This window comes from Solenopsis invicta, chromosome 14 (genome assembly GCF_016802725.1).
Source record: "Solenopsis invicta isolate M01_SB chromosome 14, UNIL_Sinv_3.0, whole genome shotgun sequence".
Lineage (NCBI taxonomy): Eukaryota > Metazoa > Arthropoda > Insecta > Hymenoptera > Formicidae > Solenopsis > Solenopsis invicta.
The window spans coordinates 15,999,147-16,475,872 of NC_052677.1; the positions used below are offsets into that span (position 1 = coordinate 15,999,147).

At 37.0% G+C, this 476,726-nt stretch overlaps 7 protein-coding genes across 15 annotated transcripts; 5 read left to right on the forward strand and 2 right to left on the reverse strand.

The window, feature by feature from the left end:
- Positions 1-7,605: 7,605 nt before the first annotated feature.
- On the forward strand, positions 7,606-43,595 carry LOC105207796 (otoferlin). 4 transcript variants are annotated; one of them, XM_026132278.2, is made up of 28 exons: positions 7,606-8,374; positions 15,010-15,068; positions 19,551-19,739; positions 21,843-22,117; positions 26,264-26,519; positions 27,660-27,836; positions 28,068-28,130; positions 28,488-28,572; positions 32,172-32,515; positions 32,746-33,056; positions 33,290-33,533; positions 33,735-33,965; positions 34,414-34,722; positions 34,802-34,954; positions 35,453-35,653; positions 35,730-35,981; positions 36,340-36,390; positions 37,123-37,424; positions 37,747-38,108; positions 38,492-38,674; positions 38,964-39,690; positions 39,827-39,997; positions 40,425-40,594; positions 40,896-41,214; positions 41,654-41,852; positions 41,911-42,129; positions 42,384-42,484; positions 42,577-43,595. In XM_026132278.2, the coding sequence occupies exons 1-28, from the start codon at positions 8,296-8,298 to the stop codon at positions 42,755-42,757; spliced, it is 6,213 nt and encodes a 2,070-aa protein (XP_025988063.1). In that variant the 5' UTR covers positions 7,606-8,295; the 3' UTR covers positions 42,758-43,595. The 4 variants fall into 4 exon arrangements, with proteins under 4 accessions (XP_025988063.1, XP_025988062.1, XP_025988065.1 ...); XM_026132277.2 differs by having other exon boundaries at positions 7,607-8,374; positions 26,258-26,519; XM_026132280.2 differs by lacking the exon at positions 36,340-36,390 and having other exon boundaries at positions 7,607-8,374; positions 26,258-26,519; positions 35,730-35,978.
- On the reverse strand, positions 43,591-47,673 carry LOC105207615 (guanine nucleotide-binding protein-like 1). Its single transcript, XM_011177173.3, has 5 exons — positions 47,445-47,673; positions 45,789-46,105; positions 45,068-45,713; positions 44,091-44,513; positions 43,591-43,851 (listed from the first exon to the last, which is right to left on the reverse strand). The coding sequence occupies exons 1-5, from the start codon at positions 47,533-47,535 to the stop codon at positions 43,613-43,615; spliced, it is 1,716 nt and encodes a 571-aa protein (XP_011175475.1). The 5' UTR covers positions 47,536-47,673; the 3' UTR covers positions 43,591-43,612.
- A 595-nt stretch (positions 47,674-48,268) lies between these two features.
- LOC105207614 (SET and MYND domain-containing protein 4) lies at positions 48,269-53,103 on the forward strand. Its single transcript, XM_039457417.1, has 11 exons — positions 48,269-48,472; positions 48,767-49,010; positions 49,177-49,357; positions 49,454-49,772; positions 49,880-50,129; positions 50,232-50,557; positions 50,709-50,782; positions 50,870-50,982; positions 51,053-51,350; positions 51,477-51,639; positions 52,651-53,103. Exons 1-11 carry the CDS (start codon positions 48,315-48,317, stop codon positions 52,793-52,795), a joined length of 2,271 nt encoding a protein of 756 aa, XP_039313351.1. The 5' UTR covers positions 48,269-48,314; the 3' UTR covers positions 52,796-53,103.
- Positions 53,104-76,110: 23,007 nt separating this feature from the next.
- Positions 76,111-439,457, reverse strand: LOC105207617 (furin-like protease 2). 5 transcript variants are annotated; one of them, XM_011177176.3, is made up of 17 exons: positions 438,880-439,457; positions 422,549-423,168; positions 99,365-99,469; positions 95,487-95,693; positions 87,471-87,765; positions 84,200-84,372; positions 82,695-83,360; positions 82,179-82,395; positions 81,548-81,627; positions 81,144-81,424; positions 80,373-80,560; positions 80,006-80,254; positions 79,168-79,636; positions 78,881-79,080; positions 78,519-78,800; positions 78,059-78,270; positions 76,111-77,915 (listed from the first exon to the last, which is right to left on the reverse strand). In XM_011177176.3, the coding sequence occupies exons 2-17, from the start codon at positions 422,726-422,728 to the stop codon at positions 77,808-77,810; spliced, it is 3,912 nt and encodes a 1,303-aa protein (XP_011175478.2). In that variant the 5' UTR covers positions 422,729-423,168; positions 438,880-439,457; the 3' UTR covers positions 76,111-77,807. The 5 variants fall into 5 exon arrangements, with proteins under 5 accessions (XP_011175478.2, XP_011175477.2, XP_011175476.2 ...); XM_011177175.3 differs by having other exon boundaries at positions 81,497-81,627; XM_011177174.3 differs by having other exon boundaries at positions 81,144-81,627.
- Positions 439,458-441,796: 2,339 nt separating this feature from the next.
- Positions 441,797-443,409, forward strand: LOC105207619 (40S ribosomal protein S17). The gene is given in 3 exon segments (NM_001304589.1): positions 441,797-441,821; positions 442,108-442,259; positions 443,089-443,409. Coding segments are annotated over 3 exon segments (393 nt in total). The 5' UTR covers positions 441,797-441,818; the 3' UTR covers positions 443,327-443,409.
- Positions 443,410-443,563: 154 nt separating this feature from the next.
- LOC120359557 lies at positions 443,564-445,449 on the forward strand. The gene is made up of 2 exons (XM_039457510.1): positions 443,564-444,166; positions 444,491-445,449. The coding sequence occupies exons 1-2, from the start codon at positions 443,928-443,930 to the stop codon at positions 444,825-444,827; spliced, it is 576 nt and encodes a 191-aa protein (XP_039313444.1). The 5' UTR covers positions 443,564-443,927; the 3' UTR covers positions 444,828-445,449.
- LOC105207620 (ubiquitin carboxyl-terminal hydrolase 3) lies at positions 444,747-460,960 on the forward strand. 2 transcript variants are annotated; one of them, XM_011177178.3, is made up of 6 exons: positions 444,747-445,610; positions 455,647-455,794; positions 456,089-456,902; positions 457,099-457,344; positions 457,678-457,871; positions 458,322-460,960. In XM_011177178.3, the coding sequence occupies exons 1-6, from the start codon at positions 445,514-445,516 to the stop codon at positions 458,482-458,484; spliced, it is 1,662 nt and encodes a 553-aa protein (XP_011175480.1). In that variant the 5' UTR covers positions 444,747-445,513; the 3' UTR covers positions 458,485-460,960. The 2 variants fall into 2 exon arrangements, with proteins under 2 accessions (XP_011175480.1, XP_039313443.1); XM_039457509.1 differs by lacking the exon at positions 444,747-445,610 and adding an exon at positions 453,064-455,299.
- The last annotated feature ends 15,766 nt before the right edge of the window (positions 460,961-476,726 follow it).

Below are 476,726 nucleotides of genomic sequence, written 5' to 3' on the forward strand. Positions count from 1 at the left end.
TTTCTCAGGGCACAAAGAGATGTCCCAATAGCTTTGCTACTTCACACATAGATAGTTGCTTCTATAGGATTTTGTGTATCAGCCATGAGAGCGGAATAAGTATTGATAGTTTGTAACAGTGATAATTTTCACAGTTAAGATGAAAATCTCAATCATTTAGCTAAATTTTGTTCTTTAACTTTAGCTTATCACATATATAAATATTACACTTATATGTATGCATGCTTTAATTATGAAATTTAAGACTAAAAATATTAAATTATAATTATTATTCTAAGTACAGAATGCAAAATTTTTGTAAATAGGATACTTGTGTGAGAATAGATTAAACAACTTGTGGAGCACAATTCTATTGATTAAAATAAGAATGATATAAACTGCTAAATATCTACTTTTTTTTTTTTACAAAGTTACGTTTTGACCAAAATAGAATTGTCACAATAATTTTTTTTTTTTTGTTTTATTTCAATCTGTTATAAAACTGTATATTTGCATGAGTCGTTCTGTATATAAAGCTTTACGTTTATGATTAAGTAGCACACTTAATTTTTTTCAGCATTTATCAACGAAACGTAAATTTTATGCAATGGGGTTAATTATACAAAGCTGCTTATATTAATGACACAATAACAAATAATCTCCGTTATGTAAAATAAAATTTATGTATGACAATGATATAATAAAATGAATTATATGGGCATTCATAAACTAATTAGCATTAGCGACAAATTTGCATTTTAAAAAAAGAGTTACATAATTTCTTTAGCAGCATGATATCGTATGAATAATCTAGAATATTTATATATCATGACGCTCGTGTGCATCATTTGTTCTTGTTTAATGTTTGATGAACAGCAAGAATGAAATAATTTCAAAAGCTCTGCGAGCATCAAGTGAAATGCACTTTTTTTTCTTTCATTCATATTGGTAACTGTCCCTTATATTTAATTGTTTTGTCTTAATAATACTAAATTTATTAATAATGCATTAGCAAAACATTTTCCATAGGACTGCGCTATAAATTCAACAGCATGTTTTTTCTGTGCATATTTTTTTCTATCTGGTTTTCTTTTATTTAATTTATGATACCAGCATAATATATATTAATACAATCACATAAATTAAAGTTTATGCGTTTTCAAAATAATTAGTTAAAGTTAAAAATTAAATCATTTAAAATTAACTAAGTAAAGTTCAAAGTTATTAAACTGTTAATTTTTTTAATTATTCTGCAAATGAGTTACGCGAGTTTTTTAATGCGGTGATGCAAGCAGGTCTCCCTAATAGTGATCAAGAGACGCGGTAGTCTCACGCCAAGTAGAGAGAACGCGCAGCGAGAGAACTCCGCATTACCTGAGGTGCACGTTCACGTCGTCGATTAATGCTTCACTCGGGTTGTTGACCGCGCCCTGTCCGTAAGATAGGCGCCAAACCGTTTCAGCCGTCTCCCCACTCACCTCGTAAAACAGGTGCCCTACCGACTCAGCCGCTCGGTCATTCACAACCGAGGCGCACGTGCAAACGTACACACTTCGGCCGCGTGACGGGTTGTTGACCGCGCAAAGTCACGTGAGACTACGCCGCGCTGCTCGACCTTCTCCCCACTCTCCTCGTAAACAGCGGCCTTGACGACACGGCCACTCGACCATTTCCGCCGTCACTCGGCAATAGTCGCCGAGCGCAGGCGCTGTCGCCTCCATCGCTCCACTGTTACCGCCAAAACCGCCGCCATTACTTGTGCTCTGTTAGCAGCTCGACCGAATTAGATGTACGACGTATCGGTTCCGCGTTTCTCCTACGTTTCAAGTTTTAATTATGCGCGAATAGTGCTGATGTGATAACAGACGGTTACTCCCGTACAGTGTCGTACGTGGAAGTGATCGTATTCGTTTGCGAAGCGTAGGCATCGCGTGATTGTCGCGTGGTTTCGTCAGGATTTCGCGTACGCGTGTTCGCTCAGAAACGTGCAGTGGAATATCGCGAATGCCAAGTAAAACGTCTTCAGTTGTTGGATACAAGCTCGGGAGTGAGTGTTTCGTTTCTACGCATCATATCTACATGTGCATTCGGACGACTCTCGTCGCTGTCTCGGCTGATGTGACGTGCCGGCCGTTCGTTTCTCCTTGGCCCGTTACATTTGTTGTTGTTTGATCGGGCATGCCGCACTTTCTGCGTTTTCAAAAGTTACATTTGTTACTTGCAAATGTAATAACGGACGATTATGATAACACACGGCCGTGTAGCATGATGCGTAGAAACAATCGCGTACCAAATGGTACCAAATTCCGTTAGCATTTATTGCATCGCAACAAACTGAATTTTCGCTAATTCTCGCGTGTGTATTTTGCATCTTAATTACGTTCGTGTGTGATGTGTTAGGCCAGTATTACATTTATCGTACGGTTCGAGGAGAGCAGCAAAACGAAAAGACGATATCCGTGGAACACTTTGAGAAGGTGAGTGTATTATTTTATTAACATATCTCTTTATGTTTCTTGTGATTATATTTTCACAGTTCAGTAAAAATAATAAAAAACATTTGTATATCTACGTTTGGAAAAATTTATAAAATATAATGTATAATATTAATATGAGAAAAGTCGTGAGAGTATTGTTTGTTTTCTTTTGTCTTCCAGGTTTACTTAGTTTACTTTCTGTTCTATGATTCACTTCCAGAGTTTCTCTATCTTAATCTTAGAAAGGAGACAGGGGTTTAGCGGGACCCCATGTCATTAATGACGTGGGGTTCCGCTGAACCTCTGTATCCTTTCTAGAGTTAAAGATAGCTAGGTCTGTTTGGGTCTGCTCCAGGTAGACCCAAAACAGACAAAACGGACAATACTATAATATCACAAATTGAATTAATTGTTAATTTAATAATGATGCTACGAGCACCTTAAAAAATCAAAAATAACTTACAAATTCTTTATATTTATATAATAATTTATTTTTATATTTTTAAAATTAACAGGAAAGGACACACAACAACAGCAGCAACAGGAACAGCTGAATGAGTAAATTAAATGAGCAATTTATTTAAATAGAGCAGTTAATAATATTTGTAACATGAATTAGAGACTTTCAGTGTTGGCAATATATATCTGAATGCAGCTTATTAGTAATACAGTTGGTAGAAGTAAAAATTACTGGCGCTTTGCATTTTATTTCTTCCACCAGTAAAACCAATAAATCAATATGATCTAAAATGGTTCAAAATGTTAGAAAATTTATTTTTAGGCTCAAAAATATGAACGTTTTAAATATGAGTAAGCTTATAACATTGGAAAAATCTTTTGCAGCTTTCATGCAATTTTACAACAATGTTTTAATGTCAAGTTTACGCAATATATTCCTGCAATCTTTCAATACTGTATGAATTGGTATCATTCTAACCTTCACTTTTTAAAATAAATGTATTGATGATATTATTAAAATATAGATTATTATAATAAAGTAATACTATTATGAACACGATTATACCCTTTTGTACTTGTGTAATATATTCTACATTTATTACTTTATTGAGTTTTTTTAAATCAAGCAATTATTGTTTTATTTATTATGTAAACAGATACTTTTGGGTTGTCTCCATTATTTTAAACTTTTACATATACATAAAAAATAAATTACACATATACTTTTAAACTTATTATCTTTTTTATGTATCAGACTATTTGTGACAAAATATATTATACAAGTAAAATATATTATACAAATATCAAAGGAAATGTATAATTGTGCTCGTAATGCATATCATTTTATTATAATCCATATATTATAATTAATGTTATTTTAATAATATTAATTATTAATATAATATTTGTTATATAAAAGGTGAAGGCTAAAATTATAACTCATCTCATAACCTAGCACTGAAAGATTAAAGAAACATTACATAAACCTTACATTAAAACATTGTAATATTGTATGGAAGTTACAAAAGATTTCTGCAATGTTACCACAAGCTTGCAATAACGTTTAAAATATCCGCAATTTTAAACCTGAAAATATTTATGACGTTTCGGACTATTTGGGATTGTTTTCTAGTTTTACTGCTGAAAGAAATAAAACACAACGCCAATAATTTTCACCTCTGCCAACTGCATTATTTTAACTAGTAACAACTAAATCAATTTTTGAACAGACAAGTATTCTTAAGTTTACTGAAGATATATCTTTATTTGATCAAGCCAAAAACATACGAAACAAAAAAAAAATTTATTTATAGGTAATTTTGTTGATAAAAATTTAACACTTATTTAAAAAAATGTATATGTTTCTACTAGATAGATATTCTTTCCTTTTAAACAGCTTCATCATTGTTAACTTTGTCACAATTGAAAAGGTTATATTAAAATTATTTTTATTATTTAAAGTTTTTTAAATATATAAAATATTTAAAAACGTTTCAAAGTTGCATTATTTTTAAATTTTTATTATTATTAAAGTTTTAATGTCTTAAGTATTTTACATTTAACTGACTATAAAACAACATCATCCGCACGTCATTGGATGTAGATTAATCTTGGCAAAAAGTAATCAAATCGCGTTGCAACGGAAACATAATCTAAACAGGATTTAAGGCTCAATTACGGAGCAAGAAGAGAGGGATAAAGCAACAGTTGCTAGTTCCACAGAGTATGAAGGGATGGCGCTGAGAAATCCCAGCCAACCCCCATTTCATTATTGATCCACCCTTGTGCGTTTCTTTTGGAAAACAAGCTCACTAGCCGTTGGTCGACGAGCACGAAATCTTACTCTCTTTCGATCGTCTCGATTTTGTTTCGCTGTGATTGCAGCACTATTAAAATTGCATTTAAAATTGTGCAGACGAGGTGATCGTGAGCCATGGAAGAATATTATCTGCGAATTTTAATTTTGTATTGTACTTTTTTATGCAATTACCACTACAGGAAATATTACAATGGGTTCTTTTCTCGCGATCTTGCAAACACGACTTCAACTAACAGATTTTACTTGATATTTCGAAGTCACCTGTATCCCTGCACATGCGAAATCTCTTGAATAAATCGTGGAAACGTTTGCGTGGCGTAGACACGTAAGCGACATGAACGAAGAACGTAATTAGATAGGAGTGATAAATGTAACAGAGTTATTTCAAGAAGAATTATGGTATCGTAATTAAGAGCTCGTGTCTAATGTAGATATTTTTAGAGATAATGTTTATTTTTAAAAGTATACAAAGATTGAGAGAGTGAATCTTAGAATCTAAAAAATTAAAAAATTTTTAAACTTTAAAAAGAATTGAAAGATTTTGAGAAATAAAGACGTCTTATTTTTCAAACATGCTGTTTGAGAAATGTATAAGAGAATGCTGTAAAATTCAAGTTCAAAACTCTTAGAAATTGAAAGTCTATTTAGCGTTGAAAAACCGAGATTATTGGAGACTGAATATTTCAAAGTCCAGAGACTTTCCGAACGTATGAAAATTTCAGTACCCAAGAGTCCAGAGAATTAATGACTTGCAAGATTAAAAGTGTGAGAGAAACTGACGAGAGAACAATACGTAGTTTTATGTTAAAAAGTTGGAGATATCATTTATCGTGAAAATAAATGTGGAAAGTTTGAATGCAGAGAACGAATAAAAATGTTAATCGTTCAATATGATTACATTTGACAAGTCAAATGAAAATCAGATGGGAGTTCAATTATGCTGCGGCATAATTGAACTCCTATTTGATTTTCATTTGAAATTTTGATTTGATTTTAAGACAGATAGCTTGTGATAAGTTGAATAATTTTAATGTTTTGTGATCATTTTGATTGAGAGACTAATAAATTGTTTCAGGGCCATCAATTTTAATTTTAACAGACATCTGTTTTTTTTTAAATTTACATTTATCTATCATTTTGTCCGTTTAATTAAGGGAATATGTTATATAAAATGACTGTATAAAATTTGTAAAGCGAAAACATAAATATTTACAAATTAAACAGAAAGCGCTTAGACTTTTGTAATTTAAATTTAAATTTTATAATAATGAGTATAAACAACGAGAATAAAAAAAGATTAATGATGGTATCGGATACCTTTCTTTATTTAATTTTTTAAAAATTTTTAAGAGAGAAGTTTTAAATTAAATTGTTTACAATATGACTTATTTAAATTTTGTTTAAAAGAAAATATATGGATTTATTTTATATTAATTAAAATATAATTGGAATTTCGTAGAAAAGAAAGCAGAAATAATTCTGTTATAATTCTTGAACCAATTTTTTAGTAAATATATTTGGTAAAACTCTTCTAATATATTGTACGATTTCGCGATATTTACGCTGGCCCGCTACCTACTTTTTTGATAATGTATCAGTTTACAACTGTTCACATTTTCATTTACGAACCTTTTATGATCCGTATTTTTTACGATAAACACAACTATAATAACCTGATTGATCTTTTACATTTGTAGTCAATACAGAAAAAATATTATTTTTTTTTGCAAATATTGCGATAATTAAATGTTTGATAGAATAAATATGATTGACTGCAAATTTTTATATATAGATATTGCAGACTTTTCACGTTAAATCACAAATATCACAATTTAATCTTTTGTAGGTATATAATAAAAAATAATATTTTAAGCAGAAGATATGTTTTTGATTGACAGACGAGTCTAGGATACTCTGAACACGCTTTTTAACGATAGTTGTCTGTGTTATTACGTAGATGATATTTTATATAGCAAAAAAGCTGCATACATTGGCAGCTGTCGTTAAGAATAAAGAGCGTATACAGAATACATACCTAAGTATAATTCAAGAACCAGGAAAATATTTTATAGAGTAGCTATAAAAATTCTAGTGCCTTTCAATATTTAATAAAGCATTTTTTTCTTTATATTTTCTTTATTGCTTTACGAGCTACATCGTAAAATTGTGCATTTATTTTAATGTTTATATTTTCAGGGTGAGTATAATAAAGCATGGAATTTCTAGGAACCAATCTCTCTTAATATACAATATAAAAAAAAGAATGATACATGATATATGAGACATCTCTGTTAAGCATCTTTTGACTTTAAATTTTTGTATTCAACAAGCTGGAATCTCTCTCAATAAAGAATATGACACATGTAATGTATGAGGGTAAGATTTATACATTTTTATTTTGTGTTTGTTGTGTATGTTTCTGTGTACGTGCCCTGCATGTGATTAAATAAGCTAACATTTGTTTTTATATAGATAAGCTTTATGTGTATATAATTAATTATGAAATTAATTTTGATTATTAACGTTTATTTAAAATTTTTGATATATATATATATATATATATATAAAATGAAATGATATAAATTAGATGGGTTCCATTAAATATTCTAAATTTTTTGCATTTTTTTCCAAATGTCAGAATTTATACTTCAATATTGCAAACTATTTTACTTCATATTATATATCTCATATTTATTTACATGTATAGTAAAAATGTTCCGTAAAAGATAAAGAAAAACGTTTAAAAGCTTGAATTTTTGAACGCATCGTTCAGATATCTTTTCCTCTAAAATTTTAGAGAATGTTTTTTCCATATTTTTTTATTTAATGTCCTCAGATAGTCGCGTTTCGGTTCTACGAGCCCGTCGCCTCATTTTTCGTTTTCGCACCACGTTGGGAATGCACCTGTCGCTTGATTAACTCAGCGACGATTCAGTGTGACAAGCGCGAGAGATGCACGTCACCCATTAACGACGCTCGGTGAACGCGTAATGGTGTACGCCGGTTCCAGCGAGTGGTGACGATGAAAACCGGCTCCGACAGCCACCACGCACCACTGAGGGCGCGTGCGCCAATTATTCCCCCGGTGCAAACTCACGGGGGTTGTTTAAGGCGCGAATTCTCGGAGGACGGAGAGCAGTCGACGGACCAGCCTCCAGAAGGCACGTTCGCGCCGGGATCGCGCTCTTCCGCCAAAGGGTGACTGAAACTCGACATATCTCAGGATTCGATTTAGGACTGCTCCTCCTTTACCTTGACCCCGCTTGACCTCGGCTGGTCACGGACGACACACCTGGTTCGATAACGTACGCAGCAACGAATGGAGAAGAGATTCCTGGCTCTGTTACATAGATTCCCTCTATCTCGTTGACTCCCTCAAGATTCTACCTGTAACTGGAGCAATGTCTGCGAGCTACGAATGGCGCGAAAACGGTATCGATGAAGTATACGGTATTATGGATGACACAATGAAAGCTCGCACGATCATTCAGGATTAGATGACGGAAAGATCTGGCCTCTATTCAGTGATCTTTGTAATCGCGGCTCAGCAGCGAAGCAAGAATGTCGCTCGTCGTTATCTTGAAGAACATTCAGGGTCTCAAATGCAAAGGCGACAAGGTTGCGAAGATCGATTTTCGAGGTAAGCATATGACTCGGAATTTATTACATCGCTGACGTTTGCAGGAAATGAAGTTTTAGATGAGTGCGATTTGAGTTGATTTTTTGTGCTAGACGACGTACTTCTCAAATAAATCACTATAAATACAGAAGGAGAAAAAGAGCGATTTGCTGTCTGCAAAATCGACTCCAATAAATTATTCTTTTCTCGAAAAATAACTCTGGAAAAATTTATTGTTACTTTTTATGCGTTCTTAAATTAATAATCATTTATTATCAGTCTCTTATTTTTTTATTTTATAATTTTAATATATATTTTCTTTGACTAATTTTATTTATTGTTATACCGATATCCAGAATTTTTTTTATTTATTTTTTTTTTTTTTTTAAGGAAGAAATTAGAAATTAATGTACAAAGCTATATTATCTTTTAATTCATGTATAATAATTATTATGCATAAAGCATCTTATGTTTGATTCATAACTATCGTGATATCTATTATCTAAATATTCTCGATATTGTTAGCTTATTACTATGCAGATTCCATAGCTTAATGCACGCGTTTTTCACGTGCTTCGATGCATATCTGCACGTCCTTTGGCGGTCTAGTGCGGTTATATTCGAGCGATTGATTGTATCGCAGATTTGTTTAACTGCAGAATTGTCAAACCTTCAAGAGACGCTCCGGGTCAATCTCTCTAATTTTCGGGTTAATCAGTTGTAGTCGCGTACTGCTATGTGCGAACGATTTTCGAGTTAACTAGTTGTAGTCACATACTGCTATGTACCGATGACCGCTTTTCGATAATTGGCGAACGTACGTTAATCAAAATTTTTCGATAATTGAAGCATCGACAACGGCAAGAGATGCATTTTCCTCTTTGTGATTTTTAAAAAGTACACTTTTTTGTTTTTATTTTGCGAAAAATGAAATGATAAATTGAATATTTTTAATATCAATTATGCATGGTGTGCATCATGTATTGTTATGTTTTATTATTATTTCAAAAATACAGATTGCACGTTTTATTTATATTGTGTATGATATTAAATAATCTGTTGTTACACATTGTAATTTATGATTTACGCGTTTTAAGAGAAAGAATAGAATTCAATGGAAAACGGAATGATTATTCTACTCTTTTAAATCTATCATTTCAAATATATTTATAACTTGTCTCTAATTATCTATTAATATTATACTTACTCTCTTTATTATACACAGCAAATATTAGTAGTAATACTTTTCTCATATGATAATGATTCCATCATAATTACCAGAACTGAAGGAAAATTTAATTACTTGTTCGAGGGTGTTCAGATAATTAACATGTTTTTACTCTAATAACACTATTGATTTTATATACGTTTTCTAAACAGTTATAAAATATTGGGAAACATTATGAAACGTTCAGAAAACATATATAAAATGTATATGAATATATCAATATGTGTTGAGCAGACATATTTGTTGGATATTTATATCAGCTGAGAATCACATAAAATTATGTTGTGCTACATATTTTTTCATACTTTCTCGAGATTCTAGCCTTTACAGTTCTCAAAATAGTATTGCTTTACGCTTATGTTACCGTGAGATTGTATGCATGGAAATTTAGACGTAAGCAGCGAGAGACGCATGCCCTACAGCCTAAGTTCTGCAAAGGGAGAGAGAGAGAGAGAGAGAGAGAGAGAGAGAGAGAAACATTTCATTTAATCATACCTGCCCCAGTTTGTACGGATGCTTTGTACCAAAGCTTGGTAGACGATCTTGAACTACAGTGCACGTCAGTAAAGAAAAAGTAGCGGTGTCCAGCATCTATTATATGTGCAATTATGCGTAATGAGGAATTAGAGAAGGTTGTGGTTACGAGATCATGAGTCTCGAGTTCGAATTTCGAATAATTTGCTGTACTACAATGGGAGTTTCTTGCTACACGATTATAATATCTAGCTTTGCGGATTATCAACAGTTGTTAGGATTATTAACATCGAAAGCATCTAGCGTTGGAATTATGACGTTGATCTCAACGTGAATTACGATTAATTCGCTGTTAAACGCGCAGGCAGTGGGGAATTTAACGAGGAACGTGAGTTTTCGAACGTCTGAAATTTGAAGTCTAGGTCTCTCTGCAAATATATCCGTAAATGAGAAAATCCTCACATTTTTGTAATAATTAATTCTGTATCCCTAAAAATCAGACGAGATATTTAAGTAATGAAATAGATGAAATGACAGAATGTCTCTGTTTATTTAATTATACATGATTTAATTATACATTTAATTATACATTCATTTGAGAATTAAAAATAAAATGTCACAGAATGCGTTCTCGACCTTTCAATAGAAGAAATACGTTATAATAGAAATGTTTTAATTAAAAAGTGCACATATTTTTAATCTAATTTGAAATAAAGAACTAAAATAATTGTTTCTGGAACCGCATAATAGGATTTTACGAGTCTCACGGGCTCGAGTTTCATTTTCTTTGTGATTATTCATTATACTGTGGAAACTTTTTATTACATAGAAATGAAAATATAAAAGAAAACGATATTTGATATACATTTCAATATTTTGTAATATAACAACTTTCTGATATTATTTATTGATAGTTAAAAAAGTTTTTATATAAAATTTTATACAAATTTTATACAAAAATAAAATTATTTAGAATTACATATTCTGATATATTAGGATTAATAATAGTTCAACAAAATATCACTTTTTCTTTCTCTCCGAAGCGTCATAACATTATTAGCGTTTTGAGTAAAGCTGAAGTTTTGAGTTAAATCGACATTAAACGTTTTTAATGCTTTTTAATGTTGTTTTACAACAAAAAAGAACCGTGTTTCTAAATAAAATTAATGACATTTAAAAGTACAGTTCAAGAGTTTTCAAATAAATTTTCATGATAGTATGACGACTTATTTTCGTTAAATTATGGCTGTTTGAATATTAAATTTCTGTATAATCTATATAGTACAAGAAAAAATGATAAATGCCATCATCGTAAATTCAAAAGCAAACATTTTAATAAACTTACATGTAGACACGTAGACAAATAAACAAATATAAAAGTTGACATGATGCTCTTTGAAATCAATGGTTTCGCCATTTTGAATTAATAATTTTATGTAGTAGTGTGTACATTCAAATTTTTTGTTGTCGCATATTTAAATTTGGTTTTTTTATACTAGATTTTACAAAAAGTCTAAAATTCACAAACAGCCGTACTTTTATGAAAATTTACCATACGATCACAAATTAAAATTCATTTAAAAGCTCTTGAATTGTATTTTTGTATGTCTTTAACTTTATTTAGAAACAAGTTTTTTGCTGCAACAAATATTGAAAAGTAACAAGAAACGCCATTTTTGACCCATTTTACTCAAATTTCAGAAAGAATTTTAATGGTGAACAATGTAATTAATTCGTAAATACACATCATATACACGCAAGAACATTTGATTATGAAATTAACGCGTTAACGGAATTCATAAATACTGTATTACATCACATTGAATTGTATGATATATATTGCAGCGGAAAGAGACGAATGTTAAACTTGATCAAATAGAAGTGGGCGGATTTAATAAATGAATAGTTTCGCTCTGACGCCAATTACGGAAATAACTGTTTATCTCAAATATTAGCCGTTCAAATTGCACTTTCGTGTTTCTTCCTTGCAAATTGTAAATGACTCTTTAATTCTCTTGTAATCTTGTTAATGCTTCATATGTAATGTAGCAAATATACGAGCATTATATAAACGCAAAGCTAATTAATTCACCGTCAACCATTTTGCGGTATAATAAATACGATGAAATTAGCCTTGTATAATAATACGTTGCAATTAATTAACGATAATTACTCGATAATCATAAATGATAATGTGCATTCTTTCATGTGTAGTTGAAACAACAGCGGCTAATAATAGGGGGTATTAATAACCTAATAATGATGAGTAACTTTCTCCGTGTATTATGTGATCGTAACTGACGCCGATTATTAAAGAACAATCTATCATGACAATGCAGGTGTATGAACAGCGTTTGATGTTAAGATCTTTCATAAATTTACGTGATAGTCATTATAACGTTATTTTCATACCAGACATCGATCGTTCTCACTGTTAAAGTGCCCATTACTAAGCAATTTGCAAATATCCTCGAGACCGAATCGATAACTGCGTTTGTTATGCAAATAGTACGCAATGTTTATGCATTTGCAGTCGAATCTCTTCTTGTAAACGTTGTTCAGCTATTTCTGCATAATATTTGATTCCCTATTGTTTGTACGCAAGAAAAAGCAACGTCTGACGTCGTAGTCGTTGAGATTCGCGATATGGTGCGACATTTACAACTTGTTTTGCATAAAGTCACATATGGGCAGTACAGGAATGAATTTATAATAATCGCAACACAAACATTGCGCTGTAATTATCGCAAATATGCACATTTTATATGTTACATTTATAATGCAAGATTGAAAAGATTAAACAATCTACATTACTATTTTGTTCATTTATTAGATTTAAATAAAGGGAACAGCATAATTTTTAATTTAGAGTTTTTATGATTATTAATAACAACTATATTTTAATAAAAAAAAAATAAATAAATAAAAATACAGTATTAAGAAAAAAAATCAATATTTCTTAATTTTTTTCTAATTAATTTTTATTCAAATTTTCTAAAAATGTTTATTTTATAAAAATATAATTATTAAAAATATGATTTTACGCACACTCTCGATGACACACTCGATGGCACTTCTAATTTAGTTTGAAAAACCGAGGATTAGATTTGTTTGACTTTTAATAGAAAAAATTTTTTCTTTTAAATAGAAATTGAAGTTCTGTAAAAAATATTATGAAAGAACAGGGATTACGTTTCGTGCGTATCGTGTGATTTCATTGCGCGTTAACGAACACTCGCGTTTTCCTTCGATTGCATATGCGCCACGTGTAGCTGACCATGAAGCCCCTTATCTCTACGCGAAACTTTCTATCTCCGGGCTTTTCACCGGTAAATCGATAAAAATTTAGTTATGTTGATTAAACTTTCTCGCATGTAAAATATACCGCTTCTAACTAGCTTTCCGTATCTAATAAACAGGAAGATAATCGCGAGATTTTACACTAGATAAATAAGTTGCGATGAATAAAACAGTTGGATTTATGTTCTTGTAATGTTTTTGCAATGATCCGATTGCTGTATGTAAATCAAAAGCAAAACAATAACAATTGTATCTGATGAATATATATACATTTCTCTAAATTATCTCGCCTGCAAACTAAATTATTTTTATCGTTTTAATACAAGTACTTTTTGGTTAGTTTTCTTGTTAAATCGCAAATGGAACGCGTCACTCAAACTGGCCCACTTTTCACATATCTAACAAAAGCATCTAAAAAATTTTGCTGGAGATAACTAAGTGATCGACAAGCAAAAAAGACGATATGACACTTGTGCGATGTAGAAACGCGTTCATGAAAAATAATAGTACTTATTGGTGGCACATCTTTTTCGGTTGTTCACAAAAAGCAAGTTACTTTTACATTATTATTCCTAACAATTGTTGGGTGAATCGCAATAAGATTTGTATTGCATTCCGTATCTAGCATTCCGAGAATTCTGTGGTAGCGAAATAGCTGGAAGGTATTTACAGTTGTTCCGGAATAAAGGCATTTTGTGTTCTAGTTGCTCCAGAGGTATCTCTATTCCATGATTCTCTCTAAACCTAATATGTTCACTTTTACACTTTATGAATTTGCAGCGGCGCTCTGATGTAAAACCGCAAAATGTAATTTTAATTTGCCCCAGAGTGACGTTATTATTGCAGGCGAACTTGTGAAAAGCTTTTGAATTTAAAATGGAAGCTGATATATGCGTAAAACTAGGTTACATGAAATTAATATAAGCACTTTTCTGAGTTTCATAGGCAGGAGAATGTGTAAGATTATATTTACATCAGGTCTACATATTTTTTTATTATAAGGGAATTTTTTGTTTTATAAATTTATGTTGTTATTACTATATGTATATATATTATTTTTAGCATTGCTTTATTAAAGAATAATGTCAAAACTAAACGCGAATGTACTTGAGCGTTTATATAATTTTATAATCTTATAGTGTCGATGTAATCGTTCGTTTATCCGTCATTTTGCATTTTTATCCATTTGTAAGATTTGTCAGAAATGGATTAATTTTTACAAACTTTGTTTTTGCCAATAGATATTCAAGCATCTTAGCTTCATTGAGGTAATATATAAGTCAAATATTGACTGTAAAAATATCATGGTCAATAACATTTTTTAACGAAGTTTTTGGTAACGAATTAATGGTTTTTTGATGCACTACTTACATTCGTTGCAAGGGTTTATTTGATATGTATGCGCATGGTTTAATCTTATTTATTTCTATTCTCTCTCTCTCTCTCTCTCTCTCTCTTAAGCTATTTAATCATCTAGATCAGATGTTTATATTGTTACATCGACAGTAAATCTATAGTTTTTAATACAATGTCATATAACTTTAAAATATAATATAAACATTTTTTTTTAGCATAGTAATAAAATTTTCGGAATATTGAAATATTTTAAGTACAAATTATATGTATAGGAAATATTTTTTCTTGTTTGTTGCAGAAGTATCACATTATTCAAGCGTACTTGAAGACAATGGGGATGTTATTGAGGTTGAGCAGGTAAAGTTTCTTCTTCCATTTATGAAACGTTTCTACTTTTATACAACACGAACATCAGACCGACAATAAGTTTTGCAAAATCCCAAGAATACGTTTGCGTATACAAGATAAAGTTTCTGCCTCAATGGAACGTAGGATGTAGAACGTAACGCAGCAAACAAGAAAGCGTTTAATATGAGGATTATCTCGAGTTTTTTACAAACCATTGAATCTAACTTAATCTAATTCTTTTGGCAAATTTTAGATCCATTTTTTTTCTTATTCTCGCCACTTCAGCAAACTCGTTTTACATATTAAATTACATACAAATGTAGAAAAATATTTAAATTTACATTCAAATGATGGAAAAAATGAACAAATTTTGAATGTTATAAATAATCATGAGAAAAGAATAGTTTTAAAAAACATCAATTTTTTAAAATATAAATTCTTCAAAATTTTAAATTTAGACAATACATTGTAAAAATAAAAGTATTTTTAAAGAACAATCATGTTAGTTTAATAAATAATTTATTATGATTTGTATTCTAAAAAAAATTTTTGTTTTTAAATATTTTAATAATTTTAAGAATATCCTCAAACAAAATAGGGATACTACTTTGATTAATATCACGCTTCAGCTTACAGAAAATATCTTGAGAATATTTTCATTAGATTTCTAATTAAATGTATCTTCCATCAAATAATTTCCATTAATATGTGATGACACGTACCGATAATGACCTTTCAAATGAAACATTATTGGTTGGAGTGTTGAATTATCGGAGTGTTGATGTCTCCTGTTATGACCATAATTGTAAACGTCAGGAGCAAATATGCATGTTATCTGGGAAAATACCGATTCCGTCACACCTATATTACAAACGCATTAAATCATTAGGCGCCGCTCCTGAACAATTAAAACGCTCAGGAAAATGTTCAAAATATATGTATAAATGGCTCGTGGCAACCATTAGTTTTGATTTAATAAATAATAGTTAAATAATAATTTACTTTATTAAATAATATTGTTGTTCATTCGATATCGTTATTGTATTTATTAATAATCTTCTTGGGATTGCATGATAAAACACAATCTATAATTTATTATACACTAAATACTATTATTGCTGATTCAATAAATAACAAAGGCGATAATACAATTGGAATAATAAAATTCGAATAAAAATCGAGTGTAAAATTTTAAGACAATATGACCAGGAACTCCTCGAAAAAATTTACGAAAAATAATTAAATGCTTTCCTTAATAGTCCAGTAGTAATTGTGCTGCTTCTGTTAACTATTAATCTCTGAAAGTTTACTCCGTTCCGATTCTTCCTCTGATTCAGCTTGCATGTCTGTATCTCTGTAAATTAAAGAGTAATCTCAAAAGAGAGAAGAGAGCTTCATCAAAACTTTTCTTGGAAGTTTCCTAATCTGCATCGCAAATTAGCCTTACAATATAAATTGCACAATGGCAAAATTTTCTAGTATGCAGGTAGTCTAGTGAAGATTAGCGCTGGATTTGTCAGGCTCGTGATGAAACCGAAAGCGTGTTGATTACTTTTTACCTCGCGATGTAAGACAGCTCCGTAACCAGTGTATCCAATTACTGTTACGTTATGGTGATTTAGTAACGTGCTTATCTGCACGCGAAAGAAATGATTTAGAAACATAGAGTAGCTGCGGTATACGTATATGTCGTATCTATGAAAATTTAATTTATCAAGCATTATTAATTTTTAATAGATATTAAAAATGTTTTAGTTATTTACTGTTTATTTATTGGAGGAGAGAGAAAGAGAACTAAATTGGAACAAAGATCACAGATTCTTTGGCGCGCATTTTATAAAAGCGACCCTGTGACGGACCATTTTATTCAACTTTTATATCGCGGTCAAAGCGAAAGTGTATGGTAGTGGAATCGATTCCATTCGCTATACATGGCACTCGTGAAAAACGCAGTAAACATTTTTGCGATCTGAAAACTTACGTGTACCGATCGGTGCAACAAATGTGTATCACGAACATATTCCGCGATGGAAACGATTACCTCGCAATCTCATGCGAACGTATTCAGCTGGGAAACATAATCGTGCAACAACCAATGACGATTTTGTTGTTGCGATTCACAACATTGCTTTCCTCGAAGCAAATTTAATCATTTATTTTACGAGGAAATTTGTATATCGTTGTTTGCCGTTCGCGATAGCTTGTCAATAGCTTGCGGATGCATAATGGCAAAGTAGCTCTTTGTCTTCTGTTTTCTCTAAAATAGAAATTTCCATACATGTGCTCGAGATATATGTAACATGCAAAATAAGGGATTGTTGCGAAAATGGCAGATTTATATTTCTAACGATCGCAACGTATGCACGTGAGATAAATGTAAATCCGCACCGAACGTATACGAAATACTGACCTAGTTTATTACGTTCGGCAATTGCACGCGGACGCGGAAACTGCTTAATAAGAATCGAAAGCTCAATTCAATGACGTCGACGTGAAGCAATCCATTATGGCGCTTTCGCGTTGGAAAAGCCTGTCTGACAACGAGTTGCCTGACAGTTCTACCCTAGACGATGTATCGTCCCTCGTAAACGATCCACGAAGGGAAATAAATGTTTCGCAATATCCTGATAGTCTGGACAACGGTAACATGATGTAACTAATGAACGTGTCAAGTTTACATTAACAGTAGAAGTGTTACGCATATAAACACGAGAGTTGCAATTTTATAATGCTTTTAACATAATTAAGAATACCAATTTATTTTCATAAAACCTGCAAAGGTTGTGATAAAACATATGCAAATTGATATAAATTGTGCAAGAAGTTCCTCCGAAATGGATTACTCAATATCGATTTCTAGGATTAGTTTTAGAATTTCAGTACTCTCCTAATAGAAGCAGCGTAGATAATTAAATTGTTAATGTTGGATCGAAACAGAAAGAGAATACCTTTAATATTTCTCCATGTAAAAGGAAAAGCTATAATTCGTTCTTTTTATTTGCTCTTTACCAAAATTGAAATAGATCCGTGAAGAAGAAGATGAAAGAACTTTCACATAAATTCAATCCCGATTTTAAAGATTAAAAATTTAGTTAAAGAATGTTTAATAAAGAGTTGTTAATATATTTTCTGAAATTTATCAATCTTACTGCAGACATGTATTGAACGGAACGCGAACTTGTTTTCTGCGAAACAGGTGTGGGAAGAATTTGGCTCTGTGAAATTAAATTCCTAGTCTTTGAATCCACGAAATAGTTCAGCATTTTTGCTTGAGTTTTTTTATCCGTTCCTATTTTCATCACGTATAACTAAATTGCATTTACAAACATGGAGCACAAAAAGCCGTAACCTTTTTTGTATTAAATTCTGATTTTTCTGCTTCGAAGAAATCAAAGCTGTCACCATCGGGAATTTAGCAACGGTTAAATATTTTTCGATTCCACAAGATTGTATCAAAATATCTCTCTGATTTTATAAGAAACTCACGACTATTTTTAAGCCCTATTGATGATATGTTTAATTCAGCTGTTTCTTTGCAGAGATGGAGACAGAAATGAAATTGGAACGACTGTACGACGATGAGCGTAGCTTTATTAAAAATCACTAAGAGAAAAGGGCAGTTTACGTTTCTCGAGCGTAAATAATAAATCGTCTTTTATCGTGTGACAGATTGATGCTTAATAGTTTCCTCAATATCGGCTCTTTCTTAAATGTCGCGTAGTTTTCTCAAAGGCATTCAAAGGAGTGCTCACATTTTATCGATCTGCCATTTTTATTTATACATATATCCACATTTCGCGTGTAACGCTATTTTTCAGGCGTTTTCCTTTTTACACGTGCGCGAGCTGAATTCGTGCAAATTCGCAATAGAGATTCAAATCACCTGGCTTATAGCAACGTATAATCAATTTGTGAAAGTATCAGAAAAAGAATAATATTTCTCTTTGATATGTCCAACTGGAAGAACCTTTGTACACATTCTGTAAAAAAAATTAATGAATTAAAAAAATAATTTTTTTATTCTGTAAATATATTTTTTGAATCTAAAGATTTAAACAGTTGAACTTTACTCTTTCTCTCTTTCGGTTTATGTTAAAATTGTCAAAACATAAGATTTTTTGATAAAAAATATAATAAAATTTACTTTTTAAATAAATATTAAAATAATCACATATTAAACTTTTTTGTATGATAGAGTGCTTTTCTCTTTATGAACTAATTAATAAAAACTTTATGAACTAATTAATAAATGTTAAAAAAGATTTTTTATGATGACAAAGATTACTAATTTTTGAAAAGAAAGAAATAAAAGAATCCAACATTTTCTCACTTATTCCTGATTTTAAATGTGAAAAATTTATTTTTATCGAACAGCTGTTGTTCCGACTTTTATTAATTTCACAGAGCTCCTTGATTTGTCCATTGATTTTTTTACAGAATTATTGGATCTGACAAAATGTTCATCCTGAATAATTCTGTCTTCTTTTTTAGAGTTTTACGTGGAATTTAGGAAGACCAGTGGATGAGGCAGAAGTGCTGCAGTTGGCAGTTGTATCGCGCGGTGTCTTGAGAAATGAAAAAGTTGCAGCGAGGTACGGACTGGTGTTACAAACGGTGGTGCGCGAAGGCAAGATCCTGGTCTCGGACTCCTTGGTCGACCTCAATAACAAACCGCTTCCGGTACGTTCCAATATCGAAGAGAACAGCTAAATACGTAATCACTATATACGTTACATGTATACGCGGTACATAATCATTTCATGTTCGAATATCGCACATTTTCCATCACCTGCAAAATGCTATTTTCTTTATAAAATTTTAAAATCTATCTTTGCTCTTTTGATATTTTTAGTTTTTAATAATAATTTTGTAAAACGTATGATTAACGGTGTCTCAATTTTGGAGGCACCCTTAATCATTTTTATTATTTAAAATAGCTTTTATGTAATTTATTTCAGATAGAATATTTGTTATTAATGATATATGTTTTATTAATTTATTTATTATAATATAAAAAGCATATATCTAAAAATTATGAATTATTTTATGATAGAAATTAATTATACAAAATTTTTATTTATTTATAATTTACTTTTTGATATTGTATTTGCAATCATATAAATATCTTCAGTTCTTTTGAGAATTTATAAAATGACAAACAACTTGATTGTGGATTTATGGTAGATTTTTATTTGAAATAACAAAGTTCACATCATTATTACTTGACTTGAAACTCAGCTATGTTTTTGTATGAAAGAAAAAAAAAAGAGATGAGGCATTTTAAAATGCCAAGAAACAAAACAAAACTAAAAAACATTTAAAGGTTTGCGTTAAAGTAACAGCAAACTTAATTTAGTCGAGATAGCAATTTAAAATTTACCTTTTGCCCTTTTTCTTTCGCAGCAACCATACTAATGCTTTTCGTCTCAGGGAACACTCTAGCATGAAAAGTATCTACGTGACTGAAGTTTGTAACACATAACGGAAAGATGTGTTCAAATATCAGTGTATCTGGATAAGCATGTATTCACAAAATGTAATTTTTTATACCTACAGCCACTTTCTGCTTTCAAAAGATAAATATATTATGAATATGAAATTATCATTTTGATAACCGCATATTATGTACATATTAACAAGCTAGCTTGATTTTGCAATTTTGAGTAATTTAAAATTTAAAATTCTCTCGCTATCTCCCCTTTTTACATTTTCATATTAATTAATTAGTTAACAGACTCAAAAAAATTATCATACATAATCGTTGATAATTATTATTTTTAACTAACAATAAAATATGCTGTGTAGATATGAATTTTTTTTTAATGAAACATTTTTATCATTGTTATTGAAAAATTTATCTTAAGCGAAATTTTATCTTAATCGTTTTTCAGGCACATTTAACGGGTCACGAATTACTGTATTTACTGTGTACTTAATTATTCGGGACAAAAGGATGTGAAAATGAAAATGTCATCGTAAATTCAGAATAAATAAACTAACTTGTTACTAACTGCAGATTGTTAACAAAGTTGAAATACGGTATGAAAATTCTTCTCGTGAGTTAAAAATACGTTAACTTTTTTTTTGTGATCTTTGAAGAAAGTTGAATTGTACCATGTGGACTTTAACCAATTACCATACAAAGTATGTATGTGTATGCATCGAAAAACGGAGCAGACACTTCTTTAATCTTTTGGCAATTCTTAAATATAATTTAAACAAAAATTATATTTTTCAAAATTGTTTTAAAAATGTTTTAACATAAATTTGAAGGCAATTAAAAAAAAATTTTATCGTGAAAATAAAATTTTGACACTATATTTTTGACAGGCATCATAAATTTTGGAACTTTATTTTTACAAGATCGCGAAAAAGTGTTACAACGAAATGTGTATAACTAAATTTTTATTCTATTATTTTTACGAACATTACTATTTTTTATAGATAGAAAAATATTGGAAATATCTTCGTTCCATCGCGTACAACGTGCTTGTTTTGTTATTTATTCACTGGTAAATTCCTTTCTTCTATTTCGTTACATTACGTTTTGCAAATGGTACTGGTAATATCGGAAATTGCTACACGTTTTTAGATGACCGTGTTCATTTCATACCAGGTTGCTTTAGTTTATATCGCAGCATTATCTAAACGACTACTTACAACGAGCTTATACGTGATGTAAAGAACAAAGTTTGTGCACAATATTTCTTATTTCCGTTAAGCACCGATTATCTTAACTTCTATCGATCGATCTCTGTAATGCGTTACTGTATGTGTGTGCAGGCGGTGGTGTGCTTCGAAATTCGATACAATCCCCCAGACGGAAGTTGCAGCTCGTACGCGGTCTCGGAAATAATGGAGGACGAACAACAAATGTTGATCGACATCGAACAGAACATCGCAAACCTTGAGAGGAACCTGGAGCAAGCAAACAGCAGCTCAACCAGCGGGAAAAGAAGAGGCTCTTGGCATACTCCCGAGAAAACGTCGAAAAAGAGCTTCTTACCAAAGGGTGCTTCTGTGTCGACTAGTGAAAAATCACCCGAAACTCGGAAGCGGTGAGTGACACATAAATAGATCATTCTTTAGACAATAAAAAATTACTTTGCACTACTGCAATATAAAATTAAAAGTTTAATTAAAAGGGTCAATAAGAAATTGATCTTCATATAAATGATCGTAGTAGTAGTAGTAGTAGTAGTAATGAAAATGGATGGGACTATCAGTCGCTATACATCACCTAGATCTAAGAGTTCCTCTGTGACTCTCGCTAAAAATTACGTATTTAAAAATCCGTATATGTATACAAGATATGTGGTTTTTAAATTCACAACCTCACAATCACTTACGAGTTGCTCTGACACAGAGCCACATGATAACCCTAAACGATTAACCCTAAATTAATAATAGAATTATTAGAAGTTATAATTTTTATTTGTAAAAATATAAAGTTAGAATGAGAAGTATAACGTTTAATTTTATAACTTAATTTTTTAAATCTTGGATTTTATAAATGTTCTAGTGCATTAAATTTATTATCGCTTTAAGAGTAACGTTATTATAATTTGTACGATATATATCCGATGATTATTTATTATTATAATACTTTTACATTTATTGTTTAGTATTTATTCTAAATATTTACTACTAAAACATCATTTTTTGTAGTTATAAAATTCTTATGATAAATTTTGTTGTTCATTAAAAAGCATCTGCAACATTATTGCAGAAATACTTTATTATATTTAAGCTCATACGTCATATAAAAATTAGTTTTGAATTTGATTCGTATTCGAATCAAAGAAATTCGATTCGATTCGATTCGACGTGAAAATGTCAGGTTCGATTTCGAACACGTTATTAAAGATTCGATTCGATTCGACTTCATAAATTCTGGATTTGCACACCTCTAATTTTAACATAAGACACATAATATCGTACAAATATAGAATACATACGATAGCAGCATGATATTCTAGATTTCTAGAATATTCGTAAGGTACAATATCACGTACTGTTAGGAAACGTATAGAACTTATAATTAAAAAAGTTACTTCCGTATTCTGTAGTATTGTAATACTACTAATACCTCATATTTAGACATGATTATTATTAAAAATTTCTACTTTTAACGCCGTACCTTTATTATAGTTTAATTTCGGATATGTGAAATACGAATTCTTAATTTTTTTTATCGAAATAAAATTATTTGAATCAATTATATTCTATTCTTCATACAAAATTTAATTGCAATTACATTATAATTTTCTATTGTTACTGATATTACGTATAAAAAAGATATAATTTAATAAATGTAAAAACAAAAAGTACCGATTGTTGAATAACTGACCGCAACAGCGTATGATATCGTACAAATGTTTTAGAATATTTGTACAAATCATATGCTTTTAAGGTAAATTAATTAATAATAAAATAATAATTGACATTGTCTTGCATTTTTGTAATTAGAGAGAGAGAGAGAGAATGTAATTCTAAAAAATATTATGAATATTTAAAAACTAATATACTAAGAAATATGAAATCTCTCTTGCAACTTGCACTTTAAACACAATTTTTCACTTTATTCAACTTTAGAACTACATGAAAATGAACTACATGACATGTTTCATTTAGGAGTTTCGCATTTCATGTTCATTTTTGTGCGAAATACCTACATGCAGTGATGTATCTTCGTTAACGTTTACTTTTTATGTTATGAGAATGAAAATTGCATTTTACTCTTTACTATTTCATTTAAACTCGGAATTGTAAAACCAACAAAAACATCTTAGTCAGTAGAGGTTTACATATATATATTTTAGACATTTATTTCTACAAAATAGTTAATCTGCCACTTTTTCTTTTATTATATTATTAAAACATTCTAACAAATGTTTTATAAATGTTTAACACTAGAATGCGTTAACTGCATGTAATTTTTACTGTGTTTAAACGATTAAAATTATAAAAAAATTTAAGTAGCGTTTTCAGAGCGCGTGTTTGCTTGTCACATCCACTTTAGGTTCAAAAAATTCACATTTGATATTTTGTTAAAGTTTATTTTTTACTCTTATATTTTTGCAAATATAAATTGCGTCTACTTTCTGATACTTAAATTCCATGTAAAATTTTTATTTAAAATTTCGAAAGAATGAATGAACAATTAAAATGATTCATGTATACTGACTTTACAAATGGTTTACAATAATTGGATTAATCAATAGCAGTCGGTATCATTAAGTATTGTGTTATTATCGTCAACGTTAACGAAACATAAAAAATGCTTAATAATGGCGATGAAGTGTTCAATGATATTCATGATGTCGGTGATGTGTTAAAATTTGTTATCACTACGATCTCGATGAACCTTTTTACATTGAAAAGGTCAGCGGAGAAAGATGCGAAACATATTATTTTTGCACATATGTGTAATATATCGCTGAATGATACGTAAAATGTTGACCAAATGATTTATTGGTACAATATTGATACAAGATATTGGTATAAGACAAGAAAAATTAAATATCGATTATTCTCTCTCTTTTTCTCTCTCTCTTTCGCACTCACTCTCACTCACTCTGTCTCTCTCTGTATGCAACGTAGAAAATATAATAATTTTTTTTCCAATTTTAATGAGTAATTGTTATGAGTATTTTAAATAGATTACTGTAAAATGAGCATTCACGATTATAAAGCTTAATCTGTCATTGAACTAGTTACCCTTAATATATTAAGAGAGATAAAGAAGATAAAATGAAGTTCTGACACAACTCAAAGTTTTAATACCTTTTATTTTACACTATGTACAGGATTTTAAGCAACTTCGTTACTAAGTAACTTTGTTACAACATTTTTCTATTCTTTTTTTAATCACAATTGATTCCACGTTTTTCTATTTTTTTTCTCTTCTCAGAATGAAAGGAGACTATAGCTTATATTACTTCATGTAGGTATTATTAGGATCTTATCCCGGCGCGTTGGGAAAAAAGTTATTTTTTTATATCTCACAAGAGGATTAAACTCTCTTGGGAGCTCCGTGGCAATTTCTGTCGCCGCTTTCAACGCGAGGACGTAATCGAACGTAACTCGTGATCGTCCACACGCGTAATAACGTACCCGTGACACATCCTCATTCGCAAAACCGCCCACGATTTCCCCTCGTTATAACCAACGAGAATCGAAATAGCACGAACGCTACATATCGTAGGACCTACTCGAACCCTTCAACTTTGTCTGTTATAACTAGTGGTACAATACATGTTTCCACTGACGAATTTATATAAGTATGTATATAAATGGGATTGCCTGTTGATTGCATTAGCGCTTTTGACATTTTAGTTTTTAATAATTTTATTTTTTTAATGTTAATAAATAAAATTAACAAATGTAAAATTTAAATTGCAATATATAAGCATTCTTTAAAGTATAAAAAATCAATACGTCTATAACCGTCTTTTTTTTCTTTTAAGTTTAAATTTAACATTAAAAATTAAAAATACTTTTTAGTTAAAAACTTTTTTAGATTTAATTTAAGGATTAGAAGATTTGGAATTCAATTTAAGCGTTGGTAATCTCTAAACATTTTAATCCGTCGTTGAATGTGTTTACTGTTGCGAACGGATAGTACTACGGCTTAAAATGAGTGACGCCTTCAGATAGGGATCATCAAGTTTTCTGTGTAATGGTAAGAAACCCGACGGAAGCGATATGAACGTGAGATGCTAGTCCGCGGCTTTCCAAGTTACTTGGAAAAGAGAAAAGTTATGTTTATACGCTGGAGAAAATATACAAGGAAATAAAACTAGATTAAATTCCTTTCTGCTAGAGTTAGAAATAAATCTAAACCAGAAAATAGATTTTTAAAACTATTTGATATTCTTCTCTTTCTTTCTTTCTCTCCCCCGCCCCCTTTCTTTTCTTTTTTTCTTTAATACATTGAGCAATAAAACGTTGAAAAAATGTGGATGATAAAATAAATATCATTTATTTTGAGTATTTAATTAAAATAATTTATACATTATAATTACAATTGTGTATTATATATCTTAATTAATATCAAAGAAAACAACAATTAGTTTTTAGAAAATTTCTTGAGTTGTTAAGGTTTCTCAGTATGGAGATTCCACAATAAGGCTTAATCTTCAGAAAAATATTTTATTCGCTGATATATTGGATTCCTTCATGGATTCCTTCTTTAGAAGCAGCACTTTGAGGAGCGTGCGATCCCTGCTGAAATTGGGAAAGCAGAGACCGCCACGTACTCGATCCTGCGACAGCAACTCGGAAACGAGAGAACTTCTCGATAGGCAGGACTCCAGTTGCCCAACTTCGAATGAGCCTTCGCGAACGAACTCTATGACGTCTCTTGAAACGAATGCTTCCGATAATGACAGTCAAGTGAGCGCTAAACCTGAACAAGAGGACACAGTTGCAAAGCCAGTCAAGAGATCTAAGTCTAAGGTTAATATCTCTTTCAACGATTAATAATTCATTTTATATTAATAAGAGTGCTAAGTACAGAATTTTGTTATTCACTCATTATTGAATATCGAGTGATATCTCATATTTACATTGAAAACATGAAAATTTAATTAAAAATAATAATAATAATAATAATTACGCCGAGCAGAAATCCTCCTATTCACGTTTATTACGTTTTGGTATATTAAATATTTTATATTTAATATCTTTTTCCTATTATATTTTACAAGTTTATATTATTATATAAACACTGTTACATTTTCATTTATTTGAATTTTATGTTATAACAAGAAATAATAAATTTAATAAATGGATAATAGTATTTCAATCAAAGAATCCTTTTAGAGAAAACGGAGTTTTCGCAAAATAAAGTAATTTTGAAATGTCACAGCAAATTGTATTAGACATTTACGATAACACTGACACAACAATTATCTGTAAATGACGACGCAATTATCGTTAAATAAGATTGAGGTCGATCGATTTGAAAAAAGAAACTTAAATTACGAACGAAAGAGAAATAACATTTTTGAGCAAAAGTATTTTGAATCTTTTTCCTGTAACGGACTTCGATATCATGGTTGTTTTATGTTGTGTATAATATTCAGACGTTATTTTATTTTTCAATAATATTGCGAAAAAATTCTGACCGTTTTAAATTTAAAGTACTGAAGTTTTATATTCGTAGTTTTTGATGTTTCTTGGAAGCGGTATAGAATTTCCTTTATAACAAAGAGATGACGGTGACTTTATTCCAAGCTATATAGAAATGACCGTAAAAGCTTTTTTGTGTAAAAAATTTCTCGAATTCGATCTAGTGTAAACTTTTCTAATGGTCGATCGAGCTCTTCCCGGGTTTATTATTACGTTATTCAAGGCGTACTGTTATTCGATATTGCTTTCTGGTTAAGTAATTTTACACGTTGGATCGTTATAGGTACGCTTTGAAAATAGTTGAAAGATGACAAAGGCACATTTTTTTTTTCACTATATTACAGCGAAAGTTGCACACGCAGCACTTGCTTCTCGCATTTAAAAGATTTACTCGTGCCGTTTCATATTTTGCCTCGCGTTTCAAGTTATTTAAACTTGGTTGAATCAACTTTTCTCATTTCACAGACGAGTGATACTTGGCAAAGCGCGTTAAAAGCTCAAGATTATCAAGTATGCGTTACGATCATAGAAGCGCGGCAGCTCGCAGGTCTCAACATGGATCCGGTGGTCTGCGTGCAAATTGGAGATCAACGCAAATATACGAGTGTCAAAGAATCAACCAATTGTCCATATTACAATGAAGTAAGAAGCAATCTATACATTGTTAATTGTCAAATTTATGTGATACGATGAATTATAAAATTATCGAAAAATAAAGATGATTCTTTATAGAGTTTATAGAGTTTTTGCTTTTTCCGTGGCTCATTCGGATTATTAGAAATTATAATTCTTCTGGAGAAATTATTTTTTGAAGAAATTGTATTCACGAATCTTTTTGCACTTACTAATAATTTCTCTCGTTTACATTTTCAGTACTTTGTCTTCGATTTCCACATGCCGCCTGTTATGCTGTTCGATAAAATCATTACGCTGTCGGTGAGTTTATCCGCAAGTATTAATTTACAGTGTATAAGTCCGAATGGAGAAGATATAATTGATTTGCTCATTGCGTATTTAATACATTCGTAATACGCAGTTAGTCGGGCATATGAATACACGTGTTCCCGAATAATTTCGCTCCATTACATCTTCGCCGCTCGCAATTATAACGCATTGACTGGGCATTTAGAGGAATATCGGAAATCGATTATTTCAAAATGGCTTAAGGAAAAAAAAATTTTAATTTAATTTGGGAATTATAACCGAACGGATAAATATTAGACGACAAGTTCAACATGAAATGAGAGGGGATAAGGAAGAAGTTCAATCAGCACGTATTTTAATAATACGCAGGTGCAGCAATCGCGGAATCTCTTGCGTGCTAATCTAACGCTGGGCAGCTTTAAGTTAGACATCGCGACGGTATGGGCACAACCAGGTACAGGTTTACATTGTCCAGAGACCAGACGAGTCTAATGCTCGGTGTATACTCGGAAATTACCCTTTACAAGAGGAACTAACATTATAACGTTTTATCTGGAAGAGCGAATGTGATCGCAGTTTAAGTTACAATTTACAAAATACGGTGAAGCTTCTACTTAAGATATAAAGTACTGATATTTAAAGAATACAATTTAAAATATAAATTATTGAAACAAGAAATTTCGAAAATATAAAATGGATCGAAATGCGAACTAATCAGTTACCTCGAATACCTTGTTCTTTACGAGTATTTGAAATTCTTTATCTAATTTTGATGGCAAGAGTTTTCATTGCTTTTTTGATAACTGTCAAGCCAAACGAATATTTAAGAATACTTTATTTGAAAATCTTTATTGTTGCGCAATAAAGATCCAATTCTCAAGTACACCTGGTATGAGACTCGGTATGCGACGCTGGCAAGTGCACTTAATTTTATCGACGAATGTTTTCGACAAATAAAGTCTTTATTACATCTCTGCACTCTATCTGCGAGTTTCAAAGAACCCCGTGTTTGCTAGGAAAGAATATTGCGCGATGTAATTTCAAGGACTTGGAGAAACGTAGAAATTTGTTATGACGCATTGTATCATTCTCAAAAGAGAAAATTCACCAATCTCAGACTCGTTTTCTTAATTCCTTGCAGTTCTATGCTATTTAAAATGTTTCCTGAAAGTGCGAGACCTCACGCTTTGTGACTAAATAATGGCATGCTTAAAAAGATTTAATCGGATTTTTATGAATTATTGTGTCTTGTTAAATGTAATCGACAAACGATTCATCATAATGTATCTTGCTTAAAAGTGTTAATTAATTTTGCATAAATATATGTTTAATCTCATTTTAATAGTAGCCATTTCTGTACCATTTTATGTCAGTAGTAATCAATATTTTTACACATGTTAGTAGTTGATGTTTTATCTCTCTGAAGTTTGCCAATATTTTTATACATATTTTAAAATTACGTAATTATCGAATATTATACATAAAAATATTTTTTTGCAAATGAGCAAGCTTTTCAAATTCATTATTTTAATGAATATACTGCTCTTCTGTGCATAAAGGCACAGGATTGCTCCTTTGCGTAAAAACGCCGCCTACAAAACCAAGCAACGATGATGCATAATTACTTTAGGCACGCTCATTTGCAAATAGGACAATATATTTCAAAATGGAGCATATTGCAGTCTTTCATGCTGCAGAAAGGTTTATTCTGTTGGTACACACAATGCATCTTTCTGCAATGTACTTTTTAGCGTTGAAATCTAGCAGAGTCATCGTACGTGATCGTAACTCATCGATCGACGCTTCGAAAGGGATTGCTAGGGAAAACTGCGGATTATCGGTGAAAAAAAAAATATCAATCATCATTTGTTACGTTCGACATTCATTGCGAGAACAAACTCTTTTTTTTTTATCGAGAGTTCTCCGCATGCTAGGCTTTTCACCTCCACGTATATGGATGTTCTTACGCATGTACATATCGTAAATGTGTACACCCACGATAATCCCGAACCACGCATTCTCGCACACGTTAAAGTACCAAATGGCACAGGTAAAAATTTTACGATTGCCTGTATGATCGCGACGGGATAATAAATCGCTTGTGAACGAATGAACTTCCGCTCCAGTTACTTGCATCGATTCTTTTGATCCGACTTGTTTGTATTACCAAAGAATCAATGTAATGTCTGCCTTGATAAAAAGAAACCTATACGAACTTAGATCATAAATACGTTTCTAAATTTACTCACTGTTAATCCTCAGCTGACACACTATAATGAATCCGATTTTTTCCCACACATGGGTGTACATTCCCCTATTTTTAATTGCGTATATCTCGATACTTAATGCATAAAATTTGATTTAATTTTTTTTTTAATTAATACGCCAGAAAATAAAAAAAAAGACTAAATAGGTGCAAAAATCGAGAAATTTAATATATTTGAAATATTCAAAAGAGAAGGAGCGAACGATTTATGAATGTCAAGTATTTTTATAAAATACCTGGTGTATGATACCCAGTGTGTTAGCTGAGAGTTAAGATAAGTATTTCAAAATTACATTCTTTTAACTAAACAGACTAACAATAAGCATAGAATTGATCTTTCTTGAAGACATTACTGAATGCCATATTGTAATTTATTCGATATTATAATATTAGATTTTTACACAACAGTTTATTCTCTCTCTCTCTCTCTTACATAAAATCTAGTTGCGTTTATTCTTGAAGTTTTAATAAAATGTTTTATTTTCAAATATTGCTGGTTTTTTTTTTTATAAATAAAAATAAAGCTAGCGCATATTTTAGTATTGACAATCACATTTAGCAATTGAAGGAATATTCGATGATTCTGTTACAATCCGTATTTGTGATATATATATATATATATATATATATATATATATATATATATATATATATAATGTGTGCTACTATTATTTTTATTTAAAAAAGTCAATATTTTAAAGTAAAAAAGTAATAAGCAGAATAGACGATTAATGTACATACATATATGTACATTAATCGTTTATTTTACTTATAATTATATCGAGATTACGTTATGGGTACTTTGATACTTTAATCGATGCTCTAATAAACTTGAATAAACTAATAACATACCAAGGCTAAAGGTCTCAAGCAAAATATCGATTACATCGTATAATGTATAATGCAATCGCACGTTGTTTAATTGCATTAAGGTTGCATACGCACACGTTGTCCAGCACAATTGTCAGATACTTTATTTATTTATGAAAGATAAACGAGCCTTTCGAATTAATGCGTTACAAGCGATGATTGTGCGCATTCGATAACGTATAGCGACACATCAGTTTTAATTGAGACCTTTATTTATCGATGCGCATTTCGAACACAGTTGTAACTATAATGCGTGGGTGAGGTGCGTGGTTTTTGGATAAATCTGTCGAGTATTTTCAAAAGAGGTAATAAAAATGAATGTTTGAATGTATGGCAGGGAGTCGTTTAAATTACTCTGGTTTTCCAATTTAAGCCGCACACACTACCGAAAGAAATAAATACACAAGATAAAATATTGAAATAAAAACTGCAATTCTCTCAGCTATTTCGTGCTCTGAAAAAAAAACAAAGCTTTCTAATTGCTTTTTGCAGATCTCTTTTCTTCTTATAATTCTTAGCTTATTCTTTCTGTCTGTATCTTAATAACTGTTTAAACTGTAAATTAAAAACCGGAGAGTTTACCCAGAAAACGGTGGTGAAAGTTGACAATGAAAATTAATAAGTAAGAAAAACTATAACAGAATAGGAAAGCTATTAATATCAAAGGTATATTTGTATTATTTTAGTCTGGTACTATTATTTTTAATATTTTTATTGCTTTATATATAGTTATATATTTTAAAATGCAAAATGCCAAATTCTTAAATTAAATCTTTTCTTAAAATAACACTATATTATGCCGCTTTTCAGGGTAAACTCATAAACCCTTCTCGAATTAATTGTAAATTCCTTCCTTCCTTCTTTTGACACACCATCATAAATTATCGTATTGACGTCAAAATAAACTTTACCCTTAGATCATCAATTCTACCACAAATGGGCTCTGCTCACCGATCCGGATGACGTTGCCGGTGGTCCCAAAGGTTATCTAAAATGTGACATAAGCGTTATTGGCAAGGGTGATACCGTGAAGATCCCTCCGAAAAGTGAAAAGGATGAGGATGACATTGAGGGCAATCTTTTATTGCCGGACGGTGTGCCAATCGAGAGACAACGCGCGAGATTCGTGGTGAAAATCTACAGAGCTGATGGTTTACCAAAAATGAACAGCAGCATTATGGCGAACGTGAAGAAGGCTTTCACAGGGGAAGTGAAGGATCTAGTAGACCCATACGTTCAAGTGTCCTTTGCCGGGCTCAGCGTAAGCTCGCTACATTTTTATGACGGATTAGCTTCATGTACAATACAATTTAAAAGTTGTATAAAAAGTGTTTTATTAAAATACAAATTTGGCAGAATTAAAAGTTACAAATTATTAGTAGCTTATTTCCGCGTGAAATTGTTGAATCTATTTGAAATATAATGATATTAATATCATCAAAGGGAGAATTAGATGTCAGAGGCAATCCAGTGTTTTTCTATTTACTCTAGGGGAAAACAAGCGTGAAGAGACATAGCTACGCTCCAGTTTGGAACGAGCAGATAGTTTTTACCGAGATGTTTCCTCCCCTTTGTCAAAGAATAAAGATACAATTATGCGATAACGATCCGGTGCACGCCACCGTCATCGGTACACACTTCGTCGACCTGAAGCAAATCAGCAATGACGGCGAAAAGGGTTTCCTACCGACCTTTGGCCCTGCATTTATCCATCTTTACGGCAGCATCAGAGATTACAGTCTTATTGATGAGCATTCGACGTTGAACACTGGCTTGGGCGAGGGAATTTCATTTAGAGCGAGGTTGTGCAGCATTTTATTTTATAATGAAACGTAGTTGTATATTATAAACATGTGAATTATTAATGCAATTAATTCAGTACGTTATTTTATGTTTAACTAGAAGTGAACTATCAATTATGAATAATAATTTTGAGATTAATTAACATAAAATTAAATGAAAATAAAAAAAGGTAACGTAGAAATGCTGAATTACAATTTATATCATCTGCTTTCGATTTGTTAATTACATTTAGGCTATTGATAGCGATACGAACTGAAATCACTGATAACGTGGAAATGGCACCGTCGGAAGTTGAAGTGGAACCGACTGTGCCAATCAACGAAAGCGCCTATGCGAGAAACGAGGAGTTCTTCCTGTATGCTACAATTATGGACGCCACAATGATCGATAAGAAGCTCGGTGATAAGCCGATGTACTTCGAAATATCGATCGGAAACGCGGGCAACGCTCTTGATGGTCACAATGAAAGTTTCAAGGTGAGAACTTTTATACGATCAACTTTCTGGAAACTTTAAAATTTTCTTAACGAAACACTCATCTTGTGCTTTACCTTGGAAACAAATTTTTTTTTTTTTTTTTTTTTTTTTGGAAAAGAAAGAATAAAGCAATAAAAAGAAATTTTATAAAGATAAAAATTTCGACTATAAAAAATGAAAAACGAGTTCTGCTCGTTACAGATGTACGATACGAAGAGTGGAACGAGTGGGGAAGAGGAAGAGCTGCAGGAAGTCCTCGCTGGATCCTGGCAAAGTACCACGCCGGCTAGTAAGCCAATGACGCACGATAAGATTTACTATTTCTTACCGTACTGGGACGACAAACCATGCCTTCACGTAAGAAGCATATGGCCGGATTACAGACGTAGAATGTACAACAGCAATATTATTGGCAAGATTGTTGATAAACTGGTAAGTTTTAAGATTATTAATTAAAACTATTCCTTTGATCTTGATCATGTATCAATCTTTCTTCAAATAATATTAAATCAATTAAAGAATCAAAACTCATTCGTTATGAGAGATCATTACAAAATATTAAATATTTATTAAGCTCTCGATTAAATTTAATACACGCAAAGATAAAAAATATTTTAAATATAAAGTTATATTACTTTTTTATATCTTCAGATGATTTTAATTACTCGAAAATCATTGATTCTCAAATGTTTAACTTCATTTTAGCAGAGTTATTTGAGAAATATATTTTTATCTAAAATGAATATCTCAAGAGAGCCAGATTCTTAGCAGAAAAGTGGTTGCTATCTGACCGAGGTGGAGAGACCACAGAGATCACAGCGACCGCGATTTAACGGATTTACATAAAACCGATAAAGTCTTTTCTTCCTATTCCCACTAGGAGGAAGGATTGACGGAGGTACAATCGCATTTGGAAGACTCGACGTGCGAAAAACTTTTAAAGTCTACCCTCGAGGAGCTCAGCGCGAATTGTAATCGGTATGTCAGTATTAGCAAGTCTAGCGTGACTGGTCCAGGTGTCGGAAAAACAAAGCTGGATAAAGAGCGTACGAAATTATGCCAGCGGGAAGTAGAGAATATCGGGATTCTGTCGCGTAACCTCAAGGCCCTTGTGACTAAGAGCAGCTTTAAGGAAAGGCTGAAGACAGCTCACAGTTATCTGCAGAAATTAAAATTTCTCGTCGAGGATGTCAGTAATAGCTTTTTTCAAATCGTTGCTATCGCGTTTGTGCTTCGCGAAATGGAACAGCTTGATATTTCTTTTATAGCCGCAAGATTCCCTGCCGGACGTGTTCATCTGGGTGATCAGCTCCGGAAGACGTGTAGCGTATCACAGGATATCGGGTCGCGAATTGATCTATTCGGTAGTCGACGAAGAATGTGGCCGATATTGCGGAAAAGTGCAGACAATGTTTCTCAAGGTAAGTATAAGTATACTGAAAATAACGTCTTTCTTTTAAGCTTTGTATATGTAATCTCTGTCAAGCTTTTATATAGTTTAATGTATCAGAGTTTTGTCAAAATGTAATGGTAAAATACAAAGAATTAATTTTAAACGTGTAGCTCTTTTAAATGTTTTTGTAAAATATAATTATTTGTAAGAAATATTTATTTGCGTCTCTTTCACACAGCTACTACTGTTGTATTACTTTTTTTTGTATTGTGATATATAAGTCTAAAAAACTTAGAACATATAAACTAACTTTGAGTTAAATTTAATATATTTCTCAAGTTAAAGTAAGTTTAATTGTTTCTTAAGTTAAATTGTTTAAATCCATTGTCTTAATTAAATTAATAAGATTGAGCAGAAGCAGTTGCGACACAGGAATGATTTAAAGAATAATAACTCAAATTGAGTATAATTTGGCAGTACGAATTTAACAGTGTGTTCTCGCGTCTCAAGTAGAATCTATTTATAGCTTCCAGGCAAAAAGAGATTTGGACCGTCGGGATGGGCGATTCAAACAAAATTGCAGATTTACATGTGGTTAGGAATACTGAAGCACAAGAAGTACTTCATCCAAGGTTTTCCGAAGGGGTACGAGATCAGTCACGAGTTGAGGAACGTGGATAGGCCTCGCGCGTTGCCGCCTACCGTAATTCATTATGTTCAGAAACACGTATGTATTTTTTTATTTTTATTTGTATAGCTCACTAAATAAATGAGTAAATATGTTGTTTCAAATTATTCGCCAGAAATTCCAGTTAAGGGCCCACATGTACCAAGCCAGGTCGCTAATAGGCAGCGATGCATCTGGCCTCTCAGATCCATTTGCGAGGGTGATATGCGGTGAATTTTGCAAGTGCACTCAGGTGATCGATGAAACCCTCAGCCCAACGTGGGACGAGCTGCTGCTGTTCGACGATATCTTAATCTATGGCACCGCTGAGGAGATCAAGAAAGATCCACCTTCTATCGTCATCGAACTGTTTGATCAGGATAAAGTGGTGAGTCTTAATTTAATCACATTATCCTTATTTCTTCTGTTTCTACAAATAATGTATTATTTTATTTTTAAAGTGACATTTATCTATTTATAAAAACCCGTCGAAAAAAAATTAACGGATTTTTTTAAAAACGTGACTGTTCGTATACTTTTATGTGTGCTTAATGTTTCAAAACTTGAAATTTGAAAATATTCTCATAAATCGGTGAAAAATTTGTATCTAATTCTGTATTAAACTCCCAGATTCAATTTAATTCGAATTTTAATGAGAAATTTAATGAAAATTATAATGATACGTACGTGAAACATTACTAGACTGAATTATCGCTTCTATGATTTCGTAATCGTTTCTTTTACAGAGTCATATTATAGCTATGGACATAATACTGCATGAGGACTCTGCTTTGACAGTTTGTATAAAACATATTGACATTTATACGATGCCGGATAACTTGACGCACGTTACACGACACTCGGCACCGAAAACACACATAATATACGTTCGGCATGGCACTCGTTAGTTATTGTGTTAGGATATAGGCAAAGCAAACTTGCTCAATATCAGAATTTGCGAACTTAGAATTTCAAGGACTGCAAGTTTCCAAGTTGTGAAATTGCTGTGATAGTCAACAAAGAGTCATATCTATTTGCACAACCGCATATGACTTTTGCATAGGACTTGGTTCCCTTTACTTTACCAGTTTCATGTTATACTGTGGTAAATAGATACATCTCTATCTATTAATATTAGTATTTCTGCGATGAAAGTCAGAGGAGTCTACGTCATTACTGGAAAGAGAATGTAATTATATTGAATTCTTTTAATATTTAATAACATCAATTTTAGAAAAAAAAAACACTTATAAACGTTGATTTATTTAAAAAGTTTGTTACAAAAATATTTATAATTTTATGATAACAGAAATTACGCTACATATCGATTCCTTCTTTTACATACCCCAGATTTCACTATTTTGCACTTCTTCACAGTGCCCATGAGTATTCTAATCTAAAGCAAATTTGAATCTGTTGGATTTAGATGATAAATGTTCCCCTTCACATATAGCTTCCTTGCATTCTCGTAGACACATGGTTGATTAATGTTCCTGTTCGAACACATCAAAATCTCTTTATAATTTCAGGGAAAATCGGAGTACATCGGACGAGCGATTGCACGACCTCATGTCAAACTCGCCGCCGAGCCTTACACTCCTCCGCAATATCCACCATCCTTGGAATGGTACGACGTCACTAGAGGAGCCTCGAGGGCTGGCGAACTTCTGGCAGTCTTCGAATTGCTGGAATATCCTTCTAGCAAAGATTACGGCTTTCCTACTTTGCCGGATCCCAAAGATTCCAGCTGCGGATCCCAGGCTCCGGGTCAGGATCAAGGCCCGATTCTTCCAGTACCCGTGGGAATTCGACCTACTTTATCGAAATATCGGTAACATTATTGGTTTTCCGTTGTCATTTATTTAAAAGTTTCTTATATTTCTTGTTTCTTAATTCAATTGAGAAATCTTTAAATTAGGGTTTTCAAAAAAATAGAATATTTTAATATAATTAAGAGATGATTATTAAATTACATAATTAAAATTTTTAAAACTTTTATGATTTATTAGACCTTATACTAAAAATTGTAATTACATATTATTTAAATAAAAAAAAAACATCTTTATAATTCAAGATATACATGTAAGAGTTAACATGTTACAGTAAATGAACTTATTGTTATAACATTCTTAATTAATAGCATTTGTTTTTAGAATCGAGGTGCTTTTTTGGGGATTGCGCGATTTGAAGAGAATTCATCTACTAACTGTCGACAAGCCTCGCGTGGATGTTGAATGTGCTGGTCACATTCTCTATTCGTCTGTCATAGCAAATGCAAAGAAAAATCCAAATTTTAACACACCGATTAAATTTCTGGAATTGGAGCTTCCGGAACAGGAGCTTTATCGACCGCCATTGACTATAAGAGCGGTAGACTGTCGAAGTTTCGGTAGATATACTCTCGTCGGTACTCACACCATCAATTCAGTTCATAAGTATATGTACTATCCTTTGACTAAAAGGGCAAAGGACGCTCAGGAAAGGAAGAAGAGTTTGTATCAGTTACAGTGCACGGGTAATTACATAATGTGGCACGTAATTAATCAATCGATTAATGTAGGTCGTTTTGAAACAGCTTTGTATATAAGTCTTATAAAGCTGATTTAAATGGAATTTTATAAATAGAATAAATAGAATATTGTTAAATAAATATTACACAATTAAAATATTATCGGAAAAAATAATATTTCTGTTATTGAAGAATATGACGAATGATTTTAATTATGGTTAAAAGAATTACTTCGTAATAAATTCCATTGCTTATTATAATATTTATAATATGATTTATTTGAATATTAGATACAAAAGTTAAATTAATAATTAAATTAAAAAATAAAGTGCTATTTGCAGATTTATATTCCCATTATTTTGATTTAAAATTTGCTACATTTATTGCAGCTCTTGATTCATCAAAATTGAAACTTCAACAAACATCATTACTCGAATCGATGACTGACTTGGAAGCTAACAACGGAGATACCATTATCACTCTTGGATTCGATTTAGGATGTCCTATCAAAAAAGACAAAACGGAGCAGAACTTACGTAGAAAGCATAGCACAGCTAATGACAATAACATAGGTGCGTTTATAAAAACTGCATTTAATTAAAAAGTTTAAATACATTTATTTAATTAAAATAAAGATGTATAATTAAAATATTTTAGTAACATCTTGTGACACGATATTATAAAGTTATAATGTGTTATTAGATAATAAGAAAATACAAATTTTTTTATTGAAAAAAAGAAAAAAAGAAATTGTTACATTAACGAATATTATTTGTATCTTTACATCAACACTTTATGATTTTTAAATTATTTAAATTTAAATAGAAATGTATAAAGCACATGTTCAAATGAATTTTTAAGGTGATTTAGGCGCAGAGAACGAAGAAGGTTGTCAGGATTGGTGGACGAAGTATTTTGCATCTGTAGAAACGATGATCGAAGAGAACAAAGAACTGCGCAAAGAGAAATCCATATTCCAAAACCAGCCAAACGGAACGCTACCGATGTTTCTAGATGAAGCTGTCGCGCAAGGTCACTTGGTCTCAGCTGACAAGAATCCCGGAATTAATCCTACAAAAAAGCTGTTTGGTCTGAAATCACCAACGAACGCGGTCAAATTCGTCTCGAGGCTCAGTCCGAAGCAAACCCAATATAAATATAGCAAGACCGCCCTATTAAAGATATATCCTGGAGAGCTGGAGGCACAGCCCGAGTTCGAACAATTTAAGGAATGGTTACACACTTTTGAATTGTATCGAGGCAAAAAAACAGGTGATGAAGCCGAAGACGAGTCGAGGATTGTTGGCAACTTCAAAGGTGCATTGAAGGTCTACAAGTGGCCGCTGCCTAAGGATCTAGTGGATCATACCGTAATGGGTTTTGATCCGCAATACGGATTCTTCCAGGGTGTCCCATCAAACGAACCCATTCACGTTCTGGTACGAGTATACATCGTCAAAGCTAATGATCTTCATCCCTGCGATTTAAATGGAAAAGCGGATCCCTATGTAGTCTTGCAATTGGGTGGCAAAAGAATTAGCGATAAGGAGAATTACGTGTCGAAACAACTGAATCCTGTCTTCGGAAAGTATGTGTTTTGCAAATATCTATCATAGCATTATAAGAAACAATTATATAATTTTTCACAATTAAAGAAATTTTAACTTCAAAGTTAAAGAATCATTCTTTGCATATTTTGAATTAATTGTAAATTTATATTCAAGATGTTTCGAGATCGAGGCAACATTTCCGCAGGATTCTCTGCTCACAGTGCAAGTCCTAGATTGGGATTTGGTTGGAACAGACGACATGATCGGCGAGACCAAAATCGATCTAGAAAATCGGTTTTACAGCAGACACCGAGCTACATGCGGACTCGCGAAAAAATACGACGAGTAAGTTATATATAACGATTAGAGTTATATTTTACGTTGTGCATGGAAAATGAGACCTTTCCAGCAATGAAACAAATTGTGTCACGCGATTCAGTAATTTAACAAAAGAAAGACTTATCACATCAGCATTAATCATCATTTATTTTTATATTAGCGAATTTATGTAGGACGAAGACTAATGACTACCTTTTTTATCGTAATTTTTTTGTTTAGCACGCCAAGATAATTTTTTTAAGAATATATTGTAATTTTTTCTTGATGTAATTTTATATATACCTAATTACTTTCACACTAACGCACTAGACTTTACATTATGGAAAATAACATATTGTAGCTTTTAGATTAACATGCCGGATAAGAAAATCGAATATGAGAACGCGAGTAAATTTTAAAACACAGGATTGATTAGACGTTATTTCTGTTCCAGATCTGGATATAATAAATGGCGGGATGCGATGAAACCGACTCAGATACTCTTGAAGTTATGTAAAGACGGCAAAATCGATGGGCCAGTATATTCTCACGGACGTGTTACAATCGGCAGAAAAACCTTTTCTCTCTCGAACGAGGAAATGGAATATTATGTGCATACGAAGGGTATGTAAAAAGATTGAAGTAGAAGATATATAATCAATATGATTATGTAATCAATACTTCAACGTTTGAATATATAAACTAGATGTACATATATATAATTTTAGTACAAATATTTTATTATCCCGTGCGTGCAAATACAAATTATATCTAAAAACAGAACATATATAAAGTAGATAAATATCAGTTGATACGTTACATAACATATAAAATATAATCTGATACACCATAATATGATGTATGTAGTTTTTAAATATACAGCATTGATATAAATACTTCCTCGTTTAAAAGATTATTCTTTTAGGAATGGAAGAACATCTCGCTTTGGCCGTTCTTCATCAATGGACTTCGTTTCCACGAATAGGCTGTGCCTTGGTACCCGAACATGTTGAAACCCGACCGCTCTACAATCCTGAGAAACCTGGAATTGAACAAGGAAAATTGGAAATGTGGGTGGATATGTTTCCAATGGACATGCCCTCGCCCGGACCATCCATTGATATTTCACCGAGGAAACCCAAGAGTTATGAATTGAGGGTTATCATATGGAATACAGACGACGTAGTTCTAGAAGATGATGCATTCTTCACCGGCGAAAAGATGAGCGATATTTATGTAAAAGGGTAACTATAGATTTTCGAAGAAAATAAATCTTTCAATTAAACTTTTTTACATGATGATTGGATAAAAACGTTAATTTCATTTACTATTAATAAAAATAAATCAAAAAGATTCTCTTTTTTTCAATTACAAAATATTTCTTAAACTATTTTTCTCAGATCTCATGTTTTTAACGATAAATTAATAAAATACTTTTGTCCAAATAAATTTTATTTTTAATAAAAAAAATGTATAATTAAATTCGCAAATTCAAAATATAATTCATTAAATTTAAATTCAGAAAAATAAAGATACATGAGGAATATAAATCTGTCAGTATTATGTTTTTTAGATTTCAATAAAATCACATAAAATAAATTTATATATATTTTATTTAAATCAAACTATTCAAAATTCGAATACTACTAAAAAATTGCATATTATTTTAATGTTGCTTAACAGATGGCTAAAAGGACCAGAGGACTGTCAATCAACTGATATTCATTATCGATCATTGACTGGTGAAGGAAACTTTAATTGGCGTTTCATATTTCCCTTCGATTATCTGGTAGCGGAAGAAAAGATCGTTATCAATCGTAAAGAAAGTCTATTTAGCTGGGACGAAACCGAATGTAAAATACCAGCACGCCTGGAACTGCAGGTAATGCAACCAGTATTTTTAATTTCGTTCCAATAGATAAGGATAATGCTGTTTGCAGGTTTGGGATGCAGATCATTTCTCAGCCGATGATTTTCTCGGCGCGATAACTCTCGATCTCAATCGGTTTCCCCGAGGTGCAAAAAATAGTAAGCTCTGCTCATTGGATATGCTAAAGACAGACGGCTCTGTGCCCACTGTTAATATCTTCAAACAGAAACGTATAAAGGGCTGGTGGCCGTTTTACGTGAAGAAAGAGAACGAAGATATGGAGCTGACGGTATATAACTTGAAAATATTATCACATATATAAAAATTTTTAAGATGTATATTTATGTATGCAGTGTATTATGTACTTACATATAATATCAAAATAACAGTTTTTTAATTTTTTAGTTAAGTATATTAAATAATATATATATATATATATATATATATATATATATATATTAGATTATATATTTGTATATATAATGTAATATATATTTTTTTTTTATTAAATATATTCGTTAGAGAAAATTATGCTTTGCACAGGGTAAAGTTGAAGCTGAAATACACTTGCTCACGAAAGAGGAAGCTGAGAAAATTTCTGCTGGTTTTGGTAGAAACGAGCCTGATCCACTGGACAAGCCAAAGTCAGTATAACATACCAATATCAGTTTTTTCTTTCTTATATTTAATTTATCTTTAATTCCTTATATTCTTATATTTTTAATTTTTTTTGCAGTCGACCGGACGCATCTTTTATGTGGTTTCTTAATCCATTGAAGTCCATCAAGTACATAGTTTGGCACAACTATAAATGGGCTATTTTAAAAGCTATAATTGCGATTGGATTGATCATACTTCTGCTTTTATTCTTTTATGCAATACCAGGTTATTCAGTAAAGAAAATTTTAGGAGCCTAAATGCTGTTCGTCACAGTTAATGTATAATTGTTGTTTTAGAAGACAGATTAGTTTGACGATTTAAAGATATTAGTCGTAATGCTATATATAGTATATATTATTACATTGTACAAAATCAACATAAATTAACATTTTACTAAGTTAATTTACCCTTAATAATAATATTGGCTTGTGAAAATTAGAATTTTTTTATAGTGACAAAATAGATATTAGTTTGTAAATGGATCTCAGTAGGATTAAATACAGGCATACAAGATATTTCTGAAAAACTTATATAAATACCATAATTGAAAAATTATGTTGTACCTTGTATAAAATACCAAAGCAAATGAAATATTTTTTGAGAAAATAGAAATCATTTATCTTGCACAATTTCATATTAGGCATACGAATGTTAGGGCACTAGAAATTATTTTTTACGTATAGATATTATTGTCAATGATTTTTATATACTTTATTCTTGAAATAGTTCTAATAATTAACTTTTTTATAGTTAAAAAAGAATTATTCTCTATTAGTTTTTATAGTGGACCAAAGACGACGAAATTGCAAACTTTATGGAACAGGACTACATTGTAAATAATTCATACACACGCAGTGACCTTAAAAAATTATTGAAAAATGAGAAAAATGTTAGCAGCAGAGTGTAGTAGCTTGTATAAAATAATCTATTTTTACTCATAAAATATTTTGTGTCATTGTTATGACTGTGTTTCGCGGGCGAAAACACAGATAAAAATAGACTATTCTTCGTTATCATCAGATTGCTCATTATATATATTAAGAAAAAATTATATGTGTACAAAATAGGTAAATAAAATATCTAAGCAAGATGCAATATAATAAACTATTTTATTATTCCGCAGTTAACAATGAAAACTTATTAGCTACAAGCGGCACATCGTTTTCCTCGTTTGACGACTCCATTGAGATATCATTATTCGTTACATTTTCGTCAGAAGATTCCGTCAGTCTTTCGTCCCCACTTTCTTCACTTTCAGAAGACATTTCAGTTGGTGTACTGAAATGATCACCTTTATTTCTAGCTTGAATCCATCTTACTGTCTCAACATCTGCGTGATTTTCCCATTTTTCTGAAAAAATATTCATATTGTTTTATATATTCCAAATATAATTTACTTCTATAATTCACTTTTATAATTGTAGTTTAAAAACTTCAAAAAATTGAAAAGCATCGGCTTTCAAAATTATATATTTATTTTAAACATATTTCCTCATATATGATTTAAGAATTATGTTTTAATAATTTCTAAATTATTTTTTTTACAGAAAAAATTATCTTGTCTAATAAAATAGAATTAAAAAATAATACTTTTATCAATAGTCCAATTTGGCGGATATATATATAAACAAATTTTTCCTTCTAATGTCATTCGTAATAATAAATTTGCCGCTCTATATGTATCCAATCTAGCTGCTCGAGCCGTCTTAAATTCCTTTTTGATAGCCCAACCATCACAGATGTCCATAGCAGACCATGTATCATCGTTTTCTGGATGTGGGATCTTCAACAGTTTTGGTAGATTCACTCTTTCGGCCAGAAATTGTACGACAGTATATGGGTCCCTCACTTGAGCGATCGGGAACGAACCCATTAGTATTTGTAATTCTTTGGGCACGGTTGAGGGAAAAACTAAACCAGGGCAATCGCACAGGCACACAGACTTTGTAAGATAAATGGTTTGAAAATGCTTAGTGTGACCAGGAGTGCGAGACACACTCACGACTTTCTTGCCTGTGAAACAAATAACAGCTGCTAATGATAATAGAATCAATGTTTCGACGTTGATTCGAAAAAATTTCAGTATAACAATTCAAAAAAATTAATTTTAATTTTTTGCATAAATTTAAAATTAACATTAAAAAATATAGTCTTAAAATTTGAAGACTAAATATTCAAACAAATTTTTTAAACTGTATCGTGAAATTTCATTCAAAACATTAAATGCAATTTTTTCCAAACCGTATTTTTCAAATTAGTAAGATAATGTAAAAACTAATTAATCGATCAACTTTGCACAAAGCCAATTTGATTCGTTGTAAATTTTTCAGATACTATATTTTAATTTTTAATTTTATTGTATATCATGAAAAAAATTCATAAGAGTCACCTGTTACATTAGAATCCTCCCTTAACACTAAGATTTATTTGTTTCCTAATTTTAAATATTAATATGATCTTATGTCTCACTTGAAATCAAATGATTATACTTAATGTTCAATATGAAATAATAGATATTAAAAAAATGACTAATTATAAAGTTAATACTGTCTAATACTTTTGCTTACCCATTAATGCATTCATCAAAGAAGATTTTCCAACATTCGGTGTTCCAATACATCCAATAGTCAAAACTCCATTTTTATATTTTTCATGTTTAAAATAAGTGGTATCTTCCTTTTCTATTGTCACGTTGTCTTTGTGATTTATGTCATCTAAATCGTATTCCAAGTGCATCTCTTCCTGAATCTTCTCATGCCAGGAGCTTAGATCGACTTTATCGCCAACAATATCTTTACAAGCCTCCAACAACTTCTGCGCTCCTTCCGCGGCCATTCTCAATTTTCCCTTACGCAATTTTTTCTGTATACCTTCCTCATTGTTGGTATTACCACGGAGATTGTAAGTAGGATACGACGTAAACATTAAAATATGTAATTTTGGGTATTGATTATGAAAATATTCTTTCCAAGCCACCACCAACGCTGGAGGTGCTAAATCAACCTTGTTTAATACCAAAATCATATCTTTCTTCAGTTTTTTTGTCACGTAGTCATACAAATATGGAGGAAACATTAGAACAGGATATCTGATGTCGACAATAATTAATAGGACGTCCGACATCTCTAAAACCCTCCACAACTGTCGCCAAGTTTCTAGATTTAACTCGAAATAACTTAAGCCAGCTAATTCTTCCATACTATCCAAGTATTCCTAAATACAAAAAATTATTAGTGAGTAATAGGTTCGATACAAACTAGAATTTAGCGCGGAGTCATAACTACATACTGTGAAATATCTCTGTTCTCTCATGTTCAATTGTTCCTTCGTCATATTGAAATCCCACGGAGGTCGTTTCGGCATGTCAATCCCAGGTGGAAAATAATTGTCGGAAATCTCTTGATCTTTAAGAGTTGCGGGTTCAATACTTTTAAAAGCTCGTTCCTTGCGTTTTCGCAATTTCTCGTTGGATTCTTGAAAGAATTGCAGCGCATATCTACTCCTCGAAGATTTGCTGTCCTTTGGTTGTGCATTTATTTTTATCATCTGTCTTTTATGTTCAGGATTGCTTTCACTGCTGTAGCTTTCCTCATCATTTGAATTTACTGTTGATAAAAACATACATATTTTGTAACATACATATTAATCTTTTACAGATAATAATAAATTGATAATAAAACAAATTGCAATTATACAATAAATTATCATAACATTTTTTAAATGCTAGTTGTGTTTAATAGAAAAAGTAATTTAACATTTAATTAACGGATATCCTAGAACATTTGAATTCTGTGCATTTCTTTTCTTTGAAATGTATTATTGACTGTAATTAGTCATAACATTTATATATAATTTTTTTTTAATTACAACGACACAAATATTTTCTAGAAATCTTAAAATATATAAGTAACATGAATGGTTTTAAGGATCTGGAAAAAAGTGTTCTTTAAGTTAACATTTTGTATATATAATAGTTTACCATCTTTTTTACACACATTGAGCATGACACATTTGCAAATGTAAGAAAATTATTCTTTTATACATATTTTAATATCTTTAGAAAGTATGGTTGTTTATTAAACAAAAATTGAATATAAATGTTAAAACTACAATTTAATTTAAAAAAATTTTCATCAGAAAATTGTCAAATTGTATAGAGTATTAACCCTCAAGTACCGAGGTTGGTCTGTGGGATCATGCAAAAAAAAAAAAAAATAAAATAAAATCTGTCTTTTTATTTCAGTTTTTTCAATCAATGCCTGAGAGACCAACTTCAGTAAAAGTGTCACTATTTTTTACTTCAGTACTTAAGGATTAATAAGTACTTTGTGCTGATTATATTTTTAAACCTGAAATAATAACTTTCAACTCCGATCTAAAAGTAATAAGATAATCTAAGCTGTTTTTTGATTGAACACAGCTAATGCTAAAAATGATTTGGGTAGCATTTCAGCAATATTGCCACAATACTGTTGGAATTTTCCATGTTACTTGGATTGCAATTTAGCATTGGCTGTTTCAGCTAAAAAAAACAGCTTAATAAGCACACTTTGCATTGATTGAATTATACTGTTGGATTTAAAGTAGTAACTAAAATCTAATCTAAAAGTAATAAAATAATTCAAGCTGCTTTTCTAGCTGAATGCAATTAATGCTTAAATGATCCAGATAGCATACAAAATTTCAGCAATACTGCAGCAACGTTGCAGTATTCTCATGCTGAGCAGCCATCAAATTCTTAATTAATTCTCATAATAAAGACTTGTAAGATTCTCAAGCATAATTCCAAATTATAAGGACCAAAATTAGACTGTTTATATACAAGAAACAGACACCAAGATGCCAGTGGAACCTTGGTCTAGCAGTGAGAGTACTCTGTAGTTGTCGGATCAATAGAATTATCTTACAGGCTGATACTGATACATAATGGATACTGATACATACCAAGCAAAGTTCGTTGCCGTTGCTTTTTAGCCTGCATCTGCTGCTTCTTAGCTTTTCCGCTAAACGGAACTTTTCGTCTTCCCTGAGGCATGTTTTCGCAGGTTGCCAATTCCGTTATCTTTATGACTATTTATCACAGACTTTGGTTGTTTAGCTTGACCGCTCAACACTTAAATTTTATCTCCGCTCAAAAATCATAGTTTGTTTATAAAAACTATACTGTCTCGATTCGTCAAAGTTCAAAACCACAGCATCACACTGCACGCCGGTACTATGTTGTTACACTCTCGCAGCGTGTCGATCCACATTCCAGATTATTAGAATTTACACGAACAGCTGATCGTTTAACCTATCGAAAATTTATAAATTCGGACTAGATCACACGAAACAGAATGTATTCGGACGGAATTGAACAAGATAAGACTTGAAGAAATTGAACGACTATTGCGCTCGAAATTGCTTGAAATAATGCAATAATGCTACACAGGTACTAAATTGTACTAACCAGTAACCACAACTCACCATACCACTGTTCATCTTACGCTGCATCCCCCTTTTCCCTTTCCCCCCCCCCTGCCTTTCTATTGGAGTCCCTCTCTATACTTGAATTGAAGAATAGGTTGGAGTTGAAATTGGTTGGAATGCGACAGTTGATCAAAGGGATCGAAGGGACTCAAGAAACTGGGCTATCTCTCTTTTTTTTTTCGTTGCCGCGCAGGTTAATTGCATCCGATCACGCCGTAGTCATTGCCAGTTGGACGTCACCCTACCCTTCTACGATTCCACGTCTCGCTACCCCTAGCAACTTCTCTGCCGTCACAAACGACTTCGTCGTTCTCTGTCGCGATCACTGCGACCTGTCGGTGTATAATGATGCGCGTCGCAGACGTCGTAACCGAAATGGACTGGTATAAGGTCATCGATACCTTGGACTGCATGCTGAAGCTCTCTCCTCTTAACAGTGAGATAAGAGGCATGAAGTATGAAAGCGATCTGATATCTCGTTTATTGCGCAATCAAGAGGTTATGTGAGTATACGACCGTATAGGTATAGACTAATGTTTTTCTCGGGGAGAGCTTGTCTGACCTTCGAAATTATTTTTTTTTCTCTCTCGATTCCTGCGAGATAATGAAGAGTTTGTAACTAAAGTTAGTTTTTATCAAATAAAATTTTACACGACGTTCCTTAATTTGTTTTTTAAATCAATTGTATATTTGTATTCGTTTTGTATAGTATAAGTTAAATTTAGGAGCAATTTGTTTATTTTAATTCAATGGAAATGTACGCTGAAATATGTTATATGATTTTAATTGGAATACAGGAAATTTCTATCCTTGTGGCTGAAAGATCTCTATAATGCGAAAGACAAGAGGAAACAACGGAAGAACCTTGAAATATCAACAGCATTTAAGGTAGCTGGGAACAAGGAGTTCCAATCAAAAAAATATGCTGCGTCTTTAGAACTGTATACGAAAAGTGCATTATATGCTCCTGCAAACAGTGTAGATTTGTCAATAGCGATTGCAAATAGATCAGCCTCTTTATTCTATTTGGACAGATGGCAGGTAAATAAGAACGTATATAGTATCAACTGTATTTTTGCTTTTTTCAACTATTAAATTATTCTTTTTATAATTCATTTTGTTTGTGATAACAAGTTTAATATTATTAAATATTAGAATTATTATTCTATTTATAAATATAATTTATTAATTTTGTATGATTACAAAGGACTGCATCAACGATATCAAATTGGCAATTAAATTAGGCTATCCTGAAAATTTACGTTACAAACTACACCTACGTGCGGCTCAGTGTCACATAAAATTAGGTAACAGAAGATTAGCTGTTGAAACTGTTTTACAAATGCACAGTATATTAAATCAGCGTAATATACCAAGTGAAAAGAAAGGTAAGTATCCACTTTGTATGTATATAAACTAAACAAGAAAATTATTCATAAATGTCTCATATTTCTTATCTAATCAAGAATTGTTGAAACTTTTAGAACGATTGCAGAGGCAAGTGAATGACATAACATCGAAAATATCATGTATGGAAGATGATGCTGATAATACGACTGATACCACAGAATTTCCTTCACAGCCTGAAGTCGCATATGGTGAAAATCCAAATTTTCGATTTGCATCAGCGGCTATAGAAGTAAAATATACTGCAGAAAAAGGTAGATACGTTGTGGCAAATAGAGATATCAAAAGAGGCCAGGTTCTAATCGTTGAAAAGGCATTCGCTTTTGTTCCATTATCTCATGTTAAAGTTGATATTTGTTACAACTGTTGTCGCTCATCCGGTGATACTCCTGTTCCGTAAGTTCTATATTGTTCTTGAAATATATATATATATATATATATATATATATATATATTTATATTTGTATTTGTATTTATATATATAAATGTGTTAAATTACACAGATGCACAGAATGTGTCGACAGTACATATTGCAATATTGATTGCTGGGATGAAGCTCGTTCGTCTTACCATCGTTGGGAATGTCTCGGCAATCAAATGGGTCTTTGGCCGCAGATTGGAATATCATACTTGGCTATAAGAATGTTGTTTAAATGTACAACTGCAACTGACGACAACAGACTTAATGAAGTACAAGAATTAGTGACTAATTTTTCCAAACTCCCACCGTGCGATGTTATTTCGTATGGAGTCGTAAGTGATAATTTTTGTGAAAATAAAGCATGCACATGTGTACAAAGAATTTTTTCATAAAACTAAATTTTAACTATTATCCTTATTATTTCTTTCTTTTAGACAGCAATTATGCTTATGATGTATCTATCAAAATATACAGATTTTTTTAAGGTTATCAATCTTAAAGAATGTTTAATATCAAAATTGTCTAACAATTTCAACTGTGACCTTACGACAGAGAGCGATGAACGATTGTATGTAAGTTCTCTACTGTTGAGACACATATTACAACTTATTTCTAATGGGCATGCTATCACAAAGATAAACGCTATAGCAGATAATAATAAAAATAAACTGCTTATTCAACAACAAGATAGAATAGCTACAGCGATTTATCCCTCTGCAAGTATGATGAATCATTCTTGTGAACCTAATATAATTAATAGGTAATATATATATAGATATTTTGATTATGAAAAATGAAACTTGTTCATTGTTTACATATATATATATATATATATATATATAAACGTATATAAACGTATATAAGAAAAAATATATATATTTAAATAGCATTAACACTATTATTTTTTTTAGTTTTTTAGGACATATTTTAATAACTAAAGCCACTCAAGATATTATGGCGGGCGAAGAAGTTTTTAATTGTTATGGTATGTTAAAAATTGATAATAAATTAATAAATCATTATATTTTATTAATTTCTACTTTTTTTTTTTACTTTTGATCCTTTGCGACAGGAGCTGATTTTAGAAGGATGCCGAGAAAAGAAAGACAAGATAAAATGGAAAGTCAATACTGCTTTAAGTGCAATTGTGCAGCATGCACTATACCAGAATATGAAGATACTTTAGTAAGTTATTAATCAATTACTTAACAGTATTGTACATTATTGTACATAAAAACTCGTTATTCTCCTGTAGAAAAAATTTACTGCGATGAAGTGTCCTGAATGCAGTGGACCATTAAACGATAATCGCCAAGCTCATATGTCCTGCATAGATTGTGGAGTGGCAGTCTATCATGATACTTATGATTTTACGTTGATACAAGCTCAACAATATTTTGCTAAAGCAGAAATGTGCATAGAGGATGAAAAATACGAAGAGGCATTAGTTAAATTGAAAGAATGTCTGCTTCTTAGAAAAGGTGCATTATATAAGTGTCACGAGAATATTACCACCACCATGGATCTCATAGCAAAGGTGTACGCTATTATGGGTTTGTATCAACAAATATATGTGAGATGATATCCGGATTGAATTTGGGATCTGTCAATTTCAATTGATCACTCCTACACAGGAATCGTCCTTTCTCCCAAAAACATTACTGTTTTTTTGATTTTAGGACAATGGTTAAATTCAATTTCATATCTCGAACATAATCTCGTAACGATTGAAGAAAGATATGGCTTTTGGAGCATTGAAGTTTGCAATGAAATAAATAAATTAACAGATATATGCCTGCAATATTTACAGGAGGAACCTAATACTACATCAAAATTTTACAAGTAAATATGTGTGCGTATGCGTGCATGTGTGTGTGTGTGTGTGTGTGTGTGTGTGTGCGCGCGCGCGCGTGTGTGTGTGTGTGTGTATGTTATGAGAAATTTGAATAATTGGAAATTATAATGGCCGATCCATATGCGTAATTTCCAGTTTATTCGGTCAAAACGATTAATAGGAAAAAATTAATCAAATTTCCCATGCATTATGTATATTTTTCAATGCTAAATGGTCATTTTGATAAATCATTTTGTTTGATTTTTCCGAAAGTCTTAGTTTAAAAATCTGATCTCTTATAAGGGATTTACAACACAAATGATGTCTCGCTGTGATAAACTGATCCGAAAAGAAAACCATATTTTTTTTGTCTTTCGCGTTGCAAAGGTGATGGAAGGTTCCATCCTTTCTACGGGAGGGCTGAAAGATATAATCTAATTCAAGTTCAATTTGTTTCAAATCCGAAATAGCAGCGTGATTAATTAGAACGTGACTATATCAACGTGGTCAATCGAAACGAAAATTTGATATTGGTTTGATATCTTTCAGGTTGCGTTTTTTTGTAAGGTGAAAACCCTCCATCATTTACATATACTTTGAAGTATGAAGCAAGATTCCACATGAGTTTATAATTTTCTCACAGCAAAAACGAAAATAATGAATACATTTTGCTGTATCCTAAATAATCACTTTTATTTGTTAATAACTTTTTAACCAAGTTGAGATTGTGGAAAGCAGACCTATTTTTTATACATATTTTCAGTTTTTCAGTTTATTAATCACATTACTCACTTGTCTATGAGAATAATGCACTGGTCATTTTGATTTGAACATTTTTGTTTTCATTATTCAAATTCCCAATACGAGCAGATATTATTCAAATTGGTCGGCCATTATGTATAATTTTCGAATTAATGAAATTACTCATAACATATGTATGCATATATTATTTACATTATTCTAAATTATAATTACGTTTGTTTGTTGTTTATTATAGTGTATTATGTATTTTATTACAGGAATGTGTTGAAGAAAACACGGCGATACTTAAATCGTGCTCAAGAAATTATAGATCTCACATATGGTCCATGGAACGAAGTTTACCGCGAAATTGCTGTAAAAAAGGAGATTCTTTCTTCTATTTTAAAAAATTTCAACGTCTGATATTTATGTGAGCAATTTGTAACGTTTATCTTTAACAGATAAACGAATAAAAAAAATCATAGGAAAGCGTTTACTTCACATATTTTTTGAGTGTGTAAAGATCATTGTTATCACTTAATTTTTTTTATTGTATATATTTTGTTTATGTATTTTCAATATATTAATTATAATCTATTTATATACACAATGATCAAACAATTATTGTTTAAGATATTAAATCATATATATACAATAACTGTGTTTATCACAAATTTTATTTGTAATACTTGTAAGCTAAATTTGAACTTGATTAAAGAATGTTTTCAGTATAATAATGCTCACATAATTTTTTTCAATTATATCAAGATTATGGTTTTTAACAAATTTTACTTGCTTTTACAAATTTTATATATACTTAAGTTTATGCTAAATTCTACATGCAATTGTTTTACGCTAAGAATATACAAGATTTTCGTGTTTAATTTGCTTCATTTTTTCTCCATTTTTAATTAAATTATTGTATGAGCAATCATTCTAAATACTTTTTTGCATGGCAATATGAATGTAAAAAAAACCTCAAGAAGAACCTTCGATCCTTTGGATTGCTATCGTTTCAATTCATTTTAATATTCTACATTGTGTTTTAAATTTCGAAATTTGACAAGAATTAATATTATGTCCGTATAAAATTCTTTGTATTGTTGTATTATTCAAATTGGTTAAAATAGATTAAATAAGATAGGAAAATTGGAAAAGAGATTACAAATAATTTCCAATACACATTTTAAACTTATTAAAATTTTAGACGATTATTGATAGGCTTAAATTATTAAAAATTTTAATTATTTTTATAATGCATTGTTACATAATTATATTTTGTGATTATAGCACGAAATAGAATCAAATAATGCAAAATAAAAAATTGAAGATTGTGGGGGTCCCATGGTGAAAACTTAATGGTTTATGAGATTAATTTGTTTATGTTGAAAGTTGTATGAACAAAAAATGAACTTATAATTAGTTAAAAATTACGATTAAATTAAGTTAAAAGTTATTTTTGAAACGCATTATTGATATTAAATTAGAATGTAAAAATTTTTTAAATTAGATTAAAATAATTACAACAGACAAGTTTATTAATTAAATTCATTGATTAATTAATTAATGCTCATTATATGCAAATATAATTTTGTTTTGTAAACGCGACGCTTAAATGATAAGTGAAATCTATAATTAATATAGCATTAATATTTAATGACAATTGAATTATTGCGCAATAGTCTCGATACTTTTATATTAATAATTCGTAAAAACTTGTATCTTATAACAATTGATCGACTGAAAAAATATCGTTTCAAAATTGTCACTGTGCCGTAGTGACGTGATACATATATAGTTTTCAAAAATGGCGCGCACCGTGGCACGGTGGCGTTACTTTTAGCGCGTGAAGTTGACCGCGAGAGACAAAATCGTTCTTTCCAAGGACCGGCCAGGCACGGGACAGATCGGCTGCGGAACAAGTAGCATTGCGGATCATTTAATTGGTAGTATAACATATATATCGACCTTGTATTATAATTCGTTCGAAAGCGTATTTCTCAAATGCTCGTTAGAGTTATCACGACGTATAGGGTTGTCACGTACTGCGTCAATCGCGACGCACGAAATTAGCCGTCCGGGAAAGGGACTTCTTTCGCCATATTACTGGCGTTCCTTTCTGCTTAATTACAGAACATGTCGCTCGAAAACCGAATCGGCTCCGGGATAAATGTCGTCGCGATGTCTATCTGGTAAATAAAAGCTACATTTACTTTACATTATAATTACTTGATTAGCCGAAAACGTATGGCAAAAATGCGACGCGCGGCGGTAGTCAGTATAGGTGGTGGCGCGCACCGCCGCTTTTTGACGCGTGAAGTTAACCGCGCGAGAGAGACGAAGCTGCTTCGCGCTATATTAATTGCGTACGCGTATTCTTTCCAGCTACGCAGGGGACACGGGACGGATCAGCTCCGGAACGAATCGGCATTGCGACTCGTTAAACAGGTGAACGAAACTTATGCTCGCATTAATATTTACTGCTAATTGAATTATCGCGTAACGTAGAATCGATGCTCGTGTATAGCGCGGTCGCGACGCGAGCGAGACGCGTTAATCTTGACGCGTAAAGTTGACCGCGCGCGGAAACGAAGCCGACTCGCCATTTTGATTTGCGTTTTACGTCTGATTGCAGAACGCAGCGGACGGGGAATGATAGATCGGAACCGGAGCAAATGGCGTCGCGACACTTGTTTAACAGGTAAGAGAGCGGGATATGTGGCGTTGCGGGTACGGCGTCGCTGCGTCGATCTGAAGTTTATCGCGCAGAAGACGAAGCCATTCTCTCCATTTTAATTCCATTTCTGCTTCATTTACAGAATGCGGCGAACGCAAGACGGATCGGGACCAGAGTGAGCGACGCGTGGTGTCGCGACGTACCTCGTTTAAGAAGTAATTGCAAAATCACTCTTAATCTTGCATTAATATATCTATTGTCAACTTACCCAACGCGTGTATAAATTCTGTGCTTATATACCGATGATTTGTACAAATATGGCAAACCACTTTACTTTTTAATAGTATAAAGAAATGCTCTCTTAGAAAAATGTTTTGAAAAATAATTGTCAAAAGAATGATGAGTTTAAATAAATAATTAAAATTATTTGCGGACAATAATAATTCTACAATATAAAATTATGGATGCGACGTAATAGAAATACGGAATTATTTTTATGTCGATGCATAATTTTAATTCATGGAATTATTATTACGTCACCACGTAATTTTAATTCGACAAATTGTTATTAAGCCTTGACATAATTTTAATTCATCGAATTATTATTATGCCATGCCAATAATAATTCTAAATTTTTATTCTTTAACTATAATTTTAATTTGTCGAATTATTATTATGTTGCGATATAATTTTAATTTGGTACACATATAAAGTTACTCATCTATATAATAATAATTCGACAAATTAAAAATTTATTAAGACATAATAGAAATTCAGAATTATTATGTTGCAGCATAATAAAAATTTGATGAATTAAAATTATGTCAAGGCATTATAATAATTCGTCAAATTAAAATTATGTGGTTTGACAGAAAAATTTTTATTATGTCTTGTCCATAATTTTAATTGATGGAATTACTATTATTTTCGGACATAATTTTAAATTATTTATTTAAACTTATAATTCTTTTCAGACAATTATTTTTTTAAACTTTTACGATATATTAGACAACATTTTTTTCTTATGATATTAAAAAGTAAAATGGCTTATTATATACAAATGCGTATTTCGTGATAATTATTCGGTTCAAAGTATACTCAGTCGCGGAAACTGTTGACAAGGCGAATAATATTAATAGAGTTCTAACGTACAATACGAAATAATAGCTATTAGATTAAGTAAAAGATAACGTATATCGAGGAAAGTTTTTTGAATAAAAAAAATACATTTTCTAAACCCATACAGCAGAAAATATTTAAAAAATATTTTGATATATTTATTTTAAACATTATTTCTTATTAAATGTTATTTTTAATATTATTTGAATATTTTTTGTATGTGTTACAAATTGTATGTACTACAGTTCCAATATTATACATCGTGGGAGTGTAATCTGAAGAGAAGATTTGATAACTCGAAAATACGAGTAGGAAAAGAGACCAGAGAGATATCGAGCGTCGGTGGAGCAACTTTGCGGTAAGCATTATTGTTTGCTTGCGTAAAACTAATGTTTGTTTCTGTTTTTTCAGTCTTTTTACTTCAGTAACTTTTAAAAATAATAATAAGAGGAAGAAATATTTTAATATAAAACTTTATAACTTTATTATAATGCTATTATTCTTTTTGTAAATTGTATAATTATAATAATTTAAGTTAATATTTAATTTAAAAACAAATTGAAATTCTATGCGTGTAAGAATTATTTTTTAAACCATTGATTATTTTGAGAGCTATTTTAATATTGATTTTATATTTTTATATTACAGATTCATCGTAGCTACGTGACATAACTCCACTGTTGCGCATCGGTCGGTAAGTGATAAAAAAGTTTTATTAATAAATAACGAAATTATGAAGAATATATGTTAATCGTATAATGTAAAGTTATAAAAAATTATGACTCAATAATTAGAGCTACATAATGCAACTACATTAATGTATAAAAGTTTATCATTCTTTTATGTCACACGTCATTAGTTTGAAAAAATTCTTACATGAGTTCTGAAATTCTCAAATTTGTTTAAGGTCAGAATCGAGTAATTATGGATTGAATAAGATTAAATTGAAAAAAATATATAGCTTTAATATGCAAAAATATATAATATTGATGCACATTGAAAAAATATAAATCAAAAAAATTAAAGAGAGAATACAATATAACATGCTTACATTATTTTAAATATGTATATGTATAATTTGCTTGACTGTTTCCTTTGGAATTTACGTTAGTCAATGTACTTCACAAAGTATCTGTGCTAGCCAATATTTAAATTTGAACCAGACAAATTATTTATATTTTTAGTACATATTAGAATTCATACAAAAATGTGTAAAAGAAATATGAAATTTGTAAGGATTATAATGAATATAGACAATAACAATAGACATAAAACATTTGTGAACATTTTAATAAGCATAATGATAAATAATTGTCTTAATTTAATATAGACAATAGATAAAATATTTATTTTAGAAATAATATCATGATCACATTATACACTGTGAATTAAAACATAATCTCGAGAAAAAGTTTATTATTATTCTTGATATACAATTTCATCGATTACTGTTAGAGATAGAAATAAATGAACACAAAGAATGACAAAAAGAAAGACCATCATTAAAACATATAATTTAAAATATACAAAAAGTGATAGAAAGCGTAATATAAATAGTGGAGAAAAAGACAAGAACAACAATCGTACACGTAATACATCATTAAAATATTACAATTATTATTCCAACTACATTTTCGATAGTTTATTAGTCTCAGAAATCTTGTAGAAATTGCCAAATTATAGTAAAATCTATCAAACGTTCAGATTGTAATAACCAAAATCCTATTATAATAACCAGAAATTCTGCTACAGGTTTTACCAGAAATGCTGTCATACAAATTTGTTAATATAATCAGATGATCATTTTTCTCAGTGTAAGCAATATAAAATTTTCTTGGAAGAATCCTAAATCCTATAATCTTAAAGAGATATAATTTGTTTACATGAAGAAAAAAATGTTTTTTATGTTAGCAAATTATGTCTGTTTAAGATTATATATACTTCCAAGTAGATTTTATATTCTCACTTACATAAGAAATAATGAATTGTTGATTTGACATTCATGTTTTTTGTAAGAGTGCGTTTTGGTGAGACTAGCAAAATTTCAAATTATTATAGTAAAACTTAATATCTTATAGTCAGAACGTTTGATAGACTTTACTATAACCTGGGAATTTCAACAATATATTTGATTCGTGCCTTTTTAAACAAACGTATTGGTTGACTCTATCAGATTTTTAAATAACGCAATAAGACTTTATTTTATCAGTGCATTCATATATCTATTTTATCTTCTTGGTAAGTGCACTGGACATTGCGATTCGTTGAAAATAATTTTCGCGTTCGATTGAACACAGGTGCAATTACGGGGTACGATTCGGTATCGGAGATCGATGCAATGTGCACTCTGACTTCTCGTCACGTTATCGGTTCAGTGAGACCATGTCTCATTGGACTTAGCGTCTAACCGGCCGATCAGCTGGATCAACCACGATTTGTGAGCATGTCGCGGGTTGACAAAGCACCCCAGAAAGTGCGTCTCCTTTAAGTGACTTGCTGCCTGCGACTATGGCTTGTAAGATACAAGTGTCGTATGAATCGTGGTTGAGAAAGCTTAGTCGACGTTAGACGTGCGTTAAACGTGATACAAAAGAAAGAACCCCTTTGCAACGAGCTCACTATCGATCCCGTATCCATCGCGTCCAAATTGCTGATTCGTTATTTCGTTAATCGCTTCAGAAGCAATGTCTCTTGCAGGTGCCACGAAAAGATGCTTGCAGCGCTATAAAATTATTTTTTTAATACAGAAATATTTTATCTTCATGTATGATTTTTATTTCTATTTCAAGTTTTTTGTGATAAATGCATTAGACATTGTAATTCGTTCAGAAAATTTTCGCGCTAGATTGAACACATCTGAAATTATGGGGTACGATTCGGTATCGGAGATCGATGCAATGTGCACTCTGACTTCTCGTCACGTTATCGGTTCAGTGAGACCATGTCTCATTGGACTTAGCGTCTAACCGGCCGATCAGCTGGATCAACCATGATTTGTGAGCATGTCGCGGGTTGACAAAAGCACCCCAGAAAGTGCGTCTCCTTTAAGTGACTTGCTGCCTGCGACTATGGCTTGTAAGATACAAGTGTCGTATGAATCGTGGTTGAGAAAGCTTAGTCGACGTTAGACGTGCGTTAAACGTGACGCAAAAGGCAGAACTCATTGGCAACGAGCTCACTATCGATCCCGTATCCATCGCGTCCGAATTGCTGATTCGTTATTTCGTTAATCGCGTAATAAGCAATGTCTCTTGCAGGTGCCACGAGAAGATGCTTGCAGCGCTATTATTTTTTTAATACAGAAATTTTTTATCTTCATGTATGATTTTTATTTCTATTTCAAGTTTTTGTGATAAATGCATTAGACATTGTAATTCGTTCAGAAAATTTTCGCGCTAAATTGAACACATCTGAAATTATGGGGTACGATTCGGTATCGGAGATCGATGCAATGTGCACTCTGACTTCTCGTCACGTTATCGGTTCAGTGAGACCATGTCTCATTGGACTTAGCGTCTAACCGGCCGATCAGCTGGATCAACCACGATTTGTGAGCATGTCGCGGGTTGACAAAGCACCCCAGAAAGTGCGTCTCCTTTAAGTGACTTGCTGCCTGCGACTATGGCTTGTAAGATACAAGTGTCGTATGAATCGTGGTTGAGAAAGCTTAGTCGACGTTAGACGTGCGTTAAACGTGATACAAAAGAAAGAACCCCTTTGCAACGAGCTCACTATCGATCCCGTATCCATCGCGTCCAAATTGCTGATTCGTTATTTCGTTAATCGCTTCAGAAGCAATGTCTCTTGCAGGTGCCACGAAAAGATGCTTGCAGCGCTATAAAATTATTTTTTTAATACAGAAATATTTTATCTTCATGTATGATTTTTATTTCTATTTCAAGTTTTTTGTGATAAATGCATTAGACATTGTAATTCGTTCAGAAAATTTTCGCGCTAGATTGAACACATCTGAAATTATGGGGTACGATTCGGTATCGGAGATCGATGCAATGTGCACTCTGACTTCTCGTCACGTTATCGGTTCAGTGAGACCATGTCTCATTGGACTTAGCGTCTAACCGGCCGATCAGCTGGATCAACCATGATTTGTGAGCATGTCGCGGGTTGACAAAAGCACCCCAAAAAGTGCGTCTCCTTTAAGTGACTTGCTGCCTGCGACTATGGCTTGTAAGATACAAGTGTCGTATGAATCGTGGTTAAAAAAGCTTAGTCGACGTTAGACGTGCGTTAAACGTAATACCAAAAGCAGAACGCATTTGCAATGACCTCACTATCGATCCCGTATCCATCACGTCCGAATTGCTGATTCGTTATTTCGTTATTCACTCAACAAGCAATGCCTCTTGTAGATGCTACGAAGAAGATACTTGCAAAGATATAAAATTATTTTTTTTTAAATTAAACTTTATTATTTGAAAAAGGTTCCTGTTGCTTCATTTAGAAGTCTAGTATTCAACCAATACATCGGTTCAAAAACGGACAAATCAAAAATCTTGTTGAAATTATCAATTTATAGTTAAATTTATCAAACGTTTAGATTATAATAATCAGAGGCCTATTATAATAACCAGAAATTCTGTTTCTTGACTGATCATGATTTTGTCTTACATCAAAGTTTACTTACTTTCTCATATATCGTTTTATCATTATGCTATAATTATATGTCTAATTTTGTAAATACTTTTTATTTATTTATATTTTCAATACATCATGTTCTTCTGGCCTAAAAATATAAATAAGTTGTCCTAGTTACGTTTCCACATATTATACAAGCTCAAGTAGAAAGAGAGAGCAAATTTCCGTATTGATTAACGTGAAATCCCGAGGGAGCAAGTAATCGTCTTAAAAAATTTTATTTTACGTATTACTTATATTATTAAATATGATTTCTAGTAATTTTTTTTTTATAATACCTACACATCTCGATAAATATATTAAAACTTTTTGATTTTTTAAAATTTAATCAATTCGTCATTACTCGAATTATTTGGCAAATATACAGCCAGAATTATTGATTTCGAGATTAATGAAAAGTAAGACCAATCTGGCCAAACGAGGGGCGGAGGGCAGAAAAAGGAAAAAATTCATTAGAGATAGTCGATGCCAACTAAAAGTTTGCGTAAGTACATTTAAATGCATGCTTTCTTCCATATTTACATGTACATTTTCCTTCATATCTTTATACAAATATAATTTTAGATACATACTCTTAATTCATGTTTTATTTGCTTCAGCGGACTTATTCTTTCCATAAAGCTGACGTATACTTGTCGACGATTTGAGTAAAAATAAACGAACCGCAATCGGTTCGTCGCGTCGCGCGTTTGTTCCGGGAGTGTCGTTTAAAGTAATTGGACTTAATTAGTCCACGGACGTAATTTTAATGTATTTAACGCGAGTGTTCCGCGAGTGCAATGGAACGAGAAAGCTCGACAATCCAGATCTGAGGGGAGGAGAAGGCCTGGGAGAGGCATCGGGCCTCAGCGGAGCAACCTTGGGGTAAATATCATTTTTTATTTATATAAATTTAATATTTTTTCTCCTTTTTATTTCATTTTATCGTAATAAATGTAAAAAAAGATTTTTAGAGAAAAGAAATTTATTTAAAATTTTATACACTCCCAGATTAAAGTTATGTTTAAATTTTGATGAAATTGTCTCTTTAACTTGATTTTTTTTAAGTTGAAGTAAAAATACCTTTGAGAAAAATGAATTAATTGTTTAATTCAAAAAATGTACTGATAAAAATGTAAAATAATTTAGTTGTTCTGGTTTTTAAAAATATATTTCTTTTATTTTTTTAATTTTAATAAAAGGAACAATCGAATAATTTCTTCGAGTTAAAAAAACTTTTCTTCTCTAACTATACAGCAATGCACAAATTTCTTTGAGCCAAACAAATATTTTTTTATTCAAAAAAACCTTTCTTTGGGTGTATAAGAATTAACTTTTAAAATAACGATTATTTTGAACGTAATTTTAATTTTTTAATCTTATGTTTGTGTGTTACAGTATCATCGCAGCTTCGTGGCTGAATAACTCCGCTCGTTGCGCATCGGGTCGGTGAGTCATATATCAATTTTCTTATTTCTTATTTTATTTCTGTGCAAACGATATGATTTTTGTCCATCTAAGAAAACGCGAAGAACAGCGTCCGCTGTCGGATTACCATTGTGAAGAGGCTTTTACTTGGATTGTTAAACATTAGAATTATTAATGGCTGTATCCACTCTACGAGACATTTGCTTTTACACTTATGGTACTGTTCCACGATACGAGTTCTATCTGATTTTTTATCGCTTTTATGAATATTACGAATATTTTTATCCAGTGTTTCGCCACGCACATATTTAAAGTCTTTATTTTTCTAATACATTAGCTAAAACTACACTCGTATGAAAAAAAATATCCTCGGAAATGATATTATTTAAATATGTGCGAGTTTGTGAGGCATTCTCACTACTGAATGGTCGCTACATTCTATTCTATTAAAATCTTATGCATGTTAACATAATCGCGCGCGCGCTTGTGGCGTCCTTTAAATATGTCATTAATATTCATTGTCGCAGCGCCGCCGTTATTTTTGTCGCGTATATGCAATACTAATTAAAACAATCCGCCATTCGAGAACTTTAATTTTACTATGCAGCCGGCGGTATATACAGCTGCTCGAGTATGAGCCGACTTCATTAAAAAAACATCGAAGCGCATTCTCCCCGCTGCCGAGAGCGGCTTCATTTGCAAATGGCTCCATGCGTCACCGTGTAAAATAAAGCGCGACACCCTCGGTTATATACATTATATGTCGCGAATGAATAAACCGATAACTTGACATCGGAGCGAAGAAAATTCTCCATTAGTATGCCGTTCCTGTGTGACAGAAATTCCTTGCGCATCCGCGGACAATCCCGCGAACACGAAAATTGCATAAAATATAATTTTCTCTTAGCTTTAACGCGCACCGGGATGGAAACGATAATTAAATTTTTGTGCTGCCGGAAGCGTTCGTTATTAGTCTGAATTGTGTAACATGATTTGCAAGGAAACCGACAGTTTCTATCACCGGCGCGTCTAATTCTATTTAGCGTCCGGAAGCGTTCTCTGCGAAGTATAGCAGAAATTTTACGTAACGAAAGAGACAAAATTATCCTACGTTTAAGTAAAATGCAAGATTGAGGAACTTCCCTTCCCTTTCGTTACCATTTATTTAGCTATTCTTATGCAAATTATTTTACTTTCATAAAGTATTATATTTTCTCGAGAAACAAGATTTTTGCTTATTTTCTAATTGAATTTGTCAGCGTGTTTTGTTTGTGTCAAAGCGAAGCAAGAAAAAGTTTATTCCGGCAACTAATCGTAAAATATTTCATTTCATACTACGTTTGACGTATTCCTACGTGTAATTACGTGACGTTACAAAAATTAAACGAAGTTTAAACTAGATGTAAAGTAAAATGAAAGAAATTTACACGCATTAGCTCTGAGAAAATTTAAGCAAAAATCACGGGGCTAGTAATATCTCTAAGGTATTTCACATCTAATATTAAAAATGTGTTAATCTGATTATACTTGTCCCCGTACGAGAGCGCAAATCTCGAATTACTAAATACAGGTATGTACAATCTTTAAAGTCTTTATAAAAAAAATTTTTGAGAAATTATGATGTTTCCTCGTCTTTCGTTTCATGCGTTAAGGAAACGATCTCTGACAATGTTATTTCTTCCCCAGTTGATACCGGAATGTCAAATAAATCAGGACATAGCGACAGGACATGATATTTCGTCACGACGCACGTGTCTCGCTCTTAAAAGACAGGCGAGTTTACATCCTTGCGGATTCCTATCATCTCCGCGGTATTTGAACGAATGCACACGTGTGCAGTATGCCGCGCGTCGCTCGGATACCTGCGGCGCTCTTTGGAATCCCGGTATTCCACGCTCGGATTCGCTCCGCTATTACCGGTACCGGTAATTTCCGCGGAGCGTACGCACCGAGGCTCGATGAGAAATTCATAGCGGCACGCCGGATGTACATCATTGCGTGTACACACGTCGACGTATCGTATTTATGTCGTGCAAAAATGAAACACCGCTCGCCGGAAAACGTACTTCTATCGATATTAAACTAACCGGAACAGCTGCCCCGACCTTCCATAAAACGTCGCGCAGAGTGTGCACAGTCCTCCGTCTCTCCTTTGTAGGACGAAGAAAACTTGAAGGGCCCGGGGTTTCATATCGGATTCGTCTGGCAAAATACATACTGTGCTCGCGAGAGGCACGTTGCTTGGATTTCGATTTGTTCACTTTATCGCCGCTCGAGAAGGAGACTTGTTTAATAGCGACTGATGACACACGAATAGAAATTATTTACGTATTTCTTGATTTTAGGAAATCATTTTTTTAATAATCATTTGATGCGTTAGAAGTCTGTGAAGTTCAAATCCAAATAGCGCACATCCATATATAATATTTTATTTGCATAGTATTGAAATGTATATTTAATTGCATTTTGCGTATTTCTTTAGAATTACAAATAAGCAGAATGACATAAAAAATTAAAGACTTTTTTATTATTAATTGCCAAAGTTAATGTGTGATTTATATAATTTGATTTTATGACTATTTTCATTTTATTTCTTTTTAAAGTAATAATAAAATTTCGAAAGTACAATTTTTGTTCCAATATTAAGTATTGGATTTTTTTTTTAAGAATTTAATTAAATCAATTAATCAATTAGTTAGAATTAAATAGATACTCGATAATTTAAAAAGTTAAGTGATTTTGAATTTATTAGACAGACTTCGACGTAATTATCTCGAAGGTTAATTGCGTACTAAAGTTAGACATTCGGTCAAGTACCGGTGATTAATTGTGTCTGCCCTCCAATTCTCAGATCATTAATCGAACACTAATCCGCACTTGGATTATACTAGTGCGCTTTATGCGTCCTAGTAAAACCATTTGCTAGACCACTCTGCAAGTACAGAACGACTGACGACTAAGAACTGCGTCATCTTATCCCGGCGAGGTTTTTATCCCGGCGAGATCGGAGAATGTCATTGGCTGTACAAGAGATGATAAAGGAGATATTTTATCTTCCTCGATAAAACAAATCGCATTTTTGTCGCTTATTTCAGTGCTTCTGCAAAGCGAACTTTCTATTTGTTCAAATAGATGTGGAAGGGATCGAAATCGCGAGTGATAATCTAGTCAACCGTTTGTCTCGTCAAATGGTTTCGCACATGTGCGTCCTGCGATTACACGCACAATCGCACGCGCGCAGCTAATCCGCGCAAAATAATAAATTTTTAACCCGTTTTCTTTCCCCGTTCGGTCGTACCGGAGACGTGTCAACCGCCGCTAATTTACGAGCGCGTAATCCCGCTAGATTGGTGGGATTTATCGTCAGGCAGGCGCATAAATTTCGCAGCGAGCGATTATGCGGACTTATCTTCTTGGCGACCTGCTGGATTCGCGAGCGGTGATACCGCGAGTCGTGAAGCACCGCTTAACGCGCGATTTTATTCTCTTGTGGAATCCTTGCAACAATCCCACTTATACGTAGATCGTATCGCGAGTATTAAAAACGAAGTTAGCATAAAAGCCTTAAAGAGGAACTGCAAATCTTTCAAAAGTTAGCAAAAAGAGATTCTTACAGAACAACGTGAAACATCGCGTAAACAGTGGCTCGACTTGTTCCAATTTATTTAGATTAATAATTAGGATTGTCTGATTTATTAAGTATCATAGAGATATCAAAACTAAAGCCAAGGCTCTCTCGATTTGAATTTCCACGAAATAATATGCCAATTTCATGCACACGAGCAATGTAAACGTAACGTAATCAATATAAACCATGCAACCATTCGCTTAACTACTATGTATTCCTTTGTTTGCTGATTATATAACAAGTTATATGTGTATTTCGTACATAATAATATAACTACAACTAACTTCTGAAATATATTGGATCACGAACAATTAATGAAAATCTTTGTTAAAGTCAAGATTATTTTTATAGGATTATCATGAAAACTATGTCAAAATGAGCTTTACGTTTATCAAATGTCCTACATATTCATGCAGGACACAAATATAAGTTACAATAACAAATACAGCAATGTTAATACAACAATAATTCTATAATAGCATTTAATTAGCTGGGATACATTTCATGCAGAATTATATAAATACGTTTGTAAATCATGATTGTGCATGAATCTGCATATTTTTATGGTATTCATCATATGCATATCGACGGAAAAACGTTTATAAACAAATTCTTTTTAATATATGAACAAAGCGGACGCTTTGTAGCAAAAGTGAAAAATTATTTCATGTGAAATCGTGCAGATCGCGCCTTTGCATAATGTTCTTACTTTAAAACGAAAATTCGGCTTCTACCTCCCACTAGCGGCATTTGCATCACTTTTATTCGTACGCTCCATTTGCATTTCAGTCATTACAGTTTTTGCATATCACCACGAAAATTCTCCAGAGCTCCGGAGGATGATAAAAAAAATTGATAAATCGGTTCTTCTCTTGTCACGAGAAGCTCGGAGATATTTTTACTAGTAATATCGCAGAGCGTATACAGATTAAATTAATAAATTAACGAGGAACAAAATCATATCTTCTGTATCTTTCAAACCTATATTAAATCTGTCGAGTCGACGTTGATACATGAATATGGTAATTCCTGTGCCAATAGCAATGTCCACCGCTAATACCTTCATCTCTTGGAGGGCGGTGTATGGGAAGAGGGGGTGAGATAGGCTCAAAACGAAATAATCACCTATCGAATGGTCGTGCGAACTTAACGAACGGATAACGAACGTTATCCAAGCGAAATAGTGCTTCCGGATTTTGCCGGAAACCGGTTCAATGCCATTTGCGAGTAGTTCGATCTCACCGTAAGATCTCGCCTATTCGAGAGAGCAGTCGCAATTGCGCAGTCGCAATTGCGAAACAACTCGCTGACTAAATCACCGAAAGCTCCGAAAGCTCATTTAACCAGCATACAATTACAGCGCGCCGCGCGTTAGCCAAGTTACAAAGTAACAAAGTTTTCTGATTGTTTGCTCCGATAATGTATCTCAATGCGTGTCTTGTCGTAACTGAAAGACTGCAAACAAAGTGGAAATGTCATATTAATTTTTAGATTAATGAGGAAATGAAAGCAAAAGATAGATTTTCAAATTATTCCTCAAATGGCGATAAAAGTTGAATTGATCAAAAATAAATTTTTCATTCAATTTGAAGCATTGCTAAGCATTGTTAAAAATTCAAAAAATTCTGCATTTTATTGAAGTTGGAAATGAATTAAAATAGCTTTTAATATATTAAAATAATATCACATATCGTGAACATTACAAATATAAATTTGCAATTCGATTTATTCATTCGAGATTCACAAAGTAATATTTGTTGATTGATTTATCGTGCGTCGATATAAATTTACAGACAAAAATCTAAGACGCAATCTCATCGAGTCTAATTAATTCAGCAATAAACTTTTATTTATATCAATTTAACAAATTATATCATTAAATATAATTTAAAAAAATTTTTTTCTTTAGAATACACATACCTCTATGATAAATATATTTAAAAAATTTTAATTGTTTAATATGCCATCCTTTTTGATTTGTCATTACTCAAATTATCTAGTTGACATACAGCCAGAATAGATTTGGCCGAAATCAAGGAAAAGAAAAATCAATCTGGCCGGAAGAAAAAAAGTAATTCATTAAAGGTGGTCGATACTGATAAAAAATTATGATTTGCATGAATACATATATGTAAGTACACGGCTTCTACACTAAGAGAAATGTTTGATGAATCAACCAAAATTTGGTTAAATAATGATCAAATAAATTTTATATAAGTACTAGACAAAACAGGCGCGCGATACAAAAGCTTCTAATATTACATAATTTTATGCAAATTACAAATTGAATATTACACTGAATTGAATATTAACCCCTCAATACACATAGTCAAAATACGCGATTTTCGCGATAACATACCAGTGTTTACGAGAGCCACGGTGGCGTTCGACAGTAGTTATAGTCAAGCTTTACGTAGACATATCGTTTCAAATAGAACCATTATGCCTCAAGAATATTGTATATTTTAAAATTACAAAAAATTATATCATACTCTCATTTCAATCTTGTAAATTTATAACTCTGATAAATTAAAAAAAAAAGTAACAATCAAATACAGATGTATATTTTATCAAATATTTTTACAGTACTTATTTACAAAATATTACGACATACATACAATTACGTATTTCTTTTTTGCTTTTAATACATCATATCTATAAAATGTATTAAATAATATTGTACAAACAGAGAGAGATGCATAATCAACTTATATAATATTCCTTAAAACGTCTCTCTTCGAAAAAGCAAAGTTCAACTACGCATCTATTTTATAGAAGCTGTTTGCCGTATTTCATGTTAATCCAGCCTTATTCATACTTCAGCAGCTTAGTAGCTTGATGTATATTACAGGAGTTCTGTAAGGGAAACACGCAGTAGCCTACCTCGCGTATATACTTCTCTCGAGAACGATGTCTGCTGCTTGCTTACGTAAGGGGGATTCTCTCCGTGACGTGAAAAAAAATTGCAGTCTGGTGCCGTGCCGAATTTAAACGGGCGCATTATCGCGTGCGTTCTCGACTGCTCTTGGCCTGGCACTTTGATAAGACAGGCAATTCGCACATACACGAGTCGTGCGAGTAACGTAAGCAGAAGTATCGTTAAGATGCTTCTACGGATATACATGAAAGAGAGAGAGAAAGAGAAAGAGAGACTGAGAGCTTTTGCAAGTTGCAATTGGCTAACTAGAAGCAACAATGACTAGAGCTTTACGAAATAAATTAAGAGATGTTATCCGAATACTGGCGTGATAATAGTTGAAAGCCAATTTGATTAAGCCTTATAATCTTCGTGCATATGGTTATCTCGTGTTGCTTGTTATTAAGGAAATTAGTACAATTTTTCTCTTAAAACTAGCTACGAAATTATGAACTTGCGAAACGAGGAATTCAGAGAGAATTTTAAATTTAAACAAAAAATATATTTAACTATTTATTTATATTATTTTTTTTTAAGAAAGTAGATATTATTGTATTTATCACAAAACAATTTTATTCCTTATTTGAAAATTATTAGTTTTTTATTTTGTTACAGAAAATTAATATATCATTTAAATTATTACCAAATTGCTCGGAATATTTATTGCTAAAAATATAACTTATTCTAGATTTCGTTTAATTTCCCGTAAGAAATCAGCAGAAACACAGCCGATGGAAAAAGGAAACCTTCCGAACTACGGCGGGCGAATGTAAACGATCGCATCAATGCTGATGCAGTCGATGATACCCCAGCCGCTTTTAGCCGGTAAATTGCAGTGCCCGAATTCTGGCTTTTCTCTTTAATCTAGCCGAGCGCGTCTATCAGCGCTGAAATGCTAGTTGCTCTTCTGCTTGCGAACCCTTTCAACGCACGGCATCTCTTCCAGGCGAGTCTTCCTCGTCCTTCGTCGCCGGTTATTATTCCAGCAAGCCGGCCGAATTGCGAGAGAGGAAAATCGCTGTCCAGTTAGAAGCGATTCCAAAGCGGAGCTCACTCGTTGAATGTTCGGTCAGACATGGCGTAACCAACCGTCCTGCCGGACGACGTCTCTAACGAAAAGAGGAAAATTGTAATCACAGGAAATGGCCAAGATATAGTATCATTCGTGCAAAGCGAAGTGCAGTGGAAACGTGCGATGGTCGGGACGTCGAGCTTTTCCACATTTTCGTGGAACGGACGAAAATATCCCCGCGCCTCCGTGTCTTCTTCATTTTGATCGGACCCCGAGCTTGATAATAACTACTATGTTTCTCCCTTTGACTCTTGATTATTTCGCTTTCTCCGCAACGGAAACTTAACGATTTTGGTGGTACAAAAATACGAAGGTCGTGCTGGATTCAATTGAAGTTCCTAACAATAGATCCAAGTAAAATCTATTTTATTTTTGAGATATTTGTATTTTTAGTTGAACTGCTCTTACTGTAGTCCAAATCAATAATTTTTTTATAAATTTTCAAGATTAATTTAAAAAATTTTTCCTTGCTTTTTATATTTTTTCTTTTTGAGGGTATAAAAAATGACAGACATTTGTACTTTCAGCAAGATATCACAGAAACTATATCCTTTACGGCAAAAAATCAAAAATGATAAAAAACTAAGAGATATCTTTGAAAACGAGGAACATGACATATTCAGGAGCTTTAAACAATTTGAAAAGGAAGAGAAACAGCGGTACACGTTAAAGTATCGTGTGGTTTCGAGGATGAACGATTCTGCGTATCGGGAAGGGTTAGTATCGTCTAGGGTTAAATTGTTCGTAACAGGCACACGACCGATAAGCACCGTGACACATACACGCGGGGAGCATATTCGCCGGCTGCGAATTTACGATATCCGCTTACGGCGCGCCGTCGCGCATCGAGGCCGCTGATAAAAGTAGACGCGAGTTCCTCTCAACCCCCCGCGAATTATCGCCGGCGAATTTACGGCGTTATCCCGTTATCTCGATTGGCGTTGCCCGAAACGTTGTACGTGTGCGTGTGTGCGCGCGTGTGTGCATATGTACGTCAACGGGGGTCCGGAAATGGCTACGGATGAACGCCGACAGCCAACGAGGGTTCAGCTCTTCCGCGCGACGGTAACGAGTTCGGGACGAGACGTTATTCCGAGGGGAGGTGGGCGGTTTATGGCACCTGGATCCGGGAACACGAAAGTCGATTCTCGTCCATCCTGCCGGAAACGACAGACGGTTTTATGATTTATCCGTGTACTAGAAGGGGGCTGCACACGAGAGCGAATCGTTCCCATAGTGACGAAGAACTATAATCGATCGAATTAGAGCGAAATAACGAACGGTGCGATCAAATATTCAGACAGGTTAATGAAAAACGCTATTGTTAATAATGTTTTAAGAATTCATGGTAATTTTAAAAACAAATGACGCAGAGAATTGCATCTGAATTAGAAAAAGAGAAAACGACGATGTCGGGTACTCTCATTAACCCATTAACTGCCAAATTTTTTTTTTTTTTGGCCGGATAAATGCGGAATGAAAAACGTAAATCTCACATTGAACGAGGAGATAGTACGTAAAATTCCAAAATCTCCAAATGGGGATCGTGACAGTTAATAGGTTAATAATACACTGACCGGATTCAGTGTATTATTAATTATCTGAAAGACAATGCTTATATCATTAATATAATTATAAATATATCAAAATTTGAAATGAGATTGTTCACTGTCTTGCAGCGAATAATACATTGATTCCGATTTAGAGAATATGAGAATGCAGTTCTCTCTTATCTCTCCCTTACAAAAATAAGACAAGATAATTTTACTTATAAATTGTTTTACTTCGCCTAATTTAATTAACTTAATTGTATTACCTAATTTAGTTGTATCTTATCTGATTTTATTTATCTCAACTTTTGACCCCAAAATTCATTAAAAACTGATATATTTTTAATACTTCTTTCAATAACAATAAAATAACGTTTCCTATTATTTTAATAGCAAAGACGAAAGTTACAATATGCAATCATTCAAATTTTAAGAAAAATTAATCGTTCTTTCAACTTTTAAGGGAACTGAAATAATCTATGTTTTATGACACACAAACCGGAGCAAGATTTGTTCACTTCCGCCTGGTTACGCGCAAAAATCGGAATTACGGGGGACGGTATCGAGCGAAGGGACGACATCCGACGTCCTTTCGGTGAGAACATCGCGGTATGAAGTTTCTTGCAGCGGAGTTTTTACGGTTTTCCGTTCTGCGCGCGGCGCCGTATGGTGAAGCTTTGATGCCAGCGGTAAATGCGATCCTCTCTCTTTCTCTCTCTCCGCGAGTGGCTATAAAAGGACTAAGACCCGCTGCCGAGACGAATCCTATTCCCTTTGCACCGTCGTCCTTTTCCGCGCGACTTTCCGTTCCTGCAAAGTTTCTTGCCGCGTTTCTGAACCGCGCGCGGCGATGCCCATTACCGCGGCGCCGTTAGCGTTTCCGGTTTTCTCGCGGAAAAATATTTCGACGATGGCTTTTGTCAAAGCAGCATGCTGCCGCTTTATTATTCGCGATAACGGATTACAAGTATCTGCTTTTCTTGGCGTGTTATTTGAATATCAAATGCAATTGTTATTCGCGCGCGACCACGTACAATGAAAATACAGTTGCGACAAGTAACGCGAAATTAAACAAACGTGTTCTAAGACCGAAATTGACAAACATGTTCTCCGAATTTTTTATTACTACTAAGAATAAGAAAAATTTTCCATTAAAGGATGATGGCTTGATGTTCGTCAAAAAAATATTTGTTCCAGAAATATCGTTAATCGCCTCTAAGAGAATTTATATATTTTATAAGAAAATATGTGAACATTTTCTTATAATTTTTGTCGGTTCTTCATTTTTCTTTTTCGTTATTAATATCAAAATTAATTATACAGTGCTGTCCAAGATTTGTAGTTTTGTGCTTAAAATTAAAATATATCGGTGTTCATGCCTATTACCGTTCTTCTCATTTTGATTACTTTCTTTTCTAATTAGATTAGAGAGAGAAAGGATCAGTTTACAATTAGCAATTTATAAAGTTAATGGTTGATTTATTAATAAAATTATAAAATACAAAAATTATAAAATTTATATGTGAATGTATAAATTTTTAAATTATTTTAATTACTTATTAATTCAAAATATTACATTTCACATAATAAATTGTAATTTGTAGAAAATAAACAAAAGAAATAATCTCAGACATAATATTTATGTTAAATACTCGTAAATATTTATTACTATTTATTTTTTTTTAAATATATAAATATTTTATACATATTTTATATGACGAAAAAAATCATAAAATCTTTATTCATGTATTAAAATATGCACTAAATCCATTATAAAATATTTATGATATATAAATAAAAAATAAATATTTCTAGTAATGTTTTGTAAATTTTTGAAATATATGTTGGAAATGCACATTTACCATAATATTTATGGTAAATATTTTTATGTGTGATATTTTCGATAAATTTTTATGACCTGTTTAATCTAACAATAAGATCACAAACATGTTTGCGAAATATTTTAAGAAATATTTATAAGGTATGCAAATAATTATAAGTAGTTTGCAAATCTTATAAATCTCGCGAATTTTATTATACCTGGAAAATAAGTGACGGAGTGATTCATAGCTGGTTAACAAAAATTTTCCCTTTACTTAATAATTTAACGAATATTTTCACAATTGCTTCCCTTGTTTCTCACCATATTCAGAGCCATTCATTTTCGAGTTCGAGAAGAATTTTTAGGCCAGCCTTTCTCTCGAAAGAAAGGAAAGGACCTCTCCTGACAATGCCTTGTTTATTCTTCGATGCTCGATAGAGGGAAACGGCCCTTCGGCCCGAGGCGCCACATCGATCTTGTCTTTTACCCTGGCCAACTCACCCTCGTCTCTCACTCCGCGTGTAACCTTTGACCCCTCTCCGTCGAATCGCCGCCGACACTACCTGCTTTTATTTCGCCGCAACGCCCCTCCAATCCTTACACTGGAGAGCTTATTTATTTCCTGCCTCCGGACACAGCCGGGCTCGCATATAGTTTTACACGCGTCCGTTTCCGCCAGAACGGTCGGGAAAAGCGGGGCAATGGAAATAGGCAACTGGAAGCGGCAGAGAAAGGTCAACTTTGATTAAAGCCGCTTCCGTTTCATTTGCGCGCAGATTTTGGCAATATTTCCAAAAGAAACCAACCACATCTGTTCTCTTTGAACCTCGCCTCGGGACATTTGTGGCCGTGGAAGTAATACAGAATTTATTTGATTTTGCAATAACTCCACTTCCTGAGCGAACAGGAAATAGAATGATAAAAAAGAATTCGCTCTGGACGTCCTTTATTTTATTATATATAGATAGGTATCGAACTTCATTAAATTGTACAACAAAGGACTTGAAAGTTCGCACTCTGAAATCTTTTTCTTTGACGTTTAAGGAAGTTATTTCTTGTCTTAAAAAAATTAGTGTTTGATTAAAAGGCTAGGAGAAAAAAGAAAAAGAAATTTGAAGCAAAGAAGTCAAGCAGAACTCTTAAAATTTACTTAATTAAAAAATAGATATTTTCTACATTTGATTATTTTATCAATTAATTTTCTTCATTCTTTTTTTTCACCGTTAAATATGAAAGAATAAAATTTAAACCAATTCTTTAAGTTAAATATTTTATTATTTTTAACTTCTATGTGCGTCAAAATTTATTATTTTAACACTAAATAAGAACAACCTCATTTTATCAACCTATTTTCGGTTAAATTGTTTGTTGTTAGTTTCAAAGTAAATAGTGTCTACATTAACTGTCTACATTATGCACCTAATAAATAAATTAAATTTCAGTCAAATTTAACATTTTTATATTTAACTCGTTTAATTGTATTGTTTTAATTTAAATTGACTACGTATTAAGTAGGAACAATGGCAACTAATGAAAATGATCACAAATAACTCAAACTGGATAGAATTCAACACTACAAATTTAACAGTGTTTTATAGAAATATTATAAAAATAAAAAATAAATCTTGCACTTTTTTTATAAATTTTTGCTGCGTTTTTTAAACTTCTATAGACATATGAACTTTTACTTTTTATAATCTATTAAAGAATGCTTTGTATTATCAACGCTGCATACTTTTTATATATTCTCTTATAGACAATTTACTAAAATGAGCGAGTTTGTGCATCAAAATGAATGAAGGTTGTCTGGTAAAAGAGCGATATTCCTTTCTGATGAAATTGAAATTCCGGATCGTCCGTTTCCTTTTCGCTGCAACTGTCGCCGCTCGTCGTCCATTATATCAACCTCTGTAATATACACGAGAGAATCGAAGAGCACAAACAGGACGTCGGTGAGCGCTAACGACTCATTCTCGTGTCATTCACAGTTTCATCCTAGTTGTCAGAGGGGAAGTAAGACAATCGGCCGAACGTAATTTCCAGAGTCGCCGGCACTCTGCTGACGTGAGCCGTTTTCCCTCGTCGCGTGACACGGCGATTTAGTAGTTCTCGTATCCTAATTAAGAACTCCATTCCGCGATTCTTATTCCCGATAGAGTCCAACGAGGTCGATATTACTCGCGGCAGTTATTCGCAATTGGAAACTAGGCGTCCGACACGTGTCCGTCGACTCAAAGTTAGATTGACAATATAAATAAAGTTTTACATGACTCTTTATCGGGTATTTAACAGAATATAATGATTTAGAATAGAAGAAAACATAATAGTTAAATAATTTTAATTTCGATACGGAAATCAATAATTATCTGTAAGAAGTATTAATCAATAATATTGGAAGAAAAATTGTGTGTAAAAAAAATTTGTTAAAAAATTTTTTTTAAATTAACCGATTCTTTATAAAAATCCTTAAATTATAATTGTATTTAAGTCAAAAGAATTGGTTTGCTGTTTTCTCAGCGCTATCGTGAGAACATTACGACTGAATCGCAAAAAAATCTGCCTGTGTCGCAAAAATTTTTCACTCTTCCGTCGTGTAATACACACAGATGTGCGTGTCGTTTGAAAATATAAATTGTTCGTATTTTTCCTACGTCGGGATTCAGGTTGTGAGATTCAGTTTAATCTTTGATGTTTCATTAAGTAATGGCCGCCGAGTTCGATTACTGTTGGATATATCTCGTTCATTCCTGACTTCTACGGTCGGTTTGCCTTTCCCGCACATCACTGTAATTAAAGTCAATATTGTAGCTGTACTTACCTAGAACAGAAAAGTAGAATATCGAGAAATCTAAGTAAAGTGGAAGGATGCTCAAGAAAGAACTCTATATACTTGTGCGTTGTATATATATGTATATATTTATAATCGCGGTCATCATAAAAGTACAATAATAGCTTTATATCAAATCACAAGGAGAAAGTCAATATTCACACGAGTAGGCGTGGGCGATGGCTTTTGAGAATATCAATTCGCTGCAGATCGTAGCATACAGTTCTTTTTTATTTTCCTTTTTATTATTCATTCGTTTCTTTTTTCTTTTCTTTTTTAACGACTTCCCTCCTCTCATGCGATCCCAACGAAACGGGGAAAGGATGGATACGAGCGAGAATCAAAGAAATAAGTAAGAACAACGCAGAAAATGGGATATTAAACAAAACATCGGAGTAGACAATCAAGTAACAACAACAAACAGTTTACAAAACGCATTGCTTGTGTCGACGGTATGTGTTGCGCCAGCTTGGGAGGTACTGGAATGTGACGACTGACGTCACAGACGCATCGGATAACTGGGCGATCGCAGTAAGAGTCCGTGGGTTCTTTCGGGCGTGCGAACTGTGTCGATTAGTCGAGACAATCAGGTTTAAGGCAGGAGAACGAAGCTCACGTGCGATGATCTTATTTTTTTTCTTCTTCTCCTTCGTTTCGGTCTTCGCCTCGTCCCCCTCCTGGTTCTTTATCTCGCTATCGCTTCTTTCGCCTCCCCCTCCTGATCCTTGCGATTACTCCTCTTCGTTCGCTCACTTGTTACTATTATCATTTATACAAATATATAACAATATCCATTCATAATTCACAATTAACGATTACGATTACGTGGTCCGTGGTTCAGCCTAATGTACGGAGGCCACTTTACATACACGTCTCTTCACCCTACTTAACGGTGTGTTGGTAGCTTTCTAGAAGAGAGGTGAAGAAAGAGACGCGCTTTCGTCCCTTCGATAACTTGACGATCGTCGATTGTGTGTCGGGAAGAGAATGTTGCGCGAAGAAAAAATCGATAGACAGTTAAAGAATGCTAATTAAACGAACTAGATTGCTCTCGACTCTCGCAACGCGCAACGATTAAAACGTATTTACGTTATTCGTCGCTTGGATGAGGTTCGAGTTACTCGCGGATACATGCGACGATGATATAGTCAACGAGATGATCGACGAAGGCTCGACGTTACTTCGAAGACAGAAAGCGTCGGAGGGGGAACGCGAAAGGATGTGGAAACAAGGGTGTCACTAATCAGGCACTTCATAATGTCCTTCACCCTTTTTCTCCGTGTTTCTGATCACTATCCGTGTCGGAATTGTCTTGATGCGCGTAACGATGGTATCGGCGGCGCACTTGACAACGATGACAGGCAAAAAGTATATCTCTAGCTAAAACACATTCCTTGTTACATCCACGCGACCGTACCGCGGTCATGTTAACAACAATCACGCTTGCTTTCACTCTCTCCTTCCCTTTCATCCTCTTTCATTCTGTTCATTCATGCGACACTCTACGGAGTTCTACTATCACGTTTTCGACGAATCTTCTTCTTTTGCTTGCTCCTCCTCCTTCTTCAACTCTTTCCTTCCCGCTACGTATTTACCACCATTTTCCTATTTTCCTTGTCATCACATGTATGGGCTATCCTTGGACCTCGCTAATGCGAAAGCACGTAACTTCTGACTCGCGAACTAATCACAATCGAGACTCATCGATCTCGCTGCGACTCTTCGGCGAGAGATCATTAGCTACGTTCCGTAAACGAAGTCTAGGTCATCAGCTCTGTCGAATCGTCGGCGTCCATGTCTTCGGACGGTTCCACTTTCACGGCAAGCTGCGTATATCCCATATTGGTCTCTCTTCTGCCGGACCAAGCCTGTGAATAAAATGATAAGACACATACATTTATACTTCTTTTTTACATCTTTTTGGAAATTGTGTAAATCAAATTTCCAACTATAAATAATATATCATAAAATTCTATATTTTTCAAATTTGTAGTTTTTATTGCATACATACCTGAAGAGCGACAAATATCATTGCGAACAACGCAATCGATGCTAAACAGATAGCAACTGCCATAGTCGTGGCGGCTGTTACGGCGAGCGAAGCTGAATCGTTGTTACTTGTTTTACCATAATTGTTGTACGTATCAGAGATTGCGGGGTTGGCTGAAAATTCTGTCCCCGGTACCCTTCTTTTGCCAGCCGGCGAACTGTTCCTGCAGCCGCCTACGAGATATTAAATATATGCCTTCAATAATTATATAAAAATATTCATATATTCATAACAATAAGAAAAAAATATTCTATATTTAAGATTTATATCTTTTCCAATAAAAAAATTCTCTGATAGAGATGCTGATTACAAGATGTTCATGAATAATAAATAGATAACTGTTAATATATTCGTGTGAATATTTTAGTGACATAAATATAATATTTATGAAGATAAACATGAAGGTAAACATAGAAATTACCGGTTTCTGGATCACAGAGACAGCACTCCTCAGCTTGAGGTCCCTTCTCGTTACCTGTGCAGCATGGAACACATTGATTGTTTAACTTATCCAAATGCAGTGGCGGCGAGCACGCGGCACAGCTGAATTTGCCGGGACCAGTGCATCTACGGCAATCAGAATGACAGCTCTTGCAGAGCTGAGTTAAGGAATCGTAATATTGCGCCCCTAAGCACTCCATACACAATCCACCTTCCAACATCGAATGAGGTGGACAAGAAGTGCATTCTAATGGGCCTTCGCCTGGAACAAATGTTTTCCCGTTGAAGTAAAAAGAAAAACATATTTAATCAATCGACAGCGACTGATTAATTGTAACTCACCTTTGCACGTGCGACAATAGTGATGACATTTCTGACAACCGAAATTTGACTTAAAGAACCCTTCCGGACATTCGGGGTGGCACTCTCCGGCCGCCAGTTGCCAGCCTCTCGGGCAAGTAACGCATTGATCTCTTCTGGGGCCCGAACATGTTTTACACGACAAATAACACTTGGCACATTGACCTCTGTCGCTGTAATAACTAAAACAAAAAGAAAAAAACAAAAAAAAAATATCAATACTCCATCTCGTTATCGATCTATTCAGCTGATACTGATTACTATCTTACCCTGGTGCGCAGGACGACCTGCATTCCCCGCTCTGTAGTTGCAATCCGTCTTGACACGCTGTACAGTTCAGACGAGAGACGCAACTCTTGCAAGTATGCAGGCAAGGGACGCAAACCGGTCGCGATGGTTGCACCACAGAATAATACGCGTCGTCACATTGAGACACGCAGCGTTTGCCCTGAAGAAGCAACGGATTTGGGCAGGATATGCAATGATCCTCCGTGGATCCGGCGCAGGTTTCGCAGGATGAGTGACAAGATTTGCACTGGCCGTTCTCGTAATACTGGCCCGTATTGCAATTGCTGCGACTCTCGGGCGCGCATAGGCCCTTCTTGTTCAAGCTCCAGCCTTCGATGCAGCTGGTGCAGCTTAGCGTGCTACAGGTCGCACAGCCGGGCGGACATGCCACGCATTCGCGTCGCTTCTTGTCGGCGCTGTAACCCGCCGGGCACGAGGCGCGACACGTGCCTACGACATATTTGTAGGAGATCGTTTAGCGGAAACTAATTACCGACACAACATTATCGGACGTGGAATATTGGATGTACAAGTCTTTTCGTAAATTTTTGATGCACAACAAAATTTAAAATTTATTTCAAGAATTGCATATATTTAATGTAATACAACTAATTTCACTTTTTTCCAATGTAAAAAGTTGAAATTTTCTCCATGTATAAATTTTTAAGATTCGCCACCGCTATCAAATATCTTTCCAATTATCTGAGAGATACTAAATATATACTAGAATACTGCAAAACATCCGTGTTTTATAGATTATCACGTTACTGTATCGCATTTGGCTTAGTGGCTTAGTGGCTTAATAAATCGAGTACTCACCGTTCAAAGCGAACAGGCCGGATCGGCAGGCGATGCACTGATTATCCGCCGTGCCGTTGCAGGTCTCGCAGGTAGGATGGCACGGCGCGCAATTGTAATCCTGCGTTTCATATGTGTAAGGCGGACACGCGGCATAACATTTGTTCTCGTGCATCACCAAATGATGCTCGCAGCTGGTGCACTTGTCTGGTCTGTCCTGGCAGCTGGCGCAGTTTGCCTCGCACGGCACGCATGTGCTATTCTCGGTATCTGCATGGAAAGATGCAAAATCGCGTTATTCGGGATCGATTAAAGAGAAAAAAATTAGGTAAGAAGTCTTGAATACGCGAATACAAAAATATGAATTTATTTTCTCTCTTTCACGTACTTTCGTAGTAGCCCTCCGGGCATTGCTGAAGACAGACCGCTAAATCAGTGACCCGAAGATGAGCGGGAGCGCACGAGAGACAGGAATCTTGACCTGCACCCGCACAAATTTCACAGGATTCGTGACACGGCCAGCAAACGCCGCCCTGGTTAGGGAAGCTCCTTGGCGGGCAGCGGCTGACGCAAGTGCTGAAAAAGAGATAAGAGACCCCTCGCGTTGTTTCTAAAGCGCTTTTCATTGAAAAGGGTCGATAAAAAGGCAAAGTATAAAACAAGAATTGATTCACTGAGCTATTGTGTAGCAACCAGATAAATTATAAAAATAATAAAAAAAATTCTTTACTGATGGATTAAATATCTTGATTTAAAAAGAATTTGCTTAATGATGGATGAAAGGTATTAATTAAGACATAAAATAGCTCAATCAATAAATGTAAAGATATTGTTTACTTTTTTAAATAGAGCAAGTTGTTTTATGCTCAAATCCTCCTACCGTTATAATCCATAGTTTCGTGGCATTGCAAAATTCTGTTTCAAGTTTTATTAATATTACAAAAAGCGCATATACGGTTAGTGTCAACGTTAGACAGTTACACAACTGCATTAAATCGGAATAAAACGTGTCTTTTCAATACGTATTATTTTGGTTTCGCATTTAACAACCAGCAAAAGTATGTTAGAAGTCATACTTTGAAAAGCGCCTGAAAATTCTCGGTAAAGACGAAACAGTCGTTCGTCTTTCGAATCGCAAGCTCTAAGTCTATGTACTCACTTATCGAGACGATAATTTTTACAAGCGACGCACTGCGTCGGGCCCTTGCCGTAGCAGCCCTGCGCGTCGCATTGAGGATCGCAGTCGTGCAGTATCCTCCTGGTGGTGTCGAGAGAACCGTCCCCCTGCACGGACGACGCCACCGATGGTGAATCGTAGGCGGACGCCGATGAGACATCGCCGGGAAGATGGTTGGACAGGATCGGCGCCGACGAGCCATCCAGGGTGGCGACGGACGCCTGTAGATTCGACGCGGCGCCGGTGTATGGGCCTTGGTAACTCTGAAAGGTAGACGGAGAAAAGAAGTCCCTGTTGCCCGGATAACCGGACAATTGTAGCGGATCATCGTCTACCGTGAACGGATAATGCACGGAATGAGAAGGAAGATACGCAGCAGAATGTACCGGGTTAAATTGCCGCGTTCGTATCCGGATCGGGTTCGTTGACGTGCCGTAGAAGATCAGCTGCCACTTCTTCAGGATACCTGTAATAATATGACAAGAGGCTTGAGCTATGGCAGGATTCTTGTGCGATGACAAGATACGTTGAGAAAGACTTTTGAGATCATGTCAATTGTAAATAAGTCGCGATCGTTAAAAACGATACATGTTTCGAACTTGTTAATTATAAACCGTGATTAAATTATTTTGATAAAAATAACATTTTTAATTCTTTCAAGCTGTGTGCCGTTACTTTCAAATACAGCTCCTAAATTGAATCAGAAAAGTAATATCACGGAATTAAATCAATATTTAACACAAATTAATTTAATATTACCGATACTAATTAGCATCTCTAAGATCCCCCTCTCACCCCAGAAAAAATGAGAAATAATTATATTGAAGAAGGTATTAATGCCAATACTGATTTGAGATAGGTATATTAAAAAAAAAAAACAAAAATAATTGAATATTAAATATAAAAAATAAACAATTTTTTGTTTTACAATTAAAAGCAAATTTTAATTTTTCCGAAGCAATTCGTACAAATCATATAACTTGCAAAATTGATTAAATAACGCTGAGAACAACTTGCCTGGTGAATTAACGTGCCGATTCCCAGCATTAATGATCTGCAGAGTCCATCGACCGTCGGCCTTTTCACCCCAGAAGTGTACGCTTAGGAAGGGCCAGTCGTCAAAGTTAGAGCTGAGAACGTCGCGCGGCCGCTCGAATAATAGCGTCGAAGTTGTGCCCATCGGTGAGGTCAATAAGAGTCTCAAGTTTCCTCGAGGGAAGAACCTCAGGGAAACCTATTTCACGATCGAAAGTTTAAATTTTGCAATTTTAAGTTGACATCGAAATAGCAGACATACAACACTGCAATCTTCTGATTGTTCTTAGAAAATTGATAGTATAACTATTTTATAACAAATATAAAGAAAATTGTAGTAACTTTAAGTAATCATAAGAACAATAAGTTATACGATTACTAAAGTAATGACCAAATACTGAATAGTAGTTATTACATTTAATATATTTATTAAGTTAATTATTATTGCGTAATAATTGTTAAAATTTAGAGGCGACTTTTCGCGACACACGATCTTACCTTACATTGCACATGCTCCAAGAAACGCACTTCGTTCAAAGACCCAGCGCATCCGGTGACATCCATATACGCGCTCAGGGTGTACCCATACGTGGGATCAATCGGTCTTTCCTCGTTAATCTCGTCGGACTTGCAGATATGCTGGGGCGGCACGTTGGTCCACTGTTCGGCCAGGTTGACCATGGCACCGGCGTCCATCAGACCGTAGCCGAACTTGTGGGAAACCTTTCTCTTTACGCCGTTCAGTATCCATCCGGGCTCGTTGCTCAACGGTTCGGGCCTTGAGGTGAGCACCACCAGGTATTGCATGTCCCGCCACGTTAAAGTAGGATTCGCCTCGAGGGCGAGGGCGGCGATGCCGGCGGCTAACGGTGCCGAGGCAGATGTCCCAGTGTGTTCCACCGTGCAGATGTGATCCGGACGCAACTTGGCGTCCATGTCTACGGTGGCGACACTTTTGTCATTGCCAGGTGTGCCTGACGAGTACGTGGACGCCAAGGTTGAGCTGCACTCTTCGAGGTACCACGGCTTGTAGCCGCCCTGTGTCGCGCTTGATATCGATAGCGTGAAGATGCTATTCGTGTAACCGTCGCAGTTGCATGAGTCAGTGTGGCGACCGCCATTACCGGACGCCCACACAAAGATCGAGCCCTTACCCTTACGACCCTGCGTAGAAAGAAGAAAAGATACCGCGAATATTCGCAAAAAAAAAAAAAAAATAAATAAACCGTGCGATCAACGAAGCGAGAGGGTATAATGATTTTATAAAATAATACTTGTAACAATATAATTAGATAATAATCATGTAACTTTATATATTATTATAAAGATGATAATCTGTTATTGTACATAAAACAATGAAAAATATTCTCTTTATTAAAATCTTCATAATTAAAAAGGAATGTTTGTTTTTGCCAAATGAAACTGAATATGAAATAAATTTTACGCAAGAGATATTTTAACTATTTTATTTCAATTAGCATTTGTTTCAAAAAAATTAAAAACTGAGTTATTTTAATAATACCATAGTGTGTAAAAAGTTATTTCAATAATATACAATATTATTTAGTTTGCGAAAAACTTATGGAAAAACAGAATTTTCAACAGAAAAAAGTCAATTTATAATGTTATTTTAAACAAATTATTTTCTGACGCAAACTGGTATTTATTTCTATCCGAAAAAAATAATTTAGCATGCAACTAAACTAATTTAAATAAAAAAATTTTAATTTTTCTATAAATATTCATGTTTCATAAAATGAGATCACCCAGAATATCAGTTTAACGTACAAACATAATTTGCGATAAAAACGTAAATAATATATTTTATATCGTTTTTTATAATCCAGAACTTTCATTTCAAGACCGTCAACGATGTCGTGAAGAAGTTTTTAAAATCCTCCCACAATAATAAGATAAAACGTTGAAGACTCTCGCGACAGAAAATAAATTGATCCTCTCGCTTCGCGGTCGCGCGGAGAAGATATGCGATGTATGTGGCTTACGCTCGTCACTCCATAAATAAAAGCCCTCCTTGCAAGAGGACCCGGGCCGTCAACGGTCTTGCCGTCGTCCTCGGGACCCCAGGAGGCGCTGTATATGTCGATGTGATCAGGATTCAATCCCAGAGCTCTGGCCTCGACGGCGTCGTTTACCGGACCATCGAGCATTCGCACGCCTGAGAACACGGGGAATATGTGCGTGAGCAGGTCTTTCTCTTCCCTTTCTCGCGTGTGTCGTGATTTTTATCTCACGGATTGTTGTGTGCGGATTGCTAATGTCAATTTTAAAGACAACCGAAATAAGTGACCGAAGCTCGGAGTAATGGAAAAAAAGAGGAAATGCCGAGTATAAAACTCCGATTCAACAATTAATCCAATTCCTTTTTTCGTTTCTCAATTTTTATTCGCTTTGTATAAATAACCGTATAAGTGATTTTTATGATATAAATATTTTTCGGTATAATCGTGTGATTTTAATTAATTTTATTACATGGCTCCATTTGTTTCTTCGATTCTCCATAATATTCCACTGCTATTTAAAATCTACATAATTAGATCTTCATAATTTATTTGATATAAATTGTTTTATATTATTTTACCTATATTATTCTGCTTGTTCCACTTTCTAGTTTAATACTATTTAATTACTATTTTAAGATATTGAACATGAAGCTCGATTGATACAATTTCGATTAAAGTTTCGTTTATATTTCGGTTTATAAACGTTCACCTCATAAAATAATATTCTAGCAAACAAAAAGCGAATTAGTTTCATTTAACTAACGTTCGAAATAATCCAAATAGCACAGAAGCTTGCAGAAATACTGTTGCAATACTGCAACAAAATTGCTACAAATTGCTTGCTCTGTGTTGTAAGAACTATTAAATCGTACAAATTAAAATTTCCGGATGAAAATAAATAGTATAAATTGTACGTCTCTGTTGCGAAATTCCATCACGATTTTGATCCTCGTAGAAAAGTGGGTCTCGTAGGTAGGCAAACGATAGTTAATTGCGACCGCGACATTCGCCACCAGCGTTATCGCGGAAAACCATCGCGTCCAGCAGCTCTAATAAAATTTCTCGCCGACGCTATATCGAAATTTCTAATTTCGCTGCGCAGCGTGCTTGTGCACGACCATCAATTCCTCGAATTCAATATCCGGTTAACGCTGGCTGTATCGTTCCGCGCTATCATTTCGACCCCGCTCTGTTCCACTCGTCGTAAGCCCCGACGGCTTACGGACGTTCGTTTCGCTCTCGAAGTGGGTTAACGGAATTAATACAGCTCGATAGCATCGAGTCGGGAATAGCGGCGAGCGCCCGGAAAACCTGGCCTATTCTTCAGCGGGTCGAGACGATAAAGCGACCACCGCCAGACCTGACATTCCCAGCGGTTGCTGCACTATTTATTTCCGCGGAGCGATTTGCCGGCTAAGTCAGCGCTGGAACGATCCCAGGAGGATTCGCTCACTCGGCATAAGAAAAGATAAACACCGCCTTCGAGACAACGACGCGAAAGCCCGTCGTTTAAATCGCGCATTAAGTGATTACCGGCATCGACGAGAAGCGCTTTCGCAGATGTAAGATTGACGGCAGCTCGAATGGATGGCGAGCTCGTAATTAGCGTCAATCTTCCTAGGCGGCAATTAATGTATCGACCATATAAATTTCCAATAATCTTTTTGCGGAAGATATTCTCAATTTCGTCTATCTTTTCGTAATTAGCATCAGGATAAATGGCAAAATGCATCTCGCGGCTTGCCCGGATGCTAGACGATCAAGCTAAATAAACCGTAATTAAAGTTAAATCGAAGGGCCATTGAATTTCCCGTTTGAATATTAAATGAACGAAAGATTTTAGTGCATCTCCGTGCCCGGAAGAGCCAATGCATCGTCAACGTTTGTACACGCGAGTTGGGATGAACGCACTCTCATCACTGAAATACTAACACACCTGAGTAACAACCTATTTCAAATTTCAACAAAATCCGTCAGAACATAAAATTGGCTCTACCAATTTCTAGTTTACCAAACGCAGGTGTATAAGGAAAAGGAAATATTGATCCCTGCCATATACGCGTTATATATGCATACATTATATGCACTTCATTCAATTTTCGCGTTATCTGCAAAATATACAGGTTGTAATTTTAGATGATAATTCAATTTCCGTATAATTCTAACGGCATAATTTATCAAACGTGACAAATTTAAAATCTTTGAAACCCAATGTTTTACTTGTTTATGATAGATTACACGCGTTCTCAGCATTCAATAATTTACTAAATTATTTCTTTTTTTGTAAATTAGAGAAAAGTAAGTAGCGTTTTAATTACAATTCTAAATATTAATTAGAATTAGAACTTGCTAGATATCTGAATTAATGCAATGAGAAAAAAGATAAGCTTTTTCATTCAAAAATTTTAAAATTTCTTCAACACTGGCAAAACTGCCAACTCATTTTTTGTATTAAATTTTACCATTTTCAAAATATTCTATGGATATTTTAATAACAATAGTCGCTCAAGGCGGGTATATTGGATTTATATTTAAGCCTGTCAGAAATTGTCTTTCAATTTATCTCATACAAACTTTATTTAATAAACTTATATCTTCGAAATAGTTTCGGAATAATCTCGTTATTCCTTTCTTTTATAATTAATTTTATGACGTTTACACGTGTGGTAAAGGTTATATATATATATAGGTCGAAACTGTTAATGTAACCTATTGAGAACTTTAGAATTCTTCGAGAAGTATGGAATAGTCAAAAACAATTTTTTTGAAACTTGAGGTGTGGACAAAAAAATTAAAAGAATTTTTTTGCCAGTGAAAAAATTTTAAAATTTTTGAATGAAAAAGCTTATCTTTTTTCTCATTACATTAATTCAGATATCTAGCAAGTTCTAATTCTAATTAATATTTAGAAATGTAATTAAAACGCTACTTACTTTTCTCTAATTTACAAATATTTAATGACCAGAACTGTTGTTTATACTTATTGAGAACTCTAAAACTCTTCGAGAACTATAGAATTTCATAGTCAAAATCAATTATTTCGAAACTCGAGGTGCCACGCGAAGTTGGCACTTTATATTTTTAAATTATCATTTTTAATGTTATTTCGGCGGAACTATTGTTATAAACTATCAGGAACTCTAGAACTATTAAGGGTGCAAATAGGACTTGCATAAAACCTTGCGGTGCAGAAAAATGAGGTGCTAACTTCACAGAGACCATTACTTCGACTTTTAATTGCAAGTAATCTTACCTCCGATACTGGCGTTATAAGCGACTCCGACACCGCAGTATTGGTTGAAGGCAACGGCGGCAACTTCGCCGGCACATCGAGTGCCGTGCTTGTTGTCGCCGTTGTCCCTCGGCATCGGATCGTCGTCATTGTCGTTGATATCCGTACTGGCTTGGTGATCGTAGTTCAGCGCGAGATCCGGATGATTGGTCTGGATGCCATCGTCCAGAATCGAAACGACGACACCCTTGCCGGTATAGCCCTTCTGCCAGGCCGGACCGAGATTCATGTCATAACCATCCTTAGCGCCGCCGTTCTGTGACAATAAAATGTTAAACTCAAGTTATCCCGGATTACTTGACGAAAAACATATATATGTACATTTGTTGATTTACACGTAGCATATAAATTTCACAATTACTTTAACATTAGTGTTAAAATTTCAACATTAATTTTTTTTATATTTCTTATTTTTTGTGAGTAACAACTGTTTTAGTAAAATACAATATTTAGTAAAATACACTAAAAGTTTTTGTTACGTTAAATATACATTCCATTATACTTCTGTAAACATAAAAGAAGTTTACATTATATATCCCAAGTGCAAAAAATATTTCGTTTCGGCCGAAGATTTTGATGATAAATCGCGCGCAGTGGAGTACATGGTTCTTTGACAGGAATTAATTCGCGAATTTCGTGTTACCGCGTATGACCGTTGATTGATATTCGTGTAACGCTATACATCTCCACACGCGCGTATACAATTTCGTGGATTAATGGATTACTAGCCGCACGACAAATTCGGACGCCGCAGCTTTCACAACGCGGTGTCCGTTATATTGAGCAAGTAATCTTACTTGCCATGGACATAGATAATGGTCATTCTCAATGGGCTTTTCAAATTGTTATTCTATTGTTAACGGAACACCGTATTAATTTTTTCTTCGAGATATCAATTAAAAAAAAATATTGGCAATATATTGCATAACGTATAACACATTTATAGCTATACTAAAGCCTCTATAAAAAAAAGTTTCAGTCTCAAAAACTGTGCCAGATTCCCATCTGGGATTTTTCAATCACTAGATGCTATATCGCGCTCCACTGCTCTCATAAAAATGTCGACGGCATTAAAATTCCATACGAATTTTGACAGAGCTATAGTTTCGCCGATATCGCTATTGCTGGCCACTCAGAGCTATATCGAGCTGAAAAAAATATATGCGAGACACGATTTCGAACCGCCGGGCGACGCGCGATTCATATCCTCTAACAAACGTTCGTTTTATGCATTTATTTATGGATTGATTATTGCGGAGCTCCGGCTACAAATGGCGTTTTACATTTGTGTGCGTCATGAATTTATGTAATAAATGTACAGTATGGAAATATGCGAATGTTTCGTACGTGTTTCCCCGGCGATCGCTCGAGTTCGCGTATGATCGTATCTAAATCGCGCGGCGGAAAAAATTCCCGAGCAACGTTACGATAAATTCGTGTGTGCGCTGCATGATATCACATATTCCTCTACGAATCTGCAATCATTTAAGATTATCCATCATGGAAGATAAGCGCTCAAGTAAGCACAGCAAATACATCAATTCCATGGATTAAACAATTTATCATTCTAATTGATACAGAGGATATTTTCATAAGTATTGGTAAAAAATAATTGCAGTAGTGAAAAAAATCAGTTCATAAAATTAGAAAATAATCCAGATGTTTATAGTGGAAAGAGAAAAAAGAGTGACAGCTTAAAATCAACTTTCATCGACTTTTATAAGTTTAATAAAAAATTATAAACAACAATACATGGAATTGCTATTATACTTTGTACATGTGTAAAAGGTCTTAATTCTGACGCTGATTAACGCGCAGATTTCGCGTTATCTAGAAATCGAGAACAATGTCGGATTTGGAAATGTAACGTTTCTGCATGTGCACGAATGTATGCGAGTAACGCAAAATACTTTCGTGGAACGCAAGAACGCGAGGCTATTCTCTAATCTCTACGACGGTGTTTTTCAGCGTGAACCGAGAGGAATTGGAAGCTAGAACATTCACATCGAATATGTGAATCAACAAATGTTTTCATAATATACATTTTAAATATTTAAAAAAAATTTTATTTTCGCGAAAAAATTCTGCAGTAACTACAAAAGTACTGTATTATTTATCAGGATCAAAGCTAAGAAGATGATAAATGTAGCAACGAAATAATAGATAATTATACAAAAGAGTTGCAAATTAAGAAATGAATTCTCTGCATTTTTAAAACGTACGTTCACTATTTATATCTGTAAGTGCTTTTGATGCAATAAAAATTCCGATTAAGAATTTTGACGTGTCAATTTAAATATGCGATTTATGTCAACAAATGATTCATCAATTCATAAGAAACTTCTGTAACAGTGACACGCTAAATCTAATAAAATTAAAAAAAACTTTCTCTTCGGAATAAAAAAAAAGAGAATCACGCCTCGAGAGATATGCAATTCGGAAAAGGTTGGTAATAGCTAATTTGAAGGATTCTCGCTTGGAATCTAACGCGAGTCTGCTTCGGGCTATCGCACGAGTGAAGAGCATGTAAAAGGACAGGAGAGGTTTCTCTTGATCCGGATCTCGTACATTACGCCCGTAGCTCATCGTGATCAGCGCGGTACATGTTCTCGTCGCGGGAACACCGACAACCGGGAATGTGCCAATCTCCGTGTCGATGCACCTTTCTCGCTGCTGCTTTTTTACTCGGCCATTCGGACCCGGGCGCGTCGCGCGGTGCCGGCTCCGTTTCCCCTGCAATTCCATTAACTAGATTGCGCATTGTCGTGCTCGCCCGTGAGGAAGACCCGAGGCCATCGACGCGTGTGTCCTCGTCGTTCGTGTCAGCGCTTATCTGCGGAGATTTTGGCGCTACGAGCGGATCAAGGAGAGACAAAGAGCGAACAGCCTAAAGCACCGAATGCGCTGAGAATACAACGGGATCAAACCTCGATAGCTCGGAGAGGCGGAAACGTGAGTGCAACATTACCGAACTGCTTGTCGTAGTTATCGCCGTTCCAGCTCGTGGATACGAAATTGTCAACATCGCTCAAACCGTAACTACTGTCGGTTTGATGAAGAGTACAAAAAAACTTTCTACCTCGCGTCACTCTAATAACAATTTTTACCGAAAAATGTAAAAAGATCTAAAAAGAAATTATAAAGTTGAAAAGACAATAAGATATAGAAATATAGAAAAAAATTATTTCTAATAAAATCATTTTTATGTATTCCAATTTAAAAATTAATTTTCTGCAAATGCAAAATGTTGAAGACTACCTTGTACATGCTAAAAGGGATCTCAAACTAAGCGATCTCTGATTAGTATTCTATTTTTCTTTACATTACGTGAGCGATCTATCGAGCCCCCGGTTGTTTCTTCCTTTCCGACGAACGCAGGTAAAATTATCTAGCGAGAAACGCCAAATTTACGGGCGCCGTGCATAAGAACGCCGTAATCCCATCAGCGCACTGCGAATGGTGAGGCGGGTTGGGTGGTTCGTGCGCACACATTGTGGGCGCATATTGTACTCGGGGAAAGACAATGCCGCCCATTGTCTCTCGCGACGCGTGCGGTCGAGCCGGCAAAAAGAGAACGGAGAAAAAAACCCTGCAGCCAAGCCGGGTTTACGACGATCCAGGTTGTCCCGGTTGCATTCGGACTCTTCGCTCCGGCATCTTCTACAGTATGACAAAAGCGAACCAGACGAAACGTCGCTTCCACAAACTGCGACCATAGGCATAAAAATTTAACAATACAAAGTTCAGGGTACCCCTCTATAGAAATGTAAAGAGAAAAGCACATTACAAACAAGACTTGATTATGGTCTGCTATCTCTTTCATTGAATTTTCAAGCAAGGTATAATGATACCGTGAAATAATTTAGATAAAAAATTTTGAAATTTGATGTTAGAAAAACTTATAGTATCGAAAATTGATCGTGACTAAATATCTGAGAAAAGAATTTGTACCTGAACATTTAAACACCTGTTTGTTCAATATTGTATTTTTAATCAAAAAGAGAAGTTTTCTGGTAAAAAAGAATTTCTCGAACAATTTCTACATTTTTATATTCTTTAATATAATTTTTTAACGCCATCTTAATTTTTTCTAGGCGTAATTAGATATTAATAATTAAACATTTAAATCACGTCTTCCTAAAAAATATTTAGAATCGCTGATTATAAATTTATAATCAAAATTTCAAAATTTAAAGTGACAGATTCAATATAGACTAAAATACAATAAAATTTAGCATTTTGTTTCGTCACCTTGAAATTAAATATTGAATTTTTTTTTACATAGTCCTTACGCTGATCTTCCAAATGAGCCCAGAGAGAACTCGCTATCTTAATTTTTTGTGAAAGATATGTATTTTTCACTTTTACTCTATTTTACGAATATTTTACGAATATTTGATGAGGTATATAGATCAAAGGTGAAATAAGAGTGTTGATTTTTTTTTAAGACTCTTAGCCTTCACCTTTAAAAGTTCAAAGGAAGTCGCTATATTTATATTTGTGGAACACATGAAATTTTAAAGAAGTGGGATATGCATGTCTCATCAGGTACGAAAGGATTAAATTATAAAGTTTACCTACTTTTTTGCTTCGAATCTCGAGTCCACGTTTCAATTTCTAATAGATTTTGTCCCAATTCAATTCTTTATAATATCGTGTTATACATACGATTTTACATATGACATGAGTCATTAAGTTATAAGTTCGCTTGTTTTTTGCTTGAAACTTTCTACTTATGTCTCCTAAAACTTTTATTTAGTCCTCAATCGCATTACGACTTTATTTAAAATTGAAATCTATCCACTCTGCTGATATATTAATATTGGCTACAAATCTTCATGTCAAATCATTTTTATCTTCCTGATCTCTTTTTTCCAATGCGAATCGGTAAATTATTGTCTTCTTACATATCATTACCACCTTGAGAATTTCTCACCTTATCAATATCAAATTTTTCAACAGCAGATAATTCTCAGAATTCAGTGTATTCAGACATGCAGTGATAAATAATAAATATGGGAATGCAAGACTCAATTTGTGTCAAGTCCGTAAATGAGAAATTCACATCGGTTAATTCGCTTTCGGATATTTCTGCGTTCATGTTGCAGATATGCAGGGTATCGATATGATACACCAATAAGGGGTATCATAGATGGTTTATCAGCTTACGTAAACCCCGGCTGCCTCTCGCGCCTCGGGCGACGCTCCGGGCGTCTCACGAACGCTGCACCCTGTGCTTTTATACGCGGCAGTTTCCGCGTCCGGGTTTCGAGTGTCGGCATATTTGGGCATTGCTCTGTGCAAATAGAGAGCAGGCCCGCGATATCGGGCGTTCGCCTGAGCCGCTCAAATTTCATACCACCCGATATTACGTCCATTATGCAAAATCGTAATCTTCGCGATACGCACGCCCCTCGTTTCTTTAAGGCTCCCTGGGCTCTCTCGCTGCAGCCACATCGAATCACGACGTCAGAAGCGAGAAACGTGAACTTTTCTCCTTGCAATACACGTTGGAATAAGAGAGGGAAAAAGAAGAGTGGAATGTATTTTTGTAAGTGCGCCGTTGCGCAAACGGCATTTGTTTATTTCTCATATCGAAAAAGAAATTACATCTATTTTCGCAGCTGTCGGTTCGTTCAATCTCGTTCGCATTCGAAGTAGCCTATATAATGTAGCACGGTAAATATATAAATTTTCGGAACTTTCTTTTCATCTTTGATTCTTTGATCAATTTGCCGTTTCTTCCTTTGGAACGAAAACTTGATCGCGTCTTATCTTCCCTTTTCAGTTTCTTGATATTCAGCTTTGAGTTTCTGTATTTCTTTTTGCGATTCTCGAATTAAAATACTACCAAAGTACACTCGGGATGAAGCGAAGGATAAGATTTCCCGTAAGGGAATTAAGAATCAAAGTAACTACCTCCGGTCATCACGTACATTAGCAAGAAGGGTCAATCGGGATGCTCCTTGCGTTCTCTCGAACGTACGCTAATGAAAGTGGCTGAACAGTTAGAAAAGCTGAGACATAATCGAGAACTTCTCGGCAAGTTAGGCCGAGACGCCGCGCTGGCGAGCAACGCGTTAAGAAAAGAGAGAGAGAGAGAGAGAGGGAAAAGTTTCCGCCGGATATATCGGGCGAGCCTGCCAAAAGCTAGCTATTCGCTTCCGCTGCTTCTCGCCACTCTCTGCTGCTGTTCTAGACGGCAAAGCTGCATGTTATAAGCTGCTTACGCTCCCGCAAGAAAACGCATGTACAGCACAACGGCTCCATTAAGGCCCGAACTGCTCGTGCGAGAAATAAGTACTCCCGAGTCCGGTCGCGCGCGATGCACCAAGTGTCGAGATTTATTGCTATTATACGGAAATTTCGGGTTCCTCGCGTTTATCATTTTCTATCATTACTCAAAATATCTTTCTCATTTAAAACTATCAATCTTTTTATTAGTACTATACGTCATCTAAATGTGATGTACCTCATATGTATATTTATAATTATATATTAAATTTCAAAATGGAGAAAGACCAAAATACATAACAGAATACTATTGGACAAAGCGCTTTTGTGATGATAAAGAATTTTGAAATTAAAATTCAACAGATAAAATTACAAATTATTGAATATCAATTTGACATCCCCCTGAAAACTTCTGTCGTATTTATCGCAGAGTAATCACGACGTAAAAAAAATACCTACCTAACTACTCTACTTTTGTCATAGATGTAGAATCTTTTACAAGTTACTTTCAGTTTATAACTCGTAATTGTAGATAATACGTAGAATTAAGGATAATCTCACTCGAGCGCTTTAAATAACGAAACACCTCGATCTCTCTGGCGCGTTGAATGCGCCAGGGTGATCAGTCGGGGGGGAGGGGGGGAGGGTTAACTTGGAGCGATTAAACCCACGCTAGAGCGGAAGAGGGACGTTCCGTCCGGCAGAATCGCAAAGTGGAAGAGGTCTAAAACAACCTCAGACGCGTTGTTTTCGATAATCTCGGACCGGCCCGGGCCGTCGACCAACTCGACAGCTCTCGCTCAATAAGATTGCATTAGTCGCGGCCGCTAATTGGATAACAAACACGCTGATTGACTGTTTGTACGGGATTCCCTTCCCTCGAGCCATTACTGCGATAATTGTTTACTCACCCGTGATTACACGAACCAAGTTACACGAGTCACGCGAGCGTTTTGCGCAAAATATGTACCACGTTTAAGTATATAAGTCGTCGCCGCGTATCCTAATCATTTATAAATTTTACAACGTAAGATATGCGATGATTTAGCATAATTAATTCGCGGTTAAAAAGTGCGATTTATGCCAGACTTTCTAATTAATGAAATATGTTAAAGTCAGAATTAAATAATTCACGATTAAGAGGACATAATAATTGAAGGAAATTTTGAAGAAGAATGATATTCTTCTTAAATTGTTTAATGAAAATGGTAGAGATATTAAAGTATTCTTAGCTATTATTTATTAATAATGATTTTCAATTTGTTACTTTCTAAAATCTCTTAAAAATTTCTCGTATTTTTGCATCTTAATGATAATGTTACATTTTAGTGAATTAGATCGTTTTATGTTATAAATTCTTACAATAATTTAACAATCTTGATTCTGCATCGTTACACTAGAAAAGAAATAGAAAAATTTTGTTAAAAATACAAATATGAAGACAATTATGTTGGATTATTAAAACAATTACATTGCTCTGGAAAAAGGATTTGGTAATAATTAATGATTCAACATAATTATTTTCTTTGTATTTTCAACAAAATTGTTCTTTCAATGTATATACATACCCGGTTAGTGGGACATTTACGTTAAATTTCTCTGGACTGACATCATCGATAGATGATCCTTCTCAGAAAAGAGAAAGAAATAATCGGAAGTATCGAGCGACTTAGATACCGCGCGGTTGGTTCAATTCTCGTCACGTATCCTGTCGCGACGGTGTGTATGGCGAGATGTACTTACCAGGTACCACTGTTCCTTGAAGAGCGGGTCCGTGAACAGGTTCTGAAGTGGCACGCCCCTATTTCTTTGGCGATGGAACAGGGCGGCCTGTCGCGGACGCGGACCAAAACCGCTGAAGAAGGGCTGATAATCGGTGAACGCATAGGACGAGGCGCCGAAGTCGCGCTTCTTGCGCTTCTTCTCATGCTGCTGCTGGAACCAGTGCACCTGCAACCGAAAGCATACCGGATCTGCAACGTAGTCTTCTTGCGCCGCGCCGCCGTCCTATGATCGACTTCGAGCTACGTCATCGCGGTATAAACTTGAATAACTTGGCGGACCGACCTAAAAGCCATTAGCCGTTGGAATACGTTTTGTTATCTCTCACGTCGTTACACGAAGTTCCGCGCGACATTATACGGTAACGTAAGCCGGTAACCGTTGCAAATTTTCCCCAAGTGTTCGGAATATTTCATCGGTGCCGTCAGTCAGTTTTTACCGAACGTAATACCGACAATGTGACAGTATGATATTAATATAATGATTAAAAAAAAATAAAAAATTATACCAAAAATACAAAAGACATTTTAGTGCCTTTGAGCAAAGAATTATTAATTAACGTGATTCTAAATTATTGTGATAAAATTTATATGAAATTTAATTAAATATAATTGCCGTAATACGTCGAGACATTTATATCCAGAAATATAAAAGGGATTAAGAGAAAGCCATTTATCGTTAATATCTACGTACATTCACTAAATCATCATTGTCTTTATTTGTTTTTCCAGGAATTATCAAAATCTATGGATTCACATTCATATTTTTCCGAAATGTGTAATTATTATTTTTACGATACGCACGTTTGTTATTATTTTCATGAATTATTATATCGACAATTAAGGAACAGAAGAAATTTAATTGAAGGAAAGAGAAAGGGAATGCAATAAAATTGTGTTTGTCTTCTTTTTTTGTTAAGTTAAAACTACTCGTAGCACCATCGTTGTTTATCATTCTGTTGATTGGCTAAACAGTTATATAATGCGACGCTGCGACGTGGAAAATTCACCAGGGCAGATTGACTCAATCGAGGGTCATAAATCGAACAATCACCGAAAAACGCCTCGGGGAGCGAGCTTTAATTCTAGCGCGCACAGCGTTCCTCCCGTTTCATTCATACCGTCGTGTTGGATCCAGACACGCATTGCGATTCGATGCCCCGGTACCGCCGACAGATTCACGACCCTCACGTAAATTTTGGCGAGACTCCAAATACGCCAGGATCACAACCGAGTTAGTTTCACGGTCGTATTGAAGGCGCGCGCCAATGCAGCAATTTCCGGATTTTCAAACTAACACAATGAGCGTAAGAAATTTGGTACATGTGCTGCTCCAGATCGATTATTGAACATGCTAAAAGTCCCTTAAAATCAAACGGTTATGGCAGTCGCGCAGTAGAATAGTAACAGATGTTGCCGCATTCTCTTATGAATTATAAACAGTTGTGGAGAAGCAAAAATTTCAAATATTACATAGAAAACTACTGTGACTCACATGAAAGAAAAAAAAAGAACTTTCGCGATCGCCAGTTTAAAAAAAGTTATAAAATTTGAACCAAAATTATAAACACAAAACATTTTTTATGCGTTTATTTTTCAATAAGGAAACAATTTCGAGGAAACAATTTCATGAAGCTTTTTCGGATAATACGTGAGAAGAAAGATTAATAAAAGAAAGGAGATATCAACAATCTCATTGTCTCTCATTCGCAATAAGTTTCGTTCGCCTCGATATGAGCAGCGTGATACTTTTGTAACGTGAGCAAATATAAAATAAAACATCCCTCGTCTATTTTTTAACGAACAATTAAGCGGTTAACTAAGCGTGCTGCACAATTAATAAGCAGCCAGTCACGGTCGTTGGGAGAACGAGAGAGATTTCCCGGTCACGTATCCGTAGCTTTGCCCTCCATAAATCCTGGCGATCTCTGAGCGCGCAGCGTTCGGAAAAAAATGTATCTCGCGCGGAAGTTACCCCCGCATGTTCGCCCCGTGCAAATGACATTTTCCTCGCGATAACGTGCTCCCCGCAAGCACCGGCTCTCATAATTAATGCTATATCGCGCGGTTCCCCGCGATGCGTACGAAGAACTGCATTCCTCTCGTTTCTTTCTTCTTTCCTCGCTTCGACACGATATTTTTCCGACCGCCTCGCCTACCCTTGCACTCCGTAATTTTCACCCGCGAGAAGAAGCTTATCGAGACGAGGACAATGGCGGAAAACGCGGCGACGACAATATTGTCTCTCGAAACAGTGAGATATTTTGCCACGTCCTCGTGAGAGAAGGGACGACGAGGCTTCACCGAGAGTGCACTTAAAGCGACCACCAGGTATTTCCCGCGCGAGTACTAAAGTGATATTATAGTGAAAAATTCGGAAAAAATCTACGAGTACAAGGACGGAATTTCATAAACTATTTACGGCTACGACGGATTTATGATTTATTACCTACGCTGGAAAAATAATACAAGCGAGCGTTCCTTTTTATCAGAGACGACATCTGGGAAAATGTAATATAATTATTGGACTGGAGATTAAAAATATTTTATTGCCATAAAAAAAAGTGGGTCTTCCGCTTCACAAACTTGTAAAACAAATTTCCGTCCTTGCCTGCAACTTTTTTCATAGCTAGCTAAAGCTCAGCGTTTACCACAACGCTAAAATTTAGAGTAGAACCGAACAAAAACGCGTTTCTGGTCAATCAAAAAAGGAAGACACATTTTTGCGATCCTTTGTGAAGCGTACCGTTACTGTTAAATGTTCTGTCACAGTGACAGAATATTTAGCGAATATAAAAACTGCGCGTAAAACGGGAAAATGATTTTTTGAAAGCACAAAGACTACGTATTGAGAAAAAAAAAGACAACTTTGTTATTATAGGACTATTTACGCTACGCATATTGCATAGCTTGTTTTTAAAACATCTCAGCACAAAATATTCTTTCTAGAATTTTGGTTCTATCGACATTTTACACACTTTCTAAAGGTCTTTCCTTTTCTCTCAATTTTTTTAGAAAGTTGACATTTTTTTCCCCGATAAAGTGTCAAATGGCACGATTACAATAATATCGTAAAATTAAAATCAATAAAGAAATTGCGGAAATGCGTTTAACTAATTTGACTAAAAAATTTTATTATAAAATTTTATTAAAAAAAAGCGATTGTAGATTTGATTTTCAGAAAATTATTGTGTTGTCGTTCTCTTGTTCTAATTCACAATTCTATCCTAGGCTTTTTTTTGTATCGACTCACTATTCAGCTCGCTCGTCAGAACGTGCATTTCTCGCGATCGTTAACGTGCCTTGAGCGGAATCGGCCAATTAAGCTGTTTGTCGAAACGCACGCCGCTTTTGCGCTGACCGATCGTGTAGAGTTCAAGTTTTATCAAGTGATTTAACGGCGCTCATAGCGATGAATTTTCTGCCCGGAATGATTGTTACAATGGTGGATATCGGCTCGTTAACGCGTCGTCTGTCCAATAAATTTATAAAACCTATGCTCCTACATATGCAAAATGTATGCGCACCAATTCGCGATTATAATTATCTTATCCTAATTACATCCGTTTCTGTCTCTTACGACTGCACGCTCCGTTATTTCGTTCCTCACGCGCAAATTTTATGTTAATCATAATTCCTTTTTTAATAAGGACAAAGTCCTTAATAAGATAAGTAAAGCTGATTAAATTTTTCCTTCGTTTCACAGTCACACAGTGGAGTAAATCTACCACGACTCTAAACATTACGTCTTGCTCTTTGAGTATGAGCAAATTTCGTTCCTGTGTGCATCTCGTAATTAATGTCTCTTAATTAGCAGAATACAAAGATGCGTTGACTTACCCGCGGTTCATCCCTGAGCGCTTTGTGATGTGGTTCGCTCGCGGTGAGGGATCTCTTGTGCAGTCGCTTGTGAGAGAAGAGGTAATAATTCTTCAGAGCGCCGATCTGAAATAGAGAAATAAAGCATTCTTATTGTTCTGATTCGAGTGGGCTGGCATCGCGTGTCCTCGCGCAGACGTAAACATGAAGTGGCACGAGAGTACTCGCAAGTTTCCCTCTTGCGACTTCTCGATAGCCTTTTGATGGTCTCGCAACTCGATATCGTTTTGACTCACAAGTTTGGCAGTAACTTCCAAAGTGTCGTTCCTGAATTATATGGCCGCACTTGCTAAGTCTCATCTACATTCATCGCGATGTTTTCTGCAAACGATAAATGTTTTCCCGACACTCTCGTCCACGATAGAGACAATATTAATCATCGTAAACAGGCATAAGAGATGTCTAATTCCTTTTGAATTTTTCATCAACTAACATAAAATAATAATGTAGAATTAAATTGACATAAGTTTTGTGAAATATACAGAGAATAGACAAAATAATGCAAATATAAGAAAATATATTACTTTTTTTTTATTAAGAAATGATTAATCGATTATTTATATTTAAGATAAGATTTTACTCTTGTTTGAAATAATGTTTAAATATTATCACCAATGTTGTATTATTCTTTCAGCAGAACTTTTCTCAGATGATTAGGCAAGTGATGTGGGAGGAAGAAATTTACTTCTCACATTATTTTCCAAAATTATTCTTTATTTTTCAAAACTTTATTGTTTTTCCTGACCAATGTAACTGTCTGGCTTAAATATCATCGAATCATTGAGCAGTTTTGAAGTAGCGTGAAAAATAGATTTTCTCCTCCGACATCTCTTAAGAATCCTCCAACGTCTCTTAAAAGGTATTCTTTTAGAAGAATAGTATTACACTAGTGATATTTAAGCATTGTATTTATTCCAAATAAGAATAAAATTTGTATTAAAGACAAATAATGGCCAATCAATGTCTTATTAATAAAATAAGTAGTCTGTTTCCTAGATGCTTATATTATTTTGTCTGTATCTTATATATTATTGAAAAATTATACTTTACAGTTTAAAAATAATAACATATATTATAGTACAATTATTATCTGTTACATATAGACTTTTTAAACTGCTTGCTGATAACTTTAATAACGAAAGCTTCTATTTTGAGATTTAGCGAGATTGCCGAATGGAAAATTAACATTTACAAACAAGTACATGTATGATCGGCGCTTACATTGGTTCATATTTTAGAAGTTTAACGCGATCCATTAGAGATAATTGGCAGTTTATTGAATACTAGACGGTTGTAATTATACCTGTACGTATGGGTAAATTACGCGACGTTTTGTTTGGTCCATGAAACTGATTGTCAATAATTCTAAGCACCGCGCGCCGACACGATTCAATAATGTGTATCGAAACATATATTGAAAATGATCAATAAGCTATTCCAATGGTAATTAATAAGCTGGTCTGCTATTCAGAGATCCCGAATCTTAATTATATCATCAAGCATTAATTCAAAATTGATAAAAATAACAATAAAATATATAAAAACTGATAACATCAGATATCACTATTTTTATTCGTTCACACACATACACACGCACATACAGGTACACATGCATACAAACACACAATATTCTGAAAAATCTTAAAAATGTACTTTCTTATCTAGAAAACATTTTAGGTACCTTAATTTCTATTTACATACGTGCGTTTTAAAATTTCGTTGTATAAGTACCAAAATGGCAACTGGTTTTAAAGGGAAGAACTGAATTTATATTGGACTTAAATTACATTTAAATAAATTTGAATTAGATTAAAAGATCAAAGCTGACATATGATATTGTCTTCCTGACTTTATACTATTACACTATATTCTTTTTCATACAAAATAAACTGTATGACGTGATGTTTCGCGCAAACAGCGAACAGCGGTATGTGTCTATGATTCACAAGTACAGCTTTCGCATTATTCCGATATGATTCGACACTGCAAGAGGAAGTCGTAAGAACTCAGGCTCTCGAAACGGCGTAACTTTCGCCGGCGGAGTTTTCCGGAACTTAGCCGGAACGAGAATCAACCAAAACTGCATCGCGCCGCGAAGTAGAATCACTTCCCAAAGCTGTTTTTGCTCCGATGCTTTACACGTGTCGCCTACTTGAAATTCTTCCGCGGCGCCTTCCTTCCGGAGCCGCGGCCCGAAAATTGAACAGCAATTCGCGAGGAACTCGGGCGCAATTCGCAAAAAAAGAGGAACTCGCACGCTTTATTTTACCATCGAGCTTTGCCCGAAAATTTCGTGGTGAGCTCGAGACAGCTACTCCGTCGTTCTTCGGACTTCTCGAGGATCTAAGTAGTCCAAGAGTGGCAAAGTGCATCACTTGCTCCTCTCAATCTCGAGTTATCTTTCGTGTGAAAGAGGATTACTTGCCCTAGTTCTTTCACTTTAGCCATTTTTATCTCTTCAGGAATGGCGATGTATATCATGTGAGTTTATTTGAAAAACTGTGAACTTGCTCTTACCTCATAATAAGGCGATACTTCAGAGGCTTTAACATTTTTTCCGTTTCCCTTTTTATATTTTCTCATATCTTCTCCGCAAAGTGTTTTCTTATATCTCCTCCACATCTCGCATCAATTTTCAATTATTACTTAATCAATATTAAATTTATTTTTTATCCTACGGATAAAGACAATTAAGATCTCGTTTATCCATTAATTTGGTTCGAACTGTAAATCATGTTCTCAATCATTTATAACTTGTGAATTCTGAACAATTTTTGTGTGCCAAGAATCAACTTCAACGTGATCAAAAAATTTCACTCGCGTGGAGTGCCAGCTTCGAGCTACACTGTGTAGCAAAAAAGGAGCGAGGCGATGAAGGATATTTCGAGACTATATATATCTATATATATCGCTATCTCTCGAAGATATTCCGCGGACGTGATGGAGCATGCCTCACCAGCTTCACTAGCGGGCGTTATAACTCTGCTGGCGACGACGCCGGAAGGTCCGTTCGCATATTTCCGTATTCCGCCGGCAATTTTACGTCCAACTTACGCGCGGCACGCTCGTTGGCTCCGTGACGCAAATTTCACAAGGGCGGGTCAAGGACTCGCTCGAGGGCTTCCTCCTTCCGAAGTGCGGCTGAACGGCGTCCGCCGAAATTCTCGCTCGACCATGCGGAATTTTGATAATATTCTCGATTATTTCGCGATTATGGAAACAAGGCGCGGTCAATAATATTTAACTTTAAATTTGACGATGCAATCATATAATATAATATATTTCCGCTTTAGCTTACACGCTTGCAATGCTGTTTTCATAAATCCTAACTTGTATTATAAAATACAAGTAATTGGATCTACAATTGAGTAACGTAAATTAACAGTAATTTAAGTCTACACGCATATTTTTACTAGGAAAATTGATTCAATATTGTTACAACTAACGTCTAGAAAAACTGCATACATTTCTACCACAATTGTATTAAATTTAGGTGTAAAGAAAGTTGCACGAAACAATATTTAAAAGTAATTTTCTGCTTCCTCTACAAAAACTCATCACAGAATCTACAATTGTGACAGGCATTCGGTATCTTTTATTAGTAGTTCTAAAATATCTCATATTCTCACACAAGTTCTCAAAATTTTGACTGCCCGAACACTTCCTCCTATAGATGTTACTTGAGGATCGACTTTCTTCATGAAGACGATGATGTAAACGCGAGGTCACGTCGTCGCTACTAAAAATGACGAAGAGCCCAACTTTGACGCGATCTTTCGCTCTACCATCGTGGAGACTCGGAGACTCTACAGAAGAGAGTTTTCCCGTGCGTTTGTTACCGGTCGCGTGAGTGATGGTCCCCCTCCGACCTGCTTCTCTGGCTCTATGTCATCCGCTCCATTAACGCCTTACTTCCAGCTTCCAGCTAGAAGGCGGTGCAATAAAGCGAGGAAGATGCTGGCGAATAGGACTGATTCGCATCCGGTGCGATTAGCGTAGAAACTACCGCGTGAATCTTCAGATCGTCGCCGCCTTTGTAGCGTTCCATTGTGAACGAATCCGCCCAATTCGAAGCAACTCAGCCCGAATGGCTGCAGGCGACTTGAGTTAAAAATCACGCGAAATCAGCGTGATAAAGAAGAAGAAGAAATGGAGAATTTAACGAGAAAACGCGTGACAATCTCGGTCGAAAATCAAGATTCTCTGAGACGCAGTTCTCAGTACCTATCGTGACCGATTTGCGTAGCAATCAGTAGCTGCTGAGAGACAACGCGTTGGAGTTTCGCCGGCGAGTGACCAATATTTTCTCGGAGCGTCTTCTGGCACTGGCCAGATCCTCGACCCGCGTCGACCTTGGCGATCTTCCTAAAATCCTTTAAATCCATCCGGTAGCTTTCCGGAAGCGATAGTGCCGTCGCGTTCTCGCTCGCGTTTTCCGACGCGTCGCCGGTAATCCCGATGGGAGATACTCGTCGCGGCAGCTGCGCACGGACGGGGTAAAAAGACGAGAAAACGGATGAGAACGGGTGGCGATGGTGGTGCAGGAAGCGGAGGTGGGAACAGACATAGAGCGGAGCACACAATGCAGCGCAATTTATTAATACTCTGGGACTCGTAGCGCCCTTAGGAGCAAACGGTGAAATAGATATGCCAGCCGACCCGGGCAGGCGAGCGAGCGAGCGAGCAAGTGAGCGGGACCTGTTATAAGCCTGAACGGAAATGTCAGGACAAAGCGTCCTGTACAGAACGTACGGTGCAATCTGCGAGAAAATTGCGGTATAACCAAGCGCGGAAAGACGTCAATTGTACCGTAAAACAAAACGTTTTTCATTTAATTTGACATGTACTTCGCCTGGGCGGAATTCTAATTTAAAAGTTAGGTTACTTGGGAGGGCCAGGGGGTGGAGAACGTGACGGTTATCGAGAAACGTCGATGCTGATAATCGAGTTTTAATCAAGTAGAATCGATCGTAAATTATATGTGAAAATTATATTTGTACGAATTTAATTAATTTCGGATGTTAACGAAATTAAAGCTGCTTCGTCGTAATTTTTTTCTTTTTCTTTTTGCCACCTTAATCAGGAAGAAATTGACGTCGAGCACGTCAAAGGGACGTGTCTGTCATTAAAGATTAATACGGCAGAAGCGGGATACCCTATAGCAGAATCCTTTCACCTTTTCCGTAGACGTTCATACATATATTCCCGTTTTTGAAAGCTGACCCACACCGTTTTCAGCGTGACTAACTTCTATAAGGATCTCGCGAACGTGTATGGGCGAGGAAAATCTGACGGTGGACGATAACTGCAGCGAACTTAATTGTAGCATCAAGATGATTTCTTTCAGGAAGCTGAACGCGCCCTTTGATGGCGTACTTAAATCCACTTTATTTATCGAGCTCGAGCTCCCGCGGGATTCAGTACGTCACGGCGCGGAGTCATAAGATCTAAAGAAGAGATAGAGCGAGCGATTCATCATCCCGTGTCTGCAACAAGCTCGCGTTAAAGGCGCGTGCACACTATGTCGATGTGTTGCACTAGCTGAATCGTAAAAGCGATCACCTAAATTGGTTAATTTATAAACGGACACCTTTTCTTACACACTCTTTCAGTTAATTTTTATCTCGGTTTGATCATTTCTATATGCCCAGTTCTCGTGATTTGGAGAATTAGGAAAGTTGAGTTTATATTATTAAAATGTTATTAAACAATACTGCACCAATACAATTTACTGTAAAATTATTCTATAAGAATATAAGAATAATAGCAATATCTTTTAAATCAATTTCTTTAAAATAAAAATATCTCTTTTTGAATTAACCACTCGCTCGCGCGTTGCTACTAGAACCATGCGTGTCTCTAAATGGTCACCTTTAAATTAAACCGAACACTGCTGCCGAATTCTTCATCAACTGTTATCGAATTCTCTTTGCGATCGTTTGACCAAAGGTTAGCCAAATAATGGCATTTGGTCAATGTTCGAAGGGAGAGAGAAAGAGAGAGAAAGAGAGAGAGAGAGAGAGAGGAGATAAAGGTAATTCCAAAATACGTCCATGTTAGAGAATCGACGATCGAACCGTGTTCCGCGCAACGTGTGTGTTTTGTGTAACGGAGAACACATCCGCGCAGCAGCGCAAACTTATTCTTTCGCTCGCGAATCGCGCGGTTTGCACGGTTTGTACGCGCCTTTAGATCGTGCCAGCGCGCGCGTGTACTTCCGCAACACTTCCGATTCGTTTCGGTGGTGGTAAACTGCAGGAGTGTATTGCAACAGGGGTAGCGGGGGGGGAGGGGTGTAGAACGCGGTGGCCGGGATACTAAAGCGTTCTGAGCAGCGCTAGATAAGCGGGCAGAGGGCTGGCGGGGTAGTTTGAGAGGGCCACTAAATCAAACCGCTGAAGAATGTCTCACGGTGACCTGCGGGTTATCGCTATAGCTATACCTATACGCGACATACGCGGATGTTCCCAGCGGGTGCATAGTCTTGTAAGTTGTCATCGCGCACCGCCAAGTTAAGATTTAACATCAGAGAAAAGGGAGTGGAGAAGATAGGTACGAGTTGAAAAAGTCAATTTCCAAGTTTCTCGCGTGTTTTCGGACGCTACATTCATTCTCCGCGGAATGTCGGAAGTACGGTATTTAGAAACTCTGCGATTGCTAACCGAGGGAAGGGCGCGACCGCCCCCGTTTTCGAAGATTAAATCGCTCGACTCGAAGATAATATGCACGTGCGTATTAAAATTAATACACTAGAAAAATTGGATCAGCCGGCGTTTATTTTCAAACGTAACGCAAAAACAAATCTGATTACACGTAGAGATTACTTCCTCACAAAGGGATACAATGAAACGTCAATTATTTTTGTAGACTTCGTAGAGTTCAAGTTTGAGTTTGTGTTGCTTTAACTGTCGCGTTTAATCCTGATTAAAATATCGGGAGCTCTGAGAAGCTGTGAGAGCTCAAAGAAAGATCTTCTATGTTTCTCTCTCGCGTTTTATAATTACCTTTTATATAGCACAAAATCCTTTGCTTCAAATTAACGATGATGACGAGCCAAACATTATTCGTAAATAACAGAATGATACTAAAATATAATATAAAAACAAGGATCGCAAGAAATAAAAATAGCTGCCAGTCTAAGATATGTAAACACTTACAAGTGACAAATTTTTACAGAACTTTCGAATCATTTCGTGCACCTCGATTTATTTACGAGTGTCAGATTTTCATATGTAATAAAAAAAAACCTGCTCTCGTCTTTCCGCTTTAACGTCAGGATCGAAAGTTATCCTACTGCAACAGCTCGCTGCGACGTGACACACGCGCCAAATTCACGCGTACACGCACGCAAGCGAAGAGTACGAATAGGTGGGAATCACTGACGCAGACCATGGAGGAGAATATCGCGCAAATTGTATCGCAGGTGCATTCGCGGTGCGTGTGCGGCGGTTCGTTCGCCGGGCTGTCCGTTCGCCGCAAAATCCTCGATCGTGAACCAACTCTCGTTACGTAATGCCGACCACGTATCACCAATACCGTTGCCACGATCCGCTATTCAACCCCATCACCGTCAACGCCGTCGTGTGTGCGTTAACGTTATTGCAAATGCGGAGTGGCGCGAATATAATCATATCTCATGTACTCAATGATATACTTAAACATAGGTGTGATAATATTAAAACGAACAAAAATAGAAGGAGTGACATTTGACGATCCAATTTACTAAATGATGTTAAAAAAGCGAATAAAAAAAAATCATGTTTCCACCATTCATCTGTCACTTTTATATTTACAGACGGTAAATTGAATAGAGATTGCCGTAAGTCAACGTTGCTGTTTTTCTATCTTGATGCTAAAATAAACGAGGTAGCGACAATTTTAAATATTTAGAGATTCTATAAGCAAGCAAAACTGCTGCCTGGTATTTCTCGAAGCTACTTTTCAATGTTTTACAATGTTAAAGTAGACACATTTTTTTCTATAACGTTTATTTAAATATAATATTTAAAATTTAAATAATATTTTTAAATATGTTGATGTTCAGCCAATAATAATATACAGATATAATGAAAAACGAATACATCACGTATGAAACAAGAAAGACTCTTTGTTTAAAAATAAAACGAAATCTGGACATATCGCAGCCATTGATGTCGTTTTTCTGCAATACTGATTGATTGCCAATCCTGTATAAATCGCGAACGCAAATTCGACTCTGTGATGAGTCCAATATTGACAGCTTGACATCTAACGGCAAAAGAAACATCGAAAAATCATTCGCCGAGAGAAATAAGCGAGTAAAATAGAAAAGATAAAAGGGAAACACAAAATGGGGCATGAAACGAATAAAATAGATAATGCTGTATATCTCGTGTTTGAAAAAAAAAACAAAAAAAATATGCATAGTTTCCGTGAAATCCAATAAAGAAACAGGATTCTTGTTTAATTTTGCGATCTTTCACGTATACGTATAGTTTATGACAGACAAAAATATGAAGTTACGAGATCTCACTCTGGCAAACAAGCAGGAACACTTTTAGAAATAAATATGTGTGCGTGGTTTCGATGAACTACTGGAGGATTAACTATAAAATAATGTATACGCCCGATGCTGGTCGACAAAGTGGCGACCAGCCGCTCGAAAAACAAATATCGTTTACCACGGTGTGAGAAACAATACCCTCGAAACATTTCACCCTCACCGCTTTCGCCGCACCCTCGGTTTTATACCGTCTGCTGGCTGTTCGTTTATCGGCGCGAATCACCACGCGCGTTGCACAATCACCACATAAAGCAACCGCAGAACCGGAGTGTTTCCGATAGACGCGCGACCGCAAAAAGAAAAGCTTCAAATTCCGTCCAAGAAAAGCTTAAATATTATATGGGTTCAAATCGATGAAATATTATTAAAAAAAAACCGCATCCAAACAACTGTGAAATTTTCAAACGAAATTATGGCTTCGGTTTCTAACGAGATAACAGATAGAATTAAGTGTGCTGCTGCTTTAAATGGAAGATTTTCACACGGCTCTATTTGGATTTGCCAGCGTGAGGATAATAACGGGGAAATTACTACAACGAGCATGTTAAATTTTAGCTCAGTGCAAAACGCATCAAATAGACGCAATATCATTGTCGTTAGAGTAACGTCTACGACATCGGTCGCTTATCCGTTCCGCATCCCATGGCGCTTTTCATGGCTAAGGGGGAAACGATCATCCGGAATTATCCGACGGCGCGACGACCCGGAAACGCAACGCGCGAAAGTGCTGACGTTAAAGAAATGATATTAGGAGCGCGGATCACGATAGGAGATCTAGCGAGGCAATTGGCTGTCTTTCGAACGATCACTCTCAAACGGCGATGAGTGAGTGATGCGAGAGTGCAATGTGCGCGCAATAAGTGCGAATAAAAAATTTGAGCGAAAGTTTTCAATCGATTTCCAAGTTCCTTTTAGACAGCAAGTGTTTTAACTCAACTTTAAACTCCCAACTCCTGCGCGATTTATTAATCGAGAATCTTCTTTTTTTTTTTTACAAGAGTATCACGTAGCTAATCGAAACTTCTATTGGCGGAAATATTAATTAAGATCGAAACCGCGCGACGTCGCTAAGCGGTTATCGACGACCGCCGATCGTAAAACGCGTGCCGCGGTTTCAACGAATCGAGAATATCCCTGTCCAAACAGATGGACCGAATATCCATTCTCCAATTTCTCTTTGCGTTGATTGAAACCAATTTCCGACGCATTAGTCTCGATTGGTATCGCCATTTCCGGCGGACGGCGATGTAACATAATTAAATCGATCACGGGCGCTTTCCCTGTTTATAATTAAACGTAGGCGTTGCATTATTGACATTGCGCAATTAATTGGCCAATAATGGTTATAGTAGCGGCGCCGTCATAGTGCACGGCGGCCCACCTTCTCGGTATCGACGACTGCGGCACAATACCACGAGCGATGAAATTTTCACACCGTTGGTACTCGTACATTGGCGCGACACATGCGCGGGACCAAGCCAGTAATGGGTTAATGCATTTTTACCGAGACTTGCTAAAGGAATGACATTATAGCGCATCGTTACGCGTAAAAAATTAAATTCTCCGGCCTGGGAAATGCCGCTGCGAGTGCGGAAATGGCGCCTTCGCATTACAGGACCGCTGTTACGCACACGCAAATGTAACGGGGTCGTTAAAAAAAGGCTGCTTTTCTGTCGCATTTAAAGCGCGCTGGAAGGCTACGAATGCTACGATGATGCCGGCTAGTAAATCTGCATTCGTAAAAAGATGTCACGAAGCTTTCATAATTAAAAACAAAAACTGCTCTTTCATATATGCTGTGCTATTTACATTAATTTTACATTTTATTATTACCTCTACAATATTCAGACAGCGATGATACAAGTGAAGCGATATATCATTTATGCGATTGAAACGATGTCGGCGTCAACCTGTGTTACATTGTCGAATACGACATTTCGTTGCGCTACTTTGCATAATCGGAACATAACACTGGGCTTTTCCGGTATCAAACTGGAACAGCGGTATCGATACGGCAGCCATAGCGCAGTAGATTGAGCTACTAATGGCCGCTACTTTCGTTGCGTGTTTAAATTAGATTGCGATGAGCCGGAATTCCGAGCGAGAAAGATGACATGGTTAAGAAATACCTATGGATCCGACAGCGACGTAGATTACCTCATTATTATCGCCACGTTGAACTATTACCTTCATTATCAATCCCGCAATCCGTGCCATAAAGCGTAGCGTGATAAAAGAAGTAAAGGGATCAGATGTGAAATTGGAAACGACTCTCGCCAATTTTTTCGACTCTGGAATAACTCTGGGGATATTTATCTCTATCACAATTAAACGGTGAAGCTCTTAATTGATATTTACACATAAGATATTTAAAATAAAGAGCTCAACCAGTATAGCGAGAAAAAATAATTTCTAAATGTTAAAAAAAATTTCCGTGTTACGGAAAAATATTTATGTTATAGAATTATATGACTGAAAAAGAAATAAAACTAGTGTAATACTGAGAGTAAGAATATCACAAAATTCAAGAGAAAATGTGGGCCACAAAAAAAAATAAAAACACTAAAAATTTGCTGGTATTTATATTGCCCGTTTCGCGTTTCCAGAGAACAATAAATGTAATAAAAAAAAATTCCGCGCGATCGTATTTTTAGTTTTGTCAGAAAAAATTTCAAAAATTACAAAATCAAAAATAAATAATAAAAGTATACTGTCACGCGTGCGCACGTACGCATGTGTAGAATAAAAATTCTATAAAAAAGAAAGTTGGAACAAATAAAATTGTTTTTTTGTTCGAGTAATCCGCTTGCGCAAACTCGGATTACATTTGAGTCCTGAGATAACGATCGTTCTATACTTGGTGTTAAAAAAGGAAACAGAGGAATAACAATTTTTGTACGAAGGCAGTATCAACGAAAGGATCAGAAACGCCGGTACGGAATAAGGCAATGGGCGCCGATTGCGCTTGGCGGAGTGAGCAAAGCGTAACGCCGCAGCAAATGGGAAAACTCGTAGCGTAACGCGCGGTAAACGGGAAAATCGAAGCGTGACGCCGCGCAATAAATAGGGAAATCCAAAATAGCGACGAACCGTGCGCCGAAAAACGGAATGACGTCTGCCATGCCCCCCTCGTTCGTTGGCAAATAAGCCGATTCTCATTCCGGATCGATGGAACACAAAGCGCGAGGCGGAGGAGAAGATCGGATAAGCGTTCGTTCTGGCAGGAGAGAACGTTTAACGGCGCGACGGAGATGAGACGGCGCCTCGTCTTTCCGGAAGGGGGATGAGAAGCGAGCGAGAGTGCGCGGGGATGAAGCGCGGCAAAGAGACAGAAGAAGGGAAGGAAATTGCGGTTCAGGAATTCGAGCTTCTGATGCGCGAGATTCCGCGCTACTTTCGGTAATGCTCAGCTGTTTCACGCTGTTGTACTCTCGACGTCGCTCGCGTCGACGAGAATCGACGGAATTGGAGGATGGCACCGCGCAGCGGGCGCGGCCCTCGACGCGCGAATGACGTCCCGCTTTCTTCCCCAGAGAATCTATTGTCGAGAATGATGTTGTATGTATGCAATCTTCGTCGCGTTTCCAGGCACGATGCGTTGAGTCATCGAGTCTGAATAGGTATTGCACGTGCCACATATTTCTTATTAGTTATTATTTTTAGTAAGATCAATTATACATTGTTTATATACTTTATTTCTATAATATATAAGATTAATGTTAATGCTATTAATATTAATAGCTAACTTTTTGCTTTAGTTTAGAATTAAATTTAAATGTGAAATTATTATATTACATAATACAACTAAAATTAACGAGGAATATAGTGAAGCTAGCTAAAAATTTGTTTTTCTTTTTTTTTAAAACTAAGTAATAATTAATTATTTTCATAATTCTATTTATATTAAACTACGTGTAAAAAATATATTTTATATATTTATAAGTTAATTTCACAAAACAAAAGTACAGCACATTTTTACTCTTATTTTGATAAAAACCATGAATTACCACCGTGCTTAAATCATTTTTTCTATAAATTATTTTCCTGAATAAATTAGTTCTCAGTTTTACAGATAAATTATCATTTTTCATAGCGTTATATATAAGTACAACACACTCTAAGTTACTTTTTTTCTGTAGTATTTGCTTGACACACGCGATGTACGTTCCTCATGAATAGTATTTTTCTTTTTTCCTTTCTCGTTTTATTCTGTCTTATACCTCCTTCCTCTTTTTTCTCTGGTCCCTTATGCTTCTTACTTTACGTTAAATCGCCGAGACGCGAGCGTGATCGTAATGCACGGTGTACAAGTAAGCAAAGCAGTAGGGGGTGCAAACCGCGTTGATGTCGGAGATGCCTCCCGAGCACCTTCCGCTTACGATTCTTTTACAATCCTGCCAGACGACAATGACGACAACATCTTCCTAACGATCCGTCTTTCTTGTGGCGCGGATTCTCCGGTTTTTTCTTTTTTCTTTTTTTTCCTTTGCCGCGGGGAACCAAGAACCACGAGGAACGGCGACTAATGACCGGAAAAACGCCCCACGCGATCTCCATCATGCATTTTGCTCATGCGTTTTTTTTCCTCGCCTGGGTTATCTTTTATTATTATTATTATTTTTGTAAGCTGAATAACTTGCTGCCTAAAGACGCGGCCAGCGCTCGTACGAGTTCAACGAAATCATGTAAAAAATGACCATAAATCGTGAAAAAATTTTGAAGATATATAATATAAAACAAGATTTTTAATGTACAATCTTTATTTCTGATTTGATTAAATTCCTAACTTTAATAGAAATTTAAATTGAGATTTAAATATTAATGTATTTTATACAGTGAATTAAGAAAATACTTTGCGTGCAGCTAAAGTTTGGATTGAGAGCAAATTTTACGTTTCGCCGAGAGATTTGTAGTAGAAAATTCGTGCGACAGGGCACCTTGCAGACCGACGATTGCCAAGAGATTTTACATCGCGCGTGAATGCACTGGATTGGGTTCTTTTTTCCCCGTGATGTTTAATTTCTCCAGCTAAAGGCGGGGCGGAATTACAGCCGCAGCAGGAAAAACGGAATTGCAGCTCGACACGCGAATTTCCGCCCCTGTCGGCCGATAGTCGCAAGTGAGCCTGCTATTTCTCTACATTTTACTCTATCCATATGTTTATTCATTCAATATACTCGTTCCAGAGAACCAACATTGATCAATCACTGATACTTTTAAAGATGTTCACTGAAAGTACTACTTCCACTTTCTATTGCACTTTGCAGTTCTGTAATACTTTTTCAGTACCAATATTGCTCGTATAAGAAAATCACGGAATTACTTATATAGAACGTTGTATGAAGTAATATACGCATTACTAAAGTTTCTATTGTGCGTATACATAATTGCAATATTATTTTACGCTACGTTAAATTATTTACATAATTTTATCATATATTATTTAACGTGTTATATCATTTATTTAATAATTTAGAAAAATAATTCAATACTAATTGAGCGCTAATTATATTAATATTTCATAATTATTTGTAAGAACAAATCAATTATTCTACTTTCAATTTATTTCTCGAAATTAAACAAATTGCGATTAAAGTAAAATATTGTATAAAAAAAATAAAAGCAAAATTGATAATAAAAATGTATTGTTAACAAAATAAAAATAATTTGTCAACAGTGAGCAGCATGTTATTCTCGTAAATTACGTTTAACTAAAATAACTCTGTTCTAAGTCCGCCAAGGATAGTGGATATCGAAAGAAAAATGTCGATAATACCGAAATATTACTAGAAACACGTCGAAGTCTCGCCTGAATGTACGTCCGAAATATCATTTTGCCGCACATTGCGGTGATCGGAAAATCCCCAATGGGAGCCTTATTACATTGGAAAAATTGAAGGACGCGGATTCGCCTTCAGCAAACAACGAGACAACAAAGCTACGCATCGCGACGTGGAAGGGTGAAAACGGAGCAAGTTCCGGTCACGAGACAGACAATTTCCTTGGAGAAGCTTTCTTGTAGAAGCCTCTGGGATGACGAGCGGCGCTCGGGGCACGTGTCACCAGAATACGAAATCGAAAATCGATTCTCGCCAAACGAAAGAGAAACCAAGGAATCAAAGTGGATTTTAAATATAAATACACTTCGATATAGAACGGACAAGTTTGGCGTCGCTGTCAGAAACTTCGCCGCTTGAGAAAGTACACGAACGACATGTGTTTTTCCGTTATATTCCATGTTTCAATTAATGCATTTTGTAATGTATACCCAAATATTTGATGACTGAACATTTCCCTTAATAAAGACAATTCGAAATTGGAGCAAATAAATTTTCAAATCTTGACCTTTCGTTAGCAACTAAGTTTATTTCTTGCGTTCTACTGGAAATTTTGGATCTAGGTTGAAATGAAATAATATTATATAACCTGGGCGAGAAGAAAGAAACATTGCGATAGAAATCTAAAAGAAAGACTGAGCTTCGTCTCTTCAAGTTTTCTAAAATTTCGTGATTTCGGTGAACTTGAATTGAATTTCGAGATTGTAAAAAAATAATAAAATATTGTCTCTTTCGAAAGTAGATTTTGAAAGTTTATTATTAAAACATTCAGCGCTGAAGATTAAATTCAATAAAGGACGATTCAATTAAACTTTCGCCGCGAAAAGATCACACGATCGCAACTTTGTGCAGTTTTCTTAGAAAGTAAAAATTCCTCAAACTTGATGTCGCGGTTACAATTCTGAGCAAACGTACTATCCGAATCCTTTCTCTTGCTGCATGTGTACCTGACGTTCGTATTCGGTTTCCTCGGCTTACGTCGAACAGTTTTGTTCTTTCTGGGAAATCATATATATCGGATACTTTACTGCCCATATTCGCGGCAAATCGAGCGAGAGTGAACAATTTTCCCGCGGCATACGGAACAACGAGCCGTAAAACAATGTCAGCCGATAGTATCGAAGTATTGAAAATGACGGCAAGTTACACTCAAATGTATACGATTTTCTCCCTCAACTTTCATCTGTCAAATATCAACAAGGCAAAAAGGTACGATAGATTACGAAATGTACTTTTCAAGCAAGCAAGAAATATCTAATACGATTAAATATATTAATATCTCATATTCTATAAAAATTCGGATTTTCTCAAAACTTGCCATTTGTCATGGAATCTTTTAATCTCGTAAAAATCTTGTAAAAATATTGCACTGTTGGGAAAAAATGTTTTTACGCGATTTACTTCCTTCTGCTTTAAAAAAAACGATTAATTGTCCAAATTTGCTTCAAGTAAATCGAATTGAGCAGAAACACGAAATTAGAGCGCGATTAAATTACGGCTTTAATCTTTTCTGTTATTATTAGTACGAAGCAGATGTTATAAAACACAGAGCGCTTTTTCTCTCTCTCTCTCTCTCTCTCTTTCACTTCAAAACAATTACTTTTAACGTTATTGTCTCGATAATGCAATTACCGATTTGATATGTCGGATGAATAAAAGTTACGCACGCGAAAGCGAGAAACGTATAATCGCGTAAAAAAACTTCCGGAGGAATTGAAGTTACATGAGAGTTTCTCTCTTCTGTCAAGTGCAGTTACACAACTATCTTTAGTAGATACTAAGTAACATCGGACGACTATAGTTCGAGAATCATCTCGCTTCCTTCACGTTTCGCGCGACAAACTTTTATATCCCAATAAATAAAAACGGTTCACCGCTGTTATTGTCACTGTTATTGTCGCGATATTACTGTGCACGAGAGGATAACGATTCGCTTAGAAATATGCGAACGATCGCGTTCACCCCATAATTCGCACAGACGTTCGGTCGCCGTATTTAATTTATGTCGTCGTGAAGTACCCGAAGCTATCGACAAGCGAGTTATAATGTTCCGAAGTTACAACAAATGTACAACGTGCCATCTTTAGAATGCCTTTATTCGTCCGCGGATTGTAAATCGCGGAAAGTAAAACGCGACTACAGAAATGCGAGGTACGAGCGCAAAGCCGTTTCACCGATTATTGAATTTTCTTTACGATGGATTCTGTAATCTTCGAAGTAATAATTTTGCCAACCAGTCGAATGTATCGACAAATCTATTTTAAGAGTTTCAACTCCCAATCGCAAAAAGAAATTTTAATTCTTATTCAGTAGAGTTCAGAAATGACCAATTTTTTATTTATACGATTCCATCTCACATATTTCGTACATTTTTCACATTTGATAGGTGCATTTAATAAACAAAATAATTTGTCTATACATTAAATAAAATATACGAATTACTTAAATTGAAAAAAAAGATTAAATAATTAATATAAAATACATTCATTTTAATAGTAAACGTAAAAACATATTTATTTTAATAATTAATTTAATTCTCTAAGAATTCTATGTAGGAATTATCTTTTTAATTATTAATCACGCATCAACTGGTGCACGGATTAACTGATAATCTCATTACTATTGGTCGATGTTAATCTTCGTTCAATTACAAATTTTCATCTTTTTCTGGCTTGCAAGAAGCAAACAGAGAAATTGTTATACAAACTGAAGTTGAATATAAAGTTAATTACATAGGGAAGCCAAAAGATCGAGGAACAACAATTAAGCGAGCATGTCGACTTCATCATTTCATTCCGCTTTTCCTCCATCGGAACTTGAGAATGCGTGGTTCCGCGGTTAGAAGTATGGGTTCATCAAGCCCGCACTGGCCAACTCGAATCCAAATCTGGTTGACAGAGGAAGACCCGGGTGTTCAGGGATTCAGGACAAACCGCGGGCTAGACCCTACACGACTCATTTGACGCAGATCGATCGACAGAAATTTACCGAGGTTTACCGACCTCCGTCGCACTCGCTATTCCAATCGGAATAGAAATAATCTTTAAAATTATCAATTTAAATGAAATAGCGCGGTAACTTTCTAAAATGCATTGGTAAACATAGTTGCAAATAATTAAATGAATAATTAAAATAAATAAAAATGAAGAGAGAAAGAGATTCGGATATAAATATTAAAAATATTAAACACTTATCTGTGTAATAAATAATTATAAAATTCAGCGTTAAATAAATCACTCTGTATTTATTATGTGTTACATAATTGAGAAGAGATTATATTGAGAAGATTTTATATAATCTTCTTAATTATATAAAAAAGAATTATATGAACGAATTGTTTGAATCGTAAAAAATTAACGAAACGTAATGTGAAAAATTTTCAATCAAACAGTTTCATTAAAATGTTACAGTATCATAATTTCAAACTAAAGGAGATTATACTTCTATCGCGATGCAGAGTCATTTTGATCTAAAAGTGCATCCTGGGATTAAATAAATACATCAGCGCGGTGAGACAATCTCTGATACCATTATATTTAATCCAACCAGATGTGTCTCGCGAGATATAATTACTTCTGCAATACCTTTAATGTATTCTGCAAATGGGGCTCCGTAAAAGTTAAACTCGTAAACTATGTTTTATTAAGCGTGTATTCGATATTGCGCTTTTCAATGTTGCCAGAGGTACACGAGGTATTAACAATCATAGTTTTATTCCATTCCCATAATCGTACGTTTTGCAAAATACACAAGTTTAAAATTTAGAGATTTAAATCCGTATTATGCACTTCCCGGGATAAAAAAAAATTATGATTATAATGATTAATCACTTGCATATGCAACGTACACGATACTGCTAGAAAAATGACAGAAGTTAATTGCCGCTCGCGAGCATTTGCACAGGTAAGTGAGCGGCTGTACTTTTCAATGCGTACAAATGTCCTATTTTTATAGCGTCAACATAATCTCGCGTGCAGAGCTGCTTACTTATATTAGTTTACTCCTGAATAATTTAACCGTCCTAGCGTAATGAACGTGAGCTCGAAAACGACTCTCTTCTCGCTCGGCGACTGAGCTGGGAGTATCGTCTTATCGGCTCTACGGACCTTCACTTTCAAACTGAAATGGTCGAATATTAATTCCGTTCTAACTTTGGACTGATTAAACTAAAATGACGTAAATCGAGGAACTGGAAGAACTAATCGGTCGAAGTACTTTAAGTTGTTAGTCCGCTCGTTACATTTCTCAATTCTTTATGCTGCGTATAAATTCCAATAATATTTATTTCAATTCACCTCAGAGTACTGTGCGTTTTCATTACATTCTAAAAAGTTAAATACAACAGCGCAGTGCATAATTTGACAAATTAATAGACCAAGATTTATATATTTTTCACATTTAATCTTCCACGTTCCCAAATTAATCCACGAGATGTTATAAAATTATATCGTAACGCATATTACATTATCACACGACGCAATTCTTTGTTATAAATTAATCATATTCAGTTAATTGCCTAGGCGAGTGATAAAAATTTTAAATAAAAACCGTCAAAAGAAACATATGAGTACTTTTTTCCGCATACTCAAAGGTTGGATGCTGACACGAGCGTAAAACGGCGTATAATGGCGTAATTTAAAAGTACAAATGTGTTCACTATGTATTTGCTATTTTAATTTTAAAACAATGTTGGGCGCGCGCCGCTCGCAAGTTAAAGGAAACACCGCGACATTAAAGAACGAGCATTATGCATCGCGGGACAAATTTTTAATTATTTTCATTTTACGGTGGGGCTAGACCGCTTTTAATGTCACAGTCCCGTTTACGGCGGCAACGAGAATGATATGCGTACTACCTGTTTGCATACTTCAATGATGCAATTTGCGCAATAGGCTAGACGTCATCCGCGATACGCTCCATTTGTCTTTAATGAACGGATTCGCTGATGCATTATGTACCAGGTACACCAAGGTTTATCTATCAGACTTAATTAGACGAAACTTCTCTTTTATCGATGCATGTAACTATACGCGCGATCGAACGACTCCTCTAAAAAAACAGCGGCTATCCCTGGAAGTATTAATCAGGATTGACAATGGTTTAATTAATTTTCTATGTCCTTTTAGGAAAGCAAGAATTTCGCTCCAATACAGAATTAACAAGAAAGTGGTTTGATCCCAATCCCATCGATATTTCGTCCGGGCGTTAAGATGCACCGTTAATTACAGAGTCGCAGCTTTACCCCGAAGAAACGATAGAAAATAATTCAACGCGATCACCACTAAAACCTTCCAATTAAAGATAAAAGCAGGCGGTACCAAAGATATCGATTGCACAACGTTGGAAAGTTCAATCCGTTTCCGACTCCTCCGTCTTTCATACGAGCGTACGCGAAAAATTAATTAATATCAAGAGGGGATTGGGAGCGGAGAGGAGATGAGCATCCAATTATCGAGAATTTAACATCCGAATCGAGACTATCGATCGTAAATGCGTTTTAATTAAAGACGGCGACCGAGGAATATCAGAAGAAAGGAAAAGGGGAGGAAAGAAACGAAGCGAATAAGATAATGAAAAGAGATTAGGAAAGGTGACTATTAAACGCGCGTCCTCAGCACTTAATCAATTTTTTGAAGGTGTATAATTATCTCGATATTAAACACAGAAAATGTTATGCGACATTTCTGTTAAATTATTCGGTCAAGCCAGTTTTTGAAAAGTACGTAATGCTATTAGTTCTCTAGTGTTACTATACATTTGAAGTAAATAATCGAGACAATTAATTCATTAAATCACTCGTCAACTTTTATGTGCATTTTTAAATTTCAAACGACATATTTATTAAAATTGAAAGTATTTATTCAAAAATATAAATTAATATACATATTTTATTTCAATATCTATCGTATTATTTTTGGTAATTAAATCTTAGCATATAAAATAATTTATAGCAAGAGAAATATATTACCGTTTTTAACAAATATTAATTGAGAAAAAATGGAAACATCCACGAGATATTATAAAGTATCGGAGACAGAAAAATAAACTGCTCATTTAACAATATTTCTATATTAATGGAAAACCAATAGAAAAATAAAATTGTCTGGTGCTTCCTAATTGATTATTTTTGAAACAACGAGAGATCGATTATCGTTAATCTACGAAATCTCTAGTGCCTCTTTTCGATGACTGGCTTCGAGAGTCGGAGGGGACGTAACTGAAGGGAAAAGAGAGCAAAACAAACACGGAGCGCGCTATTCAACTTTAGTGGTCTTACTTTCCGTGCAAATGCGACGTGTCGCGGACGATTTCAGAGCCGGTGACGAGACACGCGGGCAATTTCGTCCCGCAAAGTTGCTCCTACCCGCGTTCCCGTGATTTATGGAAGCTTCCGTCGGCTCATCGGACAGGATACGAGAATCGTCCGGGAGAAGAGGACTCCCAGGAAAATGGAATGCAGCCAGGAAAAAAGGATCCTGTTTACGTAATGCCGTTTCTCTCTCGGCGAGAAACGAGTGGAGAGAGATCGCAAAAACGATTCTGATATGAAATTAAATCATGATTTTATTATTTATATATACGTGTATATAAAAAATAAAAGCACAAATAAAATAAAATAAATAATAAAAATAAGCACAGGTTTGTAATTATTATAATTAAAGTTACAAGAATTTTCAGATTTTGAGTACTTGGAATTTTTCTAATTAATTATAAAAATAATATATCATATGTACAAAATTACGTACAATTTTTCATTGATATAACAAAGAAAAAAGTATAAAATTTCAATTCCCTAATATTTTTCGTTTAATTCGCCTTATAATATTATATATTAATTCCACCCTTTTCCGATACAGAGAGAGAGAGAGAGAGAGAGAGAGAGCAGCGTAATTTCCAATGTAAAAAAATTCGAAAGCGCATTCAAAAGTTGAAGGTATATAATTAAAAACTACCTTTGTGTGTCACGACGACAGTGGCGGAAGCTCCGATTTACATTTATTTTATTTTGCGAAATCTCTTCGTCAGAGATCAGTTGGATGAGATAGAAATTCTGAGCATGGTTGATCAAACACGATTGCAATTGCACCGCTTCCGCGATGGAAGGCGCCGATCCGCGAACAAAGAAACGACTGTGGCGAAACAAGGGTACAGAAATATGAACGATAAAGTACCTCCGTGCAGCAGCCGTAGCTCGCCGTGCGTTATTGTCGGCCGCCGAGCAGCATTGTTGCCGGCTAACAATGAGCCGCGTTGCATAAACAATTACGCGATGCCGCTGCAGCCGCTGATTAATTATCGCGCGGCTGACAGAACCCAGTACTCTTTATCTTCGCACGCGATTTAGCGAGCAAGCGTGAGCGCCAATTTGTCCCTGAAATGTCGCGCTTGAGAAAAGTAAACCCCGGCCGCGTGAATCAGAACTGTCGATAGCGAAAATATGAACAATTAAACTGCTCAGCAATCGTGCTCAATCATCGGGCAAGCGTAATTAGAGAGCTTTTTATTGCCGTGATGATTCGGATGAAAGGCTCTCAGTTTCTCAAAACTAAATTTAAAAATAATCAAACGTCAGTGATGATAAAATATATACGTGAAAAAAACGGTTTTGCTAATTTAGCTTGATATAGATTTAAAAATAATTTTATTGGACCATCAAAATAATTATGTATATATAATTATGTTGATAATTTAACATTTTCAAATCTATATCCAGCTAAATTTTTAGAGATATAATAAAACGCTTAAGCTGATTATGTCGAAATTATTTTGATCCAACAAAGTTATTTTCAGATCTGCATCCAGCTGAATTTTTAAGTACTTTAACAAAAAACCGTTCTATCTGTAAATTTATACATCAGCAGATTAAATTTGTGAGTCTTTTTATAACGATTACGTTTAATTAGTTCGTGTAAAACTAATGGAACATAAATATAAATTCGTATAAATATATGTATAAATTTTTCGTGTGTATATGTATATATATATATATATATATATATATATATATATATATATACATATATATAAATTTTTCTAAAAATAACTAGCTAATTTGCTATTTTATTTGATCATGCAATCTACGTTTTTCATGGGTTTTAAATCAATGTTATGCAAATCGCAAGATTTAAATCGATATTATGTAGATTAATCTGCTGATGCAGATTGTATAAGGGATGGTCATCGTTTATCACCGTTTTATCTCCAATGCCAAGGGCGGACAGAGATCTATCCCTTGTAGATAAGATGCTTTAACCTTCATTTCTTTTTATGCTAAATATCTATACTTCAGTCGATAATAAATCATCATATCCTTTTTCTTTATATATACTTATATATAAGAGAACTTACATAAAAAATTGAAAAAATCAGATGATTGCTTTCTATTACTTTTCCTGAAAGTAATAATATTAATAAATACATGTTATTTCTTCCCTCAAATATTTTTTATAAAATTTGAATGACTCTTTTTATATGTAACATAAATTTCAATTAAAATAACACCACTTTTTTCTTCGAAAAAAAAGTAACAGCTTGCTCGTAAATATTCCTGGGTTTTTTTACATTCGTCATTGACTTAATGAGTCAATTGATATATGTACTACTTTATATAGTACGTTACGTAAAACTTTATTCTATTCTTAGTCTTAGTCGGATTGACTTGTTAAAAAGCAATAAAAAAACATATATGCAAATCAAATATACTTATCTTTCTTTTGTAATCTTCTAAATCCATATAAAACCATCGTAATGATGTAACTGATCATAAATTTATTAAGTCAAAGTAAGAGAGACAGATAATATTTTCTTATTACATAATTTTTTCTCCTGTTATTTGACATTTCAAAAAGTTGATAGCGTGCAGAGGAATAATTTATGAGGGCCACCTAAATAAGCGTGCTCCGCACACTCCGATAACCATGAAACTAGAAAAAGAGGAAAGAAGAGAGAGAGCAAGAGCGAGAGAGAGACCAGAGGGGGAGACCAGAGAGACAACGCGGTATTACGCGGCACTGCTAATGAAGCAATCTCCACTTCGTCCTTGTTATCTTGACGTGCGCACGAGAAGCGCCCGCATCATGCTCCGGGGTTTCGGAGGACGAGTTCAGCCATCGAGACGACGGGCAAGATTTCCCGTGGGTCCACTCGGCGCTTCGGGTCCTGGCCCTGGGTCCATCGACGAATCAAGGCTAGCTAGGAGGATTTCGGACACGAAACTTAATAGGCGGGTCTCCTCTCTCATGTTCTCGGAGCAACCGCACAGGTCGGCGGTGATTGTCTCGATCTTTTTACTGGGCAATACAGACTGGCGAAAACAGCGCGAATTGAAAGAGAGAAAGAGAGAGAAGGACAGAGAGATATCTAACTCGCCGGAGAAGACAGATCGCGCCGAGCGAGCAGTCGCAATAAATCTCGCTCATCCCCCTTGCCGTTGGCGTTTATAATCACGGCGCGCTTAAGTCGTAAATATCTCCCCGACTCGTAAGTAGAATTATTAGACGTTGCCGATGAAATATTTTCCGGCGACGGGAATTAATGTACACGTGCACGTCGCTCGACCGGGTGAATTGCGTCTGTTGTATTGTTGTTCCAGTGGAAATGACAAAGATATCGCCTCGCGGCCTCTGTTTGCTCGTGCATTCTATCGTTTTTCCATCGAAAGGCGAGGTGATTCCGATATGCGGATGTTTGGCCGAAATGGAAATGAACAATCCCCTTGGAATTGTCCCGAAACAATCGAAATCGACAATCAAAACCGTCACATCGAAATGTCATCATATTATAAATATCTGCCGTCGAACGAAGTTCCGCTTTTGCTGCATCGATTATGTACATAGGCATAATAGTATTGTTAAGCGCTCGTTAAACGAATAGTCGAGTCGTGGAAAAGCAAATTTTTAGAAACATAAAAGCAGCACGTAAAGTCAAGAAGATCATGTATTACTTAAAAAAATGTATTCCTATTTATATCGGAAAGATAATGATTTAATGCGAATTATTATGCACATTTCAATTGTTTTTAGCTCAACATTCAATGTACAGTGGTGATTATATGCAGAAAATAGAGCTGCTGAGAAAGGAAAACAACAATCATTGATAAAAGTACTAAAGTTTAAATTTGTACTAAATAATTTATTTAATCATATTATTTATTACGAACGCAAAAAATTAAAAACAACGATTTTTATTCTATCGCAACTTACATTAAAATAAAAGAAATGATAAACTAATATAAATGCATCTATTTTTATACAGATAGCTCTTTATTTTTATAATCACGATTGTAAAATGCAATGTAAAATCAAAATGCAATGAATCGGACGAGAAACAACCATTGTTCCTCTTTGAAATAATATCGATTCTTCAAACTGGAAAATAGAATGTCGTTGCTCTCGGGCTTTTACGAAGCAGATCCGAATCCAGTTGGAAATGAGAAGAGAGACGGACTATCGATCCCATCGATTGCGCTCAATTTCCGCAACGAGCGTGGTTCTAATTTGTATCCGCGATAACATCACAAACGATATAATTGCGATGATCGAGCGGTTGGACAGCGCGTTACCGAAGGGCCGATCGGCAGTTAGTCCTGCTAGAGTGGATTATCTTGTATTACACCTGAAACAGGTGCCATTGGGTGCGTACCTATTCGCGCACATACACAGACAGTTTGCACCGATACGACGCGATACGTCAGTACGTATAATTACATCGCATTTGATGAGCCAGAAGTACGCGCAATATGGCCGCAGGTTTGGCAATTAATTGCGAGCAGCTATCTTGTCGCTACGAGCTCAAAAATATATAGCCCGACGGTGAATCAATTTACGATTTTCGTAAAAGCGCGATCACAATCGCTCCTGTTTTTTCGAGGACTTATCAATATTATAGAAATCAGTTTAACTCTCGATTAAAGAATTTAAAACGCTTGCGATGAGTCGGGTAACGAACAATGCAGCGTGCAAATAGTTATTTTAAACCTGGCTTCCTCGGAGTGACAAGAGTCACGGCAGAATTGTCACGATTGTGTCCATCACTGCATGCGTATTTCAATCTGACGAGGATTAATTATTTGTAACGCTCAGCGGACGCATTATACATTGACGGCATTGTACATAAACGGAACTAGACTGTTACCCAGAGTTACAAAGTGCTTATCAATAAATGATGATAATGATAATGACCTGTATTTAATTAAAGCAGCTTTATCACAAAGCAGCAAAAAAAGGGGAGACCTATATGCATTTTTGCGACACAGCGGCGACGTAAAATATTTAGTTCAGCGATGTGTAACGAGCGCTATGTAACGGTACGCTGACAGCCCAGCGTCTCTGTACGGTGACCTCGACACATATAACATTTCTGCAAAACTGGTTCTTTCTATCCTCATACTCGCGCGGAGCGCGATGCGATGTGTGCACAGGTAACACGCGCGTGCGTATCTACGTACGTTCCAAGCGACACTCGAGTAATTAAGAGACCTGTCAAAATTAATAATAGAGAAATTGCCGAGTCGCGAGCGACGGGGCTCGCCTCGAGGCGACGCAATCCGCTTACGAAGAAATGTAACGCGTGATGTGCAATCATGCAAGCTGCACGGGATCCGAAGATAGGGAACACCTGAGATGTGAATGAGTCGATGCGCACGCACACGCGTCAGCATAGTTGAAACACAGTCGCGTATACATTGCACCCTGTGCGTAACCGAAACGCCGAACACGCACAACAGGCCGTGGGGCTCGCCGATACCGCGCAGCAACGGAGCGATACATGACGTTCAATTAAAGCGCGAAATGAAATTGTGCTTCCGGGTGGAGGATCGGTATCGCAAGCCAGGCAGACGTGCACCGAAGACGAGTCATAAACGCAAGGGCACGCGCGCGAGCGCCGTAGGAACATGGCGATAATTAAAGTATATTGATATGCCACTGATCGAGTTTCGCATTCGACACAATAAATACAATCGGCCGCGACGCGTCGTCCAATCCATCATCGTGAGATTGACGAAGGATGTGAGATTGATGGCTGGAAAAAAAAATGTCGATAGTTGAAAGCGAGCGTACTAGCTGGAATTTTTGTACTTACTTATCGGACGTGAACTCACACAAAAAAAATCGAGGAAAGTGAAAAAATAAAAACCCGAGAGTAAAGATTAAATTGGTAATGTAAAAAAAAAAAAAACAAACTTAGCAGTGTGACAAAAACTACAAAAGAAATAACTCTGTTTTAATTCTTAAAATTTCGTTGTACGTCTACTAAATCAAAGTAATAGAAGTATATATGTCAAAGGCTATATTAGATAAGCTAATGGAATAAGGCAGAATTGTAGAAATGGAAACAGAATTAGTAAGATAAATGTAAGCCAGTGACCGAACATCCTTATCTGGACACTTAGACGGAAACATTGTTATAAATCTTAAATAATGTTTTATAATATTAAAATTGAATTGTAATCTTTAAATATATTTAAAGAGAGAGAAAGAGAGAGAGATTTATAAGATAAAGCTATTTTAAATATTACAAAAATTAATGTTGAAAAATTAATTTGTTAAAATTTTTTAAGAAACGTTACGTGTTTGTTAAGATATTTTTTATATTTATTTTATAAACAATATATCATAAGCTTCTTATATATGTAGATTGCCCGGATACTAGTTCATTCAGCAAATGAACTTTTACAAGTTTTATATTATTTTTGGAATAGTTCAAAATTTTTTCATATTTTTGTGTATTAATAATAATATTTTACATTTCATATTTTAGTTACATATTTAGATCATCTCGTATCATGAGTCTTTATAAAAATACAGTAATCTTGGCTTTGCATTATTACATATCCGGTTACTAGAACAATTACCTTAATGGATTGATACCTTAATGGATTATCTAGTCGCAAAGTTAAGGTATGGGAGGATACCATGGGATGTGTGTAGCTAAGTAAATTTTGTAAACTAAGTCAAGTTCCTTCTTGACTTTGCAACCTAAAGTAATAAATTCTATTTTGTTATCGAGCAAATTAAAGCAGATGTATCAGTAAAAAATCTCTCATTAAAAATATATTTAATTCTATATGTGTGCAATAATGCAATTATATCACTCAAAAATATACGATATTGCTAATTTTACTTATATACTTTCTACATATTATTCTAATACAATTTATTTTATTCTTCATTATTAACGCGTAGAGTTCTTTTCAGAAACGCAACGTTTGAACATATACACGAGGGAAAGGACAATATGTGGAACCGTTCGATAGCAAGATCTTGTTAAAATGATAAAAACACCTGATAATATATTCCAGCTTAATTATCGGTTCATTTACTCTGACAATGTGTGATCTACTCAATCAGATTTGCCTTGTCATTGCCATTGATTTCGGTTCCATTATAACGCCGCAGCCCGACCTGAATATGTGCCAACGTGGCAGCTTTTAACTCGGTCCCATTATGCCCGCGGCCCCCAACCCCCGAAGTACACGGCGCACCGTCTTTGTGTTGCCGCGCGCGATGCACTCCATCGGGAACGTGACTCGACGTGTATGCGGCGTATAATATCGCGGCGCATTTACGCGGAATTAGAGTACCGCTCGTGTTCGCGTTCGCGTTTCCTGGTCGGGGTTCGCAGCATTCGGACGTAAACGAAGGTGGGTAATTGCTCGAGAAACGCGCGACGCAATCGCGGAAAAGGGTCGCGCGCGGCGCATCTTCAAAGGGACGAGATCAAGAGGATGAGAAGAGGAAAGAGCCAGCCGGGGCTGTATAGGAAGAGCCATAACAGAATTTCCCGCCCGCCCGCGTCGACGTCGTCGTCGTCGTCGCAAGAGCCTCGTTACCTCGTACACCTACTTAAGGAATTAGCCGCGTTGTTGTTACAGCGCGCGACGCGTTGTACGTACAGCACGCGGGCACGGTACAAAAGTACTTACGTACTTAGCGAGCGAGCGATGCGATTTACGGCGAACGAACAACGCGACCGTTCCCCCTTCCCCAATCTTTATCGTCTCGTCTCCACGCCGTTGGAAACTACCCCCGCGTTCCGAGTATCCGCTTACCCTCGATGAATCATGGGAGATTCGTCGTACGTCTAACGACGGAAACGTCGGTGCTCGCGTCCGCTCGGCGCAGCGCCGTGCGCTACGTTCAATTAGAGCGAAATGAAATTCCGGCTTTCGCGTGATAATCCGACGACGGCGGCGCGACGAAACGGAGAAAGACGAGGACGAGAAGGATAGAAAGGAACGGAGAGGCAAAGAGAAAAAGGAGAGAGAGGGAGCCGAGCCGGCAGAGAGCTGATGAAGGGCGGAAACGAGATGCCGAGGCGCGGAAAGAAACGCGCCGAAGTCTGAGCGATCGACGTTGAGCGCGTCGCGATAATTGAAGTATATATCGAATTGGAGTTCGTCGTTCAGTGACGGCGGCACGCTGAACGATCGACAAGCGACGGCGTCGATCTCGGCGTCGAAGGACAGCGCCGGATGAGAACGACGGGGAATCCGAAATGTCCGAATGTGACGCGAACGAATGACGTTTAGCGAGCGGGGACAAAGGGAAAAAAGAGAGAGAAAGAGAGTGAAGGAAAAGAAAAAGGGATAATCGTTGGATATTCCGGGCACAAGTGCTCTAAGAGCAATCTATCGTCGTCTCACCGACAGCTACAACGGCATTCGATGCAACTTGGTTTTTTTTTTTAAGGAGAAAAATGTAACTCACACCGCTTTTTCTGCCGGCGACTAAAACATCGCACCTCCAAGTAGCTTGAAGAGAGGAGAGGGAGGGGGAGAAGCAAAGCTTTACACCCGTTATATTTGAAACTTTGCTTTCGTGTACGCTGGTGAAAAAAAAAGGTGGCGGAAAAGAGAATTTAAATGAACGAAATTGTGAGCGATCTCGAAATAGCGCTCACTATTATCGAGTCGCAGCAGAGATGTCGCAGCGACACACGAACGTGGTGCGCGACTCGAACGTAGGGTGATGATACAATTACAAATACAAATTACGTAGCATTCGCATTTAAAATAGTTCGACGAAGAGCAAAGTTGATCAAGAAGAGGTAGGCTTTAAATATACGCATAAATAAGTGGAGATAGTGGAAGAATATTTCAAACGCGACGGTTTAAGGAAATAAATTCGAAAGGGGGAAGAAAGGGGGAGGGGAGGAGGCAAGGGAAAGAACGGAATGACGGAGGTCAAAGAGAGACGAAAAGAAGGGATCGTGAGACGCCTGGGAGAATTCGACCGTAATGAGATTCGATCTGTTCGTTCACCCCTCTCCCCCCGGAGAGCAGTAACTTCGCTCGCAGTTAAACTCGCCTAAAATCCTAACGACTTTTAACTTGCTCAAACTTTGACGCCGGATTTCGGATCTTTAAATTAACCAGGGATTAATGTCGGCGAGGGCTCGTGCGCGCGGGAGCGCGCGGAAGCGTCGGGATTCACGAGGATTAAATCGAACCCGTCTCGTTTGGCAGAGCTTTCGGCCTGCAAAAATAACAGCTCGAGCCCGTCCCGTCGAGTTCGCACCCGGAATATTTTTCCGAAGTCACGAGGGTATTGCATTATTTCCTTGACGTCTCGCGGAAAGAGTAGGGAGAAAAAGGTGTTTCCTTCAATTTCTAATGATTTATCAAAAATTCATTTGACAGTTAAAAGGAAGATGCATTATTTGCTTTATACTGTGAATGGTATATTGATAGTATTGATTTGCAGTTCATTTATTTTAAATGAGTTGTCGTTTCTCCCTTGGTAAAATTATTCACAATGGTCATTAATTTATAAAAAATTTTATTTAGTTAGGTAGTTATTTTTTTATTCAGCTTTATTTATTCTATTTATTATTTAATAAGATTTCGATTCCTAATACATTTCTCACTAGCTTCATTTGCATTTCTTTGAAAGAAATGAAGACTTGCATTAATATAAATCTTAATATAAATCGGCGATTTTAATTAAGCTTTTGTGCACGAATTCTATATTAACTTCAACATCTTTATTGATGCAACCGTTTCGTATTACTCAATAATATATTAATTTATGTAAAATAAATTATGCAATATTAAAAGATTTTTTATAAATTATTTTCAGTTTCCTCTTTCAGTTTCCACTGTTTGTGAAAGAAAAAGATAATTAAAAGTTTATTTGTAGAATATATTATTTATTTCACCGAAATAAATCCTTACTTAAATACGACGAAATAATGTTTTATTTCTAGCAAAAAATCAATTAATAAAATAAAACGTTTCACAAAAATTTAAATTTCGTTATCACAGTCCAATTTTTTATAACTAATAAATATCGAAAAAAGTATCACAAGTATAACATTCGCTTCTAAATGTTTCAACTTTTTTCTCTCACAAGCATTCTCTCATGTGTGTTGATAAAAAGCGATATACAAGAGACATACTTTATTACTTTTACAAAAATATTAAAATTTGTATTTTCACAAAAATTGCAGTTTCAATCACTTTAGAATTTCATAAAAATATTAATGTAAAGCAGAAATAACCGTCAAGTATTAAACATTAAAAAATAAGTACCGAAAAATAAGAACCTTCGTAACATCTCAACAGCATCCCGGCAGCCATATCGTGAAAAGACCTGAAAGGATAAGAGCAAGATTGACGAAATACGAGCTCATAGACCTCGAGCCATATCAACTCTCACCCCATGAGGACGATGAGCGTGAGTAGCAACATCGTCCTCACGCCCGAAATCTACGATCGGTATTCCTGCCAAAGGAACATTTCGCGTCCACGGGACAATGGCGGCGGTATGGCGAGTTCACATTCTTAACGGCCGTTACGGATACGTTACGGTAATGCACGTCTCGCGGCGGGCAGAGAGATGGTGGGTGTATGGAGGGTGATTCGACTTTGAAGAGCGAGAAAAGAAAGAGGGAGGAGAGAACGACGGAGAAAAGAGCGAGAGGAATCTGGTGCGCGTATAGCCGCGAATAAATGCGGTCGTCCGATAACGGGATGAAGTGCGATAAAACCGGAAGTCTTGAGGTCGACGTGTACAGGATGTCCCAACGCTGGACATATTTCAGCCGAGGTTCCCTCGAATTAAATCCAAAGTGAATCCTTTCACGATTTAGTGGCAGGCTACGGCCTGTCGCCACTCTATTGAATTTCCATCATTGAATACTTTCGTTATTAAAATTCGATTAAAGGTCTATTAAAAGTCAATTGCATGGAATCTCACTGAAAAATGAGATTTTATTACTGACAACTGATTCGCAAAAATCTATTCATTGCTCATCGAAGAATGAGCATTTTGTCTATTTAGATAGATATTTATGCGTTCAATCGTAGCTCTTTAATTACTTTTAACATTAGGCAGCTTATCGAGCTTGGAATTAAAAAATTTTGTGATATTACTTTTACTCCATTCTATTTACGTCATCCGAGACTAATTGGCTGAAACTTTTTAATTGCAGCTCTCTCTCTCTCTTGCGCCACAGAAATTATTTGATGTCTCAATAAAACGATCGCTATCTTCGCTTCACGATTTGTGACTGTCGATTTTGCGGCATCCTGTACATAGCAATGCATGCCGTACGTGGACGAAAGGTATAGGTCTTCGCTATAGTTCTGGATAACGTCCGGAAAGAGAGGCGGGATACGTGTCGTGGGGTCGCCGAGTAAGCGAACGACTACGATCTATCTCCGTATCGTTTTGCAAAGAAATTCTTTTCCTTCGTTCGAATTCGATGGACGCGAGATCGTCTAAACTATTCCGTCATAAAACATAATATTACGCGCTAATTTAATTTCTCGAACTCACAGAACTTCAACTTGAATCTTATCGTAAAAATAATACCGTAAAAAATTAAAATAACGCGCAAACTGAAAAGAATTTGGTTATCAAATGTTGAGTGGAATCATTAAATATTTGATTAATACAGATAACCAAGAGTAATTTTTACTTTTCTAAATATTTAGCATTATCAAATTTGGTTATACTTACTAAATATTTAGAAAAGTAAAATTATTTTCAATTATTAATCAAATATTTAATTAGCATTATTTCAATCAATATTTGGTATTACCGAACTCTTTTTTTCAGTGTATCGAATGTTCTGCACAATTTTATCTTAGAAGGTTTTTTTTATAGTCGTTTCACTGCGTATAATACATTTCAAGCTTATTTGCATAAAGTGAAGCTCGCGTTCGATGTTACGTAAAATAATGATCAGACGTAGCGACATTGAGCTAAATGTACGGCAAAGATACGAGACTTAATCCTGGCAAACACACAGTAAGTAAATCACCTTTTTTCCGATGGCATGACGAAGCACAAAACGTGACGATCCGGCTGAAGCAGTCGATTATATTTTAATTAAGCGCGCGCACGTACCAGACGCACGCGAGATTTTGTACCTTCGTCGATTTTGCCTTCGGCATCGATAATTACCTCTGATTAGCGTTACCAAGGCCTCGGCGTGCCCGACTCACAAAGCGCTTTAACGAGGCCGACGAAGATCGCACGCGGCTTTTACGTTCAATATAGCATTGCGTAACCAGCGCGCGGTCAGTCGAAGCGCACTTTGCGATCCGCTTTGCTTCCGTCGCCGTTAAACACCCGCTCAAAGGCGGCTCTCTTCGAACTAATTAGATAAATCCTCCAATCGGACGTCTCTCAAGCTGGGTACACATTACGCTAGAATTGAGCCTGGAAATCGAACTTCGTGGCCAGCGTTTGCAGAGCCAAATTTCGAATCTTGTCATAAGCAGTTTGGCGTTATGCTACTCGCAACATTTTACTCGAGAGATTACGAGTCGAAATTGCGACTTTATGTGCGACAAAATCGCAGACTGTGCTACATGGTTACGAATATTAACCAAACTTGTACATTCGTACAACAAAAACTTGTATATTCGTACAAGGGAGTGTTGCCAAATGCGTACCACTTGAATTATTTGTTTTTATTATATTTCCCATTTAGTAGTTTTGTACGTAAATGTACATTGGAAATTATAGATTAAGGTTTCAGATTACCTACCATTACAACGGTTAACAAAAACAAATTAATTGCAAGTTTTTTCGCAGTGTGTTGCAAAAGGTTTAGACAATCGATTACCTGTAAGTTTCCTAAATTGTGTCGCCTTTCAAAATATATCAAATTTATGAATTAAAATAATCAAAAATATAAAAAAGGATCATTGGGCTAATACTTATTTTATTAATAATTTATCAAAAAAACATCAAATATTTAACAACAAATAAATAATAACGATATCAAAATAAAACTTGGCTTGAATTAATTTTTGTAATTCACATACTTTTCTTCGCGTCAAATATTAATTTTATTACTATCTTACATTAATATTACGTACTACAATAAAATTTGTGGTTCGATTTGAGAAACTCAATCGATTTTATTGAAATATCAATTTAGCCTTTATAATTGCAAATTTACGTGTAAAATAGACGTAAAATATTTTACAATAAACTTTTCCATGAAAATATAAAAATTTAGTATAAAATTGGCACGATATTATCAGCTAAATAAATTGATCAAAAATTAACATTAGTTAAGTAAAGTGTTAGCACGCGCAAAACAAGATAGCGAAATAAGACTGTTAAAATTTTGTTTGTATTAGTCACTTCTCTTTATTTTATATTTTTGTGATTAAATGTTGCTTATATTACAAATAGAAATATAAAATATCGATAAGATACGATTCAGGCGATCGATACGCATTCTCTCTCATCAATTTGCATCTATTGTATTTTTAAATTTTCGTCACGAAATTCATTTAATATAATACGTTTCGAAATTAAATCGTTTAATATCAGTTACATACACATCTCTTCGAGATGCACCATGTGGTTATTCATTATCGTGACCCGGATCACGTCCGATTGTACGAACTTGCGATTGGACCGCGACATGCAGCTCCTTGTCATAATCATGAAGTTCGGAGTATCCCCGGCCCCGAGGAACGTGGCGGACGATACCATTCGAATATAGTGGCCGTGTATGCATTTTCGTCGGGAATACTTAATTTACGACGCGCACCAGTAGGAAGACACGAGGGACGCACCGGAATGAAATCGCTGACCGGAGGCAAAATGCTCGCCGATGGGGCGACCGCGGGAATGGCCGCGATCCATTTTGCGAGTCCACTGCTCGAGAAGACCCATCTACCGTTATATACACGGTGGTCTTAGATCTAAATAAATGTCCTACGGACACCGGAGATTCCTCAACTAATCTCTGGACGGCTTTGTCTTGATAAAAATGCCAGAGCACTAGTGGTTTCCGAGACAGTTTTACGTAGCACGAATATCATTTGGAATTATTGCACAGCAAAACCTACCTCGTCCCTTGGTTAATCTCGAGTCAATTTTATTTTGAACAAAGTTTTAATCCCAAATTAATTAACGTTGCAGTTTGGAGAATGCATCTAGTAAATTAAACATTAAATTACTGCCACTATAAAGGCGCAAATGCAATTAAACTTTTTTTATTACGTTATAATAAAAATTAATTATTCCTTTTGACAATTAATTGACAAATAATTTTCCTAAACTGCAGAAACTAATTTAAGTTATACTACGTGGTTATCTTGCAAATTTACTGTAAAAAATGCACTGCTAAAAATTCAATTAAAAGCCGAGAAACAACGTGTTATTATTTGCGATGCGCGTTAAGCAAAGAATCTCATTGTACAAATTTGGGAACACTCTGTATGTAGCGAGAACTCGCGACGTTAATACTCGTAGAACGCCTCCGCGACCCAATTGGGAAACTCTGGACATAATCGTGAACCATAGCACCGGGAAAGTCGGCTAACGAAGGTACGAGGGTCGGTCGGTTCGCGGTCGTGTGTGCGCGAGACGTTTATTTGACAGCAACGGAACGACGATTGCTGAGCCGGACCCCTCTCTGGGCATACTCGTGGAAACCCGATTTCATCCCATGGTGCGCCCTCCTCGCCCTCCAGCGACTCTCGTGCTACTCATCGATCGCTGCGTTTTAATCCTTCGCTATGTGCGAGACAATAGAGAATATGTCTCTACTGCAAACGAAGATAACTTTCGGAAAAGATAAGTAAATATCCCAGTGATCAAACATCTCTATCTAGATGCAGACATTTTTATGCGGAAACTTCTTATAATTATCAATCTTAAATATTTTTTTTTGTAACATTAAAGTTTAATCTCGTAATCTTTAAATATTTTAAGATATTTGTAAGATAGATTATTTTAATTATTATAAAAATTAATCTTTAAGAAATAACTTGATCATTTTATGAATTCTGATAAAAATTTAACAATCTCAACTTTGCATCGTTACTGGGACATTTACCTTAACTGAAACTAATTTCTTCTGTTTTGAACTAATTTATTGCCGAAATTCTACGAGTAACAATGTTGCGGATCAACATTGTTGACGCTTTTGAAACTAGCTTGTCATAGAAACACGGTGAATATAATTGTTGAAAGTTAACGATATTGATGCTAGAAGTTAGAGCTTTACTAGAGAGTCATACTAGAAAATAACAAATAATAATAGCGATCGCACTGAATTAATCTTAATTAATCAAAGAGAAATAATACGAATTTTTATTATGCAAATTTGTCACAAAAACTGGACAAAAAATTAAAAGATTAACGGTGAATGAAATTAGTTTGCCATAAAAGATAAATATAATTGCATGTTGAAAGCTCACATTATTGGTATTGAATAATTTTGCTAGAAAGCATACTACATAATGGCAAGTAATAATAGCAATCGCATTCAATTGTCTTAATTAATCAAAAAGAAAAAAAATGCTAATTTTCATAGATGCAGATCGATCTATGGATTCTTGAATAGAAAGATTGGTGTGGTGATTCCGGTGTAGCGGTAGAGACGTTAAACACGGTGAACAATTGTCCTACGACTTTGCGAATAATAACAATGTAGTGATCTAGATGCACCGCATCAAGAGAAAAAAAATTCTATTATACTGGACAATAAATGATTACGCTGTTCTGGCTATAGTGAGCCGCTTTGTACGAGTAATTGTGACGCTTGGGACTTTTTGCACTCCGTTTTTCTAATACAGTCTTTATTCGTTTAATGTGACGGACGGCGTAAACACGCGACAACTGCGATCAACGACGCCGAGAGGGTACGACGCCCGATGCATAAGAGCGGCGCCGGATGATCAAGCGCATAATTGGCCGCCAGCTCATTATACGCGCCGGCGGGAGGCACGTGCCAGTTTCTCGACTCAATGGCGTGCGACTCCTCGTTTCCGCGTTAAATGTCCGCGTGAACTACTCGCCGACGATAATTGCGTCGTTATTCTAGCGGAAACGGCGACGCCGACGACGCCATGATAGACGGATATATTCCGCGTTGTGTAAGCAAGATGTTTATCAGAATTTTAATTATATATGAAGAAGCGTTACGTAAATTAACAGTAACAACAAGCCGATGCAATATTATCTCCCGATTATTTCAAGTGCGCATAATATATGTACATAGGCAGGTTGCCTACCAGGCTGCCGTCGTCATAAAAGCGATATCCTTTTATTTAATATTTATGATCGCTCAAGAACTCTTATCAAAAATTCTTAATTACCCTTATCGATATTCGCCATAAAACCACACGTCGAAAGTGTGCCTAAATTAATAAAAGCGTCGATACTTTGGGTAGCCGACGGCTGGCCTGGTTTCCGATATTCTCCAAAGTATGATGAGATGATCAGAAGCCTGAGGACAGTGTGGTGACGCTGAACCGAGATCGAATGTCGCGGGATAGAAGCTCGATTGGAATTTCGAAGAGCGCGCGAGGCGAGGAGGAGAAGAAGAAGAAGCTTGCCGTGAAATCGAGTTAAATGAACTCGTTATCGCCGGATTTACGAGACGATAAAAGCACCTCTAATAATTCAGATAATAAAGTTAGCGTATGCGCGCCAGTTCGCGCGGCCTACATTAAAGTTTTCCGCGTTTTCCGCGCCGACGTGCAGATTATCAATTAAAGCTCGGTACAACGCTATCGCGGGATAATCGCGGGATTATGCCCGAATTCGCAATTAGCGATTACTCAGCCGGGGATGCAAAATTGTTGGGGGTTGCGCGCGCGATGCCACGACCGCTGCTGTTAATTACGACGTTGTATCCGGAATGAGTCCGAGACTATCTCTGCTTTAAGACACTGAAGCCGAAAGTATAATTGGCGAAGTTTCGCGAAGCGTACATTATGAAAATTATAGTAATCTCCCAAGTTGAATCAGAACAAACGTTCGTTAATTATTATTTGGATTATTGTACGCGTATAGATGATATTTATATATGCGGGAACATTGGAAATTCTATTTTAAGAATCTGGGAACTTTAAGATCTGAGATAAAAATTTTTAAATAAATAGCATAAACTAATTTTATGCAAAATCAAAGCCACATTGAGGCATTGATCAATATTGCAATGTTACTTTTAATTGAGCAATAATTTTATACAAAAATGTTAGGATATTTTTTGGTCGTTGTTAAAATTCAAATTCTTAACAATTATGGTTTTCACAGATTAATGATTGGAAAATTATTTGGGAGTGATTATAGATTTTACGAATAGAAAATATCTTTCTCATCTTGTTATCACATTGTCATCACGATAGACATCTATCGGAAAATTGCTGACAGTAATTATGGATTTTACGAGTAGAAAATATCTCTGTCAAGATTACCTTACTATCACAATGATGAAATAATACTTGGTTACAGCTTTATCGATTATACAAATTTTAGCATGGTTAATTTTACAGCAATCATATCAGTCAAAATTATATTAGAAATACGCATTATAGTAATCTAATAAGCCCGGGAGATTCAACAGAATTATGACTACTGGTAAGTTAACAAGCTCTTGAGATAGCAAGGAAACCTCTGGCGACGACCACTTTTAAATCCGGATAGAAAAAGTAGAAAATGGCTAAAGAGATAGGCCGAAGGTAAAGAAAAGCGGATAAGTTAATTACAAAATCCGATTGAGAAGAAGTTCATTTGGGAAAGGTTCATTTGGAATTATCTCGCGAGGAAGTTGCTAACTAAATTAACCGATGAGAAAACGGTAATCAAGGGAGATCGATAACGAGCGAACGGCAGCGCTTGTAACATGTGTCGAAGTCCGCGAATTATTATAAACTTCTGCAAAATACGTTTCGCGTTTTAATCATTAGTTAACGGCGATCAAATTCGGGTAGTGCAACAATCAAGCATAGTTTCTAGGAAACTAGCGTAATTTCGTTGAATCTAAAGTGCCACGTTATTGAATCATCACAGTAATCTTCACAGTATCTGCATAATGATGTTCCGCTTTAAATTATTTACAGTCATGAAAATAATTATTCGGATACACAGGACTTTAGAAATTAATTTTATACTACAAAGTTATCAAATATAATTTTTTACAGAAAATTCGTGATTGTGGAAACCCTTGTCAGTGAACATCCATCAGAAGTATACTTCAAACCGAAGAGATTCATTTACCTATTATTAATAAAATCAGAAAAATATGTTTAAATAAAATTGCAACAAAGCGATTCTTTATCTCACATCTTTATTCATTTTGTACTCAAGTCTGAAAATGTGAATAAAAAATGGTAAAATTGCGACGGAATGCTACAAATCAAGAGCATACTTTTGATAAAAATGCATCACTGGTATTCTCACTTTCAATCAAATTTTTCCCTAAAAAATTATAATATTTGCTGAATCTAAAGCATACCAGCGTACTCCCAATATTCTACATACGTATATATTAATTTAATATCCCACTTTAAATTTTAATGATACAAAATAAAAATTCAAAGTATGACGAATATCATTTAAAATAGGATATTACAAAAGATTACTAATGATAAAAGTAATAACGTTGCAATACGGAAACAAAACCGCAACGGAAAAGCAACGAGGGGTATGGAATAAGATGAAAATACGATGAGATGTCGGAACACGTCATGCGGTGTTGTTCCAGAAGCACACGCTCCGTCTTTCCAGCTACTGGAGAAATGCTTGGCATTATACGACAGTGTAATGTTGCCTAAGTCGGCGTTTAATATCCGTAGTAGCGAGGACTCTTGGTGTGTGTTGCGGGTAGGAAGATGTGAGAAGCGTACCTGCCCCCGCGTTGGTGGAAGGTATACGCCGAAGAATCTTACGGAACAGTGGCGAGTCTTGTGGTGAAGAGCGTTTTACGAGCGTCCGTCCCGTCCCGTCTGTCAGTTTTGCAAGCTCTGACACGGGTTTAACGCGAATTCTTCACCAGAGTTACGATCCGCGAAAAGAGCTTCCCCCCCCCCTCTCTCTCCCCCTCCCGTCTGAAACAGAGAGAGAACATTCTCTCTTCCCGTGATTCAGATTAATGTCATCTCGCAGTTATATTCGCATTCCGAATCTCGTTCCCACGTGTCGGTCTATTTTCAACAAACTTTATCCATTTCATACTCGAAATTGTATGCCATCATCGACAATCTTGCGTTATATCTCTGCCATTAAATCGCGAATTATAGCTCGATATATAGCTCGCACAAACGAAGAAAAAACGAGCTATAAAAAATTAGAAATATAATTTATAATTTGTGTAATCACTTTCAGGTAAAATCAACTACACATTGATCATTAAACAAAATAGATTTTCTCTCATTGAGAATTTTATAAATGAAATAAAAATTTTAAAGCACTATCCACATAGATCGACAGGTTTTTCACAGATCAAACATGCATTCTTCCGTATTCGTTTTCTAAATAACGCGTAGTAGCTCTGAGATATTTCTAGAAAGGAAGACACAGTGCTATTGGCATTTTCTCGACGTGTTAATATTACACTGAAGTAGCCGGATACGTTCACGATAACCCACTCGAACAAAAGACACGGGGGCGAAAGTTATTCCAGGAATGTGAGATGAAGCGTTTCATTTCTGGACGAAAGGCGAGAAGAGGGAACGAGAGAAGACAGGGCGAAAAATAGCCTAGGAGCCTGAATCTCGATACAGGCGCGATGAAGTCCGCTTGGGAATTAATTTCCGGCATCGCGATCAACGTCTCGACCGACGTGATTCGAGCGAAAGGGGCTGGATCATCGCTATGTGAATTATCGCGAGCCACGGGAGAATTACGGGATCAAGTATCTCGTGACGGAAACGTTCTCTCGATCGAAGGCCCGGGATTCGACGTCGCGCACAAAGACGAGAGAGAAGAACAGCTTCTTTTCGTCCCGAATAAAAGAACGGCCGGCCGTCTGGAGGTTTCCACCCTCCTCCCCCGAGATCCGCTCGGTACGTTTCACGGTACGCTCGTGCTCTCCGCTAACGTTCATTCTTGGCGAATTAATCGCGCTCGGCCACACGCATTCAACAACGGCCGGCACGCGTACAATCGCCCTGAACGACGCGTGCTGCCAGGAGCTGTTGCTCTACCTTGTCTACCATTGTCCGCGCGTAAGGCACGTTTTCGCGCCAAGGCAGACAAAAGCTTTAGGGACGGCCAGGAAACGGGGATTGCCATGAACGCGATTTAAGCCCGGCCTCAGGAAAGTTGTGCGAGCATGCTATTTTTCTCTGTTATTTCTTCCGTCCCAATGTTTGCCGTAATATATTTGCCACCGGGATGCGCAGAATTCTAAAGGGAGGTACCAGAGTGATGTTTACTCTCATTAGATTGAAATTGTTCAAAATATTCTCTCTCTTTCTAAATGGAAATTATTTCAATATTTAGTTTCATATTTACTAAATGTTTAATAAATATTGAAAGATTATCTCGTCAGATTATAACATTTGTTGTTTTAGTAACATACTGGCACGCGCATAAAGATTTTACCTCGTTTAATTGTTACGGCCCGCAGTTCTGCGAACAATTACACGAACGCTTAAAAGGGGCATTACAGAGTAACGTGACTAGAAGCACCGGATTATACGCGTTTGTCCCGGATTTGTATTGCCCCGGATTATGCACTAGCTCAGAAAATGTCGGCATTATATAATAAGAAATAGTTTGTTTTATACTTTTACCTTACAGCTTCGTATTATTTTACACCATTAGGATACAGTAAACTTAGATGTAACAAATGAGTGTAACAAAAAAATATAAAATAATTTCACTTGATTAAAGAACCCGTTTGTCTCCGTTATTCATTTTTACAATTTCAAAAAAAAAATCACTTTTCTCACTTACCTATGTGTTCACATAAATTATACATCACGCAGTTAAAAAAATCGACTTTCCATTTCCATGATATCAACTTTTCATGTATATAATTATTCACGTTTATCTCGCACAATCTTTCAAATATGGTAAGTAACTTATTTTCTTCTTTTCATTTCAATCCTAATACAAAATTTATTAAAGATGACATGATTGATATCGTCCTGACAGAATAAATTATATCAAGGATTAAGCTCTATTGACCTTACAAGGCATCATATTTTTTCATTCACGTCTCAGTGACAAATTGAGTGGCAGATGTGATTATTCGCATCATTCACGAGTGAAAAATTTCTTTGGCGTTTACGAGGGAGATCAGGAACGGTATGTTACGTCACAAATTGAGGTCGCATCTCATTCAAGAAGTAACAAACAATCGACATTACGACGAATGAAATAACGAGAATAAGCGTAACAGACGGAGACGGAGCGACTGTAAACCGAAAGTTTCGGCGTGCATACGTTCGCTAAAGGACGAAGAGTATCGAAGAGCGACGCAACGCACGCGCCGGTAGGTCGTAACAAGCTCGTGAACAAGCAAACGATCCGGTAAATAAGATATCGTACACGCTAGTTGCGCTTGTAGGGCCAGTTCGTTTGGGACGCGGCTTTGGTAAACTAGATCATGCCGGTGCTGCTTATAGATAGTTCTCTGGACATTAGTTCTGGAATACATGTCGGAAACCTGCATCAAAATAATAATTAAATAGAGAATTTAGCGGAATGTAATTCAATGATAAAACTATAATTCGATAATAAAATGAGATACAAAAATCGATTGAAACTAGCAAAAGAAACAAATTATATTGGGAATTACCTTCAATCGACTTCGGATTCAATATATTTAAATTAAAGAATTATCATTTGTAACAAAGTACATTATTTTTCTTAAAACAAAAAAAAAATTTTTTTTCTTTGAAAAAAATAATGTACTCTGTTCCAAAAAATAATTCTCTAATTAAAAAAAATATATATATATAAAACTTACAGGTATATTTTGAAAAATTAACTCTTAGATTATTATGTCTTCTTAAAATCCTCGAGAGACGCTTCTCACCTTCCCATGATATTATATCAAGTACTCTAACATTCTTTAAATTATTTCCATTCGTTACAAGTTCCTTCACTAAATTGTTAAGAAAACAGTACGTCTATTAAGAAAATCCTGATATTTTTTTCAAGAAAGTATTTCTTGTGGAAATCTACGAAGACCCCGCGTAACGCTGTGCGCGATAAATCAAAGGATTAAACTGGCTGTACCTTATAACGCTGCTAAACCCAATTAAAAAATCCTGAAATATTTTCTCACTGTTCAGAGATAATTTGGAAATCAGAGGATTATTTCGCTTCCGCATACCAAGGTACTACTCCTGGCACTCCTCGCCGTTGTAGCGAGGCCATTTCGAGTTTCTCCGCGAGCAATTAACCGATTAACTTCGAAAATCGCGGGAGGACTGAAGCGGAGCGGAAAAAAAGCGAAAGGAGCGAGAGGCAAATTGTACAATCTCGCGACGACATTTATGCAGAATAACGTGGCGCGGCGCGGGGAATGGGGGATTAAAAAGTACTTATTACCGAACGGTTCCCGACCATTGCTAACTTCGTGCAGTTACAGGCAAGCAGTAGAAGTAATTAGCCGAGATGTAGAGAAAAACAATAAGAAAGCAAGTGGGAAAATGGAAGATGAAGGCAGAGGAGGGAAGAAAAAGGATGAGAGAAAGAGGAAAAGAGAAAGAACGGACTTCGGCAACGTCGTCGTCGCCATCGTTGTCTCCGTCGTTATATTTTACGACGAGAAGACCTCGTTACGGGCAAACTCGTAATTCGTCTTTTCAATGAAATCATTTCTTTACTTACGACGGCTTTGGCGAGAGTAGTCGTGGATTTCTCAGAGACCGTTCTCATTAAAATGTATAACGTGTCGGGGCACGACAATGCATCACGTATTATCATGTGCCAGATGATTCCTGTGTATGACAGTCTGACGAAACAGTTTGTCACGTTACATTGCACATCAAAGGTCTCTACCATTTTTAAATTTTATCTCACGTAACGAAGGACTCAACATCGGAAACGCCCCGCGTTCTATTGTCGATAGCAGAGAGAAAAGAAAAAAAAAAGTCGACATAATTGAATGTACTTGGAAAATAAAGAAAAAAAGAAGAAAAATTAAAATTTTTCCTTGTTTTATTAATAAACATTTACAGCAGTTGAATATTTTTACGAATGCGAATATGAAATAAATGCAATGTGCTCTTAATGTTCGTTTAACTAATTTAAAGCAACCATACTTTAATAATAAAAATATAAGAAATGCGTACGTAAAACAGAATAAAATAAAATATTATATGTATGAGTTGTAGTGGCAAATAAAACATTATATCATCAATTTTAACATGATATCTTCATATTTTTAAACGTGAATGAACAATAATTTCTGAACTGCGCACTCTGTATAAAATAGCTATCTTCTTTTTCCGTAAAATTCACAAATAATTCGCTGAATTCTTCGAACGCATAAAATCGCAATATTCATGATTAAATAACAATATGTGAAAAGCTTTTAGAGAAATCATACCGGTTACTATTCCAACGATGTAAAGGCCCATAAAGAGACATCGGATCATATTACTTAATAAGCGTACTTAGCATCCCGAGCGCTTTGCAATTCAGCAAATAACATTCTACAGAAATATGGCGCATAATTTCGCCCGAAAATGTGATGCTTCACCGCGTGCTATTATACAGCTTGTACAGTGGAAAAGTACTCACGTGCAGCATAAATTTTCACGCTGATTGCCGATTTTGTCGATCATCACGATCGCACGTGTGCGTGCGTGATCGCGACGGACAAAAGCTTACTGAAATAATTTGTCGTACCTGAAACAAAATAAATGACAGAGTGTGAGCATGGTTTGATCGGTCGATCATTTTGGTTAACATTATAATTGAAAAATAATAATGTTACGTCGCGCGCGCGCGCGTTTAGTACGGCCGAAAGGGATCCGGCGCGGCGCCGCAGGAACACGTATTTTAATAAATACGCGTGCTAAACGTCGCTTCACGCGTTTTGCTGAACTCGAAATCCTGTAAATTTACTAGCGCTTATCACCGCCGTCGGGCTTTACGTTCTATCACGGGCAGCGTACCCGCTTTTGATCTTGATTTATCAGCCTTTCCAGTGCCGCGAGCATTCATAAACGGCCAACGCGTTCGTTTTTTGACATGGCGCTTTGCAAGTGCCTTCGAAAGACTGTGCTCGAAAGTTTTGGCAAAAGATACAAAACGAGACTTTGCTATTTGAAAGCAAGTGCTAACAAGCAGAAATAAAATTCTTGGGAAGTAAAAAATAGTCCTGAACGTAGGAAATGTTTATGTAACTTGCAAGATATCGTTTCTCCGTTGAAATTGATTCTCTTTTAAAAATACGGAATCTACAATACGATAACTTTGCCCCGAGGAATGTACAAGTCTTTTGTTCCTTCTAAGAAAAAAGGAATTCATTTATATTTATGAATAACGTTAAATTACATTTTATTTCGCGTTATGTTTATCGTAACGTGAGCCGCAATACCGTTCAATATTGAATGATCTACTTAATGATACTGTGCTGTTTTCATTGGATATTAACGAGTGTTAAATATACAATGAGAAAAATATTGGGTCGTAAAAGGGACGAGTAAACAGCAGAATAGAGAGGCAGAATAATAACAATAAAATTCGCATTTTATACGCACCATCAGCGGTATTAGAATAACAAATTTGCGTAAAATGCTATGGATATATATAGGCTCGTGTACATATAAAGTTCTACTGAGTTCTACGGAGTATGGCGATATACCCCGACAGAGGAGTAAGTCGTTGACAGGAGGATAATATAGGAACGGATTTAGAGCAACTGTGTGTTCTCGGAAGATATGTGAATGGGGATTACTTCTACATAGAAGTCAGCGGGGGTTTTATCTTTCATGTGGCAATACCGGATATTAGTACCAATATTTAGTTAGCTTAATACAAGCGTAACTCTGACATAAGTCCGACAAATATATCTGGTAGACTCGCATAACTTGAAGTGAAGAAACTATAGCTTCAAACGATAAGAGGTGTGATTGAAATTATTTAAAATTATGTTCCATGCAGCAATACCGGATGTTCAATTAACTCTATAAAAGTGTAATTCGACATGGAACGATTTGCTAAAGTGTTTGAAAATTTAATTAGATCTCGATCTGAAAATAATTTTCAGCATCATAATAGAAGATTCAATTTGCTTGCTAAAATGTCAAAACTTTTTGCAGCATTGCTCATTATTCTTGAATAATCATTCAAGCTGTCCTTCATTTTGATTCCTATTTTGAGTCCCAAAAATTATTTTCAAATCTATATCTAAATAATACAAAACTGCATTTTCAGTATCGGAGGAAAGGAGAAGAGTAACACAAGAATAACTTTGACCGCCCTACATAACTATTTTGATGATCCAACAAAATTATCTTCAGACCTGTACCTAACTAAAATTTCAAACAGACTTTAGCAGAACTACGCTTTTCGCGTGACAAGCATAACATTCAATGGAATCATCTTTGTGAAGAAATTAAGCTTGAAATGTTAGACAAGAGCTGCTACTTAAACCACCTATAATTTTCATTGCGTTAAAACTACAATCCCTACACGAATTTAATTTGCAGAGCTGTATCAGATTTCAGAAAGAGTACAAATATATTGATCTTGACTACTCTTCTCTCTCTTTCCTTATTAGTTCAAGCACACGGAGCAAATTACTTAGGGAAAATACGTATCGCATCCGAAAGACGATACCTGCTCTAGGAAACGTCCTTCTTCTCAAAGACTCGTTTCCCATGCGCGCCGGTGCATCCTGGTTCTCCGAACGGATTCCCGTTTTCTCGAGAGATCAGGCAGCCTCGTCTGGCGTCTATCGAGCGTGCAAACGCCATCCGGGACGCTACGGCGCGTATTATTACGCGCGCATACAACGACGGGACATGACGCGACGCAGCATTTACAGCGAGAGCGCACCGTAAACGCCGTGAACGGAAGATAAACGGAGCCGCTTTACGTCCCCCTTTAAGAGGTCCCTGCAGAATAGGAGAAGACGGTGGCGGTCGCCGCCGTCGCCGTCGTCGTCGTCGTCGCCGCCGCCGCTGTTGCCGCCAGTGCATACCAATTAACACATCATTAATGGCGCCGCGATTAACATCAGATATGCGCGGGTATAACCACCGATCGAATATTAACGACCGCTATTACCATCCCGGCGCGAAACAGCACTGCGTAAGTCAACGTGAAACCGCACCAATCGCGGAGAGAGAGACTGTTAACTGACATGTTCATCTCTGATGTATTACATGTATCACATGTATATTTCCAACGCGAATCGCGAACCTCGATTGGTTTTAAAAATCCATTTGTAATAATAAAAACGTAATAACACAAGGCACGCTAAATGAAGCTGGCGATACCCGACTTCAATAGTCTGACCGCAAAAAATTTGCATTAATTATAAAATGTATTACACTTTTTTTTTGTTTCTACTTTTATTTTATTTCATTTATTTTGCAATTTTTAAGTATTTTTAATAAATAACATTTTATTGCTATTGTTGTAATTATTATGCCATATAACTTGTTTGCGTATATCACATTTAATGTGTCAAGTTGCACGAATATCTGATTATCAAGATGAATACAAATGACCCTTGTCCAATACAGATAAATAATGCAGCACGCGACGTTGCAAAATTTATCAAAACCTCAATGTTTTTTTTTTGCAAATAATATACAGCTCCATAAGCGACGGGAACGCCATTAGAATTTTATTCGCCACTGTAAATATATTGATATTAAATGCATGTTTTCGATTATCAATTCTCAAGCGAATTGCGCCGGGGCTTAAATAAATCCATCGCCATCGCTGCATTATAAACTCGTTGGTAATTTCGCGACGCGGCGACGTTGACGCGGGGCAAAAAGCGGACAACGATCCCCGTCGGCATGACGGCAGATAAAAACATCGGATTTACGAGATTACACAAATAATAGCGGCACGGTGGCTCCATAAAATCCATGGTTCGCAGTTTAAAACCGTTTGCAATTGCCGGGAGAGTAACCTCCCTCCCTCCGTCGAAAACTGCAGGAAAAGATGTCGAACTTCGAAGTTTGCAAAGACTTATCGTCTTATATATATTTGTAGTCTCCCGGATTCTTTTAGCAGGCCGCACAGCACTTTCACTTATCCGTGTAAATACAAATGATACAAGATAGAATACATAATATGTTTGCGAAAACCTTGAGAAAGATAAAACTAATGGAATTGCTAAACTTTGATTAACAAAACGATTACATTGATATCTTGGAAGCTGTCACAATGTAGATCAATGTCTCCAATAACTCGTTCAAAATTTCATAGAAAATAATAAGATTATTAAATTCTAAATTATTCCTACGCAACTATGTATTATCTTGTCTGAATTAAATGGAATAAATTAAATCAAAATGGGTCAAAGAGCTTGCAAAGAACAGAATTTTGAAGATAGCCTGTACTCTGAGAGATTACAAAAAAGCAAGAAACTGGCAAGATATAAAACAAACAAAACCAAAATTTCTATCGATACGCATATATTAGAGCAGTTAAAAGATAATAGATATTTAAACTTTAGTTAACTTTATTTAAAAAAAAATGAACAAGATTTGATATCAAATTATCGAAATATTCCCAGTGCGCCATTACATTTAATAGCAATCATATGGTAATTTAAAACCCACAGTATAATATTCCCAATTTTTCAAAAAAAAATACGTGAATAAAAAAACACGATTAATACGATATAACGTAACATTGTAAAAAGATATGGTATTACGTATGATCAGAAAAATAAATGCGGCTTTAGCGCTATATATATTTAGAGGCCTATCTTGATGTAATCCAGTTTCCGCAAGGGGCCAAGGAAGGTAATGTAGGAGGAATTTGCGATAACAGGCGCGCTCATCTCTCGCAGCGTTTCGACAACGATCGCGCCACATGCAGCCGCATGCAGTTTAATGAGCAGGTCCGTCTCGCTGTCCGATACGGCTCGTCGAACCGCGAACTTGACACGAAGAGCAAGCCGGTGCCCGATGGCTATGATATCACTTGCGTTAATATCGGCCGTGCGACCGTCCGTATAAACGCATTTCCCGATCAACGATCCGGAAGAGTCTTGCCGCGCGTCCGCCTTGTCATCCCGCCCCGTCATTTCGGAATTCCGACGGCGTTCTCGTCGCCAGAGATAGATGGACCGAACGATTTGGCGGTCGGATATCGAGAGCCGGGGGAGCAAACGAAGAAGGAAGAAGGACTGCTCGATCGGGTGCTGAAAATACTGGCCGCCGTTGTCGAGTATATCGGATACTACCCAGGGTAGTCGATATATACGGGATACGGAAGTTCCCAAACTCTCGTAAGCCCGACGAAGAGAAGAAGAGTAAACTTCGGTTCGCCGCATCGAAGCGTCCGATCGCTTTCGCGAAGTCATCCCGGAAGTATTTCGATTATCTCCGTCGGGTCGCGATACGGACCGCTGGAAGAGTGCGCCCTTATTCCGGTTCGACAGCTTCATTCGAGGATTTGTCGTAGCTGACGAGTGGCTAGCGCACGGTTCCCGAATCATCAATGAGAGAGAGAAAGAGAGAGAGAGAGAGAGAGAGAGACTCAGACGCCAGATTGATATCAGATAATTTCGTTTCAATTTTCGAGGCCAGGGATGCGGAAAAATGTATCACGTGGGACGTTTAGATTAAAATCATTTTAAATTCTATAGTCAAAAATAATTATCGAATGCAATAATCGCAACTGGTATTACCAGTTAAGATAATATGCTAATAATGATGGTTAAAATAATGAGTATCTTATCGACGCATGTATAAAATGAAATTAATTATTTAGTGAATTATATGTGCTGTTAATGGAGAGATAATTAAAGGAAGTAATGACATTTACATTTGTCAAAAATTGCGTTATTTTAGTAATATTGGGTAAATAATAAATTTCAGTTAAATTTTCGCAAACATTCAATCAGAATTTAAATGCAAAAATTAAATTTGTTAAATTCGTTTTACATCTATTATTATATACTTTGTAAGGCATAGTGAATATTCTCTGTTTACGTGGTGGTTTATCCTTATCATAATAAATGAATAAATAAATCTATTTCATCTTATATAGCAAGTTTTAGAACGAGCAATTTATGCTGGTACTTGAAAAGCCAGCTTAAACTCACTACGCAATTACAAGATCGTTTTAAATCTCATTAAGTTAACTCCCCATTAATAATTTATTGCAAAATTAGAACTTAGTTATTAATGGCAGTGGGGATTAATTTAATGAAGATTTTAAGTGTTTCACACACGTTCATACGGAGCTTGGAATTCCGACTGCAGATAGAATTTCTATTTTGTCCGTGAAAATCATTTTTGCGAATCCGCCCGGAACCGGAATCCGAGGCTAAGCGAAATTATCAGTTTCGATTCCGCAAAAATGCGCAGTTCGCAAATTATCGCGATCAATTTTCGCGTTGCCGATAAACATTCTATTCACGTTTCGTCGCAACTCGTCCCCGTTGTTCATCGGCATTGCGTTATTGTTTCCGATATCCAATCGACACGGCTGGCGAATGTATTAACGTTGCAGCAAATCAGATTTCGCGCAGGCGACGACTCGTTATCCAATTCGAATCGATTGCCACAAAAAAGATATCACAGTTCGGTCCGTACGTAATTTTGAGGTAACCGATAAAAAGAATTACGTTGGTCGCTCCCACGACGGAACGCAGAACACATTCAGCTTTATCGAATATATATTGCCAGCAAGTTTTTATACATCTTGCATTGTCTCGCGTTCGCAATTACTCTACTTCACTTAATAAAAAAAAGAAAAAAAATTGGTTAGAATCTATTACAGCACGAAATTTATTTCTTGAAATAATATAGATTCAAAAAGTTTTTAATCACAGACACGTACGATTAAATCTTGAAACCTTTCGTGTCTTTAAAATCTTTAAACAGTGATGAAAAAAATAAAAATAATACTCTATAAACATCTTTTTACAAAAATATTATATCGATGCATTTAATATTAATTAACGCAAAATTAAAATTGTTGGTTTATTATAAAATTTGTTACAATTTATTAAGTTTACTTGTATCCATCGTAAAACCATTATTTTTTCAACGCATAATTTTCCATTCGTGCTTATTTATTACGGGATTCGTAACTCATCTCCGCCAAGGACCGATGGTGCATTCAATGAGAAACTTGGATGATTGCTTTACGCATCTACGGGAAGGTGTTTTCTCGAGCGAGATAACTCGATTTCGTTGAGCAAGCAGGCAAGCAGCGTCGTCGCGGGAAAAAGAAGCGTAACCGATATCGGGACTCCGCCTCCGCAATTTCGCCAAACCTTGCAAAGGAGTAAATCGGAGATCCCGGCGTTGCGGATTACGCCGGATTCCGAAGGGGGGAAGGAAGGAAGGCCGTCGCGTCGCCTCGGTGCCGATAAAAAGTCTCGGGGTGGTTTTAACCCCGCGACCCCGTAATGAATAACCCGGAAGAGCCATCGGGCCATCGACCGAGATCGGCACCAGGTCGAATATACGGACCGCTCCCTCGCTTTCGTCGGAGGCGATCGAGCCCGATGGAGGGCTAGAGACGTAGAGCTGTAATGGCCCACAAATCACGCGACGTGGAAGAGCAAAAAACTGGCCTCCGTCCCCGATAGACGGAACAATAAATCTCGGAATATTTTTAAATACGTCGTCGAGATATTACACATATATCTCCTCTCTCTCTCACACACACACACATCGTGCGTTTCAACTCGTGTACATTCAAACGCTTTTACGTGGCCGCGACGTTAACGAGCGTATTCGTTCTAATCATCAGCCCGGTCGACGCCAGTCATCCCGGGACAGTGAAATACCGTAACAATCGACGGACACAGGATGCAGTCGAAGAAGATCAATGTTCTGAAATTTTTGGAGATTCTTTTCAAGTATAGTCGGTTCTTTTAATGAAAATTACGCGCTCACCTTTTTTTTACGCTGGTACGCTTTTGCAGTTTATTAATTTTCTTTTAATTAAATATTTTGGGAACTAAATAATAAATTTAATCTTATAGAAAGCGAGCTCCACATTTTGTTGCTGAAATTTAATTTGACAAAGTCAGGCTTTATGATTTTACACACTCTGTCTCTTTAATGCATTCATAATTTTAAATCACTTTATGTTGTTACACTCGTACATTCGTTTGCAATGTGAACTTCTCATGTGCTTCACGTCGAGATTTTTCAACGATTTAAACTCCCAAATGAATTCCTGTTAAAGCATTTAGCTTTAATCAACGAAGCTTTATGAAATTTGTACGCAATTACTGTCATTAATATTTTTCTGCATTAATTCTGCTCTTTTAGAGAATTATAGCTAATGAATTAACTTTTACAAACTTCAATTTCTTTTTTCTAAAAAAGAAATAGAGCATAGTAGTCATCATAATCATTATATTTTACGTGTGATTTTATGTGTCAATTACTCAGCCACACAAAAAAGAAAGTGTCATGTCTGAGAGATTAGACTCATGTATCCCTATGTATTTTGAGGCTCTAAAAACAAACATGGTTTCAAAATTGCGCCATCAGATCAGGATTTTTTTTTTTACCGGGTTAAATAGTGCGTAATTTTAAGGAATGTTAGGCAATTTTTTGAGAGTAAAAAAATCCTAATCTGATGACGCATATTCGATTTCAGAGCCTCAAAATACATAGAGATATATAAGTCTAATCTCTCGGACATGACACTTTTTCTTTTTTGTGCGGCTGTGTTATTATTTATAACCTTCTTTTTTCTTTTTCAGTGAATAAAGATATTAATAAAATATTACTTTTAATTTTATAATATTAACATTACACATTTACACATAGAACAGATTTAAAAAACGCGTATTAGATCGATAAACTACCGATAGCCGATTTCGTTCATCTAAGGATAATATAGTAACTAATTTTAGTAGAGCATAAAATCTGATAGCATCGATTTGGGGTGGAAGCTAAACAAATGTATACAATAGCGTTCACAAGAGGCGACGCGTTTCGCCTATGAAATTATGACGGACGGACGATTAACGTAGCGACCAATCGATTACGACAGCGTGAAAGGGCACCATTCGATAATCTTCCGTCGCCGCATCGTAGATACCGGTTAGGGCTTAATCGCCCTTACCTACTGCCGAAGTAATTTCCTTCGATCGAGGAAACTGTTCACCGCGTTTCATTAACTCCGGCAGTCTGCTTCATCGCGCTCCCTAGCGTCATCGTGGTGCTATAAGTACGGCAAATAAACGTCGCCAAATCAATCAAAACGTAATAAAGAAAAACCATTCAGAACCATTTATTCTCGTGTAAAAATAATCCGAGAAAGTCAAGAGAAAGGAGCTTCTCTCTAAATTTCTTATCTCGATCAGACTTTTTCCGGAGTGCGATCAGTAGAATTTATGTCTCGTAAATTATATAAATATTTAGAAAAAATCTGACAATTAAAATGAATACGATAGCAGTTCTGTTTCACAGTAAATCTTCTCGGCAAAAGTCCCTTTCGCGCGCACAAAGAAAATGATCGGCCACCTGATCGAAGACTCGAGCAAAACTGTCGATATTTCACATTCAAAGACTTGATCCTCAAAGCAAACGATCCTCAAAGAGACTTTCATTTTCCAGGTAATGATAAGATCGTTGTAACGAGACTAATTTCTATATTGAGTAGTGCAGTGTTAAATTAAGAAAAGCATGGCTAGATAATCGAATTCGCCAGTCTGATAAATAATTCGATTCACTGATTCGTTGAAACCTCAGCTGTCGAATTAGCGCCCGAATTAGCGATGAGAATCTTTTATAAGTTCTCCAATTTTATAGAAAATACAAAATTCGTTGAAATGACAACGTCAAAATATTGTCAATGTTATGACAAAACTTTTCACGATGTAATGCAAATTTTTAACAATTTATATTTACGTCAGAGTAAATTGGAGCCGCAACTTCTCTCTGTAACTTGCGGTCGAAAGGGTGAATCTATGCGCGAAATAATGAAATTTAAGTGTCGGAGCTCAACTATCAAGAGCCATCGGAAAATAATGACTTTTAAGAAATTCCCAACCGATTTTTCAAGTTACGAAAGTCAGATGTTTACGCCCTTCGAGCACTAACTCAAACTCAATGAAGACGTATTGCTTAGAGAAACAGAAGGCATCGCCATTAACATCTTGATTGTCTACGGGTGGCTGCTAGTGGCATCCGCTGCAATTAATTAGTTCCGTAATTAATTAGTTTCGTATGAGTAATTAGTTTCAGGCTCTGAAAAGTCACCATCCACCCATGAATTGACTCGCGGACCGCCGCGAGTCAGGCAAGATCAATGGCGCGGAAGGGTAAACAGGCGCGTTGTTCACGGTGGCGATAAACGCAAATTAAAACCCGCCGCGATTAACACCGACGGATCGTGGTGGCGGACGATAAAGCCACCGGCAACGGAACACGCGCGACGTTCTCGTTTCGCGCGACAGAAATTTACTTCAGTCCCACGCGTAATGGACGTGGATTAAAAGGGCGGATTACAGGGCGGTGCGCGCCTGTCAAAGGGGCGAACTCAATTATCCAGGGAGCGGCGGCGGTCCCTGACCAGGGCGGAATTGTATCTATCTACGGAGCGAAAGGCCGGTTCCGTTGCAAAGGGGCGAAACGATAGAACAAATAGAAGGTCGCGGAAGCGCGAGAGGCGACACGTTCGCGCACTTTGTTAGGGATTCCATCGATAAAAGGGCCGGCGGGGCTGATTAAGGAGCGGCCGCCGTCCCTCCGGCTTCCGCGGTCGCGGTGCAAAAGCACGCGAGAAAGAAAGAGAGTACGAAGGCGAGTAGCCGCTACGTGGTACGTGAGCAAATTACCATCCGCCAGATTTAAATTAATTTTTGTGCGCTCGCGTCCCGCTGAAAAGAATTCATTACTCCGGAGCCGCGCTCCGGCCATTGAGCGCGAAAAAAGCCGATAATTCTCGCCGTTGAAAAAAAAAGGAATGCATTCGCGGAGATTCGTCGCGGTCGACATGCGGGGCGAATGAATTTCCCCGATTTTTCGGAACGGTAAGAATGTCGAGGGAAGAAAAGTGCGCGGTAATCTCACGGAGAATGTGAAAGGCGACTCTGTAATTGGTGAGTTATGGGGACGGAGAGTAACGTGGAAGATCTATAAATCGCGCAAGGCCGAACTTTCTTTCTTTCTTTTTTTTTTTTTTTTACACGAGTAAATGACGCGCAATTTATTTTAGTATAAATGTAGAATATATAAAGTTATTCATTTTTCAACGAACGTTTATCATTTTTTTTTTTACACACATCGAAAGTTATATTACCTTTGATGAAAGATTGCGTTAAAAAATTCTCAATTATACACTTGACAATAATAGGATTAATTCTCTTTATACCGCCGATATGTTTATCCCGTTTACATCTGTCGCATTCGCGCGTTTCTCATCTTTCGCTTTCCGCTGTTTATATTTAACACAAAATTCACACGAACCGTTGTCTAAAGCGGAAAACGCCAAGAAGAATTTTACGGCGGTATCGCTACGAGGAATCGAATCTCGACTCCTACGCTAGCTGTGCTAATGCTACCGAAAGGCGCAATAATCCGCTGTCACGTGAGAGAATTCCCGCGGGCGTTACAATGACGCATTGCGCCGACTATTTGCCGACATCTCGTTTCTGACGTGTGATTGCGAGACGTAGAGACAGAAAGAGTTCCACGCTCCGGTAATCGCAACCGTTATTTTTCTCATATTGTCGGATTACGTCGCAATCACGGCAGTCGTCACATCACGATTTACATGAGCGACGACGTTGTCTTGATCATCAATTTTTGAAGATCAATCTCGCGTTAGAGCAGGGCTCTCTAGAATCGAAATACGTATCGCAGATTTATTTTTCTTAATTCATTTACTAACACTTGTCTCTCTCGCACATTACATTATAATTTTGTAAAAAAGAAAAAAAAACAATTTTAATTCGTATCGGAAGCTCAGAGATTTCGACAATTCCCGCTGTGTTTTATAGCGCCATAACTTTCGGATATTCACTTTCTGGCATTTCGTCAACCATGAATTATTCATATTTTTGCAAAAATTCCACGAAAAATTCCGTTCTAACTGTATAAATTTCTATATAGAGAATAACCGACAAAACACACACGTATGGCATCTCACCGGAATCCGCAAAAATTAACAAATAAAATTAAACAAAATTTACGTATATGTCAGAATATTATATATTTAACGCAGATAAAAAATAGGAATTAAATGTACAAATTTCTGCATAATACAACGCGTTACGCATTGCAAATAATATTCCGAGTCTGCCGCTGCAGTAATAATGTATTCATAACGCGCATATCTATCTTCTTATTAATAAAAGGATTAAGCACCTGTATTAGTTTGTGCAAATTAAAGTTTGTGCACTTTCCCGTTTACATAAGTGATGACCATATAATTCTTACGTGCCATCCTGATAATTTAATATTTCGCGAATTTGTAAATTATCATAGTGGTAACGCAAATAACAGATAAAATCTAAAATTGTCTATTCTAGAGAAGTAACAATATGTTTATTTCTAAATTATGGCGTATTGTTCCATTGCGTGTGTTTTTATAAATTTGCATTTCCTAAAGAGAGATGCAGTTTAATATTAAACGTTGAATTGATGATGCTACAAAAAAAAGCATTTTAGCTTTCATGTAAAATTGAGTTGTCGTTAGTACACTGTTATCAAACAGAGTAAGCTAACTTTATTAATGTAAAATGAAGTCATTTTTATATTAATTTATACTAATTTTTTTATACTAATAAAATTTCTTTATTTTGTGTCACGTATTTTTAATATAAAATAAATGACTAAAATTGTTGTGAAATTTATGTAAAACTGCCGATTCTTTTTTCATTATAACATCTAACAATTGAATCGCTATAATCTCATGCAATCATTAAAATAACAATTATTATATAGCTCTAATTCAGAAGAACCAAATGCACATTTTAGAATATAAATTTAGCATATAAATACAAATTATGTAGATAGCCGCGTGCTTAGAATTCGCTTCTAAAAAGAATCAAAGTCGCGCCACGACTTCCATTTCGTATCGTGTTACTTTTATCTCGCGACTCCTACATTTTGTATCATATTACTTTTATCTTGCGTATGCCAATGAGTACATACTCAGATCTGAACATATCCGTCGCGATATTTTCTTACGGAGCTATCTCAACTGCAGGAGAATATTTGCATTTTACGAAATGCCGCGGAAAAGGGCCGAGGTCTAAACGGATGTAAGCCAGCGAAATCAGGACGACCCGTGTCGTTACCGGCAAACAGACTGCCGCTTTCTCCGCGGGTGGTACCCACTTCGTGGTACAAGGTGGGTAGCTGCCACTGCCGCCGCGCCGGTGGTCGGGGAAAATAAATTGGGGGCAATTCCGTATCGCCAGACTGGAATAGACTCCGGCACGAGAGCACTCGGAGAGAGAGAGAGAGAAAGAGAGAGAGAGAAGTAAGAAGGTGGAAAAGTGGTAGCGCGTATACCGGGACAAGATCGCGCGCTGCGCGCCCGACATTTCCATTTTCATTTAGCTTCAGGATCTACGATCCCGAGCTTCCCGACGCGCTTCCCGTCGTCGTCGTCGTCGTCGTCGTCGTCGTCGTCGTCGTCGTCGTCGTCGTCGTCGTCGTCGTCGTCGTGCTGAATGCAACAGGAGACCAAACGGAAACAAGAGGCGGTAATTCGCCAAAGGGGGGAAACTTAATCGAAGCCAATAAACATCGACCGGGGGTAATTCGTGCCCGATCAACCCGTCCGTGGCCGCCACGCAAATTCCACGCGACAAACGACGCAATCGGGAGCAGTTCTCGTTAAGGTCGTGATACCGTGGCATACCGTGGCATTGAAAATCGTTGCGACAGTGAAAACGTACAAAATCTTTATCATTCTATTTAGCTAACAATTTCTATTAATAATGTACAATATAATTTATTAAACTAATGATATTCTTTCAATTTTAAAACAATTTCCAACTGCGCACAAAATACCTGAAATATTTTTTTCCTTAAGAGAAAAATTTTTAGAAAATTAAGAAGCGGAAGCTGGAGAATTTTTTCTTAACTGATGAAGAGAAATATTAATGAGAGGACTGTCGGACAGAAATATCATACATTTTTTTGTCATGTAACAGTAGTCTCAAATCAAATTTATTTATCACGTGCCATCTCTCTCTGATATTAATTTTCATCAGTGAGTTTCCCATCGTGATGTTTAAAAGTAATTTTTTAGCATTAAACATCCCGTCCGTCGGACACAGGTGTCACAGGTGTAATAAATGTCAGATGTTAACCCAGCATTAGGAGCGGCCTGTTAATCAGACTTCGCCTTAATCAGCGTCGCTTAAAGCCGAACGAATTGCGTTTGCTTTACCGGGACGCGCGATTCATAATTCACGACAATCCTCTCCCGCAATTCGGATGATAAAACACGCGGCTCGCCGGACACTCGCCGCCGAACATTCGCGTCATAATCGCGCTCACAATGCGCGAAAAATCAATTCATAATTCAGCCGGGCGTGACTCGCCCTCCCGCACTCCCCTCACTCCATCGGCCCATCCTGATGGACGTCGCCGGCGCGTTTCGCTCAATTTATGTACCACTCTGTCACGTCGATAGACGCACGCACGCGTCTGTACATCCGCGCCGATAGCGCGACGTAATCCTCGAGAGACGTCTGTCTAATATATCTGTCAAGGATAATCGATCGTCGCGACTGCCGTGCACGCAAGACGCACCGCCGACGTATTTTATTCCTGACCAACAATAGAAGCGTTACTACCGTTTTGAAAAATCATTCCACTCGCGCTATGCTAAGGAGGTTTTTCAATCTTTACACATATTATTATCACATTCAATGAAATTTTGAGAATAAGCTTATGATTGATGTATAGGCATTCCTGAATTATTTCAAATTTTGAACGTATAGTTTCCTTTAAAGCTTAAAATAAGACACTGAGTCTCATGTGAAGGAGAGTTTAAGTAACTTAATCTTTTGCAAACAAAATATACAAATTTTGAATAATTATATTTATAAAAAAAAATTGGAGAAACATTTTGAAATTAAACTATATGAAATGTTTATGAATTATTACATTAGATTGTACAATTTTTTTGAAATATGACTAGTAAAAATTAAAATCATTATTATAAAAAAATATTTTAAAAAGCAAATTATCGTTTTTATTGCTTAAATTTTATTCGTCATTTATTATTTAAAAGATAACAATGTTAGAAGCTTCTTTGTGAAAAAATATATGAGAAAAGTTATGTGTCTCTTTTTTAAGAACTTTTTTTTAAGAACGTCCTTAAATCTCAAGTCGACAGAACGTTCTTTGTAAATTTAATCAATTCTTAACGATTATTATATTCTCTATAAAATTATAGTATAATAGAATTGCTAGCTATCTTATTTACTTTTATTAATTATAAAAACAAATTCTTAATTTTAGATTTATTTCTCAATCGAGTGTTTTAAATTTCTGTTAAATTTAAAGATTGTTATAAAAAACACAAGCACCTTAGAAGAGAATAAGCATCTTATTTTAAACTCTTGGACATAAAAATTAATAGGATGCGATCGCATTATTAATTTTAATCAAATAACTATATAACAGACTTATCCGAGCAAAATACCTTCGAAATAGAGTGACCACAGATTTATCGATCTGTTTCAAAACAAAAGCAAAAACACAATAAATTTTAGTACCGCAAGAGAGAAGGGCTGTCAGTTGAAAGCACTATGCAGACGTGAATAGAACGTAATTCAGTCTGCGCCACGATCGTTGTATTTTTGCAGTTTTGTAAGCGCGGCGCGCGAACGATAAACCGCGAATTCCAACGCGAGAACTACCGCGCTGACGCGACTCCGGTTGACTTTCCTCGGTGTCAAACGCCCGCAAAGCGTGTTATCGATGATCGTGCGCCATTGAAATACTGCCTAAAGTGGAGAACTCTTCCCCCCCCCCTCCTCTCTCTCTCAATCCCTCTAGCTCTCTTTCCCCCAATTCGCTCAATCAGCTCGATTGAGCAAGCCGCGGTCGCGGACCGTGAAAAATAGAGCGTTTCGCTGGCAGCAATATAGCCAAAACGAATCGAACGATTGAGCGTCGGGTATTATTGTCGCGGGGAAAAATCTGACGGATTACGGATTGCGGACAGAGAGCGCGTGCGGTATAACCGTCTGCCGCGTACATTGGACCATTTTCGCGCCGTCGACCAAAAGAAAACCCTATGCGATGGCCGTTTTGTTCACCGCCAGTGATGCGCGCAACAGCGATGCGCTCAGAGGGTACGATTGCGCGCGCTTCATATCGCGCCGCTTTACACCGCTAACTTTTCCAATCTATCATAGAATCGCAGGAACGAAAATAGATCCGCGCGTTATCTCGCGTCAACGGGATAATATTAAAAATTGACAGCTGCGACCGAAAGTCTTCGGAATCTAGCGGTTGATCGTCGGGTGATCATGAGTCTCATGATATTACAGCGGTGTGTCCGCGAATCGACTCAAGTTGGAGCATTTCCGCGGAATAAGAGGTGAGAACTTCTTGGTTCGAGTCTTACCGAGTGACAAACTCGGAGAGAATCGTGTAATCCGAGAATCTGCTCTCGGCGAGGTTTCGTCCCGACGAGTTCTCTCCGGGAATAAAGGGCGAACTTCTGGTCGCCGTTCATGCTCCCCTTATTGTGCAGGTCGAGCGGGAGAGTATCGTAATCCGGGCCAAATTGTACCCGCATACACGGAACAGTTGTCGGAGACACCGTATAGTCGAATGCATTAATGTGCACAGTTACGGGATACAAATGCAGCACCGAGAGCGAGCCGAGTGACTGGTTCGGCGCGCTTCAAGCCGGCTGGTTAATGCACTGTCCGTATCTACTGCAGCGGCCCGGCACTCCCGCCTCCGGCGTAGAAACTAATTTCTTTCGCGGTTTAACCGGCGAACGAGTACATCCTATTTGCAGGATAAATTGGGTCACCGGTCGGCGTGACCGGGTCGAAATTGTTTCAAAGGGAAAAAGATAAGAGCGCTACGTACGTATGTACGTGTACGTGGCGTCGATTTAAAAAGAAAAAAAAGGGATACGAGGAACTGAGAAGTTTGGTCGTAGCAAACTGATAGCAAACACTGTTGCTGCTATCGGATACCCATCCCCCGTTGATGGGTAACATATACTCAATCACGATCGAATGTTCATTGACCATAGATACCTGCCAATCACAGCAATCCCTATAATTATCACAGCAATCCGTATAATTATTGAGGATATACCCAGCGATTATCGATTGTTACAATGCTAGTCCTTGGATAATCTGATATGTTATCAGTGGCTAGACAGACAGATGGATATCCGGTGACTATACAGACACATGGGGATGTTCTCATCATCGTTAGCTCAACAATAACTACGGAAAAGACGAATTATGCAAGACGCTTTTCGCTAGAAACCAGAAACAAGGGAGGGAGAGAGAGAGTTTATTTTTTATTGTATTTCCTCATTTGGTACTAATTTTGTATGCAATTGAACGTTGTAGCTCGATGTTTCAGGTACCTTATAACTGCATGAGAGAACAGTGTGTTCAATATTTGCGACTATAATTGTAAATGATAAAAAAAAATTATGATTAAAAACTCCATTTATTAGTGATATAACGTTAGTAATAATAACCTTATGATTAGAGTTTTTATTAACCATGAAAAATTAGTTTTATCATCCGCAAAAAAATTTTACTCTAAATTATGATAATTTAAAACATTAATATAGTATAAGCAATAATTCTCATTTATTTCACTTTTATCTTTATTTCATTTTATCTCATTTATTTCATTTTTATTAAATTTGCTAATATATAAAGTGAAAATGTAAAATATCGAGAAATACGATCTAGGAGACCGGTACACATTCAGCAACTCTCCTCTATTATGTGCGTTTCTCTTATACTTTTAAATACTTTGAAGTATTTTCTTTCTGAAATTCTCAGGATCTTCTCACGAGAGATAAATTGTAGATAAATTGTAATCTTGGTCCTTCCGTTGCTACAAATTTGATAAGTGAAGCGTTGTCGCGCGATTGAGGCGAATCGCGACGCTTTAGGGAAGGCGACACGATTGGAAGGGAGGGGGAGGGGATAAGGGAGAGTGGATTGAAAGGACGAATAAATCCATTCGTTCGGTCTGACAACTGCTGGATTTCCGGAGATAAAAATTTCTCTCAGCTCGCGGACGCGGAGACTATACACTCGAATGAGCGAGGGGTGAATCCACCACCTTCGTCGTCGTCGTCGTCGTCGTCGCCGCCGCAGATTATTTGCTCTTAATTCCTCCCGCTGAAAGCGCTTCCCGAGGTCCCTCCCGCGTGCCACGGTGTCCCCCGAATAAAAACCGGGGAATTTATTTATCGGTACGAAGCTGTTCTCTAAAAACCGCGGAGCGGCTCTTCGGAATCGAAGAACGGCCGCGCGCGCGGTTGCTCCCACCGAGAGGAAGGAAGCTCCCTTGACAGCTCGAAGGATAGACACGTAAATCCCATTCCATTAGAGGCGCGTCGCACAGGAAGAGTGTCGTATAATAAAATGCACGTCTTGAGAATCCCCTCAGCCGCTCGATCTCGTTCCTCTCCCTCTCTCTCTCTCTCTCTCTCTTTCTCCCATTTTCGTGGGGAGGCGTGCTTCTCTCCCCCTCTCGAAGGAAAATCGGTCAGGTGGCAATTAGCACGGCGAGAACATTATCGCGGCGGCGCGGTCGTTAATTCGGGCCAGCGCGAATTAAGAAACAGACTCTTAGCAGCGGCCCGTAATGAAAATTCATAATTTTATGCTGCGCCGCGCGCAGAAGAGGAATCGTATCATAAATATTTATATCGCGCCAGTTACGCGTACAACGTTGCGCACGTTTCCCGCGTAGACCGCGTTCTTCCCTTCTTCGGGATAATATAAATTGGTAATGTTTAAGAACGTTCGCGTTTAAAATACGCAGTACCGTGTTGCGAAACTATCTCGCTCCCTCGGCCGTCGCGGTTATCGCGTTCCGAATTAAGAAGAATAGCACGATTGTCTCGGCAGCGGAGCGTTAATCTACGTTTCTCGAGCTACAAGCGACTAAAAATTAAACTCCGATATTAAACTTCAGGAGGATAGATACGTGGAGGATAAATAAAAACTGAAACCGCAGTTTACCTCGGTAGACATTTAATATTTTATTAGTCAAGTCTTATCCGAAAATTAAGAAGTTGATTAATCGCTCTGTATTTCAAGCTCCATAGTGGAATATGAGTTTTCGAGAAATTTTTAATTGAGATACACGTTTTCCGGCTTACTTTGTACGTATATTCCTGATAATTGATTTTCAATTAACTTGTAAACTAATGGAATATACGATGTAATCGATTTAATCGCCATATCTTACCACGTAAAATTTACATCGAAGTCGATTAAAAGATTCGTATTTCACGAAAGATACAAGAATATATCCCTCTGTGTACAGCCGACTTAAACTTCTATTATCACGTAATGTAATAACATATTTTTAATTATTTTTTTGTGAAATAATCTTCGGTGGTTAATAAGCTGCCTTAAAAACTTTTTACAAAATAAATTCTTTTTAAATACATGACGTTAATTTTGTAACAAGTATGATGCATAAAAATCAAGGATATAAAAAATATAGATAATTCTTCCTAAAATAAAATAAATAAATATTTTAAATATATATATATATATATATATAGCTCTTCTCTCTCTCTGTTTTCTGTTTCATCAGACTACCCTTACTGTTAAACAAGATAGGATTTCGAATGTTTGTAAACTAGTTGCTAGCATTTTAGTTCCACGTTTCTGCGATAAACGATAACATTTCAGCACTCCTGATACGCCAAGGGTTAATTCGTTCCTGTCGTCGGGATTAAGGCGCTCGGAGCCGAGACCCGAATCTATAATTTATCGGGCTTCGATAGAGACTCCAGCCGGCTCCTTCTCCCTCCTTCGCGGTCGACTGCTGTCTCCTGCGTCGCTTGGAAATTTCTCGCGAACCATCGGCGAATCGGGTGCTCCGTTGCACGGGCATTTAAAGCATTTGCGGTAGCTGCTGCGCTATCATCCTGACCCTTCCCGAATGCGATTACCTAAACCGATTTATGGCATGGGCCGAATAAACTCGACGCCGAACATTTTCATGAGGATTAACGGCCCAACGCGACCAGGAAGTCTATGCCGTTACGGCACCGTATAATTCGCAATAGCCGAGTAGAAGCATGGCGATTTCCGCGCCACGACGAATATTTGATCCTGGAACGCCGAGCGCGGTTATCGCTCATCAATAAATCGTATTTAGAGTAGTTACGAAGAATTTATTCCATAAACGTCGTTTACGAGGATTTATCAGCCAGGAGGATAGATAGGCCAATAGATGAAAAGATAATACGTACCCCCATTTTCGATGAGAGTTAACGGATGGATTAATGTCATACTTAACATGTGTATTTCATACTTTGTTACTTAAATAAATGTTTTTCTAGCTTACTACACGGACAGAACAGTTCTGCAGAAACGTCTAAAAATTTAATTGGATGCAGATCTCAAAATAATTTTGTTGGGCATCAAATAATTATGTAAAACAAAAATTAGCTGCTAGAATATCAAAACTTTTTGAAGTTTTGCTCATCATGCTTGAGCGATCTACATAATTATTTTGGTGCAGCAAAGTTATTTTCCAATCCGTATACAATTAAATTTTTAGATGCTTCAGTAAAATTGTTCTTCCCGTATATTAATTTTTACATGTATTTTGACATGAAAGCATGGTTAAAGTATTGAAGAATTTAATTAGATACTAGTCTAAAAATAATTTTGTTGGGTCCTCAAAATAATTATGAAGAATATTAAAGCATGACAAGCATGGCAATGTTGCAAAAAAATTTCCATATTCTATCGGCCAGACTGACCGTCCTATATAAATTATTTTAATAACTTAACAAAATTATTTTTAAATGTGTGTATTCAGCTAAATTTTTTAATGTTTTGGTAAAACCATTCTTTCCACGTATAATTAATTAAAATAATAATTTTAATAGTGTATATATAATTTTAATTATTAATTATAATTATTTTATTAATTTACTTACTTTGCACGCTATGCAATTTTAACATTAGCTAATTGTTTCAGTCTGTCATTTTAGCATTAAAACCTGAACGTCAAGCTATTTTCTTTTTATCAAGATGAGCATAAAAGACATTCTCGCAGTATATAATATTCTACTAATATTAAATTTCCCTTTAACTAAAACTCAAACCGATATTTAATAATACATTATTACATTGCAATATTATAACTCGCCGTTACCTTATTCTTTTTCACATTCTTATTCGGAAAAGAAGAATAAAAAGTTTTCTAAACATTTTGTCTCGATAAAGAGTTGCTTCGATAACAACTCCGGTCCAAAATTGATAAAAATGTTTCCAGTCAACGAGGCGCGAAGCTTCATGGACACTTGATGCGACACCGGTGCCGGGCGGTAACATAAAAGCGGACGCTTCTCCGAGAGCGAAGTGGAAAACGTCGTCGCCGGAGATCGTTTCGAGCGGAGAACGTATCTCCGGCGAAAGCGGAATCGATAATCCATCAGAGTCATGGGACGATTTTGACGTCCGGTCTCAGGGGCCGTCGTCGCTCCCCGGGAAAGGGGTTATTGCCGAGCGTACCGTCTTCGAACGTCCCGATGAAATAAGAACGGCAAGAAGGAGGACACGGTAGACGGGGAGTGCGGAGCGCGAGGGACGCGAGAGGAACGGCGCCTGCGAGCGGATACGATCCCGGAGGAGCCGAGCTCGATTAGCGAGGCCGTTACTTCCGCGGAACGAGCTTCGTTCCCTGGGAACCGGAAGTTACGACGGATGGGAGGGAAATGCCGGCAAGCAACACATCGCGTCGCTCTCGGTTCCTTCTTCCTTCTATTCTTCCCTAGAATTTCGTCCCTTCTATCTTCTCGGTTATGATCCCCGGCGAGGAGATGGGTTTCAAAGCTGCCAGCGCAACGCGCGCAGTGCCGCTTTACTTTGCACGATTCCTCGAGTATCTGCGGAAAAGAGCTTGGAACAATTCACTGCGCGAAAGGATTTTTTATACGAGACTGCTTTATGGTGATTAGCACGTACCTATTTATCGAATAAAGAATCAAGGAAGAAGTATTTATTTGTTCAAGACTGCTGGTAGAGATTGATTATAAAATTGCCCTTATATCATTTATCTCCCTCGTATAATTGCCCTTCAATCCATGCAAGTTGATTCGACAACTTGAAAAAACTCGTCCCTTTTTCTAATCTCGTCATTTCTCTCTTCACAATCTCTCGAGAAATACTTGCTTCAGATTCCAAGTAGAGTTCTCACTTATCTATCCATCTGCTCTTTCCTTTCCCGCGTTTTCCGATAATTTGCACGTCTTGTAATAATCTTCGATATTCTTTCCAAGTCGATCTCTCTTTCACGATGCCGAACCAGTAAAACGTCGAGGTAACGAGTCCCGGGTGCGATCTCATTACGAAGAGGGTAATGTCTACTTCGAAGCGCACATCGAGCGAACGAAAGAATGGCGCATGTCGGCTGGCCGTTACGAAGGTACGCGCGTCCTGCTGGTGAACTCCTCGTGGATTCTTCTGCTTTATTATTATGGCGGCGTAAAGGGAACGAATAATACGTCACAGCCTCCCGTTTGGCGTGAATTATATTTTAATGTCGTGGTGCGAATGGCGGGACGTGCTCTGGCGCGGTTGTAAAAGACACCGAATGGACGCCGGCGGCCCCAGGTTTTCTTCCATCTCGCCGGAATACGCTATGGCTCTCTCCATTCTTTTATTAATTATTTTTTCCCGATTCTCTTCTTCTCCCTCAGTCACTATTCTTACTCTACGCTAAATTTCTCGGGGTCATGGATCCGCGGCAGATAAAATATTGTCCAAGATGCACGTGTATCTCCGTTTATCAAAAATTGCCAGAAATTAAAACTTTATTTTAGAGAGAGAAAAAAAGAAAAAAAAATCGATATTGAAATATTCACAGCATTCGCTATTAAAGGAAAGGCCGATGAATGTACAACGCCATTTATTATTTCCAGATAGGAAGCGGGTACTTTTGTCTTTTGTCGAATCAGTGCGGCGGACTAATTATAAACTTTTTCAGAGACCCATTATGACCGTTTTAATCCTGGATATTAATTCCGCGAGATAATTAACTGAATAAAAAATTTCCACTGGTATATCTCGAGTTAATTCTGGACGGTAATCGAATACGCGGAAGAGAATGAGCGCCCGTTCATATAACAGATTCTGTTATATGAAAGAAGTTTGGTGAACTTTCGCGAGAAGCCGGATGTGGATGAGTTTGAAAAGCGTGCGAAGGGATGTACGAGGCACGCGAGTTACCGCACTGAAATATTAACCCGTCCGCCAGTTTGACACTCTTCATTTACGCATTACGTGCGCTTTCACGGCACTCTCTCGCGAATTTATTCCTGCCGCTGACACGATTAATGCGGCCAATACTTTTTAATCTCGCGTACGTACGTGTCGCGCCGTGTATGATTTAAGGACGGTCGGTCCGCCGGAGAGATCATCTACAATGTATGCCGTGACGGTAACCAGAGGCACACGTTCCGAACAAATTCTATTTCGCGTGAAAAAAATTACATTTTACATTTTGGACACACCGTGTCCAACACGGCACCTCGCGGCAAAATTTGTAGACACCCTGTGCCGCGTATGAATAATATATAGATATTCGGATTTTATATTTCAAAAATAGCCACTTCAATATTTGTTATCGTTTTCTCGTATTTTTCATCTATCGATTTACAAACTCTTTTCTTACGAAGTTCGGTGTGACGATCGTGCATCGACTAATATTCTTGTGTTAATTTCCTCCGGCTTATCGTTTTAATATACAGTCGCATAAATTGGAACATAATATTGCTTTAACCCAGATTCAATCCTCTCTGAGTACTCGGAAAATTTCGCCCCCGCTCTGTGACCTGGTTTTGCCAGACCACTGTACACCAATGCGATTTAATACGGCCGATACTTTTTAATCTCGCATCCGTATGATTTAAGGACGGCCAGCAGCCGGCAGCATTTTCACCGTAAGTGATCCGAACTGTATTTCGCATAAAGGTCCGATTATCGGGGCTAGTTGGGGCAGTGAGAGAGAAGAATAAAGATTGGCAGTGGTGGAGTGAGCTCTTTTTCCTTCTCTCTCTCTCTCTCTCTCTCTTTCTCCAACGTAATTGGACGAGAATGTTTATGTCGACGAACATAAAAGTGAAATTCGTTCCGCGGGAACATCCCGCTGCGCCCGGCCGATGCTTCCGATGGTAATTGCCCCTTAAAAGTCCCGATATCCAGATCGGGCATCAAAGGATCTCTCGTTTGCGTTCGGCAGATATTAGCGTTGCTCGTGAACGCGATTTCCGCGTGTTTCCACGTGCTTTACCCTCGCAATTACCCGCTTGCCAACCGTAACCGATCCGCGCGGCTTCCTCCGACAAAACGCGCTTTTAATGACGCTGACGTTCTTGCATTGTTTCTCCTCTTTTAAGTTTCGTTTAACTGCCGCGCGATTTAACTTCTCTCCCGCGAACTCCCGCGAACAGCATTCTCGTAGAACGAATGAATTTTCGTGGGCGCGTAAAATCCGCGCGCGGTAGTCACTGCGGGCAGGTATGTCGGTATAATTCAACCGGGTAGGGAAAAGAGCGCGTTTAATTACTCGTCGTTACCGATCTTTCGGTCCATGTTAATGCAAGCTGCTGGGGATTACATCAAAGCGGCAGCTCTCTACCTTTTACGAATCTTTCACGAATATCGATGATAATCTAGTTCCCGGGTTAATTTGTCATTTTTAATTTTCCAGTTTTACAAAAACGATGTTTATAGCTTTCTACGAGCTGCTATCTTGTATAAATTTCAAACTTCTTTTTGTTATAAATAATAAATTTTATACACTCGCCTTAAGGGGATCCTAAATTGCTCGAGCTTTAGGATCCCCTTAATCTTAAATATCTGCTCATCTCTCCTAAGAATTTTTATCGCGTTTTATAATCACTTGAGCACATCGCCTGACATTTTACGCACAGAAAGTGTAAAAACTTGAAGCGAGTAGAGTTTTAAGACCTCTATAATGTAGTATCGTACCATTCTTCATAAAAAAAAAAAAAAAAAAAATTAGCTGCTGCAGCACATCGATTATTCAATTATTATTTCAATTTACAGTAATTTAATAATATTTTTAGTAACATAGAAGCTACATCGCGAAAACCTTATCATTATTTAATTACTGATAATGTTGGGAATTACGCCAAAGTTTAATGTAAAGCTATTTTTAAGTATTAACTGCATTGTGAAAAATGTTGTAAAAATATCATTTGTACCTTCTATTTTTTTTTTAGATAGAAGAGAAAAATTCTCTTAAAATAACTCTTATTGAAAATTAAACTTTTAAACATCAAAGTTCTCGTCTTAAAACATTATCATATCGACACACTGTCTCGTCTTGTTACATCCTTATGTCTATTGAACAGAGGCACACACAAATGTATAACTTGTCGAGCTTGTTACATTCGTTCGTTCTACCGATATTGATTCTCCTTCAATGCGGGTCACTGATTTCCTTCTTAACAACAGTGACAAGAAAAATGGATTCTTTGAGAACTCTCAGTTTTTGTCTCTCTGCCAACGAACAGCTATCAATCAGTATTACTCGTTCAACTTAGTAAACCAATTAGACTAATTAGGAGCTTGCCATTTACGAATGTCAACCCAAATGGATCAATTGCGAAATACAGCGATGCGTGACGGGCTCTTCAACTCCCTGCGACGAGAAAGAGGGAATTCAATATTAATGAACGAATCACTAATCAGAAAATCGCTCGCAAAAGAACCGTCTCCAATTTTGATGAAATTTCCAGAAGCGAATAAAGTTAATTTTGGCTTGCGTTTTTCCTTTCTGTGCTTTTAGATTTATTCCGCAAAATTATTTACTTATTCGACAGCTATATCAAAAATCACAAAAGGTTTTTCTAGTAAAAATTTCACAATTTCAAATGCAAATTACTAAATTTACAAAGATAAAAAAATATTTACTACATATAAATAAGGCGCATTACAAGTTGAACACGCTATTCGTGTCCGAATGCATTTTAAAAAAGACTTTTGAATGACTTTGGATATAAAGTTCCGGTTCTTCGTTCTCGCGCAGGAGTTCTTCGGCTGGCCATCGTTGTCTGGTTCTACTAGAAGTAGTAGCGCTACTCGTGTCTGTCCTGCTACTAGGGAAACTTCCGTCTAGATACACCTTGTGCTATTCTCGAAGTAGAGACGTATGATATCATCAAACTTGTAAGGTAAGATTGTACATGAGAGGAATTTCTCCATAGTAAAAAAATTCGATTGTCATGTTATGCAATCGAATTTCTCGTAAATATACGAGTAAACAGTTTTATTTTGAAAATATTATTTAACTTGAATAACACATTTCTCTTAAAAAACACAAAACGTGTGTAACAAGCGGAATTTAGTTTGCTTCAACTCCCTTGTATATCTTGGAGTAAATGAAATTATAAATGTAAAAGATGTAAACCACTACGGAGAATGTTTTTCTTTAAAGATGCAATTAAACAACAAAATTACATTAGCAACTATAAAATTTCCCAACATCTCGACAAAGAGGTAGCTTTTCAGTAAAAGATTTTTTTGGTTTAACGCTAAATAGATAATAACAGTATTTTGTACAATTAATACAGTCCGTTTGGAATTATTTTTTCATTTTTTTGTTATTACAAACACTGAAGATTTATAAATAATATTCAGAAAATTTTAAGTTACTTCTCTTACGAGAAAGGAAAATGCGCGAAAGGAGGATTACTCGATCCGATTTTCACTTTTCGCCGATCCTCGAGACCGAAAAGAATCAGGACGCGGGAGATAAATCTACGAGCGAGCTGCAAGCGACAGAGTGATGCAGGATAGGATTCTGGGACGCGCATTACCTGAAGAAGGGCTTTCTAAAAATTCGTGGATAGGAGTTGCCGAGGTGTAGAATGAAATTTTACGACAGCCTGTGTGCCGGAACCGTCGTCGTAATTCGCGCGAGAGCAACATCGGAATCGATTTCTACGCGCTTCGGCGTTTAGTCCACCGCAAAATCCCGATACAAGTTAGCGATGATGCTTCGTTAGAGGAACACCCGACAAGCCGTAGCGAGAGAGCTATAATATGTGGTGGATGAAGATATAATCGACGTCGAGCAAATTATCCCTCGTTAGAAGCGTTACGAAGCACGCTTCACATGAATCAAGATTATAGTTCGATTATGGACTTAATTGCAAAATACGAGGTGTCTAACATCGCAGCGAGTAATTTGCAAAATTACCGAGTAAAGTTTGCGGAAAAAAAAGAAAAAAAACGCGAGTAAAGTGAAGAGGGAGATAACCAAATCGTTCATCGTTAAAGAAACATTGGCTCTAAATTGAAACGTGCAAATTACACAATAGGCACACGGCTCTTCGATCCATGTTACGTTGGTCTGATATTACACAGCGAGTGTAATCTAGTTTGAACCAACACAGATAATATTGTGACTGAATCACAACAAAGGTCGGCCAAAAGCAGCTTTAATCCTTAATTGGCTGAATGAGATCCCCGGGAGGATCAGAAGAGCAAATATTATTTCCTAGGTTAGTAAAGGGTTGATGCTATAAAGCCTTTGATAGCCACGCGATCAGTAATACTCGTTTATAATTTAATAAGCTTGTCTATAATTAATTTTCTATGGACAATCGCGCAATGCGCTACGTCCCACTTTCTTTTTCGGAAAAAAATAACGGTTCGGCCATATACTACGTCAAAGTATGACATTAACTACGAAGTAAACAGAAGTCTCCGTGTGGCTTCATCGGCTTCATTTTATTTCCCGCCTCTGGAGAGAAAATTTATCATACGACAGCGTCACGAAAGTTCGCACGATTAAGCTAATATTGGTGTCTACATAATTAACTCTGGCAATACCAAGAGCGAACAAAAAGCGGTCGGCTAGTTTTAATCGTGATCCGCGCCTCGCACTCATATTTCATAATAATCGTTTATCTCAATATTGTAGTTGACTTTTCCGCATTTAATATACCTGTTAATGCGTAAAAGCCATAAATCGCCAAGTTTTCTTGTGGAACCGCTTTTCCCGTCGAGATTAAGGTAGAAATACGCTTTTCTTTTCTTATAATGCAAGAAACGGTGACTTCGAGGCTTGTGTCTCTCGTTTATTGAAAAATGCAAAAAGTATTCAATTTCTTTTATGACATCAACAGATGGGAAGTACTTTCCTCTTTCTGGGGCACGCAATCAAGGAAAGAGGGGTCAGTGTAATTTTAAAATCAACAGAATTTTAAAAATGCATAGCGCGCACTTTATTAGTATACGGCAGAATTGCGTAATGCTCTTGGATGTGTAGTGGATATCGTTCGGAGATACAGTTTACGTTTAATTCGCAATGCTTTTGTTGCGCTCAACTTTCAATTTCTCTCCATTTCTGCGCTTCTTCTCCCCGTGCCATTTTATTGTATTCCTGTTTATTGCCTTACTTTACCAATACGATCTATGTTACCAATTTATTCTTCTTTCATTCTGTCAATATTCTCTCTCTACGGTTTGTATTCCTATTATTTACAAGGTACATGCTCTTACGAAATTAATGGTTTCCAGAAAACGAATAAATCCTCTTATTATTCATTTATTGCGAATCGATTAATTTCCAATTTTTAATTTAATATTTTATTAATTATTAACATTCTATTTACTTTACTTTTTCAATATCGATCTTTTGATAAATAAATAAGCGACAGAAAAAGGCGCTGTACGAAGTAACTTTAAATTATTACATTCACTTTCCTCGGAAACATTAACGGAATAGCAAATCGGCCGCTTTGCATCCGTCTTGCCCTGGACGCAGGGTGAGGAATTGCAAAGAGGAACGACGGAGAGAGCAAAGGGTGAAGAGAAGGAGAGAGAGAGAGAGACGGAACATGTTGACGTACACGATCCGGACATTCCGTGCCGTGTCGATACAGCTCGCGGGCGGCACGTGACACCAAACATTGGCCGCAAGCCAAAACTAATTACACCGGCCTCCGTTCTCCTCGAAATGCCTTCTATCCTGGCCCTCACCCTCTGAGTAACGGGGAACGGCATCGCGCACGAGCTTGCTGCTATCGTCGACGTCGATGTGGTCCACGTTCCGTTCTCCTGACGATGCGAATCGATTCCTGTCTTATCTCCTTCGCTTTGTCTCGCCAAGTTACCGCCTCCTTGCTCGGGAAACTCGGTCAGCGAGCAACCGCATCAAGGAGATTCGGAGTGATCGTATGGTCCGAGAAGGGGAACAAAAGGGGCGAACCAGAGGGGAGAGCCAAGAAGAGGCAACGAGGAACAGGGGCCCTGTACGATTCGAGAGCGGGCGAAATTAGCATTTTAATTGAATCCGCGAGTTTCGAGCGTCTTTTTTCCCTCCGTCGAGCGGCGTATGTGTATGTACGTATCTGTCTGTATTCCGCGATAGCTGACTGGACTGCACTTTTCTTGTTAAATCATTATCGGTTTGCGCTGCCTGATATTGAAGGGCACGGAGCGTAAAGAGTGATCGGAAAAATTTAATATCGATGTAATTGCTGTTTGCACTTGCACGAGAAAGTGCATTATTGTTTCGTGACTCTAACATCCTTATAACTGAAGCAAGCTATCCTCGTATCGGAAGCCGCATTCGAAAGGAAAGGTAAGAATTAGCTGTCGAAAAGTCAGGAGATTTGCATCAACGTTATCGGAATTATCGCTTTCCGCCGCCGGATATAATCGCCGCTATTACGAAAGACCGTGTTAATAACGGGCCACACTTGCACGTAAGAGAGAAAGAAATACGACCTATTATTTCTCGCAGATAACGCGTTTCCGTTCACACGTAGTGGCGGAAGTGACGCGGCGCAGATCGCGGGTGAGAGGTCTCCGCTGCTATTTGTCGACGGCATTCAATTTCCATTTCCATTCCTGAATATTTCAAAATACCGTACGCGGGTCACTCCATTTTGTTAATTAATTCGGATATATGGACGCGGTGGGGGCGAAAGTTCTCGGTGGGTTGATCGATAGAGCGAGCATTGTCCACGATATGGCCGGACAAAAGCGAGGCCATCGCCGCCGCTGCCGCCGCGACGTTGTATCGCCGGAAAGCGATATCTTTTACGCTCGATCTTTATTCGCGCTCGTTAATCCGGCCATTTTCCGATGTTCGATTTTAAGATCCCACCGCTGCGCATCGCGTCCCATCGTTCCAGAATGCACTATAAAGGCAGAATCGTTGCTTAACGTTTCAAGTATTCGAGCGGAACGAACGAATGGCACGAGCCAGAAAATCAGACCACACGTTTCTTTCTTTGTGTGCGCATACGTGTTTGCGTTCGAGACAAATTTCACGACATATTCTACGCACATTTCGATGATATTAATAACTTATTAAGTTCCTGCCTGTAACGTGACACGAGTGAACATGCAGCGGTACGCGGAAATACCATTTAAAATAAAATTAAACGCCGTCTGTCACACATATTAATTATTCTCTACAAATTTTGTTCTCAATTTAATTTTTGACTGCACCGATATATTTACAATAAATTATAATAAATACGTCACATCTAACACGATATGAGTAAATGTGATAAAAAACCATAATGCAAATAAAAGTTTAAATTGAAATTATTATAATCAGTCTAGGTTAATTAAAAATTTTAATAAAAATCCTTATCTAATTTTGTTTCGTGGTAATAATTCAATTATACGAGGGAAACACAAAGTTTCGAACGCAGTGAATTAAAAGATAAAATATTTATAAATCTGGGATACAATAATTTTCTATACTTTTAGAAAATTAAACAAGTGGTGCGCGAGGTAAGATAGTATATGTTGGACTGGAGGGTTTGACCTCGAATCTTCCTCAGAGGTGTAATTCTTAACAGGAAACTTATTTACGGCATCTACCCTTGCTGAACGCAACGCGGTTTCATAGCTGGGAACAATGTCCGGGGTTCCAGCGCGTTGGCGAGCGAAGATTTACCGAGGTACGAGATCAAGGTTACGTCAAGGCACAATGGTGACCCGAGAAGATTCAATGATCCATGTAGAACGGCGCTATGCCGTCCACGACCGCCTACGCAGCTGCAGGAAGTCCTCGACGCATAGATCACCAGTCGGCACGTGCGATTACATTTATGGTGCCGTAACACGTGCGCGAATGAATCACTGATCGATATCGTGTTAAACTTGATTGTGGAGATCGCTGAACTCGTGAGAATGATAAACGGAATTGATAAAAACTCACATATTCTGACACACGAAAATGAATTCGTATTAGAACCGTATTTTGAGCTTATTAGCTCATTGTCATTATTAATCGCGTGGTATAATGCGATTCATATTAATTTATCCAATGGGATGCAACAATAATCTACAATTATCACATCTCTAATAATAAATTCATATTAAGTAGTAATAACAGTGACTAGTAAACGCCACTGAAATTGACATTTGCTAAATGATGTATAGACTAACACGGGAATTTATGCAAAACAGGCGTAAGAAAAATTCAATACGTTAATTACACAATTTGTTTATTTCCCGTTTCTTCTCCGATTACGTTCCTAGAAGATTATTTTTCAAATTATACTTGCCATGTACTTTACTGTACATAATATCTTTTTAAAATGTGCAAGGTTTTCCGATCTTTTAAACGCGGTTTTCTTACGGAGACTCCTCGCATGCTGTTCTCAAAGGAATTTCTCGATCGAGGTTAAGCTCGGATCTGGTTCGATTTGGGTCTGTCTGCTTCAGACAATATTTCTTCGAGTTGCTTTGGGACTTGGTTCACGGTTAAGTCTGTATTGTCCAGACGAGAAGTCGTATTTGCATATTTCACAAAGCGATTTCACAACTTTTCCCGCACGTCTTGCTCGTCCGCTCGCTCAACTTTTATTCATAACGAAAAGCGGAAAGCTGCGAAGTCGCTTTTCGCTGAAGTGGGTCGTGGAACGCGTGTTCTAGCTATCCGTCCCGATCGGCTGAGCAAACTCAGCGATCGATCCTGACAGACACAAATTCGACCCTTCAAATTCGACGAGCGCTGAATTTACATGGCGGAACGATAAATGCGCGAATCGAGGGCAGCCGAGGAACAACTATCTATCGGATGAGACGGAAATGTTAGCAAAGGAATCTCTGTCATCGACATTTCCGGAAATGGAGAGTATCCTGTGAAAATTGAAGAGTCAATCTATGCCTTAGCTATGTGGAATTTTATTAGTATTCAGCGGGATTTTGCAACATGCTTGCGATCCCTTTATCGTTCGGAATATCGTAACTCTTTGCTTATATCGAAAGTGGTCCCCGATCTTTCTTTTTTTTTGCTTTTTCTTTTTTGCCTTATTTTTGTCACACTTTATTTTAAAAATATATATTATTATATATATATTATTATTTTATTTAAATCACTATGTTAATGTTTTATCAATTTTTCTCAATTCACTCTCTTTTTTTTATTGTTGTTAATATGATTTTAATTTATTAATTTGATTACTTATTAATACATTATTCACATGTGTTTTACATACATGAATATAAAAATATTTCAGCAGTAAATAATTTCTAAAGCTGCAAAAGTAAATTACTTGATTAAAAATTATTTCTTCATTTTATTTACATAAACATTTCAATTAAGCAATTTTTAACTTGACTAAATAAGCTATTAGAACTCGCCAAATAAATAATCTTTTTGTAAAAAATTTTCAAGTAAAATTTTTTTGTTTTTAGATACTTTTCTCTCAATGCATGTACATACGTACGTTGATAATTCGATTTTGAATCGATCGTCTTTTGATTGTTTCACTTATTACTTCTCCGTGTGACTAATCTTATCAGTTCCCTAATTCTCGTGTCCGATTGTTTGTCGATTTCTAAAACTTTTCTATCGTTTCTAAAATAGTTATAAATTACTCAAAAATTTGTGTCCACGATAGACAATCATAGTCTTCGTAAATTTGTTTCAATTCATAAATTTGTATTATGATTTCATAGAACTTGGATTGAAATCTGAAATTGTCTCTATATCATATTTTTATTAATAAACTGCACTAAAATACTATCATATTTCGATAGTAACATTAATATATCTACATTATATTATGTTACATTGAGTAATATAAATATATTACTCAATATAATATAATACAAATATATGAAAAGCAACATAAACCCGTCTCCACTTGAAACGTTGCGAAGGAAGTTATCTATTGACAAGCGAAAGTTCTCTGCCATCACTACCGTTTCCGGGGAACGTTTGTTTGCGTCGGAACCCGCAACGGAAATCCCATGAAAGCGTCAAGGCCTATCGGGCCGGTAGGCCACCCCGGAGCTTTATCTCCTAGCGACGCGGAGCAGTTTCTGCCGTGCTTTCGTGGGCGTGCAACGTCGGGACACCGATGGATGGATGTGTACTGACGGCCGTACCGTGGCGTACCGTGAAGTCCGCGCGGGCGATGCAAATTTACGGGGTGACGGTAAACACGGCGGCCGAGCGCATAATTCACTCGGGCGCATACTTGGCGGAGCGCGTACACGCGTTTACACTCGGCGCGACGGATGGACGAGGGAGCTCGGTACCGGATCCTCCTCGACCATACGGACACCACGTGGCATGTGGTTGTACGCACGTACGTGCGCACGCACGCAAGCGCGCGCGCGTGTGATGCGGTACTCTACTCTCAGCGCCCCAACAGACCGTTCACCTCCGCGAATATTAAGCGGCTGATTTATTATCTCCGAGCGGAGCTCGTAAGTCGCTTTCTGTACGCTTCGACACCTCGGAACTGGGATATGCGTTCACGAGATATTGACCATTCTAACTGACGATGTTTGAGAATTTTATCGTTTCAAAAGAGAATATTTAGGTTTCGTTTCTATACGTTAGAAGAAATACTGTAATATACTTTTTTTTTCTTAAATTTAAAATCTTATTCAGCAATTTAATAACGCAGCTCGTTTAATTCTCTTCAAACCACTGTCACGAGCGCATTTAAATTAATAGTTTCAGCATTGTTTTAATTATTCGACTTAGAAAAGTTTCCAATCGCAATTTCAAGTTTATTTACTGCCAACGTCGTCCTGCCGGTGATTATGTATTATTCTCAATTATAGAATAGTTTAATATCAAGCCGCCGGAATTGTAATTTTCTCTGGAAACATGCTCCCCACAGGGAGCATCAGTTGTTTAAATAAAGTTGTACAAGCTGGAATTATATTCAAGTCACATAACGTTTATACGGGAAATAAAGGAGTTAAGTCAATTCGAAACGAATATGCTCAGTTGTCAGCTGTTTGACAAATGGAAATGTAAAATTTCACCGTACATTCGCACACGATTACGTATTAGCGTGCATTTCTCTGTATTTTACTGGCCTTTGGTTAAACGTTGCCAGATGAAAGGAAGACTAAAGTATTCCGGAACTACTCTTTCATTCGGTGCACGTCACGCTGATGCACGCCCGCGTTCCGAGATAAGAATAAAATTCCACATGGCGTTTCATATTTTATAAACATACCGGTCTATGTGATCAGACGTAACAGCGACATAAAACTCTTCGCGAGAGAGTGTAACCTCGAGAAATGTTTTAATTACGTTGTTGCAATTTACAACCGTATTGTTTGTCATGCCGCTCATATAATTCAAGAGTCGCCGTAATTAAGAAGACTATGTCAACAAGATTGTGAGCGACAAAGAGAAACCATTTCACGAGCGAAAGCAGGATATTTTATATATTTAAATTTTTAATATTTAGCATTCACGGGAAACATTTTCTAATAAAAAATTCTTTTTAAAAGAAAAGTCGCCAGTACCAATGGATCTTGTAAAGCAGCACCCTCCTATTTTTCAAAAATTAAACACGACACTTCACTAACACTGATAGAAACACGATCTGGATAATTGAAGAAAAAAAAGCCCGAAATTCATATATCCAGTGAATTTTTTCTATATAAATATTTTCTGCTAAACGAATTCTTCAAAAATGAGAATAAAATTTGCACTTTTATTGCAAATTACACAGTATAAACAATAACATATGATTGATAATATTTGATCGCTTTACCTTTGTACTTATAATTCCAAAATTTCAGTTTAGTTTCTGTGTTTAAGATCTATAGTCAATAAATTAAGTGATATTGTCAGTATTGGCAACCTTCTTCCATTTTTTTTTTTTTATGAAGTCGTTTCCAATCTCGTTATGCCGCATATCGCTAAGGTAGTTATCAATGCATCAACGAGTAAAAAATGGATAGTCCATAATGGATTTCTCATGGTAGCAGTGATACCATCATCCGGAGTATGTGAAATGCTTTATACCACTCTGGCACTATCACGTTCCGGTTTCCGTAATAGTCGGAACCAGGTTATTGGGCGATGATAGGCACGGCGCCAATATCCTCCCTCCGCCATGCATTTGCACGCGAATACGGCTGACTTAGTTGACCTAAAAATTAAGTGATCGCCATAATTCAACGATAAAATGTATCATGCCTCCCACCGGGATTAAGTGACGTTCGCGTTATCATCGGTCAAAATAAAACGTCGCGGGTGCATATATACAATTAGGCACAATCACGGCTATGATCAAAACAAAAAAGATTGTCCCAACTTAGGACCGAAACATTTATGCTTTGTAATACGTCAAAAAAATTTCTTGTAATTTAAACAAAAAAATCTATATGTCATAAAGAGACGAAAAGTGTGAAATATTTTATATAATTACATTTATCTCGCGATGTAGGACAGTACACCGTACTTATAAATGCTTTGAATTTATGACCTATTTTAGCAATTAACCGTGGACAGCGTAAAATATTTTAATCGCGTACAAGCGGAAAGAGAGCACACGCGTATTGCAATAACAAATTCACATTTGTTGAGTCAATACTTGCGGAAGGGTGTGTTCTAAAATTCAATTTCATTCGCTTACATTAAACTTCACAGAAAAGAAAGATAAACGGTGCTTTATTCGCTTTTTATATCGACCTGAAATTAAAACGGTCCTTTAATATCGACAACAGAGAGAAATAAAGCTCGGTATATGAAAACTGTGTAATTCGCTCGTTGACGCTGGCGAATTCGTTCCGTGCGCGAAATTAAATATTTCTGACAAACAATTCGCTCGCATCCGTCATTTCTTATCACGTGCAATCCAACGACGGGTCCGCGCGTTGACGCTTCGCGAAGATTCGCGCACGCACACACGTCTGCAGCGAGCGACGTCGACGTGACACAATTGCGCGCGATAAATAAATAGTCTTTCATCAAGCTAATTGCGAGTAATGCAGATTGGTGGCGCGAACGCATCAGGATTTCATTTCGCGAAGGCGCAATACGACGCATCAACCGCGAGAGCTGTCGGAACAATTGCGTTACGTCTCAATAGGAATTATTTACGTTCGCGAGAAAGACGTCAATACGTTTGTACGAGATGCAAGCGCCCCACGTATACCGTACCAGGCGGCAGACATAACCGATGTAAATTACAGCGCCGCCTAAATAGAACGCAAACACCGGCGGATCTTCCCACTGTCAGCTATGACTACATTACGAATGTGCAAGTACGCATTCGCTAATTATTCTATTGTGCTGACTGTTCCGATAGATTGTACCTCGTTAATACGATGCTGTATCTCTCAGTATAAATTAAAATCTCAACTCAATTTCAGCCGAATGGAAATCTTCGTTTTAAACGTCGGATGACGGTAACAATTTTCGTTGGACCATTAAAATAATTATATAGTTAATTATGTATACTAAGCTAGTCGCTAGAATGTAAAAATACTTTGTAGCATTACTCATCGCGCTTGAACGTCCTACATAATTATTTAGTAGTTCAATAAAAGCATTTTCTAATCAGTCTATTTAAATTTTTAAATACTCCAGGAAAAGCTATCTTTCTTCCATATCAAATATAATATTATTGATGAAGAGACATAATTTTGTTAGAGTAAAAATTAATTTAAGTAAGAATTTATTTTTCATGTGGCCCCCGTTTTCCTTGCAATTTAAATATTCAATTTTATATTTTCCGATTGAGTCAAGAGACGCACGCAGTCTTGCATTCAAGTAGAATATTTTCCGTATTATATCTCTCGACTGAAAGATCTATTCTTGCCGACACAAAACCAAATGCCGAAGCGTATGGTATGCTAATAGTATCATCTATCTGCTCTTCGCCTATTTACGATTTTAACACATTTTGAATATAATTCTTTCGCTCGGCCTTTCTGTTCGCGCGCAACGTAATCCTTTCACAATCTTGAATTTTGTGGTACATTCCTATGTGCGATTATTCAAAAGGAACCGTCAATACCTCTTACAACTTCAATACACTCTCGTATCTACGCGTCGCCTTTGAATAACTCCAAGTGTACGCTTTTTCGCCGGGCGAAAATCTTGAAAGTGCCAACGCGTCGATGCGATAAATCGCACAAACGCGGCGCGATGTGATTTACCGCCCGCGGACCTCCAAGTTCCCCCCCCCCTCCTCCCTCACCCCTCACCCCCCGCCCGATAACTGGCAAATATTCCCAGCGTCCGTTCTCCGCGCAAAACTTATGTATCTGTGTTTGCTATTCATGTCTTGCCAGCCAGCGCGTGCTCGTTTCTCCCCTTCAGTTTCTGGATGCGAATGAAACAACCGGCAATATTCGCCGGACGAGGAAACGAGAGTGCTGAAACTCCGGACGGAGGAGGGCCCGAGGTACAAGGGCTGCCGTCGGGAAACGGAACCGTTTCCGCGCCGGGTTCGCCATTTGCAAAGGAAATTAAACGATTCCGCGCAATTTGCTCGGACGCGAGGCACGAGGCGCACGTTCGCCAGCCCCGCCGCCTTACGTTCGCGAGTTACAGGGCCCGTCTCGTCTCACTCCCTGCCCTTCTTCTCCCGGAGTCGATTACGCCCTCCTATAAAGATATTAGAATGTGAAACTCGCGAAAAGTTATGCACGTCGTAATCGCGCAAAGGCCTGGCGGTTAAAGTCAATTCGAAGCTTGCGCTTTAAGCGATTTCGCGACAACGACGTTATCTCTCTTCGTTGACGATGTAATCCTCTTTGCGCGCCCCAGGACCATCATCAGAAAATTATCGCATCACTCCGTGTGTAAGATTGAAACGTCCTATCAACCCTTTGCAGGTCATCGCTTAATTCTCCACGTCACGTCTAGCTGCCGAGACACTTATATGACATTATGTGATAATTACCAATATTTTTAATAGCGTGGAACGTGATATTATTGATAGCAACAAGTTGATGTAATTCTATGTCATCCAATTAACTTAAACTCAATGTTAAATTTAAAATTAATTAATTAAATCTATCTGCCGGTGCATTATAATCGAAAGCTAATATTTTCCAATAATTAAGGGCACTAACAACAAATCGTAAGGCCAATCGGTGTGATTGTCACTTCGAATTAAATGTGACGCGAATTAAATGAGAACAATGACTACTATGAGAACAATGTGACTCGTGTAAGCTCGCTTTAAACATTAAATTATCAGACATTAAATAGTATAAATGAATAATTACACGTGCAATACGTTACACGAGGACAAAGTGCTTTTATAAAATTTTATCTTTGTATTTCTGCAACACAAAGACACCAATTAATCGTTATGTATAATGTCTGTAAAATCCATTAAATCTAAAATATTCGATATTACTGTAATAATTTATGTAGTCACAGATGTAAAGCCGCGTACAAAAATTGCAATATCGTGTATGATAAAACGATTATCATTAAAAAAGGAAGTGTTTAATTTTGAGATATTAAAGCGTTTTATTTCTGTTAAAACTGAAATCTTACATAGTTTTAAACGCTAGTGTTTTAAATCTGAATACAATTTAAAAAAAATTAAAAAAAGCAGAAATAAAACATTTTAATATCATGAAATTGAACACTTCTTTTTTTGAGAGTGTATCCATTGCATACGGCGGGAGCTCTCTAACCGCTTCAGTTTGAAAATCTTGCAAAAAAAAATTAATTATTAATCAAAAACCAATGTATAAATTGTACAAGGAAAAAACAAAGCGAACGAACGAGCATTTAATAATTTCATTCAATCTCTCCGCATACGTAAAGATAATTTAGCTATTTAAGTCTTGGGCATCCCCAAAAATATTTACAGAGTTTAAAAAAGTAGATAACGCTTAACGCGCAGTATTTGAAAAACATTCATGAAACGTAGCTAATATAATTTTCTTTTCCACGGGGTAGTTTTCATAAAGCTCCCTGTACATCGTACGTCGAATTATGTTCTTTTGGAGTATATGAGAAATCTCCCTAAATTGCCGGATCTCAGTCCGTCGTGTCGGCAAAATGTATCTATCTTTTGGCGCCCCGTCGTGCCAGCGTCCGATCGCAATAAACGGCCGACGCGTTGCGCGCTGGGCTTTATTTCTCATTAAGCTCTCCTCGGCGTACCCGCGCCTCGCGGCACCGATGCTTTTCTTGGGCGAGGCATTTTAATGAAGAAAGTTCGCCCGCTCGCATAAAGTGCAGGCGCAAACTATTACATCACCGATAATTGATAACATTTTCCACGTTCCCCCGTCCGTCCGTCCGTTCGCTCGCTCGCTCGTCCGCCTGAAGATTTTCAGCGTTAAACATCGGGCTTGAACCAGCGGGCTGCGCTCGCCTCCCATGTTATTCCAAACTTACAGGAAGCACGCATGTCAGCGTTCTCAGCGAGTTCTCCCGCGTGCGATGCCTGCAGACGTTGCAGGTATTAAAACCAGCATTAAACATCGTTAACGATACGTTACGTTACGGTCGGCACGTAACGATCCCCGAAGGCGACGTATCGTTCAAAGTCGACGAGGCAGGGATTAATTTATGAATCGTAGTTCATTAACGCGCACGTCAATCTCTCCGGAAAAAAATGCCAGTCGCTGCCGCTGCCGCGCCGACCATCACCGGTCCTCTTCCTCCCATCGGTATCGATAATCGAATTTATCGAGGAATTTCAATCGCTGTGCGTGAACTCGTTGGATGATTAAGAATTAAATTACGCACGCTGCAATGAGGCTGAGCTAAGCGCATATGGCATAATTTTAACATGATGGCGATGGTCACATCGATATTCCGCAAGTATAAATTATTCATCACGAGGTCACGATATATTTTCATAATTTAAACGCTGTCTTTGTGTCGCGATTATAGGTAGTTAGGTATTCTATTCATATGATTTCTACATTAATAAAATTACGTTTGCTATTATAATTGGCATTAGCTGCTACGTGTTTAGTTAACATAAAATGCATAATCATTAATATTGTAATCATTGCTCTCATTAGTAATGCAATATATTCTATTTCTAAGTATCATTTCTCTTACCCATTAATCGGATAACAATTTCTGCAAAATCGGAATCGCTCGCAGAAATTCGAAAATATGTACATTTTCACAAAATCATATATCTATTCTGGCACGTTCTTTTAATACCCAATTTTAACGACGGTGCCAATACACTGTTGAAAATATTAACTCATCATTTATCTTCAATCAGTAATAATCTATATTTTTAGGATTGACTATAAATTATTTTACCTCAACCGACAATATATCTTATGAATTAAATGTACAGTTTTCGTTCCACTATATATTTTTCATTTTTAACCAATTATGTTTCTTCCACAAAAAAAAAATTTGATTCTATGTATAAGTATTGTTGAAAAAAGGCAAAAAAATACAACAGCACGTCTCGAGAGTGGAAAACAAATTTTTGATTTCTCTTTTTCCATCTAAAGATATCATGTGGCTCCATGTGAGGGCGACGGACTCGTAAGTGGGTCGCGAGTTCGAATCCACACTTTCCGTATATCTACGGATTATTAAATTCGTAAACTTTAGGGGAAATTACAGAAGAACTCTTTAGATCTAGGTGACGTACAGGCACTAATATCACTTGCTACCATTACTACTACTACTACTGCTTTTTCATCTAAGGGTGCTTTTTATCTAAAGGTAGAAGTCGCTCACATTCTAATGTATAATGCACTGCATATATAATTAAAGGCTTAAGTATCCGTATTGAGAATGATGGCTTCAACAGCGCCACGTTTTCATGACAGTTTAAAATCTTCAATTTTATCTCATTTTAACGTACCACGAAGATTAAAAATTCCGATTAAAAATACATTTTGTAAATTTAAAAATGTAGAAAATTCATACTTTAATAATCTAGAATCTAGAAGCTTCATGCCGCCTGTTTTCTAAAGGCAAATCTCGATGCAACATCAATGGCTCGCTTCGTAGCACGCCTGAATCGTATATAATTCATCATTTATCACGGGGTAACGGTAACAATCAATCTTGGGAATCGTGGTTGTCCGATGCGAGCGTTGACTTTGCGTCAACGCGACGCCAAGCCGACGACGCGGGGCCGTATTCTATTTGCGATTCGGATGTACTTGTGTACACGGTAAACCGGGCACGCTTGTCCAACACAATGAGATAGACCATGGTACGCCGTGGACCGCACCACCGTTCACTGAATGACGTAGCGAGACGGTCGTAAGCCCTCTGGCATCCAATGTGAGAGAACCCCCATTATTCGACTTCGAGACGTAGGATGGCCGGACCAGTGTGTGTGTGTGTGTGTGTGTGTGTGTGTGTGTGTGTGTGTGTGTGTGTGTGTGAGAGAGAAAGAGAGAGAGAGAGAGAGATCTCACTCGATCGCGTACGCTCCAGCTCGACTAATACCGTTAATTACTCTCTCGTCGGAGAACGTAGCCAGGGGTCCGTCGTGTGCCATCTAACGAACGCTAATTGGACGTCGCCAACGTGGCGTCGTATAACGCCAAGGATATCCCGGTCAATCTGTCCCCATGTCCCAGGTCGGTGTCATCGCTACGATAATGTACCTTTCCATCCCTCTCTCTCTCTCGCTCCACAGCTCTGTCGCCGTACGTTCATGCGACTGCAAAATTTCCAGCGAAGCATGGCGCTTTCGCTGATTCTGTTACGATGTAACGCCAACGGATTTATGGGAAAGGCGATTAAGGCTTGATTCGCGCGCAGACGATGTGTTTCCTCGATGGACGTATGTACGTCTGCGGCTCGGTCACAATACTGGATTATTCACATTAACGAGTAAGCCTGCAGTAAGCTTAGGTTTACTATCCGAAGGCTTAGCCAAGCTTTACCGGTTGAGAGCTTAAGTTAAATTTCGAACGCGAAATCTTTGGGTGAAGCCCGGGTTATTAAACTTGAAGGGATAACCCGTAAAATTTATGGGGTTACCGTGCGATTGTAATGTCTCATCTGCAAGAGTAAATATGTTTAATTGAAAACGCGAGCAGAGAGTTGTGTTCTTTAATTTTCCAAAAATTATAATTCGTCCTCAAAATAAGGAAGTTAAAACGCTCGAAGAATATAATGCTGATGTTAGAACGGACTTCAAGTGGCTTTTCGTTCTATTTCGTACATGTCGTAATCATGCTTAACATTTTTGCTAATGTACTTTCTCATTCAATTATTAATACATCTTTTGAACTTTTAATTAACAGTGACGTAAATTATTCAAAAAGATATGACGTCAGCAATTCACAGCCCTTTTAATTACGACCAATTCGGATAATGAGGAAAAATAAAAGTAACAGAATTTGCAGGGAGAGATCCCTTTGAAGGGGAATCTTCATTATCCGCCTTGGCGCAAAGTTTTCTGTGACAGATTAAAAATTCGCGGCGCGCTGTTCGATTTTCGATGATTCTCCTGTGCTAGCAAACGAGGAGTCGCTTAATTGGGATATTCGTCATATTCGGGACCGGTCTATCCCCATAGGTCGAATGGGCAAATTACGAAAGTTTCGTTCCCCCGTCTTACCACGCCGGCTTCCGGTAAGTGAGTACGAGGTATATCGAAGCGAGTCCTATCAAGGCAAGAGTTTCCAACTAATTCACGCGGGATCGTCATACCGGAAATCAAATCGCCCTTCTTCGATAAGGCCTCTCCCTAGAAAGGGATTCGATCGCTCTTTAACACCGAAGAAACCGGTTCGAAACGGTCAGTTTGTTTGGTCAATGTATAAATCACTAACTTTACAAATAAAATTCCAATGTCACAATAAATGTCTAAAATTAGAAATCATCTTTATTGTTCTTGCTCGACTCGTATTATTTTGCAACTGCAATATCTTCATAATTTTTAATTATTATATCAGTAAGTATCTAAAAAACAACTCTCTATATCTAAATACACTAAAGAATATACTTCAAAAATGGCTGTTTCAATGGTAGAATATACATCTAAATAAATAAGCAATGTGAGTAAACAATATTTTTCTTTAAATAATTTTTACTTTTAATCGAATTTTAATGAAAGATTTTTTTTTAATATCAAACTTTTTTTTTATTAAGAAAATATAAATAAGAAATAAAATTTTTTTTAGCTTTTGCTATCTTGCTCCATCTATCAAACACGTAAAATTATTCGTACTCTTTTTATTAAGTTAAGTTGTTCCTCGCTTTCGCTTTCTCTCAAGTACGTATTTACTATAGTTTACTTAGAATACCGTGCTTATATAGCTATACATAGAACATATGGATATACATGGGGTGTAAATATATATATATATATACATATATGTTCGCAACGTATTGATCTCAGGTCCGTTGGGTTCGCTAAACCCAAATGACTGTGCGGATCAGTCATCCCTGCGGGGAAAATATCGAACCCCTCGGCTACTAGACGCGGAAGCGCGCCATCCCTCGTCGTACCGAAGACGGAAGCTCGTCTTTTCTCGATCCCAGGTTCTCGATCACAAAGCCCCGCCGCCACAGAGCGCATTCGTGCCGGCGTGTTTGCGCGATCTGTCGATGTCTATGCGCGCAACGCGAAACAATGACTCACTAATTCCACCGTTCCGTCAAACTCCGAGAGACGGGCGCGGGTTAAACGAGCTTACGGGTAGCGCGAGTTACGTAATCAATCGGCTCATTTGTAGCGGGAGAGCGAGCCCCCTTAAAGGAACGCGACACGCTTTCATCCTCGTCTAGTCTGATCGATCTCCATTCGCCGACGCGATGCGATGGCACGATCGCTTTATACAGCGGATCTCTCTCTCCGATTGTCGATCTCGATCGGCGGATTTGTACATTGGATCAATGAGGATTTTCGTCAAGCGCGCGCGCGCGCGCGCGCCCTCATCCTCATCCTCCTCCTCGGCTCGTTATCCATTCCATTTTCCATTTTCTCTCCCGCTCCTTCGCGGCCGTCGTGGAAGCTGACGTTACGCAAGCCTAATTTGTTTGCGAACTTACGCGACGTACTTTAATAAGGCGCAGGTCGGAATAATTAGTCAAAGCGTCGCGCAGTTGTTATTATGTAAGTTGGGAACCTTCTTAGATAGGTACCGCAGGTGAGCTGCTTCCCTGCTTTTGATAAGTATTGCAGATACCGGAAATCGCTTTGATCTTGGAAATGAAACCGGGAGATACGCCGATATTTTAATTAGTTGACAGGTTCGCGAGGTGCATGCAAATGCAGTTTTATTCGTTAGAGGACGATGGGGCACGCAGTGTCTTTTGAGAGGCGCACCTAAGAGCATTAATATCGCATCAACCATCTGAAATTAGAGCAATTTCTACTATTGCTGTTATGAGCCTCACTTTGATAGATAGATCTCATTCTGTTTAAATAGATAGAGCTCGCGAGCATTAAGGTTCGTTCGACCGTTTGAAATCCGATGATGAAATCCCTCGATTCCTTAGATGACGGCTCTTTACGAATCGATTCGCAATTCACCTCAATCCGATCGACATCGTCGACGATCTCATTCGGGAATTCAATGTGGCACGAGAGAGAAAACAAGAGAGAGAGAGAGAGAGAGAGAGAGAAAAGTGATGGGAGCTTAATTATTATTTTACGAGTTCATATTATGTACATTAATAAGGCACGTATTGAGGTTATTATTCAAAGTGTTGTAAACCTCATTATGAAAGTTGAAATTTTCATTGATAGGTATTATGAACATCGCTTTTGATAGATGCCACGAGAGCTGCAGCTGCATACGCAAAGCGTAATATTCATCAAGAGCGAATAGATTGAATGTTCCATTAGAGAGAGGACGAGATAGACGCAAATATAGCTCTCTGATAGATATAATAGAAAGACGATACGTCGACAATGGATTTTATTTTAACTCGAAACCAATTTACTATTGTATTATTTCTCGCGTCGTGAGCAAGATAAACTTTTCCATCAATTGAATTTTTTTCGCCAGATTATATTTAATCAAGATCTTTCATTTAAATTCATGAAGGAGCTTTGATATTTCCTTTTTATTTAAACTTTAATAAGATGTAATATTAAATATCAAATATGTAATTGACAAATAATGTTCTGCTTCGAGAAAATGAAGAACGTGATAAAAAATATACATCTCGAAGAGTACATCTTGAAAATTAAATCTGAGACATATTATACATTCTGCGTGAATGATCGTAAACGTATAAAATCACGAAATGGACGGAAATATAAGAGAAATTATTACATTAAAAAATGTAAATTTATATAGCTACGAATGAGTTGACACAAACTGTTAATGCAAGTGGATATAACTCTGTAATTCTTTCTCATTACGTCATATATCAAAATATTTTAAAATTTCTAACGTGACACTGTCCGTGGAAATAATAATTCCATCACTTGGACGACTGTAATCCCGTGGAGATGTGAGGATTAAATCAATTTTTTTTTCACAACACTCGCTATGGCTTTAAGTCGGCCATGAAAAAAACGGAATGAAACGGTATCACCGTACCGGCGAACAAAATTCAGAGTCGCAGTAGTGATTCCTTTCTCGATTTTATTATTTAAGATTTGAGAGGAATCGTCCTCTTCTCATTCTCGCAGAAAGACGTTCGTAGCGAGTCACGTCGTGGAGAAGAGCGGGAAACGGTTTGAGAGCCGTAATCGAGCCGATGCATCAAGAGTGTTCTGCGTATATTCACTCACACTCGGAGTCGCGCGATATTACGCCCGCTCGTTCCTCATTTTCCGGCAGACGTTGCTTTTTTCCCCGGCAGATGCGCGAGCGAACGTCGACGCGAGATATGCTCGACAGCTGGATTTCGATAGGCACGTATGACGACATCCCCGCGGTCATGATTCACCGGACGAATCTCTCTCTGATTTCAGTAGCTATCAAAAGAAACGCAGCATTGAAATCCTATCGGGCGAGAGGAGTGGGAGAATGTATGCATATTCGAGACATGATGTATCTGTGCAGATGAAACAAGATCGATGACGATGTGGTCGTTTGATACAAATTGGTTTACGCTCGAAAAAGCTGGAAAGTATGAAGAAAATCTATCGCAATGTGGTACAATGAAAGTGATCGGTTGTGAATGCTTTTATTATCATTGATGATGCTGCACAGGTCATATAAAAAATAACTTAATTATCTTCCAATAAAGTACATTAAGAAAAATTTCAACTTTTTGTGTAAACACTTTAAATATTAAAAAGAATTTACACAAAGTTTTATTGTGATTGACTGTTTAGTTATTTTGTAGATAAATAAATGAATTTTGTTTATCTTACAAAACTGCACTCTGGGTCGCAATGAAACTTTACACAAATTATTTTGAATATTTAAAGTACTTGAATAAAAAAAATTCTAACTTTTTTCATTATTTCTCATTTTATTATTTCATTATTAATTATATTTTCATTAGAGCACACGTCTGCTTCTTATTAAAATAATTTTTTATAAAAAAAAAAAAAATTGCAACCAAATTTTTTCTACCACATTCAAATGCAACATAAAACAATCTGTAATTACTTCAGAATTTTCTTGACGTTTTGAAAAATGTCCTACACATCCTTAAATATGTACAACGAATATCTCATAGACCCCATAGTAGATATCGCTGAAACGCTCTAAATTGTTTCGGGTAAAATCGCGTTTCAATAGAATATTTTTCCCATAAGAATCAGGTATTCGTTAATATCGCGTTAAGTGCTCGTGGCACGAGTCCGGCAGCTTATCCCGACGAGATCTCGCCCTTGGTGCGGTCTCCGGTTTCCCCGGAATCCTCGTCGTGATAGTCACGTCTCCTCCATTCGCTCGTGTCGACGACTTCATAATATTCCGTCGCCCGTCAGGTCGCGTGCAATCCGCGAAGTGATTACGACTCTCGCTCCGGTTAACCCATTAGAGCCTGAACGGAAAATGAAAGAAAACCGTCCTTTCACGCGAGCCATCTCGTCTTGCTTTAACAATAATTGAAACAACGGTGTAGCTGTAAGAAAATTGCTTGATACCGAACAAGTCCGAATGAAAATTGTTCCATTTGTCGCGTATTGAAAAGATAATGTGTTTCGCTTTCTGCATAACTTATGATTAAAGTGTCATCGTGAGTATTCCGTATTTACTATTCATGGAAGCTTCTCGAAATTTCAGAAGTAATTAAATTGTATTACATTTTATTTTCTTTCAGAATGAAGTAGACATTTCTTCTACAAACTTGAAGGTGAATTATGTCAATGAATTTTTAAAGATGTTTTGAACCACTTTAAATGAATGAAAAAGTGGTCGAACGTGAGATACCTTAAAATATCTCACATTCAACTATCAAATTAAAGATTAATGCTTTTTTTTATATGGATGACTTCTTCTCCAATCGCGATTGCACGATTATTACCTTATTTAAAAGAGATAATATGATAGAATTGATACAGTTTATAATCATAAAATTTATATATTATATATATACAGACGTACATATATATACTCGTATATATATATATATATATATATATATATATACGTGCAAAATATGTAATAATTTAAAAGTTTTTTTGCAAATAAATTGTTTTTTTCAATATATTGGTTTGCGCTATATAAAATCGTTATGTATAATTCAGTGAAAGTTCAAATAAAGCTATTAGTTTAAATATACTATTTAGTTTCAACATTAAAAAATATATTGTACGATGGTATGTGTTTTCTGTTAGCAAAAGCTATCGAATGAATCTAGCGTATCGTAGAATCCAATTTCGATTGTAACGGCCACTTTGTTGGTGCTACCGTCAAACTTTCTATTCTCGCGTGCCAATGTCAGCAATAATAATATCGCCGAGACTTTCATCGCCGTGAAATCGAACAAAGCGCTAAATTAAAAATTCGCGGAAGAAGCCTGACTGAAATATCGACAAGTTTAGCGTGTTCATGCTTTCAAAACCAATGTGGTTATTAATTCGCGTCTAACTTTTTGAAATCTGTTCCTTAAAACGTTTCACCAGCAGGATGTTAAAAACGACGCGTACAAAAACTAATTAGAAAAAAAAATAGATGAATCTTCTTTAGTTTTTGTCATGAAAATAATTCACCGAAAGAAATTGGATCTTAGAATTGTTTTGTTTTCGCGAAATAAAAATCCACTTTAACATTTTTCAGTCAGAAAAATTATTTCTTTTTTCTAACATTATTGCGTTTAACATCTCTTGCACGCAACGCTTCAAATACATTTATACTAACTATATTCATATATAATTAAATATATTTACATTAATTGGAATAAAATTAAATATTTAGTGTAATTCGCGTATACGTTTACTATTATACATATTAAGTTGATTTTAATAATAATTAAGTAGTACATTGTAATATAAAATATTATTGATATAAAATCAGCCATTACTCTCCTCTTCACTTCACCGCTTAAAAGAAAACATTATACAACTTGTTATAATCTTATAATATCATTAATAAAAAATATAATCATAATTAATATTTCCCTAAAGAATTTTACATAAAAAATTACATCTTTCTTCATTAATTTTATGGATTCTTTTTTATTTCACAAACTCTCTCCAAATATACATTAGGAAAAGAATTAAAGCGAAGTATGTGTCGCGCTTCGCGTACTGCGCCATTATTCCATGGATCTTCAAAAGAGATGGACGTAACACGCGCATCAAACCAAATTTATTACAGGCGCCGCGATAAAAATTGGCGCGTGCCGAGCTCGGCAGCCACGTCCGTCATATTAAGGAAACGAGATTTAGGTATAGCACCACTATCGGGCACCGCATTCTTCCTCCATCGCGAGACGCCGCAGCACACGATCGGATAGTGCTTCCTACCGAGGAAATAAAGTAACGGCCCTGTGTAGAGGAGAAAAGTAGCGAGAGGGGAGAAGGGAAGCAAGTTTTTCCGAGCACTCTTTTGTGCATCGCGTCTTTCGTTCTTTCTTTAGGATTCCGACGACCCACTTGCCCGGGACCTCGTTCCACGTTCCACGTACTTCGGTAGGTCGGTAAGTTCGATTTAACGGGTATATCGTTCCCGGAGAAGCGATTTACGGGGAAGTCGCTAATGTTCGCGCGAGCTCGTGAAAATATCGTGAAATGAGCAGGTGGAAGAAATTTTTCTCTTTTTTTTTCTCCTCTTTCTTTCTTTTCCTCTCCCCCCTTTTTTTACGTTTCATTGTACAGCGCCGGCACTGTATGAGCCGCTTTTTTTGCGCCAGGGAACGAGGAGAGAGCTCCTTAATGCTGCCGGAAAATAAACTTGTATGGCTTTCAGTCGAAAGAATCCCGAAGCCCTTTGATGCGCACGATCGAGAACGGAGTCGCTATTCAATCTCGTTCCCGTTACCTCTTAATTCGACACATCGGCTGTAAAAATTCTCTCAATAAATAAATAGCCGACAAGTGAGTAAAAAAGAGAAAGAGAGAGAGAGAGAGGAGACCCAAAATAAATATAGTCCACGGGCAGCTTTAAAAAGTTTAAAGCACGTGAAGTAGCCTAGTTACTCTACTAAATTCGTTCCCTAGAATACTGGCAAACGCAAAAATAAATTCGCTAAATTATTCGTGCCACCAAGGAATCAACGGTCGATCAATCAAAAAACAGCATTACTTCACACATTGCGCAACCGAGGTACGTCGTTTATTCTTAACGATTAAATGCATGCGACTTACTTGATCCGGTACGACCTTGTCATTGTTAATACACGAGGATACAATTCGGAGCTGCACGAAATGTCAGACAAATCACGCCATGTAAAAAGGTGCTCGTTTCCGAGTTATGATACATTCGTGACGTAAATCATCCGTGAATAACGCGTGGACACGCAATCTTCCGGATCTAATAAATATTACTTTCATACGCTAACGCTTGTCAGTTTACTATGCATGTCTTGCGATAATATTCAAATGCTCGAAAGAATATAGAGAAAAAGAAGAAACGGAAAGTGCAAATCGCGGCAAAACATTTTTTCTGATAATTTATGTAGGAAAAAAGTGTCCACCCATTTTATGCATTTGCGCAATTGTTTTCTAATGAACAAACTCTAATTTTCTGTAGCGCTATTAGTGTCAGCATTCAAAATCTTTATCAAACATGGTGAAATTAAGTTAATTAATTTAGAACTCCATAATTTCACATTAAACGATACTTCTAAAATTCTGGTCAGAGCGGTAGTGAATTTCATTAGGAAATATTTTCCGGGTAAATCAATAATAAACTTCAAAGGTACAAATTCTAAAGGAACACGCTTCGTCAAAGAAAAACGTCGATTGAAAAGACACGAATGTGATGTCCTTTGAATCCTCTTTCAATTAAATTTAATAAATAAATTGGTGTGTCAAGTCGTCGCAAACTCATACAAACATATAGAGAATTAAATCAAATTTGGAATGTCGCTCGTTTACAAAGCAACGTAAAATAGGGTCAAGTTATTAAACAAACAAAATACACAAGGTTTAAAATGATTTATTCTATATATAGACGTTTCGATCTAATTATCAGCCGTTTTACTAAAGTAATTAAATAAATTTTGAAAACACATGCATATTTAAAAAGAAAATATAAGACTAACAGCAAAGTTTAAACAATATTGTCACATTATAACATAAATAATGTAATTAAAAATATATAAAAAGTGTGTAAATATATCGATAGATAAGATGTGTAACTAATTCATCATTTCCTCCCAAAATATGTTATGTATAAATCTGAAATATTATTCACTTTATAATGTCGGACAATTTAATGGATCGATAAAATTTGAACATATTTTCGGGAAGGAAAGATAACATTTTTAGTATTTTGACTCTATCTATCATTTAAACTCTATTTTTTTAATTTATTACCTTGTAATTAATATACCTTGTAATTAATAAAAGACCGTAAAGTGTATAACCATGAAGCTGTTAATTTCATTATACCTTCTTTTTAAATATGCGCGTAATTTCAGAGTTTATAATTATTTCATCAAGATGGCTGATGAGAACCAGTTCGAGCATACATACATCTTGTCCCATTTGATATATAAGTAGAATAAACCATTTTGTACCTACACCTTGTTTTTTGACTCGTTTATTGGCCTGATTTTGTAGAGAATCAAATTCTAAAAAATTGATAATAAATTAATAATAATATACATGATTGTTCAACACATCACAAAGAAAATCTAATCACTATATCGACTTCTTTAGAAAATGTTATTTATTCAGACCTTTAGAATGCAATATTTGCATCTTGTGTCTATTTGAATCTTGTGATGCATCACGGTTAAAAGGTGATTTGATTCTCTTCGTGATCTGTTGAACAATTTGTCTATCGAGAAAAAAATCTCGCGTCGATCAAGAGCGCAATCACAGAAAATCACATATTATTATTGCATTTCGTGGCTATTGACAAAAAGGCGATTCGCTTGGGATTTTCAGAGCGGAACCAAGGCTGGTCGGTCGCAATGATCGTAGAAGGGAAAGAGGAGGCAGGAAAACGGTGTGAGAACGTCCTTGAAGCTGGAGTTACGTCTCTATGCGCACAACGGCGTTGAAGCCGAAGAAATAGTAAACGCCGTTCGCTTTTGATCCTCTCTCATTTCAATTAATTGATTATTGAGTAATTGCGATTGCCACATGAGAAAGACACGTAGACGCTCGAGAGCGCTCGAAATTTCTTAAACGGCGTTCAATCAATGCGGCTAACACAATTGAAATGAAATATAGTACTTTTAACATCTATGATGACATTGGCACATTTACAAGTACAGGCGTTATCTGTGCTTGTTTAATGGTTTAATTATTTTGCTTTTATTTCACGCATAGCAAATAACCATGTATTCCGTTTAATATGTGAACACCAAAATTTTTACAATTCGCCGCAATTTGATAAAATTCGGCGAGTTTTGTAGCCGGTTCTCTGGATCCATTTGCAGGAACGCGTGAAGGGCTAAAAGCTCTAAAGCCCTTTATGCAAAATTGCAGATAACAACGTTAATGCATTCAAATTTAAATCTCGCAACCGCGAAGCCCATTTCATTTTTTCAACCTCATTTTCCGTGGTGGTTTCACTCGAAAAAAATGATAGACACGCGCGTCACGACGTAATTCGGCGTATTTTCCCATGAAATTTGTTTTTAGATGATTTTATACCTCTTTATGAAAGATTAAGTGACAATTTCCGAATTTATCTGAATCAAGCGGATGTTTGACGAGGACATCGAGTATTAAATAAACCGTAAATAAAATAAAAACCTTTACATTTTTTTTTAAAGCTAAGCTATTCGATTCGCTTACTAATCAATCTTTCAATTAGTCTACGAACTGGTAAAAGCTGCGCTTAGTCTGCGCAGCTATACTCAAATTTCGTACACCGAATAAAAATTTACTTTGATATCCATTTTGAATTAAATCGGAGAGCTATCCGTTTACCATATAATATTAGACATTGCTACAGCGGAAAAATAAAATCAAACATTCGCACGCCTGTCCTCTTTTTCTGCTTTATTCAAACATTTTCGTAGCCTGGATCGAGCATCGTCAGAGGCGTTATCATTTAATTAATTATACTCGTAAACGACTGTGCTAGCTTTTAATATAACGTTGTCGGCTCTGCACTTTTCGTTACCGTTGAATGTACGGGGTGTACTGAGAGTCAAATGTTTTCTGTACAGTTATTTAGAAGTCATCCTCAACGTCCGGTGGTAATAGAATGTTTAAAAAAATTCCACATCTGTAAATTCCACAATAAAATGCTGACCATTTGAAAAATTAAACTTTAATTCACCATTGTATCAAATTTTTAATTAAAAAAATCTTCTCACCTTAATTGTCGGTGATTAAAATGTTTAACACTAATTTACACACTAAATTTGAAAGGCTTATAAAAAAAGGATATCGCTCGATCAGACTTTCACTCGGCAAAAATCCCCTCTAAAATGTTCAAAATACTTATAATTGAAAACGAACAACTTTTGCGCTACCCCATATATCAACGTACGGCTAACGCATCGTTTGTAGATATCCCTTTGAAAGATCCATCTTTATACCAGAAAGCGGAAAAAGAGGATCCCCTTTATTTTTAAATATGCCGCGGGGCATTTCGCGTCTGTTCTCGTAACATGATATAACATAACAACGTCGAAAAAGACAAAATTACCAACTGACCAAAAAGAACCTTTACAGATTATCCGTTTTCACCGTTTCGTATTGCACACAGTGGTATAGTCAATTTGGTAATTGTATCAATTTTCTCAGACACTTAAAAATTTTGTGGCGACGCCTTTAATTCTTATAATTGTAAATAGATGTCGATAGATATTTTGCATTTTTAAGCAAAAAATATAAATTTCTGTCCATCGTATATTAATCGCGATATACATATTTCAGTAATTCCTGAAGTCTCAATAATCTCCTGTTTACCGTTTGCTCCATTTCGCGCGCTTACCAATTTTCTGATAAATTTCGCGGCAAAATTTGCTAAAGTCTTTGTTCCTTTTTCCAGAACTGGCAATTCCACTCCGCTTCCGCACTCGCGTCTCGTTTTCGGTGTCGTATCGCGATGGAGATAGGAAGGGACCGCGGGAGAAACTCGAGCGCGAGCGCGCGCGCGCGATGGAAAAATGTATTAACCGCGTATGCGCGCCTGGAGATCGGCGAACGATTATGCAAAACTTGGCTCGCTCATTTTAAATGTAGAAACGCGAAGCCGCCGTTCGCGCATTGTATTGCTGTCTAGGGATGGATCGCCGCCGCCGCCGTCGCCGCCGTCGCTGCGCGTCTCGCGTTTCTGCCATATGCGGGGATATCTACGCTCGCCGGAAATTCGTTTCATCCGATCTCGATTATGGTACCTCGTGCCTTCACCGAAGTCAAGAACCTGCAGTCGAGACCAAAATCCTATTTGGGAAGGAACGATTTTTGACACGATATCGTCATGATATTATAAGGTTCTTAGAATGCACGGATATTACATGCTCCCTTTACATCTATATACCCATTTCCGTATTGAGGCGCTTCTCCATATTAACTTTGATCTCTGGATTTATTAGAAAATAATGTACTATTCAATTAATCTTTCGATTCCCAAGCAGGGCGAACTGTTGTTAGCCCTCTACAAACGAATAGTACAAGAATTATAATAATTGTAGCGCGCGTTTTTACAATTAGACTTTTAAAGATTTTGTATCGTCATAAATAAAAATTTGATGATTTTTAATATAATTTTTAACAATATGGAAAAAAATTTGTTGGATTTAGCTTCCAACCAGCTCGTCCCATTTGGAAAATTACACCTAGAAAATTAGCATGGAAACTGCAAGGTTAATATTGAAAAATTTCTCTTAATAATTAAAAATATTGATAATGCATTCTGCATTATTTCGAACAGCAAAATAGATATGAAACATTAAAAACTGTTATTATACAGAAAGCTTTTAGTAGGCGGTTTAAGCTTCTTGCGCGAGAGAGCTTCCCACGAGGTTGTACGAACGAAACTTGGAATTTAGCGCGCTAAATACGCGATGAGAACAAATATCTGCGACCGTTCGCACTTCCTACAGACACGCACATCAAAGTACGTACTAGTTTTGTCGAAACACAGAGTATATGTATTAATGAAGAATATTATTCCGGAATAAGGAAACTTCCGGTTGTGGCATAGGATAATATTGTTATTACTAAGCGCAGCTGTGAAGAACGAAAGCAAGTTGGAAGCGTGATTCTGCAAACTGACGATGTGAAATTCTCTAACGAAGTCACGAAAATTTGACGCTACACGCATACTATGGAAATCTACAAGCTATGGATATTAGGAAATAAAAGCAGGTTCTCTGTAGCAAATAATATCCTACATATTTGTCTTGAAATTTGATGTTTCAATTCGAAACGTGAAATATCATTCGAATCTTACGAATTGGGTATTCACAAGAAGTAAAATAACTGCGAAACAATATAAACACAGTGAGTTATAAAAATTGCATATTTCTTATAATCTTTTCTCAAGTAATCAAAAGTATTGCTGATACTTTTTAGATATTTAGAGATATTTAAAACGCAATTAACAATAACTCACATGATACTGATTAAAATAAAATAAAAATGCAATCTTTAATATATATTTACGTCTGGTAATTCTCTTCAATCGCAGACAATTAGGCTCTCAATCGATAGTTGAAAGGATCCAATCTGAACTTTCATACAAAGTTACGATGTACGTGATAATATAAACTGCGGTTCCAAGCCAAAAAATCCCTTCGTTTCTATTATCTTTTGTATCGGGCATATTCGTGTCACGTATCGAACTTGCATGCTCTCCATTTGCATACAAAATTCGGAGAAAATAAAGAGCAGAGACAATCAAACGTGAAAGACTTTTCAATAATTTTGAGAGAAAACGGAAAAATCAAATTTGGAAATTATAAATATTAACATAATTTCGAAGCTGCAAGCGTTTACAGTCGTCGTCATCCTGCTTATCCACCAATCGATTCGCGAATACGTGATTTCAAGAATGTTTGAAAAATGCACGCATAGAGTGCATGTGGAACGTACGACTTCTTTAAATGTCTAATCAGTAGTCTCGCCATGTTTCTAAATCATTGGATCTAAAATGTGTGTGTTGCCCTCTTTCTCCTGTGCTACAAAAAGAAATGTATATATAATTTTAATTCTGAGAACTTTGTATTGTTTAAAACTTTTCAAAATCTGGAACTTGTAAGACAATATAAATTCGAAATTAAATTTTCTTGAGTTCTTACGCATTTTAATTATTTTATCTTTGAGAACCTTTGAAATTTAAAACAACATATTATAAGGTGTGAAAAATATTTCTCATAGATTTGACGTTATCAGCGTTTTAAGCTAACGTTCTCGACACATAGGTATAAGAACCTTATGATATACGTTGTATAATATAACGAAATAAACTTTGTAGACCTATTGTCTCAATATTTTTGTAAAATACCCAAATTTATATAAAATCAGACTTACAAACAAAAATAAAAAAACATATATAGTTGGTCAACAAAACTGTAAACTAATAGTCAAAATATATGCGATATAGAAAATGATACAAATATTCGCACGGTCCCATTTAAATCACACAAAAATAATATTTGGCTGCAAAAAAAAAACATAGTTTTACTGAAATAACATCGTTTTTCCAATAGCCGCATACTCAGTCATTTGAAAGTATTTGAAAAACAACGTAGGCATAAACTTGAATATCGAATTGCAGAAGTCCATTCATCCGTTAACGTTCATTTATTTTTACCTCTATTTAATGCACGATCGCAGTTTTAAAACGTGCAAAAAAAAAGTACTCGACTACCTCACGGGTAATACTTGGATAAAGCAATTATCATCGGCATCCGAGCCACAAAGTGTACCGCGGCGTTCCTCTCAGACGGTCGCATAAAATTACGACGCCCCGTCCTATCGCATTTCGCACGCGGTGAACCCGATCTTTATTTTCCACGGTATCGCGTGATATGCTTTGTTCTACGTCGCCGTTGGCTGAAGGAATGCTCTCGCGACAAGACCACGAGTAAAACAAGCACCTGGAAGCATGATAGGTAAAGGAAAAGCGAGCAGAAAAAAGAACGTGAGAAAGAGAGAGAGAGAGGAAAGGGGAAGAAAAATTTTGTCGCGATCGCGAGATAGAAGAAGTTCCGCGCAGATGGAAAGAGCCTCACTATCCGAACACGTTTTCATTGCCATTTCGTATTACACGCCACGTTACACGGAGAGAACAGTTCCCTAGTCTCCCTTCAATGCATACGCACCATACATACAGATAGAAAAGTAAAATTTTTTTTTCATCCCTTACCATAATCATCATCGCACTCTGCGTGTTATTGCGTCTCAACACTCTGATACGTGAGAACGTTTTGTTCTCCAGACATCGTCCGCACTGAGTATAATTATTATTAGTGGCACAATTAATTAACGCTTGTCCGCAAGACTTAGTCGCGATAGTCGGAGTTCTGTGCAACCGAATGCTGCTGGCGGAACACGCATCCCGCAATCAGCCGTCCCTTTCAGCGAGTTGGGCTTTTGTTCAGATGCACAGACTCGCGGAGGATTGCACGCGGTCGACGTCGGTCGGCTGCACCGACGTCGACGCTGGAAATAGGCGAATCGGTCGCATCCCTCCGTGCCGGAAGTTGCAGCCGGAAGAAGCTTAAAGCGCATACACACGTGCGAGTCTACCCTAACTGGCCAGACATCCGCGTAATGTACGATTCGCTTCCGAGCCTTCCGCATCGGATGGCACACCGGACGAATTCGAGCCGGCCGAATCGGCCGAGATTTACAGCGATTCTTTGCATTTCGAGACAGGGGAAATCGGCCGATCAGCATTTACGGGTGAGAAAGACAGGGATAATGTATGGTGCGCAGTCGATCTCATCGATCGTTCCTTCCTATGCGACGGAATATCTCATCAATTATTATAATTATATAAAATTCGTAAAAATAAATTCAGATGAACTAACTTAAACGTAATTAATCATGCAATGAATAAAACGTAAATTTAAGAATTCTCTTCTTTTTACATAAAAAAAAGAGAAAAATTGAACTTATCAGAAATTGTTTCTGTTTCATACGCATTTTTAACTGTAGCATATTTACGATTCCGATATAATTATATTTAAAAGATGAAATTTTCATGAATGTATACACGCACACGCGAGATATTTATTGAAATATGGTAATTACAAAGTACAACGATACATAAAACAGAAATATGTTAGAAGTACGATTACAAAAGATAAAAGCAGTATAAAAAGCAAAGTGCAAAAACAGAACAATTCATGATGATATCGTGTTGCTACTTCGTATTTGAATAGCTATTCTTTGTTTGCGAAGAGGTAGAAATACCATCGACCGCACAACGGTTTTCTGCGGTTTCCTTTCCAATTACCTGCCAAAACTTTTTACAGCTTATTTTCTCACGGATAGCACAAAGAAACAGTGGAGAACGATAACTGACAAACCACTAGCAATGAGGGACGGTAATTTGATCAAAGCTTTTAATTTAATTGCTGCTAAATATGGATATATATCTAGCGTATGTTTTATAAATTATAACTTTACGGAATAAGTAAGCTGCATTGATTGGTCAAATAAAATATCAAAATTGAAACAAATTCCATTAAAATGTTAATCTCCAAAATAATTCTTGCGGGTGTAATAATTAATTACATTAATGATTAACAATACAAATAAGAAATAAAATAATACATAATGTTTCTCTTACAGTTGCTTCACCCTATCGCTGGATGCTTCTAAGGACTTTTTCTTCCTTTTTTTTTGTACTTGTTCACTGTCACATAATACTCACGAAAATATAGTCGGGCATTTTAATAAATAGGTCGCGACAGAAAATTAATGAGAAACGATTACTTCAACAAATAGAGCTGTCGCCTGAATATGCTATGAATTATTAATCGTGAATTTGATAGTCAAACTCGCGATATAACACTGTTGAACCTCAATAATCGGGAAACAATTATGCCTCCGTAATACCCGTCATGTCATCGTGTACTTCGCGCGCTATTTGCGAATAATATTAAATTCAAATCGGGTAAAAAATTCAACGCGCGACGCGAGATGTGGTCAAAAATCGTCGAGGAAATTAGCCTATAAAATTTCAACGAAATTGAAATCGGAATGATTACCGTTCCCGGTCGCCTCGATTTCCATCTCTGGCGAACAAATCGCATGGAAAATAACTGGCTTGATATAACCAGTCGTCGTCTCTCGGCGCGACTTTTATGAGTCATTCGCGCGCGTTCTATCAATCGTTTTCACATTTTCGCCGTTTCGTCGCATCTCTAGTGGCATGTTACGCGAATGCATCTCAAAAAGTAACGCGCGGGACGGCACGCGCCGGCCTGTGCAAATAATAGTGCGGCGATCTTGCATATGTACACACAACATCGCGTTGCTCGTACCGCGTTGCTAACGCCGAGACCACGTGCCGACCGAGAGCAGTTTCCCGGGAATATTTAACGCTCTACAAGCTCGCGCCGTACCTCACTGGTTTCGTATTTGAAATTGCTCTCGCTGAACGAGAGCCTATCGCAAATTCTGCGCTCCGTTTTACGAGCCCGCCAGCGTCGCTTGAGGCCTCGAGGCAACGAATAATTTTGCTGGATTGAGACTCGCAATTGACGTGTTACACCTCGCTTTTAAAATTCGATAAATATATCATAATATAGATGTAACGCGATGAATCAACTTCAGTCAACTTTGATCGCTCGGGATCTATTGAATTCGAGAACTATGGTAACTTTGACATCTTTTGTTAAAATTTTCAACTTTGATTAATCTATAGAGAAAACGCTATTGAAGTATCGCATGGCAGTCGCGAGATATCCTATGCTTCTTTAAAAATAATTACACGTCAGCGCGATACACCGGTATCGTGCATCCAACTATGTCATGCTAAACGAGATCCTATGCTGAAAAGAAAAAAAAAATAGCAAAAGAGAAAAAGAAAAATTGTCAGGGGAGCACGCGAAATTGATCCCGTTTTTCTTCGCCCGATAAAGCTGCTGTTTTATATTCGTATGCCAAAGCACGTACGTTGTAAAAAAAATTCACTTCGTTAATAACGAGTGCGAATTGCATTGCGCGATAAAATAGCCGTACCTTTTTAAGATTCAGGCAATTCGCGATTAATTGCATTAATTAATGGCATCTTTAGCTAAAAATGCCACACACACACATGTCATGAAAGAAATGTCAAAAGCATTTGACTTAAAATAACTTTTTTTTGTCGATTCTTCAGATAGCGCAAGAAAAATCTATCTTCGCGTTTATATATCGTGAAAATCTCGATCAACTCTTTATTGCATAATTCTTTTTCCAGCTACGACGCGATAAATATGTCATTGTGTTTTGCACATAAAATAAAAACCGTTCTGCAAAAGGTGGATAAATCTGCGCGACCGAGATTTCAACGGAAACCGATCATTATAACGATTACGGATAATTGTTTATCAATCGGTTTAATATATCTTTCTGTTGACCGCAGGTACCAAAGCTCAAAAAGAATCAAGTTTCTTTCAATATCGAGCCATTAATTGCACTCTTATTACAAGCGAGGAAATTACAAGTTCTCATAAGTTTTACGAGAAAATTGCCAATAAAAGATCTTATATTATTTCAATTTTAATACAATAATTTTCCGCTTACTCGTTATTTATTGTCATATTTATTCTCAATTAGTGGCTTCATTATTTGTAAAAATCTTATCTATATAATTTTCATTCCACGCGCACATATATTATAGGGTCATTGCACCAGTCGCTGAACAATCACCAGTAATGAATATGTTTAGAAAAGTAGTAAAATAATAAAACTTTGAAATAATAAATTGCGAATTAATTGTATTTTTTATGATTTAATTCTTTCATAAACATTTTATTAAAACATTTTTTATTTAAAAATGTAATTATATTAAAATTTCATTTATATGTTTATTGACTAGTTCAATTTTTTATTTGTTCATTGACTGGTGCAGTGACCTTATTTCATAGCGAAATATTCCATTTCAAAAGTTACGTCTTACAGAACAGTGCTCCATAAATTTTTCACAAAGGAACATTTAAACTCCCCGAGTTTGCCGGATTATTTACAATCGAGAGGCAACCAGGATATGTATGGAACTTTTCGAAATAGATTCCGAGCGAAATAATTCCAATTTTCCTAGAAAACACAACAAAAATCTAGAAAATAATTGAATAATTTCGATCGGAATCTATTCCGAATCGGTTCCATAATACGCGACCGGTTCGGAATGTATGCCCGCGCACTATTCTCGATTTATTGCACTGAGCTCATCATTCCGCGAGACACCCGAGTCAATTAGAAAATAGTCTCGACTCAATTCAATTTAACTTAACCGCGTCGATTTAACTTGGCAATAAATTCATCGCGGCCGCCTCAAAGCCATAAACAGAACGGAACTGCGTCACAATGTGCAGTTAGTACTCCTCCGAAATGCGGAGCGCTATGATATACGCGAACGTAATCGCGCGTCGGTGACACCGTCGTCGCTCGTGTAGTGGTGAATTTGCACGAGGGAGAGAAGCTCTACCTAAAGCCGCATTTGCACCATTCGCACTGATTCACCGTTTCAGTTGAATCGGTCAAAGTGCACGTGGTAAATGAAAGATTTTCTGCCTGGAGTTTCATTAAAGACACACAACAATTTTCTCAAAGATTAATGGTGGCACGTGATTTCATAGAAAAGCTCAAACGCAAGATTATAAAATGATAAATGTAAAATATTGAACAAGAAATAATTAAACTTTAAAATAAGTTTAACAATCTTCTGCCGCCAAGTGTGCTATAAATTGCATAATTATATTATAGAAAAATTGATCTCTTTTTTTAAAACCAATCTAAATAATTTGTCAGGATTTTTATAAAAATTATAGCTCACTTTAACAATGTAATTTTAAAGGTAAGCTCACAAGATTATAAAATGGTAACGTGAGCGATAAATATAAAATACTGAAGAAATAATTAACTTTATAAATCTTTAATTAATCTGTATAAATTGTTCATTAATTCTATTACAAAACTCGATATTTCTTTTTGAACAAAAAAAATTATTAAAATCATTATTAATGGATGGCAAAATAAATCTTTCAATTTTTACGTTCGTGTAGAACATTAGTGATACTTCTTACAAATATAGATATCCATATTTTCAGCTATTCCTTGTTACAATCTTTTCTCAAACAGAATAAGGGAATTAATAACAAATGTCTTTGATATATTATATACGCTGTGTGTATACGACCACGGAATTATTTATAAAACAAGAAGCAAACAATCTTTCATCTGTCACGTTTACTTTGAATAATTCAATTGAACTGACAATTCAATGTATTCGGCGTAGTAAAAAAGGTAATCCATTAATAAAAGTCAAATAATACCCGTCAAGCTCGAAATATATTAATAGTTATGAGAATTACAAACAGAAGTGTATGCATCAAACGTTAGTAATATCATTTATTTTCGTGACAAGCGGAAACTCTAATATCATTTCCTTTTCTTTTACTTGGAACAATTTCTCCGGTATCATAGCGAGGATGGAGGGGTGAATGCGCCTTAAGACGGTGGCAGTGTTCGTGAAAGTGCGGGTGCGAAGTTACAGCGGGGGAGGCGGCAGGTACAAGCCGACGAGCGAGCGAGCGAGGCAATAAGAGCGACGAGCTGCCACAGCAAGCAATAGCTTACGCGCGGACACTCGTATTTCATAGCTTGGAATTGCTAGCGATGGCGAGGCGGCGTCGTTATCGTGAAGGAGAAACGAGGAGGCGGCAGGACTCGGGAACACAATGCGAGAAGCTAGCTCGAGTTCGACGATACGAGTCCGCTCGATCAAACCCCGATGTCTTTGAAATTCTCGACCGACCTCGCAGTCCTCGTTTCATCCTTCTTGTTCGAGGCGAAATCCTCGTGCAAGTTGGCGGAAAAGCAGATCTTGCTTCACTAATGTGCAAATATATTGATATGATCGAAGGTGAATTGTCAAACTCGAAAGAAAAAAAAAAGATATTTTGTTTAAACTTTATATAAATAATATATCAGGTGGGGAAGATGACGCGAGAAATTGCTATAATGTTTCGCACGATACAAATTTTCTGCGCGTTAGGTGCGTTCCTAACACACCTTAGCTAGATCTTTGGAATTCTCCCAGGAAATATATTTCCTGTTACTATAAGCTATCGCAACGCGTGTAATAGTCTTATTTCAACAATTTCAGGAAAGTCATCGAAAAATATTTGTCTAAAAAAATTTGTTGCGATTAAGAAGAAAACATACTATATTTATATCTTATTTAAAAATTGGCATGTTACAATATTTCATTTAAAGCCTCCGATTTGAAGCCTGTTTTACACGTTCAAATTGCTTGAAAATTTAATAATTATTTCATTTTGTTTGATTAATACAAATGTTTAAGTAATATAATTATTTTATTAAATAATTATATAATTGATTAATTAAAATAAATATTTGTTAAATTTGCAACAGAAAGCGCGGTTCTGTTCTAGTCTGATAAAAAATAGGTTACTAATTATTGTATTTATAAAATCAAATATTTTATAGCATTGTTCCTTCTTAAGCGATAATCATATGCAATCTCTTGTTGCGAGATGTTTAGAAATTGCAGTCGTAAGTTTTATCTTATGCTTGTCAGACTAAAACGAAAAAAAATGACACAAAATTTAGTTATCAAACTAAACTATTGCATGACGTATATATTTGCATAACAAGAAGACTAGATTACGGAGTATCGGGGTATTAATCTTGTTAAGGTGCCATGTATAAGACTTAATGCAGCGTAATCCTTTACGGTCAATATGGTGTGCGGCGATGTTTCTCCGATGTGACAAAACGCGCGTAATGCGGTTAAACGCATGTTTCCAGCACGCCGGTATTCAGCTGTAGCTACCGAAAAAGTACGAGCAACAATTCCTCTTGCGCGCGCTTCGGAGGGAAACTCGACTCTGCTACACTCCACCGGCACACATACGGAATTCCCTCTGACGAAAGTTCCAGACATTTCCATAACATTGAGCTGGATGCGCGACGGAGGCGGGCGAGTTACGTACAGGCGAATAACTCGCCGAGTATGCCCTTTAAGGGATGTCTTCCGAGTGGCGCGTCGTATTGCAGCGATCGCGAAATGCAACACGCGCTCGCGTCAACTGCATCTGCAGCGCTGGAATGCGCATACTTCTTCAGAGAGCAACGCATCGAATCGAGTGCTCTCGCATTACGCGTCGAGCCATTTCCCCGACATATTGTTCCCTTGTTACTATAATCTCTACATCGAGAGGAGAGAGAGAGAGAGAGGGAGAGAGAGACAGACTATGATCTACATTATCTCGCATGTCTATCTACGTTTCATCTTGTAAATTGCAACGTACTGCATCGTTGTATACTGATTCGTAGTTATTTCCAACCAGATATTAGTAATAATAAATTAAACTGTTTTGTGTTCAATCTAAATGTTATTATCTTGGAGAGATCTGTAGCTGAATTTTATTAAATTAATACATAATTAAATTTATAGTCTTCTATTTTAATTTTTGTCACATTTATCGTTTTATTTGTAAATATATAAACATCAATTTCGCATTAAAATCATGGAATCGCAAGTATGCATCTGTCATTTCTCGATATGAATGTATCAGACGACTTTGATCACGACGCCATCGAGAATCGCTGCTCACTGGGAATGTCTTTACAGCAAATGTTTAAGACAGGATTATCTCGAGGCACTACAGATCGAAATAAATGTATGCTAATCGAGTGAAGGAGATCGGCGATTTCACCGTTGGACGAAGATCGATTTAGGATTGAGTTAAATCCGAAAAGTCTGCAAACGCGAGAAACTATCGAGTCTTTCTTTGTCCGGACCATCCGTAATACATATGTATACATCTGGGAACGCCATTTCTCGTCCAAGTGGAACAACGGTGGATACGCGACGGAGGAGAGACGCGACGAGTTCGGGCGCAGTCTTTTCTTCTGCTTCAGACTTGACACAGAGTAACGTCTTCTCTGCGTTCGACGTGGCACGTCGAAACGTCCGTTTCGCTTGGCGGAACCCGCCACCGAAGAAACTGTCCTTTCTCCGGAGACCTCTCTCTCCGCCGGGGAAGACAAGAGATTCTTTTGTCGCGCAAACCGACTGGAAAAACCGTGCGCGACTTTACGTCTCTCGGCCCGAAAGCGACAGAGTGATCGACCGGCTGGGATTCGCTTAAGAGAAAAAAGAATAGCGAGAGAGTGTGCCAAAGCAGCTCGAGCAAGTCGCCGCGATTCACGCGCACGGATTTCAAAAGGCGAAAGTTCCCGGGGACGGACAATCCCGCGCGATGATGTCGACGTCAAACTCGATGAGCCCTCGAGACAACTTCGGAGTCGCGGTTATCGATGTCAACTTCAATTTCCTAATGCGGGACAATGGTTATGAGGAAACTTTTGGAAATTGTTACGTGTCGTTCTCCCGTCCGACGGGAATTTGAATTGATGCCACTTGTAAAAGAAGGCTGTCTGTCGGCGCTCCCGCGTTAAAATTCGATCGCGCGCAATTATATAAAAATTACAATTTTTCATTGAAAATTGGATTTCGTTAAAAACCGATTCGCAAGCGTCTAGTACGATGTAATTTTAGTCGTGTCAAGCGCATTCACGATCCGTTTCACATTCATTGGTGTTCAATCATTTAACCGCTAAATTTTTTAAAAGTCGACTCAAATTGTAACGAAATGTCGAGTATAAATCATAGAAAGTTATCATAAATGTTATTATAAAGAATTATGCCATTCATTATGTAGGGGATTATTAAAATATCTCGACCTATCGAGTTACATATTTAGCATTCGCTTTAATCTTCAATTCATTTCAAATTAGCGAGTTCAAAAGAGCAATGGTTTACGACGATTATAGCAGATGTATTTAAGATTATTTTAAGCTGTTACAGATCGATATAAATGTATGCTAATCGTTTGAATGAGATCGGCGACTTGGCCGTCAGACGAAGATCGATTTACACTTGAGTTATACAAAGAATAGAATATTAACCTTTGTCAAATATACATTCAGGACGACACGACGCCGCGCGCCGCGACGAGCAATTGTCCTAGATATTCTCGAATTACTGGAACGTCATAAATAAGAAGAGAAGTGTCAGAAGTGTCGTCGATACGCAGTGTCGCGTCGTCGGCGCGCTATTTGGATATCGCGGGTCTGCCATCGTCGTCATCGTGATCTCGAACGAAAGCAGTCCCTCTCCGCAGAGAGATTGTCGTTGGAAATCTCCCGATTTCGTCGCGCTTTCCTCCGCAATGCGTCAGGGTTGCTTCTCGTCGAGTTGCGTTCGCCGAGATTAATTCGACGCGAGCTCATAAGAGCGGTTTTAAGCTCGCTACGGTATACGCGCGGGCTCCCGCCGCGTCGCCGCGCCGTCGTCGCGGGACTGAATCGGGGGAACCTCCGGGCGTATCGGATTTCTGTCACCGAATATATTTCACGTGCGCGCAAACTTCGCCGAAGTGAATTTAGCAGTTCGCGGCGGTGATAAAACGGCCGTAAGGCGACGTCGCGCTATCCGTCGAGAGATATATGAAGTACAAGCCCCGTGCCCTGCGAGTCCGTGGGAGTAGTAATGCACGACGTCGGCTCCGCTCCGGCGTGTAATCGCGCGGCTACGCTGTCCGAGGCTAATTAATCGGGCGACAGTGCGGCTTAATACCGGCGACGTAATAATACGCGGATTTATGCGCAGGTGCGCCGGGAACTTCCTGAATAATCCCCGGCTGGTCGCGTCCTTGCTTCGAGCAAACCGGACTAGTTACGGTCAACACTTGTCAACGTGTCTCGGCGTATTTGACTTGAGTCGTGAAACCGTGTCGATAAACGAAAATTTGATTGACACTAAGCGCTCCAGATAGCTTTCAATTTACTTTACAATGTATTTCAGTAATAGTGCCAATGACCGATGGAAATATAGCATTGCTGTCTGCAGATATCCAGGGTAATGCGGTACTTCCGTCAATTAATATTGTTGTACTGTATAAAAAGAACTTTATTTAGCATGTTTGTCAGTATTAACTCAGCTGCACCATGCTTATATATTAGTAACAAAATTTCGTAATAAATTCTTTTTATTTCTCCTTCTAAATCTGATCTTTAATCAATTTTCAAGTTCAACTACATAAAACGAATAATATTTGAGAAGCATCTGACAAGTTAAAAAAGATATCAGACTACCAGATTATTTATAATATCAGACTATCAGATTATCTATAACATCAGACTATCAGATTATCTATAACATCAGACTATCAGATTATCCATAATATCAGACCATTTGCACATTTATCCAAGCTATATACTATATACTAATCGATTATTTTACATTATTTAGTGTGCCGACAGAATAACGAATTTTCGTGCATGCCGTTTCGTCTAATTGCATTTACAGATTTCGGCGTGCGCGAAAATTAACATTTAGTCGGTACGAAAGGACGACGTTAGGATCTCCTTAAGGCTTGCCTTAATAAATGCTGGACAAAGATATGAGCTGCCGTGATATCTGCACAAAGATATCGCGTCGAAGTTGCCGATATAAAGAATCGTAGAAACACCTCGTGCACGCCTTTCCGAGTCCGATCGTTTTTATCGGAGCAATCTCGTTTTGCTGACGTGGCGATAAGAATCTTTTTAGATCCATTTGTATCAGGGAGCTCTTCTGACGCGGCACATATGCCTCTCTCACATCGTTATTCAAGTGCACGCGTCGCATTCGCAATAAAAACGCAGCGAATTTACGCCCGTGTCGTCGGCAATTTTCTCTTTTATCCAATAATAATGCAATATATGACGATAAACATTCTGACGTTAACTATAATGGGATTCTGTAACTTTTAACAATAGTATTGGTATCGTTACGCCGCGCAGCTTTTTTACCATGTATTTTACAATATTTACAAAACAACAATGTAACGATATTGATACTGTCGTTAAGAGTTACAGAATCCCGCTGCTGATGGCGTCAAAGTGCATGCATCGATACCAACGAGTCGATTGCATCAATTTTTTTCGCGGCTATATTACCGACGCGGCGAAACAAATGAGTTGTGTGGTTATTTTATTTACGATATTTTAACCGAAAATTCTGAGGCTGGTTTCCCCGTAGTTTCGGAATTCGACTTGTGCTCTTGTTTTATTGCCGTAAGGCTATGTCAGCATTGTACACAAATTAAACTAACAAACGAGAAAATATTTATTGAATTTTCGGAAAACGTTTTTTAAATGAAAAATATACAAGAAAATATCAAGTAACGGATATAATAAACAAAACGATGTCAAACAAATAATAATATATATATAAAAAAAGAAAATAAAATATAACATAAATAAAAATAAAAATAAATTAATTAAATAAATTAAATTAAATTTTAATGCTGAAATGGGTATGAAGAGTTAAAATAAAGCTAACTTTTACTTCGCCTGATGCTAATGTACGGATTAGAATATTTTGCATATTTTAGCATAAAATCTTTTTTAAATCCTTAATTACCTTTCATCATGAGAGTTTTCTAAAATTCCTATAAATAGATTTTTTATTCTCGCCGGTTGAAAATTAAAAAGAAAAATGAAAGAAAAATATCAGCATTTACTACCAAATGAACAGTTTTATACAAAAACTTGTATTTTGTGTAAAGAAGAAATTACACAGAAAATAAGATAATTTATTTAGCTATTTAATTTATTTATTTATAAATTATACAATTCGTTGTATTTCTTGTCTTAAAATATAAAATTACTTCAGCGTCACTATAGTGGTTTCCCGTCCTATAAAGGTTAATGTGTTTCTATTTTGAAAACTTTTACATAAATGCACCGTGAATTTAATTTCTACCTACGATTCGTTGATGTAGCATTCTACAACTAAGAGATCACACTTTTTTCCCAAAATAAATATCCAATATAATATATTGTGTACCACCTGAATTTTTTTCCTCCTTAGTAGGACGACAGTATTTTCTTACATATCCCATTTCTGATGAAATTCTTATTCTTATTTCTAATCCCAATTCTATTCTTATTTTTAATATTTCCGTTTCATAGAATAATATTATGTTAGAATTACATTATTATAAATATTTGAAAACTCAAATGCTATAAGATTCAAATAACCAACGGATATCTAAAAACATCTACATTAAATAATTGTGTTGTGTAAGAAAAAGCGATGTAATATGAAAAAAATGTAATGCAAGCTATGTATGACTGAAAGATTGTTAAAGAATTTTTACCACGCTGATTGTATTTATCTTCAAAATTAGCAAGTTATTTCTCCTCTTTTTCGAACAGAAGAAAGAAGCAATGTCGTACATGTACCTGCGCACAAAGTGATGAAACTCAGACTTAGTTGTGTGCACAATAGTACACGGGTTCACCTTATATATCGCATAATCGATGCATTTTTATTCGTCGCGACCTTTTGCTCAGTTCGCGGAATAATCTAAAGAATGGTAAGGCATCTGTAATAAGAGAATACTTTGTAGTTCTCGACTGTAAAAGAATTGTTTTACAATGAGACGAATAAAGATTCCTTTGAGAAGATTGAAAATTCACATAAATGTTGTAGGGATTATTTTTGACTAATCTAGAGTTCAATTTGATAAAAAAAAAAAAAACTCCAAGATTCGTTCGTCGTCTATTCTCAAAGCTTGTTTGATATCTAATATTAAATAAAAAAAACATGTGCATGCAAATAGACGTCAAATTAAAATTCAATTAAAAGTTACATTCGTTTCAACTCAACTGAAGTAAATTTTCTTTACAATATTGCTGAAAACAATACCGTTCAAAGATTCAAGAATACGTTCGCCAGAAAGAACGACGAAGAACTTTGATCCTGTTAGCTCGCGGCCATATCTATATTTCATGTTTCGTCCAATAATGATTCGACCGATACACGGACAGACGGAATAGGATCGTATATGGTTTATTCAGCGACGCTAAAGTTATTGCCTCAACCTGTATAATTTCCCGATTAGATCGCACAATTGCAAGATTATTCGGTGAGATATATCCGACAAGCATATAATATTCAAATAAATTGATGTGGCGCTCTGTCTACAGCTTTATAACGTATTTAACCTCTTCCATAATTCTTCTAAAATTACCTCCAGCTAAACGTCCATCCGATCATCCTTGTGAAACAAGTTACAAGGCGGAAAACTACGAGAGGCGAGAAAACAAGAACGTATATAAAATCATAGATTACGTAATTTTCCATCGATGCGATAATTATACCGAACGGCCGATTTGATTGGAGTTCCCGGAGCTACCGAGCGGTTTTTGACAGAAATTTATTTTCAGCGCGGTTCTGAACTTTGCCTGCACGACTTGTAACGAGCAAAGTTTTCGGCGATCGCAAGCAGAACGAGCGCGCGAACGGCCCCCAATCTCAAATAATTCCCTCTGCGTTTGGCCGTGCTTTCTTAATTAATCGATTATTCATCCGCGACAATTCGAAAGCTTACGTATAGAATAACGACTAAGAAGCTCGCGCGATACGAAAGTTAAAGGAGTGAAGTGCTGCGCGAGGTAACGGAAAATTTTAGCGCATGTTCCATATTGCAAAGCAGGTTTTGCAAGCAAAATGTAAAAACCCAAATATGTCGCGTAGAGAGAAAGAGAGAGAGATAGAGAGAGAGAGAGAGAGATTGCAAAATTATATTTTTTAATATTTTTTAAATATTCTTGACACAATAAAAAAAAAATGGAACAAATTAATTGGCAAAATATTTCACAATTAATGCGAATCATATGTTACTAGAAATTATTATACTAACGTATAAAAAAATTGCCACTTAAAAATTGTGATTACATCTCTATATCAGTTGTTTTATCTTTTTCTAACGTCTCTTTATAATCAGAGTTTTTATTAGAAGCTTGTGTGTGTGTGTGTGTGTGTGTGTGTGTGTGTGTGTGTGTGTGTGTGTGTGTGTGTGTATGTGTGTGTGTGTGTGTGTGTATGAGAGAAAAATTTGTTACAGTCAGGAAACTGGAAGAGATGGGGATTTTTAGAATTCCCTCTGCGTAGCAAGTAGAACCGAAGTAGAAACTTCACGAAGCTGAAGTGTAGACATGAGAGAATTCCAATTGCGCGATATCAAAAGTGGAATTATTCGGCCAACATCATTGATGTAATGGCGAAAAACGATCCGAGTCCGTCGTCTCTCATCAAATATTCAACGGGCATCTTCGCCGCGACGGGCGTGTGTGTGCGAATCGCCGGGCAACAAGTAAGATTCATTACGTAATATTTCTCGTTTCAGCTAAATGGTGTCTGTCGCGCGCGGCACTGCATGAAAAGAGAACGAAGAATTATGCCAAATTTGGAGACTCATTCATTGCCGTATCCATTTAAAAATAACCTCGGCGCGAATGAATGCGAATACCGCGGCTAAATGCTGAATAGCAGTAGAATTAATGACACATTGAAACACTAAACTACATCCAGTATCGCTCAGATAAAAAAAAATGTGATACGCGTCTGTATTTAAATTTTGATTAAAGGTCAGCTTTATTTTAACAAAGACATTAAAATTCTGTGCATAAATAAAATTTTATCGATATTTGCTGAAAGGTAAAATGGGAAAATTCTTCGATTTATAACTGCTCACATTTTATCGAAGAGACGTCTATTCCACATTATGATCAAAACTTTTCAAGAATTCTGTTTGTGTCAACTGCGCTGACACGAATACAAGATTATACGGACACACAAACATTACGCATACACATTATACATTTAAAAAGTAATTATACTTTAGTATTTCACAAAAATTTGTATCCTCCTATCTTGTAATTTATCCTGTAACTCTGTAATCTCGAGTTTTTCAGCAGGGAGGGAAAAAAACAAATCCAAATTTCTCAATTGAGAAAGAGGAAAACTTCGGCCAAAACGACAGGTGTTCGTTAATAAATCTCGCTAAAAACCACAGTATTGATGAATGTGGATGACACGAGAGAACGAGCTAATGTCGCGTCACGCTCGCCAAATGAGTATCACAGAATCTAGTAAACAAGCGTTATTTACACGTGTGCTCGACGACGGATACGGTAATTATCGGATTAACTGTATATATGCGCACGCACGGGAGATGAGCGTTGCACAGAACGATTGTTATTATACGTACTATTATTTGCCGGTGTAGGTTCGCTTCGTAAATTAATCGTACCGACTGATTTTAACCAGATCGGATAATTGGCATTACCATCAATGTTTTCCCCTTCGCTTTGGTCATAATTTTTCGGGATATTTTTCGTCTTGACAAAATTTTATGCTTTCAGCATGACACAGATGTTTATGTTCATGCAATTGGGCGCAAAACTTAGCAAATTATTCGTGCAGTATAGCATAGAATGTGCATTAAAGCTTTTTAGACTCGACGCGGTTAATTTTCAGATAAAATATGTTTTCGCAAATAAGTATGTATGTGGTACATTATATTATATTTGTGCACACGAAGCACTGTATGTAAATTCCGTGAAGAAAATTTTAATTTTACATTATATTTACAAAATATTTTCTTTGATATTTATGTTAATTAGAAAATATTTTTAATCATAACTGCATTTTAATGCACATAAACCGAGTTTTAATTTGGTGCATTGAATTTTTAAGCACGCTACCGCATGTAATGGTGAATATTTTTGTTCTCAACCATCTATGGGATTCAATTAAACAATTTTACATTTTACTTAAAATTCAAATTGTAATGTCTATTTACGGTTTAATAATTTCACCGGTAGAAAGATGTAGAAAAGCTATATCTGCATCAAGAGAAGAATGAGAAAATGAGCATTCACCGAACAATGCATTTTTCTACTAATCCATCGATGCAGTGATGCAACGATGCAGGTAGCGATGTATCTAGTTATTTATACAAAACGAATTCTTCGCATTCCTATCGGGGATTCCCTTTCATTCGATCTTGCTGTACGCGGCGGCATGCTAAAAATTGATTGATTAATCTCATCTCTAACATTCACTCGGCTAGAGTTTTCGTGAGAGTCATCAATAACGGACGCATGTCACTGAAGCATCTAATCCGCGCGTGTAGGATGTTGCGCACTAACGCGCTATTATTTTAAACCGTTAAAAAATTTGTTTCAAACAAATATTTTTCATCACAGAAAAATCGATTTCAAATTAATTGAAAAATACTCAGAGACTTGTAGTCACGAGATATCCAATGCACAAAAACGCGCGTAAGTAATACTGCAGTGCACACAAAGCTGCACTTCCAATAAAGAGTAAATCGAATAAAGTCATAGAAGTTTAATGGCGAGCGCTCAAACGAGGGACATTACCGTAACGTTAAATGCAAGTCGTTAAGTAGCTTTCTGTATAGTTAACCGAAAATTCAGCGCGCTGAGCGTGTTAGGGGACTAATTCCTGGTTTACACTAGAAGCTTCCAGAGAGACAAATGAAGTGCGGATGTTACTTGTTGCAAGCTACTTGTCGTACATTAAGATTTACTTATTTAGATGTAATGACCGGACTCTCTAACTCATTAAATTTGCTGATTTACGAAAAGTGACATTTCTTTTCTCTTTTCCCCTTGACGCGCTTCTCTTAATCACTCTGTAAAAAAAAAAAAAAAAAAACCATGGCCAAATTTAATGTAACGAAAGAAAATTTTAAGTAGGTACGGTTAAAAACGTTTAATGTTATCAAAAGTGCACTAAATACGTATACATTAAAAAATATTATAAAAACTTGAATAATATATTTATCAAAGTGGAACGAGAGGATTTATAAAAAAAAGGAAACAAAAAATTGTTTTACAATTGGAAATATTTTCAAATGTTTTTATATGCACTGTTAAAAATGCGAATTCAATATACTTTTAAGTCACACAAGTGCATTAGATGTAATGTAACTGAAAAGTATATTGTGTACGTGTGCATGAAAAATTGCATTGTGCAAAAGTACATTTTTATCAGTGCGCATAAAACATTTGAAAATATTATTTCTAATTATAAAACAATCTTTCTACTTCCATTTTTATAAACCCTCTCATTCCACTGTAAATACAAGTTTCCACGATACCATTTACTTTCTCTGTAACTTTTTCTAAATTATACTTTCGTTAATATTCTTTTCCGTGCACTTTTCGCATACCGGCTCATTGTGAGACTGTTATGCACGACCATGTAATCCAAACCAACGCGAATAATGTTTCGACTGCTCCTTACACGAGAATTGTTTGTACACGGCTAATGATCTTACAGTGAATACACTCGCTTCCGAATTACAAGGTGGTAACACGTGTTGCAATGTTGTAAATAGCTCAAAGCGTGTATTCGACTGCATTGTCGCGCCCGATGATTAGCCGCCGTGAAAAGCGTTAATTCACAGCGCCAACTGGTTGACTAGCTAACGCTTTTGCGCTCCCTTCCCGGAACACTGAATTATGCATTTTGTTTAGGGCCTGTTGACATGAGACAGGTACATTCCAGTCAAACAAAGGAACTATTGCGATGTGTTTTGAATGGCGCAGTTTATATTCACGGTTTTACACATCCTGCATGCGCAAGAGAAACACAGAGAGAAAAAGAGAGAGATCGCGGATGTTAAGTGTGAATAATATTGACTGGTGCGCATCTGATTAAGCGATTTGCATGCTTGCGGCATCAAACGCTTTCGACAAACGTCCGCTTGTATCACGTTTAACATTTATCCCCAAAAAAGAATCGAGCAATTTGCGAGCAAATAGAAGAGAAGATAGAAACGCCAAATATACGTCCATTACATTCCCAATCTTTATAATTAAATATTTACTTTCATGCTTGCAAACTTTGTGTAAAATAGATACAAGTTAATCGGTGCACATTATTAATTTTCATGTTAATTGAGCATTGCACATCCAAAACTTTTATATCACAGAATTAATTTTTTCATGTACATCTTCGGACAAGCGTTTTGCTAGGAGCGATAATAGCGCGCGAATGCACACACGTCATTGTTATCGCGTACAAGAGGCAGAAGAGGTCTCGGAGTAATTGCGATTGTCAGTAACGGCTGTACGTAACCTGTAAAGGCTGATATAAGGACGGTTCCGTCTCTGGCGCGAGGTCCTCTATCTCGCGAAGAAAAGAGACTCGATCGACTACTCGCCATCGAGTGAAAATTGCGGAATTGCCCTTTCAATCTGGCCGCAATTCCCGTCGAAGATCGTGTTTTACGAAGAAAGGGCGTCCCCGAGCTTGTCGTGACCAGATGAGGGTACGAGGGTGGCTGTAGAATGACGAGATGGAAAATGAGAAAGAGAGATGGGACGAGAAATACAAGGGAGACTGAATAGGGTGACGAAGGAAAGGGGAGCAACAGGCGGTGGATATTGACTTCCTTGAAAAGTGCCGGGGGCTAAGAGAAGGGCGAGGAAAGAGCGAGCAAACGAGGGTGCGAGAGAAGGCTCTTCGTCCGCCGATCACAGAGACGCGAAATGAACTTCGTCCCACGTCAGAGCGCTGCTTCGCGGCGAGACGGTGGACTCTTATTCGTTGCGAGCGTGAAAAAAGTATATCGCCAACGACGGATGTATTCAGTATCCGAGGAACTAAGGAAAATGGGAACGATGCATGCGCGACAAGAAAGAAACTTGCACCGCAAATCCTGTCGTTCCGCGTTTCGCTCGTAATTTCTTACCTCTCGCCTCTCGGCGGTCTCCTTTCCCTCTTATTTACCGATTCCAAAGTCGCACCACACGGACAGCCTCGCCAAGGAAATTCTCCGGTCGCGTCTCATTCGATTATTTCGTTCGATGTTTATTTGGGAAACTGTGCTTCTCGACATGCAGGCTGAGGCCATAAATGTACAGGCTGGCGTTTCGTGACAATCGAAGTGTTTCCTTTCGTCAATTATAATAATTCGCCTTTCATAATTTGAATGTTAATGTAATTCGGGCTGTTTAATTTATAAAAATTAAATGCTTGCCTCAATTCAAAATTACACAGTATAAATAAACAGTAATCTTGTCGAATCGTTTTCTGTATGTTAAATCTCTTTCAATTAGTAATATATTTTATGATGTATACGATCTCACTTTTAATCTTTTATATCTCTTGATTAAAAAATTTTCAACCATTTAATTATTAAAAATTCTCAAATAATAATTTAAAATAAATAAAATATAAAGATACGGATGTGATAAAATCTCAAACAGCGCACAATTTCTCTTAAACATTTGGACGTTCGCAGCATCAAAATGCTTTTCGATATTTTCTGGATATTATGTTGTCCGAGAAATAAGATAAAACTACAATATGCCATAAATATTTTAAAACATATGTCCAACAATATCAGATCAAATAGACTTCAGCAAAAAGATCTACATGCCTATGAATCATGCAGAAACAAAGAAAGCGTTTCCATGTGTTATTTCAAAGAACGAGATGCCTCTTCAGTCCCTCGTTACAGAAAATTGACAGATAACATCTACCGGAATACGATACGTGACGTGAGGATAAACACGGTGATCTCGACAGTCCCCAAAGCCAATACACCTCATTCCACGATAGAAAGGGTCGTCATCAACACGAGTAGAAATGGTTGAAAACCTCATCATTGAGGGTTGGCGTCCCCCTCCGTTAAACCAGTGGTTCTTTTGCTTTATTAAAACTTCTCAAAACTGTCTCCACCAAAAAATTTTACATCACTAAAACGAGACTTTAATGTACAAGTGTGAATATAGAAGAATACTGAATATATCAGTTTTCTTCTTTTATAATATTCTGTACAAAATAAAAAAGTAAATAATATAACAAACTCAAAGCGACGCATAAAGGATTAAGTTTTATTCTATTAAACTACATATGTATCTTCAAAATTGGAATTTTAAAAAAGTTACATTATATATTTTCTCTTAATAGGATCCAATGAAAGATTTTTATATTCTCGAAAAACGTAGCTTTGTAATCCTAAATATCGCAATCATGTTGTCTCTTTTTCATGTTGTATTATTCCCCCTCTTCCCCCTCAGACGCGAGATTGTTCTAAATAGAAAGATTATACCTCTTAATGAGTTACTTATTCAGAGTCGCTTGTTCAGCATTCGCGAGGCGACATAAAAACCGTCGACAATCTAGAGGTTAAGAACCACTGGCTTAAGCGCAAGCCTATCGAACCTGTTGCTTCCTGGCTGGCTTGGCAGGCTTGATTTTCCGTCGGCTATTTCGTAGCTACTCGGGGGTGCGCCTCCGTTCGGCCATCCTCCTCCCTCTCTCGTCCTCCCTCGTGAGAAGGAAGCTTCGCCCAGGCATGTGCAGATCGCATTCAGGTCTACTCGCGTTAAATTTACGACTAAGTTCCGAGTAGCGGTCCGAGCGCTAACGTAACCGCAAATCACCAACCTCGCGGTGACGATAATTCACGGCCGATCTGGCAAAACCCCCGCGACTAATCGAGACAAACGCATGGCTTAGCCAGTAACCGATAACCCGAACGCGACTTCCTTTGTGCCGCGAACGTCGAACCTGTTGCTCCTGTCGCGTCTGCACAGGCCCGCGCGAACAGAGGTCTACCTATCTATCTGCACATCCATCTATCTGTCTGTCCCCTGTTTTGTACGTGCTCGTTTTCACCTGGCTGCACCATAGAGAGAATGCGGGCGAACGCCCGGCTCGCTGATAGGATTCATTCGTTCGTTCGATAGAATCGCAACTACGAGAAACTCAATCATCGAGCGATCATCTTGGACTATTTCGCAATGATTGATACGCATTCACGATATTTTTTTCACGTCATTCAAAGCCACAAATGCGAAACGCGGAGTCTAAAATAAAAATAAATAAATAAAAAAAAAACTATTTCAAACTTTGTAAAGTACTTTAAAATACAAAGTAAAGTTATTTGATTGAAATATGTTACTAGTATTATTCAAATAACTTATCTACCTAAAACGAATAAATATTTATTTAATGTAGAATAGCTATTTGAACAGTACTGACATATTTATTTGAACCGAGTAATCTTTTCTCGCATTGTAAAAATATAAACATTTCCGCTCTCCTTTCTCTGTTACCAAAATCGTAATTTTATAATTGAATATTTATTAGATAGAATATTTACTTCTTTTGGCTTTAGTGATAATAGTCACGCTTGGAAAACTACCTTGAATCCGGAAAGTTTCTTCGTGTAGCGGCTTAAGTGAGCAATTGTTCTCTAAAACACGCGATCTTGTGGGCTCGTTGCGGCTATTGAATTTACTCATTCCAGGTGCAAGTAATGTTACGAGCGGACCTTAAAATCCACGGTTGTACACACATGCGCGAAATCTGCATCTACTAACAATAAGGTATTTCTGCCAGACGCTATTATGTGCGTCTCTTTTTATTTCGCGCATGCATTAGGAAAATGTTATTCCAACTCCAACAATTCGCACGAACAAATAAATCGTTTGGGAAGAAGTACAACAATACGAGAAATTCGCGTTTTACTTGGATATTTGATTTTCAGCTTTTCACTTCTCTGTACGAATAACATCTTATACAAAAATACACTTGAAATGCGCTAATATTATAGTAACTCTCTGTTAAAGATTGAAGATTGAATATTTGAATGCTTGTAAACTTAATTTACCTTGTTAAAAGTCCATCGTAAATAAGATTTAAAAATTTTATAAAGATTTAATTCGACAAAAATGATCTTCATTAATATCAAGCTGAATAATTAAAACTTCAATTGCAATTACGTTAAAATAAAATCTGGTGCAAATTAATTAAAAAATGAATTTTTTATGAAATCCGCCAGTTTACGCAAATTCTATTATATTATGCAAGCACAATATTATTATAGTGCGTAAAAATCTTTTTGTGTACGAGGGAATTTTATTTATGCACGATATTATATTATACTTAGCGGAATAGATGCATCACTTCCGCGTTTGACATTTACGATGCTGCGCTTCGCGTTATTATTATTTTATTTTTTTTTTTTAGACTGCACTTCGACGTATAATGCCGCATCGTAGCATGATTGCGTTATAAGGTTAATAGGACAATGGAGGTGTAATATTAGCCTAGAGAAATTAATTAGAATTTTTTATCAGATAAACTTTTTTCCTCGATATTCCACGGAAGAAATTTTTTTTTTATTCCGATAATGATTTTTTATTGTGTTAAACTTAACGGAACAATCGTGTTTTTAATGTAACTCAATTTTTCTTCATTTAATCGCGAAGAGCGCTAAAGACTGATTATTTTTATCCAACACTTATAATTCTTATTAACCGAGATTTTCTTATTCATAAAAAATTAAAAATAATACATCTTTAAAAGTGAAAGAGAGCTTGTCTTAAATTTCGCAAAGTATAATACTATATGCACATAGAATATTTCAGAATCTCTGTCTTAATTTTGACTTCAAATTGGTCAAAGGATTTCTCATCAAAATTAAGCTCCTAATCCTGGGACGTCCTGAGAACTCTCTTCCCATCCTGCGTGAACACGAGATAAGGAGCATCTCCTCGCTCTCATCGTAAAATCGTTTTAACTAATTGCTCGCTCGTTGCCGAGGCAGCCTCGTATTTCCCCGGTGTCGAGTGACAAAAGGATATCGCATAGTTTAGTGGCTCTATCCGAAAATGCTCCTGCGTGACATCAAAGACGACGTCAACCTCGGAGGTTTTTCGTAGAACCAAGAGTGTCTACGGCATGGCATACCGGTAGCTCGAATCGCATCGAGATTATCACCACGGGCACAGAGATACGCGCACGCGGGTACTCGAGATAGCGAAGCCTCCGCAGGTCAAATCGCCAACGTACTCGACAGAATTGCGGGCTCGGCAAGGTGACGCCGCCGCAATAGCCACCGCTATAAGTGCCGTCCGCAAATTGGTGTTTCGGTACGGCGTAAGCGCAAAATCCGGTTTTTAATCCCTTCGGAACACGCGGTGTGCTAAGCTGCATCTTGTTTCTTTTTTTCTTATTTTTAGGTTTCACGCAAATAAAACGGAAATGCACCGTGATTTCATGTTGCATGTTGGTATTATACCCGCATTAAGCGTCGGACTGTTACGGAAAAGAAATTGTGGAGCGTCTTTATAATAAAATCGAGAGAGATATATATAGCTAAAATTCTCTACGAGAGCGTAAATGGCTTTTCATGTTAAAAGAATTTCTCACGTATAACAGAAAATGTGAACCGTTTTCAAAAAAATCAAACGTTAGAAAAATTTCAGTCGCGTTTCATGTGGAAATTTAACGTCAAGCTTCATTCTACTAATTATTAAGATATTCCGAGCGGTGTGAATAAAAGCAAAAAAGGAAATTCGGGGCAATCGTTTACGTTTCAGTCTCGAACGCTCAAGGGAGAAAAAAGTTCGAGGGATCCGCGAAACTTTCATCTCCTAGACGATCCCTTTCGCGTCAGGACTGTCACGCTTCGTGACATATTTTACACGGGTATCGCCGGCAGGCAAAAATCCGTCCCGAAATTTGTCACCGCGAGGATACGCGAAACTGTCAGGCATTTGTCACGAGGCACGATCTTCCGCGATCCTCCTCGCGGAATAACAGCCGACGCGTTAGAGATAATAACGTATGATGACGCGATTAATCGCCCGTATCGTAATTATTCAAATTCAAGCTGTGCGCCGAGGCGTATGATGGTACTAAGATCAAGGCGGGAATAATAATCGCGAATTATCGAGAACGTGATCTGGCAGTGTAGGCTCGCGTTCAAGGACATCACTCTCCTCGTGTGACGAGGAAGATGTTGCATTGTACGTAAGATACACGGTTACGTAAAATATTTGAAGGATGAATAATTATCATTGACATGTAATGTATATCCGACATATCGCGCATCAATTTATTATATAAACGTAATAAGCCAAGAATATCTGAAAGCGAGAAGCGTAGACAATAAAACAATACGGCTAATTATGCACAATTAATTGTACCAAATAATAAAATATAATAAAGAGAAATGCGTACATAAAATTATTGATACGAGAAATATCATCTTACCAATTATTTTACTTATTTTTGTTTTAGTATTGTAGCGTCATTACGTCATGCACGACAATCGGAATTCACTTTCTAAGGTTATTTGTTGCAAGATGTATTTTTCTCATTGTTAAATTAATTGTAATAATCTCGAACATTTCTTCTGCAGATACGTGGTCGACGAACAATACAACAGCCGTCTTCGCTTAGATTCGAACGCTACCTCGTAAATGCAACCGCGAGATAAGCGATCGCGGCGCAACGCCGGGATTGAGATTAATTTCTGGAAAATCGTTGCAAACAAAACGAGCGAAAACTGTAATAACCGCGAAACAGGCTAGCGCGATAAATCATTTTAAAACAAGGCGTTCGCGCGTGTAAGATGAATCGTGTCGTTAAGGATGACCGTGACGCGCGAATAATACGAGGAATTTACTTTTCTCATTAAAATCGGCTTTTCCCTCGTTATCGACATCGACCTGGAAGCTCCTCGTACCGTGATACAGAAACAATTAATCATCCGTCATTTACACTTTTAATAGTAAAAAAAATATCAATCTTTTTCTTCTGCCGGGTACGTCACCAGTTGTGGACATATTTTTTCTTTATTCGTAGACGAATATATAAGTAGTTAATTATTGCTTTTGAGTGCTGATAAAATCAACTTTATAAACCTCGATAATTTTTAAATAAAATAGCAGACAGAGAGAGAGAGAGAGAGAGAGAGAGAGAGAGAGAGAGCTCAAAAAAATAAAAAAATATTAGCAATATACAAAAATTAATATTGTATTATATAACAAAACACCTGCAAATAATTTCTAATTTATTATATTATCTCTAATTTTCTAATTTCTGTAATTTAACTTCAATATTCTTTATACATACTTAAAAGTAATTTCTTTGAAAAACACTATCAAGAAATGCGGTAGAGTTTTCCGCCAAGTAAATATATATTTACGCGGGAAACGCGCATTTTTTATTAAGTAAATTTATTTATTACTAAATAAATAATTGCATTAAATAAATAAATGTATGCATACTTAGAGGAATATCACGTGTAATTTGAAAGCAATGCCAAATACAAGTAAATTTGATTCTGATTTTTAGTTTCTGATCTCATTAGTAAAACGTCTGCACAAAAAAATTTAAAGCATACAGCCATAATCACGTGGAAATAATAATTTGAGATTTTCCATTGCTAAACGAAGACTCTCGGTTAGAATTGCCTCGTGTATAATCAGTTTACGATGTAATTTCCGCGACAACGCTTGAATTTACCAAGAAAGAGATAATAATAGCTTTGCGAGTACACTAAAAAACAACAAAAGTGAACGTTCATTTTTGCATTGGGATAAGATCTCATTTCAGGATTTCCACGAGTTTTGATGAAATTTTTTGCGATGTACAAAATTGTATGTTTGCATTATGTTTTAAATTATATTTCATAGTTATTTATCTAACACCACGAACAATTTCTTCTTGAATAATAATTTATTTTTAAAACAAAACAGTATATTTTTACATTTATTACACCATAATTAGACACCATAGTTCAAGACTGTAATTATTTCTTTCTTTTTTTCTCTTCTCACATTTAAAACAATCAACATTCGTAATGAGCTAAATTAAATACTTTTATTAATAAATTAATTGCAATAATTTTTTGTACAAATTTATCCCGAGAGGTATGTACATTTATTATAAAATGCATTACATCTATTTATTCAATATTTATCACAGCCATCAAGTGTAAATAAATAAAAAATCAAGGTAGAATTATTTATACGACGCTTATCGTCTTTGATGTGCACAGTAAATACATGTAATAAATATTCGTGATAATTATTATTGAACGCGAATATATAAATCGATATGCAGTAGTAATTTCTATAAAACGATTTTAATATTACATTTATGAGGAATCTCTGGCCGAGAGATCAATATATTGAAATGCCGCGAAACTTTGGCTTACAGAAGAATACGTTGATAATGCTCTACACGCGTCAGCATCGTTTACTAGCTGTCTCTCAAGCATATTCGTATATAATAGAACTCTTTCTCAAAAACGCGAAACCTCGCGATAACAGTTCGCATATTCGATTTCTTACTCCACGGAACTAAAACTGCCATACGCGGACGTGAAAAAAAAACAAACGCTTCGTACATTTCGATTTTGCACAACGCGAATAATAATTGTAATTATCGGCATTTTTGATTATATCGAGACGCGATTATGAATTCCAATTACAGTTTGCATGGACGCGTCAATAAATACGCAATTTACGGATAATTGAATTTCTCGCATAAAATACCGCGCGGCTTCGTTTCAATTGTCCGTCCATCACGTAATCCCGGGTAATGAGTTGGTAATTGAAGACAATCGATATGATGTGGGTAATCAAACGCATCAGCGAACAGTTGATAGACCGGCGGGAAAAGACTCGCGAGAAAAAGGGAGAAATGGGCAAATAGGAATTACGAGAGAAACACATCGTCGAAGATAAAGCGGAGTGGTCACTAGAATAAGAGCGGACCAAGAATCATAATATAATCAGTTTCTTGAGTTAGTTCCTCTTCATCTTTGCGACGGTATTTAACTTGCGTTTTACTTTTCTAGAAATGAAAACTGTAGATGCTAATAGACCTATTAAGAGTCCCATCATGGATGTTTTCATCGTGTTCTTTTTCCCTTCTCATCTCTTATTCAATTGTGAATTTGTATTAAACTTTACGTCTTTCGCATTGCATTATTATAATTACAATAATTTCAATATTACACTACTGAATTTGTCAACTGTAATATCATAAAGAAATATTATAATAATGTTGCATTACGATAGCGATTACAATCTGGTCCCTCAATTAAAATTTCATTTTCTCTTCTGTCTAATTTTTGCGGTATTTTTCATCCGTGGACACACGTTCACGAATTTATATCATTTTTGGTTACCGTAACGTAACCAGAAATTCAACGAGGAAACAACCGCGCGAATTCTGATTCGCATCAGCATCTATCTAAGCTCTCCAACTTGAATTTCGAATTTATTTGATGTTAAAAAAACGTGTTTATCTGCGTGAGTGAGATTTTAAGAGGGAAAAAAACCTTGGATGCAAGGTAAAATATGCAGTTTTCCGTCCGGCGCCGGCGGTCGGGAATGATCACGTTTGAAAGTTCCAGTTACGATTTCTCTCGAAATGATTCTTTTTACGATGCTCTTCCCACCGCCACGGGGAATAGTTACGGTTACGGCGGAAACTCGCGACGTTATGAAAATACAGTGGCTCGGGATGGCTGCTCCGCGCGAGTAGAAAGGTCATTATCCTGGGGTGCGAGACTTCCGCAAGAAAATGTAAACATATGCTTCCATGGTGAAAAAAAAGAGAGCCGAATATAAAGAGGCACGCGCACGGATTTCCAAGAAGTTACTGTCGTGTCGCGACCGACGAAGAAGTCGAAACAAATTGCGAATTCTGTATCGCAAGGGTAAGTGTTATAGGTCTCATATATCGTCATTCTTGTAGAAAATGCAAATCTCGTCATTGTGCGTGTACGATATTTTACACGCCAAATTTTACGGTAACATTCGTAAAGGAAGATGGCTTTGAGCAATTTTTTTAATTCACTTTTGTACATAGAAAATAGCGGCTAAATGTAATGAAATTAATGAAACAAATTTTCCAAGTTTCACGAGTTCCTTCAAAGTGAAGCATGAATGAAGATTTCAAGATAAAAGCAAAAAATTTTGCAATTATCTTCCTTTTCCCTATCAGTCTTTTCTATGCTTAACATGAAAAGTTCAGAGAGTATATTAGGAAATTTTATAAATTAATTTAAAGACTCAAAAAAGAGCTTTTAATTGTGTCGAGATTTATAGTATTTTTACGTCAGAATCCGTTGCACACAAATGGCAAAGATTTATTCGTTACACTCGATAGATTCTAAATTACGAATCAAAGCGCGATCCGGGCGAAAGGAAATCGCGGGTAAATGAATACCACCCTATTTGCAAGCAACATTGTTAACGTTACAGAAGCTTTCGCATAATTAACGTTGTTGCTTGTTAATATCGCAATATTTCTCACATCATCCCATTATGTGTAAGCTAATGAACGCAATGCGCGCTACGTGTTTACTTACGGATATATGGCGAATATTGATTGCGGTTGAGGAGTAACATACCTGAAACAGAAAAAAATTCTTGTTAATTACATCATCCGTTTCCATGCAAAAATAACCGCAAAATGTGTAAAATTATGTACGCTCGAAAACATCACGTATAATTATTCATCGCCATTCTAAGTATTGTCTTGAAAGATTAATGGTTCGAACATTGTTAAAGAAAAAAAAACTATTTACTATTAAGGCCAATTCCGAGTTAAAATTTTATTCCTACTTTCGACCTCAATTAAATATTTCGAGCTCATGTTTGGTGTTCTAAAAATAGTTATTGGAAAATTTTTCACTCTGAAATTAAAGAGATTTTCGTGAAACCTCTTAAAATCTTTTAAAACTCTCCAAAACCAAAACCCTATGATAGTCAATAGGTTCAAAAGAGGTCTACTTGAGTATCAAAATAGGCGTAAAAGGAATCTTTTCATCTTATCTCAATCCGAGTTGAAATTTTATTTCTACTTTCGACTTTTCGCACCTATTTTGATACTTTAAGCACTCAAGTAGATCTCTTCTTATTCTATCGACAATAGAATAGAGTCTTTGGAGAGTTTTAAGAGGTTTCAAAGAAGTGAGAAATTTTTCGATAACTATCATTTTGAGGCACAAGGTAGAAGCTCAAAACTGTCGAAGTCAAAAGTAAAAATAAAATTTCGGCTCGGAAATTCTCGCGTTTTAATCGTTATCAAAAATTCCTAAAATGAAAAGGAAACAATGTAACGTACTAGAAGCAGTATAAAATTTTAAATAAAACGACGTCTGAACGGAGAAAGCCTAGAACGCGATGCATGTCGAAACGCCGACGAATGCATACAGCGTGCCTCGTACGACTGCAATAATTAGCGGCTCGACAGGAGAATTAGAACAGCTTAGGAGCAAAAGACCTTAAAGCGCGACCGCTCGTTAGCGCAATAAACCAAGCGTGTGCGTTTACCTGAGAGAGTCGAGAAGCATCAAAAGAGAGAGAGGCAAATGGAAGAAGCAGATAAAGAAGCCATTCGTCGACGATGACGATGTCGCGACGCCAAAACGAAAGGACGCGCCTGCTAAAGGGCGGAGACTGGCGGGAGATGAAGGAAGAAGAAAGACTGGATAATGCGCAACTAAGAGAAGCAAAAAAAAAGCAGACATTTTACGGGCAGAATGAAGAGAAGAGAAAGAGAGAGAGATAGAGAGAGAGAGAGAAAGAGGAGAGTGACTACCTTATGCTCCGTCGGCCTCGTAAACATGACGCCGGCATTTTTATTCGTATTATTCGCAAGTATCCTCCCGCGCTTGAAGTCAAGAGTCGCTCTATCCCGAGGCAAGAAAACATCGCAAAATGTAGTTGGGAGAAAACGCGAGAAGAGTCCACCTCGTCCCCGTCTCATTCCCGCCGCATCCCCGATGCATCGAAACGCCGCCGCGCCGGGTAGAACGTAACCCCCTCCTCCCTCCCCCCGGTCGTACAGCCGCCGCGTGGCGTATAGTTACGGTTTTAATCTTCTTTCGCACAGCCCCTGGGGTTTATGGGCCCGCGGTTATTACTCCGCGCACCCAGAGGCACCTAACTCCGCGTGTTTACTCATGTGCTTATATCCAGTCGCCACCTCCTCTCCGCTCTCCGTATTTTCGCGACTTTGTTATGCCCCGCCGCGGACGCGCGGAGCGTGTAACGAGCGAGCGGTGTAACGGAGAGATATCAACGTTTTTCACGACGAATCTAACCGTGCGCCCGTTTCCTTCTAGTACGGCGAGGACACGTCGTACTCTCGCTGATGTCGGAAAGAGACGAGCGTCATTATTCTCAACTTTTTACACGGATGAAGAACTGACGTCATACTCGGTGTGTGATTTCACATGCGAGAAGATTATTTGAAATATTAAGTTGCTCAGCGTGATTCGGTATTATTTTCCTATTATTCTGCTAAGAATTACATAAATCACAAAAATATAAATTCATCTTAAGAGAGGGAAAAATTCTCAAGAAATAGAGAATAGGAGAAAATGTAAATATAAATAAATAAAGCTCAATATGTAAATATAATGCGTTGCTTTTAAATTCTTTCAAACATTGAGAGTAACTAAAAATTATTAATTCTGTTATAATTCTTTCATACTAATCTGTATGACAAAATAAAATTGTTTTCTTCAATTTAAAATTCGAACAGACTGACAATTAAATTCGTAAAAAATTATTTATCGACTTTCGATAATGATACGCTGCATAGAAATTGCATGCTCAAACAATCAAAGCAGTATTCTTTTTTTCTCACAACTGCATTATTATTACATTTCTATTCATGTTCTCCCGTAGATACAGATTTTACATTATTCATATTTTTTCGTCTTAATTTAAAATACCCGACTCTCCTTTTGTCGCAGCGTATAAGTTTTCGCATCGCGAGCTTTCTTTGTGAGCTGATCTTCAATCCGATGTTAGCTTCTGTCGATGCAAATTAAAGAACTCGGCAAGACAGATCGAAATTAAAAGTCCTGAGCTTTCACATGTTCAATCGACATTAACATTTTTCATATTATCCATTCTCCTGGTTTATTAAGTCAGTAAAACTTATATCAGAGATTTGCTTATTGTATTAAAAAAAATATATATATAGAAAAGAATTGTTCCACATGCATTAAATTCCATCTGTTACGTAAAATTGATAAAAATCAATCCGATCTGCACGGATGCCACGGTTAAATCGATACCGGGCAAAAGCAAGAATTTCCGCCGGAAATTTTACAACTGTCTTTGACAGAACAATGAATAAAAGGAAAATGGAAGGAGAGAGAGAGAGAGAGAGAGAGATGTCGTCGGATATCGCGGGATAGGTCGAATCGAAGTCGCGCTTGTTTCGAATTATGCTAAATCCTGGCGATTGAAGGCGGATTCCCATCACGGTTTTCCGAACGGCGCCGAGGAATTCGACCGAAAAGTCTCTAGCCGCGAAAATTGAGTTTACGCGAAACTTACTTCGGCGCAGAGCCGCCGAGGGATTGCATCCGGATGCAGCGGCGCAGCAGGGACGGAACCGCGCGCTGAACGCACGTACGGTGAGAAGGAAAAGAAAACGGGAAAGAGCGATAGGAGAAAGATTGTGGATGGAACTTTCGATCAAAGAGCCACAACCGGTCGATTTATTTCTCCGCGACTCGCCCGTCCGAGCGTAGTCTCATCCCCATTCGACTTTTGTCTCTCACGCGCATCGCGTAGAACTCGCAGAAAGAGAGTCCGATGACTCCGCGTCGATTTGACGGTAATTCCATTACTGCGATCGGATCGCCAAGTAAAGCCACGTCTGCCGTTACCGCAGCCTTATAGTTTCGTCGTCGCTATTGCTGCTGTCGAATGAAGAAAAATCCGAAGATCTCTTTTTTCAAAAGAGGGATCATCGTCTCTCGAGAACACCTACGATGTATCATACAGAAATTGGTACTGGAAATTCAATGTTTTCAGATTGATTAAAATTTATTCCTTTGAAATAGAGTCGTGCATCAATTTGCGATTTTAAACGCACGCAGAAGGAATCTCTAATCATTTTAATTAATTCAAAGTAATATATTTGGCAAATGAAAAAGCTCATAATATCATATAATAATTCAAAGTGTTTTTCCTACTCAATAAATCGGACAAAAATATTTATACATTTTAATTACCGCATTTAATATTTTATACGCAATAAAACGACCATTTAATATTTCACGTACTTAAATATTTTATGAATTAAGTATGAAGTATGTAATAATTAATTATGTATTCATGGGTTAAATAAATGTTGGTAAGTAGTTGCATGTGCCTCGCGGTAGAAGTTTAATGAAATTCTAAAACGAAAGAGAAAAGCAAGTTTTACGGTTAAGTTTTTTATAAGTCAGATTTTCCTCGGGTTTAAAAAAGGCAACGTAGTTCGTAAAATTACTTAATATAAAAATCAGTTGCTGCACTTACTTGTTTTTCTCGCGATGCAAAAAAACAAAAACCAAAATCTTACGTTCTACCGAGGTAATTATGCATGAGAGGGTGGGATATACACGAGCATCTCATCTGAATACATTTTTCGGCTACTCGGTTTTACATTCGTCCATTTTTACCACGTCTAACATAAAGGAACGCCTCGATCGCATCCACCTTGCGATCGCGAAAGAGTTAACTGTGCGCGGCACGAGCGATTAGAAACCGGTGCACGTATCATCGGTGATTTCCGCGTGCGAAGGGTAATAGTTCTCGATTATCTGGTGCTCGCGGAAACGCGACCGTAGCCGCGAATACAACGCGCACGACGCTCGTTGACAATTCGCTCGGGCGAATAAAAGCAAATTCCGACAATCCAATCGCAAATTCGAGCACGTACACGTCGTTGATGACGGTAATCGAGCGGAATTTGTAATTACGGTAGCTATAACGCGCGGGAGCGTTTACAGTAGCCTCATAACGTATAAAGCTACGATTATGTTATGCCCGCACGCGCGGTGCATCGAGGACGCATCGCTCTTTTCGGTACGTGACATGTAAAAATCGAAGTACTTGAAATGACAAAGACGAGAAATGATCAAGACAGATTGTACTTATCGTACGTATTTTTGAAAAATTTGAAAGTACAAAGCAGTTTATTTCTTAAATATTTCCTCAAATAATTTACTGCTATTTCACTGACAAAGTTCTACAATTCATATCTGTGTTTAAGATCAATTAGATATAAACTTATATAAATTAATCAAATAGTTGTAAGGTAAAAAAAAAAGTTTAATTCTCTCTTTTTCTCTTGAGCAAAACACTTACGTAAATCTGTCTGTCGTAATATCGTTGAGTTTCACAAATTATAAAAATGCCATCTTCGCAGTTTTCTCATTTTCAATAAAAAATTCAAAGCATTCAAAAATACATTGCAAATTTCGTTGGGCTGCAGTAAATGCAAAAACTAAACATTTATATACATATATTCTATATTTACCGTTAATTTAATTTCACAATTGTTCAACTTAATTTCAAGCAGCTCGTATAAACCATAGCAGTTGCGTGTTGTTGAACAACCGTCACACTGTTAGGCCAGTGGCTAGAGTAGTAGCTTGAAAGCACTTCGTGGTAGAACCATTATATTAACACAGTCTTGTACAGGTCTGGTTTAAATCTAAGGTGGGAAGAGAGAGAGAGAGAGCTCTGAGCAAAAGTGGACCACGTTCATAATTCACGAGCACTACTTTGCATACATTTTCATATTTAAAACAGATATTACAAATTATGGATTTGATTCACTTCTATTCTGAATGTGCCTCTCTTTTACATCCATCAAGTTATTTGAAAGGCAATGTAACACGCTGTCATTTTATTCAGCTACATTTTTGCCAACAGAAAATGATAAATACAGTTTTAAGTCAAAAATAAAGAGAAGAAAAGAAGGGAATAACATTGTAAAACTGTGAACAAGCGTAAAGAACGTTCGCAGCCAAAAAGAACAAAAATAATAAGTTACGATAAGCTCAGGCTTAGTTGTGGTATCGCGCTCTGCACGATTTTTGGTAAAATTTATTTATTTGCGAATCCACGTGTGCGCTAGTAGATATCTGTAGCTGGGCGGTAAGCGGAAGAAGATGAAAATTACGATCAAAAACGTGGTTTGACTACGAAACCACCGAACTTTAGTCGCAGAGATACCAACTTTGACTAGCGATAGAGAAGAATCCCAATCGGCCGTCAGTAGATGTAAAGGTTGAGACGTTCGTCGCTATTAGAATAAACTAATGTGAATAAAAAAAATATGACATATGTTTCAAAGATAAATATGTTTTTAAAGTTCATCTATTATTCACTCACTTATTCTCTTTTTATTCACACTATCTCTTTATAGATAAAAATATGAACACTAATTTATTCCCTTTCGTTATTTACATTGTCGGTCTCTGGTCACATACGAACATAAGTGATCCTAATTATATGTATTATACATATATGACCAAAGAAAAATAATGTAAATCAGAGCATCTGACAAAATGAGCTCCAAAATTGACACAGTAAGCCAAGTTAAATTATGCGATTAAAAAAAAATTGTTAAAATTTTATTTTCGCTTTTGAAGAGTTTATTTTTAGCAAATTTTGTATAGAAAAAAGCCATGTGTAATCTGTAGAAATTTTTACTTTTTTAATTAGATAAGCAGATCATTTTTATCAGTAAGGTGCAACATTTAATTTCTTAAAAATAAGAAGATGTTGCTCTAGGAGACCTATATGACGACTCAACCTATCGATTGTTCAGCAAATCATTTATCGATACATCTGCTATCTGCGTACTACGTACAATACATATTCCAAAGCACGGAGAAAAAAAAAATTGTTATACTTAAGGATCACGCCGTTGCAAAATTGCATGCTCCTCGGGTGCTGTCACGCTCATTTCGATTCAGCGAAAGAGTGCTCAATGGGGACGTCTACCCAGCGCGTTTCGTTCCTTCTTCTCTGGAGAGGGATTCTCATACTCCCCTCGAGATCGCCAATATTTGCGGTCCTATTAGTAACCGTTGAGAGGCCTCGCCACTCGAAATTCATAGTGCGACGGGGCCCCACCTTCCTGTCCGCTCAATCTCGCAGATCGACGCAGCACGCCGCAAGAATTCGTACGAGGTAACAAACTGGGAGTGAGAGGATACAGTTCGCATCCGAACGTCACAAAATATCGTATGCATTATGCATGGGCGAAGAGGCGGCCCGGCAACCGTGCCAAGTGTGCCGTCGCTCGCGACTACGTAGGGGGGCTAGCGCGTAATTTAATTTAACGTTATCGTAAGAAATCCTTTTCGACGTCAATCCGCTCGCGATTTCCGTGTGCGAGAGCATGTTCAATTTACGAAATCACGGAGAGGTAAATGCGATTACACTAACAATTACACGAAAAATACAAGAAAATATATTAGCTACAGAGCACTGCAACTTACGATCGTATAACAAGACTCTTAGAATAATTCCAAATTAATTCTAACAAAAATTTTTCTTTAAGCTGGAAATTGTAAAACTTATTTACAAAAAAAAAAAAAAATCATTAAACACTAAGTCATAGATCGCTGCAAAACCAATATTGGCTCTCTCATTTTTATGTTAGACATTTGTTTGTCGAGTTTAGCTTGATATTATTATGAAAAGTCAGCATAAATAATATAGTCAGTAATTTCGATAATAAAGAGCCGTAAGAAAAAGATTTACTTAAAATTTCATCGAGAGAAGATGAAAGCGCGCTGTGAACTACATGTGTTTTAACGATCTCTACTAAATGTGTAACCGGGACAACTAGTAGAAGAAGTTTCTCGCGGTATTGAATCGGAAACTTCGATACTGCGCGAAAGAAACCGTCATTGTTTTGTGTTACTTCGTAATTTTCGAGACCGGCTCCAGAGACAAAGGCAGTCTGTGAAGCATTGCGAGATCAAAAGTTCGAGAAAGAAGATACTTGAGAAAATAAGGGAAACGCCAGCGACGTAAGAGGCTTTTCTTAAGCCGTCTCTAAACACTAAGATGCATTGCTAAATCATTACGTATAAGCTGGAGAAAAAAAAACGATGCTTAATTATAAAATAAAAATAAATGCACCTCGACTTTGCAAATACGCGTTCTATTTCCTACAAAAAATCGCACAAGTGCTAGTTGTCATAATTCCGTTTAATAAATATATACATATAACATAATTTTTAAAAATCTACATAAAAAATGTTTCATATTATATAGTTTGGAAGTCTGATGAGATAACGTGCGCAAGAGCAATAATTTATGTTCTAAAAAGTTAAAATGTGCATATCATGATATAATATTATCATGTAAATAACAATATTTTCCCCAATAAAACATATTTACAGTAAAATAAAATGTCTACAGTTTAACGCAATTATAATTAATGCGTATAAATTTACATTAAATCTATACTAATTATACAAATTAATACAATAACAACACATCCTGGATGTACTTAACGACGTTGTTATATCTTTCTTGCCATAAATATTTAAACAATAATGGAATTAGAGTTTAAAATTTGCCTCGCTTTATTTTAGATTAGAACCGAAGCTTCGCGCACGATTGCATGCTAATTTCACAATCGTAAGATACCAATCCGAAAATTAACTTGAGGGATCGACCCGATATGAAGTATCCGCAAACGTTACAACCCAAGATATCGAGGATGCCGATGATTATGTTCGAGCTACTAGCGCGGCGTACCCTCGTATCTTCTGCCGGTGGTGAAAATTAATTCGAAGCCGTTCGTTGGCTTGGGGTAGCGACGCGCCGCGAGCTCGATTGTTATTCCTAGTGCGCGACAGGATGGTTATTACGCCAGGAACTCTGGATTAAATTTCTCGCCGTGAATAAATACCCGAGTGAATTCCTTTCGCGGCGGCGACTCTCGCGGGAGAATCGCGACCGCCGAACAACGGCAGCGAAAGCAAAGGGTAAGAGAAAGAAAGAGAGAAAGAAAGAAAGAGAGAGAGAGAGAGAGAGAGAGAGAAGAGAGAGCGTTTGCTCTTCATCACCCTCGACGCGTTTGCTGGAATTAATTTTCAAGGTCGAGCGTCAATAAAGCCCCCATCGCCCCCGGTCTCGCCGTCAGTCCATTGAAGGAAGGGTTAAAAGGCAGTTAAGCGGGTCGCCGCGCCTTGATGGATGCCCGAGAGATAGTTTCCCTTTGTGCTCGACACGTCTTCTCAAGATCGCCGTGCTGTAGCAAGCATTGTTCCATGTAGATTCTACGCGTCGCTCCCATTTCTCCCTTTCCGGCTCTTTCTATCGGGACAATAAGTAATCAAGTACGAGAGTTCAACGAAGACGAGCGAGACTCTCGCGCGTGGCAAGTCGCGTGAGGATCCGCGGCGCGTTTTAATTGCAGCGCGGCCGGGCGCATTAAATTCTCTGGACGAATGAACACCCGGGGGAGTTCTTTGTACGAGAAGTTTCGACCAACAGGGACCGAGGACCGAGGATGAGTTTCCACTGCGCATTTTCATCTCTCTCACCGTTCTCCCTTGAATTCTCTCGCTCTCCATCTCGCGAGAGAATTCGTTCTTCTTAACGTAACCACGCCGTCTCTCTCTCTCTCTCTCTCTCTCTCTCTCTCATTATGAGTCTTTTTATTCCTCCTCTCTCTCTCTTGTTTAAATTAGCTTTCGCAGGAACGAACGTCGCGAATTTGCAAACGGTAAGCGGCTTTCAAGTTCGTTGATGCCAATCAATCTGGCGCGGTAGACGTGAATCTTTAAGCGCTCACATAGTGCTTAAGAACTTGATTCAATGCATTAGCGAGCAGAGAAGATCGTCAAAATGAAAGAGATGATGATGATCACGACAGCTTTATTTACAACGCGCTCTAGAATAAGCACCCTTTCAAGTTAAAAAATTCAAATCGTACAAATGTAAAGTACAGAATAAAAAAAAACTAATTATTAAAAAAGGAAATAAAACAGAACACAAAACGTGCGCTTGCGTACATGTACACGTACGCAAAATAAAAAGGAAAAGAAAAACTTATAGAGAGAATTATAAATTTAAATTATAAAAGAACTATAAAAGAATTATAAAAGAACAGCAAAATTATCTGAGTTAGTGCTTGAGAGAAAATCACACAATTAGTTTTTAAAGGAAAGTAGAATTTCTCAATTCAGTGAGAGAGAGAGAGAGAGAGAGAGAGAGAGAGAGAGAGAGAGAGAGAGTTGATAAACTATTCGAGAGCTTAGCTGTGTAATATTTATAAAAGATCGTTTAAAGAATCTTGTTCGACAAAGAGGTAGAACATTATTCTATCTTTCGTGAAATCTTATTCCGTCTTAATTCGAACTCTCTGTAAAGAAGCAAAGGTACTTTAAAGTGTAAGGTGAAGGTGCAATGAGGAAAGTAGGTTTCCAATAAAATAGTTAAAATAGTTAGAAAGAGAGAGAAAGAGAGAGACAAAGTACAACTTGTAATGTACTAACTTATTGTATGTACGAGCTTATAAAAGAAGTCCAGTGTCGTTCAAAAAAATCAAAGAGACGCGCTTTATGATCCACCACCTCCGTCGCCGCCGTTTGACTGTGCATGGCTGTTCTCCAATTGGCATTCATTTGAGCGAAATCGTACGTATTTTGAGAAGATGCATCTGCCGATGCCGTCTTGTCGTGCACCTGCAGCGCATATAGATTCCCTTTGTGAATGCATCGCGTCAAATGTCGCTGGCAGAGCAGTTTCACGGTGGAGAGGCGGCGAGCTGCGAGAGAATACGAGATCAGCGCGGCTGCTAAATAATTTCGTGAACCGCTGAACGTTTGCACCCTCCTCGTCCTTAAATTCCTCAAAGTCCTTACGACGCGTTAATCATGCATCGTGCACGACTGGGATCTTAAAAACGTGAAACCGCGTCGTTTGAATGAAAATGCGGAACGTGATTACGTCGGATTACAAAGTGAAGCGGTGGAGATTTTGAACAAACGTATTAAAAATGTGCAAATAGTACCAATTCAAATCAAATCGCATCGGATTCTACTTAAAGAAGAGCTATATTTCAAGACCGAAAATAACGGTGTGCAGTTTGAAGAGCTGAACGATGTGCATAAAATCACATAAGAAATATTATTAATTCTGCTAGGACCAATCGTTGAACTTCTTTTAAGATTGTAATTACATGATATCATGATCTTATTTCAACTGATACTGATTACTAGATATCCTGAGAAATTATTAATAAAATTGGAAACCTTTCATTAGTCTTCTTTAGATCTTAATTGCGTTATACATGGTCTCATATCAACTGATATAATACTAATAATTGCATATCTAGAAATGCAATTAATAAGAAGATTTGAAACGGTTCCAAATATATATTAACACTATAAATTTATAAATTAAAATCAAATTACATCAAAAGCATCATAATATATAGAAGATTTAACGTTTCATTCATGTTCTGATTTCACAGTATTTCTAATCCGAGAGATTTTTCCTCGCAACATCGGCAAATAGAAATCGGATTAAATGATTCTGTGGCGTGAAGAAAAAAAAAGCAGTCGAGAGGCAGACTGACGCGGAGTGGACCGCCCGAGGTTGTACGTCACGCGAGCGAGGTGAGAAACAGAAGATACGGTAAATCTCGGCAGCGCTGAGTGGCTCTTAATAAAAGGAGATGCCGTCGGTGCTTCGGAGTTCTTTGGGGGGTCTTGTGGCGTAGCGCGATGACTTTTGGTTACGCGACGCGACGAGACGTGGCGTGACGCGGGGACACGTGTGTGACGTGGCGAGGCGGTACGTACATTATGCGAAAAACGAGTTTGCAAAGGTATGTTGCTGTGTGTTGCGCACATCTCCCAGAAATTCGCCCGCAAAAGGAAACTCTCTCGTCAACTTCGTCTTCCTACACCCCTCGCTTAGCTCTCTCCTCGTTTCGCTCTGGTGATCATCGAGATTCCCCTTTCTTCCACTCTTTCAGAATATATATATATATATATATATATATATATATATATATATATATATATATATATATATATATAAAGGGTGTGCATGTACATATATATACATGTACATACATACCTTTTCTTCGTCTCTCACTTTCTTCTGTGTCTCTCTTGCTCCAACCGCTGGCGTTACAACTTTTCTCTACACTTCCGTACGCGATGTCCCTACGCAAGAAATGTCTCTGCGCGGCACTTCGCCCTTTCTCCTCCTCTAGTTTTTCTCTTCCTCTATTTTTCTTCGCGCCATTTTCGTTATTTCTTTCGTTACACAGCGCATCCTCCGTTGTCTAGCAAGGCGCTTGCTGACGCAACGTCTGTTCGTAGACCGCCTTTAATAATTCGAGAGAAAAGAGTCTCTCGTTTTTCTCTATCTCTCGTTCACTCAATATACAGATGCATCGCCTGTAGCGAAAGCTTCCTGTCTAACCGTCCGTTCTCCCTAATGGAACAATCCCGCACTCTTATTATTTTACTACCGTCGAATACTAGATGTCGTGATTTTTTTTAAATTCATGTCTCATCTAAAGATTCTTCAGCGATATATCTTTCTAAAGCCATCGCGAGAGAGGAACGCAGGTAGTTAGATGGAAACTTGGAAAAAGACGCGAAATCTATCCCGGCAATGTCGCTCTAATCTTTCCCGGCGGACTATCAATCCCGTGTTTATTTTCCATCGAGAATATGTCGCAAGACGACGAACAGGCCATCGAAGCGTCACGTCTCCCCGACAGGCGTGTAAAACATGCGCGATCCTGCTCCGTCGTCGTTGCCACGCTGCAAACATCGCGGAACGAGGTGATAAAGCTACGCAAATTGGAGCGTCACGCGACTGGATACACAACATCCTCGCCCGCTCCGCTTACGGCCGTAAAAATCCTCGGCGAAACACCCTCTCCTTGGTGCCCAGCTGCTCCACCCGACTGCTGAAATCTGCACGAGAGGACGCGAACATCCGTCGGATGGTTAATCAACGGGATTAAGAGGGCTTCCTGGTTTTCACTGCTATGTACGACAAGCTCGCAAAACATCTCGCTCCAGACACACGTACATGTCAAGGATTCATTTCGACGTTGGTGCACCGAGGCTTGTTCTCGAAGAGGATTAGGTTCGCTCACTGATCGACATAAACTTGCTGTCAACTCTATTCTCGTTCTCATAAGACATAATGAAGTAATCTTTTGTGCAATCTAATTTCTTGATTTATTTCGAGAAACAAGTATTATATTTTTTTTATCTCATAAAATCTCATAAAATAAAACGAAAAAATATAGATGATAATAAAGTGAGATCTAAATTGACTGACAGCTTGTATAGATTTTCCTATCGCATGAATTTGTATAACTTTTTTTCGAGTGACTGACTAACGAAAAAAGAATATATATGAGATTGATTCAAAATGTTTGACGTTGAGTAAAAAGTCAGATGTCGAGTTTAACATTAATGATATAAATATCATGCTACTCAATATTTCCAACAAAAAAATATTCTTGAGCTGTTAAATTTTTAAAAACTTTGCAAGAATAAACTGTACGATAATCTGTACGATAATCTTCTGGCAAAAATTAAAATATTTTTGTACACTGAGACAAAAATACATTATTACAATGGAAAAGTGACAAAAATTTGATTTCATGTCATGTTACTAAACCCTGCATCTCGCTCATTTATATCTTTGATATTTTTTTCAATACTTTTACAAAACATTTATTATATTAATGAAACATATCAGTAAAAATATCTTTAGTTTGAGCTATAACAAAAATTGAAATCTATTGGAGTAACATAATGATTCACATTCAAACAGAATGTAATCATAATTAAATTTTCAGATAATTTCTAGAATTAAAAGTATCTTATGTTAATCAATAAAACTTTAACTTTTAAACTTTTTTCTTCAACATTCCTTGTTAACGTAATAAAATTGTCTCTTATACTTTTTTCAAAAACAATGTTAAATTGTAAGTTAATATTTACTGATGATATAATTCATATGCAATATATCTCAAATAAAATTACAAAACATAAAGCTACAAACTGAGTGAAGATTTTCCATGCAAGAAGAGAGAACGAAATTTATTTTATCTCCTCGCATCGTTCTAATAAATTCGCCAGTTTATACTTAGCTAAAATGTAAACTACAGAACACCGTACTGAATCCTGTGAATTTCCATAAAATTTAAAGATCTCTCCCCAACGGAACGGTGAATAACGTTATACGTCGCGGTGAATTGAAATGTGTAGCATTGTGTATCGTTTATTTTGTTCTTCCGGATACAAATCGATCCGCATTGTGCTTTGTTGTGTTTGTCGTGTTTAATATCAGGAACATATATAATAGGCATGATTGTAATCGTAGTAATGGAAGTATTGCATGTAATAACATATATTTGCTCTCGGACAGTGTATGAGCAATCCAGAACGCCGACACATCTCGGCATATTCGATTCAAACATTATACTATTTAATTTTCTCTTGATTCCAAAATCATAATTTTCAGAAAAGTAATTATTCACAACAATTAAATAAATATTGAAATATAGTTTTCCATTATATTAACGTTATATTAAAATTTTTCGTATGTAATTTAAGCCTTTTTGGCATAAACAAAATTTTACTCTTAAATTTCTCCTAATTAAAAGAATTTTTATTAAATGAAGTACAGAAAATTATTTGGTAATATAATAGAAGTGTTGAAAAATGACCCTAATTTTTTCAGATTTTTTTGTAAGTCTAAAACAATAGAAATAGTTGGCTGACCACAAAAAATTGCAAACGCAAAGTTAAAATCATGATAAAATTAAAATCAATGCAATTATATTGAAATAATATAAAAAATTTCAATTATTTTAATTGTAACTGTTTTATTATAGTCCAAATTAAGTGCGAATATGTTTAAGAATTATCATGTCAAACAACGATGTATTTCAACTAATGTCTTTTTTAAATTTAGAATTTTTTATCATGTTTGCTGCATGTATTACGTAATGCCAGATGTAACGATACGCGTATGAGATCACGAGACATTATCTCTCGACCGTATCTCCTTAACGTTACGAAGTCCTTTCTGTTTAACGACTGTCGTACATCATATGGCATATAAATTAATAATAATCACTGACACAGAGTTCCGCAAATTGTAAAATTTTATTCGTATGCGAGTCGCAACCGCAAATTTATCATTGTGAGCGAAATGTTTTTCACGGAATCATTTTCTAGCGAATGAGCAATCATGTATACTTGCGCTTCTGTGAAATTTTGTAATTGATAGTGATAAAAATTATTAGAATAAAGATCGAATTTCAAGCAAATACTATTTCATATTCATATCATTGATAATTGACGTTATTAACGTGATGAATCAATAACTGAAATAATTGGTATTATGAGATCTACTTCGTAACATAGTAATTTTAATTCGAGAGTTAGTTATGTGATAATTACAGTTACATAAACCCCTAGGAATTATAAATCTAGATATACTTAACTTTTTACTAGCTCGGCTACTAATATACAAAGATTCCGTGTATATTCGCGTTAAAGGAAAAACAAAATCCAAGGAAATTGCGTCGCCTGAGTAAGGTCTGCGAGACATTTCCGGACGCGATCGGTTCGAATGGTGGCAACCTGTCGATGCCAGAATTGATTAAGAAGCGAAAAGCGGGAAGAAACACAGACAGGAGTCGCGCGCGCGCACGCTCGTGCGAACGACGGGCAGTTCCGCAGTGATTGAATTTTTCAGCTTTACTCGGGGAAAATAACGTGGAAACTTTCAGCGGGCATCGGGCGGAATGTAGTACCCGGAAGAAAAATCTCGCTCCGTTGAAAAATGGGAGGAGGGGGGGGGGAGAAAAAAAAAGAAAAAAAAAGAAAGAATTAAACGCGTGCGCGCGTGAGCACACTTGTCTCTGGTGCGTTCTGCGTATTCGTTTGCGGAACGGGGCAAACATGAGAATCTGTTGTGGTACCCCTTGCGGATTCAAACGATCGATTATTTGATCCGTTTGGTTGGATCGTGGAGAGGAATGCGAAACTCGAATTAGTCACGGCGGATTATGTTACAATCTGTTATAGCGAGCGTTGAACTTGAGTATGTATATATATCTATATATGTGTTCAATATATGTATCTTTGCATCGCAGATATAGGGAATTACGTTATTTCGAATAACGTACATGTATATATATCTAAAGCTAAAATGTGCGATATAAATGAATTACATCATTTGTTATTGAAAGACGAACCTAATTAAAGATATTCGTAGGTAAATTAGATTAGGTGCCTGAAACGAAATCCACATTTCGGTAATAGAGCAGTAGCGATAGGCAATAATATTGCTCAACGTCAAAATTCTCTCCGAAATGTGCTTTCCATAATACATACGCCGAAGTTTTTACTCTCAATACTTTGTTTCATTGAAAAAGAAAAATCAAGAGTTGAGTCTTTGACACATAAATTCTTAAACGTTCAAAATATAAGTGAAAACTAAAGTATTACGATAATTTTGCTAAAAAATATTAAAATTGCAATCCATAAGATCGTCAGATGAGAGAAACTGCGACAATTTGAATCACAAACCTGTATTTCAGTAATTCCGTACATAGCGAGAGACAAGGACTGAGTAAACCCCACGTCAACCAAGTACACCGAGCTGCGTCAAGCTATAACGGAGAGACACCTCCGAGTTTGCCAGTCAGCCGTCGACAAGATAATCGATACCGGTGTATGTAGACAATGCAACAATGCGATGCGTTCCGCATCGCGGCTATCCGTATCGATCCAAACCGATCTGATACTTTGCGGTATTCTCGGACGAGGATCGTGCGTCCATCGTCCGCCCCATTGAACACCCTCGAAGACGACGCACCCGAAATAGCGACGATCGCGACGTTAATGCGAGACGACGCGACGCACAGGCGATTTTCGCATGTCGCTTACGCTTCCGAGATAGGTGACGTGAATGCGGAATTCTTGCGCCGATAACAACCACTTTCCTGAAAAACACGTCAGTCTTTGTCTTCCGATGGCGGGTCGCGCATAAACAAGCTCGACCGAATGACGATGTTACCTCGCCTCGGGCATTTGATCCATCGCCATCGAAATTATTTGGCCTCGTATTATAACGGCGTTTATCATTACATTATCATTATATTATCATTAGATTATCATACGTAGTTCTTAACTCACATTAATATTAAATTACGCGATCCTTGTAAATTAAACAAATAAAAATCCTACGCATTTGGAAAATAGTGAAAAAAAAACCGCCATAAACTTAATTATAAGTTGATATAAATCAGTATGGTAATAATTTAAATTTCGTATTAAACTCTGTAAATCCTATACAAACCAATATAAAACTTTTATAATACTATTTACAGATTTTTTTTTCATGAGATGAAATAAAAATTGAAAGAAATTAATCAAAATTCATTTTGTATTCAACATTTTCGGAACATCTGATTCGATAGAACAGTAATTAAACGAAAAATGGTCTATTACTAAAGCGAGAGAGATACAAAGGTCAAAATTATTATTAACATTATTGCACACCATTTTGTAAAGTTAACACTATGTTATCAGTTCTTCAATCCGATAAAAGGTAACTTCGTCAAGCGGCTAATTACATTTAAAGTAAAGACGTTTCTATCAGTACTTATCTCTTCGCGATAAATTTTATCTGAAAAATTCACACATCTCACACAAGACAGTATTCTTACCACAAAAATGTCACGTGTTCTTTCCCACGAATGTCTCAGACAGTTTTACGATAATCGATTCTAACGATATGTACGATAATCATCGTCACACATCGCAAAACACGTCTCTCTATCCGTAATATATCATTACGAACGACCCTAATCATGATTCTGAATAATTCAAGAGTGAATTGGCGCGCACGGTTATGAAATCGTTAGTCCTCGTGAATTAGATTGTCGTATATTTGGGCCGGGAATATTTAAGCGCAAACTTTCGGCCTGAATAATCGAAGAGATCTCGAGATTTAACTTTCACATATAATCATTTAATAAATCTCTTCTGGAATAATGGAATTGCGTAAAGGATATCTTTAATTTAAAACAAAAGTCAATAAGTTTTTTGCGTAAAAACAATTATTTTTATCAATAATTTTTTAATAATCCAACAATAGACTGACTTTCAAGAAATTTAATAAAAAGAAGATTATGATAAAAAGTTAATATCACATTAACAAGCGCTATTAACTGTCTGAATTTTTTTTAAAACAAACTGCAGTTAGGAAATTTAAAGAAAGAAATAGAGTGAGTGCCGATTGCATTCGAGATCTTCCGTGACTATTTCTATAACTCGATGCGGGGATAAACCAGAACGAGGATGAGTCGATATGCGAACGGAGGAGAAGAAGAAGAACGAAGAGGAGGATCGATGGCGCAATTTGTCGACTCGATCGTTCTCGATAAAATTGCCAACGAATTATGACGCTGTAGCGCCGTAATGCACTCAGCCATGCTGACTTAATCGATCGCATCGGCGAGCGGCTGAGTAGCAAACTCGTTCCACTCTCTTACTGTTTTTCTCTCTTATCTTTCTCTTCTCTCCGCTCGCCCCCACCATTCACTATATAACGTTATCGCGAATCGTTGGTTCGAGAAAACGCATCTCTTTTATTTCCACCGGTTGGATAAATCGGCATCTTCACTCGGTTACATTGGAAATCCCGATGCGCTGAATTAATCGCGCTGTTTGTTTCACTTAGGAGACTTATAAAGGGAGTGCGTATACGTGTATATATGCCTGTATGTGTATATTTATAATATTCCAGAATACAGAACACAAGATTCTGAAATTCTCATGAGATTCGTGTAACTTCTCTCGATGGTCATTACGAATATAGTCGGTAAACTTTAGCCAGTTATATATTCTCTTAATAAAAGTTGTTTCCTTTCTCTCGAACTCATATCTGTTCAAAAAACTCTCGATATTTGACGCAGCTCTTCTTACGCGCCCGCTTGTCTCACATTAATGAAGACGGAGGCGTGAAAGTTCTTAATTCATCGATGAAAATAAGTAATTTAGTTACATACTTTAGTTGCTAATTAAATAAGGGCTAAGTAATTTAGAAATATTTTACGATAATGATTTTACGAAAGTTCATGAAGGGAGATTTGTACGGCAAGGGTATTTAGTCTCAAAGCGAATCTCAAATTTTGGATTCGGCTCCCTCACTCGAAACTGGAAGACCGTTCGCTCGATATAGCTAAAGACTGTAGTAACAAGCTACTTAAGTAACACAACTCCTCTAGCCTCATAGTGTACTCAAGTAGTCCGGCATGTTTGCAGGAGCAGGGTATCCGAATATACCGCGAAGAAAGATCTCTAAATGCACTCCTGCGGCTCGCACTATCGTCCGCGATCTCCCCAGGATTCCCTTAACGCAGCGCCAAGAATATACGTCGCGGGAGGATGTAATAAAATATGTACGTCGCCCCGGGAGGATACTGACGCTCGCGCACACACGTGTGTGTCACACGCCAAAAGTTCCCTACGTAAGCGCGAGTTCCGCGGCGCTCGGTGACTGCCACTCTCCGACGAAGAAGAACAGCCTCTACGTGAACTCAGTTACCAAGTCTCGACTCGAGGAGAAGACTCGATCGGCTCGATCGGCTCGTCACTCGAAGCGGAGTTTCCGCAACGGAGAAAATTCAAGCGCCCTAGAGCGACTTCGACAGCCCGGGAAGTTCCACGACGCGTAACCGGCGTGCATTCCAACGATCAAGACGAGCTAAAATACGAAACAGTTTTCGATTATCATTCGAGCCGCGGCATTCTGTGTTTCATTGCGGTAACGCTTCATTTTCGGGGACAATTTATTTTATTATTAAATAAAAATGTGAGATATTTTTTGCAACTCTATTGCAAATATCTTGCATAATAAGTGCTGAAATAAATGTGAAATCTGGGTCAATTGACGCCACTTAATCGAATGCTAAATAACTTGTATAATATTGAAACGTCATTGTAACGTGCACACATACACACGCGCGCGCGCGCGCGCACACACATACACATACTCGCAAACACATCTACGCATGTAGATATATTATAGGATGAGAATTTTAAATGTAGATGATGAATATTCTACAGGTGAAAATATTAAATAATGCAAAACCACACTGTATGTATTAAAATTGAATAAAAAGGATTTAGGACAGCGCTGTCATCGATAAAAAAAAACGTAAAACGCTTTTTAATAAAAATGTCATTTTGGAAGCATTAAAATAGTAATAAAAAATGACATCTTTCAGCAAATTTTCAAAATAATTGAGGTTATTTAAGTAAAATTATTTTATTTTATTTTCCCGGATCTATCTTTAGATAATCTAATATGTAACAAATATTTTCGTAGTATGGTTTAAAAATTTATGAAAAAAAAACAAGAACAATTCAAGTACATTTTTAACGCAGTTTTATTTTCTTGATAGAAAGTCGTCAAAATGTCTACGTATTTATAATTTATATAAATTTGTAAAACTCATGTTTTACTAATTTCATGTCAGCTCAGAGAAAAAAAAAAATTAATGACCAATTTTTAGACGACAGTAACTTTTTAACAATTTGTCAAAAGAAAAAAACAAAGTGATTTAAGTGATTGAATGACAATACTGATAGAATTATTATACAGTTTAGCAAATAAAAGATAGCTCTAGATTTTGTATATTATATTTGCAGTCACGCACGCTCGTTCCCCCTAAAGAAATCACCCTCGAGAATAACAGCATAGACGCGTCTCTTGGTTTCCTTCGGCACTTTTTTTCCACGCATCGATTAGATTATCGCAACCATCATTGTCACTCACGTTTTCTATTTATGTCATTTTTTTATGGCGATACGCACGAAACGACCTGACATCTGCGCGAACCGGCGCTCTTTCGTGATCGAAATCTATTTCTGGCATGGCGAAATCTCTCGCTCTCTCCAGGAGAGTCGGAAAGTAAACGGGAGGCACGCGCAAGAGATGAACATCGGATCTTTTATTACGTGAGATCTTTTTGCTCGTTTGCTCTTGCCCTCGTAAAAGAGGAATCTGATTAGACTGAACTGGATTAGATTTATTTTGTATTTCAGGAGTCTACGTCACAAGAGTCGTACTACTGAAGTCTACAAAGTAGTCATATATATAATATAAAAACATACAACTAAAAATATCGTAAAAAATTAAAATTTGAAAACAGAAAGAAACAAGCAAAAAAAGTGGCTTTACATAAACAGTAATTTATATACAAATATATATACAGTAATATATATACAAATTATTAGGATTTTTTTTCTTGAAATGAGCTTCTTTTCAAAATATAGCGGACCTAAATCTAAAATTAGTACGCAGCAAAGCTTTCGAAATAATTATATTGAAAAAACAATACTAGATTATTCTAAAATAAAGAAAATTATTTTCAAGGTATATCTCGCGAGATGTCTAGCAGCGCTGTAAAAGTAATTAGTAGGAAATCTTAAATATCAGACAAGAAAGAATCTAATTTCAAGAAAGAATAGAGTAATTAAGCAATTAGAAATTAAATATGTATAGAAGAGATCTGCTAAACAGAGGTAGATATCATTTTCCCGTAAAACCGCGGTAAAAATACGAAGTTTACAAAGCTGTCTCGCACGTGAAGAAAAGATAGCAAACTATCTCCGTCTTTCATTCCTGCAAAGAGAAGAAGAGGAATACGAAAAGCAGGAGAATGAGAAATATGTCACGGCGGCACGAAGGAGCCAATTAGCAAGGGTGCACAAAGTCACCCTCGTCGTGCGGGCCGTGTTTTGCATTCGGCACGCGGAGTGCATTGTGCATCTCTGGCATAGTACTCGCGCCGCCTCATCCGACAAATTTTCCTGTGAATAGCTTCCGTCCGTGTAAATAGCGTGACGCCGAGCAACGCGGAGCAAGCCTCACGACGTGGAATTCGCATGCGCGTCGCTTCACCCGTTAAAAGCCTGTTTGGATGCAACAATTTTCAACAGGGAGAAACGCGCATACAGCCCGTAATGTGTTTTTAACACGTTCACTCTAGCGCGTCACATATGTATAACACTTCCATTCGCGTAATAGATTTAGCATCGCATACGTATGACACACGATGATAAGTGTTAACTTGCAAATTTTTAATTTCCTCTTAAATAATCAGATTTGATTAATATGTAAAGGCATTCTGTAACAACTCTTGTGCATTGCCAAACGAGAAATTTCGATTTTCAGCACTTATTATACGAATGCAAAACGTTATGCAAGTTAGTAATTCGATTTAAAAAAAAATTCGTTTTACTGTCAGAAACAATTAGCTTGAGCAGAAAATAATGTAAATAAGGTATTACATTTATTTAAAAATTAATATTATATAAAACAATAATACTGAAGTTCCATAATGCATAGCATCTGTCTATTAGGAGATATGATAATAACAAACTTTTAGATATATAAATTACGAAATGATGTTTGTGTGCACAACGTTAATATTTGTGTAAATAAGGATTCACGAAGCTACTATAATTTCAGCGAGTTCCAATGTAGCTGTAAACAAGCGATTCTATAACATTAGCTAATTAAAATTACATTGGATTTCAATTTCAGGATTTTATGTCAATATGGTATTGATACTCTGGTGTATCAGATATTTATTTCAGTAATATAATATGATGTAGACAAAACTTTGCGAAAGAGAAAAGAATACTTATAACTTCAAAAATATAAAACGCAACGAATTATATATTCTAACTGTGAAATGCGAAAAAAGGATTTTCAGATTATTACTGCATTTACTTTTTAAGATTTTATAATATTTATATACACACTCATATTTTTATATTGTTATCTCTAATGTCAATAGTTTTCAATAGTTTTTTTTTTTTCCTAAGTAATCTCAAGTTCGAGATATCTTTTTACAATATCGGAATTAAATTTCTCGAAATCGGTTTACTTTCATTTCTGTTATTTTTCCTTAGAAAACCGGTTATCCGAGAATTTATATCAACAACGCTTATTGCGCTTGTTCTTCCGATTTTACCGGGACCAGCAGCGATGGAGGTGCTTACGGCACGATTGAGCTTTTGTTTGTTCTAAAGTCGATCGTCTTAGCGGTTTTACGGTGCTGCGAACAGCTTTCTCAGCTCAGCGCTTCTCTCGATCCCCTTAGCCTAAATGAAACAGTACCTAATCCCGTTATCCGCTCGCAGATTCTATGTGTCTCGCACGCTGCATCCTCTGTCCTCCCCGTCTTTACGACGGACAACTTATTCTACCGCGAGTTTATTGCGCTTCGGTAAACTGTCCTTAAAATAAAATGTCCTATTACATTGTGCAATTTTCTACTCTCGTCATGTCGACTGACTGACGCGGTGGCTGCAAATTCCTTGTTACTCTAGCTACAATGAGTGATTATAATCGTAATCAATTTCAAATTCATATAATTTATTACACAGAGCGCTTTCAACGTCCGGCTCAATCAACATTAGTGCTGATGAATCTATTTTTTCCGAATTTGTATAAAAAAACGTTGAATTTATTGACAAATGTCCCCAAAGTAATTTCTTTCCGACAATAACCACATATATTTTTAAATATATAGGTCAACATTATTCATTTGTCTAAATAAAAAAATTTTAAATTTAAAAAATCTCTATAGAGTTAAACTGTAAGAAAAAATGAAGCAAAAGTAAGTAAAAACAACTAAAGATAGAAATACGTAATAAATTAACTTAAAAAAGTTATAAAAAGAATATAAATAGCAAACCTCAGAGGTATATGAATAATATCAGAAATAAAATACACATTTTCGATCAAGATATTTAAAATGCAAGTCTTCTAAAAATCTAAATCAAACACGAATGACAGCTCTACACATTCCATTCTATATATCTTTTGCAAATCTTTAATTAAATTTCATGAAAAGATTTAAAAATATTTCTTAGGAGATTGAAGCATTGTATGTACATTTATCTTACGTCAGACAAAATGTCAATATTCTCTCATTTTAAAAATAAGGAGACACTGCACCACGAAAGAAACCGTCGACGTCCGCAAAAAAAGCCATGCACGATAACGAGACGGAAAAATCCGAGAAATTCAAGCTCTCTTTCGTAGTCATTACGATTCGAGTTTTCTCGGCGAGACGTGATGATTCGTGCAACGATTCTGACCGGTAATTTGCATCGAAATCGCTCCTCTTTACGCGTTTGTATCTCGAATATTCTGAACAATCGCGAACGTAATCCTACGCATTTGCGTAGCCAGCCCACATATTTTTAGAAATAAAAATAAACGTATATTTACACACATAAAGCTTCACCTGACATATAGTATAAAGAAGACTTATCAATATTGTTCAATAAATTTAAGAGTAATTTTCGGTAATTTTTTTGCATTTTGTTATATTTATATTAATTTGTATTTTATTATTAATTTTTTTAATTTTTCTCAGTTATTTATATTTGACTTAAAATAAATTTTTCTTTGAAATATTCTACATAACAAGATCAATTAAAAAATCAAAAAATTAGTATTAACTACTCTTTTCTATTAAAGTCTACACGATATAATTCTACATTATAAAACGTACATAAGACATAAATAAATATATAAAATCTTTAATATTTATCATTAAAATATCTATAGATATTAATATATATAATTTTCTGCTCTTTCTCGAGTAATTTCCTTTTATTAATTATCGCGCTGGTGGCAGACGACAGCAATAGCGAATGTTCAATGGCAATCGAATTTGCCATACTAACGAATTGGCAAGTAGTAATGGACACCCAGCGACCAGGCAAGGTCGCTCCGCCGAAAGTAGTAACAGACGTCAGCGGTCAGGCGAAAAGATCACCGTGCCGAAAGTAGTCGTGGGCGTCGATGGTCAGGCGAGGAGACCGCCGCGCCGAGAGTAGTACGGGACGCCCATCGGTCAGACGCTGGGATCGCCAGCTGAAAGTAGTAACGGATAACCACCGGCCAGACGCGGAGCTAAAAGTAGTAGGGGTCGTCTGCCCAGCGGCGGACGAGCGGGCTACCGCGTCGGAAGTAGTAAGGGACAGCGGCAGCCGAGACTCTTTCTCTCCTTGGAAGAGTATCCCTCACGGGACCGTCGGCATTACGCGAGAGACATAACGTCGTTTCAGCGTCCTATTTTACTCTCACCGCTCCCAGGTCCCTTTCGTCCTCATCTTTCTCGCGCCAAGTTTTTCGCATTCAACAGAATTTTGCTGCTGAGGGCGAGCTCGGCTCGGCTCGACTCGCGTGGTAATGGACTTTTTCGTGGTGATATCGAAATGCACACAGGTGCAAGGAGAAAGATGAAACTCTCATTAAAAATGTCGTCTCGAGATAATCGCTCGCGTGAACTCCGAAGAACATATATCGCTTGTCGTCATTAATAACACGTAATCAAACGGTTCATTTTGAAAATGAACTTGCAATGGAAGTCTTCTTTTATCCCTACATTAAAAAAAAAAATGTAGGCACATACACAAATATTGAGTACCCATTATTTTAAATTTAAACATTTACTGCGATTATAAAATAATAAATGAAAAAAATTATTCTTAAAAATTAAAATATATAATTATATAGTATTGCGTTTAAATGTAATGTTTTCTTTGAATTTATAGTTTTGAAAAATTTAGTGCTCACAGAATTCACTCGTAATATGAATATTTCACATGCGCTGATGGGTATTTCTAATGCATATATGTTCTCATGTGGATCTAATCTTAGCCCTCCGGTATTCTCGAGGCGTAAATTAGTTTGTCGAAACCATCGCGGTAATAAATCTAAGCAAACAGAGGCAGTAGTTAAGCACGGAAGCATTTGTCTCATAGTATATCGCACACAAACGTAAATAGATCCCAACAATTTTGTGTACCTTGCTTAAACAACAAATATTACAGACACTTAAAATACGTAAAAATCACGTAATACAGCGGAATATAATTCTTATTAAATATTAATATGCATTAGAAAAATACTTAATAAGCATGTTTATCAGTTTTATAAAATGTCAATAAATATAAATAATAAATTAAAACTTTTCATGAAGTACAACACATATTTAATGAAACGAGATGTGAATGTAGAACAAAGATTTATCGTTCTTACGTGATATTGTCTTTAGAATATGACGAGCCCGCAAAATTTCAACCTCGTCACAGCGTGCAAAAAGGATCGGAAGCGGAATGCAGGCTGCATTATACCAACGGACGCGTAAAACACGTGTACACGAGAGACGTCGCGTTAAGCGAGGAGGATCATTAATATCACGAACGTTGGCACAACCGAGGCGGACCGGCCGAGATTGTGTGTCCTAGGTCGCTGTTTCTTTCCCCGATAAAGTTCCCCGCTGCACGGGAGCGATATCGGCGTGACGCAACGCGACGAGTCGCGCACGCGACTCATCCTTCTCGTTTTTCTTCATTTCGCCTCCCTTCGCCTAATCCGATTCCCTCCCCCCTCCCCTCCCTCCCTTCGTTTACGGCCGATACCGCGAAAAATGGGGAAGCCACCCTCACTTGCCGGAGCACGTACCTCGTTGAGCCACTAATTCGTCGTCGCTGCACCTCGCGCAGTCCTGCCACTATCCTACAGTCGAACTCTGTCTACGTGCGAAAGCCTTTAAACCTAACGATCCACGATTCTTCCAGCAGCTGTTCCATTATGGTGATCCGTAAAAGACGAATGGAATCATGATCGTGGAATGGATATCATGAATCAATTCTCGAGAGGCGTGATATGATAATAACAGTTATGAACTTGATTTACGACACGTCTTTTTATATGGTAGAAATTATATGCTAATGACTACATAATATCATATTCATTTTTATGTATCAAGCAACCATCTATCGAAAGCAATCATTGTCTTCTATAATGAAAAGAAATATCTTCACTTGAAAATAGAGTAGTAAATTTACATATCTCTGAATAGGTATGTTTTTCTATTTAATTTTAGAGGTAAACATATTCATAGGCGTATATATTCGCACACTAATACAATTTTTAAATTTGTTTTAAACTCACGTACGTGTTATGTTATTATTAATTAATGCTATTATTGAATAATATTATAAATAATAATATAATACAAAATTATAATATAATATGCGAATATAATATACGGAAATGGTTTATATAAATTATTTATACGTTTATAAATACATGAACATATAAAGAAATGAATACGGAAAATTTAAATACGGAAATATTCTAAAAACCAGTAATATTAATTTTAATAAAAAAGTAAGCGCGTATTCATTTTATTCAATTGTTAACTTTCGAACAATGACAGATACGAACAACGTACGTACGTTTTATGAAAAATATTTTGTAAACATATTAAATACGATCTCTCTCCGAACTGATCCGCTTTCGCAAATTCAATGTATGTTTCGGCATCATTTTTAAATTATTTGCTGACTGTAATCGACAATGCATGTTAACAGGTACGGATCAATTACCATTGTTACATAGCGTTATAATAATTTGCTTTGTAAGTTATATACACATTAACAATTTCAGCAAAGCCAATTAGTACTGTAGATTTAATCCTCTTTCGCTTGCATCGTATGTAGAAGATAACGCAGTTCAATCTCTGTGCATTTCAATAAAGTGAAATGAGACGCGTATTCAAATATTAAAATTAAGAAATTTGTTTATTTTTAAAATGAATATAAATTTGTGCCTAAATGTTATATAAAATCTAATAAAATCTTTCGCAAATCTCTCCTATAAATGTGATTAAAAGTTTTAGTTACTAATAGAGTCCAATCGTAACAATCTTGTTTTTAATTTCAACCGAAACCGAAATCTAACCGAAACTTCAATTTTGAACTGACCTTAACCAAAAACAAAACCGAATTTTCGGTCGCGGACTTTAGCTATTATAAACAAAAAGTATTAATACGCCAGACACTTTTAATAGAAGAATATCTTTGTTAAATTCATCCGGGGTCGCCAAGAATAAGTATCGGTCTAGTCCAACTGCTATTTTCCTTCTACCATACAGACAAATTCCATTGAAAATTGCCGGCAGGACGTGAAAAGATGGTATGCCACGAAGCTAGCTAGAAAATTCTTTCACAAGTATGCGACGACCGTAGGGGGTTCGAACCTTATAGGGCTAAAGATAGGGATGGTATTAACCGAACGTAGGAAGAAACGCGACTTCGACGTGCTGCAAGATCCGAGGGGAGGCCCAATCGTTCCTGTGGTACCTTCTCTCTTTCCTCGCTCAGCCAATTATCCGGAACAGTGCGGGGTAATTAAACGAAATGCATTCCCGGATAAGCAGCAGATTTCTCGCTGAAACTTGGCGTATTACGCTTCCGAAGAATTCGCAGCATTCTGGATGTTGGACTCATTCGTTGTTCTTGGGACAATTTGAAAGCAGAAAATTCAGGAAAGAAAATATCTTCGACAATGAAGAAGATCAATTAATAATTATATTCTCTCTGTTGAATATATTGTGTCTCTCTCGACTCAACGTTGTACAAAATTCAATAAGACAGTGCTATTCTAATATTTTAATTGCCTTGTGTAATGCATTAAGAGACAAAATTTTTAAATAAAAAAAAACATTGTTTTAAAACGATATATTTCGACAAAAACATTTATTTGTTCTGTGTAAATAAAAATATTTTAAGTAAATAAAAAATTCTGATGATCTTGAATATAAAAGTAGTCTCACATGCTGACTAAATATTTTCCAAATATTTACTGTTAGACCATTTTCATGTTCAAAATGATCAGATTTCTTAATTTAAGAAAATTAAGAAAATTTAAGTTTAATAATATCATTAGCTTATTTGTAAAATTATTATTTAAATGTAAGAAATGTAAAAACACAAAATTATACTTAAAATGATATGTCTATTTATTTAAAAGTAAATATTTTTACTCAGATATATTTCCTAAAATTAGCAAGAAAAAAAATACTTGATTAAAAATTATTTCTTCATTTTATTTACATAAATATTTTGATTAAAAAAATGTGTACTTGATTGTAAGTAAATAAGCTATTAAGAGCCATCAAGTAAACAATTTTTTTTCTCACTGTACATACCTTATCATCTTACCCCTTTGAACATAGACCCGCAAACAAAAATTTCAACACTAAAAATATCGCTTATTTTCGAGAGGTTTTAAAAGTCATCTTCTTTTATATTCTCTTTAAAGTGACAAATTTTTAATTCATAGAGTAGCGAGAGACACACACTCTTCTGGATAAATAAGTCTTAACGCCGAGTACTGTCCCGGAATGATACATTTTTATGAGCAATGGCGAAGAGAAATTCTCCAGCAGCACAGAGGTGGATAAAGAGAAATGATTAATCATGCTCCGGAGTCAGGACTACCGTCCCTTTCCCCTTTCCCTCGCCAAAACAGCACGGGAGAGAACAAACGCCGTGAGAATGTCCCAACTAATTCGGTTTTTTTTGTCCCTCACAGAGCGCAGATGTTTTGTCCAACGAAAATTCGTCTCCCCGTCGTTTATCCACTTCGCTAATTGCGATCATCGTCATCGTACTTTGAATAACTTTCCACGACGAGCTCTTAAGTCTCGCGCATAAAAAAAAAACAGGTTAAGCTTAACTATGCGTCAACTTTAGCATTAATTCGCCTATAATTCTATAACGTACGTTAAAAATTAAACATTTTCTGACAAAATAATATTAGATTAAATGTTGACTTAATCTTCTACGGCAGAAAGAAAATTCTTTTACATTACAAAATTAATGCGCTATTAAATACTAATATTTTTTTTCCTGGTCAACACACACACACACGTGTGAAATCACGTACAAGTATAAAAATTTTCGATAAGTACATCGTGTTTCCCGCCAAATATTACGTGTCGCATTCCGATACGTATCAACGATGTAAAAGGTACTGCGTTTTTGAAAGAACATCGCCGCTACATCGCCGCAATATCGTGTTAGGGAGTGTTCCGTATAAATAGCCGTCTACTTTATTCAACCACGCGAGTGAGCGAGCGGGCGAGCGAGCGAGCAAAGCGGCCGCGCTTGGAAGCTGTGGGATTGAACCCGAATGTAAACCCCTCATGGTACTCGCCAGCAAACGGAAAACCCGCGGCACCGTTCGTAAGTAATCTCATTTGACCCATTTCCTTGTGTGTAACAGGCAAGCGGAGCCAGACTTTCTCGTAGAGAAAGACTTCTCGAGGCGAGTGCGCTCTGCGCGAAATTCGGTAAAAGCGAGTTTTGTACGTTCTTCCCTTCTGTATCCTTTATTTTTCCCCTTTTCTTTTTCCACATTTTTTTTTTTGCTGCCTTTGAATACGCGTTCTTAATCCACGCGCTACGCGAATGAGTCACGCTCGGTGAAAAAAAATTACAGAGCAAAATCAAAGAACGTCGTCCCTATCGAACAACTTTTTCTCACGAGCAGCGTCGCGCACATATCACCGTCTACGACCGCGCGCGCGTGTATTAAGTACCGCTAATTATTAATATTTCACTGCGCATATATACGGTTCTCGTCGAGAAGTACTCACGGCTGAATAAAGCAAACTCGTGCGAATTAGTTTCGGTAGGATTAATCGCGTCAGTGGTTAGGCTAACCGCGATATTCACTCTCCCGCTCTTTCTCTCTCTCTCTCTCTCTCTCTCTCTCTCTCTCTCTCTCTCTTTCTACTTGTCTAGTTCTCTTCCTCCCTGAGTATCTCGAAATAGCGCCAGATCTCTCGAGAGAGCTCATGTAAATTTCAAGTATCACAGCAGTTTCGAACAAACAAGACACTTTTTTTTTTTTTCGAGAAAACGAGAAAAGGGTCAATTCGTGCCAAGAATTGACAAAATATACCGCTTAAACGAATAATGGTTAATAAAAATATTGTATTAAAAAAATACAAACGATGCAACGAAATTTCGAGTATAGGAATAGTAGTAGATGTCGGCAAATATCGCGAGTAAATTTCTTAATAAAAAAAAAAAATATAGCCTGCTCAAGCCTTTGTCAAATATTCGTTATTGAAAATACGAATGATATTCCACGATGACTGTATCGGCTATTGATTCCAGTGACCGGACCGTTGTACTATTTGAAGCTATTGTCTCAATCCAACTAGTTCTATATTCAGTTGACTATGAATCCAGTTATCTGTACATTCAACTATCCATCCATCCAACCATCCATCCATCCATCCATCCATTCATCGATCTATCCATCTATCTCCCAATCAAATATTCCGAAAGTTCAAATTATTGGCGCCGAGACAATCAGATGATAATTATTCGCCACGAGAGAAAGGTAAACCCTATTTCTCTATACGGTTTCTTTCGCACACTCGGGAATTTCTCTAGTAATACAGCGGAAAAATCACGATTCGCGGTGTATGTACATTCGAGCGGGAATGAACAAAGGGAAATGAGAGAGAAGGTCGGAGCGGTCAGCACTGGAAGCTGATGGAAAAATGGACAAAATAAAAAGCAGAGATCGCCTATTATGTTAGAGACCTCGTTGGAATGTTGTATGAAACCACCATGTGGTAACCGCGCGATTTTATATTCTCGTCATCAAGACATTTTTACCATTATCTAAGATTTTACATAAAATTCTTGTGAATTTCTGACGCTTCGTGGAAATTGTTCGTGCAACCTCTTCATCGCGTTTCCTTATAGAATATTATTATCTAACCGCAATTAACTATAACATAAATTTTTATGACTTGATTAGAAAAATTATACTTTTCAAAAATTATCAATTGTCACAATTATCAAATATTTTCTGAATCTTATTTTCTGAACACAAAATTAAGTTTTTAATTTCAAAAAAATAATTTATACAATTTACTTTACGGATTAAATAATTATTTCTAAGACAACTTGTAATTTAAACTTGTACTTTTTTCACAGCCAAAATCTTTTTAAATTTAAAAATGTTCGCGAATTGACAGTCATCACGTATTAGCGTATTTCACACATGTATCGTGAGGATATCAGTGCAGTCGTTACCTGAATGCAGCAACCAATAAATCGATGAATAGCGAACGAAAGTCGAGGTTGATGCATAGAGGGTAGTAGTCCGCCGGTTAAAATATTCAACGGGTTTCTGGTTCGGCAAACACACGAGATCGGACGTTATATCGCGCGGTCAGAAAGATAATTTGTCGTGCGGTCAACGAGAAGCCGAATTCCAATGTTGCGCCCGTGAGTTTTCGCCCCGTTCCCACCTCCTCCGCGCGTAAATACGTCGGCGAAGTTAATAATTAGGAACGGAAGTGATTCCGCTATCCGCCGGCATGCACGACGTATAACGAGTTTCTGTTTGACTAGCGAGACAGCGCGCAATGTTGGTCGGCGCCGCGTTTCCTTCGCGATTTTCAGGAAAAAAGTTGAACGTGTGCGTGTGTGTACTATTTGCCCCGAACTTTGAATAGAGCCGGGAGCAAAGATACTGGCTATCTACTGTGGATCTCTGAATTACTTTGATTATCTTAAAGCAAGAGTATATAGTACATAGAATTTCCCAGCTACGTAAGTGTCTATTTTTTTAAAATGGAAAATTTTACCGTTTCTGAAATATAATAAGAAATTATTATTTAAACAAAAATGTCAAGTACAATTAAATCAAAGTTGGGCCAAGACGGTCATAGCAAAATCCTGGTGCTGAAATAATATTTCATACATGATTTTTATATACTTCCAATTTATTCGAACTGCGTGATTTTCGATTTCAAACTCAGCTCTTGAAAATGAACTAAAACAGTATTGACACGTAATTAAAATTGAAAATAAATTTCAATAATACCGATGCAAACTAGTGCTATCTTTAAAAATCTCTCCCACCTCGAAAAAAATAAAAACAATTTTTAATTTTAAAAATCTTCTCAATATATATAAATTATTTCATGTGAATATATCTACATTATTAGAAGTACCAAAATAACAAATTCTTTTTTGACAATAACATTACGACAGCACATTCACTAACGAACAGAACGTGCCACATTCACTAGGTAGAATATCAACGGTACGTAATCCTTTTGTTCAGAGAGGGAGGAGGCGCGAATTCGCAACTTCGTAATGAATTCCCCTTTTCTGTTCGCTACTACATGAAATTCACGAACGAACACCCATTAACGTGCCGGGACAAAAATACTGGCAACCGCTTTTTTATCCATTGAATTTCGTCGAAGCGTCATGTACAACAAGCCCGTGATACACCATTTGAAGCCGACACCATCCGACGCGCGCGTGCGTAAATCGATCGCGACTTGAAACAGATTTCGGCTCTTTAGCGCGGATCGGTGCGAAAACGATTTTGCGTGCGACTCGGAAGGCGCGAAAAAATGGGGCGATCGCCACTGATGTTTTCACCAGCGATCGCGCTCTAACAAGTGCGGCATATCGCGCGAATTTAAAGTGCGCATGTGGTGAAAACTTCGCCGCGTCGCATATAAAGCCGGCTCGCAAACAGACCGATCGTTTGCCGAATTCGTTCGACAAATGCAAATGTTGCGTCGCGTACCGTCGTGCAACTGCATGCGGCAAATCCCACCGCGTTGTCATATACAGTTAAAGTACGATCACAATGATATATTTAGGACAGACAGTTATATTTGTCAAAATGCTTTTAAAGACGTTTTTGAACATGTATAAATCGGTGAAAGAAGTTTTTCAAGTTTTTGCATAATACTAAATTTTCATACTTTTTTCCGTTTAATTACTTTATATTACAAAAAGAGTTGTTGCTTCAAACTTATAAAGTAATTGGGTTATAATATACTGTAAACATTCCGGTACTTTTATGAGTTGATGAAATTTAGAAACAAAAATAATTAGGTACTTTCTAAAAAAATCGTGTAAATTGTGTATTTTTTTTAGATAGGCATTTTGGTTATTTACAATAATTTTGACTAACTAAAAGCTATCGAAATTAAAAAAACTGCCAGGATTAACTGTATTCTTTTTTTTCGAATCAAAGATAAAAAATGGTCGACGTGAATGTCCGAATTTTGGTCCTGAAGCCAGCTATAAAAAACAAAACAATGATAAATTTGGCTTATAACGACTTATGCAACGAAAACACTCATATTTTTCATAGTTTTTGATAAATAATTTTTGAACGAGTAAGTGGATTATTCAATGACTTTTTATATAAATATTTATTAGAGTTTATTAGTATTTGTAAAAAATGTGATTTAATTTGTAACGCACTACCTTCATATCAAATTTGTAAATAAGTACAATGAAACGCGATTTTACATAAAAATGAGGAATAATTATTAAACATCAAGAATTAATATTAAACAAATTTCCAAATTTTATTTAGTTTGCATCAAAACTATGTGTTCAATACTTTTTTAAATCAGAAGGGAATTGCGTACAATTTTACACAGACATAATAATAAACAAAAGAGCAATCTAAATTGCATCTCTTAAATGTACCGAAATTAACTTGCTTTATTCTTCGATCATTGATCTTGTGCACTCCATTAGTCGCGAAAGGGCTCATGGTAGAGGTTTGGAAAAATTCCCAACCAGCGGATTGTTCTTCGAGGAATCGATTGCCCGTGGCAAAATAAACGTGGGGGTTAAGACGATCGCGACCTAGCCTTCTTAGAGAACATTCAAATAGAGCACGGCGGCGGCTTATCGTCTTATTTGCACATATAACGCGGCATTCCGTATCGTTCTTATCCGCGGCCAAGATATGCAAATATCACTTGCAGCTTTCCGCCCGAAATCCGCGCTTAAGTCTCGTCGGCTGGCTGGCTGGCTGCCGTCGGGGGGCGGGATGGTGTTAAACGGAAGTACCTCTCCCCCCTCAACCCCGGTGCAGTAACTTCGCCACCGTCTTCATGAATTTTCGCGTAGTCGCAACCGTTCTACGCGAAACTGTACTCTCCCCGGATCTTTCACCCTCCATCGTCACGTACCGCACAAAAAAAGTGAAACAAAAAAAAAATAGAAAATTTCAACCCCCGTCGCTATTATACGCGTACACAATAGCGCGCGGCACGAATAAAACGACTTGCCAACGTGAGTTAGTAACTGCCGGCGACGAAGGCGGTGCAACACTAAAGCGAATCTTATGATCTCATTATCCGCCGTACTCTCATTATCATTGCCCGGGATCATTTTCTTTACCGGTGTCGTTAACTCGTTACTATCGTCATTCCCCTCGTTAACGTTTCAGCTGTATTCGGCGATCATTACTTACTTCATTTCTCGCCGGTTATCACACAACCATTACGTTTATGTATTTCTATGACGTTGCACTTTTATTATTTAGCAAAATTTAAACGTTTTATTTTATGAATTCTGTCGAATTCCGGATATTAACTAACGTGAATATGTTTTGAAAAATTTTCGTTTGCAATTAAACACACAAAAACTTTTTTAAAACAAATCTTTTATATATCTCTCTATATCAAACTTTCAGAAAAATCTATTAATTATTGTAAATAAATTTTTATATTGTCTTGCGATTAATACGCTATACATATTTATGCATCATCTAATTTGTGAAATATTAGAGCGTGCAACTATATCTGTATTTTACCACTGTAATAAGTCTTACGGTAATTTTCGTTTAAAGTCCAGAAAACCTAACAGTTCAAGCTCGATGTGTCGGAGTACCGATAGACTTCTCGGATTCCAATTACCGTGAGATTTCCTGCAGAGATCTCGCGAAGTCGATCGGTCGCAATAGACTCCACAGTATTGCGAATTGTCTACGTTATTTATGCAAACGAAACTTTCCCGTGCGTTAACTCGCGGGAGATCGAATTTACATATGCAAATAGTACCGCGCCAATTCCTTAGCAAAAAGACGACGAGGTAAGCGGAAAAATCGAGACGCACTGACTCGAGTGAATCGTCACACCCGCTGTGAATCGTCAAACGCTTTGAATGGATCCGAGATCAATGTAAAATCTTCAAATAGTATTGACTATGGATGATTCGTAGAGATCAATGACGAGTGATATTTTCTAAATCTTTTAGGAGATTATCAGTCGCAAACGCGCCCGATTATCGAGAATAAGATAATTAAAAAACAATATACAATTCTTGATTTAATTAGAAAAAAAATCATCAAGATTATCAATGAATAAGAAACAGTAATTAATAATTCATAATGATTCACAAAAAGTTTATAAACCATCTCAAAAAAAAACTTTATAAAATCATGACTATATTTTTCGTAGAACAGAAACATTTTTGAAAAAATTATCAAACAGAAAATTATACAGTTTTAACAAGATCAACAAATTCCAATAATAATTACAGATGGTCTTCGGATCATCTTCGATGAGATCGACCGTGAAAGATAGTTATATAGATACGCGATTATCGAGATCATCAAGATAAACCGTAAAGAGAGCTATAATCTTAATAACACGATACCGATCCATAGCCACACAAAGATCGATGACGAGCCACGGAATATTGCCAATGAACATCGAAACGTTGCGGATGTTCCCGGACGAAATCGTGAATGGATCACGAAGTGCTAATATTATACTCAGCCCGACAATAAAATTCGCAGCGATAACGTCATTTCTCGTTTCGACACGGCGGGAAAATCCCACATCTCGCTCTCGTAGCGACGCGTCATAGCCGCCGTTGTCGGCCTCGTCGTAGCCAACGCAAGTCCGCCGTCCCTCGAGAGCTCGGGACAGAAGTCGAGGCACGAAGTGCACTTCCTTGTAAAACACTACGGTCGTGACGGGCGGAAAAAAGGACGCGAGAGGGTGTGGCCAGCAGAGGATGATGGGGTAGCTCGCGCTCCCCGGGGCGAGTATTTCAAAGGAGAGACGATCTTCGAGGACGAGGCGAGAAATAAAAAGTTGCCTCTCTCGGTGGATCAACGGAAATATGGATAAGCAGCAGTAAAGTGGATGTGAGAGAAACGTGGGCTTCGTGACTTAGTTTTTTTTTTCTTCTTTCGTTCGTGCTCATTCCTTCGCCCCCTGTCGCCCGCCCACTCGCTTCATTGTTCTCAGGGAGGTTTTTACCGGCGCGACATGAACGTTGTGACTTCGTCTCCGTTGCGCTATTAAGGGAACGTCACTAAAAAGGATCGCAAGAGCGAGAACGTAGCGGAAGCGTCGTCGAAGCCGTCGCGCTTTACGTCCCACTGCCGCCGTCGGCATTACGCAAACATTTCCGTCCGGCTCGGGCGTTTCCGCTATTTCGCGAATGCTAATTAAATCCGTGGATTCGGCCGCGCCCGGGTTTTATGAAAAAGAGATAAATACCGAGCCGAAATGCATTTCATTAGCGGTGCGCTTCGGTGCGCGCGAACCGCCGGAACTCGGAAGTCAGTCAAAGGTGAATCCAATTAATCCGAATGCGCGAATGAACGAGTCGATTTTCGAATGCGCTTACTCTGCGCGCAATTTCACGAAGCGTAGAGAGAGAGAGAGAGAGAGAGAGAGAGAGAAAGGTGTTTCGATTCTCATTTTAACGGTACGCAAATGAAATTTACCGCGCAAACACGTTGCGCTCGAATGAAGAAAAAGTACCAGGAACGAAGATGCGGCCGCGTATACCTGCTGTTGCATATTAGCGAAAGAAAAATACGGTTGTTATGCTGCGCATTTTCCATTCTGTTCAGCTATGTGTATATACATCAAACAAAAATCATAAAACAAATTACGACCATTATATATTTATGAGTAGAAAAATATTTTCACATGTAGTCGCGCGCACGAAAATTGCGAAAAATCACAGTTATTTTAAGTATCCCGAAATTACTGCCCTTATAGACTCTAATGAATTCAGTATCGTTAGTTCCATAGAACGTAAAACATATCGAATTTTTTAGTTTATCTAACGAACAACGTGTTATGTTAAATATCTATTAATTAATTTTTTATAATTAATACATTTATCAATAGCAAATGCTAAAGAAACAATAAACGTAAAAATGTAAAACAATTATGCAACATAATTAATAACTAAAAATAGAAAGGAATAAAATTATTCACGTGACAATTATCAACTCAATATCCGTCTTACATGTAGTGAACTAGAAGAGCTCGTAACATTTTCGACTAAGAGGATTTAAATCGTTCCGAGAGCGATTAATGGGAACGTAGTTCTGCCTGTGGACTTCTCAACTTGCATACAAATACATTTCCAGTTTGAACACGAATTCATGAAAATTGGGTTTAACCACTCCCGGAGCGATTCAAACCCGCTTCAATCGCAAATGCTGTTACAAAGATTAAAGAAAGTCCAGTTAAAGTCATTCAGAGCCAGTTTGATCGTCTATAATTCGCGAGTTCCGAAGCTTTATTCGTACACATTTTTAAACATTTCAACAATATCGAATAATTCTGCAAATGCCGACAAAAAAAAATTCATCTCGCTGTAGCTTTCATCGACCACGATTTAGGCATATTGTGAGACTTCTGGGACAGCCTGTACGAACGCGGGAACCACGATAACCGCCGTTAACGACTGCACCGAGTAATAGGTATTGAGGACTTCACGTAACGGCAGAAAATTATTAGAAGTTATTACAGAACAATTCCGCCCCGGGGGCAATAGCGTCCTCCGACTCTTGTTCGGAAATTAATTTCTTACAGCCCAACGGGAGGTCAATGCACGGAATTTTGTAATGTAATTATAAATCGGTCTATAACGCTGTGTCGTCGATTATATAACCGTGCAGTTATAATATTTACTAAATTAATACATAAAACGGATGTTAAATAACAGGAAGTTCATAAATCGGAAACTAATAATGGATAACGATAAATAATCGTTTAAATGTAATAAAAATAGTTTCTCACAATTAATGTAAAACGCCTCCATTTTGGAACTGTCAGAACGTTTCCACATTTTGTAATCTGACCCGATTTTCTCGTTTTAATGGCATATATTAAAATTAGTATCGTCAATCAATTTATATCAAATCAAAATAAGTGACTATGAAACAGTGACTTTTTTAAATAAAAAAAAGTAACAAAAAATAATCGTAAGTAATTTTAGAATCGGTATTCATATGTAAATAATTTTCAAACTTTAATTAAAAGAAAACAAAAATAAATAAATCTATAATTAATTACACTTTCAGTCAAAGATTAAAATATTACACTATGTGTGACTTGTATGCTGATTACCCTATTATTTGGCAAAGATTAAAAATTATTTACGATTATAAATATTGGCCTTAGTCATTAAAATAGTAAGCACTGGCATTTTTATCAAATTTTCAGAATAATTAAGGCAATTTAAGTAAAAAAATTATTTTTATTTTCTACAAGTATATCTTTGGCTAGATATACCGCAAATTCTTTTCATAGTTTAATTTCAAAGTAGAATTTTAAGAACAAAGGTTTGAGCGACACATTACAAAAAGAAATTAGAATTTATATAAATCTGAAGATATCTTGGTAGCACAATAAATGATGGCAACAAGCGACAGAACATTTACCATGTGTATGTTTAGTTTTATATCAATCGTGCCGGCTAACCCATATTTGGTTCAATATTATCATTTTGTATGACAATTGTAATCATTAAATATTCACTAAATAAGCGCAACGAACCCAACTTAATTCGCGAAGCGCGCGCAGAATGAGGCCGATCGTCGCAAGTGCAAAAAAGTTTGACCGCAGAAAAGTTAGTTTTCCAACGTACATCCGTCGTAATAAAATTGAATCTCTCGAACTGAAGTAGAGAGGTAAAAAAAGAGAGAGAGAGAGAGAGAGAGAGAGAGAGGAAGATATTACAACCGCCAGTTTGTCTGCGATAATCTCGCTCGATTTCCGCAGCGTGAGGAAAACTCGTCGTTGCTTCCTCACTCGAAAACTATTACGCGTAAAAAGAAAAAAAAAAAAATGCGAGATCGTTCGCCTCGCCTTTAATTTTCATCGGCTAAATTTTTTCCCCGTTTCACGTTGCTTTTCAAAGATTTTTTTTTCAAATGTTTAAATCGCAATTTCGCGCCGCCGGTCGAATACTTGTCAGTTTTTCGTTTCGGAATAACTCTCGAGAAACTGCTGCGCCTTTGGAGAAACGATCCACGAAGCCTGTGAGTGTACCGGCAAAAATTATTCTTTCCCAACATAGAGAGAGAGAGAGAGAGAGAGAGAGAGAGAGAGAGAGAGAGAGAGAAGGAGGAGGTAAAGTACAAATATTTATCGTTCCTGCGAGCATCGAAGAAGCCTCGAGTCGTTAGATGCGTTCTTTTCGTTTACACATTTTTACACTTTCACCACTTAAAACGAGACAAGAGTGTACGAGATAAGAAACGCCAGAGAGAGGCAACAAAGTGTGATTAAAAAGAGCAAACCCGTTGTCGACAGCGAGACTGGACTGGGACTGGGCACGACTGCGACTGGGGAAAAACGTTAAGGGCTTCGTTGGCTCACAACGTTGGGCCGGATTGGACTTTTTCATTGTTTCCCCGTGCGCGCACCGACGCTATCATATTCATTTAGAGATGTAAATTCAACTGCGATGGCCAACCAGCATAGGACTTTTAATTTCTGGCCGATAATAACGCGGGTGTCTCTCGCGATAGCAGTACTGCTGAAATTATAAAATAAAGACGTACCGTAAACGCGCTTCGTTCTCTCTTCCTTCCACCTACCCTCATCTTTCGCGCGCGTAATTAAGCTATTAAGCAATTTATATGTTAAATCCATTGCTGTACATGCGGTACCCGCAATTGTTCTCCGTCTGAAAATCGACGTTTACGCTTCTTTCGAGAACAAACCGCTTCGAGAGAGAAAGTTTACGCCTCGTTAAGACAATTAATGCAGGATCGATAATTAATTCACTGATATCGGATACGGTTGAGGAAGACGAAGAAAAGAAACACATGCTCGCGTAAACTTTCGCCAAACAAGACGAGAGAAGAGCATTTTTTCCGATAAATATGTTCTCTCTCTTTCTTTCTCGCTCTTTCTTGGGTACACGCTCAAAATGCTTGAACATGCGTCAGTTCGAGTCTGCTCCAACAACACACGACGGTAGGCAAAATAGAGAAAAGATAGAAAAGCATATAGAGCAGTCGGTCTGATATTAATCTCAAATTCAATTTTCAATGTTATAAAATGTAGAGAAATGTATTTCACGCCAATCACCGTCGTTTTCGAGCTTGGATACGTATAGAAAATTGCATGTTTAAAGAACGTCACTTATGGAATATACAGAAATATTTGTGCAATAAACCCTCAAAATAAGAAAAATTCTTAAATAAAATCATCAATTAAAAATGTTAAGAAGGTTCGTTAAACAAACATTAATGTACTTTGTGCCGTGATAATTAATTAAATCAGCTTTATTAAATTTATGTTCGTCGTTTTAATTTTTAAGAAAAATTGTTTAATTATCGACAAAGATGTTAAGGTGAAACAAACGTATTTTTGTATTTTCATCATTTTTTATGTATCTATATAAATCAAAAATTTTATTTTTAACAATTTTGAGGAAATACACTGAATCAATAAGCAAAGATATAAACTTTCTAAGACTATACCTTTCGGGCTGTAGAAGCAGCGATGTGGAACCGCAAAAGCATAAGACGAAGAGAAAGGGAGAGAGAGAGAGAGAGAGAGAGAGAGAGAGAGAGAAAGAGAGTCGAATGGGTAACAAAGGGATGAAAGGGTAGCACCGTTACGAGCAAGGGTTTACCGCGGGTTAAAGCCATGTCCGCAGGAGCCTTTCTTCGATCGCCGCGGGAGTCCGCATCGCGCGCACGACGGCCGCTGCGCTGATAAGACCAGAAGGACCAACTTCCTTGGCCGGCATCGTAAATTAACTGCCAGTCGTTCCCCGACAACTTCAACGAGCAAACGCCGAGAGGGCCGAGAAAGATTGATCCTCGACCTGACAGCGCGCCGTCCGACGCTGAAGCGCTCTTACGTGAAAACGCGTATCAAAGAGGCGGATTTCAGGGATTTCCGGCGTCCTCAATGACAGTTACCGATGTTCGCATAAAGAATCCACATCTACACGTACATTCTTGATGCAGATGCAACTGTAAACGTCCTAAATTTCGACTTTGATTCTATACGTTCAAAAAGAATTGTTAACGTTATACTTGCGCGCTCTGTAAAATAATTAGATCCAATGGAAAAATTTAATTTGTCAGAGGTGCGCTAAATTAAAAAAAAAAATAATTGCGCTCGTTTATTGCCAAATCAAGCCAGCGCTTTTTCCCCAAAACAAATTCCCATTATTTCCAGTTTTATTTTTATTTTTCACGTGGTATTTTTTATTTCTACGTTGCTTCATTAAGTGCACTTAATAAGCTCGAAATTTCGCACGTTCCACTGGTATCGTCCCCGTATATGTACTAAAGGATATAATTTATTTCCGCGAATAAAAGGTACGTAGTACGTTATCTCACGCCCTCGACGTAAAATAAATCCTGAGATATACAGCGTTTGGTGTATATTTCCCCAAGAATCCACCGTATACTGATGTCCTTATCGCATTGCTGCACGCTTTACCGTAGGTTGAATTTATTTAACAATGCGACACAAGACGCAAATTATAAAATAGTCAGTCGTCCTTATCGCGTCTATGCACGCTTTACACGACACAGCTTAACGATGCGAAGCATTTAACAATGCGAAACAAGGTATATTCCCAAGTAGTTACTGTAGTTTGGCATTTGCGGTTGTTCCAGTTGGATATCTCTCTCTCTCTCTCTCTCTCTCTCTTGTTGTATTTTTTTCTCGCATGAAAAATTGAATTATCATTAAGATGGACTCTTTATAAATATAATGCAATATTTACAAGCAAAACAAAATATATAATTGCAAGTTTTTAAGTATAAAGCAAAAAAATATGTATATAACATAACTAATTGCCAATCTGAATTACATTGTTGATCAAAAATGAAAAAACCAATTTTTTTTTTTCAAACGTAATAAAAGCTGTTACTGCAATGTAATAATTACGAATAATTTGTTCTCACCAAATGTTGTACGTAAAAAGTATTAAAATTGACTATTTGTATAAAATGTCCATTGCAATTACTTTGTGTGTAACAACAAAAAAGGCATCCATGATATTGCGAAAATTTATTTAGCCGAATTACCGAAATTGCTTTGTGGAAAAAACAGTGATTAAATCGAATTTTTCGATGATTCTTGTTTATAAATCAAATTTATATGCGAAAAATTACGTAATTTTTAAATTGGATAACTGGTATTTATATCAAATAAAATTGTTTACACCACTTCCTTCATCTGCAGAAGCATCCAAAATTTCTACTGAAGCTCGCAGCGTTCCATTTAAAAATCGTTATCATTTCCAAATTCTACATAATTTTCACTGTATTACTTATTAAATATTATAAAAAATCATGTTTATCAAAGATGCAGATTTGACATGACAAACATAATGTCTTAAATTAAAAGTTTCAAGCGGCATCTATAAACTTTCGATAAAATCCCCAAAAAATTAAGAAACTAAGTCGATTAATCAAAGAAAAACGACGAGCGCCGGCACAGGCTGGGTAGGCGAGAAAACGTTGAAAGAGAACGAGCTTCTTCTTCGTCTTCTTCGTCGCCGTCGTCGGCGCCGTAGTCGTCGTTTCGACCTCGGGGATTCCCTGAGTGAGTTTGATTCACGATGCACCGACGCGGAATACAAACGATGATTTACGAGGGTCTCGGTTTACCCTGCATCGAGTTTGCGGCTGACGACAACGACGTCAACGACTACCGTGCGCACCTAGCTACTTTCAAAGGCTCTTTACTCTTTACTCCGAGTACACTAAGGTACTCTGCACTTACCACTCGCTTACCATCGAGATAAGTAGTCGTGCACGCCCTAGTCGCGATTTCGACCTCCTCTCCGGAGAAAAAACCTCAGACCACGAGAGAGAGAGAGAGAGAGAGAGTGTGTGTGTGTGTTTTGTGGGGGTGTGCGTGTCGTGTGTGTATGTGTTCTATGTGCTATCGACAGCGGTGTCGAAATACGACGATGACAAATTTCAACGGGAACATTCGAGAGATGGTGCGACCCATCGCGGTTATTCGCGCGTGGGCGAATTCCCAGTCCCGTGTTTCTTCCCCCGTGACGCTTGCTCGACAGACAAATCATTGCGAAATGTGATATTTTTCCTTCGCGAAATGTCGAAAATAATAAGGTTAAGTGTTCGAACGCGCGTCCTTTTTTTCTATTTTTCTACGATGTGAACGCAAAGCGCGCAACGTAATTTCTAAGAAAATGGGGAAAATTCTTCCAAAATAGAATTTATTTTAGATGCGTTCCCATATTTAAAGGAAACTTTGAAAATTGTGCTCCAATTTTCTCTGTAAACTTCACAAATATACTTAAATACTGTATTTAAAAAAAACATCTTTTTAATGATTTTTTGATCCATCGATTTTTGCGATATGATATTCCGTTTTAATTGTGACGAACACTTTACATGGTGAATGTTGCCTAAAAAATCTGACAATTACTTAATTGACATTTCCAAACGGTTACACACACAAATGATTCCTCTATTACTTTCCATTGAAGTAATCTAATCGAACGCCTTCATTTTTAAGCTTCAAAATGAGCAAATTTAATAAAACCGTAAAATATGAATAAAAATTGTGAAAGAGCAGAGTTTTTCGACTTAAAGCATACATAACGGGGCTCTTATTCTCGTCGTATATACGTTATCTCGATGGAAGCGGACGAGAGAGCTCGGCGAAAAAAATTGTTCCAACGAACAGAACAATTCGATTATCGGCGTAATCGAATTGGCCGTTGATTGACCGTGAGTATAGAGCCGTTCCGCCGGAAGAACGCGTTGGCTATAATTAAAACTGTAACGCGTGCATGCCAGGCGAGACGAGTCGAGGCGAAGCGCGCCAACCAGTGTTCCGTTTCGGAAAATGTAACAGCGCGTTTTTACATCGCTTAATCGTACTCGGCACGCTCGATTACTTGCACGCGCACGTTTCAATAAACCTTCGGTCATTGCAGAGACGCGTGCCCCTCCAGTCGTTGTCAATACGCGATTAATTGGAGCGCGCGCACAGGCACCGGCTAATTTATACGCGGGAGACGATGCGCAAAAATTAATATCGTTCCGTACCGCCACATTGACGCCGGAAAACAGTAATGAATTTAGCGTGGCGCGCGGACGTGAATTTATCGAAGTCGGAATTAGCAATCGTGTTAAATAAACGGTGGCCATTGTTGCGCCATTCGAAAAAATATCGCGACTATTTAGAGTTTAATCTTTTGTCAGCGATTTTGTCACGCCGATTTTTCTGGTGCACATTTTGAACTTCGAAAATCTAGCTACAATATTCTGATTAATTATATTATATACATATAACAATGTCTGTCATTCTCTATAACTCTCGTAATTTTCTTTTCCGATTTTTTTTTTTTTTTTTAGTTCGTAACGTGCTAACCACTGCGATACAATATCGAATAGAATATCATCACAAATAATATTTGAAACTTGATTACTTCTGCAATTTTTTTTCCTATAATTGATAAAAAAATAAAATGTTGTATTCTCTGAAAACGAAAACCTAAACGAGGAAAGATTATCCTAATTGTAAACTGATAAATCCAAGTAACGGAAAACTATGATTTATTCCGTTATTAGCTATTTTTTTCTTCAGAGAAAAACGAAAATTAAGTTATAAGGCATTGAGAAAGCGCATTCGTGCGTGCATTGAATTTTTCGGAGGTTGGCCAATGCTGTAGAATTCCCAGGGACAAGATGTCTGCATTTGATCTCGGAGAGTGTTTGCACGATCCTAAATTCGCCTCGTAAAGGGCTGGCAAATCGGTTTTCGGCCGTATACCCGGCCTTCAGCACGTTCGTACACGTGTGAATATATACGCATGCAAAATAGGTTCGGCGGATTCTTATTGAAAGAAAAATTCTCTCTACCTCTCTCACCGGCGCGACGGGGACGCGTTTACGCCGCTGTGCCGCGATATATTTTATAATCATTCCGAGCAATTTATCGTCGTGCGTTTTAATTGTGAACCGCGCTCCAATACGAAAAATGTGACGGGGAGAATTCAATAATGCGATCGCGAACACGTGCCACATGTTGCAAGAAAGATAGGAATAATAACGAGAAACGATTCGCTTTTTTGCGCGGCTCGTCCACCTTTCTCTGTTTCTGTGACAAGAACCCAGCAATTTATCTTGTTCCACGTCGATCTTATTTTATTTTGTGTTAACTATACAGCACCTCCATTATCGCGAATAAAGATACATATTTTTTACATCTGTATCCATAATATCGAAATTTAATTTTAATAAAATTGTGTTTTTATCCTAATCTTAAAAAAATAATCCATATTGTTTGAAGTATACGCATTGCATATAGTTCTTTCTAAATTATGGGATATAAATATAATAGAAACTTTAATTCTCACTGTATTTATATCAAATACGTATAGAGACAGGATCTTATTATATTCTTTTTAATTCTTAAATTAAGTGGCATTTTGCTTTCATTCTTTATCCATTGTACTATCATTCGTAACAAACAAGTGTGAATAATGTGTAAATGTATACAAGTGTTTACGCGTTATCGTTAGAATCGACAAGCTTGGCGCGATCGCGAGCTTGTTCGCCAAGAATTTCTTTGCGAAATATGCGCGCGTCCGTCGATCGTGCGAGCCACTTAACGTAGAAGTAGGTCATCACGATCCTTTCTCGCTTCCTTTCGGTCAAGGGCTTTGATGGAACGGAAGATGAGTTCCGTTAATCGCTTTTACCGGACGTTAGCGATTCAGAGGAAGATCTCACGAGATAGCATCTATAAATGCTGGAATAAGGATATTTCAAAAAATGATAGTATTCGTAAGATTGAATAGCATTTGTCTATCATAAGATAGTAATAGAAACATCGAGATAAAATAATAATGCATTTATAAAAATCAATGAGGTATAAGTATTGTATAGGAATACATCAGCTATTCGTGTCTTTATACATCGTTCACAGAAAAGTATTATTATCAAATCAACAATCGTATTCTTATATATAAGCAACGGTGTAAAATCTTGAAAGAATAATTCTAAACGGATGTAACGTAATGTACTTACATAAAGAAATTTATTTCACGTAAGCAAGTTATGTTTGTTTAAAATGGTATCAATGTTTTTCAAGATTTTATACTCTTGCTTATATGAAAATACGATTACTGATTTGATACTAATGTTTTTTTCCATAGAGATCGTCTGCGAAGAATGCTTAAAATCTTTCACAATGTCGTTAAGAAATATGATTTTAGGAAGTGGCACTTAAGGTTGTTACATGCCAAGCATCAAAATCATTTCGATGATGTATGAGGGTATTATCAAAGTTATTTACATTCTGATTGCGATCCTTCCTCGTTTCCTGTCAGTCAAGAACTCTGAATGGAGAACGATTTGTTAGCTGTATTCGTTAGACAGAGAGTGATACAGATAATTTTGAGAAATGTACCTCGCTAAAATATTCAATATATTATTGAGATATGTGGATTGTGGAACTTAGATAGCGCTTCCCTCTTGCCAGGCTTATTTGCGTCTAGCTTCAAGCGAGTCGCTTGTATTCCTCGTTTCCTTTTGATCAAGGATTCTCGGAACAGAAAAGAGCTTATTACAATACTTGCTCGAAAGGAAAGTTATGTGAGTAATTTTAGAAACATAATAATATCGAATATTACTCAAGTTTTAATGATCCGGTTATCGATATTTGCTCAGTTTTCTAATGAAGGCTGTTCCTTCTTCTTAATTTATTTACTAGTTTTGGAAGTATTATATTTTGTGATTTCATAGAACTCTGCAAAGAGTTATTATTTAATTTTATTGCTCTTTGATCGAATAATTTCGATTAATTCGTCGATTGAGACGATGCTAGATGCGTGTCGATTACATTTATCAATTAACACATGATAAAAGTTTATTTCAACGGATACGTGTAGATATCCTCGTTCAGTTCAAATAATAATGTAGTACAAAAACTCGAGATAGCGTTATTTATTATCGCTGTAGAGATTATCGCGCTTCAGGCTCGGGATTTTCTTCCGTTGAACATCGCGAGAGTCACGCACGCGTTTCACGCGGTCTATCTTAACTGCCACGAGAAGTCTCGTGATAGCATCTGGACATCTTATATTCGTGTTTGCGTAATTACCGCAATTTTAACATGCTGGTGATTTATATCGGTTACCACTCGCTTTATCCACGCTCGCGATAATTCCGCAGAAGCGCGAAGTACGAAGCCCGCGCGGCGTGATACGACGCCGCGTGCAACTTACGGTAATTAAGCAAATGTTAAAGACGTCATGTAATATGATGCGCGATGCAGGTTCGCGTTTCGCGAGTCTTCGCGGTGCGACGGAAGCGTCGGGTAGATTCACTATCGCGAGCGATTTCGTTGTTTGAATTTTTATCGAAAGTGCGGTGTTAAAAATTGCCAACTTCGAAAATTGTCCCGGGGGTGGGTCCGAGCTTTTTGGAGGAAAAAAAACGCGAGAGGTCAGATTTTCGCATTCCGTCCGCAGTGAAAACGCTGAATGCATAATCGTCAACGAGTCCGATGTACATTGCTGATGGCCCGACAGATCGACAGTCGGCGTTCGACGTTATTTGACCAAGTTTACGGAAATAGATATGCACCAAATAAATGGTACAGCTTAATTGGAACGCGGCGCCGATTACGGTAATGGCAACGACGACGATGACAACGACGACGGAGAGCGTCGATATAGCACACACCACTTCGTTTCCGCTTGTATTCCGCTTTAAGCGGTATTGTTCCGGATTCGAGATTCCGACAGATTGTACGTGCCGGAAGAGCAATGTGGCTGACGAGTTCGGACCGGAAAATTTTCGATGATCAGGTCAACGAAGTAACTTTCGTATCGCCAAAAAGATTCCCGGATAATCAATATTTGCTCTCGATAGGGGAGTAAAATCGAAAAATATTTTGTTTGTTTCGATCTGGCGCGAAAACGAAACACCTTGTTTGCGTTCCTTTCGCACGCGAAGAAAACATCCCCGTTTCCATTCGATGTTTTCGAGCGGGGTCGCGCCCAACGACGACCACGTTAGAACTGGTTTTCCATTTTAATTAAATTTTAATGAAGCATACAATTTAAAAAGTAATTTGTTATTTCGACTGGAGGAAATATTTCTCGCGATAATATCCGCGCCGGTACAGTCTCTTTGCCGATTAAATGAACCGTCGCGACAGAGCTGCTCGCACTTCCGGTCAAGGGAAACAAATATCGCGCGCCGCGACGTCGCTTGCAGCGCGAAACGTTAATAACCGGGAGTGATGTATGGCCGAAAAGTTTATATTCCGGCCAGACGCGGGGGTATTATGATAGATTACGCAACATTCCGCGCGGAGGGTGCTCAACGAAGTTAACAAGTTGATTAGTTGGCGTGGCGACGATTTAAATAACGTTACGTCGCTCGCGCCGTTAAAGCGTGGCGGTACGGCAGCCTCTCTCTCTTTCGGGGTCGACACGGGGATAAATACCCATCTAGGAGATCGCAAACGGTTATTAATTTACGTTAATTTCAAAACTGCACTTTATCGCCGAGTCTCGAATGCCGGTGACACCGGAGAGTCGATCTTCCGTACTTCGTTGCAGCGATAGCGCGGATAAATTGAAATCTAGAGCAGAGTTTTCTTTAAGGGTGTATAGAATATTTCTAAAAACATTAAGAAAATTATGAAAAAAAATTACGGATTGATTTATACTGCTTTTGAAAGTAGTAGAAAAAATTTGGCGGCAATTTTCTGTCTGGATAAAAAAATTATTTCAATAAAAAGTAGATATATGTTTTAACAAAAATATAACTAATAATGAAATAATAAAATAATAAAAAAAATATTAAAATATTTTTATTTAAGTACTTTAAATATTCAAGATGATTTATGTAAAGCTTCATGATGCGATGCAGAGTTTTGTAAAATAAACAATTCTTTTTTTACAAAATAACTAACCAGATAATCACAATAAAACTTTGTATAAATCATCTTGAACAATTAGTTACACAAAAAACAAAGATTTTTCTTAATGTTGTAAAAAATAATTTTTTTATAACTGATATATTAAATATATTATAAAAATGTTACTATTGTAAATAAAAATATAATCTTATCCATAACACTTTCATATGTATATAATTTATTTAAAATGTTTTAAATATTAAATATATTTTGAAATTTTATTTATTTTGCAAGGACTATACGTCCTGTACATCCTTAGGTTCTCTCTTTGCAGATGTTTAGCTAAATATTTAAAGTTCAAACACTTCATTATTTTTCATTTTTACGTATATGCATAAATAAATTATATACTACAAAATTATAATTATCTGGAATATTAAAAAGAGAGATTAAGGTTTCTAGTACAATCTGTTCGGTTAATTTATTCGTCTGGCAGATGTCTTTAAATAATTAAAGATTCTCAGAGTTTTTCGAGCCATAAGAACTCTTCTTTGGAGAACAGCCAAATACACTTGCATAATCTCGGGTAATTTATTTGGAAAAGACGTGAAAAATTATTAAAATTACTTTCAAGATCGTTTAAAGTGATTACCATATTAAGACCTTGTTAAATCTCGCAATCTCGCTGAAATATTCTCATTTAAAAGCTGCTTTCTATTTAGCTATTATTTTCGAATTGACAAAAGCAAATTACTATTGCAGATAAATTGGACTGATAAACATTTTCGTTTCTATGATTCTCTAGTGATCTGTAGTAACTTCGACAGTTTAACCGCAATCAATTATATAATTTATTCAACGCATTCGATGCGCATTATTCGTTCAAATTTTTCAGTGTTATCTCCAACGGACAAAGGTACTAGTCATAAAATATGCAAATATAGAACAATGAGCCATTTGTGCATTAATCATAAAAGTAGTTACGATAACAATACGTACAGTAAATAACTAAATAAACGAAATGAGCGGGCGATGTTGAACATCGATTGTAAATTCAGTGATAATTTTCTCGAAATGTGTACACAGCCATAAACTTTTCTGCTTTTTCACCGATAATAAAAATAGCGCAAACTTTCGACCGTAGAGTATCCTTGCTAGATTCGCGATTACGTCCGTATCGCGGAATGTTTCTTAAACCGCCGGCTACGTTACGAGAAACGACAGCCACGGCCGTCAAATAACGCGAAACTGCGGGCAAATAATACCAAAGAGAGTGTATCGCGCTGCAGTCTCGCGCGAAACCCATTGGCGAATTTTGCGGCGTGGCGCGGCGCGGCGAATTATTACGACGGCGGCCATTCAAAACGGGATATGCAAAGCAGAAACTTAACAGTGCTTGCTAGCCGCGTGAGCTCAGAACTTTTACTTCGCTCTATTCCAAAGGTTTTTCCACTCGCCTTCCTCCTCCTCCCTCTCCCGTTCTTCGATTTGCAACTTCATTACCCGAGACGGCAATCCTCGAGCTTACCTCTCCTTTTACGGAAAAAAAGAAACAACGTCACCGTTGTCGCTCTCGTTTTTCGATTAAACTTGGTTGACGCTCGCCATTTTATAAGGCAGATGCGAAGGAAAATAATACGATCGCTATCGTCGATCATTTAAGCAGCGATTGTGTCCCGACATCGCGGGGATTAACGCGCTTTTAAAATGAGGGGGCCCCCGCTGTTATCGCGTTACGTGAGCCACTATTTCGTTACACGATGCCGCACCGAAAGAACGATAGTGTCATTTTATGCCCCATCAAACGAAGATCGATACTGCAGATAGCTTCTAGTGGATTCATCTTGATCATGCAAACGGGGGTTCAGAAGGACGTACTGTATTTGATATAACTTGCTTTAACTCGATAACTTTGATGTAACGTGTAATGTAACTTGCGGCTTGATCACATTTCTACATATGTAAATAAGTTCCGAAGTTACGTTCTCTAATTTATATTTGCGATTTATATTTCGACGCGACGCGACGCGACGCAAGACGTTACATTTGCGTCCTCATAAAATATTAACTCAAATTTAAACTTTGACAAGCATCGGGACAGATCTAGCGCATTTACCAGTACCAGTGCATTATGTTTAATTAATGTAGTTTTGCGTATTTGTGCTGGCAAATTTAAAATCAACACAGCCGTAGAAGCTGTGAACTTCGACTTATATGGCTTGCAAATCGAAAAGCTTACGTCATTCCGCCGCTTTTTCCTTCGCAAACAACGTGGAAATGTCGTTTGGCGACTATACGCCTAGCATTTGTGGGGCAAAAGCTGGCGAACGCTGAAGACTTCCAGCAAAAAGCTTCATCGGGAAAGCCATCTCGTCAAAGACTTCTTTCCTACTGCCTCCCTTTGCTACACGCCCACAAACAAATACACACGTGTAGACGAACGGTACGTCCGAAGCTCGATCGATCTTCCCAGGAAGAGAAATCCCTCTCGAGAGATCGCGTAACGCTTATCCTGAGTACATATGTGAGCTCATTTCCATTGAGCAAAGTTGAGGAGTGATGCTGGGAAACGTGTTACATAAGCATTGAACGAAAGATGGCTCGGAAAATTCAAATCCAAGACATCTGATAATATCCTCTTATTCATTAAAATCACATTAAAAAAATCTCGATAAAAAATTCTCTTTAAGATTACTTCGTAATAAAAAAGCATATTATATATGCGGTAAATAATGGAGAATTTAAATGGACAAAAGATCTTATTTTGAATTCTTTTTTAAATGAATCTTTCCTATGAATTTAGCCGATTAAGAATATAAATATTTTACTTAACTGTCTCAAATTGCTTTAAAACAATATATTGAATTCTTTTACTTTTATTATTGATGTATATTATGGAATTACATTTTATTTAATTTTTTTTTAGTACTTATATTTGTTACCTCAACTATAACTCATCTTTTCACACTTCTTTCATAATGATATTTTAAAGTAATACTTTTTTAATATTAATAATAAATTTAAACTTTTTTCAAATAATGAAATTTTTATTCCTTTTATTAGTTCATGTTTTAATTTAAATACATAATTATTTCAATAAATTAAAGATGTAATAATACACGAAGAAAAATATTTAATTAAGACACTCGAATATATACGTGAAATAGGTATACGTGATGCTCCTATTATTAAGTTACATTCTTGTCTAGAAAACTGAAGCATTATTTCTTTTTTTTCTCGCAGAGTTGCCGAAAGCGAATCCTCCGAGGCTTTTTAGCCATCTTGCTTGCATATTTACGCTCTAATCCACACGCATTCTAATTAAATAATCCGCAGACCGCAGGTGATATTTAATTAGAGCCGCAGTAGTTATTTTAGTCATGATATTATTCCAGCGAAAAAAGGGTCGGCGATTCTTTTGTGCGTTTTAGCTGGTGGTGAAAGTTTAGTTTCTGACAAAACGAGGAAAAAATTTACTGGGCAAAACACGCGTGTTATGAAAATATGTGATGCGGGAGCTAATTTTGACCTCAAGGTATCATAGTCTTTCTTGTTACTCTACTAAAGCAGGGAGATGTGACTAATGTCTGTAATGAAATTCATAAAAAGATTACATTATTCCAAGTTATACGCTCAATTGTTTGCCTTCACTTTGTTGATTCGACCTTTCATAAAACGCCTCTTTGACTTGCTCCTAGCGTTATTACCGTATCACATCAATCTCCTGTTCTATTAGTACACATAAATATATTATGTACCTATTATTTAGTTTTGTCTAATTAGGCGGTTTATTTGCAAGAACTTTTTTTTAGAAATTTAATTTTCGAGATATAATATTTTTCTTTACATAAGATAATGTTCCATTATATGTATAACAAAATACGTCATTATTTACGTGTTATTTCTTATTCTGACATTATTTTAATTATTTTTGTATTGTTTCAATTTTACTGTTGTATACGTTTTAATTTAAATCGACAATTTACAAATGTTCATTGTACAAATGTATATTATACCTGTTTAGTATAATACATTACCTATTTATGCAGTAGATAAAGCAATATGAGACGCGTGACATAGTTTATTTCAACAAAGCAACCTACGGTAATAATTGTGAATTTATCAGAAATAATTCGCCTGACGGAACACACGCGCACCATCGTTTTCCCGGTTTCATTCAATCAACTTTCCGCGGGGTATTATTGTAATTCTTCGTCATTGACGCGGGAACTTTATGCCCCTTTTTCAGAATATAAATTTGCACAATGCCCTGACCCACTAAAATATACGGCAAACTTTCTGTATCGTTTCCGTCAAATTCAATATGTATAATATATACCCTTCTAAATATGATGTACGTGTGTGTGTGTGTTATGTGCGCGCTTTAATTATTTAAATATTATGTGCAGTATTACAATGGACAAAAATTCATGGTAATTTCAAATTAGAGACAAATATTCTAAAGATATCTACCTTGTTGTACTTTAATTATTTACTTAAATAATTATTTTTTAGCAATATTAATTTCAATGTTCAAAAAATTTTAATATTTTTATTGAAAAAAAATCGAACTGATATCTAGACTATTTTCTAACAAAATATATTCCAACCGATTTCTAACAAAATAGAAATTTTAGTTTAATAAAACTTACATTTGCAAGTTTAAATAAAAAAGAAAGTAAAGTCTAGTATGGGAGAGTTGAAAAATTATGTACGCGAATAATATCAGAGTAGTGATAATCTGCCATTTCTTATAATCAACTCAGATAGTCCAATATACCCTCAGTGTCGTGTATTATAACACGATCGCAGGATTTACATGCTGTTTTAGATAAATGCATGTTTTCGCAATGATTACAAAGATGTAATTATGAATGTTTGCATTTGTATATTTGCAAATGATAAGCACACGACAATTGTTGTACGAAAACTATATTATATCACAAATTGAAGTTGTAATTATAAATATATTATTTTAGTTATTATTTTAGTTATTATAAATACATTAATTTTGAATATGTACGATTCGACATTACCTTACGTTATGGCGAATAACTCTGAATAGCAAGGATTTCGTTTTTTGTTTAAAATTATAGTCTACATTGATAACATGTGAACATGAATTATTGTAGTTTAAAGCCAGATAACTCGAGTATCCCTTGAATACAGACTTCTATAATTGATAAATAATCGTCAATTTTATTTAATTTTTTTCCTTAAGTGTGTTCGCAGTTCTCCCATACTCCCCTGTACTAGAATATATTTCGATAATGTCACATAAATTATTTTATTCGATGAGAGCAGTGTTAAATGAATAACAATCGTCAGCATTTCCCTAGAGTTTTGCTCGGGATAGGGAACAAAAGAGAAGGATTAATCAAAATTCCTGATGGAAAGTGCTGTACTGGCAAAAATCGCGTGGAAGCAATCTCAATCGTAGGTGAATAATAAAAATTAAAGTACTCTTGGGTAGACGTACACCACAACGCCTCGATTATTCAAAGCGTTTATCGGGTGTAGCACATACGGAAAGATTACTGCCTCTAGTATCCAGTTTGGGAATAACGTGTTTGGCCTATAAACCCATAGGATTTCTTTAGCTTCCGTAAATATTTTTATCCATTAAATTTCTTAAAACCGAAATAGGTAACTTAATGTGTGTAACTTATCTGTGCGCTACTGTACAAGATAAAATGTAAAAAAATAGAATTAAGATGTGTTAAAGTTAAATAATTTTATAAATATAGTATTTGGCAGGGATGACAGATCTGTACAGTTACTTGAGTTTAGTAAATGGATCGGAGCTTGATACATACAAAACGAAGTGACGGGGTGGTGGTCTGCAAGGCAGATACAGAGGCGAACGAGAGACAAGACACCACGAGGCGATCTTATACAGAGGCAGACGGAGTAAGAGGGGGGCAGCTGAGCAAGAAGTTTCCTTGCTCGCTTTTGAGGTTGGCGGGTTGCGAATAACGTGACAACCGATATCGAACTACAGGTCTTTTCTTAGAGGGATCTCGCAAATGTCTCCGTGTATCGTACGTTCACCGAGCAGTGTGTCTCGAATACATGTGGTCAATGTAAATATTTGAAATACCTACGAGAAACAGCTTTCTTTAAATTTCGGAATAAATTCTTCAAGATATACAAGTATTTCGTGGCTCAAGCAACGCTTTCGACCTATCATTTTACATTTTTCCCAGAGTTTAATATTTATTACTTCATTAATATTATAATATTTTTTGGCAAGAGAGTGCATGTTTCGATTGTTATTTTATATGTCTGTTGCATTTATAGAAATGTCTTCTCAAGCGACATACACCGGCCGGCACATACATGCTCACATAATTGTATTATGCGAATATATGTATAGGTCTAATAAAATCAATTACGAAGATCGAATCGTGGTAATATTCGAATATCCGAGTATACGCCAGAATTCGAAATCACTTTACAACCATAACAGGCACATGGGCGTATGTGGGATGAGCGATAGCAGAACGGAGCGCGTCTCTAAATTGGCTGCGCTCGGTTATCAGTAAATTAGCATTTTGCGAGGAATTATCGATAAACTCGCCCACTCGGTACGGGACGAGCCACGGTGTCCAATTAGCGTGCTACCAAAAATGATTGGTGTATGATTTGTTGGTCTCCAACGGAAATTCATTACGTGCTATCACGGTAGAGTGATTCGTTATTCGATTGCAATTATGGGACGATACAAAGATCGTAAGAACAGATTGGACTAGAGTACATACTTGAATACGTAAATTAATTCACACAATTTTTCATATAAAATTGACATTAAGGAAACTCTTCAACTCTGCAGAGAACATCAATTCAAATTTTAACGACAAGCGTCCTATCTGACAAAGATGCAAAAGCAGCTTCATTATAAAAATTATTACTATTATTTTTTTTAATAAAATATATCTGTAAATGTAATTAAAATTTTAATATTTTTATCGCTTATTTCTTGTCTGAAATATGATTTCAACAATCGTGTATTTTGACGTTTAATTGTGAAATATTACGTAACATTATTCGGTAACAGCAAATTAATACAAACTAATAACTTATTTAAGATAAATAAATTTTGAATGAATAAGAGATAAATTAAAGATTATTTAATAAATAAAAATTTCGTAATTGTGTATTGTAAAAAAATTAGAACGAAAAATCAGGTGAAAGATCAAGCAGACTCCAATCATTTCTATTATAATAAGCATTTGCAGAATAATACCGAGCCACGCATTATCCAATTAAACAAAAAAGCGGACTAAAAAAAGAGAAAGATAGATTTTATATTTTATTATCTCTATGGGAGCAAAAACGGTTTTTAAAAACGCAAAACCATTAGAATCCACGGATTAATTAAAAAAAAAAAACTGTTTTTTCTTCTACTTCAGGTTATTTAATAAAATAGATGAATATCGTATCATTGATTAGAACGAACGCAAAATAAAAAGTAGTCCGAATAAAATATTTCCGCAGCGAGAATCGGGAGAACTTTTTTTTGTAATCCCCTTTGTAAAGATAATTCATACGCTTGATCTACGAATAGCAGACACTGCCAGGTGGTTTAACTGTCGGTTCGCGCCGTATTTTGAAAGAAATACGCGTCGATAGTACGTACCGGGTTGTTCGCGCACACGTGTACGTAAGATTTACGCGTATTCAGAGTTGAACGGCCCCGAGGGAGAGAGAGCTCGTCCATTTTCTCGACGGCGTCGACTCACCTGAAACAGAAAGATAACGCCGCAGAATTAATTATGCGGTCTGGCACCGGCGAGGGTGGCTGTTATCGCTGGATTACCAATTTATTCGCAATCAATTACCGCGACTTATCGCGAATGTAATCGATGGTCGCGTTCCTAAAAAAGAAAGTGCGAATAATTCCGGCTAAGATGCTTGCAATTCGTAATTTTACACTGTTAAATTCGTAGTGTCGAATTTGAGTACTTTTTAATTATTCTTTTAAGTCGCCGTTGTTACCACTTAATATGTCGTCAATTTAAACTGAAACAATGAAGTTGAACAAGTTAACTGTAAATGTTAAATTTGACTCAAATTTAATTTATTATTTACTAGATGCATACATTAATACAAACACTACTAGTTTTGAAACTAAACAATAACTTGACCACAAAAACGGGTTAATTAGACGAAGTTGTTCTTTTAATTACATATTTTGTGTTAACATAAGAAAATTCGACACACGCAGAAGTTAAAATTACAAAATATTATTTAACTCGAGGAATTAATTTCAATTTGATTCTTTAATATTTAACGGTGCATATTTCTATAAATTGTTACCTTCGATAAAAGAGACTGACATTAACGGGCATGTTAATTTATCGAATGCACATTGAAGACTATTAAACATTTTTATTTGTCCTGCGAATAAAATTCTTATATTAACATTTTATTGGACGTTTCCGTTTACCGACGCTTCCATAACAGAAGCTTCCATTTCCGGTTAATACCATATCGATATTATATTAATATAAACATTAATCGATGTATAATATAAATTTTCATAAAATTCTGAAAGACATTAGTGGACTCCCATCCGTGCATGTGCATTAAACGCGAATCATTTATAGTAATATAAATCTCGTTCAAAAATATTCCGCGTGAATAACTTCCCGTGGAAACATCAACTGCTACTTCGCTTATTGTCGTTATAATGCTTTCGTTACAAATACACGATTGCAAAGTGCGATCGATACAGAAAGAGAGAGAAAGAGAGAGAGAGAGAAAGAGAGAGAGCGCGCCTTGTAACACGCATCTGTATTGAAACGTCGAATGAATTTTTCATCGTACGCGCGATGTAATAAATATCCACTCAATAACGATGAATACACTCTCCTCGCGGCGTGAACGCGAATGGATTGTCCCGGCGGCCTGCCGGAGGAGGTATTACACATTTGCGTCCCGCGCGTTACGAGGCGGAGGGAATATAAGCGCGGTAATACATAATTACGGCACGCGGCAAATATATCATTACGTTCTATAAATCCAAACGCCGCCGCTAGCAGAAAGCGTGGATATTAATCGCGAGGCGAGGCGAGGCGAAGCGAGGCGAGGCGCGCCGCGTTTGCTTTGCCGCGTGGGTAAATCGTTAATATTGCCGCACACGCTCGGTGCGCACACGCATTCTGCGGCTCGTGACAAACATAAATATGTCCATAAAGTCGACGAGGTCTGCTAACGATGTCGCGTTATGGCAGGCGTCCCCCGGAGATATGGACAAATTCGACAGGCGATGCGCGCGTCGCGCGATGACTTCGAGCTACGTCAGCTTTCCGGCGATGATGAGCCATATTTCGACACGCCGATGCTGCCCGTATTAACGTCTCGCTCTCGTCACGGTTCCGCGGAAAATTTATACGGACGCGGCGACGGCATAATAAATTCATACTGCGTATTCGCATACGCGCCCGTTCATTACCCGCGCTCATACTTCCGCGCCTGTTTCGCGAACAGATCACCCCCGCGCGCAGGCCAGCCCTTTCGCGCGCCGATTAACGGGTGTCATTATTTAAATTTCACGTGCGTCAGCTAATCTCACTTACTTGCAAGGCAAACGAGAAGATATTCCCGATTTTTTCTTAATTTTTCCTCTTCAGCAACTTTAATTAAAGTTCGTACGTTAGGTACGTTTTTGTCTTCGTGTTAATTTCTTCTTCTATTTATATATTTCTTTTCGTCGTATAAAAATATATTTATAGACGTGTAATACACTTGGAATAACGTTTCCAATTTCTATTTTAAAATTATGCGTGATTAAAAAAAAATAGAGCTAATCTAAGTATAGATTAATGATAAAAAATGTAGGAAAAGAAATTAACTTCCAATTTTTAAAGGAATATTACTACATTTTCACAATTTAACCTAAATTTAAAATATTACAAAGAAATTAGTTGAAAACTGAACAAGATATTTAAATGACTCGGCATTTACTTTGTAAAAAAAAAGAACAAATTAAGAAAATGAACCACAATTTATCTAGTGGAAAGAGCAGACAATACGTCTAGTAATTCCTGATCCAATTATCACTACAATTGACTCACACAGTCACACTTGTCATTATATTTCAGCACGTTTCCGCGATCATCGTCGCGGAATAGGGTATCGTCGGCGAACGTTTAATTTATTCAGAGCCATTAAAAGGTAGCCGGATATTTACGAGCGGTGATTATCGGAAACAATCGCCGCCGCCCCGACGTATCGCGTGAGCGCTATAAAATCATTATTTTGCTATAATACGTTACATCCAATTCAAATTATCGCCAGAATTACTATCCGTTATTGCCGCCGTACGGCCGTTAATTACTATTCGAGAACAATAATTTGTACGCGTCCGTGAATAAAACGGGATATTACAGAAATTGTAATAATAATCGATGGCCACATGGGCGACCGGTTTCGCAAGCGGAAAATTTAACGTGTATAATATACAAATAGAGTTATTCATGGAAGAGAACAGCTATCGGCGTTAATAAGCGTATCTTAACTCGAGAATAATCATCTGGAATGTTTATCGAGAAAATAAAGCTCTTACGCCACAGCAAGCTTCTTTACTGATCCAAAATCTATAATCTATCTTGCGTGCGAAGATTTCGAGACCTAATTTGTACAATAAAAACAAGTTATGACTCATATATTAATTTATAAGATCGATCTGTTGAAACTTGCTAGGATATAGAAATCTACATGATTGTTTACGTAATATAAAAATTTAAAAATGGTAAGAGTGTTTATTATTATATATTATAAATTGTATATTATTATTATTATATATTATAAGATATATATTATATATTATATATTATTATATATTATAAAGTGTTTATTATTTATATATTATAAATTTGAAACAATAATATAATTTTTAACAAAGTTTGAATTAAAAGATATTACATTACTTTTATACAATAAAAAAAGCTTATATTGTGCTTCTATAAAATTTTCATATTTATTTTTATTAAAAAATACTTCTTATAATTTTTATATAATGTAATAATGCGTAATAATCCATATAATAAGACTTAAACATTTTTAATAATTCCAGAAAAGCAAACGCAACACAAAATGACCGTATGATAACAATTTGGCTTTGTTTTATAAATTGTTATAAAATAAATATATTTCGTTTTTCTTTTTAATAATTATATTCTTTATGAACCTTGCTAAATAATACAATCCCATAAAAATCTCACTGCACAAAAATGTTATTTTAATTTTTTTTTTTAGAAATACTATCATAAACTTAACGTGCTTTTCTCTTTCATTCATTCGTTTAATACATATTTTCTTGATTTTTCCTTACTTTTTTCAAATATTATTGACTAAACATCTATATGCATAATATCCTTAAATATTATTAAATAAAATATAGAACAATATGTTTACCATAACTTTAATGAAGTCACTGCATTTTTTACACGTGTATTCACGTGCATTGTAAGTAAAGAGACATGCCTTTCGTACATGTCTGATATAAAATATACGTACGTCAGAGATATGGAAGAACGAGATAATTCGGTCATAATCCTAATATTACGCAGAGCTTCGGAAAATCAATTATTAAAGCTGAGACAGTAACGCGGACTTAAACGCTCTTGGAAGCGCTTAAGGCGTCAACAACTATACATCTTGCTCCGAGCATCGCGAGTTGGTGAAACAATTACGATAATGTCATCTTACAATAATGCAATTTCGGCTCAAAACGGTAAGGCGCGACGTAAACGGGGATTCGTTGTGCGCAACAACATTAATAGTGACAAGCATAAACGTCATGCTATAAAACTTTATGACGTATCGGATGCAGCATGTCAAAAAGAGCTTACGTAATTATGTTAATACACCTATCTCCAATCGTTTTACATGTCTGTCTTGACCAACGTCAGTTAATCAAGTTGACTTTGACTGCACGACTGTTCTAATTCTTTATCTCGTTCTAAATCTCATTTCTAAATAAAAGCTTCCTTTTTCTATTAAATTTTATTTACATAAATTTATAATTCGTTCTAATAATATCATTTTAAATAAAATCACCTTTTTTTTTATTACATCGGAGATGAAAAAAGAAACTATTTCTTTTGACATGTTTAATTGCAAATTGTTATAATGCAAGATTTTATCAATGTATTAACTTTTAGACGATATATATTTTACACACATGCTTCAACTACGTCAAAAGTTAGAATCAAAAGTATTTTAATCAAAAAGAGCGAGTATATACATATACTTGGTTTGGAATGGATTGAGGCAATACTGCATAACGGACACGAACTAAGGCAATGATGATAGTTTGTAGGTAGCATTGCATTGCGCGAATAATATGCATCGCGTAAACGAGAACTTGTTTCTATTTGCTTCTGCGATCGCGATCGCGACCGGACGACAACGGCACACAGTCACGAAAGGATCCGTCAACTGTCAAAGGCGTCGGTTGGTCGATCGCGGATGCATGTCGCACGCGGTCGAGCACCACGCGATGGAAATGCACATATACCGCGTACTGCGCCGCGTACTTGTATAGCCTGCAGCACGAAAAGCCACAGGCGATATCATTTTCCCGCGCGCTTTCGAGCACGTGGCGAGAATAGTACAAACAAGCAAGTGGCACGAAGGAAGCGGTATCGTGCAAAATAATACGGCGTTACGCTCGTCTCTCGCTGAAACAATTGTCAATGTTACGTTTCGTTTACTATTTTGCCGAGCACCTTTCGTCTCGCCGACTCCATCATTTCCCATTTTAACTGAATTCATGACAAATCTCGCTTGTAAAAGCGACAACTTAAAATTGCAGTTTAAAGTATTTAGAAATATTTAGAAGATATTTAGTCTGGTAAATAATAAGTTTTAAAGGGAAACTAAGCGCGTACTTAAATTTTACTTTCAAAGTACTTAAAGTTTCAATACTTGAAAAGTTTTAGCGCCTGTATTGTTTTTTATTATTATACAAATTTTTTTTCTGTTGCATTCTCTCATTTTCGCTGAGCGTTTGGGAGAAATAGATTGTTTAGTGCAATACATTCTGTTTCTGGAAATAGTGGCATGGCCAATACGAGCTTGAAAAATGAGTATACTCCGAGAGAGAAAAGTTTTCGAACACACATTTCTACAAATATAGAGTAAAGGCACTCTCCCCACGGTGCAAGTAAGTTTGTAATAAATTTTTCTTTAGTCGCCATTGCAGTCATTTTTTGTAAAAAATAGGTGGGATTACGGTGTCTTTTCCACGCAAATTTATAAGAGTTCCGCAGTATCACGAGATTAAAATATTATAAAAATGTTACTTCGTATATAATAAAAATCTTTATTTGAAGAGTTGCATTATCATGTTAAGTTCGCTGCGTTATTCTTTCATATATCAACATAGTGATGCGTAAACAATATTAAAGAGCAATTTTAGGTAAGGAATTTTCGATATATTTTATATAAAAGCCGTTAAATTGAGAATTCCTGCGATAAAAGAATACTATATAAAAGGAAACGAATACATTCTACGTCAAAGTTAAAAGATAGGCTTTCAAAGCTCTCTGCCTCTCTTTATCTCTGTAAAGAAAAGAATGCTACAAAAGAATTTTGCACAATAAAAATTATTTATAGCACAATACTATATTTTATTCTATAAACAAATTGAGTTTATATATTTATAAAACTATTGAGTTTCAAATAAAACTATTATAACATTCTAACAATATTATCCGTAAACATATGCAATGCTACGAATTTATATAAAAAAAATAAATTATTTCGTTTGCTTTCCATCGTTACAAAGTACATAATTTCTTTTCTACATGAATATCTGCCCCAGATATATTGAATTGCCAAATTGTTTTGCAGTTCAACGTTGTTAAAGCTGACGTTCAACTTTTTAGCGTAGTCCTTTGTACAGAGCATCAGTTTTAACAATACCGTACTGTAGATCGTATAGAATCTTTTATATAAAAAGCGTCCAATTACTGCTACACCAAGAGAACTTCTCTGCGATTTTTTTCGCGAACAGTGCGAGATAACCTGCCCCCCTCTTTCACTCTCGAAACACTTTTGTTCCGGGGAAAAAAGGAGGTCGATTCTGGCGCACCTTCACGCGAGTTTCCGCGCGTCTAATTACCGCATGCAAATTAACGAGAGGTTCAATGGTAAAGTATCAAGCGACGTACGACGGTGGAAAAATAGATTGAAGGCGTATGCCGGAAACGAATCGCAATTACGACGAACACGTATTATATTCACCGCTATGAGAGAGACGTAAAGGATGACATTATCACGTAGAGGATCCATTCCGCGTGATGTTAATTTATTCGCGGAAGCGGATCTGTAGAAAAATCAACTCTCCGTAAATTTGCACAATAATTTTGTTTTCAAAAAGTTTTGTTAACAAAAATATTTACTTTTTAAAAATTAACTTTTTAAAAATTATACTGGCTAGCTCGTAAAATATTTATTTTTCTCATCCATTTATGTATTTATTAACAAATAAGCTAATATTGTAAATAACTATTAAAAAAAATAAATCACTGGAAAAAAAAGATATATACGTAAAATAAATGACGCACCTTCTCTCCAATGACTTTTGCTTAAGTTTCCGCTGGAACTTGTGAAAGTTATTAGCTTCAGCTCTCGAAACGCCACGATTCGCATTTGCTCAGCCGTTCGTGAAATGAGGCAATGGGAGAAGAAAGAAATATTTGCGTGCTCGAGAAAGAGGCGCCAGCGGACGAACAATCGAACGAGAGAAAATCGAAGACGGAGGAAACGAACGGCTGGAGTAGGTAAAACGTGGGCGTAAAGAGCTGACGCATTAAGGCTAACGAATCGGAAGCACGCACCGGGGAATCGTAAGAACGAAGGGGGAACGAGATAAGAGCCGCCGGACGTAGATGGTTTATGACACTTTCCTTGAAAAGGTAAAGGCGCCGCCTAATGCGCCCGATCGCGTGCAATGTATCGCCCCATAATTTTCGTGGTAATGGGAAAATTAGACGAGTCAATTTCAAGGTGAACAAATCGTTATTCGACGAAACGAAATTTCTCTTAATTTATTCGCGTTTCAGGGGAGAAAGTCTATAACATTACCTTTATTAAAAAAATTTATTAATATCCAAAAGATAAAAACAATTAAATGTTGTAAACGAGACAATCGCAGCAAATAGCAAAAAAATGGACAGTCCGGCAATATTACTTTTCTATTAGGATTGCTCGATAATTTAAAAATCAAACAGTAATTTATTAATTTTTCATTTATTCATTTGTTCACTGTTTGGTTTATTAGATTGTCAAATTACTGAAAAAATCCAATTTGTTACATATGCAACATTGAATAATTACGGCGCTTGGTTATTTAGATGAGATTTTATACAATTTATTGGTATGAAACGGCAGTAAATAATAAATAACTCGACAATCTAATATACATAAAAAATGTCATTGAGCAAAAAATATCAATAAATCGATTTAAATGAAATGATTGAATATTACACAACCTTTGGACCTATATGTCTGAGTAAAATATTTTTAATATTATTTGTGCAATGTTATTATAAAAGTAATATTTATTCCAGCCATGATACATTACGAGAAAGTAAAATTTACAAACATTTCATTGTTCAATTAACTTTGCGTTTCCGTAAATTTTACACAAATTTTATGCTATTGGCTATTTTCTTTTTGTTCACCAAACTGTAAGAAAATCAAAACAACATTTTAACAAATGACTAGTATTAACTTTTATTTCACAGCAAAGTTCTTTAAAAATTTTTCCATATAAAATACGACATCAATTCCTAGGATCTTATAACTTACAAATTTATTTAGTTGCAATATTATAACATTCTATTTCTGCCAAAAAAAACTATTAATATATGTACAATCAATAAATAAAATTAATGTAAAAATATACAGAAAAAAGATAAAAAAGGAAAATTATTAAAAATTATCGAATTCTTTTGAAAACGATTATTAAAAAATTGCTAAATATATCGGAAACACGCTATTAATATTCGCTTTCTTAATACGTGTGAAAAATAGAGAGGGGAGCAAATTAACTTCCATTAACAATTTTTTTGCGTTAACAAAGCTTTTTTAAATTTTGATATAATTGTAAAAAATCCACCTCTTACAAAGGGTATATTTCACAGGTATGTATTTCACAAATTTGATATAGGATTTCATGTCGTAAACATTTCGATGCCAATGCATCAAAGGATTAAAGTTACAAGTTTTTAAAGTTTAGAACGACTGCAGGCGTGACAGATATCGCAACGAATAATCGAAGCTTAACAGAATCAGTTTAGTTGTAGAGTCTAAGTGTTAACTTTTTTTAAACTCGTTTTTATTGAACAGTACACATTCAAAAAATAATTTAAAGTGTTTGATCCTTTTAAATAATTAACTTCGTTTTATTCTTATTTTTTTATTAAATTTTAAATAAACAAATTGGAAAAACGATTGATTTGTAAAATCATAGAATAAATTAAAAACACAAAAAAATAAATAAATATTAAAAAAAAAAAGAAATATTGTCACTCAATTTCAAACAGGAAAGAAGAAACAACTTTGAAACTCTAATCCTTCGGTCCATTGGCACCTAAATATTACATATTACTTTTACATGAAATTCTTAACTTTCCCAAATCCACAAGATATATATCTGGCTCTTGCCAGTCCATTTAATATATCAATTTTATATAGTTCTTTTACTATTATACTTCATTGGACTTAAATTTGCATTAACAATATTTAGTCGATTATTTTTTTCATTATTAATGCAATCGAAACAAACGAAAGGAAATTACAGCACAGCTAAAATCCTATGAAACACAAAGAATCCAGTATTGCGCGAGTTGTGTCGCTTCAGAGAAAAGTAGTTTCATCGGACGCAATGGTTGCAACATCGCCGACACAAAAGGCGAAAAGGTGGCGATAGGAGGAGGACAAGCACTTGGTGACGTCGGCCCTAGTTACCGCAAATTTTGCCCGCACGAGTAATTAGTTTCATCAACGTCATCGCTCGAATGTCGCTTTTGGGTATGAGCGATGTCACGCCCAGATACCAACGCATATCGAAGCATCGAGCTTCCATTAAGAAGTTCGTCAGGGAAACTACATCAATCTTGAATCATCGATCATAAACGATAGTTCATCGAGGAATAAACTAGCGAAAGCGCGTCTCTTGATGCTAATTGTGCGACGATAGCGCGCACGGTTTTACTTTCCAAATAAACATAGAACGAGCTTTTCTTTACTTTCATAAGAGAAAAAAGCTTGTTGTATTATTGCCTCATATAATTACTCTCTAAATATCACATAAAAATTGTTGACAATTCGAAATTAGCACTGTAACATTTGTAGTAAGAATAGCGGAATATTGAATCGTCGAGGATTAAATAAAGAATCACGTTGAAATAGCTAAATAATTAGGAATTGACAGAGGAGAAAGAATATTCTGCAGCTTTGAAGAAATATATTATCTTACAAGAGAATACAGGAATAAGAAACTACGTTTAATGGTTCGCAGATATACTTATTACCATTACGAACAATTCGTATATCTATTTACCTCCTATCGCAATTACGATTGATCGGTCGGTCCACTCAATTACACATTTCTGTCATCGTACGTCGTTCACTAAAATTTAGAGGCGCTCAATCGGACTACTTCCAGTGGGTCGTCGCTCAATAATGACGTGCACATCGTTCAATTAAAGCCGAACCCGGATTATCTTGCGATATTCGTAACTAGATTAGCGCCGCGCGTTACCGGACCATAAATGCGTAATAAAACCTTTCGCGTCGCGACGTCCCCCGATAGGGTATCCATGATCCGTTTTGCGAAAACATCCCAGCGAAATTACATGGATATGAGAAATTCGCGGAACGCAATTCGCGCCTGCAAGCCGATTTTCTGATTTATTAACATGCACATTATAACAACGGACACGTCAAAAATATCTCGTAATAGGTACTTTGTTCATAAATATTGTACTGTATCGTAATCGAGAGAATATCTATTGATTCATCTATAGAATTTAAAAGACAGTTTAAAGTTTAAAATGATTTTCCGCGATGCAAATAATATTTTCATACGAGCTTACCTTGTTTTTTTATTTTTATATTTATTTTTTTATTTATTTTATTTATTTTTTAAAGAAATACAATAAAAAACTTTAGCGTTTCGTACAATGATTTTCAATATCAAATAAAATTTTTAAGAGACAAGTATGTAATGTGTTTTTGTTTTAAAAATGTGTATATTTGTTAGACAAAAAATACGACACAAAATCGAAAAAATATTGTAAAACTTTAAATGCATTTTTCTCAAAACTATTTTTTAAAGCAGTAGCCACGATAACTCAAACATAGTTTATCCAAACAATTGGAAATTTTAAAGCAATATTTTTTATAACATTCGGAGACTTTCTTCAATTTGTAATTTTTATATATAAAAAAAGAAATTTTTCGAAAAAACCACAATTTTTAAATTTAAATATATGCAGTTTCATAGAAAAGAAAATTTAAAAGAATTCCCTCCGTGATCTGAAAATAGCAAATGTAAAAAAAAAATTTCTTACGTTTCATTATAATTTCAGATCATTTATGAGGTACCTGCAAATGCGTGTACCCGCATGGTAGTCACGAAGCTGACTCATGACTATGATACAGGTACACACATTTATTTAGAATTCTATTATTACTTATTTATCCTAATTTTTCGCCTTACTTTTTTTAATTAAAGATACATATTTTCAAAATAGAAACATATTAGTTATTATAAATGTTGAAAAATACTCTACTTTCAAACCTTTTAATACCTTATACTCGTAGAGAAAAAGATTTAATATTTTCCATGTTAATAATAAATTAATCAACACAAACAAATCGATAAAACTCCGTATCTCTTTAATGGAATGATGGATTAAAATAGAATGGGTTTTTGTGACCCGCGCGAAGAGCTCTCCTTTCCAACTTCGTGACGAGCGTACTGTAAACGTACGCGACGATACATCGATTCGCACGAAAAACTCTCGGCTAAACTGTCGGCGAAGTGAGTTGAGTCGTAACTTTCTTTAACGGCCCGTGGCTTTCTACGGCGCGGGCGAAGCGATGGACATGTCGATCCTTCCACATTCCGCATTACGTCAGTCGACGTGCCGCTACGTGGCAGCTCCGATCTACGTGGATATCGCGTAATCGTCGGCCAAGGCTCGATCGAACTTCGTGTTCATCGCGAGCGAGGATAAAATCTTGGGACTCAGCTGTCGGACTTTTCTCTCTCGCGCGAAAATGCGTATCTCGGGAATAAATCTGGTGGACAGGACGATAAAAGCGCAAACGCAGTATTGGAAGTTTCAAACTAAGGAGTTACGGAATTTATGCAAAATAAGTATTGGCATTTTGAGAGAACCAGATTTTGCAGAAATTTGCATATTTGTAAAAATGAGTTATCAACTCAATTATATAGAAATATAATTTGGAACATATTACAGAGGTCTGAAAATCAAATTCGCGTAATAAAAATAATGCTTTAAATACAAGATGACTCCTGCAAAATTATTAAATTATAAAATAATAAAATATGGGATGTTGCGATAATCATCAAGAATCATGAATCGTGAATTAATCATGTTCAACAACGGTACCTTTTACTTAAAAAAAAAAGATAAAAAAAATGCACTGATATGATCCTGTCTCTACTCTATAATGAATAATCGCATCCGCAGAACGGCAGAGTGCAATTTTTTGCGAATTTTACGTTTAGATCGCGCGTATGCGATAGTGCATCGTGACAGTGCATTTCCAACCGCGTGTCGAAGCTCGCGTTGCGATCGCAAAGTAAACCGAGCGAAAAATTTAATTTAAAAAATACCTCGCAACAGAACCAACCGGATATCGCCATGCGCAAAATACGCTGTAATTTATAGTTGAAAAAAAATACGGTATACGTCGCTCGTCCGAAAAGCCGACAGATGCGCAAGCGAAGAGCACACATACATAAATGCATACATACATACATACATATATATATATGTACATATATATATATATATATATCTCACTGTTTAGTAATTCTGAAAAAAACACCGCCCGTCGCTGACGTATCGACTCCACATGCCTGCAGTCGTGTATTTTCCGCGCATAGGATATTTGGCGATTAACGCAAAAGTTCAAATAAAATTGAGAACAAAACGCAATCACTATAATTGGTCGCAATCGGTTCCGGTGGCCGCGTTGCGCGCTTCGCAAAAGTGAAATGAAATGCGATAAATTGGCATCCCCGTGTTCCGTTTCCCGGCACGACGACGACGACGAGTCTCGCAGTGTGTTGTGTCGCGCCGACAAACACCGTGCCGAGCGACGACGAAAGAAATCACTCTGTGACTGCGTTGCTGCTGGGAATGCCTCGCCATCAAATATTTGGTACAATCAGGTGTGTGTAAATACGAGGAATGCGCGGCCGGCGGAAAGCGCCAAAAAAAGCGCCTGTAACGTAACGAAAAATTCCGATCGAGTCAGACTTTTGACCAAAATTCGCGCGAAGTACCCTAGTCGAGCAAATAACGACGTATTTATATAGAGACTGTCGAGCCAGCGTTAACGTTATCGGAAACCGTTCGCCTGGGCTTTCACCTGGGCTAGTATCTCGTTTCCTTCGGCGAAGCGAGAAAAGATTCGTCTACGCCAAAGTACATTTGAACTGTGACGTAAGAGTAATGACTTAGATAATGACACAAGATGGATTTTTTAATTCATCGATTGATCAAGCGCATTCCGCGCAAATGCAACTTTGCTCTGTAAAAGCTGTATTTGCTCATAAAAATGCGATTGAACGATCGACGAATTAAAAAACTCGCCTATAGTTCTTTTAATCGATCATGAAATTATATCAAACAGCATAATATTTTGCAATTAATTACGTACAGTAACAAATGTTACTGATATTGCGATTCGTTAAAAATTTCAAATTAATTTCTCTTACAAATAATATAACCGATAAACTGTACAAATACAAAAAGTAATTCAATGTTAACGTGGTATAATAAAATTCGTATTAATTATTCGAATTTTAATGAATAAGAATCTTTAGATTCTTACGCATAATGCTTGGTACTATGGGAATCAATGTTACGCCCATTAAAGGATTATATCATGCAATAAATTATTAATATCGTGATCTCTGTAATACAGAGATTACTGTAGGAATGCAGGCCTTCAGAGTTGGATATATTGCCGCGTGATTATGTATTACGCACGCATAAATGTCACCTGGAATTTACTTTGTCAATTACCGCACATGCTAACACATTAAATAAAATATTTGTGTTATAGCTGCAGATTCACTTCAAATCAATATTTATTTTAATAAGTATGAATGAAAGCCCCCTTTATCAAGTCTCCATTGGAAAAATATCGATTTTTCTCTCTTCATTCTTTCCCTTCCCTTTTAAATTCGTCTAATATCAATGTAGAATTTAAATAGTTTTCGTGATGATGGAATCCGCTATACTCGTGTAGATTAAATTAAATAAATTGAAACTGGATCGTTGATTCATGTTTCACTACACAATACTCGGCTCTGCCATTGTTTGTAACGAAAAATAGAAGCTCGTTTTCACAGCATATTTAATATGTGCTAATTTTTAATTTTTCGAACATAAGACCGTATAATTTTTCGTAAACGTAAATTTTGAATCAAGCGGCCAATGATAAAATACTTCAAAACACGAAAAAAACGACAAATAACATGTACCAATTGTTGCAAAATATTTATCATTGCTTAAAATATTCTTTCAATGTTTTGACAGTTTACGTTCATAAAGTAATATCTCGCATATATGAGAAAGTTGCTGAATGTACCGGTCTCCTACAGCATAGCTATTCAATAGTTCACATTTTTACTTCATACAAACATTTAGTGACAAAGGTAAATGCGAAATAAATAATATGGACAAAAATTTCATAAATTTTATTTTGTGTGCTATCGGCATTTTGAAAAATTAAGTACATTCGATGTAAATTTTTCATTAACTTACAGTTAAGGATAACTCAATTATGCAATTTTATTTTGAATTGTTATATTTTCATAAAAGAAGGCTTATTGTAAAAGATTTACTGTTATAAAAATTAAATCGATATCTTTCAACTCTATCAAATTTCCTTAAGTCGTATTTACACAAATATTACTATAAAGAAATGGCGCTAATTTAAGATTGACAAGTAATAATAGTAAAACTAGTAGTTGCTGTAAATAAAAATACGTCAATTACAAAAATAAATTCAAACCGGTTTTGTAATTTGTTATTACTGAAAGATTTAACATGACTGAAACATTTAATAATGACTGAGACATCGAGCTACAATTTCAAACTTTGATTTGCACCCAAAACAGCACCAAATGCAAACTAATAAAAAATAGCTCAAGTGGTAACTCCCCTCTAGAATTAATAATTTTTAATTTTTTAAGAATAAAAGATCATCTGAGTCTTCCTTTTAAAAACAATTCCATAGTTTCTTGGAAAATAAGTCATGTTTAATTTCGTATTTCTGAATAATTTAAATGATCACTTATTCTGATCAAATAGCGTTATCTGCTCTAACTCTTCAACAATTCTTCGGAAATCGGTACGCCAACACAGCATTCGAACAAATACATATATCAATGCCTTTTAAAAGGCATTGTGAAATTTCAAATCAACACGTGCATCTCGAAACGTCATCGATGCCTGATGCCAGCCGAAAATTCCTTGCGTAGAGGCGGCCGCGCGTGGCACGGGAGCGTAAAATTGAACGGCGTGACATCGCTCGTGCATTAGCGCGAGATGGGCACGTTACGGGCGCACACGTAAAGCATTCCCGCGTCTTGATGCGAGCGGCCGGTGACGGCCTGCGGTGATCGCATAAATCGCAAAACGAGGCGATTCGTACGTGTCCCGCCGCGAATATGTCGGGAGGCGCGCGCGCGCGGCTATCGGTCAAACATCGAAGTGCAGTATCCGCGCCAGATACATACGTATTACCCGCATCGGCACAATAAATTGCTCTACGTACAGGGTGTCGCCGTACACTGGCCGATTGTGTATTTTAATGAGAGTTACTGGCGACGGGAGAACGGATGATCGCGCCGCAGCGCTGTGGCTGAGCGATGGCCCTCTCTCCCGCTCCCCTCGAACTTTCAACAGCCTAGCCGCTCGAAGATTAGGGAGTTATGGCGATTCCAAACTCAAAGGGATAAATAGCTCATAAAACTTTATCTTTCGTTTAATGCCGAGTGGGATTAACTTAAACTGGACTGCAATTTCGATTTTGCTCATTGAGAGTTCGTCTAACGCGGAAAGTTGCAAAGTTAAATGAATAATTAATCTCCACGAAAATTCTCCCGGCCGAAAGCTGGGGAGAATTAAAATTCTTTAATTTCGCAATTTTTCGTTACATTTAAATACCAAAAAACACCGCGATTTTCTTATATTACGCTCGAACGTATTGCTCCTGATTCTAGAACACCCTGTACGTGTACATAAATTTCAAGTCCTCTCGTACATCTCGCCATATAGCTTTACGTAGCGATGCAACGAAGAGCGAAACGCGAAAAGAGAACAAGGGGAATTGTCGAAGCACACCTTCGCAACAAAGTGCATCCGCTGACGCGAGTGCGTCTCGGCCTAAATGCACGATCGTAAAATGGTCGTATTGCAACGTGCGTATGTCCCGGTTCGTCGAGGGTGCTTACTAAAATTGCATTGTGAATGCGGTTTCCTCGTGTTCGTCAATCTTAGATAGAAACATTTCAAAGGAGGAACGAGCAATGGAGCACGGAAAAAGTAAAATCCTGCGCACGACGAAAGGATGGATAAAAAAAAAATAAATATTCGAAAAATGAGATACCTGCAATAGAATTAAAAAATAAAATAGTAGAAATTATGGTAATTAATATATATCTAGATAGTTTTCGAAATAAAAAAAAAATTCAATTCTGCTTTTGCTAGAATATAAAATAATTTTGTCGATTTCAACGGCACAGCACGTTGTTTTATCACATCCTTTTTTTTACAGTGAATATTAAAACAATATTGCTATATCGCGAAATAATCAAATTGCCTAACGGTAATTTAAAACTTGCACTTTTAATGGAACAGCGCGATGCGCAGCTGCTACAAAAAATTGAAAACATTTCGCAATCGACAGGCTCCTTATATGGGCGATCATTTTGCGAAACGCCAAATGCCGAATCCGTCCAACTTTTTTGACGAATCGCGCTGTTCTCGGCGCGAATCGTTTTACGACCGGTCCCCCACGTATCTCGGTCGAAAGTTAATAAAATATCAGCGAGAGGAGGAAACAGGGGAAAGAGAGAAAAAAAAAGAGGTGCGGCCAATCGCGCCGGTATGATATAACTGCCCCTGATATAACTGCCCCTGTCGTTCCGACCGCGAAAATGGCCCCGGACGCGCGCGCTGCTGCTCTGCGCCGGATAAAACGAGCGTGGGCGAGTACTTTTCGAGCTAACTCGGCATTCGATGATTTACGACCACGGAGGATCGGAGTCCTCTCTCTCTCTCTCTCTCTCTCTCCGCGCGCTGCTCTCTACCCTCGTCGTCGATCCCTCTTGCCACGGATCGTCGGCAACGGTACACGGCAAACACGGCAGAATCCGGACGCGGATTGCGGATTTCGCTCGAGCTCATTACACCTATACGATATCAACGCCCACAGTTTCCCGCTTCCGGAATCACGTATATAGCTCCATGCATGATTTCCCTCCATCCGTCCTCTCAGTACACTACTCGTTAGCCGCTGGTCCCACTCTCTTACGGCAAAATCATCGTACCGTATCGGTCCGTATCCACACTCTCGATATTTTGTTTAGCTCGCAGCGTAACGCGCGCGCGTATCGGTTTCTGATTTTATCCAGCGAACGCGTAACGATATTCATTCCCGGCGTCATTTCAATATTAATTCACGTATTCCACTTCCGCTTCGATGAAAGGCCGCCGCGCCGTGCGAAATATCTCCGAAGTTGGGAATTATTTTGCTTTATTAAGCGCGAGCGCGTGTTCGGTACCGCGCGCGCAGATCGCTGCAGCGCGAATATTTACGAGCTTTATTAATAACATTAATTAAATAACATTCGGTATTATTTGCTACATTAATTTTCTCAATTCATTAAATCCGCAACGGGGCTTAATAATATGCAAACGTAATTTGTTTTAACGCGAAGTGGAAACCCTGTCCGGAACTCGCGTGTATTCGGAATTTCGTCGCTTAAACAGCTATAACTTCATATTTGTTGCGCTGAATTTGTAATGTACACATAGTTTGCATTATAAATGTTTGATGCAAAAATACAATCTTCTCCGAACTACGTAACACGACCCTAATAAATGTATTGTCCTTCCACCACTTTCAAACACGATTTAAATTCAAGCATTAAAAGGATTAACGATTAATCAGTACACATCGATCTAATCTCGCGCTAAATTAGGATTTTATTTAGACAAGTAAATGGCAATGCTATATTATGTATACGTATAAAAATTCCAACATTTTTTTTTTTCCTTCATTTCAAAGAGAAGGATCAAACAGTCGGGAGGATTAACAAAAGCAAATTTATTAATACAAATAGCCATCAAGAAAATGAAAGAAAGGAAATAATAAATCTTTGTTTGAAGTAATCCTCTCGTTCTCATTTACGTCAATCTACCAGACTTGCCATTCCGCAAACGTCGTATAAATCCAGCGAATGCCAAGTACGAAAGTGTCACGAAAAGCCCGATAGTTCGACAGAGGCGTATCTATCGTACAGTAAAAATAGGTAAAAGCTTAGATATTCACCAACCTTTCTCGCTCCTTTTCTAATACGAGAAAAAAATAGGACAATACATTCTTGTAATTAGAATTCCAATTTAACGTAAGCTTTATTATTAAAACCAATGTATATTAATTTTGATGTTGGCAAAACTTTTTTCAAGACATTTGTAATTCATTTTCTTTTTGTTATTTAGAATATATGATAAAACATTAGAAATAAAAAATTGTAGTGGTAATAAAAAATTATAACAATACAAAGTAAACGTTCGATATTTAATAAAAGGAAATTACAGAGGGGGGAAAAACGGGATTATTAGCAAATCTTGTATAAACGCTTCAGTTACACCGCTGCGCGTTGATTGCAAGAAGATCTACATCTGTCCCTTTCACCGTTAGTAAATTTCAATTAAATCCCAGCCTTATTTTGCCCTTGCGCGCGAATTTACTGTCGTAAATTTACTACCGGTCTCTTTTACCTCGCGCTTTCACACGGCGGAAATAGAAGCCATGCAAAGAGGGTGGCGGCGCGGGTCGGACGAGAAACGATCGTGTCGAGTATTGCGAGTGACGTACACGCCGAACAATTCGCTTGAGCGAACAATGCATTAACTCGCCTCATTAACGAATTGCAACGTGCCAATTAGACAGAGAATTCACGGGACCGCTCTCCGAATCCCTTTTTTCACCACACCGCAATTCATCTTTCAGCTTTGTAATGGTATCATCCGACTAACATTCACCGCTATCTCGCGGATCCAACTCGAGCCAGAGTGCTATTAATGGACTGCATGCAAGATTCACAGTCTTTTATGAATGGCGAATATTTTTTACCTCACGTATAAAAAATCATTTTCGCAAAAAAATAAAGGAAAACAGACGCGGAAAAAAAGATAACATATCGATGTTAAAATAATTTCTCTGTCATGTTTTGTTGTGTACAGAGAGAAACAGACAAGTAAAGATAAAGACACAGAAATGAATAATCGATGTAAGACATAAATCGAAAACAGCCGAGAAAGTTTGATAGCTGAGCGTTAAACGCACTTATTTAATCTTAATATGTCTTAATGACCGATTACAATTGCGCAGTTCTTGCACAAATAATTGACGGCTTTACTGTCGCACAAAATGGGACAAAAAAATCGCCGCCAGCGAGCAGGCGGCGAAACTCTTCCGCGTGCGACGTTCCGTGTTTTACGAGAAACTCGTTCGGATTACGAGCTTACGGAAGTGCGTGGTGCCATAATCTCCGTTTCGCGGAAAAACGAGATATCTCGCTCGCGATTGTATCGAGCGTGTCCAAATTCAATTCCGTGTGCTACCGATAAAATGCGATATAAGGAAAAGTTGCCGAATGCGTACCATTTATATTATTTTTTATTGTATTTTCCATTTGGTTTGTTCACGCAAGTAAACGTTGAAAATTGTAACTTCAAGTACTTATTATTACTACAATGTTTAACCTTTCATCGATAATAAATTAATTATTTTTGTAATAACGTGCTGCAAAAGATACGATTTAGGTTGTCGAAATCACATGTAAATGTCTCCTAATTCTCGCATCATCTTTGAAAGTATCCAAATTTATGAATTAAAATAATGAAAAGTATAAGGAATTATTAACTAATATTTATTTTATTAACAGTGTATAAAAAAGAACTAAACATTAAATAAACAATAAATATCAGAAAAATAAAAATATATAAATTATCAAAATAAAATTAATTTAAATTTACTGTTGCAACTGATATTTTTATTCATATAAATTATTAGATTTATTATTATTACTTATCTTAAATTATCATTTAATTTAAAATTTGTGATAATTCTTTACGATTTAGGAAACTTGAGATATTATAAAAATATCAATAATATAAAAACTCTCTCCTCTTCGTGACTTCATCTAACTGCAATAAGCACTTAATCTAACTTAGTTAGACTTAATCTAACTGCAATGATATCGTTTATCGCTTTATGAAGAGAATATAAGACGAGAGAAATAGAACGGTTTTACTAAAATATCTAAAAATTTATCAAGATGCAGGTCTGAAAATAATTATATTGGACCATTTAAGTAATTGTGTAGATTGTTCAAGTAAGCTAATATTATACGGCAAAAAATTTTGATATTTACCTTAAGTGTCTAATATAATTATTTTGATGACCCAACATAATTATTTTTACATTTATATCCAGCTATATTTCTAGCTTCAACAAAATCGTTCTTCTCGTGTACGCAATCTATCATGTTTTCTTTCATCAGTTAAATAATTTAATTTTCATTCTAAAATGTCCAGTGCAAAAATTTAAGTGGGTTAGATCGTATTTGGAATGAGCCATAATTTATTCATCCAATATCTGAGGCTGACCAAGTTTTGGATTCAAGCCACGGTTCACAATCCCACGGTTATATTCCCAGCTCAGTACGCCAATATAACGGATGCGTTATAACACACGCGTGTACAAGAGACTTGACTAAAGGAACACGTGATCTGTCAAACACGAGATTTCCGGGGCTCGTTTATCTTAAAAATGCCGAGATTAAAATTCTTACGACGCGAATCACCAACTTCGCGGCGCACGAAAACGAGTTCCTCGCTTGCTCACTCGTTCAGTCTATCGTTGGTTCGTTGGTTCGTTCATTCGTCGTTCGTCGTTCGTCGTTCGTCATTCGTTCGTTCGTTGGCTCGTCTACATTCCGGACGCGAAGGAATCCCGAGCGAGCGCGCTTCTCCAAACGACCGAAATTTTCGAACGCTACCAGCGACGATCTGCCGCCCGTAACTCGATCCACGTGAAAGTAACGACATGTACTTCCTGACTCTCGGGGCGCGTTCATGCACTTCCGTCGAACTTCCGCAAAGTTCCCTATACACTCTCCCTTCCCCTCGGTCCGTTCTCTCTCAGTCGATCTAGGGGGAGAGGGGGGGGAGATTCCGAGGTTTTTTGTCAATCGGGCTTTTTGTCCGAGCGAGGAAATATAATTCCAATTTTTGTGTCCGCGATCGACGAAAAACGTATCTGGTTCCAATCGCTGTCAGCCCAGTTTCCATATAAAAGCTTCATCCCTGAGCTTTTTTCTCCATATTGAATGAATACCGGCTCGATTAAGATTACAGATTCACGATACTCGATTGAGGTAACGAGCGATCAAAGAGAATAGATAAGCGGGAAAATCGATATAAGGAAATACCGTGTAAGTACGTCTCTATAGACGCGAATATTTTGAAAAGGATATCCTATTACCGATGAATTTCACAAAGAGCAGATTAATATTGATATCGTACGAATGCAATTATTTGTTCAAATAGTCTACGCAAATAAAAATATTAACTATATCAGAATAGCCAGATTATAATAATGTTGTTGTGCCACTATATTAAATATAATTAGTACACAGTATATAAATAAATTTTGAAAAAGTAAAAGTTGAGAAAATATTTCCATATTGAAAAAAGAAATGTTGGATATTTTTTTTACACAGATTGTTAATCACTAAAAACTTGATTGATACGCTATGATTAAGTTTCACTGATTAAAATGCAATACAGTTTCGGTATCTTTTTTTTTCTAATCTCACTGGATAGAGTTAAGATAGTCGATGAAGATTTTCTGAGAGATTGTTGAGAGACGGATTTACGTGGAAAGAGTGATGAAACGAGCAACGTTAAAATGAGCAACGCTCTGCAGCAGTTTAAGAGAGAATTGAAAGCTTCCCGCTGCATCGGGGCTCGCTCTCGTTTTTTGAATCGTTTATCTTGCGGCCGTGCACATTCGCGCAAAAGCAATCGAAACGGTCGCGTCGATTCGGTAAACGATTCGGCGATGCGATCTCGACGACTTCGAAACACATTCGACCGATTGAGAGAAATAGCCGGCGATGCTAAGCCATCCTTTAACAGAAGAGTGCAGTGCAACGGTAGCTCATTTAAAAAAAAAACTTTCTTTTAAAACAATTTTTAAAAAATCTATGATTAATTTTCTCAGTATTGATAGAAAAAGTAAGTAATCAATGTCGCATTGGGGTTTTTATTCCCGTTTCTCCGTTTTATTTCCACATTCTCTTATTTACTGTTCCCAGATATTTTTTACGGACACAATTTTCAGCATTTCAACAAAGGTGACTTTCCACAAAAATCCGATTTGGACACGTGTATATTTAGTTTGACGTAAAAAAAATAATCTGCAGCCGATTTTTATCAAAAATTTTGATTAAAACATGATCCTGTTTCAAAAAATTTAATTTAACTTTGGACAGGGGTTTAAAAAGAAATATAAAATATCTAGTCTAGTCATATTAAAAACGGAATGTAAACGTAACAATTATTTAAGCAAACTTCGAAGAAATAAAAATAATCAGCTGCTGATCACGTGATAAAAGAGCTATGCATCGAAGCCTATCACTTCATTCGAATGCACGTGGAACTATTGAAAAAAATGACGCATGGCGGTAATTAATTTCGCAAGGTCTCGCTGCTATCGATCGGTCGTATTTCAGAAAAAATTCACCGACGTTTTCCAGGTAATTCGCTCAATTGAGTCCGAACACGTCGCATTGGATTTTAATTCAAGAACCTCGTACATTCTGGGATGTTAAATTTTGCAGTGATTATTGCGGGGATTGGAAACGTTCCGGGGCCCGTTCAATTCGAGGAAACCGATATTTTTCATCATGAGTGCCACGAAGAGCTGATTAATTAAAATAAATGATCTCAGTATCGTTCGAGACTGTAGACTGCACAGTTAATTTCTTTTTCACAACTAAATTTCACCGTCAGTTAAAAATTTTATATTGTAGCACTGAAACAAACGGCCAGAAGAAAAAAGAGAATGGGCTCTGAATATCGTTTCGCAATAAAATTTATCACGACATATCGCGCAGACAGATCTTAGATTCAACAACATATAGCGGAAATTATTACAATAACGCATTAGATTGCGTGAATTACATAATTGCATTTGCACGTTCTCCTAATACGCTTTACCTGCTAACGAGAAAGCAACGTGTAATTTACAGTGTCAGCGAATTTAACCTGCTTCTTTCTAAACACATACACGAATTCCCTTTCGGGCACTTTCCAACACAGCGGAAAAAGAAACCGGCAAGAAGAGCATCGTGCGAACGAGAATGCAACCTATGTTTTCTTCTTCGAGAGTTGCGATGCACGACTTCGTCGATTCGTTTGAAATTGAAAGCGGCTTTAAACTTTTTACAACGTCACATTTATCTGACACATTTAACTTCAAATAACAAATCAAATAAATCACATTTTGTTAAAAAAAATAATAATAAACGCAATAATAATAGCAATGTACAAACAACAATAAAATAAAAGATAAAATAAAATATATTACAGCATATTGAATAAAAAAGAAATCACAGTCAATATTTAATAAAATAAAAAACCAAAGTAATAAAATGTGTCATGTTTCATCATAAATTCCAGAGAATTTATAATTCAGATTTCAGAATATAATCGTATTCATAATTTTATATAACATATATTTTCATATGTGAGTTACAATATATATATTTAACACTTGTGTAAGTTTTCAAAGAATACTCACATTACATTGTTCAATTACTTTTTGTACGCGTAAAATTATAAATAGAATTATACGCTAAATCCTGACGCGAATTACCGATCGTTTATAAAATGGCCTTATCAAAATTGTAATTTTTAAATTTATACGTTCACGAAACATCTTTTAAATCGCATTGAAATAAAAAAAATCACGCACTAGAAGATTAAATATTAATGTCGAAATCACGTCTCTCATCGCAAGATATTATCTCGATGTGTTATCGCTTAATCAAACCGATGATTTTACTCAAAGGAACCACTTGGAGATTACACTCGTGTTTGACCGATAAATCTCTCTGAGAAACACGATATCGATTTCGAAATTATTCGAAATGGAATTCCGCGAGATTTCGCGCGTACGCTCAAATCAAATATTACTTTAGAGCTGTTGGGCAGCTCAAAGTTTTACTGGTAATCGGGCAAATATAAAATATATCGAGGATTAATAAGCGGCGTCTTAAAGACATCTTTATGAGTCTCGGAATACATGGCGCAATTTCTCGCAGAGTTAATCGAAAGGACAAACGGTAAGCGATTTGTATAGCACTTCCGAAATTTCTCTCCAGTGTAATATAAATAATATCAAAATACTCTATAAAATGTTTAAAACAATTAAATAAATATCCGCTATTCATGATTGTAAGAATAAATTATTAACTAATAAGTAAGACTGGACATCATTTTAAAGCCTTCTCACCGAGAAAAATATAACTATTGACAGTTAAATACAGGTCGCATTGTGTTCCATATTGCGGATAAATGATAATGTTTACATTATCCTGTCAGCGTTTAACACGACGTGTCTGGTGAATTAGGACGCGTAGCGTGAATAATTAAAAATGTCTTCCCCTCTCCACTCGCCGTTTGCGTCGCGGTCCCGTAGTTTTCCTACGGGAAAAATATCCGTGAAAACGACACGGTAAGTAGCCGTGGTAACTCCCTTAATTACGACGCGCTATCAGTGCCACTTTGTTGCCTTACGGCGGTTGAGGAAAATTAACGAGCGACCCCGTACGCGCAAGGAGTCATTAATTCCCCGTGAGATGCCAGAATCTGATGTACAAGTATATGTCGGCCACGAGAGGTTGCTATGGATCGCTGCGACTCGAATCCATCGCGCGGAAATTCGATTATACAATAGTACACGTTTCAATTATGACACATTCAGACATTCCCGAAATCTAAAAAAAAACCGACTGACAATACAGAACATTATACTAAATATTTTGTGTCATCTATATATTCAACTTCAACCTAACAATTAATTATTATGTTGTTAATTAGAAATTGTGTTTTAATTTTATTCGATTCAATTGAGATGAAAACTTTTTTTATTTGATTCTATTTGAATTTGAACAAGAAAATGAAATTCGATTCGATTCTATACGGCATCAAAAAAATCTTGATTCGCACATTTCTAAGAATTATTTATTACGTAATTAAAGCAATTATTTACATGAACGTTATTTCTTTCTGATTTTAAGTAGCCTATTCTGTAAAGTTAATAACTGCAACGGTAATTGGAATAAGATGTATAACATAATGAAAATCGAGAAAAGACCAACGACCATAGCAGCACGTTAATGCAAACTGAAATTTCAAAAGTTTACTTCAGACTTGAGAAATCTAATCTATATCTGATACACGATATTTATAATCTAAAAAAAGTATCTTCATTTCACGAACGAGTTAAGTCATTTAAAGAATATTCCTCAACCGGTCATTCACCGGTGCAATTTTCCTGATTCCTCGGTAACAGCTGCGCAAGCAAATATGCGAATCCGAAAGTGAATCACGATACGACCGCGTCGACGACCGGGCCGGTTGTTCCATGCTCGTTCGTGCCCCCGCCGCAGAGAAAGAAACTCGCGGCTGACGAAGAGCCCGACGCGAATCGTTAGCCGCGAGATTAATCGTGGTGATTAACGCGCAATCCTTATCGTCGGTTCGTTAGTCTGTTATCAAACGGCGTGGCGCGGGCGCGCGTGCGTTGCACCGTGAAAACGCGATGCGCGCGAGGTTCGCCCGAACGTATCGACGCGCTTCGAGGCGCACGGCGTACCGTTGCGTTTGTTGTTCATGGCACACACGATTTGCACTTTCTCCGAGCGCGCACCGCTCGCCGGTAAAAATGTCCACGTAGAAAGTGAAAACCCGCCGTGCGTTGCCCGCCAACATTTTCCTCTACTTACGATACAGTGAATCGCTTTAATGCGCGTCCGCTCTCGATCGCTCGCTCGCCGGTCACTGCCGGTTACAACTGCTCGATGCGACTTACCTGGAAAGATTAGAAACAAATTTTATTAGATCATTGTATCACGAATAAAACAAATGAATATTAAAAACGCCGGAAAAAACAGTGCCTGGTTATTTCGCTTTTAAAAAGTAAACGATAAAATGGACGTTTCGTATAAATCCGGGAGAACAATGATGAAAGCGCGAGATTGCGAGAGAATAATTTTTAATTATGCATTCGTAATGAGAAATCATATTTCGACGATTGATGATGTGCTTCCGTACAAAAAAAAACTCGTTGCATTGTTCCCGAGCGTATTTTCAAAGGCAAAAAAATCTCTACCTGATAAATTTAATATAGAAGAATCGCAGGACACACGGCGCGTAATTAAATGCGCGGATGCAGTACGCCGCGGGAAGCATATATTGCGATTACCGATGCCGTAGGTCCCAAATACGCTGCATGATCGGCTCGCAAATGAATATAATTACAACACTGCTGCATTAATAGCAATCACAAAGTCAGCAATTACATCTTGTAAAACGCTGAATTTTCCGCGGATAAACATCGAAACATTGTGTGCGGTGCGCGCTTTGAGTAATTTCGACGGCCCAATTCCGACGACTGATGGTGCACAAAATTTCCTAAAATATAAAGTGGACGAACGAACACGGTAATCGAATTACGTTATCCCGAACGTCATGTAATCCCGGATCAATGCGAGTTAGCATTGGCGAATTTTCTGGGTCGGTGCGGACGCCTCGTTTGTGCTCGTGCACATCCGACGGTAATCGCGCACGCGATCGTACGACAGGGCTTCGCTAACCAATTGCATCGCTATTATCTCTATTTGGAATTAATCCGCGGCATACTGCATAATCTGCAATACCTGGAATCTGCATTGTCGATGCCGGCTTTCTGATTTGAATTGCCGTATAACATCGTAAAGTCCTCGAACGATGGAGAAGCGTTTGAGATAGAGAAGAGACTAATTTAACGCTAAAAATACACACACACACACAAAAAAAAATATATATATATATATATGTGTGTGTATATATATATATATATATATATATATATATATATATGCGTCATTTAAATTTCAAATTGCACTACGCAACAGCGAAACGCAAATAATTGCTGTTGCCTCATGTAATAATAGCTATTGCAGGATCAATTTCATTTATCAACTGCGCACAATAACGGCAAACGAACAATAGATCGACTGCTTAATTTAACCTGAAGTCTAGGTTAATTTATGGCATTATTATGCTGCAAAATCCATAATGCAAAGACTTGCCCGCGTGTAAGAAAGTTCGTTATGCGTAAAATCGATTTCGCATTAAAATTACAAGTACCGAGACTACAAATTCTGCACCGGGCAAGTAATGCGAAATATCTAGGAAGGGGGAAGGGTCAATTCAATTTCAACCAACTGTGTGCAACATAAAGCGGCAAATTGGCAGTAATCGAACATTCCGAATTAATTCGCGGTATATTCTGCAAAGTCCATAACAACTCGAATGTCTATTTCCGATGGCAGCTTTTTGATTTCGAGTGTCGCGTTCGATCACTGAACACGTCATGTAAAGTAGCTTAATGTTCATGTTGTGATATCGGCGGTACGACGCTAAAAATCACCTGGCCGAAACGCCATTTCCAGCGATTCGAAATTCCAAATCGCTCAAGCCGCGCAACTGCGAACAATTTCGACTATGCACGAAGTCGAATCCACTGGATTGCTCGTATCTCCCGGATGTTTACGAAGAAAATTGCGTACAAACCGCAAATAATAATCGAACACTCCCAATTAGCTCGCTGCATGTCCTACGCAGCAACATATACATGTAAAATATTAGTAAAAGAATAATTTTTTCATCTTTCGAAAGCAGTTGCGAATTAATACATTCAGCACGCATGTCTCAATTACTTCCAAGTAGGTATCCTTTACCAAGAAAAACTCTGAACACGTGTTTTTTAAATGAAAACAGAAGATTTCTCCAATTACGTGTCTATTTTCCAGTTGCAACGAGGCACTATTACAGTTTTAGTCATACCAGACTGACTTTACAAACAAAGTACAATATTAATTATCGATATAATTATGTTTTGTGCGTACGACAGCATAATGATATCTCGCACCTTTCGAGCAAAATTAATTTCACATAAGTAATCAAAAAGCCTCATTGAAATCCACATCGAGTAAAAGCTCCTCCCCTTTCGATCGATGCTCTAATGTGCTCGAGTGAAACGTGTCTAGGAAGTCTCTCGGTACGTGCCCTCTTTATCATCTCCCCTCCCCATTTATGTGTTATCGCGGTATTACGTCAGGGTATGTAAGAAGGAGGTTGGAAGAGGGTAACAGAAAGAGAGAGAAAGAGAGAGAGAGAGAGGAGAGGCGCACAGGCACGTTACCTATATCAATTTCCATGAAACTATCGGCCTCTCGTTCCCGTCTCGCGTTCTCTGTCATGGTGACTCGATCGTAAATTCTTCGTGGCTCCGTTTTTCGCTCGCGAGCCCCCGCCTACGAGGCAACCGAGAGGGGCACCCGACGTATAACGAAGTTCCCTGTTCTTGCCCGCCAGCGTAACCCCTCTTGTAACCTCATCCCCATCCTTCTTTCGACTTCCACCGTTTCCACAACCGCGCGACATCCGATCCATCGTATCTTAGCCCGTTCTCTTCCACGGATGCCATTATTCTGCCCTGGGACAACGAACTTTACCTGGGGGCGGGAGAGAGAGGAGGAGACCCGCAGGCAGAAGGCGGAGGAGAACATGATGGAGCCAGGAGAGGCGCTTAGCTCGGCAGAAAGTGCCGCGAAAAATAACGTATACGTCGAGTTCTACGGCACTGACTCATCGCATTTCTACGTTTGTCATGCCCCTCCAGCGCTCCTTCTCCCCTTCCCTCTTTCCCACTCTGTGACAGCCAAATTTTTCGGCGTTGGAGACGGCGATAACATTTGTCACTCGAAAACGGTTCCAGAGAACCGGAAACGATCTTCGATTTCTACGATGACGCGAGATTACGCGACGATGTATAGCTGTAGTTTGCAGTTGAAAACGCTGTCGAGAACTATCTGGACGAAGCTGCGTTCGCGCAACAATGTACAAAATAGATTACGTAAATAAAGAATTCGATGCAACTTGCAGTGATTTTCTAAATCTTTGCAAGAACTCGAGAAAATTAATTTAAATTTTAATCACTTTTTCTGACACATTTAAGTTTCATTTTCCTGAGCTGCACTTAAACCTTTTGATTGTATTCATCATGGTTTTCCAAATTTTAGCTTTATTAATTTCTGCACTCATGAAATAACCGTGATGCATGTAAAACCTCGACTATTTTTTTAATTAATGTTTACGAGATTTTCTAAAGCTTTTAAAATATTTTGAAACATCGAAAAATCAATTAACTTAATAAATATTAAACAAATAAATATTAGCTACTGATTCTGATTGAACGTTGTTGTCATGATAACGATTTATTGACGTGAAACGGTGTTAGCGACCGCAGAACGCTATAACATCAAATCCAGAATCCGATTAAATCGAGAACGTCAATGAAGCCATTTGATCGTGATAGCCGAAAATAGGATTGACTTTCGGTCAATCGGATAAGTCGGTTTTTGTATTCCCCAAAAATGGTATCATATATCGATCATTGACAAATGAAATACCGTAAATAATTGACAAATCGGCATCAAACATTGATTTTGACTGTAGATAGAGTTTTCCGGAAAACTTCTGTAAGGCACAAGGAGACATGTATTATGAAACTATTACGAGTATAATAAAATGAAGGAGAGCTGCAATTTGAATCGAGACATCATTTCCAGAGAAAGCAACTTTCTCGAATTAATATACGATAGAGAGGTGTTGTTGCTTATTGACCAATCACAGAGTATCACTTAAGTAACACTTAGCCTCTCAAGTTTTTATCGATCAATATCACGAATCCGAAATAGCAAGATTTTAATAAACAAGATATGAGTTTGAATTACTTTTCAAATTAACCTAAATTTAATTCTTTTGTTAAAGCGCAATATTGTACTAACGATAAGACAAAGTTACTTAAATATTTACTTATAAGATAAATTTCTTTGTAGAATAAATTTATTTTACTAAAATAAATTTGTATTATACAACGAAATAAAATTATATTTCTAGCAAATAATAAAAAAAAATGTGAAATACGTATCACATAAGTATATGTTCGTCATCATAAACAAATTTTTTTGTAACAAATATCGAAGGAAACGTTAGAAGTAACATTTGTTTGCTAATATTTCAACAATAGCAATAATTCATAATTCCTTAATGAATACGCATATCATAATTATAAATAATATTCCAAGCTATTTCATTCTTTCTATTTCATTTAAAACACAATTTTATTATAAACCAATTGTCACATTCTTGTTTCTAATATCACGATTATATTGCTGTGCGTCAAACATAAATTTAACGATCAACGATTAGCAACTGACTCATCATTCATTGATACAATTAGGTTAACAAGACATCAGCTATTTGCGCAAGAAACTTTAAATAATTCATTCATGTGTGTTCTGCATTCAATGGCACGCTGAGACTAACAAATCGTTCGCGACCGCTGAACCAAACCACGTGCCGTGTCGACAATCGCGATTCCGGTATTCCGGCGAGAGCGTTATATCGTAGGGGGTCGGTGTCGCTTTGATCATGCAATTAAATTTCAACGGGATATTAAATTTTAATTAGAGTCCAAATAACGGCCGGTGACACAGCAGCGCTATGGAGTATGAGCGTATAATTCAGAATCGAACGTGAGCCAAACGCGCGATTCGTGATCCCAAGCTATCGTGCCGTGTGATTTTCTCCCTTCCTCTGTGTACACATGCTCGTGTACGTCCCTCCTTCTCCTATTAAGCTCTGGTACCTATTCATAACTGTTCACCGTCTCTTGCTATTAATTTCACGCATCCAAATCCAGTTTAATCGTACAACATACTACGCTAAAAATCGCAAAAGTCATAATAGCACAAAAATTTCAAGTACCTTAAATTAAATACAGAAAAATAAAGGAAGAAAGAGATTTTGTAATTAAATTAAAATTATAATCCATTAAAAATTAATATTACAAGAAAACATTAATATATCTTACAGCATAGCCAATTAAAAATCTTATTAAAATATCTATCAAATTTATAAATTTTCAATTTTATTATGGATTTACATAATTATTCATACAATATAGAGTCGGACAGAGTCGAAAATCAATTTCCGGAAACGTCTAAAAATCGGTCTTGCATACAGAACGCTGCAATGATGTGCATTATGCCGCCGCAGCATAGCGTGAAGATATTCGCTCGTCGGATATCGACTTCTCTTCTCCGCTGCCGCTTCGGGAGACGAATGACTCTCGTTCGAGAGGAACGTCTCGATTATATTTTCTCGCTTCATGTAACCGGCCATACCGACTGTCTCCGCGTTTGTCTCCCGTCGTGTCGTGCACGCGACGGTCGCGTTTTACATTTGCTATAGCGTAGACCCAATACCGTGTCGCGACACGTACGCCATTGGATTTCTTCCCAAGTCCCGGAGTGACGTGTATGTGTGCGTGAGCGTAAGGTTGGAAATAGCCATGATATTCGAAGCTTTTTCCGCCGTATGACAGCAAGTCCCCGCGCTGTCTGCTCGACACAATTTCTACCGTCTCTCTTTCTCTCTTTTATTCATCCGCTTAAAAGAGCGCGGGCGACGTGACGCGAATGCGACGCGTAAGTATGAATCCCTATCGGAACGCGGGCCGTGCAGCTATCGAAGAATTAATAAGCCATCGTTTCCTACCGGAGCGACGAACTCTCGCGAGTAGAGGGTCCGACATCTCTCACGGACGTACAAAAACACGGATAAGGAAAAGTGAAGAAAGATGCAAAAAGGCAACATAGTTCGAGCAGTATATAGTGTGAGTCTTGAATCGCGTTACACATTTTTAACGAGGAAAACGAATAAGCGGAACTTTATTTTCGTACGACGAAATTAAAAGTGTACGGGCATAATTATAAGCATAATTATATGTCAAAAGTTCGTAATAATTCTGAAATAAGGGTATAGATTTGCCAGAATATAAAGTGCAATCGATACAACAACATTCATCTAGGTCTTGAGAAAGCGCGATGAACAATTTTAGCTAAGTTGGCGGTTCCGATCGGGGTCGGGAGATATGCACGAAAGTGCCAGGCTCGTTGGTCTCTCTCTCTCTCTCTCTCTCTCTCTCTCTCTCTCTCTCTCTCTCTCTCGGGACAAACGTTAGTTTCGACAGGAATGGCCGGGAATAGCCGGTGGTTTAAGCTGGCAATTTCTGCAAGCGACGTCATGATGTAAAATCTTAAATTTTTTATATCTTGTTACTTCCCCTCTCTCCTTCATCCCCCTTCTTACTCGCTCTCTCTCTCTCTCTCTCTCCGGTCTCATCTCTCGCTACTTTCCTCGCTTTATATTACATCGATAACTTCCACCCCGTCAAGACGATAATATCTTCCTCGCGGATAAACTGCCTCCTAAAATATTCCAAGCCGCTCGCTTCGTGCAACCCCCCGCCACCGCACTAACTTCTGATATCAAAGGGATCCGAGAACGATATGCATTTTTCTCCGCCACGATCCACCCGCTGCGCAAGCGGGTAGCAATCTCTGCATTTTACTGGTCAATGTAATACGTTTCTTACGAGCCGCGCCACGCTCGGCAAAAGCCGTCGATAAATTTTTCACGAACCGGCTAGAAGCTTCCTGACCCACTTCTCGCCCGGTTCTGTCCATTGTTTTTGCCCTCTCGATCTTCGCGGTCGCTGATATCCTACATAACGACGAGGCTAGGAGCTGCTTTCGCAGAAATGTCCGTGACCGATGAACGATGAATATTTTAACGGGATACGTCCCTCGGACAAAGTAATTCTCGAATGATATTCGAGAGTAACGATAACTGATACTATTCATCCGATTACGTACCGACTTCGTCGCGAATGTCGATGCTTTGTTTCGGATAGAATTCCTGTGGAATTTGATCCCTCTTTTTAATCGAGGATTTGCAAGAATGATTTCACCGGTAAAACGAAAAAGTGGAAAAAAATATCGAGAAATGCTGCGTTGTTCATCACAATTTGTATAAATTAAAAACTCCATTTTTGCGTTTAAAAAAACAGAATAAATATAAATTCTTTTTGTCGTCGATTAAGAATAGACACTTTCACGTAAAACTCTCTTTCTCTCTCTCTCCCTCCCTCTATTGGGATAGTTTATACAAAAACATCACTTTTAAAATTTTATGCAATCTAAGTTGTTAATAAAAATATAGAATTATTATAAAGAACGTACAATCAGAAAATTGTAGCGTATCTTTTTACAATCAATTCTTTTGACACATTTTGACGAAATCTTACAAAAAATATTAAGAGTTTTTCTTTTGCTCTAAAAAAGAGAAGTAATGTCAAATCGGACATTTCAAAATATTCGATCTACAAATCTTACTAGTTACTTGTACTGCAAAACTTATTGATACGAAAAAGACTATTCGATATTTTTCGATAAAGCATCGTATGGCGTCAATATCGCTGATTTTCGTCGTTTATTCACCGAATGCGGATGTCCGATACTTCACTTTGGCTTGTTCGCCAGAACGTTGAGGAAAACGTAGCATCTCATTAGGAGAACTTAATAATCGACGTCTCGTGTTGCGTGACGATGCGCGAGCTTGTTAGCAAATTGTTTGCATAAAAAGCTCGCGTCGCGAAATGAAACTGTCTATCGGGAAAAAGTTTTCCCGATTCGCGTCCGGGAATAATAACAGAATGACGGAAGGCGTCGAGATGCTATCTCCGCCGCCTATCGCACGGCGAAGAAGCCACCGCCGTTCGAAAACAATATCCAAGATGTTACGAAGATCAACGCGGAGACAGCGTCGGCCAAAACTAGATCGGCACTTTGCCGGCGCCATCGAGAGATATGAGAAGTGCCGGAAATTAGAAAGTGCGGTAGCGCGCTGGTTCACGCGCGGTACACCATATGCCGACATAATGGAGTTAATCCGGATGTAATTATGTCCGCCGGATTGAGATTTCCAACGTATATTCTTCCGAAGGCGAACTTCGCAGACAGATACGTCCGAATGCCGCTGCACCAATAGCGTAACGCTTCCGGTTTCCGCGTCCTCTTTCGCTTCCTCGTTATTCTACGGAAATTTTGTTTGGTCGCGACGGAAATCTTACGTGGCGTAAACAACAACAGGACCGAGATATCGATTGACGCCGAGGATACGGAAGAGAAGAGGAACTGTGTGTTGTCAATGGAACGACGTTTAGGAGACGACTGGTAAAAAATATCGATTGGCGTGAACTACGGACATTTTATCTGTCGTTCCGGAAAACGATGTCCCATATAGACTGCTTTCCTCTTAGGAGACACAAGTCGACATGGATTAACGCACTCGAGCACGATTACGTGCAACGCGATATGCACAGTGTAAACTTTTAATACTCATAATAAACAAAATTTTTTTTGTTCAAGTAAATATACTTATTTTGACGTCATTTACTTAATTTAAAAAATTTTCCAAGTTTAAAAATAAATTATTTTTCGAGTTAATAATAATTTTACTCAATAATTATTACTAGCTAATATTTTCATTTAAATCAAGGAAATGATGTTAAAATAATAATATATTTACTTGAACATAAAAAAATTATTTTTTTTTTAGTGTAATTTTACGAGAATTATTTCAGAAAGAAAGCTATCAATTTTAATGTAAATTATTTATGATTACGAAATACACGATACTTATCATTGCAATTTTTTATTGTTAAATTAACAAACAAAATTCAAACCTCATACATATATTCAAAGATTCAAACGAAATACTGGAACTTGGTTTACGGATGCATTCTAATATTGTTCAATCAGTCAAAAAAAAAAAAAAAAAAAAAAAAATGCTTCAACTCTCCTCCCGAGCACAGTCGAGAAGTGTCGATTGAGTTTGAACTAAATGGAAAGCGACGTGTGTCGATTTGTGTCAAAAGTGTCAACTGTATTTTACTAAAAGGAAAGCAGTCATAGCATTTCACAGTGCGATTGCAACGAAGTGTGCGATCGCAAAGTTAACATACAATACTCTGCAAGCAGAGATTTTAATTAAAGAGATAAATTTTGTCTGAATCGTGTAGAAATATTATTACTTAAAACTGTGTGCGTCTATAAACATTCGGAAAAATGTCTATTACTGGACATGTATAAGTTTGGAGATCAATATTCAGAAAATAATTAAATTTTAAATTAAATTAGCATGCTTCAAAATGAAAGGACAATACAGTTTTCGCGTTAAGAAAATATGCCGTGGAAAATGTGCCAATATCTAGTATTGTAATACAGCTTTATGTTAAAATAATTGCTGTGTGCGCTGCTATATATTTCTAAATTAAATATCACATCTCGTCGAAAGAGCAATTACTGAAATAATCGTAATGGTTTTCTAATGCGTATAAGATAACAGCGCTATTATCTCTGAACAATCAAGATGCGAGTCTTTTCGTAACCCAACGTATGATTTATAAACGTTTCAACGTGACGGTAAAGTTTTGTGCAGGAGGAAGAAAACTCGTATGCGAGTGTAAGTCCCAGTCTGGAATTTTTCGCTGGAAATTACAACGTGTTTCAATACGTGAATCGTGGCATACGTTTCACGAAAGGGGTGTCTTGAATTTCAATAAGTGACAGCCACAGCGGAGTGATGGAGCCAGGGGCAGGAGGGGCGAACCCGTCGAGCCCCGTTCTCAAGATGTAATTTCTCGATGTAAGGCGCGCAGCTGAATTCCGCACAATCGCGACGGATGAAACGCTCGGAAAGACGCCGCCGCCTCCTCTTCCCCGACAGAAAATCGCGCCCGAAATGCATTCGCATGCAGAACTCGACCGTGTCGTCGCACATATTGCTACTCGAAAGTTGTATACCGCGATTCAAGGAAGATGCATTACATAAACTGATACGCCAATATCGGGGATCGGCAGGGGAGGGAGGGAAAATCTAAAAATCCCGACAAAGCCGGACGAAGCGTGCCGCACCAAATGCACGCGATAGAATTTCGCGATGGCATTTTTTTTTTTTATTTGACACTTTCGAAACACGTAACGTTAGAATCGTTCGGCACGGTTGGCAGCTGCCGATGCATCGACGCCTGAATCGTGAATGCACCGTGCAGCGTGCACCGCAAAGCGTTTCGCGCGGAAAGAGAGAAAAAACAGTGTATATGTATGTATGTGTATGTGTGTGAGAGAGCAGACGGATAAAAATAACAGCGCCTTGGGAAATAACACTGAGTGAAATATCTGGCCGCAGGCGGCAGTGCATTAAATGCAAGGATAATGAAAATGCCGATAGGATCTCGCGATCCCCTGGATATTGGACCTTACATTAGGCGGCAAACATGGTTATCTAGAATCTTCATTAATATCAAATGTGATCAAATATCAATACGATTTCTCTTCGCGAAGGAACTGACAAGTCGTTGTACTTGACACGTAACAAGAATACAAATAATTTTACGATAATAGCAAAATGTTATCATGGCTAGAATTGTTCTTGATTTGCTGTCCAGCTGTATTTCTAACGAAATAGAGCAGGTAATAAAACATTTGTATTTAATGAATTAAAATTTAATACTTTATTAATTTCATGTATTCCAATTCACTCGGACAATTAGTCGCGTTATAATTAAATTAAAATCACTAATGAAAATAAAAAGATAAAGCCAATAACGAGCAAATAACGAAGGCGACGATTTGACATGTATTCAGAAATCTATCGCAACAATAAGCAAACGTTTTAACTTTACAAAGTCCTCTTCAGCACAACAATTAATATTTAAATAAATCAGTTAGTAAAAGATTAAATTTGCGCGAATTAAGTTTGATAAAAAAATGTGATCGTAAAGTAAAAAAAAGTCCCGATGTAAAACAAGTCATAATCTTTTCGTCGTTTCCAAATCACGAAACGAGTCTGCACTTGTCCAATAATCGTTAAAAAAAACCACTACTCTCCTTCTTCAAAAACCGATGTTTTTCCCTTCTTTTTTCGTCTAAATTACAAACTGGAAGCAAATTGAAAAAAGACCAGGAACAAGTTGATCGAAAAGACACGCCATTGAATGGCCCGCGTCCTTTGTGCATTTATACGCGCTAGAATTTGCGTTTCATCAATATCCGGTTTCAAGCGAGCACGCGACCTGATCGAGCAACGTTTAACGGCCCCCGTTCTAGTCGGTCGCGTTAGAACGAGGGAACCGCCCGTGTCGTTCGTGCTCGTTCATGCACTCGCTATGTATATATATCGCGTGCGCGTAATCACCCGGCGGCGCCGATTTACTAAACCGGTTAATAGCCACGGCTCGCGCGCGAGAACCGCACGCCTTTGTGCGCACGCCCACGCACGTACAATCCGTCTTTATCGCCGGAATGAAGTTATCAGCCGAAGACGTTTACGATTGCAAAACGATGCGCGTGTGTCGGATACTTCGAAAGATGACACCTTCAGTGACCCATTCATCGAATAAATTTGCGAACAATATTTCTTTGATGAGCTGAAATCTTTTCTTAGATACCAGATTATCTAAGACTCTTTTGAGAGTAAAAAAAAAAAACATTTTTATGTTAAAAGAAAAAGGTAAAGATAAATAATATTTTGCATAGCATATATTTTTTTAACTTAAAATCCAATTTCTAGTAAAAATTTAATCGAATACGACAATTTATTTATCAAGCATTTTAATAACAGAAGAATGGCGTGAATAAAGAAATTTGACACAATAAGCTGTGGTTAAAAAAAAATTGGAAGACAACGAGAAAAAGATTGCGTTATCGATTTGCACCAGCAGAACTTTCTTAATGTTAAATAACTTCCGTCTAATTAAGCTTTGTCTTAAATGTTCACGAAGGAAAAATCGATCGCTGAGAAGTTCGTCAAAGATTGTGTTGTTAAAGTTTGATGCACACCGTGCGAAACAGCTTGTACATCGAAGAAGAAACTGAGCATGAATATTAATTACATTAATTCTCTCCTATCCCTCCCTTCTCTCAGGGTGTCAATGTAAATAAGGTAAGAGCTTTAGTGGAATCTCAATTAATCCATAATTAACTCAAAAGGAATCATTGTTGTGTGAATGACTGGACGAGTGCACATTGGAATTAATTGCGAGCATCCATGTGTTTCAATAAATGCTGACATAAATTCGAGTTCGATTTTGGAGTTCATTTACGTCAGCTAAATTTCATTTCGCAGGCTAACAATTTTAAAGGTAGCGTAAAAACGCGACAAATTCGTAACCGTACATTCGTATCGTAAAATGAATTGCCATTTAATAAATCACGGCTATTTACTGGGAAACTATAAAAAATATACTTCATTATTTATATTCATTATCTATATTATTATTTCCTATTATATGGAATGCAGCATTTAAAACGTTACTATTCAGTTGTTATCCCTAAAATTACGTATCATAGTAAAAAATGTTTTACACACACGCACACAGTGGACAAAAGTTGTATCGTCTGAAAAAGAACAAATAATAGTAAATCTAATTTTCGAAAAAAATCAGTTTTTGTAAGATTAAAGTAATAAAAGTTATCGCTATTTTTTAAATGAAATTATATGATTTTTTTATACAATATTCCTCTACTTATTTTGTATATAAAGGTGAGAAAAATCAATAGTTTACAAGATATTTTATACCGTAGTGTAACATATTTCGACATAAAACATAAAATAACTTCGTATTAATTTTTCGATAATTGTACCTTAATACTTTTATGTACAGAATAATGAGATAAATCAATTGGTATGCGGAAAACACTTTGCTGTATTAAACGTCGTTTTAAGGATAATAATTTGTAACGCTTTAAATGCCTGTATAATATTGGCTGATTATCTATAAAAGTTTAAGAAGAAATATATAAAAAAATCTATATACAAAATATTTTAATATATCACACACTAAGAAAGAAATTTGCTGTAAATTAAAATATTTAGTTCGATACGATTAATTAAACATTGAATCGATTCAACAATTATTTAGTTGCACCAAACAAAGGTATAGTTTACTTTTGTAAACCATTAAAATTTTCTCATCAAGAATTAATTAAATCAACTCAATGATAGCACGTATTGAACTAGATATTTTAGTTTTTCAACAATTTTTTTTTCTCAGCGTATTATCACTGGATAAACTTTACATGTTTTTTTAAACGCGTCAATAATTTAGATAATTAAATTTGATTATTATATGAACGGTATTGTATTTTACGCGTGTTAAATTTCCATTAATTTTCAAACAACAGGTATGTCTTTGTTCCCGGCTAGTTTACGGAAACTTCGGACTTCGCTTCTAAACCACTCGAAGCATGTACACGGAGGCAAAGAGAGAAAGGGAGGAAGAGAGAGAAAGAGAGAACAAGAGAGAGGAGGGGGCACTATTTGATCACCACTTGTGTCTGACTGTGTCCCCAGAGGTTTGCACGACAAGGAGCAACACCGTGTGCTTTTAAGGGAATCCTTATATACTGGAAGCCACATATTCCGGTTTGTAATGAATCGCTGGTATCGCGGTGATACACACGCGCTCTCGATTGCGAGAGTGCCGATTCTCTCTCTCTCCCTTGTGAGCAAAGAGCTCCGAAGAGAGCTACGGAAGGCAGCTCTCTAACGGTCTGCCAGCGGGAAGGACAAGGCTTTTCTCCGATATCGCGATTATGCCTGGTCGCGTTAACAGTGCGCGGGACAAGTCTCCGCAAAGGTATAGCTATCAGAATGCCCGGGACAATGGCGCATGCATAAAGGCATTCGCCGGTTGCTGGTTAATAATGCCCGTGCATGGCTACACGTCTATGCTATTTGCGTGGCAATGCGCGTTCACGTGTACCGACCGCTCGAGGATACGTAAAGCGCCCACAAGGTATGAATGAGAAAGAGAGGGAGGGGGAGGGGGGGGGAAGAGGTAAAATCAATTAAGCCCCCAAAAGGAGTTCGCGTGTTACGTCATACCAAGACGCACCGAAATGCACTTAGATTGCAATTAACTGAAGCGGCGCGATGCGATTAATGGACGGCTGGCATTGTCTTCGCAAGTAAAATTGTAAATCACGAGAGGAGAGGAGAGGGGAACAAAATTCTACAGGATACAGCTCAGACAATTCATTGTCAGAATAGCTGGATACATGTAGTTCAAATATTTCGACAAGCTTACATATTTATATCGATATTTTTTCGCGGAGGACTTTCTAATTTTGTTAAACGATTCTTAATTGCTTCTTACTCATTCGATTATATAAGCCCATAAAAATGATGAACTTTAGCTCACCAATTAATTTCGAGTCGCTGTCAGTTGAATGGAATTTTTGCGAAAGAATTCTTCGCTGTACACATGTAACGGTGTACCTCGCGTCAAATTGTTGCGTTTTCATTGTCACAAATAAACATAGAAATCATATTTTCATGCATCTATAGAATGGAGCAATCAAATAACCGAAATTGGCCGATTCGAGCTCTCGATTCCTATGTTTACAATTTCTCTCTATAGCCCGTATAGAATTAAATTCCATTTATGAAATTTGCGATATTGGAACGCAAAGAGTTTTTCATACCGCTCATATTGCATTGTTGCACAATAAAACAATATATGAAATGAAACCGATACTGGATCCTTTGTTGTATCGACATCCCGGGTAACTGCTCAGTGGTCAGTCCACACCATAATTCAGACCTGTCCAGGGAGGGACTCGAGCAAACATCCGTAGAAAATGACGCGGAAATCAATTAAGCACTTCAAATAAGTTTGACCACACGACGCGCGACATAATGTAGAAGAGCAAGCGGCACCGACGAAATATATTGCGCGCGCCCCCGTAATTAATGAACGCGCGGCACGGATTAACACGCTTCAAACTTAAACTGGAAACTTGCCCGCTCGGCAAGACTCGTGCGGAAATTATTGGTCTCGAGTGACGCACACATGTTGTTCGACGTAGTCGCACTAGCAAGAAAAATAAATAACATAAATAACACGACGTAAAAAAAATACGAGCAAAATGCATAAAAATAAATAATTCGAGGTGTACGTATCTTCCGTTCGCGGGTGCTAAAAAAAAATAATAAAAGTAATGTATCATCACCAGGAAATATTACCGCACTACATCGCAAGATAATTGCATCGAAATACGCATTTGTCTGCTAAAAGAAAAAAGAAGATAAACGGAAAAATAAGGGAGGAAGTAAACGAGCGACGACGTGCGATTTTTCTCACGTTGTCGCGAGGACGTCGGGGCTGGCGCAGTTTGCGCCACTCTCGAACGAGACTGAGTGTTTTAAATGAAAATGTTATGACTCTTATGGTTGTCGAGATGAAATTGTTATAATTTGCCCTGTACTAGTGTTTGTAAAAAAAAAGGGAATAAAGGAAACGAGGATAAGGAAATGAAAGAAAAGAGGCCAACGTTAAGAGAGAATTTGTGGCTCATTAGTAACGAAAGATTCACGTTGTTCACAAAGAGTTTAATACAAGAACTTCATAAACACATTTAAATATCGCTTTGATAAAAAGTGATAAATGTCCACATAAAACATTTTGCGAAACATATTTTTGACGCGCCAGGATATACAACTCTCACGAATTTCGCGAAAACTCGTTTCTTTCGCCGCTACAGAGTTGTGAAAGTTAAAGTCAAAGAAAAGATAAAAAGATCCGAATGTCATTAACAGCGTAAAGAGCAGCGTCGCATTCGCAAAATATATTGCGACAGAAGAAGCGTGAAAAAGAGATCCTCGAGCAGAGAGAGAGAGAGAGAGAGAGAGAGAAATGGGAAACGGTCTCAGTTCGTCGATTGTCTTCGTGCACGACTGTAATTTTCCTCTCCTCGCTCTTCCTCTTTCCGTCACAATTCATCCCTTAGACACAGTTTGTCCGTAGCGGTAGGTAACCGTTATCGATCTTGCAAATAATAGCCAGCATGTTCGGTGCGAGGCGACGCGACGTACCGGTTCGCATAACGAGGCTGGGATGTACGCGAATCTCCTCCTCTCCTCGGACCACCCTTATCGTCCCTTTATCCTCCTCTCGTCTCGTCTCGTACCGTTGCGCGAAACGTTCTCTCTATATATATATCCTATGTACATACGTGACCTGGATGTCGGCGAACTTGTCGGCGAAGTTACGCGTACACGGTGACGCCAATTGCACCTAAAGCGGACCCCGTCGATCTCGAGATGCCGCGGATTGCCGCGTCGATTTGGAATTCCGTCCGAAATACGGGCAACCGGTTCCCGGATTTCGCTCGTTTCCACCGATCAACTTGTGCAAGAGAGAGAGAGAGAGAGAGAGAGAGAGAGAGAGAGAGAGAGAGCGCAACGCGTGTATGACATGACGTTCGAGATTCTCCAGATTCAACAAATGTTCGAAGAAGGTGGAATGTTCGGATATTTTGCAGTTTGATGCGAGATGTTTTGCATAGAATATTCCGAAAAGTGTGAATAATATTTTGAATATTTAGATATATTTTGCCGAGTATTTTGCATCGAAATGTTTGAAAGTTTAGATATTTTGCACTCTATTTCACGCTTAATTAAAACATATTCGAGATTCGAATATTTTTATTTAAATATTAGAGTATTTTGTCACGAACTTTAAAAAAATGTCCTAAAAGTTTAAAACGAGAAAAACTCAAATGAATAACGGAACATCATTTAAATAATTTTTTATTTAAATTTATGATTTAGTCGTTAAAGAATTTAACATTAAAATAAAAAATTTTAAGCTACTAACAGAAAACAATAATTCTAATTTATACGTAAGTGCTAAATACACATTTAAAAAATTGTTTCTAAATTACATTAATTTATACAAAATGCAAATCGATTCTAAGTCGATCAAAATATCTTTTCAATTCAAGTGGAAAGTACTGCAGTCCTGTATTTAAAGCTTGTTAGATGGCTTTTAAAGAGTAACAATGCCGTAAGTTCCTCACTTTTGTTTCAGTAAATTTTCGAGCTGCACGCTTTCATTCGTAATACGACGAATTACGTGGGACGATGACGAGGGAAATAATACTGTCTATAATCACTGACTGTGCGATCGTGCAGTATTATTGCGGCTCGGCACGGAAAAGACCGAGAAGGCGCCTCAGAGCGGCGCCGCGCTTGAACGTAATTAAGCTAAAAGCGTCACTTCGCCCTCGCAAGCCTGCAGCGCGACAAGGTTTTCACTGCTATAAAGAAGTAACGTCGTCAACGATATTTCATATAAATTGCTACGCGCGCTTTTTCCCCTAATAACGGCGGTCGCCACCGACGGGGATTCGAAGTAGAACACCAACTACCTGCTCTGCTACATTTTGCAGCAATTAGGCAACTCGATTTTTACCTCATCTTCTCGAAGTCGCGCTAGATATTGTGTCTTTTATCCCGTCGCAAATTCTAATAATCGCGATGAAAACGGAATAATAATAAAAATAGTCTGAATTTCTCGGCTAGATACAATCGAAAATGACTAATGCCAAATTTCTTCATCTTTTATAGATAACTTCATTCATGAGATAGCTTCCAACGAATATGGTAACTTCTAGTAAAATTTTAGTACATTTTGTGTCGAAAGTTAGTAATCTGAAAAATAGCTATCCGTTAAATACGTAATTAGACATTTCACAATCAGTGCAAAAAACGAATACTTGGTTATTTGACGGATATCTTTATCTGAAAGATAGCTATCGGAAGATGTGTGTGTGTGTGTATTAAGAAAAGAGATTAATACTGTTATATTCGTATGTGTATCAATGCAACATGTAGAATTCAAAAACAATTTATTTTAGCCAAAGATCGAATTTAGAACATGTATTGATCTATTAATTGTCAGTGAACAATAATGTCATTATTTAAGTTTCATCGAGTAAAGTGAAGAAATTTTTGATTTTGTGGGAATAGTCTTCTAAAAATATTTCTTAAAATAAAGGCAAAGCAATCAACCTAAAATAAACATTCATAATCGTTTGCCAATCTATTCACAGCTAGATATTTTTGTTGCAAAATTATTTTAATCTCAAGACGTCGTCTTAAAATATGACACTGTTTCAGCGTCACTATAGCGGCTTCCCGTCCTGTAAAGATTAATCTTTTTGATGAGCAGAACAGAAAATAAAATAGTGTACACAAAGAGAAAAAAATGTAAAACAAAAAATTTTATTTAACACAAAAAAATTATTTCATCAGTAAGAGGTAAATAATAACTTATTTATTTGCAATCAAGTCAAAAATTTCTTAATTGAAATATTTGTATAAATAAAATAAAAAAATATATATTTTTTAATCAAGTCATTTTTTCTCTTGCAATTTAGAAAATATTTATTGTCAGACTGTTTTTATATTCAACATAATCAAATTTTTTAATCTAAGAAAACAATTGAATTAAATTTAATAATATTAATAACTTATTTGTAAAATCATTATTTAAATGTAAGAAAATGTAAAAATACAAAATTATATACTTCAGGTAATACGTCCATTTACTTAAAAATAAATATTTTTATTTAAACTGAATAAATAAATGCTTGCATCAAAATAAATGGTTTTAAGAAAATGTATTTTTTTTAATTAAAAAATTTGTTTCTCTCAGTGTACAAGACGAGCAAGAAAATTAACTTTATGAATTTTTATAAGTCAAGCCAATTTTGTTAATGCTAAAAAATGTATATGTTACTTTCGTAACGTTTCATACACTGAAAGAAATAAAATTATAATGTAAAAAATAACTTTTGCAGTGCTCACGATATATGTTATTTCATATGTTACTCCTACTCTAACCGTCGTGAATAGAAATGTCTCTTCCCGAAATGTCTCTCGGGAGAATTTGATTCGTGTCGTTTATTATGCAGGATGAAAATCGTCGCGACGCGGCGGAGTCACTCAATCGGGTCTTATATCCACCCGCATGGTGCGAGGACGAGAAAGTTCTCACACGCGGGCGCGAGACCCATAAAAATCCGCAGTGCGTTCGTTGAAGAGAGATTTACCGCGCTGATGCCCGGCGCCGAAAATGCCAGCTAGAAAATTTTCTCTTTCTCTGCGCAAAGCGATTTATTGCAAACTTCTCACTGTTGCGTCTTTTTTCGAACCCTCTTTTCCCGCCGCACCCGCACCCCCCCTTGGCGAGACACCAGCCACCATCCACCCCGATACACGGTTCTCCCCGATACGTTCTTTGGTATCACCGTAATGCAGTCACTTAAAGTGAAGCACGGCACGATAATACGACGCGATATCCTGCGTGGCTCTCTCGCTTCCTTCCTTCGTGCGGCCAGGAAAACCTCGACCAGAACGACGAAGAACGAGGGGGAACTGCCTTGAGATCCGTATCGATAAGGAAAGTTCGGTGCCGCGACATCCGTTCTACTCGCCGCGTCCTGTCCGCTTTTATCGCGGACAGCGTCGCCGTCGTTATCGGCAACGTTGATAAATCGTGACGAAACCAGGTAAGATGCGTTAACAGATTGCAATGTCGACACTTTCGCTATAAACTCGGCGTATACGTATATAATAAAAAAAAAAAAACGAGGAAGAAAAAAAATACTATTACACCGCAATACAAGATGTGTAAATTATCTTTTGTTTATCGATGCTCCCTGTTGAATTTCTCGTCTTGTGAATCCTGCTTGCAATTTTTACAGACGACAATCTTTGCTCTGTGGTATCGGTATTTTACGGTGGCGCGACGCGCAAATGAAATCATGCATCGCCGCACATGCACCGCAAACGCACTTAACTAATAACGTAGGTTGCTCAAACAATAATGGCGAAGGTTCGGAGATAAAACCCGCAAAAATAGAGGATTCGATTTCCATCCCGACGCTGTGCTCTAAAGAGTATTAAAACATACCGATTGAACAAACACGGTGGATTCATTAAACAATGGATCCGCGATCTGCGACCATGCGTTAACACACATCGTGTTTTAGTCACACCGTAATGGATTCGTCCAATTTCGTCTCGAATCAAAAACATTAACTCCGCGCGCTCTCGCGCTCATTCCAACGGCATTAAATATTACAATTTAATCGCGAAATTGGAAAGAAATGTTGATTCCTTGTATTGTGGGACATGTGTCACACGTTCCTTTCAGAATTCGCAGTGATTGCAGCAGACATTGCGACATAAAATGTCACTGAAATACTTCATATATTATTCGTTAATCAATTAAATCAATGGCAATTTTGAAAATTGAGCCAATTCTATACATATCAATAGAATGCACTCGTGCACATTGACGAATTTGGCTACGCTTTTCGATGAACTCGCCAGATTTTGTTGCGTTCACAATTGCTTTCAGAGAAATATACATACGCAATTTTATCACTTTTTATACGCACATTATAAATATGCAAGTGTCAAACACAGAAAGAAAAATTATTATCAGATCAACAATATTCTTATATATAAAAGTAAAAACATTGAATCCTCTTGAAAGAATTTGATAATCTTTAATAGACATAACTTGCTTTATCCAAAACAAAATTCTTCAAAATAAAATCTCAAGAAGTTTGAGATTTAAGTTTTTTGCGAGTAAAATCAATTTATTTAAATGCGCACAATTTACCACGCTGACTCTTAATTATCCGTTTTTTTTTCTTACTTCTTTCTTATTTGCATAATTACGTTATTGTCAGCTATATAAATTGATGAAAAATTTACATCAGATGTACTTGATTTTTCTAAAATGTTGATAGCATACACAAAACAAGATAAAACTTGTTAAATTTTTTTCTATATTACTTATTTCTTTACTTTTTATTTTTGTCACTAAATGTTGCTTATATATAGTAAAAATGTAAATGCTTTACAAATTCAGCAACTTTTCCCTAATTTTTTTTCTGTGCATCAAACAATCTATCTCTATTACTTTTAAAAGGATAAATCTGGTGCCATTGATTTTTAAAGTTTCACAATGCCATTGCATTTGTAGATCACATAAAGAAAAACACAAAAATATAAAATTATCTCAAATTTTTGTCATGGAAAAATGTAGATTAATATTATTCTATTTTTATGCGGAAAAAACTACACGTTTTCAATTTTATCGCACATTCCTATGGAAAAATAGAAGCGTTAAGACTTATTTATTTTTTTATACCGTCGAATGAAAGCATTAAATTTTCTGACACTTTTGAAATATGAGTATTAAATGACATTCCATTTCGAATGTCGGAGCGAGCGAGATATCATTTTTCTAATACGTAAATTTTCCCAAGTTTCCTCTTTCGTAATTCGGTCGACGCGGCATCTTCGGCATCTTTGCGACACACCTCCGCGTAGCTACGCCCGTGTACAATGCGATTCCTTACGTGCCATCCATCGCGTTTCCCGCGTCTGTATTCCGGGTGCCCGTGCATCCGCGTGTTATTTGCAACACGCGCGGCTAGCATATATACACGCGCGCATGCGACTTCGAAACATTAACAATGGGGAAAGCTCCCCTGAATGGCCGACACGCCCGACGCCGCGCGGGACAATCGTTAGATTACTCGGCCGCGGATTTTTCCCGGTGTTTCAGCCCGGCCGGCCGCGGCTGCTACCATTGTTCTCGCCCAGCCCGGCAATGCAACTTCTCGGGTGTAAACCGTACAATGTAGTCGTTTAAAGTGAAGCATAACGCGATAATACGGCCCCATATATATATACGTACATAGTATATATGTATACTTTATAAAAGCTGTGCCGGCCGTCGCGACGGCACTTCCTTCGGGCAAATGCAATTTTCTCACCGTGACCCCGCGAATTGCTAGCCTGTACATTGTTGCTGCAAGAAAGTTCACGACACCGCCGTTCATTTCTACAGTTTTACGCAATTATGCATCCGCCGCGTGTTCTCAGGGATTTTTCCGGACTCAATCGTCGGTGAAGCTCCCGCACCGCGAGCTTGCACCGTCGAAATTCTGCAAATGGTCAAAAATAATTGTGACATTGTCACGGAAAATTGGAAAATGACTTTTCGAATTTTTGTTTTTTAATCAAATTTCCTCTGGCATTCAAAAATAAAAGCATTTACAAAAAATTCGTTAATGAAATAAAGTAAAAGTATACAAACTAGTTTACGCATAAATTTAAAAAAAAAATAATAATTTTTATCTTGTCTCTGTATCAATTTTCCGATCTACGTGACATTAATGTAACAGTGTTACAATTATTTTTTCAATATTTTTTACTCGATAATCTGAAACGCATCTGTATAAATCGGAGATAGATATTCCACAACATTTAAGAATTTTATCTTTTACAATTGAACAGTTTATTGTCATGAGGAAAAAACACGCTCTACATTTCTCACGATAAAAATAATTCGCATATCTGCGTCGATATGGGGGGTGAGTATTCTGTATAAAAGGAGCATACGTGTGTCTCTAGGGAATCTTCGTGCGCATATTGATTCATACTGCTCTCTTTTTCTATGCTCTCAAAAACGCGCTGTGTACACAAATATATATGCATGTATGTATAGGAAGATAATGGAACCAACAACTCCGTAACCCATTTTCATTCGGTTGCCCATCGCACGGTATACACTTCGCGTTGATTTTTAGGAACGCAAAGCTAAAAAGCGGAAGCGATCATCCAGATCTGATTTGCATATGATGCCCGTGAAAATGGAAGCACTACAATGTTCTAAAAAGACTCGACAAAAAGGCATAGCGTAACAAAGCGTTGCAACGTTTTATCATCGGAATTACACAGAGAATCATTTTAATGTATAAAAAATAGATTTTTAATCTTTTTATGGTAAAATTATTTTGCCAAGTATCCATTGTGAAAAATCTTTTTTATCTCTGTGTTATTCGGTGAAAAACAGTACGTACAATACTCTAGCATATTTCACATGATATTTATTTATACGTATGAAATTTTTTCAATAATCGATGCTAATATTTCTAAAAAAGTGAGTGAACATCTATTCTTGATTTCATTAAAATCGATATTTGCGCTTTAATACCTTTAAGACAGGTATCGGTTGGCGTCAACGTACTTCTTCAAAGTATCTAAATTCATCTTTAATCAAAGTATCAAATGGCATCTTGGAAGTATATCGGTATATAACTCATCTGAAGCATCCGCTTCCGAGACGTGCTTATACGTGCGACATGATTTTCAGAACGATTCGCGGCTACCAAGGAGTCCTGTTGCGGTTTATCGAACGTCCCCTTGACCATTCCGTTCGCCATTCCTCAAGATCGGGTCGCGCCGCGAGATTACACCGCGCGTGGCCAGATATTCGATACCGATGACCTAACCGGCACATATTTGGAATTTTCGATACGTAATTGAATATCAAACCGTGCGACAAGACGAAAAGCGATTCTGTGCACAGAATTGAAACTCTCGCGTTAATGTAACGTAATGAAAATGCTCACCTTTGTAACGAAATCTCAGATTAAAATTCTATTACAGCGTCGCCTATTTCAGAGGACAGAGAAAATAAGAATAATTTGTTTTTTATCATTTGCTAAAACAAATTTAATTTGTGAAAAAGAGTGTATCGATTTCAACAGATTATTTTTAAAAATATACATAATATAAATTAATGTTATTAATTTTTTTGAATCTTTTATACCATTACATTATTATACTACATCATATCATTTCGTGTTATATTAATTATTTGAAAAATCCAATTTTCTTCACAAAAAAATTAACTCTACATATTAAGCACCTTCTACGTACATACACGACTGAGTCGTTCGTGTCAGAATAAATTTGTGGTTACAGCATTCGGTATTTTTATTCGATGCTCGTAGCACATATTTCAAAGAAAAGAAATATGGATCACTCGTGTCGATACGTGTAGACAAAGAGTTAATGACTCGGTACGGCGTACGACACAGTACTTTACGCGTATGCTGCATAATGTCGGAAATTCAAAGGAGAATTGCTTCTTTATCAGAAGAAAATCGGAACGCTGAGAAAGACTTCGCAACTCGTGCGAAGTCGAGGTAAAGTGAAATTAGAATCCAGTTCTCGCGTCGACGCTCCTCGAAACCGGCTGTTCGTTACGAGAGGGAGGACTCGGGCGCCTCCATAAAGTTATATCGAGATTTCCAAGTTTCTTGCGAGAAATTGCGGCGAGCGGGACCGCACAAAATGTACCCGCGAAATTTCGATGGGTGGTCGCGCACCCCCCCGGATAGCGATAGACTGCTTTTAATAGATCGCGGCTTGTATAATACGAGCGCGACGACGCAAGGATATTTCTCCGAGCTCCGAGGGGGAAAGAAGCTGGAGAAAGATCGCGCGAATGCTTCCCTTCGCGAGAAAAATTTAATTTGCCCGTCTGTTTTTCGAGACGATTGCTTCCCGCTACCGCACGGAACTACGCTGAGGAATTGCTGACGGCGAAATTCTTTTCCGTCGGTTCCACGGATCTCGGCGGGATGATCCGAACGATTCGGGTTTCCAGAAACGTCCTTTTCCTTTTCCAGTCTCCTTTTGCGGAGATCCACGATCTTCTTGTTTTTACACAGATAATCTGATACGGGTTCTTTAGCCGAAAATTGAAATCGGATTCTTTACGGGAATCTGAACCAAAAGGCAATGTTTTTGAAATTCAATATTAGCGATACATACGTATTTCTCTTAGAACTTTTAATTAAAAATCTGTTAAAATATCGTCAACCGGGAATTAATTAAAAAAGATAAAATAACAAGTACAAATTAGGCTTGTTAATTTAAAACAGAAATAAAGGAGCATACTAGTAAAGCCTGATTTTCTTGCTAAATATCGTTCATAACAAATTTAAAATATGAATACGCATTTGTTTCTATCTATATCAGACCATCTTCAGTGTGTTGTATAATATGATAAAAATAGGTCATAAAAAATATTAATCGTTAGACTACAATTATCTGCAGCTTTATTATTAAAATGTATAAATGCATGTAAATACGTATCTCGCAGGTGACATTATTTAATGCGAATTCTATTCTATCAAAAGTTCGCATTGAAATTATTTAAACTATTCAAAAATCTTCAATTTAATAAAAATTCTTGCTCCAATCAAGTGTAAATAATTATATGTTGTCTCCTACAATAATTGTAATTTCTGTAGGACAGCATAATTTTTAAATTTTATAATAAATTCGAAAATTTAATATTTACTATTATAAACATTACCCAAGCACAAAGGCCTTGCTTGGCTGTGCTGTACTCGTTACTTTTAAATTAAAGTACTTGTTGCTCATTTACCGACATGTATATAAAAAAGCGTATTTCTCTGAAAATTAACGTTCAAATAGTTTCATTAATTTTATCGTTCGTCACAACGTATTGCCAATATTGTTATAATCAATCATATTAATTAATCTCTTAAACCTCTTCTGAATATCAACGTCGGACGCATATACATTCGGAAAATTTTTGTTACTTCTGTCTTCTCGTTCTGGCGAGGAGATTTACATCGCGCTTATTTTATCGAATCCGGCATCTCGCGCGAGGTCAAAGCTTTTAAAATAATACGTACAAACCATTGTGGGCTATTGTTATTCGGATATATAATTTTTTTCCAGGCCAGCATGACACGTGTATTTGTCTTTTCGCGGTCATTGATAAAATAAATACATTTTTATTTATTCGATTTTTGCAAGTCATAAAACTCCGGGTTTCGTATTGCGAAAATTAATGAAACGATACGCGGGTCTCTCTTTTAATCTTTCCACTGCAAGCGAGTCCACCTAATTCATTTAATTCCTCGGAGAATGCGTAAAATTTACATTAAGGAAGATCTACTTTCGTAAATAATTTGCAACAAAAGGTAACCTACTTTCTCATAACTTGGTTATGAAATGCTCTCTTATTTCTGGGGCGACTATCGCAAGTGTCTTCAAGTCTCCACACAAGCGCGCACGTCTCAGCTTACAAAATACTTTCTGTAATTAACATACGTAAAAGAAATATGCGTACTTATTATTCATTTATTCACAATTTTCGACGTTACATAAAGAAAAAATGTAGTTGTGTTTTCAAAATATCTCGTTACGGAAGAATCGTGTTATCCTTCATAATGCATTCAATGGGAAAGTCTACCGCGTCTACCGATAATCTTTCACGCAACGCTCGCAATTACTCATTCCGCTCACGGTGCATTGCTCATCTTCACTTTTGCAAAAGTGCGAGGTGCGTGGCACGTTCCTAAGAATGTCGCAGCGTGACCTTTATGGCCTTCGTAAACGGTTGCACGACGGAGTCACGTTTGCTCGAATTTCCGCTTAGCTCTTTACCTCCTCCCCGGCAGAGCACAACTGCCGACAGCTGTGGTCCCGCTGGGAGAGCCCCATCTCGCGTTCTACCGTCCCGTTAAACCACCACACACACACCCCCGGGGGAACGAACGAGCCACGGGGTACTTAACCCTCGTCGTCGTTCGTAATACCGAGACACACGTTCCCCGCCGAAATTTACGTCCGCGCCAGATAAATAACTAAACAAATGGAACGCGGGGCTCGTTTTATCGAATTGAACCGGAAAAAAATTCCTGCGTGCTCCACAGCTGGTACACACGGCAGCCGTTTCCTCCTCCACTCCTCCCCTCCTCCCCTCCCCCAAATCCCGCATGTTGGATTTATTTTCTGGCAGTGGATAGACGCGTATACATTTTGCCGTTTCATTGCGTTCACGATCGAAACGCCGGAAGGTTGACGTAAAGAAACATGCGGTCCGTCGATTCCCATTTTTCGATACGTTGATTCGCCTCGCTCGGTTCTTTGTGCGTTTCGAAAAAAATTGGTTCAGACGATATATCCGTAACATTTTCATTTCACGACCGATCGTACAAAGCGCACGATTGCGTATCGCTTAGTTGCGTATCGCTTAGTAAAGATTTAATTTGTTTTTTTTTTTTCTTTTACGTAACAATCGCGTAAGCATCGAGTTATGTCGCACGAGAAATTATTTCCGACTATCCGTGGAAATAATACGAGTTGTTCGACTCGCTCGCGTGGAATTAAATCTGTGGAATCTACGAAACAATTCAACCCTGTAAGTGCGTAATGCCCAATCATTAAACGCTTTCAAGTTCGTGCTCCGTTGGTTCTCCATTTCCGTTCACGTAACGATGAGCTTAGAAATTCGATTCGAATTATGAAACTGCTCAGCTCGCGTTTAACGCATTGATTTCCTTCCTCCTTTCCCCCGCGCAAATAATTTCTGTAGACGTTTTTCGAAGAGATATGTAAAAGCACGCGTTATTATTTATCGACTCTAAAGCTCGAGTACCCTCTTTTCTTAGAATGCACGTTATGTGCGCAGCGGAACTCTCCAATTTTTCCTTACGTGCGTATTTCAGCGATTGAGAAAATGATGACTTCAGATCGCATAAGAAATATTTAATTCTTATTCCACCCTGGCGTAACTCATTGTCCGTATAAACACAGAATTACGTAAGCCGCTTTCGCCCGGTACTCCGCAGCCAAACGAGGGAAAAAAAATCTACTTCTCTGCGCCATTGTGAATTACCGTGGATCGAGGTTAATCTCGTTTCTTGCGCCCGGGGCGCCGGAAAGCGCTTATCCGGAGGACTTCAGTAACAGCTGCAGCAGGTGCAAGTTGTTTAACCGTATGTTGCTATGTCGCGCCTCGCGTGTCTCGTCACCTCGTCGCGACATCCTCAAAAGGAACCACGTCCCCGTTACGGCGCGTTTCCCGCAAAGGAAATTAATACCCGCGCCTATGAGCGAACGTAAGACTCTCGAACGTGTTGTGGTATTTTGCTTCGCGCTAACGATGTTTGTCGACGTCCTTAATTATACGAAAACAATGAAGGCGGCATAATTTCAATTAAAGGAGAAGCGAGTGTTCTGCATCTACACTCGGAGAAAAATTCATAATAGTGACAACTATTCAAGCTTTAGAATTAATGTACATTATTCAATAAACTTTTTTATAGTTATTGTAATTAAAGCTCTAGTTGCAATAACTATGAAATGTAGTTTGCATCACGATGGTAACATTATTCATGCAACTGTTAAATCGTAATGAATCAGCACCTCAACTATAATTACATAGTTATGTAAACTTTACTATAAATAAGTTATGACAATTACATGCAGTTTACGCACGACAGATTAAATATACAACCGAAATAACTATGATAGTAATGAAGTTGATGCAGGGCTCAATATGTTAGAAAGGAGAACAAGATTCCGAGTTCAAATTTAGTCGATTCAATTTCCCGTCACCTGCATTTATGTTATTTTCCTATAGTTTGTTTTATAATTTTCCGACAAATGGCTAATATTACTATATTTTCTTAGTTCATATAACTCGTTATTGTTTTTACTACAACATTGTAACGCATAGTTGAGGTGCTATTTGTTCATAAATTTATAGTTGCTGGTACGATTTTTTTTCTGAGTGTAGAGAAAACATGATCTTGCAATTAAATTATTTTACGCTCTATATAAACTAATCCATAAATTTTAGGATTTCACAGCCAGCTACGTATATAGCTTTTCGAATTTATTCTCTAAAATTTAATTAGCCTTTGAAACTTGCTGTGCGTTAAAGAGTCAAAGCTACTTTCCCAAAAATTGATATTCTCTTGTCTAACAAAAAATATTTTTCTTTAAAGTTTAAATTATCCGGGTTGTATCTAAATCTAGCACTAGCATAAGCGTCAGTATTATTTATAAAATGCGTTATATTCGTCTAAATAATGAAAACCTCTTATACATCACCGGCGAAGAGAAACTCGTCGCTTCAAATTTTCCATGAAGAAAATTAATGTCCATGTTGGGGTCGGACCCCTGTTGCGCGCACGATACATATTAAAATGCGAAAAGCACTTACACGGAATACATTGCATTAAATATCATCTAAATAAAGAGAAAAAGTTCATCGGCAGAAAACGTTTAATCGGTGCAACGAAAATTATATACAAATGATTCGGTAAAAAATATTTTAAAATTAACCATTTTCGCATACCTACATATTTTAACTCTCTCTATTTTATTTATTAACTTAACGTAATGTTATTCTTGCTCTTTTCCTTTTTTACATCTCTTAAAAAAAAATAATAGTAATAGAGCAATAATTTATTAAAACAGTAAAACATATTTAGTATATTTTTGCAGTAACATACACAAGCAGATTAATAAAAACAAAGTAATATTTAATGGAAATTATACCTATTTTAGAAATATTATACAAAAATGTTTCCTGCGTTGTATTATTTTTTTTTCTTTTTTTACTTTACCTTAAATTGTATATATTACGTGCTCTCATTTGTGTGACGACAAATAAGCTCCGGTACAACTTATTTTAACAAGCTTATTACCAATGCGGCTCTCTCTCTCTCTCTCTCTCTTTCTCCCTCTCTCTCACTCACTCTGTACAGGTTATACCGCTGTACTCTAATGTTTAAAGATACGTTATATGCATCAAACGGCCTTTAACGTTTCTCGGCCGCGTTTGCTGCGAGGATGATACGTACACACGCCGAGTGAGGTATGATACGCGAAAGGAAGAGGATGCTTCCGCAGCTGGTAGCAATTAAGCGAGAGCTATAGCTCAATACTATATAGCTCTCCCACGCTTTACATTCGTATGCATGGAAGGAGAATCGGTGGTAGTCCTACGTGCCGCGGGCCAAAGCAAATTGAGGGCTTCGGGCCACGAAGTTCTCCCGCACTCGATCTATCTGTCGCCCCTGCCACCCCTCTCTCGAAGTCCGAGAATTCTCGTTCATAACAACATCGCGTAAAATGGCTCGAAGTGATTGGTAATTTGTGCGAATTCGCGCGACACCTTTAAACGTAGAAATGGTATGCATAAAAGTGTGCCAGTATCGAATGTGAAACATCGAAAACAAAGAAAAAAAAGATATGCGCTTTTTATTTTATCTCGTTATAAATTTTATAAAACAATCGCTCGTTAAAACGCAGTTAGAGCATTGCAACGCGTATTCCTTCAAAACTCGATGCGGAGAAAGAATTTCTGTGAGAGATAAGGCAAGCTTACTGAGGTCCGAATAGATAGATCTTTTACTACTTAGCGTTCAGTGAATAAGACAGTTAGGAATCAGACGCGATTAAATGAATATACGATAAAGAAATAACTGATCTCCTTTCTTTAATTTTTTTTTTTCGTAAAAATAAAATGTATTTTTGATTTCTATAAAAAATTGTGTGCTCTTAAAAATTTAATGTTATTGTTACTAAATAAAATTTTCAATAACTTTTGTAAATAAATGCTACGTAGAAAATTATTTTTCCATAATATTTATCTTTGTTTATTCATAAAATAATATCAATTTGTTTCTGTTTTATCGAATATCAATTAGTCTTGATAACGATCGAGAACGTTTAAAGTACAATCGCGCTCCTCTCTTTACAGTTATGCTTTCGCTGATTCTATCCTAAATATCGCGGGAACGTACGCGATGTTGAACAAAATTTTCAGACCACGATCGCGATAAGGCACGTTTACAGACTTAATCCATTCTCCTCCGCAGTCTCTGCCGGGTCTTTTAAAAGTCGAGCTAGGCTTCAAAACAACTCGTCGCTCGTAAAAAGTACTATCTGTAATCTGGGAGGCCGGGCGATGAAGGCGCTTTCGGAGCGGGTGGCGTTTAGTCGCTTAATCGGACGCTGTCAAAGTGGTCACAGTCGCGTAAAAAGCAAAGGCCGCTCCAACGACTCGATTAAAGTTATGAAAAAGTTTACGATCTCATCCAGCGACAGGACCTTATAGAAGGGTGCTCTTAGCCAGGACACCGCGTGGAAGAAAGTTGTCCCTATTGATTCTGCCGAATCGTAGATAACGACTACCGAATGACAGCCAGGAAGATCGTAGCGTAAATGCACTGTTGATAGAACATTTAGTATAACAAAACTTGGATACACGTATTTGGTTTTTGTTTAAAAAATACTTCGATAAAGTTGTGTACATCATATTAAAAAAAATAATTAAAAAAAATAAAATTCTGGTTACATTTCTTTGTACATGTAGTTCTTTTTTCTCTAAGCATATGATTATTAAATTTGATTAAAAAGTTCAATAGACATTTAAGTGCTATTCCCTCTGGGATTTTTAATCTTGTAGACTTTTTATTTTTTTATAGACGTAATAAATGAATATTTTCATATAAATGGTCGTTGCGATATGTTGGACTATATGTTTACTTTATCTCGGAAACTCATATCTAACTACGATCGTCTGACTCGTAAATTTATCACGACCATTTCGCTCTCTTGTTCACGACGTTTATATTTACTAGCTGAGGTTAAATGCGGATACATTTCGTTCATTCATCGTTCCGCGGATCGTACGCCGTGTATAGAACACACCAAAAACGATAACATCAGTCGCATCAGCCCGGGAAAGAGATGCTCGCGTCTCGGATTATTATTCCTGTTCCATTAGCAGCTAATTAAAAGCAATGCGCGCATTTTAACCGGTGATTTAATTTCGAATAAGAGTCGACGACCGAGCCGCTGCGGTCCCTCCCATTTAAAAAGGATAATTAGCTATCGATTTTACTTTCGTGCCTGTTCGCGGGGAAATCAAGGCGGGGTAGGAAATGAGGAGGAAGCAGGAAGGGATAGGGACAAGAGAACGAAGGTACATTCTCGCTGTACGCCGGAGAATTTTTATTATGCGCTCCATCGGCGCCGTTCTCTTTAGCGGTACGTGCATTTGAAAGCCGATGCCCCGGAGTAAATACCTTACCTTGCCCCAAGGGATGAAACTTGGAAGTTCGCCGAGAAACTTTTTCTTTGGTGATGCTGTTTGATAGAAATTAGGAGGGCGGTCGGTCACGTGTTAGAACTTTAATGTCCGGCCCACTCCGGGACGCGCCCGTTTCACGAAACCTCGATAATCGCTCGGCGATGAAAATAAGTGATTTAAAAAGCCGGTGATAATTGATTTTGCGATATTGGATTCCCAACATGTGAAATCGGGAAATTGATTTTACATATTTTATTTCTATTCCTATTAGCGTCGTAATTGCGGGATTTGAAGTTAAAAAAAAAGGATTCTTTGACATGTAATTTCAAAGGATAAATTAATCTTTTTAATTTACGATTGTACGTCCATTAAGAGTTGAAATGAATAAAACACGAAATGAGATAAGAATTTAATCGCTCTAAAATCGAAGACTGCATTACACTGAAAGAACGATTTTGTTAAAAATACAGATATGGAAATAATTATGTCGGATCATTAAAATAATTACATTGCACTGAAAAGAAGATTTGGTAACTTTATCAAATTTGGTAATAGTTACCAAATCTTTTTTCTTTCAGTGCAATGTAATTATTTTAACGATCCAATATAATTATTTTCATATTTGTATTTTCAACAAAATCGTTCTTTCCATTTCTTTCGGTGTATAAATTAAATATTCTCAATAGTAGTTTCTCCATAAAAATTTCCTGCGATTTCTTGTTGAAAAAGATATCGGTTTTAAAAAAACAACGTCGAGCTGATGAGAACTTCAAAAGCTTTAGACCTTCAATCTGACCGTTATATCGAGGGAATTAGCTTCTTAGAAAGAATTACGTTCATCCATTCCGCGTGATATTTATCCGCTTAATTAGGAAGTACCTTTCACAGAAAAGAGCATACCGAACTTCAGAACGCGCACCTCTTTTGCCATATTCTCCTCCGCCGAGATGAAAATTCCCAAAAAGACCAAGCGAGCATCTGCTGCGTTGAGAAATGTGTAATTTCAATATATCGAAGACCTTACCGTCGTCGTGTTTTTGGAAAATGCTACACGGAAAGTACGGTTTTGTTAAAATTTAATTGGATACAAAGTTGAAAATAATTTTGTCGGACCGCCAAAATAATTCAAACTGTTGCTGGAATGTCAAAACTTTTCGCAGCACTGCTCAGCACGCTTGAACGTCCTTCATAATTATTTTAATGGTTCAACAAAATTATTTTCAGATTCGTACCTAGTTAAATTTTTAGGTACTTCAGCAAAGAGCCATTCTTGGCGTGTATATGAGCCGCTGTAAACGAGGAACAATTGTTGCCCCGTTACCGAAAAAAAAAAGTTACGTTATTAGCGTGTGAACTCATGCTATTCATTGTCAATTACCATTGATTCCGCGCAGGTACCCGTAAACATCGAAAATTTTCTCCTCATCGTTCACGCGCGCACTCGATTATCGCCGATAAATAGCCATTCAATGTCGATGAGCGCGCGCGATACAGGAGTTTCACGTTGGAAGCGCAGCGATTTAAGCGAGAAAGTACGAGGCCCGACCGGTTGGTGTGCCCGACGGGTGACAGCGAATAGGTATCGCGATAGATCGATCGCCATATGTGTGTGTGTGTGTGTGTGTGTGTATGCGCGCGCGCGTGCGCGTGGCGCACGGAGAGAGCATTTCCGCGATAAAAAGCGCGGGGTTCCTCTCCCGTTCCGGACGAAAGAATTCCATTTGAAGCCGCGGCCGGAGATCGAAGTTATTCTCGATCGGTCCCCCGCCGGTCGACCGGCTGCGGATATCGGGATTGTGCGCGCAGGTAAAGGCGTGTCGGGGATTTACCTTCGATTTAATCTGTCTCGTCTATCTCGGCGTTACCGATGAACGGAGCCACGTCCCTCCGGCCGTGGTGAACGATCGTCCCGAGATCGGGGTGGGATTTTGGGCTTCGGAAGACGAACGAAGGACGATAACGTCGGCGACCGTGCCGGGATCACGCCGACAGGTCAGAAACAGAGTGCTCCCAATCAACCAAGGATTTTTTTTCACCGGTTCCCCTTGCCCCCCTCTCCCTCGGGGGGCAACGCGTAAGAGCCCGGATATCCCCGTCGCTAAGTCCCGGTCGCTGTCGAGAGTAACGATCAACCTTCGGTTGGAAAACCCGTCGCGCGATAACTCGCCTTTTATAAATTCGACGTTAATTTCGACGCTCGATCTCGCCGCCACTCCTTTAACCCTTTTAATCGCGCTCGTAAAGATCGCGCTATCCCGCCATCGGTTTTTCACGGCGATTCCCTTCTTGCCGATTAAAACGCTCCGTGTTTTGCTAAGGGAATGAGACCCGCATAATTAGGACGAGCTTGACTTTCGATTTGTCCGTGGAGACCGAGAAATTTACGATAATTGACACTGTTTCAATTGTCGTAATAAATTATTAAATCTCGCAGTCTCTGAAATTCATAATACCTAACATTTCGTCGAACCGGGAGAATGAAATTCGAGGGCAAATTGCCGTATAGTTCTAGACAAATCAAATATTACAAATTACGGATTAAACACCTATTGCACACACGCACTTCTTGATGCATGGTTAACATCGAGTTCGATTTTGAAATGGCATTCGCATTACTACTGCAAATTAATGAAACATCGGGACGAATGTCCGGATTAATTTCCCGGGTGCATTCAGCAGGTACACATGATCTTACTTTCGCAAAAGCGAGTGAATGGCATGTCCGATGGCATGTCCGCAGTTAATACGGCGGGTTCACGTGTAAACGGATACGCGGTAAAATGGACAGACGTCCATACGTAACGTATCGAATGACGTCATTATCTGCACGTTGTGATCACCATTTCGGCGAACGCGTTAATGCCGGTGCATTACTCATTGTCTACAGTGCGCGACTTCCAGCAACGAGAGTTTACAACCCTTTCGATCCCGCTAACGACACGGCGAGATTAAACGCCCTTAGCTTGACAAAGGACAGATAGATCAATTACTCGACGTCTTCTATAAGATAATTATAGAACGCGAGATCCTCTTGATTTAAAATAATTATTTAGAAACTATAGAACGCACACACATGCGGATGGACAAAATATGTAAAAATTTTTATTTAAATTTCCATTTGTCATTTTATCCGTCTGACTATACCGTCGAAATAAACGAAATATCATCAATAAATAAAAATATATATAGAATTTAAACAATAAAATGAATAAAATGTACATTTCAAAATCAATAAATCAAATTATTCTTATAACCAAATTAATAAAAACCAAAATTTTTTTTATTAAAAAGAAATTAAAATTGGCTTTAATAGAGACTGTAAAGTTCATTTTCCTCGATGCTTTTTTTGCGCGCACGAACGCGCCCAGATTTTTCGCGTTCGAATAAAACAAAAAAGAATATATATGCGATTAAAAAAAAAAAACGCACACCAAAAGTGTCAACATAACCACCTTCTATAGTGCGTCACGAACGCTCGAGTTTACCGATGGGCTCGATTTGGATTCATAGATTCACTTCGCACCGTTTTTATTTCTTTTTACTTTTTTTTTCGCTGCGATATTTGTCGTTGCTCCAGCGAAGCGTCTCCGCAGTAAAAATTCCCAGGATAAAAAAGAGAGAGAGAGAAAGAAAAATTCTACGAGGACAAAAGAATCGGCAATAATAAAAATAGTTGTATAGCTGCATTAAAAAGAATCGTATAGAGACTCGAACAAATTCCAACCGTCTTTCTATTGCCTCTTTGTCATTTTTTCCTATCGGCTCCTCTCTCTTTCTCTCTCTCTCTCTCTCTCTCTCTCTCTCTCTCGGCAAAATTAAATTTCTCGCAACGGCACACGGACGCGTGTCGCGATCTAATTCCGACGATCGTGAAAATCATCCCATCGCCACTTTCATCCGCCTAATTTCACAATTCGCACTACGGGAGATTTCGCGGTTCCATCGCGCTTCGTCCGCGGTGAGTAGTTCCGGCAGCGTTCATCGGTGTAATCGATTTCGTTCCGCCATCGCGGCAAGAGGGTGGAGAAAGGGTGTCGGTGAGGCGGGAGAACGGGGGAAGAGCGAGAGAGCCTTTGTGCGATTTTCCGCGCACAGCACGCGCGGGAACGCGCTATGCGATAGATCGGCGTTTATTGTCAATCGTACCGCATTGCGTACATGTATTCCCAGTCGCTCCCCCTCGGTCCCCCGCCCTCCTCATCGCTCAAGTTCCCTTGCCCCCCTTTTCTCCCCTTCATCAGTGAAAAACGGGCCAAAACCCCTGTAAATTCGGATACATGCAAATAGAATCGCGTTCGCTATAGGCGTTCCCGTGTCAGCTGTATCGTTAGACGTACTTTTTAATGGTTTCCGGAGACTTCGACAAGATCTGACGTTGTGTATGCGGAATATCGAAAAACCAACAGAGACATCTCTCTTCTATTCACACGAATAATCCGAGGCCAAATTTTTCTTGGCGAAAACTCTGTGAGAGAAAGAGGCCATCATCCGTCGCAAGTTTTTAATTCTCGAAATTAAATATCTCAGTAATTAAATTTAATTAGACTTCATCTTGAGACGAGCCCAAATACTTTTACATTAATTTTAAGCAAACCTAATTCTTGTATAATTACATTATTCATGTTTGCTTCACTGAAATTAATATAATTTGCAATTTACTGAATCACGTTGTAAAATCGACATGTTCTCCCGTGTTAAAGCGACCGTTACGATGTAATAGTCACGATGACATATCGGAAAATACGCGGTCTTCCGGCTACGCGGAAATACTCTTCGACTAAACTTCTGCTTACAACAGTAAACACATTGGATCTGGTACATTTCGCAGACTGCAGAACCCGTCAAACGCAACAGAAACTAGATACGTAGCTGGCTGTTTTCCGCAGTTTCTATTAAGCGTTATCTTCGTCTTTGTGTTCCCGGCGATGATCACTGCTAACCGTTAACGTTACCCTAAATGAACACGTGTCCTATTACCATCTTGACATTGTGTCTTCGTTTGACATATCAGCCACAAGGTACGACTCGAGTTTCAGAAGCTCCATTACATTCGCAACAAGATGAACCGTGTAGTTATCGACCAATCAGGTTTACGAGGACCTAATTAGGTTTATTTCTTCTTTATGCTAATTCTTCGTTTAACGAGAAGCATATTCATCTTTCATTAGAGATCAATTTCGTATAAATAAATTTCCCTTTAATTTAATTCAAGTTAGGAGAGAATTGCCAAAGGTGTACCACTTAAACTACTTTTTATCATATTTCGTATTTAGTATTGTTTTGAATACAAATCAAAGTTTGATATTGTAACTTAGTTTCAGTAATAACAAATTAATTATAAGCGTTTCTGTAACATTCTGCAAAAAGTGTGATTTAGGATACCGGTCGCCTAAAGCGTACTTGTGATCTCTGAAAGTGTATCATCTTCGAAATTATGAATTAAAGTAATTAAAAATATGTGGAACTAATCGACTAATATTTATTTTACTAATAATTATTTAAAAAAGCTATCAAATATTCAATAATTAATAAATAAATAATAAAAAAGTAAGAACATTGAAATAAAACTACCTCGAATTTATTTTTGTAATTGATATACTTTTTTCGGTATAAATCGATGCTAAGTGTGCGGTAGTAAATTAATTAATTGAGAACTCAAGTGAGCTTTCAATCGGTTTACAATTTAATGTTGCGTTTAATTTCAAAATGCCCGAGTTACAAGATACGATACGTGTTGAGGCTAGAGAATACTTGGCGAGAGAGCGCGTTTTTTCTCTCACCTGCTTTATATAAGCTGCGAATGACCGTTTGGTCCGCAAATTCGAAGCTGTTTATTATTTCTCTTGTTTGCGAATCTTCTTTACTTTGTATATCCTTCTGCCGCGTTGCTTGCTATCTAAGCCTGTTTATCTTAACTACCGAATAAGTTATTTGTTTCCGTGAATAATATTATTTTCGAATTTTCGGTTGGGCATGTGGCGAACGGTCGCCACACTTTTATTCATAATAATTACTAGTTTCACTATTATTACTTATCAACCTTACATTAGTATAATTTCTTCACGCTATAATAAAAATTGTAGTGGTAAATTAGGAAACTTGATTCAGTTTATAAAAATATTGATTCAATTTTTGTAATAATTATAAATATGTATATATAAAAAGTAAAATATTCTTTAACAAGCCTTCTTTTATGAAAATACAATTCAAAATAAAATCGCATAATTACGTTATATAACAGGTGAGAAATTTTACACCAGATATATACTTGATTTGCTAAAATGCCAATAGCGTACACAAAATAAGATAAAACTTGTTCTACTTTTGCCTATTACTTATTTCTCATTTACTTTTTATTTTTGCCACTAAATGTTGCTTATGTAAAGCAAAAATGTAAAATATTGAATAAGTACGCTTCAGAAGATCGGTACGCATTCAGCAACTTTTTCTTTTCACTTGCACTTCTGCATTAAAAATCTGTGCAAGACGCAATTATTTTCAAATCTCACGTAATTCTGAAGTTTATAAACCATCATCGATTTTGCATGCTGCACAAGCACGATGGATTACCTTTATTTCCTTACAATCTGGCGTTCGCCAAACCACCGAGCGCTTTTGATTCTCTCGTTTCCGCAGCGCGGTGTAATTCATACGATGTAATTCACACATTCGATCGTGCAAAAGCAACATTTATCGCGGAGGTCCGTGGTGCATCCGCTTGTATCTCACTGTGGCGACTATCGCCTGGAGTGTTTACAAGCCAGCGCCCACGTACGTGCTCATTTTGGAATGGATGGCCGGCGGCAAGATAATAAGGCAATCCGCGCGTGCGTACACGCACATGAGAGTTACAAGCGTGGGATAGCGATACTCACATGATTTGCTTGAATTACAAATACGCAAACGCATATTTGATAGGACTGAGAATTTATTTCTTCAAGTTCGAACAACGCGCGCTAGAATTACAACACTACGGTGTGCAGTGTTGTAAACAACACGACTTGCGAGTACATTTTAATAAATCTTGGCATGAAAATAATTTTAGAAGAGTTTATGATACATTGCAAATATATATCAGAAATTAATTAATCTCGAGGCTATTAAAATAATTCGCATTGCACGCGGAATACTATACATGCGTACTATCTACCTCTCTTCCGTCGACCTTCCATATTTTTTCGTGATAATCATTTGCAAAGGCAGGCTCCCGCATTAATCACTAAACGATTTTTATACGCCGAAAAAATGTCTACAAACTTATAACAAACAAGTCGAAAGTATATAAACACATTTACATTACATTCGCGTAATTGACAGGTATTAAAATACGAGATTAACTGTACTTATGCGTATTAATTAAATGCCGTTTATGTCAATTCGTTTCATTTAGCAAAGTTGAGTTAATGACTAATTAAACCGTTCCGAAAAATGTGTAATCAAAATTCAGTATTGCACGAGGAAATGCATTTCCAACGCGCGTATCAGATATCTCGCGAAAAACGAAACATTACTAATAAATAATATCACGTTAATATATAACGACTTTTACTTAAATCGTTCAATTCATGTATTATTCGTGCTCTCAATTTGAAAACAATAATAAAATTACATTATTAAAATCAACAAAAACATTAAAATGCAACGTTAAATATTCCCAAGTATTTAAAGAACGAATCATATACTGTAAATATCACATTAAAATAAAATATCGCAATAATATACATTTTCAATGCTCTATCGCTGTAATTCATATTTTAACCGTTCGCAAACTATCCTTTAATCAGGCCCCCTAGATCGTTATAGGAAAATTAAGTTTTTCTGGACTCTGAAAAAATCTGAAAAAATTCTGGAATATGTTTTCAACATTCGAAAATACGATTGTATAATTGTGACAATTATAAAACAGTTATTATTTATTTGTACATGTCCGAATTTTGAGGCAGAATCGACTAAATATATCAAAGTAAAAAACAATTGATTGGATTTTTAAATCCCCACGTGGTTTGTGCGCTTGATTAAATTAATAAATTAGTAATAAGATACGCAAAGCATATGCCACGATAAACGTACTTAATCCTCTAAAACTTAATTAGTTGCGGAAATTAATCGATCGCGTAACTAAGTAATCTCTAATTTGTAGGGAATCGCATTTCACATCTCCTGATGGCAACCCTTGCGATCGCGTTCCAAGACGTAATGACGTAATACGATACACGGAATACTCGAGTCTTGCTGCGGAAATGATCTTGTTGCACACAACGACGTGCAAAAAAAAAAGAAAAGTAAGACGGCACTATACGCCAATCAATTCGTTGACCCTATGACTTTTAAGTCATAAAAGTCAGAAAACACATATTGAATATTCTGTACCCTTTACTTCAAATTCGAAAAATAGACTATTATCGAAAAATTTATTATCATTAGTTTCCGCATAGTAACGATATGTTAGATTAAACCTTTTTATTTAATCTTCTGTGTTCGAGTTGAAAAAGATCCGAACCCGAGATCCTAACACATTAGAAAATTAAAAACAAAATTTACCATTTAACGGAAAGATATTAACCTTTAGACCAATTTATTATTCATTATATTAATATCACTTTTCTCAGAATTTTTTTCGAGATAGATAAAATTGTATGATTTCATAAATCAATAGCTTCTTTTATAAAAAAAAAAAAATGTTTAAAGAGCAAAGAATTATGATTAATTTTTTATAGAGAGAAAAAAATTGACATTAATAAATACAAAAAAATACGAAGAAGAGAAAATAGTAATAAATTGCTTTTCATTTTTTGAAAGGTTAGTTTTATTCGTTATATAAAGAATTTAACAATAGACTATTTAATTTTGTAAATAATGTAATTAATAAATTATCTGAACTTTTACATTATAAAAAATAAATAAAGCAAAGTGTACGCAACAATTAAAACTTGCTATTGATAATCAGCTTATTGTAGCAACATACATAATATAGAGGAAATCAAAACACGCGGAGCAATAAAAATCAATATCGTCTGAATTATAAAATTAGGTAATTATGTGCGTAAACACAATTCCGCGATATCATTAATTAAATAAAAATTGATCACTTATAATTCGAAAATTACTTGGAGTATTTAGCCACAAATGCGCATCACGGTCCTTGCACGAGCAGGAACTCTTTCTGGATGATACCACAAATCGTCTCGCTCTTTCGGGCGAATCGAAAGCTCGTTCCGAAATTTCGTTCGCGAGAACGTGATTTCGGTGAGAAAGAGAGAGGAGAGAGGAGAGGATGGGAAGGAGGATTGGCAACGATGGTCACGTTCGCAAGAGGAGTTCGATGTTCGTACTCTCGCACTCGTAGTGTTCTCATCCCGTTCGCGTACGCTTTACGACGCTTGGACCATCGGCGAGAACCACGAAAACCAGCGTTATTCGCGCAACAACGGTTTATTCATCGTCGGTTCCCCTGTCAACAAGCACGAATCGTGAAAAGTCAATTTACGGGGCACACTCGCGCGCGCGCGCGCACGTTTCTTTCATTGTTCCCGTCATCGATTCCGCAATCTCCGGATATCTCCACGTTTCTCTCTTCCACCATAAAGTGATACTCATTCCGGATGCTTGGCTGTCGCCAATACTTTTTCGCGAAATATTAGAGAAAAAACGAATCACTCATGCGCGTAGATCATTCTGGGAATATATTGGGATCGTGTTTTAATAAAAAGTAATATGAAAAATAGACTTGAACAGCGATCGACGCGTTTTCGGGATAAAACTTTAAAGACAGCTCTGATTTATAATGTTTTTAAATACTGTGAATTTATATCTTCCGTGTTCTAGAATTTTTGTGGATACTTGCAAAAGTCCTTTGCCCCCCCCTCCCAAGGCATAAAAAGGTACTACATATTTATCGTATTTCACAAAATTATAAATATTTATTACTTTCAAAAGTTGCTATTCCAAAAATGTATAAAAAAAAAACACACACAAAACCTTTCTCATAGGCATTGAAAGCAGTATATGAAAAGTTTAATTATTCAACGTTCGGCCATCTTTCCCTTTTCTCCTCTCTTTCATATATGGAGGAATATTTAAACCGGAGGTACAGAATGCAAAAACATGCAATGGCCTATATATCGTCTTCGCCGGGGGGTATCAGCGAGTTTTAACGAGACGTCTACGTGTCGCTCATAAAGCAACGCCATCATAAAGCCGGATGTCGAACAATACCGCGCATTCATTATTTTAATACGCATCGCCAATAATTAAATAGACGTATAATGTTGCGTGGTTGAATCCCAAACATTTTTGCCGGCTCGAGCCGAAGATATGTCCGCGATATTCGAGCATACCCTGGAGGACATGATAATCCACGCACCAGTCCCTATGCACCATGCGGATGCACCATGCGGAACTTTTGATTTTTAAATGAATGCGCGAGACACCAACTGTACCATAAATCAGTTTCAGTTATTTTAAGTTTGGAAACGTTCTGGAAATTATTTGTGCCGCAGTTGTGAGAAAAGGATGTTATAATAAAACAATGTTGTGATAAAAGAGGAGCGCGAAAATATGATAATTAAATAGCATTCAAATACTCCAATTTTTATTCTATAAATATTTATAGATGCTTTATAAATATGTAAATATTCTTTTGTAGTGCAACTGCACTCTGTAATTATAAAATATTATTGGAAAATGTGTGTTTAAATGTATAACTCTTCCACCCTTCGCTTTCCTTCATATCAAAGCTCATTTTTGTCGAACGAGAATTAGGCTATGGCAGGTTAAAGGAATGTCATGCTGAGTTAACGAGTAGTCGTGGCGATTGAATAGAACGTTTTTCTCCAACGACTACGGACGCGGTAGGTGGTGGCAGGTGATGAATCGCGTTTCGGACTTCGGGCTATCGCTGACAGATGACAAATGACGAACAGTTCGCAACAATGATAATAGACGTAGACTGAGAACAAAATACGATCCGTCGCACGCGAGAAACTATCTCAGACTCTTATGACACGTTTAGAGATCACAATCAGAAGGAGAAGCGATTATATGAGACACTCTGCTCTGGAAGCAGTGGCTTTCAGACAAATCGACTTTTCCCGGGCAAAGTGTTTAGCTGTGAATTATAAATAAAGATTTGAAATGTATATTTAAGAAGCTACAAATGCTTGATAAGACATGCATTATAAATTAAATGAAAAGTGAATTTCTCGATTTATTTACACTTTTTAAATAAATTAATTTTTATGAGAGAACATTTTTAAAAGAGAAGCTTTTTCCTTAATATACTTTTACTTCTATATTTTTGTTCCGTCAAAGTTAATTTCTTTAAACCATTCAACTTTTCAATTTATAAAATCACAAATTTACAAAATCTTGCTAATCAATTATTCGATTAAAAATTTCTTTTTTAATCAAAGTTCATCAAAAAATTTAAAAAAAAAAAACATTTTTTTCATGCACTTTGTAATATTTTTCAATGGCCTTTTAGTTCGAATTTTTAGAAATAAGAGCCATTTTTCGATCGAAGCGAAAATATGATTAATAATATTTTCAATTATTAAATATATTTTCAATTATTAAATACATAAACTACCGATGGTTGTCTGATTTAAAGTGCAATCGCAAATTGAAGCAAGAAATAATGTCTCAAATTAATTTAATCATCAAATTTTTAGATATCTATAAAGTATTTTCAAATTTAATTATCGCTACTAATACGTCAACAAAATTAGCATTCTTAGTTTGCCTTGTAATATTTATTGTATCAAAGAAAAGCGTGCGTCCTCTGGGACATCCCGTGCACAAACAGACGCGGAACAATTGTGCTTTAGATATTTCAGACGCGTTTCTTTCTCAAACGGCTCTCTAATTCGATTCTTCGCACGTCCACAGAGCCGGCCTGGAATTCCGACTTAAACGAAACTATCTCCGGTCGTATATCTGAGTTTCGAGGGGTTAAATGGCGCGCTATTTAACGTAAGAAACGAATCGCACCGAGATCCGTTTTGCGTGTTCGCTGAAAGGAAGGCGGAAAGGAAGCTGAGAGGGGAAAAGGCAGTGTGGCGTGAATACGGCGCGTAATTAATTATGCGACGTACACGCGGCACGAATTAATTCCGCTTTGCCGCTCCCACAATTCTTAATCGAGAGGGTTTAAACCACACTGGAACTGTCGATAACGCAAAGAATGCTATAGACAACTAGAAGGATCACTTTTGTAGTATCTAAATCAATAATGGAAAATAAGATAAAAGGTCTACTCCACATTCGAAACAAAAGGATATTTATTTATACGAAATAATTGATGAACGTTGGAGAATAAGGAAATAAATTCTTCCATTCCCTCGTCAAAAATGAATATAAGATGTTATCTAATATCTTTCTATTATATTTTCCTGTAGAAAAAGATTACTAATACTAACACATTTTTGTTTTATATCATATTTCTTAAACAGAGCTAACAATAAAACGTTAACAACAAATACGAACTAAAAAGTCTTGTACTAAATAATAGCGCGATTACTATTTCGCATTACTCTTTTGCAATAATTTTTTCGTAACCGAAATAAACGTATGAAAAATTGAAACTCAAAATTGACGTAATTAATACACGAAAAGATCAATTTTCCTGAAGTATTTAAAAATTTAGCTAAATGCGAGGGGAAATTCACAGCCGGCATTGGTGTACAAAATTTCGGCAGTGGACTGCCGAAAAAAGTAAGCAGTGATCTATAATATTGACGGCATTGTCGTCAGTGGTTGGGGAGTGGTGAGCTCACTTCAGAGTCGGTTTTTCGATCATGGGGTTGAGCACAAAAATTTTTGAATACTTCGGGAAAGCTTTAGAATTCTTGTGCAGGCATTGGCGTATGATAATGGGCACGCGGTAGTGTTCATAATTGCATGGCATTGCCTTAATTTTAATATAGGATTGACGGCATTGTAGGCATTGACTAATAATAAGCATTGTCGGCAGTGTACAAAAATGTCGGCAGTGTTTTACAGCAATGCCAAAAATCGGCATTGGTGTACAAAATTTTGGGTTGTGAATTCCCCCTCGGCTAAATGTAAAAATAATTTTGTTAAATCATCAAAATAATTATATGTAGGATTTATAATCATAAATGCAAAAAGGTTCTAGTGTTCTATAATTATTTTGAGGGTCTAATGTCTAATAAAATTGTCTTCAAATCTCTGTGTTGAGCTAAATTTTCAGATACTTCAGTAAAGCAGTTCTTTCCACGTAGTAATGACAAAAATCTGAAAAAAAATTCATGAAACATTGTAGTTAAAAATTTCATAGTTATTTTGATAAACATTTTTTAGTGAATAATTTATTTTTAATTAACTTTAGAGCGAGAGACGAACTTCGTCCGTCATTCGATATTCCATTTTTTGACAATAACTATGGCTCTCGTGCATCGAGTTCTTTGTATCGCTTATTTTTTTTGCGAAAGGGAACCAGACATGCAGATTTGCCAGTTTTGCAATCACAAACAGATGTTACTTTATTGCAAACGTCTCAGATCGTATAAAATTATTAATGTTATCTTTTTGTCGACTTATACATATACTTTAATTATGCTTTCTGTAGAATGTAAATTAATAAAACAGTTTTAAAAAATTACGAACGAGTTGTAAAGTGATATAATGTAATCAATACCACACTTTGTAATTTGCAAAAAAAATCTGTAAATTTTATACTTTTTTAAAAATTTCTTTTCAACAGATTTTATATAAAAAAAGTCATGAAGTAAAAATGATAAATTTTTATTTTTGTAATTATCTAAGCAGATCATGTTTTCATCAGTATTAATGCAATGTTTAGTTTTCGAGAGATAAGAAAATATCTCTTTAGGAAATCTATGTTGATATTAGCAATCTTCCTCTAATATTTTAAATATTCAATTTAATGTCTAACGTATGAAATAACAGGAACATTTTTGCTGCAATGTAAACTATTAATCGTTATTTTATTCGTTTGCAGTAGCAGATCTCAAGCCTTAAATATCCTAATCATCGTGATATCAGTCGGCAATTGCAATTACGATCACCAGGATCGACATTAACGGCAGCTGATGGCAGTTAAGAACGAGCAATTGCAGACATACCTATCGATGTATCAAGGGGAATCGTGTACGGAGCTGGGCGATCTCGCTTCGGACGCTACACGGACGATGATGTCCGTTTCCGGACAACGCTCAAACCCCCGAGAAGGATTACAGACATCGGATCGTATTGGATAATTCGCCGGCTAACAATGCGTTAAGCCGGGAACGTACGTATCCGGTAACCGGGAGCGCCTCTCCCGCGGTAATATCACCCGAGGGAGAAGCGCGTTGCGCTTCGATAAAGAAGCCAGAACACAGAATGGACCGCTAAATGTGTAATATTATCGGTTATCATCTTTGCCCAAGGTGACGCAGATACGTCTGTGTAGGCATCGGAATAACGAGCACCTTGCAACGCAGAATGTCGAATACAAATCAATGTCTAGAAGAAAAAATGTATTGAATGAGTGCTCATTATTGATTCAAAAAAATATCCAATGCTCTTTTTTAATGAAAGAAACGCTTCACTGAGATACTTTGGTTCAAATTAATGAGGTACTGCTACTTGTATACTTAGGCGCTCGTACTTAAATGCACGTTAGCGTGACTGACTGGAATTTTCTATAAAACGTAAAGTTTCGCAAAGGGAGCTTTACCGTAATGCGGCGAAAGGATCATACACGAAAGAATGTACACGAAAGCATCGCCAAGTTAAATTGCTAACTAAAAATCTGTATATTAATTCCTTAATATCCGCCTATTATACAGTAGTAGATTCTGTTAATAATGCGCAGTGCTATGCTATTAAATTTTAACACTCGTAAATTTAAGCGATTTCGTGACGGAACGACGGGCTGCACAAGCACTGTCTGGAATATTTAACAGTAGACGCACGGCGGAATGTCGCAGAAATTAATTTGAAACCGACATCAAACAGTCTCCGGCACCGTTAAAGTCATTAACGTCGCGCGCACTTAGAAACGCCGATAACAAGTGTCGCGTTTAATTCTGTCTATCGTGCGCTTTTGAATCTCGATTTTTAGCGGACGAAGAATCGTGTGTCGAACGATTTTTCTGCCGGCAAAAACCGAAACACGGAATAACGGTAACAAAAAATTCACCTAGCTGTTACATCCGTCGTAAAATCGCGCTATTTATGCGCGGACCGTAGACACGGTTACATCGTAAAGTTAATGGTTCAGAATATATGGGACGTTTCTCAAAGCATTAAGAAAATTATGAAAAAGTTACATATGGTTTTACACTGCATTTGAAAGTAGTAGAAAAAAATTTGGCGGCAATTTTTTATATGGATAAAGAATTATTTCAATAAGTAGACGTATGATCTAATGAAAATATAATTAATAATGAAAAACATCTGAATTGTTTTACTTAAGTACTTTAAATGTTCAAGATGATTTATGCAAAGTTTCATTGCGATTCAAAGATCAGTTCTATGAAATAAATAAAATTTATTTATTTAACCGAACAATCACAATAAAATGTTGTGTAAATCATCTTCAATACTTAAAGTACACAAACAAATCAAAATTTTTCTTAATGTTGTAAAAATAATTTAATAATTTTAGTAACAAATAGATTTAAATAAACTATTAAATAAAAATATTATCTTATTCACACAACTTTCATACGTACATAATTTATTTAAAGTGTTAATAACATATTTCCAATTCTTTTTTACTTTGCAGCGGCTGTATCCGGTACATCCTTAAGCTAAGCTTAACGAAGATTAAATTCTGTGCCTGTGATCAGCACATATATCCACAATTATTACGTTAATTCACTACGCGGTCGAGCTCGCAAAGCGATCGGGAAGTTCGTTCGTATTTGTCGCACCATTTCATTTCCTTCGGAAAACTGCTCACGCGCGCCACTGGACTTTTCTTCACCGAATCTCGACAATATCTATGGAACGCTCGACAGTTATTTATGCGGGTAAGAGAGAGAGAGAATATCGTGGAATATTTTCGGTAAAAGGAAGCACATTGGAGCGCGAATGCGCATGGTACCGTAAATTTTAAGCGTATTTACGGAATAAATTGAAATATCGCATTTTTTTACGGATATATTTACGTCGTCGCCTTGGGAGTTTATTTGAACTAAAGCGTCGCGTGCCACCTCAAATTTATTTTATATTATGCATATTCCGTACGACGCATAATTGTCTTCTTTCTTCCTATTTTAGTCAAACGAAAAAGATATTTTCTCATTTAATCTCTTAAATTAAATAAAAATGCAAGAGCATTCATGCATAAAGAATGATTACGATCTATTGTGATGTAATGCAATTTAATTTGTGCAAAATTAACATGAAAAATAAATGTAATACGAGTTTTTTCCTTCTCTTGTGTTCTTTCGATCCACATCAAAATTTTCACACAGAAAATGTATGTAGTGTATTGCATCTTCATCAAATACTTTTTTTTAATGCATACGGTTTTGAATGTGGTCACCGAATACTTTCTACGGACGAATCGCTATAAAAATATAGTGACAGCGACTACCGGATATAATCATATCCCACATAAATTGCAGCGAACTTTGACACTGGCAATTATTTATAGGCCGACTGATAAACAGAGCATCGTATATCTATGCCGACACAAGCCGTAAACACGCGATATGGTCTAACATAAAGTCGGATGATTACTATCGGCGATTGTTATCGCGATTTCGTTTCCGGTGCGTCGTGAGTGTTGCCGGCAGCGAAACGACAGCTGCCGATCGCGTAAGGTGCATAAACAAATATAAAATATAATACAGAAAACTTAGATAGAAATACAGAGAATAGACAAAATAATGTGAAAACCTGAGAAGTACACTACTTATTTTATTAAAATGAATCTATTATTTGTCTATTCAAATGTGTGAACTTATTCAAAACGAGGGTGAAGTCTGTACTACAGAAACAAATGGTTAATCTCTTACTAGAAGAGTAGTGCACTTCCAAAGTGTTTATATTATTTTATCCATCTTCTGCACATACTCCCATGTTGTAATAATAGAGAATCGTATTTAAAATAACACTTCGGTATTATTTAAAAGCAGTATTTAAAAACAATAATATTTAATATTTATATATTTAAAATAAAATAATTATTTAAATTTTTAATATTAATAAATATTAATTATTTTTTAAATAACTTCTTATGACTTATTTCTCATCTTATAATTTAAATAGTTTCTGGAATCTATTTCATATTCTTTCTATATTTTTTTATGTTTTATATCATTTTATATTTTATTATCTTTTTTATGTTGAATAAGTCGTATCAATTATTTTACTGAATAATAAACAAACATAACAATAAGCAAAAAAACAACAACAAAATTATAACATTTCGAATATCACAAAGCAAATAAAAAACAAAAAAAAATATTAATTGTTAGCATATTGCACACATTCTGTTGTTATTTATAACGTAACATAAAATGCATCGTGCGAGAGAAGTAACTCATAACACCGCATCCCTATACTTTCATCGCGTAGATCGATAGCGTAATCTCGCGTTCTCGCGGCGTGTCGCGCTCAAATTGCATTCGTAGCGTTTTCGACCTTTTACTCCGCTAAAAGAGCAACATCCAGCTGGACGTTACGAGTTTTCGGATGGCGGTTTGTTGGCGCGTAACGAGAGCACGGGAAACGCGTAAGGCAAGGGATCGGCGAAGTTCGATTTCGTTCCATTCACATGAGCCCGATTTACCATCCGACTAAAAGCCGCTCGGCACCGAGCGGACTGTAGAATTACGGGAATATTCTCATCGCAATAACAAAATCAGAGGAAACAGATCAAAAAATAAGATAATATTGCGATTTCGAATTAGTGCACGCGAAAAGAACATTTTACTGTATCTAAAAATTTAGTTGAATACAAATTAGAAAATAACTTTATGTTGAACTGTCAAAATTATTATGTAAGTCATTCTAGCACGATGATATTACTGCAAAACAGTATGACACAACAGTTTTGACATTTTAACAACTAGCTTAAACATCCAATATAAATTTTTTAATGATACAACGTAATTATTTTCAGATCTGTATTTCAGTAAAATTGTTTTTCCTGTGTGTTTTAGAAATCATTACGGTACGTGTAAAAAGCAAGATAACGATGGTAATGCAGTGGATACAAAAAGCATTATGTTAATAGTTCCTTATTAATTTTCAATTAAAATGATTTATCAAAAAATTGTTAGTAGCGTGCAATTAACGAGAATTTGATTAGGGAATGTCACGCCTGTAAATTATATACATACGACAATATCTCTTTATGATCGCGAAATTATTTGGTATATCCTATCATAATAATTGGGTGTTTATCATAATTGAGCTTCTACTGGAACCTGTTTGAAATTACCTTTAAAATAGCGCTATGTCACGTATTAACTGTTGTCAATACTTAACTCGTTGCAGTTTTTCAATAGTTATTCGTTTGAATAACACTCTCTTTTTTTTATAAAAATTGTACTTGATATACTTCGAATCAATATATTTTATATATATAAATAATTAGTTATACATTTCAGAATAAGATATTAGCATTAATTTGTCCTAACTTTCTTATTTATCTTGAGATAATAAAATATTGTATTATAAATAATATTCATTTTGTTCTATTCTTAAATTTAAAATAATTATTTAACTCACCGATTCGATGCGGCGCAGCGGCAGAGTTGTATAAAGATGTTAATCTGTTAAAATACAAATATATGCGAATTAAAACAGAGCTCAAAATAAGTGCTACTTCAAAAAATTACTACTGCAAATTTTCATATTTTTCTCTTACTTATTTTTCTTTTAGAAGAAGAGAAAAGTAAAAATATCTGTACGTAAAAAATATAAAGTATTTTCTACAAAACCCGATCAAGTCCAATTTTTTTTTTTTTTTTAATTTAAATTATACCCTCAAATCATTCTTCATCAATAGCGTCATATGACTATTTTGTTCCGGCGTTCAACAAAAAAAAACAGAAAATATAAATTATATGCGAAATATAACATTTCCCATAAAAATTCCAAAGTTATAAAGGTTCTTTTACTCTTTTTTTTTTAATTCCTCAAATCCTAAAACCTACATTTTTATTCCTATTAAGTATTTAAAAAAAATAACATTTATAAAAAAAAAGAAATACAAAAAGATATTCCTATTAAGAATAATTTGTAAAATTCTGTAAATAAAAAAAGAAAAGAATTATTGCTTTATATTTTAAATAATATTTTCATTTTAACATACTTATGACTCAATGAAAGATTTGAAGAAGACAAGATTTCTGTTCCCTAAAAATTTAATTTTTTAGACTTGTTTAATTTTTGTAGAAAATTTGCTGAAATATCTAAAAAAAAATTTAGTTAGATATATAAATCTAAAAATTCTTGTAACAAATTTTTTAAAGTTTTTTAAGGGAGAAAATAAGAAAGTATCTTCTCTATAGCAATAATGTCAATGCTATATTAAATGCTTGTCAGCATCGTTATTAATTAATTCTCGATTTAAAATTAAGTGTACTATTTTTATTTAACTTAGAATTGTTTTTCAAGACCGAACAATTTATCGACGCGCCGTTTACTGAATTTAAAAATGTCTACAAAATCACACTAGAGAAATAAGCACTAAAATCCAGCTATGACTATTAATTAGTTGTGTCTAAAAATTTTGCTGCACCAGCAAATTAATTATGAAAGACCCTGAACGATGACAATACTGAAAAATGTTTTTCTAGCAAATTCGAGTGTTCACCATAACAATTTTGATTATTCGACAAAATCATTTTCAAATCTGTGCCTAGCTAAATTTCTAAAAGATACTTCAGCAAAACTGTTCATGCTTTCTTTTTTCCAATGCAGTGTATAAATTTCCAGACAAATAATTAACCCTGTCGGTAAACATAATAAGACACTTACTCACACGGTTGCTCCGCCGATGCTCGATGCCTCCCCGGGCCGCCACCTCCTCTCAGCTTCTGCGTTGCACGTAACACACACACACACACTCGCGATTTTACAGACGACACCAACTCCCGGAAATAATCCAACATGGCGCGTACATTCTTACGCGACGACGATAACTTTTCCACTCGGCCCTATTGCTCGGGCCGGTTCAATGCGGAGAGCAATAATACGAACGATCGACACTCGCGCTGTTTCGCAAACTAATGCGACACACGAAACTGCGAAAGGGAACTGGAAAATCACGGAGAGTTTACCTCGACGCTCCAACCGCCGCGACCCGACACTCGCCGCTCCAAGGTTGCTCCAGAAGACGCGGAACGCAAGTCGCAAAACACTCAGCAACCTGATCGAACTATTAGCACTTTTGCTTGGCTATCGCGTCTACAATTCGCGTTCTGGCGTCTTACGTAGAACGACATCCATACCGCGGTCTGAATCACGACTATCGGTTCGCTCGTGCGGCCATTGAGCGTGCCCTCGCTAGATTCCTCCGATCGCGAATTCACAGATGACGAACGGAGAATCCGCGGGATTATGCGTGCCGACGAATCGCTAAGCACTGAATTCACACCACGCGACACGCGTATACGCGTTGAAACGGGGGGGCACAACTACCGGCAACGAAATACGACGCCATTCGACGGGGGGGGCGACCGTCCCGTGCTAGCGCCGCTTCGAGACTGACGCACAGACAACTTCGCCCCATTGATACGACGCGGGCAACTTCACTCCGTTGAGGCGAGTCAACTGCGTCGTTAATTAAGAAATCATCGGTCATTTTTGGGTTGAATTAATGTGAAATAACGTATCAAAGCTCAATATTACATTCACTCCAAATAAATATATACAGCCCACGGAAACCGTTAGCTTTGTATCTCGAGATCAATTTGCGACGAAGGGTTACCTTGCTCGGGATGCACGAACCGCGCGAGGTGCCTGCGACGACCGACAGGTAGTTGTCTCGATTCGTGAGTCGAACATTGGCTTTGTCGGAAGTTAAGCCGCGGAAGCGGCTTCCTTCTAGCTCGCTTTGCAGCGATCGCGCCCGGTGTCTCGAGGTGGAATCCGTGGAATGCGAAGACACGCGGAAAACCACCCGCCGCGCTACTGCCGTGCCGCCGAGTGGTGCCTCGCCCCCTCTCGCGGGAGTAACGAGGCGACCGCTTGTAAACAATAGCGCGCGCAATTCGTAGAAAATAAAAACTCGAGCGCCGAGCGTGGCGTAACTACTAACAATTACGTACGTCGCCGCGAAATACTTCACGCGATACGAAATAATATTCGTATGCCGAGTACACGCTCCATTCGTCGTATTGTTAAATTCAAAGCGTTACGCGACTACGACGAACAATAAATGAGCGATTGACTCTCGTGCGAGTTTTGCAATGGAAAAAATTTGCGCGACTCTCTGTCCTTTAAAATAAATATTCCAGCGAGTGCGAATATGTCTCTATCATCTAATATTTATAATAACGGAAATTTATTATTAGTCTTAAATGTTTTTATAACTTAAAGTTTAATTGTAGTGTTTAAATACTTAAAATATTTATAAGGTAGGTAAAAAAATATAAGATAGGTTAGTTATTTTAATTACTATAAAAATTGACGTTAAAAAAATGTTACAGATCCAAGTTAAAGCTTATATTTTAACGTTTTGAAAAAATTTCTTTTAAATATATATTTATTAAGATATTTTTTGTATATATTATATTTTACAAATAATAATACATTTTATAAACAGTACAGCATTCATATATTTACAAATTTTCAAAGTAATTAAAATTTTTAAAATATTTTTGTATAATAATAATATTTTATATTTCACATCAAGTTAATTAAACAGCATAAATTTGCCTTTTCAAGAAAAGGTAAAAAAGATACCAAGTGTACGTATGCATCTTATATTTTTTTTACAAAACCCAGTGGTAATATACACAGAAAAATGTCATTTTTCTGCCGAGAAAAGCGATTGTTCAATTTTTAGTTTTCTTTTATTAAATAATGGTTATCTTTGCAAAAAATATTTTCTTAACAGTAATACTTAAAACATACTTATCATTTTGTACTTGAAACAAAAAATATTTACTTAAAATAAACTTCTGTGTACATATAAAAAGATATGTATTTGAATTAAGTAAATATTATTTACTTAAAATATTTCACAAATTGAAATATTCGCAAAATTGTCATAAGCATCAAATTTATTCAAAATATATTCTGAATCCTAGTAATTTATTATTTCAATCAAAAATATTGTATTAAGTTAAATCTAAAATTCAATTTACTTATTATTCTAACTTTTTTTCGATTTCAATTTTATAATATTCGAAAAAATATATATTCTTTTTTTCATAACAATAAATTTTTCTAAAATTTGTGAAAAGTATATTGTAAAGACACTTAAGAAAATGTTTTTTATTAAAGATAATTACCGGAAGAAAAAATAATGTAAATTGAATAAATGCTTTTTTCAGCAATAGAATTGATATTTTTCTGCTTTTCCTTTAATTTTCTTTTCAATGTAAAGCAGCTTAAATGTGTTTTCGAGTGAAAAATGAAACAGAAAAGCATTACATCATTCTGTCGCGTAGAATCGTTACCCGCCGAACGCGGACACTTCGGCTTACATTTTTCTCCACTTCGATCGGATCGAAATGGATAGGCCGAATCGAAATTTCCGGAATTTTCGCCATTGTAATCTGCTTTTATCGGATTACGATGCTTTCTCGATAATTGCCGGTATTATATAATTCGACGTGCTCGGCGCAAATAACGATATTGTAACAAAGTTGCTACACTGATAGCCGCTTAATTCTCATTAAACGAAAGATTTATAATTTATCGAGTCGTTATCGTATTAATGTGAAAATAGCAGAATCTCTTGCTTATTATCGCATACATTCGCGGTAAATTGAATCGGCTTTCGTCGTTTATTAGCGCACTTTTACCGCGCTGTCGATAGTATTTCGGGCAGTAACGGTAACAGGTTGGAAATACAGCTAGTAATTGAATCCCCCTCATTAAGTAGACGCGTTACCGATGCAGCGGTAACAATGAATGTAGAGATATCAATATAGGCGGGACGACAGATGTTTATTCTGCGAGCCTTTGAGAGAGAGAGAGAAAGAGAGCGAAGATATCCCAGATTAGTTCCGGAATATACATGCACACGAAATAGCGCAAATTCGTAATTTCTGGTGTAATAATTAGATAAATGTTAACGCACGGAAATATTCGCTGTTTGAAAGAGCCGGTTGTCGTGTTAACAAAACAATTAAAGAAACCCGCGGAAGAAATCTTGGCGAGGCGCCGTTCACTTCGTTCTCATTTTGGAAGACAAATATTTGCGGTGCGATCGCGCCGCAAGTTCTACAAACAGACTGATATACACGGAGGAATGCCGGCAGTAAGAGAAATGTAAGTCCGAAAATTCCTTCGCGAGGAAAGAAAACGGCGTCGTTACGGCGTCTCAGATTCTGTCGGTCGTTTCTTTGCAGGGCGCGCTTTTATTAGATGTCGCGACATCAAGCTCGGCGAAAAGTGACGGTTTCTTGCCCGCCGGTCGTCGCACGCTTTGGAGCCGTCCAGCAACCAGAACCGATCGATCTTTGCCACGCCATGGACGGATATCGGGAGCGATTGGAAACTCGCAACTCGCGTTTATCCGGCCTCTATTCCGCGCGTCGCGAGCTACAATCGCGATATATTAATGGTGTTGCGCGAGAACGACGTGTCGGCACGAAATAACGATTCCAGGCAGGAGATATGCACCATCGTGCAAACGTAAGGGATACAAATAGACACCTATCACCCCGGGATCAAAATGCCCGGAAAAGCGTCGAAGGGTGCAATGAAAACATTTCCACGTCCGGATTAATGAGTTTCGAAAAATGTCGATTGTCATTGGATAATTAATGGTAATACGATAAACATGATGGCTATATTAATATAATGCAATATTGTATAATTATTGAATTATAATTAGCAGACAGATAAATTATTAAATAATGCGTTTAATAGTTTAATGATTATTAAACGAGTTTTGAAGGAAGAGATGATATAACATAAATAAAAAAATCAATGCAAGCAAATTTGAAGAACTTTTCTTAATGATACAACTAATAACTACAGATTTAAAAATTTCACAACACTTGCCTGAAAAATAATTTTTCAAGGAACTTAAATTGCTGTATTGTTATATTATTCGCATTTGCATTTATTACAATTCGAAGAATACTTTGTAAGCCGTGAGCAAATAGGCGTTAATTGAAAAAGCCAAACGCAAATCGTATTTAAAAAAAAAATGAAATATATTCTCGCAAACTCGTGAATGCATATTGATACTAATATTACTGCATTTGATATATGGAAAAAAAAGAACAGCTAATGGATCACTATTTCAATATGATGGTGCATATTTAAGCTTTGAAAGAAGAAAGTTTTTTGTTTGAATTAACTGTTTTCACTTTTTGAATGTTTCGATGTAAAAGATACTGAATTGCTTTCTTCTCTCTTTGGCGAATAGTTGATGAACAACGGCGATTGCGTAGAGCTCCAGAGTAAATAGTTACAGCAAAGTGCCTTCGGAGAAAGAGAGAAGAAGCAGAGAGAGCATCTATCTACACGCCTAAGCCAACCAAAGCAGAAGCTACCGGAAGGGAAGTAAGCCACGGTCGGTAGGGAAAGCGTCAACAAAGACCCTTTAGCTCCCGTACGGCTATCCCTGTCTGCCAACTCTTTCATTTCTCACAGCACATAATACATATATATGACGTGTATATACATGCATATACATGTTTGCATGTGTACATGCATTTATATATATATGCACGTGTGTAAATATATATATATATACATACACATGTACACGTACACTTTTGTACCAAGTTTACCGCCGCCGGCTGGACAACGATAGCCAGAAGTGTGGCCGAATCTCTGTTTGCGATGAAGTTTGAATGGCCGCTGTTTGAACGGCGGGATTCCCAGAAAATCGATATTCCACCCTTACGTTCATGCGGACATAAGGTGCGGCCGGAAACGGTTTTCGCGACCGTTAGAGAACCGGAAGAGAGTCGACTAATCGTCTTCCGTTCCTCGTGTTGTCGCAAAGATACGCGCCATTAAACGGAACAATTAGAAAAATATTGTAATAAAACCGGATAAAAATAAACTTTTCGTAGACTTTACACTATACCAATAAGTTTCGAGTATTGTTCCATTTAGTGTTGAAAATAATCAAGTAAACCTTAAAGTGCATGTATTGAAGTAAAAATTACTCTGTGAACGGTATCAATTTCCAGATACAATTTATTTAAGAGTAAGCTAAAGCTATATCCTGTTGTTTACGAATCTACAAAGAAGTATTATATAAAAAGACAAATAAATTCCAAGTATTTTTACCGATCCTTTTGTTTTCTAAGAAGCAAAACAATGAGAAAAATACGTGATTCATGTTGTATCCAGCCGGTTAACCAATTGTAGTTCGCAAAGCCACCAGCTGATTGTCCATGGCGGGATAAACCTTGAGGTACCCTATATGAGCTCCTCGAGTCGGTCCGCTCACGGACAAACCACCTGAGCTCTTTACTGCCCTCCCTCTCCCTCGCCTCTTCTCTTTCTAGCTTATCCCCCTTGGGGATCGGCGAACATGAAGCGTTAGGAAACGCTATGGGTTCTCCCCGGTTAACCCCTTTACTACCCGATTTTATGGCACGGCGACGCTGTAAATGCGTTAGAGGTAGCCATCGCACACGTAGCTTTTCCTCGTTCGATCAGGACGGAGCTCACGTGAGTCGTAAGTGCAGGTTAGCCTTGGACGAAAAGCCAGACGACGTGAAAGTGCATCTCGGCATTGACTTATCTTTTCAAAACGTGTAGACGCTCTCATATAAGGCTGATCGCGAGTGTAGATGGAAAAAATCACTTAACCCTTTTATCATCTACCACACAGAAAAAAATTTAGTATTAAATCGACAAAATTCATTGTTTCATATATAAGCAAAAATATAAAATCTTCTTGGAAGAATTTACAATCTTAAACAGACATAATTTGCTTACATGAAGAAAATTTTTCTTTTCATGTAGCAAATTATATCAGTTGAAGGCTTATGTATGAAACAATGAATTTTTTTTGTTGATTTAATATTAATTTTTTTTCTGTGCAATGCAGTTAATTTATTTAAAAATATTCAAAATAAATTTTCTGCTTGTTAAACTATATATGTATACACATATACGTGTATATGGGTAGAAAAATTAAAAAGAAAACTGTTAAAAAAAAAAAAACATCAAATGGAAAAACCAATGGAAATCTAAACCGATATCCAAAAAAAAATCCAAAGCAAAGCAGATCACAGTAGAATTTTTTAATATTTTCCATCTCTGGATTTGATGAAAATAAAAAATGTATATTTTCATTTTATATAACTCTGTTGGCAATTTCATACATTTCATACGTTTTATATAATTGAGGTAAGCGGATCCTACGGTGAGCTGCAATTTTTAATCAAAACCCACTTCGTCGAACCAAGAAAAGCGACGGGTAAATATAAGTGTAATAAATCAAGAAGATTGTATTTTGCGCGCGCCCATCCGTTTTTATCGCCTCATGACAAATGTGCATTTTTGGAGATAGTAGATTTCAGTGATTGACGACGCGAACTTAAACAAAAGTGTGCAGCACTTCAATAACGTATACAGATTTCAGACCGGCCCAAATGTACGGAGCGCGATTCAATTACGGCGATCTAGCGGGGAAGCCAATAGTTCCGATAATATTCGCGGTAAAGCTGTTTTAATGCTGAAAATGCACGCTGTAAAATGACACATGTCGAAATGACGTATAATTTACCCTTTCGCTGCTTATCGTAGGCAAACTAATATTATGTTCGTTACGTAGCAGACGTAATTCTACGCGACTACGTTTTATTGGGTCAACTGCTACTGCCAAAACGCGAATTTACGCTGCAGTATACAAATATTATTACGTCCGCGCACATTGAATTATCATACGCCTGTATTTCCGCGAACCTATCAAAATTGGCACACGATCAATGCAACCACATTTACATAGCCCGCAAACCCCCGACAGAGTTTCAGCCCTGTACTACTGGCCCCTGAAAATTTCACGCGAGCAACCGCGTATGGTCCCTTTTACGATCCCCATTATGAAATCGATTTATCTTTATTTACAGAATTTACAGAAAATTCGCCTTATCGCTTTAAAGTTGCAAAAATATTTTTAAAATATCCTATCTAAATTCATATTAATATGAAAACACGAATTAATACGAATTTAATATATTAATTAAATATTTTGTCGTTAAAATTTACTTCGTACTTTGTGTTATTCTGTGCAACAACGTTACTGACATTAATATGAAAATGGCTAGTTCCTTTTTTTTCAACTCTACGTCATTACGACGATGTTAATAAAACATCAGATATCGTTGTCGTCGCGTAGCAAAAAAAAAAAATAATAATAAATGAAAAATGAGTTGAACTAACGAGCGAAAATAAAAGCGCTGCAGCCAATAGCGAGCGACGTTTGTTGCGGCGCGATGTTCGCGCGCTCATTCACGCGCGGAATGCAATTAGGACTCTGATTCAAAGTTCAGAAGCGCCGCTAACTTTATGATGCATTTGGCGCACAATCTTCCGCCGTTTATCGTGCGTTACGAGTAAATTGAAGGCGAGATTAAAAAGTTGCCCGTTGCTCGTATACACGCATGTATACGTGGTGTGTGTAGGTGTATACGTCGTTTCGCAGCCTCGCCCGGCGAAAACGAGTCGCGTATTAAATCGTGGACGAGGCGCGCGAACCGAGTGTTCCGCGATAAAAGCGAACCCGACGAAGTCGAAGTTATAAACGAACTATTGATAGTCCGACCTGTTTGCCCCGCTTGGTAGAAAACTTCCCGCGGTATCGAAAGTTCCGGGGTTTTACCGAAAGGCTACGCGGAGTTTCGAAGCGGATTGCACGCTGGAATTAAATGCCTGTGGAGCGAGTTAATGAAACAGACGCTTCGCGCTTTCTACTTCGGCAGTCCCGTTTAAGGTATAGGAATAATTGTGGAACAATCGTGTAAAATGGGGCAGGCGTGATTAAACGAATCCGTAAGCTTGAGAAAGTGATGTATAAAAAGCTCAGAAATGTAAGAGACATATTCGCGATACATCTATTGTACATTTCATATTGCATTATTATATACTATATATTGCCAGATATTAAGATTAATCCTTCTATAAAAGAAATAGAAAAAAAACTGAGAGAAGAAATTTTTTTAATGAAAATATATATTTTCTTGCAAGCATTTGTCCCGTTTAAGTAACAAAATTTACTTTTAAGTAAATAAACGTATCTTACTCTATTATCTTGAGTAACTTTGTATTTTTATATTTTTTACATTTAAGTGATATTAAACTTAATTAAATTACATTCTTACATTAAAAAATCTGATTACCTTGAATATAAAAATAATTTAACAGTAAATATTTTCTAAAATTAAAAAAAATATTTTATAAATATTATTTCTTCATTTATTTATTTACATAAATATTTTAATTAAAAAATTTTTAACTTTACTGCGAGTAAATAAAATATTTAGGAAACCGCCGGATAAATAATTTTTTTTGTGTAAGGTAAAATTTTTTGTTTTAAAATATTTTTTCTCACAGTGTATCTAAATAACTTTTATCAAAAATAAATTTAACTCGTCTCGCACGATTACTCTTCAATGATATTCATTAGTAATACAAGTGATATACGTACGTATTCATAGACGATTGGAAAAGCTGCCAAAGTTTCTTACCTGAAAAAAAAAAAAAAGAAAAATCACCATATTAAAAATAAAATGATCTCGGAATATGTAATAACGTACTTATGTATTTATGTGTAACAGGTGAAACTGATTTAAAATTAGAAATTCACCCAGGTAATTCGCTCAGTTTCCTCTGAACGCCAACAAGTAGACACAATTATATTCCATCATTATTACTTTCTCTGACGCGCAAATTTTTAACTTTAATCCAATTCACCTTTCAATCCCATTCACTCGGCTATACCATAAATTTCTGGCTTTGCAAACCAACAGAGTCGCAGATTGCTTAATTGCTCTAGAGAGTCGTATATCCACAAGATTAAAAAGTTACCAATTCAAAGCCTCGTACATCTGTAGATTACTATATACGCGAGTGTATAAATTCAAATGCACTCTCTCGCGCTCTTTCGAATCACATTTTTCGTATAATCCGAAATTGAACGAGTGATGACGAATATTTTATTTTTTTATACGTCCTACATTGGAATCATACGGTTTATATACAGAGTATTCTAGGCCAATGCGAAACAAAAAATACTTTGAGAGAGACTTTGATCAAAATTTACGACCCATACGCGAAATGATTTAAATAAAAACTAATAAATACTTCGTAGGATTCTGGAAGATCTCTCGAAACATCGTAACAATCGTACTTTTCCATCACGAAGAGAGGTAAAAGTCTAACCTACAGTATCCATACGCTTAGAACACTCGTTCATTCAAAGCACGTGCGAGTTCATCGACTCCATTGAGCTCTCTCGGATCTCGCAACCCCCTCCGCAAATCTCACTGCCGTATCTCTATTTCCTTCTCAGTCGGCCATCTATCTGATATTGTTGATCGTGTAATACGAACTATCTTAATTCTAAACTGTAACATAGTTAAGTATCTTGCTTCCTATCGCTAATTCTAATCCGGGAAAATTAGTTCGAAACCGTTTAAGGATATTTGGTACGCAAAGGAAGCACTCCAGTTTGTGTAGTATCGCAAACATATTGCGGCTTTAGAAAATGAGAGAGAGAGAAGGAGAGAGGAAAAGAGAGAGGGGGGGGGGAGTAAACAAGAGTAAAACGTGCATCTTCATCGACTGTCCTCGAAATGATATCATTACTTAATTAAGATGCAAACTGCTTTCAAACTTCAACACGACTCAACTACGGATAATCTCGTCCACTTCCTCTTTCCATACTTCCTTTCGATGCTCCTCAGCACAACTCTCGCGCGAGCTTGTCGACTTTCCTTCAGAGAAGCAGACAGCCCCGTGAAATTACGACGCGCATGTCAAAAAGTATCGTACGCCGTCCTCGTCCCGTCTCGTCGACACGGTTATCGAATCGATAACAAGCGAGGAGTAGCCGTGAGATTGAGAGCAGCGAGAGCTTCAAGATGTTTGAAAGAGAAGTTCACGGGCGAGTGACTATCCGGAACACGGAAGTAAAATTCTGAACTATGACCGGCGTAACGTGAAGATAAGTGAGGTTGAAGTTGTCGCCATTTGGAAATTTCGAAGTTGTCCGCTCCGTTGCTAGTCTCTCTCGAAGAGAGACGAGCTTCCTCGACGAACCGTGACACGAATCGATCCAATATATTTTGTAACATCGTAATCGATCACCCAAAGCTCCATCGAAGCTCCGTTTCAATTGCTAATAATAAGTTTCGAATCGCGACTTAATTCCTGAGCATCGTTGCTATTTATTAGCAATCCATCAGCTCTGTCACGAAAGTGATCGATCACGCGAACAGAATGTTATTTAATCTTATTGGTGTATGAAATTATCACCTCGAAGAAGAGCGCGCGCTTTCATTCCTACCATGTATTTTCAAAAGAATTTGTATATATCACGAAAAATTAGTGTATTTATAACATGTATATTGAAAGAATTTTCAAAGTGCAATTTTTGCATAATTAAAATTAAGATGTTAAAAAGATGGACGATTTAAATTAAAGTGAATCTACAGTTAAGATTATACGATCTACAATGTAAAAAAATAAAAACAAGAAGATGTTACAATAGCTTTCAATCTCTATTACCGCTAGGCTTAAATTAACAATCTCAATCACAAAACAATATTTAAAACTCGATTACTTTCCCGATTAAAACGTTTTTCTTCACATGTAGCAATATACATTAAAATACTGTGCATATTTTATTTGGCTAATAAATAATGCTACAAAATTTATCAAATAAAAATTGAATATATGAAATGCATTATATAAAGAAAGAAAATTCCGAACATAAAAATCGCAACATTAAATCACGAAATATCACCTTCGAGTTGAAACTGAAAGTTGAGAGACTGAAAGAGAACCGTTTCGGTGTTCGTGCAACCAGAAATCGAAAATAGCGAGCGGTCAGTAGCGTCGGCAACGAGCCAAGAGACCGATGATGATGACTGCGACGGTAAACGGAAGAAGGAAATGATGCCACACCGCGTTCATCTGTCCTATAAGTATCTATGTACCTCGGCGAGAGAGCAAACGCGTGCGGCTTGTTCCCGGCACGCGCCACGTGTTCCGAGTGCCGCACGATCTCCAATCGCGTGTTCGCTGACTTCAGCAGCGGATTAAAGCATTTCAAAGACTAATTGCTCGTGCCAAAGTTTCATGCACTTCGGCAAACACGGATAATAAAACGGAGAAACTTTTTGAAAGGTCAGTGTAGGTACTTTCGGAATGTACAAGTAAATCGTGCAACATGAAAAGATAATACGAGCTTATGCTCGCGCTGAGGAGGGGGGCTTACGGCCCTCAATAAACTTGCGCTATAAAAAGTAAGCGACATTGAGAGATCCCGATGGTCGTAAAACGGCTGAACTTGTTTCGAATATGCCGTGGCACGCACGAGACTCCTCCAAATTCGTAAAATAGTAATAAACGATAAAAAATTATATAAAATTTTTAAGTGGTATAAAGAGAGAGTCCATTTTTAGTAGAGTCCTATTTACGTATATATATAATAGAATTCTATTTTTATAAGTAAGCTGTAGCTTGTTTAGCTTGTGCGTACTCAAATTCGATATTTTGAGTTTAAAAATTGTGTCGATAATCTAATTTGGACAAAAAGTAGGAGAATTTACATTTTAATCACTGTGTGCGATGTAACACGAACCATGCAGCCGATTACAATACTTTTCTATCTGCATTCAAAATTCTCATCTCGCGATATCAGAGACTGTAACATTTGCATCAAAAATTAACGTGTTTTGAAATGCTAAATTTTGAAATAAATGCATTATCATGTCAAATTAAATTTAAAAGTCATGATATTTCGAAATTATATGCGCATTTTCAAACTAATCAGCCTAGATAGTGGTACGCAAATCGTCATCTTGACGTTTCCGATAAATACCTAAGATTGTCGAAACATCAAGGCATTCGTTATCAAAGCGGCTCAAATGCGAGCGCCTAAATTCCACCAAATTTCCTGCCTCCCGTCATTGGCACGCTCTTCCGCCAACGATACGCGCTTATCGATGTGCGTGATTACGCAAGCCACGCTCTGTTTATGTCAGTCCGCCTTAGTACGTGCGTCGCGGCATAATTCTGTAATCGATGAAATCCGATGTTGATTCCGTTATGCAAACGATTTATATTAGTTTGTGTGTTTATCACACCTGCGTGTAAAACGCACGAAAGCTAAATGTTAACAGTCACCGTTTTTTTTCCTCTCGACTACTATAATTGCAAAATAAAATTTCTAAAGAACTGTAAAATGTGTGATGTCAAAATATTACAAATATTATATTATTATATTAATAGAGAAATAAAGTGTAATGTTTATATTTTGCGCTTTTATTATATTTATCGAATTAATTTATTTTTAAAAGAGAAAACTATACGTGTATTTTCTAATACGACGTATTGAGTGTAAAGATCATTTAATGTTTAAAATTTATTCAATTGTATACAAATAAATTATTTATGTCAAAATAAAATTTTTATAACAAAGGGTTTTCATAATTGTTCACGTGATTTTTGGCCAACAATTCAAGAAACATTTTTACTAAACTGAAATGGTTGTGCCTTCTTAATTACTTAATTACTCCCTCAAGATTTATGTAATTGCATATATGTACATTATTACTGTGCATCAAGTTCAATATTTTTAACTTTAAAGCATTACTTCTTGCTATTTCCCCACGTAAAATGTTCAATCAATAATTTATCTCTCGGAAAAAAAAACGTCGGTCGTAAAGCTCAACCCCGAGAGAGATTCGCGCGTTCGTATCAACGAAATAATTTTGCCGGCGGCAAAACGTATTCGTCCGCAAAAATGCACCCCCGGAAACGACGCGAGATGCTCGTAATGACGGAAGGTGGTCGGATCCATCGGCCGCTCGTAAAATATTTTTACGAGGCGTCATCGTGTGTCAAAACGAGTCGTGAATCCATCGCATGCAGAATCGGAAACAGGTGGTGAATGTGTTTGAAGAGCTCGACGATGACAAAAAAAAGCAGTACCGTCGAGTTGCGGTCGTAAAGCGGCCAATTCGCGCGAGTAGTCATCAGGAACTTCAATCTTGGACAACACTCCAGAACTCCTTCAATTACGAGAAACAGAGCGAAACACAGGAAGACCGCGGTCGTGCATTTAACTCGTAATTACTACGCGACGGGGTCCTTAAGCTCCCGCCCGAAAAAAATACACGAGCGTTTCGTATAGTTTCACCGAGCATCGACGTATGGCGACTTGGAGAAAGTCTGAGAATTGCATTGGGCTGTGTCGAGTTCATTGGAAATTACGTAAGTTAATACGCGACGACGAGCTTTCGGTCATATTTATGTATAAATGTAGAAATTATCAGGGCAATCTCGAAACTCATCAGATTAATGACAAAGAAGCTACCCAAGCAAAATGTATTTCGTATTTTTAAAAAATCATAGAAGTATATAATTTTAGCTGTGATCTCAATAAAAGTACGCTTAGTGCATTCTAAAATTTTCATTAGCACTTTCCTTCAACTTGTGATTAATCAACTATTATTATTAAAAAAAATTTGAGATTATGATCAAAATTGATAATTCTCATTTATTCTCTCGTAATTCTCAGTTAGGCCGCAATGCGGTACAAATTGTACTGTAACCACGCTATGTTAGAATGGTTCAGGGCTTAAATTTCGCTCTGCTTTACGCTCAACTGCGGTCCCTTTCGCAAGGACCCTTTCTCTCCTCTTGCTGCCTTCGTCATTCGCAGGACGCCGCGCCGGCACGAGTTCCGTAAGCTTCCGTTCTCTTGCCGACGCAGGTTGGCTTTAACGTGGTTACGTGAAATTAGAACGTCATACTAGAGCGTGTGTCCGCGTGCGAGTGTATGCCTCGACCTCGATAAAACGAGCAACGACGAAAGCCGAAATAGCGAGTCTGGTAGCAAATAGAAGCTCTTCGTGTGTGCGCGAACGATAATGTGTGCCAAGTGAAAGCGATTCTCGCTTGTATAATCCGTGAGCGTCTTCTCGGATGCTCGTCGATTTGCGCCCATTAACTGTTAGTGATGTAAGATTCCGTCTAGATTCCGCGACGATTGAACGTACGATACTTTCAGACTTTTTTCTTAAATAAAGTTTCAATCAAATCCGTTATTACTAAAATACAACTTTCAATATTATATGTTAAAAAAAGAGATCTTGAAAATTTTATTACTAGAAGGAGAATGTAAAAATGTATACTCAAAATTATTATTAGACAGCGATAAAAGCTCTTTCTCTTCTCTTGTGCTTGACATTTTCATCGATTTTGACTTGTTTATTACAAGTGCATTATTATTATATTAACCCGCTGTAAAATATTAATCTTCAATTATCGCTGTGATCAGAATAATTAGTGCGATAAATTAAATATCATAATCATATACTACATGAAATATTTCTTGGAGTTTTTCAGAAAGGAAGGAATTAAAAATTTTAATTCAACGCGTCGCGTAACGTAATTTGCAACGTTTTCGATAGAAATTCACTATGTGAATATTCATTCTTCTGTCATTCATTCAGCAAACGCCGATTCACGGAATCTTGCTTGAACGCCAAGCTTCAAGCGTAGTTCGTTTCCCCCGAGCAAACGGTCGCTACAGATGTTTAGTCGAAGCCAAGTACAGTTTGCTGCATCTCGGCTCGTGCTTTGGAAGTAATGCAGGAAAGTCGGCTGTACAAATTTGCTTACCCCTTTGAAGGGGCTCACAAAATATTTTATACCAGAGTACCTTCCTTAAGAAAAAATATTTGTCTAAAATATTTTCTCATTTTATTTAGCAAAATCCGTCCACCATTTTTCCGTTTCAATAAAGAGAGCGAAAAATCCACTCGCCTGCACTTAAACAATACCTTGCAAAATATCTCAATGGAGAGGATAACTAATATAATAGAAAATTTTCACGATGAAAAGCACTCACATATATCTCGTTTCATAACTGCACCATTTCTATAATTGAACGTTAATGTAAATTAACTTAGCCATTTCACGCACGATGTATTTGTTTCGCTTCATGATGTATACCGATAGAAACGTTTTAAGACTCCCGATAAAATATTTTTATTTCATTAGAGATTGTTTGGTCTATTAAAAACAGAATTTTATTAGAGCACAATTCAATACACCAAAAAGAGATTTTGCAATAAAAGCTTGAACCACATGATCCTACAGAGAGGTAAAATTTTTATGAAAGATAAATCACGCTAGATGTGACATCTAAAAACATTATATAATACGCCAGACCGAATACGTCTGTCAAAGTTAAAGAACGACATCGACAAGAATCAGAGAATTGCCCGAGGAACGAAACATATCTCATAAAGGGAAGTTGTATCGTTAGGCGAAAGCTCCTAACCAAAATGATTTTAGTACTAGCTTATCGGTGCGGCACCACGTAGATTCTACCATAAAACTAGGCGATCGTACTTTAACTGCGAGTCATTCTCATTTGCGGCGATCATTAAAGGGTAACCACGACTGTTGGGCACAAGACTAGCTGTCTCTTAACACCGAATGGGACGTTAGTTGGATCGTAGTAATAAGGAAGATAGAGGAAGTGGATGCTCAGACGATGCCCCGGGGCCCGTGAAATTTCAGATAATAACCCGTAGGAAATCTCACCATCGCCATCGGGGACTTTCGAAGCTACAAAGAAAGTCTCACTTTCGTCACGTCGAATGCATTGCGTCTACGTTGCAAAAATGTGTTTACAATGCCTTAATGGTAATGCACTTTACATGTGATTTAAATAACTAAAGAAGATATTGAGAATAATAATCACACTCCAATTAATTGTTTAATATCAAAACTTTCAACAAATCAAGCTGTATAACAATATAATGACAAAATTTTTTTAGTTACTCTTTAAATAAATATTTACAAACTTTAGAGGATTAAAGGATACGTACAATAAACATTGAAACGTCGATCGTTCAACAAATTGTCATCGAATTGATTCAGAAATCGTCAAAGCAATAGTAATCGGAGATAAACGTATATTTTTTTTGTTTTAATATTCCGTGTGTTTAGTATTGACATTACTGTACAATTTTCAATTCGATGAGCACGAAAAGTCTAGATGCATATAAAACAACGGACTACATGCGGTCGAATTATGAAAAAAACAATAAAAAAATCACAAAGTAAAAATTGTAAACAATGCGATCGAACAATCGCTCGCTGTCCAAATATTTGTTCGACGTACTGCCGCGTTTTCTCAACAAACCGACCATCTCTCGTGTAATAATACTGCGAAATAATAATGTATTTGGGAAAACTCGGCTCTCAGGCACACTCGTTGTTTTCGCGAGCAAGTGACGCTAAACACTCATCGGTGCTGTGGCCGTTGCAAAATTTCTATCGCAATTATTGCCAGAGAGAAAGAGAGACAGAGAGAAAACTCATAAAATTCAACAAATGGAGGGACATTGAGAAACGAATGGACACACAAGCCGACGCAAGACTGAGAGATTAAATCCTCTTTTAGTACCTCGTTCACTTTCAGGGCGATCGGCGATGCAAACCGAACGACTTTCCAATGGACGTAACGTACGGTCGCTGCGAAAATTTAACGAAGCCCGCTGGCAGCAACGATGCAACTTCGGTAGTTGCTATTCGAGAGCGCGATGTTACAATGGGACTGGACCGCGAGACGGGAAAATATCGCTGTGACCGCTTATCGCGATAATAACGCGGTCGAACGGATGCATCTCTCTCTCTCTCTCTCTCTCTCGCATGGACAAACTCAACTCTTTGAACTACTGAGAGATTCAGTACGGACAAAATTTGCGTAACACAATTAGTATTAATTATATAGTCATTCTCCCGAGTTTAGCTCGTGTTGTATAATATTATAGAATTATCAGACGCTCCTTTAAATACATATATACTAAGTAAATCTAAATGACAACTGTTTCAATAATGTTAGATATAATAATGGCAACATTTAAAATGTTTGAAAAATAAATGTTCAAAATCTCGAAGCTAAATAATAACTTTCACAAGAATAATTTCCATTTATTATAAAACAATAGCTTTACAAAGAAATTCATTTTATATTATGCATTGACAATTCTTGCCAAGATTTATAAGGATCTCGTCTTTCAATTTATTTCAATAAATGCACTTAAAATTCTAGAATCAATAAAAAAAAAATTACATATTCAATTTTTTCCTCTCGCTCTTCATCACTTGCAAATATCACCCTTGCGAACCACCCTCGCCGAGTCTGCCTCGTCGTAAGTAAGTTCGAAAAGAATGGCCCCTCCTTAATTCTCGTTCAAGATAATGCTGCATTTTCCTAACATGATTTCCTTGTCGTTCCATCTGCCCGTCATCGCGAAGCTTCATCTTGCACGATCGCGCAAACCGACCAAGTTTTCCTAATCCATTTACCGGGGAACATGAAGCGCTCGGTTGCGAAACGCCACCGATCGATGATACCAACGACCGTGATTTTCGGGCTCGCCGAGCACGGTCGCAAGCCACCAAAGTGTATCGCGTAGAACGATGCGGTACGGAGAGAGCGGATAATTATCCTAATTGGTAACGGATGAACGCCGTTGAAAAACGACGACGAGAGACGCGGAAGCGAGCAAGAGAGACTCGATAACGTTCGAAGATAGACAAGGATGTTGGTGGCAAGGTAGCGATCGCGAATAAGGCAAGGTAATTAACCGTGCGCAATATAGCGTTTGTTAAGCAAAATTCACTGTTTTGTGGAGGAAAACCGTCCCGGTTCCCACACACACACACACACACACACACGGGAAACGTCGCCCGCGAAAACCGCAACAGCTTTTGTGCACATATTCGATAATTGGATAATTGCATAATTGCATCGGACAAGTTCAAAAGTCTGTGCCTGTTTCTTGATAGCAACAGCAAAAGCTTCCTGTCAAGTTGTGTGTTACACAATTAAACTTCTTACACGTTCGCATTAACTATACATAATTTTGCGCTTTATCGCTAATTAGTCTACTACCGATCATTTATTAAAAAGAATTGATTGTATCAACTTAAAGTTAGATCGAGTGCGTATGACGTAAGGAAGAGTTGTCAAACGTGTACCACTCAAGTTATTTATTATTATAATTAAATTTGATGCAAAATTTTGGTGCTGTTTTGTAAATCAAAGTTCGAAATTATAGCTTGATGTTTGAGGCATCTACATATAATAAAAAATTAATTTATTGCAAGTTTTTTGTAATATGCTGAGAAAGATATTAAAAAAATCGCGAAGGATTTAAAAAACAGGTTACCTAAAAAGTGTATCTGCGATCTCTTAAATCGTATCGTCAAAAATATCATATTTACGAGTTAAAATAATTAAAAATATAATTATTAACTAATTCTTATTTTATTAATAATTTATCGATCAAATATTTCATAATTAATAAATAATAATAACGAAAAAGTAAGGATACCAAAATAAAACTGGCTTGAATTTAGTTTTGTAAACATAACATATTTTTATTCATATCAATTTATTAATTTTACTAATATTACCTCTCAATTTTACATTGTAGTATCATTTATATTGTAGTAAAATTTGTGGTGGCACGAGTTAGCAAACTTGATAGAGTTTATAAAAATATTGATTTAATATTTAAAATAATTATAAATATAACTGTATATAGAATAAATATATATAATATAGAATATATGCAATATATTTTACAACAAACCTTTTATGAAAATATAACAATTTAAAATAAAATTGCATAATTACATTAGATGTATCTGATTTTCTAAAATGCTGATAGCACGCACAAAGCAAGATAAAACTTATTAAATTTTTGTCTTTATTACTTATTCTTATTTACTTTTTATTTTCATCACTAAACGTTGCTTTTTATTAAATAAAAATATAAAATATTGAAGAGGTACGTTTTAAGAGACCGGTACGCATTCATTAACTCCCCTTACATATTGATGATCGCAAACAACTCTAGAAATGTTATCACGGCGTGTGATATCGGTTCTCAAATGCTAAAAAGACGACGACGAGATGACGAAAGAGAGACGTGCCATTCGATTTGCGAGCAAAAAATAATAAAGAACCGGAGCTATTCAAGAGGCAATCATTGGTATTTTCCCACTTCTCGAGCGCTATGAAGAGGCTTCCGCAAACGATGGTCTATCCCAGTATGCCAAGGGGACATTGAGGTTGTAGGATGTGCTTAAAAGGGCGAGCCAGTTTATCAGAAATACCGTAAGTTTTTAACGGCCGCGTAAAGATTTCCTCGAGAACACTTCATCAGTCAGCAGACTTGTCTTTTCGTGGAAAGAGCGTCCGTGAAATTCGCTTGAAAGTTCATTTCACACGGGACTAATCGCAACAAGTTGCGGAATCCGCTACGTCTTTAAACTAATTATTATGGCCTCATTATTCAAGTAGATTCCGTTGAATCATCGTAAAAAAATTCTTGGTGGGAATCTAATACATTGTTTCAAACGTAGCGTGAAGTTACTTTGAATAATTTTATGCCCCAATTTCCTTGAACTTTAAAATATTTGCGTATGTATTTATCAAGGAATACCTAATTGATCTTGGCCGTGTATCCAGAGAAAACAAATAATAGTAAAAGATAATCTCAACTCTCTCTTTGCCGCCTAATAATCCATTCAATTTTTTGCAATGCAGATGGTGTCGAGAACGCATTTCTCGATAGCATTTCTCAGAAGTGATATTTCATTTAAACAAACACGCTTAATTAAAGAACTTTTTTTTTACTGAAACAAAATATTCACGATTTCGAAAGGAAAAAAAAAAACATTAACTCAGACTAATACTGACGGAACTTGTGCTATGAAATTACGCCGTGCAAGGGCGAATGCCATCATTGTTAGGGAAGTTTCCATCTCGCGTTGAGATTTTGCGGAATTAAGGCACGACCTGAACATTACTCGCTCCCGTCGACTTTTGCGTGCCCATCCGGGCGAAGAACGCGCAGTCATGCAGGCACTCTCGCGAATCCGGCCTACTTCCCAAAACTACGAGGAACTAAAAGTTCGAATCCAACAGCCCACACAAGATCATCGCTTTAAACTCGACGGTTTATTTCGGGAAAACCCGAAGAGAGCTCCGGCGAGAGAAATAAAATACCAATCGATAAAGGAAAATTGCTCAAAATTACGTTCTTAAATAGCGCGATTTTATAATATTTTGAGATTTATTTATGACGCCTATAATCTCGAATACATATTTGAATAATTTAAATGTATAATAGGCTACAGACATTATAGACATTGAAATAAAATATTTTTATATAAAATCTCGTCTCCTGTAGTATTTTTTTCACAATTAACATTTCTATATGCTCTCTTACTTTACATCAAGTATTAGATTACGCAAATGTTAACTTGTATTATGAAACCAGTCGCTGGTTCAACGAACATTATTCCACGAGGGGTTCCCGCGAAATTTTCCTTGACCCAGTGGTACTCCGGTGAGCACTCTTGCTGAGAATATAGCATTAGTAATTAGGAGTCTATTAAAATTGTCCCGTCTACGAGGTCTCGCGTCGCTTCCACACTTCTCGTCGCTCCGACTCGTCCGATTCGAGTTCTATTGCTTCGTGAGCTTCCACGCCGCATATAATTCGTACACTCTCATCTCTCGGTAACGCGGAAGACGATAGTGCTCTCGGCGCAGGTGTCCTCCCATTTGATATTCTTTCGCCCGAGAGAGTTCTGCGTATACCCCGTAATCGTTTCCGTTTGTTATTACAGATAACATCAGCGGATATTGCTCGATGATAACGCGAGGCCAGTATTGTCCTTTCCTTCCAATGCAGCCTTCTCAATGGCATTCGTAACGCCAGTCTGAACTTCGCTCTACGCCAGTTTAAACTTTACACATTATTTTCTCAAGTTCCGAAAATTGTTCAATATGCAACACACCATGCAAGTGGTTCAACCTTTTGATATTTTCATATCTTGATAATAATTTTCATAAATTTTTATAAAGAGATTTTACTGGTAAAATAATTTTGCAAAAGATAAACAGGTTATGGTAACGCGGTTATATCGATTATAAAGAAAATAACAAAAATTACTTAAACATAATTTAGAATTTAATTCTTTATCCATCTTCTTTTTCCTTTATCTCTCACCTGCTGTAATTTATTTGGTAATACCGTTACTCAAAATTTTACATGTTATTTTTAAAGAATATTTACTTATATAAAAAAAATTCCAAATGTTATGTAAAAATATCATGATCCCTTAAGCTTTTTCGCTTCGTGCAACGAACCTGAATACTCGCAACGCGAAACGAAGAGACATGTAAGAAAACAAAAAGTGTGAGCCACCTACAATATTCTACGAAAAGTGAACCTCACGCGTTCGCACACGTGATGCAAACACGTGGTTCAATATTGTTCTCTCGGCTACCATAGAAACAAATAGTCGTATTTATGTAAAAGCGAAAGAAAAACCGCGCTACACGAGCTTTGTGTAGCCGAGGAAGCCTCGCAAAAAGATGTTGGAAAAAAATAAAAAGGAAAAAACGGAAAATATATACCGGTATCGACTCGATTCCCTCACTTCCGCGAATCACGTGTGATTCGCAGCCAAATGAAGTAATTCGAAACACAAAAGACATAGTCGATTTCCTTCCATGTCCCTACGTTCTTCCTCTTTAAATGCGAGAACCACCAGTATCTTCGCTCCTTTACGCGACACTCTTTTACGTAAAATTATCCGGCACACGTACGCATCTTTTTGAATCCGAATATAAACGTGACATGAATATTTATAGGGACGATAATGAAAGCGGATGTTGCACGGCAGACGGCACCTTCCGTGGAAAAAAAAACAAGGCAGCCGACATTCTAGGTTTAAGTATCCTTTTAGAACGCACAAAGTCATGTATTTGTAAATAAATGGATTAATAGTCATAAATACCCAAAATCCAAAAATATCAATGAAATATACAGAAACGTCAGTATAAAAAAATATGCAAAAATAATATAAATATGCAAATAAACTATAAAAAACAAACATTGTGTAAAACTCGTGATTAACAAAAAATAATAGATGTCTTTACGACTCTTTCAATATAAAAAAAAATTCAATAAAGAAATCACGTTATGTAAAAATTAATTATAAAACATCTGCCAAATAAAACTCATATTTTTCTGTTATTCTTTCTTTTAATTTTATGTATTTTAAAATGTACGATAATCCGGAATGCGAGGTGTAAAATTCTACACGATACATAATACAATAAATGAAGTCATTATCGTATATCACTATTTCGTTAATTAATTGCCAAACGGAATATTTACATAGATTAACGATACAATTTTATACATCAAAAAGATTTATGATTGCTTGGTAAATTGGTACGAGAGGAAGCTAACGTCATACAATGCGTTTGCGAGCACGGCAGATGTAGTATGACTAATGAATCGTGAATGAAATGAGGCAGCGCGAGCACGTGACTAGGCATGATCCATTGGCGTGCTCGATTGGCGGCACAGCAACTGACCAGAAAATGCCTAAATAGAGGAAGTACGTCGAGAGAAAAAGAGAAAGAAAGATAAGTATCGACGCGATAAATGAATAAAACTTCGATCTTTTTGCGGGGCTTTTTTTTCACCGTGCTGCAATGAGGAAAAAGAGACCAAGTGAAATAGCGGAAGCGGAAGCGGAAGGAAGAAAGGAGTTCGAGCGAGAACAAGGCCAGGCAGTTAAAAGGGTCCCGTCACGTGGCGATCGATAAGTTTGCCTCTATCGTACGCGCTTGCTCTCATGTCTCCAGACATGTGTGCATGCTCACGGTGCAACGCGCAATGAGAGAAAGAGAACGAGAGAGAGAGAGAGAGAGAGAGAGAGAGAGGGAGGAGGAGGAGGAATACGATGCAAGCAAGCTGCACTCTCGAAAGCCGATCGCACGGCTCTCGAATCTAAATCCGAAGCAACTTCTCAGAGCTCCGAGCCGCCGCCGCCGCCGCCGCCTTTTGTCGTCGCCGTCGAGACGCTCGTTCCCACGGCAAAACGACGGAGAGCGTCGTCGTCTCGGCCACGACGTCGTGTCCCGAATGGTACGAAATAGCGAAAGCTCGCGACCTCGTTTCTACCCCGAAGACGTCTATCGTATTACCAAATGCACATAACGGTTAACAGGATTTTATTATTAACAGGATTGTTATTTCTGTTGAATATTCTATCTTCTCGAATTTCGTGCATTTGTTATCAATACGATATCATGTGTTTGCAACCGTTGCGAAACGAGATGTTTTGTCCGACTTTTATATAAACACTCTAGTTTGCTTGGAATAAAATAATACTTTTTTAGATAAAAATACACGCAGTTAAGGAAAATTAATAACAAATTTTATAACATTTTTTTTTTTAATGCCATTGTACATGTAACTTTTCAGCAGATAAAAATTAAAGAAATTTAAACTTTGAAAGAATAAATGTATAACGATAAAGCTTCTATTTCAGTACATTCTTGTACCCGTTCGCAGATCAGAGAGAGAACTGCACTGAAGAAACTGTAGTAAATCTACTTGTAAAGTACGAAATGTTAGAATAGTTTGACATACGTACGACTGGCTGCGGCAGCAACTAGACAATTGCTTTATCGGAAGTTCTGCGAGAAAAGCTACGGAGATTTTGTTACGATAGGAAATACGATCGGAAATTGTTCTGATTTATCAACTCCCTTTCGTTGCACATCTATCAAAAGATGAATCTATTTTGATAAAAACTAAAATAGAAACACGTCACGAAAGTTAAACAATGTTATTTGATAATTCTTATCACGCATTTATATTTAATATATTAAATATTTTTATCCAAATCAAATAAGTTCCCATTTCAAAACTTATTAATTTTAGTAAAAAGAAACGTAATGAATATTAAAATGTATAATATATAGAGAGAGAATAAATAGAACAGTATAAATTTTAGACGATAAATTTTTGCGCTCCATACTTCTTTTAATTAAATAATAATTAAAAATTAATTTATATAAAATTAAAATCATAATTGTATTTATAAGTCTTAATATAATTATATTAATTTCATGTGCTCACAAGCATAAGTACTAATCCAATAATGTCGCTAATAAAGCTATCTAGACTCGAGAAATGAATTAAAATTGCCCGTCTATCCGTATCGGTACGTTCATTGCGAATTATAAAGACGGATATTTAAATCCTTAAAAATTGGAATTCTCTTCTCGCAAAACACAGAAATTATCTCCATTCAAAACTATCTGACTCTTAACAAAAGAGAAGAAATTTTTAATTTTCCAATATTTATCAATTATATTATAAAATCGTAGAAAACAATATAAATGCGGAAGTGTTCGTTTAATTCAAACGCAATAATAATTTATAAAAAATTCTACCTAAAGTATCGTTTATTAAGTAAAATACCAAACGATTACAATGTTAAGGCAACAGTGAGTTGTCTTGACTGTCTTAATGATATTAAAACTTTTTAACATTTCAAATATTAAAAATATATCAGAATTTTTTATTCGTGAAATTAAGAGAAGCACGAAATAATTAAATGTCTGACTTTAATATCAAGCCGAGTTAGTAAGCGGTATTTTAGATCTTTTCATAAAGGTACATTCGCAGGGAACAAAGGAATAATATAAGGATCAGATAAGGATAAGGAAGGTAGAGCCATTTTATTATCACTATTATACGCAGTGAATTGGATTATTACAGAGGGCTTACGGGGGGATTGCCCTTGTCTCAATTATCACTAACTGCATGTTTCCATATCTCCAAGATATTCATATCCTCTTACGCTCAATTAGTTTGTGCCCTTTACGTCTGCGTGCCGCTCCATTAGCTTTGAATTAATACATCGAGCTCAAGTATTCATCAAAAACAGAAGTTAAAACCGGACCCCCGTTTCACGAAACTTCGGAATCAGGTCAAACTGCCTTCATCCATATTCTTCGCTCGTTCCCGACCGCCGTCCCAGGAGAATTGCGAGAGACATCGCGGAATTTCGCAATGATCTCACGGCGCCGTGCGACAATACGAATCGGAGTCACTTGTGTGTCTCGAGAACAACCTCACTCATGGGACGTTACGCATTACTATATAGAATACATGATACGGGAGATCGAATATATGTTGGGAGAGGAGTTGAAGTGAAAACTGGCTTAAGTAGTAACTCGAGAGATGACAGCAAAAGTCAAATTTCAAATAATAGATGAAGATAGTTCATTGAAATCAATAAAAATGCAATATAATAATTATACAAATGACAGAGAGAGAGAGAGAGAGAGAGAGAGAGAGATTAATCGTGAAACTTTTTCGTCGCTTCGAGAAGTCAATATCAAAGTTAATTACGCATTATCCCAAAATTGCCAGACTGAGGGATGCAATATGACCAGGCGAAATTCGAAAAAGTATTTTGCATAAAAATTGTTCGCCGCAGTTTCAATGCGTCGCTACGAGAGTGAATTCATTTAATCGCAAAATTTTTATATCGAATGCTTCAGCTACGCCGCCGCTCGTGCAATAACTTAAAAATCGCGAAGAAGTCTGATGGCATTGTAACGAGACACGAGCGTGGTACGAGGCTCTAGGTTGCTATTGTAAAGCCACATTTCGCGAGTACGACGTTTAACTCCATGAATCTGGCGTTAAATCTTCCGTCTACTCTCACTCCGTCCGTCTCTCTTTTTACGACTGTCTCTATCTCTGATGTCTTGATGGTGTACACCAGTGTTGTGTGTGTACGCCAGCTATGCACGCGAAACATACGCGCGACGATCGCGCAGCTCTTGATTACTGGGCACGAAACAGTTACGTCAGTTAACGACATCCTCGCGCCTAAGTGCAAAGGCACACATTACCAAAGTTTCTCTCGCCGAACAGTGGCAGACGGCGACGGGGCGACGACAGGCGTAAACCTACTGTCGACGTTCCAGTTAGACCCCTCGGTGAAACGGTTCTCGGTGAAACGGTTCAATTTAACTTGGCCAACCATTGCTCTAACCTCCGAAGCGCCGCGAGTGCGATCGTAAACCATTCTACGACTCACCAAAAATTCGCTAGCGATTTCTACGAAAGTTACGAATGGACCACTCTGTATGTTAATTCGTGAAAGATAAAGGTGCAAGACTCGATCACGGATTTCATTAGCTCGAATGCAAATTACCCTGAAAAAATATTGCGGTGCAACAGTTCCAAAATTACAAATTATAGGAACCGCTTCTCCCGAATTAATCTTCGATGATGAATAGAGACGGATAACTGAATTTCTTTCTCTTTTTTGTTTTACACAAAAGATCCATCTTGTTAAAAATTCTAATTCAACGGTTATATATAATGACTTAATTATCATAAATTTCAAATCTGTTTGAAATATGAGGCGCCCTTATTAGAATTCAAACCAACTCCAGCATCGTTATCCAAATTGGATCATGATGATTGTACGTGCTTCGTATCCCATTCATGTATTTCCATAAATAAGAAGGATAAAGCACATAGATATGCCAAGCGCGCCATTATGTTGTATTTGACGCCTCGCGAAATCGCGAAATGTACTTTCTGCGATTACGTAAGGTGTGTCTCGGGCAATGAATCGAAGCAAGCAAATGGAAAAACGATGAAAACCTCGGCTAAGCAAAAGGATATGAAAAAGAACGAAATGATGTAGGATCAGATATACTAGCGAAATTTAAGATAAGAAGCGAAGAAAGGTTTTCCATAACGAAGATCTCGACGCACGAAAGGAAGTCGAAGTGGTTGCGCAATAAAGAGTCACTCAATTCCGACCGTAGGAGCCGACGACAAAGCTAATTGCACACCTTCGAGATCTCGTAATATAACGGATTAAGAGAGCACGCAGGCTCGAAATTAGCTCACCAGTCACGAGAGCGCTTCGCCTTCACGTCGCTCAATAGATGAATAGCGAGAAAAAGAAAGAGAAAAAGAGAGAAAGAGAGAGAGAGAGAGAGAAACCGAGAGAAGATACGGGAGAAAAAATCGCTAATCGCTTCGCCAAACGTATGTAATCTCCTTAGCAAAATCAGCGCGAGAACGAGGTAAAATTATTCAGTTAATTTCTTCAAGCAGAAACGGACTTACTGCAAGATGAATACAAGCGTACTTTTACTTTTGAAAAAAACTAATTTTTGTAATTTCTATATAATCTTTACGTTAATTTTTCAAAACTATATGTCGTTAATGCAGTTCATCGTTAAATAAATTATAAGCTAAATGAAAGCTATAAGTATATAAAAGCGCTCTCTGTAATTTTCTATTTTAAATATATATTTAAAATTAAATAATTTCTAAAGCTTTCATAAAAGCTCAAACCTTCGCTCTTTACATATGTGTGTGTGTGTGTGTGTGTAATAATTATAATAATTAATTCATATTATAATAATCAGCCTTAAATGACATTATTCAATTTTTTATATACTACGACGAAGCATATTTCATGTTGAAACATCCATATGTCTGTCATACGGTCAATTTAATTACTTAATTAATTAAAAAATTAAAATATAGCAAATTAATTTTAATTTTAATTGTATTTTATCTTGACTAGTTAAATGAGAACGGATAAAGCTCAAGCAATTGGAATTTCTCTCTTTGGGCTCTAAGATACTCTTAGGACTCGGTATTTCGATAACTGATTCCAAAGCTCAGTAAAGCTTTGAGTAATTAAGGTAATACAGCGTAGTATCGATAGCTGTGAGAAGCTTTGCAAACTCTGCGCGAACTTGCTCGGTTCAAGGTGGAAAACCAACTTTTTACGGCGATAATTAATGATGGCATTCATACAACCGCGTCATCAGTTCAAAGCAATTGAATGAACGAACGAATTAAAGGTTTAATAATTCGCTACGTTTCTACAAAAAGATGCTTATTTTCAAGGATAATTAACATTTCATGCTTTAATTTTTTTATGTGCAAATCTCTATTTAATTCCTTTATACTCTCTAAATCGGAATCAATGTATTATTCAGTGAAAAACAATGAATAATTATTGATGATCACAGTTATTTAAGTGCAATACAAACCACTAAGTTTTTTACTGATTTAGATTTGGAGAGTAATCTTTATAAGTCCTTTTTCAAATAGCAAATTCGTGAACTTAACGTAAAGTTTAATTATATATATCATTTTTCCCTAACTGTAATATACAAGTTATATTCTATTATTAATATTTATGAACCGAAACAAATTTGCATATGCGAATCAAAATCAGAAATGAAGATACGCGCTATGCCGGAATTTAAGTTTATCTATTCCAGTCGGCGTTTAACGAAATTGCAGCTGTGTCACGATATTTGTGTCAATTTATAATGGAAAATCCGATATTATACAAATCGGATTAGTGGTTGGCCCCTGTCATGCATACAGCTTGTCCGGCGGAAGCGTTACATATAATCGCCTGTCGATTTTTACGTTGACTCGTGTAATCGGATAGCGTAAATAAGCCGATAATTTTTGTAATACTTTTATTCCGCAGCACGCGAAATAGCGCACACATTCCGATTTTACAAACAATTTCCCTGATCGCCCTCGATATTAACATGCGGACAAATCAAATCCCATGGGATATAAATGATCGCGATGCGAAAGCAGCTTCAGTGCAGCCAGTATTGACACCGGGATTTCTGATGTCCCACTTCCTTGTTTATAATCGAGAACAAAAATCGGCTCGTTACATCAACACCGATCACTTTCTCCGAAAACGAGTCTTTAGAATTTTTAAAAACTTTCGCTCGTTTTCATTACTTCATTTTTTCCAAGCAATAACAAGTTTTACAAATATAATTTGAGAACTGCACGACATATTTCCATCTAGTTTTCATATTAAGAAATATTTACTCTTCATCTCTCACGTAAGACGAAACAATACAGATTCATCGAGAGATCTCGGCGAATGTTTCTGTTGTGCACAGACAGCGTACGAAAATACAAGTAAAAGGAAATGGAGCGCGTGTTTTGTACGCCGACACTGAATAAAATGCCCGGCTTTTGCGATTCGACCAGATAAAAGCACGCCGAACGAGATCTCTATCCGCAAAACGAATCTCGCGCGCAGCAGGTTACTCGGGACTCCGCGAAAACTCGATGAAGGAAAAAAAAGGAAAGACAGGCATAGGACGTCTGAAGAGATAGAGGATCGAGCTTCTTCGAGGGCCTTTCCATCTTGAGAATTTATGCGAGCCTTGGCACCGATTCCGAGGAGCCGCGAGAGTTGGCCAGAGATTGCGCTATCGACGCAGCGCGAACTTCAACGCCCGAATCAACCGTCTCTCAACACCCTCGTTTTCTTTTGTTATATATACAACACGTATATGACGAGTTCATTTGTAAACTACTAGGAAACTTGTCATAAAATTGAGGAAAACTACATCGAGTGCGTACAACTTATCTCTTTTGTACATATCTTCGTCAAAACTCAGAGTAGAGATATTAATTGCTGCTGTCAATATTAAAATATTATAATAACATTTACAAAACATAACTAATTTTTCTGATTAAAAAATTATTATTAAACTTACAAAATTTCAAAAAATTTTAAATAAGATTTTTATCTTTGAAGTTTTGTTTAGAAATAACAGTAATAATATAATAAATAACAAATGATAATATATATAATATTCCAAGTCAAATTTATTAAGTACTTTTATCAACTGGAAGCGATTTTTAATCTCCTATCTTAACTTCGGACCAAAGCTATAATTTGCGAATCAGTTTGTCACGTATACGCGTAAAAATCACGGCGTTGCAACGTCGTGAGACTCTCGGCATGAGAAATCGGCGAATACATGAACATGTGCTGCTCGCTCGATTTACGAGCAATCGCGAATAAATCATACCCAGCTACGTACGTACTGTTTGGCTTATCGTTATCGCCGATCAGCGCGAGTACCGGTCCGTACACGATGCAAAAGTTCGAAAACTGCTGTCGCGTCGAACTTTTCGAGCACGTTTGATATTACATCGCGACGCGATGTTCCGAAAAAGTCGATAGCTGTCTGCTCATTTGCGCGACAGCTAAATATCTCGAAGCTTCGGATAAAAATTCTGTTGGAGATGTTTCTTGGAATTGACTGAAAGAAGTAATTCATTGTTATCTACGTGCGCTCTCTCTCTCTCTCTCTCTCTCTCTCTCTCTCTCTCTCTCTCTCTCTCTCTCTCGATGTATACGTATTAATAAAGTTAATTAATTCGTCTGACACTTTTATCGCACTTTTGACCTTTGCTTTAAATAAGGTGTGTTTCAATTAATAATTATTGACTCTTTCAGCGGCAAACATCAGTACGTAATTAATATTTAATCATTAATTTAGGTGTTTAATCATTCAGAAAGATTCAATAATTATATTAATTAAGACATCAGTCTTCCAATTTCAAGTCAAGGTAAAAATAATGATGATAAAATAACATCAATTTTACGTCATAACACGTTTTTCTGGAAATTTTTACCAAATTAGGGAGCATTAAAATTGCAGAGTGTGAAAACGTGGCCTATTTTTAGGAATCTTTTTAAAGAAAATTAGTACGTATATTCTTCTATGTTTTTACCTATCTACTTATACACATTTAATAAATATCTACAATTTTGGTATGACTAAATGTTTTTTAATTTTTATGTTATTATGGGTATATTTAACCATACCAATGTGTAGATATTTACTAAATGTGTACAAGTAGATGTATAATGGTATTAATAGTAATGGGAGCGGATTAGATAAAATATCAGTCTCTATACTTAGATCCAAAGAGTTCCTCTATGACTCCCGTTGAAAAATTACAAATTTAAAAATTTAGAATGTTACACACGGAATACGTGAGTTTGAACTCGCGACCTGTCCAACATCTAATTGCAGATATCTGTACATCTGCAGTTCATCGAACGCGACTTTTGACATACATTGTATGCTCAGAAAGATATACACGCTCACGCGCGGCGATAATGAGATAGCGACGAGCGATTGTATGCATGGTAACAAGATCCTCGAGCTGACGACATAAAGGACGCGCGAGGAAGATCGATATATCGTTCGACTTAGTTATCTACTTAGTTATCTCCAGGTATAAACTCGGTCGCACGATGAAAATCCATCTTCCTGTACATGCAACAGCCGTTTTTCATCAGTCCTAACCGCAAGCTATAATTCACAGTTTATTAAGTTCTAAGTTCACATCCAACAGCTGCTCATCGATTAAAACTTATATTCTTGATTGTTATCTGTCCCATTAATTTCCTGTTATCTCTCTTATAATGCATTTTTCTTTGTTATTCGTAAGTGAAATCCTAAGAGAATCATTACTCTAGAATCTAATAAAACATGTAATAAACTATTTTTTTCTCTTCCCTCTTTATGCCTCTTCTGCTATTACATAGACCTCATTTTATTTCCTCTCTTGACTATGATAAATGGACTTGGTCAATAGTCACGTACAATTATTACTTCCTAAGAGATTAGCTCGCCCTACTCGATCTATTCAGAGTGACCCCGCTTCTCGCTAATTGCCGCAAACGTAACCGACGATGGAGACGATTGTGTCGCAAAATATGGCTTCGTATTAAAACAGTCAGTCAAGGCTCTTCAATCTCTGTCCCTGCGAGAATCTCAGATCTAAGATTTACGTTGTTAATTACGAATGCAATTAACGAGAAATACACATAATCGTGAGAGTGCTAACTTTACCAGCCCAAGTGCTTATTAGGCTATCTTACAGGAAGTTACCGCATCGCGGAGTGTACTTTGCAGCAAGATAGTAAAGGGATGCAAGATCAAACGCATCGTTATGCTCGATTACACGCATCCTCCGTGGCGACGACGGCGCCCCAATTTGTCCGGGCATTTCGATATGCTAATTAGTCGCTTGTGTGTCAATGAGATTCGCGTGACGGCGTCAAGCATCGACGCGCCGTCCCACATTCGCTGTGCCGGAGAAGCGTTTGATCAAATTCATCATAGAGATTGCGGCGTCATAAATTGATTGCGATGTTTGCGATACTTTAATATTATTGCGACATTCAATACTACTGCGGAGAAATAAATTGCACATAAAGTGCACCGTTACAAATGGAAAAAATCACGATGTTCGGAAAAATAACCATAATGGACGTAAGATTAATTAATATAATATTATTTTAATAGTTCATTAAATTTTGATAAAACATTTTAATATAAAAGAAACTTGACGCTGCTAAATCTCCAAATATAATAAAGTAATAATGTTCATGCATACACAGATTAAATTTATTATTACATACTTCTAAATTGCTTTCTTTTATTCGACATAGCTGTGCCAGGTTCTTTTATATTAAAATTTTTTATTTAAATTAAATGTTTCCATTTTGTATTGTTGCTTCTTCAATTCTTTATGATTAAATTTTATATTCCATTAAAATATAGTACACCACTTGGATTAAAATAGAAAGACTTCTAAATGAGAATACAAAAATACATACCACTTGGGTTTAATTTTTTATAAGTAGGATTACTACGGTTGTTGTACAACAGTTATGTTTCGAAAAAAATATATTATATTCTCTTCTCTTTCTAATCAGCTCAATTTAAAGATTTCATACATTTTTTTGAAAGATGTATAATACTTCAGTGAGATTGCACAATTATGTATTATCATTATTTTTTTAAGAAGTTTAAAAATATTACTATTCAAATTTTTTTGTATAACGCTTTTTTCTTAGATTAAAATTTGACGCAATAATTTGTCACTCATAAACACAGGATGTGATATGCAGCGACTGAGCAGCATAAATTACGTTGATCCGTGAAATACATATCAAAGTTATAGCAATGTCCAGAAAATATTTAATCTTGTTAAAAATTATTTCCACGTACGCAAAGAAATTGAATAAATAATTAATTGCGTACAACAGAAAATTGTCCTGAATACGTAAGGTAACCAGTGATTACTCCCGTCATTACTCGATGCCTGCCAGGCTTTCCTCTAAGATTACCTGGGATTCACACACGTTCACTCGCGAAAATATGTAAATTGCGATCGCGCAGCACTTTACATTCCCGATATTAATCGCGGTCGACGTGTATTTTACTGTGTTGTAACGGAAAACTAACGCGCTGCTTCGTGAGCCGATACTTCATCACGCTTATAAATCGGTAATAGCGGATCTAATCATTAAAATTTGCGGTCTGATAATCTCTAATTTCAATATCATAATTACAGAAAATAACTGTTTGCCATCTGCCGCAGGGGAGATGCATGTGATTTTAAAAACCATGGTACGCAGAATTCGAATTACTAAACAGGTAATTGCACTCCCCGTCGTGAATATCACAAAACAACGATTCGTAATTCCTGTTCCTTATCGCTTCGATTTCTACAACAGGTTAAACAATTTACGCGAAAGGTGTCTGCATCAATAATCAGGCCGTGGTGGCCTCTGTACGCTTACGAATCGTGAGAAACTCAAGCGAGCTAATTAACATTCTTATTTTGTATGAAATAATCGTGTTTCGAAAAATACGCGGAACGAGACCCGCCGGTTCTGTATCTCGCTGCGTAATGATAGTGCGACGACCCATAACTCGTACGTACAATAACACGTTAAAGCCACACGTGAAACAAATCTGAAGGCTACACTCGGCCATATCATATCGTATCATCTCTCTGAAATGTTTAATATTTTTGAAAATAATATCACGTCAAATATTCTTTATATTTATTACAAAGTAATTTCAACAAAATGAACTATTATCACAAATTTTGCACGTTTGCCTCGTTTTATGAATTCGTTCAGAGCTGATAGAAAAAAGTTTGTAAAATTATATGAATAACAAATGTAAAAATTACACGGTTTATAACAGAAATCTACATTTCCGTTATAAATCATATGATTTTTGCGCCATTGTTTGTACAATTTTACTTATCTTTTTGCAATGTAAAATGATGACTACTGATATATTTATATTAAAGTTTAAAATATTTATGTTAAAGTTTAAAAAGATTAATAAAAGCGTGTATTTGTGCGCTCGGTCAGTGTATTATTAATCAATACGTAATACAAGAATATTTATCGTACGCTATCAATCAAGATACAAAAATGTAAAATATATTCAAAAACTTAGTCTCTCTTTTTATGCTTATTTCATTTAATCATAACAATGGCAAATGCAAAAATAAGATCGCATTTGTAAAGTACATTATTATACAATTTCTTCATTAAATTTTGTTAAACTGGAGTGCTAGCTAGGCAGGCGCTCAGATTTTTTTCTATAATTATTTCGCTTTTCTCAACTGAACATTTAAATTATGTGAATTATTTCCACGAAAAATATATTTTATATTTTAATAAACAATATGCAAGTGCATATACAAATAAATCATTTATTGTCTCCTCTCAAATCATTTTCACGTCATACTTGAGTCAGATGTAATTTTTTAAACAGAGAAATGTCACGTTTTAGATGAAAAACTAGTGATATATATTTATATTGATGCATTATTTTTATACTTTCTCTTACTAACTGATTGATGAATCGCCAGTAACAGGATTCAAGCAATCTCAAAATAAATTTTATTTCAGTCAAATCGTAATTACAAACATGAATACAAAATTGACAAACAAGATTCATTTACTTAATTAAATCACGTCGAAAAATTAAGATTGATTTCAGCTGAATTTCTCATCAAAAACGCAATTATAAACATGGGCGATAATGCGATTATTCATTAACTAAACTTATTTTCTTTTATAACGTTGGAAATAATGACACAACAAATCCGCGAGATTGCATGCCAATGTTAACAAATTAATATTCGTGTGATTATCAATCAATATATGTATAAAAAATGTATGTTGAATTAAAACTTATAATTTATAAAATACGTAAACTGCAGACGGCGATAATCCACCGTTCGGGAAGCGAGCATTTTTATCATCCAAGTAACGATGATTTAAACATCGACTGATCGATTGCGCATAAATACGTTACATCGGGAACGACAACGACAACGACGACGACGACAGTGGTGACGATAGGATCGCCGGTGTAAAACTAATCCCTTTAGATATCGGAACGTCGCATCGTTTCGTTTCGGGAAAATTACGAGCGATCTAATCGTGGCTTTATCACGACGAGAGAGTAATACGCGACGGTAATTTACGCTTCATCGCCGGCGATAATATAAAACGCGCGGTTGCCCGCATACGAGATGGATGGTGATATAACCCGGGGAGTGGGGGTGAAGAGAAAGAGACCGATAAATCGATAACAACAGATCGTTAAACGTGAAATAGAGACGGAACGCTGGCTCGTCGTTTCCCACTTTGGCGGATTGTGCGTCGGAAAAATCAGCTCGACTGCGAATAGAAGTATGATTCGTCGCGGCGGTGCTTACGCCGTTACGCGAGAATTGAAGAGTTCGGTATTATGAGTTGGTCTATCGACCGCAATTGTCGATTGTCGCTCGATAGACCAACGTTGTGTAACGCGAACAGCCGCTCCAAAATTGTTCGAGCGTATACCGATTGCGCCGCGACGTTGCACAAAGCAGTCTGAAACCTTACATAATTTAAATTGATATTTTAAGAATGTGACTGTTGTCGCCATTCTTACTTTATCTATAGAATTACAAAAAGAAAAAAATAAATCACGTTTCTATGAGTAAATAGTTCGCAGATTTTTATGTCGGGACGGACATTACAAGTGATGATTGAAAAAAAGCAATTTTGCGCTGTAAACTATTAAAAAAATCGAGAAATTTTATCAATTTAAGTTTCAGACAAGCAAAACTTTGTTTTTCAATTAATTTCTACATGGAGCGTCCGTAACGAAACTTCCGCTTAATTAATTACCGGAATGTTTAACGTCGAAAAATTACCGACCTGTCTTGTCATTAAAGTATTAATTGATAATTACTGGATATCTCTTACATGTCATAAAATCATGATACTGAAATTGAATGTCGCACGCCTTATTTTCACACGAGAAGCGCTTAATTAGACTTCGAAGCTCAATTGTATCTCAAAGTTTAATATCGAGTCGTGGCGCAGTTCGCAAATGCCGGCATTTCAATGTCGATTGAATGATTTCGGAGTTAATATCTGTAAGGAAACTTGTTTCGCCGCCGAGTAGAGTTGGACCGGAGTTTCGGTCTGCCAATGCGGCAGGATTGCTAATTGCATCTGATGCTTTGACGAGAGAAGATGCCGATTCTCGTTTCCGTATTTGTCCATAGCTATAAGACTGAGACAAACTTAGGGCACGAAGCTCAGATGTTGACAAAGTTAAGTTATTGACACTCAAGAATATACTTTTCAAACTTTATGGGATAACTTCCAATTTCTTCCAAGGGAGAAAATTCGGTAAATCTGTTTTTCTACATGTTCATGCTTTTTATACGTCAAGATTACGGACTTCAATTTCTGTCGGCTCTCTTTAAAATGAAGTATACGAAAAATACTGATAACTTATATTGACGCAGGCAGAGTATAAAAAAAGTGTTTCACTGATAAAACTAATAAAATTATTTAATCTTTCCTGTAGTTCCTCTTGCATCATAACGATACCCTATCATGACACAATTTGATACCGTAGTATCTCATGTAACTTTTTAATACATAATTTATTAATAAATGTGCATTATCAAAATAAAGTTAATAGAAAATAAAAATTATTCCTACAATACCCATATAATTAATGTAGTTGAAGTTTGGAACGTTCTTGGAGCGAAAATGAAAATGTGTTTCGTGCCAAAATGTAAAAGAGTGAGGACAAGCTTTACGGCCTCTAAAAGTAAAAAAAAAATTGTTAAGCTTAAATATTAACGAACTGTTTTTTTTTTATTTTTGTAATCCTCAGAAGTTATCCTCGTACTTATATATTTGGCACAAAACACATTTTCATTTTCGCTCCAAGAGCACTCCAAACTTCATCTACATTATAATTAAGCATCCCAATCGAGCTAGAAATAGAGATGATACTATGTCGATTATAGGTATACACACACACACACACACATACATCGAAGAGCAAATCGTCCGTCGGCAACTTCCTAGCGATAGTTTTACAGTTTACAATAAATTTTACACATCTGGTTGTAATAGCATGCTTGTCCCTCCGCGAAGATTTACAGGCGTGCTTTAGATAAACCTGTAAGTTTACAGCGCGCTTTATTGCCGGGCTCGTTAAACCTTCATATTTGTAGACACAACGCTAATGCGTTACGGATTTTAGGTGGCCATTCGCCCTACTTTTCGACAATGCGCCGTACAAGTAAAAATCAAGCAAAAGCTTTTGTTTTTATTTATTGGGGAAGGATTTAAAATAATAAAGAATAGACTGTTATATTCTTACTCGCGTAACTTGGAACTAGAAATAAAGAAAAAAGAGAACAAAAAAATAAAAAGATAATTTATACGACACCTTTGTACTGTAGTCTTATAAACTAAAATTTCTATTGAACTCTATGCATACAAATTTGATGAATTTTAATTTTAATTACGAATATGTTACAATTTCCAATTGTCCAATATAAGAATATAATACTATATTAATTCCTTCGCAAAATCTTTTAAATCTTCGTCTGCAATCATATTTTTTATATCTTCGTCTATAATCTAGGTCTTTTTTGTTCAATTTTTTTTTACTATTCTAGACTTTCAGAAAATCTTAAAAAATGCAAGCTTACGTTTCAACATTTCTATTACATTACTAATAATTTTCTAACCCAAATATCAAAATCTTTTTTTACAAATCTTTCTTTAATAAAAATTGGAAAAATTTAATAGAAATTTAACAGTGAAATTTCGCTTGTGCAAAAAAAATCCGATTGCAGACACGGTGGGTTAATGTGATAAATCCCGTACTAAAAAAAATTCCTATGTTTTTTAATTATTGTAGCCGCAGAATTCACAGCAAATGCACAGAGGCAAATATAAATTGGGTCGATTCGGATTACGCGAGGTGTAAAATGCATATCTCCATCGAAAAATTTCGTTCGAAATTGACTTTTCCAATCGCAACTTGATCGTGCATTACACGACGCCCCTGCCGTGTAATAAAACAGAATTGATTGTGATCCGTCGGACGGATTTTACGTTTCAGTCAACAAACGCCGTGCACGATCGTGTTCGGTTAAATTTTACATGAACAAATCCGACGCAATTTAATCTCGATTATTATATCTGTGAACAGTCTTGCTTTCCACGTATCGCATTTGGCGACTTATAAATATAATATCAATTTGTCGAAATATGTTTCCTTGAACTTTCTCCGATCAAGTCGGTGAGAGGTGATTGCACATACGTGTAGATGTATCACTGACCCGATTATAATAATCATCGAGCAAAATTGCAGAGATAAGATTACTTCGGATTCTTACATATGCAAAACTTTTCGCAAAATCAGCATGTAGTAAAAATTGCCAACGCTCGCTTGCTTTTGGAATATGTGTCGCTTCTAGTCTCGATAAAATCCGCTGTAAACATTGTACACGTGTCTATCTTAAGATCCAATTAAATAGATTTTCCATAACTTTTCTTTCTGTCACTAAGTTTGATTAGATAATTAAACTTTCTAGTTTAAGAGGTCTCTCTTTGATAAGTAATATTGCCCTGCTCTGACAAATGTCCTAATCAAATGTATGCATTAAAGAATTCAACATAACAATAGCCTAATTTTTTCAAAAAATTAGAAACAAATTAAATTTATTTTATTTTTTTGGCATTTCTATTTACTCATTTGTTATTAACATTTAAAGCGTAAAAGAAATATTAATATAACATCTATTTATTATTGTGTATATTTATTGTAAAGCATATTGTGCTAATGTAAGAAATGTATCGGTAAAATATTGAAATATCAGATTCGTTATTTAAAATATCAATATATATTTAATAATGTTTTCCCAGACGACTCTCTTCTAGTACATTAACACTATACATTTATTGAATAAAAAAATTCAATATTACAAAATATGGAAATATTAAGAATTTAAAGAGATTTTGTAATAACATGTGATGTGTGTTGTATTTTTGGATATATATAAAAGCTTTTATACGATGTAATAAAAGCTTTCATATACACAAAAAAATATAACACACATCACATGTTATTAAAAAATCTCTTTAAATTCTTAATATTTCCATATTTTTTTTAATATTGAATTTTTTATCCAATAAATGTATAGTGTTAATGTACTAAAAAAGACTCATCCGAGAGAACATTATTAAAAATATATTGATATTTTAGATAACGAATCTGATATTTCAATATTTTACCAATATATTTTTACATTAGAACAATATGCTTTACGAAAAATATAAAATTTCCGTATATTATTACTTCAAAAAATGGAAAAGCAATTATCTAAATCTGAAACAGACTGTTATATGAAAAATTATCAAAGTCAGTAATATTATGAAAAATAGAAGATTAAGAGTGAAGTTGACTTATGAGAAATCAATTTCTTTGTAAGAGAAGATGTGGGACAGAATGTAGAATAGGAAAAGCCACGCGGTAAAATTTATTCTATTGTTAATATAAGTGATGTCGTAATTAAAATTTTTTATTCGCGCACGTTATCAAATAAATACCTACGCTGAAATCGAATTTTTTCAAGCAGAGCTGCGAGAATAATACTACAGTCATAAAGTATTCGTGTTTTGCAGCGCAAATAGAATATTAAAGTCAACATTTTTTATAATATTTTACAATAATATCGATCCTCTCTTCCATATATCTCTGATATATATTCCCATCAAAAATATATCAAATGATTTATAATAAACGCAGTAAAATTTACGTCGAAATCATATACGTACGATCGTTTCTATAAATATTAATTTAAATTAATTTAAAGAACAAAAATTATTCTAAAATTTTAATCACAGCATTATCTTTCTTTGTGTCAGGATACTTGTAAACCAAACTCAAGTAAATAAAAATATCAATACTTTTCACGCGGCTATATTTATTGTCTATTTCGTCACAATAACACGGCTTGAGACGAATGAAAATATAATGCGTAAAGTGGTGAGATCAGCCATTCGCGTGAAAGTAATGCACGTAAGTCAACCTGATCACCGAGTTTAGTGGCAGAATTACGTGTCCCAGCTCGAAAAAGAAATAGAAGGAAAGAGGCGATAGGAGTGCAACCATTGCAATTACCGGTTCACGCGCGAGTGTATGTTTAATGAATCATAAGACAGGCAAATACGCGCAAGGAACTTTTCTCGGATTCCAGAACTTTATACGGTGCCTAAACAACTTTAAATATATTAAAATAATTTTTTTTCCTATAATATAATAGTTATATTTTCCACGGAATTCGTTAAAAAAATCAATAACTTTTTTTAATATATAAAAAATTTCGAAAGCACTAATATATTTTACGTATAAATTATATAATATAAATAGTATATAATTAAAAATAACAATTCATATAAATCATTTAAAATGAGTTTTCCTATAAAAATTTCCTCTATAAAGAGAAGATTATCATTTATCACAAGTTTTGGCGTTTATTCAGTAAGCCTTATATTAAACTTCCGTATAAGGTAAAAGTTGAAAAAAGTTCCTTTAATTGTAAGATAAAAGCTATTTCGAAATAACTGAAGATTTAATTATTCATTTTCACATATTGTACTCACAGTAAAGTGTTCTTAATTTTATTAAATTCTTATTGTATCAATTTTTAAAGAAAAATTAATTTTTAGCCATATGGAAGAAAATATCGTGGTATTATATTTTAATAACCGTCTGTCTTATTTCAGTTCTTTCTGATTAATATTGATGCGATTGAGACTATCTAATTAAAATGAGTGTCAATAATTTTAGAGCGCACCATATATACGAACGATAATAGAACCGCGGGGCGCTAATTTAATTTCTCGAAGATTGATCGCACGTCACAGAGGCATGCAGATTTTCCTTCCTCTCGACCTAAACGATATCTCAGCGCGATACATTGGCGCACATGCGATCGGGCTATCGCTCTTTGTACACTGTCTTCTCGCCCGATAGGTATTTCGAATAAGATTGAAACAATTGCAGCCCGCAAACGCGGCACGGCGCGGTCCGACGTAACGAGAACTCCAATTTCGTGAGTGCAGCCCGCTTCCTCCTTTATTCCGGTTATCCGCGATCTGAATTATTTATTTGGCAGCCACCTTTTTATCCGGGTTCGCTCACAAACGAAACGGCAAGACGGAAAGTTTTTCCGCACAAAGATCGATTCTATGCAAAGAAAATGAAACGCAAAATCCCGCTCTCGCGCTTAAGATGCATGGAATTCTCCCTTTTTCGCGCTACGCGCAGGCAAAGAGCGCGCGACACTTCCGCAAGAATGGCTCTGGAAAGGACGAGAAAGGACGAGAAAGGACTTGTGCATGCGTGACGTTGCCGGAATGAAAGAGCGAGGGATTTCTCGTGCTTGTGTATCGCCGGAAAGGCGTTCTCTCTCTCCGAGAAGAACGAGAGAGCGCCAAAATGCGTGCGCTAGTCGCATCGTCGCGAGAGAAGGTGAAAGTCATTTTCAGAGAGTCACATTGCACATTCGCTTTCGAATCGAACGAACGCGGCCGATTCCCTCTCAATCACGACCGGCTTGGCCGGAAAAACGTACTGGTCGTCGCGGGATTGTGGGTCACGGCAAGACGGCAAGCTGTTTAAATCGTGGATAATAGTCGCGATTTGCAATTGCGGAACGGAAACGGTCGAGCTTGCTCGATGCGCGATATCGAATGCCGGGAACCGGCTATCTGAACGAGTTTACGTTTTGTGCGTGATAATTTTAACAGATTTTCAACTCAGACAGGAAGAGAGATTGCATTCGCAATAAAATGCTGACATTTTATCATTAAATATACAATATTGTAGAGATATTATACCGGGCTCTAATATTCTTCCCTTTGCCATAACATTTTATTAACTACATATGTTGACGTTTTCAATTAAATGAAAAACATCGCCATTGTTATCGCTACTAATTATTACAAACAAATAACGAGCGAAGCAAATAGCAAGTTGATACAATTATGTATTTTTCGATTATCCTGGATTATAAACAGAATTGCATTAACTTGCTATTCTCATTATCTCGCAAGCAACGTTGTTTAATAATTGAAATATCGACAAATGTTGTTAATGTAAAATACATCGGTGGTGCTGAGAGAGTAAAAGCATCGATAATCAACAAAGTTTCGGTATCATGAAATATATGACACAAAATTTTGATGGAAATTAATGACGAATTTCTGCCAATAAGGCCATTATTTTTAAATACCCCCCGCACTTCGGTCACGAATGCGCGCGTTACGAGAATACTTACAACGTCAAGGGAAACGAATCGTGGAGTGGCGATTAGGCGACGGTAGACAAGTGTAATAATTATGCTAACTGCTCTTAAACACAAAGTGTAATTAAAAGCTACTCGCGGTCAAAGACACTCGTCGTTCGGCGTGCCTTGAATTTTATATGAGCCCGAAATACGTTGAAAATAGAGAAAAGATCGGCTACATTTTAATTTGTACTTTCCCCTCACTTCTCGTCATCCTCTGTGATCAAACGCTTAATCGAAATTTTGTGCTTTCGGAGTCCCGCTTGCTCGCTGTTCGCTCGCGCTGCTGCGAGATACATCGAAAAGGGAGATGTACACGTATAGCTACGTCCGACTAATTAATTTTCACTAAAATTGATACATGCGGTTTGCAAATGCTCTTTAATGCAGGCACGATGAAAAACATACATGAATATACGATTTTTCGCGATGATGGTACCTTGCGTGTTAATTCCAGTATCGCACGCCGATAATGCGCGCAATAACGCGGAGAAAACGCATATGAGATAGTAGAGAAATTGCATCGCGCGTTCCCCTTCCACTACCCCCGACCATAATCCACGGCATTTATCTCGGTGCGCGCAACGTGTGTTGCGCGCCGGAATAATGGAGAGTAATACTAGTTTAATAAATAAGCCGGCTTTAATGTACGCTCGCGAAATACACGACTAAGTACGTGGAGGGCTTCGCACGCGCAAATGCAGCGGCGGATGTAATCCAGTTATTTCGTAACACCCCGCGCCGCGGGTCAACCCTTTCGAAAATTGTTCTCCGACGGTTAAGCGGATCTATCGTGAATGACATGTTGCGAATAGGCATGTTTTAATCGCGTATCGACGTATTCGTTTTAAAAAAATTACTTCTGAACAGAGAGAAAATCAAGTTGTGCGTCGAAATGCGAAAATAAAATTTCGCAAAAAAATTTGTTTTCAAGAAAAAATATTATTAAAGTGTGTACGCGCATGTTTTTGCGAAATTTTGTTTTCATATTTCGACGTACTTGATTTTCTTTGTTTAGAAGTAACTTTTTAAAATGTCAATACTCGAAAAATGCCTATTGGCAACATATCATTCACAATAGGTATGTGTATATAGGTATGTGTGCGTGCGCGTGCGCGCGTGTGTGTGTGTGTGTGTGTATGAATGTGTGTTACATATCCTTGGAATAAACATCTGTTACATTATTATACAGATAATATCTATTTATTAAAACAACCTCTGAACTTAAAATTAGTATTAATATAGGTTACAATGACAATGATTATAATTAATTAATTTTCCCTTCGTACAGATGTATGATTGTACATTAATAATTATATTAATATTAGAGTACAACAATGATAATTTTCAATACATTAGAAATGAATAGTGATACCGTGTGTACATAGATGTATAGGTACAGAGTGTTCCAAAATTCGCGATTCAAAATATTATAACTAATTCTCGATTAAATAGCTACTTGTAAAAATTTTTATTTCAAATAGTAATTTTGGAGATACAAATGTTTGAAGCTGGTCAATTACTAACTACGTTTAAACAGTCGTATGTTCACGAATACCGCACGAGCGGTAGTTTAGTGACCGCATGACAGGTGATCGTCTAAACGTAACTCTGATTGACCAGCTTTAACCCTTATCATGCTCAAAATGGTGCCTCATCCCTACCATCCTGGAGAACTCAAATCTGTTAATTTTTTTTTATTTAACATGGTTTGAAAAATCTCTAAAAATTCACGAACAAATTTTCTAGAGCAAACGTTGAAACTTTATTTAAAAAAATATAATAATAAAATGTAGTATTTAATTTAATAACCAAAGTAATCATAAGTTGAGTAAAAGTGGCATTTGATTTAAAAAATTGTGACTTTTTATAATAAATAAATGTAAAAAAATAAAAAAAAGATTCTAGAATTGGTCGGACACGAAATATCCAGGATAGTAAGGAAAGGGTTAATCTTATACCTCAAAAACTACTTTTTAAAATAAATCTACGAATAATTAGTTTTTTTAATACTTAACTTGTCCAGAACATTCTTACTATAATATTTTAATTTATGAATTTCGACACCTCGCGTATGTGCATTACATGGAAAAGAATGTAAAGAGCCGGATAACTTTGCTCCACCCTGCAACATTCGCCGTATCAGTATTCGGTAAGTGCCATTCCTCGTGCGATACCGGTTATCCTTGAGACATAGGAAGGACCTCGTAACGGAAAAGAAGTAATGTTATGGCTCGACCATAAACTTTGTAATCGGCGTGAGTCGCGACTCCTTGGAGTATCTTCCGGTTGTAGAGTAGATCAACGAGTGACTCTTTTCCCCAATACCATATATATCGCGTGACTGTCCAACAACTATCGTAAACGTAAATTCGAGATCGGTGAGAAAACGTCAACTGAAAGTAATGTAAGGCGCTCCCGTTGTACATCTACCTGGCGTGCAGTATATTCGCGGGATAATGAAATGCCCGCAAAGACGGCGGCTTTCGAAATTATTGCGCGATAACGGTTGCCTATAGCGCGGCAATCGGACGGTAAAATGTTGCAGGATATATCGTGATATTTCATAGTTTGAAAATATTTTCAAAGAACGCCGGCATCGCGAATGAATTCATTTGAAAGTCCCGATACTTTCACTCATTCGGCGTGCCGGATCCACTTCTTCATTAATGAGGAAAAGAATGCCAATAGCGAAAGTTGCAAATTAATTTCCTCTTCATCTAATTACTTTATTAATTACTTAAATTAATAACCTTTAAATTCTCAGTTAGTCTCTTTTATTAATTTCTTTCTTGATATATCAATTCAATATTTTATTAATTTCTGACACAAATCGTGTGCAAGATTGTAAAAGGCAATCTGCGCATGTCGTAGCGGTGTGGCGACATCGTCCACGGTAAATGAACATGGTAAATGTTCGACATGGTCGAAGAGAGGGCCACGGACATGTCCAATCTACGTCGTTGTAACGCGTGAAATTTTTCGAAATGTTCTGAATTCGCACGCTCATCCGCGGATTGCTCATTATCGTTCGCATCGGATGTCCCCAGGGACGAATGTCTGGTTACGACAATACCAGGAATCGTGTCGGAAGAACCGGCTAGACGAGACGCCGAGAATGAAAAGAGAGAGAAGCGTGTACGAGCGAGCAAAGAAAACGAGAGACGTGCGAGAGCATGAAAGAACGAGCGAGCAAGTGAACAGCATGTGAAAAAGAGATGAAGAAGAATCGGTGAACGAGGTGTAAGTATAAGCGAGAGGATAGACGTGTGTGCACGTACGTGTGAAAGTAGAACCAAAAAGAGAGCAAACACTCGAATGAGAGATGCGAGAGGCAAGGTGAGAGAGTGAGTGGTAGCATAGAGACGACGTTGCTAGACAGTAGGTCGTCCCCGGTGACTTCTGTTTTTGCGTCCGTCCGTTGCAACGAAGAAACGTAAAAGGCGCGTGTTTAATACCGAGAGTCGCATCTGTTTCTCGACAACGCTGCAACGGTACAATTACTCCGTTAAACGACCCGCCCTGCCGGTTTCTCGAAGTACCGGTTTTCCCATATACGATGACGTATGGTGCACACGTGCGGGGCCTGATTTCGCGAAATCAGACCCAAATAATTAGTGGTGGGGGATATGCCACAGCTTCGCAACATGCCCGATATGTGCAGCTCGATCAGTGCGGCGGTTTATGTCGCGGATGTTGCGGTCGACATGCAACTCGCGAGTTTCCGATAAAAACCTCAATGTCAGATAGGTCGTGTGAAAACTCTAACGCGCATTCGCGATTGATATAAACCTCTCGACAACTCGAATAATTTCTGATATGATTGTTGAGAATATGTAGCACGTTTCTCAAAATATTAAAAAAAAATATTTAAAAAATTACAAATAAAAATATCAAACAAGATAAGGCTTTCGAAATACTGTTATAAAAAAAATAAATTTTTCATCGAGACGATTTCATTAGACATGTTCGTTCGATGAATAATTAACTATTCTAATTACCTGCTTGTTGTAAATTTTTCGAAAGATTAAAATATCAATATAAATGCAGAAATAGTTAATTTCCGATATCAATAACGAAATTTCCTAGCTTACGTGATTTACGGATCAAATTGATTGATCGCAGACAGCTGCATTATAATTAATTATTTAGACGTGTCATGAGGGACTTGAAAATCATGCACGATGGCCGTACATGCACAGACATAGCCAAATCACGCGTCAATTAGACAACACGACACGTTCGCCTCGTCGATCATCAAACGTGAGGTATTCTTAACATTAAGCCCATTAATGGCAGCTCGTTATAATGCTAATATGCATGATTGATAGCGTATTTCGTAAGATTAACAATACATTTCAGGTAAATTTGAAATCGACCTACTTTCGTGTAAATTTAAACTAATATTTGAAGGCACGCCAAGTTACATTAAAAAAAAAAAAAAAAGAATATAATACCAAATGTTGAATGAAATAATGTCAACTAAATATTTGATTAACATGATCAAAAATAATTTTACTTTTTTAAATATTTTATAATTATTATTACATTTGGTTATATTAATCAAATATTTAATTGTAACATTATTTCATTCAACATTTGATAGTTATTACTAAACTTTTTTCAGAATACTTAATGTAAAATTTTTGGCATAAGTCATTAATTAATTAAATTGACGAATCCCCTAAAAAGATCAAGATTTATCTAACACTTAATTAACTCTAATTCAATTGTTTACTTTAGCAATTAAAGGAAGCATATCCAATTAAGTCTCCTACAGTGAGAAAACATGACTACAATTTTAATCGAAAATGTATATTTGAGGTGTAACGCAAACCACACACAATAAACCTGATATTGCATGACTAATAATCAAACATTTAGTTACTAAATTATTAACGGTTTAAGCCAATAATCCACCACTAGTTTACGGATTTCAAAGTATAAAATGCAATCTTGTACATATGCATTATAGATTTTTATTATAGATTTTCGAATTCTTGTTAGGATTATTTTTTTATTTCAAGGAATAATCGTCCGACATACTTTGCAACTGATTTGTTTACGATCCCAAGGAGAGTGTTATGTCAAAAATATCGGAATGCATAATTCAGTGCATGCCGTAGGCTCTTAAATATACATGAACTACGTGATTTTGGACGTAACGTAAGTTATACTTTTGCAGAGACTTTGACACTTTCGCGCGCAATTTGCATTCGCGAATTTGCATCAGAAGCACGATTTCCCTTGCGAATTAGCTGCGAAACTGCGTCTTGTACCAAGAACATACCCTGGCAGGAACTGCGAAACAAGGCGGTGCATAAAATCCTATCGCGCGATTCAACCCACCAACGATACAATCATTCAATGAATACCCTGAATCGAGACGAAGCCTAAACTTGATCCTTAATCGTAGTGCAGCGTCATTTGACGTATAATGAATTGATGTATAATGCATATTCCAAATATGCCGAGTGTCACAGACGTATTGCGCAAACTTTCAATGCAAACTTTCAACCGTGAATTCCATTAATTTTATTCAATAAATTTGGAATTCAATTTGTTTTCGTGAGCCTCGATAAAAAGTTGATCTCTTTGTCAATTTTTTACGTTTCACATGTATTACTGCTCATTAACATCTAACTAAAATCAAATGAAAAGAAAAGATTTCATTATTTGTCTACTCATCATCTGAGGCTTAACTTCTTAAAATCACAATCAATTCAAACGCAATCAATTTCGTTGGACGACTAATATTTTTCATTTGATTTTCATTATAATTTAATTTTGAATGGCATGGTCGCTTTATATCATCTAAAATTGAAAATTCCAAGAACGAGAAAAGACATATACTTTAGTCCTGTAATCTACATAATCACTAAAGAAATGCCGATTTCAAATTCGTCAAAGAATGATTCTTTTCAAAGGAAATACAATGGAATTGGCCTGTATAGCTGGAGGAAGAATTCGAAGCTGCATATCTTTTGCATCTTAATATCCAGTCGCCTCGAGTGCAAGTGAAGATTCCTGGCGTAAGCGGCTTATACACGTCTTGACTTGTTATTACCGTCTTTCTTCAAGAAAATATGAGTACAAAGTCGCGCGACACAACGAAAGAAAGAAAAGACCAGTGTGTCATAAGAGATATCCAGTAACGTAGGTATTAGTAGAAATAAGTATATCCAAGAATATAACGACAGATGCTGCGAGTAAAAATATTTCAAGATACTCCAAAGTTGGCTACTTAAATGTCACATCTGAATTAAACGATTTTTATTTAGAAGCTTCTTGAAAGATAGCGACGAGAACTCAATAAGAGTTTGACAAAGACACAAATATATATTTTATAGATTTGGTTAAATTTAAACATAATCATTATTCTTCCATATTACATTTCTAATACATAATTTTAAAATAATTGAGTAAAACTTGAAATTATAGAGCCATAAATGTTGTGTGTTATATCTTGCCATGTAAAGAATCTTTCCAGAATTCGCCTGCTGAAGAATTTTTTGAGATAACGCCGTTACACGACGCACTAATAATTGTTTCGCTCTATATAGAAGCTAAGTAAAAGCAAATCAGGGAAAAAAAGGGAACAGGGAGAGGAAGGGAAAGGAAGAGGTTGAAAAATATATTGACCGCGCTAGAAATCGGGAGGTTTTCGCGCGCGAAGGTTTAACAACAGCAGGGTAAGAACGAGCGACGTGGAAGATAACTGATTTTCCACGGTCTAACGGGATAAAACGATTCGCGGAAATTGTAACAGCAGGTATAAAGTCGGCAGCAAACGGTAGCCCCCGTCATGCGTCATGGCGTATCTGGAACTGGAGGAGCGCACCCTCCAAACCAACTACCCGATCTTCCTTTCGCCGCCGGTGTACGAGTATCTAATATTTATTTTTATACTTTGACGACGCAATCCTTCGTTCGCAACACTGGGTGTCATTGACCGGAAAGTATTTCATCTCGCGGAAAATTTTTTTTCAATTCTTCAAGCTAACGGAAAATTTTCGAGCGTCCATTGCATTAATTTCTCCTGCAGAGAATGAACAATTTTACTGAAGTACAGATTTGAAAATAATTATGTTGAACCATTTAAAGAATTGTATCGAATATTTAACTTCTGGTTACTGAAATGTCAAAACTGTTGGCAGCAACATATCTAGCTAAATTTTTAGATAGGTATTATAGTAAAATTGTTCTTTCCGTGCGTATATTTGACTTTGTAAGAATAGCAACGCAAAGTTTTACATATATTTTTTCTTACTATTATTATTAGTAAATATTAGCAATAAAGCTTTATTTATTGCGTAAATATTTGCATAAACAGAATCTTTCCTCGCTGAAAAAAATTTTGATAATGACGATTAAGCTTTGATGAAATAATTTCAATTAAATGTTTGATTAATATAACCAAATGTTTAGTAATATTCATTAATTATATTAATAGCATATAAACATAATAATAATAAGTAATCGCTTACTAATAATTATCAAAGAGTCACTAAATATTATTACATATTTAATCATATTAACTAAATATTTAATTGAAACTATTTAATCAGAGCTTGGTAACTACCATCTAGGCTTGATTATTATTATTAACTCTGTTTTCAATGTTCGCTGAGCAGGAGCAATAAAGAAATAATATCTTGAAAATGGCATTTGGCGTCTTCTTGTATCACGTTTCTAAATGTCATCGCGTCTGTATAGTTTCAATCTTATAAAGCCGGACAACAATTTCATCGTTATTAAGAGCGTGCATCCTAAGAGCGGCTGGGTGTTTTTTCCCAGCGAGAAAGAAAAGGAACGTCGCGGCAACCTGCCATCGTCGTGGAAAAATATGTAACGTAACGCCACTATACCATAAAAAAATAAACATATAGGTACTGTATGTAGCGTGGGTGTGGTAATATAGACAACGGAGAATAAGAGTATAGCACGTTTCACGCGAAATGGCCCAGTTACGCATACCTTAATACAATATTATATTAGTAGAGAGCATTGTAACAAGTTCCAACTAAGCCAACTTTATTCTGAGTTCCGCCTTGAAGGAGAATTATGGCAGTATTTCAGCATTTCATCAAGTAACATTGGAACTTACATCTTAATAAAACTTTGCACGAGCGTAGAGAAGCCGAATGTAAATCGAATTTAGCAATCTCTGTTCTTCTGTAAGAGACGGTTTAGATTCGTCATGTACTCCTACAGAATTAAGAGAGGACTACGTCATAATTTAGGAAGTAAAATATCTTTTGCTCTTACTTCATTTTTTCTTTTCTTCCTGTTAATTCAAAATTTGTTAAATAACAAGAGAGAAAAAATGATTTCGCAAATTAACCTACGGCCAATTTGTATGTAGCATTACGCGTTACAAATTCTCTCTTTTTATTTATGCGACAGATGCATCGTAGGGTGCACGACGAAACCGTTTACGTGAAACACCCCGTACGCAAACTGACGTGTGCCTCGAATGCGGTTATACACGTGGGAAAACCTCCGCGTATCCTTTCTCCGCGAGTGGCCTCGCCTTAATGCCTTAATGCAACGAGCAAGCATTTCTGGAGCAGACGAGTTTGTACATAGCTCCCTTCGCGCGATATGTACTCGCCGTCGCCGCGCCGCGCCACGCCGGTCAGAAAGCTGTGTGCTAAGATCTAGTTTTACTATCGTTCATAACGTCGTGCGATCGTAACTCGATACGCCGAGTTCGAGTTCAGGTCATCACGAATAAGGACATTCGACCTTGATTACGAGAGACAGAGAGAAAGAGAGAGAAAGAATGGTAACCATGTTACCGACCCGCAGTCAATTCTGACGAGCTTAATTGCCTGTCTTGCGAAACAATTGATACCGCCGGCAGTTTGATTCGCTATTATACGGGCTGGTATATTATGACACGCGTGTCAATAGTGTGACCTCATTCCATGCAAGTAACGTTTAATTCTCCCTCCCTCCCCTAAGAAATCTAATGGCTTAATGCTAAAAAACCAAAAGGATTTTTTTCCAATTAAGCTCGGTATAAGAATCTAGTTAGAGCTTTACTTTTTTAATTAAGTGTACGCTTTCGGAATGTATGTATCAAGTACTTTTATATTGTAAAATAAAATCACGTAGTTTCTGTCAATTTCACAAAGGAGAAAAAAATGTATCACTGAATATCAAAACCGATCGCAATGCTACATTACATTAAAAAAAAAATTAATAACAAAAATAAAAAATGACGACCAAAATTTTAAACAATGTATTTAAATAGAAATTAAATCATCAAACGCCTAAAATATGATTCAAATATCATGATAACTTATTATTATGTATCAAAACTCTTCAAAGAACTTCTTCCTAAATGAGAATTCAATAATAGTGACGAATAGCCGCCACCTTTCATACCACGTTTTTATTACAAAGACATCAAATTTCAAGTTTTCCATAGAAAGCGCGGAAAAACGCGCAACGTTTTTAAGAGTCTGTACGCGACAGTGGCGAGAGAATTCATGGTTGACGGGAAATCGCGATAAAAGATTCAGGCTCCGCTCTTAATTTCAGGGGTGGAGAAAAAGAGAGGAGGGAGAAAGAGAGCGAAAGAGAGAGAAAGAGACACAGAGTCAGGTGGGATGCTCGTGATATGCCAGCCTGCCACAGAGCTGGGAAGAGTAATCGCGTTACTAACCCGCCGTAAATTCTGGCGAACCTAAGCGCCGCGCTCTCGCTCTTTGCGAAACGTAACAGGTACAGGGAGAAATTTGATACCCGCGATTACAGACGGGGGGTCCGTCGGCGGAGGCGGCAGCGGCAGCAGTGGCGGAAGGATAATCAATTAGTTTAACTCGAGCGCCACACGAAACTCGATTCTCACACGTTCGACGTGGAAGAGGGCCACCTCGATCGGACTAATATGTTTTAATTTTCAGCTTTAGTCCCTCCTCATCGTAACGTCCAATTTGCTCCGTCTCCAGATAACTCGTCCGTCCGACAGATAACTTTAACGGGAGAACGTTTGGCCGAGTTGGACGAAACTTATTACCAAAGTAGGAAATGAGGCGGAACTTTATTAACGCCCTTATGCGCGAAATTTCACGGACTCCAATTTATCGAGTTTGTTGTTATGAAGTTATTTGCCTGCGGAATCGTGCCAATCCGGTAGGATCTCGCGCATTCCGGCAAACTGCTGACACTAATGATCTTAAAATCCATAAAGTTTCGAAACTTCAGATTTCCCTAGTCTTTTTCAATTCTTCAATTTTCGCTTTACGAAGTTCTCGTTGCAAACGTCATGCAACAAAAAATGACAATGAAGCAGCTACATTGTAAAAAAGACTCTTTTGTTTCTCGTGTATGTGACAAAAATATAATTTATATTATTATTTCGCATTTAATTAACGGGAAATTTAATTATCACGTTATTTCGGTCAATTATTGACGTCTACAATGAGATCGTACGCGATATTGCACGGTTTCCTCCGATCTGTTACATCGACGGATTTCGCAAAATATCCCCGACGTTGCTGCCAACGGCCTCTCTCTCCCCGCTTTACATAATAGCCGGATTTCGCGAATTTGCATGCGTCTCTGCCTCTGCCGCTCGGACCCGGCGGATATTATGAGGCCATTCGGTGAGAGCGACTGTTGTCGAACGCGAGACAGCATTTAATATTTTGTCACATAACAACGGCATAGTTCGGTGGACTTCTTTCCTTCCGCCCTGTCGCCTAAGCGACGTGTCATCGAGCGCTAAAATACCACCCACCCTAGTGCAACAAACGAGGTCCGCTCGATCCTAAATAGCTTCTGGAAGATAAAACAAAAAAAAAAAAAAATTCCCAATCACAATTTCTCTCTATTAATCCTGAACTACACTGGCCAAATCTGGCCTGTACAACTACACCCGCGGGCTAATTTTGTGCCCCAAATTTTGATAAAAGTTTTAACCAAAATGAAATTTAAACTGTTGATGTCTTTTTGACCTGGCGTAATAACTAAATGTTCTAAAGCTGAAAGGTAATGATTTATTCAAAATATAAACTAATGAGCGTTTCGATAAACTGATTACACTATCGGTAACTGATAATATTTCATCAGTTAACTGAATAGCAATCGTCAGTTACTGACATAATAACCAATTTATTGAAACACTTTATCAGTTCTTTTGTTTAAAGGTCACATCAATTATTTTCAAATAAATTGGGTGGAGGCATTCAAATACAAAATTCATTCGAGGATCATTACACTTTTTTCATAATCACGTTCAATTTGTCCAATTTGCGTGCACGCTTATTTCTACTTTTATTAACTGGGCCCTTTGTAAAAGCAATGTGTATTGTTGAAGTTCAGGCTTGCCAGAAGTTCGTGCGCTTTTTATCCGCCGTCCGCGCGACTAAGTTGCGATGGCTGTGCGCTCTAATGTAACGTTAAAAAAAAATTTTTCAACCCGCGAAACGCGTCGTTTCCGCCGTACGATACGCGACACGACCACTCGCGGACTCGTGGCCGTGCCACGGTACTTTCTGCGATTTTCTCGCGGCGTTTTCGCCCTCGCCCGCACTGCGCCTCCACCCCGCGCGGCAGCCACATTTTTCCAACAACGAGCGCTAAAGTTTTTATCTCGTCGGGGGGATGACGTACGGGATGGCGAAGCCCCTCTTTTCACCGCGAGCGCGTCGCCCTTTCTATCCCTCGCGCACAACAATCCCGCGTCCTCTTCTTCCAACCCGCATCAACCGGTCGGTTTCGCGTTCCGGACAGAGAAAAGGACGGCAACGCGTGGGGGCGCGAGAATGGTGGTAAAAAAAAAAAAAGGGTGAACGCTCTCCGCACGAATACACGAATACGCGTTGCGAGATAAAAGTTTATTACCGCGGCCTAGGAAATGCAACAACCACTTCCCGATACACGCTGGATGCATAACGATTATTACATCGTTCGTCTCTCTTTCCTCTCTCTCTCTTGATTCATCTCTTTTAACCCTTCGCCATTTCATCTCGTTCCTCGTAAAATCACTTACAACGAATGCGCGGAGAATGACGAAAGGAGGGATTGAACGATACCGCTCTCGCATGGAACGTCAACTGTTATCTACGAGAAGTAACGGCTCCCTGGACGTTTACCACGTCGATGGTGCTCCAGGTTGAACCAATAACAGAGAACATTCGCTCGTCTGCGTCGCTGATCGTACACGGAGAAGACTTTGCCAGGGAAAATTGTTGCGTATGAGATTTCTACTATGGACAACCGGTCTGAGGGATTTACACTTTTACGCTGTATTAGGAGAAGCCGATTTAAAATCACACAACTTTAGTAGGAACTTTCTAATTATGACATTTTTATCACTTCATTAAAAAAATAGAGATGTTTTCTTTTTATTTTAAAATATAAAAATAGTTTATTTCTGTTTGTTTTATAAATATTTAAAAATATTTTAATTTTAAACGGTGTTCAGATTTAAAAGACTAAAATGTTTAAAACTGAAATTTTCAATAGCTGTAAACGTTTTAATGTCTCAAATCTAAACACCGTTATAAAATGGAAACATTTTTAAATGTTTACAAAACGGAGACAAAAATCACATATGTTAATATCTTGAAATTATAAACACTTCTTTTTTAAGTGTTATCGCGAGCGGCGATCCTTTTTTCTTTCTGGAGGATTATTTTTTAAATCGGTCGCACCAACTAATATATATTATAATTAGAAATGAGTAAGAAAACATAATATTTTATTTCAACATTATATAGTAATTAAATGTCTCAATTACATCGCGCATTATTAACAGCTACACATTTTATGAAACTTAAATTATCACAAGGAACATCTAATTAGATATTAAATTGATCTTGCAATTATTGGAAAGTTATTTTCACTAAACAATAGCGAGGGAAATCTTTTCGCATTAATTCTTTAGACAATTTTAACCGTTAAATGGTTTGGCCATAAAAACAGATTGTATCATTCTCGATGCTTGTAAAACTTTACTGCTCACACAAACGCGAAGAGTTATCAAAAGAGATGCATTTCGTTTCGCAATTTTATATCCTGCGTTTTCCCTTTTCACATTTCTAGTTAGTTATCTTTCAGAATTTTCACACTGCCGCAATTCATCTCGCTATAAAATTCCGGGCCCGGCAGATGGTTTGTTCGACGCGAGAAGCTGTGCTCGCGTTTTGCCGCTTATCTACCGAGATCGAGAATATCGCTGACAGGATCGCATAACTACGTGCAGCAAAACTCGCTCCGTTTTACATGTAACGACATTCGACTCGGTTCGATTACTCACGTTCGTTTGATAGAATCAGATTTCGTAAGTGCGTCGTCAAATCCGCTGAGCGAACATTCCTCGTCGCGCCGATGAATTAAAGCACGAAGAAAATACGGGAACGCGATCTTTCTAGTCTTCTCGACTCTCGGAGAAGTAGATAAAAAGTTTATTATTCGTGACTAGAGGGAAACGCGAAAGCGCGTGAATATACCGGAGAAAAAGAATCGGTGAGACTCTTCCCGTACGCTCGCAACTGAACAGCATGACTCAATTGTATCGTACAAATTTTCGCGAATTTTTATTGCAACTGATCTTAAAAAAATTATTAAAAGAACAAAAATAGCACGTAACGTAAAGATAATTAAGATAGTTATTTTCAAAACGACACATTTCCATAAGCGGCTGTCAGCGATAAAAATTGTTATTGCACAAGTTATCTATAATTCTCAGTTATACCACGTATGTTAATAAATATGTATGTATAGTATGTTATTCAAATGAGAATATATATATTTTTTTAATTAAACGCGTTTAATCCTAAATATAATTAACGCGATTTAGCCGGCGATGCAATTTATTTTAGTTCTTATGTGCGAAATAGCACAATTTAAATTTCAATAATATTTCAAATTATGATGTATGGTATTTCATAATTATGTATATGTTTACAACTAAAATTACATTTTCTATTGCATCACTTTCAATTCGAATAGTTACGCAATTGTTTTACTGTGGCAAATTAATGTCGTAACTATTTTACATGCTACAAATGCAAATCGCTCAAATGCTGAGAACCTTGACAGAGATCTGGTCTTGACGAGAGAACCCGTGTGGTCAGCATATGGGTAGGAAATATTTTATATCACGCTACGTTCATATGTACCAGTATAGATACTGTTACGTCGTTTGCATGATATTTCAAAGCTGTATATTATGGCGTTTTTACATTTTAAATGTGACGTAACCGAAACGTTGGATAAAAAGCAATCTGTGATTTGGTAGAAGATAGAAGCTGACTCTGTATTTTAAATTGAAATTCGTCTGTGATATAAGATTTATATTCGTATAAGATTTATATTCAAGTTAGAAAAAGATGAATTTTTTTAATAATATGAAAAAATAATAGCTCTATAAGAGTTGTTAAAAATAATAAAATATCTGATTTCTTAATTTTAATTAATCTTTAATTTCATTTTCGATTCTCTCTTAAAATATCAAGATATTAACTCTTAATTACACTGGCCAGATTTGGCCGACACAATTGTATTTGCGGTATAATTTTGTACCTCAAATTCTGATTTTGGCTGTGAAGAAATTTAAAAAGTTGTATTTGTTTTTAGTCCGATGTAATAATTAATGTGTATAAGTCTGAAGCCAAAGAAGAATCGTTTATTACAAATATAAGAGAAAATAAAGTTTGTAGGTTTATGTGATGAGAATAAAAATTTTCTTCTAATTGTGTCTACAACTTTAAAGAATTTTTTTTCCAAGTAATATTAATCTTGTATTATGCGAGAATTTATATGCAATAGGGTACGTTTGTACCCCGCCAATGTAGTTAAGGGTTAAGCATCACATTTTGAAAAATTACGGACAAAGTCAGTTAATTTTTGTTAAGGAAAAGAGAATCAATTGCGGATTACTGAGATTTTATTATGTACGAATTTTAAGACTATATATATCGGTTAGTGTGCCGACATGTCAAGCAATATGAACGAGTACTTAGCGTGTGATCGGGCTGTATAAACGACTATTTAGCGTGCGATGTTTCTGTCACGTTTCGCCATTGCCTGACCGCAAACGATGCATGACTTCGGAATACGGTACGGTATTTATCAACCGCCTTATCAGCGGTAAACCGGCAACACTTCCCGTATTCACTCATAGACAACGGCGTACATAGTTGCGCGAAACAAAACTAAAGCGAAACGTGTTACCAATCACTCTTTTTTTAACTGCTACTCTAAAGTAATCGGAGTCGCAAGCACCGATCAACACGATGCCGCGTCGACACGCGAGGTAGTAGCATTATATTATAGCAGAGTTGTTTACGAACTTCACCAATCAAAGTTTCATCGACAGATCAGAATCGACTTTTCTGCGAAAAAAGTTTAAGCTATAAATATCTTAAATGTCTGACATCAATCGATTCTCCTCCAATCATATTTAACTCGCATGTTAATGACCTTCCAAATAATCTCAATCAAAATCTAAGACCGAAAAGAAAAATCCAAAAAAAGTCCACGAGATTTATCAATGTAACTTTTACAGCACTGGTTGATGTATTTTACATCATTAATATTAATTCTCGTTAGAAGGCTAATCTCGAAATGATTTATCTTAATCATGTAATTGATTAAATTGCATTAATCTGCTTTAGCGTAATAAAAGTGACACGATACGGTATAATAACTCTAGATAATATTCTGTTAGCTTCTGAATTAAAATAGATCTTAGCGCGCACTAGTTCTCCCTCGCGAATTAATCTTAATTTATGACTCTCTTCTCTCATACTCGCACATATTACATCATTATCGCTTGAAATCGTAAAAAAATATCTTACGTAAGCCGTTTCTGATATAAACGATAAGGTCGAACCCTCTGGCAGTGCCACCATCCAATCTGTCTCGTTAGATTGAGTTCTCTGCCTGCCTCTTTCCTTCAACCCGTTCGACATGATCGACACCCTTTCCCCGTCTATGATCTCGTAGCACGACGCGACGGTACAGCGTCACCCGTAACGGAGCATCTAATCCCATCATCGACGCCGGAACGGATAACCGTCAATACGTGGAAGACGACGTGGAGGACGACGAATGCGCGCATTGCCAAAAGCTAACTCGTTCCACGGTAATCTTGCAAAGTGCAAGGATACTCAAGAAATCCCAAACTGCGAACTCGAGAGCATCGCTTTACAGAAAATCCAATTTTCCATTTTTTTTTTTGCAATTTAATTCGATAATTCTTTAATTAACAACTTGAATTTGTTTTTAATCTCACGAAGCAAAAAAATTAAAAATACATTCAACAAGTAAAAGTGGAGGACGACGAATGCGCGCTGAAAGAAAAAATCTCTACAGCCAAAAAAAAAAAACACGATTTACTCGGCGAGTACCAATAGCTTATTTACTTGCGGTTAAATTAAAAATTCCTCAATTAAAATATTTATCTTGAATATAAAAACAGTGTAATAGTAGATATTTTTTAAAACTACAAGAAAAAATTATTCGAATAAAAATTATTCGAATAAAAATGATTTCTTCATTTTATTTTTTTTATTTTAAAACATTTTTCTATTAGTGTGCGACTCTTACTGATTAAATTTTGTGAACCTTCGCACACAGAAATATTTAATATTTGTATGTTTTTCTAGAAAAAAAAAATATAAAATATAAAAAGTAGAAAAAAATATATGAATCGCTAACTCAAATTTTTATTCTATATATCGCACATTTTTGTCTGTGCAAAAATTTAACAAAAAAATACAAGAATTTATAATATTCGAACTATTTATAACTTTTTCCATCGTTTGTAATTTATTTTGTCCATAAGAGCGAAAAATTGGAAAAGTTCTTCAAAGCGATATTCTCGTTGTCGCTTCTTTCTTACGCAAGTAAGAAGACAAACAGGTGGACTTACCTGTCCATGATTGTCGAACTCGTGCTCCTGGGCGATCTCATTGGCAGTCTCCGGTCCGCTGGGCACGTAAACGGCGAACTGATTCGAGTAGATCTGCACTGGTCGCGACCGCGGTCTCGGTTCGGATCTCGCACCAGCCAGCAGCGTGCACACGAGCAACAACGTCACTCTGAAGATCATGTCGTCGACGACGAGTCTTGCGATTATCCCGGATGATTATTTCCGGCACTGAAGAAGTAGAGCGTGCGAGGTCGCGAGCGTGGCGTTTCGATTGAAAAAGATACGCGTTACGCACAAGGAATTTTCGCGTAGTCCCGCGACGATCGAGCGGAATCGCGTACGACACTCCGTAAGTCGATCTCAATGCACGACGGAGCTCACGAGTCCCACATCGGGAGATCCGCGCCGCCACTTCCCACGGGAGAACGCGGTCTAAAAAGCGACGAGAGTGAGGAACACGTCGCTGACGGATGAAGTCGTGTCGCGGTGAAAACGAGACGGCGGCGTCGGCGCTGCACCGCGAGTTTCGCTCGTCGTCGTCGTCGTCGTCGTCGTCGTCGTTGTCGTCGACGGCGCGGAGACGTCGACGTCGGCGTCGGTCCGGGCGGGCTGGTCTTACCCTGTAACACAAAGACAAGGAAAACCGCAGGTTATAGCGTTCGGTGTGCATTCGTGTCACGCGCGCGGAGTCGGAAGGACGCGGTAGGAATTCTTGCGGGCGCGAGCGTTGTGATATTAATTGTCACCAAGGGGGAGGAGAGAGGAGAGTTCGTTTTTCCTGCTTCTTGACGTGCGCGTCGCGGATTTGCATTACAATGTTTCGCCATGGGCGTGCACGCGTCCGCGCGAATGTTTGCAAACTTCCTTCCTCTTTCTGCCCCTCGCGCGCGTTCGTCCGCCGTCTCTCTTCCTCGCTAATTCTCGTTTCTCGGATGAGAGGAAAAAGGGGTAGAGGGAGAAAGAGAAAGAGGAGGGAGAAAGAGCGAGACGAAACCGAGAGCTCGTGCCACGTATTATTTAATAACCGAATCCTTTGTTTGCGAAACGGCGACGTACGGCGATGCGATTGTTTTGAAAATAACCGAGTGCGTAATACCGGATCGACACACTTACCCATTTAGCGCGACGTGCAAATAAACGATTATATTGCAACGAAACGCATTGGCGCGATGGGATGATTATGATGATGTTGGTGCGACCATCATGACAAAATGCAACTAAACTTGCATAAGCGCATTCGCGGTAATCCTCGGTTAACCGCTTAATGGATGGCATTACAATGACAGATTCCATCGTCCATTTTCCATATTCGCGAGTAATTAATAATGTTCGATATCTATTTTAGTTAACTCATTTGAAGTGATGGTCACGATGAGCAGCAGTGCCGCGTTACCCCTTTCAGGAAGAAAAATTTACGGAATTATGAAACCAGCGCACGTGCACGCGCGCGCGCGCGAGAGAGAGAGAGAGAGAGAGAGAGAGAGAGAGAGAGAGAGAAACAAGTTGGCGATATTTTGGTCTAAATCTAAAAATGATTTCCAACTCGTGACGGCAAAATTGGCCGTTACGCGATTGAATTGAATTCGACGGAGAATTAGGGTCGAACTTGCTGAAGCGCGTGGCAAAAGCTCCCAATGATCAAATTTCGATTGTGAACCATACGATCGACTGTACGTATCTATATAGTCGCTGCTGAAGTTCGGCAAGTAACTGGTAGACTAGCAAGGCAAAAGGAGAAGTCTGTTTCCACGGCACTGTCGATAGTTACGGGCGAGACGAGCGAAAGGCTGAACATGAGTTTGAAGTTAATCGGGCTCTCTCACGAAATCGTTACCGTTCGTAATGATTCAGGAAATAGACTAAAATAGCGAACGGATACGATTTATTCCCGTTGTAATTAAAGAAATAAAAGGCAATTCGGGAAATTTCAAGTAGATAATTACGTAATTGGGAACATACGAGAAAACGCGAGAAAAAAATCTGCCCTGTGGATTAACTAAATTCAGCTTCAGAGTAAGATTTTGCAGTAAAAAATAAACATTAATTGCACCTGCAACGTGAATCAATGCGCGGTAATATCGCTTATTTGATCATTTAAAAGTCACGCCATCACTTAACCGCAATTGTTGATCTAATTATTCTAGTTCCATTCACATATCATAAATTACATTCATACTTATTTACAAGCAAACACGATCGTAGTACTAGATTCTCGTTTGTCAGAAAAACATTACGACACTTCGCGCGCTTGTTCGTGCGCTCGTAACAGCATCACTCGCATGCGGCGGATTAATCCAGTTTACCCGTCGCAGAATCCACGAATTAAATAAAAACTCTGAATCGCTTCTGTTTTAAATTCGTTTATGGAAGTTCGCGAAAACGACGGTCGTCGCGTAGCCGAAAAAAAGCGGTCCGAAAAAGCGGGCCAACAACGGCAATGGCAGCAACAAAAAAAAAAGCAAGCTGCCCTAGCCTAGAATACTAGTGACTGAAGTACATCTACCAAATTAGTTTCCTTATGGAAACACAGCTCCCAGAAGATCAGTTCTCTGCTTGTACAGGGTAATTCCGTAACCGCGTGCGGAATGGCGAAACGCCTTGACAAATAGCGTCACATTATCGCGTCTTGTGCCATCTTATCGTTCGCCGACTGTCCTCAGTGGCTCCGAAGTGAGTAATACAGAGAGCGAGCACGAATAGGAACGAACGTTCGCATTTATACTCCGTGCCGTATGCCCGTTCACCTAAACTCATTAAAGCCCGAACGTAAAACGAGACGGTCCTTTGACACGGCCAACGTCAGACATCTTGCTTTGATAATATACGAAATGCTACTGCTGCTGCTGCTGCTGCTGCTGCTGCTGCTGCTGCTGCTGCTGCTCCTGCACCGACGAATGTTGCACGTAATGTCAAAATAAATCGCACACATCGAATTAAATAGCATTTCATCAGAAATATTAAAAGGACTACGAGATAGTTTATTTAATATATTTAATATATTTAATATATAAATTTTAATATGTGAATTTTTAGGCGATATGTACGGCGCGTTCGACCGATGAATATTTGCCCGGGGCAGCATTACGTGAATCGAGGTGAAAATATTGTAATTGCGCGCGTTAACATAATAAAATTCGGCGCGGAAACGTGGCGCATTTTGATTTGTGAAATATCCAAATGAACGAACGTCAAATAGATGCATCATCCAATGTTGACTTTGGATAAATAACGAGTGAAGCCATTTCAATGAATATATTCCACGGAAACGTTTGTTGTCGATATAGATAAAAGACAAATGGAATTTAGCACAAAGAGCGGGCGTGTACCGCAAAATTGATGTTTTTCTCAACTTTTGTAAAATTTTATGTAGAGAAAAGTTGCCAAACGCGTACCACTTAAGTTATTTTTTTATTATTGGTGCTGTTTTGAATGCGAATCAAAGTTCGAAATTGTAAGTTGATGTCATCTATTATTACATGTAAAACCTTTTAATAATATCAAATTTATTTGTTGCGAGCTTTTATGTAACATGCTGCAAAAGGCGTGATTTAAAAAACCGATCGCCTAAAGCGTATACAGTGGTCTTTTAAATCGTATCTCCGAAAATATTGAATTTATAAATTAAAATAATTAAAAATAAAAGAAGAAATTATTGCAATTAATATTTATTTTATTAGTAATTTATTAGTAATCAAAAAAAGGATCAAATATTCAATAACTAAATAATAATAAAAATTGAAAAACACTAAAATAAAACTGATTTTAATTTATTTTTGTAATCGGTATATTTTTATTAAAGCAATTACTAGTTTTACTATTATCACTTATCAATTTCTGAGTCTCTAACAATTCAAAATAAAATTGCATAATTATGTTATTATCAGTTATATAAGTTGACGAAAAATTTATATCAGATATATGTATATGATTTTCTAAAACGCCAACAGCATGCATAAAACAAAATAAAACTTGTTAAATTTTTGTCTATATTAATTTATTTTTCATTTACTTTTTATTTTTATCGCTAAATGTTTATATGAAGTAAAAATGTTAAACATTAAATAGATACGCTTTAGGTGACAGGTGCGCATTACAGTAATTTTCCTCTGATACGTGAGAAATTCCATAATTTTGCAAGTATATAAAAAAAATATAACATACACGCACGCGGAAGTTTGAGGAATTGGTATACTTCGGTCGAAATATTTCAGAAAGTTTACGTAACAACATAACGCTGACTTGCTCTTCGTGTCGTTTACTGTGTATCATCTTTACGTTCTTCATTCTCGTACATCGCGATAAAATGAACTCGAAAAACTTTCGAGAATTTTAACGAACCGTATTTTAAGATTTAAATGCTAGCAAGATGGTTCGACGTGTATTTAAAAACGTTCGTATCTGAAAGAGCGGCTGGCCGGGAGCACACGATATTTAAACAAGTATGCGACCAACTTCGATGACGTCAGGACTTCATATACCATTTTTAGCACATGAAACGCTGCTTCAGGGAAGTCTTTAAATCGCGCACACGCTCTTATCTACGTATGTAAGTAAAATATATAAGATCTATATATAAGTCACTCTCTTGCGAATAAAATTAGATATTGACACAAGAAGTAGAAAGAGTTTTTCTGATTGCGTTGAGTCGCTTATTAGTTTGAAAACGAAGAAAAAGAAATGAAACTGCTGCTTTAAGAAGAAGAAAAAATCTCGGTACATTCAATTGATTATTGAAACTGCACGGATAATTAATTAAAAAACTCACCTACCGCTTATCTTTCGGATTTTTAAGCTGTTAACTTGTTCGCAAGTTCAGTTGTTAATTTAAAAAACTTCGACCAAACTTAAATTTAGTTTCTCAGGTTGATAGTTAAAAAGGACGATAACCCAGCGGAGTATTCAATAAATGCTCGCCGTTAATTAAACGAAAAATTCCGCGCACGCACCGCGAACAAAATATGCCGAGCACGTCTACGTATTAGATACAAAGAATGCCAGTCGAGCCAAACGCGATTTACGATCACGGGAGCGGAACGCGAGAAGCGTCTTCTGTCATGTGCTATTTAAATTGCAGGGACCACCTGCGCGACACCACCGTCCGCAATTAAGGGGTCCACGTACTTTGGTCGTCACCAGCGAAGAATATAAACTCATCCAGACGAAACTTCGGCTCGCTCGCTCCCGTGTTAATGTCCGTACAAGTTAAATCCCGAGTGAATACAGGTCAGTAATAAAGCGTTTCGTGGCGAGGAAGCTGCGTTCGCCGAGGAAATGCAGCGAGAGCGACACGGGATTCTTGCCCGAAAGCAGGATCGCTCGACTGTTAACGCATTTTGCGATATCGCCCCATTTCCTGTATATACGCGGTGTTAACAACTTACGGGGGAATATTTAACTCTGGCAAACCGGACAATGAGCAGAAGCACGAGCGTGCCCGTGACGTACGCCGCGGCGCAATAACAAAAATTAATACAACGCTGTAAGGAGCGATTTGTTTCAAGCAGTGCGAAAATCTCCGTAGAAAATTATTGTACCGGAAATGAAAGAGATTGCACATCACGATACAACACGATACTTGCGTACTTCACCGTATTTTGCAACAGGCAAAATTATTCACGCTACGCCTAGCGTAAATCTTATAAGCGATTGTGTAAATACTAAGATATTACAATATTAATATATAGAAAAAGATAAAACGTGTATTATGTAACATACGAGATATCTTAAAAACATTTTACCTAACGCGAAAAAATTATTTGCTCGATGGACCCTAATAGCTTATTTACTTGCAATCGAATGAAAAATTTCTTAATTGAATTATTTATGTAAATAAAATGATGAAATAATTTTTGATCAAGTAATTCTTTCTCGCAGTTCTAGAAAATATTTTCTGCTGGACTATTTTTATATTTAAGATAATCCGATTCTTTTTAATCTAACAGAATTTAATCAAGTTTAATAATATTATTAGCTTATTTATGAAATTGTTATTTAAATGTAAAAAAATGTAAAAATTATATATGTAAGATAATATGTCCATTTACCTAAAAGTAAATATTTTTACGTAAATAAAACAAATACTTGCATCAAAATATATGATTTTAAGAGAATGTTACTTTTTTTTCATTAAAAAATTTTTCTCTCAGTGCAGATTTCCATAGAAATATGCATCGTCGACCAGGTAATATTACATATAAAGTAATATTATACGTAAAAAAGGAGTAATTAAAAGCTTTAAAAAAATTCTTAAAAGTTACTTTTACCTTTAATATTTAAATATACTTTTAAGCTTAAAGTAAAGTCGGATTTAACCAGAATAGCCGGGCTATTCTGAATAGCTACAACAATTGGTCGCCGAGTGTAAGGAAAGAAAGAAGCGTGTTCGCTTGCATCTAGCAAGTCGAGAGGAACGACAATGTCGGAGAATCTTGGCGTTTCCTAGCAATTAAGCGTTCGTAATCTCCCGGTGCTCCGGCGAATTCTCAAGTCGCTCGTAAAAAAAAGTCGCGGGCAAGATTTCTTCGACAATGTCGAAGGGTAAAGAGGGGTAACACAATTCTCGCTCGCTTTGACTCTTCGCCTTCCTCTCTCCACACCGCGCGCCGTAGTAAGCCCCGCTCCAACTGCCGAGAGGGATCGTAATGCCGCACGTACGCAGCCCGTATGGGATAAAAGCCACAGAGACTGAAACCGCGATACGAATAGCAAGTGCGATGTTATACATAACCCCGATACATCGCGAACATACGTGCGCGTATACATGCGTGCGTCCCTTCATAGGGAGGAATCTTGCCATATGCGCATGCATGTCTGCCCACGTCGCGAACAGAATTACCGATGATGCTGGCGGGTTAAGTGGAAAACGCAATGCGAAAAAAATTCTGCCGCGCGTTAAATGATTTAATGAGGACTGCAATTAAACTCAAATCCAATGAGGAGAATTTGTGGAACATTACGCATTAGATTAATTACGTAATGTTACGTTTCACACCAAACTTTTCAAGCTTATTCCCATGCTATGTGTTTTTATTTCATTTTACATAACTAGGTAACATTTATTACGCGAAAATTGTAAGCTGTAAGCTATTATGTTAATGAAATATTTCCATTTTTTCCACAAATATTTCCACTAAATTTCATATTTCCACAAATATTTTTTTTGTTTTCCGCCTGTTTGCTGTACCTATTTTATGTGCTTTTTAAAAACTGCAAGATTTTGAAGTTTTAAAACTACATTTCTAAAAGAATTTTTCTGTTTCTTCAAGATATTTTTATTAAAGTATATACCATATATTACTTTAAATAAACACGCATTTTTGTGTCTAAGATCAAAATTCGCGTGTGAATTGGAAAATACTGCACAAATCAAATTTCAATTCAGTCACATTACATGCAATATCAAACAAAATTTGGATCTGATAATTGAGATCTATATGTGTTTATTAAATTAATCTTATTACATTTTTATTATTCCAACCGAATAATATTGTTATTTATTGTTTATTCTGTAATATTTCAAAAATGTATGGAACAGTGATGAGCATAAAAAAATTTTATATATAGTGATGGTCATGAAAATAGAGCCAGCTACATAAAAATTGATGCATTTATATTACTTTATCATTTCTTTTATTTTAATATAAGTGACAATGAAATAAAAATTTGTTTTAAGTCTCTCACGTTTGTAACAAATAATGATAAAATGAATTTAGTACAAATTTAAACTTTAGTATTTTTTATTGATGGTTGTTGTTAGTTCTTCTTTCTCAATGGCTCTATTTTCGTATGACTTTTTTTTTAAGTATCTCACAAACAAACGTTTGCAGAAGCTAACGTGACAAACGTCACTTTTTTATATTCTACTCGTTCGCTTCGTTTATGTCCGAGAACTGCAAAATAGAAATTCCATTCATATTTCCCAGGATTGTCTTGTGCTGTAGGTTTTTTTGTTATCAAAAACAAATTGCTTCTTCTTTCGCGCGAAGCATTGACCTGCTTTTTTTTTTGATCGATCGCTGATTGTACAAAAACGTAAGTAGAGAAAAATTTTTTGTAATTACTTCGTACTTGAAGCAAGCCACTCACGCGATAAAAATGCGATCGACGTGCCTATAGCACTTCCAATCCATTTTTATTCTTTCATTCTCGCTCGAAGCCGAAACAAAGCGCACTTCAGAGCGTAAATATTTTGCCGCAAACGACATGCGTAACTGCGCGTACGACGAACGCAATCGCGGAAAAGTCGGGGGTGCACTCGCTGTCCGGGTGGGAGGGAGGGAGGGAAAAAATGGGAAAAACGTTACGAGTGCATTCATACGCGTGCGATGCAAAACGCTTCCACGTAAAAGTGAATTTCGTCCGACGTAAATTTGTATGCGCTTTTGGAAAAAAAGCTTTCGAAAACAGCCGCCATCGCTCCGCATCGGCGAAATGTATGTACTCATGGGTGCATGAAACATAAGACAATTAATTGCAACTAACCGTCATAACGGATGACATAGCGTGCCCGCGTGTTCCACATTCGGCAATAAATACGGTCGCCTGATACTAAACTTCATTTTTTTCTCTCTCTCTCTCATCATAAAAATGCGCTCGCCGCTACTCTGACTGATTCACTTGAGAATCGGACTGCCACTGCAGTTTGCGCGGAATACGAATGCGAATGAAACGCGATGTATATAAATACCGACTAACGTCGCTATGACACGGTCTTGAAAATTTTTTCATAAAAATATATTTAAAGGAAAAAAAAAGCGATCTACTGATGACTCTGACGAATATTAAAATTCAGAAAGATCAAAATATTTAAAAATATATGGAAAAAAGATGCGCGCTTTCGCGTGCATCGCCGTTTTTTCTCCTGCAGTTTAGATATTCTCTATGAGTGGATTATGCAAATGTACTTTGGTTAAATGAACAGCCGCGACAGCTGGAAGCTTCTAATCACATGTGAAAAAGTCGGTGGCCGCGTTCCGCGTGAACAAGGTTTTACACCGTCGTCGCACGTGTATACTGCTGTGTAATTACATGCCAATGTGAAAAAAAAAATTTATCGTTCCTTTTTTCGTGTGCTTCTTCACGTGAAGCGGTTTGATTATATGAGAGTACGTTAGTTTTAAGCATCGCATGTTCGTTTAAAGTAGATCGATAGATACATGCATAAGTATACGTTAACATCCGCACTCCGTGTATACTCGTTTACATGCAGTTTATTTTTTATAGTGCAACTTATTAACGGATATTTTTATTCTTTAATTTGCACCAGCGTTTTGTAGGACGTTAATAAAAACCACGTACTCATTTGGCCATGATATACATTTAGAGCAGAACGTAACTAAATCGTGAGAAAGAGAGAGAGAGAGAGAGAGAGAGAGAGAGAGAGAACCTGGCGCGTTTTTATTGTAGTTTCTTATTGCACAAATAAAATTCAGTGAAAGACGTTTCATCTATTAAATGAGTTACGATAAAAGCGAGACGCGGAAGAAATGAAAGTGCTAACGCGCTTCAATGTAATAAATGACTTCAACAATGTGACAAATCTTACGTGAAACACTCAAAATTTATATAATAAATAAATAATAACAAAATATTATACAATACTTAAAACAACGACAGCTATTAAGTATAAAATTTGCTAAAAGTTGAACAAAAATATATACATGCGATCTACTTTAAATTTTAAATTGCATATTTTTTTTTACATTTTAATATATATTTTATACGCACTCTTGCCACACATAATATAAAAAAAGATATAGATCGCATGTAATGCTATTGTAAAAAAGCTGTTATTTATTATTTCGAGGGATTACCGCCAGCCTCTATATAGCATACTACATCGATCAATTTCTCTTGTTTTCAACGCTTCGATGCTATTTTATGTTGTTTTATATTTTAAATTCGACGCGGAAATCACAAGCGGAACGACCGAGTATTTATTTATTTACATCAATTCAAGCCACAGAAATAGTCATTTAACTGCCGCCTTTAAACAGCGACGTAATTACGTGCGAAAGCAGCATCGAGCATTTATTGAAATGATCGACACGATCAATCGTGTCGGAAAGTCAATGCTGACACACTTTTATTCATAACGATTTATCTCTATGAAAAAAATTCTGCAAAAAGGTTCTGCTCAATCCTTGTAAACGTCTATTCAAAGGAAAACGCTTGAAAATACCTATTTCTAAATAGAAAAGTACTATTTTATAAAAATAATATCAATCCATTATTTCTCGAACGTTTCAAAAATCCATTAAAATCCAATAATTATAAAACTCGTAGAAATTGCCTCTCTTTCACTCTCGTGATTAATTATAACTCACTCGTAATATATTTCTTTTCTGTCAGGCGGATATTTTAATCACGGCCATTAATCCATGCGTATTGTAGAAAGAGATCTCGAGTCTCCGTTTTAGAAAATGTTAAAGAGGGTATAAACTAAAAACTTTCTCGCGGTTATTCAACTATTGCATTAAACGCAGAGGAGTGTTTACCATGCGCGACACTCAGGCGCAATTTTCCACCGAAGTTACAGTCCTCCTGCTACGGTGGAAAAGAGGGTGGAAAAAAGATAGAGGGAAAAGGAGTGGGCGACCTGGTTGCGTCAAGATGGCAGGGACGGAGTGCACATCACGGAGGAGCTGGATCGCGAGAGCGTACTACTCTGTGCACCGTAATTACGCAGTATTACGAGCGGCGTTACGACGGGGATGTTACGTTAACGTGGCTCGTGTTGTACGTAGCGTGCGCGCGCGAATTAAGAAGACGGAATTAAAGCGGTGCTGCAAATTCATTCGCGCGACTGGTTTTACGGCGACGTGGAACCGAAATAGAAAGGCCGCTCTCACACGATTCATAACTTCCCCAGCAGCCGCATTCCTCACGACAGAACGCCAAAAGTATCTCTCTTCGCCAGCCTCCCGTGGTGCTGGCTTTGGGAAAATTAATGCGATCGCGATTATATAATTAACTCTGCAGTGGCACACATGGGTCATTTGTGTCTGATCCGATTTCGAGGCTCCTAACGTGCTCGAAAAATCCTGCTAAAATTCACACGCGCTCTTTAGGGTCTCTACTAAATTATTCTGCTACGTAAACATTAGAGAAAAAAAAGTTTGGAAGATTATAAAAATTACTTTCTACGTCAGCAGAAAGAGGAAATTGTTAAAAACGGCATGGACAGGGTTAAAAGTCCATCTTCGTTCTACAAACAGATCGACAGACGAGTCCGCGAGTTACGGATAGTCGATAATTGTCAGGCGTAAATCGCATTAAAATTTGCGATCTAATTACTCCTATCGTCAATTGACGTTTTCTTTACTTTACGATGTGAGTTGAATGAGTCCCGTGAGACAGGAATCTTTCTCGCAGGAATAAAATCCCTTGAATTAATGACGGAATTCTGCGGTAAGTGTTCTTGCGAATCGCGTGAAACGGGCTTAAGGGACATGAGGAAAGAAGGGCACCGCGTTCGTCCGCAGACTCCTCTAATGCCAGCATATTTCGCGACACGTCTAGCGGAGAGACAGCGACTCGACTCGCGTTGCGCGCGATATTTCTCGCGCGCGACGTTTCATGCATACAGCATCGATGACGATTTTTCAACGGGGCGACTTTCTCGCCGTTCCACCGATGAATTGTTACACTGGCATCTTCGTACGTTTATCATGAAAGAAATGCAATAATTGAATTGTTTAAGTGGTGAGACGTTTTTATTATACGAGAGAAAATTAGAAAGAGTAAAGACGAAATACGCTTAACGGTTTTAATAGAATTAAATGTGAGCAAGTGAGCATATCACTTTTCCACATTGTCCCCAGGCAAGACGACACATTTGTCGTATCGTTCAACTAACTTCTGTACGCCTGTAGAGAAGAAGTTTTCGATTGCTCCTGAAGCCAGGTGAGTATTGACTCCACAGCCTCCTTACATCCGGATCTGGCACCAAGAGATTATCATATCTTTGGTTCACTGAAGTGAATCTGCTGCGCGGCAGCAGATTCATTTCTGATGATGAAATGAAGGAAACGGTGCTCACTACCTAGCTCCAGAAGCAGCCGATAAACTTCTCTGCAGGAATACACATTGAGAGAAAGAATATTTTAAAACAAAAAATTTTATTTTTTTATTAAAAAATTGTTTACTCAGTGGGTCAAATAGTTTATTTACTAGCAATCAAGTAAAAATTTCTTAATTGAAATATTTATGTAATGAAATAAAGAAATAATTTTTAATCGAGTATTTTTCTTTTTACATACAGAGAAAACAATTTCTTCAAACCTAATAAATTTGATTGTATCCAAACAAATTTGTTATTTAAATTTTATTCAAATATATAACGTTTCATATAAGCATGTGTTATTTCAATGAAACAAATTTCAGTCAGATAAATAGGAATACTAAATCTAAAGAAACCTTTTTCTCTGTGCAGTTCTAGAAAATATTTACTCTTAGATTATTTTTATATTCGAGATATCAGACTTTTTAATTTAAGAAAACAATAATCAAGTTTGATATTATTAAAAAAATTTTTTTTTCTTTTTTAGTGTAGAGAAGCTAGTTGAAAGATACAGCAAATGTGTCGTCTTGCATGAGAACTATGTGAAAGAGTGATGTTCAATTGCTTATAGTCAATTCTATTAAAGCCGTTAAATTAATGTATTTTATCTTTGTTTTCTGATTTTCCCTCGTATCATAGAAATCATCAGGTCACTATTTCATAGCTATAAATATTCATTAAAGTATCAATATAGCCTCCGATAACTGATAGCTTCTATTTGTAAGTTTAATATTCGGTATGCTAAAAATCTTGTAATCAATAACCATAAAAAATTGCTTTGTATAATATTTGTTATACTTTCAATTTATATATTAGGTTATATACGCTCATCGCGGTCGAATCTTAATTTATGTACATAATTTACGTACAAGATCGCACGCGAAGAGATTTACCGTGCGAAGCGCATAATAAATGATTCTTTCATTTGCTCACAAGCATGCGAAAATTAAGAAAATTAATTTAGTCTTACATTATAAAATAGAAAAAGTCAAAACACAATATAACAATAAACCCAGATTTTACAGGATAATTACATCCACAAGGTATAAGATGCATACTTAAAAGTAAAACTTTACACATAGTAAAATAGAAATTCTTTTCAAGTCAATCACAAACACGTGAAAAATAAACCAATAACCATAATTAATAATGTAGCAGCAAATCTGAATAATAAAAGAAAATTATCATGATAATGAAACAGACTTAATTTTCCGCAAGCCATCATCCCAGTCTTTTGACACAAGACGCAATTTCACTCTCGAAAATTTCACTGTTCCAATTTTTATTAAATAAAGATTACAACATTGGAGTTACATACTAATCGGTAATATAACAGAGGTATTAAAAAGTAACCCTAAATTTTTCGAGATTTTTTGATTTCAATCTGATTTAAAAAATTGGGCTGGAACAAAAAAGATCCAGATTGCCTTCTAAGCATTGTAAGCAGTAAAAATAAGATTGCCTATAGAGGGTTAAGAATCTTGTTCAATCACTTCTATTATCTCATATTATGCTATCAGAATCGAGAAAATACATAATAAAAATTCTTACAAAATACATTCAAATAGAAATATTTTTCAATAAATTAACATTTGCACAAATTAACATTTGCACGAATTAACATTTGATATAAACTTATAAAATACCGAAAACTGTCTTTTCATTTTCTGGGGAAAAATTAGATTATTTCTTTTCATATACATATTATTAATTCGACAGTTGTCGTAGCTGTGAACACAACTTATTTCAAAGTAGAGATATTTGACTGTTACTGTGTGACAATACAAATTAAACAAGAATGCCTTTTACGGTCATAGCTAGATCAAAACAAACTACACAACTTATTTTGTTTGTGATTATGCATAAATAATTCCCAAATATACTGTTATTTATTAATAATTACTGAAAAGGAGAATTATCTGTATATTTTGCAAATCTGTTCTATTCATTAAATGTCCTTTGTTGAAAAACATATTTCCTTTTTAATAATTAATTTTGCAAGAACTTGTGTATTTTCTCGCTTCCGACACTCACTTCAGAATTTGAAATAATAGTGATATGTAAACAAAGCTTTAAAGATAAAACTTTTATAAAGACAGAAATTCTTTTGTTTAATCATAAATACGCGAGAGTAAGAGAAAATTAATTTAAACCATATAATAAAAAAAACCAATTGACAATATTCATCTTCTAATTTCAAATTAAGAAGATAATTGTGACGAAATGAAGGAAATACACTTGAAACTGTACATAAATGGTAAGAACCGTAATTTAGAAAGAAAGAGAAATATAAATAGGATAGAGCTGCCAAATGCGTATTACTTATTTTTTTAATTATATTTCGCTGTTTTGGATGCAACTTAAAGTTTAAAATTGTAGCACATGTTTCAAGCATCTACTATTACATTGAAAATTTTTCAGTAATAATAAATTAATTTATAAGATTTCTATAACATGATGCGAAAGTGATTCAGAAAATCGATTGCCTAAAGTATACTTGTGATCTCTTAAATCATCTTTGAAAAATATTCAATTTATAAATTAGAGTAAATAAAAATATAAGAAAACATTAACTACTACTCATTTTATTCATAATTTACCGGGAAAGCAATCAAATATTCAATAATTAATCAATAACAATAATAAAAAGGTAGAAACACCGAAATAAAACGGTTTCAATTTTTGTTTATAGTAATTATTAGTTTTACTATTATCATTTATCAATTTTATATCAGTAATGTTTTGTAAAAAAAACTTGTGATACCAGTTAAAAAATCTAATAAAGTTTATAAAAATATAAATTTCATTTTTACAATAATTGTAAACATGTATAATAATAATTTGTAACTTTAACATTTTGCAACATTTTGTAACGTATACAATGCGTATAAAATATTTTGCAATAAGTCCACTTTTAAAAATATAACAATTCAAGATAAAGTTGCACAATATTGATGAAAAATTCAGATGTACCTAATTTTCTAAAAATAGCTGATAGCATGAACAAAACAAAACAAAATAAAACTTGTTAAATTTTTGTCTACATTATCAATTTTTATTTACTTTTTTATTTTTTCATTAAAATGTTGTTATATGAGGGAAAAAATGTAACATATGGAAGTACGTTTTAGGAGACCGGTACATATTCAGCAACTCTCCCCTACAATGTATAAAAAAAAAAAAAGGCAAGTTTATCAGAAAGGCAGAAGAATAAACGAGCTTGAGATTTCACGATGATCCCAATACTGAAAGCCAAAATTTCACTGCATGTTTTTAAAAAGCACGTTTCAACTCGCGACGGTCAAGGCCGACCTCGATTTTCGACGAAAGTGAGAGAGAGAGACGAAGGGACGTACATATACACACGACCCGCGACCTTTCAACGGAGAAATTTTCGAATAAGCATGCACGAATGCCAAGCCGGTTAAAAACCATTCGCTCGGGCAAGTCTTACGGCACCGACTCTCCGTGGCAAGAAATCGGCGAAGGACAAACGCGCGCACGGAGGAGAAAGTCGTTGACGGACTTGGAGTTGGGGCACGCTGGATGTCAGCTGACGGATAGAAAGAGAGAGAGACAGACGAAGGCCGCCGCAGAACGACGAAACGTTGACAGATCGTGATATAACGCAATGAGAGTAACAGCGGCGGAACGCGACGAGAAATCGATCTTGTCCGCCTCGCGTTTTCGTACCCTTCGTAATTAAAACACGACGAGACGTCGACATTGAAAGCGAGAAAGAAGAGACACTCTCCTCTCGACGAGGAAGAAAGTATAATTAATAAAAACGAGTGTAATTTCCCGCTACGCGAGATTAGCAAGATACATACGTGAAAACGACAAATGGCCTTGAAATTGGGGTCGAGTCTCCCGGATCGAGCACGTGACGGCGCTTTTACCTAACGTCCACTTCCACCACCTATATCAACTTCAATTTCGATTTAACACTTATCCTTTATCTTTTTTCCTATTCTCCGGAGACAGAAAAAAGATGATAAGGAGTAGATGAAACTGAAGATCAGAGTTAATCTACGTATGGGGGAACGGGTATAAGTTAATGACGACAATGGTATTAATATCGACGTCGAAGGCGAGACCGGGCGAAAGAACCGAGCGAAGTGAACCGCGAACAACGGGGACGGATTATCGCGCGGCCAACGGCCAGTCGGCAGCTAACTTCGCGTCAAAGGTGACGTCGTCCGGTGACCCCGTTGTGCATCCATCGCACGCGCAATTTACACACACACAGAGACGGCTTGTGAGGACTTACCCGATGTGACGAACGCCCGCTTCCACGTAATCGATGACAGGTTTCCAACGACGGAGATGAAGAAGAACGAAGAGACGAGGAAGGAGCGAGTTCGCTGCGACGGCCGTCACCGTTGTCGGGTCGACGCGCGAGAGGAAGTCGCGGGCGGTTTTTATTATCTCTTGGCGATGAACCACGGCATGTTCTTCCGGCACGGCGCACGGCGAACTTCTCTTTTCGCGTCTTTGGAAAGGAGGAGGCGGTCGGACTGCCGTTGTGCGCGTGGAGAACGGATAAAAGGAACGGTGTGTGATCGGCACTCGCGCAATTACTCGCCCGAACGAAACGAGGAAGAGAGAGAGAGAGAGAGAAAGAGAGACGGAAAGAAACAAAGTAAGAGAGAGAAAGAGAGAGAGAGACGCGACCAAATTTCCTGCCCCGACAACAGTCACCCGATCGCGAGCGCGTCCCGTACCGCCACCACTGGACGTAGCACACCGAACGTAGCACCGCGCACTGACTGCTCTCGCCGTTCACCAAGGCGATAAACAAACTCGCCGCCTACCTCTCTCCCCTGCCGCGACGCGACTACGCGCACGCTCTCCCTCTCTCTCGCACGTGAGGTCTCGCGCGCGACTGTCCTCTCCCCCCCACTCGCCGTCCTCGTCGCACTGAGGCGCGCGCGCACTCGGTCGCGTCGCTCGCCTTTCCCCCACTCCTACGCTCCAACGACGCGCAAATACCAACGCCGTTGCCGTCCTCTCCCTGCGTACCGCGCGCTCCGATCAACACTGAGTTCGACGAATTTCCGACTGTTTGCGAATTCGAGGAATTGTTTTGATCACGCCTTGATTTCTAGAAAACGTGCGCGCGCGCGACCGCTTTGGATACGATATTTTTTTATTACTATCTCGTCGTTCGTGATTGAAGATACACGTGCGTGACAAAGCGCGAAACGGTATTTCGAGACGACACTTTTGGACCATTCGCGTACAGAATCGCGAACACCGGAGAACGCTTGTCCCGTTGGCGACATCTTTCAGCGAGTAAGTGCAAACAATCGAGCCGGACGGAAAAACGAACGTTTGGTATTTTATCCGTCAAGTCTAGCTCCGAGTCCGATGAAGTCCGGGCTTATACCGCTAGATGTCGGAAGTCGTGCGTTACGCCGACAGAATAATGCAGTATTTCTCAAATTAATTTTACACTAAAATCTCTTGATATGTAATAAAATACACCTCTTTCCCGTTATCAAAAATCGACATTTAAAATATTTTTTTAGATTTCACAGGGGAGAAATGAAATTATATTTTAACATTAAATTTTATTCGCAATTAACGTGAAGAGATAACAAAATTTTTTTATAGGCAATATCGAAGCAATTATTATAAATATTTATTAAACTTGTAAAAGAATTGCTATGGAAAAAAGAAGACGTGTGCTGTTATACTCTAGTATGTATAATAAAGTAAAAGAAGATTTAAATATATCTGACGAAAATCGACTCACCGATCACGCTTTTATGGGAAAATGACGCCGAGCCGTGAGCTAGGATTTCAATCGGTGCCACATTTGCAGAGGTGAATCATCGCGAGCACAGTTATACACTTTAGGACGACACTTCAAAAGATGCATCCGAATTATCGGAACGGAATTAAATCTCGTGCCGAACATTGGAGCGCGAATATTTCAGCAAAAATTTGTTACGCGGCCCGGCAAAAGGCAACCGAATGCTCGCCGACTGATCGCTGCCCGGGATTCGGACTGAAATGCGATTCGAGGTAATCTGTACGCATCTCCCGTTTCGCGATCGATGTCTGATACTTTCTGAATGACAATTGCGATGTTTCCGCGCATGAGAGACTGCGTTAAACTACGACAATTTATGGGAGGAACGGAATGATTCACGCGCGCGAACTTTTCGTGGCGACGCCATTCTCCTAACTAATGACGATTCGAAGTCTGACAAAAGCAGTTCTGCCATTGGCTAGACCAGGTTTTGATACGAAACAGCGAGCCAATCACAATCACAGTTTGATAAATCCGTTCGTTTGACGCGCGCTTTCGGCGCTTAATACAAAATTAATATGTAATTTAATGTTCAACGGGGAAACGACAGAACAAATGGAGTGAACTCAAAAAATGCAAGAAAAATGTAATTTTTACCTCGCGCGGAAAATAAATATAGATGTAAAATTATCAAACGGTGAACGTGATTATATCCAACAAAACATTTATCGGAAATATTCATAAATATTTTATAAACTTATATTCAAAAAATATGTAGTTATATGTTTTATAGAAATTTTTTATAAAGCTCTTAAAATAATACGAGAATTATTATTACAATATGTAAAATATATTTTTTTAAATATGTTGAAAAATAACTCTATACACGTTATAAGCTTCTTGATTATTAATTACAATTTTCATAAAAGTGTGTACAAAATATTTGTGTGTACATGCGCGTCTCCAAAATATTAATTAAAGCCTACAATTTCATTCTTGTATCTATTATATATCCGGAAAAAAATTATTTATACAATAATAAACGGTTTAAAAAAACTTACAAAGTTCTAATTTAATATGAATAATGCTTTCTAAAATTAACATAATAACTTTTAACTAATAAAATTTTGTTATTCATGTAACTTGTAATACAACTAAATTAATTTTATAAGCCATTACCTTTAACTTAATTTAGTTAAAAAAAATATGTTATCCTGATTAATTACTTCGATATTTGATACAATATTTCCTATATAATTGTAATTCCTTTGTTATCATTCGTTCTTTTACAGTTGATTTATCGACTGCCGTTTCTTATCGACTGCAACATTTGCACGAATCGTTTCGTTCGTAATGTCTCCGCCTGACGTCGACAGCATCGCGTAAGGTCCCATCGATTTTTCTCCCTCCTTTTCGTCCGGATTCGTGTCTTTTCCGGTATCAAAGCCAACATGGTGCGTATGCTTTATGACGCTTTCTAATCTAAATCGGTGAAAATTTGTAGCAATCCGCAAGAAATTATCCGCGATTCACGCGCGCTCGTTTCATGCAATCTTTATTCGATCCGGGAGTGCAAATATTAATCGGTCCAGGCCGCTGTGATAACGCGAGATAGCCTTGCTACTTTAGTTTAGGTTATGTTCACATTTTGGCAGTGCGATATTCACAATTGTGTATATTAAGGTATATGTAATGTGCGTGTCCGATTGTTGATTCATATTGCTCTTCCACGATTTGCAGAGTCGCGTACGAACGAAGACGGTCAAAAAGGCCGCGAAGCTCATTATCGAGAAGTACTACCCACGTCTCACCTTGGACTTCCATACGAACAAGAGGATATGCGAGGAAATCGCTATTATCCCTAGCAAATCCTTGCGCAACAAGATTGCTGGGTAAGTGAGCAACAATATTTAAGCATCGCAATTTATTTAGCTTATTTTATTAACTTATCAATGATGAAATTTGTTATATTTATCGACTGGTATTCAGAACATGATTATGAGGACAATAGCATGCATTTATCTTCATACAGAAAAAGAATTCAAAATATTTTTATAGATATCGTAAACAACAGAAATTAACCGTAATAATAGTTCAATAAAATAAAATTTTTGTTTTTAACATTGTAATCCTGAAAATATAATTTTGAAAATAATGAATTCTGCTGAATTTAATGTTAATGTAAAATATATTGATTAAAATTACTCAATACTAACAGTGTTAGCTTAAAAAGACAATTTTGTTTTTCTGTTATTTAATATTTTGATATTGATGCGAGATATGTGCAATGTGGCATAAGAATCATTCTATGTTTATCGTTTGTTAGACATAAAACAATGACAAAAATATAGTAACATCTTTATAAGTATATTCTGAATACAAATCATTAACTTTTGTAAAGATGAAAAGAGTTACTAATGTTCCATTTTGTTTGGCAATAAGTTTTAAATGTAATACAATAATTTGATTATGATTCAAGTAAAATATGAACTTGTTCCCTTTAATTACTTTGTGCTCAGTTTATTTTTCTTCTTACATTGGAGAGAAAAAGAGAAAAGATGAATTGTGAAAAAAGTTCAATTAAAAAAAGACAATGTTGTGTTATTATGATTCCAGTGTCAGTTTATTCATAATGTTTATCATATTGCTATGCATTTTTTATCTTCATATTACTCATATGGACTTTCAGTAATAAAATGATAATTATATTTTAATCTTTAGATTTGTCACTCACCTGATGAAGAGGCTTAGGCACAGTCAGGTACGTGGTATTTCCATCAAGCTGCAGGAGGAAGAGAGGGAACGCAGAGACAACTATGTTCCCGAGGTCTCCGCTTTGGAGCACGATATCATCGAGGTCGATCCAGAGACCAAGGAGATGTTGAAGATGCTCGAGTTCAACAACATCACTGGGCTCCAACTTACACAGCCAGTTCCACAGTTTAGCAGACGTTCTTAAATATTTCGCTTTCTCTTTCGCGTTAAAAAAAAAATGGTTGGTCTTGCACTTTTCAAATAAAATTTGCAAACTAACATCTACAATACGCGTGCTACTTATTGTGTCAGAACGTTTGGCTTTTCTTTTCGTAATCCTTGATCATTAACAGTTCCAATTTTAGTTAATAACCTTAACTGTCCAATCTCCAAGTCCTTGAAAAAAAAATATTTATACGAAACTGGTTGTAATTTTAATACAATGGAAAATTGTTTCTTTTGATCCAATGACCTCGATGATATACCAAATATTCAAAAAGGTATAAAACGATACGATTTACAAGTGCATCGAGAGGAAAAAAAGAGGAGCCGAGACAGCGGCGCGCGTGCGCTCAGTTCTCCGCCATTTTAATCACACTTGGAAACGCGTGCTATGATCGTCCGTTTCACACCGCGAGTCCACGTACGTTTCGGACGAAGACGTCCGTTCTCGTCGTCTGTTGTGGTCGCTATGTGAGACATAATCGTCACTCGGGGCAGGTCCCCCTCGTGATCCTACAAGCCGCTGATCTCCGCGCGCGCACACACAGACATACGGGTAATCTCATTGCGGCACATGTGCGCCAATGTCAGGATCATCTCCTCGCGTCGATTCAGCCGAGCAGAGTGTCGCTTTTCATTGCGCTCGCGTAGCCACGCCGATCGCGATTCTGCGACGGGGGGATCGATCACGTTTAACCGCCCCGTGCCGCCGGTATCGTCGCCGTTTTAAACAACTGGTTCTACTGGCTCGCGATACCTCGCACGACGTCGTGCGTGAGACCGCACCGAGGAGAGGGATAGGAGGGCTACGACTACATCCCTGGTGCGTTGCATCGTCCAAGCCAGGTGCAGCTCGAACGTTTCTCGGCACCCAAGCGGGGTCTCGTCGTGACGCGGGGGATTCTCTCGTCTTTCCTCTCTCGATGATCTGGTTCTCTAACAATACGTTCTGGGAAGGGAAAGGGAGACGGTGCATCTGCGGCGTTTAGATCGCGAAACGGTCCGGTATCGCGCAAGACTTTGCCGCTTCTTTCCGGTTTGTCGTGCGTCCCGTTTAGTGGAGAGAGTGCATCCGACGTGATTCGCACGATCGGAAGGCAACGCGGTGAATCGCGTAAACTACTCATCTCGTTGTGCGATTTTACAGGATCGATTCGAATCAGCTGGGGCCGCGGTGTACAAATTCAGCGACGGAAAGCGTTCGGCCGGCCCTGGTCGGTCGGGCCGCGAGGCTGCGCGCGACCCTAGTCCTAGCGCGATCCAAGGCTAGGAGACCTAGCGCAACCTCGTTGGAGCGAGGAGAAAAAGAGAGAGACAGCGGAAGAAAGGGCGCGACGGTCCGGGCGTGGGAAAGAGAGAGCGTTATTATAGAACGGGCGAAGGAACAGGTCGGGTCGGGGCGCGCTCTTCGCACGGGTCTGCCTGCTGCTCGGGGGACAGGAGGAGAGCCCACACGGCTGGCGAGAGAGTCAGTCGACTATTAGTGGTCTGTGACTCTGGAGGTGGTGGGCCGACCACCGGCAGAACCGAGCAGCTCCACGCAGCTCGGTCGCGCTCGGTCGGCAGTCGGGGCCAGTCGGCCGCACCGCCGTTCTCCTCGCACTCGTTTGCTCACTCGTTCGTTCTTTCGCTCGCTCGCTCGTTCGCCCGTCCCTCGCTCTCGCGTTGCGCGCCGCCCGCCGCCTTTCAGTAAGTCGTACGCTGCGCAACGGGAGCGACGGTCGTCGCCACACGCGTTTCCGCTCGTAAATTCCTTTTTTTTTTCGTTCCTTCATTAAAGGCGACGTAACAGTGTCCTCGCTACCACCGCGCTATGTGACGGATATCACGGGGCACCGCAGCGTGTACCCCGCCTCGTATACCACGTTCCCTACCCGAACTCTATCCCACCGGCGTACCCTCTCGCCCTTTACCGAGACCTACCCCACCTCCCTCCTCGCCCGTTGCCCCCTCTCGTCCCTGCCCTTCCCCCTAGCCGATCCTCGTCCACCGCCCCATTGTGGAAAAAGAGAAAGACGGACTGTCTCGTGAACGCTCGTACGACGACGGCGACGACGACGATCACGACAACCACGACTACAACCACAACCACGACGACGACGACGACGACGAGAACGATCACGGCGAGGTGGCCACGAGGGCCTCGTGGAAAAGCGTGCCTGGAGAAAACATGGAGTGTCCGCACCTCGCTCAGAGCGTGCGATTTGGCGATGACAACGTAGATGGATCGGGCTGTGCTGTGAAGGATCTGCCGTTCGTCTGCGCAGGTAGGGACTCGTACAAAGCCCCCCGAGAAGTGCCTTCTCTACCGATTCCAAGCCAGCTCGAGCGAGACGCAGAGAGAGAGAGAGAGAGAGAAAGAAAGCGTTAGAATGGTAGAGACGAATGGATGGATGGATGGATGGATGGATAGGGAACCCAGGTCTCCTCGCTATTGCTTCTCCTTCCCCCTTTCTTTCTTCGGCTCGACCCTGTCCCTCGCTCCGTTTTACTCTCCTCTTCCTCTCGCGAATCCGCACGACGATCGGACACGCGCGCATACATACATACACACACATACACACACATCCACGCATACACATACAAGCGACACGAGCTCTCGCGGCAACTCTCTCTCCATCTCCCTCTCTCCGTCTCTCCCGCACGCTCTCGTTGTGCCACGCTGCTCCTCGCCTGCGTTCCGTCTCTCTCATGACCCAGGCCCCGGCCGTTCCTCTCGCGGCCTTGAGCCGTCGTAGCCGAGACGCGACGAGACGAGACGATCAGGCGGATCGCACGCCGCTATTTCCCTCGGGAAAAGCACTGACGCGCTATATACGCCGCCCCGTGCGTTTTCGCGGCGACGGTCGCCGCCGACTTGTCGTCGACCGTCGTCTCGAGTTCTCCCCGTTTGACGCACGAAGCGACCAACGAGCAAAGTATAGCGGATCGAACTCGTCGCTCGGCTATGTGCGCCTGTATACGTATATACCCACGCTCTCTTTCTCTCTCCTCTCCCTCTTTCTCTCCTTTCTCTCTCTCTCTCTCTCTCTCTCTCATTCTGTACGATATGCACGCGTGAGACGCGAGCAAGCGAATGGTGTAACACGAGAGTTTGTAGGTGTGCATCGCTCTCTGTGTGCCCGCTCGCTCTCGCACGGCATGTTCGTGGTCCCATGACTCGTTACGCGCGCGAGAGCGCGACGGCGGCGTGGTTAGTGACGCTGGTGATGGTGCTGGTGCTGATGGTAGTAGTGGTGGTGGTGGTGGTGATGTTGGTGGAGGTGGCGACGACGACGGCGGCGGTGGCAGCGGTGATGGTGGTGTGCGCGTGTGCGTCGTCGTCCTGCTGGGAGTTCTCAGTATGCGCCGCGCGGCCGTCATCGGAAAATCAATACCAGACGGCACTAATCAGCTGGCCCTAAGATCCATCGTCATTAGAACTCGCCGGCTAACGGTCCGCCACCGCCGCTACCGCCGTCGCAACGCGAAATACGACAACTCGTGAAAATCCCACGAGAAGGAAGAGAGAGAGAGAGAGAGAGAGAGAGAAGGTGCGGCGCAAAAAAAAAGAGAGAGAGAGAGAGATGAGAATATCATAGAATCGTCCGTGCGGAAATTTCGATGGGCCGCAATCGATGTCGATTCTGCGGAGAGCATGGGAGAGAAGGAAGGGTACCCCGCGTCCGTCGTGCTGTTGTCTCTTGCCTCTCTTGATAATATAATAGGACCTTCGTTCGCCGAGTCAGACAGTGACATTGGTCGTGCTAGCTCCGAGCTATCGATTGCAAAGATGCACGGACAACGGTCATTATAAGGGGGGACGCTATAGAGACGCAGGATCGTTGCACGTAAACATTAGCTCAAAGTTAAAAGCGAGGCATCACCATCAACCTCTCCCTACGCGTAAAGTCTTCCGCGGCTTTAGCCACGGAAGAAAATGGAGGATCATTAAGTCGTCATTAGCGTCGGGACGCGACGGACGTTGCGGTAGGGAACGTAGCCAAGAGCCGAAAACACATTAAACCCGTTGGTATCGTCGCAAACGGTCGTTCACAGATTGCAGAACTCGGAGCAGCGGATAAGTATTATCGCTGACCGCTGCGCGAGTTGTGTTCAAGTGGCGACGTTTACGAGACAATGCGCGCGACACAACGACGGGGACCAGAGTAATAGACGAGAGGCAGGGGGAGTGGGTAGGAGGGGACGAGACCGTCGACGATCGCTCGAGAGGAGTGAGCGCGCCGTCCTCGGAGGCCGTGAAATCCACCGACGACGGCCACGACCGTTCTTCCCCGAATCCTGGTGCTTCGCGTGGCCGACGGTTCCTTCCTTTCTCTTTACGCGACCTCGGGACTATATTTATCCGAAACATGTGTGTGCGTTTTTTCTCCCCTTGTACAACGTCCACGCCGTCCGTCCCTCCACCCCCTTCTTTCAGCCCCGAAACCCCCATGGATCAGCGCAATTCGAGTCGCAAAGTGCAATCTCGGTGACTCCGCCCGGATAAGCCAATTCCGTTTTGCGATTTGCATCTCGTGTCTCCGTGATGCTGCCAATATTTTATGTAAATCGCCGCGCCACCGCCGACGATTCGCCAACATCGTGATCCGCAAACGGCCGTGAAACGCATCCCCCCCCCCTCCCCTCCCTCTCTTTTTCCGCTGCTTTCCCGTCTTGGGAAGTCTTGGTTAGGCGGAAAAAGAAAATTTGATTAATTGCGGTTACGAATGACTACTAACGACGAACTATTTGCTCGAGAAGCAACGGTGATTGCATAGTCTTCCGAGTAATCAAAGTTCGATTGCGCGAGAATGCAGACTCCTCCGAGCGTGCGCTTATGCTGCCGAATATACAGAAAGCGACAATCGTTTGTTTGTCCAACGCGAGAGATAACGGAGAAAAGTCAAGTGAGAAACTTGTTTTTTGCTCCACTAGATTCACTCGTCGGTCTTTACGCGATCTGCCTGAAGATTCTCGATCATCGCGTGACAAGGCGGGTGATACAGTAATTGGCAGCATCATCCGTCATGATCGATCTCCCTGTGCCGATTACTGTTCCTTTCTTTGAACGGAAATAGAACGGCAGATAGGTGCGAGCAGCTGCCGCTACAAGTTCGCTAACTGCTACCAGTTTCGTACACTTTTGCGGCTTGAACGACTGGTTGGTAGAGTCGACTGCGATTTTCGAACCAGCCGTTCGTGCTGGAGCGTTGCGGTTCGTCTTTCTTCTCGCCGCGACGACGCGCGGATGGTGGGGCGGGCGTATCGGTAGGAAGCGTAACAGTCAGCACGAGGAACAGGCTGCCGTTAATTTCGGGCGTGGGCAACGAAGGGAGACGCGCAGATAGAACAATAGCTTTGCGGTGCTCGTTGTGGTGCTGGAGAAGCCGTCATAAATTGCCCATTTCTACCGTCGGCTGTCTCAAAACTTGACCTCGCGATTTCTCAGTCTAGTTTGTGTGATCTCTTTAATATTAAATAATGCGTAAAGAACAACAGCAACGTTACGAATGTACCGCAGTGATGTAGGTACGGTCGCTACATGGAATTTTTGATGCTTCCGCCCCGACCTGAACTTCGAGCTCTCGACAAATGCGCAATAACTCCTGCGGTAGTCTCGTTTTATCCGTATTCGCAGAAGCGTCGCGCTGCCTATCTGTAAGTCGCGAATGTTTTTCTGCGATTATCTATCGCTCTCGCGGACTACAATCGCTTTAAAAGTGGCGAGAAAAAAATGAATGATTAGAAGAAACTGGATTAGAGAGTAGGAGAAACACATAACGCTAAGACAGACAAATTGGAGAGCGGGAAAGAGAGATGCTATTATTATTCGAGATGAACTCGTGAAAAGAGCACGGGTCGATTTCACAGAATCGTGTAATTATAATCCGATGATACTCACGAATCGAGCTTTATCTTACTAAAAATGACGTTATCAATTAATAGGAAAAAGAGAAATGCGTCGAGACCCATGTTGTCCTATCAAGTTTACTCTGGACATTTATTCGCACCGATGCAATTTTTTTTCCCATTGACCAAACGAATGAAAAGACGCTTGTTTGTCGTTATGTTTGCTGAATGAAATAAAGAACAATTGTTTGCCGCTGGTAAATTTAAGGACGGATTTACGGAAAATAACTGAAGGACACTCAAATATTTGACTGTGTGGCAAAATAGGTGCAAACTGGAGATGCACACGCGATAGATTTTACAATCGGGCGCAAAGCACAGCGTATACGTGAATAATACATCGCGTACAGAAGATAATAGATACGTCACTGGCGATGAGTCAGTATTCCGACAGACGAACGAACGCACTTTCCTCCTTGCGACGTTTGATTACTCAACACCGGTGCTATCGGCGATAGCCACCAGATTCGTGGTGCTTTCGGTGCTCGGTCGTCACGGCCGTCTGTCAAGGATGGCCGTCGACACGCAGATATAAAAAAATATTGACATTAGCATCCTCGGCCGATAGCATCAACTTTAAAATAATATGCTTAATTAACATGTAAACTTTAATTGTCATCAAAATTACAATTTTTCAATTGACGAAAATGATCATTTTTTATTTTTATTCCTAATTATTGAAAGAATTATCATTTTACATTTCTGTTTCTAATCAATTTTCGACTTCACGATTCCCGTCTTTTCTATTTATAGCAATGATACTAGGCGCATTGCTTCCGACTTTGCTTCTAATTAAATTCCATGACTGCTTCATTACGTCAATAGTACCAGTTATCCAATATTTGTCGCGGTCAGTCCATCAAGATTACGCAAATAAATACGTGAAACAACAGCGTCAAGTGACTCGTTCTCGGAAATTTTTTTCCTGTCATATTATATCTCTCCACTCGCGAGGACGTGGCGTCGCGATTAGCGTCGCGAGAAACCGGGCGAGAGAGCGGTTCACGCTCAGCGAATCGCGACGTATCCGCCGGTGGATCGATTTAAATGCCTCTGGGAATCGCGCCGCACGGTGGTGGTCGCCGCGTGTTTTCCGCGCCGGCTGAGAGCACGAGCTGGAGGAGAGAGGGAGAAAAAGAGAAAAAAGAAGTATCGCCCCTTACGCACTATAAAAGGACCCTCGTCCGCGCCGCCGCCCCTCCTCCGCCGTCGCTTTTCCCGTGCTGCTGCTGCTGCTGCGGCTGCTGGTGCTGATGCTGGTGCTGGTTACCGGTGCAGGCTGCCTACCTTCAACTGCACAACATTGCAAAATCGATAATCGCGCGATCGGAGCTCGCTGCGAGAACGAAGACGCTTGTATTATACTTCGATATCGTTTCTCCTGACGTAGATGCTTTGCTCCGCGGATATCGAGTACCCTTTCGGCGCAGACAGCGCTTGTCTTTCTCGTTGCGGACATTAGCGAAGTATCGATAAGTCTATCAGGTTACCCGGATGATGTACATGGACTAAAAATGCAAAAAATTTCGATGGTCCTTCGAGATGACACGGAAATGTGATGACACATTTTATAAATATGCAAAGCAAAGTCCACTGTTAAAGTCCACTCTGTACAATGTTTTGTGAGACCAGTAAATAAAAATGATATATCTTCGTAATACTTAATTGAATCGCGATATTTTTTTTCAAATAAATGCATTATCTAATCTGATACGACATGGAGCAATTGTTTTACTTAACACTTTGTACACGCGTTGTTTTACGTCACACGTTGAGTCATACGACACTTCTTAACTGTCATTAATTTTACAGATATAAAAATATTTTTCAGTAACTCCTGCAGGTTGATAAAGCTATTACCAAACTCTTTTTTTTCAGTGTATACTTTCACATCTCTAGAAAGTATGTGTATGATTTATTAAAAGAAAAAGTTACATATGTTACAACGAATTACAGTGACCTTAGTCTTTTAAAGGAAGGAAATTAGGACAAAAAAATGCCGAATCGTGTATGCAGAGCGTCGAGATTATAATTATACCGGATTGAACTGAAATCGATACACCCAGAAGATTCGGACATTTTCGGAAGCTGCGATTGCAGTTATTCCCGAATGAGCGAACGTATCTGTACTAGACCGAACAAATGTCACGCTCCCATCGACCAATTTCTCTTCGTCACTCTCATCCGTTTTGCAATGTCTCGTTCTCCCGCTCGTCGACTTTCGGGTGACAACGACGACGACGTCGTCGTCGTCGTCGTCGACGTAGGCGTGGCGGAATCGAGCGTTTTCAGAATTGGAGAGTGAGATAAAGAAAGAAGAAGAGCTATCTAGCACTCGTACCTTCGAGTAGGTACTTCCTTCTTCGACGGTATGCCGCGACAATCGATGCAGCCCTCATCGCCGCGATTCCATCGCGATCGGAACTTTCTTCGATTTTTGGTTCGTGTCGCTGACGTCCGTGTGCATCTCCACGCTCGCTGACGCAATTCCCAAAAATACTTCTCGGAGCTTGATCATCGACCGTGTCGCTGTTTCTCTCGAGGCTCGTCAATGATTTGTGATCGAAAAATCATGAGTTATGTGTTTATGACGTGAGCATAAGCTTCGCGTGTTACCCGTGCATTTCCATATTCCTCTCCACCTCCTCCACTCCTACGGATAATTTAGTGATTCTCGAGAAGCGAATTTTTGAAAGTTATATTATTTGAAATAAAAGAGATTACTGAATCATTTACATAAATACAAAAATTATATGCTATATGTATTACATTAATTTGTTGTTTTCAAACGTGTCGTCTAGTTATGCAATATCATTATTATAAATATACAAAACGTTTTTTATGTAATTTTTTCAGAACTCTGAACTTTACTTCAACAAAAAGTTTTCCACCGTATTTGGTATCGATTCCTTTTTTTTAAACAAAATGTACTTCAAATGAGTTTATTGTCCTACTCGGTGCTGTCTTTTAACGTACGACTTTAAGCAGCCTTGTATTGGACTCTTGACTTAAAATAATAAAAGAACAAGATCCATTCACACTTACATAAGTAATGAGTAAGATTTTGCTATTTAATCACTTCCCGCTTGTTCGTCATCGTTATATCGCTCGCAATAATAGTTAATCTAATCTACATCGAGGAACATCCGCGTGCGCGAGGATTTACCAGATCGCTTTATTGAACAAGCGGACATTGAATGAATGAACGAATGTGCTGTACGAACGATATCGTGTGTGTTGCCGTAAAAATTTATGCATTTTTCGACCGATAACGTTCCTCGTTACGTTGTTCGTTATCTATGATAACACATTGAACATTCGCAGCTGCACAACCGTATCCCGCACCATCCACGTCGTTCTAATGACAGCGATTTACTTTCTGGCAGACATCAGCAGTAATGATGTGCTAAACAACATTCTTTACTCGTACACTAATAAGCACTGTTGGAGTTATAATTTCCATTGGACGATATAAAGTTAACTCGTATCCTCGTTTTGCTAATTTTAATCAATGAAACTAGTTTTATTTAGATCATACTACGCATTCTTACTACATACCAATTATAAAGTTCGCAAGTATAATATAATACATTTATATGGAGAAAGTTAATCTAAGATTATTACATTACGTAACATAATATGAACGATAAAATCGTTGATTTAATAGCAATTTATACGTTACGCTAGTCACTCTACATATAATTTACATTTGCAATTAAACAACTTGTAAGATATTATCTGCCGAAGAAACTTTTTATTTGCCTTTGAGAATTCTATTACAAAATAATTTATTTGAAATAACTATACTTATGTATATCCAATTTGATAATGATATTTTTTTTCTAATAACGAAATGATTTTTAGGCTAATAGAAAAATGATCGTTCAAGATATATTCACAATTAATAAAGAGTTACAAAAAGATATTTTACTCCTCAATAATCTTTAAGAAAAACTTATCGTTCCAAGTAAGATTTTTATCGCAAACTCTGAACCTGCTCGGTTTTACTCCCTCTTGTTCTTTGGTACGAGATTCTCATAGCAACGAGTTGCTGATTAAAACGTGCCAATAGAACACTCCTGTGTATGTTCTAAGGCTTCCTACATTGGCACCGAAAACGAACGTGACTCTGCAGAGTAACCTTCGGCAAGTTTGGGTTTCCGGTGTTACGGATTTTTGGCCTTTCATTTTTTATGCGGTCACGCTTTTTAAATTCCATCTGTTCTAGGGGATTCCTTTTTTTACACCTCATTGTGTATAAGATCACAACGTTGTTCGCAAATATTACGATAACGCCTTACGAAAAATTCAAAGAGAGATTACGCCAGATTTCGAATGCGCGAATTGGAATCCGTCTCGTGTGCTTCGCATGTGTAAAACGCTGACGGATTTACCGCCTTCTGATATCCTGAATCAGTGAATTCCAGCTTCTGTACGTTCGTCATTTTATAATTTTGCAACCGCTTGTCTCTTGCAGTTCACACGGGAATTATAATCCTCTTATACACTCCTTATTCACGATGTAAAAAGATATAATTGCTTTTATTATTTCTAATGTGGAATATTCGAAAGTTACAGCAATCGTTGAAAATATCTTTATTACGTTGAGTCTCGTTTGCATAATTATTAAAATTCTATGATTCCTTCTCAAGATTCGAAGAGGAATTCGATTTCGATCATCGATTTTCTCTTCTCTTCACGTCGACGAAAAATCATTTTCTGGATAAGATTCCGATTAACGAAAGAAAAGCACGAATCACCGGGAATCCCAAGCCCGATGAAATTCTGAGACACTTTGCGATCGATCGGCTGCGAAGGGGGTGTGTCGAACCCGTGGCTCGCCACCGCACCCCACTTTTACGTGGTCTCGAGAATTACGTAAGCTGAGATGAGTCGAAACGACACGGCGATGCCGACTTGCACAATTTCGTAACCACCAGATATATTACACCTGCGACTGGATGGTTGATCATGTTAGATTGTTGTGTGTATGTGTGTGTGTTTGTGTGTGTAATATTTATTAAATAATAAAATATACCTGACAACTTATCATAGTTAAAACTTATACATCACTACATAGCGCCATATTTAGCATCTCTGTAAATTCAACATTCTGTGTTATTAGAAATTTGATAGATTTAGGCTCTTTTTGGAAAAATCATATAAAGTTTTATAGTTTCAAAGAGTTTTTATTATGATTAATATTCAAGGCGAGAGAGAAAGAAACAAAGGTGAAAAATTTGGATCATTTAAATTACTCGGGTAAAATATTTTAATTTAAATTGTCGAGAATAACAGACTTTTTTTATAGATACCTGAATCTGGATAGCTTCGTGAAAAGTCATTCTGAATCATCAACTTGAAATAATTGGAAAATATTAAAAGTAGTTTTTCTTTGAGCGGATGAAAATTTTCCAAGTCTCCTTGTGCATGATTTTTTTTTTTCAGAAAGCTAACATTTTCTTGAGATTTTTATTTAGACAAGCAAGGTTTTAAAAATATTAAAACCAGTTTCTTCATAAAAAAATAATTGTTGCATAATATTATCATATTATTATAGCTTTGGATTCTTATTTTTTCTTGAGTGCCAGTAACCTTTTTAATATACACAAAAGAGGTTTCGAAGAACTCTCTATCATTATGTCAAAATTCTAAAAACAGATAATTTTATAAAGGTATTCAGCGTTAAATTCAATCACATCTCACATCGAGTCTTGTTTCAATGTAAAAAGATTGAATTCAATGTCTACTTATTATTGATGATTGAATTCATTATAATTGTGATAAGAATAAAATGGTCACATTTAGCGTTAACTCTGCGATATGAGATTAAAATGATTCTGCTGATAGTAGAAGCGCAGCATACATCACTATTTCTGCACGCTATAATCCTTCATCAAGGATGTCGCCAAATAGCGCAAATATATTTTAGTCTACCAATTTCCATCACATCCATTTTCCTCTACGAAAGAATGTAACACTTGGATATAAAATGCCTCTTGAGATGCATGAAGAAAATATTTTAATTTATTTAGCTCGATGCAGCAAATCAATGACAATACAGGTATCGTCAATACACAGTCCAAATTTAATTATATTTAATGCACATCTGTAAAACACTTTATTTTTAACGGAATCACGAAAAGGACAATTTTGCTGAAATACAGATCTGAAAATAATTATATTGATCGTTTAAGCTGATTGCTAAAATTTGATAGTTGAACATAAAATCATTTTCTAATTTGTATCCAGCTAAATTTTTAAATAATACAATAAAATTGTTCTTTCCATACAGATTGGTTTCCACGCGTGCAACAAACCATTCTCTGTTTCATTATCGATAATATACAATATCGATTGAACTTGTCTGGTGACTATGTTATTCACGTTTCGTATTATTATCGTGCACAGTGTGCGGTACTGAGAAGAGTCCCTGGCTTTGTCTACACTGCGGGTCCGTGCACTGCGGACGCTACGTGGCGGAACACGCGTTGCAGCACTACGAGACTAATACTCAACATTGCGTGTGCATAGACTGTGAGAGCTTGGCAGTATTCTGGTGAGTCTCCTCCGTATCCCTCTGCTTTCACCGTCTTCGCATGCCACTGTCTACGCGTGTCTCTCCTCCATCAAAACCGGTATAATTTTGGAGAGCTGAACTTCCGACGGGACGCGCGAGACATTATCGCGCGAAATTTATAAATATCTATCTATGGATAAATCGATAAGTTTATTGATGGATCAAAACGTAGAAATGATTTTACACTATTTTGTGCATCGCAATACTGAAATATATAAATGGATGTTGTTTTTTATTGGGAAAGCTGCATGCCTCGTGTTTCGTTTCTTTCAGTTACACTTGCGACGAATACGTGGTAAACGACACGACGAGTGGGCAGATCGAGAAGATACGGCGCGTCACCTTTCGCAAGGATGAGCACAAGGAGAACGATGAGAGCTGGAGCACGTCGCCGCCCACGACGCCGCCGTCCTCGAGATCGCGCGACGGCGGCGGCGACGATCACGACAACGACGATCCGGACGCCCTGTGGAAGGCAGAGGTGGTCGTGAGAAATTTACGGCCGAGAACGGCGCGAAAGAGGCTACACTCGCTGGACGCCAGCAGCGCGGACAATCGGCCGGCCAAGCGTCGCAGCTCCAAGAGTACCAAAGAGAAAAAGGTTGTCGGTCTGAGAAACCTCGGTAATACCTGCTTCATGAACGTAGTGCTTCAGTCCTTCAACAACATCAGCCACTTCTGCGAGTACCTCACGCAAATGCCGTGTCTCGAGGGCATCGCTTTTGACGAGTCCACGGGGCCGCCCACGCATCGCGGTCGCATCGTAACGCCGGGTCGCGCGAAGGAGATGTCCATGAGTGACGCTCTGCTCGCCGAGGAACTGCGAAAGGTGTTGCTCGGTCTAAGCTTGGGCGGTTCCAACGGCCAGGCGATATCGCCTGAGTGCCTGTTCCTAGCCATCTGGAAGGTCGTGCCGAGATTTCGGGGCTACCAGCAGCAGGACGCCCACGAATTTCTCACTTACATGCTCGACCGACTGCACACCGAGCTGCTGCAGCTGTTGCCCAGGCTGGGACACGAACCTCTAGGATTACGCGGCAAACAGAGTATCGTCACTGCCGTCTTTGGAGGCACTCTTCTTAGCGTGGTAAGTTGAACGGCCTCTGACCTCCGGACAGCGAACCTCGATTGCGCGCGAAACGTACGTCCTCGCAGCCTCTTTGGCAGGAGGGAATTTCTGCGCTCTCTCGAGAGACTGATGTCGCTTGCCAAAGTCATGTTCTTCTTCGTTTTTCTTCTTGGGAGAAGCGCGGACGAATTATGGATCGCGTTTCCTCGCGCAGGTCCACTGTATGAACTGTCGTACGGACTCGAAGACGCACGAGCCCTTCCAGGACCTCTCGCTGGACATACCGGACAGACTGCAGAGGAGCAGGACGAAGGAGCAGGAGGAGGTGTGCAGTTTGACTTACAGTCTAACGAGATTCTTCAAGGTCGAAGAGCTGGCGGACAGCGAGCTCTACTTCTGCGACAACTGCATGGGCAAGCAGAGGTCTACCAAGAGGTTCTGGATACACAGGCTGCCTAACGTGAGTATTTTTCAAAGACGAAATCCTCGACGAGATCCATTCGATGGCACTTGGAATAAAAAGCTCGATTTCAAATTTCCTTATCAAATAAGTTTCAATGTAAAAGAATTCTAAAGTCCTACAGTTTTTTTTTTCCTGAGAAAAAAGTCAAAGTCTCTAATTTAATAAATTTTTCACGCGCATCGATTTTTTCGACGTCGCTCCAATTTCGTTGAGCGTTAGTTTATTCGCGGACATGCGTGCTCCGATCGATATAGTTTGCACGAACGAAGCGTGACCCGAAAAGAGAACGCGGTGATCGATGCTCATATGTTGTTCTCGCTCTTTCCGCAGGTGTTGTGCCTTCACATTAAAAGATTTAGGTGGTGCAATTCCTATCGCTCGAAGGTGGACACGCAGGTGGATTTCCCGATGGAGTCTCTCGACATGTCCGCGTTCACCGTGCGCGGCGTCACCGGGACGAGATTGGGCGCTCAGAATAGTCATCTTTACGACTTGGCTGCCGTTATCGTGCACCATGGTTCTGGGTAAGTTATTCCGAATCAACACTTTTAATTGAACCGGTTGGTTACCCGACGATGAAGACATTTTGAAATTTTTCTTGTAATAGTAACAATTATGGCGCAATCGACGATACGCAATAAGATAACATAGCATTGTTTCCTATATATATATAATCTACATTTTGTAATACTCCACCGTTTCTCACAAATGTATTTGACAATCGTTAAATTGCACTGTAATGCTTGTAACCGATTCTTAATTTTGAGGAAACGATTAAAAAATTCTTGCAACTATATGTGCACTTGGATTACGTACCATGCTATTTTACGAATCTTCACAGTCAGTGAATGTTCCAATTGTTAAATACATACGCTTGAAATTTAAATATAATTTCATAAAAATAGCTTAAAGATTGTTTATTATTTTTCCAAATTTTTCCAATTATATTAACATTGTGTAATCATGTGTTGCAGTGCCGGTACTGGACATTACACTGCCTTCGCCGTGCATGACGGCCAGTGGTTCCATTTTAACGACAGCTCAGTTCGGCCCGCGACTACCGACGCTGTCGCTAAATGTAAGCCTTACATTCTGTTCTACGTGCGGAGGGAATTCTCCATTCCACCCCCCTTGTGACGTCGTTTCCCCGACAACAAGCCCCGTCCCGGCAGCACGAGCCTAGATGATGATGATGAGGACGACGATCAGGACGACGTGGAGCGAACGAAAGAAAACTGAGCGAACGTTTCCTTGCGAATCTCGAAGCGAGCAAATGAACAGACAAACGAAGTGGAAAAAGCAAGAGACCGCCGGTCGCGCCTCGAGCGCTTCGAGATCGGAAGACGAAGATTCGTCCGCTTATCGCATATATTATATCCATACACATAAGATAGACCCCGCATGCTATATATTTTCTAGCACTTCGAGTAGGTTTGGTAGAACGGTGAGAGAGGAAAAACGTGGGGAATTTGTCTTCTACTGTCCTTTGTTGTCAACAAACCGTTACGCATCCGACCTGCGCGAGAAAAAAACAGACTCTTTCATGTTTTGCTTCTCGCACCGTTCTGCTATGGACAGAAAAAATATATATACATATATACATATATAGCTAATGCTGAATCTATCTTATATGTTATGATTATATCCATGATTGCTCATTGTTGCCAAATCGTACAATTTCATTAGAAGCGTAAATAGTCCGCGTTCGCTATCGCGCCTCGACAAGCCGCTACGACGACCTTTGAGACGCGATTGGGATAACCGGTCACATACATAATTCCGCCGCCACGTTAATCGCTCGAACGCGTCCCTCCTCGCGCTTTATCAGATGATTAAAATCACGCTGCTCTTAAATTAGCTCGATATCCGTCGAAGAAAGGTCGACCGGTGCAGCGTGTGAACGCGCTGATACATGTATCGTATCTCGTCACAGATTATTCTCATGATCTTTCTCATCGTGTCTTGTCCTTTCGTTGGAGACGCTATAGTCTCCTAAAAGCATAAAACAATTTTCCTCTCTTCGGAATGCTTTGTTTCATTTGTCGATCGAGATCATGGTTTTTAATTTTTTTTTCTACGTTTTAATGTAGAATTTTTTTTGTTTCTGCAAATTTCACGGTATGTTTATAGCTGAGCTATTCTACCGACACATTCTATCCTATCAAATCATGTTTGTTTTTAATCCTTTTTTCGATTCTTGTTTATTTTTTTTCTTATATCATATTTTATGGAATTTCTAAATTAGGAATGTATTTACTTTTTTCTTTATTTATATATAGAGAGTTTGTTCTTTTAGAACGAACACATACCATTGTCATTTCTATCCGGATATGCCCCGATTCGCGGATCTTAATTGCTCTAAGACGCAGGATTGGAATTTGCAGGGCGAATCGCTAATTCGGAGATGCGGTGATGCGGTGACGCGAGAGAGAGAGAGAGAGAGGTGAAAAAGAGAGAGGGACAGAGATGGAGAAAGAGAGGAGAACATTGCGATGTATGATTGACGTCGAGCACGCATGCGTATCGTGCCAATGTACGTAGCACGCATGCGGTCGCGTGGAGGTGCGCGATTGTATGCGAGGCATGTGCCGGCGGACGAAGCTTCTCTTCCTTTCTCGGTGACGACGAGAAGAGTGAGAAAGGAAGCTAGGTAGATAGGGAGAAAGGGAGACAGATGAGTGCGCTCGAGGTGGATCGCGGAAACGCATTGCCTTTAGCGTCGATTTTCTTTACGCTCTTACGCGGCGGCCGTCGACCGCCCTCCTCTCCCTCACCTTGTCCCTCCCCGCCCTCCTCCTTAACCCCTTCATGATCAAATCGATTAAAACCCTCCCCGATAGCGGAATAACGTGTAATCGTCGCGTTCCTCGTGTGTAGTCCTAAAAAAAAAAAAATAAAAAAAAAGGAGAAGGGTTAAAGGGAAAAAAAGAAAAAAAACGCGAAAACGACTGGTCTTCTCGGTAGATAGATCTTTTTCTAGGCTTAGCGCACGCGGCTCACGTCGTCCCGACGGAGCCCGGAAAGCAAGTACCGTATAGGGCCAACAGCGTTACTTCTCAAGCGACAGCCTTATCCTTTCCTCCTCTCCCATCCCCGCAACCCGTGTCTCCTCCTCCGTCCCTTCGTCGTGCATGCGTCCATGTATATACTTTTACGCGCACACAGACACACATATATATATACACACACATACGACATATGTTATACACTTTGTACACATATACGTACACGTACACATGCATGAATGTACGCATACCACGTATCCCCCGATCTCGCCCTCTCCACCATCGTCCTCTCGCTCCTCTTCCTGGTCCCTTTCACGAAAGGCTCTCGACGACTCTTATGTGATTATTTAAAGACTTATTTTTTCTATAATGATAACGATAATAATGATAATAAGTTAATGCGTAGCGAAGAAACGTTTTATTAAGGCGATAAACTGCGATAATTGCGCATCTACGGCAAAGACTCTTACTCGTGTATAAACATGACGGAAGTAACCGTGTAACAACACAACATACATGTACACGTACACGCAGCCACACATAACAATTATTATTGAGAACAAGTGAAATATGTACGAACGGCGAATAAATAAAGAACATGAATCGACGATGGGCTTCGATTACGTGCCACCGAAGCCACATCTCCGGTTATCAATCCTCGTGATCATCCTAAGTATTCTCAATACTTTTATTTCCTGAGCGCTGTATTTAGGATAATTTCGATCGTGTGGACTGCTCCAATTTTTTCCCCTACCAATCACGTACGTGAATTATTAGCCGAGCTACGCTCGGAAATTGTATACAAGACGCTAATTACACAAAGTTGTTGATAAATGTAATTGTTATGTTCTAATATCAATTAATTCTATATGTACATAAAAAGTAATGATAAAACGTTGAAATGCTGCTGCGCGAAAAATGCAGCGATCTTTTTTATGTAGCGTCAAAGGAATAAAGAACAATTCCAAGTATCGATAGTGGATACTTTCTCTCGGTCGACAATGAAGAACCGGTGTCGTTACCATACGGCGTCTTTCACGAAAGTATTGAACTGCAATTCGTTTCCCCCGTTCACCGGTCGAGAGAAAGTATCAGTTGCCGATATTACTGAATACTTCTGCGATGTCACAACTATTTCTTTCTTTTCTGCAGCAGGGAATCGGATTTCTTCACTTTCGAGACCGGACCTCCCGCCTTTACTGGCGAACGATATTTGAACGGCGCGATTGTGTGGCATAGTCTCCAACAGAGGCAACTAGTCAGGTCTTCTTCTATTTCTTCAATCTCGGAGATGAAGTTTGACGGAACCTTTCGGTCGATACTCCGTTTACCTTTCCCATCCGATGGCATCACGTGATCCGAAATTAGCACGTCGTGCTGTTCTTTCGAAGAATTATCACAATTTGACGACAATGCCTTATCAGACTGTAGAGAAGTCTTCGCGAGAAAAATCGAATAGCGATCTTTCGGTGGACTATCCTTTGAACTGTCTGGGATTTCGTCCTTTCTTTGCGTCATTTCGCTATCTCTCTTCTCGCGTGAATCCTTAATTTCCTGCACCCATAAATCATCCCGATCGTATCGTCTATGAGGATGTTCCTGAGCGATCGCTCTGAGGCTCTCCGTCTTTTTCAGAGTTTTCCACGAAGGATTGAGCATTGGCTTCGATCTCGCAGCCAATTGATGATCAATCAAACGATTGTTGGAGCACATTTTACGTGCTTCATCCGTCGAATCACCCGAGCAACTATTCGTTTTGGAATCCGTTTGACAAACGCTATTTTCGTAAATGAGCTTGGCCGGTTCCATTGTTTTGTCGACGTGCCGCTTTGGTGCTTTTCTCAACTTCGAGAAAAATATCCGTACAAGCGCTTTTAGCTTAGATTTCGAAGCCGTCACCTTCTCTTTTTCCTGCACAACGCAACACAGGATATCCGCCATGGTATCTTCCATACCCGAGGTGGCTAATCTCGTTACGCTGGGATGCGTTTTCAGCTGGTAAATCGTCTGCTCTTGCAACTGATTGTCCATTTTCGTATGATTGAGATTTTTATCTGACTGATAATCGCTCGTATCCTTGTGTTTAACTGATAGTATTCCCGATGCTTCCGAAATTGTGAAGGGAAAACGTTCCTGACTCTTCTTTCTCTTCCTCTTTGGCTCGCAATCCAAATTCAACGTCGACGAAGATAGCCTCGCGTTAAAGTTGGACAGCTCCTGCGTCCTGTGTATCTGGTACATCAGGTTTTCCGATTGCGCGATCTTCGTGGATTCCGAATTCTGATCGAAGCTCAGCTTGTCATCGTTAAATTCAAGATCATCGGCGGCATGTCTCTTCCTACTGCCTTCCTGGATTTCCGACGACGAATTCGGTTGAAGATGCTGCCGAGTTCTGAATGGTAATGGCTCACACGTGCTTTCTATAGCTAGCTCGTACTGCTCGCTTTGCTGCAAATACGATTCTTGCGGCTTTCTGTCGCACGACATGTAACCTTTATCCTTCACATCTTCAGGATTTTCTTCATCAACAATTGACGCGCACTCGTCCTCCGTTCTCCAAGTAACGTCTTCCTCTACAGGTATCAACGACTCGATTCGGCTTGACTCGTTTTTTCTATACTTGGATAGTCCTGGCGACTCGGTAGCGCTCGTGACGTCCATGCTCCTTCGGGATGTGCTGCGATCCGATCTCGATCGTACGTCGTCATCGATCTTCGCGTAATCTCGGCCACTGGCGTAAGCTGCTTTGTGCAAGAACACGGGTGGGCAACTTTGTCCTTTAAATTTATTATCAGGTAAATGTATTTTGTCGAAAGTATAATCACCAAATGGTGTACTTTGGGTACTCCGCAGATTCGAGAAAGTTAAGCTTCCAGGCGCGTGATCGTTGATTTCGTATTCCGCCGCCTCATTGTCCAACGCAAATGCGCCTTTCGCGATCGGAACTTTGGCACTCTCGTTTCTCGGCCTCAATCCGTTCAAGGAATCCCGTTCGCAGGTTTGAGAGATCATTTGGCGAACGATCGTTTCGCACGGAACACTGCTTTGTCCAATAAATTTCGATTCCGCGTAATTTGCAGCCTCACCGGAATTCTCTGGTTCGTAACATTCAGAGAGTTTATTGCCTGGCGATGTAATCCTACCACCGGAGATCCTGACGGGTATCCTGGAAAGAGCGTGCGTTTTTCCAGGCGACTCCGTCGTCGAGAATCTCGGTACGCGCCACGTTATTTCTCCTTTAGCGGGAAAATGCGAAGCTCCGCACGACACATCGATCGTATCCTTACCGTGATAAAAACCCTCGCGTCTTCTCGACACATTTTCGCCTTGTTTTTCCTGTTTCAGAGATACATCTGATAAAGCTTTGATCAACGCGCGGTGATCGAGAGGTTGCGTAGCGGAACATTCCCGACTGCCTGCCGACGAATACGAAATATCCTGCGAATTTAACGCGAGCGTGGGAACTTTCGTTATAATTTCCCGATCGCATTTATCTGGCGTGTCAACGCCATTCTGGCGCCTTCTATTCGAGAACGTTTCTCTCTGCAAATATATTTTTGCCGTGCAGGATGACCGACTGTAATCCTCACTCCCGAATGGTTCCGAGGTCTGAGACGACAAAGCTTCTTCCGTAACGTCATTTTGAATTCTTTCAAAATGTGATGTATTGACAGCTTCTTTCGTGTAAAAACTCGTTGATCGGTTCCATTCTGCAACATCGCGAGCATATTCGTTGTTTTCAAAGGAATTAGCTTCGAAATTAGACCGGCCTGTCGGACAATTAAATTCGAATTGATCTTTAATGTCATCGTGTATTTTCGACGTAATATGCTGATAATCTCCTACTTCTTCTCTCTCATCCTGTATACCTTCAAATATCGATCCGGCCTGTTTGAATTCGTTATAAGCCTTCATTGCCGACTCATCGCGAATCACTCGTTCATTGTAAGTGCTCGTTACAAGTTCCGCCGACTCTGGCATAAAACTTCTCGCGAAGAAAGTCGATATGTCTTGCGACATCTCTTGTTTCTGATAACGCGTGTCTTCATATTCCGACTCGACTTGTCGGAGTTTGCTGCAAGTTTTCGCTACAAAACCATCGCGACTCGCTCGCTCGTTAAAAATAGTCTTTACCAGAGTATTTGCTTTTCCCAGCTCATTACAAGTTTCCGTTTCGTCGTGATTTATTTGTCCACCGTAACTTCGCGAAGTATTTTGGACGGTTCGGTGATTGAGAGCACCGTCGTCAAGCGATCGCGACGAAGGCAGAAAATTCGGTAATATCGATCCGATAATGTCGTTTCTCGCGGACATGATGGGCATCTTCTTGATAGGTCCATTGACAGTTGAAACGGCCGTGGATTCCGGCGAGGACAATTCTAAAGTCGTGATAGTGGTATTGCCGATTTTTCGTGCGGACGAAAGCCCGCGACTCGCTTCAGTGGCGGATTCCGATTCGCTGCTGGAGCTCAGATTCTTCAGCACTATACCGGAAGGTGGACGATACCCTCCAAACTTCTTCGGTCGAACGCTGCTGAGGGAAAACGGTGAGACTGACGGAAGATCGTCCGATTTCGACCCGCTGTCGCGAGACGTGAAGTTTCGATGACTGTGAGAGGCCGTTGTGCATTTGATATCACGCGATTCACCGTTGCTGCGGCGATGAGGGAAACGCGTGGATGACGGTTCGGATAAGGAAGAGGAGCAATCGTTTTCGAGACTTTGTTTTCGAGACATCGGAATCGCGGGCAGTCGCAGACGATCGTTTCGCGCCGATCGGTCTACGCAGGATTCGGCGGGATTTAATTTGCCGTCGTCGCTGGTGATTGTGGAAGGGTCGCCAGCTTGAGAAATCATCATCGCCTTATCGGCGCTGCAGGGCGAACTTTCCAGGCGAACTCGCGCCCTTCTTCGAGCTCGAGCGTCCCTCGCTCGCGAGGAGCTCTCAAACCCTGCCCTTTGTTCCCTTTCCTCCCACTCGTCGTTCTCCTCGATTCGATTCGCCACTTCGTGCAGACGCAGGAAGGACTCGCGCTTGCGACAGATTCGTCGGCCGAGAACGGCCACGCGATCGGCCAGAACAGTGAATTCGTTCGGCGACGGCAAATCCTCAAGACGCCTCCTCAAATCGGACGGCGAACTATCGCTGGAATCAATGGAGCTGGACGCTCGATCTTCTGATGCGGTATTAATTGCGAGATCTATTAATTTATTAAGAATTAATTATTGATCAAATCGTAAATTTGTGTTAAAAATCGGGATGAAAATAATTGCCAGTTTTCTGAATCTCTTGTGATTTTTAATTTATGCAACTTTAATTCTAAATATTTTAATTTTTTAATTTTCATTAATTTTTGTCATTTTTACAATTATTTATTGTATAGTACTGAATAGAATAATTAATTAAATAATTTTTTTATTTGAATTAAATCTCGATACAATTATTAATTCGGGACAAGAAATATTTTAATATTTATCTTCATTCACGCGATTGCAGACAAATGTCACTGACGAGTTGGAAAAACAAACGTGTAGAGGTTATTTGTTTAAATATTAATTTTCACTTGACGTAATACTAAATATATTTATATTAAATGTAACAAAATTCTTAAAAATGCTTGTAAAAGAGTTAAATTAAAAAATGTGAGAATTGGACAACATTTAATAATCTGTTAATTAATAAGAATAATTGTTGTACCTCTCGGGGAAGACGAAGGACTGATAGTTTTTATTTCGTGAATGTGTGTAGCTGTGATATCATCGCTTTTCATATCGTCTCCATATGAATCGTTTAAAAATTATTTATTTAAAATTTACAAATTATTCATTTAAGTAATAATTAATCATCTCACACATGTATCACTCGAATGACGAGGTTCACTTCCGTCACGCGAGAAACATAAGAATAATTTCTGCAACTGGATTCGGATCATTCGATTGGATGTGCAGAAATAATAGCATTATTCATTTGGTCGTTTTATAAAATTGTCGGGTATTATTTATTTTATTAAAACGACATTGTGCAATTTTACGATTGCAAATAATTTAAAATTGCAATTATTTTTCAGCAATATTTTGCTCTCAAAAGCTTGCATGAAGAGTTCAATAAAATGACTTTCTATTTCATCGGTTCATTTCGTTACAAAATATTTCACGATTATTTATGAAACAATATCGATAAAAATTCTCTTATTTTGAATTTTATATTTTATATTCATGTGAAAATTTATCCAATATTTATGTACATATTTTGTTGCAAGAATTTTAAAATACAAAGTTAGTATTCATAGATAATGTCTATATATGTCTATATAAGTTACGTCCTAGTCATGTCAGATATCTTGCAAGTTAACTTATTTGCATCTTTGCTACAATAATAGACGATGATGTTTTCAGATTTGTAAACGGTAAAAATAATTAAATTATATGTTGCGTAGAACTTTTTCTTAAAAAAAAAAAAGACTAAATGTGTATTAATTTTCATTTTAATTTATTTTACAAAGCATTTCTATCTCCTTGAATAAAATTAAAAGTAAAGCATTGATAGCTTACATTAAATTATAAACTTAAAAAATAAAAAAAAAGAACGTTTCGAAAAATATCAGTACGTCTCAGATAATCGCTTACATTTTTTCTTCTATCGTTTGATATATTGTACAATGTCGGGAGATCGGTAACGGACAGGAGAGCTAATCAGTGAGGGGTGATAAGCTCGAGAGGTGCATTCGGCGCACACGGAGGACGAGCAATTTGCATTTGCGTCGACGCGCAATTTCCGCGATACGACGAGCGCATTACGACAACCGCGCACTTAATGCATCCGTCGGATATTTGCGTTAATGAATGCGTTACTCGAGGAACTGACTAAGTGAGCCGACGATCTCGATAAAATAGCTGAAGCCTTCAGCACTGCGTGCGCCTTGCGCCGATGTGGCTACTGCACCGACGGTTATTTCGCGCGGTGTGCCTGTTTGATCGCGCCCATTATTAATGCATACCGCATTAGATATTTTAGAGAACGGCGTCATGCAAGAACGATTAATACGTAAGACACACGTACGTGTCACGGGCCAGCTGAGTAAAGCGCAATATAATTTGTACTTACACATATAAAAGTTTACATTAAAAAAAAAATGCATGAAGATTCCATTTGATCGGGCGAACCGATAAAAATCTTGTTGAGGCAATTTATTGCACAAATTTGTGTCATAAATATTTACAGAAAATGATATGATCGATGATATTGTATTTTTTTAATTAAAATAGGATTAAAATTTTCGGGAAACATCATTCCATGAAATATTAATACATGCATATAGTCGTATACATTTTTTATGTTGTATATTAATTTACTTTTCTAAAAAAAAATGTTGATTTTACATTTCATATTTTCTTTACATTGGATGTAATGCTATTTTTGTCGTTTTATTATTCAAGCGTGTTTCTCATTTATAGTTATACAGTTGTCACTTGGTTGCACAGAAATTTTTCGTCATCTCAAACGAATTTGTCGCTATCGAAGGCAAAGACGCTATTTTGAGAGGAATTGCGCGGTGAAGAGAGAGAGAGAGAGAAAGAGAGAAGGGGAGAGCGATGAAGCGCGCGTCGCATCCGCCGCGGTTTCTCTGGCGGCATAGAGAGAACCGCGCCAAAGAGGAAAGTCTAGCTAACGAGGGAGCCAAGAACAGCTTACTTGGCGGAGGCAGACCATTTTCGAAAGTTCGCCGAGTTGTGTAACAAACTTTACTCGGGATTGGTTGCCCGAAGGGACGACGGGTGGGGCCGCCGGAAGTGGGAGACGGACCGAAGAGACAGACAAGAAGAGGGGACTGGAGGAAGACGGAGAAAGATCGTGAGAGAGAGAGAGAGAGAGGTAAAGGGAATACAAGATAGTTCTCTTAAGCGGAAAAGAGAGACGCGAAGGAAGGAGCGAAGGAGAGGAGGCACTCGCCGAGTGCCGGTCGACGGCGAGGCGGGAAGGGAGCGAGGCGCGGGAGAGATCCTCCGAGAGAAGAGATTCAGTTAGGATTCTATATACCCGGATCCACCGTTATACGTCCGACGAGCTACGTGCGTCCCCGTAATCGTAAGCGATCCCTAGGTGCCTCTGGGAAAGCGGCGAAGGCTATCGGCTGATAACGCGGAAAACGCGACTCGATAACTGCGTCGCTTTCTATCGTCTTACCACTTGGCTTCTAAACACTTGGAAAAAAAATAACAGGATGGTCATGGTTCACTTTGAAAAATTCGAAGATAAGGCTATTCGTCAATTATCAAAATCATTAATTATCAATTATCATTCATTAAAAATTTAACAAGTTTCATCTTCTTTTTTGTATGTTGTCACTATTTTAGAGAGTCAAGCACATCTAATGTAAATTTTTTCATCAACTTATACAGGTAATAATAACATATGTATGCAATTTTATTTTGAATTGTTATATTTTATAAAAGGCTTGTTAAAGACGAAATATTTTATATTCATTATATACACGTTTACAATTATTAAGAAAATTAAATCGACATTTTTATAAACTCTATCAAATTTCCCAATTCGTACCATTACAAATTTTAATATGAAGAAATGATACTAATGTAAAATTGATAAATAATAATAGTAAAATTAGTAATTGATATTAATAAAAATATATCAATTGCAAAAATAAATTTAAGTCTGTTTTATTTCAGTATTCTTAACTTTTCATTGTTGTTATCAATTAATTGTTGAATATTCGATCGCTTTTTCGATAAGTTATCATCAATCTAGCTCAGTATGTTGGAACCGGTAATTTTTTCTCTATAAATTTCGAACGTTTTTATTTTTAAGGAATTTCCTTAATGTCTATTATTATATTTCCGTCTAGTAAATAAAATAATACGATTATCTCTTTATAATTAGATCGCTCAGACGCGGGCTACGGATAGCACACGAGAGGCACACGGACTTCCTTTCTGTCGACGGCCGATCACGCGGCCGGATCGTAGATCACAGACCGCAGGATGCGTTCTGCAGTTCACCCCTTCGTACCTTCGCACCTCCCTTCCTCCCGCCGACTGTTCCTAATTCCGCCGGTTGCGCGGACGTCAAACAAACAACCGGCAATTAAATGCAAATACGGCTAATGCGTTCTGGGTCGGATGTGCAAGTCACCGCGCTCGTTATGGAGATCCACCCGCCGGCCATGTTGTTTCGGGGCCGCGTGTTACATTCCGCGGTCAATATCGATGTGCCGCTCGATGCCGACGAGCATCGAGAAAGAGAGATGCCGCGCACGGATAACCCATGTCCAACAAATACCCGCAAACAGAGCGCGGGGCCGCTATCGACCCCGACGAATTCCTTCTCGATTCTATCCATCTCTCTTCATCTCTCTCCGTCTCTCTCTCTCTCTCTCTCTCTCTCTCTCTCTCTCTCTTTCTCTCTCTTCTCTCTTCGTACGCGTTCTGGTCCTTTTTTACCTTGCAACCCGGCGTCGCAGAAAAGCGGGTTATTAAGCCATTATAAAGGCGGCACGGTGTTGAAAGCGGCTGCTCGTCGACTTGGCCCGACGGATAAAAGCGCCTGGTATACATCGATACCTCGGTGATATGAGGGTGACATCCAGGAGGTCGGAGGAGACGGGGTTGCTCTACAAGTTTCAGCGGTACGTCTGTCGTAAGACGTCTCCTTCTTCCTCGGCTGAAGGAAGTTTCTCAATCTTTTAGCTTGACGTGGCGGAAAGTCGCACTTTTGGCAGAACTTGGTTCACATTTCGTGAATTCTTAGACGCCCGGATTACAATAGAGCGACGGTAACTTTGCACGAGCAATATAATGAGTCCATTCAGAAAGACAGGTTTATAAAATTCAGATTTATCTGAACAAAACAGATTAGTCCTATTGAACGTTTATTAAATATTTATTTAATCCGTACAGACTTCTCCGGGATGTCCTGAAGACGTTGGAACGTCTTAAGGATGAGCCCAGGAGATTCCTCAGATAAAGTGTCCTGTATGGGAAGATTCAGACTTACAAAAAAAAAAAAAAAATTTAATGACGCAAAAAAAGAGAATCACTAAATACGTACATAACATTTAATTAAATGTAAATAAATTTTTAATATAATACGAGCTATGAACCTGCGCGATTCAAATGTCCAGAATTTTACGTCCTATTTGCTCAAACATGACATGGACAGTGCCCAATTTTTTCTCGGCACGAAGCTGTAGCGGTGCAATTCCGCCCCATCTAAAACCGGCCGTAGTCGTCTAATCATCCCCCGCACATCGGGGACCGTATCGCGACTTCTTATTACAAGATCAAGGGGATCGAGCGGGGAAATCCGTCGACGCGGCCGCTGCCGACTCGACGAATTCTCCGAGGACGTTGATCCGCGCTGCGGCCTATTCATCCTCGAGATATCCTCGCCGATCCGCGCGATCGGCGGCGCCGCGGCGCAAACTGACGCTCGCACGGCTAGGCTTCCTTTTCACGCGCGCAGCGTGCAGACGCGGATGGAATCGTATGGACTCGTGTGTGTATGTGTGTGTTCATCTCAGCGATTCTCAAAGAATTCGTCGTGAAATAATGCGAAAAAAAATAACTTTATAAAAATCGCAAAAATAACTGAATAAAATTAAATATTAGATCAACTGTGTAATTATTTTTAAATATTATTTGCATTAAGTTATTATTTCTGTTTTGAAGAAATATTTCGAAACTAGTGTCTGTGAGTGAGACGTCAGGATAGTCGCTGCAATTTATCGCGATAAGAAGATATCGCGCGTCACGAGGAAAGAAATTGAGCACCGTCGACGTAGGTCGATTCGCATTACGCGGGCTGGTGTATTACTGATACCACACACGAAGCCACGTTTTGCGGCGCAGAATAGAGACCGACGGATTACGAGTTACGCACAGTCTGCCGGATTTAAGGGTCGCGTCGCTCGATGTGTATGCACTGGCTGATTGAGACCATACTGAGATTCCACGTGCTGCAGATAATTTAAAGACTCCGATATTTTATATTGCAAACATGTATCAATGTACTTACATTGAGGAAAAAAAATGAAATATTTAGAAACAAATATTACTTGACACTACATTTTCTTCGATATCTATTTGTTATAAAAAAAAATTGATTGCGATGATGGAATATGCATTTCTGTGAAATATATCCCATACTTCTTAATTTTCTTAATTGATAATTATTAAATTTATTATTATTAATTGTTTTAATTTTATTGTTTGATTTATTTGCTAGAAGTAAAATTTTATTTCGCCGTATTTAAGTAAAGATTTATTTAAGTAACATAAATTTAGATTCCACAAATAAATGTTTAATTATCTTTTTCCAAGTGTCTTTTTCAAGTCGCATTGAAAAAACAGTCGATAAATTCGTTTTTCTTTTCTAAAAATGCCGATTTTGAAAAGAAATGTTTTAATGTTGATACTACAGAATTTGACTCTTGATATCGATGATGTTACCACCATCGAGAAGTGAAAAATCTGATCAATTTTTTTTGACACGTTCTTCCACGAAAGACCACGAAAGACGCGCCTTCTCATATCCGTGGCACATCAAGAGCGCAACTCCACCAATTTGCCGCTTTCGCGGGATTCCGAACGCGGATCGTTGAACGAGAAGTTAAACGGCTCTTTTAAGCGTCCGCCGATCGGGTCTCTAATTTACCTCTCGAGTAGAACGCTTTCAGCGTTAACCGTATTTTTGCTGCCGCAACTGCGATTTCTTTGTGGTGTGCTCCGAAAATGTAGCCTATAAAAATTCGATTAATCGTTGAAGTAAATTTAGGCACTAAGAGCGTCATATATATATTTATTCTAATTAATCTTTAACATTCTTCATCTACACTGAAAGAACAAATTTTTTTTTAATAAAAAAGTAAATTTTTTTAAAACCATATATTTTAATGAAAACATTTGTTTGTTTTTTTGAATAAAAATATTTATTTTTAAGCAAACGGATATTACTTTAAGTATATTTTTATATTTTTGTTTTTATATTTTATACATTTAAATAATAATTTTACAAATAAATTAATAATATTATTAAACTCAATTAAATTATTTTCTTAAAAAATCAGATCATCTTGAATATAAAAATAGTCTAACAGTACATATTTTCTAGAGCTGCAAAAAGTTACTTAAATAAAAATAATTTATTTTATTTTATTTATATAAATAAATATTTCAATTAAGAAATTTTTAACTTGACTGCAAGTAAATAAGCTACTAGGATCCAACGAGTAAATAAATTTTTTGTGTCAAGTAAAATTTTTTTGTTGTAAAATACTTTTTCTCTCAGTGTTGTGAAGAATAACGTCAATAAATGTCGTTACGTGTTTATGGTTTCTCTCTCTTTCTCTCTGCATAATTTATTTAAATTATTTATTTACGAGTATTAAAATTTATTTACACAAGCACGTAAATACATTATTTTTCAAATGTAATAGCACGTGGCGCCCACACGTAAATCTTGATCCCCGATGCGATTTGACATCATTCGTCAAGGTCTACGATTACCTTTCGAAATACAGATAGGAATCTCGTTGTGCACTAAGCCTCGCGTGAGTCAATAAACGCTGCGATATATTGTTATTCTTTCTCTACCGTCACGTTTATTTTCCGAAAAGCTAAACGAGCAGCACTAACAAGCAATCATCCTTAAAAAAATAGCAATATGAATATAATCTTTAAAAATCTTAACATAAAATGACTCAATTTTTTACAATGAAAAGAAAACTTATCAGTCTTACATTTTAAATAATTTATTTTTTAAGAGGAAGATATCATTTGTATCTACTATTATCATTGTAAAAATATAAAATTCAGATTCTGTTTATATCAATGATTAAAAGGCCAATGTAGTGCTCGCTTACCTCCCAGACAAGATTCTCACGCGACGCAGCGGACAAATTAGTCTCGCGCGTGTAACGAGGTGGGCCGGCCCCTCGGTAAAGTCGCGCATCGGTCCAATAAAGCGGGCCCCGAGTCAACACAGTTGTATCTCGTGCGAGCGAGTCCGACTCAATACGCGCGGTGGAGAGATCCACGAGATCGCGGACCCCCCTACGAACGGAACAATGCGACCACTCGGGCACGAGTATTTAATTGTTTCCGCTTCTGTCCGCCGTCGTTTTCGTTCCTGCGGAACGTCTCTCTAAGCTGTCTCCTCCCCGCTCGTTAGTGAGTTCCTCTCTCGGAACCGGAAGACGTCGACGTTGCAGAGCGTCTCTCGTCTCCCGGCCGCCATCCGCCGAGTTACGCGGCCGCGTCATCGGCCCGAAACGATTTAATTTATTTATTTCGCCGAGTTTCACGATGGATCGCGTTAACGACGGGACAAGGTGGAGCCCGCGACGCGACCATGAAAATTGAAGCAAGCGGCTGCGGTTGTTTTGTAAAAATAGACAAATTTATTTAAAAAAACGAATTTATCAATTGTTGTTTCGATGCGACTTGGAAAAGATACTTGGAAAATGATAACTAAAAATTTATTTGTAGAATATAAATTTATTTCACTAAAGTAAATCTTTATTTCTAGCAAATAATTATTATGAATTAATGCAACCCCGGAAAGAAATTAGAAATCGTTTGTTAATATAAAAAAAAAAACGGCTTTTAATTCTACAATGTATCAAAAATTCAAGTTTAAGAAAAGTAAACTTTTCTTTTTGTGCATGAATATCCTTTACTTAATTCAATCACATGTCTCGGAATCCGTTTGTTATTTAAAACACACTATACAAGGAACAGCTACGCGTTTTTTATTCCCCCCCCACCAAAATACGTAAGGTTCCTTAAAATCGGCTTCGAGCTATTCTACCCCTGAAATAAATTAGTAGTCACAAGCAAACGGATTTGCGTTGCGCGATGCTGAAGGCAAAACGAGGTCAAATTTCACGCACTGCGAAACACGGTATGCAAATATGTACGAAACGCCCGAGAATATTTTGAGCCATTATTCTTTCGTTTATTATAAAGCAGTAGCATAGAGTCGTTCTCTGTATATCTTACTGGTACAATTTTACTCGTATAGCGGTAGGAACGCTTTTTACTAAAAAAAATCTGAAAATAATTTTGTCAAAATAATTACGTAAAACACTCAAACTGGGTTACCATGTAGAACACCAAAAGTTCTTGTAGTTTTGCTCATCGTGTTCAAACATCTTACATAATTCTTTTGATGATCCAACAAAATTATTTCACAAATCTAGTTAAATTTTCAGATATTTCAACGAAACCGTTCTTTCCGTGATTTCAGTTTCAAGAATGCTAAAAGAGGTTGATTTCAGCATTGAATGAAGTTGTAACTCGATTAACGTATAAACATTATCACAAACACGAAGAAAAAAATTTTTTAAATTAAAATATTTAATTCGATACGTACAACTAAATATTGAGTGATTTAATTAAGTCCTGATTAAAAAATTTGAGTTGAATAAATTTTACCTTTTTGTGCAACTAAATAACTGTTGAATCAACCCAATGTTTGATTGATCGTATCAAACTAAATATTTTAGTTTTTTTAACAAATTTTTTTAAGTGCGTACACTTGGTCATAAATGTTGATGACACATAGCAGGTATCTTCGATACAATTCATTTTTATTTTTTTATGATTTTCTTTTTAATAAGTTTTTAATTCTTTTTTTTCAATATGGCATTTAAAGTGTACAGAAATGTTTAAAAAAATGTTTCTTGGAGAACACTTTTCAAGTTTTTTTTTTAAACTCCTCACGCTCGCGAAGAATATCGTCTTTGCTGGAAGCAGATGAAACTCTTTGCGAACTTAAAAATTCTCTTTGTACTTTCTAAGGGAAGACGCGCTTAATTTTGCACTTTTCAGTTATTGAGCATTACGCAGTAATTATTTTGACTTTCCTGCAAAACTTAAATATTTTCGCATATAGTAAAAGAACTCGAGTCATTATTAATTTAATAACGAAAGAACAAGGATTTTGGTAAAATAACTAGAGTATTTTTCCAAGTTTTTGTTTGGCATAAATCAAACGTAAATGGTATAAATCAAAATACAGAATTTAAAAATGTGACACGGCTTCCGTTATTTGTGACTCAGGTGACTCTTATAATGAGCACAGCAGCGTATTTCTCGAGTACGGGTAACTTCCTCGAACTTGAGCGAAATGCGGCACGTCGCGAACGCGGTACGTGGTACGCGCACGCGGATGGATCCGGGAGCGAAGGTAGAGAGGAAGGAAGAAAGGAAAGGGTAGCTTGTATTTCACACGTCGCCACGCACACGTGAAACGCGGTATGCAAATGTGTACAAAGCGACCGGGGGCATTTTGCAGCCCGTTGTTCCCGCGCTTGTCCCGCTCTCTTTCACCTCCATCTTCGTTCTCCTTTCCTCTCGCATCTGGCGTCCTCCGACATCCCACGGGCTTACTCCCGGGCGCGTACACTGCACACACACACACACACACACACACACACACACATTTCGTTCTTCGAAGGAGACTTCCGCGTCGCGCAACCACACCGACCACCTCCCGTTCCCCAACATGCAACGATCGGTCGATCGGTCGGTCCGTCGGTCCCTAGACATTATTTCGCTCGAGGCGCCGGGAAGCGAGGAAAGTCGTGTCTACGGCGTATGAATAAAATATTATTTTCGCCTCGCGCCGCAAACGCGTCTCCCGCACCTCATCGCCGAGCATTAGATCAGCCCGGGATGCTGCGGAAGGATTCGGGAAATGGAGACCTTGACGGAACAGGACGATGCGTAATAAGGTAAAATGTCGCAATTTTAATTATTATTTAGGAGACAATAAATTTGTATTAACTCTGATTAATTATTAGAGTTGAAAATCTTTGTTCTTTCGTGACTAAAGATAAATGAAGAGAAAAACGAAAATATCAATGAAACCGATTTTAAGTCACGTGCCAAGACTTTTGTTTTCATTGATCGTAGATACTTTTTAGCTCGTATCGAATAATCCTTAAACAAAATAAAAACTGCGAGAAGATGATTTTTAGAATCGCTTTTGATATTCATTTTTTAACACATTTTTTACAATATAGTTTACTCTACGTGATTTTGCAAAATAAAATACGTTAGAGATTTTAGCCGAAAGGCTCAATCGACGTCGTCGTTCCGTAATCGTTGTATCGATGGCCAGCCAGTCACTAATTCACCCTAAGATTTTCACATTGTGCGCGACGTGCTGCAAGGGGCACGTAGATAATATCGTTAGGGCGCGACTAATGGGAGAGCCGCGAGAATGATTGCTCAAACGTAGAGCGTATTTATCGCGTAGCGGAGCGCGCCAGCGCGATGCAACGTGTAATGTATTTTAAAAGCGTGCCTTTCGAGGGCGGCGTCAAAAGCCGATGTAAAATATGATCAAATAAA

Coding starts and splice junctions, on each gene's coding strand:
- LOC105207796 (XM_026132277.2), top strand. CDS start 8,296: ATGTCGCTCGTCGTTATCTTGAAGAACATTCAGGGTCTCAAATGCAAA. Junction 19,740..21,842: donor TCAATAACAAACCGCTTCCG/GTACGTTCCAAT, acceptor ATGTGTGTGCAG/GCGGTGGTGTGCTTCGAAAT. Junction 34,723..34,801: donor TAAAATTTCTCGTCGAGGAT/GTCAGTAATAGC, acceptor TTTCTTTTATAG/CCGCAAGATTCCCTGCCGGA.
- LOC105207615 (XM_011177173.3), bottom strand. CDS start 47,535: ATGCCTCAGGGAAGACGAAAAGTTCCGTTTAGCGGAAAAGCTAAGAAG. Junction 44,514..45,067: donor TTTGATGAATGCATTAATGG/GTAAGCAAAAGT, acceptor TTTGTTTCACAG/GCAAGAAAGTCGTGAGTGTG. Junction 43,852..44,090: donor AAATTGGACTATTGATAAAA/GTATTATTTTTT, acceptor ATATTTTTTCAG/AAAAATGGGAAAATCACGCA.
- LOC105207614 (XM_039457417.1), top strand. CDS start 48,315: ATGATGCGCGTCGCAGACGTCGTAACCGAAATGGACTGGTATAAGGTC. Junction 48,473..48,766: donor TTGCGCAATCAAGAGGTTAT/GTGAGTATACGA, acceptor ATTGGAATACAG/GAAATTTCTATCCTTGTGGC. Junction 51,351..51,476: donor AAAGGTGTACGCTATTATGG/GTTTGTATCAAC, acceptor TTTTGATTTTAG/GACAATGGTTAAATTCAATT.
- LOC105207617 (XM_011177174.3), bottom strand. CDS start 422,728: ATGATCTTCAGAGTGACGTTGTTGCTCGTGTGCACGCTGCTGGCTGGT. Junction 78,801..78,880: donor CTATTGTCGCACGTGCAAAG/GTGAGTTACAAT, acceptor CATTTGTTCCAG/GCGAAGGCCCATTAGAATGC. Junction 78,271..78,518: donor TCTCTGTGATCCAGAAACCG/GTAATTTCTATG, acceptor AATATCTCGTAG/GCGGCTGCAGGAACAGTTCG.
- LOC120359557 (XM_039457510.1), top strand. CDS start 443,928: ATGTCAGGATCATCTCCTCGCGTCGATTCAGCCGAGCAGAGTGTCGCT. Junction 444,167..444,490: donor GGGCTACGACTACATCCCTG/GTGCGTTGCATC, acceptor GCGATTTTACAG/GATCGATTCGAATCAGCTGG.
- LOC105207620 (XM_011177178.3), top strand. CDS start 445,514: ATGGAGTGTCCGCACCTCGCTCAGAGCGTGCGATTTGGCGATGACAAC. Junction 456,903..457,098: donor GAGGCACTCTTCTTAGCGTG/GTAAGTTGAACG, acceptor TTCCTCGCGCAG/GTCCACTGTATGAACTGTCG. Junction 457,345..457,677: donor GGATACACAGGCTGCCTAAC/GTGAGTATTTTT, acceptor CTCTTTCCGCAG/GTGTTGTGCCTTCACATTAA.